The 548,822-nt window shown below is 45.3% G+C and overlaps 52 protein-coding genes, 5 long non-coding RNA genes and 4 other non-coding genes across 106 annotated transcripts in view; 37 read left to right on the top strand and 24 right to left on the bottom strand.

Annotated features, from left to right (window-relative positions):
- Window positions 1-10,526: 10,526 nt before the first annotated feature.
- Window positions 10,527-12,415, bottom strand: ndufa4a (NDUFA4 mitochondrial complex associated a). The gene is made up of 4 exons (XM_029159889.2): window positions 12,258-12,415; window positions 11,477-11,565; window positions 11,245-11,305; window positions 10,527-10,809 (listed from the first exon to the last, which is right to left on the bottom strand). The coding sequence occupies exons 1-4, from the start codon at window positions 12,297-12,299 to the stop codon at window positions 10,753-10,755; spliced, it is 249 nt and encodes an 82-aa protein (XP_029015722.1). The 5' UTR covers window positions 12,300-12,415; the 3' UTR covers window positions 10,527-10,752.
- A 718-nt stretch (window positions 12,416-13,133) lies between these two features.
- On the bottom strand, window positions 13,134-18,176 carry slc35b1 (solute carrier family 35 member B1). 2 transcript variants are annotated; one of them, XM_029159958.3, is made up of 9 exons: window positions 17,616-18,173; window positions 16,848-16,951; window positions 16,625-16,755; window positions 16,469-16,499; window positions 16,145-16,305; window positions 15,906-16,032; window positions 14,320-14,426; window positions 14,052-14,205; window positions 13,134-13,804 (listed from the first exon to the last, which is right to left on the bottom strand). In XM_029159958.3, exons 1-9 carry the CDS (start codon window positions 17,738-17,740, stop codon window positions 13,752-13,754), a joined length of 993 nt encoding a protein of 330 aa, XP_029015791.1. In that variant the 5' UTR covers window positions 17,741-18,173; the 3' UTR covers window positions 13,134-13,751. The 2 variants fall into 2 exon arrangements, 1 of the variants encoding a protein (XP_029015791.1); XR_003786700.3 differs by lacking the exon at window positions 13,134-13,804 and adding an exon at window positions 14,895-15,112 and having other exon boundaries at window positions 14,066-14,205; window positions 17,616-18,176.
- A 408-nt stretch (window positions 18,177-18,584) lies between these two features.
- Window positions 18,585-25,088, bottom strand: fam117aa (family with sequence similarity 117 member Aa). 2 transcript variants are annotated; one of them, XM_029160064.3, is made up of 8 exons: window positions 24,590-25,088; window positions 23,663-23,781; window positions 21,684-21,779; window positions 21,464-21,577; window positions 21,040-21,156; window positions 20,722-20,947; window positions 20,443-20,617; window positions 18,585-19,688 (listed from the first exon to the last, which is right to left on the bottom strand). In XM_029160064.3, exons 1-8 carry the CDS (start codon window positions 24,711-24,713, stop codon window positions 19,475-19,477), a joined length of 1,185 nt encoding a protein of 394 aa, XP_029015897.1. In that variant the 5' UTR covers window positions 24,714-25,088; the 3' UTR covers window positions 18,585-19,474. The 2 variants fall into 2 exon arrangements, with proteins under 2 accessions (XP_029015897.1, XP_029015898.1); XM_029160065.3 differs by lacking the exons at window positions 23,663-23,781; window positions 24,590-25,088 and adding an exon at window positions 22,254-23,296.
- Window positions 23,731-25,757, top strand: LOC129604478 (uncharacterized). The gene is made up of 2 exons (XR_008695387.1): window positions 23,731-24,287; window positions 25,316-25,757. It is a non-coding gene; the product is annotated as an uncharacterized LOC129604478 (long non-coding RNA).
- A 307-nt stretch (window positions 25,758-26,064) lies between these two features.
- Window positions 26,065-36,751, bottom strand: LOC114859880 (RUN domain-containing protein 3A). 3 transcript variants are annotated; one of them, XM_029157932.3, is made up of 11 exons: window positions 36,494-36,751; window positions 29,161-29,288; window positions 28,850-28,983; window positions 28,677-28,762; window positions 28,495-28,584; window positions 28,089-28,169; window positions 27,839-28,004; window positions 27,602-27,759; window positions 27,398-27,511; window positions 27,178-27,284; window positions 26,065-26,909 (listed from the first exon to the last, which is right to left on the bottom strand). In XM_029157932.3, the coding sequence occupies exons 1-11, from the start codon at window positions 36,598-36,600 to the stop codon at window positions 26,767-26,769; spliced, it is 1,314 nt and encodes a 437-aa protein (XP_029013765.1). In that variant the 5' UTR covers window positions 36,601-36,751; the 3' UTR covers window positions 26,065-26,766. The 3 variants fall into 3 exon arrangements, with proteins under 3 accessions (XP_029013765.1, XP_029013766.1, XP_040927865.1); XM_029157933.3 differs by having other exon boundaries at window positions 29,173-29,288; window positions 36,494-36,750; XM_041071931.2 differs by having other exon boundaries at window positions 27,182-27,284; window positions 36,494-36,669.
- Window positions 30,096-34,947, top strand: LOC114859883 (uncharacterized). 2 transcript variants are annotated; one of them, XR_003786564.3, is made up of 2 exons: window positions 30,096-30,516; window positions 32,844-34,947. It is a non-coding gene; the product is annotated as an uncharacterized LOC114859883 (long non-coding RNA). The 2 variants fall into 2 exon arrangements; XR_003786565.3 differs by lacking the exon at window positions 30,096-30,516 and adding an exon at window positions 31,936-32,128.
- A 350-nt stretch (window positions 36,752-37,101) lies between the features above and the next one.
- rnf113a (ring finger protein 113A) lies at window positions 37,102-39,566 on the top strand. 2 transcript variants are annotated; one of them, XM_041071932.2, is made up of 10 exons: window positions 37,102-37,375; window positions 37,771-37,850; window positions 37,931-38,029; window positions 38,192-38,303; window positions 38,447-38,558; window positions 38,636-38,742; window positions 38,849-38,938; window positions 39,021-39,114; window positions 39,202-39,308; window positions 39,425-39,566. In XM_041071932.2, the coding sequence occupies exons 1-10, from the start codon at window positions 37,159-37,161 to the stop codon at window positions 39,490-39,492; spliced, it is 1,086 nt and encodes a 361-aa protein (XP_040927866.1). In that variant the 5' UTR covers window positions 37,102-37,158; the 3' UTR covers window positions 39,493-39,566. The 2 variants fall into 2 exon arrangements, with proteins under 2 accessions (XP_040927866.1, XP_029013771.1); XM_029157938.3 differs by having other exon boundaries at window positions 37,117-37,375; window positions 38,192-38,299; window positions 38,449-38,558.
- strada (STE20 related adaptor alpha) lies at window positions 39,395-46,641 on the bottom strand. 3 transcript variants are annotated; one of them, XM_029157934.3, is made up of 13 exons: window positions 46,501-46,641; window positions 45,987-46,050; window positions 45,570-45,627; window positions 44,033-44,061; window positions 42,598-42,700; window positions 42,222-42,343; window positions 41,921-42,029; window positions 41,717-41,840; window positions 41,406-41,577; window positions 41,220-41,324; window positions 40,837-41,090; window positions 40,707-40,749; window positions 39,395-40,512 (listed from the first exon to the last, which is right to left on the bottom strand). In XM_029157934.3, the coding sequence occupies exons 2-13, from the start codon at window positions 45,996-45,998 to the stop codon at window positions 40,357-40,359; spliced, it is 1,287 nt and encodes a 428-aa protein (XP_029013767.1). In that variant the 5' UTR covers window positions 45,999-46,050; window positions 46,501-46,641; the 3' UTR covers window positions 39,395-40,356. The 3 variants fall into 3 exon arrangements, with proteins under 3 accessions (XP_029013767.1, XP_029013770.1, XP_029013768.1); XM_029157937.3 differs by lacking the exon at window positions 44,033-44,061 and having other exon boundaries at window positions 46,501-46,557; XM_029157935.3 differs by lacking the exons at window positions 44,033-44,061; window positions 45,570-45,627 and having other exon boundaries at window positions 46,501-46,640.
- Window positions 46,611-53,341, top strand: ddx42 (DEAD (Asp-Glu-Ala-Asp) box helicase 42). Of its 2 annotated transcripts, none has more exons than XM_029157929.2 (18): window positions 46,611-46,745; window positions 47,608-47,826; window positions 47,919-48,069; window positions 48,152-48,207; window positions 48,579-48,615; window positions 48,930-49,082; window positions 49,198-49,302; window positions 49,508-49,627; window positions 49,712-49,888; window positions 49,980-50,108; window positions 50,202-50,301; window positions 50,406-50,453; window positions 50,550-50,647; window positions 50,765-51,041; window positions 51,148-51,374; window positions 51,474-51,584; window positions 51,778-51,891; window positions 52,029-53,341. In XM_029157929.2, the coding sequence occupies exons 2-18, from the start codon at window positions 47,615-47,617 to the stop codon at window positions 52,632-52,634; spliced, it is 2,721 nt and encodes a 906-aa protein (XP_029013762.1). In that variant the 5' UTR covers window positions 46,611-46,745; window positions 47,608-47,614; the 3' UTR covers window positions 52,635-53,341. The 2 variants fall into 2 exon arrangements, with proteins under 2 accessions (XP_029013762.1, XP_029013763.1); XM_029157930.3 differs by lacking the exon at window positions 46,611-46,745 and adding an exon at window positions 47,252-47,283.
- A 1,067-nt stretch (window positions 53,342-54,408) lies between these two features.
- Window positions 54,409-63,664, top strand: limd2 (LIM domain containing 2). Its single transcript, XM_029158894.3, has 4 exons — window positions 54,409-54,672; window positions 60,513-60,557; window positions 60,713-60,849; window positions 60,931-63,664. The coding sequence occupies exons 1-4, from the start codon at window positions 54,670-54,672 to the stop codon at window positions 61,076-61,078; spliced, it is 333 nt and encodes a 110-aa protein (XP_029014727.1). The 5' UTR covers window positions 54,409-54,669; the 3' UTR covers window positions 61,079-63,664.
- Window positions 63,665-63,973: 309 nt separating this feature from the next.
- map3k3 (mitogen-activated protein kinase kinase kinase 3) lies at window positions 63,974-78,194 on the top strand. Its single transcript, XM_029158893.2, has 17 exons — window positions 63,974-65,200; window positions 68,274-68,333; window positions 69,318-69,439; window positions 70,363-70,403; window positions 70,771-70,870; window positions 71,034-71,147; window positions 71,261-71,381; window positions 71,594-71,727; window positions 71,867-71,940; window positions 72,092-72,159; window positions 72,271-72,366; window positions 72,450-72,611; window positions 72,710-72,858; window positions 73,767-73,898; window positions 74,545-74,674; window positions 74,751-74,928; window positions 75,534-78,194. Exons 2-17 carry the CDS (start codon window positions 68,330-68,332, stop codon window positions 75,760-75,762), a joined length of 1,854 nt encoding a protein of 617 aa, XP_029014726.1. The 5' UTR covers window positions 63,974-65,200; window positions 68,274-68,329; the 3' UTR covers window positions 75,763-78,194.
- A 2,633-nt stretch (window positions 78,195-80,827) lies between these two features.
- gfap (glial fibrillary acidic protein) lies at window positions 80,828-85,096 on the top strand. Its single transcript, XM_029158154.2, has 9 exons — window positions 80,828-81,371; window positions 82,464-82,524; window positions 82,607-82,702; window positions 82,789-82,950; window positions 83,034-83,159; window positions 83,385-83,605; window positions 83,681-83,724; window positions 83,826-83,908; window positions 84,023-85,096. The coding sequence occupies exons 1-9, from the start codon at window positions 80,854-80,856 to the stop codon at window positions 84,062-84,064; spliced, it is 1,353 nt and encodes a 450-aa protein (XP_029013987.1). The 5' UTR covers window positions 80,828-80,853; the 3' UTR covers window positions 84,065-85,096.
- A 2,340-nt stretch (window positions 85,097-87,436) lies between these two features.
- kcnh6a (potassium voltage-gated channel, subfamily H (eag-related), member 6a) lies at window positions 87,437-101,635 on the top strand. Of its 6 annotated transcripts, none has more exons than XR_008695385.1 (16): window positions 87,437-87,987; window positions 89,740-89,970; window positions 90,983-91,150; window positions 91,431-91,534; window positions 91,673-91,982; window positions 92,098-92,300; window positions 95,487-95,912; window positions 96,349-96,766; window positions 96,887-97,086; window positions 97,672-97,924; window positions 98,423-98,616; window positions 98,836-98,935; window positions 99,037-99,312; window positions 99,402-99,582; window positions 99,782-99,854; window positions 99,988-100,120. XR_008695385.1 is itself a non-coding variant. In XM_029158148.3 (16 exons), the coding sequence occupies exons 1-16, from the start codon at window positions 87,912-87,914 to the stop codon at window positions 100,554-100,556; spliced, it is 3,630 nt and encodes a 1,209-aa protein (XP_029013981.1). In that variant the 5' UTR covers window positions 87,440-87,911; the 3' UTR covers window positions 100,557-101,635. The 6 variants fall into 6 exon arrangements, 5 of the variants coding, with proteins under 5 accessions (XP_055366857.1, XP_029013981.1, XP_029013982.1 ...); XM_029158148.3 differs by lacking the exon at window positions 99,782-99,854 and adding an exon at window positions 100,275-101,635 and having other exon boundaries at window positions 87,440-87,987; window positions 99,988-100,195; XM_029158149.3 differs by lacking the exon at window positions 99,782-99,854 and adding an exon at window positions 100,275-101,635 and having other exon boundaries at window positions 87,440-87,987; window positions 99,405-99,582; window positions 99,988-100,195.
- trnac-gca (transfer RNA cysteine (anticodon GCA)) lies at window positions 97,168-97,239 on the top strand. The gene has a single exon. It is a non-coding gene; the product is annotated as a tRNA-Cys (tRNA).
- On the bottom strand, window positions 99,611-99,682 carry trnac-gca (transfer RNA cysteine (anticodon GCA)). The gene has a single exon. It is a non-coding gene; the product is annotated as a tRNA-Cys (tRNA).
- A 284-nt stretch (window positions 101,636-101,919) lies between the features above and the next one.
- dcaf7 (ddb1 and cul4 associated factor 7) lies at window positions 101,920-105,658 on the bottom strand. Its single transcript, XM_029158155.3, has 7 exons — window positions 105,259-105,658; window positions 104,821-104,979; window positions 104,182-104,293; window positions 103,965-104,083; window positions 103,676-103,885; window positions 103,463-103,580; window positions 101,920-103,018 (listed from the first exon to the last, which is right to left on the bottom strand). The coding sequence occupies exons 1-7, from the start codon at window positions 105,394-105,396 to the stop codon at window positions 102,846-102,848; spliced, it is 1,029 nt and encodes a 342-aa protein (XP_029013988.1). The 5' UTR covers window positions 105,397-105,658; the 3' UTR covers window positions 101,920-102,845.
- Window positions 105,659-106,283: 625 nt separating this feature from the next.
- On the top strand, window positions 106,284-111,108 carry ccdc47 (coiled-coil domain containing 47). The gene is made up of 13 exons (XM_029158153.3): window positions 106,284-106,407; window positions 107,243-107,544; window positions 107,623-107,724; window positions 108,057-108,231; window positions 108,391-108,512; window positions 108,599-108,664; window positions 108,916-109,017; window positions 109,434-109,544; window positions 109,625-109,710; window positions 109,797-109,855; window positions 109,948-110,057; window positions 110,256-110,423; window positions 110,590-111,108. Exons 2-13 carry the CDS (start codon window positions 107,251-107,253, stop codon window positions 110,668-110,670), a joined length of 1,476 nt encoding a protein of 491 aa, XP_029013986.1. The 5' UTR covers window positions 106,284-106,407; window positions 107,243-107,250; the 3' UTR covers window positions 110,671-111,108.
- Window positions 111,109-112,459: 1,351 nt separating this feature from the next.
- setd1a (SET domain containing 1A, histone lysine methyltransferase) lies at window positions 112,460-126,556 on the top strand. The gene is given in 22 exon segments (XM_029159208.3): window positions 112,460-112,792; window positions 113,426-113,570; window positions 113,664-113,762; window positions 113,864-114,134; window positions 114,349-114,479; window positions 114,667-114,923; window positions 115,264-116,090; window positions 116,093-116,949; window positions 117,342-118,322; window positions 118,461-118,628; window positions 118,751-118,835; window positions 118,915-119,057; window positions 119,424-119,463; window positions 119,576-119,768; window positions 119,867-119,910; window positions 120,009-121,294; window positions 121,680-122,025; window positions 122,136-122,317; window positions 123,367-123,477; window positions 123,903-124,022; window positions 124,261-124,398; window positions 124,500-126,556. Coding segments are annotated over 22 exon segments (6,615 nt in total). The 5' UTR covers window positions 112,460-112,775; the 3' UTR covers window positions 124,674-126,556.
- A 1,113-nt stretch (window positions 126,557-127,669) lies between these two features.
- hsd3b7 (hydroxy-delta-5-steroid dehydrogenase, 3 beta- and steroid delta-isomerase) lies at window positions 127,670-134,233 on the top strand. The gene is made up of 6 exons (XM_029159874.3): window positions 127,670-127,883; window positions 129,159-129,314; window positions 130,826-130,934; window positions 132,015-132,114; window positions 132,366-132,528; window positions 133,183-134,233. The coding sequence occupies exons 1-6, from the start codon at window positions 127,733-127,735 to the stop codon at window positions 133,593-133,595; spliced, it is 1,092 nt and encodes a 363-aa protein (XP_029015707.1). The 5' UTR covers window positions 127,670-127,732; the 3' UTR covers window positions 133,596-134,233.
- A 952-nt stretch (window positions 134,234-135,185) lies between these two features.
- Window positions 135,186-141,987, top strand: LOC114860669 (TBC1 domain family member 10A-like). Its single transcript, XM_029159428.3, has 10 exons — window positions 135,186-135,649; window positions 136,382-137,374; window positions 137,902-138,001; window positions 138,233-138,340; window positions 138,914-139,020; window positions 139,133-139,247; window positions 139,766-139,831; window positions 139,920-140,109; window positions 140,216-140,370; window positions 140,524-141,987. The coding sequence occupies exons 2-10, from the start codon at window positions 136,407-136,409 to the stop codon at window positions 141,451-141,453; spliced, it is 2,739 nt and encodes a 912-aa protein (XP_029015261.1). The 5' UTR covers window positions 135,186-135,649; window positions 136,382-136,406; the 3' UTR covers window positions 141,454-141,987.
- Window positions 141,988-144,310: 2,323 nt separating this feature from the next.
- mylpfa (myosin light chain, phosphorylatable, fast skeletal muscle a) lies at window positions 144,311-147,356 on the bottom strand. The gene is made up of 7 exons (XM_029159888.2): window positions 147,204-147,356; window positions 146,707-146,805; window positions 145,740-145,815; window positions 145,546-145,650; window positions 145,349-145,427; window positions 145,218-145,266; window positions 144,311-145,063 (listed from the first exon to the last, which is right to left on the bottom strand). The coding sequence occupies exons 1-7, from the start codon at window positions 147,204-147,206 to the stop codon at window positions 144,962-144,964; spliced, it is 513 nt and encodes a 170-aa protein (XP_029015721.1). The 5' UTR covers window positions 147,207-147,356; the 3' UTR covers window positions 144,311-144,961.
- A 2,564-nt stretch (window positions 147,357-149,920) lies between these two features.
- pheta2 (PH domain containing endocytic trafficking adaptor 2) lies at window positions 149,921-153,024 on the bottom strand. 2 transcript variants are annotated; one of them, XM_029159857.3, is made up of 4 exons: window positions 152,963-153,024; window positions 151,451-151,539; window positions 151,061-151,364; window positions 149,921-150,969 (listed from the first exon to the last, which is right to left on the bottom strand). In XM_029159857.3, exons 2-4 carry the CDS (start codon window positions 151,529-151,531, stop codon window positions 150,587-150,589), a joined length of 768 nt encoding a protein of 255 aa, XP_029015690.1. In that variant the 5' UTR covers window positions 151,532-151,539; window positions 152,963-153,024; the 3' UTR covers window positions 149,921-150,586. The 2 variants fall into 2 exon arrangements, with proteins under 2 accessions (XP_029015690.1, XP_029015689.1); XM_029159856.3 differs by lacking the exon at window positions 152,963-153,024 and adding an exon at window positions 152,233-152,554.
- Window positions 153,013-155,762, top strand: cd2bp2 (CD2 (cytoplasmic tail) binding protein 2). 2 transcript variants are annotated; one of them, XM_029159854.3, is made up of 7 exons: window positions 153,013-153,171; window positions 153,480-153,561; window positions 153,826-153,955; window positions 154,223-154,380; window positions 154,457-155,024; window positions 155,105-155,190; window positions 155,502-155,762. In XM_029159854.3, the coding sequence occupies exons 2-7, from the start codon at window positions 153,487-153,489 to the stop codon at window positions 155,610-155,612; spliced, it is 1,128 nt and encodes a 375-aa protein (XP_029015687.1). In that variant the 5' UTR covers window positions 153,013-153,171; window positions 153,480-153,486; the 3' UTR covers window positions 155,613-155,762. The 2 variants fall into 2 exon arrangements, with proteins under 2 accessions (XP_029015687.1, XP_040927811.1); XM_041071877.2 differs by having other exon boundaries at window positions 153,061-153,171; window positions 153,483-153,561.
- Window positions 155,763-156,341: 579 nt separating this feature from the next.
- Window positions 156,342-164,489, top strand: prr14 (proline rich 14). The gene is made up of 11 exons (XM_029159333.2): window positions 156,342-156,391; window positions 157,441-157,468; window positions 157,552-157,711; window positions 157,983-158,133; window positions 158,232-158,291; window positions 158,792-158,832; window positions 159,187-161,853; window positions 161,952-162,090; window positions 162,228-162,337; window positions 162,622-162,690; window positions 162,974-164,489. Exons 3-11 carry the CDS (start codon window positions 157,569-157,571, stop codon window positions 163,260-163,262), a joined length of 3,669 nt encoding a protein of 1,222 aa, XP_029015166.1. The 5' UTR covers window positions 156,342-156,391; window positions 157,441-157,468; window positions 157,552-157,568; the 3' UTR covers window positions 163,263-164,489.
- LOC114860624 (transmembrane protein 265-like) lies at window positions 164,148-171,047 on the bottom strand. Of its 2 annotated transcripts, none has more exons than XM_029159336.3 (3): window positions 170,670-171,047; window positions 165,098-165,309; window positions 164,148-164,882 (listed from the first exon to the last, which is right to left on the bottom strand). In XM_029159336.3, the coding sequence occupies exons 2-3, from the start codon at window positions 165,305-165,307 to the stop codon at window positions 164,730-164,732; spliced, it is 363 nt and encodes a 120-aa protein (XP_029015169.1). In that variant the 5' UTR covers window positions 165,308-165,309; window positions 170,670-171,047; the 3' UTR covers window positions 164,148-164,729. The 2 variants fall into 2 exon arrangements, with proteins under 2 accessions (XP_029015169.1, XP_029015168.1); XM_029159335.3 differs by lacking the exon at window positions 170,670-171,047 and adding an exon at window positions 165,899-166,377.
- A 1,517-nt stretch (window positions 171,048-172,564) lies between these two features.
- rusf1 (RUS family member 1) lies at window positions 172,565-175,825 on the top strand. Its single transcript, XM_029158162.3, has 14 exons — window positions 172,565-172,881; window positions 172,971-173,048; window positions 173,123-173,237; window positions 173,319-173,364; window positions 173,507-173,539; window positions 173,619-173,724; window positions 173,999-174,100; window positions 174,388-174,458; window positions 174,543-174,727; window positions 174,824-174,881; window positions 175,042-175,106; window positions 175,199-175,315; window positions 175,400-175,465; window positions 175,552-175,825. The coding sequence occupies exons 1-14, from the start codon at window positions 172,732-172,734 to the stop codon at window positions 175,635-175,637; spliced, it is 1,278 nt and encodes a 425-aa protein (XP_029013995.1). The 5' UTR covers window positions 172,565-172,731; the 3' UTR covers window positions 175,638-175,825.
- Window positions 175,826-176,021: 196 nt separating this feature from the next.
- zgc:153292 (uncharacterized protein LOC100003014 homolog) lies at window positions 176,022-179,810 on the top strand. Of its 2 annotated transcripts, none has more exons than XM_041071962.2 (12): window positions 176,022-176,040; window positions 176,593-176,794; window positions 176,915-176,947; window positions 177,106-177,224; window positions 177,598-177,700; window positions 177,891-177,923; window positions 178,017-178,049; window positions 178,127-178,360; window positions 178,515-178,618; window positions 179,046-179,211; window positions 179,302-179,364; window positions 179,462-179,810. In XM_041071962.2, exons 2-11 carry the CDS (start codon window positions 176,639-176,641, stop codon window positions 179,344-179,346), a joined length of 1,026 nt encoding a protein of 341 aa, XP_040927896.1. In that variant the 5' UTR covers window positions 176,022-176,040; window positions 176,593-176,638; the 3' UTR covers window positions 179,347-179,364; window positions 179,462-179,810. The 2 variants fall into 2 exon arrangements, with proteins under 2 accessions (XP_040927896.1, XP_029013997.1); XM_029158164.3 differs by lacking the exon at window positions 176,022-176,040 and adding an exon at window positions 176,065-176,406.
- A 390-nt stretch (window positions 179,811-180,200) lies between these two features.
- On the top strand, window positions 180,201-183,297 carry elob (elongin B). Its single transcript, XM_029158169.3, has 4 exons — window positions 180,201-180,358; window positions 181,342-181,476; window positions 181,637-181,745; window positions 181,889-183,297. Exons 1-4 carry the CDS (start codon window positions 180,356-180,358, stop codon window positions 181,999-182,001), a joined length of 360 nt encoding a protein of 119 aa, XP_029014002.1. The 5' UTR covers window positions 180,201-180,355; the 3' UTR covers window positions 182,002-183,297.
- Window positions 183,298-183,475: 178 nt separating this feature from the next.
- LOC114859985 (uncharacterized) lies at window positions 183,476-185,511 on the top strand. The gene is made up of 3 exons (XM_029158163.3): window positions 183,476-184,255; window positions 184,349-184,580; window positions 184,658-185,511. The coding sequence occupies exons 1-3, from the start codon at window positions 183,959-183,961 to the stop codon at window positions 185,362-185,364; spliced, it is 1,236 nt and encodes a 411-aa protein (XP_029013996.1). The 5' UTR covers window positions 183,476-183,958; the 3' UTR covers window positions 185,365-185,511.
- On the bottom strand, window positions 185,445-188,449 carry si:dkey-66i24.7 (uncharacterized). Of its 4 annotated transcripts, none has more exons than XM_029158167.3 (3): window positions 187,417-187,560; window positions 187,234-187,297; window positions 185,445-187,037 (listed from the first exon to the last, which is right to left on the bottom strand). In XM_029158167.3, exon 3 carries the CDS (start codon window positions 186,982-186,984, stop codon window positions 186,433-186,435), a length of 552 nt encoding a protein of 183 aa, XP_029014000.1. In that variant the 5' UTR covers window positions 186,985-187,037; window positions 187,234-187,297; window positions 187,417-187,560; the 3' UTR covers window positions 185,445-186,432. The 4 variants fall into 4 exon arrangements, with proteins under 4 accessions (XP_029014000.1, XP_029013999.1, XP_040927897.1 ...); XM_029158166.3 differs by having other exon boundaries at window positions 187,396-187,559; XM_041071963.2 differs by lacking the exons at window positions 187,234-187,297; window positions 187,417-187,560 and adding an exon at window positions 188,310-188,449.
- armc5 (armadillo repeat containing 5) lies at window positions 187,705-193,385 on the top strand. Its single transcript, XM_029158157.2, has 7 exons — window positions 187,705-188,597; window positions 188,700-188,730; window positions 188,829-188,939; window positions 189,173-190,067; window positions 190,149-190,918; window positions 191,116-191,248; window positions 191,528-193,385. The coding sequence occupies exons 1-7, from the start codon at window positions 188,220-188,222 to the stop codon at window positions 192,948-192,950; spliced, it is 3,741 nt and encodes a 1,246-aa protein (XP_029013990.1). The 5' UTR covers window positions 187,705-188,219; the 3' UTR covers window positions 192,951-193,385.
- LOC114859990 (cytochrome c oxidase subunit 6A, mitochondrial) lies at window positions 193,270-194,593 on the bottom strand. Of its 2 annotated transcripts, none has more exons than XM_029158170.3 (4): window positions 194,435-194,593; window positions 194,013-194,085; window positions 193,718-193,860; window positions 193,270-193,615 (listed from the first exon to the last, which is right to left on the bottom strand). In XM_029158170.3, the coding sequence occupies exons 2-4, from the start codon at window positions 194,083-194,085 to the stop codon at window positions 193,526-193,528; spliced, it is 306 nt and encodes a 101-aa protein (XP_029014003.1). In that variant the 5' UTR covers window positions 194,435-194,593; the 3' UTR covers window positions 193,270-193,525. The 2 variants fall into 2 exon arrangements, with proteins under 2 accessions (XP_029014003.1, XP_029014004.1); XM_029158171.3 differs by having other exon boundaries at window positions 194,372-194,559.
- Window positions 194,594-195,724: 1,131 nt separating this feature from the next.
- On the top strand, window positions 195,725-204,986 carry LOC114859983 (uncharacterized). Of its 3 annotated transcripts, XM_029158159.3 has the most exons (25): window positions 195,725-196,453; window positions 197,426-197,507; window positions 198,219-198,272; window positions 198,487-198,513; window positions 198,601-198,660; window positions 198,742-198,774; window positions 198,862-198,927; window positions 199,015-199,092; window positions 199,284-199,313; window positions 199,524-199,568; window positions 200,214-201,164; window positions 202,007-202,069; window positions 202,157-202,204; window positions 202,294-202,350; window positions 202,693-202,746; window positions 202,837-202,869; window positions 202,961-202,996; window positions 203,087-203,146; window positions 203,413-203,457; window positions 203,568-203,609; window positions 203,754-203,813; window positions 203,983-204,057; window positions 204,325-204,363; window positions 204,557-204,613; window positions 204,773-204,986. In XM_029158159.3, exons 2-25 carry the CDS (start codon window positions 197,441-197,443, stop codon window positions 204,775-204,777), a joined length of 2,085 nt encoding a protein of 694 aa, XP_029013992.1. In that variant the 5' UTR covers window positions 195,725-196,453; window positions 197,426-197,440; the 3' UTR covers window positions 204,778-204,986. The 3 variants fall into 3 exon arrangements, with proteins under 3 accessions (XP_029013992.1, XP_055366955.1, XP_055366956.1); XM_055510980.1 differs by lacking the exons at window positions 195,725-196,453; window positions 203,087-203,146 and having other exon boundaries at window positions 197,320-197,507; XM_055510981.1 differs by lacking the exons at window positions 195,725-196,453; window positions 200,214-201,164 and having other exon boundaries at window positions 197,329-197,507.
- Window positions 204,987-205,157: 171 nt separating this feature from the next.
- On the bottom strand, window positions 205,158-208,863 carry LOC129602909 (perforin-1-like). The gene is made up of 5 exons (XM_029158381.3): window positions 208,674-208,863; window positions 207,101-207,665; window positions 206,863-207,001; window positions 206,580-206,791; window positions 205,158-206,464 (listed from the first exon to the last, which is right to left on the bottom strand). The coding sequence occupies exons 2-5, from the start codon at window positions 207,631-207,633 to the stop codon at window positions 205,612-205,614; spliced, it is 1,737 nt and encodes a 578-aa protein (XP_029014214.1). The 5' UTR covers window positions 207,634-207,665; window positions 208,674-208,863; the 3' UTR covers window positions 205,158-205,611.
- A 231-nt stretch (window positions 208,864-209,094) lies between these two features.
- On the bottom strand, window positions 209,095-214,651 carry LOC114860090 (perforin-1-like). The gene is made up of 5 exons (XM_041071959.2): window positions 212,035-214,651; window positions 211,026-211,597; window positions 210,786-210,924; window positions 210,488-210,699; window positions 209,095-210,366 (listed from the first exon to the last, which is right to left on the bottom strand). Exons 1-5 carry the CDS (start codon window positions 212,068-212,070, stop codon window positions 209,490-209,492), a joined length of 1,836 nt encoding a protein of 611 aa, XP_040927893.1. The 5' UTR covers window positions 212,071-214,651; the 3' UTR covers window positions 209,095-209,489.
- An 8-nt stretch (window positions 214,652-214,659) lies between these two features.
- On the top strand, window positions 214,660-222,328 carry paqr4a (progestin and adipoQ receptor family member IVa). Its single transcript, XM_029158384.3, has 3 exons — window positions 214,660-215,692; window positions 217,321-217,539; window positions 218,211-222,328. Exons 1-3 carry the CDS (start codon window positions 215,419-215,421, stop codon window positions 218,642-218,644), a joined length of 927 nt encoding a protein of 308 aa, XP_029014217.1. The 5' UTR covers window positions 214,660-215,418; the 3' UTR covers window positions 218,645-222,328.
- Window positions 222,329-223,558: 1,230 nt separating this feature from the next.
- Window positions 223,559-228,107, top strand: coro1a (coronin, actin binding protein, 1A). The gene is made up of 11 exons (XM_029158383.3): window positions 223,559-223,715; window positions 224,678-224,881; window positions 225,571-225,693; window positions 225,792-225,921; window positions 226,273-226,454; window positions 226,537-226,656; window positions 226,938-227,042; window positions 227,122-227,267; window positions 227,351-227,408; window positions 227,497-227,709; window positions 227,810-228,107. Exons 2-11 carry the CDS (start codon window positions 224,684-224,686, stop codon window positions 227,900-227,902), a joined length of 1,368 nt encoding a protein of 455 aa, XP_029014216.1. The 5' UTR covers window positions 223,559-223,715; window positions 224,678-224,683; the 3' UTR covers window positions 227,903-228,107.
- LOC129604489 (uncharacterized) lies at window positions 225,405-226,273 on the bottom strand. The gene is made up of 2 exons (XR_008695407.1): window positions 226,102-226,273; window positions 225,405-226,001 (listed from the first exon to the last, which is right to left on the bottom strand). It is a non-coding gene; the product is annotated as an uncharacterized LOC129604489 (long non-coding RNA).
- Window positions 228,108-228,156: 49 nt separating the features above from the next.
- cldni (claudin i) lies at window positions 228,157-230,097 on the bottom strand. The gene is made up of 3 exons (XM_029158385.3): window positions 229,949-230,097; window positions 229,149-229,281; window positions 228,157-229,021 (listed from the first exon to the last, which is right to left on the bottom strand). The coding sequence occupies exons 2-3, from the start codon at window positions 229,278-229,280 to the stop codon at window positions 228,527-228,529; spliced, it is 627 nt and encodes a 208-aa protein (XP_029014218.1). The 5' UTR covers window position 229,281; window positions 229,949-230,097; the 3' UTR covers window positions 228,157-228,526.
- Window positions 230,098-231,674: 1,577 nt separating this feature from the next.
- Window positions 231,675-238,568, top strand: ppp1caa (protein phosphatase 1, catalytic subunit, alpha isozyme a). Its single transcript, XM_029159406.3, has 8 exons — window positions 231,675-231,834; window positions 232,104-232,214; window positions 236,050-236,181; window positions 236,349-236,579; window positions 236,663-236,767; window positions 236,851-237,074; window positions 237,435-237,569; window positions 237,718-238,568. The coding sequence occupies exons 2-8, from the start codon at window positions 232,160-232,162 to the stop codon at window positions 237,832-237,834; spliced, it is 999 nt and encodes a 332-aa protein (XP_029015239.1). The 5' UTR covers window positions 231,675-231,834; window positions 232,104-232,159; the 3' UTR covers window positions 237,835-238,568.
- Window positions 238,569-242,375: 3,807 nt separating this feature from the next.
- kmt5c (lysine methyltransferase 5C) lies at window positions 242,376-253,352 on the top strand. 2 transcript variants are annotated; one of them, XM_029159277.3, is made up of 9 exons: window positions 242,376-242,720; window positions 243,126-243,258; window positions 243,719-243,884; window positions 244,068-244,177; window positions 244,258-244,421; window positions 244,980-244,999; window positions 245,206-245,342; window positions 245,485-245,654; window positions 246,457-253,352. In XM_029159277.3, exons 2-9 carry the CDS (start codon window positions 243,146-243,148, stop codon window positions 251,778-251,780), a joined length of 6,204 nt encoding a protein of 2,067 aa, XP_029015110.1. In that variant the 5' UTR covers window positions 242,376-242,720; window positions 243,126-243,145; the 3' UTR covers window positions 251,781-253,352. The 2 variants fall into 2 exon arrangements, with proteins under 2 accessions (XP_029015110.1, XP_029015111.1); XM_029159278.3 differs by having other exon boundaries at window positions 245,485-245,642.
- A 3,314-nt stretch (window positions 253,353-256,666) lies between these two features.
- shank1 (SH3 and multiple ankyrin repeat domains 1) lies at window positions 256,667-306,800 on the top strand. Its single transcript, XM_029157805.3, has 28 exons — window positions 256,667-257,064; window positions 270,104-270,661; window positions 276,616-276,819; window positions 277,356-277,427; window positions 277,589-277,697; window positions 280,205-280,359; window positions 281,042-281,209; window positions 281,998-282,114; window positions 282,313-282,390; window positions 283,073-283,139; window positions 283,376-283,545; window positions 283,721-283,839; window positions 284,101-284,249; window positions 285,514-285,627; window positions 285,728-285,803; window positions 294,535-294,617; window positions 294,739-294,863; window positions 295,218-295,353; window positions 295,463-295,543; window positions 297,446-297,454; window positions 297,812-297,838; window positions 297,938-297,994; window positions 298,189-298,304; window positions 298,634-298,745; window positions 299,451-303,009; window positions 303,174-303,185; window positions 303,453-304,343; window positions 305,627-306,800. Exons 2-28 carry the CDS (start codon window positions 270,155-270,157, stop codon window positions 305,712-305,714), a joined length of 7,401 nt encoding a protein of 2,466 aa, XP_029013638.2. The 5' UTR covers window positions 256,667-257,064; window positions 270,104-270,154; the 3' UTR covers window positions 305,715-306,800.
- LOC129604466 (uncharacterized) lies at window positions 288,112-289,318 on the bottom strand. The gene is made up of 2 exons (XR_008695364.1): window positions 289,166-289,318; window positions 288,112-288,687 (listed from the first exon to the last, which is right to left on the bottom strand). It is a non-coding gene; the product is annotated as an uncharacterized LOC129604466 (long non-coding RNA).
- A 2,503-nt stretch (window positions 306,801-309,303) lies between the features above and the next one.
- On the bottom strand, window positions 309,304-314,034 carry LOC114859816 (uncharacterized). Of its 3 annotated transcripts, none has more exons than XR_003786551.3 (4): window positions 313,733-314,034; window positions 310,764-310,894; window positions 310,042-310,081; window positions 309,304-309,846 (listed from the first exon to the last, which is right to left on the bottom strand). It is a non-coding gene; the product is annotated as an uncharacterized LOC114859816 (long non-coding RNA). The 3 variants fall into 3 exon arrangements; XR_008695390.1 differs by having other exon boundaries at window positions 313,701-314,034; XR_008695391.1 differs by lacking the exon at window positions 313,733-314,034 and adding an exon at window positions 312,252-312,302.
- On the bottom strand, window positions 309,912-309,999 carry LOC114861177 (small nucleolar RNA SNORD88). Its single transcript, XR_003786728.1, has one exon. It is a non-coding gene; the product is annotated as a small nucleolar RNA SNORD88 (small nucleolar RNA).
- On the bottom strand, window positions 310,154-310,247 carry LOC114861176 (small nucleolar RNA SNORD88). The gene has a single exon (XR_003786727.1). It is a non-coding gene; the product is annotated as a small nucleolar RNA SNORD88 (small nucleolar RNA).
- Window positions 311,659-320,486, top strand: si:ch211-51c14.1 (protein kinase C and casein kinase substrate in neurons protein 3). 2 transcript variants are annotated; one of them, XM_029157806.3, is made up of 10 exons: window positions 311,659-312,243; window positions 313,757-313,821; window positions 316,385-316,541; window positions 316,625-316,860; window positions 317,396-317,551; window positions 317,636-317,811; window positions 318,353-318,473; window positions 318,557-318,627; window positions 318,722-318,801; window positions 318,892-320,486. In XM_029157806.3, exons 2-10 carry the CDS (start codon window positions 313,765-313,767, stop codon window positions 318,999-319,001), a joined length of 1,164 nt encoding a protein of 387 aa, XP_029013639.1. In that variant the 5' UTR covers window positions 311,659-312,243; window positions 313,757-313,764; the 3' UTR covers window positions 319,002-320,486. The 2 variants fall into 2 exon arrangements, with proteins under 2 accessions (XP_029013639.1, XP_029013641.1); XM_029157808.3 differs by lacking the exon at window positions 311,659-312,243 and adding an exon at window positions 312,418-312,693.
- A 9,001-nt stretch (window positions 320,487-329,487) lies between these two features.
- Window positions 329,488-352,225, top strand: syt3 (synaptotagmin III). The gene is made up of 13 exons (XM_029159215.3): window positions 329,488-329,922; window positions 334,464-334,771; window positions 335,114-335,505; window positions 339,161-339,556; window positions 340,315-340,423; window positions 340,599-340,775; window positions 343,668-343,794; window positions 346,031-346,249; window positions 347,138-347,258; window positions 348,446-348,617; window positions 349,362-349,491; window positions 350,104-350,197; window positions 350,444-352,225. Exons 3-12 carry the CDS (start codon window positions 335,355-335,357, stop codon window positions 350,191-350,193), a joined length of 1,692 nt encoding a protein of 563 aa, XP_029015048.1. The 5' UTR covers window positions 329,488-329,922; window positions 334,464-334,771; window positions 335,114-335,354; the 3' UTR covers window positions 350,194-350,197; window positions 350,444-352,225.
- Window positions 352,226-357,821: 5,596 nt separating this feature from the next.
- On the top strand, window positions 357,822-371,938 carry med25 (mediator complex subunit 25). 6 transcript variants are annotated; one of them, XM_041071901.2, is made up of 21 exons: window positions 357,944-357,962; window positions 358,031-358,065; window positions 358,584-358,733; window positions 358,834-358,879; window positions 358,972-359,096; window positions 359,224-359,322; window positions 359,712-359,832; window positions 359,959-360,115; window positions 360,942-361,066; window positions 361,220-361,295; window positions 361,417-361,664; window positions 362,617-362,718; window positions 365,067-365,152; window positions 365,244-365,301; window positions 365,400-365,507; window positions 365,964-366,140; window positions 368,991-369,098; window positions 369,265-369,336; window positions 370,109-370,279; window positions 370,405-370,525; window positions 371,427-371,938. In XM_041071901.2, exons 3-21 carry the CDS (start codon window positions 358,609-358,611, stop codon window positions 371,528-371,530), a joined length of 2,229 nt encoding a protein of 742 aa, XP_040927835.1. In that variant the 5' UTR covers window positions 357,944-357,962; window positions 358,031-358,065; window positions 358,584-358,608; the 3' UTR covers window positions 371,531-371,938. The 6 variants fall into 6 exon arrangements, with proteins under 6 accessions (XP_029015397.1, XP_029015400.1, XP_029015401.1 ...); XM_029159564.3 differs by lacking the exon at window positions 358,031-358,065 and having other exon boundaries at window positions 357,822-357,962; XM_029159567.3 differs by having other exon boundaries at window positions 357,911-358,065; window positions 368,994-369,098.
- A 4,035-nt stretch (window positions 371,939-375,973) lies between these two features.
- lrrc4ba (leucine rich repeat containing 4Ba) lies at window positions 375,974-405,050 on the top strand. Of its 4 annotated transcripts, none has more exons than XM_029158362.3 (3): window positions 375,974-376,117; window positions 393,581-394,125; window positions 395,702-405,050. In XM_029158362.3, the coding sequence occupies exons 2-3, from the start codon at window positions 393,880-393,882 to the stop codon at window positions 397,607-397,609; spliced, it is 2,154 nt and encodes a 717-aa protein (XP_029014195.1). In that variant the 5' UTR covers window positions 375,974-376,117; window positions 393,581-393,879; the 3' UTR covers window positions 397,610-405,050. The 4 variants fall into 4 exon arrangements, with proteins under 4 accessions (XP_029014195.1, XP_029014197.1, XP_029014194.1 ...); XM_029158364.3 differs by having other exon boundaries at window positions 375,982-376,117; window positions 393,584-394,125; XM_029158361.3 differs by lacking the exon at window positions 375,974-376,117 and adding an exon at window positions 377,074-377,601.
- Window positions 405,051-418,851: 13,801 nt separating this feature from the next.
- mybpc2a (myosin binding protein Ca) lies at window positions 418,852-453,249 on the bottom strand. 2 transcript variants are annotated; one of them, XM_029159599.3, is made up of 28 exons: window positions 453,129-453,249; window positions 441,975-442,010; window positions 437,663-437,746; window positions 437,409-437,557; window positions 437,035-437,152; window positions 436,747-436,795; window positions 434,659-434,715; window positions 434,387-434,553; window positions 433,992-434,124; window positions 431,661-431,785; window positions 428,658-428,763; window positions 428,235-428,404; window positions 427,435-427,600; window positions 427,001-427,107; window positions 426,878-426,907; window positions 426,346-426,485; window positions 425,933-426,092; window positions 425,638-425,742; window positions 425,289-425,477; window positions 425,015-425,149; window positions 424,435-424,602; window positions 424,194-424,282; window positions 423,154-423,349; window positions 422,221-422,360; window positions 421,557-421,716; window positions 420,472-420,608; window positions 419,429-419,615; window positions 418,852-419,220 (listed from the first exon to the last, which is right to left on the bottom strand). In XM_029159599.3, the coding sequence occupies exons 1-28, from the start codon at window positions 453,148-453,150 to the stop codon at window positions 419,186-419,188; spliced, it is 3,360 nt and encodes a 1,119-aa protein (XP_029015432.1). In that variant the 5' UTR covers window positions 453,151-453,249; the 3' UTR covers window positions 418,852-419,185. The 2 variants fall into 2 exon arrangements, with proteins under 2 accessions (XP_029015432.1, XP_055366883.1); XM_055510908.1 differs by lacking the exon at window positions 441,975-442,010.
- A 4,416-nt stretch (window positions 453,250-457,665) lies between these two features.
- Window positions 457,666-461,596, top strand: emc10 (ER membrane protein complex subunit 10). Of its 2 annotated transcripts, XM_029160021.3 has the most exons (8): window positions 457,666-457,825; window positions 457,969-458,035; window positions 458,627-458,739; window positions 458,886-458,999; window positions 459,319-459,503; window positions 459,724-459,817; window positions 460,720-460,816; window positions 461,290-461,596. In XM_029160021.3, exons 1-7 carry the CDS (start codon window positions 457,721-457,723, stop codon window positions 460,804-460,806), a joined length of 765 nt encoding a protein of 254 aa, XP_029015854.1. In that variant the 5' UTR covers window positions 457,666-457,720; the 3' UTR covers window positions 460,807-460,816; window positions 461,290-461,596. The 2 variants fall into 2 exon arrangements, with proteins under 2 accessions (XP_029015854.1, XP_029015853.1); XM_029160020.3 differs by lacking the exon at window positions 460,720-460,816.
- A 3,852-nt stretch (window positions 461,597-465,448) lies between these two features.
- zgc:195001 (uncharacterized protein LOC567531 homolog) lies at window positions 465,449-470,422 on the top strand. The gene is made up of 5 exons (XM_029159240.3): window positions 465,449-465,578; window positions 469,100-469,129; window positions 469,275-469,334; window positions 469,456-469,595; window positions 469,681-470,422. The coding sequence occupies exons 1-5, from the start codon at window positions 465,524-465,526 to the stop codon at window positions 470,089-470,091; spliced, it is 696 nt and encodes a 231-aa protein (XP_029015073.1). The 5' UTR covers window positions 465,449-465,523; the 3' UTR covers window positions 470,092-470,422.
- A 132-nt stretch (window positions 470,423-470,554) lies between these two features.
- On the bottom strand, window positions 470,555-474,180 carry akt1s1 (AKT1 substrate 1 (proline-rich)). The gene is made up of 6 exons (XM_029159237.3): window positions 474,020-474,180; window positions 472,724-473,472; window positions 472,390-472,645; window positions 472,219-472,302; window positions 471,965-472,140; window positions 470,555-471,856 (listed from the first exon to the last, which is right to left on the bottom strand). Exons 2-6 carry the CDS (start codon window positions 473,108-473,110, stop codon window positions 471,719-471,721), a joined length of 1,041 nt encoding a protein of 346 aa, XP_029015070.1. The 5' UTR covers window positions 473,111-473,472; window positions 474,020-474,180; the 3' UTR covers window positions 470,555-471,718.
- Window positions 474,181-475,109: 929 nt separating this feature from the next.
- tbc1d17 (TBC1 domain family, member 17) lies at window positions 475,110-480,809 on the top strand. Its single transcript, XM_029159236.2, has 17 exons — window positions 475,110-475,265; window positions 475,843-475,938; window positions 476,026-476,100; window positions 476,184-476,295; window positions 476,376-476,559; window positions 476,649-476,760; window positions 476,969-477,139; window positions 477,223-477,348; window positions 477,420-477,523; window positions 477,661-477,755; window positions 477,865-477,981; window positions 478,574-478,674; window positions 478,890-478,989; window positions 479,248-479,345; window positions 479,565-479,681; window positions 479,772-479,858; window positions 480,086-480,809. Exons 1-17 carry the CDS (start codon window positions 475,239-475,241, stop codon window positions 480,245-480,247), a joined length of 1,884 nt encoding a protein of 627 aa, XP_029015069.1. The 5' UTR covers window positions 475,110-475,238; the 3' UTR covers window positions 480,248-480,809.
- Window positions 480,810-483,853: 3,044 nt separating this feature from the next.
- ccndx (cyclin Dx) lies at window positions 483,854-485,908 on the top strand. Its single transcript, XM_029157842.3, has 4 exons — window positions 483,854-484,228; window positions 484,323-484,538; window positions 485,063-485,389; window positions 485,501-485,908. Exons 1-4 carry the CDS (start codon window positions 483,968-483,970, stop codon window positions 485,648-485,650), a joined length of 954 nt encoding a protein of 317 aa, XP_029013675.1. The 5' UTR covers window positions 483,854-483,967; the 3' UTR covers window positions 485,651-485,908.
- A 5,948-nt stretch (window positions 485,909-491,856) lies between these two features.
- nucb1 (nucleobindin 1) lies at window positions 491,857-496,630 on the top strand. The gene is made up of 13 exons (XM_029157841.2): window positions 491,857-492,011; window positions 493,093-493,216; window positions 493,317-493,424; window positions 493,554-493,686; window positions 493,956-494,059; window positions 494,147-494,332; window positions 494,436-494,526; window positions 494,605-494,663; window positions 494,869-494,961; window positions 495,049-495,138; window positions 495,666-495,836; window positions 495,949-496,063; window positions 496,158-496,630. Exons 2-13 carry the CDS (start codon window positions 493,097-493,099, stop codon window positions 496,235-496,237), a joined length of 1,350 nt encoding a protein of 449 aa, XP_029013674.1. The 5' UTR covers window positions 491,857-492,011; window positions 493,093-493,096; the 3' UTR covers window positions 496,238-496,630.
- Window positions 496,631-498,695: 2,065 nt separating this feature from the next.
- ppfia3 (PTPRF interacting protein alpha 3) lies at window positions 498,696-518,325 on the top strand. Of its 4 annotated transcripts, none has more exons than XM_029157826.3 (31): window positions 498,696-498,843; window positions 499,923-500,624; window positions 504,008-504,109; window positions 504,256-504,495; window positions 504,579-504,638; window positions 504,761-504,889; window positions 504,979-505,071; window positions 505,364-505,416; window positions 505,513-505,606; window positions 505,782-505,916; window positions 506,753-506,836; window positions 507,044-507,175; window positions 507,444-507,506; window positions 507,599-507,678; window positions 507,983-508,133; window positions 508,377-508,585; window positions 508,886-509,123; window positions 509,554-509,687; window positions 509,766-509,920; window positions 510,087-510,186; window positions 510,273-510,354; window positions 510,459-510,659; window positions 511,429-511,494; window positions 511,986-512,012; window positions 512,161-512,336; window positions 512,684-512,781; window positions 514,095-514,270; window positions 515,012-515,080; window positions 515,155-515,317; window positions 515,793-515,854; window positions 516,126-518,325. In XM_029157826.3, exons 2-30 carry the CDS (start codon window positions 500,298-500,300, stop codon window positions 515,843-515,845), a joined length of 3,690 nt encoding a protein of 1,229 aa, XP_029013659.1. In that variant the 5' UTR covers window positions 498,696-498,843; window positions 499,923-500,297; the 3' UTR covers window positions 515,846-515,854; window positions 516,126-518,325. The 4 variants fall into 4 exon arrangements, with proteins under 4 accessions (XP_029013659.1, XP_029013661.1, XP_029013662.1 ...); XM_029157828.3 differs by having other exon boundaries at window positions 508,392-508,585; XM_029157827.3 differs by lacking the exon at window positions 498,696-498,843 and adding an exon at window positions 499,208-499,663.
- A 192-nt stretch (window positions 518,326-518,517) lies between these two features.
- On the bottom strand, window positions 518,518-525,986 carry LOC114859825 (neurotrophin-3). Its single transcript, XM_055510702.1, has 2 exons — window positions 525,411-525,986; window positions 518,518-520,635 (listed from the first exon to the last, which is right to left on the bottom strand). The coding sequence occupies exon 2, from the start codon at window positions 520,614-520,616 to the stop codon at window positions 519,255-519,257; it is 1,362 nt and encodes a 453-aa protein (XP_055366677.1). The 5' UTR covers window positions 520,617-520,635; window positions 525,411-525,986; the 3' UTR covers window positions 518,518-519,254.
- Window positions 525,987-526,027: 41 nt separating this feature from the next.
- On the top strand, window positions 526,028-545,434 carry slc1a9 (solute carrier family 1 member 9). 5 transcript variants are annotated; one of them, XM_029157832.3, is made up of 14 exons: window positions 526,028-526,097; window positions 526,542-526,605; window positions 529,105-529,194; window positions 531,264-531,380; window positions 536,455-536,613; window positions 537,258-537,410; window positions 537,526-537,782; window positions 538,727-538,832; window positions 538,948-539,074; window positions 540,449-540,682; window positions 541,476-541,670; window positions 542,761-542,895; window positions 542,970-543,408; window positions 543,790-545,434. In XM_029157832.3, exons 3-14 carry the CDS (start codon window positions 529,110-529,112, stop codon window positions 543,970-543,972), a joined length of 2,190 nt encoding a protein of 729 aa, XP_029013665.1. In that variant the 5' UTR covers window positions 526,028-526,097; window positions 526,542-526,605; window positions 529,105-529,109; the 3' UTR covers window positions 543,973-545,434. The 5 variants fall into 5 exon arrangements, with proteins under 5 accessions (XP_029013665.1, XP_029013666.1, XP_055366676.1 ...); XM_029157833.3 differs by lacking the exon at window positions 526,028-526,097 and having other exon boundaries at window positions 526,350-526,605; XM_055510701.1 differs by lacking the exons at window positions 526,028-526,097; window positions 529,105-529,194.
- An 872-nt stretch (window positions 545,435-546,306) lies between these two features.
- The window catches only part of LOC114859824 (potassium voltage-gated channel subfamily A member 1-like), a 4,814-nt gene continuing 2,298 nt past the window's right edge, over window positions 546,307-548,822 (bottom strand). The window contains exon 2 of the mRNA XM_029157836.3: window positions 546,307-548,822. This exon is cut by the window's right edge and continues 194 nt beyond it. Coding sequence (XP_029013669.1) covers window positions 548,138-548,822 — 685 coding nt within the window. The 3' untranslated portion in view covers window positions 546,307-548,137.

The raw sequence follows: 548,822 nt of genomic DNA on the forward strand, positions 1-548,822 counted from the left end.
GTGCATGTAAATAGACCTCTGTTCTACCCGGTTCTCCCTCAGGCCATTTTCTTTCCTCTACCTCAGCTCATATGCAACCAATTAATGACTGACCAATCAGCAACGAGGAACTTCATTAAACCGTATTATGCCTTTGCTAAGGATGATAGTTGCTTAGTGCAGGCTATTATTTCTGTCCCCTGAACGTTTTTTTTTTGTGTGTGTGGGGACAGCCTGATCTACTGGCTCTGAGTAAATCCTCCTTGATCAAGTTTGAAAAGAAATAGAATCTGGGGTTTGGGGGTTTGACTGTGATTTTTTTCAGTCTGCTCAAAATCTTTGCTTATATTTAGACTTTTTCACAAACGTACTGTAACACACCTGCATTTCCAAATGAACTGTCTGGTGATTCATGGGTAATGTAGGCACCAGGTTTTGACAATGAAGAAGAATGTGTGCAATAAAACAGACAATAACTCTGGTTCTGCTGCATTGATTTTGATCTTCTTTTTTTAAATGTCCATTGACAGTCTCATAGTGTTGTAGAGGTGCAATGTTAAATTGATGGAGTGCGCTTTTAAGTCCAAAAGCGAAGCACAATCTCATCTTGTAACGTGTTCTAAAGCAGGACAAAATCTGATTCAGCACCACGGACAGCTCCAGTCTAATTTCTAATGCCAACACTATGAGTATGGACATGCATTTTGTCCATTGGGCTACAATGGCTATGCTATTCTTCCACAGACAAATGTGGGTCTTTGAACGCCTACAAAACACATTCCCTCGTTGAATCAATAATCCAATATGTTCCGTCAGAAATAACAGATGATCCGCAGATAGGTACGACGTGGAGCCGAGGGCCCCCTCGATCACACCTGGCTAGTGAAGAGACCACGACGCATCTTGAGGGACTGCCAATCACCCTCAGTAGCGGTAATGCAGCAGACAAATGAAGGCAATAACTAGCAATGGGATTAGGCCTCTTGTGAAAGAGGGAGAGTTGTGACATTTGTCTCAGCCAGGACGGTTCAAACACAGCGGTGCAGGGACAGTAGTGTGAGACTGTAGATCTGGGGAGACTTGGCAAATGTGTGGTGAACGTATGGCGTTTGTCAGACTGAAAACTAGATCGCGTTAGCAATGCTACTATACTGTTGAACCTCAAACACACCTGCAAACAGACGCCTCTAATGGTCAGTTTTACTTTACTATTACTATTACTATTACTTTTACTTCATGTGTTTTTCTGATTCTGTACTTGTTGGTACTTAATTCACATCAAAATGAGATATTGCACCAAATAGTACAATACAGAGATATTTATTTCCATCTCGTTTAAAATTTCCCTGATGTGAGAATGTGAGCGCTTGTCACCTAGTATTTATTACTGCTACGTATACTCCAAGGTTTTTAAACTCCAGGCCTAATTTTGAGACTGAATAAATAATCAGGCTGTTTTCCATCCATTAGTTTCCCTCTGATGAGTTAGTGTATTATTTCATCCATCACATATGATACCGGTAACATTTTATTCACCTTCACTCCACACAATGTAAATGCTCATTTGGTAAATATAATTCTAGTTAGAGCAAACTGCAGCGACATTCAACACAGATATAAGAATTCTAAATTCTAAGGAGACGTATGAAAAGACCTGCTCTGGTTTTGAGTCATCCTGATCTCAAACTTTCCTTAATGCGCCTTTATGCATTTCATAAAAGAACAAATCAGGGCTTTGTCAACAAACCTCCTAGGTCATCAAACGCAACCCAGCTGAGCATCTATTAAGGCTAATCAGCAAGAATAGATGGACACTGGGCTCCGCGGAAAACACAGATTAAACCTAGCGAGCAGCAGAGCCCGGCGTTACATTAACTTAATGTGCAGACAAAAACAAATCACAAGCTGTATGATTTTTTCCTGGTCACCTGTTCCCCTGTTTACGTGACCAGCGCGGGTTTCAGATAATTAATTTACGTTTGCACAAACAACTTGTTTAAAACGCTGGCACCAGGAAGGACAGCGCAATATTTTGGCTTCAAATACGCACATGCTGTCAATTCATCCTTTCATTTCCACTTGTGTTGTGAACGTAATATATAGGAGCTCATTTGCATGTTATTTCGGGTAAGCCCACAACCGAGCGCCGGTCCCATTATAACTCATTCAAAGATTACAGAAAATGTGGAGCAAGCTTTTCAACTGGATTCCTGCTATTCTGAAGGGAATAGAACAAACAAGGGAATAAAACAACTAAAATAAATAAATAAATAAATGATATTATTGTAATGGTATTGAGACACTGAGTTTAAGTAAAAATTAAATTTTAACGCCTGATATGCAGAAGTAATGCACTGCTCAACATGCTGAGAAGGAGCTTTGTTTCTGCACGTGAACCTCATTGAATATTAGTTCATAAAACTGTGGCTACATTTACATTTTAAGCACATATCTAATGTGGTTAGTGAGCGAGACATCAAAGCGCAGCCGCTGATTTACAAGCTCCGTTTTGCCCTTTTGTTTTTATTGTGCGTCTGCACTTTAAAAGAACCTTAAATATGACGGGAATCTGATTAAATGTAACAGCATGGCTGTAATTATGTCGCGGGCCGGACAAAGAGCTGCTCCGGTAGGCTAATGTGCCTGTGGCCGCTGCTCGCTCGGCTTCAGATGAGAGCCAGTAGGCCTAATTGGCTGCATACAGCCTCATCAGACGTGCTGGATTGTCTTGCTTAACATTTTATCCCCATCCTTGTATCAATTTTCAACTAAATTAGCCTGGTCCACCAGAGATGGAGCAGAATGAGGCTGGAGCGGGTGAGGAGGGGGCCGCAGGCCCGAGTTCTTCCCCTCAACGCCTCGGTACGTACAGTATATGCAAAGCGAGGCTGCGCTGGTGCCGTTCAGGGGGGGAAACAGTAAACAGTGACTTTCATGCTCGTGTCTGAGTTGCTCTGTGGTTCTGCATCGTTTTAGCAGAGAGGATATACCGCCCCCTGTAGGCCAGGCCCAACGCGGACAGGACCAAAGCTGGGTGGAATCTTTACTGCAGGGCCCCTTCCAACACTATGTATGCATTAGATCGCTGCTCCTGTTTGACTCTCTGTGCGACTCCGCAGTGACGTGCGGAATGACATCAGAATTACCTTGAAAGCAAAACACTGAGCCCTCGTTGAGTCACACTGCCAGCAGGGCACAGAGTTTAAATGAGCCTCTACCTGGAGCTCTGAGTCGAGTGCGGTGGATCCCGCGTGTGGACTGTCGTCACCCGTCTCACAATGTTTCTGCAGACTGCAACAACATGGCGCTAAAGCTAAAATGTAGGTAAGAATCTGTCCTGTGAAGGCACCGAACCATTTACAGTATTCTGTTTTACATGAACACATACTATGACTCGGGTTTCTGGAACCTCTGTACTGTTCACATCTTAGCTGTTTTCCCTAATTTGCCTTTAGTTTATGTCTCTCCGCACACACTCCAGCTTCATTTTTGCTCATTGACTTAGCCGTTACGTGGAATGCTTTCAGAGCGGAGACACCAGCAGTGGTAAAACAGGCGGCGGGGTAAAATCTTTGATCAGGATTTGCTCCAGATTCTGTGAAGTACAGAGCAAGTGACTGAGGCGCTGGAGGAGTGAGCGGTGAGGAAGGCTGAAGGAGAGGAAGTGGAGGCTGCCTGTGCAGCCATGACGAGGAGGGAGAAAAGTTTGCCTGGCTATGCGCAGATGCTGGTGGCAGTGCCAGCTGGTGGGGGGTGGGCCCACCTGTCTCCGGCGCTCCCCATCTCCCTCTTCTCTGCTGTGGAGGAAGCGACAGATGGAGTCCAAAGGTTCTGGACCGGTCCCTGCACCGCGTCTTCCGCCTGTCCACCACTTTCCTACCGTGGGCCGGCGGCACCGTGCCAGGGGGAAGCGGGGACTCCACCGGCCCCCCGCCCGGCATAACCGCAAGGGTCAACCGCTTACACAGAGGGGTCGCCCTGCTGCCTCTCTCTCTCCCTCTCTCGCTCGCTCGCTCCCACAAACACTCTGCTGCCTCCCGGTGGATGTGAGAAACAACTGCAGCCTCTCTTTGAAGTGCTGCCTGAGTGAAGACATTTCTTCATGCAGATGAAACATGCCCTCTCAAGGTCTTGCAGCGATGCCAGCTTTGAAATTATCAACACTAGAAGCCTCGTGTAAGCTCATTTTTCACTGCGAGATACACAAGGAGGGCGAGGGAGCTGTGCCAACTTCAATATGCTGCACGTGTTTGCGTGGCCGCGTTTTCCCAGAGGAGCGCTTTGGCTGTAACGCGATGCGTGCGGACTGCGGGATCCTGGGAGATCTGTGATGCAGGGTGGAGGTCGAAGCCCCGAAGCGGCAGCGGCGTCCAGCCATGTCTGTGTCACAGGGTTTTGTGATGAATCAATGCATGAGGTCTCTGAAGAAGCACAGAGAGCTCATTAGAGATCCTTTAAGAAGTGAACCACCCACACCAGTTGTTCCGCCGCACGTCAGATTAACCTCCTGCTCATTTGCTCGTAACGATACACACAGCTCTCATTAAAAGGAGTTCGTCTAAATAAAAGACGAAATAGAAAATGAAGAGAGAGAAATGTTGTCATTATTAAGCTCCAGGCCTCATAAACTCTCCCCCCGCTCGGGTTTCACCACAATCTGCCGTGATATTTGTGCATGTGTGTGTTCATTAGGAGAGAGGCTGAATTATGACTAAGATCCTTTCTCTATGCGAAGACGTGGAGCTGGGTTGTTGCTCCTCCCAGCAGGCCGCGCTGCTCCCCGGGGGGCGTTTAGAGCACATTAATGGATTCTCTGCAAATCAAGAAGAAACTTATACTTATCGCTTCCTCTCAGCGCTACAGGAATCGGACCAAATCCCAAAAGGGTTATTGATATTTAAATAACAGACTTCTTAGATGGGGTGTTTGACTGTAAAGGAATGACAGGCTTCCTCCAGGCAGCAGGTCTTAACAGAGAGCGCCTGCACGATTAAGAGACAGCCCCGAGGCCAAAGGCAGAACCACAGCCCTCTGATAAACCGCAGGGTGTTATGGGAGGTCAGGCTGACTTGCTCCAAGTCCTTATCCTGCTTCTCAGTTTGGTTTTAAACTTTATTTAAAGCCATGCTGTTTGGTAAAACATTGATTTAATGGAAATCATCTGGAGATTTTTGCACAGCGCAGAAACGAATCGGGTTTTCTACTTGCTGAGGAGTTCGACGTCGACAGTATGAAGACCGGAGGATGTGTAAAGGCAGTCAGTCAAATGATTTGGTATTATCTCGACCGACAAAGCTTCTCAATTATCACAGAACATGAAATGAATCTAAAGAGACCAATTTTCGTCAAATAATCAAGCCATTATCATTCATGACTCAATCACAGTGGAAATTATCATGTCTCAGCTTGTGCCCAGCAGCAGTAAAGAAAAAAAAAGCTCAGACATGTGAGGAAACAAAGGGATGATAATGGAGCAGCGAGCGGTCTGTGTGTCCGGTGGGACCCGTGTTCATGTGTGTCACTGGGGTGTGCCGAGATACGGGCGCGCTGCCATACCTGAGCCTGATTGAGTGCAAATTAAATCTTGTTTTGTTATGTGAATGGGAGGCGAAGAGCGAGCGAGCAGCAATCTGGGCAGAAATCTGTAAAGCTTAAGCTTATATGGGGAGAGCATTCAGGGGATCAACAGGAATATTCCGCCTTGTGCGTTGTTTTTTTCCAGTTGGTCCCTGATGCTGTTGTTAAATGTGTATTTGTATTAATAGATGGTGATTTTTTTGTGTTTAGCATAAAAAACAGTGGTGCCGTTATAGCGTACAGTTTTTTCCTAAAACTCTGAACTGCAGTTTGGAAAATGGGAGTAAGAGCCTGTCTCTTTGAGAGATGCAGATAAACATAAACAAACATTAATTAAATAATAAATAATAACCTTGATAGACACTTTTGATTAAAATTATAGATTTTCCTTTAAATAGCTTTGTTAAATTAATTGCTTTCTTGGCTCGATGTCCAGACACGTGGCTGCTGGCTCTGACAAAGCTGTTGATTCTAAACACTAGAAAACACTCGATGCAGAAAAAGGAGCTTTAATGCAGAGGAATATTCATAATCCATTAAAAATCAATTTGTGCTTTGAGAGTTAGTGTCTGTGTTCTCCGCTGTCGCTCAGCATGAAGGGGCAGTTTCGCTGCCAGTCTGACTTCCTGCCAAGACACCAATCATGGCTTTGCCTGCGATGCACGCTGCACTCTCTGAGTTTAAATAAATTCCAAGTTCACTCTTGGACTGTTCTATACTGATGACACTCCTCCATTTGTTTGTTTACAGGGTGAGGCACAGTCAGACTAGCGTGGTGAGAGGCTCGGACGCTTCGCGGTGCGTCTGGGTGTGTGTGGGTGTGCTGCTTGGACGCCGTGCGGATGGGGCCTGGTTGCTGGAGTCAGCGTAGCTCTAATCAGCTGTTGGCAGGCGGATGAGCGGGCGGTGTCTCCCCGCAGCGGCACCCCGGGTCGAAAGCCGGTTTGAAGTTTAATGATGCCAGCTGCCAGTTCCACCAGGCTGTGAGCGCTAACGAGCTGGCACTGGCGGCAGACTGGGCCTCGGCTGCAGCACCTGGAAATGTAGCACACGTTTCACAGGGGCGGGGCTCCGCCGGGGTGTGCAGGGGCCTGCTGGAGACCCGGGACAGCACCGAGAGGCCCGCATCTCTTTGAAGCACGCCCCAATTTCCATATTTCATTACACACTGCTGACTGACAAGGCCCAGCCAGATGTTCTATTTTCAGCTATTTAAATTTTGACCTGCTTTTCTGTCATGGATGCGAAAAGGAGAAAAAAAAACATTTTATCAAAACACACATGCGAGACATGGTGGGAACTTGGATGTGGAGTGTGTGTTGGGTTTGTCATGTCTTTCAGTCCCAGCAAACATTTGTTTGCCCTCAGCTTAACGCATACATGTCTTCATTACACATATTTGGCTGACAGTCCATTCGGAGGGCTTCGCCGTCTTGCTCAAGGACGCTTTAATAAGACACACAGTTTGTTTCAGGGACCGAGACCTTGTATTTATGGGAAGGTATCTAACCATCCTGCCAGCCCAGCACTCCCAAATTGGCTCCCAAAGTGAGTGATGCATGCTCTGAAATACCACATAAAACATGTTCGCGCAGCTCTCCGTCCCTGAGATATCAGGGATGATTAATTTTCCTGGTATTCTTGTTGAAATGGCTGTTAAATTGCGGCGTCCTTACTCAATCCCTCATGGAAAAACACATCGACAACTCTGACCTTTTTGTGCATCTGCTATAAATGGCACTTTGTCATCCTCAGTGACCAAGCTCAAGGATCAATGTGGGTTTGCTGGAGTCTAAGTTCCACAGTGAACTCCCTCCCTGCTGCCTGCCTGCCTGCCTGCCTGCAGAAGAAGAGAGACGGGAGGAAAACAAAGGACGAAAGCAAGGGTGAACACACAGTGGGAGCAGCTCCGAGTTTAAAACCACACGATCACACAAACGAGAAGCACACTCTGCAAAAATCAGAGAGAGAAAGGCTTTGACTCATTACTCAACCCAACTCCCAGCAGGGGGAAAGCAGTTTATTCCTCCAGTAATACATCTGTGAGTGTCTGTGTCTGTGAACGAGCCTGACTCACTGGAAGTGGAAACGCTTTTCAGAGGCACTAATGACAACAATATAACAGTAGATAAACTACACTATTGTGTGTTTCTTGTCTGTGGCACGCTGCTTTGCTTTTGCTGGAAAAGGAAAAATAGTTTAATTTCTTGGTGAACTGTGAACTGTAGTGTATCACAGGATTTACGGTGATGAATGGAAGCACAGAGAACAACAGCTGAGAGGACTAAGACCAGCAGAGGGATTATGACTGTGCGCCTGCTTATTGTACAGCGTTGTTTGAAGGTTTGTGAATACTGGACAGTTTTCTCCAAATCTGCACTAATGTGAGCCAAATATTCATCCAGCTCTTCTGAAGCACATATTCAAAGTACGAGTAGTTGTTACCTCAGGGGTCTTTTTGGGTTGTTACCTCAGGGGTCACCACTGAGGTTCTTTTTGGGTTGTTACCTCAGGGGTCACCACAGAAAATCATCTTCCTCCACCTCACTCCATCCTGGGCATCACCAGCCAACCTCATGGCCCCTGTCAGCACATCCATGTGTTTCCTCTTTGGTGCTCTTGTCTGGCAGCTCATCTCCAACATCCTTTTCCCAATATAGTCAATCTCCCTCTTCTGCACGTCCAAACCATCTCACTCTGGCCTCTCTGACTTTGTAGGGAACTATGTCTTAATAAATGAATGAAGACAGGCATACTTGTGTCATTTGTGTCATTGGGTTCCCTGATCTAGTTACTTACCAGACCTACATCCATACATGCAGAAATCAAACAAACAAACAAAGTTTCATGTTCATCATATAAAACAGAAAAGCAAATTGCTGTTGCCTTATTACGCAAGGCTTTTTTCAAGTAAACAGTATTACTAAGCAATCAGGACATAAGTGCATGACTGTGGGTGTAAGATCCCACTGGTTCATCAAAGTATATTATTCATTCCTTCTCCTGCACTTTGAAAACTCACACAGACACTCAGAAGACGCTTCACTAAGGACTTTGTTAGTATGAATGTTGCAGACATAGTCTTCAGTTACTGGACTACCTGACCTTTGGCATGACCTTTAAAGACAATTTGCAGTACCAGCAATCACCTCGTGCCTTGCCTCACATTATTTTACCCTCATTATTCTTTCACTGCTCCTTCTGCAGCACAGGAGAAAAGCGCTGGCTCCAACAGAGGGGTCAAAGGTCAGGAGCTGGAGGGTAAAGATGCAGGTCATTGGTTCTACATTCGTGTCCAGCCAGTGTCCTCGGAGAATTTGTCGCCATCAAGCCATTTGATCTCTGAACCCTCAAACTGTCTGTCAAAAGCTGACCCCTGGTGGAGCCTCTTGCCAATTTAAGCAATTAGGAAAGATCCTCAGTCATCAACAATGAACCAGACAGGAAGACAGAGCGTCAATGGCAGGCAACAAAAAAGCTTTATTTTACATAATGGGTAAAGAAAATCAAAATTCACTCAGAAACTAAGACAGCGAGTAGGAGTCAGCAACATTTTAAACCTGCTGGGTGCGTTTTGATATGATTAATACTATATTTTTTATTAAATATAATAATATATATTTTTTTATTGTGTTTAGGTAAAAAAATTGTTTTTGTTGATAGTTCATTAATTGCTTCAATATTTTGTTTCATTATAAAAAAACCTCATTTAAATAATTTATCTTCTAAGTGAAGCAACACAAAAAAACAATCATCAGTATAAAAAGCTTTAAACTCATAAAATCTGAGTATGAGGTTTTCAGTGCTGTTTGTTTTATTTACATCCCAAATCACATGTTTTTTATTACTATTTCATTTCGTATATATTATCAGCCATTAAAAACTAGGACACCTGTTTTAAAGCACCAAATCCTACAGCTGGTAGAGAAACAGAAAAACGAGCAGCAGCACAAAACAGCTTCTGTGGTTCTGAGCAAGACATTCGTTTTTGTTTTCATTATCATTCAGGTGTACATCTTCCCTGTCCAGCCACACAGCAGGACAATTGATTGTGCTTTGCTTCCAAAAAATTTTGTGCTAATAAGAAAGTCTATATTTGTTCCATTATTAATAAGCTGAAAGCAGAACTGAACTGACAGAAGCTATTTTGAGGAGGTTGAGGACTTTGAATCAACAGAATAAAGCACTGTTACTGTACATGCTGTGCCAGAAGTTAATTTTCATTCCCCAAGTGAAAAGAAAAACAGATAGGTGTGTAGAGTGTTACCCACCGTGAGGCTGGGTGAAGATTCATACGTGGGCTTCTATTCAAATACGAATGTCTCCTTGACATTTTCTAGTTCGTGTTGGCTGCTCATCCTTGTCGCGTTTCTCTGAGCTGCAGATAGAACAGCACGACCTGTTGACATTTACAAACTCATCTGGCTGAGAGCGATGGCATTCTACAAGGAGAACCAACTCCGAATGTCCCACCACAAAGTCCCATTTCCAATGCTTAGATCAACACAGGAACGCATTTTGTTTTAGCTTTTAACAAACACAATGTGAGAGCCACGTTATCACCATTTGCCCTTCAGGAATCTGTAACGTATTTACCATGCTATTTGCTATGAATCTTTACTAAAAATGCCCAGAATGCAGCATTCAAACTGACCTAGTAGGTGGGTAGCAGACGGGTTCACCATTTTTACTGAGTGCCCCTGCTGTCAGCAGAACTAACTATAACCATATCAATGTGCTAACCAGGGCTTTATTATCATACATATAAAGCTCTGGATAGAAGCCATCAAGTGTCACCCTGAGCACTTGGTGTAAAGGGTGAAATGAGGTGAACACACAGCCCATGTAGTAACAGCCAAGCACGACGAGTGTCTAGTATGCATGTGTGATATGCTTTTAAAAAGGGGAGATAAAAATAAAAAGTGAGGCACATGGGAGACAAATGTAGAACAAAGAATGAATTAAACAGGTTCTTTTCTTTGTATGGAGGAGAAAAGACTCCCTTAGTTTATTGGCAACCATTCAAAATTAGATCTCAAACAACAGTTTGAACAGCCAATAAAATGCACTAGCTAAAGTTAAATATGAATCACTGTGCGGATTTAGCCTCTGCAACACATTGGAACCCCAAAAAGCTCACAGTGGGGTAGTGCGGATTTGCTCAATTTTGTGCTTTTGGTCCAGCCAATATGATCTTTAGAAGTCAGGACGGTCCTTCTTTAGCTTGCTGTAGTCCATGTTAACGGCGAAAAGCTGAAAATACAAACTTATCTTAGTCCGATTAAAAAAAATTCACAAACATGAATAAAAAGTGAATGCAGGGGGTTTTAGGGTCAAGCACATGTTTTCTTTTAACAGGAAGAGGTTCAATAAAACATGCTTATAATACTGAATCCTTGTGCAAAAAAGTACTTCACAAATACTAAAGCTTTACTCAGGTGTATTCCGGAAACTTCTGTTACCTTTAATCAAGTGTGAACAGTTAAGATTCATCCGATTACTTTCCACAAGTCACAATTAACCCGATTATCGCATTTGGTTAATCCTATTAAAAGAAAATAATCCAGGTAACAGGTTTGGCATAAATCCATACTACATCCGTGAATACAACCACCTACATTCTACACTACACAAAACCCTGAGTGTACCAGCATGATAAATACAATTTCCTAAAAGACGGAGTCACACCTTGTACTGATCATTTGGGCCCAACTTGTTCCAGGGCTCGGGGTTGTTCTTCTTATCCCAGCTGTAGAACAAAAATAAGCATAAGCAAACATGAATAGATTTATGCACAGTCAAAACTAAACGGCAACAATGATAGAGACTAGTGTGCAAATATGATAGAATTTTGGACATCTAAAGAGCCCGGGATACAAAAAGAAAATGCTCTTTTGTTTTGTTTGTTTTAAACACTTACCAGACATCGGGATTCTTCAGCGCCAGGCGAGCGAGGTACATCGCGGCCATGGTTGCTCCTCCACCAATGAAGATGAAGAGGGGGATGAGCTGTGACAAATGCGTAGGTAGAACCTATTTATCTATTTAAGCACAAGTTTCCCAGAGTAAACACTAAGGAAGCTAAACACAAAACGCTGACAGACTGTATACACTAAAAACACAAGACAGAAAACCTGAAATAAAAAATTAACTACACACAGCTTCTAATCAAAGTCCCTTAGTGAGCAAGTTGATAGCATGCGCTGAAGATGGGCGATTTGACGCAACAACTGAATGTATACAAATATTAAGCGATCCCATCAGCTGATTTGAATGAATTCTATACCAACAGTTGTGTAACAATCATATAGGTAGTTCAGGTTCTACTAGACGTGAAATATGAAGAAATGCTACTTCACTAGCTGCTGCAAATTTCTGCACATAGGTAAGAATCGGGTAAAGGAAGTAGTGACCCGTGACAACAAAGTACCAAATTCTACTAAAATGTCACTGGTATGCTTGACACTTAAAAGTTTTAAATAAAAAAAACGTTTACAGACCTTTTGGTAAAGGTCACTCAATACTTTTTAACGACCAGAACTTGTCAAAGTCAGTGCGGTCATTGGCATCGTACTAGCTCGCTAACGTTAGCAACGCTAACTAGTTGAGCTAAGCTAAGTTAGCCAAACAGAATGCTAACCAATTTCATGAAACTAAGTCTTTATACCGGTATTTCGTGATTAGGAATTAATCACACTTACGGAAGGGTGGGTTCTAAGCTGTTTTCGGACCAAAGCCAGCATATTGGAGTTTGTGAGTTCAAGCTGTAGTAGTACAGAAAAAAACAACTTAACAAGAAGCCTTGCCAAAATGATGCGCACTATTATATGGGAGCGCGACGGAAGAAAGGCCCAGCTCATAAATAGGCCGCTAAACATAATGCCTGATGGACAGCGGCGAAAACACGCGATTATTACTTATTAAAACACTTTACAGACCGCTTGTGTAATAAGACAAGACATATATGCAAACTATGCTTGTAATTCGTTAGGATTTGACTGCTGTAGTGTTTAATTTTTTTTCTAACATGCAGTATTTTATCCTGGCAAAACTAATGGTCACCACAATTATCATTTTACTTCCAAAAAATATCCCATGCAGCTGAGAGACGTCTTCTAAAAGACTTTATACAATAAAAAGTAAATGTCATAACGTTGCATGGTTTATATTAAACAGTAGTATTTACTCTACGTGATGTTACATTCATTTTATTTTTACGTGTTTAAAATGTGTAAATGATTTTTTATAACTGTTGTCATTATGTCGTTATGGACACTTACGTCACTTTCGTGCATCACAACAATTATTTAGCCTTTAAACTGTGCCATTAATTGGCAGCTACACTATAAATACACTGCTACCATCCAGATTTTACTACTTTTAAAAACAAATCATTCTATTTTACTAAGCCAGGCCTAAGGATGTATAAGTTGCTGGTTGGTTTTATTTATTAACATTAATAAATGTTATTAATTAAATATTAATAAATACCACTGTTTTAAGTAATTAATAACACTCACCTATTGAATGTATACAACCAACCAAGTATTGGTAATGAAAAGGAAATCACCATGAAATATCACAAGTTCCCTTTATGGCAAGTTGTTTTCAACTTGTACAAAAAAAAGTAAAAACAACTCAATAGTAAGATTGTGCGTAACACCACAGCCTACATACAGCTCTTTATATTTTATAAATGGCATGACACTTGGCTAGTTTTGCCAAGAAACAAATTACATATGCAATAATGTTACACATTCAATCAATATTTTTGCACACCACTCCTTATTTGGTGGTAGGTTGTTCAGTTAAATGGTAGAAATGTTGTAGGCCTTGTTTAGAGTTTCTACTTCGATCTAAAAACTGAGGTGAGCTGGGGATTTGTCCAAGTACAGTATTTTCCTCCTGTGAACTTCAGTCAGTCCAAATTCCACAAGGTAGTTTGTGGTTGGATGTTCATTGATCCTTACAGGTCATTCAGGACCTAATCCCATGTAAAACATTGTTACAGTTTTTCAACAGTACATAACAAAAGCTGCAGTTCAAAACTACAACAACTCTCTCTTAAATACAGTTAAGAAATCTGACTGTACTTAAATCATAGGCACATATAGTATGCCTTTACAGGATGTCTTATGAAAATAAGAAACTGGCTATAGAGGTTTTGCATTTGTTCTGCAAATCTTCCAGGTGTTTTAGTGTGTTGTTTTCTTAGGGGCTTTGCCAAATTTAGCATCCAAACCGAGACCTAAAAAGAGAAAACATGAGTCACATGCTGGATTTGACCAATTATTAATAAAATAATAAATAAAATTAACAAACTATCCAATATAATCATAGAACAAAGCATGTACATATGCATCTATTCTAAGATGGTGTTAAATACACAGTACTCTCAATACATAATTTTCTAGTCATACATGGCTTGTGTGGGGTAACCCAAAAACTGTAATTAACGAGCAAAGGTGGGAGAAAAGGATGTCACGAATTCTCACCGAGAAACACTAGGACGGTGCCAACCCATTGCAACGCAGTCATGACATTGCCAAACAGAATAACTGATCCAAGGATGGTGAAGAACTTCCTCGTGGTGGTGATGATGGAGCAGGTCAGGGGCCCAAAGTACACCACCGTCATAAAAATGAAGGTCTAATAAATGATGCAAGCAGAAATTATATTTATCAAAGTACTTCAAACACTATATAGCAATCCCCTTCTTTCACACAATAACACTGTTGTATGATCAACCCTTCATTCACCCACCTGGCCTAAAGCACTGGTCAGTCCAAAGAGAAGAATATTATAGAAGATGCTTGGGTGGCGCTCAGTGAAACTCAGGAACTCCCACACCTCTCCAGTCCACAACACAGCTAAGAGACGAGAAGAAGAGAACAGCAACATAAAGAACATTTTACAACATAATTCAGTAACTCATGTCACATTTGCTGCATTACAGCTATATTTTAGTTTCCACTTGTGATGCGAAAATTTAAATCAGTCAGTGTGGACCTATAGCTCCACCATGTGGTTTAATACTGTAATAACATACTGAATTTACTGGGGGGTGTGTAGACTTGTAGATAGATAGATGAACTTTATTGATCCCACAGCAGGGAAATTCAATTGCTGGAACAGCCACAGGAAGACAGCAAAGAAATTGTGCAGGATTGCAAGAAAAATGAGCATTAAAAATGTTAGAAGTAATAGTAATAAACAACATTATGTACATATAAACAACTCAGAAATAGTGTACAAGATAAAGTGACCAAAAAACAGTGCACATTTGAGCCTGTCAGACGTCTACACTGTACAGTCTAACAGCGGTGGGGATGAAGGACCTGCGGTAGTGCTCCTTCCCACACTGTCGGTGGATCAGTCTGCCACTGAAGGAGCTGCTCAGAGCTCCCACAGTCTGGTGCAGTGGGTAAGAGGAATTGTCCATGATGGATGTCAGCTTGGCCAACATCCTCCTGTACCCCACCTCCTCCACACAGTCCTGTGGACATCCCAGGACAGAGCTGGCCTTCCTCACCAGCTTGTTCAGTCTTTTTCTGTCCTGGTAAGATGTAAGAATACCCATGTATCCTGGGAAATACCAGCAATTAAACGACTGAAAGCAGATTTCTGGCTAAGGCACGCGTGGGGGTGTCAGTATTTTAACAACCCTAAAATGAACCCAACAATTGTAAAAGCAATTATTGCATGTTTCATTTTATTGCAACCTATACAAGTAGAAACCAGATTTGCAGGAGATATGCTCAGAATCATGTGATGGCAGCTGCAGCCAATTTGTTGTAGGAATGATAACAGTCCCTCAGTTCTCATAATGGCTTTGACTTTTTTATCTTTATCATAAAGCGTCAGCTTACAGAGGCTCTCATATTGGGTTGGTTTCATTTGCCTTACTTTTCACTCATTTATAGTTTTCTTTTCACATTATTAAGGCCTTTGAGGTAATGCACTTCTATCAACAACAGCACAACACATGTTGACTTAATGAATAATGTTTTTTTTTTGATGGTGGTGGTGGTGGGGAGGGAAATGATGCTTACTGCCTCACACCACCTATTTACATTAGTGAACATATAAACTCAGAAGTCATACTTTAAAATCAAGCACTGTGAACTGTAAAAGCGCCAGAATCAGAATTTTACACCAGGTGGTCACTAGTGTTTGTGATCATGCAGCCAAAATTTGGCAGCACTGAACCATATGAAGGTGATTTAGCTCATTAGTTTGTTCTCTCTAGCCGCAGGTGTGCGAATCAGAGAAACAGGCTGATGCAGCCTTGGTTTGAATAAATGATATATTTGGCTACATGCAAGTGTTTCAGAGCACAGCTGCCCTACCTAGTCCAAGCACCAGAGTGGACCACATGTTGATGTTCAGCATCATGTGATTTGCGCCTGTCTGAAAGCGGGCCCTCATGTGGTCCTGAGCCACTCCAGTCAAACCGTCCAACGTCAGAGAGACCAGCTACGGCACAGCACAACACACGTACAAGCTGTGAGATGCGTTAACATCACAAAAAAAATTACAAGCACAAAGCCGATTAAAAGGTACAATGAAACTTTAAGACAGAACTCACCAGTAGAATTTCTCCAAACCCAAAAACATGGTCATCTGCGACATGTGAGCTCTTGTTGGGTTTGTAGAGAAACAGAGCCACGCCACTCACGATCAGCAGCACACACAGGTACTTAGCAAAAGGGTACTTCTTCCTCAATATTGTAACCCCAAGAATCATCACTGTAACAACAAAAAAATAATGCTTAAAGTCACCCTGCACTTTTCTACATGTTGCACAATGTAGCATGTAAAATACAACAAATATTTATTCAATATGTAAACAATTAAAGGTTACATTTTTAAATGAAAGCAGAAAAACCTAAAAGGAACACTATTCTATTACCTGGTATCGGCTTGCAAGATTTCCCCAGGACCTACAACATTAACTTTGCATTAGGATACAAGATTGTGGGAAAATCACATATGACCAATAGGTTCAAAAGGAATAACGTGACCTAATCAATTGTTCTTTGTTTTTATCTAAAAAGGGCAGACTCACCTGTGTGGGATAGTTGACATACTGAAGGGCAGAATTACTGGACACCATGGCTCCAAGATAAGAAAGGGAACACAGCCCATAGAGCCAGCTCTTGGTATGATCCTGCTTAGAGCCCTCAAAGAACGTGATTACTAAAATGAAAGATATGTTTTATATTAAAGCACTATACACACAAACACACAGAAACTTTTATCTGTGCCTCTTCCATGCAGTATATACTCACAGATCTTCGCAAACAAAGCACTGATGATGCACTGGATGAGGACTAATGTCCGGGCAAATCTGAACTTCTCCTTCTTGTCCCCTTGACCATAATCACCTCGAGTACTGTAAAATATAGAGAAAAAACACTGTGTTGAATGCAGGACATTGAAGACAGTCAACACAAAACTGAAATAAATTATGAGCCAAGAGCTTCATAACAAGATTGAATGATCCTTTTTTTCCAAATTATTGGACAAAGTCATCAGTTTCAAGTCGTCATTCTGAAACCAGATGCTCTCTCAAACAGCATATCATTTGACACAGGACTGTCCACTGCCCTTACAACACGTACTGTCTGTAGAAACCCACAAATAGCCATTATGGCGAATCCACACATTTTACAAAATGCTAGTTTCCCAAATTGAGCTGTAAAAACAACAATTGTGACTTACTGATGTGGTGGTTTGCTGACGTAGATATAATATTTGATAGAGGACTTTTTTATTTAAGAAAGATTCAGGACATAAGGCACTTTGCATTTGCAAGAAAATGCTAAACCCTATCCGAAAAGGATGAGAAAACCTTTTAAAACGTCTCTTTCCAGATATGGCAGTTTGCGAATCTAAAACCAACTGAGGTACACGGCCTACCTTTAAATTAAAAAAAGTGTTTCGGTATTCACGTGGGTTTTAAATTGAGCTATTTTTCAGTGGAGTTTGGTGCAGGACGGTCGACACATGTATAAAGCTTCTCACAGACCAGGGGCACGTAGTCGACAGTTACTTACATTGTCTCTTGTAATATTCCGTAATAGAAGTAGCACACGAAGACTCCAACGAAGCAAACAATGAACCGTATCCGCGTATTGTCCCACAGCGGGGCCGCTTTTCCTGCACCTTTCCCCGCGGCCATACTGTCGTCTACCAGCCCGGGTATAGTGACCGACACCGCTCCGCTCCCCGCGCCCCTAACGCCGACGTCCCGCTCCACTATAGCCGCTGACACGAGCCCGCAAACAGTGCTCGCGTTCACGTTAACTTTGTGTTTTGTAGTGGCTGAAGGTGTTGCTAATAAATTAACAAAACCCTCCTTGGCACAACAGCTGCTGCCAGAGCTCGCTAGCTGTCTCTCGAATTATGTGGAGCTGCACAAAATCATATTATTATTGTCAAATCTGTCTCAGTTCGTGTGTTTTGTGCCTCCGACAGTCCGAATATCTAATCCGGGACAGGTGCAATATCAGCGGTATCCCATTTCAACCTTTAAAGGTTTTCATCGGGAAACTTAGCCGATAATTAAAGAGAAAAAGCGGGGGATGTCTGGAAAATTGAGTTAGCGGAAGGACCCTTAGTCTGAACAGGCGAGCCTGAATAGCGAACTGAGGCTTAATAAAATGAAAAACACACTGTGCTATGCCTATTTAATTTCTTCAGTCGAGTGATATAACCCATACAGCTATGTGAACTGATTTTGTCATAATTGTGTTTTTGTAGACGTGTTGTGTAATACGGCAGCTCTAAGAACAGCTATTTTTAAAATATGAGGTCCTTCCTTAAAAATGTCGCGCGTCTTTTTGTCGTCCTAGGATGTGGATCAAGCTGATTGGTCCATGTCAGGCTTCGCGGTGAACTCCCAGCCAATCACAACCACAACGTTTTGACAAAAGGCGGTGCTCCGGTTTAAAGCGCATTTCCACGTGTCAAATGCAAACATAGTAAATAGAATGCTAAAAACTTCTTAAATGCTCTTCAAATAATGACGTTGAATCATAAAGCTTTATTTTTTTATCACAATAAGATACAGCACACTAAAGACTTTAACTGTCATCACCCTACAATGTGTTAAATCTGCTCTGATAATAGATGAAAAACACAATTGCTCATGCTTTGATTTTTCAATTTGCATAGAATTATGCCGTTAGAAGTGTGAGTTATGCAATTGCGTTTGAACTCAGAGGGAATCAACTTCTTTCATATCAAAGCAGATACATTTCAAGCTACAAAGGAACATTATCCACATAACACAGTCAAATTCTTTAGTTCAAAATTGGCAACAACAATAGCAATTTGATTATAATGGTTCCTGCTCTATGCAAGTAGAACTAATAAGAAGTCCATTCCCGCTTGAACCACAGGAGTGTAAACAAAGGCAAGATTCCTTTGGTAAATACAAAAACAGCATCCCCAGCCTACAAAGTTACAAAAATATATCTCTTTCTAGAAATACTTCTGTATAAAAGTAAGCCACTGTAAACTATAGGCTATAATATTCATCTTCAACCACGGTTTTATGAAATTTCAGTAACAAACAAAGTAATTTGTTTTATAAATGTATTGCTTTGCAAACAATAAGAGTCAACAGTAAAGCACATTTTAAGTGCTTGAGGTTTCTGACTCTGAATTGACTCGTTTTGGTTCATCAGCTCAATCACAGCATGATTCAGGTGGAAATAAAATCAGAAATCCAGTCATCTAATTCAGTCTAAAGAATGATGACAACAAACACTATTCAAAAAAAGTCTCTTTTTTTTTCTTCACAATTATCATTTTACATCAGTGATGAGCACATAAATCCAAACTTCCAGTTTGTCCAGATCTCAGTAGAGCAGTGTGTTTTAGTCCTGAGGAGCTCTACTCACATACACACCTACTGCATGCCCAGGTGTCGGGTAGGAGAGGCCTGACCTGGGCAGCCTGTGACAGGAGACACAGACAGGCCACGAAAGAGGAGGTCCATGGAGGGCAGGAGGGGCTTCAGAAGACTGACAGGGCAGAAAGCAGAGCCTCCGTGGGGGGTAAAGTTGACTTTATTGGGATCAGGGCAGGACGGCTGGAGGAGAGGTTCATCCTGACAAGTGGACCTAAATGTAAAGGCAAACAAAGATGCAATATAAGCATAAGGAGCTATGAATTGCCTCATAAAGAGCAACCCAGATGCACTGCAGATGCTTTATACTCTGGATACAATATGTATCAACTTGTTTCCGCGTGTGTTTAAGCCTTTTCGCATAATCGGAAATGTGCAAACCTCTTCTAAAAATAATCTGAGCACAGTGTCCTTGTACACGGAATCGAACAAAAGGACCAAACTGTACTTGCACACAGAATTTTCACAACATGTGGTTCATCCTCTGACTCACCTGGAGATCTGTTATTCTAATCAACTATGTTTTGACAATAATGTGATATTATGATAATAATAACTGATTTTAAATAACTTTTATAATACATAGAAGTGTTTAATGCTATTTACACTGTCAATTAGTATCTCTGTATTCACAATAATTCTTGTTCTTTCAGTTGTTTTTTCCAACAGTTTTCAGCTTGAATAATCACAGTTAGGCAGTGATTCATCTACCAACTCTTGTTTGTACTCTCTGTCCTTTTTTTGCACAGTACTTGACGTGAGTAAGGATTTCTTCTTACTAGCTGTTGTTGCTTTTTATCTTTCTTTGCAGCTTTGCTTGTCTGATGCTTACTTTACTGTGTTGGAGCATGATGGGGTTGTTGCCAGACTCCCAGATAAAATGTATGTCCTGATGTTCCCCAAAGGCTTAATTCATTTAACATTACATCATTTGGAAACGATGTGATGGTCCATAAGGCGTTACTCACAGCGTGTCCTCGCATACTCGTACTCGCTCGCATCCCTCTGGTGGTTGGCGCTGGAACGAGTAGGTTTTGTTTGGGCGAGGAGACGTAGAACAGGGCTGCAGGTGAGGAGGGTCCAGGGCAAACGAAGGCAGCGATGTTGATGCAGAAGAACACGGGGTCTCGCAGTCCGCCAGGTCTGCACACACGGATGGAACAATTCCAATAATTATAGAGAAATCTGCACAGAGAGATCAGAGTGTAGTGCTTTAACCCAGAACACCACCGAATTTAATTTCTCACCTGCTTCTCCCATGGGACAGGGAGACTCTGATGGAGACAAAAGCACTGGGTTGAGTGGACAAGGGGAACTTGAAGGGGACAGAAGTAATGGATCTAGAGGACAAGGGGACTGAGAAGGAGAGAGGAGAGAAGGATCCAAGGGCCCTGGAGACGGCTCACTCTGAGAACCACTGCTACATCTTTGTGCAGGGACAGGGGCCCTGTGGCCATCTGGGATGTCCAAAATCTGTAATAGGAGGAATTAAATGTATGTATTAAATACATTACACTATTATGACTTTGGGATAAATGCATGCTGGGCATATTTCAGTGTCTAACCTCATGGTCATCATCAGGTTTCTCAGACACAAACACCTCCTCCAGTTCCAGATTAAGGCCTTCCACACTTCGCCGCAGGCGAGGGGCGAGTCGGTTCAGGGGCATCAGGGGCATCGTCTGAGGAGAAACATGCGAAACAAGGAGCAGGTTTAGAGCGCCGGTCGCTTCATCTCAAGGTTTATTCACATTGCCTTTAGTTCTGCTAGCGCTCTGTGTTTGAATGGCACCGCATGATACCGTGGCTTCAGTGACAGGGCTGCAGGAGCACGCGAGCTTTGATGACAGCCGTTCCTAAGAAAAGCACCGGTGTTTTTTTATATCCCTGTTACTGGGCTCCGGCCCGCCTGCCTCTGGAGGCCCGACTGGCAGCGCCAGCGTCCGTTCAAACACCAGCGCCCGCGGACGCAAACCCAGCTGTAGCTACCTGGGTGACGCCGGCTGCGTGGCCTGCGGGCAGCGGGCGCTGGGGGAGCTCGTATCCTGCCGAGGGGGGGGTGTGACGGGAGCGCTTCTGCAGCTGGTGCCTCAGCTTGGCCACCTGAGGGCAGAGGAGAGGGAGTAATGGCTCCCAGCTTCTCGTTCAAACAGTCCCGTCTGGGACTGCTGACGTTTCGTGCTCATGTGAGAGAGAGTGAAGCGCTTGCCTCCCTCAGGTGCTCCGCGCTGCCCCATGAAGCCGAGCGCTTGTGTCCGCCGGCGCTTCTCCGGCCCCGCGTGTCTTCTGCCCAGGAGCTTGGAGTCTAAATAAAGAAGTAAATACAACAGTGTGGTCAATGCGGAGTCCAATTCGTCATATCTGTACGCTGTGATGTTTAATAAACGGCCAGTTTCCATCGGCCCCGGCTTCCAGCAGGGCCGAGTTTGCTTCCTCTCGTTTCTGTTAAAGTCAGTAAAACGTCGAGCAGCAAATGTACGACACCGACGCGCAGAGAGGCACAGCTGCCGCTCGCACCTGCTTCACAACAACTGTACAGAGGAAGGCGACTAGAAAACCACTCGGAGCTGCAAAACACATCAAAAACACCCAAACCACATCATTGTAAAGCCTAAAAATACAGCGCAGCCATCAGCATTCAACACCCCAGTGCACCTTCACACATCATCACCAACGCAGCAGCCTTGTTTTTCACAGCCACGTCCTGCAGAGACAAACAGCCAGCAGGGAAACTCTGAGTGCCCTTTTAAATGATGTCATTCGCTCCATGTGACCGTACCGACTTCTTCACACCGACTCTTGATCTTCTGCTACTTGCTGCCACAGCCTGTTGTTGGGTGAGAGCGGACGACTCGAGGTTCATCGTCGCCGGATGAAAACCTGCTTAAGTTGATGCCCAGGATGAACTACGGCTGGTTCTGGTGCTTCGGCCTGACCCACGCGGCCCGGCTACATGCGGCCTTTAACCTCCGACTGCCAGGACCACGCTCACGTCAGACCCCACCCTCAAAACATGGTCTGAAAGCTTCTTGGTCTCACGACTCAGAGGAGTCGTCCCATTGTCATATCCGCCTGCAGAGAAACACAGAAACACGCTCGCCCCTGTCCAGCCAACGCAGACTAAATAAGTCCCTACACAGCGTGAGTCACTCATACTCTGACATTGGGTTTAGAGTTACAGCTGCCCCCCCCCCCATTACTGCAATACTAAATACTCCACCCTCCTCAAAATATAAACTAGGAACCATGGGAGAGCAAGCTATAAAAAGACTGGAAGGTAGCGGAGCATTTCGTCTGCGGGGCTAATTTTCCAGCTTGGACAGCTCATTAACAGCAGCGAAACAATAACAGGATCACAACTGTCATTATCAATATAATTATTATTTAAAATATTGAATTTGGATGTTTTGAGCTCGTGCCCATAGAGCTGCTTGCTCCACTGCTGACCCAGATTAATTTAAAGGCATATGCTCCAGCAGTGTAATAACTTCAGTTACAATGCTTTCCAATCCAATCAATACTGTGGTCCTCGGACTTTTGGTTCATTAGGTTATGGGTCATATACTAAAAAGATGGGAGGGAGTTCATTTTGCCCAGCTTCAGTAAGATTCACACAGAAAAGATGCAGAAACGTGCCTGCTGAGGAGGTGTGTGTGTGTGTGTGTGTGTGTGTGTGTGTGTGTGTGTGTGTGTGTGTGTGTGTGTGTGTGTGTGTGTGTGTGTGCGTGGTTGAGGAGAGTGCTGGGGGATGGGGTGGCTGCATAATGAGGTCAGGAGGGGTCTGCTCCTCACAATGGAGGCGAAGGGGGTTCGTTTGAGCTAGAAATGTGTCAGGAGCGAAGATGAAGCTGCGGAGCTTGGTGATGGTAGTCTGGGCTTTGTGCACTAGTTAGGCACAGATACAGTGGAGGGGGGGGGGGGGGGGGGGGGGGGGGGGGGGGGGGGCAGAGAAGAGCAGCAGACGAACAAAAACGACTATTTCCACTTGGCTGCCTTCCACGCGCAGCGTCGAGCTGGAACCGCCGAACACCTGCGCCGCCGACGCCAGATCTGCTCCACACAAACGTTTAACACAGAGCAGCGGAGCAGACAAAGACGTTTGCCTTCAAAACCTGCCACATGAAGCAACAGGCTCGTTGGGAAATACGCGCCGGCCACGTTGGCGGCGGCGCCGCGCGCGTCACTCACCTGCGTGGCCTTGTCGTTGAGGCCCTCGGCCTCTCTGGGCCACTGGCCCTGCAGGTAGGGTCCAACGATGGCGTCCAGCGACAGCGTCCTGCGGATGGTGGGCCTCGGCGCCCTGTCAGCTGGAAGAGACAGGAAACCCAGTGAGCCCACGAGCAAGCCTCCACCCAGCACGCAACTATTTCTGTGTAAAAGGTGATGATCGCGTTTGCCTGTGCGATCACGTCGAGCTTGTAGCAACAGTGCACGACACGCGCGAACGCGGGGGTTTCAGCAGGAGTGGAGCACAAAATGACTCCCAGGCTTCAGAAATGCAGTGTGTGTGTGTGTGTGTGTGTGTGTGTGTGTGTGCGTGTGTGTGTGTGTGTGTGTGTGTGTGTGTGTGTGTGTGTGTGTGTGTGTGTGTGGACCAGAACCGTCCCGCTGCACACGGGCCAGAGGGCAGGGTGTGTAAACAAGCACGGCTGCGTGTGTACAGTTAAAAACAACGTGCCGCGTGGAACAAAGAGGCCTTTAAGGCTGCGGCAGCACGGAGCTCGCACGGGTCAGAGTGCGAGGGGTCGGCACAGTCTCCACATAACATTATGGGAACCGATACACTCACAAACCGCACGTCACCACATCTCAGGTGAGAAACATTTCATTCTTATGCCAGATTCTCTCAACAGTTAGTGAACGTGCTGGTAATTAACTCATTTGTAACGCATTTTGCTCAACTTGCTTGTTTAAAGGGAAGAGCAGTTCACGTTGCTCTGTTTAAACCCACTCTAATCAGACTCATATGCAGACTGACCCCTGACACCTTCAGCATCACGTTTAACGCTGCTATTGATGGTCTTGTGAGATCAACCCAACTCCCGAGCTTCTACACCGCATGGACGTGTGCGTGCGGGTGCGACCCCCCCCCCCCCCTCCTGCGCGTGTATTTACCCGTCTTGACCTCTCTGCTGAGCGGAGCCGAGCCCCTCTGGAGCTGGTACGGGACCGTGGCCCGGAGGGGCTGCAGGCTGGGGTTGCTGCACCCCCGAGGCGCTGCTCCACTTCTGCTCGACATCCCCCACTCCGCTCCCACGCTCGAGCCCCCCCACCCCACTCTTGTGAAAACACGCGCACGCGCGCGAGGCTCGGGGCTTCGCTGCTTTTCGCGGAGATCGGAGCGGGCTCCGCGCGGCGCCGCGTCTCTCTGTGGGCCCACGTTCAGTGCATCCGCGGCGACGATCCGAAACCGGGACCGGGCCTCCTGTTGCGCACCCGCTCTTTTGTGATGAGGACCATGGCGTCCGTCGCCTCGCAGCTGATCCAGGGAGTCGGAATGAGCGCGAGCGCTGAGGTTTAACGCATCACTACTAAAGCGTCACGCGTCGCGGTCCCTCTCGTCCACGAAGTGACAACACAACAGCTCAACCTGCGCGACTCTCTCGTGTAGTATATACTTCCAAGGCCGATCCGGTTGGCTGCTGCAGAATACTACTGAGCACCTATTGGCCGCCGCATCCGTCTGTCTGCCGAAAGGGAAAGCCCCCCTGAAAACTTTAAAGTTCCCACCCACTTTGAGGAGATTTCTGCCTCTTCCCCTCCTCCCGAGAAACACCCACGGCCAGGCTCCGAGTCTATTCAGTGTGTGTGTGTGTGTGTGTGTGTGTGTGGTCACCAAAGTGCGGTCCAAGGACCCCGAGAGGTCAGTGACGATGCGCCGGAGCCCACAGATGCAAAAAGCAAGTACAGACATATCTTTAGTCTGGTCATAAAATAAAACACTGCTTTAACCTCCTGTCATTTGCTACTTATTCTCCTCATTAAATGTGATACGTCTTTAAATGTTTCATGTATCTGCTCCCATTAGAGCAGGTTCCAACATATGCTCGCAGAACAGCTGGACGCGCCAGCATCACGTTCTTGCAGGAGCAGAGGCAGCACACAGAAACCTTGGGGCCCGTGTGGTCGAAGCGTTCCAACCGGCCGTGAGCACGTTCTGATGAGGACTGCAGCTGTTCTCCTCCAAGAAACCAGAAAGGAGGACGCGGTTATAGCACCACACACGGGGAGAAATCCATCCAGCGGGTGTTAAGTGGTCTTAATAAATGAAGGTGTTCAACGATATTGGTGGAGAGAATCAGGCTTTCACACTATTCATTGGTCTTCACTGGTGGATAGTTTGCAAGACGTTGTGGCTGCAGTCGTTCAGTATTTGGACCCACCTGGAGGATTTGTTTGCACAGTCCATCTTGGTTTAATTGGTGGTAATTGATTACAAACTGAGCATTCCTCAACTGATTCCGTTTCACAATATTCACCACAAGATGGCGCCAGAGCACGCGCACCACTGGACCCCACGTGGTCATAATCCATAACCTTCTCTCAATGTGTCCAAAAAGGCTTTAAAAACTATTCGACAAGAGCAAATATTAATGGAAAAGGCAGTTTATTGCAACACAAAACAAACATATTAACTCAATATATCACATATATGTAAAAAGAAACAAGATAAACAGATGCAGGATCTAAAGATTTGGTAGAATCCATAAATGTAACCATACTGTAACAGTTTGTATGTTTGATTATTCAAGCAAGAATGATTTGCACCTTCGTGGGTGGCAGACTATTCAGTTACACTCATAACACGATTCCCAGTGCACCAGACGTAAAAGCAATCGTTCACGCTACACACTTAATCTCTATCTCCCAAAAATGATCACTGCGTGTTTCATTGCGTGTGGCTGAGTCCAAAAAGCTGCACGTGCTGTTTTGGTTACACCCGAACTTGAAAAGTGCACGAATATGCACAACCGGGGCGATATGTGGTGACGTGAATGCTCTTAAACGGGCCCAGGTGTTTGCAGAGGCTTTGCGTGATACTGGATGAACGGAGTCACTGTACTGAAAGAAAGGAAAAATGAAAGAAGCTAAAGAGACGCGTCCTTTCGACCTAAAGACAACCTTACTCTCGTGTATAAAACCCACATGACTTTCCTGCAGTAATCTCATGGAGCTGGGTGGATGTGGGAGCGGAGTTCGGACGGGGTGCTCATGGTCAGCGCAGCATCACCAGGCAGACAGGCTGGGCGGGTGGGGGGAGGGAGGGAGGGAGGGCGGTGGGTCTCCAGCTCCTAGCTGGGGGAGAGCACAGGGCTGGCTTCGGTGCTGATGTTGACCAGGCACTCGTTGGATTTGAGGCTGGCCAAGGACTTGGAGCTGGGCAGCGAAGCCAGAGAGCCGCACAGACCCAGCATGGAGGGGGTGTTGTCCTTTCCTGCAGGGACAAAACAGAGCGGACCCCACTGAACGTCACCCTGTGGCCGCATACACAGCCCACCAGCCCACGCCGAGGCATCAAGTCTGCCTTTGTATACCGATGCATGAACATGTGCATGGGTGGCTGCCACTAGAGGCATGAGTACAAACACACAGTCTTCCTACTCAGGCAGAAATGTTAATGGATTTAAGCAGACAGAGCAGAAGCTAATATGTTACTTGTTACTGGGAGTGGCACATAAAGTGACTATAAGTGGTGGTTTTACCTGCTGAGGTCCAGGCGGCGTCTCCGTTCTGCCGCCCGTCCGTCTTCTGGGAGTCAGAGTTCAGACTGACATCGGCCGAAAGCTGATCCAAGCTGTGGAAACTCCTCCTGTACCAAAACGTCGGGGCACAAATCATTTTCTGTCACGCGTGCCGTCAAACTACTCTTTGATCCTTCAGAGTGAAGCAAACACAATATAATAGAAGCGTGTAACAAGGTACCGGCGGAAGATCTTGACATCGCCTTGGTTGTTGGTGATGGTGGACCACTGGTTGACCAGGGGGATGGAGAGGTCTTTGGCCAGATGGGAGGAATCACAAGGCATGAGGGCTGAGCTGGATGAAGGAACATCGAATTTATGCACCTGAACATCAGCAGACGATTCTAACAGATCACAACGAGTCTCCGACGGAGCTGGAACTCACAGCTGCGCCTGCAGCTCGAGCACAATGGCCTCCAGCTCCTTCTTCTCCTGCTGGCTCTGCACCGTCAGCTCCTCCACCTTCGCTCTCAGACACTTGTTCTCCGTCTCCACGTTCTTCAGCTGGGACTCCCGCAGGCGCACCAGCTCCTCCAAGTAGCCCTGCACACGAGACGCGGTCAGAGGGCGTCCCTGCAGCCGGGAGGGAGCGACCCGGCGGCGGTGCTGGGCTTCCGTTTACCTTCTGGGCGTAGACGATCTTGAAGCGCTGCTCCATCTTGCGGCACTTGTTGCTCCAGCTCTCCTCGTCGGTCACCAGCGGGACGTAGGGGTGCTCCGGGACGCTCTCCTCGCTGTTGCTGCTGTCCACGCTGCGCCCGTCGTCCTCATCGCTCAGGTAGTCGTAGCTGCGCGCGGCGCGAGAGAGAGAGCGTGCGTCAGGCGGCGAAAACGTACGTGGCGCCGACGAAGGGCGCCCGGGTCCGACTCACCTCTGGGTGAATTTCAGGTAGGGCGTGTAGTCGATCACAGCGGGCGACTTTCCATCCAGAGTCTCCCCCTTCAAGCAGAAACTGCACAGACGACGATGCAAGACAGAGCAGATCAGTTTACCTGCTAATTCAGGCGGAAAACGATGCGTGTTCAACATGCAGTGTTTGGAGTTTTATCGTATACTGTACTGAGGTATCAACGGATTGAAGGCAAATCCATGTATTATTAAAGTGTATGCACAGATGAAACCCCTACACATCTGGCCATAATGCGTTCTAATCTATTGATTATTTATCCCATTCTATAGAATATTGGCAGGTGAAGTCTGCAAACAGACCTCGATACTGTTTTAGGTGATTCAAGGCAGTGACCTGGAATGTCCTTCATGTCTGCACATAAGTTCACCTGAAATCAATGGCACTCAGTCCGATGAGCATGCCAGTCAGCACTGTAGCCTCCTCTCTGAGCATAATGGCCCCGTCATCATAGAACCTCCTGTTAAGTAAAGAGGAGACTAGTGTTCATTCTCCTGATGCTTTGAAAAGCTGGAGGTTTTCACCAGCCAGTGTCTAGATTCGTAATCTGACCTGGTTGTTCTCGTGTCCCTCAGAGCAGTGGACACGTATTCAGACAGGCGTTTCTCCATCAGCGCCACTCGAATCCACGCGCGCCCCTGCAGACGAAGCCAGAGGAGGGTAAAACACGTGCTATAACACACACACACACACACACGCACACACACACACACACACACACTCGCCTTGGCCCGTGACGTGCTGATGTTCTCTATGTTCTCGATGCTGGCGATGCAGTTGTTGGGCACCTTGCTGCACGCCAGCCGAACGTACTCCCAGAAGCTGCGCTGGCCGTCGGAGCTGAACCAGCTTCCAGAACCTGCTCCCACATTTAAACACAGCCATCAGTCACTTCTTGTTTGACAGCGACCGACCTCATTCAGACTACAGCTCACTCCAGAATGAGCTTTGCTTTAGTGAAGTCCAGCATAAAGCTCCTACTGTAGGAAATGAACATATAAACCACGGGAGCCACTTCCTCTGTGCTTCGTGTTACCTGCAGTGTTACCTTTGAAGCGGTGGCTGAGGATGTGCTCTAAAATGGCAGCGAAGTTGAGGAACTCCTCGGACGAGTCATCTATGGGCTCCGCCGTGTACTTTTCTAGGAGCGTCTTTACGGAGAACCTGGGGGAGGAGCGCACAGAGAAAGGGCAATGCTATTAAAGACAGGCCCTCCCTGCGTGCGGTGGATGCGAACGCTCAGCCGGTCGAGCGCCACGCGAGCTGATGACATGTGGCCGTGCACTGCAACAGAACAGACAAACGTACTACTGTATTTGAAGCCTGCCTCAACAGCGGGGAGGAGGGTTTCTGCTTGTTTTGGGAACCGTGCCATCCCATCACACTGAGGTCACCCCGATTGTCTTGTGTACTGCACAATGTACCCCTTTTAGCGCTTTGGCAGTGTTATCATGACAACAATACAATTAATCCCCTGTCCCTCCAGCCTTTGTGCACAACGTGCTTCCAGGTCCGTTAGGGTCGTGTCTCTCTGAAGGACCGTCCGTATCAAAAGGGTGATCAAACAATTCCCTCCCCCTCATCTGTACCAGTGGTCTCCTCTATTTAGGGCAGCTGCTGCAGAAGCCTGAGCCCGGCTTCTGACCCCCGCGCGCTCGCCCCGCTGCCGCAGCCGTGCGGCTCAAATGTTAGGAGCTGGCATTGAGCCTCTGCTTCGATGGGCAACACCAGCATCACCGAGGGCAAGACTGCCCTGGCTGTAGGGAGCACCTCCATAGCCAGGGGAAAGACCACAGTGTCCATGGGCAACTCCTCCATCTTCAGGGGAGTGACCACCACCTCCATGGGAGACTCCACCATCCAGAGGCAAAAGACGACCGTGGCGCTGGGACGGGCCAGCTTTAGCCGGGGAACCACCACCACGTCCTTCCGCAAAGCCTTGACGTCCAAGCGCAGGAACACCTAAATGGAAAGGACGCCCGACGCCAGGGCTAAGACCCCCAGAGCAGACAAGCAGCCCAACAGAGACTCTAACAATGAGTGGAAAACCACTTTCTCATCCAGCAAGACGTCCTTCACCAGAGGCAGGGTTTCGATCCTGAGGACTAAGTACGCCGTCACCTGGGGCAAATACGCAGTGTCCTGGAGCAGAACCACCGTAAAGCTGGGCAGCTTCAGCGTAGCGGCGGGCACCACCTCCGTCTCCCGTGGGGATATAACCACCTCCCTCACGACTCTGACCTTCGCTCATGGGACCAAGTCTGTGTCTGTGGTCAAAACCACCCTCATCAGGGGCACAGAAACGCACAGCAACATCTACTGGAACTTTCACACATGAATCGTGCACACACTCAGAAACCCCAGGATGTGTCTGTGTGCTCAGTTTTAGCAGGTCAGTGGTGCTACTAGTAAATAAAGAGCTGCTGCTTGTGATCCATGTCCGGAGTTAGAAATCAGTTCCTACCCTGTTGTTTGTGTGTAACCTCTCTGCGCAAAGTACGAGAGCGGATGCCTTTTACAGAGAGTGCGAAAGCAACCGCACGCCTATCAGACTCTGTGGGCGCGAGTGGGCCGTTCCAGAGCCACACTGGCCACGTCGCGCAGCCGCGATCGCGGTGAGATGGTGGTTTGCGACGTGTCGAGGAGGCGAGCGCGAAGCAGCCGCGCGTGTGTGATGTATGTGCGAACAAAGGCGTGTGCTTCTCGTCGTCCTCATCTGCAAAGTGTATCTGGCACAGAAGTACATGTATGGATGCTGATGAGATCGGACTGATGTTCTGACCCCTGTCTGAGTTTTTATAACAATGCTCCCACATCCCATCAAACCCACTTTGGACCTGGTGAACTGTAAAGGCTGACGATGTAACTGTGCTTATAAACGTAACATGTCTAAACACTGTTTGGTTTGGTTGACTTGTACAGTAGAGATCAGGCTTTTAAAAAAGGTAGAAATATAAGATGGATGAGAAACTGCAGCTGAAGGGGCCATGTTTTAAACGGTGGGACCACGCATACACAGGAGAAGCACTATCAAATCCTCAGAGAACACATTCATGCGTTGCCCGGTCCAATCTGGTGCTTTGGGACTCACCACACATATGTTATACACAGTGGTGCACAGAGGGAATGTCTTACAATCAGAGGCTATATGGAACAATGGCTCAGAAGAAAGTGATGTCACCACAGATTGTCCCCTTTGTAACAATGTGTCCTTCAACCGTCTGGTGTCGTCGTGGCGATGGGACAATCGCTCCACTGTCCCAATCCCCCAACACAGGCTGTGTCCACCTACGGCTGCCTCTGTCCATTCACGCGGACACATGGGTGGTATGTGGCCTTCCAGAGCCCACGTCGCCCGGCTCAACGAGGGCATTATGTGACACGGGGGTCGCGCTCTCCACGCGCAGCATTCTGGTCTCTTCTGGACCGGAGCTGATGCTACCATTGCCCCCAAGGGCTCGCGGAGCAGGGTGCGCTGCATGAGTGTGCGATGCGTCGCGTGGAGTGAGCCCCGAACGCCGCCGTCGAACCTGGGTCTGGACGACAACCTCCTCCCCGATGGGCAACACCAGCTTCACCGAGGGGAAGACGGCCTTAACCCTGGGCAACACCAAGATCAAGAGGGGGAAGACCAAGCTGGCCATGGGGAGCTCCTCCATCACCAGGGGCAGGAGCACGACCTCCCTGGGCTCCTCCACCATCACCAGCGGGAAGACCAAGATCGCCCTCGGCAGCGCCTCCTTCAGCAGAGGCACCACCACCACCTCCTTTCGAAAGGCCATCTTCCCCAAACGCAAGAACAAGACGCTCTAGGTGAGGGGGGTCCGTGCGGCAGCGTGGGACGACCGGCACCAGATGTCACAGAGCAACAGCCCCATCACAGAGGACGCACGGACGCCGCCGCACCGTCCGCTCAGAGTCTAGGCCCACCCGCGAAAACTGGATTCAATTTACCTGAGAGGCTTTGACTTGTTTTGGGTCACGCCGGAGTAACACGGAAACAGGTCAGTGGTGACTGGACTCCTTCACATGAGCTTTGAAGTAGGTCAGTCGGGTTCAAGGTACAATAGAGCTCCAGGGTGTGAGGTGGAGTTCTGTGTGCTCCACTCTCGTGACTCCAAACTCAAATACTCAAGTTCAGAGTCTTTTTCATTCAGTTTTGTTAAAAATGAAAATATACTATTTTATTCTCTAAACGAGTTACGATGCAGTGCAGGTTGGAATTGGTCAGAAAGCAAGCAATTAGTCATTATGAGGTTCCCACGGGGTCCAGTATAGGAGACGACAACCTATGGCCCTGACCTGCAGCAGATGACTGTAAACTGGCATCCTCTGATCTGAAGAGGAATCACTGGTTTGGCTCAAGTGCAAATGGTTGGAGTGGAGCAGCAACGTGCTCTTGGTACGATTTGACACTGAAAAACAACTGCAGGGTGTTGGGACAAGCCTCTTTTGTGCCCCCTCTCACTTGGCCTGGCTCGGCCCCAAGCCGGCTCTCTGCCTTTCAAATGCCCTGTTGTTCCCCCTCCTCGCTCCTCTACTGTACGTCCATGCGAGTGGAGTCCCAGCGTGAGCAGACCTGCGTCCGTCAGCAGCAACACCTCGCTAGTTCTCATACTGTAGCGCTCAGCTTTTATTCCACTCCCTCAGAAACATATCCCTGACTCCTCTCTCTCTCTTTCTCTCTCTCTCTCTCTTCTTATTTCTGTCTCTCTGTAGTCTTGGCATAACCAGCAGGATCAGATGACACAGGCGGACTCCTCACTGGGCGCAGCGTTGTGTAACACCAGCCAGAGTCGTGTTTGTCATCCTGAAACGTCGGGGGGGAGACGCTCTGCCTTGCGCCGCATCGGCACAAACAGCCCAAAGAACCAAAGTCCCGTGCTCTGATGCGCAGACTCGTAATCGGGCCCCAAAAGACGCAAACGCGTAGCCACAGCAGGGCGTGTCTCCACCCCCTCGTGAATAAGAGTACAGGCAAAGTGTGTCATGGTAAGAGGAGGTGCAGAGGGGCCGAGGGTGCAGGACGGACAGCGAGGGTGTTGGGCTGAGAAGCACCGGGAAGTAAATTAGACGTTTGAACCTGACGGGGGGGAGGGAGGGAGGACGATGGCGAGAGATCGAGCCGCTCTGCTGGTGACACGGGCAAAAACGTCAGACTTCCCCTGGAAGTTCACGCCTCTGAAACAGAGGAAAATCCAATGGAAGCTCCGTAAAATTAAACTAGAAATCGATGCTATTCCCAGCGTGGGATGAAAGGCTGTCGGCACCGTCTGCTTATTGAACCGGTAAAAGGTGGAAAGTGCTGTTTATCTCCTCCTGAGCCACGCCCCGAAGAGCTCAGACCTCAGCCTCACCATCACTCTGTTCCGTTCGTCTCACTCATCCTGTCTATGTTTTCTCAGGTTCACCGCAGCGTCGCGTCTCTGCAGTCTCGGACCTCGGCACCGCAGCTTTTAGCCAAACGATACCGGTGTCTGGTCCAGTGAACAAAGCTCGAGTTGCAGAATATTTCCCACTGACTGCAGGGAGGCTCAACCCCCTGCCGTGTTGAGACAAAACTTGTTGCTAGTGGCAACAGCAGACATGATCCACGCAATGCTGCCACCGTGGACGTGAAACACCGTCAGGTTTTCATTCACACTAAACATCTCGGGCTACGATGCAGCCAGGTGGAAAACACTGCCTGTTACCTCGAGTCCTGAGACCGACACAGGCTTTGGGCTGTGAAACCATTTGAATAAATTAAAAAATTACAATGCTAGAAATTATAAGAATATATTATTTCTCAGATGTTTTTCTGAAATGCAATGTTTTCACCTGACATGACTTTTTTTTCTTCCTAAATTTAAGTCCTGGATTCGGTTTTGCTTTTGGTGTAATGTCATAGTTCCACTATTTCCGCAGGTTTTTCTTTTTTGTACTCAAACTGGTGCTGTACATGTTTTAATTAAAGGAGGTTTTCTCTGTTAAGTGCGAGGCTGTAAACAAGACACTGAACTACTGAGAAGATTAAAAAGTCTCTGTGCCTGGTACCAGTGACCCACCATATGCCAGACCACCAAGAGTGTGATGTCAGACTGAGAAACATTACACAAGATTCTGAAAACCCACCAAATGACGTCCTCTGTGTCAAACCCATCAGATGTTGTTAATGTGTGTGTGCTGACTGTCTGGTAAACCTGTATATGAGATATTAGGGCGGAGAAGGCTCGGCCTTGATGTACTAATCGAGCACTCACGTCAGCTTCGCTACTGCAGCCAGGCAGCGGTTCAGACTGTGTCTCCGTCAGAGCCCGGATCCAGTGTCCTGCATCAACAGGAAGCCCAGCCTGCTTTAATGCCCAGCCAGGGGGCTCTGCTGATTCACAACCTGCCTCCAGTCAAAGACTACGACTAGTTGAATCAGCTTTGGCCAGAATGACATCAAAAGTGCAACGCCAAAAGGTCAGAAACATCGCGAAGGAGGAGATGCTGATCTGACAGATGCTCATAATCAATGTCATGTTAATTACAAAACAGAGAGAAGCAGTGTAGTGAGCGTTACTGACGGAAAGCTGTTTATTTCAGTCCTGTCCTGTGTTTGTCATTAAAATTCTTACATAATTAAATCGGCTTTAGCACAGTTGGTCCAAACAGCAACAACTGTGTTTTATGCCCTTCTTAATCTTCCTGTGTTGTAAGTTGTAAGTCCACTGTGAGAACGTTCCTTTTATTTCAGGCATGATTTGTGTGATATTATGTGTTTGGCTTTGTGTGTATCACTAAACAAAGACAGGACCTTGAACAGGAAGGTACTGGAATAAAATATGAGTTTGTGTCAGTTTTAGAGTGTGAACATTTCCATATAAATTCTTTCCAGACGGCTGATTCTGTTCCTATATCAGCTCAAAATTAATATGAACAAGGTCAGAGTCAAAGACTGAATCTCAACAGGATAAGAGAGAGAAATTAAAACTGAAATGTGGACGCATGTTATCACTTCTGCAGGGTGTCTGCATAGTTATAATAAAAATATGTTACAGTAAGATAATAAACAGCCTTTAGAATCAGTATGTCCACAATTTTGATGAATAAAAAACATATTTAAAAGTAAAGATTCAAATTCTATGTGCGTATTTGCTACTTTGTAAATTATTCTCTGGTAGTAGAGTTAATTATGTCTATGTCTATGATAGGAATGTAAAAATAATGTGTGAATATCCGGTCTTTAGAACCTCAGAGGCAGATAATACAGTATTACAGTTATTAATATTATAATATAAATAAATTAACAGTAATCTCACTTTAAAAAAAAAAAAAAACTAAAATGGATTCTGATTTTATATAAATAACAAACATTTGATGATTTGGCTTCAAGGTTTTTACAATCATTCTACCCATGAGAAAGGTTCAAAATATATTAGATTATTAATTCTAATTCTAATTTATTCTATAATTATTAGAATACAGGTTTATTTGATTATTTTATCTACATGAATTCTGATTTGATTTTTTTGTGGCTAATCTTCTGATAATCCGACATCTCATTCTATGAACCAATCGTGTCCAGGGTTAAACCTGACCTGAAGCGTCTTCCACTTCAAGAGGATGCACGTGATAATGTCAACATGACATGTTGCTGTAAATGCTGCCTCGTTGCTTAGATCTGAAAAATCTATTTCGCACTAAAAACCCATGAGGTGAGCTAATGGTGCTCTCAGCTCGCTGACAGATGATCAACTCTGCCGTGCACGGTTGCAGTTTGCAGGTCCGAGCCCTCAGAGCACTTCACAGGACAGTGATATTTATGGGGGCCACAAAAAGAATGATATCACGGCCCATCTCTCAGTGCACCGTGCAGAGTGAGCGCTCCGCCTGGCTATGATGGAGGAGGAGACCTGCCGCTGCCTGTCCTGTTTCCTCTGCAGCCAGAGTCATTGTCATTCTTTGAAGCTGCGTTTACAGACTGACATCAAGCAGGTGTCTCACCAACACAAATCCTACACTTAAGAGAAAACCTTGAATAAAGTTATATATATATATATATATATATATATATATATATATATATATATATATATATATATATATATATATATATATATATATATATATATATATATATATATATATATATAAATGACTTATACAATGTTAGATTATTTTTCCGTTTGCATAAGAGCGGTATGTGAAGGTGAACACGCACCTGTCCTCACCTACCCAGCCTTTCTGGACATAATCCCGTATCTGACGTTACATTAGTATTTTCTATTTCGCATTAATCAAAACCGTAATGAGTGTCGTAAAAATCTTCCACCGTGGGCGTATTCTTAAACTGGTGAACTGAAGAGAAGGGTAAATAGAGCATGTCGTGAGGAAGTCTATACCTGCAAACCATGATGAGGTTTTTCCGCTCCACGCCGACGCTCCTCGAAGACGCCTTTTTCGATGTCAAACCCATAGCCATTGCTGTCTGAATGCAGCCCGACTCCATCCAGCGGCGGCCCCGGGGCCTCTTCGGGATCCGTGCCCAGGCCAGGACCCCTCCCTCCAAGGGCCCTGTGTCCTACAAACACCCGCTGTCCTTTGCAGGAGCCAAGGGATGATGCTGGATGAGGAGGACAGGACAGGAATGCTCAGCGTCAAGTTTGACATGATTAGCTTCCGGCTGAGATTTTCACAATAAAATCCCCTTGTCTTAACCCCCGCGTTGCTTGTCAAATATTTATGCTTTTATTAATCATCTTAAATCTTTATTTCCGGGGTTTCACGCTGACGTCATGCACTAGGCACTAAAATGATGCGTTAAAGTACTTCTGTAAAGGTGTACATTTGAAAGCGTCAATAAAACTTCGAAAAATGCATATCTGTTTATTAGATACATTTTAACGACGGAACAGATCATTTTTCGAGGCTTTTATTTTGTTTCCTGTGTATTCGCGTATGGTGTTTTTTTATTATTTTATTTGGTGCGTTATAATATGATATTGGTGAACTAATAGCAACTTAGTTAGCTAAACCTTTTGTGTTATATTTTTTATGAAACATAAAAATGGCTTTTAACAGAATGAATCCAGTGACGGCGTTAAATCTGTCGCTTCCACTCCGAGGCGCTACGAGGCGCTGTGTCGACCACGCCGGTTGTTTATTTACTCCAGACAAGATGGCGGAGTCTGAAGAGCCAAAAGCGAGTTCTTGCACTTTTTTGTTCAAAAAATCGACTAAGAAATTCTCCGGACGAAAGAGAAAAGCAAGTGACAACGATAAAGGTTATAATAAGAAAAACTTCAAATTTGTATTCCAATATCCGTTGCATTAACATCGTAAGATCAGCGCTCATGAAATGTAAGACGTAAACTAGCGAGATGTGCGTGTGTTCCTTTATCCCTGGTTTAACATTGACAGAAATGTTAACCTCATACACAGATGTACTTGTTATCTCACCAGACCTGGTTTTTAGTGTAGCTTGTTACTGCTAAACCCAGTTCCTTCACTTGTGATGCCTTTTCGTTCCCTCGGATAATAGAGAAGTGTGACGTCTTTGTCCAATTTACGATGAGTACTGTGTGAATTATATAGTAGCTGTAAAATCGTAAAGGTTTCACAATTTACACAGCAGTTAATGTGAGAGAGGTTCCAGAAATAAAAGCAGCCTTATTTTCAGATGGCAACAGTGACGAGGACCAGAGCTCTGTGGTCAGAAGAGAAAGGAAGGACATTAAAGTCAACCCCATGATTCAAAAGGTACAATGAACGTTATATAAAATTCACAGTCTTCAGTAGCGAGTTTCACAATGAGGTGACTATTTGCCGAATTTTTGCAGACAAAGAAAGTGGAAAGGGATGTCGCATCTTCTAGTGACAGTGAAGAAGACAAAGAAGGAAAAAAGATCACTGTGTCCTACAAATCCACACGGTCCGCAGTAAGTTGATGATGCTTCGAACAATAATGTGTTGGGACAGTAGGAAGCTAGGTGTAAACTTATTAATTGGGGAATGTGAATGAGAGACAGTAGTCATGGAACCACAACCTCTTCGCGTAATGGAAATAATGTGATAACACTCCACTATTCTCCCAAACTTAGAAACCAGAGGGACCAGAAGACATGGGTGCAACTGCTACATATGAGCTGGACACAGAGAGGGACAAGGATGCGCAGGCCATCTTTGAGAGAAGTCAGAAAATCCAAGAGGTAGGAGACATAATATTATGCAGTTATATTTTTAAGATAAGTATAGTTTTTTTTTAATAATATTTTCCTCCACCTTTGTACAAAATTACACACTAGTATTAAATGTTTTATCATAGATTTTCTGCTAATGTTTTTTCCTTTGAATCAAGGAGCTGACTGGTAAAGAGGATGATAAAATCTATCGGGGAATCAACAATTACCAGAAATTCATCAAGCCCAAAGACACCACAATGGGCAATGCCTCCTCAGGCATGGTCAGGTGAGCACTAATGTATATTCTTCTTCTGTAATCTTATGGTGTCATAGGAATTATAACATCATTTTACCTTTTTACAGGAAAGGACCAATACGTGCCCCTGAACACCTGAGAGCCACAGTGAGGTGGGACTACCAGCCAGATATCTGCAAGGACTATAAGGAGACTGGTTTCTGTGGTTTTGGGGGTGCGTACCGGATACACACAGCGTTATCTGTGCGTTAAATCTTAGTCAATCTCTTATCTAATCTTAGTTTTCATTTTGACTGTGCATGCTTTTCTTTCATATTTAGACAGCTGTAAGTTTCTTCATGACAGATCGGACTACAAACATGGCTGGCAGATTGAGCGAGAACTGGAAGAAGGCAGATATGGAGCCAATGGTGAGTATAGGGGGCTGTAATTAAATAGTTTATTTTTGTGTCAGCATTTCCATTTCACAAACAATTCTTTCCTTTAATTTAGATAATGAGAACTATGAGGTGAGCAGTGATGAGGAAGACATGCCTTTTAAGTGCTTCATCTGCAGGGAAACCTTTAAGAATCCAATTATAACCAAGTAAGCATGTCTTTCTGTCTGGCATATATCGTTTTCTCGCCATGCAGTGTTGTGCATTACCATTTCCTAATGGTCACTATCTCCCAGGTGCAGGCATTATTTTTGTGAAACCTGTGCTCTTCAGCATTATCGCAAATCCAAGCGCTGTTACGTGTGTAACACTCAAACCAATGGTGTCTTCAATCCTGCTAAAGGTAAGGAGGATCTTTCATTTCTAAGAGGAAGAAGCTTCTAAAACATTCATGTGATATATTCATCTTAATAATTCCCTTTACATCAGTCATGTTTTTTCATTTATATTTTATTTCAGAGTTAATTGCCAAGATGGAGAAACGCAATGCAGACACTGAGCAACCACCATCAGAGGAGGAGGATTAGCAACATCTAAACTTTTCCAACCCATGCTTTCTGTTTGTGTGTACATTTTGAATAAATGACTTTTAGATATTTACTGTAATTGCCTCATTGCGTCGTGCCTTCAAGTTAAAACACTGAAGTGAACAATGTTTATTGGTAAAAATCGATTTCTGCAACATTTCTGCAAGCGCTTTGTCGTCACTTTCAAATACATGCAGGCAAAACAAGCACCAATGTAACATTCACTTTTGACATAACATTACACCCAGCAGCAAGTTCAAGAGAATACACACTTCTATGCTCCAACGGTTTAACTGATCAGATGTTATACTCTGTGTACATGGGTGTTAAGCATGAGTCGTACTTTGCACAACACAGGCAAAGATCTAAGAAATGCATATAGATGCTTTTTATTAAATTGGCCCTTGGGACAATGTCCACCGTCTCATATAGAGAGCTAACTTATGGTGAGCAGATGGGTTGCATCCACTTATCTTGTCCCAACAAGAGGTAGAGAGTCCCCTCTGACTATTAAGTAGCATCTTACCCTTAATATGTTTCACCTCAGAAGTAGCAGTAAGTAATAGGAACCTGTACATTGACTGCAAGTGCTTTGCAAATAGAGTACAATCTGTAAACAAGTGTGTGGAAAACAGAGGGCATCAGTGCAGTGCAGAGTCTGTGCATATCTAGAGAACAAAAGCGTGCAAGAGACATCAAAAAGAGGCAAGACGGCTGCTGGCTTTTAACTCCCTGTTTGAGGACAGCAAGTCCTTTTAGTTTGAGATTTGTATTGTTTACATGACAAAAACAAATCTCACACCATCTTCTCAGAGAGGTTTCCATCCATATCCTACAGGTGTCTTCCCACCAAATTCTCCATTGTCAGAAGTCCCAGTCGTCCACCTCCAGGTGGCTAAGACCCGATTCCAGACTGGCCAACCCAGAGGGAGAGTCCTGTGGCTGGGAGTTTTCAAAACTTGTGATTGGTGACACAGGCTGTAGCAGTTCAGGCAGTGCTTCCGATGGCCGCCGTTTGATCTGAGAAATGGAAAAACAAATGTGGTATTTATCTCATCAATATATTCTATTCAACTTAACTGAATAAACAACAAGGCAATATGGTGGGATCACCAAAGCTTATATGGTATAGTTGATAAGAAAAGACTAGACACAAACAACACAACAACAGCACTTTTTACAGTATTTGTTATACATTTTTAACATTTACACACCTGTTTGAAGAAGGGGTGGCCTATGAGAGTGGTAGCAGATGGTCTGAAGTAAAACAGAGACCAATAAAATAGATCAGTAACAATACATGCTGTCCTTTTCATACACAGAATATTATATAAAAGTTCCAACCTCTTTTCTGGATCTCGCTGTAAACACAACTCAACAAAGCCGTGGAAGTGAGGGGAGAATGTCCGGTTGTAGGGGTGTCCTGCTGATGAGGACGGAGGCTCTCCATTGGTGTGTCTGACTGCTCCAACTCCCGGGCCCTCACAGATCCCTGAGTCAGCACCAGAGCGGGATGGTTTCATAGACAGCTCCTCTGGTGGAATAGTGGTGGTGTCCAGCAAGCATGGCACCGTCCCATTTAGCTTTTCCAGCAGCATCTGTGGAGGGTAGGACATTTTGGACATTAACCAGTTAACCATAAACCAAGTTGTTTTTTTAGATTACAACCTGGATGTGGCTGATGGGACAGCAAAACACAGACAGGGCATCGCTACATCTCTCTGCACCTGTGTTGCTGGCATGTCTTTGAAGGGCACATGTCCATTTGCCAGTTCGCAGGCTGTAATCCCGAGGCTGTAGATGTCTGACCGAGAGTCGTAACCCTGCAGATTCTAAAAAGAAAAAAAAATCCCATTTTTCCCGTAAACACTTTATTTTCTCAATCTACTGCCGCGCGTGGAACATTGCAGTACCTGCTGTAGCACCTCAGGGCTAAGCCAAGGCAGCACTTTAACACTGTACTGGGGGAAGTCATGAACCACTTTGGCCCTCTGACCATGACGGATCAGACTGAAGATGCTCCGCAGACCTGACATACAGACCTGTCCATCAGCTGAGATCAGGACATGGCTGGCCTTCACACTCCTACACAAATAAAAACACCAAACACCATGAATCACAATCCAGCAGATATACAAACACAAAACCATGTAGTGACCCAATAATAGGAGAAACGATTGAAACGATTGATTACAGTACAGTAATACACTAAAGAGTGCTCTACCTGTGGACGTATCCCATGTGGTGAATGTATTCAAGAGCTCTGAGCATGCCCATCAAAATGTAGGCGATGGTCAGCTCACTCATACCATCAGTAAAATGTGTGCAAATGAGATCTCTGGCTGACCCTGAAAAATAATGAAATAAGAGAAAGCATTTACAGAACTGGCTTTAAAATCCTATTGACAAACATTTGTCCACTACGCACCATAAGCCATGAAGGGGGTGATGACCCACAGCTCGTTTTCAGCTATAAAGACACTCTTGTATGGTAGAATACTGGGATGGTGAAACAGCTTAGACACATGTAGTTCGCTCTGAAAGACATAGGGAAGTAGTTAAGTAACTAAGCAGGTATGAGAGAGCAGATGCAGTGAGGTTAAATTAAACATAGACCAAAGTGTTACATTAGCATTCCCAATGCAGAAGGGAAGAGGAAGCATCTGATCTATTGGCAAAAGACAAGCAAATACTACAGGACTGAGGGAAGATCGCAGGAGGACACAGACCTGCAGGTAGGCCACCATGTCATTGGTGCACGACTCCAAGTCAATCCGTCGGATGGCTACGTGCTCTCCAGTCGGTCTGTATCGAGCCAGATTCACTGTCATCAAGTCGTCAAGGCCCCGACCTGAAAAAATAGGCATGGGCAGATATATATTCAGTCTCGTCTGATGCAATAATAATTGCATCAGACTAAATAAATAATAAAGCAAAAAAAAGTATTTCAGCATTCTGAGTCTTACAGGACATTGCCTAAACTTATTTTTCTCAATCATGAGATATCATTTGAAGGCTTATAAATCCTTTGTATATAAAACCCGAGGACAAATCTGGTTAATGTGAAAGTGCTGCTGAGCCAGTTGCACGTTTTTTTACACTTACCAATAACGGTCAGGAGCTCATATGAGCTGCTATCAGGGAGGAAGCTGCCCATCGTGTCCCGATGTGGGAAGGAGGTCAGACTCTCCTGACTGTCTTCATGGGCCTGAAGGCAGAGGAAAAGCAAAAGGGCATCAACACTAGGCCTGAAGCTGACTCCGCGTTATATAGTGCAAGACTAATGCTGACTTTGTTGTACGTGTTAAACCTGTTAAAAAAATAGGCTGAGGTATGTTAGAATCGCCAGTGATAAATATGATGTCACTAAAATCACCATCATCAAAATGTTTAGCATAAACATGTACAGTAGGTGCAATGATAGAAACACAGTCCAATACCAAGATCCACAATATTAGTACTTAATTAAAATAGAAAAATACTGAAATATGTACCGCAGTACTGTGTAAAAGTATAAACTGTGGTCTCTCTTTGTGAGTTTAGTTTGTCAGATTTGCGTGTAACAAGCAAAAGTTTGAAGTGAGGACTCCTGAATTCCATCAATTCGTGACAATTCAACTGATGGAAATGGACAGATTGCAATAGCAAGCTGTGGAGGCAAATGAAGATGCACCGATTACGGATATTTGAATAGTTTCCATGGCGACCAGCAAAAAAAGCACATTCAAGAAGAGAATAGTGCAGTTCTTTGAAAATGTACCCAAGAGCCTGAGGTAACTACAATATCAAGATGTGAGACACACACACACACACGCACGAACGCACAACTCCTATAATATAGTTTCAGATGAAAAGCTGTTTATGTATTTATTAATTTAGCTGCTGTGTGTGGACACGTACAACCAGCCCGGTATCTGAAATTTCTGCACAGCGCAGTCAAACATGCTACGACAGGCATCGGTTAATCTGTAAACACTGATCACATGGGTTACTGTACAAGCCTCCGCTGTGGTCTCAATCCAAAGTGGATGTCATGCATTGCAAAAGCGGAACCCATGGGACTCCGTTCACATACAGCCCACAGTCAAGCGCAGTGGCAACATCAAGTGTGGCACCGTATTAGTTCACCGACAACTTAACAACAAGCTGCCACCACAACATAAAATGTCCTAGTAAAATAATGGGGGGACAAAAGGGCACGGAAATCTACAACAGAGCAGTTACTATACCTGGAGGCCGGCATGTTAACGGCACACTGAAAACTCAGACATTACCATTTAGACTCAGATACACTTCACTATACATCATTTTTGCAACAGGAGCCCGGGTGAGTGGGGCAAGATGTCCTTCTGTGCTGTGAGCATGAACAGTGTTTCATGAACGGGACACTCATGCATACATCATGCATATGGGCAAAAGCCTTGGGGGTTGTGAATTCCTCTACACAGAAATCTGTGCGCGCACCCACACTCACATGCACGCACATACAATAGAAGGCGAGTGGGGGATGACAATGCAGTGGCAGGAGTACCACACTTACTTTCCTGTGAGAGAATCCCTGAGCTTGCTCTGGGGTAGAGAAACCACATCAATGACATAAAGACATGTACACAGACAAGACAAGAGAAGGATCTGTGTTTAGGAGCAGCTCAGCACAGCTTCTGGTACGGTGGGTTTATGCTGGAGAATTTCTAGGGGTTTCCCTGTCGCTGGTCAGCAGACCCGTCTTTCAAGTGTTGCACTATTAACAAATCATAGTTTTCATGAATACAATTAAACCCATGCTGAAGTTCAACTACAAAACAACTCAGTGGGAAAGTACTTGTATTTGCATAAAACACTATTTCTTTTCCCAGAGCCAGAGTCGAGCAAATGATGAAATGCAAAACCAGGTAAATTCTTTCATGTATTATGTAAAGCAATGGAAAATATAGAAACCATGCCAAACCAAATAAACATGCATCACCAAACAATGACCAGCCAGCAAGAACATGTCAAAGAGGCAAAGACTGCAAAGAAAGAAGTAAGCACATAATCCACCGTACTAACTTTACACAATACTCAAAAATCTAGAAAAAACACCAATTTTGAGGATTTTTAAGAATTGTGCCACCTTAAAAGATGAAGCCACTCAAGTTAAACAGCTACAAACAATATTTTAGCTTCAAGGTACTGAAGACTAAATTTATTTTGCAATTCTCTTTCTCTTCTTTCACTCTACCTAATTTATTTTAACAAACGTATCGTGTCTACAGGTCTTGTCGATGTCTGGAAATGCTGGAAATGCAACAGAACTAAAATATACTGTCTTAGTCACACAGGGAAACAAACATAACTTCTGACTAATAAGCCTTTCCTAAAGACATTTACAAAATCTAGCAGTTCAAATCTTAGAGTCCATAAATGGATTTTACTGGATTGTAACTGGATTACCAATTCTCCTTAGACTAGTGCCAATCTTACTGTTATGTCAAATAACGAAATTAGTCCAGAGCTCTCCTGAGGACTGGTCCGCAAATCTACCGACATTATATAATTGAACTTGGCCCAAATATTGGACATGCATAAACTACTGTCAAAAACATTCAGACACGATGTTGTTTTTAATTGCCACCAATGTACAATTTCTACGGTTGCATCTTAATTTCAATACAGCATGAATGCATGTCGGCTACAACCTAACTACTACCTCAAAGCTTGGTACAACAACGCTATTGTGTCTAAATACATGTGAAATCTGAATGGAATCCACCATTTTCTAGTAAACCACAAATAGCAAATCAAACTTAGCTGACAGGCAAAAAGAAACAAATGAATTGTTTTAATTATTAATATAAATCCTGGTAAGCTTTAAATAAAATAGCACCGACTTGCTGTTGTTTCAAAAGCAAATAAGGCATTCATTAAAACTGGATTGTTTGTGCAATCTGCAGAAATGAGTAATCAAAAAGTAGGAGATTGTAATTCCAAGATGACATCTGAGAAGCAGCAAAGCAACCAGCAGCACCGAATGCAGTTTCTGTTTGTGCCATCGAAAACCCCAGTATGTAAGTGTTTTTAACTGCTTTAAACCTCACCTCCAAATAACTCCAAATCCCGCAGGCTCTCCACACTCAATTTCTCAGATACCCAACGCTGACAAGGACAGAGGTTAATGACAGACATGGAAAAAAAGAGAGAAAATGCAGGCAGGAATAAGGAAAAGTTTCCACACAAGCATTAACACTTAAAGCTAGTGAATAAAAGTGGGTCATACTTTCTTTTCTTGGGTGAATGGAAAAGTCCACATTTAAATACATAGCAACATCTAACTGGGCTCTATAACAGCATCAGAACTACGTGCTTGCATTGCATTTATTTTTATATCGACTGTTGTGCCTGTTTCTGAATTATAGATGTCATGATCAGTTTCACTAAATACACATTTAGGTAGAAAATGACACTTTACTAAAGGGGGGGTTTGTTACCCTTTGGGTAAAGTGTGTGAAACTTACAAGAAAAGACATGGATCCTCTTGAAAGGGTTACATATAATGCAGAGATATCATCCAGAGAATATCTGTAAAGAAAAGAACAGTTCTTGGACACTTTTAGTAGATCTATCAAAGTCATTATCAATTACATCATTGATAATTACTTGATAATTTTACACAGTAGTGTAAAAGTACTGCGACATTACAACACAAACATGTTCGCATGTTATGAAATTGACTAAATATTTATTTGACGTGATTAATAAACCCTGAATAACAAAGTTAAGACAATCTGTCAGATGACTGGAAAGGTACAAGCTAATATTTATACCGTGATCATTTTTAGAAGGAAACCAATCAACACTCGCCTTTCGCCTTCAACGCAAGCACCGATATGCTAACTTTAGATGGATATTTCACGCAAAAATGACACAAGATCCGTCACAAGCGAAGCTAATGTTGCCATGATGGAGGACGCAAGCTAACAACTGCAAACAACCGCTCTGTACCGCAACTAGACGCTTATTTGAACCTACCTATATAATAATTGGAGCAGCGACGCCTCGATCGTAGTATTATCATATATTTAATGCAAAGCATTTCACGCAGCCATCCTCGCCAGTAGGGTGTTTTTGACAGTGCTCCACGACGCTTTGTTGGTAGACCGCCGCGGCGCGCATGAACTGCGACACGCCCACAAGGAGCTTGGCGCGTGCTGATGACGTAGAATCCTTTCGCATCAAGACATTGAAGAGCTTAGGTGTACTGGCGTCAAAAGCAGGTAAATCCGATCAGTTAACAATTTCTATAGACTTGTCGATCTAACCGATGACGGAAATGTGTTGCATGAGTTTATAAAAAACGTTGTAAAACCAGGGGCACGCAAGTAGCTCCACATACTGCCGTCCTGGCCTCATTTTGAGGCCTTGAGCTAAGCTAAGGCTAGCGAGGTATGCAACACTAACACTATTATAAAAGCGGTTAAATATTTTTTATGTACGATATAAGATCAGGGTCAGATAAATCACACTTATTTTATGGTTTGTGTTATTGTACTTATCCATTAATCGCTTTCTTCGCCAGAAAATATTCGTTCCTGCAGGACCTGCAGGAAAATATTTCTTGAGTAATGCACTGTTGGTAAACATTCACGTGTTCATAGCCATGAATCAAATCCCTCTGTTAAGTCGCGTTCATTTTGAGTTGAATGTGTTTGCATAGCTACGTAGATGTTTTACATTTATTGTGCTCCACGCATACTCCACCTAACACTGGTCCGTATTGCAGTGTAGGACGTCCCCCTCAATAAAAGCAAAAAGGCGAGTGGTAATTTTGTTTTTTTTTTCCTTAAAATTACCTGATCTACTAAAAGGTATTACACTAGCAAATAGAATTGTAGTGATTGCTATTTATTTACTTTTTTATAGCGAAAAACCAACAACAATTGAAGGTTTTGTGCTGTTGCCTAAAATAAACCTGCTGTAATAGATTAAATGATTTAGACATTGCTGAACCATCATTAAATTGAATTACTTTCAGTAAACATATTTTACTGTTGAGGCAGAAAAACAAATGTCAACATTTAAAAAAATAGATTTGGGTAAGTGGTTTTATCCTGCCTGTCTTGTTTGTTGCTTCCACAGCACAACCATGAACTGGAACAAAGGCGGTCCGGGTGTAAAGCGAGGGTTTGGATTTGGAGGATTTGCCCTTGCAGGAAAGAAAGAGGAATCTCCCCTGCCACAGAAATCTCACACAACATTCGGTCCCACAGGATCCGGTGGGGGATATGGGAAAGGCCAACAGCTCCCATCATTCTATAAAATAGGGACAAAAAGAGCTAATTTTGATGAGGAAAATGCGTGAGTGTTACATCTTCCCCAAACCTACACACACATACATATATTTAGAAGTAAAAATAACCAGTATGTACGGTAATTTGTGTTATTTATAGTTATTTTGAGGATGATGAAGAGGAGTCCAGCTCCACTGTGGACCTACCTTACATCCCAGCTGAAAACTCTCCTACCCGTCAGCAGATGCGGTCTGGTGGCGGCTCAGATAGTGAGGATGACCCACTGGATGCCTTCATGGCAGAGGTGGAGGTAAGAACAGTTTTGAAGTCAGGCAGGAGTAATTTGATGCTTCATGCACTCCTCTCTTTAACAAACCATTTTTGTCCTCTAGAACCAAGCAGCTAAAGACATGAAGAAACTAGAGGAAAAGGAGAAAAAGATAGACAAGTAAGTGTTTACAATTTTTATTTATTTACTTGATTTTAAGTTTTTAGGTCATTAAGTTTGACTAAATACAAACTTTACTACCACCCCTATATTTACATTTAAGTCCACTTATTTGGGTTCATCTTACTTTTCATTCTTATTAATTACTGTGAACACCTGTACTATAGACTGCTTTTACAATTGCTTTATGCCCAAATATTCTGCCAAGTTTCTCCAATGTTGACCCTGGGACATAGGGCAATTCTTATGGTGGTTTATTAGTTTAATAGAATCAGGTAAGTACTATTGCCTTTAGTCATAGTGGGATGTGGGCTGTTTTGGGTGTATGAACAAGCTGCAGGGAAGTTTTTTTTCTCCGCTTGTCATTGCAGGGGTATTCGTGATGACATTGAAGAAGAAGATGAACAAGTGAGTGAGCCTTCCAGAGTTTTTAATCCACTACATCACTGATCAGCGATCTCTACAACATCTCTAATCTTATAAAGTCCCCCATCTCTCTCTTTATCTGGCCAATCAGGTCACACTTATGATCCTTTTGTGCATTTAGTGTGTCATTATTATTGTTTTATTTATTATACACTGTGATAAGGAGAAGTTGATTTTTTTTGTGAACAGTAATTTCACTTTCTCTAATATAGTTTGTTGTGTCTTCAGGAATTTGGATGCTGTCATAAGTAGCAAAATGGTTCAGTTCTTCACATTCAGTGCTGTGCTCTCTGCAGGAAGCCTACTTCCGCTACATGGCTGAGAATCCCACAGCAGGGTTGACCCAGGAGGAAGAGGAGGAGAATGTAGACTATGACAGTGATGGGAATCCAATTGCCTCCACCACCAAAAAGATCATCATGCCGCTCCCACCTATTGACCACTCTGAGGTACAGTCGACAAACTGATCGAGCACATGCTGTTTCAGTGATGTCACAACTGTGGATCAATAATCCATCTGTAAACATTTGAGTAATATATTTATTTTCCTTTTTTAATATATAGATTGATTACCCACCATTTGAGAAAAACTTTTATAATGAGCACGAGGAGCTCAGCAGCCTAACTGGCACACAAGTGATAGAATTACGGCACAAACTCAACTTGAGGGTAAGTCTGGAATTCAGTCGCACAACTATAACTAGATACGTCCTTGAACTGAAGCATAATGTGGGGATTGTTTTTCATGCTGTAGTTTTAGAGTTTTGACAGAATTTCTCTGTAAACAGAATATTTTTTCTCAGTCAGTTCTGAGTGCAGCTTCCTACCATGGCATCATATTTACGGAATCATTCCTCCTCTTTTTTTTTTCTAGGTATCTGGTGCTGCTCCCCCGAAACCGTGTACCAGTTTTGCCCACTTTGGCTTTGATGAGCAGCTCATGCACCAGATTCGCAAATCTGAGTACACTCAGCCTACACCAATTCAATGCCAGGTATTCATCTCAAGGTCAAATGAATTATTATTAAATGTTTTCATTGATAGAAGGAAAAGTCACGGTTCTGAATCTGGCTTTTAGGGTGTTCCTATAGCTCTGTCCGGGCGTGACATGATTGGTATCGCAAAAACTGGCAGTGGCAAAACTGCAGCTTTTATTTGGCCAATGCTGGTTCATATTATGGACCAAAAAGAGCTGGAGACTGGAGAAGGACCCATCGCTGTTATTGTGTGTCCCACCAGAGAACTTTGTCAGCAGGTAAGACTGGGGAATAACTGGCTCAGACTTCCTGAGTACATGAAGGTATTTTCTGCAATGTTTAACTCCTACTGTGTGGTGCTGTGAATAGATCCATGCAGAGTGTAAGCGTTTTGGGAAAGCCTACTCGCTGCGTTCTGTGGCAGTTTACGGAGGTGGCAGCATGTGGGAGCAGGCCAAAGCTCTACAGGAGGGAGCAGAGATCGTGGTGTGCACTCCGGTAAGAGAGAGGAAAAACATTTTTTGATGAAGAAAATTTACATTCTTCTGTCACCAAGTTTACCAGATTTACCAAAGATATGTGTTTGCACAGGGTCGTCTCATTGACCATGTCAAAAAAAAGGCCACATCCCTGCAGAGGGTGACGTACCTGGTGTTTGATGAGGCAGATCGCATGTTTGATATGGGCTTTGGTGAGTTGGCTTCATCAGTGATGTAATAAAGATTTCTAGAAAACTGTTTCTTCTCTGTAGTTTATTTTCAGCATATTTAAAGTTATTTCTTTTCTGCTTTCAAGAATACCAGGTTCGATCTATTGCTAGCCATGTCCGTCCAGACAGACAGAGTAAGTGACCTCTGTTGCCTTTTTGTTTTTTACTGTTTTTATGGTTTTGTGTGTTTTGAAAGATGCAGCATGTCTTAATGCAATGTCCTTTTACAGCTCTTTTATTCAGTGCTACTTTCCGAAAGAAGATAGAAAGGCTGGCCAGAGACATTTTGATGGACCCTATTCGTGTGGTGCAAGGAGACATTGGAGAGGTGTGTGGCAACACAAATAAAATGTGTCTTTGTGTGTTGATTGTGTCTATATTGTATACAAGTGTCATTTAGCTTCTCACTGACCTGTAACAATTATTATGTTTATCATTTCACCAGGCCAATGAGGATGTGACCCAGGTGGTGGAGATGCTGCCCAGCGGAACAGATAAATGGGGCTGGCTGACACGGCGGCTTGTTGAGTTCACCTCCTCTGGCTCCGTCCTCATCTTTGTCACCAAGAAGGCAAACTGTGAGGAACTAGCCACTAACCTAAACCAGGAGGGATACAGCCTGGGCCTTCTGCACGGAGACATGGACCAGAGTGAGAGGAACAAGGTCATCAGTGACTTCAAGAAGAAGAATTTGCCTGTTCTGGTGGCCACTGATGTAGCTGGTGAGGACACAACAATGTGGTGATGTAGATGGAAGGTTCAAATTTCTTATGTTTAGCACTATTTAACATTGTCCTGCGTCCTGTTTTTTTTTTTATTCCTCCCCAGCTCGTGGCCTGGACATCCCATCTATTCGCACAGTGGTGAACTACGACGTGGCGCGAGACATCGATACGCACACACACAGGATTGGTCGAACTGGTCGTGCTGGAGAGAAAGGTGTGGCATATACTCTTCTCACCAACAAAGACACCTCATTTGCTGGGGATCTTGTGAGAAATTTGGAGGGTGCAAACCAGGGCGTTTCTAAAGAGCTGATGGATTTAGCCATGCAGGTGAGTCAGAGTGAAGTGAAAGGATTATAAAAGTTTTTTTTAGTAACTTTTAAAGTGAATGCATTAACTTCAACGCAATGTTTTTCTTTTTACCATCAGAATCCATGGTTTAGGAAATCCAGATTCAAAGGGGGTAAAGGAAAGAAGCTCAATATTGGCGGTGGTGGACTTGGTTACAGAGAGAGACCAGGCCTGGGGTCTGACAGTTCTGTGAGTTACTGATTATTAGACTGTAACGCTGCTTTTCATAATAATACTTAAACTGAGCTGTAAAATAGTGAAGTGAGCAAAACATTTTGCTTAACCACTTCACTCTCAACGCATGATCGACCATTGGATGTTGCCTATACTTTTAATGAGACTGATAATGTGTAATGTGCTTAACTCTTTGATGGGTTTGCAGGAACGCAGCAGCAGCAGCAGCAGTTTGTCTTCCACTAGTGGCTTCGAGGGCTATACCAAACCAACCACTGGGGCGATGGGAGATCGCATGTCTGCAATGAAACAAGCCTTTCAGGTAGATCTCTAAAAAAATGTTTGTGTCTGTGGTAACTATGTTTCAAGTGTGCGCTGGCCACATGTTCTTGATTTAAAAATATCTTGACTTTTTTGGTGGTAAAGTCCAAATCAACTTCTCTCCCTTCCTTCTTGTAGGCTCAGTATAAGAGCCACTTTGTGGCTGCGTCCAGTGGTCCTCCAAAACTCAGCAGCAAGTCTAACAGCACATCGGGCTGGACCAGTGCTGGCAGCCTAAGCTCTATACCAACAGAGCCTGCCAATGGATCAGAACGGTCCCATGGTATCACCATGGCCATGGCTGGTTTTACCAGTGCTGGTTCTCTGAGCTCGGTGCCCACCAGTTTAACTAGTCCACAGCACAACTACACTCCACCTGCACCTCCCACACAGAGAGACAGTTCGCAGGACAGACATGGAGAGGACCGGGGGCATCATGGAGACAGTCACCACCGGCGCAGCGACAGAAGTGATCGGCACAGTAGCGATGACCGTTACAGAGATCGGGATCACCATGGAGACCGTGACCGGGATCGGGATCGCGACCGCCACGGAGACCGGGATCGTCATAGTAGCAGCCGTCACAGCGACAGTCGTAACGGAGAAGGAAGCAGGAGAGACAGAGATGATAGGAGGAGTGATAAGGATGGGGGAGACAGGGGGAGTGGGGAGGGGAGGGACAGAGATGATAGCTTTGCAGTCCCTGAACCACCAAAGCGTAGAAAGAGCAGGTGGGACAACTAAAGAAAAGGTAAACACATTATTACACCAACAGCTCTGTGTTGAGCTTGTCTGTTGTCTGGGCAGGTAGCAAATATTACCAGAGGCTGACATAAGCACAAGACTGTAGGGGGAATTAGTGGACTGAATAAAGGGTGGTACACCAACAGTACCGTCAGGTTGGTGAGGAACTTGTGATTGGATCAGAGTTTGTCAGACAGAGGAATACAATCAGCTCCGAGACAGCCACTGTATATACACCATCAAGACTGTTATTGTAGGTCAATATGTTCAAGCAATAGAGCTGTGATGAATCCTACTGTAAGTAAACAATTCGAGTTTGGATGTGTTGGTTGTTGTATTTCTCGTCATTCAGCTCCTAACATGCTTTTGTGCTTGCAACCCTGACTTGTTTTCGTTCATGGACGTTCGCCAAGTGGTTTTGGGTTTGCATTTTTTCAATCTGCAAAGCTGACTCTTGCTGTTGATCCGTTTCATTTGTCAGATGCACTGTGATGATTTAATGTCCTGCAAGTACGAAATGTACAGATAGCCCTCTTTGTGTGTGGTAGTTAGATTTTAGTGCTGTGCTTTTCCTTGGCATTTAGTCTGTCCATACTTTTGAAAAGTTTTCCAGAAAGATGATTTGTTTTGTACAAGAGGAATATCAAGGGTTAAATCACAAATGGAAAATGTGATGTTTTGATTAAAACAACGCTTTCAATATCTAATTTTGTGTTTTCATTGATTGTTTATGTCAACCTTTACCAATGGAAACAAATACACAGGCATTGCACTTAAGTTTGTCTTTAAAGGCAAAGTAACACAGGAATTACATCATTTTGTCATTTTTATGCGTCACCTATATAGCAGAAGTGCAAGTGTAATTTTAACGGCATTTATGAATGAACAATAATAAACTTGATAGTATTATAAACCACATGATGATTTTTTAAAGTGTCACACAATGCCTGTTGTGCGTCAGGACACTGAAACCACCATAGATTGTAAACACTCACCTGCCTGAAGCACAAATGTTAGACGCAAATTTTTATTTTCAGGCTACAATAAATATGCCAACAATGCAGCAACAATGTTGAACAATAAAACAATAAAAGATCTAGTTTCTCGTACTGACCACCAGGGCGCAGTAAACAAGCGTTACACACAAACTGTAAAACTAATAAAAGCAACATATTGTTTTTTCTGCAAAATATATTTTTCAACAAAGCTACAATGCAAAAATCGTCAATAAACCAAAATCCACACAGATGTGAATCACATGGAAACATGCAAACATTGTTTTTCTGCCTGTGTGTCGTTTGCATTTTGTTATGATTTAAAGGTCACATCTTTGTGCGCAAATGCCGGATGAAAACATCAACACAATTTCAAATCTACGAAACACTTCTATTTAAAATGCATTTACCATAACTAAGAATAATAACAATTCAAGAATTAAACCGAGGTTACCAGACAACAGGCCAAAGTACAAAATAAACTTCATCTGCACTTTGTATTACGTCAAGGAATAAGAATATTTTAGCCATAAAATTTAATTCACGATTATTTTATCATCAATCAGTCAATTATTTTCTCAAACCTAATTCAAGTCGGGTGCGTTCAAGGCCTCTGGACAGAACGCACGACGACAGCAAACAAAAGATTTGTTTTTGCTCAAGTAACAATCTGAGGTCTTATTGTTAAATAAACTTGAACGAAAACACGAACATGTCGCTAAACGTTTGTAAAGCAACGTTTATGCAAAACGTTTCTTTAAATGTTTGAAAGCGGCATCCTTGTTCGGCACGGAGTCATGGTTTGTCCGACAAGCCCTGAATGCGCCAGGGACAGATGAGAACCAATAGCGTGCGACATCCTGCCGGAGGAAAAAAAAACCTGTTCTGTTGAAAACCGAGACAAGGAGCTTAACGGGGTTAGAAACTCGCCGGCATCTGGACCAGCGTCCGCAGCAAAGCCCCGCGGGAAAGTGAATGAGATAGACGTCGTCCTCCAGCCAGCGAGTTAGCAGCCGCCGTGTCGCAGACCAGAAGCGCAGATGGTGAGTGTTTTCCCCGGCTGTTGTGTGTCTGCAGCCTCCCCTCCCTCCCTCCGCCGTCCTCCGCTCCTCATTGTGAGATGAGGTGAGGGGCTGATGTCCGTCCGCTCCGAGGCTTAGCCAGCCGACGAGCAGCCCGCGGGGGTTCACGGTCCCCGGTACCGATGCTGAGTGCAAACGGTACGTGTGCGCGAGACGAGGCTTTCGTTTGCCGCGTGAGTGATGTTTCGCGCCGCCTCGCTGAACGTTAGCCGGGTACCGTTTGTTCCAATGCCTGGTAGTTAGCTAGCTATCCGGCTAGTTAATGTCAACAATGTGTTTAGGGCCAAGGGGTGTATAAATCAATTAATCGCCAAACTCTTTTCGAAGTTCAGCAAATAAATATAAATTAAAGCACTAGTATAATATAATACGGATGTGTGACGTTCAAAGCAGCCTCCGCTGATCTCCCCAAATGTTTTAATGCACCTCGGTGTCTTTTGTTTCTCATCCAGTTCATTGTGTTTACATGGATTGGGGGAAACAGTCTTGCACACATGATCAGACCACTTTCTGAGTCCAGCCTCAGCTTTATTGTAACAACTGGACGATGTCCAGGTTTGAATGAAGAATAAGATGTTGTGTATGTTCAATTATCCATCGCCCAATAGTCACTGAAGCTACATGGTCATTTAAATGCAGCTTTTAGACCAGTGTACAGCTGCTGCCATCGTCCGCTGAGCAACACCCAGTGAATGAGTGGTTGGATTTCACAATCAAATGTACTATTCACTGTCTATACACACGTCTTTCCTGTGTTTGTGCTGCTGAGCTGTTTACACGCTGCTCTGTGGCCTGGTGAAACCACATTTTATCCCTTCAGCGCACCGCATCCAGTCTATCATTACAGCGCTGGCATATGGTGACAAGGCTTAAGCAGGGACCGGTCATTTACATTTACTGCCTTTGTCAGTGTGCGGCCTGGCTGTAATTTAAGGCGGCGTTGATGCCTCAGATTGACTCTGGTGACTGATTGTTGTCAGTATTCTGGTGGATGTTTGGATCCAGGGCTTGAAGTTGAGCAGCTCTTTTGTCTTTTGAATGGACTTCGGTATCATACAGAGCTGCACAGTTAGCACTAATCACATTTACGCCATTCCACCATTAATCATTGTAAAACAATTTAGAGCTCAAGATCCTGCTTTGCTAGTGCCATATGTTGGCAGGAGGAGGTTGTTTATCTGCTGTCAAATGTGCGGAACATTATTAAATGGAGAAACAGCTTTAACAGGCTTCACACCTGTACCTTTACTTCCCACCTTCTGTCGTTTGCTGTTATTGTTAAGGCTTTAGAAAATAAAAAAAACGCATTTCTGGCTGTTAAAAGGTGCAGATGTGTAATATTCGCTTTCAGGGGAAAAAGCTTAAGTTGATTGAAAACTAATTTGAGACAGAAGTTAGTTTTCTTTGATTATATTTGTTCAACTTGTGCTGCACCTGGACCGCTTTGCAAACCAAATCATCAGTCCCTATACACAAATATCTCAGTTACACACAACACAGCACAGTGCGTGAAGGCACACGCCTTTTAATCTGATAAGTACAAATGCCTCCTGTAGCATTTGTAAACCTGCGTTTTAGTTTTGTGCCACAGACGGTAAAGACCTTTTTCTTTCGCTTTCATTTGCATCATTCACTTCATTTTCCTGACATGCTTCACTGTCTGAGGTCTCTTGTTTTAGGACCTCAGACAGATGGTTCATGATAAATATGCAGCTGTAGTATTCACAGTAATAAACCAGTCAGTGCGAAAAGTCAAGTAATAAAGGTCAATTTTATTGCTGCAGAAGAAGTAACTACATTGTTATAAGGACCTGTTTTTGAATCTTTATTTATTCTGATAAATCTGTCAGAGGCTAATGAGCCTTCGTTGTGCGACGGTAACAAGGTTGTGATGTATCTGAATGTGGGGGTTGTTGTTCTTTTTTTAAAGGCGGGATGAGGCAGTACCAGGTTAAGAAATGTTGCCTCCTCTCAGGTCCACGATGACATCTGATCACTTATAGCACAGGTCACATACAGAAGCTTGTGGCGTCTCCTTATTGTCAAGTAAACACAGGCTTCATGCCTTGGACGCATACTTGCACTGCTGCTATTTCAAGCTGCTGCAGCGTAACGACACAAACATGACTCGGTGATATCTCAACTTGATGATTTGACACTGGTTCATGTTTCACGTTGTCCCTGCCACAATGAAAGGACTTGAGTGGTTTAAGCTGTAGCCCGAGGCAGCTTTTATTGAAAAAGCTTATTGGCAAAAGGAACACTTGGGCCTTTTTAGCCTAGTTAGACATGCAGTGCGAGGTCATGTGAGCAGAAGTTGCTGACTACTAACCAGCATTACAAAACCTGGTTCTCATGGGTCTGTTGGTTTCTCTACCACTTAAAAGCTTGAGTTTATCTTAAATCAGCAGAATGAAGATTTAAGAATAACACGCGGTTATTCCTTGATTTGATTCCTAGAAAGGTTTTCAGCAGAAAGTTCATCATTTTGAAGCAAATATGCCAAATATTTTGAGTGACAGAGTTTTGCCTTATTCAGATTTGTTGCTGAATAACTTCAGAACAGGACATTTAATACACACTGGGTTTTTGCAGGTCATCTAATTGCACCTACAGTATGAAGCTAGTCAATTGAGGAAATAACGGACATAATTGACAGAAGGAGCAGTTAGATTGTTTAAAAGCTGCATGTTTGGATAAGTCCCTTTGGTTTTATCTGGACTTGAACAGCCTCCCAAGGCAGGAAGTGAAAAACGAAGTGTCTGTCAGCTGATTAATGCAACGTACAGACATCCAGTGCATTTAAATGAACAAGTGAGGAGAAGTAGCAGCTGACCAAATGCCACAACATGCTCTCTACTGGGATGAAACCAGTCCTGGTTGTTTCTTTTTCCACTCTGTCAGCTTGCCCTCATAAATTGCCCGGCCTCTGCATGTTCATGACTTATTGATGGAGGTTCGCTGTCGAGGGGAGGCCCTGCCTTCCCAGCAGCCCGGGTTTCAGATGCTGGATCAGTGCCACGGCAGGTCCATGACGTGCGAATATGAAACCTGAGCTTCAGGGTTTGTTTTGCTCACAGTGGACTGGAAAAAGCGGTTTGTTGTGATTAGTTTAAAGCCAGACTGCTGGGCAACTGGTAGATAGATTCAGGAGTGGATGCTTTGAATTTGTTCTGTTTTTTTATTAAATGATCACATTCCTAAAAATAGGGAGTGAGAGATTGTGGGAACCTTTTTTGGTTTAATGACAAGACATTTGTTAACATAATGCCTGCCTTACCTTCTAGGGCTCTGCAGTGAGTTGTGCTCTTTCCATCTGCACCACTCAGACACCAGACAAGATCTTTTTTTTTTTACTTCTGAACTCTGAACATTCTGACCTTTCGCCTTTTTGTAATATTCTTTTGGGTTGTAGCTCCTTTTTAAATGGCCACACTTTACAGCACAGAAACAAGCCGGGTCTGGACTTTCTGAACGGTGACTGCCGGTTCAGATTCTCCCCCTATGACATTTTTAACAGGTTACAACATCCACTAAAAGCCCAGTAACAATCATTAAATCTGATCAGTAACAAAAGAGGTTGTGTTTGTTTTGTCACGTGAAGCTTGGCTTTTCATCTGTTCAGCTGTTTAATTGTCTGTGTGACATGGGAAGAGAGTGAACCAGACTTCCCAAAACCATGCATTAAAGCACAACAATGAGGAAACAAGAACTCCTGGGTGGCTGCCGCTCCAACACTGATGCACACGCAGGCATGTGCAGGTGTGATTAAAATTTAAATGAGGACCGAGGGAACCGGGAGCGTGAGGGGTTGATGCTGTGAGGTAAGAGCCAAGGCTCTGTTGCAAGAAGATTCCGACACTTGTGTGAAAGTGGCCTTTGTTTTGTAAGACACCACAAACCAGCTGGCTCCAGATCGCACACACTTGCTGGACATAGTATCGAACCCTGTTGGTGTGAAGGCTTTTTATGTTACTGTATATTAGCCAGGAGCAAGGAGATGAATAGTTTACCAGCTTAATTGTTCGCCCACAGGCATCCAGCTTCACAGTCGTCTGCTGGGACAGAAGTCACTCAGACTTCAGCTGATGCTGTCGCTGCTGGAGACGCGGCACGACAGCGGAAGCAAGATGTGTCACAACTACTTCCTGCCACATTCGTACTGTTTCATGGCAATTGAGGCTCATGTACATATAAGGCAAAAGATGAGAAGGAGCGTGTGTTTCTGTAGCTAACCTTGTCCCCCCCCCCCATAAAAAGTCATTTTTTTTGTCATTCATCATGTTTCTTTTATCAATCACGTCTACACACAAACTGTCAGCAAAAATAGGTTTTTGATAGTGTAATTAGATCTTTTTCTAAAATCAACAGTGTAAGTAGTAGAAGATCAAAGTCATGTTGCCAACAGCAACAGGAAGTGGTGTAGCACGAAGCTGCTACGAACGACATCAACTGAAGAATCAGGGATATCTGAGACGGCAGATTGCCGGGATGCGATTGCTCTACAGGAAGCTGCATGGCCTCCGTGTTAATTAGATAATCATTTGCAAAGCAGGTCAACGGGTTCCCACACTGCACCCGTACTGTGCTCCTGTCAGGTGATGCGTTAAGGAAACAAGAGTTAAAAGTGCGGTTTTGGGTTGTCAGTCAAAGCGCTTCAATAATTTAGTTAGGAGCTGATGTCAGGAAAGGTGAGGTGGAGGACATCAGACTGTTAGTGATGTGCAACCAATTTGATTTTAAACAGGACTTTTTCTTTTCACTCACATCAGAATGAAACCGCTGTCCTACACGAATACATAAATAGGTTAATGGACAAAATGCTTGTTGTTCAGTGCTTCTGAAGTGCCCCAGTGTAAAATGATGTCCTGGTCAAAACCAGTTACAGCCGGTCAGGAGGTGAAGATATGATGTGATGTTCTCTGTGGGGCGTGACGGCACCAGTGGTACCTGTGTGATGTGAACCAGGCCTACAGCTTGACTGTTTATATGAACTTAAGACTGGTACCGCCTGCTTATTACAGCTCTGGTAGCCGTCCCAAACCCCCACCTCCAGCCTTCACCCCTTCCAGCTCCAGCCAAAATGCTTTACATAACAGGGAATTAGCAAAGTCTGCAGTGGACTTTCCCCCTGTCTGAACTCAGCCTGTCCTTCTCCAACTGCCTTCATCGGCAGCTGCTGTTTATTTCTTTCCTTTCTACGTCACGCCAGAAAATACCTGTTAGTTCAGATGTGGCCGTGTGCTGGAGCTGGGGAGGGGATTTCAAACGGTGCTGTCATCCTGCACCGGGCTGTAATTGCGTGACAAGACGTCAAAACCTGTGTGCAGAAGAATGCAGTGATGTGCACCGAAAGGCAGCTGAAGAATTAAAAACGCAAACCTACATGATTGTAGAGCTGAGCGAATGAAATGTATCATTATGTAGAATACAAAGCTGCAAAGAGCTCATGAAATGTCAAAGGTAACGACAGAAGAGCTAGGTATGAACGTTTCATATAATTCCCAGACAGTTCATTACTGCAAGGCAGATTCTGAGCTGCTCCATGTCGAGGGCAGAGAGTCCCACAGCTCGGCTCACATGACCAGACAGAAGGCACCTGATCCTCTCCCAGGGGTGCAAAGACACAGATGGAGCAACTAGGAAGGGGGGGGTGAGATCAGACTGACGCGCTAGTAATGGTAGTAACAGGGCTTTGAACTAATCCCCATAGGTCAGACATGTTCTGCTGAGTTCACCTGACGTCCGTTCGCACATTCGAGCATCTTTTGAGAATTCATTTATGGTCTTTGTTTTTCTAGGACACTAGAAGCCCAGCTGAGGAGAAACCTGTCCAGCGATCCAAGGTAAATATACACTGCATGCCCCCCCCTTTCACTTTCAGCAGCCTTTGATGTCTAAAAGGAACAGAGCCTTTTCTCCATTTTGACTTCTTAAATGCTGCCTTTCATCCACCTAATGATCAAGGCCTGGTAGTAAATCAGCGTGTTCATGTGCTCAGTCCTTCAGCTTTAAGACTCAAAAGGAAGTGTGTTCATCATGTGGGAAGACTGTCTACCCCATGGAGAGATTGGTTGCCAACAACCTGGTCTTCCACTCCACATGCTTCTGCTGCAAGCACTGCAACGCCAAACTCAGGTGACTAGTTTTCCCACCTTTCCAGCCTTCTGACCTGTGGTTTGTATTTGACTGCATCATAACTTCCTCCGTTCTTTGCAGCCTTGGCAGCTTTGCCGCTCTTCAAGGTGAATTTTATTGCAAGCCACACTTCCAGCAGCTGTTCAAGAGCAAAGGCAACTACGATGAGGGCTTCGGGCGCAAGCAGCACAAGGAGCTCTGGGCCTCCAAGGAGACGGATAATATATAACAAAGACAGCGTAATGATGCCTGGCTGAGTCCCATCCCATCTCACCCTGCCCTCTTCCTTTACCTCCTAACACCTCCAAGACATCACAATGAACACGTGCCCTGTGCCCCGTGGCTCAAATCACCCACACGCACGCTCACTCGCTTTTCTTTTTAAACCACCAGAACAGATACATGCACGAACAGCTAGAAAATGACTAGCCTTCGTTCATAAAACTCATATTACCGCAGGGTTGTGTTTTGGATTCGTTTTTAATTTGATATTTTACTTTTTGTAGTTGATAGTTATTTGTGACCAAAACCCTCGTGTACAAGGAGTGTCATAACAATGGCTTTGATTTTTAGATCTTTTTAAAAGTTCCTTTTTAACATTTGACGCCCATTTTTATTATTTTTCTAAAAAACTGAAGAACTGTGTGCTCAGACAAGCACATCAGTGGCGTTAGCAGGCATCCATTGTGCGGTTAGAGCGTACACTCAGGTCAACGTTTGCCCAAGGATCTTTCAAAAATATTACATAGCCGATTTTACTCACCTTACACAGAACACAAACTCAGTATTGCGGCTCCACTGTCACAGACTATGACTGAGGGACAAACAGGGTAGAGAGTACTGTAAAATAACCGCACACGTCACAACGGCTCACCTCATGTTGGCATGGTTGTGTTTAGTTTTGTCGTTCACATTTAGCCATCGACTCCAACAGCCAGTTTGAGTCTTATCCCTGCATGTTGGTATGACAGCGTCGAAATAGCCTTATCTTAACTGTACGCATCTTTTGTGTTGTGATGGGTTATGTGTCTCACAGATAATGTCCCATCTTAAAATAGTTGTTGCACTTGATTTTGGATTTGATTTAAAGTCGTGTCTTAAGTTTAGAGTTGAGGTCTTGGTAGAATACGCAGACTGTGTTTTGTATAGTGTACTGTATGTACATAGAGCTGTTCTGAGTGTGATTAGTAAACATTCCCCATTATGCCGTATTCTCGTCTTACACACGACCTGATGATCACGGTCAAACCGAGGCATCGTTCGTAAACATCCCTCACATGTTACATTGAGAATTTTCTCGAGACCCGCAGGTGTTTGGTTTCATTGCTGTACTACAACTACACATCTGTGCCACATAGAAATGTGTTGGCCGGACTGAGCTTAAGCGTCGCGGGAAACCACACAGTTTTGTTCCTTTTTGTCATTTCACACTTGTCAGTTGGTGTCCTGTGAAAACATTCCCCTGCTGTACTGTAGTTCTACGAGTTTTCTTTTTCGGGGGACATAGACGGATCCAAATCAATCACAGTGTCTTGATCATCAATAATTTGTTCCACTGGTACCATCCAGTAAGCACAAAATAATTGCTTTTAAAATAAATGCCTTCCTCTTTTGTAGTACCATGATGTGGCTAGTGAAGGGTTTGTTAGACACTTCCTCTGAGGTGCTCCCTCGTGGTGCAAAGCGCCCTCTGCTGGGGACAGTGTCACAGTCGCGTTTAGTGTGAGCGAAAGAAAGAACTTTTGACTGTAAACCTCTCAACATAGCCTTTATTTTTATTTAAGTGCATGTTGCCTCAGTCTGCAGCGTTGCTGCTGCACTCAAGCCACTTTTGATCTAATTTAATTGCAACACCTAAGAAGAATGAGTCCTGAGTTCCACATCTATACTTCATTCTAGTCCAAGAATGAGTCTAAAGCCATTCCAAATATCATTTTAGAAAATGTCTGAATACCACTCAGACTTGACTGACACTTGAATGACACAAAATATTTTTTGTGACAGAAGGTTTACTGTGAAGTCAAACATGCTGTGCAGAATAAAGAAGCGGAACGTAACAGATGGATATTTTGCTGCTTTTTCTTTAAACAAAGAGAAGCCTTAGAATAAATAGCTGACCTTTATTTCTTTTTCAAACCAGACCATTTAAACGCATAGGTCTCTACAGAGTCAGACCTGCTTACTTTAACATTCAATAATTTCACTCAACCAGCAGCCATTTTTCATATTTAACTTTTTATCCACATCTAATGTAAAACAATTCGAATTCTTTTTGATGTCTGTTTTCCTTTTTCGTATATTGAAATGATCCTCTGGATCCAGAATGCTTTAAGATCAAGGTATTGTATCTACAAATGCTGTCTTTGTAATTCTTTCATAGCAGTTCGCCAAGGTACAACTGCAAAATCTGTGAATTGCAAATTTTAAGTGTAACAGAGCAGACAAGGTACACGTTACACTGGTGCCAAGAGGCTCAGGTTGTTTGTGGATTGTTTTATTTTTGTGCTACATTTAATGTGGAATTACTTTTCAATGCTGTTGTTATTGACCTTTTAAATGTATGCATCCTTAACAATGTATTCTATATTACAGACTTGACCTGTGGATTGAGGTGGCCTTAAAGCAAAAGGACACTTGGACTGTTTTTGCAGTCTCTCTATTGTCTCTTCTCCCTTCTCTATCGCCTAGTTGTGGTGTAGAACATTTTGACCTGTAATGCCCCCCCCCCCTTGCTACGCCAATACACACAGTTTGTGCATTTTCTTTTTTACATGCTTTTGGAGAAAAGATAAATAAAAATGCTGGTGTTGATATATTTCAGTCTTTGTGTGTTAGTGGCTCCACTAGTTTTGACTCTTGTCAGTGATACAGCATGACACTGGTTCAGGTACTCGTGCACGCTCTAAATGTTACTTTTGTACTTAAACTATGAGGGTAAAGATTTTTTTTTAAGAACGTGAAATCTGCCATGTTAAGTTTAATAAGTCAAATAGTTTGATAAACTGCAATTGTCCGACAGTCCTGAAGGCAACACAGATCTGACCAGCGTCACATCTGGATCCGCCCCTTTATGGTGCGCGCTCCAGTAGAAAGACTTCGACCGAGCGCGCCCCCGCGGCTGCACGGCGCTAATTTACATAGTTTGGCGATCAGAAATCCCCCTGGGAATAAATCCATGTAGTTGCATACGCGTGGACGACTTATAGTCGAGCATTTGGAAAACATGGACACAACACTGTTCTGCGCCGTTGACGACCTGTTGGAAGCATAAAAGTCTGTTCCGGATAGCGATATTTTTTCAGTCAGGAAGTTTGACGTATTCGACTGAAGATTATTTCTTCCTTTGTTTTGGTTGGAGAAACTTGTGGACTATCATCGTTGGCTACAAACTTCCTTCTACTTGGGCTGAGTTTCGTTGAAAAGCACGGAGTTTTTCCACGGCCAATTCACTTCGTTTCCTAAAAGTGAAGGGAACCGTACTGTAGTAAGGAGTCCGAACACTTACGTCCAGACTTCGTTAGTCTTTGCAGCTTATGGGGGTTTTGTGTGTAATAAACATATATAGGCGGTATTTCTATCAGCCAGTGTCATTTCGCAGAGCTCTGCAGTGACTCTTAAACTCCACGTCGGCCTCTTATTCAAATTCCTCCGTTTCTGTTATGCGACCGATAAAAGGCCGTTATGACTTTCACACGCTCGCGTCTGTCGCGTTCTCGTTACAATGCGACGCAACTCTCCGGACTGCGATTATAAAAACAAACGTAAAAGCGGCGTAGGGGTCAAACTTGGCAACACAGGAGGAAAAGTCTGCAAACCCAGCAGGAAGACGGGCCACGGAAATCACGGAAACCGTGCGGTCGCTCCCGCAGATGGATTTCATACAGGCCCCTCGCTTACTGCTGCACCTTGTTCGGTAGTTTACGCTCCGCTGCGCGGCTCAACTCCACGCGCCGACGTCTGGTGCGACTTTTAAAAATGTTCTGGACATTGGAGTTTTCCAGGGAGCCGAGAGCGCCGCGCCACAGTGTGATGTAGGCTTTTCCTTAGAACACTGTCCGTGTAAAACCCACAGCTGTCTGATGTGACCGCTTTATTTGTCACTACCTGGGAATCTTACGTTCGTGTGTTCGCCCGAACTTTCCGCCGGGGGAGAGGAGGCCTCGTTACCTGGAGGAGGGGGGGTCGGCCCCGCCGCGGCGCACCCCTCGGTGTGTCGGGCTGACTGAGGACGCCGATGGGCACGAGCGGCCGCCGCCTCTTCTGCGTCATCTGTGCCGCGAAACACCGGTGACCGGAGTCACCTGCGCGCGCGAGAAGCCTGGACGTGTCCTGACAGGAGCCGACACGACAGGTGAGCGGCGTGGTGAGTCACGCACGTGACGGGGTTGACAGGTGACTGACTGACTTGTGTTGCATTTGTATGATGTGGGAAAAACGAGTTTTATACTGGGAAAACGGCCACGAGAGACTTTTGTTTTGAATTCTGTGATCACCAGATCTCAATTTACATAGTAAAGCTAGATTACCGGATAATGACAAATACTAGTCAACTTGAATGGAGTTTAAAACATTCTTTAATAAAATATAAAGCACAGGAAATGAACTGAGGGTATTGAGGAGGTTTCTCACTAGTCGAAATCTATAGCAGTGTAACTCTGAGATGGTTCAGTGACCTGGGATGGTCACTATGGGTTTACAGAAGGGTTTAAGCCTAATGTGTCCCCACTGTGAATGAATCAGAGGTTAAAGCAAAAATAAAATTCAATGTCAATGAGTCTTGTTTTGGAGGGATTACACGAATCTGCCAATCACAGACATTCCCACATGCTTTTGCTCCACCCACCCTCCACTTGCCACAATTGCGGTGAAGAGGAACTCTTGGAACCTTGAAGCAGAGTAGATGTTTTAGCCTCTCTGACAATGACAAAAGTTCTGCGTATGTTTGTAAAGTAAACCTGATAGGAGAAGGGCCACGTTCCCAAGGCCTTAAAAATCATTATGTACATTTAAATGCATACAAACGTGTAAAACATGAATGTAAGGCTGTATTGGCCAAAGTAAGCACGTTGCCTTTGCTAAGAGTGCAATATTCAAATGTGGTGGGTTCCCCAGAATTAAAAGCACATGTGCACCTGAAACAGGAGAGACATCAGACCCGTCCAGATGCATCCCTGGCCAAAGACAGAGCGAGGACTGTGGCTGGGAAAAACAGCCTCAGACTAAACACCGCTCAGAGCAGACAGAGGAGAAGGGGGAGAAGAATCCATGTAAATCCTGCTAGTCCTGGAAATGTGATACAAGCAAAATAGAGCCGGCACAGCTGACTGGCCTCGTAGAGCGCAGCCTCCTTCTCCATTGAATTCCCAGCATTCCACTTGGGAGGTAATTAAAATCAGGAGAAGCAGCTTGGCTTTTGGATGCAGGGTTTCATAGTCGTGCCGTTAACTGGAATTGGCTGCGTTTACCGTGCAAAAGCCAAGATTTCTTTCCATGTGTAGTACTTGCTGTTCCATGGAGGACAGGATGAGAAAAGAAAATGGCCCCGAATTCCCAGACGTTCCTGGAGGTTCATGGAACGACCAGAGGAACTGCACACCTCATAAACACGGCGCTATTTAGTAGGGGATCAAATGTCACGAGCGTGAAGTTGCGAGGGTTGAAGGACAGAAGTCTTTGGCACCCGCTCCGTGGGCAGAGAACATGAGAGTGGCAGCTAAACGCGGCAGCGCTCCGCCGACCGGCCGCAGGCGGACGTGCCGGGCATTCCTGTGGCTGATTATTACCCAGAAATCCACGGAGTCAGTGAGTCGCCTCAGGTGCTGATGCTGACCGCTTCATGCACACAAGTCATTTCCTCCTCAGACAACAGCAGCCTCCTCTGTAGCTTCCATCCCCAGACACTTGTCACTGGTTCATTTAGTAACTGGTTCTCTAGCTTTGCCCACCACTTAACCACCAGGCTACTGTAGATGATGTAATTAGTGAGGAGATCTGAGCCAGGAACAGCAAGGCGCAGGCTCCAGTGGTTATTGCTGTGTTTCCATCATTCTTTACAAACCTGTGATTTGATCTGTGAGACTCATTTTCTTTGTAGTGACATAAATGTGTGCAATGTGGATGTAATATAGACAAACACACACACGTTCAGTGTATAATGATTAGTTCCTTCCTGGGTTTAATGGAACAGTTCCCTAAAGTTAATCGTTATGACAAATGGTAAAGATCTTGATTTGTCTGTATGTGGCCCTGTGATGGACTGGGGACCCGTCCTGCGTGGACCCGCTTCTCGCCTGAATGACAGCTGGGATAGGCTCCATCAAGCTGCAGCGTTGGGGTTTGGGGGGTTGGTTGTCCTCTAATGTCCAACAATTATTGATTGAATAGTTTCTTCAGATTGGTTATACTGTAGTTTGTTGTTCACATCGGTAAAATATCTTGATAAAACGTGCTTCGCATTTTGTTATGAAATCCACTTTTGTTTGGAGTTAAAGGCAACTGTGCTAAAAAGTGACTAAAATCAGTTTTACCAACCAAAATTCTTCCTTCACGATTTGAAATCCTATTTATGTCCTTTCCTTGCTGAATTCTTTGGCCTCCGTACTGGAGACATTCATGGCTGGAGGCATTTTTATAAATGATTAATTGATTGAATCCAATGATTTTGGGCAAACAAGCTTGTGACCTGAAAATTGACTGGTTGGTGGAGACACACAAGTTCTGCAGTAAATCCTTTAGTTTAGTGGCGTAAATGTGGGAGAAACCCTTTCCATTGAAATAAATTCCTGCTTTTATAACGGAGTGGACATTAACAGTGAATCTCCGTTCTAACACAGCTGGGTTGTATCTCAGCAGCTCGTGCAACCAGAGATGTTTAAGCCTGGTAGATATTTAAAATGGCAGGAAACCCACTGTAAAAAAAACTCCTTCTTCCCATGTGAGCCGTGCCAAACCGATCGCTGCCAGTGCTGCTTGAGTTTCACCCGTTTCCAATTGTCCTTTTTTCTTTTTTTTTCCTCTCATCGGAAAAACACAAAATGCAAGTTCTCACATGCGCGGAACACGTTCTCATCCACCAAGAGTCAAAGAAACTCTTCAGGTCCGTGTCGGGCTACAATTTAGCTTTTGCTACATCGTGCTTACATTCCTGTAAAGAATCCAGCATGAAAAGGACTTTGGCTGTAAATGAAAATGAGGTCCTCTGGTTATTGTCATGTTGATACAGCCTGTCATGTAATTTGATTACAAACTATACAGCAGAATGATAGTAGAGAGCAGCTACTGGTTCATACTGGTTGAATGGCCTCCCACTTTTCATCTCAGTGATTCTTTTTTATTTATGTCTCTCTGAAAATTGATAATTACCTACAGTAAGTTAGTCTAAAAATCTGCCCAATAACCGATTGAGTTTTGCTTTGCCTCTGCAGGCCGGGACAGGTTTCTGAAGACTGGTGCATAAACCACGCACCCAAACATTACCACAATGAGTAAGTATAAAACCTGATGTCGGTGCACGGATTGCTCGAAACATTAGATAAAACCAGACCTGAACGCTGTCTCGAAAGAACCTCACTGAGGCCGCCGCTGCAGCTAAGCACGCGGGTGGAGGATTGGTTTTCGGTGTTGTGGAGATGGGGGTCTGGTTCTCTCCGCTGCCCTGGGGCTGTGTGATGTCCATCCAAGCTACACACGGAGAATATTTTCTCTTCGTGAGTTAGTCCAGCCAAGGCAGAGCTTGTCTTGAGATCAAACGTGGGAATAGGCATATCGCAAACACTGGGATCCTTCCCTGGCTCCAGAGCCTTGTCACAGGACGATCCCAGCGCAGCTGTACTTAAATGACTCAGTTTCTCCACGCACCTTCCAGTGCAGCGCTAAGTGCTGCAGGAAATTAGCTCCGTTATGAAATTGGCAAATATTAATACGAATTTTTATGCGTAACAAATGTGGCCATTCATCTGCTGAGATTGCTTTATAGAGCCTCTCGCTGGTCTGCCAAGACTTTTTCCTTGCTGGAGAGTAAATATGTAGCTAAGCAAGAGCTGCGATGTGAGTCCAAGGAAAACAGGGAAGTACCGAAGGTAAATCTGCAATTATAATGATGAATGAAAACTTATTTCTACGGTGCTGCGGATGGGGTCAGCATAGGAACTCACAGATGCATTCAAGTGTGTGGGTACATATGAACATGTTTAGAACCTATTATGGGATCTATTGTCCAAGCACTCTTACCAGGTTTCTTTTATTGTCAGACTGCAGCAGTCACAGGGTGTGTGGTGACGCAAAGGACGACCCGTGGGGTCATGTGTGGCTTGCATCATGTTGCCTACGCCTGTTTTCTGTCAGGCTGTGCTCCCACACTCACTGGGGAAAGACCAGTACTCTGCAGCAGAGCGCTCAGTTCATGCACGTCGTCCATTCTCCGACCTGCACCCTAACTTTCTATTTTCCCAACCTGCTATTCTCTGCAGACGAGAGACAAGCTCTCCACTCCATAATGAAGGACCTGGTTGCCCTCCAGATGTCTCGGCGTCAGTCCGTGATGTCGTATGACAGCGGCAAACCCAAGACGCCGGCCCAGACCAACAGACAGGTGAAGTACAGCTGCATTGAGCGTGTAGTTTGGGCGCAGCTCGTGAAAAAAACTGCAAAGCTGAGGTCCCAGACATTTTCAGATTCAACCTCTGGGAATCCTGAGTCACATAACAGTGAACAGTTAGTGTCCAGGTAAAAGTGTGAATGACTGCTAAGTTGTCTTGAGGGAGAAGAACCATGACAAAGTGTAGTGGGGAACACGGACTCCTGTGTTGACAGCATGAATCATAGCCGCTGATTTGCTCACAGTGAGAAAAGACATGTTTCAACAGTCGTGTCTAACAACTGTACATGGGACTCACAAATTATAAGTGAGGAGGGTCTGACGCACTGAAAAGTATTTTTTTAGCCTCATTACCATGGGTGTGGTATGTGTAGAAGTTTTATTATGGTCTGCTGCTATAATAAAGCATAATAAAATATTTAGGCTTATTGTTGATGCGTTAGCTAATTTAGCATAATGTCAGATGAAATCCCAAGGCAGTCATTAACTCCTGCACTCCTCCTACATCTGAAATGTATTAGGTCCAGTTATTTTCAACTGCCTCTCTAAAAATATATTGACCCTTTGTGGAAAATTGGTGAGTAGCCCACCTACCCGCTCTTGTAAGGAGTTGAAATGAGGTGCAGCCGCGCAAAAATAGCCAAAGTAAAGCGGACGGCTCACATGCCGGATTTGCTCAAAACCAAAGATTGTTCCCCTGGGAACGACGGTCTCCACTGTTTTTCCAGCTCAATACCTGGCTTGTTAAGAGGGGAAGTGGGTTCTCGGAGAGCAGCGTGTCTTCCCAGCGAACGCGTTGGGGTCGACCCAGGGGTGAAGCCATTACATGTGTTTGTGCTATTCTTTGGGGAGAATTAGACGCCTGGCTCTTCCTCCTTTATCCACTCCCTGATCTTCCTGTTTCTGCATTCCCGTAGGAGGATGTCAGGATGAAGTTCGAGTTCTCAGGAGAGAGGAGGTGAGTTTGGTTTGGCCTAAATAAACCTACATGATTTGTGTGTGTATACAGTATACAGTCCATCTGCCAGCATGAGAGAATAGGGATGCAGATGTAAACGCGCTCAATCGCTCACATGCTGTTGCTGTCACGTGTTCCAGTTCATGATGAAGAGCACCTCACATACACTCACTCGCTCCAGCACTTAATTCAGGCTGGTATGTGAGCTGCAGAAAGGAGCTGGAGGAGGAAAGGACTGTGGTTAATGTGTGGCTGCCAGCACAAGCCACAAATATGCAAGGTGTACTCGCTGTAGGAATCTGAATTCACTGAGAACTTGAAGAGCTTGTAGCCACTGGTACAAACCTCTGGGTCTGTCCGTTTGCAGGATCCTGATGTTTGGGCGACCTGTGCAGTTTGAGGAAGTCCAGCAGAAGGTTAAAACTGTGTTTGGGCAACAGCTGGACCTCCACTATATAAACAACGAGGTAGAGCTATGTGTTGTGTTGTGTTGTTTCTCTCCCTGATCAATTCACTCTCACTGTCCAACATCAGAATAAGAATAATGTGCAATAAGACAATTTAATTGATTTAACCAAAAACGTCAGATTGATTATCGCATCCTTCTCTTCTCAACACTTTGTGTGGCAGTTGTCCATTCCTCTGCGCGGCCAGGACGACCTGGACAAGGCCGTGGACCTACTGGACCGAAGCTCTAACATGAAGAGCATCAAGATCCTGCTGCTCACGCAGGAGCACGGCAACGTGAGAGCGCCCCGTTACACACTCCCTGCATTCAGCTGTTGCACCACAGCTTCCTCATTCGCCGTTATTGCTCTAACCGTCCATGGTCTTAACCTCCCGTCTCCCCCTGCCAGGCCTCCTCACCCTCCCACCCCGTCCCCAGTAAACAGGTGAGGATCAAGCCCTCCCAGTCCACTGGAGATGTCAGCACAGGCTATCAGCCCACTGAGCCCAGAGGGCGCCATCTCTCAACGGGTACGTCGATCCATTGTTTAACGCAACAGACTCATCTACTTCATGTTCACTCTGACAGCACGGGAAATACAGTACATTTCGACATAGAGGAACCGACTGCACAGTTTCAAAATTCATGCAAAAATGTTTTCTTCTCTACAGTGACTGATGCGTGGCGGTAATTGTTGTTGTTACCCGACACTCTTGTGTGTCGTATATCTGTCTAATCCCAGGTTCTCAGAACACGGGGCGCAGCTCTCCGCCCCCCGGCTACGTGCCTGAACGCCAGCAGAGGATCGCCCGCCAAGGTTCATACACCAGCATAAACAGCGAGGGGGAGTTCATCCCCGAGACCAGCGATCAATGTGTGAGTCATCGCCTCATGCGCCGGGGAGAAATTCACCTTCACATGGTTTTGATGATCTCAAACGAAAAATATTTCCTCTGTATGAAATGCAAGCTTCAGTGCATAGACTCCATTAAGTTTCCACTGTGCCCCTGTTCAGGTGCTGGATCCATGGAGCAGTGCAGAAAACTCAGTCTCTGGAAGCTGCCAGTCTCTGGACAGCAACTCCGACAGGTGAGCAGCAAACCTCCTGGCTTCATACACACATTTATGTCTTTCCATTACATTTCCACCAGATGCACTTCTGTCAAAATAAGTGTCTCGTGCGAGTTTTACTTTGGAAAACATCAACATTGTTCCCTCTTCCCTCCTCTTCCTCTCGCAGCCCCTCGCTGAGGAAGGCCCGCATGCACAGGGCCAAGAGTTACCCAGATAATCGCCAGGAGTGTTCAGGTGAGAGCAGCATCCAACTGGTCAGTTTCCAAACAGTGGTTTATGCAAAGAAAGCACTCTAATTATGCTCTTAACTAGCTCAAAGTCTTACATTTGACTATTTGCTTTCAGACCGAGAGAATCACGTGTATGACAGGGTGGTGGGGAAGGGAGGCACCTACCCTCGTAGGTATCACGTCTCCCTGCATCACAAGGACCACAGTGAAGGTACAGTAGGACCTGCAGGTTGCCTTTTCGTTCCTCTGACGTCACTAATGGTAACCAGCCTCCTCCCTGATCTTGTTCTTCAGGCCGTCGCACATTTCCGCGCATCCGCCGCCCTCAGGGGAACCTGTTCACTCTGGTGCCGTCGCGGCGGTCGCTTAATGGCAGCGAGGAGAGTCTGGGCAGCTGGCAGCTAGTGGACGCCCAGGGGAGGCTGCGTCCCCAGGACCGATCTGTTGGCCACAAATGTGGGGTTTCATTAATGTCATAAACATTAAATTCAGTAAGTAATCGTTTAAATAATGCTTTTGTATTAATGAGACATCTCTCTGTCTTGCTCCTCCAGCACCCAGTGCTCCAGTGACGTGGCGCCGGGGAAAGCTTCTGGGCCAGGGAGCCTTTGGACGGGTTTACCTGTGCTACGATGTGGATACTGGGAGGGAGCTGGCAGCCAAGCAAGTCCAGTTTGATCCAGACAGTCCTGAGACCAGCAAGGTGAGGCACGAGCCAGTTGAACTCTGTGTGTTTTTATTCTCCCTTTGTTTCTCCATCTGGTAATGTTTCTTATGTTTTTGGTCCTGTTCCTAATAGGTCATTTGTTTTGACATTGCATGCTGACTATTTTTAGGATTCTATCTGCAGAAGGCTTGTTATTTCACTGGTAATAGGCATGATTCATATCTTAATTGACTACAGTACAGTTACATGTTAAACCTTAGTTTGTTGAACATATTGCAAGACTTTAAATGCACCAACAATGATCTTATGATAACGTACAGAGGCCATTGTCCTTTATCACGAGTAATCAAAACTCACAGTGTGGTTTCATTCAATTAATGTTTAGTTTTGTAGTGGGATTATTTTATTCACAGAAAAACAGACATTCAATAACCCGAGAAGTGAAGTGGGTCGACGTCGCCCCCCCTCGTTCCTATTTTAATGTCTTTTCCTGTCCGCCCCAGAGAGAACTTGCATTGTCACTTCCTGTGTATGAAAGCTGCTGAGGAGGGTGATGGGTCAGCGTTGCCTTGGCCTTTCATCACCCACCCTCCGCTCCCACCCCCAGCTTGTACCAGATGTGAATTAGTTGTTGTTATTAAACCAGCTTCTGTTCTGGGACCTGGGGATTACCGCGTGTCTCTGATTTCCCTCTCTCTCCGCTGTGGCCTCATTCGATGAAGTAAACACCGGAACTTCTTTTTTCTTTTCAAGAACTTGCTGTGGGGTTTTATTTACTTTGCGCTTTAGGTTTCGGTTTTTGGTCGAGTCCGGGCTGAGTCATTAATCACTATTGTTCTCTGTATTCATGGTTACATTTGTATGTCAACAGTATCAGATATAAGGGTATCATTTGCACCTCCGTCACCAGTAGAATTTATCTGCTGCTCCTCGTTTCTGTGCAGGAGGTCAGCGCGTTGGAGTGTGAAATCCAGCTGCTGAAAAATCTGCATCACGAGCGCATTGTTCAGTACTACGGCTGTCTGAGGGACCACAATGAGAAGACCCTCACCATTTTCATGGAGTACATGCCGGGGGTGAGGCAGTATTCACTTCGTGTCTTCAACAAGAATTCAGAGCAAAGGTTGCTTGCTCAAGTAGAACACAAGTGATCTCTTTAATAATCTTGGACTCTGTGTGTAGTCAGATTTTATTTGATGATATGCTGCAGGACAGTTTTAGCTTCAAGTGGGCTCAGACACTCACATAAAAGCTTCAGAGACGGAAGGAATGCAAACAAAGGGCAGTAATCAGTTCCCATGGGAAGCTCCTTAAACAAATGTTATTGACAGAGAATTTTAGGCATTTAGAAAATTCTCTGGGGCTCAGTACCTGTGCTCTCATCCAATTATTCCCCAGCTTTAAATAATAGTAAACAGGAATTTTAGCAAGATGAGAATTTCCCCCTTCACTTAATCTTAGCTTCAGTTTGATTTCTTGGCTAAAGTAAGTTATTGGATTATAAAAACACAGTGCTTTTTCTTTCAGTGCAGTAAAACATTTTACTTAAAGCTTTCAAACAAGTGACTGGAGATGTGTGACTGGATTGCAGACACCATCTATCATCATCATACAAACTACTAAAACAAAAGTCTCACGTTGATCAGCCTTTAAACGCATCACAGTCATGAATCATGATCAGTTTTAAACTGTAATGTGATAGCTGTGCTTTCTTTTCCTCAGGGTTCAGTCAAAGACCAGCTGAAAGCGTATGGCGCTCTGACAGAAAATGTGACCCGCAAGTACACAAGGCAGATCCTGGAGGGGATGTCCTACCTGCACAGCAACATGATAGTACACAGGGACATAAAAGGTCGTCCTGCTTTACTACAGAGTGCTGGGGAGTTCATGCACGATGAAATATTGACTCCTCCCTTTGCGGCTCTCAGGTGCCAACATCCTGCGGGATTCAGCCGGCAACGTGAAGCTTGGAGACTTTGGTGCCAGCAAGAGGCTCCAGACCATCTGCATGTCGGGCACGGGCATCCGCTCTGTGACCGGCACCCCGTACTGGATGAGCCCAGAGGTGATCAGCGGGGAGGGCTACGGCCGCAAGGCGGACGTCTGGTGAGTGATTCATTTCAAGCGCGATTCGATTTTTATCTCGTCGAATTAGCCCAGTTCGCTAGCAGTGCTACCCAATATCGCATCAAATCCATGAAAATAGGATCATCTCAGGTCCCTGTAAGGTGTAAAAGTGAGATTAAAGGGACATTTGCAGCCTGTTGGTCTTAGAGGGGCAAGGGCAATTTGCTCTTAAAAGGGAATAACTCCAAGAAAGTAAGGAGCCTGCTGTACATAACCCAGTTCCTGCCACACTCCCACACATAGAGCAGAAAACATTCCCTCGTGCAAACTGATTGGGTGGTGACCCACCAGGCGAGTGATGTGACTGGCTGAAGGCCAGTCAGACAGGTCGTAACAGGGTTTGGTATGTTCCAGGTTCTCAGCCTGCGCTGGAGGGGAGTAATGCTCCCAGGAGGGCTTGAACCTCCAAAACAGGTGGAGGAGGCCCTCTGCAAACAGCCACTGTAAAAGCTTCCACTCAAAACATTCCTTCAAAGCTTTCAAGTCGAGAAGCTGAGACGTAATAAGACGTTTGCATTTCAACTTGTCGAGTGACTCAACCGTAGATTAGACTGAAGTGAACCATTCATGCGCGTCTCTCGCAGGAGCCTCGGCTGCACCGTGGTGGAGATGCTGACTGAGAAACCTCCGTGGGCTGAATATGAGGCCATGGCAGCGATATTCAAGATCGCCACCCAGCCCACCAACCCACTGCTGCCTTTGCACACCTCTGAGCAGGCGCGGGACTTCATCCGCTGCATCTTTGTGGAGGCCAAACACCGGCCCAGTGCCGAGGAGCTGCTCAGGCACCCCTTCTCCCAGGTCCTGTGCTGAGGCCTGCCTGCTTTCTGAACGCACACCGAAGACCGGCTAAAGAGGAGTCCGTCTCCACTCCAACGTCCAAAGACCGGACAGTTCTTCAGCTGCAGTCAGTGCAATGCCTCTCAAACCAATGCCAGTACATGCGTTTATTAAAGTCACCACCAGGGGGAAACTAAACACAGACCAAGCATCTGTCGAAGGCGGATGCTCATCAGGTCGTAGCTGCTTCACCTGTTGTGTCCACCCTGTGTTTACTTTACAGTTATGACAAATGTTAAGAAGCTGACTGTAAAATATGTGACAGAGCTGCATTTTAAACCTGAAGCAGGACTTAAGCTTACTTTGCCCAGACTATGCTGAATGCCACTGGTGCACTACAGTGTTAATTAGCTGTTGCCTCCTTTTCCTACTCTGTGTCTTTCTGTTTATTTCTATTCCCCTTTTGGAACAAAGAGATCTCGGCCTTTAGAGCCGTAACTCTGTCTTTATACACTCCTAACTAGAACTGCTTAAAGGCGTTTAAGCTATTTGTGGTGCACTCCTGCTACATTTCTAGAGTATTTATATTCATATATACATATGTATTATTCAGAAATCCATATTTGTGTGTAAGCTGAATGAACAAACCATTGTGCGGTGTCCCTTGACATATGTGTAGAGTAGCTACACTGGAGTTAAAATGCTAATTACCTAAAGTATGTCTGATTTTAGCCCAAGCTGCCATTTAGTAGATGTGTAACGACGGACAATAATGCACTGCAGCAACACTACGTAGCTCCGGTTTGTATCTTCCTGCTCAGTTGGACAGAGCCACACGTTTCTAATCATTTGGAGGTTCCGAGGATTCTTGTAGTCCCGTCATAGCAGGGGTGCAGTTTGTTGAATGACCGTTTGGCCTTTTTAAAGGCTGCTGGACAATTATTCCTCAGAGATGTCACTGCTTAGTGCTGGGACCTACACATAAATGTATTCAGTTAAACCAAAGGGATCTGTGGAGCTTTAAGCTTTTATGTCACCAAAAATCTTTCTACCTTTTACAAAAGCTTTCATGATTGGTCTCCTCCAACAGATTTTAAATGATCTTGTTCAGATGTTACTTTAAAAGGAATGTGTTATTCTCTGTGGGAACTTAATGATGGAAGATGTATTAACGTTTAGAAAAATCTGAGGATACATTTCCTGTTTAAATGGACTCTTTGTCTACCAGTCAGCTCTTTGTGACTTAGCCTTCTACTGTACCTGGCCTCTTGCAGCTCTTCTGGATCACAGACGTGTTCAGCCCAGTGTTATAGGTGTTATAACAGTGTCAGACAGGTTTCTGTTCTATAGACTCTGTGTCATTTGTGTTGAAATAAGATGAGATTTTCATGATTGAAACAAAATTCAAACCAAAGACGTTTAATGTAACGGTGATTCCTGTTGCCTTTCATCTTTCTAAGATTATAGTGTTCAAGTGTTGTAATGGCCCAAACGTCCCTGGCTGAGAAGCTTAGGGATTATATTTTAATCAGATGCACTTTTGTGTGAAATGAATGTTGTGGTTTTATTTTTGTTGTCTTCTCCAAATTGTTTTTTTTGTTTGTTTTTTTTTTTACTTTAAATGTGAAAAATAGTTTCATTTTTATTTATGTTCCCATGTCCCATTTTAATTAGCGTTTAAAGCATATATATGTGTGTGTGTATAAATATAGTTTTTATAAATAGACTGTGTCAAATCTAATGATACTTTCAGGACTTAGTGTCGTTAAAAGTAACTCATATAAAGCAGCTGGTTTTGCATATATTCAAGAGTTGGTGTTTATAAATGAGAATTGGGTGGGAAACAAACTCGGCTGCCTGGTTCTGGCTCCAGCTCACAAAGCGTGCATCGTTAGCTGTACATTAAGGTGACAGTGTTATCCGACTCGGCTCCATTGGGCCATTGTGCTTTGAAACATTAATGAGGTCTTATGAATGAAAGAAATAGCTGCAAATGTTTCCGTGTGATCTCAGCGTCATTCTAGATAATTATGGTGTGTGTATATGTGTCTGAGCCACAGGATCAGAGCCAGCGCTGGACATCAGAGTTCACTGTTCAACCCAGAAGACGACTTTGTTTATCCCAGGGTTCAGACAACACCCGCTTCAATACTGTTCTGGGTAAAGGGCTTGCTGCTGCATTAATCTTAATGTTTCTACAGAGCTGCTACATGCTAAAGGCAGCTATTTTATGTTCAGTGTGAAGAGGAACGCAGTTCTAAGAAAGGAATCCTGGGATGAGCAAAGGAAATGGAACTAGTTGTTAGAAATGTACCGAAATATGGAACTGTATAATGATGCATCATGACAGGACTTGCAGTGCAAAGTCTGAAAAAAGTGTCAAATTTATTTTACAGCAAGAAAAGAATATTATGTTTAATGACTACAGGCTCTTTCCAAAGCAAATAAATAGTTTTTAAAAGTTGCGTTTGGTTGTTTGTCTCCATAAATCTTGTTGACCGTATTGCTCCCTTTGTGTTTTTCTTTTTCCTCTCCTCCTCCCATTCTTTCTCTCTTTTTGCGATTCCTCATGAGGAAAACACAGACTGAGGGACAAAGGGCCTTTTTCTTGACTTGCTGTGACACTGATGTGCAGGGATTCAGACGCTAGCTTTCGACAGGTTTGGTATTTATTGCCATTGTTCATTCTAGTCCCTAACATAGAAACGATAAAGACCGGTTCCAGTGAATGATTAAATTGCAGGTTTTAGTTTTTGTTGCAGATATTTGCTGAACATTTGAGTTAGAGAGTGTTAATGAGCATTGATCATTGGACTTGATGCTCGTTTTAAAGGTGAGCGTGTCCATCGACGTTCACCTCCGGCCCGGTCCGAGTCGTGTCCTGGTTATTTGCCAGTCCTATGTGTGGTATGTGTGGCCCCCAGCGTTCCTGCTGACAGGCAGACTGTAGCTTTGGGTCGAACCCGGCCTCTTTGTGGTTGTCCTCTGTTTGGACCCGGTGCTGCTGAGTCACATCGGCAGCCTGTCTGTCCCCGTTAAGCCCCCCTGCTTTTCGTTGACCCAGTTGAGGTCTTGTTGCTTTGGTACCTGTTATTTCCACCTCTAGGCCTCTAGGCTACTGTCTCTCAGCCGAGACCTAAAATGTCTGCTCATATGTAGTTTATTTGAAAAGACCTCCATGTTTAAATGCCATTTGCATCTGTATCTGTGGATTTCCAGCTGGTTGGCCAGGATTCAGGTTGGTATGTGGCTGTGAGAGACGCACCCCGGGGATTCTGGGTGTAAAATGCCAGCGTTGGGTATTACACCGTCAATCTTAACTGGCAGCCATGTTGCCTTGGCCTGAGTTCAACCGCATTAGGATTCACCCCCACACCCCCCTTCCACGAGGGTCCTACAAATGAGATGGTCTCATCATGTTGGACACATGAATCAGCTGTTGGACTCAGCAGCAGTGAGCGGTGAGAGGGAGAGGCCTGCTCCACCTCTTTCTTCTTCTGGATGTTTAATCTGCGGGACGCATTACCTCAGTGACCAGATCTGAGGCAACTGCTGTCGCCGTCTGAAAAATCTGGAAAGGCCAGACGATAACTGTCACCTTAATGATGCAGCTGTGCCGTAAACCCTTAGCGATAGAGCGTTTTAAACCAACACACCCGTGCCAGACTTACATGGTTCCATCTTCTTTAACCTCTATCAACAGGGACCAATTGGGATTCAAAACACTGTGTTGTTGTTCTCCTCCTTTAAAAAGCACCAACACCCTGAAGCCAGACAGTAAAGTCGTACTGGGCTTCATTCACTGTCTCCTGGTACCACTAGTTTCCAGTCCTTGTGATTTCATGAGCCAGTAACAAAGAAGCTCTTTATGTCCTGCTGCTGTTGGAGCTTTACTACCTGTAGCAAAGCACCAGGCACATTTGCATGTTTTATTTAGACTTCAAATAAAGTGTATTTTCGGTGTACTGTATTTTCCATTGTCCTCTATTTAAGTCTTGGAAACTCCTAATCCTGGCTTGAATCGTATAATCCATTAGTGATGAATACGACTAACTAGAATTTATTTTTGTTATGTGACTGACAATAAAGCATTTATTCATCCAAATGAGATTTTCAGAGGAGCCTGCTCACATGGATTGTAACTCTAATGCTTTAATTCCTTTCTTCTTCAGGGACGTTCATCAGCCGAGGGAGAGCAGACGATCAGTCACAATCTCATCTCCACAAATTACATCTCGGCCAGAAAGAAGTTGAAGCGCTGACGTAGCCGCCCCGCGGTTGTCAAGGCGATGGGAGGAGATGGTCTTGTTATGCCGCCTGCATTATTCCTTTTGGGGTTCATATCGTGTGTGTGTGTGTGTGTGTGTGTGTGTGTGTGTGTGTGTGTGTGTGTGTGTGTGTGTGTGTGTGTGTGTGTGTGTGTGTGTGTGTGTGTGGTATAATAAATATATAAATGTATGCATTTTATAGTACAACACTAAGAGCATTAGATGAATGAAGGTACGATGCTGACTCTATTCAAATCGGCTGTGGGCCGTCATGTACTTGTTATATAACTGTTAAGTGGCAGCGCTGAGGTTTTGTCCCACAGCCTGTTTGTTTCCTCACAGTGGGTGTAAATCTACAGGCTTATATGTTGAACATATCACTAATATTTTACAATTAATCTTAGTGTCTGCAGTTTCTTTTTCTGTCTAGAAACTAAAGATGTCTTCATGCCTTTCTTTGATCAAACTCAGCCCATGTGTGGTCGGCTTGATTTGGTGGCCGGAGCCTGTCACACATTCCTTTTCATTCAGCTGGAACAGAAAGAAAGAGAGGGAGACAAAAAGGGGTGAAAGTAAAAGTGAGAGACGGGTGAGTCGGGGGAGAGAGGGGCGGAGGGGGAGTGAGAGAGACATTAGTAGTGGAGTGGACGCAAACCCTGGCACACATCCCTCAGAGTGTCATGTAAACCAGCCCTCTCTCTCTTTTTGTCCCATTCAGAGTCCCCCCCCCCCCCCCCCTCCCTCCCTCCCCGCCTCCCCCCGGCCCCACCCTGTGGCCTCTCTGCTTTGGACTCGGGGGTTTCGCCTGCCTCTATAAAAGAGTGGTTTGTGCCCTGAGGGAGTCTCATTCCCCATCATGGAGAGTCAGAGAGTGCAGTCCTCATACAGGAAGCGCTTCGGGCCACAGGCCTCAGGCTCCGCAGGCGTCCGGATGGGGAGCCTTTCCTCCGGCCGCCTCTCCTGGCACGGGACCCCCCGCAGCATCGCCCACTCCAGCCCCGTGTCCCGCGTCTCCCTGGGCTCGACCGGCGCCCTCCTCCTGGGGAGCCCCGTGGACCGGCTGGACTTCTCGGCCGACACCCTGATGAAGGCCCAGTTCAAGGAGACGCGCACCAACGAGAAGGTGGAGATGATGGGCCTGAACGACCGCTTCGCCAGCTACATCGAGAAGGTGCGCCTGCTGGAGCAGCAGAACAAGGTGCTGGTCGCCGAGCTGAACCAGCTGAAGGGGAGGGAGCCCAGCCGCCTGGGAGACATCTACCAGGAGGAGCTGAGGGAGCTGCGGCGGCAGGTGGACGGCCTCACGGCCGGAAAAGCCCGGCTGGAGATAGAGAAGGACAACCTGGCTGCAGACCTCAGCACCCTCAGGCAAAGGTAGAAGCAAAGAGGGCGGGGCTCCCGTGGCCACGCTGTGATGTCATGCACGTTGTCATGAAACAATAATGCTGCACAGATTTGATTTATTATTCAATTATTATTATAAGCTAAGGTAAAATCTGAAATATAAATATATATATAAATATATGTGCTGATTTTTGGACTGATCCACACACATATATAGGTTTTATACAGTCACATTAGACACTTCCTCTTTTGTCTTCTACAGTTTTTCTTCCTGTTTGTTACTGGTTGCTGTTTGGGCAAAAGCTTTGGTTAAGTGCTGGTTTGTTGCTTCTTTAGCTGATGTGATGGATCCATTTATATGCAGGTCAGGTTTGTCTGCCGTTGGAATGCGAATCACTGCGCTGAACGCGCGGTTTTACTCTTCAATACCTCTTTACAAACTTGATCCTAACTGAACCCCTGGTCGCCGCTGAGTGAGTGTGGAGGAATGAGGCGCACACAATGGCAGCGCCGCACAAAAGGGGGCAGATGTTCTCTTGTCCGCTGTTACTCGGAAATGCCCAAGCACTGCAGTCACATGCGCATATTCAGGCATTTAGCAGAAATCTATCATTTAGATCAGTCAAAAGATGGGACCGATGAAAGCGTATGGGAAAAATAGTGATGGCGGTGGAGGTCAAAGGTCGCTTCAAAGATTTGTGCTTTCCTCCATGAACCATTCTCAGCAAACTCGCTCTGAAGCTGTGCAGACGTTGACCTAACTTTGAGGATTCATGTCCTGATGTCTGTGATTGGTAGAAGGGTGTCTGGGTGGTGTGTGTATGTGTGTGTGTGTGTGTGTGTGTGTGTGTGTGTGTGTGTGTGTGTGTGTGTGTGTGTGTGTGTGTGTGTGTGTGTGTGTGTGTGTGTGTGTGTGAACTCCCTCCCGTGGGAAAGGCCTCTGTGTTAGATCAGTGTGAATGTGCAATGATGCGTAAGCTGCCCTTTCAGCTGAGCCCCTGTCTTTTCCTGCAGCGTGAGGAGGAGCTCTGGAAAAACACAATAAAATAGCATAAACAATATTTAGTCCTTGTTTATTTAGTCTTTTTTTAGTATTTAGGACTTTTTGCCTGTTTTCATCAGGTTGCAGGAGGAGATCGGTCTGCGACAGGATGCTGAGAACAGCCTGAACAGCTTCCGGCAGGTACATGTTTCTAATGTGATGAAGGATCAGACAGCACGTGATGCTCTGTACGCCTCACTCCTCTACACGCCTCCTACTCTAGGATGTTGATGAAGCATCCTTAAATCGCGTCCAGTTGGAGAGGAAGATTGACGCCTTGCAGGACGAGATAAACTTCCTGAAGAAGATTCACGAGGAGGTGGGAACGAAACGAATAACATGCAGCCCCATCATTTTAAACACCAGCTCCTCTGAATGTGTCCTCCTCCTATTTGTCCCATCCAGGAGCTTCGTGAGCTGCAGGACCAGATCATGGCCCAGCAGGTGCACGTGGATGTGGACGTGTCCAAACCGGACCTCACCGCCGCTCTGAGGGACATCAGGGTCCAGTATGAGACCATGGCCTCCTCAAACATGCAGGAGACCGAGGAGTGGTACCGATCCAAGGTCAGAGCAGCCTCGCAGCAGCAGCAGGAGTAGTACCTGTACGGGCTTCACACAGACTCAGGCTGGTGTGTGTTTGTGTCCAGTTTGCCGACCTGACGGATGCAGCCAATAGACACGCAGAAGCCCTTCGTCAGGCGAAGCAGGAGGCCAACGAATACCGGCGCCAGATCCAAGCGGTGACCTGTGACCTGGAGGCCCTCCGCGGCACAGTAAGACCCCTGAAAACACATCTTCTGCTGTAATAGCTGTCAACTGGTCTCCAATCAGTGTCTGCCACCTGTGATGCGATGGGTGTGAGTCAGCCTAGCTTCCCACAGTGAGCTACGAGCTCCAGCTGCTTCTAATGAGGCCCTTTGATCCCAGACGTGTAGCGTCTGAGGTGATGTGAGCGCACCGTGGCCTGAGTTCATTGCGCCGGTCTCCTCCCTTTTGAGAACGAGTCCCTGGAACGCCAGCTCCGGGAGATGGAGGACCGCTTCGCCATGGATACGGCCGGTTACCAGGATACGGTGAGCCGCCTCGAGGAGGAGATCCAGGCGCTGAAGGAGGAGATGGCGAGGCACCTGCAGGAGTACCAGGACCTCCTGAACGTCAAGCTGGCCCTGGACATAGAGATCGCTACCTACAGGAAGCTGCTGGAGGGGGAGGAGAGCAGGTGAGCGGGAGGCAGAAACATCCAACGAATAGACAATAAACAAGTCTTACACTTATCTCTTCTCCTTTTCCCCAGAATCACTATTCCAGTTCAGAGCTTTTCCAATCTGCAGTTTAGAGGTCAGACACTTTTCTCATTTATTAGCTCGGCTTTTCTCATTTTGACAAGTAAATGTCCAGGGACCATGGAGTTTGTAGTCATGCTCTGTGTCTCTGTTCAGAAACAAACCTGGACACCAAAACCCCAGAGGCTCACGTGAAGAGGAGCATCCTGGTTCGAACGGTGGAGACCAGAGATGGAGAGGTACTGTTCACCGCCCGAACTGCACCTCTCACCCGTTCCCTCTGGGGGGCGGTGTTGAACACTTGACTGGATGCTTTTTCTCGAGTTTAACCCTGATGTCTCTTTCGTTTTCAGATCATTAAGGAATCAACCACTGAGCACAAAGATCTTCCTTAAGGACTGATCAGCGGAGAACTCTCCCTCGTGTCAGTCATGATGGAGGAGTTCATGAAATATTTTTTAATCCAAACCCCAAAGCCCCCAATTAGAGTCGTCGTCCTCGTTCATTTTAGTTTCATCCCCTCCGTTACGACTCCTCATTGATCGATTGAGAGGCCAGATGTTTTAGCGCCGTTTCAGATTAGCTGCCATAGGAAAAGGCCTTGATATGTAGCAGTCGTGTGAAGCTAACATGTAGCGCAGTGGAGGTCGAACGTGTGGTGTGTATCGTGTATGTGACGTGTGTCGGGACAAGTGCGCTGGCGGGTCGTCGGTGATGGAGCAGGATGCAGGCAGGGAAGGACAGATGTGTACGGGTTAGAGGAGCGTGAGGGGGGGGGGGGGTCGGACACGTTTAGAGCGGAGGCCTATTAGAGGAGGGGCTTCAACCTCCCACCCATCATTTCTCCTCCAACGCAGCTGCACGAGACGTCTTCCTTTCTGGTCGACGGGGACGAAGTGGGTGTGGAGGGGAGCGGCCTCAGCTCAGGGGGAACCCATTTACCTCTATCACATTCACCACCTCACGGGATGAATCCCACAACCCCCGCGTGACCAGTAGCGCTTTTTCGTAGCGACGGGGACGATAAAAAAGAAGGGAAGGAGGCTCTGAGTAGCGGACGCTCCGGCTCAAACGCTGTAATCCAAGCCCGTCGCTTTGGTGGAAGCCCCGCTGGCAGAAGTCTGCCTCTAATGAGAGTGGAGCTGCGCCTAAGCTGGCGGTCTCTGCGTTCATCACCAAGGACACGCCGTGATTCATGTTCCCATTTTACTCCCACCCATCTGCCCGTCCACTCAACCCCGTCCCCTGCTTCTCCCAGTAACACCCAACCCTCCCTTCTATTTGCCTTTGTTGTGTTTTTCAGTGTTGGACCTAAATAGAAGTCTCGTCAGTCCTCAGCAGATGTGAATGTAACGTTAGCTCATTCAGCCCAACGCTGCAAGCTGTGACGTAATGTAGACGTAACAATTAAACGCTTTGTGTTAGAACTGATGTGTGTCGTTTTGTTCCAATATGATTTCAAAGTCTGTGAGTTTCAGAGCGTCATAGATGAAGTTTATGAGCGTTTTGCCCCGTTTATAATGAGTTTCATACGCGCTGACAGTGGACTTTAGGGTATTACAGCAGCACAGACACTATTTATCACAGCTGATTGTTTCTGCCTGTTGGCCAGACTCTACTGTTGAGCAGATGGGTGCACGTCCTGTAATATCTTGGCTTATAATGACTTCTAGTGTATATCTGGGCAGAAAGACACCCGTGGACCAAAGCAGTGTCGCGTGACATGTGACAAAACACCTGCACGTGTTCGTCTGACACCTGACTGGAGATTACAAAAATTCTACTTCCCATGATGACACCAGATGGTTTATTGTTGAGAGACTTACAAAGAAGATTACAAGTGTAATCACGAATCAGGAACTCTTGCTCTGGTGTATAGTCCGAGGTAAATATCCTGGTCACCGTAGAGCAGAATGCATGGATCCGCTTTGTGTTGCTTTCTCTAAGTAACAGTAAGTAATTACATATTAAATTTTTGTCCCAATGTGGTCAAAAAATGATTTCATACACAGCAAAAGCCTAAAATGGAAATTCAGATGATCTGAATCATCGAATCAGTGTTTAGTCACTGCACGTTTCAGCTAAATGTGACTCACAGCCTGTTCACAGTACGTGAGGATCAACACGACACTGAGTTCACCCAATCAGGAAAATCGTGAGCGCGCCCCGATTAGCATGTTCCCCCTTTGTTATCTCCCGATTTTCCCCTCTGATGAGTTGTGTTTGGAAGTGAGACCCGGCAACCGAGTGTGTGTGAAGTACAGCGTGTCTGTTTATCGCAGCCGTGGAGGGTCTCAGGTCTGCGCTGCAGGCGACCCTGAGCTGAAGGAATTCCAGGCAGATAAAACCCTCAGGCGGCCTTGACGCCCGCTTCGGCAACAGCTTCCAGCCGGAGCGGGAAGAGGCGACGGGTGACGGAGACGAAGCCCACTGTCTTCACGCGACGAGTGCGAGGTGACAACAGCTGTCACGTCAGCCGTGAAAAACATGTTTGCACGGCGCTAGAAAAGGCCGAAGCGGAGAGATCCACAACGGCGTGTGCATAAGTTAAGTAACCCTTGGCCATGATTATAATGGTTCATGTTCTACCACAGGGTCACAGCTTTTATAAGTCACTGTTGAGCCATTAACTGATGTTTTTTTGAGAGATTATAAACCAGACAAGGTCATAAATGTTCCTTTATGCGCCGGGCGATCGGTGCAAACACACATCTGTCTCTCACGCACATTCCCGTCTTACTTGATGCTCACACTGAAGGGTGGGTGGGTGGGTGGGGGGGGGGGGGGGGTCGGTTAATTTTAGCCCTCGCTTCGTCGGGGCCATTGAGACAAAGCGCAGATCAGCTGCCTCAGCTCCAAGCTGCGTTTTCGTTTGATCTCCAAACACCCTCCATCAGGGAACACATGAGCCACTTCATGGCAGTGGTTCCGGTCCGCGCACGTGGAGAATCTGAGAGAGGAGTGTAAGAAAAAATGAGTGAATGCTGCTCGTCCTGAGATGAGATGAAGCTGCTCTGTGTCGGTTCATCCCCAACAAACCCACCAATGGGCCGTGTTTGTCCGGGAGCCGCGTGCAGCCTCTCCAGGTGACTCTTTCTCCGGCTCCAGTGTCTGCTCTGTGTCAGCTGATCTAAGTGTTTCTGCTCACAACACGACCTGAAAAGTAAACCTGAAACAAGACTCTCCTCTAACAGGAAACAAAAATGTTACTTTACTGACCAGGAACATGACACCACACGACCACAGGACACAGGAATGGCATTTCAAATCTTATCATGGCTATAAATTCATATAATACTCTAGAAGTGTGATGGCAGCTACAGAGAGAGATGGTATTACTATTTTGGGCACAGAGACTTGTGATGTGAGTGAAACAGAGTGGACAGATGAGGGTCTGCACACTGTCAGTGTCAGGGTACTGTGAAGTTATCCGCAATGCAATTAACTTGACTTCAAGGCGTGGCTTTCAAAATAAAACACCTGCAATTATAGGAAATCTCCTTTGCGTTACAACAACGTCACAAAAGGCTAAATTCAGGATAGTTTCCTCTACTTATTTCCCCTGAAATGTGTCGTTGGTGCTCATTAACTTGTAAAATGTAAAAAGCTGTGAAGGTTTAGAAGAATAAACATTTGGATTTAGGCCATGTAAAAATATAAAACCTTTATTGTGAAATATAGATTAAATCCCATTTCCGTTTCTGTTCTGGCTAACCCCGGTGAAATGACACTGCTTACATTCGGGGGTGGATCCGATGAACCCAGCTCACAGGAGTCCGTTTGTCGACCTCACCGCGCAAGTGGCACAACATGAGGGAGAAAACCGCATTTATAAAAAGTGACGGATCCTACTTTCTACAGCTTTTCTCCTGAGCGTCGCCCAAAACTGGACCCCATCTCTGAGTAGAGGACTTTAAACCCCGAGAAAACGACTCGTTCACGTTCAGGGCTCCCCGCGGGTTTGTGCGTCTGTGTGTGTGTGGTTTTCTGTACTTTTTTACCATTCTCCAACATCCTGCATCTGCGATCGCCCTGGCAACCAGACACCCTCTCCATCATCCTCCAGCGCGTCATCGCTCCCCATCACCAGCGGCCACCGAGAGGCACAAGCCCCGCTTCTGACGCTTCGTCCTCCGTGTGGCAACACACCGTTTCCCACCGCGTCCCTCCGGTCACTTTCTGGTCTGTTTTATTTAGCAAATAGTAAGTTCATGTGTCGGAGGCGTCTTTTCTCTCACCACAATGCCTGTGAGACGCGGCCACGTTGCGCTCCAGAACACCTACCTGGACACTATCATCAGGAAATTCGACGAGCAAAGTAAGTGCGTTTGAAGCGACCATGTGGCGGTGATGCTCCGTTTAGCTGCTGTTAGTGATTATACAACGCCGTCCGTGACAACAACCAAGTGTTCGTGCGTGTTTTTCACTTTCAAACATCGTGTCGTTTAAAAGCTGGCTCATGGTAACGACGCCGCATTTATATGTCATGTGAAGGAGGAGGAATCCTTAATGAAATAAAAAAAAAAAAAGATTATTAAAGCGATTTCAGCTTTTAGTTCCTCCAACATGAAAAAGTTTATTGGAGCAACGTTTCTTTTACCTGTAGTGGATAATTAACTGCTGAAATATGATCAAGTCGTGATCATCGTGGTCGTAATAAATCACTGCTGTCTTCATTTTTTACATTTACGTTACACTGCAAATCAGGGTAAACCTACTGACCTTATTATACATGTATTTGTATTATTTTGCATTATTCTGGGTCTTAATGTAATCTAGTGTATCAGTGATGGTGACAGGCCCCTGCAGCTGCTTTTATCTTTGATGGGGGTTATTGCACCTGTGTGTGTTTGCTTGTGAGCGCTCGCTCGACGTCTTACGTTACAGACGCCACGATAGAGCACGTGACGCGCTGGTCGTCGCGTCCCGCGGCTTCGTGGGGTCTCTGACATTAGGAACACGCGAACTTCCGCGGAGGAAGGAAGCTCCGTCGCGCGTCTACCGCGTGCCCCTCAAGGTGCGCGCGCGCGGCCAGGTGAGCGCACGTGCCGCGGCGGCGCTGCTTAGCAACGGTGTGACGATCGGCGGATAACGACGTCGGACAGGATGTGCTTTCCTTTACTTTAAAGCGTGCACGCCGGTTATGTGTGAGAGCTGTTTAACCCAGTTCCACCGCGGGATAATAAAAGGGCCAGTGCGACGATGCGGAGGTTATGCATGTGCTTTGCGTTCACCTCATTGAACCCCCCCATTAGCAGCCTTCGAACACAGCTGTCCCAATTCGCTGCCCGCAGTGTTTGGTTCGGTGGCCGCACATCACAGTCTGTGATAGCGGTGAATGCTAAATGATCTTAGGGTCACTATGAAGCCCTTACAATTACAGAACACAGTGGTGTCCAGGTGTTAGCTGAGATTATTAGCATCATTAGCATCACATGCGGGTTCGGATGTAAAAGCACCACATTAATGAGCTGACACATTTATACAGCTTCTAAATAGTTTAGAAGATTTATTAAATAGTATTTTGGTATATTTCAGGCTGTCTCCAATGTTTTGGCCAACAGCACCCACTGTGACCTCTATAATAAGCATCTGGTCCAATTCTTACCTTCTCGCGGCTGAGCTAGTGTAATTTGCCGGTTGCTAAACGTTCAGATGAGATCAGCTGAGATCGGCCGAGGTGTGCAGCCTTTAAATACTATATAACAGCTGCGTGAGCCCGTGCTCGCGTTAAAGCGTCCACCTGCTTCTCGCTCCCTTGGGAGAAATTGTGTCGCTAACGCGTTTAGCGCCGAGGAAACCTGAACTGCTTTATTTCCACTTGAGCTGATTGTCGAGTGCAGACGAGGGAGACGCGTTAATTATAAGCGGAGACCTCATCGGGTGCAAATGTGTTCAGAGGCTTCGGTGTATTTGATTAAGCTTTGAACAGTGTGATTACCTCAAATGATTAAATGCAATAAGGAAAGGAAGAAGTAAACATGGCTTCTGTTAATGAGAGCCTAGTCCAAATGCGCTGAATATGAAATCGTGTTACCGAGTTAATATTAATTAATACCCTGTCTGTCAGATCGCAAGTTTCTGATCGCCAACGCCCAGATGAAGAACTGTGGCATCATCTACTGCAACGAGGGCTTCTGCCAGATGTTTGGCTTCACCAGAGCCGAAATCATGCAGCAGCCCTGCACGTGCCAGTTCCTGGTGGGACCCGGGACCATGAAGAACGCGCTGGCTCAGCTGGCGCAGGCCCTGCTCGGCTCTGAGCAGTGCAAGGTGGAGATTCTTTACTACGCCAAGGAAGGTGAGACGGGCCGCTCCGAACCCAGCGGGGTTCGAACCCGCCGGTTGCAGCCGTGAAAGTGAGACGTGTGACGCAATCAGGGTTTAAATCGCACGGTGTGTTTTTGGCTCTGAGCTCAGCCAGACTTCCTCCCTTTATCACCTTTTCTAACTAAACCTTCTTATTGTTAGAAACATCATCAACAGACACATAAATTACATTCTTATTATTTTGAAATTCAGATCAAAATGTGAGAAGTTACTGAAAATAAAAGCCATAACGCAGGCTGACTTTTAAACTTGTAATCCACAGTTCACATATTTTACTGAATGTTGTGTTACTACTTTTCCGCCACCAGTTTGAGGCTTGAGCTGCACGGACTCGTTTTAAATCCTTCCCGGTTGCCGAAACACATTGACTGTCTACGCGCACGCACGCGTGGCTCTTGTTGGACTTTTGGGCCGTGAGGCGGGCGCCGTTCAGCGCGGTTGTCATGGAAATGCAATCAGCCTGCCAGCTCAAATCAGCTAAGCATCTATTTGTTTTGTCTGGTGCGTCCTACTGGGACCTGAGCTGTGACGACGCACGCGGATTTGGGAACTAGTTGACAGGGCGATTCAAAACAAGCGTCACAGGATTTTCTTTGTGTGTGTGTGTGTGTGTGTGTGTGTGTGCGTGCGTGCGTGTGTGTGTGCGTGTGTGTGTGTGTGTGTGATTTGCCCTATCACCCAGTTCTATTTTTAAACCACACTGATTGCAGTGTGAATTTAGATCTGACGTTGCTCGTTTAGCTCTTTAGTGTTTCCTCCCTTTTCCTGCTCTGCTTCTCTCTCTCTCTCATTCTCTCCCTCTCTCTCTCTTTCACTCCCTCCTGTGGATTCGTCCCTCCCGTCCTCCCTTAAAAGCACGGCATCATAAAGAACGTCAGACGCCTGCCAGCTGGAGCTGCGGCGCATGTGGAAAGAGCAAAGAGGTCACTGTTTGGGCTCAGGCTTCCTTTTGATGTGTGATGTCTGTCTGTGTGTGTGTGAAGGGACGTGCAGACCTTGCCTGGTGGACATCGTGCCTGTAAAGAACGAGGAGGGTCTCGTCATCATGTTCATCCTGGACTTCCAGGAGTTAACGGATCCTTCTCACAAAAAGTCAAGCCTGAAGCAGAGAGTCATCCAAGGATGGATTTACTGTAAAGCCCTTAAACCTTGTATGCATAAAGTGCATTAACATTTAGAGGAGCTTGATGTTTTTCTGTTGTGTGATGGTGATAAACACGTTTTTAATTTTATTAGTTCTTCTGTCAACAAATTTTAAAGAGAAACCAGATTTTCCATTTTATTTATTAAGTAAATGACATTTAGCTTGTATATCAAATGTAATCTAATCTAAAATAATGCAATACAATTTTTATCTGTACATCTAGAATACATACATAAAAATGTATTATGAACGGGTAATATGTTTTAATAACTGAGATTCTCACTCAGGTCAGAATCGCAGGCTGAAGATGAGGCTGCCCATGCTCCGCTCCATGCGTCGAAGCTCTCTCTCCAAAGACCAGTTTGAAGGGGTGGTTGTGGACTACTTGCAGGTAAACACACACACACACACACACACACACACACACACACACACACACACACACACACACACACACACACACACACACACACACACACTATTATGTTTATTATCCTCTTGTAATTAGGATTTTCCGTCTCTCCAACAGCCAAACAGTGAGGAAGTCCCACTGAAGGAGTTTCGTATTCCATCCAAAGAGAGCTGCATGCAGTCGGAGACCGAGGCCCTGATAGAGCAGGACGTGGACCCCCCCTCGCCCGCAGCCCAGTCCTCCACCAAGAGACGCTCCCTCCTGGCGGAGCGGCTGGACCCGGGGCCCGCCTTCCCCCGAGGGACGCTGCCTCGGAGCTGTTCCCGGGACAGCGTGCGCAGCCTTCGCCGGGCTTCGTCTCTGGACGACATCGACGGCATGAGGGCGGAGTGGAGCAGTCGATGCGGGGACCCGCGCTCCAACAGCAGTGAGTGTCTGGAGGAAACGTTCCGCTTGCTCTTTCACTTACACATGGCATTCATTTACATGATTGTTTTCTTTTCACCTACACTTTCCCATCCCGTTGCCCGTGTCTGTTGTAGATCTGAAGCCCAGCGCCCTGAACTCCACCTCAGACTCTGACCTGATGAGACACAGGACAATCGGCCGCATCCCTCAGATTACGCTGACCTTTGGCTCCGAACGCATGAGGCCGCCTTCACCCACCGAGATTGAAATCATCGCACCCAGTAAGATTAAAGACCGGACGCAGAACGTCACAGAGAAAGTCACTCACGTCACACAGGTAAGAGCAAGTCTCTGTTTGTCTGTTTGTTTGTTTGTTTGTTTGTTTGTTTGTTTGTTTGTTTGTTTGTTTGTTTGTTTCTTTCTTTCTTTCTTTCTTCTTCTTTCTTTCTTTCTTTCTTTCTTTTTTTCTTTCTTTTTCCTTCCTTCCTTCCTTCTTTCCTTCCTTCCTTCCTTCCTTCCTTCCTTCCTTCCTTCCTTCCTTCCTTCCTTCCTTCCTTCCTTCTTTTCTGTCTGTCTGTCTGTCTTTTTGGTGTCCTGTATTAATGGACATTGATGGATACCTAACAGTCTCATCATTATCCAGTGTCAAAGCTGTTCTCTGTACCGACACTCGGCCTCTAGCTCAACAGAGATGCTAAAAGACGTCTGCAGTCACAGGGTGAAAGTGTGAAACAATAATCTCACCTGAGGTGCGACAACCATGGCACCGGCAGCAGAACAGACTCATGTGCCACCTGTCAACACATGACGGTGTCCATGTGGTAGAGCACCATCATCTCACACAACAGTGGGAAAAGAACATCAACTCAGATGATCTGTGGTGTTTCTGCTCACATCTGTTTGAAGCCCTGTTAGCTTGTTGTTGTTGCTGCTGCTGCTGTAGATGTTGCTGTTTCTGCTGTAGTTGCTGTTGCTGTTGCTGTAGTAGTTGTTGCTGTTGCTGTTGCTGCAGTGTGAGTCTATTGAGCAGCGCTGGCTGGCTCCACGCTGCCTGTGACCTTGGCCTGTGGAGCTAATGGAAGCGCAGCACTTTTTGCCCTCCGCAGCGCGCTGCAGGCCCCGTCTTCGTGCTGCAGCCGGTTTCCAGTGCTAGCGACTGCGTCGTAGCCGCGGGGTCACAGACGGATGACGCAGCACAGGGGATGTGCTCACCCGCGGGTCGTCTGACGGATCGTCAGCTGTCTGTCTGTGTGCAACTAACGCACGCTGGTTTCGCTCCCTTCTGAAATGAAAAGGTTTCGTTATCCCGTCTTTATAATTGGATTTCGACTGGCACCTTGCAAAAAGGGAAATGAAGGCTGCCATTGATCTGTGTTCACATTGATTCGTCTGCATAACATGAGGCGCACAGTGTGTCTGACTGGACGGCAGCTTCACTGTAGAAAAGCCCAATGAGGCTGCGGGTTTGTGCCTCAGTGGAGCCCTCTGGTGTTGGAAATGTTTACCACAGGGAGACTGGAAGGAAACCTGCAGCTTCAATTAGTTGCTTTTCAAAGTGAATGCAATTTATAGGTGGTTCATGTTTCAAAAGAAATGCTGTGCATGGACTGGAGGAGGAGGAGCTGTCAGTCTAATTTACGTTTTTGGTTGTAAGAGGATCCCACTGTGAGGGCTGGGCTACAGTCAGGGACCGTGAACGAGGGAGCAGGAGGGAGGGAGGTACAGGCACATGGACAGAGGCTGCCGTCTCCCTCGCTCTCTCTTAGTCTTAGTCCTTCTCCTGATGTTTACCCCGTGTTGTGCTTCAGCATGAGCTTCAAGCAGAAACTTCAGCCCGTGAGTACTCTCTGGTGATCTGTCCCTTTCGACCTCGCTGCAGCTGCACAGGTGCACGCGGGTTTTAGTCACCTGGCTAGCGACAGGTTTGTGAACGGATGGGCTGGTTGTCAGCATTAGGTGCAGACGCGTAAGGAAGATGAGTCTTAGTTACTGTGTGGATGGACGTGATGCAGCTGCTTATGATAAGATTTTGCTCTTTGCATTTTAACTTTATTCAAAACTAAACTTTTTTTTTAAATTTCATATCCTGCAAACTCCACTACCCTTGATTCCACTGATGCAGCCGCGTTTATAATGTGTTTATAATGTGTTTATAATTTATGTGCTATTCAATATTCAAGCTTTCGCCTGCTCTTCAACCCTCCAACCTCCGTTCACATCGGTGGAAAAATAGAAACTGAACTGTAGCGATGTCCGAGTTGGGGCCGAGCGCCGTTGCGTGCCAACCAGTGTTGGTTGTTGTTCCCTGGCGGCCGTTATGAAACAGAGCTGTGCACCACGTCGATAGCTTAAAATTTCTTGGATGAGTGAACTCTTTGCTTGTGTGTTTACATTCTCATTACTGCTCACATCTGTTCATGCTCAGTTGCTGACACACAAAGGAGTGGCACAGAAAGGAAATCCATAATAATAATAATAATCCATCCTGTGGTTTCTTTCCTTTACCTTCGCTCCATATGATGCAACAGCACTCACAATAATAAATATTCAGGCCTTGGTTGTTTTCCAACTTTATTTTTTTTCTGTGTTTGTCTTATTTTTTACCAAATAAGACCAAGTACAGATTTAGTAGGTTTTAGTGCTTTGGCTATTTTTGGTCACTGGTTCCATCTTAGCTGGGAAAGTTGAAGCTGCCTTTTTAGGGGGGTTTTCTATAGTGCAAAGAGATGCCTATAATGCAAGTCCTGCTTCTTTTTTCGTGGGGACTGCAACCATATTTATGCAAAGTTTAATGCAAATGAGAGTCTAACCACTGGAGGGTTTGTGAGTGAAGGGGAGGGCAACAATGCACAGGGAACTGAGACATTAGTTAGTGTAGATGTAGACAACTGCGAGTTAAGAAGGCATTAGCAAAAAACCCTTCTCTGCATGGCATAAAATCAATGCCAGCACTTACTCTGGTCCACAATTGACCAGGGCATTAGCAGGAAGGGTCATATGGACAGAACAGGATCACATGGTGAATCAGGAGGCAGGTGAAGCCACAGTGGGCGCTTTAAAAGAGCTGTCAGAGCTTTGCGTCGGTGAAGTGCCTGTGGAGCGAGAGTAGCTCTGCAAAGGGATTCGCTCACAGCTGATTTTGTCGGCGACAAAGTGATGCCAGAGGGGCGATGGCCGCTGCACAGCAGGCAGGTGGAGCTGCGGAGGTTGTGGAGGAGCCTCCTCCTCTACTGCTGCGGTCCGTACCGGGATGAGAGCCTGGAGGCTCTGATAGTGGTACCGGTCAGTGGGATTCATTTAATAATGTGTAAATACCTAATTGCCTTCGCTAAATCTAACAGGTGTCTGCTGAGTGTGGATAAGTTGCTGCCATGGTAACAATCTAATTGAGGATGCGGTTAGGTTGTTGGTTGTTGCGGTAGTCTCTCTCCTGCAGCTACTACAGTTCTCCCCAGTCCATTACTATTTTTTATGTATAGTAAATTACAGTCTGTGTTTATACTTCCTTCCTCTGTCCCCTCAGGTGTTGTCTCTTGGTGCCGACGTGCTTCCAGAGTACAAGCTTCAGGCCCCGCGCATCCACAGATACACCATCCTTCACTACAGCCCCTTCAAAGCCGTGTGGGACTGGGTCATCCTGCTGCTGGTCATCTACACGGCCATCTTCACGCCGTACTCCGCTGCCTTCCTTCTCAACGAGGTGGAGGAGGAGCGCAGGAGAAAATGCGGCTACACCTGCAACCCCCTCAACGTGGTGGACCTGGTCGTGGACGTCATGTTCATCGTGGACATCCTCATCAACTTTAGGACCACCTACGTCAACCACAACGATGAGGTGGTTAGCCACCCGGGACGCATCGCGCAGCACTACTTCAAGGGCTGGTTCCTCATCGACATCGTGGCCGCCGTCCCATTCGATCTGCTCATATTTCGTTCAGGGTCAGAGGAGGTAAGAATAAGATGGATGGATGGATGGATGGATGGATGGATGGATGGATGGATGGATGGATGGATGGATGGATGGATGGATGGATGGATGGATGGATGGATAATTAGATGGATGGATGGATGGATGGATGGATGGATGGATGGATGGATGGATGGATGGATAATTAGATAGATGGATGGATGGATGGATGGATGGATGGATGGATGGATGGATGGATGGATGGATGGATGGATGGATGGATGGATGGATGGATGGATGGATGGATAATTAGATGGATAGATGGATGGATGGATGGATGGATGGATGGATGGGTGATTAGATGGATGATTAGATGGATGATTAGATGGATGATTAGATGGATGATTAGATGGATGGATGGTCATGGGTTATAACTACCTTTGCTTGCTAATGTTGGAACTCTGCCTCTGTCCTCCAGCCGCAGACCACCACTCTGATTGGATTACTGAAGACAGCCAGGCTGCTGCGGTTGGTGCGTGTTGCCAGGAAGCTGGACCGTTACTCGGAGTACGGAGCCGCTGTTCTGTTCCTCCTCATGTGCACCTTCGCCCTCATCGCCCACTGGCTGGCCTGTATATGGTACGCCATCGGCAATGTGGAGCGCACCAGCTCTGCTCGCATCGGGGGCATGAAGATCGGCTGGTTGGACAACCTGGCCGACCAGATCGGTAAACAGTACAATGACAGTGACCTAAACTCAGGTCCCTCCACCAAGGACAAGTATGTTACAGCCCTGTACTTCACCTTCAGCAGCCTGACCAGTGTGGGCTTTGGCAACGTCTCACCCAACACCAACCCAGAGAAGATCTTCTCCATCTGTGTCATGTTGATTGGCTGTAAGTAGTGTAACGCTCCAATCCCTCAGATGGATCAGTAGATGAGGTGTTACGCGAGTTAGGCATCAACCGTCTGTCTGCCAGGACGGCCCTAAAATGCTACATTCCTGTTCTGTGCAGCTCTGATGTACGCCAGTATTTTTGGGAATGTGTCTGCCATCATCCAGAGACTGTACTCTGGCACTGCCCGCTACCACACTCAGATGTTGCGGGTCAAAGAGTTCATTCGATTCCACCAGATCCCCGGAGGCCTGAGGCAGAGGCTGGAGGAGTACTTCCAGCATGCCTGGTCCTACACCAATGGCATCGACATGAATGCCGTAAGTCATGCAGACGTAGCCTGGGACCGTGCAATGTGTGGGACAGCTGAATTGTTGATCTAGTCAGTACTGTGGATCAATGGGGGTATAGCTCAGTGGTAGAGCATTTGACTGCAGATCAAGAGGTCTCTGGTTCAAATCCGGATGCCCCCTCTCATGTTTTAAAACTTAGAACAAAGATATTTTGTCATTGGCATCTTTTTGTCTTGCATCACCCTGAGTAAGGGAGGTGTGTGTCCCCAGTTCAAATCTAGGTGCCCCCTTTCCTATTTATACATACGTGTGAGAGTTTCCACAGCGCTTGTTGCATTTGGAGACCCAGTTTCTTGTGATGACGTGCGTTTTGCTGCTCGGGCTTGCCTGCTAACAGCAGCAGAGCATGACGCAGCCAGAGAGCAGCATTAGCGCCTGCCAACTCGATGTCACAATAGATAATCACTTGGAGCCGCTGAATCCATTAACACTTTGCTCCCCTTCCCTCCGCCCATCACTTTCTTTTTAAGTTGAAGCTATGAATGGGTTCACGCTAAAGGACAAAGTGCTCTGAACTATGCTAATTACGCCCTGGCTTCTGTGGACCTGCAGGTTCTGAAGGGGTTCCCTGAGTGTCTGCAGGCCGACATCTGCCTCCATTTGAACCGCAGCCTGCTGCAGAACTGCAAGGCCTTCCGCGGTGCCAACAAAGGCTGCCTGCGGGCTCTGGCCATGCGCTTCAAGACCACCCACGCTCCACCCGGCGACACCCTGGTCCACAGTGGGGACATTCTCACGGCCCTCTACTTCATTTCCAGAGGCTCTATAGAGATCCTCAGGGATGATGTGGTGGTGGCCATACTGGGTATGTTACTGATTCTTCAACATAGTTATAATGTCTTCATAACATATCAGCACATTATAAACAAAATAACAAGTCACACGCGCGCACACACACACACACACACACACACACACACACACACACACACACACACACACACACACACAAACACACACACACACACTCACACTCACACTCACACACAGACACTTGCTGTGTGTTGCCAGAGGTGTTTGGGCACGGCTCCACTTCCATTCCACAGCGACATTGATCATCAATAGGTCCAGCACTCACATCCAGGCTGCAAAGGTCATTTCTTTTCCAGCTGGGCTTTTGGAGGCCATTAACTGTTGAGGACCAGTGTCTCTGTACTTCTTGTTTTTCCTTTCCTTTGCATCAGATTCATCCATCACAGTGACAGATATTGGCATTGGGTTCTTTACTTGTTCGGAGTTATCAGTTACTTTTTCTCTTAATGATTTTCAAGCTAACAACTCTTTTTGGTTCTGTTTGGTTTAGGGAAGAATGATATCTTTGGAGAATCCATCAGTCTGTATGGGAGACCAGGGAAATCTAGTGCAGACGTCAGGGCCTTGACCTACTGTGACCTTCACAAGATCCAGAGGGACGACCTGCTGGAAGTGTTGGACATGTATCCTGACTTCTCGGACCTGTTCTGGACCAACTTAGAGATCACCTTCAACCTAAGAGATGTGAGTGCCGCCAGAGGGTGGTGTCACACACACACACACACACACACACACACACAACACACACACACACACACACACACACACACACACACACACACACACACACACACACACACACACACACACACACACACATGCATATTGAACATAATCAATTTGTTTAATTCCAACATGAAGTCGGGTGTGTATTTTTGAATTACTGAAGCTGGTATGTATCAGGCAGATAGAATAAACCAGCCAACCCCGAGCAGAGACTCTGAATGTGGCTACCGCCGCTCAAGGCATCGGAGGGGCTCCCTGCGGCGCCGGAACCGGCCCGGTGAGCGAGCCTGAATGCTTACAAGCAGCAGGATGGTATTTCACTATGTTTCTGTCCAGTCTCCATCACTTACCTTTACCTGTCTGTCTCTGTCGGCGCAGACGGGACGGACCGCGAGGACTCCTACCCTGATCGGTCCTGCGCCATGCTGAACCATCACGGCGGATCCCACTGGGAGGACCTGTGCAGCAGCGCCAGCATCTGCTCACAGTCCAGTGACGACGAGTTGAAGCCTGTTGGACAGAGCAAAGTGGAGCTGTACCCAGCAGGAGGCGACACGAGAGACTACCCCCCAGCGGTCGTCAACATGCTGCCCCACAGTGGGCCATCAACCGGGATGGTTCCACCTGTGGACCTCGGAGGCTCCCCATACTCAGGTAAGGACTTACAATTCATTTTGGAGTATCAAAACTTTAACCAGTTCTGTGCAGAAAACTTAGGTGTGTTGAAATTCCCTTATGCACAGCAGCAGCCGCCATCGGCAGGCCGGGCCTCTACGGCTACTGGTCAGACCGCAGAAGCAGCCAGTTCTCAGAGAGCCAGCAAAGGCCACAGTTTGTGGCCGGTTTCCGCCCTCCGCCCTGTGCTGAGGACCGGCCCAGTGAGTTGGAGTCCAGGCTGGAGCTGCTACAGTCGCAGTTAAACAGGCGAGTTCAGTGCTTGGCAACACAAAAGAGGGGGCACCCGGATTTGAACCGGGGACCTCTTGATCTGCAGTCAAATGCTCTACCACTGAGCTATACCCCCTGCTGGTGTTAAGCTGTGAATGTGACGCCTTTACTGGTGGAGTCAGCAACTACTGTTTGCTTTCAGCTCCTCACACCCTCCCCTGCTGTGTTTTCATAGGAGTTCCAAGCTGTGAGCGATCATTGGGTGAATTCATGAGGGAAAGACAAATAAAGATAAGACGGGATCAGGGGTGAGACCGAAAAGTGATAGAGTCAAGTGTTTTGACAGTCGGCCTCGTGTGTGTGTGAGAGTAAGAGAGCGGCGAATGAAAGCGCAGATCAGACAGAATGAGCTCGCTGACGCCGCCGCTTCATCCCTGCCAGGCTGGAGACCCGCATGACGGCAGATATCAACGTGATCCTGCAGCTCCTCCAGAGGCAGATGGCCCCGGTGCCTCCGGCCTACAGCACGGTGTCCCCCGGGCCTCGCCCGCCTCACCCCACCTCTCTGTACAACACGGGGGCACCCACAATCCTCGGCGTCGCTCCAATCCAGGCAGTGCAGATCCACGGCTCGGCCTCGCCGCTACAGGTGCAGGTTCAGCGTTATTATTATTCCTCCTTAAATGTTAATCCTGTGATTAATCTCAAATTGCTCTTTCTACTTCCAGAGTCCAGAATCTGACTTGAAGCACAAATCCAAAGACTCCCTGTCCAGCGGGATTCACCTCACTGTGGCCTCCGACGACACCATGTCCATGTCGCCAGAGGCCGAGCCGCCGCGGCGCCGCGGCGCGGACGTCGCCCCTCCTCAGCTTTCGGGGACCCACGAGTCTCCTAGAGCGCTTGGTGGCAGCCAGCGCTTCCCTTCCCTCCCCGAGCACCTGGAGACCTCCACCACGATGCAGGAGATCCAGAGGCACGTGTCCGACCCCGTGCTACCAGGCAGCTAGAAACACCGAACAGCAGCAGAAAACAGAAGCCAAGTCCACCAGATTGTTACTTCCTCTACTTCTCTATTTAAACCCCCGCTGTCCAGTTCAGATGCTGCTGAGTAGCGCGGGGAGCCTCGTCTCCCGCGTCTCTGAGGGTTCAGAGTGCCTCCTGGGTCTTATGGACTCACCGGCGCCTGCAAAGGCCGCTGTGGGATCCCTTCACTCCAGACGTCATGTGCAAGAACAGAATATTTCTGCCCAGCAGGGTGAAAGGACTGTGGAGCCTCCATTGACAATAAGCAAAGAAACATATATACTGTATGTGTTAAGCACATGTGGGTCTAAAAGCTACACAAAATCCATCCCACACTAAGGAATCCTTGAGAATGAAAATGAGATGAAATGTCAAGGACTGCTGATATATTTCACGTGTGAGGAATGATCTGCATTCACTTTGTAGACTTGCACATTTAGAGTATAGAAGAAATGTATCTTTATTTGGGATTGAAAGTATTTTCACAACAACCTAGAAATGTGTTGAATACATTAAGACACGCCAGTCATAACTGTGAGTATTAGACCGTATAGGCTTTCTGTTGTTTTGATATATGCTAAAAACAATATCAGATGTGAAGGGTTCAGAATTCAATGCAGTGACATGGAGGGAGCGGCGTTTAAAATGTAACATTTGATCAAGAGAAGCTGTTGTAACGCGCACACATGCATTTAAATGTAGCTCTTATGATTAATCGTGACAGATTCGCGCAGCGTCCAGAGTCTGGGCTCTTCACCGTGTGTTAGAGATGGTGGATAGCGAAAGTGCCGACGTCGGAAGAGTCGTTCTCACGCTCCGGATCCCCAGGGGAGAGAGGGACCTCAAGTTATTGACATGGGTGAAGTGGAAGCTGTCAATCATAGACGCTACTCTTTTCTCAGTACATCCTTGATGAAACGATTCAATCTTCAAACCATAAGGTGACTGTAATGACTTATTACAGGCATTTAAATGATTCTCTACAATGTTTCTTGAAGCACAAATTCCTGTTATTTGTCTTTTTTTAGATTAAAGAAGTACTGCAGAGGTTCTCTGCCAGTCAGCGTTGGTTTTTATTTCGTAAATGTCACTTTCTCTACAGCCACATACAGAACACCTTTAGCTGTTAGGTTCCAGTCAGGGTCACGCATTAACTGGCCGCCCTGCTGTTCTGTATAAATGAAACGATACCTGCTGGCATCAGTGTTGACCTTTAATGTGCAATAAAACTCAAACTACCACATTTGATGATTAATTATCCCAACGTCAATTAATTTAACATTATATGACTTCATAAATAAAAACCTGAACCTTCATCATCTAACTGGACAAAATCATACACTTCGGTTTAGTTTCAAGACATTGAGGAATACAATTTATTAGAGCAAATTCAATAATAAACTTTATGAAAAAGCTACAACATGAACACTTGGCTTAACAACATCTTAAGTAGATATATTTATATGTATGTACAGAACTGCCTTGCATTGGCATGCTACAAGGACATGACCCTTTAATTACTTAAACCAACAAAAAGGCAGGAAGAAATAGTTAAAAGTTTGTAGCTTTCCACACACAAACTACTACAAATGAAAAGAAAAGAGTTAAGAAGCTAAATGGCTGAACATTGTTGCTCTGGTAGGTTCTCGGTGCTGTTCATCATCCAACACGAAGCCTAACACGTCATATAGTAACACACACCACTGCAGTGACAATAAAGAGCCCTCTCAGCTTAATTTACAGTTTTAAAAGTTTGAGCCTGGATACAGTCGGATGAGGACACACACCCATTAGAAAAATGTAAAGTTGCCACAAGACTTTATTATAGTGATCATATCACCAGTTAGATGTTATGTACAAGAAAGCTACAACATGTTCCTTTGTATTAGAGAGGACACATTTTGCCATCTACAGTAGTTTGTATCGAACTTTACAAAACGAACAGATGAAACGCACAACGTCTAAATCCTTCATGAGAATCTCACAACTGGCTGCTGAAATCTGATTTTCAGCCTGTTACAGCTGCTGTACAGACGCTGAACACTACCTTTTGAGCAAAATAAATAAGAGCTTAAACACATATTGTAGAAGAAAGATGAAGCAGAGACGTGGAAGGAAATGTAAACCGGCTTATACTGGGGTGTGTGATACTCCAAACACGTTGAGAAAGTCCACTTGTAACCTCATCCTCCTCTTGAAAGCAGTGGGATAAGGGATAAAAGTCAAGATCTGAAACAACACCATTATTCTTCTTCATCTAAGTGTCCATGGCTTTAGACACGCAGGATCTCCAGGCAGTTGTTGTAACAGATGGCGATCCAGTCTGGCTGTGTGGAGGCCCACTGAACATTGTTGATCTCTCCTTCAGCAGTGTAGGCCAGGATGGGATCCTCAATGGCCCTTGGCATCTGCTGGATGTCCCAAATCAGTGCCTGGTGATCGTCAGCTGAGGGAGGAAAACAAGCAGTGTTTTAGGCAGTTTGTAAACCCGAGGCAACGTTAAATTCAAAGTGGAGAGCTAAGATGTCGGCCTTGTGTGAACAGAGCATGAAGGACGACAATCTGTTGACAGTAGAGGTGCCAGCAAAAGCTTATCAGTTTAAACTGGTGAAGCTCACTTAAGAGATTTGTGCAATGCAACCACCGTTATGCAGCGACTGATGTATTGACCAAGCTAATGAGCACAGGTCTGGTAAATAATTTGTACTTTGCCAGATAAGCAGCATTTTATCTTTTAGTTGCTGCCAATACAGATTATGTACTTTGTCGTGAGACGATATTCTTTTATTACAAACCACTGAGTAGTGCTGAGATGCATAAACCTGAATGTCTCAAATCATATTTCAATTCTTACCACTGAGTAAAAACAGTCCCTCAAAACTCCCCTTACCTGCAGTACAGATGTGACATGAGGAGTGGGGGGCCCACGCAATGCCGTTCACACAGGCTCGATGGTTGTTGAGCCGAGCCACTGGAGTGCAGGGCACGCGAACATCCAGGATTACGACCTATTAAGCAGAAGCAGTTAGAAACTTGTAGAGTGAGGTCATTTTTCAGTTCTCAGGGCTTTGATCGGGGTATAAAAAGCTGCAAAACAACTGACCTCCATGCCATCCATGGCCATTGTAGCCAGGTAGTTGGGGTCTTGCTTATTCCAACAGAGGCGAAGCAATGGGTGGTGCTGGGGGTCTTCATAAATGATGGTGCTGTGCTCCAGGTGTCGGAGGTCAAACATACGAACAGACCCATCAGCCCCCACAGAGGCAAACATGTCTCTACCACCACCAGCACGGCTGAATGCAATGTCATACACCTGTAGAGCATGACAAACAATAAGTAGTGTTCTAAGTCAATAAGGCTTGATTTTAGTGTTCATGCGCACAGATACACACCTCTTTGTCATGAGCGATCAGCTGAGTTTTCACATGTCCAGACACCAGGTTAACACGACCCAGCACTTGCCCGGTTTCCAAACCCCAAATGGTGCATGTAGTGTCAATGCTGGAGGTGCCTGTAGAAAAATACCATACAGTCAGATTTAAAACTAACTAAAATGTACAACTGATAGGATCCTCGCGATTTTTGTATTATCCTGTATAAATTTCTTACCCAGTAGATTGGGATCAACTTCGTTCCAGTCAAAGGAAGTGAGGGGCGCGCAGAAGTCTGAGTTTTTATTATTATTCAGCAAACATTCAAGGCGGGTTTCGGTGTCGCTGACCTATGAGAAAAGTGCACAGAAATTTAGTCAGAAGCAAATTTGACTGGTTGGACAGCAACCAGCAAAGACCTCATTTCACTCAAAACAAGCCATTGTCCCTTCTGGGGGCATAAAATTGGTCTCTCATTTAAACTGGCTTTGATATAAGGGTGGAGGGTGTTCAAGGCAGGTTCTTGCAGGTTCTCGCCACTCATATTGTTGGTTACACTGCAGCAGTTCTGGAGGTTTTGATGATGGCAAGAGCACACTTAGCAATTACAACTCATTTGTAACCACAACTAAAGAGACTAAGTGTATTTGACTCAGGCTTTACGATTTCAGATTGATTTAAACAAATTTAGGTCTTTTACATATCTGATTTCTACAATGATCTTGTAACTTGTCTAATAATGCATATCAGGAGCTATTTGAATTTAAAAACCTCACATATTGAACATATTGAACAGCTTTCCCAAATTTAATAAAACAATCAATCTGTTGTAGTGTTTCTTCTGCAACGTAATTACCGTATAAAACTAATTACTTACCCTCCAAATGCGCAGGTAGTCCCCACTGGTGGCCAGTAAGTCCGGGTAAACCCCCTTAGTGTCTGGGATCCACATGATCTTGGTGGTGGGGTAAGGGTGATCAAATGTGTTCCTGCAGACAAACTCTGAGCTCTCCTCCTCCAGACCCACCAGCTGAACCTGCGCACAAACAAAAGCGTGAGGTTTTACCTAACTACTTAAAGCACAACGTGGTTGGAAATTCCAGCTGTATGTGGTGCTGTTAGGCTAAACCGATGTTGGATGAATATCGCGTTCTGTAATGCGATCAGCCACAGTCAATATCTAAATCATACTGAGCAATAATAACAAAACATACCGCGACTTCATCCCTCGTTGCTACGCAGGACGACTAGCATTAGCATCACCTGGCTAAGGGTTACCAGTTTTAGCCCGGAATAACAGCTAATTTTAACCCACCTTGTTGTTGTATTCCTCCACAAAACTCCCCAAAGCCAACCGAAAGCGTTTGTCCGGACGTACGCTCCAGTTCATGGCGTACACCGTCCATGGCGCCTCGTATTTGTAAATTTCTTTTCTTTTGCCGTGAAGCGACATCCTCCGAGCTGCAGCTGTTGTTTCAGCAGCTAACACGCTAGCGCTAGCTAACTTCAAAATAAGTACTGTTGCGATCAGACTATCAGCGGTTAGATTGAATTGCACGAAAACGTCTCAACAGCCGCGGTAGGAATGACAACTTAACTGAGCAATTGTATTTTAAAATAATATTTATCGTCACTTCACCTAACAAAGAGTAGCATTGCTTATTACGATCTTTTGAGCAGTCAAAATCAGAACATGTAACATTCATCCGGTATTGCTTTTCAAAATAAAACCAAAACGTGCTTCTTTTAAATTTCGTCTTATTTTAACCCTAACAAGCGAGCTGAACTCAAAATTTTAGTTACACATGATTCGTTGATTTTTCTCATTATTCGTGCTTAATTGTGTGCGTTCTTGACACTGCAACGTTTAATATCTACCAAACTTGTGAAGAATATTGTATTCAACGTTTGAACCGGAAAAGCTATTGTGTCCATAATGAAGAACCAGTGTCGTAGCTAACTTAAACCGCTAGAGGGAAGCAATGCTCATAATACCACGTTTGGCTCGATTGTCCGAACACTATTAATCAACCTTTTTCCTAGAAGTAAAAATTGCATAAGGATTACATGTGACTTCTGTCATTTAGAAAGAGAAATTGTTAGTTTTACCAGTGTATTACGAAAATATTCTAAAGTCAGATTACCAGAACAGTGAAACATCTACTAGTAGATTGTCAAAGCACTGCAGCGGTGTGTTTAAAAAATAGACAAAAATGAATGCAAAGGGTTTCTTGAAAATATATAATTATTTCTAAAATATCTAAAAGATAGTAAAAGAATTTGCTCCTCATTTTCTACTGAGCCACATTCCACTCCAGTAGGTGGCAGGTTAGTGCACAATGAAACCTTATGCCATTAAACTCAAAGGAAATAAACGAAGAAGAAGAAGAAGAAGAAGAAGAAGAAGAAGAAGCCGTGTCAGAGTACTTGCACTCAACTGGGTTTCTGTCATAGCTATTTCAAGGTAAATTACTTGTTCGTTTTGTTTATTGTTCAAAATATTGTGAAAATTTACTTTTCTAATGTCTCGGGTTATGTGAACTAGAAAACAAGCCGCTGTCGTTCATGACCAGATGCTTGCTGCTAGTAACAAGGTGCCTCCTAGCTGCCCACCACTACTACGCTAGCTAAAGCTCGCTATGCTAAAAGCTTAAAATGAAGTGAGGGAGTGCTGGGGGATGGGTTTGACACTGCGATATGCCTAAGACATGTAGTTTAATCCTATAAAGGTGTTTGTCAATGGGTTATTACATATTAGTACTTTTAACTCAAACGTCCGCACAAAATAGCAGAATTAAAGACCCATTGGTTTACCATGTTAGCAAGTGTGTTGCAAGCGTATTGGCTAAAGTTAGTTTGTTCTGTCAAAGGCTTTGTGATTTAGTATTTACGGCTACATACGGTGACGTCAGAGGGCTAAACTCACTCTGCACCTCCGAATCTATATTCGTACCAGGTATAACCTTTTTTAAATTATTTTTTTTCTTATGGACATTCCCAACAACCGATCGCTCATTTGAGACTGGCATAACAGGTTAAAAATTTCTTGTTATTGTTTTGTCCTTGTTGCGGTCCAGTGGGATCGTCACCTCTGTGGGCTTTATCACGCCCACTGGTCGATCAGGGACTCCCTTGGTTACAATGCTGTGGACCTGTTGAATCTGTGTCACAGTTCAGATGTTTTTCAATAGTTTTAGATGGTGCTTTGTATAAAAATATATAATTTACCATTTATTTTAATTTTTATGTTGCCTAAATGTTCACCAGTGTTCTGCATCTTCTTCATGCTGTTCCTGCAGGGCCCACTATGCGTAGTGCATATCTCCTCCTGATATCCACACTCCTGCTCCTTTTGGCCTTTCCTGGCTCCAGGGGACGATACAGTGACGACTTTGATGATAATGAGGACCTAGCAGACTTTGATGACAATGACTTTGCTGAGTTTGAGGACATGAATGAGGATCCAACAGCTGATGCAGAAACTGCTTCTCCACCCCGTGCCTCACAGGCTGCTCAACCGGAAGAAGAGGAGGAAGAAGAAGATGAAGCAACTGTTGAGCTGGAGGATGGCCAAGATGGATTTGAGGACTCGGAGACACAAGTATATCTCTTTGTCTTTGAAAATGTTCCAGCACAGTTTTTACATAACTCTTAATAATGTAATCATGTATTTCTGAAGGATCAAGATATATACAGCAAATATGACCAGGAGGAGTTTGAGGGGATTGGAGACATGGAGAAGACTAGCCACTCTATGAAGGACCCTCTCATAATCCACACGGTAACAGGGCCAAATTTCTCACAGTTTTTGTTGAATGAATGAGTATATGGTAAAGTCTTTTTCCTACCGTTTAAAATATGTTTAGGGCAAATTAAAGATTAATCGGTGATGCTTATCTGAAATAATTGTAATTAATATAAAATTACACATCTATAAGAGGATAACTGCGAAACTATTTTTGTTTATTACTATTCAATTTTCTTTGTTAAATATGTTTTTTAATTTTTAATTTTACAAGCATAACGTTAACTCTGAAATATGAAGTCAAGTGATCCTCACCTAAATTACCATTACTACAACAACACTGATAACTGCCTGGTGTTTCTCTGCAGGTTCCTGCACACCTGCAGAACAGCTGGGAGAGTTACTACATGGAGATCCTGATGGTGACTGGTCTGTTGGCTTATATTATGAACTACATCATTGGCAAGAACAAAAACAGCCGCCTTGCTCATGCCTGGTTCAACTCACACAGAGAACTTCTAGAAAGCAACTTTGCACTAGTGGGTGAGTTTGTTTCCACAAATGTGTCACCTGTCTCTTTCACTTTTGTCTCTGATGATTGTGACCATTCAGTCCAGTTAGCATTCTAGTTGGAGTGAAGCTTGTTTTAAAACAGTGGTTGTTTAGTTTGTCTCAAATTAATTGTTACTTTTCAATGTTTAGGTGATGATGGTACCAGTAAGGAAGCAGTAAGCACTGGAAAGCTCAATCAGGAGAATGAACACATCTATAATCTGTGGTGTTCCGGTCGTGTCTGCTGTGAAGGCATGTTGATCCAGCTCAAAGTAGGTTTATCTCACATACATGAGTATATTGTGTATTTTGTCAGTGTATGTCTTTAATATATAGTCATATTTCTGGTCTATTCTAGTTTCTTAAGAGGCAGGACCTGCTTAATGTTCTGGCCAGGATGATGAGACCTGCCTGTGACCAAGTGGTATGTATCAGTCAAGCAATACATATATTATAGTAATAGTACATGTAGTTTGTATTTTTGCTCATCACTCTCTAGGCCAACATCCAAAGAACTATTTGGTCCTATTCCTATATACACAACAACTACTTTACTTAGTTACCAAATTTATTGTTGCATATCGATTTCAAATTATGGTTAAACTGCAATTTATATTAGTTAAAATTATATAAGAAACGTTCTTTTTGTGGCAATATTTGTATTTTTGTTTGCAGCAAATCAAAGTCACTCTCAATGATGAGGACATGGATACTTTTGTGTTTGCGGTGGGCACCAAGAAAGCCATGGCCAAGCTTCAGAAAGAGATGCAGGACTTGGTAAATATTTTGTAGAACTTTGGTGTTGCAAATTAAAAGTGCCATGTTATTTGTCTCTCTCCATTGCCCGTAGGTGTGAGTGTGTGTGTGTGTGCATGGTTGTCTGTCTCTGTGTTGCCCTGCGATGGACTGGCGACCCGTCCAGGGTGTACCCTGCCTCTCGCCCATAGCCAGCTGGGTTAGGCTCCAGCACCCCCGCGACCCCGCATTAGGGAATAAGCGGCTTGGAAAATGGATGGATGGATTTTATTTGTTATAGCCCTGTCTGAAATGATGTGCTCTCAGCATGTTTTTGACAATTGGTTTTCATGTAGGTAGTCCTAATATAATGAAACCTATTAAGAAAGGGTACAGAGGAGAAGTGTGGATTTATTTATTTAATAATCTAACTGGCCTTTATAATTCTCTTCCCACAGAGTGAGTTCTGCGGAGACAAGCCTAAGTCTGGGGCCAAGTATGGGATCCCAGACTCCCTGTCTATTCTGAGTGAGATGGGTGAGGTCACAGATGGAGTGATGGACAGCAAGGTAAAGCCTGGATTATTGTGTATATAAATGACATCTTTGTCTCTCAACCTTGCTTTTGAGTATGTGTTTTGTGTTATTAGATGGTACATTATATTACCAACCACGCTGACAAAATCGAGTCCATCCATTTCTCGGACCAATTTTCTGGTCCAAAAGTTATGCAAGAGTAAGTATTATTTGGGCTCACGTGCAAGTAATTTATCATGTTTGTATTTTCTGTGTGGTAATAATAGTATTTGTGTCTTTTGTTAGGGAGGGTCAGCCCTTAAAGCTGCCTGACACTAAGAAGACCCTGCTGTTTACATTTAATGGTCAACATTTTGGCTTTTTTTTTTTTAAAACTAGTATTTCTTTTTAACTTGTACTTGTAAGTTTACCCTATGATTTTGATGTATGTTTGCAGTGCCTGGCATGGGCAACACTTCTCCCAAAGACATGGACACTCTGCTTCCTCTCATGAACATGGTCATCTACAGCATTGATAAAGTCAAGAAACTCCGTCTTAACAGAGAGGTGAGCTTTTGTGTGTGTGTGTGTGTGTGTGTGTGTGTGTGTGTGTGTGTGTGTGTGTGTGTGTGTGTGTGTGTGTGTGTGTGTGTGTGTGTGTGTGTGTGTGTGTGTGTGTGTGTGTGTGTGTGTGTGTGTTTTAATTTAAAATTGGAAATATTGGAAATGCAGGTATGAGTTCTATTATTCTCTCTGTATACACAGGGCAAACAGAAAGCTGACAGAAACCGGGCCCGTGTGGAGGAGAACTTTTTGAAGCAGACTCATGCTCAGCGTCAAGAAGCAGCCCAGACTCGCCGGGAGGAGAAGAAGCGAGCTGAGAAAGAGAGAATCATGAATGAGGAAGACCCTGAGAGACAACGTCGTCTAGAGGTGTGAAAGAAGACTTTTCACAATAAATCCCTCAAGAATATGTTTGTTCTCTTTACCTTCTGAAAGATTGGAGATTAAAATCCCTTTTAAAAATGACTAATTAACAACAAATGTAAAACTTTCATTCTCAGTGCCGAGTTCTTAAAAAACAAATATTCATTTTCAGGAAGCAGCCCAGCGACGTGAGCAGAAGAAGATTGAAAAGAAGCAGATGAAGATGAAGCAAATCAAAGTGAAAGCCATGTAAAAAAAAAACACCTTAGGGAAGGGGGTACAAGCACATGAAAGAAGTGCGTAAGCTCAGTTTTCTCCAGCTTCTCTCTCCAGTCTGCGGCTCTGGCTTCAGCTCCAACCAGACATCATGTGCCTCTGGGTGTGTCAAGCTTAGCTTAGCTGTTTCCAGCACCTGTTCCATTTGGTGTGACTAGATCTTAATGACCGAGTGCACTGCCTGTCATGTTGAGAGAGACTTTTTACCATAAATTATGTCGCCATAATTCTCATCACAAATGTTTTTTCTTCTGTCTGACTTTCACAGAAATAATCAATCTTTTTAAAGTAAATCTGCTGACGAAGACTACACAATTTGATGGATGTGAGCTGTTTTAAAGGAATGGAAAATATTGCTGTCTCATCGGACTATATTAGCATTAATATAATAAATGATAGTATCAAAACATTCTTATTTCTGTCTGATGAAAATTTATTTGATTAAAACTTTGAAAATACTTTGGTATTGACGGGTATTGGATTTGCAAAATAGCAGTAACTTTTTAGAAACTGACACAGAGACCTGTTAGCATCAAAGCCTGGGCCTGTAACAGGAAGCAGAATGTAAGGCTAAATATAACTTGGAGTTTGTGTCAGCAATCCCTGAACTAGATTTGGTTACATGATGGTGGTCTTCTTTAAGCAGCCAAAATAGCCCTATAACCCTGATTAATTATTGGTCAACATGACGGAATGTGAAAGAGTGATGATACTGTAAATATAGATATATAGAATACAACAAAAACTAAAATATTTGTACTTGGTCACACTTAACCCTGCAGGTTGTGTTCAGTCTAGATCTACACTAAAGCATCTGCTTCCATTAATCTGAGAACTGCAAACATTTGAATAAACTAGTTCACAATGATTCACTTTTTATTCATTGTTATGGATGTATATAGTTTTGTGTGTATGTGGACAAACGTCAAAAAGTTGTGTGCACTTGTTGAAGTGCACTTCGGACATTTTATTATGTTTTTTTTTGCTTTTTTAGAATTCCAATTCAATTTATGTTGTCATAAAGGGAACAGTGACAAAAATTCACTCAATTGGCTATTGCCAATCACAGTGTTGTTGCTACTTCATAGACAAACACTGTACCTTTTGGCTTCATGTTTGTGTTTTAATCTGCATCAGTTGCATTAAGACACAATATAATGTATGTGGGCAGTTGTGACTGGTACTAGTATTACTGTAAATTATATATACATATGTTACACTCATCAAACATGTTACTACATCTACATAATGCATTTTTATATCCTACCTCACAATGACATACAAGACTTATTTGTAATAATAGTAGTACATATAAATAACATTTCTTTTTCTTTTTATAGTATACATACATGTTCAGGGGTTCAGTAAGGTCCACACAAAAGAATTATTATAAAGATTAATTGTTCTGTCTGTTGTATATAAATAGTTAAGCCTACGTTCTAAATATTTAAAACGCATTTCAACTTTTGTTTGTGCTGTTTTGTCACTGATCATCCTTTAGGTGGCGACTTGATTACGCTGGAGTTTGGTTTGTAAAAGCACATTCAAGCAAATTTTCTCTATTATAGAAATTAGACAATAATAACGCGTGTTCCCTTACCGCGTTGAACTAAACAATATACACATTTTATTCCATCTAATGATTCACGTGTAGATATTACAGATATATATTTATTTAGTAACCGGGTCTGGAGAAAGTGCCGCTCGGGAATCGTAGGCTGCATTCTCATACGCTGATGGAGAACAGGCGAGGCTTTCAGGTTGGTTACGCGATGGCCGCTCTCTCAACAATATCGGGAGTTTAAAGCGAAAACAATGGCTAGGTCACTCCCAACGGGGTGTTTTTGCATCGACTAACTACCGGAATGATAGCAGCACAGTTTTAGCTGATTAGGTTTGTTTTAAAGAAGAGTCGGAGGCGTCCCGATTCTGTTGGGGACTCAGTGTTTTTCTTGTTCGTCTCCCGGGCCTGGCCATAGCAGCCTACACTGTAGCGGCGGGTTGCTACTTTTGGATGAGCGGGCTGTAGGTCTCACAGAGGTGGGGTCTGAATTTTGGCGAGCCGGAGGGGAAACATCTCGGATGAGTCTCGAAGAGAGGTGCATAACGCGAATGCCACTTATAAGGCGCTCTTAGTGAGATTGAGGGGTCAGCAAGAAGAGAGTTTGATTCCTACTTGATGTTGTTACTAGTTAGCTAGCATTAGCCAACGGTAACGTTAACTTGTCCTAGCTAATGTGAGTAATTCAACAGTACTCACCGTTGTCTAACGCAAGCCTTGTGGATAATGCATTTATTACGAATTAGTTATGAACGCGACTTAACTTGCGCGTTGAGGGAACGCTATAGTGTTAGAAAATGTTTCTTTGCATTTTGTTGGCGCACACTAGCCTCTGCTAACAGCAGGTCGCTAGCTAAACTAACCGTTCAGTGACGTAACGCTGGTCATTGTTTTGACAGCACGCAGCATCATAGGGGAGACTTTAAACGTCTATATGATTGCCTTGTATAATTAATTTACATTGTGCACGGCAAATTATTATTTATAGAAACTGGTAAGAAATGTTAATGTTTGGCTAACTGGCGTGACGCATCTCGTCGTTCTATTACGTTAACATTCATAGAACATACTAGCTTCATTATACTTATGGCTGATTTGAGATCGTTCCATCCTGGTGAAGACTTTGGTCCCCAAACAGTGTTCAACATGACGTTTTTTGTGTCCTACACAGTTGTAGGATGGATCCAGACAGTGGGGTGGAAACACAAAAAGCTGTCAGTTTGCAATGGAAGAGCTACAAACTCGTCCAGGACCCAACCCTTAGGCGGGTCACACAGAAAATCTACAGATATGATGGAATCCATTTCAGTGTGCCCGTGAGTTGATTTACAGTTTTCTCCTGTTTAAGATGTGTGCGTGTGTTGGGTCCAGACATTTATAAATAACCTACATGTTGTATATCATCTAAGGATGCTGGATTCCCTCCCGTGGGCGATCTGCGGGATCCTAGACCCCGGAGACTATGGTCCAGGTATACAGAGCTGTCCCTTCCAGTGCCGAAGTTCAAGGTGAAAGTTCCTGATTAATATTAATTTCACATATCTTTGTGGCCATAGTTGTTGGGATTACTCATAACATTTTCCTGATCTTATGACATTATTTATTACAGCTTGATGAGTTTTACGTTGGTCCCATACCTCTCAAGGAGGTAACCTTTGCAAGACTCAATGACAACATCAAAGAGCCCTTCTTGGCAGAAATGTGTGCAAAGTTTGGTGAGGTGGAGGAGATGGAGATCCTGTTTCATCCCAAGACCAGGAAGCACTTGGGCCTAGCCAGAGTTTTGTTCACCAGCACCAGAGGAGCCAAGGACACAGTCAAACAACTGCACAACACTTCTGTCATGGGTAACATCATTCATGCTCAACTGGACATAAAAGGTAAGCTGATGCATGTCAGTGGATGACTTAAATAATTAGCATGTTGTGAATTATTATTATAAGTATTTTAACTAGGTTTTAAGATCTGCTAGTAAGATAACAGCAAGGATGTATTAGCAGCTTTGCTTCCTTGCATTCAAGTTTGTTTTCAAAAGTAGAGATGTCATGTACCTGTTAGCTCATTTCACATCTGATTTTCCTTTGTTTTTCTTAGGCCAGCAAAGACAGAAGTATTATGACCTGATAGTAAATGGGTCCTACACTCCTCAGACAGTCCCCCTGGGCGGTAAGGCTTTGACAGAACGGCTCCAACCTCAGGCCCCAACACAGCCACAGCCTGACACGGTATTGTCACAGCATATATGTCACTTTAATGATTTAGAAATCATCTAAAGTTAATCTATTAGTCGATAATAATAATAATAATATATATATACCTGTACTTGCATGTAGTTATCTGTCATCTGTACTTATAGAATCCTCAATATTTACTAACCTCTTTTTTAATTGAGTAAATGTATTTTTTGCACAGTCGTCAGATATCAGGCGGAGGCTCTCCAGTGAGCTTGCAGTTTTAGCAGCCGGAGTCCAGGCCCTCACATCAGGAAGTGTTACCCCTAGCACTGTGGATTCTGGTTACAGTGATCAGCGACTAGACACACCACCTTCCTCCATGGTGGGTCCCTATACCCCAGGTTCCACTGCTTCATCTCAGGGTGGTGGAGGAACACCTTACAACTCCAGATCTGGTACTCCTTTCACGCAGGACTCGGGATACACTGGGGGCAGGTTAGTTGCTGATATTAAACCTTGCATCACATCAAAACATCTAGTCTCGCTGTTATTTAACATTATTTGTTGCATTTATACACATTTGTTAAGACGTTTTTAGCAGTAATTATATTGCAGAGGTTCAGAGTGCACTGCTTTCTCCTAATGATATTAAAGTACACACAGAAATGTTTTGCCTAGAAAATTTTGCTGTGCCATTGTGCAGTATAATTGTTAAACAAACCTACCTAGAATAAATACAATTTGACATAGATGGAAAGAATAGTGTCTGTGGTAGCATAGCATGACTCTTCAGTATGTATGCATTTATTAAGTAATTACTTATTGTGTCTTCTAGGCACAGTGGTTACAATAGTGGCAGTGGCTACCCTCCCCAAGACATGCTACCTTCCTCATCATCATCTTCTGCTGTTTCATCCACTGTTGGAGGATATAAAGTACCTCGCTACCCTGAGGATGCACAGGAGCCTTCAATGTTTCATCGTGGCCGCCCTATATACCCCCAGTCATACCGTCCCAATGAGCCACCGTGCTTCCCACCCTATCCCAGTGTTGGTGGGAATGGGCCACAGATGGCCCACCACTCTTCTATGCCACCACCACCTCTTGCCAGTCAATATGATCAGAACCTTGGGTCAGACAGGGATAGAGACCGTGACAGAGATTCAGGAGGTCGCTATGCGGCAGGAGTAGTTGGCTCGAGAAGGTCATCTTACCACCACCAGCAAGACACAAATTCTTCCTCAAAATATCATTCCCATCACTCCCATCACCACTCCGATCGCAGGGATGACAGGGGATATCGGCGGGATAGCCTGGGCTCACGGTCAGGTGACCACAGCCACCAGAGACACCGCAACCACCACCATTCTCACAACCATCATGGCAGCAACCGCAGAAGGAGTAGCCATGACCGGGACAGAGACAGAGATCGAGACCGAGATAGAGACAGGGACAGAGACAGTGACTACTCCAACAGCTCTGACCCTAGATACAATTCCAATTCCTACCGCTCTTCCTCAAACAGCATGTCTCCCCCTCCATCATCTTACTCCTCATACTCCTCCTCCAAAGAACCCACCCCTGCCCCTCCTCAGGGACTGGACAGTTCTAATCGTCTGGGAGGCACAAGCTTGGCAGAAAGGGGCTCCCTATCATCCGGTGCTGAAAAGACTACCACCCTGGTCACCACGGTGCTTTGCCTCCACCTCCTCCTCCTCCACCTCCACCCCTACCACCAGCCTCGGTTATGGCAGCAGCTGTAGCTGAGACTCTTGGTACAATGGATTTTGTCCAGGATAGTCCAACACATGAAGAGCAGTGGACAAAGCCCAAACGCCGTCCCAGCACCCCACCTGCACCACCAAAGTCACCCCCACCATCATCACCTCCCCATCCCTCTATCAGTTCCTCCTCTACCTCCCCCTCCTCCACTTCACTTCCTCATCACCTCCCTTCTTCTTCAAGTTCCCCACCACACCCTCAGCGTGATTCGTCTTCACCTGAACCAGATTCTACCAATGAGAGTTTGCCTTTCGTCTACCACAGCAGCAGCCTGGATTCTCGTATAGAGATGCTGTTAAAGGAACAGAAGGCTAAATTTTCTTTTCTTGCATCTGATGAGGAAGAGGAGGATGATATGAAAGAGGACAAGCAAAGGGGTACACATGGAGAAGGAGGAGAACGAAGAGGAAGATCAGGTGATCTAAAAGGGGAACAAACAAGTAGTAATCAGGTTCATGACAGTGGTGAAAAGGACCACCGGAGGAAAGGAGACAGAGATAGCCACAGAGGAAGGAAACGGGGAAAAGGAGGAGAGGGTAGGAAGAGTCCCACTGTGCTAACAGCAACAGCGCCATCCTCTTCCTCCTTTTCTCCACATATCCCACCCGTAGAAGAACCCCAGACACAGGTTGGCCTTCCCGGACTTGGCACCTTGCAGGATGAATCTTCACAGAGTGGATCTGCTGATGCAAGGAGCACAACTGGAGCACACACACCACCTTATAATGGACAGAGTCAGGTATGATCCGTAGCACAACAAGAACCTTCACAAACTACTGAATCTCAGCATCCATTATGTTTTTCACTTTGTGGCCAGTGAGGTGATTAACATTATGCTGTCTGTAGATACAGAGACAGCTTTTATTGGTGAAATGGACTAGGGAAATTGTATATTCTATTCACTGAAAATGCTGAGGGTTCTACAAACCAGGAGTAAACCTAACATTAAGGCAAATGTCCTGCATTTAAAAGTGTGTTCCTTTTGATAATGATGATGAGAACATTGTTTTTGTGGTTATATAATTAATGTTAATTTTTCACAGGTCGTTTTGTCTTTGTTGCTCTCTCTGCTGTGCCTAAATACACAAATGGTAATAGTTACTTAAATAGTCTAAACTTTTTTTCTTTCAGTCCTCCCCTCGCTCCTCAGGGGAAGACATGGAGATTTCAGATGAAGAGGAGGAGGACACTACCATAACAACGGTGACTGCCCACCAGCCCCCTGTCATCTCAGGTTCCTCACCGTCGTCCCAGGCTGCCAATGCCTCACAAACAACGGACCCCTCATCTTCCCCCCCACCAGTCAATGATTCTGCACAGCACTTTGGCACATCCATGCACCCTCCTATACCCTCTTACCCTCCTCATTTGCCCCCTCCCCCTCCCCCTGCTTACTCCCTCCAGCCCCCACCTCCCCCAGGGATTCCTCCCCTTCCCCACATGGAACTGCACCCTGAGTATCCTCCACAAATGCCCCATCATATGTATGACTATGCTGCCTCTATGGAGCTGATGAACCAGTACAGTGGTGGAGCTCCTATGTCTTTCCAAATGCAGACCCATATGCTAAGTCGCCTACATCAGCTGCGTATGTCATCATCTAATGGCACGCCTGACCCTGGTGAGGCAGCCACAGCAGACTACACATCTTACCATCTTCACTCAATGCCGCCAACTCACCCCTATATGGACCAAGAGGGGAGTGGGGCAAATGCTCATTATGACCAGGACCATCGCTACATGCCCCATCACATGCCCTACTCCTACCCCGACCCCCACAGCACTCAGATTCCACCCCCTCCCCACCATGGCATCCCACCTCACCATACAGCCTGGCCTCAGCATGTCATACCGCCACATTACCCCTCTTACATGCCCCCGCCTGGCTATGAAACAATGATGCCAAGTGATGGAGAAGAGTACAGGGCTCCAGGGGAGGAGATACCCATTCTCGCTGAGAATCCAAATGAGGCCACAGTACAGATGGTGCTGGGCGCCCTCATCCAGGAAATGAAAAACATCATGCAGCGAGACCTTAATCGCAAGATGGTGGAGAATGTTGCTTTTGCCACTTTTGATGAGTGGTGGGACAGGAAGGAAACCAAGGCCAAGGTAAGGAGGACAGTTGTGCTGTATTGTTGTATTACGAATTACATCCAGAACTTTTTTCAGTGGCAACAAAAACAAAGTCAAAATATTAATTTTGACGAATCTTAATTATTACAAATTGTGAACCTTTTACTATTCCAGCCTTTCCAGACAATGGTTAGAGGGGTGTCCGCTTTAAGGGATGATGAGAAAAAGGAGGAAAAGGTGAACCGTCCACGCGAGCCTCTGACGTCACTTGTAGACTGGGCCAAGAGTGGGGGCATGGAGGGCTTTTCTCTCCGAGGAGCACTGCGGCTGCCTTCGTTCAAGGTAAGATCACAATAAGATTTAAGTTGTATTTCCACAACTTAAAATAGAACATTGTTATTTTATTTATTGCTATGTTAAATATTTTTCATATTAAAAATATTTGTTGGTGTTCATTTGTACAGGTCAAAAGGAAAGAACCTCAGGAGCTTGAAGAGGGAGACATCAAAAGACCACATCCCTTATTGCCACCGGATGATGATGATGAAGGTTGGCTGTGGTTTCACAGTTTTGCAGGTAGTACGGGTTTTATTGACCTACTGTATTTAACCTTTTGGGTTATTTTCAGCTGCCGATGGAAGAATTCCGGATTCGGAAAGGCATGGGGCTGAAAGAGAAAACAAAAGGAGGAAAAAGAAGCCAAGAAGCCGTAAACCTTGGGAACTTGACAGTGAAGGAGAAGAGACATCGGATGGCTCCTCTACTGAAAAGGTATGCTTTTTTTTTCCAAGAAGAACAAGATTTGATCCGTTTCCATATGATGGTGACTGATACCAAAATAAATGTGATTTATGTTGGTGTTGGTGAGCTGAAGATGTGAATGAAAAAAGCAAAGAGCAGTTTATCACATGTAATACTAACTTTTAATAATAAGTTGATTGTAGATGGAGTTTATGTGCACTGATTTATATGCTTCATTACTACTTAAATAAATGATACATACAGATCAATATGACAAGTCATTATTTACTACCGTAATTCAAGCTTTTAAAAGAGTTGTTTTGTTTTCCATCTTACTGATCAGTAGATGGCAGCATTTTACTTTAAACCTTTATAACAGCACTTTTTTATGTGCAGGAGGATGCGGAAGAAGAGGAAAGTGAGAAAGAGTCTGATGGTAAAGAATGTGTTTATATTTGCTTATAATTTAAAAGTTCATTCTCAAATAAGACAACGTTGAGATATATATATGTATATACATACATACAACCTTTTTATTTTGTTTTTAGATGATGTTCGTAGTGCTGATAGCGATGATGAGAGCTCCTCATACTCTGAGGGCTCTTCCTCCTCAACATCCTCATCTTCATCCTCCTCTGAGGATGAGGATGAAGAAGAAGAAGGCGAGAGAGTTGACAGTGAAGGACCAGACACCATGGATGAGTCCACCATGGACAGCACGACGGGGAGAGAGCATGACAGGTAAAACCTCTGCAGTGCTGAATCTCAGCTACCCACAGAAATACATTTTGTCACTATTGCATCATGATATATATGTTTGTCTGATTTTATCTTTGCAGGGAAAAGAACAAAGCTGCTGTTTCAAAGGCTGATGTTAAAATCGGTGAGTTCTCAATCCTCATTTAAACTTGGTTCATACATTTAGGATAGTACAGTATGCGTAGTTTGGATCATTCCCCTAAAACGTCCTATATCTCTTAGGAGAAGGCAAGGACGGCAAGGCAGATACAGCGACAGCACAAACCAAGCGCCCTCCATCGCCACCATACCCGAGACCTTCGTCACCTGTCGTCCTCGTGCCCCCGCTCAAGAAACGCAGGAAAACTGTCTCCTTCTCCACAGATGAGAACAACAGCAAAATGTTTGCACCACTATCTACGTCTCCCTCCCAAGTGGCGGCTGAATCTGCCCTCCTGTCTTCTGGAAGGTTTCCTGACTCCCCTGTCACTACTGCTCCAACCCACTCTGTTCGTTCGTCTCAAAGCATTCAGCTGCTCCCCTTCGCTTCCAAACCAGGTGAAGGCAATGCCCTCATCGTTCCCCCTCCTGGACGACCGCAGGATTCTGATTCTGAGTCCAAAAAGGGACCTGCAGTTGCTCAGACTACCACTCCTGTCAAATCTCCTGGCAAGCGTGGGGCAGGCAAGGACTCCCCCAAATCTCCCATTCCTCCTGTTATGGTGTGCCGCACTGTACAGAATCTGCCACTGGATCATGCTTCAATGTGCAGGATGGCCTTTGAAGAGGCCCCTTCAGTCCCTGTCAACAAACGGTCCAGAGGCCGGCCTCGGACTACCAGCTTGTCAGCCTCTTCCTGTCAATCCCTTAGGGAGGAAGATGAGGATGAGGAAGAGAGTGAGCAGAGATTGAGACTCAGAGAGCAACTAGGGGCGTCCAGCCTCCTGCAGCTGGCCTCAGCTACAGACCTGTCTGTTTTAGCTGATGTAGCCTTGAAAATGGACCCTGACACTGGGGACTCTGAGGAGACTGAGACTTCTGACGAGGCTGAGGAACAAAAGATGGAGGAGAGTTTGTTCTCTCCTGAGTCACTGGCCCTGGTTATGAGCGCGGAGGGTGTGATTGTTGTCATGGAGCACAACTACTGCAAACCCCCAGTTCTCCCAGCACCTTCTGGTACCAAAAGGAATTCCTCCAGACAAGACTCTTCTGTCTGGCTCCCAACAGAGCTCAACACAATTTCTGGGGTTCTTGAAGCACCAGAGGAAGTCATTGAAGAGGCACTGCCATCCAGGGGAGATGCGGGAGAATGTGTGTCAGCAGTGGGAGAGCCATGCGAGTCTGAGGATGGACAGGCCACAGCCGTACTTCCAGCATCGAAGAAGAAGAGCATGGTCGGAAAAAGCCCGGAAATTGAAAATGACAGGGGCCAAAAGAGGAGACGAAAAGACAGAGAACTCATTGAGGTTCAGGCCACAAAAAAGCCAAAAGAGCAGCCAGGCAAGAAACAGAGGAAGAGGAAACCAGAGGTGGGTGGGACTATGTCAGGCGTGTTCCTATGAATGTTTGTGACTGTCAAGAGCATAAACAGTGTTTCATAAGAGACAATGGTCTCTGACACAATTGGAAAAATAGCTCATTGTTCCTTTTATGTTTTGTCATCAGTTAACCCAAAAATGTTTCCTTTTCTATGAAATTCATTTATTGTTTATATTTACAGGGAACTGACCTAAATGCAACTGTTCTGCATTACTCAGGCATATATACATACTTTATTATTATCCAATGTATTTAACAATCTCAAGCAATAGTAGTAGCAAGTAGTTTAAAGTTTAAATATAGTTTTGTTTAATTTGCTTTTAAACAAATTGACAAGATCCCTAAAGCCTCTTTTCCTTTTTCAACATGGCTCAGGAATCGGAGGAAGATGTGGACGTGGAGGAGCTCGAGTCTGGCGAGCTGTCCAGCTCAGACACGGAGGACGAAATGATTGAAGAGGTCAGGAAAAGCGAGCGTCTCTTTCTGCAGGAGGCAGGGGTGGCGCTGTCCCATCGCTGGCCGAAACCTGTACCAGCACCTGAACCGCCAGTGAGGTTTGACAACCGCAGCGAGTTTGAGCAGATGACCATCCTGTATGACATCTGGAACTCTGGTCTGGACACCGAAGACTTGATGTTGCTGAAGAGGACTTATGAGAAGCTGCTCCAGGATGACCATAACTCTGACTGGCTTAATGATACTCACTGGGTCAACCACACTAATATCCTTATCATTGATTACCTTGGCAAGGAAATTAACCTCTGTTACCAATGTTTAACCATGTCATTGTCATACTGGTTATCTGCCTTTTCCTTGACCTTTGAGCTGCACTAACCAATTTGCCAAACCCTCGCCGTAAAAAGAAGAGCGCCGATGGACAGCTCCGTGAGCACGTCACCGGTTGTGCCCGAAGCGAAGGCTATTACGCCATCAGCCGCAAAGAGAAGGACGTCTACCTGGACCTGGATCTCCCTGAGCAGGTCATACGGGAGGCAGAGAATGTCGACTGCTCGGTAGGCGTACTCCCCCATCCCTCCTCAGATGATTTATCTAATCGCTCCGTAAACATGTTTAGTGTGTTTTAAATAACTTCTGCTCTCTGCGCAGGGGTGTCTGTGGTTTATTTAAACTTAACTCATGCCTACTACATTCTTAGCGTTCACCAGGCAGCCACAGGGCCAGAACGGCAAAGAAAGGCAACAGACAGTGGGGATGGAAACTATTTATTTAATACTATTTTTTTAATACATCTGCAATAATGTCAACAATTCTGTTTATTGGCTGCACTGTAACAAATGGTGAAATTTTTAAGGGGCGCTGAATACTTTCCATACCCACTGTATGTCGTCCTAGTTTCTTTTAAATTACTGAAGAATTGGTGACCGCTAAGTGAGGAAACATTTAAACCAAAAGGGACTGAAAATGGTTTATAAAATATTAAGAGCTGGTGTTTAGAAATAAAATAAAATAATTACTAAAAGAAAGTCACATATTATCCCTGTGGGCTCCAAAGAGCTTAGGGGGTTTTTGGTAATACAAGGCTGGACGGTAAATCATAAGGAATTAAATCTGCAGAGAAGTTATGGTTCAAGTTGTTTTTTTTCCTCCTCACAGTTGCAGTTAATATGCTTTGTTTCTTTGCAGTTGCCTTTAGGGTTTGTCATGTGGCTGCCTCTGTATTTAGGGATTACACAGTCACTGAATTATCTGACAATGAACACCGCATGCTTCTTGCAGGTACTCTGTGATGTGGTTTGTTCTACCTGGAAGTCTAACTGTCTGTGGGGGATTGGTTTTCAAAGCACAGATGGTTCTACATTTCATACTCATCACAATTTAGTTATTTGTAGATTTAGTAGAAGCTGTAACTAAACCATAGCCATGACCTTTGTCTTTGTCCCTTGCAGTCTTATCTGTCAACGGTTTCCAAATTAACCTCCCTCCTCTTATCATTAATGCACACAGTGTTCATGGTCTCTTCCAGCTCAAGGCCATGTGATAACTTAATTTTGTATAATAACATCGTAAAAGCCTTTTTTTGCTTTGGTTTGTTTGCCTCTAGGGAGCAAATAGAGTGCTTTCTGAAAGACGTTCAGAGCAGCGTCGCCTCTTGACCGTCATTGGCACGACAGCTGTGATGGACTCTGACCTGCTCAAGCTCAACCAGCTCAAGGTATATTCAGTATTCAATTACAGTCCAGTGACCGCATGGCCCCATTTAAGTCCAGACATATTACTGTACTTCAGTGGACCATCATTCTCCACACAAAGTCCTTTCAGACAGCTTTAAAAAGGCACAGTTGAATACTACTATCTTGATATTCAGAATTTTTTTGTAGTTAATAAAAAAATGTAAATCTTTACGAATTCCTAAATTTGTTTAAAGTGTCAGTAAACTCTGTTGTTAAACGGGCAGATGTTTCCTGAAAGAACTATTCATATCTTTGGGTGGGGTCTGTTTTTCACTGAAACTGTAAAATGCTAGGTCAGAATAAGCTCGGAAATGATGTGAATACAAACAAACTCATATGCTCACAACATTTTTAAGCCTTTTAAGCCAATTCTTATTGTTCTTATTCTTCTCTTGTCCTGATTCAGTTTCGCAAGAAGAAGCTTCGCTTTGGACGCAGCAGGATCCATGAGTGGGGCCTGTTTGCCATGGAGCCTATTGCTGCTGATGAGATGGTTATTGAGTATGTGGGTCAGAATATCAGACAGGTACGACTTCCAGTCCTTGAATGTGCTAAAAAGTCCAATAATGACTAAAGCCAAACCTTTTCATACCGTCCCATGAAGTCACTTGTGCTTTATTCACTGTAAAAATGTACCTAAGTCCTCTTGATGGTGCATTGTGATCTAAAGAACTGTAACTTAAGCTTGTCTCCTCCCCCATTGAACTTGTACAGCCCTTGTGTGTGGTGGTTGGTTTACACTGTGATGCATGCCGTGTGTTTAGATGGTGGCTGACAATCGGGAGAAGCGGTACGCACAGCAGGGCATCAGGAGCAGCTACTTGTTCAGAGTGGACCATGACACAATTATAGATGCCACCAAGTGTGGCAACCTGGCCAGATTCATCAACCACTGCTGCACTGTGAGTCTATACTATGCACACTGGACGCGTTTGATATGTGGATGAAAGGCTTTCTGGTCCTGTTGCTTCATTAGTCACATACTTTCTTCTTCTTTTTCCAGCCAAACTGCTATGCCAAGGTTATCACTATAGAATCCCAGAAAAAGATCGTCATCTACTCAAAGCAGCCCATTGCCGTCAATGAAGAGATTACGTACGACTATAAATTCCCACTTGAAGAGAACAAGATCCCGTGCCTGTGTGGAACAGAAAACTGTCGTGGGACACTCAACTAGTGATGCACTTCTCCATCACTTGCCAGCCAGCAGGTCACTCTTTTCAGAGCGTACATAAAAACAAAGCCGCCTCCTGGTATCCCTTCCTCTCCGGAAAGTTTAACAGCTGGTCCCACAAAACCCAGGAAGCAGACACGCACACACTTGCACTTTTTATGCACACTTCACTTGCTTGGCAGTGTTACAAGCCAGTGTGTGAGCGGTTGGTGTAACCTGGGGGGGGGGGCTCTCTTTCAGCATTTGCTTCTCTGTGGCAGTATTGTTGGGCCTAATTGGATAATAGGCTCCATCCAAGTTGTTGCGTGCAGCAAGGCATAAAAGGTCTGTATATTTCCATGCCGTTATCCGGTTAAAGGAAGACAGTGGCTCTGTTGTTTCACGTCTCTGATAGCTCACAAGTTCTACAGGCCAGGATCACTCTCTCTGCGTTGAATCCCTACCTGCACCCATCCTCCGACACAGGTCCGCACACAGACGCACAGGACTTCAGACAAATTCAGGGTTTTTAAAAGCGCCTGTTCAGGGCACACTTTTAAAATGACAGATTCAATCAGTTTGGTCTTCAGTTACACAAGATTTAAGTGTGAACATTGTTTTTTTTTTCTTAATTTCTTTTCATAGTATTATATATAATATTGATATTGCTGTTAATAATGTTATTGTAATTTAGTTGCATTTTCTGTAAGCATCTTACAGTGAAATGAGCTTCAGTGTATTCACCCACTGTCCTCAGTGGCTTGTGATTCACCAGCCCTATAAAAGCGTTCCCCTTCTCCACTGTGCGTCACTCTCCTGCTTCACCTTCTGTCTGCAAAACAAAGTCCTCTGACCCCTTGTTTTAACCACAATGAACATGTGTCGGCTGCGTTGTCCCATAGCTAGGAATGTGTTATTTTTACATGGCTGCTGATCTTTTTTTTGTCTGCTGTATCAGCACAACCAAAATTGGCCTGTGTTTCAACTTTTGTTTTTTTTTTTTTGTTTAGTTTAGGCTTTGTCAACAAAACATCACACTGGGAGAACTCATGGTTAGTTGGTTTAATAGGATCTCTGTGTCCTATTATTTGGCTCAACCAGCAGATGTCAGATTTCAAATTCAACCTTTTCATCAGCAGCAAAATTCCCGCAGGTCTTCGTATAAATGTGGTCGCTGTTAAAGTTGTTCTTAAGTGTTTTTAAAGTCCACATTTATGTGAACGATCAGGCTTTTAGTTCTTTAGGGCCTTTCCAAATACATAATTCTATTTTATTTGAGGGGGTGGGGTGATTACAGCATACAAATACCCCTTCCTGCAAACTTTTATCAGGCTAAGGAAAAACAATGCCCTAATGGTGAAATCTGTTGATTCGTGGAATTTAAACAATGTTTGCCTGCTGAACAACTGAGCGTCAGCAGATGTGTGCTCCGCTGCAGACAGAGGGATCTTTGGCCCTGGTGGTGTTTCAGTTTTTCACGAGGCGATCGCCGTCCACAGTAGAACTTTAGTTTTGGTCTTTTTTTTTTCTAAAAGGTGGCTTTTAATTTAGTTCCCTCCCGAACAGGAAAACATGTAAGATACTTCTTGTTGTGATGACAGCCTTTCAATACAAACCAAACCCTCTTTACTACGGAATAAAAAAAGAGAGAGGGGAAAAAAATTTAAGTACGTGTAAATATTGTAGAGTGTTTGTTTCTCGTAGAAACACACTGATTCCAAGCTGTAAATATGTTGTTCCTGTTCCTCTCTCCATGAGGAGGAAATGTGTACATACCTTCCATTCATTTATTTTTTATTGTTTTCCTTTTAATTTGATGATGATTTTAATATTATTTGCAGTATTTCTCTTGTATTAATGCGTTGAACCCTTTATTAATGGTGCATTAAAATATTTTTTAAATAAAAGACGAACTCCTGTTTTCCTTAAATTCTTTGTGTTGCATAGATGTGGCTGTGCTGACAGGAACTTAAGTAGAGGAAATATATGCACCTGCAACTTTTCCTGCCGCTCAGGAAGTGACGCATATGACCTAAAAAAAAATCTAAAATTTCATAAGTCATCAAACGTCGTCAAAGGAAAGCATGAGCTCAGAGTAGCTGGTGACCTGAGAGTTTCAGCACCTCTGGCTCATGTGGCAAGCGTCTGCGTTGTGAAACGTGATACTAGAAGCTGGACTGATATGGGTCACGTATTGCTCGTGATTTTTATTTATGAGTCACAAAAAAGCTGGATTAAACTAGAAATGAACTATTGTTTATGTGTGTGGTCACATTACAAAGCAGTGCTTTATTGCACAATCTGAGCCTACACAAGTTTCATTTTCACACAGTAAGACTTACAGTAAGACCACACTTGTTTTTTTTTGTCTAGTCAGTAGTCACATGAATAAATAAACAGCAGTTTAAATTTGAATCTGATGCAGATGTTATTGTCCTATTGTGCTGAACTAAAGCTGCTAAACATCAAGAAGAAGCATTTTACATCTATTTGTCCCCACACAAATACAGAAGAGGGGTGTTAAACTAGCACCTGAACAAACAAATCTAAACAAACCAATTGAACTACACCAGAGGATTATGTGAAACAAACACCCAGCTGACTGCAGCCACGAAGACACGTCTGGCCTTCACAAAATACAGGGGAAAACCCTAATATCTAGCTAAAAGCGCCTTCACATTCTTACATTATCTGCTCATGTTGAGCAGGAGGAACCTTGGCCGGTCCATCTACAGCAAAAGTTCATGACCTGAAAAAGCTGCTTTATGACAAATTAATAAATAAATTTGTCATAAAGCAGTAAGTCACATACACATACAATACATATACATATATAATATTACATATATAAATAACATATTATATATATATATTATTACATATATAAAATAAACATAAAACATAAACACAAAAATGAAATATGTAAACATAAATAAACCGTCACCATCGTAGCGGTTCCGATCAATACGTCACTCCCCTTCTTGGACGCCGACGTCACTATATTAGGGCAGCAGTCGCCGCGTCGCTTCACGCAGCAGCGCAGCGCAGCGCAGAGCGAGCGGAGCAGCAGCAGCAACAACAGCATGGCGCAGGGTCGCGTGTTCTTGATCACGGGGGGCTGCGGGTTCCTCGGGAAGCATCTGCTGGAGGTTTTGCTGGAGAAGGAGGACGAACTGGCGGAGATCCGGGTGTTCGACAAACACATCGACCACAGTTTAAAGGGACTGAGCACAGGTAAGACGGGTTCCTTCACTTTACTTCATTCAGTCATATCACATCAGAACAAGTTTGTCTTCTGATTAATTATGAAGAATCTGGATTAGAAATAGTCAAGTAAATCACTATTTCAATACAAAGCACAAAGCCTTCAACAACAACAATAAGTGTAGCAGACTTATTCATGTTATGTACATTCATGTGCATGTCTTCCATTTTGGGTGCTTGATTGTACACAGACTCAGAACTCTGGTCTGGGTCTAGAACTTCAGAACCAACCCGACCCAGAGTGAACACAGACACATACTGTAGCAGTGATGGGGTGTTCAGGTGCCGCTGAATACAGTTCCCCTGTGTGAGAAAGCAGCACAAACACCCCCTGGCACTGGTTGCCCTCGCTTCCTGTGCCAGGATAAAGATGTGTCCTGACACGGCTCAAACGCCACTCGTTGGTCGCGTTCAAACGCTCAGTCCGGAACCCCCAGCAAAACTACAGCGCCGCTAACGCAACCGACCCGCGTGCGTTTTCCTGGTAGCGAGGACTTTGTGACTTGCTCAGAACACGGCACCATGCGGTGGAAGCTCGGTCACTTCACCACAGCGGGGGACGCGCAGACAGTGCGTCTCCCACGCTGGAGGAAACGCTCTTTCTCGGCTGTCAGTCAGCGGCGAGGCTGCGGCGAGGCTGCGGCTCGGCCCGGAACGATCAGCTTACAGTAACCAGAGAGCTGGGTCTCAATGACAGGCTGCGAGTCTGAAGACAATGACCTTCTGACCCGCGTTACTCATTTACTTTTATAGTTACTCATAGCAGAGCAACCAATAATCTGTTGGATTTCATCACAACTGGAGACTCTTCTTATCAGTTAGACATAAAACTATTGGTTTACTGTTAGATCTGATTAGCACCTAAATTATAGGATCATTGGAAATTAGCAGGATTGGGCAAGAAAATAACTTTTCCCATGTTCCCTATAAACATTGACTAATTAACTTTTAGTCCTTTTCGACCTTTTAGCTCCATAGTTTTTTTAAAACGGGTACAAAAGTCATTGAACTTGCTCCATCAGGGGTTGGTGGCTGTAACCACGAGGCAGTAAGTTTCTGCTAACCTCGTTTTCGGAAGAAGTGTGAAATCTCCTGTCTGTTTTGTTCACTTGGACCATGACGTAAGCAAAGGCAGTGTGTGATGACTCCCGGCAAACCAGTTCCTCACAGGTCCATTTTAAATAGGAAAACGGCTCAGCGCTCAGGAAAAGCAGGCCCTTGACTCTGTCCCCGTTTCCTCCTCAGAGCGGACGAAGGTGGAGCTGGTTCAGGGGGACATCACGGACTACGGCAGCGTGTTGGAGGCCTCGCGTGGAGCCGACGTCGTCATCCACGCGGCCAGTTTGGTGGACGTGTGGCACAGAGTCCCAGAAACCCTCATCGACTTGGTCAACGTCAAAGGTGAGAGAGTGGTGATAAAAAAAAAAAGTTTTATTTGGGGAAAAAACAACTGGAGGAAACCCTCTCAAGGACTCATCTGTGGCTGATTTATATCCTTTCATTGAGGTCGAGCAAAGGTTTGATCCTGATCCGACTCAAAATGGGGTCAAGGCTGTTTTTTATCGCATCACCGACACTGCAGAGTCAACATCCTTGTCTTTCACGTGGCTTTGACTCAACCAACTTGACTTACGGGGTTAAAGTGTGACGTGGGGCGCCGGGTGGGAGGACTTCTGGGTCGCAGTGCAAACGCGCCGCCGAGCTCGGCCGCAGAATTCCCCGCGTTGCTGCAAGCGAGCGGCCGCGTGCGACGCCGGGGCCTAAATATAGTCGTCAAGCTTCCAGCCGCCGCGGAGCAGAGGTCGCTGAGTCACACGGCTGCAGCCGCAGATGCTCGTGCCCGCGGAGCGTCTCCCCACAGCGTCCTATCACATCTCACAATGAGCAGGAGTGGAGTCTGATGGTCCATGAGCCGTCGCCCTGACTTCTGGCACACAAGCATGGATTATTCAACCCTCCATTTCTGGGTGTGGTTGTTTTTTTCCAGCAAACTGGAAAAACTAACAGTTCGGCTGTATTTAAAACACGTACAGTGGAATTTCGCAGTCTCTCACCTTTTTAATGAGATGCTGTTGACAGAAGCCTGTCGCACCTTTTGTTGTGCGTGTGTGCGGCTCAGGGGACGTGTTGTCATGGAGACAGACAGGCAGGAAAAAGACAAAAAGACACTGTTGTCCAGCGTTTGAGTCACGTCCCCTTCGTGAGCTCTTCCTTCACTGAACCTCAACAGAGGGTTTTGTCTGCGTGAACCATGACTGGGAATCTGACTCCGTGTCTCCACACTGGTTTCGACTCACATTTGCGCACAATGCTCTGTTTTCTTTCTGGCCGTCGGCTGGACATACCAGACATTTTATCCTCATGTGAAGCAGGGTCACGCGGGGCAGCGCTCTATCGCAGCAAGCGCCGTCGGAACCGCTCGGAGACAGGTGTTCGATTTCAAAATCGCAAACATTTCACAATCCGTTACAAATCGCGGGTTGTACTTTATAAATAAGATGAAGCTGAGCACACAGTTTTGGGTTTTTAGCCTTGTGATCTGTAAACACTCTCCAGTTGGATGTTGGATTTTGTGACCGAGTGTGAAATGTGAAATTAGTGACCGGATTTAAACTTTCTGGTTTCTGGCTGTGATGAAACCTCATGCATATATTCATGTGTAAGGATGAACAGGGCTTTCGCCACCTCTGCTGCTTTCATTCCTGATTGCAGGGTTAGGTTAGGATTGAGGCGCCGACAGTGCAGCTGCTTCCTGGTTCAGTCTCTTTCATCTCTGTACACTAATAGAGTCCAGGCTTTAGTGGAGAATGTGCCGCAGTCGCTGTCAATACATTGACCTGAAGTCCATCGAAACCCAAACCCAGCGTTTTTCCATCTGTTTAAGCATCAGTGTTGTTGTTTTTCTTGCTCAGGAACAGAGAATGTGGTCAACGCCTGCGTGGAGTGCGGCATCCAGTGCCTGGTTTACACCAGCAGCATGGAGGTGGTCGGGCCCAACGTCAGTGGAGAACCTTTTATCAGGTAAGGATCCATCTGTGCATGTGTGATCACGTATTGTCCTCCACGACCTAAAGGGAAACGCTTATTCATTTATCACCAGCATAAGTAAAACCAGGATGTCAAAGCAGCCAGTGTCGCCAGAGGACACACCCAGCGCCATGACAGATGAGCTGTAATTTACAGTCCTTTCCGGAGAAAGGATTGGGCTCATCCATTTCTGTGGTCACTGTCTGATTGCTCCACAGTGAATGAGGGCCCTTCACAGACTACACATATAATTAGATGAGGCCTGAACTGGGAAAGCCACAGTATCCAGTTCCCTGGTGCTTTGATCAGGTCACGAAAACGTCAGCATCCAGGAATCCCGTTCCATCGGTGCGGCTGAAGCGTGTTTATAATTGTACCGCTCGCAACTTGCGTGCAGGTCTGAGTTCAAAGCCTCGCTCTCCAGTCTAGGCTCGTGATTAAAGCGTTGTTTGGCGAACGTGTGGGTGTTCCTTAGACACCAGGCGCCAAACAAGCGCCAAAGCAAGAAGCTGGAATGAGCCCTGATGACGGTGTGAGTCAGCATCGTGTATTATGTCACTGTTTAATGCGCCAACCGGGAACGAGTGATGTCACACGGGTGCCAGCTGCGACTTGTTTTTGTTGACGACAACAGACAACAGTCACAGACAACTGTCATCACACTCTGAAGCCGGTAAAGAGGCCATTAGATGATGGGACCCCTGTAGTGACTGTTATTACCTGTTAGTCCTGACATCTTGCTACATGTATGCGCTCGTTTACAATTACATATGGAACATATGTGTGGACTTGACTGCGGCTGCAGCTGTGGCCCGTTGTCGGTTAACATTGCACCTTTGCGTCACTGTGTAAGAATGGAGCCGCCTTTGATTCACTTTGTCCAGACAACAAGCTGAGATGCGAACGATAAAGCGCCTGCGTGCACGGAGCAGATTAGGCCTTCATTTCCGACCGTCCGTCTCCGTGTGTTGATGCCGTTTACGCTGTAGCCCCGGCGCATTCCTCCTGTTCGTGCGAGGTCCAGAGCTCACTTTGTGGTATGTGTCTTGAATTGTTTGAATATTTCTTTGTCAGGGGGAATGAGGATACGCCGTACGACTCCAAGCACAGCATGGCCTACCCTAAGAGCAAGGCCAAGGCAGAGAAGATCGTCCTGGAAGCCAACGGCACCGAGGTACTTCCCCGTCCACCGCACGCACACAGGTGTCCTGTAAAAATACAGGCGCTTTCTTTGGAGCAGCTAAATCTGAACTGAAACTAGATACTGAATGTCAGTTTAGAGGTTATTCTACTGAGCCGCGAGTGTTTGTTTTGTGGACTTCTGGCCAGGAACAGTGTGCGACCGAATGCAACGCGAGCCCAAACGCGTGTTGTGATGATGCTCGCTGGTGCACGCGTTCTAACGGCGGCTCCGTCTCCCTGCAGGTGAAAGGTGGGAAGCGCTTGTACACGTGCTCGCTGAGGCCGACGGGCATCTACGGCGAGGGCCACCAGCTGATTAAGGACTTCTACACGCTGGCCGTGGACAGGGGAGGCCTGGTGATCGGGGGGGTGCCGGAACACGCCGAGCACGGCCGCGTCTATGCAGGTCGGTCCGAAATGCAGTGTGTGTGTGTGTGTGTGTGGGGAACGGAGCAGTGCAGAGGCTGCCTGGAACCTGAGAGCAGAGTAGCACAGCGTGAGCCTCACAGCTGCTCTAAAAGCAGAAGTCACGCAGCCACTTCCTCTGCATTTCACAGTCTGATGGTCCCTCTGATAAACACTAAAATACAGGCTAAGGAGAGAAAGGCTGCGCTTTTATCCACAAAGACGTCAGAGGGAAGCAGTGAAATAATGACCTGTACAGTCTATTCCTGTCTGATGCCTGTTATCCAGCATCAGTCCCCGCCTTTAGATTTCAAAGGAATCATGATTGCTCATAGACTTGTGATGACATGACTTGTGAGCACACCGACAAGCACATTTGTCGGTGTGCTTATATGGTTTTGTCGCTTAGCCACATTTTGATGCTGGTATGTCAGTCCCCGTGCTGCGCGTATGTGCGTTTCAACCAGGCTAAACCCGGGCTTCCTGTTAACTGGCTGCTGCGCTAACAAGCTGAACCATGCATTCGACTTGATTTAAACTTTACAGTCAATAAGTCACATGACTGAGGGAAATACTATGACCACAGACAAGAAAAGTCATTATAGAAAACGGAAGAGTCTGGTTTCTCACGGGCGCTGCTTGTTTGTGTTGCTAGGCAACGTGGCTTGGATGCACGTGCTCGCAGCCCGGGCCCTGCGCGAGCGCCCGCAGACGGTGGGAGGCGAGGCCTTCTTCTGCTACGACGACTCGCCGTACAAGAACTACGAGGACTTCAACATGACCCTCCTCTCCTCGTGTAACTTCCGCAAGGTCCGCCTGCCCTGGCTGATGCTCTGGTTCCTGGCCATGTTCAACGACATCGTGCGCTGGATTGTGAGCCCTGTGTATAACTACACGCCGCTGCTGAACTGCTACACCCTCGCCGTGGCCGTGACGTCCTTCACGGTGAAAACGGACAAGGCGCTGCGTTACTTCCAGTACCGTCCCCTGTATGACTGGGATCAGTGTTTGTCTCGCACGAAGAAATGGGTTGAAACGTTTGCACTGGAGGACCACAAAAACTCTTAATGTCACCTCCGGTAGACACACGGGAGTGGTGTCAGTGATTTAAGCTTAGCCTTTAAACCCGTGAGCCTAGCAATAAGATTCAAACATCCTACACTCATGCATAGATTATATAGACTACCTGTTATTACATGTGATTACCTGAGAACAGACTTCCACTGGACTGCAGTATTTCTTTAATTAAATTGTATTTTGCGTCTCCGACAGTAAAGGTGTCATATGAAAAATAATTTATTTACGTCATTAGATGGATATAAATGTTGGTGTGTAGTGATATGAAGAAGTCAACACCTGGAGCCGTGAAGTGTTGCTCGGGCCTGAGCTGCAGAAGTCCGATATCCCAGCAGATCTATTTCTATTGGATCTGCTTGGCCTTTGTGTTCTTATTTTACAGTTGTTTGAGATTGTTCTATAGTGTTAAACATTCAATTACATATTGTATAATTTTAGTATTATTATTATTATGTAAATAATGACGACTATAAACACAGTTTATAGGCATTTACTACCTGCATAGACATGTGCTTGTATTCCTGTTGTGTTCTGTATAATTTATATAATTTAATTGCATGCATTACAGTGCAATACATAATTTTTTTTAAATTCTTGTATAATTTGTAATAAAAGATTTTTTAAAGATGTTTTGCATTGTTTTACTTTGGACATTACCCTTTTCCCTGACAATAGAAGGAGTGACTGTTTTGTGAGTGTTGTGTAACAAAGTTTGGCGCACAACTGTCAGAGCCCAACCTGCATTTCCATGGACACAGTTTTTGTTTTAGGTGGAGGGGGCCTCTCCGATTCCTGTGGAAACATGTCACCAGCCTCCAGCTGCATTACATCTGCTTGTATGACTAAGACTAAATATATGGGAGTTCCCTTTGCAGGGTTGTTTCGATGGTCCGAGGTGTTCCCTGTTTGTTACCCATAGCAATCCTCATAACAGTTACCACTGGGCTGTAAAAGCGAAAAAAAAATGACTCAAAATCTCCAACCACAATTTGTAATGCCCTTCGAAAATAAGTGAATGTTATGTGTTTGGTCTTAAAAAACACTTTAATAGAGCTACAAGTTTGAGCTTATCCGTACACTCATCACATTTTCAAGGAGTCTCCTGAGAGTTAGGGTTTTTTTTAATGATGAAAGTAGTACTTATACTTTCCAGGTGTCTTTTAACATGCTCGCCTCAGACTGTGACCAATACTCTGTGGCCCAGTTTGAAGAAAGCTGGGCTCTGAGGGCAAAACAAACAACGCAATTTCCTGCAGGGATCAATATTTCTGTTCATAAGGAGCGAGGTTGGGATGTCAAGGTCAGCTGAAAGCTTGTTGTGGAGTAGACTGCGCCCTCTGCTGGTGCAGCGTCAACTTACCATCCAAGTCAATGTGACCGTTAGTTTGAACGGTGTCGTTATTAGATTGTGTTATTTTATTAACGCAGGTGTTGTTTTTTATTTGAAAGTTATGCATTTATAAGTAACCGCTTAAAAATGTTTTCAACCGAATGAACTAATTTAATTTTATGTCTTATGTTGTGAAAGGCAGGTTCCTGTGTGCGTGCGTGCGTGCGTGCGTCCGATACCGTTGACGGAGACGCGCACGTAGCTGTCAGTAGGAAATACAAGCGGCCAGTGTAGGATGTACTCCTGCCTCTGTGCCTGATAAATTAACGAAAGTCAGTTTTGTTAAGGAATTCACATCGTTACCCGGAGGGTTGTTTGTTTCTACTTTAAATAACGGGAGCAAATCGGCGATCAGGTCTAATGTTAGCCGAGGTAACGACACATTCATTTAGACTATACGCGCTAAAGCTAACGGTTACATTAGGCTAAAATAAGCTAACCTAGCTAGCGGGCAACTTAGCCAGCTAGCTCGCCGACTGCAGGACGCTCGCTCTTCCAGGTCCTCACCCCGTTCAGCGGCTCCGACTGCTGTCGCGCTTTAGTTGTTTTCATTACACGGAGAAAGCCGTGGGACCGGAGCTGTGGCGGGGGGACGTGTGAACAGGAACCCCCTGGCTATCCAGGCGGACCGATCACCGTAAATCGCCGGCTGTGGGTGAGTTGAGCGGCGGAGTTAAAGTTGTAGTTGTCTGGGACAGCGGGGTGGACAAGGCCGTGGCCCCCCTCTCGGCCTGCGCTTGGCAGCCAGGGAGGGTGTTGACTATTAACTGTTACTAAACTATTTCATGTGTGCGCTGAATCGGGAAGTTCACTCGCTTCAGTAAAGTCCTAAAGATAGGAAATGGCAGCGACGTGTCTGGTGTTGTTAGCTGCTAGCACGCAACCGATAGCTTCCTAAAAACCGCTACAGACATTAACCTGCTTCATCAGCGATTTGCTGAATCTCCACGGTTATGTGCACAGATGCGTGTACGTGCGCCCAAGCCGTTGTCAAAGTGTAGGTGTGACAGTTGCAGTAAGCCTCGGGTGTGACCTCAGTGTTATGTGCTGTCAAAGTGGAGATATGTAGTGCGTCAAACCGACTTACTGTGTGTTAAAACCTGTGTGTGGAGAAAAAGAGGATATTGGGTATTATACATGTTGCATATGCTACGTGGGTGTGTACGTGTACACACGCTCCTCCCAAAATCTCCCTGATTTTCAAAATGTCATTTGCTTCTTTATCTTATAGTTTATGAAAGAGGATGTTTATTATTATACGTAAACACAGCTAGAGATTTATTTGTCCATAGAAGCTTCTCATCTGTGATGCTCTTGCTGACAATTCTACAGTTATGACTGAATGGGTCTTTATTACATTCACTAGCTCTGTTACCTCTCTTTATAGCTGCAGAAGCGATCCCAGCGAAACCATGGCTGAACTCTCCACCCTATCTCCATCCCCACCTGCACTGAGTGATCCTCATGCAGCTCCATCTATCGCTTTGTCCTCGTCACCACTTCCTGCTGCGAACAGCCCCGCTCTACAGTCAACCATTCCCGCTCCCAAGTCGTCCCTCTACAATGACATATCTTTGACAGGCAAAACTCCTGCTCAACCCATCCCCAACCCCTCCTCAAATCCTCCGACACTCCCTTCTGAGACTCACTCCTCCTTAGTACATAATGTGGCTCCACAGAGAGAGGACTTGACAGAGACTGCAGGTGATGCTATTAAGAATGAGACAAGGAGCAGTGACCCAGTAGCTGCAGAACCCCTAAATACTGAAACTGAGATCCCAGCGCTGTCAAATGAGCCATCGTCCCAGTGTGAAGTGCAGCTGGCACCCCCCTGTCCTGTTCCTAATCCAGGTCCTAATCTTTACCCCAGTGTGCATGTTACCCATAACCCCAATCTTGTCATGGATGATGGTCAGGTTTTAGCGGGCCAACCGCAGGCTGCTGCAGCTTCCGATCCCACCTCTGCTCCTTCGGCATCCCCTGATGAGGCAGCAACAGTTGAAGAGAAGCAACCTCAGCCACTTCCACAAGCACAAAATGCTCAGAATCCAGCCTCCCCTGTGTCTCCAAAGCCTGACTCTGCTAGTGAAGGAGGGAAAACAGAGCTGCCCAGTAGTCCCACCAGAGCTGAACACCCCAGTCCCACTGTCCCACTGATCCACGAGCCAGCCTTTCCGCTGCCCAACCCCAAACCTGCCCCGGCTCTTGATACCCTCAGCTACCTAGACTCGGTCAGCGTGATGTCTGGGACGTTGGAGTCTCTGTCTGGGCTGGGTGAGGACGGAAGCTCTGTGGGCTCCGATTCAGAGATCAATGGCCTGACTGTCAGACGAACGGATAAATATGGTTTTCTAGGTGGAAGTCAGTACAGTGAGGGCTGGTAAGTACAAGAACATTAAATAATAACTCAGTGCCAAATATTGATAATCTTTACTGTTTAGTATTTTACATATATCAGCAAGATCTGCTTCTTTTAATGCTCTACTTCTCAGCTGTTCAAAACTGTCCGTCCTTTATCTCTCCTTGGTCTGACTCAGACAATGCTGAGAGCGTTTTTGTGACTCAATATGTACTGACCGCATATATCTGTGCCCCCACCCCCCCTACACACACACACACACACCCATCTGCACTCTTCCTCTCTTTTTGTCAGATTCTACTTTTCTGACAAGCTAATTGCCCATCCAGTGTTGAATAATTAAACCTGTATTGATTTACCATCAGTACAGTGAAGGATGTTCTGTGTCTGGGCAGCTCAGCGTAATGTGTAATAATGAATGCAGGGGGGAAAAGGGCCTTAAACCATTTGTGTAATGAGATTTGTTACAAATCTGTAAACACTTTTAGTGCAATATTCAAAAGGAAGAGATTTTGTCAGTAATGGAATTTTCTTACTTAATATTACAGTGACAGAGACGTTCGAGTTGAAGTTGCCAGACAGAGAGAGATGAAATGGCTTGACATGTTCAAAAACTGGGATAAGTGGATTAAGCATCGCTTTCAGAAGGTATGCACTATTTATTTGTTTACATAATGAAACTATAAATTAATGACAGTGTTTGACTTTTAGATATATTTGAATTAGTTATTGTCACATGAAGAGACTCTTTCCAGCTCTTGACTTTTATTTTATTATGCAACAAACGAAGAGAGACCCACAAACATACTGTACAATAGTGTAAAAGCATAACTGGTCAAGCTAATACTATAATGTATGTGCGTATGTATGTATTATTAGGTGAAATTGCGCTGCAGAAAGGGAATTCCGTCTTCTCTCAGATCCACAGCCTGGCAGCTACTCTCCAACAGCAAAGAGCTCCTAGAGGCGAACCAAGGGAAATTTGAGGTATAACTGTGACCACTTTTTTTCCCGCATTGTCTTGTTTTAGGATCTCATGGTCCTAAGCTTGTTACTGATCCTCTCTCAAAGGTATTGCATGAAAATTGAGTTTGAGGTTTTATTCCTTGATTCTGGTCTGGTCTATTAGGTTTGAAACTTGTCTGTGTATAAAACCTGCTACAGTATATGTGTGGATTGTAAATATTGAAAGTAAACGAAGAAGCTGGTGTTCTTTGTTTGGGTCAAGGTTTGTGAAGGGAAGTTTTGAGCGAGTATGTTAGCATCAACTGCAGGATCGCTAAAGGAGCGCAGGCGCAGGCAGGCGAGCTGTAAGCCTCTTATCAGGACCGGTAATCCTGCCAGTCAGAGCCCTACCTTCATGTTTGCACAGAGGGGGGTCTGGACTTAGCCAAGTCTGGGTTCCAGCACTATTGTTTGTGCTTTCTGAAGATGACTTTCTTTTAGTTTTGTTTCATAGATGTGTTTTGATACAGGACCTAATCTGCTTAAATGTCAAATGCAGAAATCAATGGTAGCATTATTGTTGCAAAACTATCATTTACTTTTTTTTCACTACAGGAGCTGGAGAGAGAGCAGGGAGAGGCTAAGTGGCTGGACATTATAGAGAAAGACCTCCACAGACAGTTCCCGTTCCACGAGATGTTTGCCGCCCGTGGCGGCCATGGGTAAAAAAACCCCCTCCTCAGCTTTTAAAGCAGAGTCATCTCAGTTGCGTGGGGTGTGTGTTTGGTGTTTAAAGTAAAGTTTACAGTCAGTAAAACTGGTTTGTTTCTGCAGGCAACAGGATCTGTACCGGATCCTGAAGGCCTATACCATCTACCGACCCGATGAGGGCTACTGTCAGGCTCAGGCGCCTGTGGCTGCAGTGCTCCTCATGCATATGCCAGCCGAGGTAAATGTTACTAACAGTAGAGCAGAAAAGATTATGTATAATTTTCAGTTTGCTTGGTTCCTGTTTGCCCACAAACACAATTTCACATCACATTACGAGACAGAACCATTACCCGTTGCCATCGTGACCCTAAAGTTGCGTTAATCACTTTATAAGCTTCTGTTTGTTTTGTACTCACACTCGCTTGCTATCTGTGTTTCTGTTTATCCGCACGTTAATCATGCGATGGGCACACGAGAAAAGATCTGATGTGGGCGTTTGTGAGAAAGCTGAAACACAGTTGAAACTCACCCATATTCAGTTCTTACTTTACTGTGGTTACTAAATTAAACATAGCAGTGAACAGCAGCTGCACATTTGAAGCGAGAGCGATTTGGGCAGAATTCAAGTTATGCTGAAGTTTAACTGACGATCTGAGTTAGATGCCATCATACGAAGGTTTATAGTGATACTGTGTCATTTATTGGATGATTGAATAGTTAACATAACCTGATTTTATTTCTGCTTTTGTTTCACAGCAAGCTTTTTGGTGCCTCGTGCAGATATGTGAGAAATACCTACCTGGCTACTACAGCGCAGGGCTGGTGAGTGCATTCTAAAAGTTGATTTTGTATCACACACTTTTATTCCACTTTGCTCTTTACTCGTATTTTCCCTTTTATTGTGTTTTAGGAAGCTATCCAGCTGGATGGCGAGATCTTCTTCTCCCTGTTGCGGCGCACGTGTCCAATGGCGTATCGTCACCTCAAGAAGTTCAAGATCGACCCCATTCTCTACATGACAGAGTGGTTCATGTGCATCTTCTCGCGGACCTTGCCGTGGGCCTGTGTGCTGCGTGTGTGGGACATGTTCTTCTGTGAAGGTACCTGGCACCTCCACACTGTTTATAGCCACCATCCTTTTTTATTTCTTTCTTCCCCCACACACGTTTTATTCATCTTGACTAAAACTCTGGTGTCTGGTTGCAGGTGTGAAGATAGTTTTTCGTGTGGGCCTGGTGCTTCTGAAACAGGTGCTTGGCTCTGTGGATAAACTTAGGGAACTACAGGGCATGTATGAGACAATGGAGCAGCTGAAAAACATTTCACCCGACACTATCAGAGAGGACATACTGGTCCAGGAGGTGGGTGTCTCTATTCCAGCTATACAGAGCATAGATTTCAGACGCGCTTCTGTTTTTACTCAGAGACACGAGTTATGATTCACCTTGTCTTGTAGTGCTTCGTCTAGTAATCTTCACTTCCTCTGTCTGTCCTGTCCCACTTGTGTTGTCCAGATCGTAATTCTTCCAGTGACTGAGGCGCTTATAGAGAGGGAGTGCAGCATCCAGGTGAAGAAGTGGAGAGAGTCCAGAGGGGAGCTCACACACCAGCCTGTTCGCCGGCTCCACGGCACGAGAGCCATCTACGAGTACAAGCGACGCGCTGTTGCCATCAGCTCTGGTGGCAGCTTCTCTTTCCTGGGAAGCTCAATCCCTCCTCCAGGACCCCTACGAGCGTCTTCCAGCCTCCTCTCACTTCCTGGTTTCCGCAAGTCTAAGGCACCTTTATACTCTCAAGCAAAGAAGGGTTCCTTCTCAGGGCCGTCGGGAATGGAGGGCCTGTCGCATCAGCCGCCACCTGCAATAACATCAAGTGCAAGCCGAGGCCCCAGCACCAAACCACCCATTCCCCCAGGGGCAGGTCAGAGGCCGCCTGCACCCCAGAGTCCCTTGGTGGGGAATTCAGCTGGCTCATCACAGAGTCCCGCCAAGCCCTCAGAAGGCGGCTCAGCAGAAAGCCAGCCGACTGCTTCAGCCACAGCACAGAGCACACCACCGGTACCACCGCCCAGCACCCTCTCCCCAGCCCCCAAAATCGTGTCTGAGCAAATTACTCCTACCATCCCATCTCCGACCGCAAACAACGCCCCTCTGCCACCATGTCCAGATGCTAAAAAAGACGCGGTGCCAGAGGCCGAAGCCACAACCGGAGAGGAGGAAGTAAAGAAGAAGAAGAAAAGCAAAGACGACAAGAAGAAGGAAAAAGAAGACGAGAAAAGAAAAGTGAGGGAGAAGAAAGAGAAGGAGAAGGCCGACAAAGAGAGGCTCAAGAAGGAGAAAGAGAGGCTGGAGAAAGAAAAGAAGAAGGGGGGAAAGAAAAGGGACAAAGGGGGCGGCGAGGCTGAGGACAAAAATGGAGCCGCAGCAGCGAAAGATCTGGCCTAGATGTTTCAGCCCATCATTGGAGGATGATGAAAAGGATGCTGAGCAAAGAAAAGTAGGTCAAGAAAACAGAATAATTAGCGTCAACAACTGGGTCCTACGTTACACATTTCAGAGACTTAAAGGCGTTCCAGGACTATGGTGGAGAAACTGGATCATGGTTTTAATAGCACCTGGAGGAGGCTGTTTGCCCCTCGCTCAACACTTTCATTTTACGAAGACGGGACACGTTTTGTTTTTCAACTGGAGCATGCGCTGCTTCTGAAAGCTCTCTTCAGAAGATCAGTCATAATCTTCTTTTATTCTTTTTTTTATTTTATTATTTTAAAAAAGGTTGACGGCAGTGTTTCAAGAAACATCATCTCAAGGATCGTTGCAGAAATAGTTAAGGTGCCATAGAGGATGTAAATAAAGTCGGCTACTTTAGTCCATAGGATTCTGTTAGCACATGCTCCGGGCGGTTCTCCTCTGTGGACAACTCGCCTGGATGTCTGGAATAAAAAGAAAACCTTGCAGAGCAGGCACTGACTACAGAAATGCTAGTAACGTTGAGCTTGTATTTATTGTCATGTTAAATGTTGTGAGTGAGTGTGTGCCTTAGTAGATCGTGTTGGTGTTCCATGTGTGATCTTCTCCGTCTGCCTCTGCTCGCTTCTGTTGCCCAAACTGCTCTTGAATCCTTTTGCGGTTCCTCCTAATTCCTTTGTTTTCTCCCGTTCTGGATGTGAACACGACGGAGGGCGAGGCGAGAGTTTAAAAGTGCAACCACGCAATCTGGCGGCGGCTCTTTTTTTAAGCGTTTGTGTGTCTGCGACAAAACGACACACGGGGAGATTTAGTTGTCAGTTTCTGGCCTCTGTTAAAAAAATGTTTGTGTTTGCAAAAAGCAGGTGCTAAATTCGAAGTCGACCGGTCGCGTGAGCGCGCACAAGCCCTGCAGACCAAATGTCCATCAGTACAATTAGTATTGTCATGGACCGAGAAGAGTCATATATGCATCTTATTTATCCAAACCTGGGCGTGGGTGAGTTTGTCAACACATTGAAATGTGACTTCTTGTATCTTAAGAAAATGAAGGATGATTTTTGCACTTGTGATTTAGTCACAAAGCACCACTGATGTTGACCACTCTTAGTGTAGTGACGTGCAGCACGGGAGCCTCATCAGGCCACTTTCCAGGCCTGAGGACCTATAGGAAGCCACTTGTCTGGAGGTGCCAGGTGTGCCAACGTAGCATTAACCTCTGACCTTTGGTGTTTTGGCTCTGATGTATTTATGTATAAAGTGGTTAATTTAATCAAATACATTATATTATGAATTATTATTATTATTATTATTATTATTATTTTGAATCCAACTATTTTTCTATGGAAGAGACACCTGATTGACTGGAACACTGGCCAACTACGCGCTGTGGTTGCAGGAGGATCACTGATAGTCTTTATTTTTTCCTCGGCTCCGACGCGACACACTCGCCGCATGACTTCGCTATTGTTTAGGTTTACTGTCCGTGTTGGTTCATTTAGTGTCACAAGTCTCCAGTTTACTGAAACGTGCAGTATTAAATTGACTTGAGTGGGAAAGGTGGGCGCCAGGCGGAACGTTTGGGAGTCGAAGACCTTAATCGTACTGTATCATATACTAAGCGGTGATTTCTGAGCTTGGATTAGTTCTTTCATTTGAGATCTGAGAGTTGTTTGAACATTCATTTTGACTTATGGACTAACTGTCTAACCTATTTACACTCAGTGTCTTGTACTGTAACATATTTATGCATACATTAAATGGCGCCGACACCCATCAGTATATGATGAACAGTGCCCTAGTTAGTTGGTATCAAACCCATTTGCTGGCAGAATAAACACTGATGCTCTTTAACTGTACTGTTACGGATTAGAGGGACTTTTGCGTATTTGTAGCTAACATGTCGCCCACATTCATTTCTATCAAGTGTCATCTAAATATCTAGACGTCGTGCACTCGGCCTCTCCTCTGTTTATAGGCTCAGATTAGTTTAGCGTTAGCGAGGACAACCTGAACACATCTATGCAAACCTTCCGCCGCCTTGACTGTTCGTAGGATGTGGTGACTGATGTCACCGTCTGATGGTGATGATCAACAGAGAGCCGATGCGTTTTGGGCTGAGTTTTGCTGAGCACACGAAGACTTTGAGCAATACATCCTCGCAGCTCGTCTTGGCGACGGCGTCATCTCTCACGTGAGATGTTGTGATGATCGAATTAATTTGACCATCCTCCCGTGGCATCAGTGCTCCAGGATACGATCCTAAAAAAAAAATCCGTCAGGTTGTCTGTGCATTTGCACCGGGATCCTGAAGGTGTCCTTCTTGCTCACGTCTGAAGGGGAGCGACTCCACTGATGCAAATGTTGTTACGTGTTTCAGCAGGTTTTCCTCCAACACCGTTAGTTCGTTTGTGTTTTTACGTTTACATTTCACTCTCTGGCAAAAGTGAAATCATAGCTAATCCATTCCTTCAGATCTGCAACTGATGTATTTAATTGATGATAATGACATTTGTGATGAGTAATAAACCATAATATATTAAATCATCAATGTGTGTTTGTTTCATCAGTGTAACAGAAAACCACCAGGGCTGCTATTATCTGCATAAGAAGCAGGAGGTGACCATCAATTAGGCCTTTCACCTCCCATTTTATATTTAATTCATAATTAAAGTGTGAAAATCATGTCAGGAGCTTGATTTGTTAATTCGTTTTAAAATACATTTATAAATATATGCTTTAAGCCAAAGTCAGCAGTCACTGCTGGGACCAATTAATGGCCTTATTGCCTCATTCAGATGTGTTCCTGTCTCAGAGCCACTAAACAGAGACACTATTGTACAAAATAGAGGTTTTATTCACAGTTTGTCCCTTTTATTCATTACATAGGAAATGGAGGCTTATGGAAACAAGGTGATGCGTTAAATGCAGGAAGGAGCGGAGAGAAAGAAATCGAAGACCTGAATGTTTTCTTTCGGCCCTTTCTCTCGTCTCCTTCGGTCATTTTGTAAAAATCTTTTCGAGGAACAACGTTGTCGTCGCTTTAAGGAGGCAACTTGTTCCTGCCGCCTGCAAATTCTCTCTTCTGACCCCCTCTACCTGGGAGGACATCTTCAATGGGGAATGATGTCCTCGTGCTACACTGTCTCCCTGTTTGAGACTGTTGGAAGGACAGACGCGCGGAGGTGAGAAGACAGAAGTTGTTTCCAAGAAAGAAAGGTTGTTTGAGAAAAGCCTGTGCATGGAAATGATGTTACAGGATAATTTTATTGAAAATCATCCCTATTCCCCATAGGCAAACATAGACATCCCATGGGCATCTGCTCTCTTATGTGTGTGTGACAAGTCTTTGGTTTGACCATAAGTAGCTGAGCACATGGGTTCATGCATAGAAGGTGAACAGGGAGGAGGAGGAGGAGGAGAGGAAAGGACGGGGAAGGCAGAATAGCAAAGGGATTGCCGTCTTTCTTGTCTTCGAGCTTTCTGTTTACTCCTCCTTCTCCTCTCCGTGTGTGATGACGTAGCAGATGTTCTTGTAGTCTACGTTGCCGGCAACATCTGGGGGGAAGGCGGCCCACATGTTCTTAATCTGCAGGGGGACAGGAGGGGTTCAGACGGGCAGAGGGTAGAGATGGTGTGTGTGTGTGTGTGTGTGTGTGTGTGTGTGTGTGTGTGTGTGTGTGTGTGTGTGTGTGTGTGTGTGTGTGTGTGTGTGTGTGTGTGTGTGGCGGCGGCGCTGTTACCTCCTCCTTGGTGAACCTGTCGCACTGGGTGGTCAGGAGCTCCTCGAGGCTGCAACGCAAAGGTGCCGGTTAGAACGGAGGTCCCTGAACGCGTCACGGATCACACGCTCGTTTTTAAAAAAAGTGCTCACAATTCCTTCTTGATGGTTCCAGTGCCGGCGGGGTCCAGGACTTTGAAGGAGCTAAGAATAACGTCCTCGGGGTCAGCACCTGTTGAGGACGCGGGGAAGATCCGATTAGAGGCGAGAAGCATTTGAACCACGTCGCTCCGCGCGGCGCTGAGTGTGTTTCCTATTATTAATAAACAGCAGCAGCAGGAGCCCATTACCCTTCAGCTTCTCTCCGAACATGGTGAGGAAGACGGTGAAGTTGATGGGGCCGCTGGCCTCTTTGATCATGGCCTCCAGCTCCTCATTCTTCACGTTCAACTGGCCTGAGCGACACAGAGGCTCCGTTTAGCAGCAGAACTCGGGGCGAAACCGCGAGAAAGCGGGCAGAGAACGCCGGACGGCAGCGACTCACCCATTGAGGCCAGCACGTCCCTCAGGTCATCTTTGCTGATGATACCGTCTCTGTTCTGGTCAATGATTGTGAAGGCCTAAAAGGAGAAGGCTGCGGTTATTGCTGGAAGGAGGTGAGACCTCCTCACCCTCCTCACCCCCCTCTGTAAACAGTCTATCAGGTGACACAAATGTTAAGTAGAGGCCTCCACCCAAATAGTCAGACTGCAGACTGGGGTTAGGGTGTGTGTGTGTGTGTGTGTGTGTGTGGGTGGGTGGGTGGGGGGCGGGGGGTTAAGATGCCCCCCAGGATTTTCTTACACGTTAATTTGGGAGGATATAATTAGGGAACAGCTGTCAGATGCGCCCCCACCGCCCCACCCCACCCCACCCCCCTCATCCTGTACCATGAAACTTAAGATAACCTCTTGGACTTGGACTTGAACTCGGTCGCCGCCCCCCCCAATCTGTCTACGCTCAGATCACCCTGATGATCGTCTCATAGATTCCCCGAGTGCTACTCAAGAAGCCTGTATCACTTATCGCGGGAGGAATGTTTCCTCTATTTGCAGCACGTATCCCTGACAACACACACGCCGTCATAATCCAACCTCTTTGCAGCCAGTCCTTATAAAATCCCATCTCCCGGACCCCCCCCCCGCACGCTTCCATTTTACAGCAGCTCCTTTCGGTTCCTGCCTTTTCTGTCTGCTAGTTGTCCTGCACCCGTGGTCCAGCTGTTCAGCCTTCAGGCGGAGACTTAAGGAGGCGTCTGACTGACAGCTGGACAGAGGCCAGAGGTTAATAAAAAATGTGAAAATGCAAAGATGCTCCCGATGGCATTCTGACGAGCGGCGCGTGTGAAATAGCAGCCGCTGTGGAAACGGATCCGAGAGCGGCGCCGTCAAGTTGAGCCGGAGAAGCTGAACGGGTCTCACGCCAGATGTTCTGAGCCGCGCCACAGCTGTGTGCGGCCGGGCGAACCTCACCTCCTTGTACTCCTGAATCTGGCTCTGCTCAAACATGGAGAACACGTTGGAGGAGCCGCTGTCTGATGCTGCCTGCCTCCTCTTGGCCTTCTTTGGTGCCTGAGGACAAACACACGTGGCGACATCGTCTGAGTCAAAGTTAAAGTTCACACCGAGGCCAAACAGTCTCATTGGCCCATTCATAATTTTAATTTTTCATTCTTGGAAAATTGTTGACGATCTATTGTAACATGCATGTGTTTACAAGGCATTAGTACAGTATTAAGTATTAAGTTAGCAATATTTTAAAATATTTAATATTTCACCTATAATAATAACAAACCAGTCATTCTTTTAAATGTGCATCACCAACAGTTGCATTTCGCCATAAATCCATAAAAAATGTCCAAAACCACTTGATCTAGAAGAAGTGGTTCCCACGTTAATCCATAGGGATGCTTTGATTCGCCTGCAGGTGGTTCCGGCAGCAGAAGGATTTGCAAAACCCGGGTACTCACCATCTTGAGACGGTATGAGTGGAGCTTTGGTTGATCAAGAAAGACAAGACAGTGTGAAGCCGCGTTATACGTATATCCCCGGGGGTTTATATACCCGTCCACCGGCCAATCTAACTTTAGCCGCAGCCTCAAGTTTGGATGGGGATTAAAAAGAGCGAGAGAGAGAGAGAGAGAGAGAGAGAGAGAGAGAGAGAGAATGGCCAAGGATGAACCGAGCAAAGTGAAGTAGACTGAATGGTGCGACGCCGTATCACCTTACAGGAGATCAGAAATAGAAGCAGGAGTCTTGGAATTAAGTAAACCCGATAGCTGAGGGACCCAGTCCCACGTGGACTAATAAGGACATTCGGGACATTGATGCTTGTTGGACCCCTGGACGCTGTCTCTCCGCCCTCCTCCCGTCCTCCTCCATCTGCCTGCGGCGAGACGCGCGCGCGCGCGCGCGCGCTCGCTCGCTCGCTTTATTTTTGGTTTGTGATGCCCATTGCGATATTACAGCCTGAGATACAAGCATTCTATACGCTCAGCAGCCGATGCGGCTCTTACCCTGTATGTGCACGTCTTTTTTTAAGTTGCGACAAAAGTAATGATGCTCGTATCCAAAGCGGGCGCTCCGCCTCTGGAGTGATGGGGAATTAAATGTATAGAAGCAGCGCGTGTCCCTCGTTCAATTAGCCATTAACACACGACAGATCAACACTGCCTCCATTTTAGAATGTGAAACGGGAGACACGTCACTGAAAAGTGAGATAACAGGTGATAAAAATGAAACTCAGCTACAATTTAAATGGACCAATGGCTCATTCATTAAAACTGACTAAACTTTGATGATTTAATTGCTGACTTTTGGCAAATGCAGATTTACTATCTACAGATTTGACTTGACTGCTGCAGTCATTTACTCCTCTGACCTATATTTGAATCCGATGCATCAATACAGGAGCAGCATTAGACTTTTTTGGGCGAGCTGACTGGAGCTAATTTTAACCACTTCATATACAGCGGTGCGGTTTAGTAGCGTCTCCCTCCACCCACAGCTCACCTGACAGATCTGGAACGTGGCGGGAGACACGCTCCGTCTCTCAAAATCGACTGCAAATGAATTTGTCTTTCGATTTGTTTTGATCTTGATTTGTCTCATTCAAATTGTCAGAACTTCTGGCTCCAACACTTAAAGCTGGGTGTGTTTGAGCTGCAGCGATCTTAGAGTAGGAAGTGGAAACGTGGACTGGAGGCGACGTGTCACTGTGACCTCTGACCTCTCTGTTGTGTTTTCACCAATAGAAATGAAGCGAAATCCTCCTGATGGGCCTTCTGAGCACTTTCCCACCTGTTTGCCACAGCCCCTCCCCTCAGACCCCCCTTAAATATACAGGGATTACTTAGTAGGGTGATGGCAGCAGACATTCCCATAGGAACATAAAAGGGACAGCTGAGCACGACAAAAATAGCTAAATAAACTTGAGGCTCTGCCAATGTGCCGGGCCCCGACACCAAAATTCTTTCCTCCTTTGTTTTGTGGGGTTTCATAGATAATCTTTCATTACCAACTTGTTTAGTCTCGTCTGCTGGGTGAATTTATTTTTGCTCTCTGATCGAGGCTGTTTTTCCACTTGTCTCCTCAGACTCTCAGTTTGATGCTGAATCTCAATGTTGATGATTGAAACTATTATAAACTGGACTTTTGCTGTTTTGAAATATGAGTCTTCACCATTACCTTATAAACAATCAGAAGATATATATGTGTATATGCACAGGTCTATATATTTATATCTCCATCCATCAAGGTGAGGATGTGAACTTTCACTCTTTGGTCCTTCAGTGAATGCATCACATCCCTTTTCCATCTGCTGCAGTTTCCACAGTAATAAACCACCGTGACATCACGGCGCGCTGTGTTTCCACGGTGTCGCCCTGCAGGAGTGTTTCCATGCAGATTTGTGTACATTGCATGAGGCGTCGCTGTAATGTGAAACGTCCCGGCACGCTCCTCCCAAGCCATCTATCACGTTTTTGATAGGCGGCATGTCTGTCCGTAGGTTGTGGAATGTGGAGAAGCTGCCGGGCCGACGCACATGCGGGAACACATGCGGGGAGACGTCAGGGTGTGTGATCACCTGCCAGCCTCAGGTTGCCTCCCAGTGTTAACCGACGCGTTTCCATCAATAATAGTTCATTACATTTAGTGCATTTGAGGTTTAAAGTCTATGAACCAGTATTTATATTGGACTGTGGACGCAGCTGAAGGAACAATCACATCAAGAAGCTAATTACACCAACACAGGATTTATGTCACTGATTTGTTGAATTCAATCAGTGGATTTATTGGAAACTGCATCATCGTCAGTGCTGCACTGAAGTAAATGAGAGGATAAGTGAATAAGAGGCTATAAATACTGAACCTGTTAGAGTTACTGCCTCTTTGTGGATGACTTGGTCTGTAAATCACTGCATGGATAGTGTCTAAGATTGCGCCATCTGACGCTGGAGCTTCGCTTCACACACTGTGCTGCAGCGCCCCCTGCTGGTTATCATCATCCGCTGTCAGTCAGTCAGTGGTAATAATGCTAATGATAATGTTTGTATAATAAATATTCAGCACTGTTAGTTTGACATAAAACAAAGCCGTTTATGTCGTGAATGAAACGCTAGCTTTTCACCCCATGAGAATGTGACCAGAGGAGATGCTTTATCACCACACAGGATCCAATGAGATCACATTTGTAAATATTTATTTAATACTGCGCATTTATGAATTACTGCATTTGTATCATATTCGTTTTTCAGCAGGACATAAGCAAATCCAGCAATTTCTCAAAATAAATATAATACATCAGTGGATAAAAGGATGAATGAATGAATGAATGAATGAATGAATGAATGAATGAATGAATGAATGAATGAATGAATGAATGAATGAATGAATGAATGAATGAATGAATGAATTTCAGTACTTACCACTTCTGATGCATTAATAGACATTTTGTGGAAGACATTTTGAGATGTTGTGGTGAAACACAGGTGTGAATTGAAGAATCAGCGGTGGCTCTGTTACATCAAGCTGCTTTGGTTTCACAGTGGCTCATTGTCACACGTGGTTTATAAAAGGTGGACTGTGACAGGTTCAGTATTATTAGAAAAACCAGAACAGCCACACGCCTGCCTCTGTCTCGGTGCCTTGGACACGGTGAGGCCATCATCAGGCAAAACGCTGATTACTGAGAATGAGAAACCTTGTAACCAGGTAAAAGGGGGCATTTAGCACATTTACAGAAGCCTGGGCGCGGCTGTAGGTACAGTACGACTCGAAACACTGCCGGTTCAGTTCCTGTTTGACACACACGAATCACTCCGTCTCACTTCCTCCATCTCAGGGCTTTGACTCAACCAAGGTCAATGAGGTCGTCATCCTCCTTCGCCTGCTGGCTCCTCAGCCAGTCCTCCCTCGCCTTCTTCACTTCCTGGCCGTAATAATCGTGAAGTTTGCTGAAGTCCTCGAGTGGATTGAAATCCACCAGCGGCCATTCCCCGTTCGGAGGCGCGGGTCCGTTGAGTGGCGTGACGTGAGCGTTTCTCCGGTGCCACAGTTTCGGGGACTTTCTCGCTGCCACTCGGCTGGGTGCCGATGACGCCTGTAAGACGCTGCTGGCGCTGAAGCTTCTCACCTCCCTGACCACCGCTGCAGGCTGCTGCACAGAAAGGAGGAAGCTGCTTGTAGGAGGTGTGAGGGCACTGACAGACGAGCTGCCACGCTGCTGTTTAGCTTCTGCAGACAGAAAACAACTAGTATTAATATATATTGTAGCAGGGCGCTATAGGCTGAATGCAGATTATTTATCTTCATGCTCATGACTCACCTTCGTACTGTCTGCCCAGGTCTCTCACCAGCAGGGACATGTAACAGTGGCTGGCTGAGAGCAGGGCCTTCACCCAGCGCTCCTGAGTCTGATGATCTGTCGCGGCAAACCTATAGGTTTTCAGTCCAGGAGCTTCAAAGACCAGAGAGAAGCCAAACTGTCCATCAGACTCTGAACGTCTCACTGCACACCCCTCCAGAACAATGACGCCCAGCAGGTTTCGGTCGGCCGGTCGCTCCTGGTAGAAAAGCAGGTTGGCTTTCAGGACGAACCACCGCCGCTGGTAGGTCCCATTTCGCTCTTTCTACACAATGAAATAAAGCACAAATAATGACTTCCCCATCGTATCGAAAGATACAGAAATTTCATATAGTTTGTTTTTTCTCCCACCCTTTTGAAGAGGTAGCCCTCCTTATCAACTGGAGAAGTGCACGACAGGTAATGAGTCAGAACCTTCTTATGGAGCTTCATCCCAACACCTGAAGAGGAAAACATACTTTACATCTGGATAGATATTATACTGCATGAAATGAACGCTAGAACCTGGTTAAATTATTCCTAAAACATATTAGGTAATCACTTACATCCACTGCACTTCACAGGGAAACATTATACATTATTGCACTCAGTATGCAATGGAAAAGAATAGTTATTTAGTAATACCCCTTCTCACTAAGTACAGGTTTAACAGCATTTTACTAATGTTGAATGTGTAATTTAATTTATTGTTGTTGTAATAGTTGTAGGTTGGTAAATGCTTTGAAATTATCCTGCCACTAAATATGTGTTTTGACAACAGTGTGAGATTAAACACAACCATTTTTTACAAATAAACTGTTTATTTCCTCATTAAGCCTGTTTCATAAACCCCACTATTATCATTAACATTACCAGCATGTTAGGACTTATATTATTGCTTTAATAGATATTATTCGCCTTAGATTTAAAAGCAGCCTATAAATATAGGATATACAATACAAATCCGTAAAAAAAATCTGAATGTAAAAAACACAACCACAGTAAACTTAAACCTCCAATAAACTCAATGATGCGAACTACAGTCAAATGCAATATACTGCTATAATAAATACGCTCTGATGACAGGTGCCTAATACTGAACTTAGAGACAGGACAGCGACAGTGTTTGGATAGATGTTAGTGGCAGGACTTACCTCAGACAATGCTGAATGCGTCACAGGGCGGCTGCACTCTCACAGTCATTACATTATTTAGACTAACAGATATTTCCCCCTGCTTCTCGTGCCTAAACACTCAGTTCTACTTTTCTCTCAGCTCAGTACCATGAGAACCAGACGATGCTTAAATACATACGTAGTTTCAGGTTACCACCACTAGTTCTCTCTTGGGTCTGAGAGGACAAGCGCTGAAATATAAATAACTCAACCCACTTCCTGGTAACACAATCCTGACACATTATATCTCTATGCTTGAGTCTACCTTGAGCTGATGGGTTGTGCTCAGCTAAACGAGCAATTGAAACCAACCCCCCTGGCTCGCAGGCTGAACTGCTACCTAGAAGTGAGATGCAGGATGCTTGAGTGTGACGTCTGATGCATTTGCCTCAGCTCTCTCACTTCTGCAATTTGTATTTGAGATGCCTTTAATTCTGCTCTCTTTTTGGTTTGGTTTGTGTGATCTGTGAGGCTCAAAATATTTTAAAATATGCTTATGTTTTGATTTGTTTTTAAACAAAAATAAACTTATTTTTTACATTAGGGTATTAAGCTAGCTAGGTATAAAAGCAAAATACTGCACATACTGTCAAGGACTTTCTTTTTTAATGTCAAAAATAGGACACCAGAAAATAAACGTTTTTATTATTATAACATTAATTTCCATCTAAACAAATAACATTTGCTTAGGCTATAGATGTCTACTTACAGCGTCAACGTACAATTTCTGACCTCTACTGGTCTACTCGCAGAAATCTAACTCCACAGCAGACGGTGGCGATAATGCATCGACTCTTTGTTTTATCATCCCGCAGCGTCATCAAACGACAGAAGAAGAAAAACCAACGAAGAAGAGAAGAGTACGCAGAACGTTGTCTGAATTAATTCCAGCAGGATTTCACCTTTTTAAAGCAAGTTGTAAGTTTAACAATCGTTTCTTTGTGGAAGTGATGATTTCTAAATGTTATTTCGACACTTATTATTTTATTATTTAACCTCTAGTGAGGTTGTAAACTGTGTTCAATGCTTCACCTGTGTCGCACGCGCTGGGATTGTTGTTAGCCAACTAGCTAACATTTTAGCTTAGCTATTTAAATTCTGCGCCAAACATTATGTTGTATGGCGTTGTACAAACACGCCATTTTATTATTGCGCTCTGCTGGGGAGTTTTAAAAGCTTGGGTTAACTTGCGTAAATATATAAAGGATTTATTGTCTTACCTTCAGTAGCACCATGTCGAAAAGGAAAGTTACATTTGAAGACGGGAACGGGGAGCTCGACCTGGAAGACGACCCCCCGAATAAAAAGGTACCGCTGTACATTGACGTAATAGTTAAGGTAACCTGTGACAGATACACATTTGATTTAAAATTAAATTAAAGAATTATTTTGTGTCTGTTTGACCCTATAAAGCATATAATTATAACGTTTTTACTGACTAAAGCTATGTAAAAGCGAATGGATTATGAGCAATGTGAGAGCTCAAAGCTCACAGCCTTATTTCTGTCACCTTATCTACATAGACTGAAGTGAAAACGTGTATCACTATTGTTCTTTGTGGTTTTAAAATAGAGTTGTGAGGTTGTCAGTGGTCCAGGCTCCAGGTTCAAGGGAAAACATTCCCTTGATAGTGATGAAGAAGACGAAGGGGAGGACAAAAGCAGCAGCAAATATGATATGTTGGCCAGCGATGATGTGGAAGGTATGTGTTCTTGAATATTCACAATGCAACTGTGATGAGATTTATGGCTCTGAATAAACATTGATTGTTCAGTTTTTAAAATATATTTATGGTGGGGTTTTTTTTACAACTGTAATCTAAGGTTTTTCTCCACACTCTTTTTTTTACCTTTTGAAGATATTAACAACAGCACAATATCCCATCAATGTTTCCTATAATTCGCAAAGTCTGGCAAATCAACTTTGATTAAACCTAAGTCCCTTAAAACCATGCTGAATGTGTTTTTAGGACAAGAGGTTGCAACAATCGACTATGATGAGGGTGTTTCTATCACACCTTTCAATCTGGATGAAGAGATGCAGGAAGGACACTTTGACTCTGAAGGAAATTATTTCATCAAAAAGGAACAACAGATTAGAGACAACTGGCTTGATAACATTGACTGGGTATTTGCATTTTTAATCTGCTTGATGCTGGAAAACTATTCAAACAATGCAAAATAACAGAATTTTTCTTTTTCAGGTAAAAATTAAAGAACAACCTTTCAAACAAAAGAAGAAGGGTCTTGGAGCTAAACGGGCCCGCAGAGCTGGTGATGAGGATGAGGCAGAGGAAGAAAAAAAGAGAGAAGAGCAGCAGGCGGACCAAGAAAACGAAGAGGAAGAGGAGGAGCCAGAGCCTCCTGAGGATCCTCTTGCATCCTTCACAAAGCAGCAGCTCATTGAAGCAGTAGTTGAACTGCTGCTACCTGGGGAGACGGTTGCCACAGCGCTTCGACGGCTAGGAGGCCTCGGAGGACAGAAAAAAGGAAAACTCAAAGGAGACAGTGAACCCACAGACAAAACAAAAAGGGATACAGAAAAGCTTGATCGTCTCACAGCACTCGCTGACAGACTGGTTGGAGCCGGGATTTTTGAAATCTATCATCATACTTATGAAAAACTGGCTTACATGATGAAGAACCCAACCGTGAGACAGAAACCTGTCGGTGGGGGTGATGAAGAAGAAGATGAACTTGACATGTTCGCAGACAAGTTCGATGAGACGCATGGTGCCAGATCAGAGGATAAAGATGAAGAGGAAAATACAGGTTACTGAGATTAAATTCTGTGCACTTGTCTTTAATATTATCTATAGTCTTAATCTGATACAGGTTTCGTCTTTCCACAGCAAGTGACGAAGTGATGTGGGAGTACAAATGGGCCAATGATGACAAATCAGAAATATACGGGCCCTTCACCAGTCAACAGATGCAGGTATTTTTTTTACACAAACTTCGACGTCATATAGTGTGACTTTATCCAGTATGCAAAATATATAGATGGCAGCCTGAACCATTTATAATTAAGAGGTAACAAAGGATGAAGTGCCATATTTTTGTGTCTATTAGGTATAAACAATTTGTGCAACAAGCTTTCCATTTGTACTTATACTGTCTTTTTCTCCTTTTTAAGCATTTACACCATTAAGCTTGTTGACGTCCCTCTTGGTTACTAGATTAATTTGTTGCATGTTAGTTTTAACCTTAGTTTATTCAAGTGGGTCTTATTCTTGTATTTCTTTCCAGGACTGGGTGGATGATGGCTATTTCAGCACTGGGGTTTACTGCAGGAGGGTGGACCAGGAGGGATCTCAGTTCTACAACTCCAAGAGACTAGACTTTGAGCTCTATACATGATTTCTGCTCATATGTAAAGTCATGATCAGTGTTGGTGTGTTTTACCTCTGTCTTTACATGTAGGGTTTGAATGGCAAATCTACCATTTTAACAGGGACTTTGTTTTCTGTAGGTTGTTTTTAAATAAATAAGTGGATTGGTTGCTATCAACCATGTTTTTGCTTTTCTAAGTGCCAAAACATATCTGATTCATTTCATGGAAAACAAGAATTCATACATGTGTGTACAGTACATTGATTTATTTACAGACATGTGTACTGCGCTCATTATCACTAATACATGTGTCTGTCTTTAACTTTTAGGATATAAAACTTCATAAAATATTAAGTCAAACCAAATGATGTGGAATCCTTTTAATCTTTTTTTTAACTCATCATACCTGGACATGGTTTTTGTAGTAAAAATGGTCAGACACCAGAGCAAACGGCATAGAAAGCTAAATTTTCCATTATTTTGACTTTTTTAATATTGAATTAGATATTTTTCACTGTTCAAGTGTTGTAATCGATGTTCGGGTATTTTCTGGATCAAGACCAAACCGAGTGTTCGTACACAGCGGGTCATCCGAGGACGTAGGAACAACCGCCACTCATTTTTCCTCGCCTTCCTATTGGCTGTCCTCCCCCGTCGTCGCCTAGTCGTCTGCTCTCATTGGTCACATTCCACGAGGCGGTACATGAGATTGCTCAGTCATTGGACGAGCAGACAGTTTTTTGGGTTTGTAAAACGGATACATCTGCGTATCGCTGTTAGGCGCCGTCCGGCAAGTCTTGTTTACGGTGAGGTTGGAGGACTATTTTACCGTCCAGCTAAACACTGTAGGTAAGATTCCGTGCAGCTAAGCAGATAATTTACGCTAGTGACGCGTTTAGCGTTAGTTACCCCGAGAGAAAGCGCTTGAATGGTAGGAAATGTGACAGCTGCCGGCTACGGCTACTCCCTGGTACACAAACGGGAACGTTAAGCTTAACATTATATGACATCGGCCTTAGCCAAAAAAGTAGTGTAGATGAGAGGTCAGTCTGTTTTCAGATGTAGCTAGAGATAACACACATCACGATATTTTCACAATGTCCGACCCACATTAACTTGACAAACGTAAACACGCGTTAGCTCATCTTTGAAAGTTTGTATACGAGCCCGTGCTCTCTCCAGCAAGTAGACCCCACTCGGTTCAAATCAAACCACTGCTTCAGTGTGATTGAGCACATAGACAACAGAGCCGCGTGTTTCGCTGATGAATTAGTCGCTAGAACCAAAGACTTAAAAATTTAGAAAGTTCCGGCTTTATTTTTGATGCATGTATCGGCTTAGCTTGTCCGCTTATTAGACGTCGCTAAGCAGATGTATGAACGAAAACCACGGTTTGGGACTGGGTATCAGCATTTAAATGATGATTTTATATATTACTCATATCACTACAGTAAATCAAATTTTAATTAAGATTTCATGACAGGCCAAGCTTTTATGTGAATAATAAATTATGCCTCTTTAGCACATCGGCTATTCATTTGCGTTGACATCTGCCCACTGCTAACCATGCACTGTTGTGTGTGTTGTTCAAGTTTCATCTTTATTTAGTTTAGCCTCTCATTTCATCTTGTATTTGTGTATGTGAAGTTATTTATTGGTTTTCATAATCATTTGGGTAATAAACAGAATCTACTTCTTACAATTGAATGATCCTTTGATCAAATATGCCCACACTCCCTTACTTTAGGTTTCTTTTGAAGAAAGCAAAGACGGTTTTATTTCGTAGTTTTGCTTCTAGGTGTCAGTTTTGTAATACACGCCATTAAACAAATGTTTTTACTGTCTTTGTTTGCAGGATATACCTCATCCCAGGGATCAGAAAAGTAAGTGACTAATCATTAGGATGTGTATTGAAGTGCCTTTCTACTGATATAAAAGCAAGCATGTTTTTTTTCTTGTGTCCCAGAGAAGGCAGAGAAAGGGATGTTGACTTGTCCCTCTGACTCGCTCCCTCACATAGTTTGTCCAATGGATGGAGATGCTATTCCCCCAATCCCTTTCTGTAGTGCACCTTCCCACAGTGATCCTCCACCACCTCTCCTCCCCCTTCCCTCCATCACTCCCAGGTATAGTTGTCATGGCACTGTTTGCTTTTGTTTGCTGGTGGTTTTATTTGTCCTCCATTGTTTAGCACAATTTCTCTTCATTCAGAACTTTCTGAGAGTAGTTATCAGATGTCAGTTGCATAGTAATTGTTCTTTCAAGCAGATGGAATAGAAATACGCATTTCCCTTCTATCACATTACATTGGTCATGGAGATATTTTTGGTGCTTTAAGTACTTTTTATGCCTGTTATTTTTATAACCATATTTATTTAAATTCTGAACCATCCACAGCCACACAAATGATGGGATACCTGAACAGAGAAGAAGTGGTTGCATCCAAGGGATCAGAGCACACACTGAGAATAACACAGACGGTGATTCAGTACAGGAGCCTTCTAAACAGAATCCAACCCCCACCCATCAAAGGGAGGGTGAAAGCATGGTAGGAGTTTGACTTTTTGACTTTGGTATACTTGTTATATTGTGGTAAAGTCATTAGTCACTGCTCACATAGTACCTGCGCACTTCTCTGATTTGTAGGTGTCACCGTCCAAGCAGCTGAGAGTTGAAAGCACAAAAGTGCATGTAAAGCAAAATGAGGTCAGTTGCTCTCTCACTTCAGCGTTTGTCTCTGTTAGTGTTTCAGGCCCACTTTTACAGATGCTGTCGTTGTCTAGCCTAGTAAGTCAACATTGACTTATGCAGTAAATGTGCTGTGAGCGTCAATCGAGTGATTTAATTCTCCTTCACGGTCTGCTGCACCCAACAACGTCAAAAAATTTATTTTTATTGTGACCCACTAAAGCTCAGAGACTGCAGTGAAGCTAAATTATCTAATATTCTCTCGTCAGACAAAATCATAGAGGGGATTGAACACAGTTGCTACAGTAGCCAAACAAAAAAGGAATAACAATTTCTCTAAATATATATGTTTTATTTATAATTTGGTGCATTCTCTGTTCTTCTGTCACACAGCAAAATTAGCCAATATATACTTTTTAAATGTTTCTAAATCAGTGGCACAGATGTTGTCAGTGTTTGAACAAACACTGTTTAATGTCTATAAACATCTGTATAAAATGTGATGCTTTATTTTACAGGATGGCTTCCGTTGTAGCTACACTGCAGAACACACAAACAAGTAAGTAGCAGGAAGTGTTTCAAAGTGTCTGTTTATGATCATTATTTAATAAAGATTCTCTCTAAGGCCCCTTTTCCAAGTATTCACTTTAGGAATGTGCTTAAAGCTTTTCTGTTAGTCTAGAAGGTTTGAAATGGGTTTTGTGGTTTTTTTTCTTAACAAGGTGTAAATAATAAGCTTCCCTTGTGTCTTTGAGCTGGCATATTTTAGATATGTGATGTGAATTACATATCTATATTCATTCATAATTAAGAATGTTTTTTTTTTAATACAATTTTTTTCTTTCCTGTCATTCGTGTTTGATGCTCTGATATCTGTTTCTAATGATGTTGATGATTATTATTGTTATTGTAGCCAAACGGATCAGGAAAGCCATGATGCTACAGAGGATGTAGTGGAGCACTGTGCCTTCAATGCCGCACAGCATCACACCGATATGATTAAATGCGACATGGATACAAGTCAGGGATTGGACATGCTGCTGGAAAATGCATCTGCCCAGAAGGGGTGGGTGATTGGCCCATTGTTTCAGTCTTTCAAGTCGAAGATGGCTAGTTTCACTGAGATTGTCATGAGTCCTTTTAAAGCCAGTAGTCCTCCACCATCAATGGAGCATCCACAGAACTTCAGCGAGTGTGAGCTACCCACTGATGGACCATCTGAAATGGGTGACTTGGAGCCAGGTGGAAGAAATGAGTCCAGTGAAATGGGGCCTGAAACAAAACAGCAGAGCCTCAGTGATATGGAAAATACACCGAAAACACAAACTGTTGACATTAAGTGTTTGAAAAAGTTGTCTTTTGGCGAGGAGTCAACACCGAGCTTAGAGAAGACAGACGAATGTGGAAAAATGTTTAAGGAAGCAAACTGTCATGATTCTGTGCCTTTGCAACACAGTCCCATTCTTTGCTTTCCTACTGAGACTCTTGCAGAATCTGTTGAACCTGTCATTGGCTCCTCTGTTCTGTTCCAGGCCTCTGTTGATTTCAGTACATCTCATAAGTCAAAGTTGGTATCCACTGTTGATAAGGACAAGCAGACTGCCCCACTCAAACCACTGTCTAGAAAACGCATGGGAAACAGTTCAGAATCCAAACCTCTTGCACCTGAATTCAAAAAGGAGAAGTCTGACCTAGAGGCCAATAACTGTAGTGGTATTAATAAAACTGTGCCATTATCCGCTACAGGCTGTGACACTCAGCCTGGCATGGAATGTCTCCAGACGGATGGTGATGAGGGAATGCAAGTGCAAAACTCCCACTTGGTTCGACAGAGCCTCCGCATTAGTGCAAACCGTCTTAATGGAAGGACGGTGAAGTGTGGTAAAGATCTTCAGGTGGTGGAATATTTAGCTTCTGGTTCTGGACGAGCAAAGAGAGGACTGAGACTGCCCCGCCATGCTACAGGGAATATATGTACAAATGATGCAATGACGCAAGAGTTGATGAATGTAGCTACAGGTATTGACCTAACGAGGGAGCCATCGAGAAGGGAAGCTGTGTCATCAAGGACTGTTCTAGAAACAGAAAACCCCCTGAAGCCTGCCACTAAACGAAGGGCTCACTCAACAAGGACAAGGAAAGACAGAGGTGGACAAGAAATGCTGCCCACAGTGATTGGAGCAGTGTTAAAGACAGAGACTCAAACGTCAGAGGCCCGTTTTGTGTGTTCACTGGATAAAAGCAGTGACGTGTCGGGAAACCTCCAAAATGTCTTCAGCAGCATCAACAGCAATCCCACTGTTTTAGGCAGAAGATTGAAGATAAGAGCAGATCTAGTTGAACCTGACCTAAGTATTGATGATGGTATGGATCTGGAAACCACTGTAGCAATCACTTCTGCGAAAGAGGGGGAGCAGCTTTCATCAGAGGCTTTCATCCGTCCCGACACAGAACGGCTGCAGAGCAAACGTAGGAATCCTGATAAAAAACCACTCAGACGGAGGTCCCCAGTCCAGACAAGTTCAGGCACAGAGTCTGATCTGGTTTTTACCTCCTCTGCAGAGCCATCGGAGCTCATGGCCATGGATTTGAACGTTTCTCTGCCTGTTCAGCGAGAGAAGAAGGTGAAAATGGGGTTGAACAGGCCACCCAAGAGAAAGAAAGGCCTCAAAGACTCTCTTCAATCTTCTGAATCTATTGGGGGTCAAGAGAAAAAGCACCGTATGGACAATGTGCCAACCAAAAAAAGGCAGGCCCGCGAAGATGGAAGTAAAACCTCAAGGAACCCTGTATATTTAGAAATGACATCCGCTCCCTCATACTCTCAACCTCCCTCCAGCTGCCCTGCACTGTTAAATAATGACATTAAAGTACATGAGACAGAGAAGAGACCGGCTTCTTTTCTACAGGAGGTAGTTCCCACCGAGACTGGTGCCTCCAAGCTAAACTCGACTCCGAGGAATGTTAACGTTAGGCCGAGGAGAGCGGACAGGCAACGGGGCAAAGCCGCAGTGTTGCACAGCAGGACACGTAAAGCCGCAGAGACGCCCACCTCCGTCACCATGGAGGATGCAGATCTGCCCAGAAGCCCACCAGAGGGCGGCGCGGCCAGGCGTCTGTTACGCAGCTACTCCTGCCCAGAGATCCCCTCCTTCCGCTCCCACGAGACGCCGCCGCACCCCTGCAGGACCCCCACGTCGCACCATCGCCTGTCTCCACTCACTCCCCACGTGCCTCACCCACGCAAGTCTGCGCCGCGAGCTCGTCGCCACACTGTGTGCAGCATTGAGGTGGAGCGAGAGATCGCCCCCCTGTGTCTGCGTAAGGAGGTGTACCCGTCCAGGAGGTCTGCCCCGTACGACTTCGTCCCCCAGCACCTGTCCCCCACCGTTGTGCTTTCCTACAACACTACCCTGTCGGCGCTCGCCTCGTGTTTCCTGTCAAGCTCCCTGGCTTTTCTTTCCAAGAAGGTGGACGGCAGATGTTCTGCTGCAAGCCCCAGCACTTTCTCCTCGTCCAGATCCCCAGGATTTTTTCATAATGCTGGCTCCCCTCATGCCACCGTGGACCCCAGTAGCAGGTAACATTCTATTTTATTATTTTTACTATTTAAAGATGTCAAAGGTAATTCATGACATTGGACGTTTAAACCAGTCAAACCCGGTTTCTTTTCCACAGCACCACTTCTTTGGAGTGTGAGCCTCAGTCAAGACACAAATGCGAGGTGGAGTATGCTGAAGACACAAGTTGCTCCAGTCAGGAGTATGAGGATGTTGGCTTGAGAGAGGAAAAGGCTCTCTCTGATTCTGAAATTAAGGTATTTGTTTCGATTGTTTGTATCATGAATCCCTCTTGTTTTTTTACATATGTTTATTCTGACATGGCAGCATGAATGAAGGATTTGTATTATTAATACTTTCACAATTTTTTTTATTTAAATTTTTACCATAACAGGTGGTGCAAAAGCATGAGGAAAAAGGGAAGGTGTCATCTATCAGAATTCGGAAAACTTTACCCAAACCCCAGAATAACCTGACTCCCATGGGCCTGCCTAAACCCGTCAGGTGTGTAGTTACTGTTCATTCTGCCTCCACGCAGGTGACAATATTTCATTAAACAGCATCATGGCCATTACATTGTTGTGTTCTATATTCTGAAATACTGAGGCATAATTAGGAGCTTTCCATGTTCATCTGTAGTTCATTATACAAAACAAATGTCTTTATTTTCTTTACACTGTTCAAATCCTCACAATCCAATTCAGATTACAATCAACAATCAACCTCTTTAAAGCTTCTGCTTAATTGCAGCATTTTTATAATGCAGCATTATTTCTGGTTCACCACAGATTGAAAAAGAAGGACTTTAGTCTGGAGGAAATCTACACAAATAAAAATTTCAGCAAACCCCCTGAAAGGTAAGATAATGTAATGAAAGCTGTAAGTTAGACACATGCATCAAGCTTTTTATTATTTAGTGATACTACATATGTCTGCTATACAGTATCATCATTGTTTTTACAGTTAATATGCATGCAGTACAGGTTAATGTGTGTACCGACTACTAACGATAGTAGTAGATATAAGGGGGTGTTTTCCCAAACAGACAAACTTCGAAATGTTTTGCTGCTGATTAGTGAAAGGTTTTAGGAACTCGGAGAGAATAACGCTGAACTATGTCTGAACTGACTGGTCTTTCAGCCGGCTAGAGACCATATTTGAAGTGCCGCTCAGTCGCCGGAACGGATCAGAGTCCATGTTTGGCCAAAGACGTGTCAAGCGGTTCCTGGAGTTCCTGGAGGCTGGCGAGGTCAGAAAGTCCAAGAAGCCTCTTGTTGGTGTGGGAAAGCCAGCTGGTTCGTCCTCCAGGACGAGAAGGGGCGGCTTCTCTAAAGACGAACCGCCCCTTAGTGCACAGGACGTGGACTCGCTGCTTTGTGCCAAGCTGCATGAGCTGAATCTGTGGTTGATAACAGATCAGGGCAGTTGACAGATCAGCATACATTAGCATTAAATACTGCAACGCTGTTTATACAACTGTATGAAAATCGACATTCAGCTTTGTTCGTGTCAGCACAGACTGTATAAAACTGAAGACTTAGCTTTATAGCATTTGTAAGCTGAAGACAACGAAGCACCATGAACATGTTTTATCAGAGAAGTCGCCTATGAACACAGATATTAAATGCTTTAAACAGCACAGGAAGTGGCTTTAATATTACAGCATTCAAACCTCTGCCATCCGTCCGTTTTTCTCTTCAATGGTTCTCCTGAAACACAAGTTAACGTCCTTAAATTGAATACATGGACCATATTAGTGTCTTATGCGTTAGATTTGTTACAGATCTGCAGCCAAGACAGTTTTTATACAATTACTGTTTATATTCAAAATCCATTGTCCTTCTCTTCTGTTTTGATAGAAGTGGTGAATCAGACATAAATACTGGTGCAGCATCAGATTCTGAAGGCAGCTATTTCTCATTAACTGCTGATTCATACTTATGCCAATATGCCAATATGAGATTTGTGTTTTGACCAGTCTCACAGCCAAGTATCAGTCTAGGGTTTTACCGTCCAGTGTGTCATCACAAATCATTCTCTGCAGCTCAGGAAAGCTTTATCATTGAAGGCTTTTGAAACACTGAAACATGATGGCGCTCCATTTCTATTTAAGTGTTCAGAATTTACTACTACTTACAATCAGTGTAGTTCAGTACAAATTGTTTTGTGTTGATTATATTTGTCTTTACAAATGCAACTTTTTAATAAACTTTGTTTTTTTTTTACTTTAAATTGTAATGAGGTTGCCTTAACTGTGCGATTTTAGTCTGTCACATGAGTTCATGTCAAAATGCATCAAACGAATCACAGCACAAAGGTTTAGTCATTTTATTATGAAAGTGTGTATACATTTGTATAAAAGTACATATTGATAGATTTGACGTTAATAAAGCCAATGTGGTAACAAAGGAGCGATGCCCACACACTGCTGGCACACGAGCAGGTAGTCGTTATTATTCAGGTGAAGCACAGACCCTGCTATATATTAGCGCATATATATGTATATTTGATTATATTGATGCATTAGTCTGAAGGACTGGGTCTCTATGGCCAAGTGACAATTCTGTCTGTAGTTACAAACCATACGTAGGTAATGCTGGTTATTTAGATTGGAATTGTCTGTATGTTGTTAAATAAACTGCATAAAAACATAAAAGCTGTAAGATTTAATACCGTTGGCGTATAGTGAGTGCTCTTGTAATAAAATATAAAAGCAAGGAAAAGGTGGGGAAGAGTAAAGTGGGACAGCAGCACAAGGAAAATGACACCAGTCCTCCCAGGTTTACGTAACTTGTCATTTGCTCATGGTCTTTAGTGTCCGCGGCAGCTTTGCACAGTTCGTCTTCATAAGCGTTCAAAGTCAGAACGGCCCCTCGGCTGGTTTCTGTGCTGTGCTTCACTCTATCAGAGTCAGGACGTATGAGCCCAGTGCGAGTAGTGCAAAGATTACGAGCACTATTACGATCCACAACACAATGGAAATGATGCTGTATTTCTTTGCAAGTTGTGAGTACTTTGCTGCTTCCTTTGGGTCGTTTGTGTGTTCAGCCTGTTGAGAGTAAGACACAATGTGTTGAAATACAGAAAACAGCTTCAATCATTCTTGGCTCCTAAGGGTCTGCTTACAGAGCTTACAGTTGATTTAGTTGTTTGCATCTGAAATATTTCCTATGTGAATATAATGTCCATTATATGTCAATAATGCTGTTGTTATTTGAATGCCTGGAGTAGATTTGCATTGAAAATACCCAAATATTGTGATACCTTGACTGAATTTATCAAGGCCTTGATTCCGAGGCAGGAGTTCCCACAGATGATGCTGCAGATGGCCAGTCCTCTGTGGTGCTTGTAGTGCCTGGCGGCCACGGCGTCTCGTCTGGAGCAGGTGCCGTTCTGCACATCAGCAGAGCCCGGTGTGGTGCTCAGCGGGGTCCTCTCATCCATTGACACACTCACATGATCTGAGTTAGCCATGCCTGCAAAACAGGCCGTTATTAATGACGCTCATTGTGAATGAGCACGAGTGGCCTTGTGCTATTAACACTTCCTGGTTTCAGTCTGAAGACAGTGGCTGGGTCAACATTACTGGGTGTGACTAATGTAATGTCTTCCTATTGTTAAATCATAAAAACAGTGGAATAACCCAGCAAGCAATGAGGCTCCACTGAAGAAATGTAATGATGACGCGTACAAGACCAAACATGTCTTGTGTTTTATGTTTTCACCTCAAAACATGATGTCTTATGAAACAACAGGCACATAGAGAAACTTGAAAAACTTGAAAGATTACCGTGTTAAAAAAACAAATGCCTGACGTAGCTGAGAGAAACACAAAGTGTAATTTATCTTATCTCTGACCCGATCGACGCGGCTCAGCAGCGGAGCGTGAGTGAAAAACACTGATTTGTATTCAGTTCACCATGTTACAAAAGTAAAGAACGAAGTGATTCTGGTTTGTGCCCTCGGGTGTGGGTGATTAAGTTCAAAGGAATGCAAAACCATAGCGTGTTCAAAAAGACAAGTTGATTTAACATTTACTGTATGTGAAAGGTTCAAATCTCCGACCTGATCTGGTCTGGATGTCCTCCTCAGCCAGAACTCGCTGCTCCAGTGATCCCTCAGCTGGGTTTTGTTCTGTCCAGCGCTGCTCAGGCTTCTGTTTCTCTTACTGGTGAGCTGACAAACAGGCGTATTGTTTTCTTCTTCTCCTGAACGGGATCCCAGTTTTTCTTTAACATTTAAATCTCCGAGCTAGTTTCATCGCAGACGGCCCTGCTATCGAACGACACCAGCTCCGCAGCCTCTGGGAAACTCCAGAGTTAGTTGAATGACGCCGGCTGAAACCTCGACATGAAACATTGACGCCCATTAACCACGCAGCCTCCGTCTTCCCTCCCACACTCTTGCTACACTTTTCTTTCACTTGGTTCCTTCATGCGTTCACTTCAACTTCCCCTCGGCACCATTATTGACGCGGTCGTACAGTGTTGTGACCTTCCGTTCTCGTCAGCCTCGTATCACATTCCTGAGGACTTTGAGGTGTGTCCACACTTGTCCTGCCTTTAGTGTGAACCAGCCACAGATGCCACGGTATTCACCTTCCCCTGGAAGTGAGCGGATCTCGTGTGTGTTTGCCTGCCTACACTTGTTAATGATTGTTTTGCTCATAAAAGTCATAAAAACACTCCTGAGGATGACATCACCTTAAATTATATAATCCTCTAATAGTCTGTGAAGATTCCCAGTCATCCCAGTGCAGCTGTCTGGGAGTTGATATGGCTTAATTCAGACTCAGACACAGGATTTCAATCCCCACGTGACTCATCTGTTTATAAGAAAGCCTCCTGTACCCAATGACCCACATTTAGCTCCTCTTGACTCTGACTGGCAGCCTGACTGCATGGCCCAGAGATGACAGGGCACATGGCTTGGTTTCAAATTAACGAAAGCTCTGAGGTGGCGTGGCCACTGAAGAACCTGTCGATGCAGTGACAGAAGCAAACAACTGGGGTTAATAGATAAACGTTAAGTAATATGTACGGCCATAAACAATCAGGTCACAGCCACACCCCTGATTGTTTGATCAGCAACACTAGGTTTGTTGGATTGATGCTGCACACCTGCCGCAGTCGCATTCAGCTTATTTCAGCACATATCTCGTGTAAAGGTGCTTTACATTTTAATGCAAATACGTTTGCCTTGATTTGTTTTTGAGCGACTCTCAACGAATGAACCTGCCTCACACACACAGTTAGGTTGAAATAAAAGTGGAGACTATGTCCATCCTTTGACCCTGGAACACCTTAAGTGAAATGTCATTTATTTAATGTTGGTGATATTTTGTTTTTGGTAAATGTTGAGTGGTAATGGTCACATTCATTTACTGACAATTTCCAGTATTTAAATCTAGTTGAATATTTTTAAACACGGTAACATACTGTATTTATCAGCCTAAGCGTGATCTAGTGGTCTGTGATTTACTGTTTCCCACCTATCAATTATTAATTTGTTGCCAAAAACAACCTATTCTATGATTAGTTTGACGTTTTTCTCTTTTATATAGACTTTTTGGGGTTAATACTATTTTAAAAATCTGCTGACTCTGCTAAATACAAAATTCAATCTGTCGAAGACCCGCCTTCCAATCTCAGGTGACCAATGAGAAGTCTCCAAACTCTGACGAGGGGAAAAAAACACGGAAATGCCGTTAAGAAAAACAACAGGAGGACGACACGTCGTCTGTGTGCAGAAACGTCCTCTAGTCAAGCAAAGTGTGTTGTTGCTGAATACATTCCATTGGATTCCGCACCGCAGCGCTGTCCGGCGCCTCGTGCTTATCTCTCCTAACAGAATGGAGAGAGACACGGGTGTAGTTGTGGCCACAGAGAGGTACGGCAGCGCAGAGTCCTGGACGTACGTAGCGAGGGATGGAGCGATGCAACGGAGGAGAGGTGGCAGTGAAGGCTCATCAAGAAGCAACTCGATCGTTGCCGTTTTCAAAGTAACATTGGATGCATCTACGTGTAACCAGGCTGGACCGATTGTTCACACGTTGCCCCTAATCTAATAATTTTGTTATGACTTAAAAAATCGGCGAAAATAAGTAAAAGTGTTGATAGAATGTGCTGCTAAGCATGATGTACATGTTTGTGTACAGAAGGACTCAGTACTGTTGAAAATGTTAACATTTTAGCAAAAATCAGTATATGAATATGAGTTTATATCTAACTCTGGGAGCAGTTTTAAAACTGCACATTGCCAGTGAAATAAATTAACAGTTAAATAAATACAATATACTGTGTCAAACTCTGCATCGTGGCACAAAGGTGTATTGTGACCGGTTCTTCACAAGCATCCAAGGTGTGGAACAATCTGGCTTTAGCCACTAGTTATATTATGTGGTACACCAAAGAAGAGCATCATGCAGTTCCTTGAGTTCGGTATGGAAGTGCGAGGACACTCTTGGACCAGCATCACACTCAAAAAGACAATGCAGAGCTGTCAGAACGACGATTCAAAACAAGGGAAGAAATGTTTAGAGGTGGCCCATGTAACTGTTACAAAGCCTTTGCTAGGGCATTGCTAGTTAGTTAGTTATTTAGTTAGACAGACAGACAGACAGTTAGATAGATAGACAGACCTTTATTAGTCCCACAGCGGGGAAATTTCCATCAGCCGCCAGTCCCAGTGGAAGCAAGTTGCAGTACAAAATAATACAGAGCCAAAAACACACGCACATACTGTACAGTGGCACACAGTACAAGTGGAAACCTTGTTGGAATTTTTTCTTGGGTTCATCAGGACAGATAGATAATGTCGGAGAGCAGATAGTGAGGCTGTAAGGTGTATGTGTGTGTGTGTGTGTGATCTACATCAGTGTAGTGAAGTGGTGTTAATAGAAGTATGACCAAGGCCGACCAAGATGTTTACATGCCAGTCCAACAGTTGTCCTTGAAGGGAGCCACAACAAGGGAAGAGGATAGATAGAGGCACAGCTGGTGAGCTAGATTGGACCCGGGAAGGGAGGGTTGAGGGAGAAGGAACAGAATAATACACAGCCAATTCTAATACATTTTGACAATCCACGACTAATATGTCTGATCAATACTCCAATGGGTCAGAACTCAGGGCTTCTTCGCCTCTTGTGGGACCATGGGTCACCCGTGACATCTCCTCAAGCCTGTCAGACAAGGCTGTCACCTATTCACCAAGTGTTCAGTCTGTCTGCAGATGTTATCCGTCTGTCTTTTGTCTTCCTCCGAACGGGTTGAGATCTTATTAGTCAGTCCTGCAATCCGGGCATCTGAACGAGCTGAGATGTTACTGATCAGTCCTTCAATCCGGGCCATCCTCGGCGTTTCTAGCTCCACAGCCGGTGGACACACCAATGAGCCGGCCACAGATTTTCCAATCTACCGATAAAGCAGGGCACCACCAAAGCCAATCGTGAGTAGCCCTGTTATCAAAGTCAGAGGACAGAAGACAGAGGCTCCAGAAACATGGGGCAGCAGGAATCCCACGCGTCCCGCACAGAGCCGGAGGCAAAAGCCCCCAAGGGGCAGAGGGGTTCTCCCGGAGATTCTTTTCTTTGTGAGAACATTTTGGCCAATGCGCTGAGTGACCAGTTAGTTCTAATGCAAAATGCTTTAAATGTTTTATGATTTGTTAACCACAACAACCAAATATTGCAAAGATGAAAAGCAGACACAGTAGGAATGCAAGTAGTGCAAAGAATACGAGCATGATTACGATCCACAACACAATGGAGATGATGCTGTATTTCTTTGCAAGTTGTGAGTACTTTGCTGCTTCCTTTGGGTCGTTTGTGTGTTCAGCCTGTTGAGAGTAAGACACAATGTGTTGAAATACAGAAAACAGGGTCAATGATTCTTGGCCCCTGAGGATCTGCTTACAGAGCTTACAGTTGATTTGGTTGTTTGCATCTGAAATATTTCTGCATTTGGAGTCAGAACATTCCCTATTATGAATACAATGTCCATTATATGTCAATAATGCTGTTATTCTTCAAATGCCTGTAGTAGACTTGCATTGAAAATACTCAGATATTGTGATACCTTGACTGAATTTATCAAGGCCTTGGTTCCGAGGCAGGAGTTCCCACAGATGATGCTGCAGATGGCCAGTCTTCTGTGGTACTTGCAGTGCCTGGTGGCCACGGCCTCTTCTGTGGGGCAGGTGCCGTTCTGCACATCAGCAGAGCCCGGTGTGGTGCTCAGCGGGGTCCTCTCATCCATTGATACACTCAGATGATCTGAGTTAGCCATGCCTGCAAAACAGGCCGTTATTAATGACGCTCATTGTGAATGAGCACGAGTGGCCTTGTGCTATTAACACTTCCTGGTTTCAGTCTGAAGACAGTGACTGGGTCAACATTACTGGGTGTGACTAATGTAATGTCTTCCTATTGTTAAATCATAAAAACAGTAGAATAACCCAGCAAGCAATGAGGCTCCACTGAAAAAATGTAATGATGACGCGTACAAGACCAAACATTTCCTGTGTTTTGTTTTCACCTCGAAATATGATGTCTTATGAAACAACAGGCACATAGAAAAAACTTGAAAAACTGTGTTAAAAATATTACTATGTTAAAAAAACTATTGTCGGACGTGGCTGAGAGAAACACAAAGTGTATTTTATCTAATCTCTGACCCGTTCGTTGCGGCTCAGCAACTGAAAAAGTGAAAGTGAAGGTGATTCTGGTTTGTGCCCTCGGGTGTGGGTGATTATGTTTAAAGGAATGCAAAACCATAGCGTGTTCAAAAAGACAAGTTGATTTAACATTTACTGTATGTGAAAGGTTCAAATCTCCGACCTGATCTGGTCTGGATCACCTCCTCAGCCAGAACTCGCTGCTCCAGTGATCCCTCAGCTGGGTTTTGTTTTGTCCAGTGCTGCTCAGACTGTTTCTCCTACTGGTGAGCTGGGTTTTCTAAGCTGACGGTAAGCGTAACGCGTCACTTCCGGTTACTGAGGTTCGCTGCCGCTGTGTGTGTACAGCGCTACTTTCCGCTCTTTTCTAAATATTATGGTCTTATATCTGGTAGCGACAGCTAAGAGTTGCAAAAAAAGCTTGTAACACTCAAGCATCCCTTTCTTTCATTAAACGTCCTGCTAATTTTCACTGTTATCTAAGTGTTTTCTGCGCTAGCGTAGCTCCTAGCTTACTTTCCTGGATGTAGGATGTCCTAACAGCTCCTTAAAAAGCCTACAGCTTATTCAAAATGCTGCAGCCAGAGTTCTGACAGGAATTAGAAAGAGAGATCACATTTCTCCTACATTAGCTTCTCTGCACTGGCTGCCTGTAAAATTTAGGATAGAATTTAAAATTCTCCTACTCACCTACAAAGTCCTCAATGATAAAGCTCCTTTTTATCTTAAAGACCTCATAGCTCCTTATGCTCCCAGCAGAACACTTAGTTCAGAGCGCTGGGCTACTTGTGGTTCCTAGAGTGTTTAAATGTAGAACAGGGGGCAGAGCTTTTAGCTCCAAGCTCCTCTCCTCTGGAACCAGCTCCCTGTTCAGGTTCGAGAAGCTGACACACTCTCCACCTTTAAGATCAGGCTTTAAACCTTCTTTTTTGATAAAGCTTATAGTTAGAGATGGTTCAGGTCACTGGCTCAGTCACAGGAACCATCTCTTAGTTACAGTAGGCTGCAATAGACATAAACTGCTGGGGGACTTAATTTATATACTGAGCTCCTCTGTTTTCTTCTACCTATTCTGTCCAATAACCTCCCATCATTGTTCTATGTTCAGCTAACCTTGTTAGCACTCCAGTAGTTGTGCTTCTCCCCCGCTCTCTCTCTCCTCCACTCTGTCCTCACCTACAGGTATCATTGGATTCAGAGCTTTGTGTATGTGATGGGCAGCTGTGGATCAAACCATCCTGCCTGCGTCCAGTCCCTGGTCCAACCATCTGGCCGTAGTCCAGTTCCTAGTCCCTGTTTCTATTGATGTGCTTTTCTCTCTCCTCTCACCCCAACTGGTCGAGGCAGATGGCCGCCCACACCCAGCCTGGTTCTGCTGGAGGTTTCTTCCTCGTTAGAGAGGGAGTTTCTCCTCTCCACTGTTGCTGTCAAATTAAAGGCTTGCTGTATGTGGGATCTGTTGGGTTTAGTTGTGTAAAGTCTTAAACCTTACTTTATAAACTTTGTTGTGATTTGGCGCTATATAAATAAAATTAAATTGAATTGAATTGAATTGAATTGAATTGAATTGAATTGAATTGAATTGAATTGAATTGAATTGAATTGAACTGACAAGCAGGTGTATTGTTTTCTTCTCCTCCTGAACAGGATTACAGTTTTTCTTTAAACTGGACTTGCCTTGATTTGTTTTTGAGTGATTCTCAACGAATGAACTTGCCTCACACACACAGTAAGGTTGAAATGAAAGTGGAGACGTTGTTCATCCTCTGACCCTGGAACACCTTCAGCGAAATGTCATTTATTTCATGTTGGTGATATTTTGTTTTTGGCAAATATTGAGTAAAAATGGTGACATTCCTTTTGTGGTCTGTGATTTACTGTTTCCCACCTATCAATCATTAATTTGTAGCCAAAAAAAAACTATTCTATTTATATAGATTTTTTAGGGTTAATACTATTTTAAAAATCTGCTGACTCTGCTGAATACAAAATTCAATCTGTCGAAGATCCGCCTTCCAATCTCAGGTGACCAATGAGAAGTCTCCAAACTCTGACGAGGGGAAAAAAACACGGAAATGCCGTAAAGAAAAACAACAGGAGGACGACACGTCGTCTGTGTGCAGAAACGTCCTCTAGTCAAGCAAAGTGTGTTGTTGCTGAATACATTCCATTGGATTCCGCACCGCAGCGCTGTCCGGCGCCTCGTGCTTATCTCTCCTAACAGAATGGAGAGAGACACGGGTGTAGTTGTGGCCACAGAGAGGTACGGCAGCGCAGAGTCCTGGACGTACGTAGCGAGGGATGGAGCGATGCAACGGAGGAGAGGTGGCAGTGAAGGCTCATCAAGAAGCAACTCGATCGTTGCCGTTTTCAAAGTAACATTGGATGCATCTACGTGTAACCAGGCTGGACCGATTGTTCACACGTTGCCCCTAATCTACCCGGGTCTCTGCTCTCATTTTAGAGCGTGTTTCTGCCTCAGGGCTATCCAGAGAGTGTGAGCGATGACTATCTGCAGTATCAGTTCTGGGATACTGTACAGGTGGGCATGGATGTCACCGTTATCACGCCATCAGAGACTAAAGCTCCACATTCAGACTTCTCTTCCTCTCTCAGGCGTTCTCCAGCTCCCTGTCAGGGACTCTGGCCACCCAGGCGTCTCTTAAAGGAGTGGGTGTTGGAAACCAGGAGGCAACAGTAGCTGCAGCCACTGTCACCTGGCTGTTAAGAGGTGAACCCGCGGACAGATGCCACCAAGTTACCGTTCACATCGACAGATTCTGCCACTTGTAAACATCTGTTTTTTCTGCAGATGGTACCGGCATGTTGGGGAGAATCCTCTTTGCCTGGCAGAAAGGGTGGGCTCACATTTTTTATCACAGTTTGAAATCCAACAATGGTTGGCAATTGGTCCAACAATCTATTTTGCTTATGGCCCTATGTGAGCGATGAAAATTCCTTATTTATAATAAGCCTCGCTCTCTCTCTCTCTCTCTGTAGGAATAAGTTGGACTCTGAAGCTAAAAAGTGGAGGTATGCCACTTAAGATATTGGAAACTAGTATCATAGTAAAAATCATTCAATGATCCGAATCACTTTTTCTGCTTACCAGGCTTTTCGCTGATGTTCTCAATGACATTGCCATGTTCATGGAAATACTGGCTCCATACTTTCCCACTTGCTTCACACTGATTGTGTGCACTGCAGGGGTTTTTAAGGTAGGCACAGCTCTTAAACTAGTGTCAACATTTACATTCTGAGTTGTTTTAAATGTGTGATAAAACAGTCTGAAAAGGCTGCCACTCTGCCCTAAAAATGACATTGCTTCATTTAAGTGATCACTTCATTTGAATAAATATCAGTGCATATGATGCTTTGAGGATGTGATCATACAAGAATAGTGTAATTCAAATATTTTTGGTAGCATCTAAACATCTAGTTATGGTGAGTGTGTTTTTATTTCTTGGTGCTGTTATGTGTTTTTATTGTCAGTCCATTGTTGGAGTGGCAGGCGGAGCCACCAGAGCTGCTCTGACCGTCCATCAGGCTCGCAGAGACAACATGGCTGACATTTCTGCCAAAGATGGGAGCCAGGTACTTGTAGTGATTACAATATAAGTGCATTGTTAGATAATTATTTTAAGCATATAAACCTATCTACAGGAGATGCACTATGTAATTTTCACTTAGATAGAGAAGTACAGTAAATCACAAATTTTGCATTTGCGCAGAAGTAGCACCCTAAAACAAAAATCATATTTTTATTAATTACATCACTTGCATGTGAAGGTTTGTGGTGAAAGTATTTATAGAACGCAGTTTTTCTGTGTTTTCCTTTTAAATTTATAACTGTATCCCTTCATCCTGCGTGTTTTACACAGGAGACTTTGGTGAATTTGGCTGGGTTGCTGGTCAGTTTGGTTCTTATTCCTATTGTCACTGATAATACCATGTAAGTGTTCAAACAGAGAGTTCTCTTACATTATAATTGTATTATTCATTTTCTCATTTCTTCATTTCTCATTTTGTCTTTCAGACTGACTCTCAGCCTCTTCTTCCTCTTTACCATCCTACACCTCTTTGCCAATTACAAGGCTGTGAGGTCAGTCGTCATGGAAACCTTTAATGAGGCACGGCTTTCCATTGTGCTTCATCAATACCTGAGTAACAAAGCAATCCTAAGTCCATATGAGGCCAATCAGAGAGAACCTGTTTTCATAGGTAAATGTCTGATTATGATATATTCTGAATACTTGCTTATAAGTTATTAAGTTGATTCTATGCATTCAAAGTAAAGTAAAATCTCAATATTTCAAGACTTTAGGAAAATAGTTCATATCAGACTTGGAGTGAGACTACAGGAGGTTGTACAAAGGTAATTTTATGGACTATTTTGCTGATGTGTTCTGTGTACATTAATTACACACACATGCACGCACACACACACACACACACACACACACACACACACACACACACACACACACACACACATACATTATATTTTCACATATTTTCTTCTGTTTATTTTGTAGTCCAGAGGAGCTTGATTTGGCTTTGAAGAGAAATAACCAGCCTTACCTAATGGGAGTAAGAAATGGTGCGTCCTGCCTTCCTCCACAGAAACAGTGTGTTTGAGAACAGCGTTTGGCTTTTATATGTTTTCTTTGACCGTAGTTCTCTTTCTATCAGGCTCTGTTTGTGTTTGCTTGGGACCAGATGCCACAGCACAGGATGAAATCAGAGCGATGTGCCAGGCCATGTGGCTCCGCAACATGCTGAGTGATCCATCTTTACAGAATCATCAAAGTAAGCATTTACCTGTCTTTAGTTACATGAAACAGGCTGCTTAAAATTACTTTGTTACACACTGCAGCTTTTGTATATTAAAAGATCTCTGGGAAATGGTGCATGAGAGTTACAAACTCATGGATGCAGTCTTCAGTCCATTCCTTAAAGGTAAAAGCTTTTCTAAAATATGAATAATCGACTTCTCTGTGTTTTATACTGATGGATTAACCTTCTACACTAATATTGTTTTTCAGGATTGGAAGCTGCAGGATGGGACATAAAGCGAACTCTGCTTGACTGGGATGAGTGGCGGGTTGAGTGGAAAACCAAAAGTAGCTGAACTGGAAGACATCTACAGCTGTTTCTACTTTTTTCTACCACGTTGTTCAACATTTTTCAAAGACATTTTATTTGATTTGTACTGAAGTTGAATTTCAAGGTAAATACAAGTATAGGGAAAATTCTGTATTTGTCAAGCAAGTATAAATGATGTTATTGATGGCTAATTAAAAAAATAATTAATCCGGAGTGGTGGCTTTTTGTGTAAAGCTAACCTTATATGAAATTAGTTGTCTGGCTGTTTACTGTAAAATAGTATATTTTAGGGACTCAAGTGTAAGTTATAATTTTTAGACAAAACACTGTCGCTTCATCCGGTAGGAGGCGGTAGCTGGTACAACTAATTATTACGCAGCGAAGAAGAATATGCAACATCCGGATGGGTGACGTTATCAACACAAAGCGTGAGAAAAGCAGGAAATAGTATTTAAAATCGGTGTACAGTGTAAGGCGTGCAGCTTTATCACGGAAGTTAAGTGATAAATAGAGTGTGCTTAAATACTGATAAATACATTGAACATTTATGACCTTTCTGTACAGCTCAAAGACTCGAGCGCAACAGGAGCAAGTTATTTTGAAATTTCGTACCGGATGTAGAGTTGTATTACAATAGACTTGACAAGTAGCTCAAACTAACAACAAAAGCAGTTTAGTCATAACATCACATGTGCTTTTCTTATTAAAACGGCTGAAGTTGTGTACACAATGGGAAGGTATAAATGCGCGTACAACTGCGAAAACCCCGCTGGTTCGGATATGAAGTATTTTAAGTGAGTATTTAAAATTTGCTCTTAAGCTAACAAATGCGTGTTACAGAAATACACAACATGACTACTTATACAGTGAAGATGTACAGCTACAGTGGTGTGTAAGCTTGTTAGCGTGTCGGACCGAGTACAGTTTGCAGGATACGTTTCCATGGTTGCCTCTTGTTCTATTGTGTTGTGTGTTTACAGATTTCCGCTGTACAATCCCAGAAAACTCAAGAAATGGCTTGAAAACATGAAGTGGGAGGACTGGGCTCCAACTCGCTTCTCTGTGCTGTGCATGAATCATTTTGAGGACCGATGCTTAGACAAGACAGGCAAATACGTTAAACTGCGAGTAGATGCAGTTCCCACAATATTTGCATCCTCTGATGACTCACAGAAAAGAAAGGTGTGTGTGTGTGTGTGTGTGTGTGTGTGTGTGTGTGTGTGTGTGTGTGTGTGTGTTAGTGTGTAATAAATACTTGGTGGTTCAGGTTTAAACTAGATCTTTTTTCTCTCCATCATATAGACTTCTGTGAAACCCAGAAGTAAGCGGCACACGGTGAGAGCACCCTACATCTTACATTGAGCATTGAGCTTGTATTAGTTTGGGTGGAGGGGGTGTAAATCAGTAACAAGCTATTTCCATGTCTGTTTAGCACAGGTAGCACAATAAACCTTCCAATCTGTCACTTGTATTTTCTTGTATTTTGAATCCAGGCGCATGGTGGTAAAACGGCACTGATGAGTACGTCTCAGTCTCCATCAGATCCTTCATCCACATCGCAGTTATACGTCCTGGACAAAGAGACCAGTCAGACGGAGGCGGAGGCTCCTGGGTTTGTTACATCTATGCTTTATTTAGACCATTAAACTTGACACACTCCTGCCATTCACTTGGTCCAACTTATGGGGCGGTCTAATAGGAGTTCAGAAAGATGTTGACTTGTGATACAGCACATCCCAGTTTTAAATCAGTTGATCTGCTTACATATATTTCACCCAAATGTTTGTTTGAAACAGTTCTTCCTGTTGGAAGAAAGATATGCTGTAACATGCTGTAGAATGGAAACCACATAATTAGAAACTATTCATTCACCACTTCTAAGCTAAGAAACACAAACAAAACATGCACCTACATTCATGGTATGTAAGTGTATTGTAACTAGTTAATATTATTATAATGTTGCTTTTTACGTTTTTAATGACTAGAGACCCTAAAACGTCTGACAAATGGAGAGTTATAGTGGATGAAGGGCTTATGAAGATTGACTCCTTTCCACATTTCTTCCATGGAGATTACTGTGTACCACAGGCAAGTGTTACTGTGTATCATCCCCTTCCCACATTATAAGGTGCACTCATCAATCCACTACAAAAGCTCTGCTGTGACTTCTACTTTTACACGCTTATAATTTCTTAGCTTTAAAAATCTTTTTGAGTGGTGTTTTTTGTTATTCTTCCTAGATATTTGTTTAATGTGTTATTTTTACATACACCAACAGGATATTCAGTGGGCTCCAGATACTAATTCTAGTGTAAGTATTCAACATGATTTAAAATCTTGTAACTACAGTGTTTAATCTTTTATACCTTCACACTGTAAAAATTCACCTCTCTAATTTGATCAGACAGCGCCTAAAGATCCCAACAACGTTATCGAGGTCAGCTTGAAAACAGAAGTGACTGGTATCTTTTATGCTGTGACACTGTATATCAGTTTGATGTATTGTGACGGCAGGTGAAAGAGCCGTGGCACTGGCTCGGCTTGGACGTCAGAGGACCCCTGCCTCAAACAGTGAACGGACACAAATACATTTTGACCGTGACCGATTACTACTCCAAGTGGGTGGAAGCTGTGCCAATGCAAGCATGCCTGCCTCCACATGTGACAAAGCAAATCGTTGACATCATTGCTCACTTTGGATACCCAATCCGAATCCTCTCCAGGCTGCCACATGAAATAGTCCACAAAGTGAGTTCCTTTTTAGGTTTTGCAAATCCTCATTACACACACTTCCTTTATTAGCTATTAATATATTGTCACATGTATTGTAAATTACAATATTGTGTCCTAATTGCGCTGTATCATAGGAAAAATATGTTACTGCACTGTTTTCCCACGCTAGATCAACAGAGAACTGAAAGATCAGCTGCAGGTCAGCGTCTCCCTCGTGGTTTTTCATCAGCAGACCGGCACTGTGGATTTGGTCACACAGCAGCTGATTGACAGGTCTATACATCAAGTGTTTTGTGAATGGCCAGATGTGGCATTTAATGCTATAAATACTATTCATAACATCATAAATTACAGCATAATTATAGTGTATTATGAGAACCACAAATTTATCACACATGATTTAGTCCAGTTTTTTCTGCTGAGATTCACTTTTCAGTAATGAGACAAAAGAGATTTTATAAAAGTAATCTGGATGTTATTTGTTTGGCTACTATAATTTAAAACATGCTTAAAGGTTGCAGAATGTGTTAAAAATAAAATTACAGTTTTGAAAACTGTATTTCTAAAGTTGCAATAAGGTATCATAGCTTCAAACAAAAAAATCCAGATAATGGTTTATGTTGCCTTTTGTCCTTCATTTTACTAATAATGTCTGCGTGTTCATAATTGGGCGTCTCTTTTGTTTACTGCCTTCCAACAGAATGATAAGTGACCTAATAGAAGAGCATGCTGCTGACTGGGATGTCTTCCTACCGGCCAAGGTTTTCAGTCTGTGTTTCAAAGAGCATACTGTGACTAAGGAGAGGCCTTTTTCAGTTCTGTGCTGCAGAGGACTCGACCCCGTCCAGACCCCAAGGGGTCTAAATGTATGTGTGGGCTTTAAACCTGAGCTTTGCTGAGTTGATGTTTTACATTTACTGTAAAATGACTTGTGCTCTTACTTCTCTCTGCTACAGTATTCTTATTCCAAACTCAGAGACAGTATATTTGTGATTCGATAAATGTTCAAGACATATTTGGTAAGTTGAATGTATTGTTTGTGTGGAAATACCCTTTAAATGATGTCAAACATTTGGTGAATAAAAGAATTCACTTATGCTGCATTGTTATTTTTAGGTCACTTTTGGAGATCGCTGGTCTTGGAAGAACTTCATGTTTATTTAAGGACTGTAATGGAAAGTGCTGGATTTTACCACCCACAATGCGGGAAACGCTAGTTAATTAAAACAGAATGAGATATTTATTGACGAGACAAATGTTGGAGTTTGAGCTGGTCTAAAAAACCTCACAAGTGCAGTAGCTTGCTTTAGTAGTGCAGCACCTGAAAGGACGTAGAGATCATTAGAGTTACGTCAGATCTATCAGTAAAGGTTATGAGCCGGCAGGTTTAAGGTTGATGTGCCTGCTTGTTTGTTGTTGCAATTGTTAATGTACTGGACAATTCAATAAACTTTTTTTAAATAACTGTTTTTGGCTATTTATCTAATGACACTGATTCCAGTGTGGCCTTGCAGTTGTACAGTAATTCAGCAGTTTTGTCTAATATTTTGTAACATATGACCTATGTTCAACCTGACTGCGTGTGACATCTGACCTGATTTTTATGTCCCAGCTCCACTTGGTCAGATAAAATGGACATAATGATGCTTTGTAATCCTATTTTTTTTGATCCTACAGAGCTACCACAAGAAACCACATTATGTTTCTATAATATTAGTCAATTTATCATTTTAGTAACTAGCTACTATTTCTTATAATGCAACTAGGGTATGAAAAGTGAAAGCTCTTTGCGATATGATTACTTAAAAAATATTATGTATTTTGTAAACATAAAATGATACAGTTTAGGTCTTATTGTTGACTGACAGGTGCCGCTTTGGTGGCGGAGAATAAAGATAGCGCCGCCTGTTGGTCGGTAGCTGCAGCTGCAGTGTTTCTGATGCGGCTGTGATCGGCCGTCGCTGTGCGGTGGAGGCGTTTTTACCCCGTGTGTGCAACCAACCGCAAGCAATGGTGAGTGAGGAAAACACACACGGTTCGTAATACAAAGACCTGATAAATGGTCAGACTTTACTTGAGTCGGTCGTGAACCTTTCTACCAGCGTTAGCCTGTGTGCTGTCAGTAGCCGAGCCAAGCTCATCACAAAAAGCGACCAGCCCAGACCTGATGCCTTTGTTTAGCTAACCTTGGCTAACGTGAGCTTAGCTTCCTTATCGTCAACATATTAGCTCACTCTAGCTTGACAGTGTACTAGTTTTTAGCTCGATTCGAGCTTCACGCGTGTCCCAGAATGTTTAGGGCAGGATAACATAGAAATGAACACACTTCCACGTTAGTGACAACTCAATCAACAAACTTTGTGTCAGATAAAAGCGCTAGTGACAAGGAGGCTAACTAGCTAAAGTTGTTAGTAGCTGTTGTAGCTCGGCTAACGTTATCTCTGTAATACGGCTTAGTCAAGATTAAACGTCTTCAGTGTCGTACTGGTCAATGTGGGCGTTTAATGGTCGTTACCCTAAGAACGTATATACTGCCCGTATACTGTGGTTGTACAAAGAAAGCTAGCTGTGCTAGCAGTTGTTTGGCTAATGCAGCACTCACTGTTAGCTAGGCCATCCCGTCATGACGCCAGTTAACAGCTGCAGACGTCGAGGCGTAGCCTTGGAGAGTTCGGCTTGTTTGTTCCCAAACTTTCTCTGTCTATCAGACTTACTTAAACGCAGTGATCCTAACAACGGTTAGTTTGGTTCGTTGCATTAAGGACCAAGGTTGATAAAAGCAGGACAATGTCACTGTCGGATATCCAGGAATTTTGTGTTTAGTTTTAAGAATTCTCTTGTTGGGCATAAAACATCAGGTTTTAGCATCAATGAATCAATATTTGCCAACAGTATAAATAATGTGATTAAAAGGACCCTCTACTCCTGCTGTTGTAAAATGAATGTAAATAGGAGATGCCAGTTCCTCATTTTCTTGAAACTTTGTGTCACTTTAGGATGTGTTTCTAATGATCAGACGTCACAAGACGACCATCTTCACAGATGCCAAAGAGTCTACAACGGTATATGAGCTGAAGCGCATTGTGGAAGGCATTTTAAAAAGGCCACCTGAAGATCAGAGGCTTTATAAGGTGATTGTTATATAACATCAAGTGAATGAGGCCTCTGCCCTTCTACCTGCAGTTATCTTTAGACATCTTAAACACAACCTTTTGATATGGCTAATACCATGGGAAGTAAAAAGGTTACAAATGAACTACTTTTTTTGCTATTTTTTATTTTTGGTTTCAGGATGATGTTTTGCTTAATGACTCCCAATCTCTTGGTAATTGCGGCTTTACAAATCAAACAGCCCGACCTCAGGCACCAGCCATGGTGGGATTAGCTTTCCGTCTGAGTGGTGAGACGCTTTCTCTTTGATCATCGTTTCAGTTTGTGATGTTGTTGTTGCGCTAATCCTTTGCTCTATGTATTTGAAACCAACTTTGCATGTCTTCTTCCTCTTGTGTTCGTTTTCACGTTCTTTTGCGGTTATACCCTCAGATGATTCATTTGAGCAGCTGAGGATTGAGCCCTTCTCCACTCCGCCAGAGCTCCCAGATGTCATGAAGCCCCAGGATTCAGGAAGTACAGCCAATGAGCAGGCTGTACAGTGAGGGAGAGCTTGGGGAGACGAGAGGGACACACACGGGGAAGGGAGGGGTTGATTGTTGGAAAGTGGTGCCTCAGCGGGTGCATTTTATCTTGCCAATAACAAAATTTCAGCTGGGCATTAACACATACAAACAAGAATTCCCCTTGTTCATAAATGTGAGGGAGGGTGCTACATAGTGGTCCATTGTCCTGAAATTGGTGAACGCATGCTAGATTATTTGATAATTTCACACACGACCCTACAGCGATACCTGATGGACTTGTCACAGCACTGTCAGTCATCCATTGTATTGGTAAAGGCTGAACATAAAGAGTTGTACCTTGTATTTAATGAATTCTAGTCTTTATTTGGGGTAAGGCTATTGCTGCCTTGCCTGGTTTTCATTTTGCTGGCTTAAATGTGGGGATTGATAAGGTGTGACATTTTTTAGGCTTTTATGTTTGTGTGTTACTTTATTAAACTATTGCTAGGATTTACTATGTTTTTGGTCTTTGGCCTGGATATGTGTTGACATAATAGCTAGAAATTTGTTTGTTATGTGTATTTCAAGAACTTTTGAATATGAGTCTGAAATAAAGTAGATCCAAATGTTGGCAGATGATCTGGCAGTAAGATGAACTTCTCCTGACAGTAGTTAATACTTTTCATACTGAAGCTGAATGCACTCAGCTGTTTGTGTGTGTCAAACAATGCAGGTAACAGTGTTCACCTGTTACTGTAACTGACTGGAATACCAGCTCTCAAATGAATTAAGAGTGAATTTATCTTACCAATGGGTGAGAAATAACTTTTTCAAAGTTTGATTGTTGCTCATGAAATTGTGAAGATGCTGAGATCTTTATTATTTCATTCACTGGTTCTAATTGTTTATAGTAAACAATCCATTTTAAGTTAAACTGTTTGGTGTGATAAAGTCATGGAATTGTACACGTGGTTAGTGGGATATACAGTATACTAATCCTCCATTTAATGAATAGTTGCCAATTCACTCAGTTCATTGTGCATCTTGCGTTGCATTGTGCACCATTCACACCTACTCAGTGTTTTTCTGAGATGTAAGAGATAAAAATAAACATCTGCAAATCAAAAGCATCCACTTAAAGTACAACACACACACTAGGAAACTGGAATAAAAGCCCTTTTACAGAAAAATGACAGGATAAAATGAGACCAGGTGTGTTGAAAGTGGTAGTTGAACATTAACAGGAAGCATTTACCAGCTGCTCCTGTTTAAGTGGGACCTGATCTAAGTTGCGCTTGTAACTGATTTAACATTAAAACAGCTCTTTTTTTCCAATCTTGTACACTGTTGTATTTCTGCACTCAATGATTTTGTAAATATGCACCTTCAAACAAAGTTTGACTACAAACATTTGCGATTGTTTGTCACAGTAGCACCTAAAGTAACAACAGGTTTTACTCCAAATAGTGGATGTTATCGCTTTTACATACAGCAGCTTGAGATGGTACAGGCATTTATGTCAGGTTAATGAGGGGGAACAGTGTTACTGTAAAAATGAAACCCTTCCAATGATCAGGCAAATACTATTGCCATAGTTGGCGAACTATTGTATGTTAAGCCAACAGCGTGTGGGCTGTTTTTATTGAAGTAATTGAATGTCAGAAGAAAATGTTGGTTGTAAACATTTATTCAATAGCAAAAACAACTGAACTTCACTGATAATCAATAGAAAAGGAAACACCTACATTTCACTACTAAAGTGCAATTGTGTCTTTGAAATGACCAGTGAACCCACTACTGTAATATTTTAAATGTTTGACCAGTTATATGCTCAAGGTCCGTGAACATATCCCGAGTGTATGAACTTCCCGACAGTCCTTGAACGTAGCGCGCATTAGCAATCTGGTCACATTAGCAGCACTTTGAGACGCTTTACCCATGGCCCGTACAATAACCTAGAGTAGAAAGAGGCGTCGGTTGTCCAACACCAGCACGAATGGACATCGCGGAGCACGTTTTATCGGCGGGCAGAGCCGTGCTGGACATGGTGGAGCGGGAGTGGCAGCCTCTCTCTGCGGACGAGCTGGACCAGCGGCTGGACCAGGCGGTGGAGGAGATCCTGGAGTCTGACCTGATGGCCAAACTGAGTCGGCCCCCTCCTACTAACACCGTGTACAACGTCATACAGATAGTGCAGAGTCAAGCAAACGTGGGGGCTCGGGTCCTACACACGGGAACCACAACAGCCAATCTCTCAGAGGAACACGTGGAGTCCGTGGACAGTGCAGTCAAGGTAATCCGCTCGTAGGTAGCGTGTTGTTGTGTATTTGTCAATCACAATTTGTGATTATTATATAGTTTAAACTGCACCATCGTCTTTCTCCAGTGCATCACAGACTTGCTCCAGAGCTCTAAATCCAGGACCCGCATGGCTGGACGAGCTCGCTTGTCCCTGTCCCAGACTGTCGTGCTGTCCCTCACGCTGCTCTCTGAGCGGGTGAGCTACCGATCTGTGTCCCGCCGCTTCCGCCTGGAGAAAGGAAACATCCACAGGATCTTCTTCTCTTTCTGCGAGCGCATCAACATGCTGAAGGAGAAGCACATCCGATGGCCTGTTGGTGGGTTCACGGCAGTGTTGTGTTTGGATGAGGTTAAATTCAAATGATCCCTGTTGGTGTTTTTCTCCATTTGCCAGGCGGAGAGGCTGTAGAGGCCCTGGTTCCACTGTACAGTGTGGAGAAGAGGGAGGAAGACGAGGAGCGACGTCTTCCTCAGGTCCTGGGGGTGTTGGGGCATACTCATATTCCCATACGCCTGCCGATAGGGAAGCATGATGCGGAGAGCAGAGTTCCTGAGGTGAAGAAGATGAAGAAGGACTCCCACCCTGACTCCTGGTTGCATCTTGAGCTCGTTTGTGATCGTACGGGACGGTTTCTGCACTGCAGGATCAGCAAGAGCCCGGACTCGGACAGAGGCGGTGCCCTGAGCGACAGGCTCCGGCAGCATCCGGAGCTGATGCCTTCAGGCTCCTGCCTTGTGGCCAGAGCTGGCTACCCACTCACTGCTCAGATTTTAACCCCGTACACAAGGACTCATGGACTGAGAGAGGAGCTCTTTAACAAGGCGCTGGAGGAGCATTTTCACATCCTGGAGCAGGCTGTGGCCAACCTGAAAGCCAGATTTCAAAGGCTGGCGTATCTCGATATTGGAAATTATGAACGGGCCAGCGCTGTGGTGCTGACCGCCTGTGTGCTGCACAATGTGTTTCTGGACATGGGACACGTTGTTCAAGGACACGCTGAGAAAGAGGAAGCAGTGACTCAAGAGGGAGAGGTGGAGGAAGGGGTTTTTTCTAGACGCGACGCCGTCTCAGATTTGCTGTTTGAATCTGTAAATGCCTGATGTCGAACACAGAACTGTAAATAAACAGGATTGTAGGATAAAAGTTCCGATTCAGATTAGCAATGAGAGTTTTTACAAGCCCTTTTTCAATTATTTAATGTTGGGAGATGAACAGTTTGTTGATTAAAGACATTCATGCCACTCTTAGATTCACTCTGTTGATTTTGCAGTATATTTAAATACGTTTGCACACCATACATCAAGGAAAAAAACAGCATTGTAGCCAGGACAATAAAGAGCCACAGCTCTGTTATGGCTAGTGTGGCCTAACTCTTAGCACTGAATTCATAATCTCCTTCAATTATAAACACAGCATTAAAAGAACAGCAATAGGTTGGTTTAAATTAAATTTTTGCATCTAGTTCCAAACCCTTACTCCATGGATGCTCTGTTTAGGCGTTGGCATTGGATCTGCTTCACTTTATAACAAACATACGTTGCACACATTTGATTTGAAAACATAATTTGTTTAGTCTTTGCTAATATGTTACCTTAATTTGCACTTAACATGTCATGTTACCCACATCTCTCAACTTCTTGTGTTCACAGCACAGGTTTTCTGTATGTGGTGGTTAATCTGATTAATTTATAGGTGATGTAACCCTGACCCTATGAACTTACACCGTGTATGCTCACCAATACAATCCCAATATACAAAATGACCTCATCTTTACTTTATCACTGTTATAACAAAAACTGCAAAAATTAGTGCTGCTGTGTGTAACTGAGTGAATAAATGGGAATAGCTGCCTCCCTCCTGCATATAAAAAAATAATATCAATAAGTGCTATTAGGGTGATAGGATGGATGCACTATGTAAGTGATAGTTTTACTTTTTATTCATGCTTTAACCTTGGTATAAAAATAAGATATAATCCCCAAACTAATCTACTTGAAGTATAAACATGATTTGTTTGAGTATGACATAGGAATCGAATCCACTCCTCAGTCTTCTCTATAGAGTTCATACTGGCCAAACTCAAACCGTTCTGTTGTGTGGCTCAACAACAGAAACGGTCGGTGCGGGTGGTAAAAGGTTCAGATAAAGAAGTTCCTATGTGTTCGAGCCTAATGTCCATCCTTGGGCATCTGCGTGGTGTTCTTCTGAGCCAGACTGGAGATGGCCTGGGCCAAATTGTTGATGGCCTCTATCTTCCTCTCCTCCAGGGCCTTCTGCTGGGCCCACATGTTCATCTTCCTCTCCTGCAGCTCCATGTACAGCTGGAGGACATCCTGCGGAGGCCGGGCGGGGCAGGGGGTGGCTGTCACAGTGGGCGTGGGGAGGATGGGGGTGAAGCGCTTGCTGGCTATGGCCTTACCCACTCTCGTCCCATTGAGCTTGGCCCTGCGCTGGGCCTCAATCTCCTCTCTACTCTTTCCCAGGACTTCGTGCATGGGCTTGAAGAACTCCCAGTGGATGCTGGCCTCCCCCAGCCTCTTGGCCCGCTCTGCGTTCTTCCTGTATGTGGCCAGCAGGTTCCTCCATTTGAGATCGCACTCATAGGCCTTGACGGTGATGTCCGTGGTGTCCGCCTCCCTCAGCCTGGCATTCACCTTCTCTGCCACTATCTCCCAAAGTTTCTTTTTCTTGCACACTGGCTGGTCAAAGGCCTGGTCCATTTCAAGTCGGGTGTTGACAAGGTGCCATGTCGCCTGCAGCGTCCAAATGAATTCTACAGTGGAAAAAAGGGTGTGATTACTTGGCATATTTGTGAGGACGTCTCAAGCAAATGTTTCTTTAACATCTATTGGAAGTGAACAGGTGGTTTATTAGTCTGATTCGTGTGGTTTATAAGTGGGCGGACACTGCGCACTCATCACGCCGTCCTCGCATCATGCGATGACTTGCTGTAACATGTTCAAACCAACCTGCTTTAGCTTTAACAGCGTCCGCACTAGACACGACCGTTTCCTTTCCTTCCACTTCACTTTCCTGTAATACAATTGTTTCGATTACGTCCATGTTGTTGGATTAATTTAATTTAATACTGTTTGACGGTTAGCGATGTGTCTATCGTAGAATTTAACAACCTTCCAGAGACACCGATGTACCTTAATGCACCGAGGTAAACGATGAGTATAACAACGTCTCTTAGCTGCCTGGGAAATGTAGTGCGATTCGGTTAATGCAAATGCACTTTCGAGTATTGCGGTCGGACAACTAAACTACAATCCCTAACGTTTAGAGTCCTGTAATGCAAGCTCCAGTTTCCCGCTGTCACGGGATTTGTAGTCCATCAATATATTTAATTCGTTACGACAGGCAAGGTCTATCAAACGTTGAACTACAAGTCCCATCATAATTTGAACCGCCCCTCCTCTTTAATCCCAGCGCCCTCCCTCATCCGCCCCTGTTTCGTTGTTTGGCTAAAGATGGCGTTAGCGGCTAACACAGGCGTTTGCATTTTGTTTCACAAAAATTATTTGACTAGTAGTAACAAAACATTGATGAAATAGAGCTTTAATTCGTTATTTGATGTGCAAAAATATTCAACATTGAGCAAATACACGTCCTTTGCGCAGAACAACGCTTGTTCGTGCTTCTCACGATGTAGGCCTGTTTTTAAGGGAGCGGACCGGAGCTGCTGGAACTCCATCTCCCGTCAGCAAGTGCGGCCGAAGCGTCAGGTGGTACCGTTTTTCTTTTTCCTGCTGGTATGTGTAGTTTTATGTCAACTGTTTTGCGGAAACTTTGAGAGAGTCGCGGATTAAAGTTATACGGACGCATTTTAATCAACATAATAAATCCGCAACATCTTACTGGAAACGTCCACCGTGCCCCAACATGTCTGTGATATCTGTTTAAACTGGAGGAGGAAAAGTGTCGATCCCACTGTCTGCCAGTGAGAGACACCATGGCTGCATTACACGTGCAAGGTGACTGGAAATCCAAAGACGGGCCCTCATCATCACCAGAGTCTTCGTTGAACTGGTGCTTGACTCACCTCTCCAAACCCAGATCAGGGGCTGAACAGCAGGCCCACGGCAAGGCTGACCCTGGTGGTTGCAGGGAACTCGAAAAGAGGTTCAGAGTCTCTCAGTGGAGAGCCCTGGTTGCCATCCGGACACAACACATCAAGGGTGACAAGGCTGGCATTGCCAGATTCAGAACCCTGGGGGGTCTTAGACCTTTGTTGGACCTGCTGAAACACCCGGAGTGTTCCAGGAAGACGTTAGACCTGGCTCTGAGCATCCTGGCCAACTGCTGCACCGAAGGGGAGACGCGCGTAGAGGTAAGAAATGGGAGGCCATATGGGAGAAGGCATCAACGTATGCATACAATTAAATTAAATAATTATTAAATCTACTCACATTTAAACTGTCTACTTCTATAGGTCCGCAAGCTTGATGGGATAAATATTGTAGGTAGGTGGTGATTTCTGTTTATTTTAGAAATGGCATTTCAGAATTGTCTAAGACGTAATGATGAATGAGCTTTTTTTCTTCACTTTATCTTCGTTCAGTGGAGATCCTGAAGAGAAACGTAGCCCTGGAAACCGTTCAGAACCGAGCAGCTAGAGCCTTGGGAAACCTGGCCATGGATCCCGAGAGCTCAGCGCTCATCCACTCCGCTGGTGAGTTTGTAACGTCAGAGGCAACTTCAATGTTAACTTTGTTACTAATAATTCTGCTTTTAGTAGCAGGATAATAGTAAAGTACGGATTTAATTTTGCAGAATGTAGTATTTTAGTGATTATTAATAGTGAAATAGTTTGACTGTTATCTCTTTTACGCTGCATGTGGATCTGCCAAATAATTATAATTATCTTTAGTCCCATGATTTTAAGCAGTTTCCTTGTTTTCGCAGGTGGTGTTCCTCTTCTCCTCCACAGCGTGTCTTTTTCCACAGCCTCATCCTCCCCCACTGCTGCTTCCCCCAAAGAGCCCTGTCCTAAACTGGAGTGTGCGCAGTCAGCTGCCCGGGCCCTCCTCTACCTCTCAGACACACCGGCGAACCGCCTGTCGCTGCTCACCCAAGGGACCCTATCGGCTCTCGCCCCTCTCATTGCTCCTGAATATCCCCAGGGGCTGCGGCGGACTGCGCTCAGGACCCTCCATGAGCTGACACGGGGCTGTGGTGTTGAATGTGCCAGGGAGGTGTCCCGTTCTGGGGTTCTTGCTCAGCTTGGTGTCATGGCGTCAGGGGAGTCTGGCAAACCGTTTGAAGAGCTGTCACTGAAGACTCTGGCCAACATGTGCTCTCAAGGCTGCCTGCGCCCTCTGGTGGGGTCACTGGGGGTGATTCCTAAGTTCACAGAGGAAGCCAAAAGAGACCCTTTAAAGGCTGGAGTTTTCCTCAAAGCATTGTGTCTGTGCTGCAAGGAGGCAGTCAATCGGGTGAAGGTAAAGGAGAGCGGCGGACTGGAAGTTTTAATCGGCTTTTTATCTGCACACAAGGCTCATCCACTCTCCCGGTTAGCCATCCTGGCCTGCGCAGACTTTGTTTTTGATGAATCCGCCATGGAGCAGCTGCAGGAGTTGGGTCTGGTGCCTCTGCTTGTTGCTAGACTAGTTGAACTCACCAGGGGAGAGGAACTATTTGCTGAGAAGATGGATGTGAGCCTCTCATCCAGCATGTCTCCAAATGAACTTTTGCCTTCGGCATGTTTTGAGTCCTTCGACTTTCCTGCTCCGGAGGGCTACAAGAAAGAAGAAGCTGGAAGGGAGCAAGGTTTATGTTCGTCAAGCTTTCTAAGTCTCAGGTATGGAACACAGAACTCACCACTCCCTGTCATTTGTCATTTGGTTGGTTATTCTTAGTTTTTCTCTGTGTCTCCCTCCAGGTCCTGGTTGCTGTCTGAGGGATTGATTTCCTCTGAGGGGGACCTGGAATCTTCCAGTGTTGATGAGGAATGGGGGAGCCTTCAGATTCCTCCATCACCATATCCCCAGACCTCATCCCCAAACTCTGAGTCGAATTTCTCTCCGAGAAATATATCCATATCCAACCCAAATGTTTCTTTTGCTAAAAAGGCAGCTCAGATGTCCCCAGTGTCCTTTTCAGCTCACCCCCAACCACCATCTTCCTGTAAAACCAGTGAGCCACTTTCCTCTGTTCCTCAGTCATCCAGTGCGCTGTCACCCCAAAACCAGACCACATCCTCAAAACCCACACACACCCCAGTTTCTCCATCCAAGTTCTCATCTCCTCACAAAAGAAGGCAACGAACCCATTCAGCAAATTACTTGACTAAGGTCACTCTTGATACCCCTCCCTGTGTTCCCCGGCCAGCGTACCACCATCCCTACCACCCTGAACCATGGACACCCGAATCTCCCATCCTGCTTCTGTTGTCGCGTTTCTCCCACGCCACCGACCCAAGTCCTGCTCTCGTCAGCGCAGGTGTCATGTCTGGCTTGCTCTATTACCTCACCCGGCACCAGGACCCCAGCAGCAGGTGCTTTCGCATTCTTTGCCGGCTGAGTTGCAACCCAAACTGTTTGCAGGCCTTGGTTCGAACCGGTTCTGTAGCACTGATTCATCACCATCTTTGTCAGACAGAGGGAGGAGAGAGGGAGCCTGACAGAATGAAAGACAAGGTTAAACATCTAGGTAAGAAAAATGTTTTGCCCCAAGTGGATTTAAAATGGCACAAAAAAGATTGTGTAACCCTTTTTACATGATCAGCACAGTTTCCTCATTATTAATGGGTAAATATTGACCCTCAGTACAGGGTTTGTACTGTTTGTGTTTACCTGTGTCTCTTTATACAAATGTACTTCATGGTGGTGTCCTTGCTACTTGTGCAGGTGTCGCTCTTCTCAACAATCTGCGTGTCCAGTGTGAGTCTGGTTTTGGCTCTGGGGTTCTTGCCCATGTGATGCTGTCAGGCTCCGACTCAGACAAGATCAACTGTGCACTGTCGCTGCCATTAATCAGCAGGTGAGTGGTAGAAGTAACTAATTATTAGCATTAAGTCTAAATATTTTAAAGTTTTTCATTGTTTTGTTTTTGTGTATTCATGCAGTTTCATTAAAAACAATTATTCTCACACTGACTTTGAAATACACAAAGATATATACTCTAGATTTTGTTGTAGACCTAATTTAAAATAACTAAATCCAACTAACTATGTCTGACAAACATCACCTGCATCATTAGGTGGTGCAGGATTTTCTAAATATGTTTTGGAGCTTTATGCAACCTCTTTTTCTTTAACAGCAACAAGTCCCTGCTGAAGAAACTTCTTCTGGACACTGGTGGGCTGCTGTTAGCGCTGCAGCCACTTGGCTATGATGACAATCATGGGGTTGAAGATCAACCTGCTGCATGTGGAAAGCTGCTTTCTGACCTGTTCACGTCACCACTTTCAGGCCTGACTCCTCACCTCCCCTCGCTGTACTTCTCGCTCCTCATAGGATGCTTGTCCACCCTGACGGATGGCATTAAAACCAAGCTCGACAAAAAACACATCAAACCAACAGAGCTCGTTGGTACAATGGGCAGAGTTTCACCTCCTCCATCAAAAAGAGCTCGTCTAGCTGATACCTGCTCCTATGGTGTGTCAGACTTCAACATCCTTTTCTTGCTGGACGATGGGACCCAAGTCCCAGCCAACAGTGAACTTGTGTCTAGAGTGGATGACACACACGGGGCTGGCTCTGAATACTTCAGGGGGCTGCTGAGAGGGTCTTTTGAAGAAACTCACAGTGTTACTAAAGAGGCCATCCACATCAGAGATGTTAGCCCAGGTATGCTGCTTCCGGTACTGCATTATCTGCATGGGTGCCGCTTCAGAACAGACACAGAAAGCTTAAAAGGAGTGGATGAAGGCGAGAGGAGAGGACAGTGTCAGGTTTTGGAAATCTTGGCCGATGAAGGATTAAATATCTGGAGAGAGGGGGCAGATGAACATTCTACAAAAGTCTTGACCTTCCAGAACACGGCCTTAGGGGAACTGATGATGGGAGCGTGCAGATTCCTGGTGACTGGGCTGCAGAGGGAGCTGGAGGATCTGTGTGTGTCACTTCTTCTGTCGTGGTCCGCTAAAGCTGGCGGTGAGGCTGCATGTGCTCCCGCAGAGGACCGGTCTAAAATGGACCAAGAGGGCCTGGAGTCAGCAGAGGAGAGCCTGGCTAACCGCACCTCTGAGCTGGAGTTGACTGGTCTGGAGATGCTACCAGAAAAACCACCAGGGCCGAACCGCAAGAAACCATTTTCAGCTGCTGGATCGCTGGGTCCAGCTTCAGACCAGAAGGCAGTCAAACGCGTCACTCCAGCCTCCAAGTCAAGCTGTGCATCAGCTGCAGACAAATCACAAGATCTAGAGGAACCGAGGTTAAGCCCAGAGAACTCAACAGGAAGCTCGTCACAACGCAAATCCACAGATCCTCGTTCCTCAGAAGCAACAGGCGGCGGCTTTGATGCTCTGCTCCCACAGTTATACTGGTTTTCCCAGCGTTACAACTACCCAGCACTGGGTCAGGCCTGCCTCTCCCTGCTGCTGGGCTGCCAGGGCTGTCCTCGGCACTTCCTGTCCTCCTCTCACGCTGGCGAATGCCTTCGCCGACTCGCCAGCGAGGCCGACTGCACACGGACTCTGAAACAGGACCTAGTGGGTCTGGCCACGCTGGCGCTGAGCTGAGACGTGGAATATTTGAGTAGAGAGCTTGGTAGCATGACATTCACAGGGCACCTTATCAAATAGTACTAGTGCAGGTAATGAGCACTGCATGATGATGTGAAGTATGTGATGTATAATTTTCTGCAGCATTAACTGAAAATTATGGCTGTATTTTCACTTGTTTTGGTCAAAAATATTTCAATTTAGTTTTGATATAAATTGATGAATTGTAATTAATGACATCATTTTGTTCTAATTTACTGCTAGATTTTTATGTTTAACAACTATTAGCAAAATCGCTGAATGCCGTTATGCTGATTACTGGAATCACCAGGGTTGGTCAGGTGCCTCTTGTTTATTTTGTACATAGAATAATATGAAGTAGCATATATACAGTGTATAGGCTTCACCTGCCCCTCAAACATTTATGCCACTAAATATACTGCTGAAACATCACCTCGCCTTCCGGTTCTGTTTGTTCGAGTCAGAAAGATTCAAATGGCACTCGCTGTAATTCGGCACAGAATGGTTTTATTCCCGTCTGGGTGGGAGTTTTTTAAGGATGCAGCCACAAGCAGCCGCTGGATGTGATCCCCTCAGTGATGGGAGCCCTCGTACCCCCCCGGCAGAGCGTTGGTGTGAGAGTTGTGGAACAGGCTGTGGTTGCCGTCGCCCCAGGGAAATTTCTGCAAGGAGACACAAGCGGGGGGACACGCGTTCTCACTCGGAGCACATCAAACGGAGGAGGCCGTGAGAGGCCGGCGCGGTGCAGGCGTGGGGGCGCTCACCTTGGTGCGGATGCGCAGGTGAGGGTAGGGCACGAACTCCGGCTGCTCATGCGAGTTCGCCTGCATCTTCATGTAGGCGTTGGCCATGCAGACGCCGACGCCGGGCAGCGCCAGAACGAAGGTCAGGATCTTCCAGGTCTTCACTGTCGAAAACAAGCATGAGTCTGAAAATGGCCGCCGCTGTTTCTGCCCGACAGATTTGTACCGATTAAGTGCCAAACAACACGAATGAGTTAATGTTCAACTCCAGTTATTTTGTGTGTGATGCCGGTGTGGGTGCTTTTGATATGCTGACCTCCCTCGTGGGTTGAGTGTGACGCAGCAGCAAGCACGCGAGCAGTGGCTGAAGCAACTGGAGAAAAAGACATCTGTAAAGATCCAGACGGAAAAAAGTCGGTCATATGTGGATGCTGTTTGCCTTTCATACTGTCCTGAGCTCAATATAGTGTGTGTATATAAAGGCCACACCTGAACACATGTTCTAACAATATCGTATTCAGAGCAAATGAAAACAGATAAACAGTATAATATTGAAATGACTGTGTATTAAACAGATGCAATCATTAAAAATCTTTCCTTTCTCAGTGCCAATAAAGTCACTTGTGTTGTCTGCCCCTCTACAGGCTCCAGACCAGGCCTGACCGTGAATCTTACCGTGGATCAAGGGTGGCGTTAACTCGTCTCTTCCTAAAATACCAGAAACGGGTGCAAACTTACTGTTCTTCAGAACTCAGTGCCCCAAACGCTTTATTGTCCCCGTATTCTTCAATCAAATCCTCCTTCCTGCTTGTTTGTCCTTCAGTCTGTCCTGAGCTGAACTTGGTGTGGGTCAGACTCCTCCCCACTCCAGTCTGTGCCTGTGCCAGGAGTCTTTAGTTTATATTTGGCCAAGTGCAGAGGCTGATATGTGACAGCAGCGTGGGGGAGGAGTGCAGCGTAAACACTGATACTCATCAGCGCAATCGTCACTGTTTTCTTTCTTTTTTCTGTTAAAAGCAGGTCAGCGCTCTGAGCTGCTTCCTGAAAGCACCTGTGGCTCAGAACAAAACCTATAACAACAGCATATTTGTCGCTCACAGACGTCACAACCCCAACACTAATGTCCGAAAGTGAATGGTTTTAGCGTGTGACACTCGTACATGTAGGTGAAACCTGCTGCGTTGAGCCGCTGTTTAAGGTGTGGCTTTGGTTGATCTACAAGGAAGAAGCAACAGGTGGAAGATGTAACATAATGTTTAGTTGTTCAGCATTTTCTTGGTTATTTGTGTTAAACATCCAAATCTCCAGCTACTGATTTACTATAGTAACCTCTCAAATATTATTAATACGCCCTCATGTTTAGTTTTAACAGGACAAACTTAGTAATGACTTAAATTCTCACAATTAATAGATCCTTTGTTGTTTTGGTCCGGACGGCGCCGGTCGGCAGTGCAAACAGCAGCCGAGCCAGCGGTGATGTCATCCGGTCACTCGAGCAGCCAGTGTGAACGTCTGGCACCGTGTTTTGGTGGGCAGATGTTAAACACCATGTGAGTGTGAGGACGCTGTGCAGACACACGCACACACGCACACACACACACACACCAAATGCATGTGCTGCACATGTGCTACTGAAAGTGAGGAGACCACAGTGTTTAGATCATGCAGCTGTTGCCAGCATTTATAAAGTGGAGCCTGTGCAGTTGCATAGAGACACGTGTTTAACTGCTGTAACATGGTGCATGTGGACATGACTGTATATATAACTGATGAATGAAGTCAAATATCTACAGAACCTCTTGCTACCAGATGCAGGTAGGAAGTTGGAAGCTTGTAATGAGGTCATTGATCATTCAGCGTTTATTAATCATCAGACTGAATGCACAGCTCTATTCTGTCCTTTACAAATATTTCCAGTTTAAAATGGTCCTCGAAGGTGTGTAACGATGCGTTTCTAAACTCCCACACTGTCTCTGTGTGTTTGGTGCCAGTACAGACAACTGTGGACTGTGTGCGATGCAGTAAGTGTGTGTGATGTTGGACTGGGGTGAAAGCAGCCGGTGCCGGTTCTAACGGCCTGTCCCGTCTCGCCGCCCTGTAAATCAGAGTGTCTGAGGCGAGACAGACGCTTTGAAAATGCAACCGAGCTCAACTAAGACCAGGACCGTCGATGAATAAACAAAAGTTTGCTTTTATTTTGGCCTCTATTCACCTCTATCCATTGTGTCTGCAGACGCTTGTGAAACCGCCGCGGGTCAGGATTCACTGTGTGGCCGACTGTTACCTGCTCCATCAGACACAAGCGCGGCTGAGACACCTGCACCGGCGTCTGTTCCGGCATCGGGCCCTTTGTGCGCCTCCGTCAATTTGGATCCGCTCCACGGACCTGAACGCTGACACGGTGCCCCCTGGAGGCGGCCCGCTGGGTTTAACAAGCTGTGGAGTCTGAGCACACTGGTCTGAGAACAGAGACATGTGATGAATTGTCCGCGTTTGAGCACACAGTCTGTGATTATGATTTGTTTTCATTTCATGATTTCTGGTCTAATTTGTCGGCATCACTTCATTCTCTTTTGCTCCAAGCGCAGCACGTGCGTACAGACGTGGATGTCCATCCATCCACATCTGGCTGAACTCCCCCTCCAGATGTGCTCCGGGTAAACGAGCCAGCGCTGTTCGCAGCTCGTCCCTGCCCTCACGGGTCTGATTGTGCTTCTCCACGGGGCCTCTGAGTCGCAGAGCGATGAATGTTTACAGGTAAATCACAGGTGAGCGAGCGCTGAGTCAGACGTGGGCTGTGTTTTGGTGCCACCAAGGCAGCGGCCGCGGTGGTCTGCACGCGTGTGGCTGCCGTTTTCCACCCCCCTGCTTCTCCACTCACACGTTTGCATTGAGACATAAACATTACAATAAGACACGCTCCATGCACGGGACCTCCCACGCCACGGGACCGGGCTCCGTGTTGATACCAGCATGGGCTCACGCTTCTTGTAGACAGTCTAAACATCCTGGAGCTCGTCTCCACGCGGAGCCCAGCGTCCCGACGTCCTGTGCAGAACCCCACATGCTGCTCCGAGGAGCTTCTATGGGCCGTATTTATGCGGCCGTGCGGTGTTTGCGTGACATTTACTGTCGCGTGCGCTCCACCGAGCCGGACCCGGCCGAGGCAGGTGCGCACACAAACAGGGGGGAGATGTAATGTTTGCTCCGCAGTCTGCAGCGACGCCCTTCAAGGGGGCATTTGTGCCGCTTAGGCACGTTTGTGTGTGCTTGAAAAAGTGTAATGTTTGCTCGAGGAGCGGCTGGTTCTGTACGTGAGCTAAAGAGAACCAACAGAACTCCGCTGGTCTGGGTGCAGTTCTGCTCAAGAGTTCACAGGAAGCGCTTGAATGGTGTCTACAAAAATGTATAAAAGTCCTTAAATCCCCTCATTTGTCTGAGTCCAAGTGCATACTTCTGTGACTAAAGAGACAGAACCAGTGTCATTATTTGGTCTCTTTACTTTATCCTGTGATCACTCATGTGGTCAGATTCACTTATTTGAATGATGCTCGGATAAACGGGCCTTTGACCCGATCTCACCAACGTGGGTGTGTTCCGAGGGCAGGTCCCATCAGTGGGAGTGTGTCTGCAGGGGAACCATATAAAAGACACGAGGGGCCGTCGGCTTCAAGAACCCATCTGTTCATCCGTTCATCCGTCCATCGTTGGTCTCTCTGCTTCTTGTAGCCGCTCTCGTCCATCATGCTGGTTCAGGCTCTGCTCCAGACGTCGCTGGTCCTCTGGTTGGTCCACCAGTCTCTGCAAGGCGGTAAGACAAGGGGCATGACTGTAGGACGGGTTGTGTGCTGTTTGTCAGGAACACAATACTAGTTCATGCTGCTAATTTAATAATGGAAACAAATGACAGAAAGAATCAAAAATGTTGAAAAAAAAGAATTTTGCTGCCGTTATGTGGCCAATGCTCTGATGGAGCTTTGAGCTCCACTCACCGACTCTCACCTAGGTGTAAAATATCATGTGTGTGAATATGCCGGCTCCGCCATCGGTCCAGCACCAGCTCTCCATCATCTAATCCCTTTGAATCAAAGGGACGTGGATGGAAGGCGGCAGACTGAGGCGAAATGTGACAACCAGCTGTGAGAAGATCTGACACACAGTTGGCGTCGCTCGCTCGATGACTGTCGCTCCTTTGGCCCCTTTGACAAAACCCAGAAATGCTAATTAGACACTTTCATGTAATCATCTGTCTATTTCAGAAGCATTAGCTCATCGGTGACAGTTTAAGATCGAAGTTGGCCAAAAAAATGACTCACAAACTCAGAAATGTCAATCATGTCCAAACACAATGTGATGTTTGCTTAGACAAACGTTTTCAATCATATGAACTGTGTATTTTACTATTGATTTCATTTTCTATGTGCGTAAGGTTTTGTGCTAACATTTTAGTACCACTGTGTTTATGACATTTTTCATAATCATAAGAAGCATTCAGTCACCGGTTTATTTTTAATTGCATCAGGGGTTGGCGTTAAACCTCAAAGTGTGTCCTGGGGGAGAGGGCTCCCAGCCAGAGGTACGTCCATCAGTTTGAAAACTGTATTTATGCCATTACTTCCAATAAATAGTATTTGAATAACATCACTATTTTAATATAATTATACAATGATTTGGAGCTTTATTCCATTCAGTTGATTGTATTATTTATATCTACAAACAGAGGCTTTGACAGGTGATTGGTTTATTTATTTCTCAAGTTTCTTATTTAAATTATTTCTCGTTTTTTTAAGCTGTTGGTGTTGGAGTAAAACCTGGAGGTCAGTGGTTTTCTAAGCCGACACCAATCTAATGTTACCTAATGAGAGATGAGTTCCACCACCAACTCCTCCTTTCCCTCTTCACAGTGACAGGAGCTCTTGGTGCACTGGGCAGTCGATACGGCAGCAAAGCCATGAAGACTGGAAGTACGTTACGCGTCTGAGAACTGCATGCTCAAATATTACCTCTGATTAAGCTGTATTTGAATTTGCTTTTCTTGAACGCAGTTGGCCGTTACCCAGCGGCTCACCTTGGTGTTGGTAAGTTGCCTAATAGAGGCTTCTTTCTAATACAAATAATTGCTTCAGCTGTATTACAAAGTAAAATATAACTGTGATGCCTTTTAGGCGGCTACAGAGGACTTGGATTAGGAGGTAGAGCTGGTCTGAGGCAGGGGACCCCAGGAGCCTATGGTAACATAACTACATGTCACCCACAAGCCTTCTGGTTATTATTGGTTCTGATGTCGGGATCTGACGCTGCCTCTGTTGCGCCTGCAGGTGCCAGTCTGGGCACAGGAATGGCTCTGGGGGCTGGACTGAGCAATGGGCTGGGCCTGGGTCAGGCAGGAAAACGCGGTGAGAGACATAAAGGCCCTAATACGTTATATATAGATGCTTGTAACAAATCAACAGGCTGCGAACGCAGTGTTTATGTGAACTAATGTCATGTTTGGAAGTCTTTTTGCACGCTCAGCAGAACGGGTCACCATTTACACAAACAGTGTCATGATCAAACCTTAAATAAGGTCTGTTTTGTGTCTTTTTAGTCTATGGAGCTGGACTTGGCTCTTTACCTGGTAGGTAATTATACTGTTGGTTCAGATGAGCTCAGCTTGGCCTGTGCTCGTGGCTCTCCGTCACTGACTGGGAGCACATGAGGCAGATTGTATCCCAGCTAATTAATTCTGCGTCCTTGTACAACACATCAATGATGCGATCACAGTGTCTGTCAGATCCGTTCAAAGTTGCTCAGTGTTTCCTGAACTTGCCTTGTGTTTTCTCGCCAGGATACGGGCCGTTCGCTGGCATTGGATATCCTGGAGCCAGACCCGGTAAGTGATGGGTCGAGACCTAATATTTGTCTCATTCACTTCAGCTTCCACGCGTCCCCGTGGTCTTGTCACATGTTCACAGTTTTGCGTCGAGAGCAATGAGGAGGAGTTCGTGTCGGCCTTTGCTCTCACTATTCACGTGCTTCAGGTTCTAGTTTGTGTTCGCACGGGTCCTGCAGTTTATTATTACAGGTTTAATGCTGATGAAAGTGGAAAAAAAGCAGCTTGTTCTTAGTTCTGACGTGTTCCACGTGACTGTATCTGGGTGGTTTGTGGTGGTGTTGAGCTCTAACACAGGCTCAGTGCACGGGTTTCTTCTCTTTCCATGCGTTATTTGCTCATGTCATTGCTGCGATGCAATGAAAACATTCTCCATGGGGTGGTTTCAGTCGTGTCTCTGCTCCTCTGGGTTCATTCTTCTTTACTGTAACTTCGACTTTATTTTGCCTCTAGTTCATCTTGAAACACATTAGTTTGAGCGAATACTGGGAGGATATATGCTAAACTGCATCAAATACTCTGATACACATTTATTCTACTGATGGATTTCAATAAAATTACTAATCAGTACTAAATAAATCCTTGGCCACTTTTGCCTCTGAGCCACCATGAGGTCATGAATACATGATGGTATTTCTCTGCCAGGTGCGTCTGCAGCAGATTTGGGTGGACCTGAGCTGGCCGGTCTGGGCCAAGCTGTTCAAGATCTGAAGAGACAAAAGAGCAGAGCTCTTGGTTCCTTGTTTGGAAGAGGCGGTGTTCGTGAGCTTTCTAGACCCGAATTACAGGTTGAAAGTCGTAACCCAGTAGTCGTGCCAGCCAATCCCGCGTCATCGGGACCTCTTGATGCCTCACGTGTAGAAGAAGGAGACGGTTATGATCCCGCGGTCTTGAAAAGGAAGAGCTCCACGCGTCATGGAGCCACACTGACGGCTGGAGGCCTCCAACAGCAACTGCCCCTCAAAAGTCCAAATATGAGAGGACTGACGCCTGGTCCGTCTCAAGCAAAGAGCGCCAAAGACTACGAGTCCTCACTTGGGCCAAATCACCAGACTCCAAGCTGTGGATCTGCCAGTGATTTGTCAGATGCACTGGAAAACAGTCGCCACGGCATTCTGGGTTTAGACACACAGGAGCCCCAGCGTTTGGTGCCGCCCGTTAGTAAAGACAGCAAATATCTTCAAGGAAAAACAACCTATCCTCTCCCTGGAGCTCAAACCCATGAAGCCAGAAGCCTCATATCGTCTCTTCCTCTAGGTCAGGGAGCCAGGAGCTATTTATTAGCAGCGGAAGACAAACAGAGAGTCAAAGACCTCGGTCTTGTGCCCGAGGACAGAAACGGGCTCAGGATCCGTGGGAGCGTTGCTGTGGAAAAGCGCTCTCGTGGATCCGTGAGTCTTCAAGTGCAAGGAAGGAGGAACTCTGGACCAAGTGGGAGCCAGGGTTTAGGCACGGTGTCGGTAGGAGGGCAGGAAGCTGAAGGCTTCACTGCTGGTGGTGAGGAGGCAAAGCACCTTCCACATGCTGAAAGGGATGTGATTGAACCCAAAGCTCGCGGTCTCCCATTGCAGACTGGGAGGAGTAACCAAGCAACAAGTAAGAGCAAAGCTTTGTCTTATTAACGTCTAATGTCTTAGTGTTTGCCTCTTTGGCTGCAGGGCGTGTTCCCGTTTCCTATTTGAATTATTTTAATTAAGTATTTTTGTTGCCTGATTTCTTTACATCTCTTTACATCATTTTTTATTACATTGACTTGGAAAGACATTCTGCAACATTGTCGTCTTGCTCTCTCATTACACACATTTTGTGATTATTACTTTATAATGTTCATAGATGAACCTGAGAGTTGTTTGAGAGCGAGCTGTGACTCCTATACAGTAACTTGCCTGGATGTACAACATACTCCTTAACATGTTGAGCCACTTCTTTATGGGTGCATGCGTTTGAATCCTTCCTGGGGGCGAGGCTGATCATAGACCTCTGTGTGTTCATGTCTTCATTTGTTTATGTGATCTCTGTGTGTTGGACTTACACCGTCCTGCATCTCATTTTTGGGACCATCTCAGGATGTTAAAACCTTATTTCCGTCACAGCTGTGCGTCTCTACAGTGTGTTTGTCTGTTTTGGAGTCTTTTCAGTCAACACGCTATTATTTTGAAGGGTCAAACTCTATATCCTATAAAATCACCTCTCAGTGTTGCCATTTAAAAAAAACAGCATCTCTGCTGGTTGCTGCATCTTAATTAAAGACTGTTTTTCCTTGTGCCATGCATTTGCATCGACTGTGACTTTCATTGGAAGAAATTGTTCCATTTCTGTTGAATTTCAAACTGACTGAAACAGCAGTGAGCAGCCAGTGTTATGAAGTAGTAACACTGGCATCAGTGTGTTCTAAATGAGCGATGTCACGTCTTAATGAGCTCCCGTTTCCTCCACAGGTTACATTGGGGGAGCAGGGAGCTACCTGGGTGCGGCCTTGGGCGCTGGGGGCTACGGAACAGGTAACTGGGCATTACAACACGAGAAAGCTGCTGATTAGCAGATGCAGATACAGATGCAGATGCAGTACATTTAACTCCCGTCCACAGGTTTGGGACAGGGAGCGTACCTGGGCGGTGCAGCTGGGAAGCTGGGAGGTGAGCGCGTGCATGGTTGGTGTAACTGGGGCATGTTCTGCTCTGCACCACGTTGTAACTCTGCTCATTTTCTCTGAAATAAATCTTAGCTGCCGCGGCGCTCGGACAGGGAGGCTATCCCCAAGGTGCTGCAGGGATTTCAAACGGTGCGTGCGTCCTCTGCTCGCTGTGGATTCTAAATTTCCGATCCTTCTACACTGGTGTTCGATTTCACTTTGAGTGTGACTGGAGGTCGTTGACTCCTACTTTGCCTTGTAAACGAATCATTTGATTTCATCTGCACTTTGCATGAAATGCCTGAGAATAAGTTGCTTTAAATCTGTTAAGCTGAATAAATGAGGGCGCTTTTTTGTGGCCAATCTGTCTTTCAGGGAAATGCTCGTCTTTTTCGTGGCAGTAATTTGTGGCTTCCTTTGTTAAACAAATGCAAAGATGGTTGGAGCCGGTGCTTCCTTTACTGTGAGCTTTGAATGTGTGTGTTTTTCCAGGCTATGGTGACGGAACAACAGGTTACTTGGGTGCTGTAGCAGGAAACGGCTTTGGTGAGTGGCAGCACACTTTCAAAATAAAAGATGCCAAAACCTGTAATATTCAGTGAACTCTTTTTGTTTTTGGGTTGTGTCTTCCTGCAGGTGGAGATGCTGGTGCCAAAACCTTGTCTACAGGTACTGGGCACCTCCCAGCTCCCAGCAAAGCCAGTTATAACCAAACACAAATGAAATGCTACTAATTTATTAGTGCCTCCTCTCTTACCAGGTTATGGAAACGGTTACAGCGACGGATACGGAGTTGGTGAGTCCAGCTTTCACATAAGTCAGTTCGCCCTCACCTAAAGAGTCAAAGGACTCATGGATCATGGTGATGATTAGAACTATGTTTCAGGGCTTGGTTACCCTGCAGAGTTAGCTGATGGTGCAGAGAACAAAGCAGGGAGGAGCGAAGGTAACCGACCCGAGGAGCAATAATAAGACGCGCTCGCACTAACCTGCCGACGCTTCACCCGCGAGCGGCTCCTCTGCTCAACGTCGCCCGTCTGGTCTGCCCTCCGCCGGGTGTAGCTATTGTCGCTCATTCACAGACACTGACCACTTTGCGCCGGTGGTTTCTGACTTCCTGCTTCCGTGGCTGCTTTTGAGCCCGTTTCTCGCAGGTGACGTGAATGGGTCTCACGTGTGTAGGGTTCATTTATGTCCTTGTGATGCTTTCAGCCCTGAGTACTGGCGGCTACGCTGGACACCTCCAGGGGGCTTATGGTGAGAGAGCATAAGGTCAAGGAAATAACCGTTTCCCACCAAGCAGTGGGTGTGGATGACTGTGTTTCCTATGAAGGTTGTGAGTTGAAACCTCCATTGTCATCTTTCAGGAGCTCTTGGTGCTGGGCTGGAATCAGCTGGGGGAAAATACGGTGAGCAACTGGTTCTGTTAGTCAGGCTGAGTCATATTAGAACTAGTGGTTTAGAGCAGAGTTCGTTGACAGACCAGGCCACTGGAAGGGTCATAACACCACGACCTATGAATCAGTCCAACCATGGGCTTTGCTTCCCTGCAGGAGGAGGAGCTCTTCAGGTTCCTTATGGCAGCGCTCCAGTGATTCCCACCGGACTGGAGGGTATGTTCTGACCCGGCCCACGCAAACACCTCACTATGTTCTCATCACTATGTTCCTGATTAGCCCGGGGCTAATTTGCCTCAACTAAACAACTCTAAACCAAACTTGTGTTTTACTGCATCTCAGTGACCACATTATCTCAGGTTTCGTGCATTTGTCATGTCGTCAGGTGACGGCGGTTACCCGTACGCCTCCCATCAGCTCAGTCTTGGTGCTGAAGGTGCAAAAACCGCCAGCAAATACGGTGAGAATGACAGCTTTGCGATGTGTAATGGAAAAAGTGCTGCAGATGTTGATTTACTCAGAAACCCTTCAGACCTCACTCTACTGTAGTCCGACAACAGATAATAAAATGTGACTGAAGTGAGTCGAGAACAGCGGGTTTCCCGAAGCTCGCCATGTGTTTGTCATACGTTTACATACGTTAGACTGCTCAGACAGACAGCAGAGCCTCATACATGCGTTACATACATGCTCATCTACTTCTTTTGTGTATGTTTGTGCATGTAAGGTTACGGGGCACAGCTAGGAGCAACTCAAGACGTTGTGGGTAAGCCAGAAAGTCCCAAACCTCCTCATTTATCACCACCTCATGCCCACATTGCACGTTCTGGTGAAGCTGTTGTTTAATATCACATACAACCACACCCAACGGCATTCACGGCTATTTTACACCGTGTTCGAGCTGTGAAACTGTCTTTCCTTGCGTCTTATAACGTAGAACTGGTTTGTTCCTGTTGCAGGAGAGCAGGCTGGGAAATATGGTGGTGTGAATGGAGCCCTTGGGAATGGTTACAAAGGTGAGAATAAAGGAAACTACTAACTGATTTAATAAAATGGTATAATTTAGAACTCCCTAGGACGTTGTGCGCCTCCATCGTCGGGGTCTTGTGTCTTTTTCTGACGTGTCGTATCCCTGTGTCCTCCCCTTCCCCTCTCTGTTCTTTGTCTTTAACCAGGCTAAGTCTGAAGTGGATGGTTTCCATAATGTGTTGAGTTCAGTAAGGTGTGAGTCAATACTTTGGTGTGGCCTGGTCGTCTGTCTTTGTGTTATAGTACCCGTCCTCCTCTGACAGTGGGCCTTCGCTCGGCCCAGAAGACCTTACGCTTAAACAATAAGTCAGCATAAGAGAACTAATTACTGGATTTATGCAATAAATTATGTCAAATGATGCTGAACGCTTCTGAGTTGTGTTTACTCTGCTGGATTGTTCTCTTTAGCCGTGCAGCCTCACACTCACACAGGAAGCTGTACCACTTCCTTTCTCTTATTTCCCGAAGACAAGCAGAACACGAGTGTTACATCAACGCTAAAGCCCAAACAGAAACACAAACTGCAGCAGGTACTTTAGACATTATTCCCTTTATTCAATAATAGATAAACATTTGTGTACATATAAATGCTTGTATAGATAAAAATAGATACAGTTTGAAACAAATAAACATATGTGCAAAGTGTAAGAGACAAATAAATTATAGAAGTGAATCAAACTTCGTGTCCAGTAACTTTCACATAAGCTACTCATGTGTTTTGTGCCCAATAAAACAACACCAATACCACAAATATGTCACCATTTATTTAATATTTGAACCACTTTGATGCATTCAAATCAGGACACTACTGTCTGTTTGTTTCACTGAATTTCTGCAAAAACAAAAGCTTCGAGCCGACTACACAGCATGCTTTGGAGTCTGCGATTCAGTTATGAACAGTTTCATTAGAAGGAGGCACGTTGCTACTGTATGGAAGCATCAGCAAAGCCAAAGTATGTATATATTCATCACTATTCCTTTAACTTTATGCATAAATACTCTGATTCCTTTGTGAACTCGGGTCGTCACCGAACACACCCATCTGCACCAGGATGTCTCTGGGAACAGGGTGGGCGTGACGGGACACATAGAAGCTCTTCAGGCTCGGACTCACGGGTGACGCTTTGTAATCTGTGCATAAATCTCCGCTCAGGCTCGGAGCGCATTTGATTTCAAGTCTGTAAAACAGCTGACCGTGCTGCAGGGCACAGACGTCGGCTTTGACCCCAGCCGTCAGGTCTTGCTCACATTCCCCCAGCAGGTCGTCGTCCCACTTGCTGTCCTCGTCCCACACTTCAAATCTCACTTTGTGACCTGAGGACAAGTCCTGGGAGCCCAGGTCAATGGGAAAGGCCCAGTGTGGGTCATTGTTGTTGTAAACCACAGAGGTACGATACGTCAGTCCATTGAAGGACACTTTGACGTAGCCGTCGGTGGCAGTGGTGTGGTCCCCCCACAGACCAGCGGCCCGCTGCACGGTGACGATGACCCGGGCCATGCCTTTACGGGTCGGGCAGCAGTCCTGGTTGACGGCCGGATCGTTGTGACACTGGCAAACGCAGGAGTCTCTGGAGTCGCTCTTGATGCCGGCCTGACAGCGACTGCTGCAGTTCTTCCACAGGCCTTTCTCCAGGATATAGTGGCTGACGGCCGAGCGCAGGTTCTTGCGAGCGGCGCTGTTTTTGGGCAGCAGCTCGTGAAGGGAGTCCAGGGAGTAGGAGACTATGTCTGGGTTCCGTGGGACCGTGTTCAGCCACTCTTTGTAGGCGGCCGGGTCTTTGTCAGCAGAGAAGAGCAGATCTGGCTCCGTGGTGTGGCCGCCCTTTATCTCTGTGAACCTGTACAGGGGATTTCTCAACAGATCAGCTCGTGGGGCTTTTGCGGTGGTGAAGATAATGATCGAATGTGCAAAAAAAAAAAAAGTTGCAAAATAGAGGTAAAAGATCTTTGTACCTGTCACTGAAGAGGCTGGAGAAGGACATCTTGCTTTCTGACTTGTCGGCGTCTTTTTGACAGTGCTTTGCTTGGGTTTTTACTGAGGCCTTGATGCTGACAGAGGCCTCGGCCTGCAGGCACATCTCTATCTCCTCCATACTGAGGCCCTGCAGGCTGGCCTGGCACTGCCGGATGCTGGTCACAGACTGGACGCTCCCTCCCAGTTTCACCTGGATCCATAGAACAGATGCTTAATTTGAAAGCTTATGAGTAGTGTGTGTTCTCTCTGACTTTCATCTACCTTGGTGATGTAATGGGTGCCGAAGTTGTCTATAAGCTTGTAAAACCGTGACTTGTATTGGGGGCTGTAGGTTTGGGGAAGCTGCTTCACTGCTTTCTGGAACTCTTTGTGCAGCCTGGGAGAACCCGACACTCGATAGCTGTGTCCAGAGAAACACCAACACAAAGACACCAGCATGAAAACTGTGTAGAGCAAATTTAGAACTTTCAGCATGGCCCGATTCCGCTGGTCGTCTTACCTGTAGTACTCACAGAACACGCTTTGGCTCGTGAAGCTGAATTTATCATTCTTGGTTTTTTCCATGGAGTATTCAGCCAGTTTGGAATGCGTGCCGGCCAGCATCGCTGAGCCGCTCTTTTCACCCACGTTAACGTCCAGATTGGCCTCCCAGTTGTTTTCTACAGAGGAGGTGCTGGAGCTGACTAGGGACTCGCTGGAGCGGTGGAGTCTACTGGTGATGGACATGCTGCAGGACTGCTGCGACCTCCAGTCCACCACGGACAAGGGGAGCTTCTGCTTGCTGTTCTCCAGGTAGGGGTTGCTGCACAGGGTGCACGTTTTGTCCTTGTGCTTCCACAGATTCATGTTGATGACAAAGGCCCCTTTTCGCTCCATCTTGGTGATGTCGAAGCCTTCTCCCGCCAGAGAGGCACCAGGAGCGAACTCCGCGTCAGCGCACTGCTTGGGTGTCCCTGTGGTGCAGGACTGATGCGTAGGTCGAGGGAGTGACGCCATGAGGCCGGTACAGATGCAGATCCTCCACAGCAACATGCTTCACATTTGGTGCAAATTGATTATTTCACCTGAAAGCAAGCATTTTATTACTGAAAGGAGTCATATCATCTAGTGAAATTAGTGATTTGTTTGTCCCTGCATTATCATGACCCTTAACAATCTATTAATGAGCTCCTTTTTAGAGCAGTGACTCCTATATATTATCTTTTTTATCACATTAATAATTTTTAATTTTAATATTGTTCATAATATCTAAGGGAGCTCAAGTCTCCTTATCTGCTGCTGCATTACACAATGGATTAGCTGAAACTACTTCTGTTCGATCCAGTGTTTTTCTATCAGGTCTCAATGACTCTTGAACGACCCGTGTGGTGAAATCAGGTTGTCTGAGTCAGTGGCATCTTTCAAGTCTCAACATTTTTCTCCAACTGCCTCAGCCCCCTTTACGTGAGACTCTTGTTTTAGTTTACAGCATTCATTTATTTCTTTATTCAATGATTTACAGAACTTTGTACCATGTTTGACAAGCGTTTTAGGCGTAAAACTGCATTTGGCTGCACGTTGGTGTCGCGACTACAGAGATATTTGGCTTTATCAGTTTCAGTTTTGCATCATAAATCTTTATCTCTCTTCAGTTATTTCTGTTGTGGTGAACCTCATTTTAAGGCCATACTTGATAGACCACAGATTAAATACAACACATTTAGATGAGAAATAATGTAAAGTATCATAAACATAACTTTTCTTTACAAGAGAAAAACTACAATCTACAAAATTCTTCCTCCTCTTAAATGAGATTAAGACATATTGCCCATTGGTCAAAGAGACTATTTTTTATAATAGTAACTAATTTAATTATTAATTAATTATGTAACACATTCGTATACTTTAATAACACAACACTGTAGCCGAGAAACTTGACTGGACTAAAATATTCTAATGTTTTAAAAGAGACGCACAATAAGGATTAACAGCATATGCTTAAAGATTGACCATGAAATGAAATACCTCAGATTCTTTTGTATTTTCAAACAACACGAGTGAACATTTCATCAAGCGCATCAGCATGAACTCACCTTTGCGTTGCTTCACCTGGGGCTGTGAAACTGAGTATGAGCGTGAAAAGCTTGTGCTCGACGGACGGAAAGCAGGGCAGTGGGACGTGAACGGGTGAGGTGGTCTTTAAGAGAAGCGTGGGAGCAAATTGTGGCAGTTTGTCGTCTTGTACGGAGGGGGAGGAGCTGGTGGTCGATAGAGAAACTCAAACACAGCATGACAAAATGAAAGCATGGCCGGCTTTCCAGTAAGTAGTGAGCCACATGCCACAGACCTGTCATTTCTATAAAGTGGTGGGCAGCTGTGACCAGGAGAAGTAGCTTAAATGTGTCTATGAAATCTGAATAATGTGACGTATGTCTTGATGGAATTTAAGTTAAACCAGTGGGAGAACTTCTTGTGACGGAGCCTTTTCGGCAATAAACACAGAAAAGCAACAGCTTTCAACATGAAAGAGGCCATTTAATGCATTTAATGTCAAAGGCAAATCTAAGGTTATGTAAATCAACAAGAAAGCGTTGGAGCAAGAGCCTGAACAAATGAAGCGAATGAGCATCAGGCTGAGCGCTGAAAACCTGCAGCATTACAGATGAGAAACACGAAGCAGCAAAAAAATTACTGCATGAAACACGTAGAAAAGAACGCTTGGTGTATTGGATGAGTGGATTCTGTGATGATGTCATTCTCCTTCTTAGTTTCCCCCCTCGCTAGAAATGATAAGCATACTTTAAAAGAGTATTTTATATGTGCTGTCATGCTGAAAGTGAAAAAAAGGCTTTTTAAAATAGGTGCCACAACACTTTGTTGTCATGCGTTGCTATGATGTCATGTAGCTGTTACATGATGTCATGCTTTTGACTCTCAGCCTTCAGACTCAGGTTTCCGTGAAAACGCCGTTTGTCCACAAACACACCCATCTGTGCGAGCGAGGCCGCTGGAATGGGTCGGGCGTGACGGGACACGTACGCGCTCCTCAGGCTGGGACTCATGGGTGAAGGTGTGTAGTGGGTGCACGAGGGTCCGCTCAGACTCGGGGCGCATGTCGCGCTCCATTTATAGAACAGCTGGCCGTGGTTGAGGTTGCAGAGCTCTTCCTTGACCCCAGCCGTCAGGTCTTGCTCACATTCCCCCAGCAGGTCGTCGTCCCACTTGTTGTCTTCATCCCACACTTCAAATCTCACTTTGTGACCTGAGGACAAGTCCTGGGAGCCCAGGTCAATGGGAAAGGCCCAGTGTGGGTCATTGTTGTTGTAAACCACAGAGGTCCGATACGTCAGTCCATTGAAGGACACTTTGACGTAGCCGTCGGTGGCAGTGGTGTGGTCCCCCCACAGACCAGCGGCCCGCTGCACGGTGACGATGACCCGGGCCATGCCTTTACGGGTCGGGCAGCAGTCCTGGTTGACGGCCGGATCGTTGTGACACTGGCAAACGCAGGAGTCTCTGGAGTCGCTCTTGATGCCGGCCTGACAGCGACTGCTGCAGTTCTTCCACAGGCCTTTCTCCAGGATATAGTGGCTGACGGCCGAGCGCAGGTTCTTGCGAGCGGCGCTGTTTTTGGGCAGCAGCTCGTGAAGGGAGTCCAGGGAGTAGGAGACTATGTCTGGGTTCCGTGGGACCGTGTTCAGCCACTCTTTGTAGGCGGCCGGGTCTTTGTCAGCAGAGAAGAGCAGATCTGGCTCCGTGGTGTGGCCGCCCTTTATCTCTGTGAACCTGTACAGGGGATTTCTCAACAGATCAGCTCGTGGGGCTTTTGCGGTGGTCAAAACTGAATGAATGAAAGGTGAGAATGAATGAAAAACAACTGATGAGAGAATGAGAAAATGTCCTCTACCTGTCGTTGAAGAGGCTGGAAAAGGAAGATGTTGTTCCTGTTTTCTCAAGGTCCTTTTTGCAGTGTTTTGTTTGAGTTCTCATCTCGACTTTGATGCTGACAGACGCCTCGGCCTGCAGGCACATCTCTATCTCCTCCATACTGAGGCCCTGCAGGCTGGCCTGGCACTGCCGGATGCTGGTCACAGACTGGACGCTCCCTCCCAGTTTCACCTGGAAGAATACAGTATATTCATACAAAGTCAATCTCTTGATGTATTATTTTACTGATATGCATCAGCAGCATTGCTTTGTTTCACCTTAGTGATGTAATGGGTGCCAAAGGTATCAATCAGCTTGTAAAATTGTTGCTTGGATTCAGGGCTGTAGATTGTAGGGAGCTGGTTTACTGCTTTTTCGAACTCTTTGTGTAATCTAGGAGTGCCGGACACACGGTAGCTGTTTACAGCGAGACAAAAAAAGCAAAGTATGTGAATGGTTCTCCATAGAGCAGAAACGGTAACTTCTTCAGAGTTTAGTGCAGGTTCTCGTCGTCTTACCTGTAGTACTCACAGAACACGCTTTGACTCGTGAAGCTGAATTTATCATTCTTGGTTTTTTCCATGGAGTATTCAGCCAGTTTGGATTGTGTGCCGGCCAGCATCAAAGACCCCCCTTTATTTCCCACATTGAGATCCAGATTGGCCTCCCAGTTGTTTTCTACAGAGGAGGTGCTGGAGCTGACTAGGGACTCGCTGGAGCGGTGGAGTCTACTGGTGATGGACATGCTGCAGGACTGCTGCGACCTCCAGTCCACCACGGACAAGGGGAGCTTCTGCTTGCTGTTCTCCAGGTAGGGGTTGCTGCACAGGGTGCACGTTTTGTCCTTGTGCTTCCACAGATTCATGTTGATGACAAAGGCCCCTTTTCGCTCCATCTTGGTGATGTCGAAGCCTTCTCCCGCCAAGTTTGTGCCTGGAACAAACTCTGCGTCAAGGCATTGCTTGGGTGTCCCTGTGGTACAGGACTGGTATGTAAATTGAGGCAAGGACACCATGAGGCTGGCACAGATGCAAATCCTCCACAGCAACATGCTTGGAGTTGGGTGATAGATGCAAATGAACAGGTTTCCCTGAAGAAAAAGCAGATGAGCAGGTCAAGCAGTTCATTCATTAGTAGTTTAATAATGTCAGAATAACTGCTTGGATGTGATTCTCATACTACAGAATTCAACACTATATAGTCTTTATACTTCGATTGGATTTGTCAAGTTCTAATAGTGTTAATATGTTCTCATGGGGAATGAATGATATAACATTAAAGTCAAGGCTGTTGTTATTGATATAAATTGTACAAAGTCAAAAGTGTGGCTTCCTTTTTTAAGTTCTAATTTATAGATTACACACATTAAGAACTAAATAAAACTTGAGACTAAACTTTTTGTATTCATCAGCATGTCTTGCTGATGTCTCTTCTCAATTGCTGCAAAGTTGCTAATTATGAAACATAACATCATATTGAAAAAGCACAAATCATTATTTCAGCATGAGCACATCTGCGTAGACTCACCGTTGCCTCGACAGCTCCCTTCGTGACGATAAGCATCTATCGTTTAGGACATGACAGACAGATCACACTGGGTTTTAGAAGGACAAGGGAACAAAATGTGGTTTGACGGTTTTGACACACTGTCATTTCTCTGAAGTGGTCGTGGTCTATCACCCCAAGAAAAATAACACTTTAATGTTGTCTGTAATATGTGATATAGAATAGATTGTGATAAAATAATGAGGATAAAATGATGAGGAAGGCAACAAAGAGCCGGTGTCTTTGTTTTTATTGTCCAGCTGTTGCTTTCTGAGCAGGTTATGCTTGAATAAACATGTACAAAGCAACGATACTTTCTATGTGGAACTTTCAGAACTGTTCCATCACTCTTCCATCGGTTATTTGTTTCTTCTATTTATTTTATCTGCATGTGTCCTTGTACATGAATGTTATGTCATTTAGTGTCACAGCAGCATGTGAACAAAGATAAAAGTGATATTTTGGTCTTATGTAGCTTTTGTAAATGAGCTACAGACTAATCCAGAACCCTGCTACTTGTTACTGTGACCAAAAAGAGAGAACGCACCATCGAGAAGCCATAACACTGATCACCTTTCATATGAATATTAGGTATGTTATTATGACAATGATGCACAGTTACTATTACTATGAACACAGCAATGGATTTTGAAGTTTAGACTGTGCACATCCCTCAACTGGAAATCAATGTTTTCCTTTGAATTTCTTTATAAATTGTTTTATTTATTACATGTAAAAAAGTCTGCATATAGACTCACATTGGTCTGGTGTGATCAGTTATAAACAGCTTCTTTAAGTACCAGTACCTGGACTTGAAATGGCTCACATGATCAAAGAAGTGAGATCACTGGTGGCTTTATAGGTGTGAAACTATCATATTAACCTTGAGACTGCTTGGTGCAAAGACACGACTGTGGTTAGTTTCTAACATGAAAATTATTTTACATGTAAGATAAAAAACGTCAGCATTTATTAAACTGATCTTAAGTATTTGCAGGAGACAAAGGTTTGGGATAAAAGGGCTTTAATGAACATTAGGGCGAAACAAAAGCATATATAAGGGTCTAATAAAGACAAATGCACAATGCTGTGAATCATTCTGAAACCATGACCGTATGTGATTAATACGTGAAATGTTAGCAAAGGAAAACAGGTGATATGTGAACCAAGTCAAGGGTCAAGTCTCATGCATTGAATCATTTACTAAAACAGTGCTTCTTCTTATGTAGAATTAATGTATGTGTAGGTGTTGAAAAACATGAAACTGTGTTTGAGTCCAAATCATTACAGCTTTTGAAAAGAAAAATTAGAACTTGCATGCTGCGACATTGGAACTCATTATAAACGAGTTATGAAAAACAAAGTACCAAGAAGTAAAGCTGATTGTGGTAACAGGTGAGAATTGACAATGGTTTGACAGTTTAATGGGTGTAGAATACGTAGGACCGCACTCTGTGAATGCGTCAGAACAAGTGACTGTGGTCAGTGTCTGTAGAGCATCGCAACTAATCATCACCAGAAAAAATAAACTTATTTTACATTAAAAGGTAAAACAACAGAACTATCAGCTTTTAACAAAGACTGTGGATCCAAGTGCACAAGTAGCAAAGATCTACATCCCTCTAAGCAAGGGCCTAAACAGGATAAAAAGAAAAAGGAAATGTATTTTTATGAAGGCTCATAGTAGAGGATGGGATAAAAAAAAGAAGTGTCAGAAAAGTGAAGAGCCTATGATTTTAATACTACAGATCGGAACACTGATTAAGATAACAAATTGATTCATACATCCTATTGTTCCCTCGGTTCTGTGACTCATTCTATAACTATAACAGTAACCACAAATGATAAATTGTGACACGTGGCTTAGTTCAGTACAAATAAAATGTATTAAAATTTAAATTAAACGTTTACATATTTTTTATTTAAAAATAAATCTCACAGACCTGCAGCTTTAAGCGCAGGGTGGATTTAAAAATGAGGAAGTGCAACTTTTTACAACGTGTGCAGGATACAGTATGTCAAGTCTATCGCTTGTTAATACAGTAGATAATTAAGATCAGCTGTTACCAAGGTAATAGGCTTGTTTGATCCCAGTAGACACGTACATTACTGAAGATGAAATTTTATATTAATATGTAACTAGATAACATTTATTATTAGTAACATATGTATAATATAGGCTGCGTTCCCTTCTGCAGCCAGCTGCAGGCTGCTGTATGTCAGTGTTGGCATTTACGCTGCAAAGGGCAATCGAAAAGCATAACACAATCCCCCGCTAAACAGACGGAAGTTAAAACAGCTCACCTTCAAAATAAAAATGTTCCTTAAACTGGGCAGCGCCAAAGACTCGCTTCTACATTCAGGTGCTATTTTAATGTCACTTTATATTTGCGTATAAATTAATTACTAAGGACCATAGGGACCAACACCAATATGGTTATTTTATGAGGTTCAATTAGCTGCTAATTTAATTTTCTGGATACACACAGTCCTTTTCAGTCTTCTTTGTTTCCCTGAACCGCGCATAGACGCAGACGGGCGAGTCTTATTTTGAAACTGCAATTGGAACATAACCTACTATTGCGCAAAACTTGATTGTTGAGTGAAGGCGATGCAGGAGACTTAAGGCCGCTAGGAAAGACTCTGCATTTGAAGGAAAACAGCCAGCCAGGGATAATGGTGGAAGACAGTTGGCTAAAACAGATGTCAGATAAGCTGAGTCGAGGCTTTACGGAGCGGGCTGCGCGCGTGCACTCTGCTGTCTTTTTCTCCCGCGGTCACCGGACGTCGGACGCCGACCACTCGACCTGCTAGCCCGCCGTCCACAATCACGGATGCCGTCTGTTTTCCAGCGGCATTACGAAACCGAGCCAGCGCGGACGGAGTCGGCCCCGGCGCACGGCACCTGCTCGCGCCCCTCAAAGTAGCCGCAAAGGTTCGAGCCGCTAGCGCCGCGCCGCCGATTGGATCAAGCTAGCATCATCCGGACGCGGGCGAACGCGCGTCTCGCCCAGCATCCATCCGTCCGCGCGCGCGACGCGGCCAAGTGCCGGAATGCTAACCAAGGAGGAAGTGTCTCTAACATGACGAGACGCGCCGCATCCCGCGGCCGCGCGACCCGTCCAGCTGCCGCCCAGACGTTCTCCCCGTGCCTCGCGTGATGCCGAGCTCGCGCCATGTACGTGGCTGGCCGCGTCTGTCTGCAGCCCCGCGGATGACACGCACACAGGTACCGGCGGTGCACAGCGATCAGCGGCGGCACAGATACGCCGTCGCCGGGTAACGTTGACAGACTTGACGCGAGCCTGCTAGCGCCGAGCTAGGCGGCTAACCACACAATAAAGCCCCCAAACGAACCCGCTACCAATGGTATCCCACACGGTGTTAGTCGCGGTGATCCTGCTCAACGTGTATATAGGTGTACAGTCCTTTTTCTACCTATTCGGCGGCGTCCTCCTGACCGTCCTGTTTGCCATGGCTTTTCTAAATGGACCGAGGCTGCTGGACTGGGCGAGCTCACCTCCACATCTTCAGTTCAACAAATACGTCCTGACCGGATACCGGCCGATCTCCTCGGTGCAGGACTGCATCAGGAGCCTGTTCTACCTGCACAATGAGCTGGGGAACATTTACACTCACGGTGAGTACGACGAGAAAAACAATACGGCCACGCACACGCTGCCCGTTCCTTGGTCAGCAGGTGTGACGGAGTAATAACAGTGAGCAGCATGTGATGCACCTGCAGAAGCGTGAATGCAGCACTGCTCTGGTCCCAAAAGCCAACGGTCAACTCTGTTTATTATATGATAATAACAGTCATTATGAACTGTAGCATCATAAGCAGTGGTTTTAATTCTGGTAGTTCCACATGAATGACATTTGATGTTTGCAAGACTCATAGTTGCACTTATTTATTTAAAAAGCCTTTAGATCAAATCTTACTCAATTTCTGTTTGCAGTTAAAAGCAGAGTGACTTTAAACTTGTATTGGATGAATTTTCTATTTAACATAATCGCACGTGACAAAATAGCTGGAGAACTTATTCCTGGTCCAGAATGTCGTGGTTACACAAGCTGCCATTCTTTTAATAGATCGGCGCTCAAGTAATTGCAGCGACGTGTTAATCCGTGTAGCCACGAGTGAGACCGGTGTTTCACGGTAGCACGACTTGAACTTTCGTTCCGTTCAGAGGAACGCGGAGCATCGTCCGCGCGTTCCTCTGAGAGGCCGAGCTCCTTCCTCAGTCTGAAGGTCGTCGGTTTGGGCCAAATCACAGTCAGGAGTCGGATTAACCTCAGGTAGTTTTTATTACACTCCAGGTGCGGTTAGCTTCGCTTCAGTGTCCTCGTCCTGCAGAAGAAAAGCTGCTCAGCTGTGCTGGTAGCCACGCATCCGCTGCGTTCCTCCACTTGCTCCGCTTCGCGCGTCACCCCAAAGCGTCCTGCCCGCAGCTCGGCTCTGACACACTTCCCCCGCGTCCATGTTGTGGGGATCCCATGGCCCGCGCCCAGCTGGCTCCCAGCGAGCCGGAGGAGGAGCGGAGATAATGCACTTAAAATAGATGTGTTACAGTAGCCGGCGCGGCGTTGCCTGGAACACCTGGCTGGGACGAGGGCCTTGACATCGGGGAAGGCCGCGTAAGCAAAAAAACCAGGGGGAAAGGAATGCAGCGAGTGTCTCTGAGTGATGAACGATAGGAACAACTGTATGCGGGTCAGATTTCAAGGCGCGGGTCGACCCGCTTACCAGTAGAGGAACTTTGCATTGGAGCCGCGTAGCCATTACTGCTGCATCACAACAGCAGCCCCCGTCTCTCGCTCTCTCTCAGAGGCCGAACACGGACACGTTTCTGCCAATCGCGTCGTTTTCCCTCTGTTTCACATCATTTCTGCTTGTGTCTGCACACACTCAGCACAATCGGAGGCTCCTTCGCAGCTCCTCACTCTGTTAAAGTGTGAAAACGACGTCCGCGGCCTCCGAGTCCCCGGCTGGATAATCCATCACAGTAAACACGACACCTCAGTGTGCTTTTGCCAACATTTGTGTATTGTCGTTGTCTTTGCGCATGTGTGCTGATGATTTTCATACCAACATGCATATTACTTCAGGCTTCTGTGTCTTGTCAAGCCGCGGGACACGCAAGATGAAAGTATGCAAAATGTTTTGCTATACAAATTTTACGATGAAACAAATTTGTAATCGCACACACACAACACTGAAACAAGCTACGTGCGGTAGTCAATGCTGTCTCCGTTCCCTCTCTCCAGGCATCCCTTTAGTTTGCTTCCTGGTGCTGCTGCCCCTGAACATCCCCTGGTCTCAGATCAGCGTCACCTGGTTGGGCGTGGTGCACTTCCTGGCTTGCCTGTCGCCACAGCTGGGCTCCGTGCTTTACCACCTCTTCATGAACCACGAGGGAGGGGAGCCGGTCTACCACACCCTCCTCAAGCTGGACGTGTGCGGAATCTGCATGATCAACACGCTGGGTGAGTGTCCTTCCCAGAGGCTCAGCAGACCTCCCATCAGTTCATCACACCGGCTTCGTTCATCAGTTATTGCAGCCGCTTACTTTGCGGGTGGAATTGTTTGATGGATTATCAGCGGTTCGACATGGAGGTGTTTTACTTGCTGTTGTACCAGTATTGATTTGACTACTGAGAACGTGGCCAAAGCAAGCAGTGACCCAAGTTGAAAATGATTATTGATTTTCCTATAGTACTTCTATTACCCTGTTAGAAGACAGGGCATTATTTTAATTGTATTTGAATATAAAGTTTGATTTGTTGGACACACAGAGAGCAGAAAGACATTAAGGCAGCCTTATTTAAAGCAGCTTATTAAATCCACATGAACGTTAAATAACCTTAGGTGCATATGTACACACAATAAAACCTTTTTTTATGATAGGATATTGGCTCCGCCTAGATGCTGCATTATATGAAAATACACAACTCACTCAAGTTAATATTTATTTGTCAGTAACAGTAAAAACTCAAATGAAATCTTTCATTTCTAAAAATATGAGAAGCCGTCACATGATAAATTAAGACCGTGTCTCTTTACAGCCACAACCTTAAGAGCCGAGCCCTTAAGGTTGTGGCCGATGAGACCTATGTGTTAATGTCCGTGTTGACTCATGTGTTTTTCCTTGTCTCAGGGGCGCTGCCCATTGTCTACAGCACCCTGCTGTGCTACCCGTTCATCCGCACCGTTGCCCTGTTAGTCTACATCCTGCTGTCCACCCACGCCATCTACTGCGCCGTGACGGCTCGGAGCAGCGTTCGCCGGCTGCGCTCCTTCGCCTGGCAGGCGCTGTTCCGCTTCTCCTTCTTCCTGCTGCGCTGGGTGGGCGTGGGCGGCGGCAGCCCCACCTCCCTGCGCCACTTCCTCACCATGGATGCGCTGGCCGTGCTGGGCGGGGTCATCAACATCACGCGCATCCCGGAGCGCTTCCGCCCGGGCCTCTTCGACTACTGGTGCAACAGCCACCAGATCATGCACGTCCTGGTGGTGGGCTCCATCCTCTACCTGCACTGGGGCGTGTTGGACGATCTGCTGTGGATCAACAGCTACAACTGTCCCTCGGACTGACCCCTTCCCAGCGCCTCCACCCTCCACGACGTGCCATGGGACATATGACTGAGGGACCTCTGGCGGGAGGGGAGGGGGCCTCGTCTCTCGATGGGGAGATCGGGTGGAACTAATGCTGTGAGGTCGGACGACGCGTTGTCTGTGCATGTGTTCACCTCGTGCTCTCAAGCGCAGAATGTTCATATTTTGGTCCTTTTCAGTACTTTGTGGCAGCGACGACAGAAGTATGTCAGTAATACAGTACGCACAAGCATTGTGACTCTCACCTGCTGCAAACGTGGACGTGCAATTGTAGAGACAGACGCACATACACAATCACACGGGGACCTTTTAAATGGTTCAATTATTCACTCAAAGTGTTAAGGCTCTAGTAAAAGTCAGTGCTTTTACTTAATAATAGAAATGTTACTTGAGCATCAGTTGATGTGGTTGGCAGAGACAGTTTGTGCTTCAATAATATCACATGCTCAAGTCCTCTTAGATGTCACTGTTGCTACCTATGCAGCACATCCATATCTGAACTCATGCACATCGCCACACACACTCCTGACTCCCTCACACCCATACTTTTGTACCACACGTACACACCTTGTGTGCTGAGCAGGGCACTCTTGCGTTTCCACATTCCCCAGCTGAGTTGGCTCCACTGGACCACCTGCTGTGTTGCGTTTTCCCCGTCGCGTTCGTCCTCTTTGTGCGCGTGAGGCTCACATTTACTGTCACGTGATGAGAGGAAGGCGACCGTCGGGTGAGGGGGTTCATTCTTGAGCGTGCCGGCGAGCTGGAGTTTACGTTTTAGGTGACGTGGACCACGCGTTAGGAACATTCAAGCAGTGTTTGTTCACACCAGAACTTGGTGCCAACGAAATTCAGGCGTGCGATAAGAAAGACACGTTTACAGACTTCGTTGCTCTGTGGCATTATTGTTCCAGATGTTACATCCTGGATCTTTGTTTATGTGCAATTACTTTTTGTGGAAGATATGGTTGAATAACTTTACTTTGAACAATTGTGTACATTTGTTTTGTATATTTGCACACACGTACAGCATGTATGTGTACACACATACATTACAGTACATATGTATATGGGTGCATTTTAAAACTATTGTTGTAACATTAACTTAACAAACTTAAGGGTAATATTGAGTTAAATGCTTTTACACTGTAACTGTTCAGGCACAGGAACCTGCCTGTTGGCACAACTCTCACTAAATACTGTAATGCACTGTATTTATTCATATTTATTTATTTATTTGCTGATACAGGTCGAACCCGTTGGCTGCATAAATGGTTCGTGTTGCTCTGTAGAGCTGCTGCGTGATAAATTAAGTCAGAGCTCAGAGAAAGCTTTTTGTTAAGATTCCAAGGATTGGCTCTGTTTCCTCCGCGACGACTTTCCATCTATTAGCTGCATGTTGAGTCAGTTCACACTGGGCTGCGATGTTCTGTTGCGCTTTGACCTTAAATACTGATGCTTTTTTGATGGTCAGAGCCATAGTTGCCACTTCCTGCGTACATTTTGTTTGGACGCGCTGCTTTTGCGCTGCTGGAGAAACTTGAGTAGAGTTTATGGATAAACTACTTGATTAAGCCGGTCGAACGAAGCAGGAATGAACCCCCGTGCCCTCCTGTTGTGTTGTGTTGTGTTGTGTGTGGATGCTTGCGTTCCGCCCGTTCGTGTCACAACTTGTTCGACTATCGGTTGAATCTGGGTGAGGCAGACTTTACTCTCCTGACGACACACAGTCCCAGCCGCCCACCGAGTCGTTGCCAATCCCCTCATTTCATCTTGCCAAATCGTCAGCGTCTGAGGTGCAGCGCGTCCTTCGCTTCCTGTGCGAAGTCGTGGGTGCGGACGAATTTCTCGCAGTTCTGGTCACGCACACACACACACGCACACACACACACGCCTCACACTGCGCACCGCTCACCACCCCACCCGCCACCCCGGGTGTCAGCCTCCAGAAACGGTCAGATATAGTACGTCTGCTAGTATCGCTCTGACGCACCTGCTATCGCTGTTGTAAAGTAAAAAAAAAAGGAAACTAATGTATTTTTGGCTATTGAATGAATTAATGAAAAAATTGCATGAAAGTAGCTGTAAACCATGAACTGATGTGTCATAGAATTAGCTCATCATCCATTGTAGTCATCAGGCCACTGACTGGAGAGGTGGAAAAAGAGTGTGGGTAGGAAGCGGGGCTCTGAGCTGATGGGGCTACTTTCAGTATCACATGTACTGCACTGTTCATCCGTCTCAAAAAGGGCTTTGAATCCAATGACATTTTTGAATCCTATTTAAAGTCCATATACATAATGTAAATACATGTAGATTATGTACACATACAGCGCAGACGCTCAACCTGGAGTCTGCTTTTTAAAAATATATGTTATGGAAAGAAAAAAAAACCTTAATGGGATTAATGGTTTGCCATATGGAAGCTGCTCTCTTTCTCAGCCAAAGCGAGAAACGGGAGAGGGAAGCAGATCCTCAGCTTCAGATGAACTTCTATATGTATGTGATATATGTTGTGACCCAAACTAAGAATGCTTCTGAACATTTTAATGTACGTTTTTTTTTTTTAACCATGTGGGAAAGACGTTTGTGACCACTGTGGGAATCTCTGCGGGCATGTGAATACCTCGTGACTACCACTGGTTTATCTATGCATTATCAGCCGGGGGAGAAGCGACAGCGAAGTCGATTTGTGTTTCGTTGAAGCTGCTCTCTGATCCGCTGTGACGGAGGGCGTCGCACCAACATCCTGGGCCTCCCGCTTCTCAGGGTGCCATAAACGGTAGCTGTAACATCCGTGCCCCGGCCCCCGCCGCCTGACATAGCTGCACCGCCGCCACCCGTCTGCCCAGTCTGGTCCCACTAAGAACCCAGTAACGGCCTGGACACGCGGGGAGAGATGGTGAACGGGACGACGGGAGTTACAGTAGTTGAACCTGGTCGGACAAATTGGCGTTTGTCGTTTGTGTTCATGTGAAATGCAGAAAAAATACAAGATGTATGAAAGCATCACTAACAAATCATTATTTTTAATCTAACACAGCTGCCGGATAGCCTGTTAACATGTTTCTAATGGATTACCTGTGTTGTTATATGCTGATTATTCTGATTACTGTTACCCTGTGGATCCTAACGATGACACTGGTCCATGTGTACAGATAATGAGACGAGTCCTTTCTTCTAGGGTCAAGGGACCTTTTGTGGAGGGTCTGTCTGTTGTCGTCACGTCATATCTGCAACGTCATGGCATTTTCAAAGGCGATGGAGCCGCTGTGGCTCCATCTCGTGGAGGCGTGTGTGCACTGACGCAGGCATCACTGTAGCCGCCCTGCAGCCTAAGGAGCCCGAACCGACCGCCGGGTCGCGATACTGCAGTAGTGGCGTGGTCCTCGTAGGTCCACTCACCTGCGGGAACTCGTGCGAGCCTGAAACCTGTGTGTTGTGCGGTTTCCTTCCTCCTCTTGCACTGACGGGTTGCTGACGGCGTGCCCAGAGTGCCTCATTGTCCAGTCTGTGCGCTCGCGAAATGAATGAACACAGACACACGGTTTGTTACTTTGCTGTATTTCACGCGTCTGTCGACATTAGTGTCCTGTGTAACAGACAGGCTCTCACTCCTCAGTCTCCAGCAACGATTGTGCAATAAACTGAAGTCTATATTTTTAAGCGTGCGTCCTGTTCATCTGTTCGTCCAGGTTTCTAGACGTCACGAAACAAAGTGGAAACTAATGTATTTTTGCACCATGCAGAAACTAGCGCTAAGCAGAACAGAGGGAACTGGCGCTGGTTCACTCAGCAAAAGGACTAATACATTAGAGTCATTTGGCAGCTTCTATAGTCACAGGGTTTTACCTCAGATAGAAAAGCTTTCACACACTGGGTGAAGATGTTGCAAAAGATTAAACATATTCAATGTGTGCAGGCCACAAAATGAATATACTGAAGCACGGTGGAGGCAAAGTGACGGGAAGGGCCGTTACTTTGATGACGGTGCACGACCCGAAGCTCAGATCCACTACGCAAAGAACTGCTTCACTCAGCTGGTTCAGTCCATTATGCAGTGGCCACCACAGTGACGTCACACTGACGACCTGAGGCGTGAAGGTAGACGAGTAGAGAACAGCACGCTTCCTTCATAACAACCTCACACGTCAGCTTCTCACACACAATGATGCTACTCCTCGTTCTACTGTTCTAAAACATGCCTTCTATGACATGAAGCAGGTCAGAAAGGGGATTGTTGACTTCCTAACACTGACTGAAACAACTGGAATAGAAACGATTCCAACTCCTAACATCCCAGTGAGGCTGAGGAAGAGCTCAAATCCCCTCATGACAAAATGCGAGATCTGAAAATCTTTTGGATCAAATTCATACATGCGATAAAAGCTATGAGCAATGAAATCTGAAAAAGGTCAGTACAACCAATAGAAACAGACCCGAATCAGCATCAACAGTAGTGAGTGGGGAAACCTGAGTGCCCCCCTTTGGTGCTGTAGTAGTGGCTGCTCAGAGATGAGCTGACGTAACAGCCTATTAAACAAAGGCTCGTCAAAGCGATGCTCAAAGCCTCGCAGGCGTTTCCCAACTGTCACGTGTTGCGGCATCAGCGCTTCCTCCCAGATTGCAGGGGGACGGGCCGAGGTGTAGAGCGAAGCGTTAGCTCCGCTGCACGTCCTCTCTATAATCTCTGGCCTTGTCAGAGACAAAGTGGTTCTGATAAAGAGGCGTCAGCTGGAGTTAAAGGTCATGGACGCGCCTCCGCCCGCGTTTGGCCGAGCGCTCGGACGATGCGCCGTCCTTCTACTTTCACCTCCATAATCGCACAAAACACCTCATCAAACCTACAGGGGCTGTTTTAATCTTGCCTTCAGCCCCAAAATGTGCCAGGAGACACCTCCCACTTCCACCTTCATTTGAAACTCTCACTTCCTCCTTGTCATTTTGTAATGTACTTTAACCTTCCGTCTTCTCTGAGTCCTCATTCTGGTGGCAGGGCTTTTGGTGCGCGGCCGAAACTCCTTGAGCTGAATCGCCCCCACACGACTCGCAGGTAGGCCCGCAGCCTCTGCTCGCAATCTGCCCTTCCACTCATTCACACCCGCAAAGCAAGTCTGGTTCACTTGATTTTGAGCATTTGGCAGAATTTTTCCTAAATGTTCAAACATTTAGATTTGATCTTGCTTCTCTGCTTTTGGGGCCAAATGGCCCCAGTTTCTCCTCTTTCGAGTTAGTGAATTGTCTCCTACTTTGTGCAGTGCAGCGTTTGCCAGTGCATTTAGGCTCCTGATAACATTAGGGCTTGCTCCATAAGGGTTATTACATTAGGTGCAGATAGAACGATGTCTTGTGATGCCCGTGCAGCGAAGCAGCTGCTGGCTTCTGGGTCGGAGCTCAGGCGCGGCGGCGGATTTCAGGAAGTAACATCTCCAAATGGAGGTAAAGCAAATCATATTGAGTGGAACTGCTTGGTGTGATGCTGCCAAATGTTAGCGTGGCGGTTCTGCAGCGGCGGTCATTGATGCATTCATTGCATCCTGCAAATAAGATGCAGTAGAAATCGACGTTATTGACGGATGAGGCGAAAGAGGCAGGTCAGCGGTTGCGGTGCTCGCTCAGGGATGTGGCGCAACTGCCACTTTGGGCTCTTCATCCGGCTCGTGTGCGGAGCTGATGGCGAGCGCCACTGCTCCCACGCCGTTCCCGCCGGGGGGGGGGCTCCAGTTGTTGCACTTGTTGCAGCGGAACGGACGGCAGAATTGGTGGATCGAAGCGAACGAGGAGCCCACGCAGCCATTCACAGACAGAGGAAGCAGTTGTGAAAGCTTTGGCTTCCTCTTTCTTGTAGCTTTCCTCTGCGCCTGCACTTTAATTGCGCATTAGATGATAGATAAATGGAGAGTGAAGCTGTGACAAGTCACTCGATATAACAGCTCTGACTGAGATCACACTGCACCAATACAGCCCTCAACCTGTGCTAAGTGTGTACGCTCTTGTCCTTGGCTTCTCCTCCAGTTCACCATGTCCAGGAAGGTTGTGAGGACCAGTAAGTTCCGTCACGTCTTTGGCCAGGCGCTGAAAGCCGACCAATGCTACGACGACATCCGGATCTCCCAGATGACCTGGGACAGCAACTTCTGCTCCGTCAACCCCAAGTTTGTGGCCATGATCGTGGACGCCAGCGGCGGAGGGGCCTTCATAGTGTTGCCCCTGCACAAGGTGGGTCACAGGGGCCACACTGGGAGCACTGGGTACACTGGTTACACTGGCAGGCAGAAGCAATCGATCTGCTGCTCATCTCTTTTTGTTTTCATACTACCATGTAAGGACTGGGTTGATCATTTCAGATGGTGTGATGCTTTTTTTTTTTTTTTTTTTTTACACCACGCTTGCACAAAAATTTGAATACTTCCAGCAGTCATCACACGTTAAGCTGAAAAAGGAAGTCTGATGCTCTGTACACGTCACCGGCGCTGCTGCCGAGAGCTTTTCACCATATTAGGACTTCGTTGTTAGCTCTCTGACGGCAGGATGTGGCTGCAAGCCTGTTCTTCTGCACTCGCTCATGGAGCACGCCGAATGACTCTATGACACCTCGTGCCCCTCAGTGAAGCTCAAGTACAGTGCAAATGGTGTACGGACGTCAAATAAAGTCAGTCTGACTCAGGACACTTTTACATTCCTGTGGTACAGAGCCTGAAATGAATATGGGGAACTCTGAACAAACCACATCAACAAATGGTCAAAGGTCAGGTTTTAATGAATGTCACAATGGAAGCAGGCGCTGGAGGCGTTTCTGTAGCTATAGAACAGGCCTGTCGCCCTCCTCCAGCTCATCCCTTGCCTCCTGTAGGAGCCGTGTCCTGTACTGTTTACTGTAACGTCCCCCTCATCCGCTCTCTCTGCAGACAGGGCGCATCGACATGTCCTACCCCAACGTGTGCGGCCACACGGGCCCAGTCCTGGACATCGAGTTTTGCCCTCACAACGATAACATCATCGCCAGTGGCTCGGAGGACTGCAGCGTCATGGTAAGAGGCCACCGCCACCGCCACAGCCGCTCGGACGCGCCCGCTTCCACCCGGCCGTGACCCCCGTGTGTGTGTGAAATGTGTGCGTTGGTGAACAGATCTGGGAGATCCCGGACGGCGGGCTGACGGCGCCCCTCACGGAGCCCGTGATCAAGCTGGACGGCCACTCCAAGCGCGTGGGCATCCTGAGCTGGCACCCCACGGCCCACAACGTGCTGATGAGCGCAGGTATGGAGCTGAATGGAGCTCAGGCAGGTTCTGTGGCCTGAACAGGAACCCCTCACAGCCAAAACACACCAGTAAAAGTGCTAGCAAAATGACATGGGTACTAATAATCAATACATGGGTAACAGCTGCTTCATCACTGTATGTGTAATCCTTCCTCATGATTATTTCACTATAACTTACCTTTTGTATCTCTAAAGAGAAGTGACTGATCACAAGGAGTAGTACAGTAGTTCCTCATTATTGGATGACATGCAGCTGCACAGCTTGCGCTTGTTTGTGTTCGTCGTATCCGCCTAAAGGATGCGCCTCAGGGTTCCCATGACGACCGCTGCCCCCCTGTTCTGTCTGCAGGCTGCGATAACGTGGTGATCCTGTGGAACGTGACCCGCGGGGAGGCGGTGGTGAGGATGGACACCGTACACACCGACCTCATCTACAGCGCCTGCTGGAACCGGGACGGCTCCAAGATCCTCACCTCCTGCAAGGACAAGACCCTGCGTGTGCTGGACCCGCGCAAAGGCACCGTCCTCTCAGTGGGTTTCCTCCACCCAGCTCTGACTCGTTCGTCTCGCCTGTGTTTTCGTTTTGCACGTTGCTGATTGTTTGCCCGTGCAGGAGAAGGAGAAGCCCCACGAGGGCTCGCGACCCGTCAGGGCCGTGTTCGTTTCTGGCGAGAAGATCCTCAGCACCGGCTTCAGTCGCATGAGCGAGAGGCAGGTGGCGCTGTGGGACCCTGTGAGTAGATCCACACTTCAGGTCGCACATGAGTTTTTGTTGTGTTGTTTTTTTAATTTTAAAAGTTCAAGGCGAGCGCGGAGAAACTTTATTTAAGAATAAAGTGGTGGGAATTTTTTTGCGGAGGACTTATTTACTGTTTCCCAACACCAAGTCCAATCACCCACTGAGCTCAGCTCCATAAATCCCCGGCTTATCTGTCGTCTGCGTGAGAACGGTGATGACTCGACGGAAACACCACTGTTTCGGATGTCCGTCTGAACTCATCCCGTTTCCAACAGAAAAACTTCTCCGAGCCGCTGAACCTGCAGGAGCTGGACACCAGCAGCGGCGTCCTGCTGCCGTTCTACGACCCAGACACCGGCGTGGTCTACCTCTGCGGCAAGGTGAGACGGCCGTGTTGACACCGCGCTCTTTCCACACCGCTGACCGCGACACACCCGCTTTCACAATCTCCACCACCAGGGGGACAGCAGCATCCGCTACTTCGAGGTGACGGATGAGGCTCCTTACGTCCACTACCTGTCCATGTACAGCAGCAAGGAGAGCCAGAAGGGAATGGGCTACATGCCCAAGAGGGGCCTGGAGGTCAACAAGTGTGAAATCGCCAGGTACAGACCTCATATGGATACGGATCAGTGTTTTTAATGGGAGCTGGGCCACATTTATACAAGCTGACATGTTTAACTTCCAGGTTCTATAAACTTCATGAAAGGAAGTGTGAGCCCATCGTCATGACTGTGCCACGCAAGGTAGAGGTTTACAGTGGTTTAGCTTGAGAGTCTGCGTGGATCTGTGTGTTTTGTGCGTTTTTCACGCGGGCGCTCTCTGCCTGTGCAGTCCGATCTGTTCCAGGAGGACCTGTACCCAGACACCGTGGGCCCCGAGCCGTCGGCCGAGGCCGATGAGTGGTTCGCGGGAAAGGATGCGCCGCCTATTCTGATTTCTCTAAAGGACGGCTTCGTGACCACCACCAAAGCCAAGGAGTTTAAAGTTCACAAGGGCCTCATGAAGACCACGGCTGCTTCAGCTGGAAGTCAGAGGGACGAAGGGGTGAGAGTCGCTGCCAGCTTTCAAATGCGTACATCTATTTCAACAAGGTTTGATCATATCCTGCTGGAACTGTGCCTCTCAATGCCTTTCTGTGTCTCAGGAGGTTCAGTGCTTAAGGAAGGAAGTGAAAGACCTCAAAGCAGCGATAGAAGAGCTGACCAAGCGTGTGAGCGAGCTGGAGAGCAAACATTAAACTTTAACCGTTTAAAACTAGGTGATGTCGACGTGTCAACCTCTGCTGTGCAAAAGAGAGACAAAAGTAGATTTTCTGATAAAATGTGTTTTGTGTTGCTTAAAGCTCGAACTTGTTAATTTGGTTTGTCTGATCAACTGGTAAAAATTCTATTTTAATATATGCTTTTAGTTTGAAATAAAGTGGTCTGTATTTTAAAAATGAATTTCTGGGCTTTTCCTCCTCAACAAATGAAATCAAATATAAAGACAGCGTTTGACTTACACCAAATTTTAATCATTTAATCGCATCATTACACAAAATGGAAACCAAGCAAACAAACATAAAATAAAGGGACTGAGCAGGAATGCAATTTATATAGAATGCCATGAAATGTGTGGGCGTTTAGGAAGCACGTGGATGCTCTCTGAGGCCTCTGAGGTGCCTTTGGTTGACAGCTTAAATGACCCGTATGTAATAAAAACTAAAAACATGAAAATAAAACTATAAATCATTATTTTAAAAAATCATTTATCTTCTTACATCCAGAGCAAATGATCAGCATCTTTGTTGATAGCAACCCAAACGTTTGACTCTGAGCTAGCTAGACATTTTTCTCTCAAACACCAGTCCCCTATGAATGCGCTACGCGTACGCTTTGTTGACGACGCCGGTGCTGTTGGTGAAGTGCGCGGTGCCTCCTGAGCCGCCGGACTGGGGCCGGCTGAAGCAGCACAGCAGCCCCCCGGCCAGCAGCAGCAACACGCCCGCCGCCCAGCCCACGAAGATGCACGCGCCCAGCTCCATCTTCTGCGGCACCAGCGGGTTGTTGAAGTTCTGCACCACGGTGTTCGCCGACCAGCTGACGGGGATGATGACCAGGAGGCCGCCCAGCAGCAGCCCCACCCCGGCCACCAGGCTGATCTTGGGCTTGGCGCTCTCGCTCTCGATGCAGGTGGTGAAGTTGGCCCCGAAGAGCAGGATGAGGAGGCTGAGGCAGCAGAACATGCAGCTGACGACCACCATGGCGCGGGCGGCCTGCAGGTCGGAGGGCAGCACCAGGATGGAGTCGTAGGTCTTGCACTGCTGCTGCCCGGTGCTCTGCACCACGCAGGACATCCACAGGCCGTCCTCTGTGCTCTACTCACACAGTGAGGGGGGGGGGGGTGATTATCATTCAGTCAAGAATGCCTGCTGGCTTTAAAATGGGACTTTATGGCTGTAAATGCAATCAATTATTACTATTATGAAGAAGAGAGAAATTCACCTGAGCGGTCACAATGTTGGAGCCGACGAAGGACGACACTTTCCAGCGAGGGACAATGCAGCACACGATGACCCCGATCAGGCCGAAGACCCCGAGGGCCAAACAGATGATCTGAACTCCAACATTCCCCATTCTGGAAAACACACATGTGATTAATTGAGTTTTTTTGACCCCTCGTATCCACTTTGATGGAGACTGAGTGCTACTTTTAAAGCTCGGGCAGTGGTTTGGAGATTTTTTATGAGGTATTTATCTGCTGCAGTCATGATGTTATCACATAGCTCAACATGCCCTCAGACAAAGACGCGCTCCACCACAGGGCTGTGAGGCAAGAGTTTTTCCAACAGATTCATGTCCTGACTGGCTCTGGCCTCCAGGATCTCCACCCTCAGATGACTGAAGCACTCCTTTACAATTACTTACCTCGAACTTGCTGAAGGATAAAGGACATGAAAACGTTTAAAAATGAGAGGAAGCTACTATTGGTTGCATGTCAGAAGAGCAGGGATTGCTCGCTGCCATTTGACAACAACATTTAGACATTTTGTAGTTTTGTTTGGTTAAAAATAGTCTAGACCAAAATACCAAAATAAAAGCTGATACAAAGCTGATGTGGGTCAGTGGATTAACTCTATTTTTTATTTTATTCTTTTTACAAAATATTTTAAATAATTTTTAAAGCTACAGCTGATAAATCAGATCCAATTAAAATAACAGTTTCAGATTTTTTTTTTGCTGATGATGATAAATGGCCATTGAACTCTTTCACCATTTAAAGAAATGCACCTAAATACACCTACCTTTTCTTTGTCAGAGTTTCGTTAGGTCCTTCCTTCCGAGCTGGATCCTTTTCCAGATGCTGCTGTCTGATGCACAAGTGTCGTACGTGGAAATATGGGTATTTGTAGGGTAGTGTAAGGTGAAGGGAGGGGCTGGGCTGCAAGGGGGGAGTACACAAGATGGAAGGACCTCCAGAACCAGACCAGACTTGTCCTGCACGTATGGTTCCCCTCTCTGCTTCTGCCTCACACCAGTGTCATTGCTTTGGTCCAAATTCCACAGAATTCCCCTGAAGCTAAATTTCTAAATTCATAGTGTTTTTAGTGTGATATTACTATTGTAGTAATGATAAGATGATAAGAGTGTGAATCATTACCAAGGTAAGAAAGCAAATTATTAGAAAGACGCTGGCATATTTCTTATCTCTGAGGATCCAGTCAAAACACATCATGTCCACACCCACCCACCCTGTCTCGTTGTCTCTGTCACACACACACACACACACACACACACACACACACACACACACACACACACACACACACACACACACACACACACACACACACACACACACACACACACACACAGCTTGTGTTGTAACTGTGATGACGAACTTCAGAAGATTGTTTTAGGAAATCGAGACAAGGCGGGAGTGACAGAAACAGAAACGTTGTGAAACTATGTAAATGTGTATCCCACAAACACATGAGCAACAGAGTGACACATGGTTTCAGCGTATCAGATTGGACTTTAATAAACATTCCTGTGTCTTCTGTCAAACTGAAGAAACCTCCAGCAGAACCAGGCTCAGAGTGTTGGGTCATCGTCTTGAGGTGAGGGGATAAGGGAGCGAAGGAAGTGCAAACAAAAATAGACGGCAAACAAAACACAGGCTGGTTGGTTGGCCCAGCAACCACACACTGTAAACAGAACTTCATCCTGGTCATTTAGTTTGTCTAATGATTATAATTTTACTTGTAAAGAAATTCCCAAAGTCACTGCTGAGATTTACGTGGATAGTGGACTCAACAGAACTATGACTCTTAGTTAGCCAGCTACATTGCTAAAGAGGTGCTATGGCTGTTTTAATTGTCCTCTATTACTTATGTGTACACATATTATTAAACTTTGTCTTTAGGCTAGGCCAGATTGATCTACGTGAGAATGCCACTTTGTTTTTTTGCATACAATGTGTTGAAAAAGTGGAGCTATAATAAGCTCCTGGTTTGTGTTCTGGATAACAGTAAAACATCACATGTGAATTATTTCTTCTAATTCTTATATCTAATTATAAAATATAAAAAATATGTATGAGGTTTACATACTGTATTTACAATAAAATAGTGTATATGCTATACACTATATACACTAAAGCAGTGTCACGTTTTAAGATTTGCTCTTTTTAACCTATTAGATAAAAAAAATGACTTGGTGTTACAACATATAATATATTTACAAAGGCATCAATGAGTGCAGGATGATTTTTTTTAATCGTTTCGGTCAAATTAAGAGTAAATGTGTTTTACGTTGTATTCTACATTTCCGGTTAATGCCGCTAGGTGGCGGTGTTTGACCTTCTATTTAAATCTTTGACGCCATCCTAACAGCCTAGCCCAGCGTTTAAGATAGACCTACTTGTCGTCCAATCAAACGAGATATTTTACAGTCTAAACTAACGACTGGCCAATCATCCTTTGAAAAACGAGTGACGTACTCAGTTTGAGTCGGGCTTTCACGATACATTCGATAGTTCATTAGAAACGGCCTTTTTTTTTTTTAAAGTTCCTGGGGGAAGAGTGAAGGGACCCGGACAAACCCAGTGAAAGGGGCCAGGGCTGAGCTCAGAAGATAAAGATTTACGAATTACTCATCACCGGAGGACTTGTGTTAAACCGAAGAGCAGGTTCGGGGACGTTTATCTTGATTATATAAGTTATATTGCCTCACAGAACTCGCGTTAGCTAACTAGCGCCTGCGCTCGGTCGTTAACTAGCTTATGGTACTTGGCTAGCAGCTACCTAGCTAGCCGAGTGGCTCGAGCGCGCATAAGCTCATTGATTGTTTCAGCGCGCTTAAATCACTTAATTGGCTACTGTGATGTTGTCGTTGGCAGCGTATGTACTTTAGATGGTGTGCATAATTGCGTGTTTCTTTCTGTTGTTGAAATCTAAGGTGCAACGCGGAAAACCAAGGTCTTGACTGCTTGAGAACGTCAGAAAATAAAGAAAATGGCGGAGCCGGACAAATTAAACATCGACTCTATAATTCAGCGTCTCTTGGAAGGTGAGGATGGCCGAAGCAACTGTGCAGTACTCTAGTTAAATTAGTTAATGACTGCCTTAGGTCAAATGTGTGTTTTTATTATTAGGTAGGTTGGCTAACATTAAAGGTAGCGCTGTTCGCGTTGTACTGAAGCAGCCTCCTTCAGTTTGCTGTTCCTCCAGAATTGCGAGATGGATTACAATCCAGCGCTGTTACTCAAATCTTCATTGTCTGTGAGACATCCATATTGCTGGTTGTGTTTGTGTGTGTGTATTTTTTTCTCATGTTAGCGAATGGACCAGGAGGTGAATGTAACAGCGTGTTTGTGCACGAAAAATCTGCACATTATGTTCAGATTACACCGTCTAATACATTATCGGTTTTAGCTTTATGGTAGTTTATTTTTTGTCAATGAGGAAAAAGGCTTGGTCTGTGATATTTGTTTGTATGTAGCTGTATTTCAGCTCTTACTGAGAGCACTGCAGAAACTACATAATTACTGTTATTACTTGAAGGATATTAGAGTAGCTATGTGTGAGATAGTAGCGAGCTATTATTACTTTTGTTGTAGTTGTTTACATTGACTGCGTTTGTGTGAAGATTCGTCCTGCATTCATAGATTTTGTGTTCATTGTCCAGTTATCTTTCTCCTCTTCAAGGGGGCGTTTTGTGTGTTATGCTTACAGTTTTGCAACTATGAAGTTATTTTGGAATTTGAAGTCAAATTTAATGTGACAATAAAAATACTGCGGGATGTTTTTAATTGCAGTTTTTGTAAAGCAGTTTTTTTGTTGCCTCAAACAAATCATCCAACTTTCAATCATCTAAGTTTCAGTTTCCATTTTCCATAAGTTTGCATAATGATTATGTTTTTGTTGCAAGTTCCTTTTTTTGCTAACTTATTTAAATGCATTTACTTATAAATTTCATAAAGAAAACCTCAGACCTGAGAAATCTTTTAGGCACAGAGGAAAATGGCAATCCTGGTGAAAGTGTGAACTAATACAAGCTGTTCCTCAGTAGAATACTTTACATTTCTGAAGTCCCACTGACGTATGCAGATATTGTTGGTTCTGTGTGCGTGAGAGAACTGTTTGGTTTTCACATCCACATGATGATTGTGTAACACTAAGCTTGAGGACATCAAACACAGGCACACACCTCTTCATACCCAGCTGTGTAGTTTGTCTAAAGAGCAACAGGCACAAGTTTGTAACTACTATAGTCTGTGCTCCCAGGTTGCATGGAAGTTTGTGTACACTTGCATTCTTTAGGACTGTTGGTTAAAAGGTTTTTGCTTGAATTGCGTATGGAAGCATGATGTGTATGTTGTTTAGTGGCCCTTGGCTTCCAGCATAAAGATAATGGTCAGTAAATGATAGTGAGACATACTGTGCAGAGTTTCCAGACATGGCACTTATAAAAAAAAAAAAAAGCTTCTCCTAGGCGAGTTGTTTGTTTAATTTCTTAAATGTAGGTCTAAACTGTTATTCAAATCTGAGTCATGGGAGTGATTGGGATTATTCACAAATATGAATGTGCCGTCGTAGTAACTCCTCAAAGCTTGACCTGCGCCAAAAGTGTAAACTGGTTGTTAGACCTGGGCAAAAACAATAAACCCAACAAGCCTGATAGTGTCAGTATTTATGCCCTTTTATGTAACTCGCTCAAAGTTGTATGTAGTCAGTATTTTTATCGCACAGAATAAGCACTTACCAGTTTGCATAACTTGTGACTTATTAATACCAAACTGCAGTAGGCAGTTTCATTTCAACAGCTGAATCAATAGTGTACAAACATCAGTTTCCTATGTAAGTAACACAACTCTCCTGCTACTTACTGTGTTTTGAGACCTAACCACTTAAATGTGTTTGGATAATTATCAGTTTCAATTGGATTACTTGTGTTGAACTCTAGAAGTCTGTTATTGCATATGAGGAGAGCGTGTATTATATAGCACCAGCATTGAGTCTCTGCCACCCAAAATCAACTGTTGTGTTCTGGTGCTCGTCCAAGTTTTTGTTTTCTGAACCTATGATCAGCATGGTTGAAACTGTTTTGTCTGCAGCCGTCATGATAAGATCACTGTTGCCTGCTGACTGTGTGGCTAACTTTGGAGTAAGCTCTGTCAAGGCTTAGCCGCCTGTAATCCAGGTTTAATGCAACAAGCAGTACTGCTGTATTTATATCAGCTTTTCCCTGTTCAGGGCTTTTCTTTTAGGTGTAGGTTTATTATTCTACATCTGTTTTTTTTGTAAGCTCATAGCTTCTCACTTTGCTACTTTGCATTCTGCTATCTTTGATTTGTATTTTAAAGTATGATCTGTGCGTTGGCCTTCATTCAGACATTTTTCTACAGTTTATCAGGTTAACCCACATTTACCTGCAGTGAGATTACTTTGTGGGCCTTGTGATAAGAAGAGATTAACTGCATAGTTCTAATGAATGCCATTAAGATAATGGTTACCATATGTTAATCTTGTCCCATATGAGAATGAAGGTTTGATTTTTAGGTACCTGTTGTGGTATAAGTGCTCTGTGTTTACAGATTTACTGTATGACCAGTCATTGTAAGTATTTACACTTTGATCCTCAGACAATGTCTGAAGGCGCTGCCATCATCATTATATGTACATCAATGGTTCAGTTGTCTGTATAGAATTTGTCAGTTGAAACGAGACCTTTCATTATTCACTTGTATAGTTAGCGTTAATGAGCTGCTTTGGCATAAAGCAGCCTTTGTAGAAATGAGGCGTGATCAATCTAAATAAACAACGTTCAAAACCTAAGGAATGCACACAGAAATAGCAATTGATATTTGTCATGTTTACAAGAAAAATCTCTAGCTATGTCTAAACAAAACCCCCTAAGCATTAAACACAAAACTGCTGTGGTTTGCACATGTAATTTGTAGACAAACCTTTCCCACACTTGCCTGGTTTATGTAATACATATCCTATCGCATCTCCCTGATAAGAACGACCTTTGTGTTGTGCACTCTGGCTGTCGGGCAGCTGTGTTCATGAGCATTACTGCCCCAGTGAGCACAGCAAGCCATACTGCTCTTTCTTTGTTTCCTATCAACAAGTTGCTAAGCTGTCCTACAGACAGCCAGCAACCACATGTAACTCCATCTCATTAAACTGTAAGATGCAGTTCCTGCCTAGAGGCTGAATCTGGTACCACATCACATTACACTACCTAACATTACTTAGGATTGTCTGTGGGAATTGCTTTTATCGTGATGCATCACCCTAAAAAGTGAGTTATGAGTGTGGGGGAAATAAAGTAGATCCTTCTGTTAAGGTCGTATCCTTGATGTAAAACTGTTTACTATTCTACATGTGTAGTCAGAAACGTGGGTGCCGTTAAGTGCCTTTGCAAGTGTTTTAGTTAGGAATGGGATGTGGGTCTTTCATTTGTCTTTCAGCATGGGTGGGAATGAACGCCTACATAGTTTTACTTGCATCTCAGGCCGACATCAGACTAGTTTTCAGTGACTTGTGACAGGTTTCATCAGATATGACATTTCCCTAAATACTGTACAGACTTTTTTATTGTAATAAATCTTAATGTCTATATTATGGCACTACTGATTTATGTAATGGCATCACAGTATTCCCTTTGAAATGATATGGTTACCTGCTCAAATGACTAGACTGTTGACAGAATCAGCCAGCATCTGGTTGGTGGGAGGTGTTTCCCATTTTATGGTCTGACGCAAAGTACCAGCATGGTTGTTTTTATTGCTTTATGTTTGTCCTTAACTGTCTTCATGGTATTACTGTCATACAGTACATGGACTGGACCTTTTTTTAAAAAAATATCTCAAAACCCAACCTTGTCTGTTTTGCAGTCAAGGGCTCTCGGCCAGGCAAAAATGTCCAGCTGACAGAGAACGAGATTCGTGGCCTTTGCCTCAAGTCCCGTGAAATCTTCCTGAGCCAGCCAATCCTGCTTGAACTAGAGGCTCCCCTTAAAATCTGTGGTAAGTTTCATCTGCTATGGGACTCGACGAGCTTCACTGAAACATTAATACACAGTTCATTATTTACTGAGTTTGATCTTTAATTGCTGTTGCATCAGTTAAGTGCTCATGCAAAAGCAATAGCTTTCATGTATTATTAAATAGTTATTCTCTGCTGCCCCCTGCAGGTGATGTCCATGGTCAGTACTATGATCTTCTCCGGCTCTTTGAATATGGAGGTTTCCCCCCAGAAAGCAACTACTTGTTCCTGGGTGACTATGTAGACAGAGGCAAGCAGTCGCTGGAGACTATCTGCCTGCTTCTAGCCTACAAAATCAAATACCCAGAGAACTTTTTCCTTCTTCGTGGCAACCATGAATGCGCCTCTATTAATCGAATCTATGGCTTTTATGATGAGTGTAAGTCCATTAAAAAAAGTTTAAAAGGCTTTTTATTATCTGTTGTAACTACACTAATTTCTCCTCTCCTCTTTACTTGGCAGGTAAACGACGGTATAACATTAAGCTGTGGAAAACCTTCACAGACTGCTTCAACTGTTTGCCGGTGGCTGCCATTGTAGATGAGAAAATATTCTGCTGTCATGGAGGTAGACCTTGTTCAAATAAGAACTTGTGTTCATGTTGCACGAGAAAGGCTGAACACATGTAAGATCCTCTCTTCGTTCTCCAGGCCTTTCACCCGATCTTCAATCAATGGAGCAGATCCGTAGAGTAATGCGACCCACAGACGTGCCTGACCAGGGTCTGCTGTGTGATCTGCTGTGGGCTGATCCAGACAAAGACGTCCTCGGCTGGGGTGAAAATGACCGCGGTGTCTCCTTCACGTTTGGAGCAGATGTGGTGGCCAAATTTTTGCACAAACATGACATGGATCTAATATGCAGAGCACATCAGGTAACGTGTTCATAGCTTATATGGTTTCCTTTTTCACTTTATAAGGCACAGTAATGCAATCCAATATTAGCACAGCTGTAAAGCCTGTCGTTACAAAAATGGGGTATTTTCATGCATTTCTAATATTTAACAAATCAGGATTAAACAGTTAAAAATATGTTTCAGTCTAGCCCTAAAAAAAACACCTGTGTATATAGTTGATTTATCATAAAGAATATAAACCTTTTATACTTGGTTAATCCCAAAAACAAAGTAAAAGGCTATTGTGCATTTGTTTTACAAAAAATGTCCCAAAATTGTTGGTTACAAATACAAAGTGATGTAATAATTTTAAGTGTTGTTTTTTTTGTGTGTGATAAGGTTGTAGAAGATGGGTATGAGTTTTTTGCAAAAAGGCAACTTGTCACTCTATTCTCGGCTCCCAATTACTGCGGAGAGTTTGACAACGCTGGTGCCATGATGAGCGTGGATGAAACACTCATGTGCTCCTTCCAGGTGTGTGAAATTCAATCTTATTAAATCCATTTTGCTTGGCACATTTTTGTCTTCCACTTTGTGTAGTTTGTATTTTTATTTAAAATAATTGTATGTGTTAAATGCAACGTTCTGTAAAACTAATTGCAAACATTTGTGTCTTTCGTAGATTCTAAAGCCAGCAGATAAGAAATTGTATCCTTATGGTAGTGGGGGAGGAATGGGATCTGGGAGACCGGTTACTCCGCCACGAAATTCATCTAAGCCTGCCAAGGCCAAGAAATAACACCCGCTGGGTGTCCCTTCCACAACCTCCACCTTCCTGTTGGCCCAATGCTTTTTTTTTTTTCTCGCTCTCTCATACTTGTTTATCCCTCATCACCAAACGGCAACAAAAATAAACAAGTGTCCAGGGTTCAACCATGTCTTTATCGCAGACACATTTTAGCTGTTTGTTTGGATGTTTCCATGCATTTTTCATGTGTGTAAAGACTGAAAATGACCTAGAGGGAATTGCTGTATTCTGTACATACGCATTTCTTTTCTTCTTCTGTACTCTCTGTTCTGTTTTCTAACTTTTTGTAGAGATCAGTTTGGGCCCATGTGTGATATAAACCTGGGAGCAAGGGAGGAGGGGAAGGGAGTTAGAGGAGCCCTAGCTGTTGTTAAGGCCCTGCACTGTTAAATGCTAAACACAAGCTTTTCTACATCCCATTTCAGAGTCTGTGTGTGTATCTGTGTGATGGGTTGGGATCAAGTCGGATGGTGATGGCACATACACATGTTCCACCCGTGTGTGGTATATATGTGCAGGTGAATCTTTGAATGTCATGGATTCACAATGAGAACTTCTATTTTTCTTTGTCCCTTTTAAACACCAATGATTTGAGAATGACATCATTCATGTTCTTTTTTTATTTTTAATGTAGATACATGGAATCAACATGATTTGCTCTCTGTTTATTTCTTGTTTTTAGTTCACTAAAGTTGAAGATGAATAAAAAAGGCAATTTATTTCAATTGTGCCATCATGCTGCTCACTTTGTGTTTGCCATTGCTTTGTCCTGTCTGTCGGCAACCTTTGCCATGTGTAGTGGCAGTTTTAGTCTTTGTGTGGTACTGGCAATACAGCTACAGGTATAGATGATATTAATGACATGTAAAGGCTAGAAAGTGTCATTTTCCAGTTTACAACTAAAACAAAAGGGCATTTCACATGTTGCTTTGGTGTGATTTAGCCAAAGATGACGTTGTGTTTAAATGAATGGCCCAAAGTTGACCCAGACCCAACCAGATTTTACCTCTTTGATCACAAACACTGATCATCAATTACCTTCTGAATGCCAAAAAAGGAAATGCATAGGGTTGTTCTGATGTTCAGGTAGTTCCTGTATGCACTAACATTGACCAAACAGGAGGTGAGTGGCAAATCAATCAAACATCACAATCTGTAGTTGGCATGTTCTCTAAGCAGATGCTCTAGGTTTTCTGGCATTAAGTCTACTCTGAACACAGTACTGTAAACGCAGGCACCTGCTGAGGAGAAAGTGGCTTTCAAGTACAATTAGTATATGTTGTGATCAAAGAATGATGATGAATCATTGCTGTGAGTTTTCTGGTTTTTGCCAGTTGGGTTCAGTCCATTAATTAACAAATGGCTTATTTAAATGTAATCCCACACTTGTGTCCATCTAAGACTAAAGACAGTGGTGCTGGGACAACAGTAAGTAATATGTTCAATACATAATCATAGTAGCTGGAAATACAATAATGTTACGTGAAATCAAAGCAATGTACGAAAAACAATACTTTTGTATGCAATGTAAAATATATAGACAAGAATATGAAGAATAAGTGTTTGCATTGCAGTCGTTTTAGTTGCTGTACATGTGTTGTACTTTTTTAACGAATGAAGAGCCATAGACAAAATCAATTTAACAGAAAACAAGTGATCGAATTAGATCCTGGAAAAACTGTGAAACCCTCACAAACTGGTTTAAACTTTATTTTCTCCTCTATGACTTCACGACACATACTACAGGCCATTACACGTCACCTCGTGTGTCGAGTTCAGCTGGAGTACAGGGTGTCCCCGGTGAATTCAGTCCATGTAGTTCAGCACAGGCTGTTATCACTTGTGAAAAAAATCCATGTTTCCATTCTGCAGGGTATCAGCCTCTATTTCTAATAGCCCAAACACAGTTTTCCTCCCATTACATAACAGGCACGTCTGGTTTTATTCGTCTCCTCTCTGTCCTCATTCTTCAGCCCTCTGTCCAAGTACGAACATGTGCGACTGCAGCTTTCTAGGCTACAAAGCCAGAGTAGTGATTAGGCAGAGGGTGGGGGAGCTAGCATTCAGACGTCGAGCCCTACAGTACCTGTCTCCCTTTGTTTCTCCTGCCAGAGGTTTTCAACTCAGTACCTCAGAAAACAAATGTTTTTTAAGTCAGGATGAATCCTGTTGTACTTTGTATCCTGCAGTACTTTGCGTTGAGCTCCGCTACATCAGGTATTGTGTTAGGAGATGGAAAGAATATCATGCCACTTGTGCTCATGTTCCGTTCACATCCAGTAATATCAACTCAGGAAGTGAAATTTAAATTTAAATCAAGTTCAATGATGTAATTCATATGCTGAAAAACGTGCATACACAGCGTTGTTAAAGTCAGATGACGTGCTGTTTCTACTACTAAATCTAAATGAGATGCGTTCATGCAGTTACGTCTTTGAATGTGTAAATGATACAGTTAGTGTGATATAGATCTGAAAATGTACAGTACAGAAACGTATGGTGTTAAAGTCTGATAGGATTTTTTAAAAACATTATAGGTCTTGAAAGTTAGGATGTTGCAGAGACCACATTGAGTTTTCAACAGTGCAAAACAATCACCGTAAATAGCTCCAGCAACAGTTATTATAGCACTGATAAAAGCTTTCTCTGTCGTCTGATCCAGTAAGACACATTTCCATTCGTTCCCTTATTCCCTCGCTGTACAAACCTCTGCTTAAACATTTAAAGCTCTATATCTGCTGTGGCTAACACCTCTAAGAATCTGCTCTTTTATCACGTTTCTGTTCAGATTGTTTCTACTGTCAAATTTAATGCTAAAACCTGCGAGCTTGTTTGTGTAGGATTTTTTAATCAATCAGGGATGTTTTGCACTGCACTGTCGCTGGGTAGATAGGAAATTATTAGATTATTACAATTAACAATATAATAAAAGAAATTAACAGTATTTTTATTTGTATTTCTTTTCACTTCAAATGGGTCACAAATTGTCTCTGTTACAAGGTAGAAATAAAACATAGAATTTGTATATTTGTGTCTGTATTTTTCTTTTTAAAATGCAACTGCAGTGACAGGAAATCCTTTGCTGCATCTAATATTTCAGTTCTGCTCTGAAGGTGAAAAGCAACGTCAAGCATTTCTGCAACAGCACAGAAAGTGTTGCGGATTTTTCACATCTCTGGTTCTAGCTGACACCTTGTGTCTTTTTTTGTTCAATACTCCTCTACTGTCTGACAACGACTCCAACATGAGTCAGTACCATGGGTGGCAAAGGTATAATAGATGCAGTGAGTTATTTGAGTTGGATGATAAGAATCTTGAAAGAATCTCTATTATAACAGGTCGACTCTAGTTTCATTTTAATTCAAAATCAGTAATTTTATTAGTTCAATTTCAGTATGTTCTATTTATTGATTTTCTTTAACAAAAGGGTACCAACAATTATTTTTCATGTGTGTTGCAAAATTTTAATTACTTGTAGCAGTAAATAACGAGAAAACATGAAACAGCCCCAGTTTGTGGTGAAACACCAGGTAAGTGGGCTTTTTATGTAATTGCAGCCCTCACATCAGGTTAGTGATGGCTATAATGATGGACCTGTAGAAGTATAACAATGCACTAGTGTGACCTGACCACCTGTCAACTCATAAATCAGTTGTTTAGGATTTAGACTTGATTGGGTGAAGGAGCTGAGGAAGGCAGGGAAGGATTAATAAGGTAACAGTGTACAAGTCACATAAAATCCCTCAGCTGAGGCTCCAGTAGTGATGGGTGCTTTCCACCTTGAGTCCTTAGAGATTGCCATCTCTGTCAGCTTGAAAGCCTTGATGCCTCGTAAAATATGCAGTAGCACCAGTTGAAACCTGTCCCCAGTGGAGCTGTGGGTATGATGCTGAGTAATGGCAACAGGACTTCTTTCTCATCAGGTTGAAGTGTTTAATGCCTAATAAAGCAGACTTTTGTCCTGTTCTTTTCCCTAAATGTTGATGGAGCTGCTTTAGTCTTGTAGTCAAGTTTGAGTCATTCAAGGCATGAGTTGCGTTTAATAACACTGACAATGATTAACTCATTGCTTGACACTAACTAAACATATCGTAAATATTGTATAATATTATAGAATTCACATAATAGCCCACCGGTCTAGATACAACAGATATTTCTAAATTTCTCTTTTAGTTTGCATAAAAAATAAACATGATATTTATTATAACTAATGATGTAGGTACAATTCTCAACAGATACAAAAGGTGAATTTGCACAATCTAAAATTAAGTGTAATAAGTGACTAAGATGGCACTTGGAGTCAGTCTCCTAATTATAAACTGTCTAATGGTGTGACTAATTGTGTAAAGCGTCTCCCATCAGCCAGACGGAGGCCAGTGGAACACAGGAAATACTCGGCTCTGTAATCAACAGGAGTAAACCTAATCCGCCTATGGTACCGCCCAGCAAAACTCTGACCAATCACAAAGTGTCAAATGCGGACATGGATACATTATGTAAAATTGTCGTTTCATTCACCAAATAGCGTAGCTTGTGGGCGTGTCCAATTTTGTTAGGTTGCGCTGGACCTCGCTCATCAACTTTTGCTATTAAAAAAGCCTTGTCTGAAGATAGTTAGCTAGCTACATAACATATTCATTTTAAAGCGCGTCTATTGTCGTATGCAGGCCGTTTCTGCTTTATGAGATTCAGATTGGAATTTGAAGTCGTTCGCAACTTAACGTCCTTATTTGCGGCTGGTCGTGCTGGCACACAGGACGGCGGAAAGCTAGCTGGTAATGCTGCAGGGCTAACTTTCCCCTTCTCCAAAGCAAGCGGCTAGCTTGCGATAGATTGTCTGTCTGACGATACTTTCGCTGACTACAAAAGGCTCCCAGGTAGGTTTGTGAATACCGTTTGCTCCAAACGCATCAGCGGGAGAGCACATTGTTCTACCGGTCGGCTAATTGTATCAGAATTTCGCTAGAAGCGTGTTGCAGTCTTGTTACGTTAGCAGCAGACAGCTAGTGCTAGCATCGTAGCTTCCTGCTAGCTTCCTCTCTGCAAGAGATCCTGGCATATTTTTTCCAGCAGGCAGGCATTATTAAATATTAGTGTTGGTCAGTGAATCCTTGCATGTTTGCCATATATACATAATGTAAATCTAAACTGCAGTATCAGCTCCGTGACATTACTTGAATCCGTGTTAATTCATGGTTATCTTGTGACTTGTGCCGGAGCTGCAGAAATGCACAGGTCATTAACTGTTATGGTTTGTTGATACTTTGACCCCGTGACTGCAGCATGCTGATGGTGGGAGGCAATGGACGGTTGCACTAGAATGAGTGTAAAGGAGCTGTGTGAGACCGATGACCTGGCCACGGCTTTGGTGCTGGACCCTCTGCTGGGCTTCAGCACCCATAAAATGAACATCAGGTAACCTGTTACCCTGTTAACTGTCTGTAGGTTAATCAATGTCCCAGTGGCAGACTCAGTAACATACTGAAATGGTGTAATTTCCTTCCTCTGTATTTATTGTTCAACTGGGCCGAAAAGGGTACACACATTCTGTATTAACACTGCACCTTTTGAACAGGGAGAGCTTGCATTAACATCTCACCTAATTTTCCCAAAACAAAGTAAACTGGCTGGTATGTTTGTTTTGACTGCGTTGTGAGTAATTCCTTTCGCCTCTAGGGCGTTGTGACTGCAGGCAAGTGCAAGTGGGATCTAAGTATGCAGCCTGTGGAGGGAGAAACAGTTTAATAATGTTTATTACAAAAGAAAAAAGAGTTTATAGTTAAAAACATTTTAATGATTCTGATTTTTGTTAATACATTTTGTTATCTATTTAATGCATGACATTTTAAAGTTTTTTTTTTTCTTTCATCTTTAGTCCACCACCGGAGATCCGACGATGGGGTAACCTCAAAGAAACTCTATTGCGCTTTCAGCGTACACATGACTTCAATGCTACATTTGAATCGCTGACAGTGGGAGAGCTGGCTGGTGACTACTTTAATGCTTTGGGAATCCATCGGCAAGAGCTGCTGAGACAACATGTTGGTTCATTTCTCTCAGTATAAATAAAAATCTATTAAACAAACTACTGCTATCAAAAAATATATGAAATTTACATTTAAATAATTTTGCAAAATCTGTCTCTTCAAGACCTAAGAAACCTACCAGTCATTGTTGAATTTGTCACTTGAATGTGAAAATCTTACCGTCTCTTATGTGTCTAGGTGTATCGCTACCTTAGTGCCTTCCTGCTAGACAGTGGTGTCAAGATAGAGTCCTGTGACAGATACTCCTCAGAGACCAATGGGGCAAAGATAACATCAACAAGGCACTGGTAATCATTCACACTCTACAAGGCAGCTGAACAATTAAGATAATTGCAAACTATATAATGCTGGAATTGTTGCTTCACAGGTTTGTAGGAGAGCGGGTGGAGGTCCTGTTGGGCTGTATAGCAGAGCTGAGTCCTGCAGACAGCGCTGTGCTGAGGGCAGGAGTTAATGACTTTAGTGTGATGTATTCTACACGTAAGCGCTGTGCTCAGCTCTGGCTCGGGCCTGCAGCTTTCATTAACCATGGTGAGTTTGTTAATTTAATTTTCACTACACACAGGAAAACAGATTCAAACTTAAAAGAAAATATTATTGCTGATAGGAGTTTCTGTAATCTTGAGTTTAATGGGAAGAACAATTTTGCTAAACATAAAAATATGTAGCTATTTGGTGAAAGCGCAAATTAATAAATAGATGATAAATGTGTTAGTTGATCTTGTTTTATAACAGATGATTGATTATGGATGTCCCTTGAGATGGACATTGTTGATTTAGGTTTCTATAGTACTTACAAAAACAATTTTTTATACTTCAAAAAAAAAATCTTGCACAAAAACTGCACAAAGGACCCAGCAAATTTTTAAATAAATTCTTATGTTCACTCAGAGAGCAGTTTTTGACAAGATCTTTTAATAATGTTTGAGAGCTAAGCAGCTTAGCCTTTGAGCTTTTTCAAAATTAATTCAGTACAACCAACCTGATCAAGGAAATGTTTGGTCTATCAGTCACTGCCATGATTAAAAAAAAACAACTTGATGTGTTTTTCTGTGTTTGTCTCTTCTCGTTTGTCTTCCTGGGTTGAAGATTGTAAACCAAACTGCAAGGTAATCAGCACATGCATGGATAGATTTGTGACTGTATGGAATGCATATACTGTATATGTAGTAATACAATGAAGAATTGTTTCTTACAAACTATTGTTAAATTGGCATTTTAAAAATTGTATTTTCCATGCATTTTTGTTATCATCTGCAGTGTTTTTGTATCCCACGGGGAAAACAACCTTTGTCTTTGTCTTTCACCCTCCCAGTTTGTCCCTGGTGAAAAGAATATTGCTTCTGTTGAGGTGATTCGACCGATCTCACCTGGGGAGGAGATCACGTGTTACTATGGTGCCAGCTTTTTTGGTGAAGGCAATGAAATGTGTGAATGCTGCACCTGTGAGAGGTGTGTTTTCATCATCTGATCAAGCATGGTCTTTGCTAAAGCCTTTTAATTTTATTTATTTATGTTTTTTGACTAAATGTAACATTTTAAATCAGACCTTTGGACAAAAAAGAGCTGAATCTTTGACATTACATTATATTAGGAATGGAGAAGGCCACTTCAGGCACAGAGGGAAGCAGCCTGAATGTGAAGAAACAAAGGACACTGTGGGGCAAAAGTACCGCCTAAGAGAGCGTTTTCTTCGTCATCAGAAAGAGAAGGGCCACTTTCCTACACTGCCACTACCAGCAATACACTCAGGTATCTTTAAAGGTAACGTGATTTTATGAAAAATAATCTTATGTAAGAAAACATTTATTAAGTTGTTGGGTGGTTAAAATGCCAGGAAAAAATCGTTAAAAAGCTATTTTCAAAATAGTAAAAAAAAAAAAAAAAAAGTTATTGATCATTTAGAGTCTATTTACATAACTGAGATGATGCTGTGCGATTACATAAGACCGTTTAAAGTGAGTGTTTTCAATTCAGGAAATTATTTATTTTCTATGCCAAATAGATACATTGTTTGCAAAAGTTTGTAAGTACAATACTTAGTACTGTGTGTAATTAGCAGTAGTGCCTAAAATAAAATATGCCAAACAAAGTTGGGCAACGCATATGTACTAGTATGTGTCTCTATGTGATCAGACTGGTTTTACAACAACCAAATCTTGGACAAATTAATTATTAAACTTTATTTCATTGTAGTCCTCTAAGTAGTTTTAAATTGAACGTAAGCACAGATCTCCTGCTTCCATTCCTTTTGTCTGCAACGCGGTTGGTGTATTATTGTGCACTCAGCTTAGGGTTTGTCTCAACCTTGTAGGAATTCTAGATGTCTAAACAGTACAGACAAATATATATTTAATGCACATACTTGCGTAACACCACACGTAATCTTTGTAACATCTGTAGTATAAATTCCAATAATTCATCAATTTAATGAACTGGCTTTTTAAAATTACCGGTTATTTTAACCATTACATAGATAAGGCAGAAAAAAATAACCAATTGGGAGAAATGCTTTTGTATCGAGCTACTTAAAGTTCATCAACTTATTGTTTCCTTTCTTTTATAGCCATCCCCTCAAGGAATTCCTTTACCCAGCAGATGAGGAGAAATGCATTGAAGAATAGAAAACTGAGTCAAACAAAGAAGTGGAGACGAGAAAAGCACAGAAGGTCAGGAAAGCACCCATTGAAATCTTCCACAGTAAAACGGCATTGGACATTTCCGCTTTCATCCCAAGTCACGTTGAGGGACCTCACCATCAGAGTGCGGCGCCACTCAGTGGATTTCTTAATCAAGTGTAAAGATCCAAAAAGCAAAGAGAGGTCCTTGCTGCAGCAACTAGAAGTAAATCCCAATTCTAACAGGCCAAATAAGCTAAATTTGACTAGCGAAGAAAATAACAATAGCGAGGTAAACTTAAAGCCTTTCACTTTAGATTCATCAATGTCACTTCAGCAAAAAAGTAAACCTGCACTAAGTAGTGCAGGCCTTAACAGCAAGTCTGTCAAAGTTGTGGACAAGCGGGCAGTTCAAGTGAGGACGTCTTCACGGACAAGGAGCTTGGTTCACCCCTCTCTTACACCAAACGAACAAACAAGGTCCAGTAATGCAGCTACTGCCACAGCTGTTTGCAACCCTGTCGTGATTGACAAAATTGTCAGTGCAATAAAGAAAGAGAAGAATGAAGAAGAATCCACAGAAAGTCAATACAACAGTTCCAATGACACAGCTCAACATCGACCTGCAGAACAAACTGAGAAGACCAGAGCTTCATCCCTTTTGTCCAAGTCATCTTGTCAGAGTGCAACAGATGGCTCAAAGAAAGCTGGGGACAACTCTCTCATACCTTTGAAGCAATACCTTACAGTCAACCTAACAAGGTTGCCACTGCCACAAAATGTAGAGGCAGAAATATCCTCTGAAGACAGGGAAGTGAGAGGGCAGGTGAGAGGACGAAGCAGGTTGAGCCAGTGTCCTAGATCGGCAGCTCTGACAGTACAGTCGGAAAAAAAACTGTCCAGCTCACAGCAGAGGAAGAGGGGAGGTTCAGGGGTCTGCACAGTTAAAGGTAACAGGGGGGTCAGGGAAATGTTTTTCAAAGCCATCAGTAAAGTAAATGCAAGACAACAACAAGCAGGTGAAAGTGGAGGTGATGTATCACAGATTGAGAAAAGGGGGCATAACAAAGTTATTAAAATACAAAAAGGACGTAGGCAAAAAGTCCAGCAGGTTAGTGCGAGAGCTAAAACAGAGGAGAAAGAAAAAAATGCTGCGCCTGCTCACGTCGAACTAGAAAATAACAAATTATTTGAAGAAGTGAAAGAGATTGACTGTACGATGTTGTCTGATGAGAAAATGACGTGTCAAAGTAGCACACAGGATGTCAAAACATGCACCACAGCTTGTAGGGATGATGAAGCTGTTAAACTACCAGCGCAAATAGAGATGAGTGTAAGTAAACAACCAGAAAGTCATGATCAAGAAGAAATTGTCATCAAGGAAGCACACGTGCTGCTATCTGATATTTTAAGGAAGGATAAATCCATAGTGGATAAGAGATTACAGGAAGATGTTGTGGGGACAGAGGCCTCTACTTCTGCACCTGAAGAAATGCAAGGTGAGCTGGAGAAAACTGAACCGCCTGAAATAAACAGAAGCAGGTATCCTCATTCAATTCGAAGGAGGATTATGAGAAGACGAAAGATGAGACGGAGAATAGTGAAAAGCAAAGCTAAGCAAAGCAACACCGTGAGCAATTATGTTTCAGGAACTGGGAAGACAGAGTCAACTGACAGTAGTTTGGAGCCTAACCTTTCTCAGAGGCATGACCCACTGACCACGACCCTCAGCACACTACCTCATGAATCAGTAATTGCTGAAAACACTACAACTAATGTTCCTCAAGATACCAGTTCACAGGCACACATTCAGTGCAACATACCTCTGAAGAAACGTATGTTTCGCAATTCGGTAGAAATAGAACCTAAGCATGGTTTAAATTTAGCTTTAGATCAAATTTCTAAAGAAGCCATTTCAGATTCATCAGTCCTGAGGCAGGACCTCACCCAGTGTACAGAGGTGGATAACAAAGGGAGGAGAAAGACTAAAATTAGGCATAGAAGAACAGAGCTCCAGAGGTTGACCTGCAAAAGGACCCCCCAAAAAAACTCCTTTAGCAGAATGCTTCGATCCAAAGTCCACTTGCTAAGGAAAGCTCAGAAATGCAAACTAGAGCGGCAAGGTGAGGATGACCTCAGCAAGCTGCAGAAGCTAAAGAGTGATGAGCTTGCAGATGGCAAACAATCTGAGGATTTCGTTACAGATCTGCACCACAGCGTGGAAAATACAACTCCAAACAGCTCTCAAAAAAAAGACGATGTCGAAATGTCCGATTTGGAGGAGATCAAGCCAGACCTCAATTTTAAGATTCGTTTTAAAAGGCAGAGGGGGAAGGTATGGGAGATGCAAAGTGGCGGTTCTGAACATGTGGGGTTAAAAGTGGAAAAACGAGAGGAGTTGGAATCTTGCGATCCCTTTAAAGCTATCATGGATTCTGTATCTGTTTTAAACATGGAGATGGAGGCAGCCCAGGCTCATGTTCTGGCTTGTAAAAGCAAAAAGTCGAAGAGGAAATTGCGTCATTTGAAAGAGACAGGTGAGAGGCTGAGTGAAGGGCAAGCTCAAACCAAGTCTTCTGACAAAGGCCACAAAGATGTTGAAAATAAGTGTGAATTTAGTGAACCCAAAATAGAAATTAAGTATAAGCTTAATAAAGAACCTCAGTTTGAAGTCAAATACTTGCCAGATAAAGTCAAGAGTCAGAAAATTCAAAGTGACACTTTAGTTGCAAACCAAGAAACAAAAATTGAAGATCGTTTTTTACAGAATTGCTGTAAGTTTGAAGGTGGTTCACAGCAAAAACAGGAGCCTGAACTGGACTTCAATGGTCTTCCATTACCAGTAATTAAATTACGCAGAAAAATGGAGGATATTTGGGAGGTCGATGACAAGGAGGAACTCCCACCAGCTGACTTTAAAATGGAGCCTAAAGTCAAGAAAGAAACTAAAGGATTTGTTTTAGGGAAACAAAAGAAAAGGAGCCTTGACTTTAACAAATTGAAAGAATGCCCATCTGTTACTAAAACAGAACCACCGCCATTTTCCTTGTCTCTGTCACCACTGTCTCTGTCTTCCCCTCTTAATGACAGTAGGCCAGAAGGTCTTCCCCCGGGTGTGGATGGAATGACTGAAATGCCAGAGATGAACAGTGAAGTACAGAAACCGAGGCATAAAATGGAGAGAACACGCAAGTTTGGGCCCGTTGAAGCGCCCACCACTTGTCTTAGTCACACTCTCCAACAAATTGACAACAGCCTCTCTAGGCTCTCTGAGGGCTTGTGCTCATCTCAAACATTGGAAAAGCCCACAGCCTGTTCCACTGCTCCCAATTCAGTCATCCAGCCTCCATCCCAATCTCCTCCATTCCCAACGGCAGATAACATGCTCCCCACGGAGCCCAACTTTACGAACTGCTGTGATGATATTCTAGACTTTCAGTGTCTCAACTTTGAGGGTTATTATCAGCCACAGAACATCCTTTCATCATCTCCATCAGATCTGTGTTCACTGGAACCACCTACAGACCCTTTCAGCAGTCCCCTATCTCACAGCCCGTCTGATACCTGGGCTGCTGAAACGCCGTACATCGGCCCTCCCAGTCCAGGTAATAACTTCAGTGAGGATCTACAGTTTTTCCCAGTTCTGATTCCTTCCAAAAGTGACTCTGTACCTCTGGAATGTGAAGCGAAGGATACCTCCAAAGACAGAGTGTCCCATAACCCCAACTATAACTTTTCCAGCTATGGCAACTCAGACTCGACACCTAGGGATCGAATTTTAGGTAAAAATCCAGCGATGCGTTTATCCAAAGAAGATCCCAAAAGTCAGTCCTTACCTGTAGTCAGCAAGCCTCGGTTGTTTGGCACAGCATCATCTTTCATATCTTCTTCTCAGTATCCTGTATCTTTGACCCAGCCCTCCAACATCAAGCCTATCACCAGCCAGTCAAAATCCCACACCAACCTTAAAACCCAGGGCCCCTTCCATCGGATGACTATTCCCACCAAATCCCAGCCTTTTCCAAGTGGTCAGCCAAACACGCTTAGAGGAGTGTCCCAGAGTTGCTTGTCAAAGTCGGTCCCATCATCTCAAATGCCCAGCAAATTCCTCTCCCCTCCACTTTTTACTGTGAAAAATTCCAATCCTCCTGACAATCCATTTAACTTCCACGAGAAGAACTCTTCGGTTATTCACAGGGTGCTTAAGTTTCAGGGAGGGAACCAGAGTCAGAATTTGTACAGTGCACCCTGTAAAGCCAATACAGATGCGGGCAGTCCCAGTGTCGTGTCCAGAACATTTGGTTCAAAATTAGGGGCTAATCCGAAGACCCAGGAAAGTCCGAATCTTGGTATTCATGCAGATGGTCAAAGTAAAGGCAACATCTCTGTCCAAGGGTTTGAAAAGAATGTTGGCTGTCTAGCTTCGTCCAGCAACTCCAACAGGTCCAATCTAGATTTCACCAAACCAAACTCTTCTTTCTCTCATTCGTTTAGTAAAAGTAAGGTGACATCCAATAAACTTGAAAGTGGTGAACCCGTGACATACAGAAACTTTTCTACTCTGCCAAGAACATTTTTCTTCCCTAGCAAGGTGTCTGAGGGTTATTCATCACCAGAAAAGAGACAGGACAGATCCACCCCATCAACCTCAAACAAAAGCCAGCAATGTTATCCTCAGCAAGACAATTTTGATTTTAGCTTTGGCTCCTCTCTCTCGTCGATGACTCAGCATAACAGCCCCCACGTTGTCCATAGTACACCTCCTGGCACTCCAGCACCACCAAACAGGAGCCAGTCTTCAACGTCGTCAGCCTCATTCCCCTATGGCTATCAAGGTCCTCCCTACGTATTTAACATCACTGGAGATCATTCGTTGACCCTGGGTCTCAGGGACGGGGCCGAGGGTTGTCCCGGTCTAGGCTCGGCAAACTACACCTACCATTGCCTGATGGAGCCATCAGGCACACAAGGGCGACTGGTTCTCGAGCCCTGTGGGCCCCAGCTTTCAAACCCAGCATCTTTCTCCTTAGGTGGATTTTCAGGGCTCAAAAGTCAGGACGAGCACTGCAGGAAGGACATGCAGCAGCAGCAACAACAACAGCAGCAGCAGCAGCAGCAGCAGCAGCAGCAGTGTCATCCTGGGGAACACCAAGGAGTTCCACACTACGCATCTGTTAATACAGGTCACTCCATGGGTGCTACGAAACCCAAGCGGGTGCGGTTAGTGGTGACAGATGGCACCGTAGACTTGGATCTCCAGTACTCGGACTGATTCATACCTGCTGTTGTCGGTGCATCTCAGATTACATCAGGGAGGCTTTTCCCACAAGAGATTATCTCCTGCAAAATGTTTTTCTAAACACTGTCATTCATAAGATGCCAGTGATTAAAGCTTACTGACTGACACTTTTCTGAAATGTTATTTTGATGGACTGTTAATGTATAATAACTTGTAAAAGATTATATGTAAAGTGGATTTTTCAGTGTGCTTTAACTACTGTCCACATTTTTTAACTATTAGCTACAACTCTGCTGAGAATACCAAATGTAAATGCATAAATGATGCAAAGCATTAAATATATTTGTGAATAGGCCCTGTAAACTTTGAAAGCCCCCTAATTGAACTGTAAAATAGCTGTATAAATCTTTCTATACTGTATATGGCAGTAGAGGCAGGAGAACCATCATTAGTTGCTGGTCTTTGATATTTTCTTGTGACTTTTTAAATGCACCTGTTGAAACGATCCTTGTTTTTTTACTCACAATAAGGCATTTTTTTTTCAGCGTGTGTGTGTGCACTCACGTGTGTGACAGAGACAGTGTGCGCATTCATGCATTTGATAGGCAGGTCTTGAAGCAAAGTGAGGTGTGTTGTTGTACTTGTGACTGTTGCATAACGTCATTAGTGCATAAGTGAAAAGCGTGTGCATCGATGTGTACAGTAAAATGATTTACAGACCCCCCTCTCTCCCCACACACACACAAACAACTCTAGTCGAACAGCAGCATTTCACAGCTGCTTTTGTTGAGCACATGCTGTACCTGGATAAGTGAATGGGATAAATGGCAATATGTATTTCTTTAAAGCTGCTTGTATGTAATGAGTTGAAGGGCAGTTTAACATGGGATCTTTTAATAGTTTTAAATATCGCAATGCTTCATCAAATAAGTGACAATCTTTTCACAAAGCAACTCACATTTGTTATTTGGTCCTTTTATTGAAGGTAAGAGCAGAAGTGGAGGTTGTGAATCACCTCAAGTAGTTGCTGATAGTTGATTTTGATAGAGTTGCACAGGTGTTTACATTGTGATGGTGATCTTTTGTAGGTTGTGGAGGCCTCATGAGTACAGTTGTAATGTATTGTAAGTAAAACCCTTTTGACAGTTTGACAGCAGTGTTCAGTGTGACTGCACATCCATATGCTACTATGAAACTTTTTTGTAATGGAAAGGCCAATTATTTATTCTAAAATCCTCATTCCTGAAATGGTGCTTTTAATGTAATTTATACTTCAAACTGATTGTTCAAAAAATGTAAATGTTTTATTATTTAATGGAGAATAATGGTGAACAGAATATTTGCATTAAGTATTTAATTTCAAAGGTTTTGTCCTCTTATCCAGTCTTTCAGCCGTGACAGGTGACACATTCTGTCTTTTTACTAATTGACAGTTAATCTTTACTGAAAGTCTGCTGTAGAAATGTACAAATGTAGCTTATATCATTAAAGACATTCTTTTTCATATTTTCTCTTATTCTTCTTTTTTTCCTAAGCTCCAGCAAATTGTGACGCAAAAATCTAAAAAGAATGAATAAAGCGTAATCTGTGTATTACTTAACCTATTGATTTTGTTTATAATTGTTTTGCTGAACAGTCATTTACCTACTTGCATAATTTCTGTCCTGCTGCTTTAGTGTACGGTTCTAGTTTATTTTAAAGCTGTGGGCAAGCGGTTGCCCCTCCGGTTTAGTCAGCATCACCTCCTTCCTCTCCACCTGTACTTTGATTCCACCTAACCAGTGTTCGTGTTAATCTTCCCCCTCAACCTCCTCCATATGACCCACTTTGGTCTTCTCTCGAAAACACAGTAGTGGCTGAGAATTGAATTTGCACGCCAAGTATAATAATTTCTTTATAATGAGCACGGAGAGAGCTAGGGAGAGACTGTCTGTTTCAGCAGTGAGGGAATGGGTTACAGATGGCACTTGAATGAGCAGAGAAAGCAGGAAACTGTGACATTAAAATATAAACTCATTCTCACAGTACACAGAGGTGTTCTAGTGTTATTCATTTCTTGATTTAAATAGAAATAGAAGCAAGCAAGTACATTTCTCAGAGTAGTACTTATACTGTACTTCTTGAGTACATACTTTTAGGTACGTAAAACATTCTCCAGCCATTTTAACCCTGATCGGTGTATTTTGAATTATTCATGCAGACGCCGGCTCAGCCGTCCTCGCCGTACTCGTGTACATCACAAGTCCATTAAAACCTAACCCTGCGCGCGCAGAGCCTCACAGCTCCATGTTCCCCGCACTCCAGGGATTATAATCTGTCATAGAACTGTGAAATGGCTGACTGCACCGGCTTGCTCCTGAATTTTGGATGAGTCTAGGTGCTTGAAGTACAATCAGTAGAGGAGCAGCCGCTCCTTTTTTTGGTAAATGAGCAGGAAAACACAAGTCGTCCGTGAGGTGCACAAACGACGAGAGTGGGAAGAAGGAGGAAAACACCTTCAGATGAGAGAGAGCACATTATTTCCCAGGTGGGATGGGCTCCAAATGACTGGCTGAAGTGTCAGTGCATTAGTGTAAATTATGACTGTGACAGAAGTGTGTGTCTGACACAGAGCTAAATAAATACATCAGCTGCACAAGCACAGATATTGTCCTTATAAATATTATGCCCATCCTTCTTTATTAAGTCCGACTTTGCTATTAAGACGACTCCCTTTCCTCCTGTTCCACACGCAGCCGTTGGTGTCGCCTTGATGAAGCGCTGCAATGCTTTTCAGCTTACCGCTCACCTACTCCCATCGCATTAGTGCCGTTGTTTCTGATGAGCAAACCCTTTTAAACACGCCCTCCTGCGCTGCAGACGCACTCAGTCAGTCAGAGGAGCCGCGCTTGTAGATACTTGCCGACCAATCAATGCAAACCTAATTCCAAGAGGCCAATAGATTCGTTTGTGACATATTTCTTATATTGTGAGAAAATTACCTCCACATGAGTCAGTGATGGAGGCGGACAGCTCCCCTCTGTGTGAGGGCTTGTTTCATTAACATATTTTTTTTTAAGCACAGCTTGGAACTAATGACACAACAATGCTGATATTTAAGTTATGAATTCCACTCTCGGAGGCTGAGCTGTTGGGGCTGTTGCCTGTCAGTGTAACCTTTGCGTTGAAGCCATGAGACATGATGCTAAGACATGGCATTTGCTTCAGTTGTGTTAATAGTGGGAAACATGTTTGTATAAAATATGGACTTTAGCTGCACATCAAGTCAGGCATGAGTTAAAACAACTATAATATTTACTATGGAAGAAAATCCATCTGCAGCTATTTCCATCGGTGATTTTCAGACAGCTCAGGTTTACACTGAATGATTTATGAATTAACCAAATGATTAATTATGAAGTAATGATCCCATTAAAAATGACAGATTTTCATGACAATCGACTAATTCATAGCCTGTGCATGTTCTTCTAGACTAAAATGCTGCATTCCGTCCAAACAGCGTTTTTGTCAGGAAATGGCTGAAGTAACATGAGGCATCGAACAGCAGCACAGAGTGAGATTTTTAGTAGCTCACTAGAAATATGTCTCCGGATGCGAGAGAAACGATGAATAGGAAAAAGATGAGTGACGCGCACGGACAGACAGAACTGCCTAAAACAGCAAACAAAAGGAATCCCATTGATAAATCAGTTTTGTCATGCCAGCGTTGGATGCACACAAATAGCCAAGGCGTTCTTTTTCATATTTTAATAACATCGGCTTCCTGTCCGCTTCCATTTCCTGCTGTGTATTCACACTGTGACATTTTGCCGGTATGCTGTGATGGGTCACTCACCGTCTATTCCACCCAGACGCTTTTTTTTTGACTGGAGATTCTCTCCAACAGATGTTATTTTTTTAGGCAGGGGGTAGTTCTGGGCCACTGGGATCTCACAGGAATATCCACTGAGACCTATCAGGGAAGGCAGCAGCAGCGCGGGCTTCATATTTATCACCCTGGGCAACAACAGAAAGATCTGACTGTGGAAAAACATCTGTTTTCTCTGCGACCGTTGTTTCCGTACACAGCGGCTGTGCAGACTCTGCTCCTCGTCTCCATCTGTTACAGAGCGGCCAGATCATGTAGACCATCGGGGGTCAGTTTGACTTGTTCTGACCGAACACTGATTGGAGGAATTGAGTTGAATTCTACTTGTTATTCAGTTCAGCTCATCAGTAGAAGGCTCCTTCTCCACCCACAGTCCTCTCCTCCCTCACCCCCACCTCCTCTATGTATGGTAATAAGCATTGCAGCAGTGGCTTCCCTCATCCTCTTAAACAAATATCTTTCATATTTCTGCGTGACAGGCTTCACATGTTGGCTGCGCAGCTCCAGATCAAATTTGGATTAAATTGTAGGTTTAGCGAAGGGCTCTTTTAAAAATTGGAATTTATGCTCTGTTTAATGTATGTGGTTGTGTTGTGGGAGTTGTTGGTGATTACTGGATAATCTTTTATGTATTTTGGTGTGTGTGTGCGTGTGTGGGTGGGTTTGTGTGTGTGTGTGTTGTTGCATGTGCATCTCTGCACCATTGGGTGGATCCCACTGTCTTTTCTGTTGCTTTCAGTTCTGTGAGAAAGAGAAAAAAAAAGACAGATTTTTTTTTCACAGCTAAGAGTCTAACTCCAAAACATCAAAGACACACAGGGAGAGAGAGAGAGGAAGATAAAGGGGAGGAGGGAGGGGTATGCCCTGTATCTGGGGTAATGATGGAGGACAGAGAGATAGAGGGAGGAGGGGTGAGAAAAAAGCGAGAGAGAATCTGAGAGCGGCGTGGATGAGGGCGAGCGAGAGAAACCAACCACTGCTGGAAGAGAGAGAGAGAGAGAGAGCGACAGAGCGAGCGAGCGAGAGCGATGGGGGCACTCTGAACATGCTGAAGGGAGGGAGGAGGGGAGGATAGTGAGCAAGGGATGGGGAGATTGCTGGACTGAGCAGCGAGAAGTGTTACTACAGAGCTGCTGCTACTGGAGGACAGGCTGGGAGCGGAGGATAATGCTCCATCCATCAGCGGACAGCGGCGCCGGACACCCTCTGATTTCTCGTAGCAGCGGCTCTGAAGGAAGGCGCTTTTCATTGTTGAGGCAGTGATTGCCTCATTTTTTCCTCTTTTGATTACAGTCTTATTCATCATCTCCGTGCCCCCCCCCTCCCCTCCTCATTCCTTATTCCACTGCAACTGGCAACTGCTGGGCTCCCCCTCTCTCCTTTTTCCTACTTCTGTCCCTTCCGCCAGAAGAGGGATTTTCTGTGTTTCATCGGAAATTGTTGAAGACAGTAAGAATGTTTTCTCTGTCATTTCTCTCACAGAGACGTGCATGAAGATGAGAGGAGGTGCATGGGTCGAGTGTGATTGTATGTTTGTGGATGGATGGTACGTGCGTGCGTGTGTGTGTGTGTGTGTGTGTGTGTGTGTGTGTGTGTGTGTGTGTGTGTGTGTGTGTGTGTGTGTGTGTGTGTGTGTGTGCGCACAGCAGGGGGGTGGGAGGAGGTTTGCATGTTCAAGTTCACTGCATCGCTGTGAGCCACAGTCACATGGCCGTTTGTGCATGCAGGCAAACGCTAAAACAAAGCAGCTTCATTAAAAAAAAAAACAAAAAAAAAAAAAAACAGGATGGAAACGAGGAAGAGAACGGCTAAACAGGCGTGAGAGCATCTGCTGAGGGATGCACACACACGGGGAGGGCAAGCGGAGCAGTGCTTTACAGTGGATTACTCTTTGATGCCAGCAGATGAACACACCAACCCAGCTTCACTGAGAGGCAGAGGAAGAGACGGCGAGAGGGAAAGTGGGTGAATAAAAACGGGGCGAGAAGGCGATGGAGGAGCATGGAGTTGTAGTCTAGACAAGACGGGGGATTTGTCTCGCTTTGGAAACCAGACTGTAGGAAAAACATAGATATCATCCAAATTTTTTCAATTTCCCCGTGTGTGAACCTGCTGCCCTGTGCTGTTCGTCCAAAGGACGCCAGGCGCACAAAACCACCTAAATCACCCCTTGCACTAACTTGACATGTTGAGTGTAGCATGTAAAGGCATCACGCGCGTGGACGCAGCCGTACACAGACGCACGTCAGCGCTGGCTCGCGTGCGCGTGCAGCGATGTGCTCTGGTGACACAGGAGCGGTTCGGCCATGCGTTGAGCGGCGGATGATGTGCACGGGGGGGCGTTCGAGCTCGCGCTACAGGAAGCGGGTCGGGCTGCGAGTGCGCGGTCCGCCCCCGTCATTATCCGCTATCTATAGGCGCTTTGTCTCCGCGTGAAGGAGACGGCGGGTCGTTGTAGAGGACGCGCATAATTACACGCACACGCGCCAGGGCGACTCGTGCGTAACGTGGCGGGAAGTGAAAGCCAAGCTGAGAATTCCGTGTCGGAGGTGTCGGAATGCGCGTCCGCGCCGCGACTCTGTGGGTTGTGGGCTTTTGGACTCGCTGCCCACGCACACACACAGTCCTAGCGTGTCACAGGCCGCGTGTGCGACGCGTTGGGGGGGGGGGCGCCGCGCGTGATCGTAAAAAGTCGAACGCCGCCGCGTGGGAACGTTTAAGCGTGAAGTGCTTTTGTCAACGTGTAGTGATTGCTCTGTGAACGGATCCGTGAGTCAGTCTTTGCTCCGAGTGGTGCTCTAAGTTCAAACACACTCATCACGCGCCGATGTCAAGTCGCTACCCGCTATCCCACCGCTAGCAGCTCTCCATAGATCAGTGTTAGTGCCTCTCGGCTTGATGATATGGAGACATAAGTCTGGACCAGCCACACATTAGGTTCTACGTTTGTTTAAAGCAGTGAAGGCAGGTTTAAAACGGGCCAGAAGTGTAAAATGGTGTGGGAGGACCATTGACCCCCTTAGGGTCAACGGGCCTTTAGTTTATGTGGTTAAAACATTTCTTCTTCAATAAAGCAACATGTTGACAACTTTTCACATTTTTTTCAAATATTTTAAAGCATTCTTTGCACCACACAGTTCTTCTTCCACAGACTCATGTCTGAGCTTCGACTTCTTGACTTTGCTAATGCAGTTACTAATATTCCAAAATACTATCAACCTTGTATAAATACTTACAAGCATTGTACTACCGCCGTTAAACGTTAACCCTTGTAATACTTGTAAAATGACAAACACCATTTTGATTGAGGTTACATTTACACATAGAATGGCCGTGTACTTCAAAGTTAGCTACGCGCTAACCACTGATAATGTGCAGCCCCCCATGCTAACTGTTAGCTACATTTGCGATCGGTATGCGACTTGACTCACAGACGCAGTTCAAGTGCAGCAATCGCAGCAAATGAACGTGTCGAAATCGCCCGTCTTCCTGGTTTGGCGGTCGGGCTCGGCTTCGTCCACACCGCTCGAGCCTGACCCCCCGGTGAGTTCAATTTGGCCCGAGGCCGTCGGCCCGATCCGGTCCGGCGGCTGCCGTTGCGTGCTGATTAACTGGCTGTTGTGGCGTTTGTGCTGCCACACAAAGCGAGTGGCGGTCCAGCAAACAAGGATGATTTGCCTCCCAAGCAGCTGAATTAGCATGCAGCCCGAGCTAGCGGGGAAATACCATTAATTCCTTCCTGGCTGAGAAGTCTCTCAACGCCACACGCGGATGACATTTCCACCCCTCTCCTCTGATGCTCATGCAGTTCAATAGCGCTTGGCTAAGAGGTGATTTATCAGCACAGAACGGCAGAGCTAACCTGACTCAGAGAAACAGATGAATGCTGATTAACTGGAATTAATCGTATTATTTATGCACATTTATTCTGAACCCTCTTCTGCGACAGAGAGTGAACTCTGCACTGATTATTAGTTAGTTCAGCTGCTGCTCTCCTGAGCATCTGTCAACGTCCAATTTGAAACCTCACTTTTGAATTTCTTCTTCTTCTCCAGCTTGACCCACCCACTTACTGCAAAGGGAACCTTCTTGATATTTGCTACGTTGCCCAGGGACGATGTAGTTCGTGACACCAGATTTAGCCGTCTCGTTTACTCCCCTCCCTATTTTTCCGATCTCACTCTTTCTTGCTGGCAATAAACGACTGATCTGGGACAGACGGGCCTCCCCTGTGCTCTGTCCCACTTCAGCGTTGTCCTCTCTCTTGTTTCTTTCCCGTTCCTTTCCCCGTGTCGTTTACTTCTGTCCACCTGTCTTTGAATAACCTGCTCTATCTTGGTCTCTATTAATCATTTCACCGTCTGTCACGGTTCTGAGTAATGGCTCTTTCCGATGTTAATAGGCTGTCGGGTGTTTTTGGAGACGCTGTCATTGATGTGGTGTCGAAAATAAATGATGTCTGCCATGAGACACCGTTTTCAATTTTTCAAATTCTCAGGTCAAATTAGAAGTAAGCAAAATATAGGAGCAGGGTTTAAAGTCAGCTGATACTGGTCATTTTAGGTGTGTTTATGGGTAGACACAGTTTGCAGCACGTGTGCATTTCTATTTATTTTTGGAGGATGGATGTCTCAGCTACCCTTGACCTCTTGACCTGTCAATGGACTCACCTCACCTCCTCCACTGAGCTGTGACATTTTGTCTGAAACCATCTACAGTTTATAATAAATGCTGTTCGTTAAACTCAGAAGATGCAGAATGACTGGTTTGACGATGGTCTTACTTTCAAACAGAGTCCGATTCTCATGCTCCGGGTTGAGTATCTGTGTAAAGACTCTGCGTCTACAGAAAAGCTAGTGGTACAGAGTGATGTATGACTCACCGTGGCATAGAAAAATATGTTCACCATTATTGTCTGGTGTGTTGCTTTTGATACATTTTAGCAGAACTGTTGTGTAGTATTAGCCTTAATATTGGCACCAGTACCAGCCTCTGCAGTTCTCACATTGATCCGGTGCTAATGCTGACACCAGAATGAACAGCCTCCTCTCAGTGGTTTCACCAGCGGCAAATAAAGACGTTACTGTTTATTTATTGTGTAGTCGTCACAGTGCACTTCCATAATTACACTTAATGACCCAAAAGGAGATGCTGCAACTTACTTTCGTTTTGTTCAGTGCACTTGCTGTTCCAGCTCCCAGGGGGATACCCCACCTCCACCGCTACGCTGCTCACGCTTCCCTGCCTCTTTCCTTCGCGAGCACATAACATTTGTCCCTTTTCACAAACCCCACTCCTAATTAGAGCTGATGGTTGTGGGGTGTGGGTTCACAGAGCTTTGGCCAGACTCCTACATGCATCAAGAATGCACTCTTAGTTTATTAGGGCTAATTGCGCTATTGAGAGGCAGTGTGTGTGTGTGTGTGTGTGTGTGTGTGTGTGTGTGTGTGTGTGTGTGTGTGTGTGTGTGTGTGTCTTCTCCCAACAGTCACCGCTGCATCATCAAAATGGGCTTGCTATTTTTAGCATCAGCAGATGCATGGCAGCAGTGGAGCAGTGCTGGCCTGGGATGATGAAAGGAGGGTGGGCTGAGGTTTAATGCATATGTGAAAGCAGCAGTATAAGCATCCACTGTAGGATTTAATGCTGCATTCAGGACCAATGGGAAACCACATGGTTTGTTTTCAAGCATTAAGCACTATGTGGTCATTCATCCTCAATAGTAGCATGTGAGAGCAGCAACTACTATAATATATTTTTGACTATTTGTCCTATATGTATTCAGGGACTTTCAATTCATTTTTGGAGTATTTTTTAGTAAGTAAGTCTTAAGTGGAGCTCAAAATAAGCAGCTGTGTTCAAGGCCTTTCACAACAAATGTTTACTGTTCTTTCATGTCTGCGAGGTTTGTTTGATTCACTCAAGTAGTGAAATGTGTGACTTCTCTAGAAGAAACACATCTTCAAATCAAAAAATACCCTATTAGAGGATGATACACGTCAACGTGTCATCGCGGCATCAGTGCATGTTTTTTGTGATGTTGTCCTAGTGTATAAATCTGTGCTTTGTGCACATATTTTGTGTTGAGCATTAACGCTGGTGCGAAAGATTTATAGAACAATCTGTCTGTAAAACTTAGATATTGAGTCTTGTCTTCTTGACTTCCCTGTCCTTGTTATATACAGTGTTTCATGTCAGTGCATCTCTATGTCTCAACAAAGGACGGAGCTAATTCAGTTCACCGTCCTAACGACTCTTTGCTTTTGCATCGCGTTGCAGTCTTTTTCCAGCGTTGTCATCAAGGCGTGTTATTTTTGGCCTTCATGCTGATTCTCCCTCTCCGCCCGTCTCCAGCCTGCCTTCTCCTCCTCCACCAGCGAACTTGTCACGGGCAAAAGTGCGCGTTGATGTGCGTGCATGCACCTCATCAACCTGTCTGTGCGGGCGATTTCGACTTTGCACCAGCAGTAGGCAGCAGTGGGCGTTTTTTTTTTTTTTAAACTTTAAGGGAGATGATGAATCTGCGATGCTCGCACCAGGGAAGGCTCGGGCACCTTACTGCATTAATAATGGAAACACAGCTGGCAGTATTTATAGTAACAGTGGCAGGCAGCCACGGCAGAGCGAATGGGAGCTGATGTATGAGACACGGCACATCCTGCCAGCTCTCTGGACAATCAGGCAGCGCTCTCCTCACATGCAGGGCTTAATGTGGAAAAAGCTGACGTGGGTTCTGATGGTGGCTTGTGTAGAAACGCGTCAACACGTATTCACAGAAACGCGCACTGTATTCCAGTGAGCAAACATTTGCAAGGCCCACGGCTCAAATGGACGCAGGGCATTTGATCAAACCCCAGTTTAGGAGTTTACAGTGAAATAAAGTTTGCAACAAAAGGAGGGACAATAACAATAAAAATCAATGTCACATAAATGACAATGGCACATCTGCTTATAGAACAGCTGACGTGTCATTTGCCATCATTTAGAAGCTTTGCATTAATGCCACAATGGGAAACTGAAATCCGCTGTGATTGGCAGCATGGGCCTGTAAGTCAATCCACTCCATTCTGCTCTGCCCTCCCTCTCCCCGCTCTCCGCCAGCCTTCCCTGTATTAGCCTGATTACAGTAAATATGAAATACGCTACAGAGCTGAGCACTCACGCAGAAGGGCAACTCAAGAACCTTTAGCAGGTGCAGTAATACTGCTTCGCTGCTGCCAGACTCAGTTTTAAAATCAGAAAGACCACATTTCCACCAAATGAATATGAAACGTAGTTCAGGTTTAAGCATTTTACTCTTCTTGCATATTTAACCCCCTAAAACACCCAAGGACTCAGTTACAGGGAAATGAATAATAAATACATGCATTATAAAAAATGTACAGCTACAAATAAATATTTCTGTCAGTGAAACTACAATTTAGCCAATACATTAGTAGCTCTAAAACACTCTACAGAGAACATACAAAAACTACAGTAACATGCGAATCCAATGTTATTCTTAGCTGACATAAAGGTTTTATTATAACTCAGCCCAGTATTGATTTACTTAGTGAGGAAGAACCCCGTTGCCTGGTGCTGCTGTGGGGTGAGATGCAGTTTAAGGAACGTGTCTATCTGCGTTTCAGTATCTATCTGTGGAGATGGATTTTCCTTTGAAAAGCCTTGAAACGTGAAACCACACACCCTCCTGGAGGAAATGCTGATTCAGCTGCTGGACCGCAGGGAGCTAGAAAGCCTCCCTTCACTTGATCAAACAAGACTTTCTAAAACGGTGAGAGCTTTGTCCAGCGCTTGGCCCTCTGCTTATTTCTGCCTCATCCTGGGTGTGCGTCCTGCTCGAAGCTGCTTCATTCCAACCCCAATGTAAAACCCGCCTTTCTTCAGTCTCGTCAGTCATCACAACCTCAGTCTTTGGTCCGTTCCCAGCGGGTCACGATCAGATCTCCCGTTGCCGCGCCAGCTCTGCTGACGCCTGGTACTTTCTGACAGGACTTGAAAGGACGCCGTTCCGTGGAGGGAGGCGAGATAGAAGCTCAGCGGGCTCCCGTGAATGGGACCGTGACAGCGAGACACGCGTCCTGTTGGCCCGGTGGAAGAGAAGACGACCCGGAGGTGGCCACATGCTCAGGCACCCGCTTGGCGCCCGGAGCCGTGGAGCAGCATCCATCTTTAATATTTCACAGCGCCGCGTATGTTGGGGCCGTCTCCTCCCCTACAGCGACTCCCATTGCGGCTTGTTTATTCATGAGCTCCCCTTGCGCCGCCAGCTAATAGCCTCTATTTGGCCCTCGGTGAGGCCCTGGACGGCAGCATGTGGGTCCTGCCACTTTGAGATCGCATCGCTTTAAGCGCCGCAGCCAAACCAGCGAGATGAGCTCGTGTGATTTAGGCTATTACTCAGCCGGAAAGACGCAGCTCAGAGTAGAGAGCTGCTAGTGCGGATTCTGTGTGGTCCCACAGAGATTTAGCGGCGATGACAAATAAAGCAAATTAATTAGCACACTATTTGAATGTGATCTCAGCTCTCTGGTTCCCCGGCTGATTGATCGTCTTCATTTCCTCCGTGGAGAATAGAAAAGCTTGCTGCGCGTTACCGCTGTTTGAGCGACTTCTGTATTTAGTGCAGGGATGTTACAGCTAAAATAAACAAGCAAAAGGCACAATTTTCTGCGATCCATCAGTCATTGAAATGTGGCACGTCCTTGTCAATGAGCCAACCTTGGTCTGACGAGTAGGAGAGATAATGAGCCCATCTCAAGGGACATTAGGGACCTGCACTACCAATTAATATCACAGATGACCTACGCGAAGCTGCTGCGGCTGAAGACGAACAATCCTTTTGAGGAATTACTCTGGTTTGATTCGACTCGTCCTGCTTTGATCCAGTGTTTATTAAATTGTGCTTAATAGCGGGAAACGCATCTTGGATTGGGAAATACCTAAAGTGGCTCGGTTTGGTGAACACTATTTGGAACCACAGGGAAATAGGCCAGGAGGTCACTCTCGCCCCTCAGGATGCGCTCATGCGCCCACTTCGCTCTTTATAAAGCTTTATGAACCCACAAACCGCCGTTGTCTTTAAAACTGGGATTTTCTCCCCAACAGGTCTCCAAATCTGAGTAGGAAGGCCAGTTGCTTTACAGTAATGACAGTAATGAGTGCAACCACGATACTGGGACACCTGCTCTTCATTTCCGAAGCGCCTTAGGCCTAATTCTGCTCAATTTCCACGATTAGAAAACCAGTGATGCCGTTTCACATCCCGCCCTTTTCCATCCATCTCCAGCCGCCTTCTTCCACTGGTGCTCACCCCAGTTTAATAGCACAGGGGACGGTTACATCCAACCTGTGTAACACGTGGCTTCATTCTTCTCGGTCCCTGCGGTGCCTGCAGTCTAGATTGTGGTCTTCTGTGACGTGCGGCCGGCGCCTGAAGGCTTCTTATTTTTGCTGCAGGACTATTTCATGTGCACGTGTGCTCACTTGACCTGAAGGTGGCAATTTTCACAAATTTCAGATTGTGCATTCATTGATACTTGTGTGAGTCAATGCTGGACACGCAATCGGGATGTTCAGGGCTGTTGTGTCCATTTGTGCGCATCAGCGTGCCATTTTGTGTGTAGGTGTCAAAGGAGGAGGGAGGGTAATCGGCCGTTCCAGTTTAGTGACAGGAAAGTGGGGCGATCTGTTCTTTGGAAGTTTCCCAGTGAAATTTCCTGGGGACCAAGGCACTGAAAATATCTATCTATATACACACTATGTCCTACATAAGCGAGAGTGTGAAGTGAGAGAGGGGCAGAGCATGAAGACACATGTGTTTGGACAGATAAAAAGAGAGAAGGAGGGAGGTGAAATGTCACTGTGCTGGTGGGAGATCAGTCGTTTGATGGCATCACAGGCGGATAGATTAAAGCTCAGCAGAAGCAGGTCAAGACTCCAGCAAAGTTACCTCCTTCCTCTCCGCACTTACAATCGTCTGCTTCCTCTCATCCGACCCTTAGAATCGTCTGCTTCCTCCCGTCGTGCACCTGCGTCAGGTCCACAGTGTGTTGCGTTAACAGAGATCAGGTCCAGCTTTCTTTGTACCCAAACACAGATTTGACGCACAGAGGCGCTAAGTGGCTCGTCTCATCGGCGAACGTCCCAACGTTTTGTTGTCAGCGAGCGCGCTACTACCTGCCTCGCCGCCGGCCACCTGTTCCGTTCGTCGAGTCGAGCGAAAGTGGGAACTGGGCAAAATTACAGCTGGACTTCGTGTTCTGCAAACAGCGCGTGCTGCCAAAAACCTGCTGGAGCACGAGTGTGATTTTTGTGACTTTCCCACACAAGAAACAGCACGATGGTAGTTGTCAGATTTTTGTATCAAAGGTTGTGAATTTGTATGTAGTGATTCCTTGAGCTAACGTTGTCACAGCTAATACCGGGATGTGGCGGCCTATGGATGATGCATATAGATCTGTACAAACTGCTTACAGAGCAGCAGGGAATGCGCTCAATCAAACTATGGCAGAGCCTGCGTGTGTCACACACGGATGCGTCATACATCTGTGACTCAACGACAAACCCCAATTGAAAGCGACACTGCCGACAGAGACACGAGAGCTGTCAGTTGTTTCCAGGCCTTTAAATTAATCTGCTGTAAATGTGGCACCACAACACGGGCACCCATCGAATGAGGAGGTTTCATCCACTGAGGCCCATCAGCACAAAAGGATCCAATAGATGGATTATGCAAACTGAAAGTTTCCCAGGGCCTCAAACGCCCCGCAGAGCTCGTCCACTAGAGTCTCAGTGTGAGTCGGAGTGGGATCATTCTGGGATGTACATCAAGAGGAGCAGGGTGGCCACAGGGGGCTGTGTCGTGAGCCCCCCCCCCCCCCGTTTCCAGTGTTTGTGCTAAACTAAGCTGATGGTCGCTTTATATTTGGCCACTGGACACAGATGAGAGCTGATAATCGTCTCCATCAGCAAGAAACTACAGTAAATACGTCCCTTTGAATATGGATTACATCAGTAAATCTGGATGAAACAGTCGTTATTCTCTAAGAGCATCGCATGTACAGTAAATTAGCTGTTCCCATTCTTTATTCCTCTTAATTGTATGTGAGAGGTATCAGGTACTCTGCCCTTTGTCCACCTCCTACATTATTAATCCCTCAATCGATGGCTTGGAGTAGCTCTGCTGCTCTGGTGTTTTTATTTCCCTAGTGGAGCCTCCGTGAGTTCAGGTTAGGACGGCTCATTTAGCTTTAAGTTGGTGAGCTGACTGAAAGTGTTAACGCAGGGACCTGAAGCTGAATTAGCCTCTCAAGGAGAACGTCGCGAGATAAGGATTTATGACAGCGAGGTGCGAGATGGAGGAGATGATTATGGCTTGTCTGCGATATCTAATCGCTGCGTCGTCTCACACAGGAGCTCACGGACGCAGCGTTCTTCATGAAAGCCTTCTATGCATGAGTCATGACTGTTCTCATCCCGTGGGGACCGATTAGTGCTTTTGTGTTTTGACCTGTTCCAAAGTAACAACTGATGATGGGATTCGCTCGAAAGTTTTCGATTCAACCTTTTGACATCACACTCGTTTTGGCTGCTGTGGCATCAGACGACATCTGAATGAATGACTATGTGACAAACACATCTGTGACAATAATATTTCAGAAAATTAATGGTCACAACTGAACCTAAACCTACAATTTCTGTCTTATTCAGTGAGCTCAGTGGTGCATTTCTACTTCCTGCGACGCTCTAAATGCTGTTTCTGAGTCTTTTCCAACCTGACATTATTTCAATTCTGCAAAAATGACAGTAAATATCATAATTAAAAACCATTAGTGTCAGAGTTCAACCTCACCTTAATGCATCATGTCTTCCGCTCCCCTCTGCTCTCAGTCATCCAGTGTTTACAGCGTGATCCCCAGAGGATGCATCGTTTTAACAATAATCCTCTTATTTCATCCTCTCACTACCAGGTCTGTGACATTCACAGGATGATTCTGAATGAAAGAAAGAACAAAAAGGTTAAATACACATCTCTGTGCATTTAACTGACTTAAAGATCTTTTCTATTAACAATCATTTTTTGCCTCAGACTTTTAGACTAGAATGAAAGTAAATTAAACGTACTCTTCATCTACTGAAAGCTGTGTTTGCAGGACTAGCAGCTGCTTCGATGACATTAGCATGTTCTTATGCTTCACCTTTCTCATGCATCACACCCTTCTTCCCCTCTCATCCCTCCCCCTCCTGGCTTCCCATATCTTTGATTGCTCAGCGAAATGCAAAATATGTTGGCTTCCATTTATTATCATATCTCGCGTAAGCGCCGCTCTCTGCTCGCTCGGCCTTCTGACGCCCGTGCTGCTCTCCTTCTGCTCGTCTCTTCACGCCCTTGTCTCTTTCTTCCATCAGTTCCCTCCAACAGTCTGACTCCAGCCCCACTCTCCCTCTTCTGTCTTACTCAGATCCTACTGGAGTTGAATTTTAACCTTTTTTTTTGTCAGGATGTGGTTTGTACAGTCGTATAAACTCTAACAGTCCAGTCAGTAGTGATTTATGCTAACATTTTCAAAAGGACTTTAAGTAGCTTATTTCCATTCTCTGCCACGCTGTGCTTGACATACTGCATTTTTTTCCCCACTAAACTTATCATAACACTTGTTACTGTCAACATAATGATCCTAAAAATATGAATGTGGATTTAACCACGATAGAGTAGAAACCCAAAAAAGTCAGTTACAGGTTTAAGCAAAACGATAATGATTATTTTTGCTTTAGTCGGCGGTCGGCGTCCTGAGTCTTGTGTTGTTCGCTGCCTACATCTCAATGACTGCGAACAGAATTTCACCCACTCCCCATAGTTTAGGGCACAAGTTGCACCATAACAGGCCTCTGTTTGTTTGTGGACAACACGTAAAACAGAAAAGCACATTGAGACTTGTGTGTGTGTAACACAGTGTGAAGAATTGTGGCAGAATTCCATTTTTCCAGCAGCGCCATTTATTTCAGGTATAGCCTCCAATAATTAATCCACTGGCGTGATATTTGATTCAATAAGATTCTTGGCCCCAGTAGAAAGATGCACTGTAATAACATCCGCTTACTGGCACGTTTTCATTTTCTCGTTAAAGGTGTTTTAGAGCCTGACCAGACTAAATTGCTAAAATAACAGATATTATTTATTTTGCTTCATCTTTTACTTTCCCTCTTCTCTCATTCTGCTTCTCCTCTGGATCAGATGTCAGTGTCCAACAAAATAAAAGCTTGACATCATATCCACTTTATTATGTGTTACGTGAAATGAAAACAAATAAAGATTCTTCCAAAATGGAATTTGAACAGCTTTGCACAGCTCTGTTTTAACATACTTTGATAAGTAAAATAAGTGGTGCGGGACAAACTCAGGCTTGTTTGCAAAATCAGATGCTGCAAGTTGACTTTTCATTTCCCGGCCAAATGGAGTATTTGAGCCATTGCACTTAATTACTTCCAGGTCATTTGTTCCACAGCTCGTTGGTCAATCCCTCTGTGAATTTGCTCCTGCTCCCATCATTTGTTAAACTGTTTGGTTCTGTCTCGAACGTAGTGGGGCTGAAAATCCTGAAACAGCTCAGAAGCCACGGGGGACAGATATGTTATCTTGTTCAGCTTCCACTTGAATATAGTTCTGCATCACTGATGCTCTTGAGCGGCTCCTCCTGTCAGCCTCTGGGGCGATGGCAGGAGCAAAGGGTGTGTGGAGTATCAAATAAAGAGCTGCTGCACATTACAACGGTCTACACTGTAGATCTGCTGCGACAAACACTCGGCCGTGAAAGGTTAGAAACACACGTTTTTCTCTCTAGGACTGATGGTGGCTTCAGGGCACCACAGTTTAAATTAGTAAAAACTGACACTTAATTTGGTCTGGTGCCATTGACTTGAGCAACGGCAACTAGCACCACGGATTTTGATTACGAATTATTGTGAAACTGCCACAAACAAACAAACAATGCACCGTTAGCTTGGTTTTACAGCCTGTTAGTGACGTCTGCTTTGTCCTTGTCCATAAATACTAGAAAATTGGCCAGAGAGCCTTTAAAGTGCTTTAACACTTCTTGGAAAAAACCTCGGTAATTTGGATCTTTCAAGTCGTAGCAGTGCTCAGTAATAGTGGTATATTCCACTGCTCCCCCAGTATAATCCTGAAGTGAACAGATCCCCTACAGTTTATTGCGTACTTTGGGACAAGTCTCCCACTGAGTTAGACTCGATTGAGCATCTGTGGAGAAACCTGGATGGCACTTCACAGTCAGGAAGAACACCATAAACGGCCCAATACAGATGTTCAAAACACAAGGCTGTGATTGCTGCCAAGGGCTTCTGAAAAGTTCTGGGACAGCTTCGGTCGGGGGGATTTTATGTGTGTATGTCGTCATCTTCATGCATACACGTACAATAATCATCCTTTCCGCTCTCTGACCGTATCTTCTGCTTTCACCCCCTGCAGTGTCTCTCTGGGAATGATGGTGTTGCTACTGTTGCCTCCCTCTCTGTGGCCATGACGATGCCGTTCAGCCCCCTGTCCAGCGACGAGGAGCAACAAAGGATGCTGGGAAACAGTCGCCATATGTATCCAGGGGCAGAGGACGAGGAGGAGGAGGAGGAGGAGGAGGAGGAAGAAATGGAGGAAGAGGAGCGCGACGAGGACGGGGAGGAGGAGGAGAACGGCGAGCTGGAGGGAGACGAGGAGGAAGACGAAGAGGACTTGATGGAGGAGGTCAGGAGGGGAGGCCTGTCGCGGGGGGGCAGAGGGGAAGGACACAGGCAGTCAAACAAGCTGGCCGGACGAGCCGGCGGCGACAGACAGGTACGGCCAGGGAACCCTGGACACACCGCCAACCCCTACTCATCCAACCCGGCACCCGCTCACCAGCAGACGGCCAATCAGCAGCAGCCGCAGCAGCAGCAGCCGCAGAGGAGGCTGAAGGATCGCAGCGCCAACTCCGAGGACGCCCACATCGCCATGATGGTGTTTCGCATTGGCATCCCGGACATAAAGCAAACGGTCAGTGCTGCTGCTGCATCGCACTCCGAAGGGTTAATCATAACGGGCCTCAGTCTCACCCAGATGACTCTTATTACAGGCTCGGCCGTCACACCTTTAACATACAGCACATTTAAATAGGCCTGTGTGTGATCAGTCATACCATGGGTTTGTGTAGAACCTCTGTCCGTTCTGACTGTCACAGCCGGGTCTGGGCCCCGGAACCAGCCTCCGCGCCTCCGCGCCCGGGATCATGTCCCATTCTGCCCCGCGGTTCAGTCAGTTCAGTTACAGCATCCATTTGTGCCGCGCTCCTTCTCTCAGAGTGAGCAGGGCTTTTCAAGGTGACCCAGCTCCTGAGAGAAATAGCATAGCATTCATAGCAGAAAAACGCTACAAGCCCGAGAGGATTTAAAGAGGGTACGAGAGGGAGGTGCCGCGGATGAATGTGAATAAATGCTGCGACGTGAAAAGCCCTTTTCAGCGTGACTGGGTTTAGAGGCTCGTCCACCAGCGCGATGGACGGAGCCACCGTCGCTCCGCATTCTCCCCACATGTGGGCTTACGTCACACCAGTGCGAAGGCTGAACGGGCTCCACAGGCTGAAGACGCGCGCGAGCGGTGATAGAGTTGCACCGACAACTGCGTTATGCAGAGTGCGGATCTCTGCCCCTCCAGACAAAGGCTGAACCGGGCCGTCTTTATGTGCAGCCAACAGCAGGCCGGGTTCTGCAGACATTAGCTGTCTGTCCTCATTCTACATCTCCATTAAGCGATCGAGGCCTCTGATGTGTCGGCTTTGTAAATCACCCGTACGAATAAAACTGCGGCTGAAAGGAGTGTATTTGTGGACGTGCGTTGTACCAGCCCAGCGCTGCAACTGCCTCGCTCGACGCTTCTTCCTCCCTCTCACCGCCGTGTGATTTATTATTGATCTATGCCTGGTGCGTCTGTGCATGAGCGAGGGCGCTTGATGCAGCGTTCGGAAGAAAAATTCGGAATTATCTCACGGCTCCTTATTTATTTGCAACAATGTGGCATCAAAGCTGATTAGTAAAATGGGGGATGAAAGCGAACGTGTATGAGGTTAACGCTTGAGGTCAGAGCCTCGGAACCGTCTCCACCACCGCATGAGGCAGAGGAGACGTGGAACGTGGCACCTAGAGATGGTGTCAGTCAGATCCTGATGAAATAAATGAATAAAACTAATGAACATTAGGAGAAAAGAAAGGAAAGGGGAAAGGAAGATGTAACTACAGATGTAGCAGTGCAACGTTTTACCTTTGTGCTTTATATTTACTCATATACAGATATATGTAAGTCTCTGACCTGCGTTTCCTCCTGCACTTTCAAAATAAAACCTGCTTCCTCTCTCCTCCTCCTCCTCCTCCTCCTCCTCCTCCTCCTCGTCCTTCTCCCGCTGATGTCGTGGCAATATCCTTAACACTCCCAGTACATTAGGTCTGTTCGGCATGTCAGCTAATTCACCCTCAATAAACTCTAATTGCTCGTTAATTGTGCCATAATGAGACAAGGGAGTGAGCGGAGCACGCAAGTGCAAATGTTATGAATTGAAGGAGGAGAATTTTGAATAACATGTGGTTATGGGGAAGACAAATGGACACGCGCAAACATGGGGACTTGTTGTAGGTCCCTTTTTGGCACAAATACAGTACATTGCATACGCATCAATCAGTTGTGTGTGAAATAAGTGATTCATTACTGTCTCATTCTACGTTTAGATATGCCAATTGACTCTGATATTGCAATTTATGCTGTGGTTCCAGTGCGACGGCTGCAGGGACACCCGAGCCAATAGACGCCACATGTCATAAGCATATACATAAGCAAATGAATAAAGATTAGGTGACAATTACCACAGACTTGCTTGTTTGCTGGAAAGTCGTTAAAGCTGTGATTTACAAAGGAGGCAGGAGCTGCAACACAGAGAAGTGAGCAAATGTAATGCTCTCAATATGTGCACAAATACAGGCACTTAAAGGCATCAGGAGGCAGATGATAGTGTTTGGATTGCTGTGCTGTGATCCTCACGACAAACTGCCTTTGTTCGTGCTCATATTGAACAGATGGACCTATTGCTGTGTACTGTCGATATTTTGGGTTTGGTGTAGCTTTACATGGCAGCTGCCAATACCTTTAGTTACCTTGACTTCTGCTGCACAGCGCTCAGGGAGAACACCTAATGTGTCTTGTCCAGCTGCTTGTTATAGGCCAAGGAAACATGGATTTCATTATTTGTGCTGTAACAGATGATGTTGCGCTACTTGTCTGCTGAAGGTTAGAGCATGTCAGGGCAAAGCAAACCTGTGTGGAGAACTTTGTCAGTGAAAACGAGGTTAACTGTGGTGGAAATGAGGTCTGGTGGACTGGTTTGTGGACTGACAGCGGCTGCAGAGCCTTGAGTCTGAGCCAGACATGATCTAAAGCTGACGGGTGAAAAATGCACAAACTTTAAAAAGGGCACGAGTCCATTAGTACACGCCTGTGCATCGTCTGTGTATCACAAGTTGTTGATATGATCCTGCCGCAGCAGGGGGTCAAAGCAGTTTTGTTCGCAGGTTTATTAGATTGTCACACTCACGCGCACACAGTCGAGTTGGCATTTGGTCGCTGAACGCATTAACCAGCATGAAACAAATGAGCTTTTTTTTTTTCCATCGCTGTTGGACTTGAGCTGAGTTCTTGCAAACTCTGAAGTACAGTATGAGCTTCAGCCCCTCGGGCAGGATTTGGCCTCGCAAACCCTTGCACGCAGAAATACAGACTCGCAGAATCACACACAGCTCCTAGTTACGACGTGGACTACTTTGGCTGCAAGACACAAACGCTCCACTGTGTCACCCTACAGCAGTGTAAAGGTTCTATGCTAATGGAGAGGTGAGCCCCAAAGGTGAACAGGGGGAGGAGGATAATAGAGAGGGAAGTCTGGGTGAAGGGAGGGGGGAGGGAGGGAGGGAGGGAGGATGCAACTGAAGAACAGGTTAGAAAAGAAGAAGTAAGTTTGGAGAAGAGAGAGTTGCATGTGAGTGTTGGGAAAGGGGAGTTGTTTGTCCTCTAGACAGACACGCACACACACACACACACACACACGCACACACGCACACACACGCACACACACACACACACACACACACACACACACACACACGCACACACACGCACACACACACACACACACACACACACACACACACAGGGGGCGACTCTTATTTCGGCATCGATAAGTGACAGAGCCGTTGCAGAAAGACGGAAGGAGAGTGGGAAGGAGGTAGAAGGAGCTCGCGATGGGAAGGGGAAGATAAAGAGCAGCATGGACAGAGTGAGTGGGCGTATGTGAGTGGGAAAGTGTGATCACGGCTTCAGAAGGCAAGGCAGGATTTTGGTCCGCATAATGATAACACCGCAAGAGAAACACAAGTGCTTTGAGCCACATTAAAATTTTATCGTAAAACTTAAAGTCATTTGAAATTCACAAGTTATATAAAGGCTCTGGCATTTGGTGCATGAATGTATGTGTTTATGGATCGTTTTCACATTTTTGCACATTTTGTTTTGTGCAAAACGTGAGAGTCATTATCAGGTCACAATTTTTTTTCATTTAAAAATGACTTAGTATGTAGAAATTGGCTACATATACACTTAATACATGCACTTTCTTTGTTCTGTACAATGTCGCTGACCTTTATTTTCTTAAATTACATCCTGTCACTGCTGAGAGAATATATTGCACTTCTTTTATAAAAGAAGAAACAAAGTCTGATGCTCGTGCAAGCATGTTAAACAGGTTGTTGTGCTAACATTACAAAAATAAAACCTTACTTTAAAAAATTAGCACTAAATATACATGTGTGTGTGTATGTTTGTTACTGTATGTTTTATCTAAGAAAACCTCTCACTCTGGTTCTTCACATCTGGATCAGACAATCCAGGTTGATCCAGATGTGAAGAATTTGTGTCTCATTCAGTGTGTGTTTCATGTCCTCACTTCCTGTCTGTTTCCTGTTTTGTATCTGGTTCGTCATACACCTGTCTCCACATGTTGGGTCCATAAAGGCTTCCACCACATTTTGCATTTTTGTTATTCCTAATGAAACATTGTATTTCTCTATGCCTTGTGGGTCGTGCGATTGAGTTGGCCCTCCTCGTGTCAGGCAGTTTGGCCACGGTCCCAGCGTTGAGCTAATCACAGTAATATTACTTCCTCAATAATGGAGTCACAGAGTTCACTCACTCCACCACAGTTGCTGGAACTGGGTGCTGTATATTAGCCAGAATAGTAACAAGGAGGAGCATAGAAACCAGTACAGCTGTATTTATAGCCTGTAAAGTTAGTATCTTAGGTTGTGTGCAGCGCTGTTACACACCTTTCATTGTTGAGTATTTTATATTTGCTCAGGCTGATTGCGAGAATCTTCATCCCTTTTTCTTATGATTTCCCTTTTAGTGTTTCAAAGGGACTGTGATTGCAGTGTGGAGACTCGTGCTTGTATCTACGTGTGTGTTTTTATGTTTGTGTGTGTGTTTGGGTGTGAAACCTAATCTAATACAAGCAGACACACCTCCTCATTCTTCTTCGCTCTCATCTTAAAATTTGTAGAAATATTCGTTCCTCCTCCTTTGCTGTCTTTTGCCACACGCTGCTACAACACACACACACACGCACACGCACACACACGCACACACACATGTGCTCACACACACAAGCGCAGGCACACCATCCCAGTACCCCTATCTCCTAGGGAACACAGGAATGTCTCTATGGCAACAAGCAGCTTGCTCTACTAATGAACCGGTTGCCGTGGCTACCGGGTTGGCTGTGTGCGAGCTGAGACACTGAATAAAATAGAGGGAGAAGATGTTATGTTACTCCTCTGCACAAAACCCCTGTGTGGGGATTTTTATTGCTTCCTTTGTGGGACACACGCACAGAAATACACAAACGCACAAGGAGGAGAGGGTTTGTGTGAGGAGATTAGGACCAGTGAGTGAGTGAGTGAGTGAGTGAGTGAATCTTATGGATTAAGAGAAGGGCCTAAGACATGCAGTAATGCAGTAGAAGGCAGAGGTCCCTGCATCTGACTGTACTCTGCAGGGTCCGGCTGTCCTGCAGCTGCCTCAAGGTCAGAGCACAACCCAGCTCCACTATGAGGCGAGAAAGTGAGTGAGTGAGAATTGTGCCCAAAACCTTCTGCCAGCCATCTGTGTAGTGACTTATGTTCCACTTTGCTGACTGAGCCTCTGAGCCGTTATGCATTTGGCCATTCACGACCTCACGGGAGACACTTAGAGCTGCACCAAAGTGAAGTGCCATTCATACCTTGTGACTGAGGCTACGGGGAATTTCTGACTCTTTACTCCGACACTGTCTCCCCCTGCTGGGCCAGAGGAGGGAACTCCCACAGCGTGCTGCAGTCCATCCACTGCCTCTGGACTGTGAGAATCTCTACTGGGCCCGAAGCTATGGTTTAGGGCTGCAAAGTTGATTGATGGGAAAGAACATTAGAAAATGTGGTTGTGACACAAAATCTGTAATCCCTTCCCTGTTACTCTCCTGGGAAAAAAGAGTCAATGTTTGTTTTTGCGTAATTGTTTCCTGTCTGTTAGTGTATTTGAATGCAACCAGTGGTGCAAAAAAACGGTTTAGTTCCACTATTTTAATATTCTGTTTCCTAAAGGACCCACAAAATATAACATTACAGACCATTTCACCCCATACGTGGAATGTGACTTCTTCAGGCACGTTATACAAATGTTATCTTGGAAAGGGTATTTTTCCAACGTACTGTATGTTCTCCAGTTGTGATTTATAGCCTTCGGCCTTGTCTTCATTGCTCTTGTTGCGAGTATATTAATGTTTCCTGTGCATTACAACTTTCTCTTTCTCATCTGTTTGAGATTCAACATGCACCATTTTTTTCCCCGCTGAGCCTCGTCTGCATCTGTGTTTTCTCCAGAAATGTCTGCGCTTTAACCCAGATGCCACAGTGTGGAAAGCCAAGCAGCAGGTGCTGTGCTCCCTCACCGAATCCTTGCGGGACGTTTTGAACTATGGTTTGTTCCAGCCTGCCACAGATGGCCACGATGCCAAGTTCCTGGAGGAGGAGAGGCTGCTCAGAGAGTACCCACAGTCCTTTGAGAAAGGGGTGCCATATTTGGAGGTACTTCTCCGGTCTCACTTTGACACAGTTGTCACACACAGTAGGGAGGTGGTGCAGCCAGTTATTGCACTGGGCCAACAGTGTCACCCTCAACAGGTTAAGATATAGAGGAGGAACAAAAAAAATACATGTGTTAATTACTTGCATTCGTTAGCTTTGACCAAGGTTTGCTTATTATTTAGTGTAAATGATTCTCGCTTATGATATTTAGGTTAGACCAGGTTATTTAAAACGTAACTGCTCAGTCTCCCTGCTTTGTTTCTGTGCTACACTGGTTATATTACAATTCAGCAGACGCTCTAAACCATCTGCAAACTGATATAAATCCAGGCAATTTCTCTCACAACTTTTGTCTTCAGTGAACTAGAAAAAGACATTTGTAAAGCAAACCAGATAAATCTTCTGTGCACAATAACTCTGCAGGCCCCATTTTGTGGATCTAGGCCAAGAGCTACAGACTGAGAATTGAGGACAAAGGCCTTCTGTGTTAAGATTAACTCTTCATTTGCCTTATCCTTTTCCCCTTCTGGGTGCAGTTTCGTTACAAGACGAGGGTATACAAACAGACCAATCTGGATGAGAAGCAACTGGCCAAACTGCACACCAAGGTATAAAACTGATTTGTCTGGAAAGTGGATCTTTAATTGATGAGATCTGTCCTGTGTATGTGTACATTAGGTGTGCTATTAAGATTTTAAATTCAAAGTTTGCCGTATACACTCCATCATTGCCACTTTTTATACAGCAACACTTTTATTTCCACATTTAGGCCAGCCTGAAGAAATTCATGGATTATATCCAAACCAGTGCTGTGGACAAGATGGGCAAGTTTCTAGACAAGGGCCTTGATCCCAACTACCAGGACTCTGACACTGGAGGTAAGCACCCTCTGCTCCGTGCTCTCATTTAGCATTTACCTCATCTGCACAATTCACATTAATAATAGATCATACTTGAAAATTACCTCACAGAGGGAGTAAAACTATTTAAATAGTTTTACAAAAAATACCAATATTCAGACTTTATTACGTAGCTAAGAGCTACAGTGTATAAACATGACGTCACCCACCATGTGTGTTTATACGCTGTGTAAAAACCTTAACCTATATGTCAACACCATGACGTCACACACCAGTATAAAAAGTTGTGGCGGAAGTGACCATTATACGCCGTGACAGCAACACAAAGGGAAGGAGGAGTGATTAAGGCTTGGAGCGAATTCACGAGTAAGTGAAAAAAGTTAAAAGTATAACCAAATAAACTTGGTTGAAATTTATATTGCATTATATTATACTGCTTGTATGTAAATATGTGGCTACAGCTCAATGTGGTCAGTGTTAGCTAACGTTAACTAGCTTAATCGGCGAATTAGCTAATTAACATGAAGCTAACGTCACATGGCTAATTAGTATGTAAAAAGCCTTAGCAAATCACTTATAGTTCACTAATATCACCGCTTATAGTTCATATAAGAAGTCACATTACATTGAGTGCTATTATGCTTTTATTTGAGTGATACCTCATGCCATTCTGACTGATTTTGAGCCCAGAGTTTGACAGGAACGAGACTATGAGATCACTGATAATGACATGATTACTTCCTGTCTGCATGTTTATTAAGGAATAGTTTCCATGTCCCACTATCTTTCTTATGGCACACTTTTGCACAGTGTCCCCATTAGATGCTAAACAAAGTCTGAAGAGTAAAAATATGAGTCTGAGGATTCTTTCATCATCGTAATATTGGTGACCTGCCTATCTGTGCAGCCACTGAAGCACCATGCATGAACTATTAATCAGCATTTGAGATTCAGTATCCCTGAATGGCTGCAGCAGCTGTGTGACCTGTGGCTCTGCTGTACAAGCGTGACCTTTAAACGCTCTGCACACAACAGACGCCTCCCTCGGTTTCCTGGCGTGAGCGCTGCAGCGTGTTGGCCCAACACATGTCAGGGAGCCAGGTCTGTTCGCAATTTGGTGGCTTTTCTCAGATTGCGTGTTGATGCTTAGGAGGCCCGGCAGACGGCTCATTTACAGTTTGGGTGTGCTGCGCTGTGCCACTCCAGTCGCTCCCAGAGCAAGTGTCAAAGCAAAACACAGACTGCCATCATTGGTGTGAGACACATTTCCTCTGCAGTGCACTGGGTGGCAACAGAGAGCCACTACCACCAGCACGCCTCACACCCTAGTTAATACATAGTAGCTGCACTGTAGCTGTGGTCAATTATTATTATCACACAATAACGTCATAAAAAAAATCCCACAACAACACACAAGTGCTCATTGTTCATGTTTGTACAGTTTATAGGTGAAAGTAAATGAACATATTTTCCTTTTATCTACTTATAAGAGACACAAAAGACTAATCTGGCACAATGCAAAATAACAAGCATCTTATCTGCTTATTACAGTAAAAGCTGTTGAGTCCACCAAATCATGTTCTGCCTCTTAGCATGCATGTGACCCTGTGAGGGTCGCATACATGCTGGAGGATATCCCAGCTGTCAATCGGGCAAGAGGTAGACACCCTGGACCGTCAGTCCATCACAGGGCCACCAAGCCATTCTCCTGATGCGAAATGCTTCCTGAAATAAAGTTGTGTCAAGATGTTCTAACACTTCTCACAAGAGTGATGATCTATGTGATGTGATGATATCTGTGCAATATCTGTGCCACATTTTCAAGTCATTATAAAACTATTCTGTTCTGGGGTCTTACACTAGCAGCAAGACATCATGATCATTGTGTAATCATGTTTTAGATTTGACCTGCTGTATCGCTTAGCATCCTCCGTCTTCTCCAGAAGCTCACACAGAATGTGTGTAATAGGACAGGAAATAATTCTGCCAAGCAGCTCATCTCCCATTTAAAGGAACTGCTAAATGGCTATTTCCTGTGTCACCATGACATTGTAACTTCGGATGATGTTACCATCATTTGTAGGACTGTAAGAGCGCTTTAGTGGTTTTCCTTTTTGCCAGAAACTGCCTTCAAAACAACTGTGTTGATTTTCAGATGTATTCTTCTTCTTCTATTCTTCATACAAAATTTACTGAGAAAAGATGGTGAACTTTTATGGATTCATTTTAATTGTATTTTTGCTGTGTTTAAATTGCTTGTACATTTTCACTCTACTCTCTTTACATGGGGGAGCAGGGAAATTTTACACTTCAATTCACTGCACTACTCTGCCTTTATTACTGTAAGTTGACAGCTTTAATTAGTTTAGCTTATTAACAAATTATGATTACCATAAAAAATATGGAGAGCCTAAAGCAGCAGCCAAAAATGACACCCCAGTTTCTCCTGTGTGAGTACCATACATGACATATCTGCCCTACACACCTTATAAACCGTGGCCTCACCGTCCTCATGTGTCCTCCAGAGACTCCACTGTCCCTGGCGGTGCAATGTGAACCGGGTGGAGGTGAACCCATCCGTGTTCTGGTGGAGGGAGGGGCTCATATCGACTTCCGTGCCAAAGATGGACTCACACCACTACACAAGGCTGTTCGAGGCCACCGCCATACAGCCCTACTGGTAAACATTCACGTTCATATCATTCCACAGGAAGGCTGTTATCGAACTGTAACGAGTAATGAGTTTTCAGTGTCATGCAATAAAAGGAGAAAAAAACCTACACCATGGTATATATCTGCAAGACTCATATTTGCATTAAAATTGATGCAGAGATATACTCTGAAATTACTGTAAGTGGACAGAATAAAAAGACCCTCCCACTCAACAATCCACACCCACCCACATGCCAAATGCAAATACACAGAAATGTATTATTCTCTTCTATGAGAAAGAGAACAATGTTAATACTCAGATTGCCTGCTGGTAAAGGCGTGTAGCACACATTTTAGGCATTTGTCCAGATTTTGAGCTCCCAGATTGGCCACAATGCAGGCACCTGTACAAAGGAAACTCATTCTATATATAGTGTGGTACATTGTCCAGACCCATGACAAAATAAAGAGCTGCTTAAATATTTCGGTAACTCTGTTTGATTCAATGTACTGTATGATGCTGCGTGATGTTTCTCTACCTTTTTTTTCCCCATCCTGATTTAAAGGTCATTTACATTCTTAGACTGTTCTTCCTGCCTTTTGTTGTCTTGGCACGTAAAGTCTGAAGTCCACATCACCTTCAGTATTTATGTAACTTTTTCATTTTTGACAACGGCCTGTAGGTTTGATAAGCCTGTCTTGTTCTGCAGGTTCTGCTGTCTCTGGGTGCGTCTCCAGACTATAAGGACCGGCGTGGGCTGACCCCACTGTACCACACTGTGCTGACAGGAGGTGACACATCCTGCTGCGAAACACTTCTTTACCACCGTGCCAAACTGGGCATCAGGGACGAGAACGGCTGGGATGAGACACATCAGGTACATAGTGAATATGTCCACAGGTCTCTTATTACTGAGGGTTGTGAAAAGAAAGCTACCTCATGGTGTTTCACACGTGCAGTGTGCATGCATGCTTTTTGTTATTTACCAGTTTTCTAGTGTCTGTGTCTGTCTCGAAACCCATTCATACCATTGCACTACACCTCTCATCTTTTATCACAGACACCTTTCATGCTTCATCCTACTCATCCTGCTTCTGTGACCCAAACTACTGTGGTGAAGTGGAACGATGAGGTCGGGAGGAATAATAAAGGTATCGGCCTCTTCATCTCAGTGTGATGACCCCGACTTTATCATCAGCATCTGTCTCTGTCGGCCTTCTAGCTGCTCATGGCCTCCATCTTGTACTGTCTCTGTACTGAGTATGATTGAGTCAAACTGAGTCAGATTGATGATGTCATGATTATATCTTTCTAACGTCTATTGATATTATTGAATATGATTCGATTTTTGCGTTTTATACTGTATGTTTTCTTGCCCTCTGATATGGCGCTTATTAAACATGGAGTCACATGGTTTTATAACTGTCACCTTGTTACTCTGTGTCTGTGTCTGTTCTTTGTCCTTGTTTGCCTCCATGTCCTCTTTATTAAACAACCACATAAATCTTTCCTCCCTTTCACTCTTCTGTACATCTTGTTCTTTTCACCTCAATCTCTGTTTCCTTTGTGGGTAAATGCTTTGTTTATCCGCATCTTCCTGCTTGGCTCTCTCTCTCTCTCTCTCTCTATCTTGCCATTTCTTCTACATGATCTGTTTATCCTCAGGCCTGTCAGAATGGTAACTCGCAGCATCTGGAGCACCTTCTCTTCTATGGGGCAGATTCCTCCTCTCAGAATGCCTCTGGAAACACTGCCTTGCACATCTGTGCTTTATACAACAAGGTACACACCCTCTATCATGAAATGCAGTGGCATTGTTTGTTAGGCTTGAAGTAAAATCAGGAGAAGTGCTGTGTTCTCTTAAGCTAATGTATACATATGTATATATATGAGTGTGAACATTTTCTATACAGATTAACTTCAAGCAGTAATTATACAATTTAAAACTAAATGTACATTATTCACCACTGTTTGTTACAGGAAAGCTGTGCACGAATTTTGCTCTACAGGGGAGCAAATAAAGACACAAAGAATAACAGTGGGCAGACCCCCTTTCAGGTAATGCCTGAGCGCCTGGCTGGGTAATTATGCATGTTGGGTGGTTGTATGGTTTAATGTCGTATTAAGTTAACGTAGCAGAATGTGCCGAGACCTAATTTCACTTTAAACCATTATCGTGCTGAGATGCGCACAGAGGTCCCAGGTGGCAGGCTTGTGTGTGACCCTTTAATCTGGTTACATTAACTTTGTCAATACAGAAAAAGCCAGCTGAGACAATCGGTTGTGTGTTTGTGGGTGTAAAAGACCAGAAACAACAGAAGAAAATGCTGGTAAATGTGCTAGACTGTGTTCTCACCTGGGGTGAATAAATATTTTGAGATGTTAACAGAAAATCTCTCGGCATTGCGATTCTTGACATTTTTAGGTAATCTTCTTTGTGTTGGATGTGATGGCTGCTAAAAAAACATTGAACTTAAACTGACTAAAATAAGTTGAACAGTAATGCTTCCAGTCTAAACAGACCACATTCACAAATAATAAATCCATCACTTAAATTCTGGACTGACAACTAAATCATTTTTTCATGATGCGATTTAAATATTTATAGACATTTAATCTGATATGGGGTGCTTTATAAAATATGGATAACTTATGGATAACTGTTATTGTACATTTTTGCATGTATTTGCATTTTATGTGTGTAAATAGTCAGTGTACTGTATGTCTTTCATTTTATAAGGTGGCTGTCATGTCTGGACATTTTGAGCTGGGAGAAATTATCAAAAATCATCGGGACACAGATGTGGGTAAGATGAGTAGTAATGATGTGCTAAAATGCAATGAAGGATGTCAGTGTGTGTTAGTGTGTCTATAATGCTAGCAACATTAATTAGCAATAAATCAACAAAAGAGAGTGTAGCAATAAAATACGTATAAATTCAATTCAGAATGCATCATGATATCCTCCAAACCTGCACAGCAGCTGTTCAAAAGGAAAATCCACTCTGCTGCTCAGCATTCACCCTCTTACGCCTCCCCTCAGTTCCCTTTGTGGAGTCCCCGAAGTATGCCCCTCAGAGGCGAGAGAGCGTCCGAACACTGACAATACCCCACCCTCACCCCTTTCTGCGGGCCAACAGCGACAGCAGCATGAACCTGCCAGACTGGATGGCGGTGCCCAACGCCCCAGGAACAAACATTGTGTCTGTCCAGGTGTGTGTTTTAGTGAAAAGATGAGGTTCTTGCTCTACCTCCAAATACCGAATGTATAGTTACAGTTTTGAGGCTTTCAGATGGATCACACAGTCATCAGTGAAGTTTATTTTTCTAGAAAATGATAATGGTAGCATTTATTATATTATGACATATAAATTCCTTTTCTGCTCAGGGCTACAAGCATACCGGTACTCTTCGGAGCTCTAGTAGTCCCAGAGGAGCGAGAACACGATCCCCATCCCGGGGTAGGATTGGAGACAAGGAGGACCGAAGCAGGCAGTGTCGGAGGGGGTAAGTGGAGAACAATGTGCAGCTGAACAAAGGGCAACAAGTCTCAGTTCTCTATCATTTCACAGTATATTTATTAATGTTTTCTGTAGATACCTTTGGAATCTCGGTAGGTCCCTGTAATTTTAAATCATCAAATCAAGGTCACTCAGTCGATGGGCATGAGACAGAAACACATTATTTGGTCTTTTGTGTGACCCATACCTCATGTGAGGAAAGAATCAGCGATCTCTCTGATCCACCCTGCTCTTTTCTGCCATCCAGGCCTGCCACTGTCACCACCACTGCACAAACTGCAGGGCAGCGGAGACGCCTCTACAGCGCTGTCCCAGGACGAGTCTTTGTAGCAACTCGAGCGCACTCTGCACAAGGAGAGCGAGAAATCAGCTTTAATAAAGGAGACAGGGTGAAAGGTGACTATCTGCACATCTTCACATCTGGACACAGTTTGTGTTTTGTGTGTGTGTGTGTGTTTGTACTTCAGCTTAAAATACAATGTTGTCTTCCGCATAATATCAGAATATCTGCCTGGTTGGATGCCAGTGTTTGTAATGGTTCAACATAGTAGCACAGATGAACTGGAATAGAAAACAACAAAGCTCTTTTTCAAACTAACCACAAAGTGGGATTTCTTTGTGTAAGGCTTTGATATAACACCAGATATTTTTTTCTTAACATCTAAACTGCAGACTTCAGAGGTGAGATGTAATTAGACTTTTTACTATCACCATTTAGCGAAGTGATGAAGTGTTTTGGACATCAAGCCAGATGCTGCCTCCTGTGTTTGATTATTTACCAAGGAGTAGCTAATTTTACCGTGAAAAATTATCCACTGATTTCAACACCATACACACTACAAAACAAACTCAACCCAGGTTTATCAGTGACTTTTTATGATGTTTTGCCAAATTGTTCAATATAAATGGAAACTTACTTGAGCAACTGAAATATCCTTCTAAGGGACAATTGGGGACAATGACTTCTGTTTTTGTTTTTTCACGTTTCATACTGCAATACCACCATTATTTAATTTTTCAGATTTAACAAACTTCATCATTCATGCCTGACCTGACCTGAGCTTGATAATGCTTGACATAAAGCCAGTATTAGTCAAATCTAATCAAAGCCGTAGCCCTAACTGCGAACGGGGTGCTATAGGAATGATGAGCTTCATGGGTCATGATTTTATGTGGATCCTGCTTTAAGGCACAATGTTAAACCAACCAAAGTGACACTCCCAGCAAAAAATGATGTTCCCCAAAATGTCAAACTATGCTTCAAGCAGATAGGGAAAGGAGATACATGTTAACAGTAGTTGTAAAGAGAGACTATTAGTCTCTGAGACAAAGCAGTACCCAGACAAGAAGTGTCTTCAGTTGACTTGTAATAGTCCTGTCCTAACATGAGTGTAAGGTATCTATATATGTTTGTATTCAATGTCTGCAGGTATGAATATGTGTGTGTTTGTGAGTGAGTCTAAGGTGTCTCCAGGTATGTATGTCTTGGTGAGTATGTAGGAGGTTTGCATGTTTGTGTGTGTGTCTCTATTATTTCTTTTCTGTCTGTATAATGTCATTGATTTGTTGTGTGTATTCATTTCTCACTGGTCTGTGTGTGCTTGTGTCGGTTTTGCCTCTTTGCCCTGACATGCTGCTTCTTCCTGCACCCCCTCCTCAGTGTTGAGTGTTGGCGAAGGAGGATACTGGGAGGGGACAGTCAGGGGTCGCACAGGCTGGTTCCCCTCTGACTGTGTGGAGGAAGTGATGCTTCGAAGCCAAGACAACCGATCAGGTAAAGGCACCTTCACAGAATAAAGACACAGAGGCATCCTAAGAACTCGTTTGGAATCAGCCGTACAACAGTGCTCACGTCCCTGTAATTTTGTGTTTAGAGAGCCGTGGAGAACGAGCCAAAAGACTGTTCCGCCATTACACTGTGGGTTCCTACGACAGCTTTGATGCTCCTAGGTAAGCTACCTTGCCGTTAGCCATCAGTTGTGATATTTAGCAATCTGAACAACTGCCTCCTCCATCCACCAAAGACGTGGTGTGTTTCTTTAAGCAGCAAGGCATACATAAATGACTGCTTCTAGTTAATTTAGGATAAAATCACCTCACATTGTTGGTGTCCCTACAAAAAGGGGATTTGGGCTAAACACATTCTTAGGGGCACTTGGATTGACAAGAGGTATTTAGATGCTTCAGTGTGACATCAGGACTGTCTGAAGCATGAACACTTACATATCCTGGTTAAATAAAGGTTAAATACAAAAAAGAACAATTTGACATTCACATTATTGCTTCACCTGAGGTGTAGACATGACCAACACAGTTTTATTTCTGTTGGTCTCTAACTCTGCTGAAGAAACAATTGGTAAAGTAGTTTGCTAAAAAGCCAAATTTATAGTGTCCACCCTCCTTGTGTGTCAAAGTCAAACTGACAACCTTTTCACACAGTCCGCCTGCTGTGTTTAAACACACAGCACTGGCTGGGGATTTGTTTGTATGGTATCATACTGTATCTCTCCAGATAAGATGAATCATGCAGTGATTCATGCATTCCAGTGGTGATTTGTGTGATGCGATGCTGTGATTCATGTGTTACCAGGATGACACTGTGTGAGGGTTCACCGCCTCAGGCCCGAAAGCTGATCCGCCCACTTCCATATTAATGTTGTTCTCAAGGCAAAGGTTTATCATCTGTGTTTTCACAAGCTGGTTTGCTGTAGCTGATCTACAGTACGCAGAATTGGCAGATTTATGTCCTATCAGGATTTTAGATTAAGTTTCCTTTCTTCGAATGCCTGCCTTTTGACACTGCCATCGTGGAGGTGTTGGGTGGGCTGAATATGTCTGTGCGGGTGAAGGTGCTTTTAGACCATTCTGATGACTAAGTCCACAATTTTCCTTTGTTGGGCAGTGAAATCACCACTGCCCTTGATGACCAAGCTGTCTGAACTGATGAATGTGTATTAGCATGCCATGGGAATAGACCCAAATAATCTTACAACAGCAGCTGTGACTTTTCATGAGGTCATTATGCCTTTTGTGTTAATACAGATATTCATCCACCTACTATAACTCAATCAGCATGCAGACCTACACAAATAAATACATGCAGCATCACCAGAAAATGTTCACATTTAGCTGTTTGAACTTAGGACAGGAAACAAACTTTGCTGGATTTTTTCTGGAGGTGATGTGTTTGAGGAGGAACACGACTGTATTGACTTAGTGTGTGACTGCTCCTCATTAACACAGCCTAATATAATGTCATTCTGTTGAATGCCTTGTATCAGCATCACGCTTCGAGGCAAATTCATTTCAGTGTCCAGGATTTGGACAGAGCAAAGACAGAATTGTTTACACAGAAATAAAGCCATTATCAGTCACATGTATTATTCAAAATGAGGCTCACGCTTTCTTTCAAATGTTTGAACTTACTCTTTCAGAGCATTTTGGTCATGCTTTCCTGTTTCTCATCTCTCTAATTGTGTTCCTTTCTCTCACGTTGTTCGCATTTTCATGTATTATTTACATGCTTTTAGTAAAGATGTGACACTTCATGCTAGCAACAAACTAAATTAAGCTAAATCGTACATATGTTTGTTTGCATTCAAAAAGCACCAGTGATAATTTAAGCAGTGTTTACTGCAGCAAAGCTGGAGCTGGCTCTGTTTATTTGGCCCAACAGTTCTAAGAGCTGACTCATGTGTGTACATTCTTACACTGCCTTCATCACTACATGTAATATCTCACCTATCTCTACTTTTATCCCTGTATCTTTGGCTACATGTTTTGTCCATTCCTGGATCCCTCCATCACTTTCTATTCATAACTGCATAGCTAAACCCCCCTTGTACTTTTTAATTTTCTTTCTATCACTCTTCCTCCCCTGTGGTGACTCCATCTGGAGGTTAGCCAGTGAAGGGCAGCCTAAAGGGAAAGGTGGTTGGGAGAGAGGGATGGAAAGCTTGGATAAAAGAAGACAGCGTTTGCAAGCTGGTAAAAAGGGACACGTGCATTGTTGTTTTGTGCAAACATTAGTATGTAATAACAGGCTATAAGTTGATCCATCATTTGCTCTGTACTTTATTATATAAAAATACTGGATGATCAACTCATATAGCATATTGATGATGGATGCTTTGCAGATTATTAAATCTAGATATATAAGATATTGACTTTCCCCGTCAAGTATATAATGTATATCTGTTTATGACTCCTTCCTAAATACATAACTTCAACTCATAACTACAATACAGGAAACAGACCATTCAAGAAACAAAAACATTTTATTCAAACAAATTAGGACAAGTGCATCATATTGCATTATTTGGCTCTGTTTGTGGAAGCCACTAGCAGCAGCTGGTTTTAACCATGGAAGCAGGTCTTATTCAGTAAAGAGCTATTGGGTATTAGATAGACAGACACATTTAAAGGGACGAGTCATGGGCAGCTCCAGTTGAATGAAAGACTACGCACGCAGAACCTTTGTTAAAAAAAAAAGGTACAGCAGAACAGCATTCGTTTAGTTTCTTATGAGCCCAACGTTTCACATCATGAAGTCAACTTTTATCAAAAAACACATCATCATATCCAACTGGGCCTAAAAGTGGAATGTCCATCCACCTCATATGTCTTTATTTGAACATTACATGCTGTTGCTCTTCCGCCATCCCACATGAGACCGTTTTTGGACCAACAGTGTGTCAAACAAGGACGAGCAAGCATCTAGTGTGGCGATAGAGCAGCAGAGCGCAGCTAACCACTGTTTGTTGGAACAACATGTATTGAACCAGTAGCAGCTGGTTGACAAACTTGTACATCTTACTTGAGCTTTTGCTAAAGCCTGTAACAACAGAGAGAGAAAGCAGCATATAAGAGTATTCTTGTGTTATGACAAACACAAACAATAAAAGGCACATGGAGCGTTAATACAGTGCACAAACACATACCATCATGTGGACACTCTGTCTGCATGCTCTCCTGCTCCCTCCCCACCTCGTTTTTTTTTTTTTTTTTTTTGCCTCCTCTCTTTGTCACACGTGCACAAACACAAACGCACATACTGTACACACAGAAGCGCAGCGGTCTAGCCTGACATGCGGGGAGTGAGACAAAAAGGCAGAGATGTGAGAGAGGGGACAGGAGCTGTGATCATCCTCAAATGCGAGAGGGGAGACAAGAGGGTGAGAGGGAAAGAGAGACATGGACGGGGACGGAAGGAGGGAGGGAGAGAGGGCAAGGCGACGGAGGATAGCTTCGACATTCGTGGAACGAGGCTCTGGCTAAGAGATGATGTGAGTGCCCATTGTAAGAATCTGTACCTCTTTTCCCTCTCTCTCTTTCTCTCTCTCTCTCTCGTCCTCTTCTTCCTCCTTCCGCCACTCATCCCCCAGCTGTTTCTCCGTCCCATCTCCTCTTCCTGACTGCGTCGATGCGTCTCCTCCCCCACCTCCCCTCCCTCCTTTGCTCTACCCTCTCATTCATTCTTTGTTTACAGCTAGTGTGAGGATGGAATGAGTGTGTGAGTGTGCATGTTGGAGGCAGGAAAGAGAAGAAGAAAAGAGGGGGGAGGGGAGAGGAGGTTAGTTAAGTGTACTTCAAAGGTATGTCAGGTCAATAACAAGCGAAGACAACAGCAAATACCAGTAGATCAGCTTTTTATGTAATGTTATATGAGAATGTTGTACTTGATTTTCATCAATATGATGATGATGATGACAGTCAAACCTTGTTGTCATTCAGTTTCATGAGCCTCCAATTATTCCTAACGAATGAATTATCCCCGATAGGATTGTACTACACAGCAAAGACTTCTCTAAGTCACATCCATTTTTATGAATGGGAATCATGACAGTGATAGATAGGCACCGTTCATACTATACATTTACACTATTGCAAGTGAAGGAGTAGTGAGAAATGGATGAAGGGGAAGTGGAGGATGGAGACGGGAGGTGGTAGCGAGAGTATGAGGTTGTGTGCTACATGTTTGTGTGTTTTGTTTATGTGTGAACAAACCCAATCACCTCTCGCTCACTCTTCATCTCTAAATTATCTAATTTGTCTCTTTCCTTTTTCTTAAGCCACCTTTCCCCCCCTCCCTCTCTCCCTGCTCCTCTACCCCCCCCCCCCCCCCCCCCCCCCCCCCTCTCTCTCTCTCTGTGTCGCAGTCACAGCGAACCATCTCCATCTCTCTCTCTCTCTCTTTCTCTTGCTCTCCCGTTCCTCCTCTCTCTGTCTTAAGTATGAAGGGGCTGGGAGAGCTCGTCCCTCTCCCTTTCCCTTCTTCCATTTCTCTCTCCTCCTCTTCTTCCTCTCCTCCTCCTCTCTCGCGACTCACGCTCACTGCTGTCTTGCTGGAAGACGAGAAGGAGAAGGAGCAGGAGAAGGAGGAGGAGGAGAGGGAGGGGAGGAAATGGCGATGGGGGCATGCGGCGAGGAGGATCTCTCCCTCTCCCTCTCCCTCTCTTCTTCCTGGCCATCGCTCGGCCCTGTGAATAGGAGCGTCTGGTTCATTTACAGGTACCTGCCATGGCTTTTTATACCCCTCTACCCTCCCCTCCCTCTCGCTCACTCGCTCCCTCCAATTGCTGCGGGGAGACTGGGGGAGGTGGAGGGAAGGATGCATGCATGTGGGCATCATGGATGGCAGGGCAGGATCGATTAGATAGACTGACAGATGTTGCGGTGCATGCTTGCACAGGGATGTGTTGATTCAGTGTGTCTGAATGCGTGCGTATGTGTGTGCGACGATGGACGAGTGAGCGCTGCCGCTGCCGCTGCTGCTGCTGCTGCACAGCCCGGCGTATGAGCAGTGCAGCCGTTCTGTGTTGCGCTGTATGAACATGTGTGAGTGGCGAATTCTTTCTCTCTGCTTCGAATTGTTCTCAGGAAGAAAAAAAATGTTGCACCAGTGGAAGTGATGCCTTCTGCTTTTGGCTGTTGTGCATTTGTATGTGTGCACGCATTGCTGGGTTTATGGGTGTTCCGTGTGTATGGATCACATATTTTTTGTCTGCTGTTCAAACACAAATGTGTGACAGGCAAATTTGCCTTCTTCTGTTGGTTGTTTGATTGCATGTGTCCTTGTGTCCTGTGTGTCGATGTAGTGTGCTTCTGTATATTTACGTACTTGTGTGTGTGTGTGTGTGGGAGATAGAGGGAATGAGAAAGAGAGCGCTAGAGAGAAGGAGGTAGTTTTAACGATGCAGCATGCATGACAAGTTTCAGCTTCTTTCTGACACCTCTATGGAAGCCTGCTTGGCCAAACCTTTTTAATGCCTCGGCCACTTACCTATGCACTGGGAGACACGCTGTACTCTCTGCTAGATTGTACTGCTTAGTTGCTTGCGTCTTGGATGCTGATGACGGCACAGGGCCACTAATACTGGGAAAGCAACAGTGAGGGACATTGTCACTATGTCCCAGTTCAGTGGTCGTTGTTCGGACAGACGCAGTCCATAAAGTTTGACCTGGGCAGCTGAATGTGCTTTTGCTGTGGAAACGACATGGTAGAGCCTGCTCACACTGATGGTGTGTGCTGAAGTTTGTTATTAGTAATGCAGTCTTGTTTAAGTCTTTAATGTACTCTATTTGCTTTACGCAGTTAACAAACACCCAATGGGCACCTATGGTACCAAACAGCGTTAAGTTCTGTTTTTCTATAAGAACCTGTGATTTCTCGCCATAATTTACAACCAAATCAAAAATACCTTTCTTTAATTCATTACTATGAAGTATGAAGTATGGTCAAGTGGCAAGAGGAGGCAGGGGGTGTCTAAAGTATCATATGGTAATGACCAAAAGTAGTGTGCGTTTCTTCTCTGCTGCATTTTGAGCAGCTGAAATATCAAGTAAAAATTGTCTACATCAGGGGTGGCAAACTCAAGTCCTCCAGCACCACCGTCCCGCTGGTTTGCCAACCCTCCCTGCTGATTACCTTGATCGGGTGTGTCAGCTGGCTTTTCCAGCTGTTGATTGGCTGATCGACGTAATCTGTAGTAGCTGGGGCAGGAAGAGCTGGAAAACCAGAGGACAGTGGCCTTTGAGGGCTTGAGTTTACCACCTGTAGAGTCTGCAGGTTGCACACGTTATTCCGATTTAGTGCATCAAATCTGCTGCATTACATAACCCACCATCCAGAGAACCTCATTGGAGAGTCCAACTTCAGGTTCACCTGTTCCGTGTTTGTGCATTGTTTATGACTTTGTGCTCACACAATTTAACCAAATTAAATATTACTCTGGTAATCATAGAACTCTGCATCATTACGTTTAAATGATTCCCAATGTGCGAGTCAATTTAGTTAAGCTCTCCGATAAAAGGATTATGGTTGAAATCTAAATATTTCAATATCCTAATAACATGAGGTGTAATGTTTGCAGATGGTTTGGTAGCAGTCTTTAAAGACGGAGGTAATGCAATCTGTTAAATTAAATACACAGCATAAGTAAGTACAGTGTAATGAAATGTGCCTGGTGTGTGGTGGTGTATGGTCTATGCTAGGCAGAGGTGCTAATGCTAACGCCACAGAATTATGTTGCTACGCTCACTTTATGTAACTCTTATGTTTCTATTGACTTTCATGTTGTCCTCACTGCAGTAATGGCTGATGTTTCCTAATTGTAGTTCTATACATACATTGTGGTATTAGAACGATGTAAGTTATGTCATTACATAACAGATGCGACAGTATGGTTTGTTGAGTGTGGACTTCACAGTTGGACACATGGATGTACTGTAAGGGTTGACTAACTGAGGTCAACTCACCTGTTCCCTCCAGTATCTGTGTATAAGGTGTTTATCCTCTATTAAACACTTTCCACCATTAGGTCAATTTGAATTTTGGTGAAGAAAGCTGTATAGATAAGCCATGTTTATAATATGCAAGACCTATTGATCAATTGCTTACAATAATCATGTGCAAATTATCATACGTACAGATTAATATGCACAAGACTCCCAACAATGATCTAAATTCACAAACCAAATCCCTCCCTAAAATTAGTGTGCGTTTTTGCAATACATTCTTTGTTTATTTATTAACAGTTCTTCGAACTGTTTGAGATCTAGGCTGGACAGCAGAAGTGGACAGAAGAGGACACGAATAACAAAGAGACAGACCCTTGGCAGAGACAGAGAGGCTCTCACAGCCTGTGGGGGGAGTGATGCACTCAGTAGACTGAATGAAAAAGATCATGAGGGGGAAATGTGATTAGAAAAAAAATTAGCAATGATTAGAGGGTTTGGAGAACAGTAGAGGAAGCCAGTATAGACAGAAGTGTGGAGTAGAAAGGGTCACGAGGATGGAGAATTGTGAAAAGAAGGAAAGTCTATGAAGAGAGAGAGAGAGAGAGAGAGCGAGAGAGAGAGAGATGAACAGATGGAGTGGGTTGGGAGTATTTTGGTGCACGATGGGATTGTCAGCATGCAGTTACAGTACGTTACAGCTGACATGGTTTATGTGACTCTGTGACTCACTGAATGACTGACTGACTGTGTGGATGGCCTCTTCATTCATAAGAGTCTCCAACATGTTTGAGGTGGGGCTGTTCCCTACACCCAATCTGAGGGTTACACTAGAAATAGGGATGCACTGTACAGTATTACTCAACGGGGCTACTGAGCATACTGCTTGGGGCCTCACGGGGTCAAGGGTCTATGAATAACAGCCTCAGCTTAATGTGGAACTCAAGAAACACACGATTGCTCAGAAACCACAAAGGTTTAAATCTGAGGTTGTCACTGTTATATACAGGTACTTTACAATGATTTTACCTGTACAAATAAGCTAAATGTACTGTAAATATAATAAATATCTTTCATAAAGTACTATTTTACTGTTGTACTGTAGCTGATTGAGGCAAAGTCTGTTTTTCAGACCTTGGGTTGTTCTACCTCTTTGGATCTTAAACAGATGTTTTAACAAAACCATTTGTGATACTCACTGAACTGCTAATCCTCATAAGGGTTCGGGGAATGCTGGAGGGCATCCCAGCCGTCATTTGGGCGGTAGGTGAGCCACTTACAGTATACAGACAGATTCACACAAACACTTATAGGCAGCTTTGACTCTCCAATGAACCTGACTGCACATGTTTACAGTGTGGGAGGAATCTGAAGCACAAACTGTAGTTACAGTTGGCGAATAAACGTATCGGAGTGAAATGTAGCTGATTAAAAGTATCTCAAATTTGCATTTGCGTATAATATTTGAGCAAATGTTCTTCGTTGCACATTACCCATCTGTTAGTGCCACGAGACGGAGCAGAACATATACTACTCTATACGGGCTGCACCTGTGAGCATGTGGTGCCTGTTCTTTGCTGTCAGTGACTAATAGCATGCCATTACATGGCTTGGCTCTGGTGTGGACCTACCCGAGTTTACTTGTGTCCAGTTCTATCTGTTGCTGCGGCAACAAGCAGCACCCTATATAGCTTTTCCCACTGATGTATTTTTAAAATAAATATTCTTCTTGTTTTTTTTTTTACATTCAGCTTTTCCATAATAATTATTGTGTGTAACTGAAGAGTAGCACAAGAGAAAAAACACTAAGGTGACTGTGATTTCTATAGATTCAAATGTTGACTTTTTACTAAATTCTTCATTGATGACAACAGCGGTTGAATGCGGCACATGTGGTTCAGTTTTGTCACTTTCTTTTTTTTGTCTTCTATCTTCTCTCTGCTAGTGACTACATAATCAAGGAGAAGACTGTGCTTCTGCAGAAAAAAGACAGCGAAGGCTTTGGTTTTGTGCTAAGAGGGGCCAAGGGTGAGGACGTACAGAGATAAACACAGACAGTCACACTCACTGATTTGTGTGTATGTAAGTAGTGACTTGCATCACAACAAATGCTAACGCTTCTTTGTTCGTGTCTTCATGGTGCTTTCAGCCCAGACTCCAATTGAGGAGTTCACTCCCACCCCGGCCTTTCCTGCTCTGCAGTACCTGGAGTCTGTGGACGAGGGAGGCGTGGCCTGGAGAGCTGGTCTCAGGATGGGGGACTTCCTGATAGAGGTACTGTACTAGAATGGTATTCTTCTACACAGCAGGGGCGGTTTCCAGATACAGACCCTATCTTAAACCGTAATTAATTACAAAATTTATAAATTTAAACTGAATTAAATTAGGATTGTAGAGTAAACCTGTGATGGATATGAGCATTTTCAAATCCCAGATAAAATGCTACGAACCTGTAAAAAATTATATTTTATATAATGTAATATTTGTTGTGAAATATTAAAAACCCTAAATATCAAATAATCACTTGCTTTTGGTCAGTCTGTTGCTTTACTTTATCTTTCGTCTATTCGTTTTTTTTCTTGCTTGGTAAAAAAAGGCATTTATAAGCTGAGTCACTCTGTGTTCCAGGTCAACGGCCAGAATGTGGTGAAGGTTGGTCACAGGCAGGTCGTTAATATGATCCGTCAAGGAGGAAACAGCCTCATGGTGAAGGTTGTCATGGTAACGCGCAACCCAGACATGGAGGAGGGTTCAAGAAAGAAAAGTAAGAGTCCGTAGCACCCTGAAGGAGGTGCTGTTGGTGATAGCTGGGGATAAGTGAACCGTGCTCTTGGACTGCTTGACTGATAGCTGCTGCCTTCTGTCCCCTCCAGTCCCACAGCAGAGCAAAAGGCTAAGCACTCCAGCTATTGCCCTACGATCCAAATCCATGACTTCGGAGTTGGAGGAGATGGGTAAGACTCTGATTTACTATTGTAAGCAAAAGACTGAAAAATTAAACTGAGGGGGAAAAGAAGGGTTTAAATCTGATGAGAAGAAAAAGGTTAGTAGGTAGAAGTAGACTGAAGTGATAAAGACTGATAGAAACAGTGTGAAACCAGAGTTGAGGTTGTTAAAGATGCTGATGGTGTGAAGAGGAGTTGAGCTAGGGCTAAATTTAGACAGCAAAAAGTATGGAGGGAGATGTGTACTTTACACCGCAGCAGAAGCGAACAGTGGCTACAGTCGTGGATGACGGTCTCAATGCATTTCACTGTTCTTTCAGAGGTTCCACACTGTCACTTCCAGCACCCCCACTACAGGTAACCCCACCCAGAAAAGTGTCACCATTCACCCTGTGATCCCTCTGTCACTGCCCGCCTCTCTTACCTCTTACCCAGCGGCACCTTCCACCGCCCCCTGGCCCGTCCACTGCTTTAACCCCCGGCTCCCACAGAGCAGCCTGCCAGCCCCTCTGCTCCGCACACACACATGCTGGCACTCAGCAAGTAGTTGTTTCCAAGGTAACACTGCAGGGAAACGGGTGTCAACTGGGAAGAGTTTCCGGGTGCCACAAAACCTCATTGCCGGGTGTTTGATCTTAAGGCATCAGTGGGCAAGTTGCAGAAATCTTAATATCTTTTGCTGAAAAGGTTGTTGATTCGTTTGGGAAAAGAAAATCACACCCAGGATAAAATTATTGAGATGAGCAATGTTTGAGGAAAAAAAGAAACAACTTTATTCCAGCTCGGTTACTATGGTAACAGCATTATGTGTGGCTATGCTTATGCCATATCTATTTGAGGCCAATTAGTGGGAGGAGAGCACATGGTGAGGGTCAACGCCCCCATCTGCACATCAGAACGCTGCTCAGCGTTTTATCGGCGATTGGACTGAATCTTGTTCAACATGTATGACGTTCGCTGCCACTGTCACTGTGGCGCGGTTCTGAACGTGTTCGGTGAGCTGTTGACGACGGATAAAAGGTGGTGACGTAGAAAGCAGCCTTTTGCTTTATCCCTCCCCCGTCTCCTCCCCTCACCTGCCGTCTCTTTGTGGTGTGACCTCACCTGACCAGCACAAAGCATGAGCACCCAGTCTGAAACACAGGTTCCAGATTCTTGAACACACTACCCACCACTGGCACATATGATCCAGTGCTCCCTGAATCAGTAATGCACCTACTGTATATAGGCTAACTGCAGGAAACTGGCAACTTTTCAGTCTACGTGTCTGTCCCAGTGGGAAGAGCATTTATTAGTACATATCCTTGGTTACGTGGTTTACAGGCTTCATAAAACCTAGATCACCATTGCTTGTAGCTCCTTTTCACTCAGGTTGTGATGAGCACAGTGTGTGATGAAGCCAGGTCAGCTGCTGCCATATGCTCATTCAAATGGATTCAGAATCATTTAGCTGTGACGCCAGCTAAACTCTCTCAACCCCCCCACCCCCCACCCCCCCGTGATTGGTGCAGTGTCCCAGTTCACCTACAAGTCATGCAGCAAGACAACAAGGACATCACGTTGAATTGTTCCTGCAGTGCACTTAACTTCACACACACAATGTTTGCACAACACCAATTTGACTAAGTATTGCTTAAATATGTTACAGCTTATTTTTGAAAGGATGTGTCCAGCATAGGTAAGGATATAAAACCTTTACATGAAAAGAAGATTTCATCGTCATGACTTGAATATAAATTCGGCCGAGAGCCCAGTTTCTTTTCAGCCTACACATGCTAACCTTTTAAACCAATAGATGCCAATAAGGGTCGCTATTAACTTTGCTGCTTACTGGTTTAATCACTAACTGTCTATTTCTTGTCTCCTTTGTTTTCCTAACTTCACTGCTAACGGGATCTAAACACTTAACAGTGGAGAGAGGTGGGAGTCGCCTAATTCCATATTTATCTACTGTACTGTACTCTGTGTGTGTGTGTGTGTGTGTGTGTGTGTGTGTGTGTGTGTGTGTGTGTGTGTGTGTGTGTGTGTGTGTGTGTGTGTGTGTGTGTGTGTGTGTGTGTGTGTGTGTGTGTGTGTTAGAGAGTAACAGGAAGCGGCATGCTGTGTGTTGCTGTTAACACAAAGCATGCGTGTGATGTACATAGTCTGAGGATGGAGAAGCCTGAGGAGGTGACTCAGTTTGTCAGGCTCCGGGGAATATGATTAGTATTCACTGTAACAACACTATTGCACTTTCACTCCAGCCAAAACTTAAGTCTCCTTTTGTCCTCCTTCCAGCTGCTACCCCTTGGAAAAAAAAATCAGGTATGGTCCGGTACCCGTTTAAGGCTTTGCATTTATGTCTGTCCAAAATGACTTGGCACCCGCCGCTCCGTCACTTATTAAGCTTATTTTGTGCTTTAGAATTCGAGTCCTCACAAGCTACAGAGAAGAAGAGGACAGTCTATCAGATGGCTTTGAGTAAGAGAGCTCATGTTTGTCAGTGGATGTTTCCTGATTTTCCCCCTCTCTTTCTCATCTGCCTTCATCAAGTGTGTCCCTTTCCACACATTGTTTCCCTCATTTTGTTGCAGTCCATTTTTCTGTTTCATCGCTGTGTGTCCCCCTCTCTCTCTCTTTCTGTTTGTCTCTTCCTCTCTCTTTTTTCCTCTCAGATAAACTAGATGAAATTCTTGCAGCAGCTCAGCAGACCATCAGCACGAATGAGGTGCCAGGGACACGGGGACAGGGGCCAAAGAGAGAAAGGGGAAGAAGTTTCTATGGCAATGAGGTGCGTGTTGTGGACCATCCTGCAGTGCACTTAGTTGTGTCCTGAAATCTGTGTTCCTACAGTATTCAGACTGGGCTTGTCATCAGAGTGAGAATCGAGTAGAAGAGCAGAATCAATAGCATTCCTATTAAAGGGTTATCAAAAGGGTCGAGAGCTAAAGATTTCTAAACCATGATTTGCATTCTTTGGCAAGTAGAGTATTATCACCTGGTCTGCTAGCTATAATTTGAATCAGTTTGTTACCAATGGTTAATGACCCCTGCCATGTTCTGTGCAGCTCTCTCTCTGCTCCAGCATTTACTCTGTTTTGTGTGTTGTTACCATTGCAGCCCAGTTACGGGGATCAGGCCGGGGTGATGTCATCGGGCCTCGGCTATGACCGCGGACAGTACAGCTCAGGTCACGCCCCACAGCACGGTATGCTGCGGCAGAAATCCATCGGTGAGGCTGTCTGTTACTCCTGTCTGCCCCTCCGTCTGCCTGTTTGTCTGTCCTCTTGACCAGTGGAGGTCTATAACCGTGCTGGCGCGTTTGTACCAAACTGTGACAAACCACGTCTTGTCTGTGGCCAACATGTGCACACTGTACTGTGTCTATAACTGTTGACCCACTTGTATTACCACTGTGATGTATAATGAGAACAAGATGCTTCTCTTTTACTACAAACCTTAATACCTACTTACTATATATACACTATTACTACAGACCTTACTACCTACTTACTATATATACACTATTGCTGACGATCTACTTTTTTTCTGAAGATTAAGTTTTTTGTATGTTGCGTACTAAAGCTTTTCTAATGCTTCCCATTACAGTTATGTGCTCTCTGAAAACCAATGAACCATTGCTGCTGTGTAATGATGTCCTGTTGCTGCTTGTATGGTATAATATATATATAGTAATAATTCACTTGCAGTACAAACAGATACAGGGACTGAGGACAGACTAACTGTCGGGTAGATGGGCAGGCAGATTTAGACAGACGCCCTCATACATTCAACTCTTTCTTGCACCGACTCCACCCCACTGTTCTTCTTTTTTTGCTCATCAGCCCCTTTTCTTGTGCCACTTGGTTTGTACCTTCTGCAAGTCTTTATTTCATCCCTTTATTTCTTCGCTCTTTTTGTCAATACCATCCTGCAGGGGTGCCTGAAGAGGAGAAGCAGTTTCTGCATCCTCCAGCAATGAAGTTCGCTCGAAGTCTGTCGGTGCCTGGCCCAGACGACATCCCCCCTCCTCCCACCACTGCTCCACCAGACCCTCCATTCTCCTCTGCTCCGCCTTTAGGCTGGAGGACTAAATCATCTCAACAGCCCTCTGTCTCTGTGTCCCAGTCCACCTCGACGTCTGCCCACTACCAGCCCTACTCCCAGGCGATGCATTTCACCCATGGGGGCAGGGAGAGGGCTGGTGTTCCCAGCACTGCCCCTGGTGGCACAGCAGTGGACCACACAGTGACGTATGCACATGCAACTGCCCATACTGCTCAAAGCAGGACTGCTTCGCGGAAGGTTGCCTATACTGGGGAGCCTGTTGGAGCTGGCATAGGGGTTGGTGGAGGGGCGAAGGCAGCAGGTCTTAGGAGAGGCTACAGCACCGCCGTCCCCCCATCTAGTATTGCTACTGTAATGCCCCAGCAGCAACAGACTACCCAGAGCCAACCCCAGCGAGCAGACCGCAGTGCAGCAGGGACTGCAGCGGGGGGTCCGAAAGGAGGTGCCCGTCGAGTTAAGGGCCCCCTGGTGAAGCAGTCCAAGGTAGAGGATCTGCGCATGGGCCAGGGGACACTGGGTGGGAAAGGCTCCATGGAGAAAAGCTCTATTCCCATCCCTACAATTATCGTCAAGGCCCCTTCAACCAGCAGCAGTGGACGCAGCAGCCAGGGCAGCAGCGTGGAGGCTGATGTGCCTGGACCAGGTGAGACAGATGATGCCAAAACCCCCCATGGTCCTCCTCCCTCCACCCCTGCTCCACAGCCTCCTGCCCCACCTTCCATTCCTGCACCACCTCCTCCATCCTTGCCTTCTATGCGAGCCCAGGAAAACCTGGACTTTACCAGCCAATTTGGGGCTGCTATTGTTGGTGCAGCTCGTAGAGACAGGGAGCGATTTCATGAAGCTCGCCGAAAGAGTGCCTCGTTGTTCATGTCTGCCGAGGAGGATGTGAGTCTTGGGGGAGTGAGTGATGGAATAGGCCTCCCAAGAACTCAGGTGTCACAGCAGCAGCTTAGCACACAGGCTGAAAGTTCTTCGATACGACTGCGTCCTTCCAAGTCCATCGACGAAGGCATGTTTTCTGCAGACACCTTTATTCATCACACCAGGAGTATGCCTCCAGCCTTTGGCCTACCTGAGTACTCCTCACCTGCACTGGATTATCAGCCTAAATCTGTGCCCACTGACTTGTACACAGCAGCAGGCAGGCAGTCAGCCCCCTCCACTACCACATTCATTCACCCTCTAACAGGGAAAGCTCTTGACCCCACGTCACCGTTAGGCCTAGCCCTAGCTGCCAGAGAGCGTGCTCTGCGGGATGACAGCAGGTTAAGGAGGGGGCCCGAGCATCACTTTAGCCGCCAGATGTCTAGTGTGGTGTTTCCTTCGTCAGCTGTTGCTTCCCAGCCAGTGTCGTCTGGTGCTCAGTCCTCAAGCTCGTCCTACCTGGTCACATCGTCTTCTTTAGCTGCCACAACGGCCACTGTCGGCCGCCCTCCCTCACCCAGAATCCTCAGAGGAGCTGGGAGTGTATGGGGTGAGGAGGGCAGTGGAGGAGACAGAGAGCGGGAAGGAGGAGGGGCTAGGGAGGGGCTCAGAGTTCGCTTCTCTGAGGACAAAACAGTCCACATGCACCACTACCAGTCTCAGCAGTATCAGCCAACCTACAAGGAGAGGGAACGGGAGAGGTCAAGGGAACGGGAAAGGGAGCTGTTAAGAGATCGGGAGAGAGACAAGGAGAGGGAGAGTTACATGAGGAGGGCAGAACAGGCTGCCGCAAACGCAGCAGCTGCTGAAAGCTCTGCTCAGCAGGTGTCCCAGTCTCAGCCGCCTCGGAGACCATCTTTTCTCAGGATGGAAAGTCAAGCTGACGCCTATATATTGTCGCTCACTCCTCCTTCTCCGCCACCGACCAATGCTCAGCAGACAAGAGCGCAGACTACTGGGAGCACTGGGACAGGCCTGATGGTTCTCCCCCCCCCTGCCCCATCAGTTGATGCAGACGACGAGTTTGTCTACGCAGACCCCCTCCCACCGCCGTTAGAGTTCGCCAACAGCTTTGAGAGGGGAATATCAGGGTACTCGCAACACGGGATGCGCCCCAACAGCCTAACGTCCCAGCAACAGCAGATCCCGCCCCCTCCGCCACCTCCTCCTCCTCCGCCTCCACCACCACCACCCCCACCAGCCCCCCAAAAAGACTCAGTTTTGGGTGGGTTTCCTGCGCACACACCCCTGCCCTCTCCTCAGGCAGGTGACTCCACCGCCTCTAGCCTCACATCTTATGACAGCGAGGTGGCTAATCTGACTCAATCTGCTCCCTCTCCATCCCAAATCTCACCCAACCCTCTACCTCCTCCCTCGCCATCCACCCTCCAACCCACCTCAACAGCAGGACCTCCTCCTCCCCCGTCAGTCTCACCCCCACCTCCTCCTGGATCGTACCACAGACCCTTCTCTATGTCCCACCCCCACCACCTTTACAACAGCACTCACACGCCTGGGCGCTCTTCTCCTACACTTCCCCTGCACACAGCCGCACCTCCCCCAGCCTACCGCGGTCCTCTGGCGCCCTCCTCCACTTCTGCCACCGCTGGTCTTTCTAGGGGCATCGCTTCCCACGCCACGACCGCTAGCTGTGCCGCTGTAACCACCGCTGCTGCCACCACAACAAGCACCTCCACTCAGCTCTACCAGGAGCGAACACACATGACGCACACACCCTCCACCGCCATCGCAGGCACTCGTAGGACAGGGGATCACCATCGTCCTCCACCCGCTACAAAGAAAGGAGAATCACAGGAGACGGTTGTAGACTCTGGGATAGAAGAGCTGGACAGTCGCAGCAGCAGTGACCACCATTTGGACAGCATCCTAGCTCTAAGTGGTGCTGGTGTCCGGGGGGACCGGATGGACCGCGGGGAGAGGGGACTGGAAGCCGGCAGGATGGGGGGAGGTGGGGCAGGGGAATCGGAAAGAGGAGGAGATTTTCTAGAATCATACATGAGTTACTTGGATGGACAGACTTTTGAGATGCAGAATGCCACAGCAGCGGCCTCCACTTATCCAAAAAGTAGTAGGTACAGAGAAGGCACTCGTGCTGGGGATATACACAGACAGACCAGCACGGCTCCTGCATCGTTCCACTCCCACAGACGAAGAGACGAACAGGAAGAGGACGATGTGGAGGAGGGGGTGGCAGAGGATGAAGGTGGACAGGATGGGTACGGGGTGAGGGACATGCATAATTTGGGTCGTCCTACTTCACCGTACTTTGATCGGCCACGCACTCCGGAGATGAAGCCTCTGTGGGGTGAAGGACAGATGAGCGGCGACGGAGGAGGTCAGTCCGGGGCCCTTCTGGAGGGGAGGAAGATTTACCCTCCCGCATCCAGTATGAAGCCCAGCATCATAAATGAGCTGAGCAGCAAATTGCAGCAAAGAAGCAAGGACAGTTGGAGCAGTCAGAGACCGCTGAGCAGACATAGGTACAGTATAAAATGTGGTTTTTGAAATGGACTGTTTAATGTTTGGGTTTTTTTTGCAAAAGGGTCTACATGTTTGCACCTTCTGTAATTCTGCTCTGTCTGGCTTGTGTAAGCGTTGTGTTGTAAACCTCTTATTTTTCTGGCTTTTTTCATGTGATTTGCAGAAGCAGAAGCAGGTAATAGAGCCACTTCAACAATACTTTCTGTTTGGAAGAATAAAAAAAACTGTGCAATAATAATGTACAGTTTGTGAAACGATAACAAAGCAAAGGGAACTATTAGACTGCCTGTACACAATCAGTAACAGTACAGACACCATTTTAATCCATAGGTTATAAAAATAGACAAGGTTTTCCCAGCATTCTGCATGAATGATTTGGTTTTTTTTGGTTTTGGTGTAATACTGCTTATATATTAATTTCTCCTGTTCTTTTTCGGTACAGATTTTCTGAAGATTCGGCCTCAGCTCTGAGCCCCCCATCAGCCCGATCCCAGTCCCCCTCTCCAATCTCGTTATCGCAGCCATCTTTGTCCCCGTCCCCCACACCTGTCTCCCAGTATCCCAACTGGGGACGATCTCCATCTCCTCAGCCCCCGGCTGCTTCTCAACCTCCGCGTTCACATTCACCGCTGTCCCCGACTTCTTATTCCCCTTACCCCACCTCTCCCAAACACAGACCTGTTTACCGGACCAAAGCCCTAGAATTCCAGTTTATTCCTAGTCGTGAATCGCGTAAAGCAGATTCACACATGCTCCAGCGCAGGAGAGCTCCCAGCCCTCTCATCTGCCGGTCAGAGACGCCCAAAGTGGGCCCACCACGTCCATCATCCCTCCCACTTCTCCCCACCTCACCTTTATATAGTGCAATTTATGACCTCCGAGGTTCAATCACCCCACCATCACCTGGAAATCCTCTTGGTGATCCTTACTTCTCACCATCCCCTCCACTGTTTGCTCCCTCTGGTGCCCCACCTCCTCCAAACTCTACCTTAGTTGTTTCAAGATCCCTCTCTCCAACCCACTTCCTGTCGGGGACCTCTTCTCCACCCCTGCACCCTCTCCCCCCACCTCCCTGTCTGAGTTACCCCCATCTACCGCCCCCTTCTCCTACAAAGCCGTTTGCCTCCAAGCCGCTTCCCTACTGGACCAAGTATGATGTTGCAGACTGGCTAGGATACCTGAACCTGGGTGAGCACAGAGAACGCTTCCTAGACAACGAGATTGACGGCACCCACCTGCCTTCCCTAACCAAGGAAGACTATCTGGATTTGGGCGTGACACGTGTGGGCCATCGCATGAACATAGAGCGCGCACTGCGGAGCATAATGGACAGGTATGGCTGCAGGTGCACAGGTTGCTGGGAAATATACTGTAACAAAAATGTATTTCAACAATCAATTAACAACGATGATTCATTGTCTACTTACATAGTAATATGTGTCTCCCCTTTAAAATGCAATGATGCCAAAACAAAAAAACACACCTCAAGATTAACTGACATTTATTTAATTACATATAATACACCTCCTCAAATTATAATGTGTGTGCTACTTCATGATAACCTTGCTTTATTTATTGAAGTGAATATATTAGGTATCACAAGACAAAAGAGAAATGTGCGTGTTCACTTTATATAAACTATATAAAAGTAATTCAAGTTTAAATTCTTTACCAGCACACAGTTGGTAAAGAATTCTAACTGTGTCACAGCAAAATCACATACCAATAGTCAGTGGACACCAAAACCGTTAAAACCCACAGAGAACAGTATTTAAAGTCACACAAGAGCCAAAGTGAAAAATTGTAATCACAACCAAGTGGGGTGAATTTTCTCAAGGCAACTCATAATGTGACTGTGTGTAATGCACCCATTGACACGTTCCCAACAATATCTGGGCATACTTCAAATGAGTCAGTGGATGGTGTCCTGCTCATGTCTGTGAAGGTTTAAGTATTAATATCCTGAAAGCATATCTCATTTGTTGTTATATCTTCCTTAATTTTATGGATCCTAATTTTATATAAAATTGTATTTTCAGCAATCTTCATATTAACCAACAATAAATCCTATCTGCTGTTACCTGGATGCTATATTTAGTTGTAGTATTGAAAATAGACGACTCAAATTTGCTTCATCCTTTTTGTCATACAGCCTGTTATAGGAGTGTTTTTATCTGGCTCTTCCCTCCTTTCACCATCTGCCTCCACTGTACGTCAGTCTTTAAAACCTTTATCTCCATTGTGTTAGAAAACAGCACCCTCTTCCTGTTTTGTCTTGAACAACCTTACACGCAAAGCAGCACAGTTCGGTCCTGAGAATGTAGATGATAGTTCATGGTCACAGCCTTGTTACTGTGGTTATACTGTAATTCTAAAAGAATGCACCACCCCCGTTTCACACGTATACATACATGGTCATACATAGCTGTTGTCAGTCCTCCACTACGTAATAGGGTTACTTATCAAATGACTATTTTCTAGCAAAATGTGAATGAAGTGTTTGATGAGGGATTTGAATATTTTACCAACTTGGAACTGATACCAGGCAACACATGCACAGGTCCTTATCATCTCATGAAAAAGACTAAACATGGCTGTTTGATCTTCTGTCCCCAGGCTGTCCAGCAGCCCATTTCCCATTTCTGTTCTCTCTCCTCGGGAAGGACAGAGCGAGAGGAGGAGGGACGATGGGAGCCGCAGCTGAGGTTGCAAATGCAGAGACAGAAACCCAGAGAGAGGAGGAAGGAGGGCTTAGAGTCAATGACGGAGGAAGACACAAGTGCTGCTATCCACAGTGGATTCACACAGCAAATGAGGGGGGGCCTGGCTTTCACACTGAGAGGGAGTCACGTATCAAAGGACGATGGAAACACAGGAGCAGTAAAAGGGCTGATGATCCATAAAGACACCGGGTGGCGCTTCCAAGTGTGGCAGGCTGACTTACACCCATATTCCCCTCACGCTCACGCACAGTCACAGCAGTCGCGATCACTTTTATCCAAGAGAAGTATGAAAACATCCTGGTGGCAGACGATATTATGAGTCAATAGAAACAATATTGAACCAAATACTTGAGTGGAACAAGCAAAAGCCAATGAGATTTTTTTAACATTTTGAACTGTTTGAGGAAGTTGTGTTGTCGGCTGAAGACATAAAGTCTCGCACCGCGCAGCCGTCGTATTTATCTCTCACTTGGCTGGTTGAATGCGTCCAGATTTAAAAGTGGAACCCACCGAGAATTTTAAGCGTGCAATCAATGACAACCCCTCCCCGCGTGATGGATGCCGGTTTTGAAGCGTGTCTGGAAATGGGTGCGGATGATGAGTGTGTGCAGGAAGGAGGCGCTGCCTTGTGAATGCGAGGCGCGTGAGGCTGCAGGTAGTGGGGCGCGTGGCTGATTGTTTGTCCAGCCGCAGTCGGTCAGGTCTTTATTTTTACCTCACCACTGGTAGGGCTCTGTCCTCACTGCAGGTCCTGTCATCAGAATCTTATGTGTTTCTCTATAGCTCTTTATCATAGGTCTTATAGCGACATATATACAGACTGGTCACTGTATCACAAATTTGTAGCAAAAATAAGTGCCCAGACCAACAACATAAAAAAGAAACACACACACACACAGGCGCCCGAGATACTACTATACATGCCTGCATGCATACACCAACAGGTAGACACACACACACACACACAAACACACACACACACACACACACACACACACACACACACACGCACTTAACTGTGTTTGTACAACAAGTTTATGGGACACCTTATATATATAAATATAAATAAATATTATATATATATATATAAAAGTCACTATGTATATATATATATATATATATATATATATATATATATATATATATATATATATATATTATTATAGATATATTATATATATATATATATATATATATATATATATATATATACATACACTATACGTTTGAATCCAAGATGTACTTATACAAAAGGAGATAGACTGTGCTTTCAACTGTTAGAGGGGATACATGACTACATGAAGAGAAATCTCCCAGAGGATTTTATTTATGGACAAAGACTTCCTCAGCGTCCAGGCAACTGTTGTACACACACAGACCATCTGCGCGACAGATACTGGAAAGGAGAGGGGAGGGGAAGAGGAAAAAAAACTGCCACTTTCTTGCTCTTTCCCAACCAATCCCCCCTGCTCCAACCAGGAGTGCCCCCCACCCCTACTCAATTTTATCCAGGAGGAAACAAGCAGCCACCTGGCTGAGGGGATCTGAGAGTAATGCTTATATCGAGTTTTAATACTATGATTGTTCTTACAGTTTTTAAACTTTAAATGGGAATACTGATATTGATATGAAGAGATTTATTGTTGCTACTTATCATTACTATCATCGTCCTTACTGTTACGATAGCTTCAGAGGGTTTCTGGTTCCTGCCTTCGGACGCTGAGATTGCGCTGTAGTGCAAAGAGACAGGTAAATATAAATATATGTATTTTTATTAGAAAGATGATATTTGGTGCACTGTACCCTTTACATTGCTTCTATGTGGCGTATGTAAAGCATTGCAAATTTAATGTGTGTCACACTTTAATTTATACTGAGTGTTGTTCTATTGTCAGAATATGAATCTATAATCGAAATGATATATCCAGTTTTATGGCCTCAAACTTTAATTTAAAGTTATTTGTCACTTTATATTACACACGCTAAACATATTATGGCGTTACAGTGAAATTTACTATGACTTTAAACAGTTGCTGTAAATGATTATTTTTGGATGACAGCCACTCTCTTGATCAGTCACAGAATTTGAACCATTCTTCTGTTTACGTGTCATGTTCTTCTGCCGTCTTATTTTCTAACAAGCTTTCATGGCACATTTGCATCTCATTCTAACCTCAGTCCTGCTCTTCTCACTGTTGCTGAGATCAAATATAAGGGCTCTCTCATGACCTCTCTACCTTGAACAACACTTCACCTCTCCTGCTGCTTGAGTCCTCGAACACATATCAAATCTGCGTTTCACATCGGGGCGTCAACAGGGAGCTGCTGTTCCTCCCAGCCCCAATACCCTCGGTCTATTTTTGCAAAAAGATAAATGCATTTTCATAAATCATGTTGCTCCAAGTGCACATAAGGTTGGCGATGAGCAATGGTCATTAAGTGGGATTTGTTTCTGTTATTGTGCTGTTCAAGTGGTCAATGAAAGATTATGTTTGAAGGCAAGATAAATGGCAATAAGGACGATGAAAATAATGGTAATCTAATTATGGTTTAAGGTTAAAAAAGTCTCAAGTTCTAAAGAATCTCTGTCTTCCAAATAATGTTTGACATGAAAAGGTACAATGTATTTATTTACCTGTTCTGCTTTCTATACAGTTCGACCCGTTCTCAACATCTGCCTCCTTCCACTGTTAATGGCCTGACAGCATTAAGAGCACCACTCGGTTTTTGCTCATTTGCAACTTCCTGTCTGTACAAAGCACCTTTTGCCGTTGCTCAGTATGATCACAGCTCATTGTTTATTACCAGCACATCATGCAATGACCCTATTTCCATTAGCAACTGTGACTTCTCACATTTCCCTTTTTGAGGTTTTTGTTTTTGTCAGTCAAAAAGGGGGATGTTTCTATAGGGCGGCAGGTGGAGTGTGGCCTCCTGTCCAAATGTAATCCTGGTCACATTCTTGTTTCTACCACAGTTTGCATGTGTAAATAGGGCCAATCTATAACTTTGGATAAGATATTCTGAGAACATCTGTTTGCTGATGCAGCAGTGCTCTTGTTAAGTGGCTGGTGGCAAAGCTGTTTTTGGAGAATTGTTTTAAAGCCTTTCAATGCATTTAGTTCTCTAGAGTGATGGCTCATTGTTGCAGTCAGGAGTAAAAAAAGTCAGGATCCCAGGGAATTGGTCTGACTCTATAGAAAGCACTTCTTCCTTTAAGAGATCTTTTAAAAAAATGAGAATATGAACTGATGAAAGATAACTTACAGAATATATGTATATGTGACATGCATATACACATTCATATAAGCCTATATGAATCTCAAATGTTTTAAGAGAATAAATTGTTAGAATTATAATAAAGATGAAGAAACTAAGCTCTTGTTTGTTTTGTCATGTGAAACATCTCATCCATATGGTTACTACTGCAGGACAAGCTGTGCAGGTCATGGTCTCAGAAAACACATTGTCTAAATTGCTGTATGGGGCATACATAAATCTATACAATGCACCTTCCTCCTAATACAAGCTGTCAACTATTAAATATTGGTATGCATGAAACGTTTATTAAAAAGGCATGCATTTTCCCTGCTTAAACTATAACTTGTTCTGAACAGTTAATCATTTTTAGATTTATGAACCACCATAAAGTAAATCAGACAAACAAAACCTTAAAGCGGCAGAACATCTGAACCCAGCCATGTGTAATCCAGAATAATAAAGTTTAATTAACTGAACTTTGAATTGTTAAACACCGTTCTTTTTTGCAATCCCCCACATGCTGAAAATACAAATTTAAATGGCAAGCAAAAGCATGTGCACCAGATTAGGCATCATAATAAAATAAAATTCAGAACGTGCCAGTAACTGGCACATTCATTGTTTTGAGCTTCATAAAATGTAGCCTATACTTTTCTCATACACTTTATGCAAAACCTTTTTGTAGTAAATGAATACTGTTATCACAATTCCTTTTTAGTTAATCATAGTTACAAAACTGATTCACCTTAGACAATTTTTTTAAGATAATTTTTATTTAGTCAGGACAAATACAGTAGGAGCATTTTTTTAAATAAATCCAACATGAGGCAGAACGGTTGAGGGGACCACCACCTAAAAAACAAAGAGACAAAATTAAAACAAATCCTTCATTTACATGACTCTGGTGTTTTAAGAGTTTTCTCCTCAGTCTGCCCTGTCAGAGGCAGAGTTGCACGACTGTCGCCACAGATTTTCTGAGCCCAGTGCATTTCATCTTAAGAGAATGATCAGAGTCTACCACTGAAGTTCTAGTGTTAAGACACGTACCTGATACTCCTCCGGTCTGAGCAGCTTCACTTCTCAAATCCTAATGAGAAAAAAAACAACAACTTCAGCGTTAATGCGTTGCTAAACTCGTTACCTTTGACAATTATTTGAGCTTCTCCTCAGAAACTCTGGCTTGTGCTTAAATCCAGAGATGCACGTTGTCTCCATACTGACTCAGAGCCCAGTGCAAGTCATCAGGGGAGGCGGTGTTCAAACACATTTACTGCTACACGGGAAGATCTCGTGTATCTTAGCATATTCATTTATGGGCTAGTCTGCACGTGACTTTTAAAACCGACTGGATGGTTGACAGATTACCTTCCTACTGGCCAAGAAATAGTTCAACTCTAAAGAAGTTATTCCTGATTTTGTTTTAGGGCTACAGGTATGTTAGCCATTTAGTTAGCAGGAATGCTACCTAAAGGCTCGCCACGTGGAGATCTATGGCATCGTTTCTCGACCGAGCTGAGACGAACAGAAAATGTTTGTTGTAAATATTTTTTTCACAATTAGCATTAGTGTAAATCTGTTAATTCGTAGTCAAATTCAGTCAGCACGAGACTGCAGTTACCACGTGCTTTAGTGATACGTACGTAGGTTTCGCTACTTCTTAATTATACACTATATCTTAATAGTTATTTTTGAAAACCCAGATAATACTTTACTATTCAACCAAGAAATACACTTTACGTTAGTGAAGAGAACATGTAACAAATACTCACCACCTCTTTCTACAACTTTGCTGGTCAAGTAGAACCAGCAACTGCGCTTCCTCCCCTTTTTGTTCATTCTTCTTCTTCGTGGGTTTTATTGGCGGTTGACACTTCAGACATTGGTGCATCACTGCCGCCACCTGGTTAAACGTGTGCATTAGGAGTAGTAGTAAAATAGTGGAATAGCGACAATGTCCTACAGTGATACAAATAATAAATAAAAAACGATAAATCTCATAGTGAAAGAAGTCGATCTAAGAAACCAAAACAAAAATTCTTATGTTTTTGTCAAAAAAAATATTGTAGTATTATTTTACTCTTTTCTGTTCAAGATATCAATCATATTTTAGATAGATTCGCAGTCAATTCAAAATTTATCTAGCAGTAACAAAAACAATTGCTATTCATGAATCTTAAAAGCGTTTTTTGTCTATATATATTTTTTTCTTTTTATCTTTAATAGTGAACTAAAGATCTCTCCTTATCTTAGACTGATGCTTGACTGGCTGACTCATGTCATGATACAGTATGATCCTGTTTTAATTATAGGCTTAATAACATACTGTAGGATTAGTGTTTCTTAAGAACTGGTTGCAGTTGGGTGTAAACGTTGCAACACCAAAACAGTCGACTTGTTGTTTACAAGGCGTGTTCTGGCTTGAAGGTGTTTCACAAGCTCAGCATAACATAAAGCCTTATGTCACCAGGACTGGGGCTGGTGAATGTGAACAATTCTTCTTCAGGGGGCTTCAAAGAGAGCACACACACACACACACACACACACACACACACACACACACACACACACACACACACACACACACCGGATGTATCCTCCAGCTGTGGAGGCAGGCCCACAAATCTGTCCCGAGGGAACGCGTGGGGAGGAAACGGGGCACAGGGAGAGAGATGGAGTTTGCCTTATCTGGTCATGCTGCTTTGTGCTTCTTTGTAAAACAGCAAAGCATAGTTAATAGGCCTATTAACACACACAGAGGCTGAGTGGGTGACTCATATGGTCTGACACACCTAGACAGGCACATAGACACACTAGAAAGGGAAGCCACAGTTTACTTCATTAACACTACTCTGAGAATCAGAGGGACTCAAACAAGAAACGAGACGATCACAGACAAGTGGTGAAGTACAAAGAAGGAGGGAATCGGTTTCCTGCAGTGACAGAGAGGAAGAGGGAGCGAGAGAGAAAGAGAGAAGAAGAAGACGAAGAAGCGAAGAGGGAGGGTGTGAGGGAGGAGGGAAAAAGAAGCCAACTCATCTGACTGAAACAGTAGGCCAAATGAAAGGGGAAGAGCAGGAGGAGCGCTGGTCCGAACGGCAGGGAAATCAAAGCTGCAGAAGGTGACGAGGAAAGTAACGAAGACAAGAGGGAGAGTTGGCACCAGGAGCGGACGGGAGACAAAAAGGCTTTGAAGAGAAAAACAAAAGAGGGAAAAGGGGCTTGAGGCAGAGAGGGCCCCAACATTCAGAGGTAAGGACCTTGTTAGCCAGCCACGGCTCAATGCCTGCATTGGAGGGATCTGACTGAGGGAGTGACTCCTATTTCTGCGCCGTGCGCTCATTTGTTACTATATATTTCCTCTGTGCAACGTGTGTTGTAGAGTTATGTGTGACAGATGAAACGGGGACAGGGGGCGGAGTGAGAGTGGGCGCAGGAGCACGGGTGAAAGAGTTCGGCGGGTTGCAGGCGCCAGATGGGCTTTTATCATTCAAAGGGGCTTGAAGTTGAGCTCGTTCTTCAGCCATTTTTAAAAGTGTAAAGTCAGAGCTTTTGCATGCTGGAAAATTTGGGGTACTGCGAGTTACTGGGTCCCCGGAGGGCCTTCGAAAACGGACGGAACACGTTTCCTGGCTGACCTGCCAGGAGATTATAAAAAAGTCTGGAGGACCCCTGGTGGAATTTGATCTGTGCCTGTAGGTGGTAAGTTACACAGAATGCAAATCCATGTTGCTTTAGACATCTGCAAGTAAAAAGGTGGCTATGACTGGATACGTTTTGATTTTAATTATACAATGAAATAATTCATTATTTCAAGGTAGAAGCAAACTTTGCAGAACTGCCACGTTTCTCGATTTAAGGCCAGGATAGAGGTTCCCATCCCCACCAGCCAGCAGCCGGACAGGAAGTCCAGGTCAAAGGTTAAAATGGAGCGCATTGGTTCTCGTGGACGTTTGCTTTAAAGACGCGGCAGACGTTGGAGGGAGAAGCTGGGGACGATGGAGGCGGGGAGCGGCTTCAGCCGAGCATGTGATGCCCCGTGAAAAGCAGGACGTGGAGGAACATCAGTGGATCCAATTGTGTTCTCACCAGAGCCGCGAGGACAGATGCCTGCAGGGGCAAGAGGCGAACAGGCACGGAGCCTCCGTCTGGGTGGAGCTCAGCTCCCTCGAACACCAAAAAGGAACATTTAAGCCGCGTGCTTAAAAACTTTGTTTAAAAAGTTCAGCGTCCAGCTCGTACACGTCGCTGTGAGTCAGACGGTGTCTGCTGCAGCCTGTCGCCGGCTCGGCCTCAACATCAGCAAGTGTTTGCATTTAACTAAATGAGCAGAGACGGGATGTGTTGACCCCCTGCACCCCTGTTTACTTTAGCATAGCTGAGCTGCTGGGAACAGTGGGAGAGGATGGCTTCCTGTGCGGCTGCCGCTTCAAAGGTCACCGTCCGACAGCGGGTCCGTCACTGACAGCTTCACAGAGCCTCCATTATATCCACCGCTGGGCGCACGGTGCACCTGCTGCATATCTTCATATTAGAGCTGACAGGAGGTTGCAGGCTTTTCTCCTCTGAGCTTTCGTATCACAGGGAAGGGAAGGAAGCTGGGCCCGAGCTGTGGTCCAATGCTCCCTGAGACAATTTATTAATAACTCCAACTGATGTGCATTAATAAGAGCGTAATAAACAGTTTCCTGTGGTTCCGATGCTTTTACCTGCATGTGATATCTGCACTCTGTGAACTCACAGCATTTTCATTTCGCTTTCGCAGAGAACAGCATGTCGGCGCCGCCGTCAGACAACCCCGAGGACGCCAACAGCCGCAGCTTCTGGATGGTACGTGTGCCCTGAGCTCCGTCTGCTCCTCGTACTCCAGATTATCTCCATGACGCTCCAGTCAAAACACACCGAAGTGCTTTGGCGTCGCTGTAGACGCGGACGCGACGCTGTTTGGGCTCAGCTCTTTGAAGGTCCAGTGATATCTGCTGTTTTTGTGCAGGTTATCGTCACGTGTGAGTGTCCTGTTCCGTGTATGCATCATGTGAGCTACTGTTTACCGCTCCGCTGAGTTTCCGCCTCTCTAACGTTGCGCTGCCCCACTTTCATCTCCGCTGTCCTGTAATTTTGGCAGCCTCCCGTGGCGCTGGACGTGTTTCCGGGCCACTTCCTGTCTGTGTCATCCTGCCGCCGTGCTCCGGGGCTCGTCTGTCATTATACTGCGAACTTAAGCTCTCCTGTTTGGTATTTGTCAGTCAGTCAGGATGTTTGCAATTACGGTGCATTCTGCAGAGGATACACAGTGCTGATACAGGACATACCTGTAGTTATGATGCTGCAGTGCTCACTCCCATAACACTTCCCCTACAGGTACATGGTCTGATGTGGGCTCTGTGTCTGTCATCATCATCTTATTGTGACAGACATTTCTATCACATGTTCTCTTTGCTGTTTTGTTCAAAGCAAAGGGAACTGCGAGCGGCTCTAGCTCATTGTTCAGAGCTGCTGCTGCTGCTGCTTCATGTGCTACATGTTTGCTGTGTGAAAGGGTTTCTTCAGTTCTGCCTCTTGTTGCTTGGACAGAATCTTTAGTAGCGGATTAGCATCTGCCTCAGAGATCGGCCAGTTGGGCCTTCGCAGCGTTGCTGTTGGCCTCGAACTGGATTCCTCAGCTGTTTCTGTTTAATTCTCAGACGAGCGAGGAGAGTCAGTGTAAACCACAACACAAGCAGCGGAGAAAGAAGCGGAGGAAGGAAGACAGCGAGAGAGAGGGTGGTGTGTGTGTGTGTGTGTGTGTGTGTGTGTGGGGGGGGGGGGGGGGGGGGGGGTGCACCGATGAGAAGCTGACTCTCATTAAGGCGTAAGGAAACAACAGTGTTTCAGTTTCATTAAAAGCCCAACAAGTGCGGTGATTGGAAACATAAATCATGTTTATGCTCAGGTTGCCTGTTCAGAGCGTTTCAGCCTTCGTTATGTGATGACTTGGTGACACTTTGAGGCAGTGAAGGAAGGAGGAGGAGAGCTTCTGTAAACCAGACTTATTGAGCAGTGAGACGTCTATGAAGGACATCAAAGATGTTCAAATACTTTTATATTTAAAAACAATATTAATGTCAAAGCCATCAAGACAGCGCGTGTGTGTGTGTGTGTGTGTGTGTGTGTGTGTGTGTGTACTGTAATATATAGGCCTATAAAGCAGGCCCAACTTGCAAGCAGCTGTCTAAACGTGTCACTGACGACCAGCTTAAAGCCTGACAGAGAGTAGAAGGAGCAGGAGCGGGCGGCGGCTGCCAGGAAAATTGCAGAGAGATTTCCAAATTCCACATCCACAAACAACACACTTGCTTCAGATGTGTTACTCTCACTCAGGGCTTTGGCTTGTGCCCTCTGGTCTCGTCTGGCTCTTTACCGCTCGGGCCCCGTCCTGGTTTACTGCTGACTGTGAGGCGGCCACAGGAAGTAAAGGCTGCAGTGAGGCCAAGGCAGTGAAAAGACGATGACGGCCGCCTGACTGTGACTCCTGCTGGGATCTACTGACATGTCAGTAAATGTAATACCATTAGAAATGGCTGCTCTCCAACTGGCCTTAAAGTTCCAGGAAGATTAAAAGTTGGAAAATTCCCTTTTTGCATCAACTTGCCAGTGAATAGCCAGAGCCAGGAGTCAGTTAATGCCAGAGAATCTGTCTGTTTCTTTACTTTCATACGAGACGCACACTGACTCTGGGGGGCTGCAAAAAACAAAGCCCATCAAGAAATGGCCCCACTTAATGTTGACTGTCTTAGTGTTCAGTGTAAGTGTTTATTATGGAGCCTTTTCTCCACATTCATCTGAGCCTCAGACATTTTCTGGTTTGATTTTTGCCTCCAATAGTGTTTCATAAGTGCATTGCAACAGACAGTGCACCAACTAAGACTCGCGTGTACTGTATAGTAAGTGTGGAGATGAACAGCTAACATCTGTGTACGTTGTTTACTCTTAACAGCAGCAGGTGGTGATTCTAGACATTCAACCTAATACAGCGACTCTGCTTTAATTCCACTGAAACAAGAAGAGCTGCGTTTTTAAGAAACTGCCAGGTGGTTCTGCTACACTTCTGTGTATGTTTATGACGAAGGTCACAGCGGGTGGTGGTGCATTACAGTAGATTAGCAGACTGGTGTGTGTGTATTTCGGACCCTCTTTCATTTTTATTACAATGAACAAAATATCAGAAATTATGCAGTCCAGATGTTTTAAATGGTAAAATTAGATGTAACTAGAATAAAGACTTGAGCTGGTTTACACATTTAAATGAATAAATACAAATAAATGTTCTGATCATTTTTAATACTGACCCTATAGTAATAGGCCTCATCCCACTGTTTATTGCAGCTCGTCCTCTCTGTCTCTGTCTTCGCAGCCTGGCAACTATCAGCGCACCGTGAGGCGGACAGAAGACGCCTTCCAGGCCTGTAATGACATCGTGGCGTGTTTCCAAGAGAGAGCGCGCGTGGAAAGGCAATATGCCCAGCAGCTCAGCGAATGGAGCAACAAGTGGAAACCCGTGGTGGACTCCAGTGAGTACAAGAACCGTCCGATCGCCGCAAATACGCTCACCTCCTGATTATCGACCAGCATCTGGCGCCCGGCTCCTCCGCAGGTCCACTTTATGGATCCCTCCTGAAGTCCTGGCAGTGTTTTCTGTCCTCCGCTGACCGCCTGGCCTCCTTACACGCCTCCATCTGCCGCTCCCTGGTGTCAGACGATGGCGACAAAGTCAGGACCTGGCAGAAGGACACCTTCCACAAGAAGCTGTTTGGAGGCTTTAAGGAGTCGCAGGACATCGACTCGGGGTTCGCCCGTGCTCAGAAGCCGTGGGCCAAACGACTAAAGAAGGTCGGGAGTTTTCAGTACAGTATGCGAGCCAATAGTGATGATGTCACACGTTCATTGTTCTAGTGTGGGGTATAAAGTTGTGTGATTGTGATGCAGATTAGGCAGAATCACCGACGTCTTCCGTTCATCCACTTTTACATTCACGTTTGTTATTTGTCCTTCAAGCCGTGTGTCACTTTCCATGAAGTTCGTGAAGTCACAGTAAAAGTCACGAACCACTTCTTGAGATGTGATGACTCATCCGAGTCGGTGTTGTGCAAACTCCAAACTCCTGAGAGCTTCTAAAATTGAAAGAACAAAAACTGAATTGCACAGTGTCTGCATCAATATATATGTACATATACACAAACGCTCCTAGGGAGGTCTTATAGTATTTCATACGTACTGTACAACATCACAAACCCTTAAGGGGTGAAGGCCAATTCAATTCAATGCAACTCAAATAGAATAGTTCTTTCTAAAGTAACTGTCTCTAAAATGTTTATGAAGAGAATATGTCTGATTCCTACTATACGTATACACGGTCTCTGCACAGCTGGACAAAGCCAGGAGGGCGTATCACAAGGTGAGCCGGAAGGAACAGGCAGCCAGGGAGCGAGAGGAACACGCTCAGGGGAACCCAGACGTGGCCATCGACAAACAGAAGAAGATCCAGGAGGAGCGCGAGGTGGCTCAACAGGAAGCTGAAAAGGTAAAGAGACGAACACAACCCGCTTGTTGGATTGTGATGTGGGCGGCTCTTCATTAGGTCGTCTACACGCGCTAACGGCTGCAGGTCCGCGGGCGCTATGAGAAGGTCCTGGAGGAGGTGAACCGCTACGCGCCCCGCTACATGGAGGAGATGGAGTCCATTTTCGACCAATCGCAGGACGAGGAGCGCAAGCGAATCGTCTTCCTCAAACAGGCCTTTCTCTCCATCCACAAACATCTGGACATCACCAACAACGAGAGGTGAGGCGTTCGTCTGCCTGCTGATCAAATGCAACACAGATCCTGGTTTGTGGTTTCTGCACCTTGTGTCTGGATGGGAACTGAATGTTGAAATCAATAACATGACTTCATTTACCCAGTTACTGCCTTCATATTAAATAGTTTCTTAGTGACTCACGCCTGATCTAATAAGGGAAATATTGGCTAAAAGAGCTTCGCTGCTTTATTAAATCTGCACGGACCACATGTGGACCAGAAATGAGAAACGTTATTGTCTGATAATTCGATCAGTTTTCAATAACATCAGAAGAGCTGATTGTTCCGTGTCATAAATGAGGAGCATGAGGGCCCGATGTTCTGTAGTCCGGCCCATGCAGAACACCAGACACTGCACCGCCAGAACAGATGATGATGTCAAACCTCATGCTGAGTAATAGTAGGAGCCACGGCGATGCAGCTCAGTCTCTTTAGAATCGAGCGTCAGTTCTCTGTATCTATTCCTTTTGGCACAGCATTAATAAATTAACACACTGTCCTATTTATTGATCCCGTCAATAAATAGCGTGAGGGCCGTGTACAACGAGCTCCACAACACGCTGATGGCCATCGACGAGCAGGAGGACCTCCGCTGGTGGAAAAACACCTACGGGCCTGGAATGCCCACAGACTGGCCTCACTTCCAGGTTCCTGTTTAGCTCTAGAGCTCCAATACAGCAGTCTCTGTTTACTGGGCTGCTGCTCAGTATTTTGCTGATATGTGTTTTAGGAGTGGACACCTGAGAAGAAAGCGAAAAAGGGAAAGAAAGGAGCGGAGAAGAAAGGGTCGCTCGAGAAAAGGTCGGTGAATGTGTCACAGAGGAAGCGCGAACGCGTCTCGTTTTGTACCTGTTCGGACTAAAGCCGCATCTGTTCCCTCGTTCCTCTCCTGCAGCGCGATGATTGGAGGAGTGAGAGTGAGAGCTCTGTACGATTATGTCGGTCAGGAGACGGACGAGCTTTCATTCAAAGCAGGTAAAACGCGCGGCCTCAAACGTGATTCTGCACGGGTTCGTGTGGTCTCAGTCAAATGGAGGTTGACGGCCTCCGTACTTGTGTGTGCAGGCGAGGAGTTCTTGAAGACCGAGGATGAGGATGATCAAGGCTGGTGCAGGGGGATGAAGGACGGGGGGTGGGAGGGGCTGTATCCGGCCAACTACGTGGAGTTGGTGTAGCCGCGTGCGCCACACAACCAGCAGTCGCCTTCCAACCGTGGACGTAACGCGGCGGCGGGACAGATCAGCTGTCGGCCAAAGAGCTGGAGCGACGGGGCGTTTGCTGTCTCACTCTCTTGAAAAGATCAATAAGCTGGATTCTAACGGTACTTCATGTAACTCTGCGGCATCTGCAGACCTTCAGCCGGTTCCTTTTCCTTCACCTCAACACCTTTAAAATGCTCACGCGGTGTTCGACGAGGGCGGCGCTGGTGCTGTGACTATGACAATCCAAAGCAGCAGTTCAAGTGGAGTCGGCTCATAGATATAGATACAAATATATAATCGTGTTTGTCTGGTGTTTATGTTGATTATTAAAGGCGCAGTTTTGCCCCCGGTTCACAACAATATCGATATTTGCTCCTCAACGCAATCCAGGAAGTGCCTTGTTTACTTTCAGGGGCTTTAATCAGCACGTTATAAAAACAATGCATCGCCTGAGCTCTCGACGGTGAACGGGGTTAAAGCAGCTCCTCTGTGGAGCTTCACGGCGTCGCTGGGCTCCTGCTTTCTCTTCCCTCCGCTTCACTTTCAGCATCAAACAGCTGCTTTCAGCGGGAAGCGCTCGCTGCTCGCAGACGCTCAGCAACTCGCTGCGGAACATAGCCCAGTATTTAACGAGCCTAATTGAGAATCAATATTGGACTTATATTTATCGCTAGACCGGAGGAGCGAATGCTAAATGTGCTGCCGATCTGCTCGGCGTGTGAACGGGTCGGTGCTGCAGGAACACCTGCGCGTGCCGGTGTTCACGCTTTGCTCCCGTTGCTCAAAAGGCCAAAATAGTCATTACTGCAGGTTTAAAAGGTGGAATTATGTAAAACCACGGTGGTTTATGAAGCGCTTACATCATCACGGTGGTCGGATGGTGAGAATATTGGACCTTGACTGGGCCTTGTTGTGCGTCACGTGCTGACAGGACAGCTTTGCTGGAACTCTCTTTATATTTTTGCCATTTCCCCTGATTCACCGTCCCACAGTCATCAAGGAGTGTAAATGAATAGAAGAGAGCTGCATTAAAACGTTTTCCTCCTTTTGTGTGTTTGACTAGAATGGAAAAAGATACATTTCTCACTTTCACCAGTGTTAACTTGTTTTGCTTTGAGTTTGTGTCTGCGTCCGGTACTTGTGGGGCCGAGCAGCCGCCGATGCAACGCTGCTGCAGTGCTGAGTGTTTAGAGATGAAACTGATACTGCGTTTCTTCATCAGATTCTCAGTCTGACGCCAGACATTCGTGTTTCCTATCTGGTCCGGCTGCTCCTTTAAGATAAGAGAAGGGGAACAAACGTTTTTCCTGTCTGTCTGTAGCAACATCTATGAAACACAGATGATGCAAACCCAGGGGCTTTTGCATCATACAGTACCTGTGTACATGTGTGTCTTTATATGTTGGTCTCCTCAATAACCCATAAACAAAAATAAACTTTTGAACATTAGTGTAACTATATCAGTGTTTGTGTGTGTGTCAGAGACAAGCATGACATGTTGCGTATCCAGTGTGTGTGTGTTTGTGCTGAGTCATCAGTTCTCTCATCCTCTGACGTCCCGCCTCCGGGCGTTGCTGGGTCACGGCCACACACATGCAGCGGACACACTCACGCCACCGTCCGCGTCCCTGTCGGGAGGACCGTGGCCGGGTCAAACGCCGCTCTTTATCCGGGTGACGCTGCCGCGGAGTCAGATGCGGCCCGACAACGACACGTGGCCGTCGGCCAAGGGAAGTTTACAGCGAGGCGTGCAGCCATGAATCCTGGTGTATGGTTACACTTCACAAAAAAGGCTGCAGGGAAATACGTCTCCACAGCAAGAGGGGAGACGATGAGGTCACCGTGGAGAAAAGACCTCCATCCTCACCCACTGACAGGTCTATGTAGACTGATGCATAATCTGTAGCCACAAGACTGGTTTTGTAAAAATGTCTTTGATCACATATATTTTGAAAATATGGTGGAAACAGTGTTTTTATCTGTTCCTTTCTGTTCCTACTGCAAATAAAATGTGTGTCTGTATATCACATAGACTGTAAACGTTATCATTTAGTTGCATAATTTTTCACTTTAAGGTCATTTCGGGCTTCAGTATTTTCAGCCAATGGGAAGAAAGAAAATTAAATAAAATTATTTAACTGTAAGAACAACTTGCAGCACTGTTTGGTTTTAATCCAAGACGTTCTACTTTACAATCAATGCATTTTCAAAAGGCTTCTCCGAAGTAATTTGTCAAATAAAAATTGAAAACCATTCTAAAATGTTTTAATAAAAACAGCCTATTTTCTGTGTTGTCTCCGGTTCAGGTACAGAACGCTGCATCGACTTCGCAGCAGCTACTCTGACAGAACACTATCATTCCCGTACAGTGCGTGTGAAGGCACTGACATCCACACCGACAAGTAATATCTCTTTGCTGCTGGGAGCTGAGCCTGAGCCTGTAACCGGTACAGCACAAGAAATGTGATCTGTATTCAAGGCTCAGTGTCTTTTCTGTCCCATTAGAGGAAAGGCTGAAGGCGAGCAAGTAGTTTTATGCTTCGGCTGTTTTACAGCAGCTTTTACTGAGAGACAGAGACCTTTATAATTCACCTCATGAACCCGCTCTAGATCAACCGGTCCTCTGCTAACGTCCACCGTGACTCTGCAGATCAGAACAAATTGGTCACCGCTTACTGAACCCCACTGTAGCTGCACGCAGACACTCACTCAGCACCAGAGAGTGGAAACAAGTCATCTGCACGTTAACGGCTGTGTGATTTCTATTGTGACGCTGCTGAACTTTTTCTCTGAGTGACTCACACAGCGCTTTCTGGTGGTTCATGAAACAAAAGCGTCTGTGCTTAAGGAGCATTTGTCTGCGTCCGGACTCGGAGGACGACGGCCTGGGTGTTTTCCTCCTCCAGCAGAGGGGGGTAAAGGATCAGCTGCTCAACCCTGAGCGAGTGCGTCTCACAAGAAATACACACGCTGGCGTGGCAGCGTAATGGGAAAATGTCTTTATTCCCTCATCTCTCATGTGGTGACAGGCAGAACCTTAGGTTGCCATGGAGAGAGCGGCTGAAACCAGGCCATAATTAACAGCCACACAACTTGGTTCAATGACTCATTACATTTGGTGAAGTTAATGAGGAAATCACGCAGCTCCTCGAAGGCAAATGACTCCGTATGTGTATAATGTGTACATGTGATGAATGTCTGGAGTCCCGTCATGAGGTGGATATTACTGTTGGCCGCCGCTGCCGCTTGTGCAGGGCTCATGATAAGCATGTGATCTGCCTGTGTGTGTGTGTGTGTGTGTGTGTGTGTGTGTGTGTGTGTGTGTGTGTGTGTGTGTGTGTGTGCGTGCGTGTGTGTGTGTGTGTGTGTGTGTGTGTGCGTGTGTGTGTGGTTTCCAGTGAGTTGAGGGAATGACTCATCTCAGGGAGACACAGAACATAAGTATGCACATTTTTTCAGGTTGTCACTCACTCACTCACTCACTCACTCACTCACTCACTCACTCACTCACTCACTCACTCACTCACTCACTCACTCACTCACTCACTCACTCACTCACTCACTCACTCACTCACTCACTCACTCACTCACTCACTCACTCACCAGCTCCTTGCTCCAGATGCACTGCCTCTCTCTCACCTCGTGCTCCGTGAGCTCCGGTTGCCCTTGGGAGCCTCCTGTCACTGCTATGGACCATCCGTAGTCCTGCTCAAGGCTTTACAAAGTGGCTGAGAACACAAGAAAAGCCACCGAACACCTGTAGACCTGCCAAGAGCACTTAAGCGCACACTGTCTCCCACAATTTGTCTCGAGGATCCCTGGAAAATCCCACTTAACTCTCTTGCTTAAACAACACTGAGGCCGGAGCACTAAGAGGAGGCGTCTCCCTGAAGATTCACAGACAACAAACCTAAAATGCCGAAGCTGCAGGGAGTCTTGTTCTCAGAGCAGACTTTGGGCCGTGCCACAGACGGGTCAAAGCCCTGAGGCGAACCTCTGGACCGGGGCTGCAGGGTCCGACCCGGCTGCACCGGGCCACGGGGTCATTCAAGGAGAGGCTCGCCGGCCTCTCAGCCTCCGCATGCGACGGCTCGCCTTTCATATTAAACTGCCCAAAAAATAATGAGCAATTAAGAAAACGGTTATTCTCGTGTTTCAATTAGCCTAATTAAAGCGAGGGCAGCAGGCTACTTGGAGGAACGGCGTGTGAGGGAGAGAGTGTTCAGCTGAGACGCAGGATGAGAAATTAACCATCACAGAGGACGCACTGATTCTTACAGCTCTGATTGTGGTGGAGCTGGTTTGAATCGTGCTCCCGTCGCCGCAGCAACGCGGTTAGCCGTAAGTTCAGCCTCCAGTCTGACGGCGAGAGCCAGATGGTCATGTAGAGCACTTCCACTGACACGGGGCCCGCACAGCTCCCCCTGCTGGAGCACACGCCATCCCATCAGCCCCGGAACGCATGACTCATTAGCATGCGAACGCACACATGAGCGACTCCGGCAGATCACAGCGCCTGCGATTCCCTGCTCTTTCATCCGCCTCCTCCTCGGCTCCCGCTCCCCGTCTCGCTTCCTTCCCGCTCCTTATTTCATTACCCTCGGTCTCAGTCTGGTGGCCAGAGTTAATTGGTTGCCGTCTAATTGCTGCTCATTAGCTCGAGTAACGGAACACGTGAGACGCGGCGCACAAAGCGTGCGTGTGTGTTTTTGTATCTCCCACCGCCGCGACCCGACGCCCGCTTTTGTCTGTGGCTTCACGCGTGTGAAAGACGGGCATCAGCGAGCGCCCCCGTCGAATTACTGCACGGAGCTCAGCGGAGACCTACACGCAACGTACATACACAGACTCACACCAGCATATGCAGTGTTTTACACGCGGCCTACAAAGGCGTGACTCACCCACAAACACCCTCCCACATGTGCAGACACACATCAGAAGGGCCGACTCTTCGCCCACACCCTGTTGGCATTTGGCAGGTTCTCTATATTTGGGTAGTGCCCCTCCCAGGAGCCCAGCTTCACCCCCCCCCCACCCTATTTAATCTATTATAGAAAAAACCTCGGGGGTTTAATTCCTCTCCCAAGGCAAAGTGCTTTGCTGGCATGGCGGCCAAATCTATACACGAGGAGTGCATAGAGCTTTAAAGTGGACATCTCAACAGTGGGGCAGTTTAGTCGGAGTGACATGAAATATGGACCGTAGTGTGTCACTGCAGAAAAAGGAAGGAGAACAGAAATTGGTCTAGGGGCTGCTATTGTCCTCAGGGGATGTGGAGGACTGTGCTGGTGTAAAAGGAGAAAAAGTAAGACGGGATAACACACACACACACACACACACACACACACACACACACACACACACACTGACGGACGCACCCCCGCACGTTCACTCACAGTCTCTGTGATATGCCAAGAAAATTATTTACTACTCAGGAGCAGACCATAAATGATTAGATTAGTCTCCTGGCACTGTGGCGCTGCAACGCCAGGGGACAGGATGGGATCAGGCACCGCTAATGTTGGAGATAACACAAGAGATGACACAACAGTAGTCATAAACAGTGCAATGGCAAGAAAGAGGGGAATGGATTATAAGAAGAGACGGGGCTTCTTCTCAAAACAGCTCTAAATCACTTGTGTTTACCCCCAACCAGCTGATATTGAGTCAGACAACCTCCAATATTCATAAGAGAGAGACTCCTTCAGTCGGAGAAGACAGGTGTCCAGAGGCATCGTCCTCTTCCAGCAAGTCTGCAAGTGCAGTCATCCTCAATTATATTAAGTGCACATGGTTTTATTCAGGTGAATGCAATTAAAGTGATTAAAGGCTAGAAAGATTCACCCGCCCTACTTTTATAATCGCAATGTAAGAAAAGCAATGAGTCGCGTGTGAAAACGAGGTGGCGGTGCAGAAAGTCTGAGCTGCCTCAAGTGGCCCACTCCCCACTTCCACTCAGGCCCCTCAAACGCCCCACTGTAGAAACATGCAGGCAAATATTGACATGTGTGTGAAAGGAGGAAGCAGCACAGCCGGCCGTGCTGGGAGGCTGTTGGTTTCAACCCCCTCTCTCTCTCTCTCTCTCTCTCTCTCGCTCTCGCTCTCTCTCTCTTTGACCTCAGACGGTGCAGCTTATGTAAGATGCTTCCTAAAACCTCAGCCATTTGCTCGTGCCGCTGGAGTTCACAGAGAGACGCCGAGGCCGGGCCGTCCTCCGTGCGGCGCCTGTCTGACCTGCTCCAGGTCAGGACCGTGGAGGTCCGGTGAAGAGCTGGGCCGGGAAGTGGGCCTGACCCTGCTGAGCTTGCTGGAGGGGTATCTGCCGGACGCCCATGAAGCTGTTCTCCAGTGGAGGCATGTCACATGTCCGTAAATGAGCCGAGTAAAAGAAGGAAATTGAATCCCGGTGACTTGCGGGTGAGGGGAGAGACGACAAAGACAAGGAAAAGCAGGAGAAGAACGTGAGAGACGGCTAGAGCAGCGGAGAAGGGAGAGAGAGGTGGGCGGCTGGTCCTATGAGAGAGTTGTCATGGTAACAAGTGATCATAATGAGGATGAGAATGATGAGGGGAAGAAAAGTGCCAATCAATATTATACATAATAATAAAAACACAGTGACAATGCAGGAGAGGTCTATGTGTGATAGAAACTTTATTTTTACACTTAAGTTTAGAGTTGAGACTTAACAACCATTTATTTTCCATTGTGTTAAACAAACTAACTCTCTGGAGAAATATACTTTCATTAAATAGTCGGAGACAGTTTCTTAATTACTATTTGAATACATTAATAAACAATTTGGAGGGACTTTATGAGCGTCCTGTTTGCATGTAGCGCCTTTCACCTCCTGTGGGACGCGTTGTGCGTTTGCATCGTCGGCTCCGGCGCCACGTGTCCGTCCTCCTCCTCCCGTTTGCAGACGCAGGCCTTCGCCGAGGAGAAGCAATCAGTTTCCAGCACATTCCAAAGCATTTGATTACATGCTTCCGACGGAACCCTCCGCTGACTGATGCTGCGGGACGTTATTATAACACAAAGTCCACACGCTGCCGCTCGACAATGGCTTATTCAAACTGGGACGAAAATCCCCCAGAACCTCAACTTTAGACTGGACGGCGTCTTATTCAGGAGCTGAATTCCACCCATTCTGTTTCGTTGGCACTGCTGTGAACGATAAACTTAATGAGCCATGGGCAACTTTGACAGTTGGCCCCTTTGGCAAGACAAGACAAAGCAGACAGACAAACACTCCTCTGAAAATGATGTCTGTGTCAGTCTTCTCTGTCTTGCTTCGCCCAGAGGGACAATCTCCCACCAGTTGATTTAAAGAGGAAAACCAGGCTGCAGAGATGTTTACCGCAGCATCTCAGCGTCGGCCCAAATGAGGGGAGACCGTCCAGAACACGGGGTGAGGCCTACAGTCGCAGTAATGAGGAGTCAGGCCTCCACCTGTCGTATTCTTTAATTCTCTCATAGAAAAGAAATCCCTCAGCATTTGTAGCTGAACATCAAACCCCACAGAGATCGGACCCAACCAGACGACCAGAACCTCCCAGCAGCCTGGTGACGTCATCATACATTATAAAACATGACGCAAAAACTAAAGTAGCCCCCGAAAAACACAAAAAGCTGAAAACTAATTAGCTGTTGTTCATAAATAACATCTATCAAAGAGGACACGACTCAAAACATTATTTTTAGAAGTTGGTCATTTGTAACATTTTTCTAGTAAAACACCTACTCCATTATAATAAAATAAAATGAAATGAAGGCCTGAGTGCGGCAGTCGTCAGCGTAAAAACCTCCACAGTGAGCAGTAAACATGGCACCACATTATTGCTTGTTTGCTAAGTGCTAAATGACCCTCATCCTGATCCTGCTTTGTGCAGGTGGACGTCTTAGACAGACGGACATCGGTTCATTAGATCACATCAAGCGTTGCAGCACAGACTCCATGTGAAATCATGTATATTCACCTGAAAAAAGCAGCTGCTGCCTGTGGGGAGTTTTGATGTTTGTGACTATGAACAACACATTTCTGACAGGAAACCAACGTCTTCCATTAATAACGTTTCTGTGGTCAGAGTCTAAAATGAGTCACACAATATTTCATTATGGGTCAGAGTTACAACAGACGGAGCCTGCTATAAATACACGTCCAACACAGTTTGCGTTCGTCACGGTCTTCTTTAAACGTTCCCTTTTGAAATGTGGACACATTTCGCTCCGTGGCGTCGACACGTGGGCTGTTTAGTCACTCCTCGTTCCCCTCCAGCGTCTCGGTCCAACGCACGTGCGCGATGCGGCGCCGTTAAGCGCCTGAAAAGCCCCAGTGTGCGCTGCGTGCGCGCGGCGATAAGAGCCAACAGTTGTCACGCTGCCGCTGATTTCTACAGGAAACAGTCTCTCGGTGACAGCGGCGGCTCCGGGAAACTCTCCTCCTCCGCTGAGCCTCCCCTCCCTCCCCCTCCCCGCCCGCAGCTCATCCCCTCTGTTGCGCGTCTCAGCCTCTCCCTGCGCTCCGCTGTGACAGTTAACAGAGGTCACTGTTTACTCTCATTTATCAGTCAATCATCACTCGCTGCAGGGATCCAAACAGCTATTTTTCCATCCTCCATCCCCGGTTTGCCACCACTGCCTCCTGTACAGTAGGGTGCTGAGGCGGTGTTAATTCATAAACATACTGTACATACTGTGAGATGTTTTTTTTTATTTACAATATTATCATTTCCTGTCATGAGCCTAGTCCCACTGTTTTCTCACTATTAAGCACAGTATGTGATGCCTGATGAATATATTAGGCTGTTACCTGGTCAGGGTCTAATGAATCATTGTGTAAAAGGACTCATAATATTACAATTTGTCAATTTGTTTAAAATAATAAAGAATGACACCATTTTATCTTTAAGTCAGACAAACTCTGATGTAGAACATTAGACGCTCGGCAGGGATATTACTCTTAATGCTCCCTAAATGTGACCCTAGATGGACTCGGATTCCAGACATTTTTCTTAATCTTCGTCTTGATCCTGGCTCCCCATTAATATAATAAAAAGCTTAAGATCAGATTTGGATTCGCTCAAGCACAAGCTATTTGAGTGACCCTTCCCCGGCCTCCACCCATCCCATGTTTTTTCATGAATAACCTGTTCGATCAGAAATAAATAGCAGTTAGGATCGGTTCTGAAGCCACGTGCACGTAGTGTTTTGTATCAAACTCCATAAAAAGCCCTGGATGCGTGCGCCGCGTGGCCCGTTAGGTGTTGTTCGCGTTGTTCCGGCAGAATGATTAATTCATTAGTGTGCTGTCTTTAAATATGAAGGTGCCGGCCTCCATCTCCACAACACGGCAGGAGGCCTCCCTTTTTTTGGACTAACGTGACTAATGCGCATGCTTCCAGGTTCACCACAAACACGGCCCATGACTAATTCCCGTGTGCTGTGAAGCGGCGCGACGTCACACCGCTGGACGGAGGAGGGATCCTGCAGGGAGAATGAGGACGGGCGATCGCGGAAACGCACGCCGTCCGCCATGTTAATGTGCGGCAGCCGCCGTGTACCGTGTCCGTGGACATCTTGAGGGAGACGGATGTGTCGCCTTACATAAGCGCTGGTAGCGTCTCAGCAGCAAACAGAGCAGAAACCTTGAGACGGACTCTTTAACCCTGACGCCTGAGCTTCTTTTGAACATAATGGTTGGGGATCATAATAAATCAGGACATGTACTGTAAATATAAATATCAGATCTCTTTTCTCACGACATGTTCTGTTACTGAGGGTGAAGCTGAAAGAGGCCTCGTCCTGAAGGCCACCATCACAATCCTAACAGATTTCCACCCATCGGTGGAGGATCCTCATTATCCTGATGCTAATGTTACCATAAAACAGACAAACATTTTTATGTGCCCTTACTCTACTTATATGAGGCCTGCAGGAATATCCTAATCTAATCAGCACTCCAATGAGAGTGTGTGTCTTTCTAACTAGATCATGGCCTCACCTCCGTCACCGGCGCACAAGCACTACTAATAACACAAACAGGCCAAGAAGCGTGTGGAGAGAGTCGAGGCTCACCACGGTCACATCCCCACCTCCGTGTCCACCTCCTCGTCACTGGGATGCTACCGAGAAAAGGAGGGGCGTTACAGCATGTGCTCCCCACAAACCACCCGCTCCCATCAGCACCACCACCTCTCCGGGGGCATCTGCTGGAGTATTATTATCTAATCACAGCTCTAATAAGACCAAACAAGATGCTGGCGCCTTCCAACCCGAGCCACGCGCCCTCCAGGTTTACAGAGGCCATTACCCTCCATACCCTCCCAGGACCACACACACACACACACACACACACACACACACACACACACACACACACACACACACACACACACACAGTTCTCTCTCTCTCTCTCTTCTCTTCCATCCACACGCCCCACATACATCAGTATGTCTTTAGCACTGCTCCGGCTGTACAGGCAGTGAGAGGAGAGACAGAGTATTAGTATTCAGAGCACAGGGAGGAGAAAAGGGAGAGAGAGAGAGAGAGAGCGACCGCGAGAAGTGAGAGGGAGGGGATAGAGAAATAGAGAGGAGGAAAAAACACAAGGAGGAAGGCAAATATAAGAGGAGACCACAGGAAACGGCCGGGAGAAGAGGGGAGGGAGGAGATCTCATACTGTCGGTTTCTTCCTCTCAGTCTGTCATCCCGTTAACGGGGTTCGTCGCTCGGTGCGTCTTGAAGATAGCCGAGAAAGCGAAAGAGGGAGGGGGGGGGGGCGGACGGAGCCAAAGAGGGCGGAATGCCCCTTTACAAGCGTCGCATCTGACTAAGACAACAGGGAAGCTCGTAAATCTGACACCGGACACAGAGGAAGGTTCCTGCAACGCCGAGGTAGGAGATATTCCTTCTGGGGGCGACGCGCGTCCGCGTCAGTGGGTCTTATTCGCATCATCTCTCCTTTGATCCCGCATCCCGCACTGGGCTCTGCTGAATGTGCCCTAAATCCAGCGGCATGTGTCTGTTTTCCATAAATATTTAATGTATATTATTCGTGCATCACCGTGGCTCTTCCGTGTTGCACCCGACCAGCGGTGGGTATGTATTTCTAGCATGTACTGTAGTGGGAAGCCCGTCCATAAGGACGTGCTGGCGGCGCGAGCCCGTGCGAGATAACGGGCTCGCGTCTGTATTGCGAGTGAATCAATGGCAGCCATCGTCCGTGATGATGATGATTTAACTTTTCTCCGCGCGAAGGCTATTAGAGATAGGACGGAGAGGCGGTGGGACGCGCGCACGAGCACGCAGGAAGCACACAGAGAAGACAGGTTGACGTGCGTAAGACGTGCGTAATTCCCCCCCCGTCCACCCACACCCCCTCCACCTCGCCCCGCTCGCCCCGGCCATCAAAGGCACAGTTGCTTCTGGACCCCCCCCACCCCCCCTCCTCCTCCAACACAGGGAACAATCAGTCCATGCAAACGGTGAAACGACAGGTAGACGCGATGAAAAACAGCCAGCGAGACACACTGACTCACCGAGTCTAGCGGCAGGTGAAATATGAAGTGAGGCCGTGTGCGTGTGTGTAAGAGAGAGAGAGAGAGAGAGAGAGAGAGAGATTACACTCCCCTTCTGTAAATAGGTCCTGCTTTGGCCTTGCAACAGCCAGGAAGAGCAGCACCAGCATCCCAGGGTTCTTGGCCGGCCGCTCGCTCGCTATTTCCTGCCCCACGTTATAGATAATTTAAGCACTCGCAGCTTCAACAGGCCCAGAGTGGTAGCAGCCGTGAAAGCCCGAACAGCAACCCTTCACATGTGTGAAAGTGGGATAGAAATAGGCGGGGGCACGAGGAGAAGGTGTCGGCCAGGACGGGTTTGTTTGACTGCATGTATCATAGACATATATGGTCCAAGGCAGATATTAGGGTTCGCTCTGTCCCACCTCTGGTTATTTATTTGCTGAAAGGGTGTCCAGGACCTATTATGAGACGGGCTAAATTGGAACAACCTCGAGGCTGAGTCTCAGCAAAGCTATTACCTTTAGTCAATAGACATTAATATCCCCTTGCTCAATCTTGGCGCTCCGTCTGTCCCGCGTAACATAGTAGCCGCTCCAGTGGAGTAGCCAAAAAGATGCGTGGTAGTAGCACTATCTGTTTACCCCCGTGCATCAATCTGTCACGGGCCAATGAGCAGGAAGAAGTGATGATAGCATTGTCTCGCTCAGACGTCGGCGTGGCCTTGAACGGAAGGGGTGCGAGACAAAAAGCGGCGAGAGGAGAGAGGTCGCGACCTCTATGAATCAGGGCCGGTCCCGACGAATGGCGGATGAGTGCATCCAGTTGAGGTGGTGCGATGGAGGGGGGGGGCAGCAAGCATCAACGTCTGGAACAGAGGGGAGTGGAAATGACAGGTTTTTATTAAAAATATGAAAGCTGCTGCAAATGCAGGACACGGGGAGTGTGAAATTAGCTTAAACGCTTTTAAAGACTTTGAAACAAAAAAAAAACATCAACAAAGGCGTTCGGGGCGAGGATGAGAAGTTCAATTAATGATGACTTCCAGGTACAGATGAAAACAAGGAGAGCGAGCGTGGCGGCAGATAGCAACGTTTGAAAGCAGATTCGTTGCAACATCCTATTAGGTATATCCAATGGATTAGCCTCTTTTGTCTGCTGAGGCATTATGTTCGCACACAAAGAGGGCCTAACTGTTCTCACTTGAATTTTGCAATTATGAAAGTGCTTGGAGTCTCCCTGTTGAAGCGGATATTTTAGCAATAAACTGGAAGGTGGAGATTTTATGGAATGTGAATAAGGACCTGGTCCTAAAACCCCTGTTGTTGGACGGCCCCTAAAATTAAAATCATACAACCCTCGAGGTTCTACTACTACAACTGCTTCCACTGCTACAACTGAAGCTATTGATCCAGTCGCTGCCTGAGCCAGACTCACGTGTGATATATTTTATGCAATACAAAGACAAATATAGTGTAGGATGGAACGCCGGGTGAGTGGAACGATCACAGGTTGGTGCTAAGCGCCTTAATGTCTTCTGCTTCTCATTCGGCCGACAGCAGCGTTATCGCTGTAATTCCCAAACCCGGCCGAGGTGTGCGATTCATCCCTCGGAGACAGATTCCACGTACAGATCTCAGATCTCAGATCTCAGATCTCAGTCACGCTCTCTAACATGATCCCTTTGACTGAAAAACCCACCTCCCGGGTTTTATCAAATTCGCCCCGGCCTAAGGATTTGTCTTGTTTGTGGCTGCTTGGGGCGAGCGAGGGAGAAAACCACTGGAAATCTCGTACGAGGAGCGCTGGGCCGAAAAATAAGAAATCCAATACAGCTACTGGAAAAAAAAGAGTGAAGGCCGGCATTCGATATCAGATAAATATGCAATAAGAAATAGGAGTCCTGTGTGGTGTCGTTATTTTCCCCTCACATTTGGATGTTTGGACGCGTTCTTCACCCCACAGTCATTTGTATCGGATTTTGGGATGTTTTTTCCCGAGAGCGGCTCCAAATCTGTCCTTCCTGTGCAAATACACCAACGAGCCGCTGATTAGAAGGGGATACAAACGTAAACCCATCTGCTTTATTGCCCGTAATCTAGAGCGAGGATGTAACCGCGGGACTGAACCATTAAAATGAGATATTCCGCCGACGCTCTTATACCAAGTGATTAACAGAAGGAGGGGGCTCCAACGCCTTGCTCAAGGACACCTGTTCAGGGTTGAACTTGCAGGCTTGCTGCACCATCACCACTGGATTTATATACATTGATAGCACTAATGGACGCCCCGGACCTCGCTTGTGGTGCAGGTGGCATCTTTTATGATCCGGGGCTTCGTTCATTATTGAGCTCTGACTCCTTCCTGTTCCCTCTTCTTCCTATTACACGATTGGGCCCGAGCGCTGATGTTTCCTGCTCGTGTGATTAGACGGTGACCTTGCGCGCCGTCCTATCTGCGCGGCCCAGTCAGGCAGTGATGCCACGGCTCGGCTGGACCGTGTTGTGGCGTATTTGTTCCCTAAGAGTATCGATCCCAGGCAGAACAGCAGTCAATGGAGCGTCTGTGGGAGGTTTAGTGTTGCTTTTTACACTACGCCAGGAATGTACATTTCGTCAACCTGTTTCTAAAGGCACATTTATCTGTGAACAACCAGCTCCTGTAAATATTTTGCTTGTGGTAAATTGCATCCCCAAACCCTTGATTACCATTGTTGCTGTGTCACCCTCGCCGCCAGCTCCCTACAGTTTTTTCTGCCCTCTCCTCTGCTCCAGTTTTTTTGCCCCCTCCTTCTTTATCTGTCTCGTCTGCAATTTAACATCAGCATTTCTCTCATCCCTCTCCCTCCGTCTCTTACCTCAGAATCCTTCACGTCTGTCCATCCCTCCCTCCCTCCCTCCGGCCGTCCGTCTGTCTTTCTTCCATTTCTCTTTTTCCCCCTCCCTCTTTCCTGATGCTTTCACTGGCATTTGAAGCAGGCAGTTTTATGCCAGACAGCCATTCCTTAGATTGAGATATCCTGGGTTTTAAAGTCACTCAGACAGATTTACTATCTTAATGGGGCCGAGCGGAGGGGGCTGCCAGAGGAGGGCCGGTGTAGGACGTTGGAGCTGGATGGCGTTTTAATTTGCTAATTTCAGATTCATTTCCAGAATAGGCTGTGCTGAGATGGACAGATAAATAGACTCTGCATTATCTGAGTTTCCTTTAGACTGACAGATTTTCCTAATGTGACAATCAGCTTCTCAAAAGAGACAGTGACAGAGGGCGAACCGGAAAGGAGAGAGCGGGAGAGACAGGAAACTAGAAAGGCACTGGAAGCATTCCTTGTTTCGGATCTTGTTCGGAGTGAAATACGTCTTTGCCTAATGTGGTGATTGATTGATGGCAGGGAGACAGATGGACACATAAGGAGCACTTTGCTAGGGAGGTGCCACTCAGTGCACAAAGACTGACGTTGACATTTCACAGAACAACATACATCAAATGATCAATAGCCCTCCCCCTGTCTGACGGGACACCGTGCTTGAGAAATAGGTCTGCCGCTTCGCAAGGACAGAGGATCTGAGTGGAAAGGTGAGCTGAACTCCCCCGGTGGACATTATTGTGCCTGGGATTTGTTTTCCATTGAAACCAGCTTTTGGCACAGGACACGTTCAGAATCTGTGTTGCAACAGATCAGTATTATTAGACACAACTTTGCATACATTCTCCCCTGCCGGAGTCTCTGGAGACTCGGAGACTGTGAGAAACTGGAGTTTGGGCATTGACCTGTTTTTATTTAGACAGAATGAGTTCAAAATTAAAGGCAGTGTGCTAAAGAAGTCTAGTCTGGCTTCACACAGAAGGAACCCAGACCTACGTCTGTCATTTTAGTGTTTACCAGTGATTTTATTGGTGTTTCCTGTTCTTTTCCAGGTGATGTTGGAGGAAGGCTTCGAACCAAGGAGCCTCCACGAATCACATCCCAGCGATTCCAGTCGGACCCCGATGACGCAGAGCGCGGCTCCGTTTCCCGGCTCGCAGTGAAGAAAAACAGGCCACTTATCTTCAGGCTTCCGCTTCTGCCCTCGGAAACATTAGCAAAATAACAAGCTAAAGGTTATGCACGCACTCCAGGCATAACTTCCCATTCCTCGGCCAAGAAAATTCTTCATGTGGAGCGTGTGTTCCCCTGCTTGCAGTTTGAGCATGGCCCAGAACCTTGAAAGTCAAGCCCAGTAAAGGTAAAACACGCGATCCCTAAAAGTAATTCTGTGCTTTGGCTTATAGTGAAGTTGCATTCTCATAATTACCTCATTTTTAAACCACTTCAACAACAATAGAAACGCTTAAACCTTTCAGTTGTCCCACATCAGGACACTTCAAATGTATTAGGTTACATTTTTCACCCTTCATAGTGTATGCTAAAGTTAAATTATAGAGCACTGGAGTGAGGGACCACTCAAGGACCCACTGATGCTTTTGGCTCCAGTGTTATAACTTAATGGCTAAGGTGACCAATGTGCCAGACACTTGATTTGTACACTTTCACTCAGTGCCAGTGTTCCTCCTTTCATCTCTTGCAGGGAAACTGAGAGGGGGTGGGCGTCGTCGTCTCAGTCATCCATGGGCCCCTCCGCCTGGTGCCTGTGATCCGGACCGAGCCCCTCGTCTTCCTCCCGCACCGCTCAGCTTCCTCGGCTCACGCCTTGTGAAGGGTGGACGGGCCGACGCTCCGCTCACCCGAGCGCCGTCCGATAGGTGAGGGCGGCGAGGGCTGCGCTGTCATTGGCCGACTGCTGGCGAGAGTGCGATGCAGATTGGAGGATGTCGGGGGACTGGGATGAAGACCTGTGTAAGAAGGCGCTGGTGCTGGTGGAGGAGCTGTGCTTCAACTCGCCGAGAGGTTACAGCCAGAGCGAGCGGTGCCAGGAGTTCAGCTACCTGCTGAGAGGCCGCAACAGAAGCCTGGACACAGGTAACGACACCTGCAGCTCCTCCCAAGCCGTTCTCACCATGTCTGCAATTACTCTTCTGCAAAATAAGAGAAGCATTTTTATGTTTGCTCTTAGAAGATCCAACAAGTTTTGAAAACCCCCGAGTGAGACCTGCCTCACCCGAACATCAAGCTTTAGCCAAAATGTATTTTCCAAGTATCAAAGGCTTATCCCCTGTAGATTTGAAAGAAGGCTGTAGAGACGGCAGTCGGCTCGATTCACGTCTGTTTAAATGTGCTCCAATAATAGCTGAAAAACCCTCCCGACGTGTCGAACACGCTGTTTGTTCGCTTTGGAGATTCGAATTCAGCGTGTTTTGTCACCAAAGCTGTATCGGCGAGAGGAGAATTCTAGCGCGGCCACATCTGTGGCGGAGACATGCAGGAACATGACACATTGTACGCTAGACTAAAGGCAAAGAGCTAGCCAGTGTTTAGAGGAGCACTCATGTTTAAAGATGGTTAGAGGTACAGTGCACTCGGAGCAACAAACCATGAAATATTCATCCGCTAGATTGAAATGGCAACAGTACAAGTCCATCCCATTTCTTTTACGAGCCCCAAAAGAGTCTCGGTAGAATTGTGTGATTGTTATCTTATGGCTGGGTCACAGTCATACAGTATGTATGTGCTTTTTAACCAATCGGAGTAGGTGCGTGTGCATGGAGTGGGTCGGGACGTGCAGATTAGCGCGGATGTCGGCGGCTCAGCGCAGATTAGCCGCTAGTTGGCCGCGCGGCGCCTCCGGAGATTTGGACGGCGCGGCGGAGAAATGTCACGGCGCGGCTTCAGGCATCGCCCCCCCTCCCCACAGCTCACCAGATGGGATGTCTTGGTGTTTGCCGACGGGCCCTTTTCGAGGCCCGCGACCGCCGGGAGCTGTCGGCGGACGGCTTGTGTGGGCAGCGAGCACGCTGTCACGGATCGGCAGGGAGAGGACTCAAATGCACAGCGCCAGGACACGACGTAGTCGGTGAAAGAATGAGGGTTTATTCCCAAAATCAAAGTCACGAAACAGTCCGGGTAATACACAGGCCAATATCAAAGAAAATAGGGGTCCAGCTCTTAGAATCCAAATCGGCAGACTTAGATAGATCATAAAACAGGTAGTGGTCAATAACAAAACGATGACTTACAGGGTCGGTAAGGAGCTGCGGGAACGTGAGAGTCAGGAATCAGTAAACAACGATCTGGCAGAGAATCGATGTGACAGGTGGTGGTTAAATACACGGAGCCGATCACTGATACCAAACAGGTGAGTGTAATGAGGACCGGGAGTGAAGCGGGAACGGCTGTGGTGTGATGAGAAACGGAAATGCTTACAAAATAAAACCGGAAACTGGGATCAAAAACAGAAGAGTCCTTTCAAAATAAAACCAGGAACGAAAACCTGACACACGCGTTTGATGCGATGCAGCGATGGACGGCCGCCCACCTGCCCGCCCGCCGCCCGCCGCCCGCCGCCTTGCCTTCTATGCTCTGCGGATTAGCGATGGATCTTTGGCAGGATCAGGTGCGGCGACAGGCCCAAAGAGAGACAAATGGAGGCGAGCGCTTTGGCCTCCGTCGGTCCCCGCGCACATTTGATCACAGCCGTGGCTTATCAGCGCGCCCCCATCTGCCAAACACACACAACTTACTCCTCTGCCACTTCACTTGGTTTTTTCCCCCTTCAGATCAATACATTAACCTTTCTCATCCCTAAACCCCTCCTCTCCTTAGGTTTCCCTTTAAATCATTGTCAGTCCCTCACCCTCCATCTCCCCGTTTCCGTGCCTTTTTCCCACTCTGTCATTGCCTCCTTGGTTTCCACTTTTTCACACGCGGGTGTAGTGGTTGCATCGTATTTATCAAGCCTCCCTTAATCTTCCCCCTCCTCCTCTGAGGAAACGCAAGGGGGGAATAAACCCAGTCAGCTTATATGTCTGTTTCAACACGAGCATCAATCTGTTTTAACGCTCCACCAGCCGCTCTGTGCTTTGGATTCTTTTGTTTTTTCCCTCCTCGTTCCTGTTCATCACTACTGTGCGTGTTTCCTGGTGTTTTCCAGCTCAACCCATCTTCTTTTGCCCTCTTTGCCTCTCCTCCACTCCATCACTTGCCTCCACGGCCACGTTCTCTCCTCCCTTGCTGTCTTTTTTTTTACTTCCCCACCTTGTCTCGTTCTCCGCCGCGACAGATCGATGTCCCCTTCTTGCCCATTACCCACCTTTGCACTCCCTTCCCACCCCCACCACCAATCATATCTTTTGAACAAGTGCTGATTAACGGTATACACAGACTGATGAATAATTCACCAAAGAGAGAGCTCGGAAGGGGAGACGGAGAAGGTAGGGGTGACGAACAAAGAGACAGTTGCTGAGGAGATGAATAAAGTCGGAAGGTGCGGGAGCAGACAGCACGGGAAGAGAAATGACAGCGAGGAATGAGGGGCGTTTGAGGGGATTATATAGGAGAAAGCGAAAGAGCGGTTTGAGACAGAAGGCAAACTGAATTCCATGAGATGCACACCCGGGCTTCAGGTCCTCCATTCCCTGTCTAGTTGTCAGGCGGTTACAGATACATTTTTTTAGTCTTTTTTTGTACAGTTTGATTGCATTTATGTTCTTGGAGTAAACGGAGGAAAAAGAGCGCCGGCGTCGTGAAGGTGATGAGTGACAGGAAGGTTTGCTCCGTCGCTTCGGTCTGGATGCAGCCACAGATGGCAGGAGGCAAAGAGTGCAGTTTGAAGCTGGAAGGTGGGGAGGCATCCAACAATCTGCACACTGTACCATAATGAGGCTTCTTGGTCTGGTTGCAGCTGTGAATATCCGTCTTCAGTGCTGTTGTAGCCTCTGATTGGCCCATTTGTCAAGACGGAGAGAACAAACAAAACATGTGACATTAAGCGTTTAAAACATTGCTGTTCATTTATTGATATGATCCATTAATATGATATTATTAGCACATTATTATTAAATGTGTTATGGCTTCAAGTCAAAGACATGTGTCGGTCAAGCATTACATGGACAACAGAGGTTCCCACTGTGGAGCTGCTCCCTCTGACCCGTCCTTTGGCGGGAACTGTCCAGCGGTCTAGTGCTGAAATGGCTCTTTTCCTTTATTCTGCTCACTTTTGTGTTCGGATGAGTCATACTCCACCCAGGCTCCTCAACAACCCCCCCCCTCCACCGTCTTCACCACCGCTACCCCTTTAGACACAATCCCTGAGCTGTCAAAGATTAAAAAGCTCTGAAGCATGAGGAAATGCGGGATGACATTGCACAGAGACATCAGTGTGGGTGTTGGTGTTTTTATTTAATTGTTTGCCAATCCGCAGCCCCGCATCGCCTCCTCTCCTCCCCTAAGAATATCCACTCCACCAACGTTTGTCCCCATTTTCAGCTCAGAATTTAAATGTGGGATTTGAGCTTCAAGGGACAGCGGATATGCAGGGACAGTTCCTACTACTGCTCTGTGGTCTGTGATGGACTGTATATGTTGACGTATGGTGTGATACTGTGTGTGTAAAGCACCTTTCTTGGGTTGTTGATTCGAGCCCACTGCTTTCTTGCATTTTAACAGGGACTTAATAATGTTGCTCTGGCTCCTTCCATTAGTTTAATCTGTTTCCCCCCTTCTCGCTCCTCTCCTGTAGAGATCTCTGTCAGCCTGCTGTCGGTCATCGTGACGTTCTGCGGCATCGTGCTCCTCTCTGTCTCCTTGTTCGTCTCGTGGAAACTCTGCTGGCTCCCATGGAGGGACAAGGAAGGCGGAGGACTGAGCCTCACGTCGGGGCTGCTGCCCGGGAGCGCCGGGGTCGGAAGCCTCGGGGGCGCCGGGGGGTCGTCGCTCTTACCCCCGCTGCTGCAGAGGAAGGAGGGCCACTCCTCATCCTCGCTCTACCCCTCCCTGGGCCAGCAGGGCCAGCACCACCCCCACTTCTCTGACCTGGTGGGGCTGGAGAGGGGGGAGGGGGGCGGCGTGGTGGGGGGGCCACAGGAGACCCAGGAGCACGCCTACCTGGACATGGACTCTTACCCCAACAATACTGGTGAGACAGACATTAGAGACATGGTCAGAAATCCTTTGGTCAGTAAAATCCCAGTGAACCCGTGTGATAAATGTTAACCATTCATTATTATCAGCCAGTCATTCTCAGTGTTAAAGCTGCATTAACTGAACCTCCAATGGTGCTAATAGCACAGCGAGACGTACAGTGAGCTTGTTTTTGAGTCATGTTTCTGGCAACTTCCTTCTGCCCCTGCTCCTGCCGCCTGCAGGTGACTGAACCATATAGTAAATGTGCTGGACGACCAACACAGGCATGTTAAAGCTGCAGGGTTGACTACTGTATGTGGGTGTGTTACTACAAACAGCAAATCATAAACACCAACTGTGCAGCCCCAAATTAAATACACGTAAAGATTGTGTTTAATGTGCTTTAAATGTGTAAATGCAGTGAAGTCCAACGTTGGTGCAAATAAAAAGCAAGAAGTGTGAATTTGAAATGTTTTTTCTCATTAATGTAGGATGATGGTTTGATTTTATAAACAGCTCAGGTAGCGGCTGTGAGTGTTCATCTAGGGATGTATTTACACTGGCTGTCAACGCCGGTGCAGGTTGTTTATCATTATTCACAGTCAAATGTTTGCTGGCTGCCTTTAGTGCAGATGAACATACACTTCACACCCTCCATGCTGGCTGATATACAGTAGTAAATATTTAAGCTCTTATTCCCCCTTTTGATCTGCTGCTCATCCGAACGATGAAACGCGCGTGTGACTGTTCGGCCCGTGTCCCCTCTGTTAGGAACTCTGAAGCTGAGCCAGATGTCTCCAGATGTGCCCTGCACAGAAGGTGGCGCCCATCCTCAGAAAGACCTGCCCAACGCTCATTCCCAGCAGCAGGTCGCCTCACGGTCAGTGGCGAGCGTGAATGTGTGGCTACGGCAATTAGCACAGTGTGCGTGAACGTCATTTAGATGATTTACCTGCCGCCGCATCGGTAATACGGCTGCTGAGTCACATCGTTCTGCCACGTAAGTGCTCTTCGCTTAGTATTCACCCCCTGAGCTCCTCTGTGTGTGTGTTTAGGCCTAAGCCCATGACTCACCAGCTCTCCAGCCCCGATTTCCACGGCGAGGAGAAGGAGCAGGTCACCAGCATTGGGCAGATCAAGCCAGAGCTCTACAGACCCAAAGGGGACCAGGGTGAAGGTAAACAGGGCGACAACTGCGGCAAGATCAGCTTCCTCCTGCGCTACGCCTTCAAGTAAGTCAAATACATTCTAACGTCTAACATTAAACTATGATGCCATTAAAAGCACTACAACACAACACAACAGTCTGGGAATGTCTGGGAACCGAGGGGACGCGTTGGAGATGTCATTATCCTACATTTCTACCTCGCCCGTGTTTCCTGTCTCTTCTTCTATTAACTAAGCATTGTTAGTGAGTCAGTGTGTCGGCCTTCAGCAGCCGCCTCGTTGAGCTTGTAACACATTTTGTCTGACCACAGAACACTTTCCCACTTTGCCACTTAAATTAGCTTTGTCCCGGAAAAAGGCAGCGTCGGGTCTGGACCGTGTCCGTTTACGGCTCCTTAGCATGTTATTCACAAGGAGTCGTTCTAAACCAGGCTGGATTCAGAGCGAGACGCTGATGTTCACAGGAGCCCAGAGCTGCGCCTAAAACCTAAATCAATTATTTAAGCATTCTGTAAATTATTGCGGGACGCACAGGAAAGCTTCGGACGGGACCTGGACGTTGCTTGACCGTCGGTAGCGTTTTACAGTTGGCCTCCGCGCTCTGTGGACAGTAAGCACACGTCCAGCTGGCTGTGGGCAGCGGGGAGGAGCCTGCAGCCCCCGTTTCTGCCTGCTCCGACATGTAGAAACATTAGAATGGGTGAAAGTGCTGATGGTCAGAAAACAAAGGAAGCGAGAGGCTGATTCAGTCCTGAATTATATATAGTCAACCACTTTAAACAGCATCTCCTGTCAACATGTAATAACACCAGACTGAGTCACAGATGCAGGGAATTGACAAGGGACTCGTATAGAGGGTGGGGTAAAAATCATTAAAACTATTTATGTGTCCCTTTATTCCTATTTATAAAGTCACAAGGAAATTTATGTTGTGGCTGTTGTCGCCTGTTATTACACTGGAGGGAGAGGGAGCAGCGGTTTGACTGGGGAGGGAAGACGGAAGGTTAGCAGTGATGAAGCGACGCCAGTGTGTGGGCATGTGTCGACACACGGGCGGAGGTGTGTTAGCGCCGGAACGGCGATGACACGGGTATGTTAATGTGCGAGACCCCGCCGTTCGCGGTGTAACAGTCAGAACAACAATGTCAATCTTCCCCCGGATCCTTTGGGAAAGGCGTTTCTATTGACAATCCCATTAAAAGCTGACATATTTCCACTGTGGGACTAACAGCTAGCTCTCGGGCATTGTCTGCCAGGAATAAGGCCGTGAATTTCACTCTCCGCCTCAGCAGCAGTGGGTGAATAGTGTGCAGCGTGCCTCAGGGAGGCTTTCTGTAATAGGGCGTCAACCTGTACCATGGAAGAAACCAACAAATGCATGGGTGCAGGTGGAGGTGGAGCTTTTCTTTCTTCTTCATAATCGGCTGTCACAAAAGCACATGATGAACAGATGATCACATACATTGATGTGTTGACCTGTTTGTCTGGCTGTGCTCATAATGGGATTCCCTGCACCATTTGCCCTGGATATTATCTCCAAGTCCATTCTGATTGCAGAATGGACTTGTTTGTCCCGTCGCCTTAATTGGATGTGATTCGGAGGTAAACACGTGTCCGGATTGGTCACGGCGGCGTTGTCTTGTTTGTGACGGGCCCACATGGACGGAGGACGCCTCAGCTGATCCCCGACCCCAAAGGTCACGCTGCTCTCCGAGAGCAACTAATGAAGGGCTGACACCCTGGTTAACACGGGGAGACGCGTCCTAACGAGGTCTAATTAAAGAGCTCTGAGTCCTCGTCTTGGTCTGCTAATTAAATACGTAATAAAGGGCCGCAACTGTGAGTGGAGCGTTGGTCTGTGCAGACGCGCACCGTTGCCACTGTGTTTGTGCTCCTGTGTTGGAGTGTGTGACGGAGGAACAGCCCGCGGCGCTGCTGCTGCGCTATCGTGTGCGTCAGCTAATGCTCTTTCTGGACCAAGTGTTTTTACCTATACTTAGCATTATTAAACCAAGACGTTATATTATGATTCTGGCATTTTGCCCTTGTAAGTGAATAACACTCAGAATGCGAGACACTAAATCTTCTATTAGAGCCATTATCTGCCATTTTCCAACCATATAAAACGTTACATAACAGATGTGCTTGTTTACTTATTACTGTAGAAGTAAACCATCTGGTTGGAGACGGGATAGATCATTTTAATAAATGATTCACCGTTTAAAAGATTACTAATAAAATATTCTTTAATTAAATAATTGCTCTCTCTTTTGACATTTGCCATGTTTTATTGACATATTCAATAAGTATTTGATTTACTGTAAATATAAAGCTTAATTTATGTTTATAACTAGTGATGAACCGAGTATTGTTTATGGTTAAATTTGTTAAACTTTGTTTTCTATATAATTGCCCCTGTATTTATAAGCACAGTCAATCAAATTAGATAGTAGGTAATAGATCTCTTATTCATTTTCATTTCTGCGTATGTGGCCAAAGTGACTATAAAATAAAAGCTACTGTTAAGGATTATTAATGGTCTCTTTAGCCAGACTCTGTACATGTGTACTTACATTTACCATCGCTGATAGTGCAACTATGATGCAGCTGCAGGGATGAGACACACACACACACACACACACACACACACACACATGCACGCATGCTGTTCTAGCTATTCCTAGCTCCTGAAACACAAAGCCTCCCACACCATTATCTGTGTACAAAGCCAGCCCAGGTGTTGGTGTGTGGGTTGATCCTGTCTGGGTCCTACACTGTATTTATGTACGTTTGTGCGACCCCCTTGTCTTTCATGTCTGTTTTGAAATTAGCGGGTGACAGTCTAATAGAGATCCCTCTCCTGTGTGTGTGTGTGTGTGTGTGTGTGTGTGTGTGTGTGTGTGTGTGTGTGTGTGTGTGTGTGTGTGTGTGTGTGTGTGTGTGTTTGTGTGTGTCAGCACGGAGCAGTTGGTTGTAAAGATCCTGAAAGCTTTGGACCTGCCAGCGAAAGACGCCAACGGCTTCTCTGACCCGTATGTCAAGATCTACCTACTGCCAGACAGGAAGAAGAAATTCCAGACCAAGGTATAAACTTCCCTCTGGTCTCACCTGCATTCGCGTGAGCTACAGACGCTCAGCCACGTGCAGTCATCAGCTGTGACTTATTGTTTTCCTCATACGTTTACATCCTGTTTGATGACCCAGAGGGGAAACGTTACAGTCCCACTAATGTTATTTAATCTAATACTCAGCATAATTTATTCAAGATAATGTACTGACAATTGCACAGCGCTGATGCTCAACTGCAGTGTGTTATTCTGGTGTTTGAGGACAGTTGAGTCAATATTTCAGGACATTCCAGGACGCTCTGTACCTGGAACAGCACCCTTAGCCCTCAAAAAGTTCTCCTGTCTTCTAAATTTGTGCTCTGTGGAGAAACACAAGATGTATGAGCTCAGGGGCCTCGCAAATGTGACTTTTACCTCTCGTTCTATAAGCAGAAATATCACCAGTTGTACAGTAATGGGATGAAACTGGGAGACATTCTGGAGCTAAAAAGGGTCAGTATTGACTGTAAATCTGGGAACGAGTCACATTGAAACTGTAGCAGGTTTAAATTTCTCTCCTCTGGTTTTGCTCTTTTGTGTGACTGTCTCTCGAACATCACAAAAGCCCTCTCAGCCCCTGAAAAGCACGCGTGCTTCAGTCATTTGCATAATACAGCTCTTCTTTTGTTTAGAGTGCAGAGGATTGTTTAATTTCAATCACATCCCCGTTATTATGGGATTTTTATACCTCTCATATTTTGCCACATTTTTATCCATTCAAATGATTTGAAAAGAGAAACAGACATCACCTACGTACGACTGGATGTTGGAGCTTTGTGTGCCCGGTTTCCGGAGGCACCGCGGCTCCATCAGCTGCGTGTTTAATCCAAAGCTAATAAGTAATCATCAAGTGCTAATAAGCTGGAATGACAGACCCACTCATGCAATGACAAAAGTTGGATTTGGAAAAATCAAGTATGTGTCACATTTTAATTATGGCCGGCTTTATTTCATGACAGCACCAATTCATGGAAAATAAATCCCTCCAGTAAATCAGCAAATAGGAAACTTTTGTGTTGCGACTGAGGGGAAACCGAAGACAAATTTACACATGTTCTCTGCCATGTGCTGATATAAGATGAGCCGGGAACGACAGCGGCTCACTTTCCATCAGGGTTTGATTTAAAATCGGTCACTGTGGAAAATAAAAACAGCCCGTCAAAGAAGAGCTGAGCTGATATGAAACATATACAATTACCTACAGGAAATGCGATTTAAAGGCAAGAGAGGCTGTACTTTGTGTGTTTAATTTTGTTCTACTGTCAATGTTTATTTCACATGAAAAGAATCCAATCTGATCCTTCATCCCACAGGAAAGGGTAAAATTCACTTTTGCGTGTGTGCTGAGGACTGGGGTCAGCCATAGTGCTGATGAGGTTAATTATTCTGTCCAAGGACATTTTCGTCAGGTTTGTGCAGACTGTTAATCAAGCCTGTTCTGCTCTTTGACTTGTTTTTGAAGGAATTTGGATCAGTCAGTTAAAAAAAAAAGCAAAACAAACAAGTGATTCCGAGCTTTTACATGGAAAAATGTCTGTTTAGCTGCTTTCAGCAGAATGTGACTCATCCTACAGGCTGTTACTCAAAGCTTTTATATTCACAGATCTGCGGTGGCTCTTGTGTGAAGAAAAAAAAGCCTCTGGTTCACAGGAAGCAAAGTCTTTTATGTTTTCAATTTGTTTTAAGTAAAACAGAAGAAACCAGGAACCAAGAACCAGGCGGCTTCGAAAAGCAAGAAAACAGGGATGAAAGGGAGAAATAATCAACACTCACTGCACAGATCTATACACTATAAAACAACAGGAATGGAAGCAATTATGTGTGTAATTATGTATGTAAATTACTGCTATTATAGAAAAGCACGTTGGCCACGTGGAGTTCTGCTTTATTCTACACTGGCTTCACACTTTTGGTTACTACTACCTCATAGTTTGTGAAGACATGTGCAGAATCCTCAGCGTGAGCCTCAACCTCCTGCAGCAGAGCTTAGAAAGTCTGGAAACCTCAGCTGACGCTGGATCTGTAAAAGCCGGGATGCTGAAATGAATGGAGTCAGTGCACATTTACTCCACTATAATGTATGCAGTCTAGTAAATGTTTCCATATCGTGGGGTAAAAACACTAAATGCTAAGCCTGAAGCTGGATCCCACGATAATGAACAGTGATCAATAGACTGTACAGTAACTTCTAACTCAGCCCGTCTGTCTCGCAGGTCCACAGGAAGACCTTAAATCCCGTGTTCAACGAGACGTTCCAGTTCGGCGTGCCGCTGAATGAGCTACATTCCAGAAAGCTGCATTTCTCCGTGTACGACTTCGACCGCTTCTCCAGACACGACCTGATCGGCCAGGTGGTCGTGGACAACCTGCTGGACTTCAGCGAGGGCAGCGGGGACAAACCCATCTGGAGGGACATCGTGGAGGGAACGGCGGTAAAAGCAGTCATTTCAGTTTCATAACAATGTTCTGTGTAAATATAAAAACACAAATACAGTTTAACTGAAGGATAAGAGAAGTAAAAACGTGAGGTAAATAAACAAACCAAGGTAATCAGCCAACATAAGTATATATGAGAAAATTATGCAAAATAAGGATAAATGGTCAGAACATGTAAAAGATTGTTTTAAATTTGTGCAAGTTCAAGAAACATAGTTGTAAGAATTAGTTTGCAGGGTTTGAAAATGACGTTTGCACTATTCAAATCGCTCAGCGCTCAGACAGCTCTGGTTTTATGCCTCCAAGTAGATTTACTGTGCATGAAATACACGCAGAGGCCTATTAGCAAATTGGACCGAGCGAAGTCCTAACGCTTTTTGGCGTTTGGGCTTTTCATTTACTACATAAGTTTGATGCATCAGCCCCTGCGCTTATTTTACTGTTTCGCTTTGGGAGGTATTGATTAGCGGGTCTCAGAGCCTCTGAGGAGTCATCGCGCCGCGGTGTGACCTGAATGCCGCCGGTGTCATTACCGCGCGGTGCCACTGCGACCGCAGGCGATGGGGGAGACGGGGCAGATGGGGGAGATTGGGGGAGATAGGGCGATGGGAGCGGAGGGAGAGGAACCGGGCCCTCTGCTCAGCGCCTCCCTCCGTTTGGGGACGCTGACAGATTGGCACACGGCTCATTTACAGTGACGGCACGTCCCCCCTTTGCCTAAACATCCTGCCCGGCCGCATTAAGACGCCTGCTGTCAGACCGAGGCTCCTCGCGGCCTATAGACAATCATAAAACACAACAGATCGCGTTAGCGCCGCCTCCGCCCTGATCACGGCGCCGCTGCTTCGCGTCTGACCCCTGTTTGTGTGTGTGGTGACCCACAGGAGAAGGCCGACCTCGGGGAGCTGAACTTCTCGCTGTGTTACCTGCCCACCGCGGGCCGGCTCACTGCTACGGTCATCAAGGCCACCAACCTCAAAGCCATGGATCTGACGGGCTTTTCAGGTAAAGGATCACGCTCGTCATCACGCTGCGCCAACAAAACGGACGGGGAACTGCTTTTACATTGAGTGGAAACAGCTGCTGGATGCTTTCCTGTCTTTACTTCAGATTTAGATTCATAACAGATGCTATAATACATACAGTACCATGATGGATGGATGGATAAAACACAGCATTATCATCATGCTGTACTATTCCCTCATGCTACAAGTAAAAGTTTATACAAAAGTTTGTCAAAAAGATATTTTTCGAAACCTAATAAATCACTGACTGGTAGAAACAAAGTGTGTTAAGCTACGGGCAAAAATACACGACTATAAATAATTCCTGGAATGATTTAGGCACCACAAGATTGATCATCTCTAACCAAAAAGAATCTCAGGGTAGACTTTATGCGGAGTTTATGCTTGATGAATAATTAGTGGGCTACCTGCAGCTATGGAGTCGTTAGAAATTCGCTCCGGCGTTCAGTGAAAATTTGCTCCGCTGAGTTTTTGCAGCGGGCGGAATCCGCTGCACGTGTGGCGCCAATTAGCCGCGGCTAAGGAGGTCCTGCCCGCGTGTCGCCGCGTCCCCGGGGGGAGACGCGAACCGCAGGTCGCCCCGCGCCGCGCGAACGCAGCACCTTTTAGCAACTACCGTCCGTCTGCGAGAGCCGAGCGCAGCAGCGGTGGCTTCTGCGCTAAAGCTAATAGCGACTTAACCAAAGCGCCGGCGGATGCGTTCATTCTTTAGTTACCCCTCACTTAAAGCGCCCGCTGATTGCAGCGGCGATGCGCGCTCAGATTAAGTGAGATCACAAAAAGGCAACGACCACATGCACTTATTATTGCTGCAGTGGTCCCAGGATGATTGCAGCGCCTGGGAGGCGTTAATAAAATGCAGCATCAAAATGGAGCGGGAGTGTGTTGTTCGCCGTCGAGCAGCACGTGTTGAATGGATAAGTGAAGTGATTCAACTCGTGCCGCTTTTCCGCCTTTGTGTTCCTAATCCAGCTTTGCCAAGGTGACTTTATTCTCGTGGCTTTTATGTGTTACAGATGCAGATACCTGAGCGTTTGTAGGCGTTTGTATCTGATCCTCTCTGTCTTCTGCTCCTTTTCATCCCACCTTACTGTCTCCCTTCATTTCCTCCCCCACTACTCACATTTTGAACCCCCCCCCCCCCCTTATTCTTTGTGCCTCCTTCAGATCCGTACGTGAAGGCCTCTTTGATCTGCGACGGGCGGCGGCTAAAAAAAAGGAAGACGTCCATAAAGAAGAACACGCTGAACCCCACGTACAACGAGGCGCTGGTGTTTGACATTCCCAACGAAAACATCGAGAGCGTGTCCATCATCATTGCAGTGATGGACTACGACTGGTGAGGCCGCCGCGCGCTCGCTACGCGCTAGCAGGCCCCGGGGGCTCCGCGGGCCCGGGCCGCCGCCGCTGCCTTTGAAGCGCGCCGCCGCTGCCTTTGAAGCGCGCCGCCGCGTCCGCGCTCGCGCCGCCGGCGAAGTGTGATGTTTGGCCGCCGCCGTTTGGTCGTCACGTTTTGATGACGGCGCCGCGGCCGTGTTAAACACAGCGAGGGCCCCCTCGTGAGTCATCCTCCCGCTGGATGCTGCCTGTTCTACACAGGCGGGCGCCTCATGAATACGCATGATTTATGCTAATGGCGCAGGAAGACGCGTAACCCTGCCAGTGTTTGTCTGTCGGCCGCTCGCAGCTACACTTGGCTGCTCGACGTGTTTGTGTGCATGGGCACCACCTCCCTATTATGCAGCCTGCCCTCCATTTGGCATCTCCATAGGTGTGTGCTTTGTATGTTTGTGCTCGCGCCTGCTTCCCTGCTGACATCAGGCTTTTATTCGGGGCTGTGTGCGTTTGTGATGTGCTATTCAATATCCTTCCTCGGCTGCCGTACGCTTTTCCCACTTCTCAAGGTTGATAAATGACAGTCTCTCTGCCTGTTTCTTACAAGCCTCTCTCTCTCTCTCTCTCTCGCTCGCTCGCCCGCTCGCTCTGCTTTTTCATACCCTCCACCTCCCCACCCTCTCTCGGCTCCCGCACTTCGTCTCCCCCGCCCTCGCTCCCATCCTCGCGTCCCGCTGCTGCGCGTCAGCATTGGTCACAACGAGGTCATAGGGATGTGTCGCGTGGGCAGCGACGCCGACGGCCCCGGCAGAGAGCACTGGACGGCCATGCTGGCCAATCCACGCAAGCCAATAGAGCACTGGCATCAGCTCGTGGAGGTAATGTGTGTGTGTGTGTGTGTGTGTGTGTGTGTGTGTGTGTGTGTGTGTGTGTGCGCACCAGTGTGTCATTAATACCAGCTCATACTGTACCACATATGTTACGCTCAGTTCATCTCTTGGGGACGGGCACGATGAGCAAAATGGCAGCGGTAGTGAGCAGGTGGCAAAGTAGCATAATGTGAGCAAATTGAAATCCTTACACGCTTATTTGGTTTAAAGGTAGAGGTTCCTGCTGCCTTATGCACAAAAAAATCTGTCTGTGCTTCTGGCTGATGCTATGACATCGTCTGAAGAGTTCTGTAGGTTCCAACGTTGTCATGTGGGCGAATCCGGTTGAACAGGACTTCAACCTGGTCACCAGGAACAGGAGAAGCTAGAAGCTGAGAGACATTGTCCTGTAAAGTAGGCAAAGAGAAGATTTATATCATTTGGAATGTAGTCTTTTATAATAACAACAATCTTAATATAGAGAAAATGAAAGCAAAGAAAAAGAATTAAAGAGAAAGAAAATGGCCGACAGGCGCACGCGGCAGTGGGCAACTAAAATGACAGTCTGTTAAAATGTCTTTTTGCATCAGTGAACCGACGTACGTCTGTTTGCGCCTGCAGGAGAAGGCGATCGGGACGTTCGTGTCAAAGCCTCCGGCGGCGTCGTCCCCGAAGCCGCACATCGTGGTGGACAGCCCTCACTCCGATTAAAACCGTGAGCCTCCGCTGACATTCCGTCTCCCAACACACTGCATGCGCGATTCCCCCTCGCGGCCGCACACGCGGCGCACTGAGCAGCAGATACGAGGAGCTGGAAGGCCGAGCATCTGTATAATGGAGACGTTATGGGTTATGTAACCCCCCCCCCCCCCCAAACCTACAGTGCTGCATACTGTTTAGATATTTGCCTGCTCCCCTGCTGTGTATCTCCGGCTTCATCTGCCTCTCCTCTTTTCCGCAGGTCGTTATCATCTCTCCAGACTTTTCCTTTCTTTTCCTCTCATCTGTGAATAATTCTCCTCATCAAAGAACCAGAGAGGTGGAGACGACGCTGGTGTCCAGCTGCTAGTGCTGTTTCGCTCCCGCTAATGAATCCTCCAGGTCCGGCGCCGTCTTACGCGGTGAAGAAAAAAACAAAACAAAAAAAAAACAAAAACCCACTGCATCCGCCACAAGCTACACGTTGAGCATCAGGACACATTTCCAGACATAAGCAGACTTTAAGTGGTGCAGCGGGACAAGTAGGGGGCGATTCAGGATTTAGAGAGTACACACACACTCACACACACACTCATGCAAATATCCATCCAGAGTTTGTGGTATGTGTGTAGTTCATGTGCGCTTCTGGTTAGTGTAACATTTCATTTAGGAGGAGCGTGATGTGACAAACTTTTCTCCTTTGAAAACAAAAAAGTCAAAGTAAAAGGAAGCCATCGCCAGACGCCCCTTCGCACCAGAGGCCCCTGCCCTTGTACAGACTCTAGGAGGAAAATCACCATGTTGATATTTTTCTTTCGCCGCGTCAGTGTTCGGTAAATGCTCCGCTGTATCGGAAAACATCCCCCGTAGTGCTGGGAGGTCCTCGGCGGCGCCTCCCGGCGGCTCCGGCCTGTCCTCCAGGCTCTGTGTCCTCTGGTGGAGGAGAGACGACGAGCGCGCGGTGGTTTTTATTGATGTCAGACGAGCGGAAACGAGGACGGACTCATCGGTCTAAGCATGTTACACACCCTTGAAATGTGCCCCCCTCCTCATGCGTTCCGTCACAGCCCGCGTCCTCAGCTTACGTTGAGCTGCCGTTTGTGTAACGCAGTACATTGTACATACGTGTATCCACAGGGGAAGGAGCTCATTCACCACATTTAGAGACAAAGAGGTGGTGTGTGCTTCTGAGAGACACTGGTTTCCTGTCGGGCGGACGTCTTCCCAGCGCAGGAATGAAGGAAGGATTCCACTGGAGCCTGTTTGCGAGGATGGAAGAGACGGACGCCACCGCTCTTTTATTTTTCTATCATCGCATTGTTTTCTTATCTCGAGTCGTCATCGTCCAAGCTTCAGCCGAGAAAATGAATATCTCTGAGTCCACATCGCGTCTCTGACAAGACTCTACGAGGACGCACGCGTCCCCGTCGCTTTTATTAGTGTGTTTCCGTGTTTGTGGGCGTGTTTGTTTTGTATTTGTGCGTGCGCGTGCCTGTCTGTCGCCGTGACCTTTTTGTGTGACACGTTCCCGTGCTCAGCGCCGCCCTCGCCCTCCGTCTGTCGGTCCCCAGAACCCGGCGTCCACGGCCGGGACGCGCTCGTCCCGGAGCCAAACGTGTCTTCTGTCCCGTGTCTTTACGAGGAGCCACTGAGTGGGTGCGTGTGTGCGTGAGGGCCAGAGAGAGAGAGAGAGAGTGTGTGTGTGTGTGTGTTTGTGTGTGTGTGTGTGTGTGTGTGTGTGTGTGTGTGTGTGTGTGTGTGTGTGTGTGTTCTATGTGCCTCATGCATTAGGTGGGGAAACACGGTCTTTCATAGACATTAGTTTGTGTTGTCTATGTCGTCTCTGAACTCAGCTGGCAGCCAACAACCCCCCCCCCAACCCCCGACCCGTTGCCTGACGTAAGTAGCTGTGTTGATCGTGTACTTCTTTCAGTAATTTGTGTGCTGTTTGTCCGAGGGAAAAAAAAACCCCTGACGGAACACGATTGAAACTGAAATAGTTGGGTGTGTTTTGATTAAAATTTACAATCACATGAGAAAAAAAGCAGTTCAAATGAAAATGACCTCCGGGTCACGTCAAATTTAGACCCCCCCCCCCCCCCCCCCCCCCCCCCTCGAGCAGGAGGGCGAGCGCCTGTGACGTCTGCACCACGGACCGCGACCGTCTGCTGGACGCTCGGCCGGACAACGGAGCGACGCCTCGCTGCAGCTGCAGCCATTTCCCCGTCATCAACAGACACACACACGTTCATCAAGGTGTGTGTGGTGGTGGTGGTGGTGGTGGTGGGGGGGTCTCTTTCTGAGCTCACGTGAGTGTAGTGAGACGCGGCGCTGTGTTCGATCAGCGGCACGACAAGCGTTCCACTCGTGAGGTTTGTCAGCTGGGGGATTATTGATCATCTTGTATACATAGATGTGGTATTGATTAATTGGTCTCCAGGCCCCATACCTCACTCACTCTCTCTCTCTCTCTCTCTCGCTCTCTCTCGCTCTCTCTCTCTCCCCCCTGCTCAGCCTGGTGATGGAGAAAGCAGCACATTTCCTCATCCTCCCCCTCTTCATCTCCTCTGCTTCTTCACTCTGACTGCTCCCCGTCTCGTTCTCGCCTCCAGCCACCCCCCCCCCCCCCCCCCCCCCCCCCCCCCCCCACCTCCCCTCCCTCCCTCACCTCAGCATTCTTTTGCGCCACTCTCTCGCCCTTCCCCGCTCCCTCAGCCACACCGCGTCTCTCCATCTTGGCCTCCTTCTCTCTTCCTGTGTGCGACACCTCCTCCCTCCTCCCTCCTCCCTCCTCCCTCGTCCCTCCTCTCTCTGTCTCTCGCTGTCTTCTCGTGTTAGTGCAGTTCTGAATGGTCATGGGGAAACATGTTTGCATGCTTATATTAACATGAATGATGTCAACTTGATGCAATGAAAAATTATATAAGTGATGCTTTAAGCAAAATCTGACAATGAACTTGATACTAATACTACTAATGACGACTCAAAGGAGACCTAGCAATCGTTAACCTCTGCGGTCTAAAGCGACGAAGAAACGACATTGTTGATGCTGTATTTATCTTTCTCAAATTGGTCTTTTTGATTTTCAATTGTTTTTATATGTAATTTATTTAAGAGGTTTACTTTTTTATCGGTTGATGCTGAGAACTGAAGTGAGGGGTTCAGTCAGGGTGATTGTTCCAGTCAGGACAGCTGTACCAGGTCACAGGATGTCAGTGAATGTGTAACTAACAGTGTGGCTGAAGCTAAGAAAATGGTAATAAAGGATATGTATCACCCAGCCCGCGTCCGAGGCTTCCTTCAATCCGCGTGGTCGTGAGGCTGAGGAGGCGCTGGAGCCGCTGTCACAGATGCCAGGCGGCGTGCTGCGTTTAAAGAGCCCCGGTCATTTGAGACGGACGAGGACGGTACGGAGCTGCACCTGGACTCGTGCAGCCTGAATCTAACTTTTTTTTCCATCACTGGGCTTTTTGACATTCTGCTGTGCATTAAATCGTGTGCAATTATTCAGCCGCCTCGTCATGAATTCTTTATTGTGGCCGCATTTTGCCTAAATGCAAAACGGAGCGTGGCTGCGTGCCCCGTGCGCCTTCCCCCATCTGGCCTATTTCTATTTTATTTCCTTTTTTTTTAAACACTCATATTACTTGTCAGGTGGTTATTATCGCCCGTTAAAGCGAAGATGCCCACCAGTAGCAATCTGCAAGCCCAGCAGAAAGCAGACCGACGAGGGAGGCCGAGCTCGGTTTGTGCAGAGGGGGCGACGACAGGGAAGGAGGAGCAGGAGAGGATTAAACAAATGAAGTGGGATGAAGCGCGTGAGCGCCAGTGAGGAGGTGGACGCGAATGGGGAAGCCTGGAGAGGCTGGCGCTTTGTGCAGGATAGGTGGGGAGGATGCTGCCGGATATAGCCGCTGTCATCGCACTGTGGGACACCTGCGAGCACGCTGACAGCGGCGGCGGCGGCCGCGAGGAGAGCTGGAACGCGTCGCCGTCACAATCGCGCGCGCACAATCGTATCAGACAACGCACCAGTTAGCACAGCTGTGCGCCGCCGAGATGGGGGAGTGGGAGGAGGGGCTTGAAGCGGGGTGGTGGAGGAGGAGGAGGAGGGGGGGGGGGGGGCTGCTGTCTCCATGGCAACGTTCCCACCGTGCACGAAAAAAAAAAATCATTTAGTCGGAAAGACATTTCACTCAGTTCAGTGAGCTGAAAGAGGCAAAGAGGGAGGGAGGGGGCGCCAAGTTAGAAAGTGAGGGAGGCGTGTGCGCTCCACACTGGAGGGATTCATCCAGACACGGCTGACAGCGAGGCACCAGCCTTAAAGTTGATATAGCCGATATTATGCCTAATGATAATGAATTCCCACGCATCATTATGAATGCAATAGCTCTGGGTGATACATCTCACTAATGCACGTTTGCCGACAGGACCATCGGCGTGAGCCTTTATGTAATATGTTAAACTTGACTTGGTGACATAGGTTTACGCTGTGCTGTAGCTGCACCGTCCTCTGGAAACCTCACCTGCAACTTTGCCTCTGGAAAGGATTTGCACGACCTTTTTATGAAGTCACTTAATATTCCACGTGTACGAGCTTTAGGATTTTATTCCAACGCTATAAATAATTCCCAAAACCTTTCCCAATAATGAATTCAATATATGCATGCAGAAAATCGCAAACAGTAGGAGTATTAAAGCAGCCGCGCTCTGCAGGGGAACAGTGTATTAATACTGGAGCCCAGGCTCTGACCTTTTCTATAAATTACCTTCAAGGAAAACTTAATGATATTCACCTTACAAACAGAAAGCTCTGTGAAACATCCTCCGACATTACGTCTCTGCCATGACGGCTTCAAACAGAGAATGCTAAAGCGGAACTTCACATAATGAATAAAAGAATCCCGCTCTTTAAGAACAGGGCTACGAATCCATATTTAAGATCGTCTTCATTGCCGACTATCTCAGCTGCACACATTCCATATAAAGAAGCCCCAGAGACTGGGAGGCGAGGGCGCTATCACAGCATCCCCAATGCTCGGCGTCGCTCTGCTAACCCATTTGCGTGGATGTCAGTGTACCAGCGCGCGTGCTGTGATTACCTGTTGTGAGCAGACCATCTGGGCCTCGGCGTCCCAGCTGAGCACCGCGGTCAGGAGATGAATTGTCTTTACCACACCACCTGGACCTCGCAGACCCGGAGCGCTGAGGCACCATCCGTATATTTCATTCATATTGTATTATGTCATTTTTTGGGGGGGAAACTAAATGAAAACAACGTACCCATGGTCGTCTGAAGGCACGCGCGGGAAGCAGGCGCTCTGTAATTGCTTGGCAACTGCAGCCTCTGTGTGTGCTGAGGTTCAGAGCAGAGACACTCAGTAGATCCCTCTGAGCAGCCAAGCATCAGGGACGCATACGCAGGCACATTCACACATACACTACATGCGCCTCCTCGCTGTCAGTTTAGGATCATTCAGAATAAAAGCGCTCTGCATGGGCTTTAATGCTTTAATCCAGGAGGTCGCCTTAAGTATCCTTATGTCGCTGCAAGCGGGGCCGTTTACTGATGCCCAGATGTAACAGAGGCTTGAACCCACAACTGGATGCCTTTCCCAGGATTCCAGTTACAATGAAGGAGCCTTGTTTCTTTGTGAGGTTCAGATTTTGATGAGGTACTTGGACTGAGCTGACCGTGTGGCGTCACCACTGGGGGGTGGAGCTATGACTGGACCCAGAGAAACAATGTGCTGCTATAATATGCCCATCTGACAACAGGTTAACATGCTGATCCAGGAGCCACTGGAGTGAATAAGTCTTGTGTTCCTCAATCAACAGAAACAGTGCTCAGTTAAAGTGGCACTAATAATTCACCCAGTTTACTTTTAGTTCTCAAACACAATATGGTTTATACATGTTAGAATTGGGCCCATATCTGTTTTTATTTGCTAACTGGTCAAACAAACTGGTTTTAAACAATCTTCAGAAACAGCAGGTGTCTGCTCCTTATATGTTTACATATATACACTGGACCATTATTATATTCATATTTTTCTTCAGTCTTTATAGGTATGTACTATAATTAAACCATAATTTGTAGCCTTCTAGCTTGCATGGACTTTGCTGTACTTCCTGTAGATATCTGCTGACATCTCCTGGAGATCTGACTCTACAACACCACTGTCGCTCTTTTGTGACATATCATAAAACCCTCACTCATATTTTAACCTGTTTTTACTGTAAAAGCCCTGTCCAGAAGGAATAATGTCTTCATGGTTTTATTGTTAATAAGTCAGTCCTTTTATTGTGCATTTTCATCCCTGGTTTATTATTTATACCATTTTCAGCTACTGATTTTATTAGCAAAATAATTTTCAAGTTCAATATTTAAACATCAGATAATAAAATGTGAGCAGAACAAAGCTGGACAAGTTTTGGTATTTGCAAACTGTAAAAGTCAATGCTTCACTGTTGGATATTCGATATTCACAGTCAGCTGGGATTTCAACATCTTGTAGAGATTCCTGTCTTTACCCTTGAAAAAATCCCTCTGTTGGCCTCCTTCTTTATCTACCTCCAGACGGCCATTAGATGGATTTCAGGCAGATACAATCACAGATGACCTTTCTCATGAGTGATGCCGCTGAGGGTGTTGGTGAACATGGTTTAAAAGGTTTAAGCCAAGATAGAATTCACTGATGACCTTGTGCATTCAAGCTTCATTTACGCTCAATGCATGCATCGATTAAGTGCATTTCATTTACAGGAAGCCGTGAGCTTGATGGAAATGTAACCACAGACCTGAAACAAATGGAACTTTACTGGATGCCACGGAATAAAATTATCATCCTGATCAGCTACAGTAAGGCTGCTCATTCAGAATTAGTAATTTAATTTATACAGTTTCATTTTAAATTTACTTTACTCTACAGTTCTGTTTTTAGAGATGAGAAAAAAACCCATTAAAGAAAATCAAAAACCTCCAAACAACTGTTGATATAATAGTGAGAGGTTTGAGGCCAATATATAAAAATACAGTATTTAATTATTGTATTCTGAACAGTAATTTAAGAATTGTCCAGAACTTACTGTTCTGGACAATTCTTAAATTCTAGAGACCAAACCTGGTACGAAGAAATGTCAATCAGGTTTTATGCTACTGGAGAACCCTTCCCAGAAAACCTGAGGTTGGCTCCAGCTTTCTGCTCATTATTCAGTTCGACCTATATTACATTGCTTTGTCTTCTTTTTTATCCATGGCCAGATGATGTCCTACGTTATTCTTTTAAATTGATTGACTGATTGTTTTACGCCTTAAATGAAGCATGTTGAGTTTTCTTTCTTTTCCAAAATGATGCAAATGATCTTGCTTCTGCCTTTATTGCATGATAATAACAAACTTTAAGGTATACAAATCATTAAAACTCAGGGAAAGAAATGTGTTCAATGTCACTTGTTTTGAGGCTTTATAAATGTTTTTCTTTTTAAATATTATGCTATAACTTTTTCTGAGGGTAAAACACAACTCTGTTTCTTCCTTCTTGTTTCAATTTTAGAGGTTGTTAAAGAGTCATAGTTATGCAAACATTTGTCACATTTGTAACCCTTATTACAGTTAAAAGACAATGTTGTACTTTTTCGTGCAATAGTAGGCAGCACTGCGCCACGGATCGTTTGACCGCACAGGAAAATTAAAGACGAAGAAGAAATCAGTTACGTCACTGCTCGTGGGTTGGACATTTGATCACTTCCGTCAAAATACAACAAATGGTCAGCTAACGGTAAGCTAACCATGCAAGTCGCGAGTAATAATTTATGTTGATTTTTAAATGATCCTTGGGGTTAATAGATCTCTCCGCTCGTTTGGGAGTCGACTATCACCAGGTCAGTTCTCACCACTTTGTATTCAGATGGCAGCAGGTTCGTTAACAATGTTTTGAGCATGCTAGCCCAAAGACTTCACTGGCGTTAACATTACCAAGGTAATGTAAATGTAGGTAGGATGAGTTTCATGTGAGTCGGTCCAAACTGTTAAACTGTTAACTGTTGTGCTAATAGTCTACCACAGTATCGGAGGAGTTGGGCGCTAGCTTGGCTTAATACTAGCACCAGAGCACAGCAGCGTTAGCTTTTGCTTTCACTCTTTCTTTATCTGTCGTTCTTACTTCTGACATCACCATAGTGACTGTTAGCTACAAGCATCGCTATTTAAACCTGAGCTTTTCTAAGTAGCTTCTAGTTACGCTGCCCTCCACACCCTGTTATGGTTGAGATGTAACGTTCTGCTTAATACACTTACTTACTCCCTGATAGTTCATTTCTCCTGATTGCCGTGTTTCTCTGCACAACATTTAAAAACATGCTGCGCACTGAATGTAAAGTATGCTCCTCCCTTTGTTCAGTTCCACAGTGGCAGCATTGACGCTAATGGAGCCATCTACTAAACCTGGGAGCAACCAGGTGGCTGATGTGGTGTTCGTCATTGAAGGGACTGCAAACCTTGGACCGTACTTTGAATCTCTGAGGAAAAATTACATACTTCCAGCTATTGAGTAAGGATGTAAAGATGTTCCTCCTTCGCTAAATTCCTTCTGCTAATCATGTAATGATCCAAATACATTTATCTTAAAATGTGACTTTTAATTACTATAGATTTTTCAATGGTGGGCCTCCAGCAGAAACAGATTTTGGTGGCGATGTAAGTTTTTTTTTTTCTTTCCCTTTTTTTAAAATATTGTTTTTCTTTTGACCATTTCTTATTATTACTAATATTTACTGCTGTTGTTTTAGTATGGAGGGACACAGTATGGGCTTGTTGTGTTCAACACAGTTGATTGTGCTCCTGAATCCTACGCCCAGTGCCATGCACCAACCAGCTCTGCGTTTGAGTTTGTTTCATGGATTGACAGCATCCAGTAAGAGACTTTGGTTGTTGCCCTTTAAGGGTCAAACTTTAATACAGCTTTTGTTTTATAATACTAGATTCAGCCCAGACAATATCCATGTATAAATACTGGACATTCACTGTTGTTTACCACACAGGTTCATGGGAGGTGGAGCAGAAAGCTGTAGTCTAATTGCAGAAGGGCTCTCTGTGGCTTTGCAGCTCTTTGATGACTTTAAAAAGATGAGAGAGCAAATGTAAGATATTTCTTTCTTTATTTATTTTAAAGTATTTGCTAATTATTGAGTCATTCATACAAAAAAATACAGTTAGTCTCCATCAGTGACATAAGGGGAGGTAAGTAATTCTTTGTTTCTTTTAAATGTGGTAATACTTTAATTATTACACTATTACATCTTTATACATAGTTGAGTCACTTGAATAAAGATGTTTTATATGAAGTCTGGTGTACAGATACTGGGTTTCTTCCCTTGTGATGATTGTGTATTTTTACACATGTAAAATGAAGGAAATTCAGTTTCAGTGGTTCAGTGATTAACTTCTTAAATACTGTATTGTTGTTTTTTCCTTTTATTAAATATTTTTAACATCTTGTTTTTGTTGTCCTGTTCTCTGCTATCTTCAGAGGTCAGACGCATAAGGTGTGTGTACTTCTGTGTAACTCTCCTCCATACCTGCTCCCTGCTGTGGAGAGCGTCACCTACACTGGCTGCACAGCAGACAACCTTGTCAAAATCATCAGAGATGTAAGTTTTGACTGATTTTAGACACAGATTTAGGTATGAGACTTTATTATTGGTTTTTTTTGAATATCGGTTCATAGTAAAGAGCAAACCCTATTAATAAATACGTTTTCTTTTAATCTTTCATAGAGAGGAATTCACTTCTCTGTGGTGGCTCCTCGCAAACTGCCGGCTTTAAGGTCTTTGTTTGAGCGGGCGTCTCCAGTAGGAGGGGTGGTTGAACCCCACCCAGAGTACAGTCAGGACCCTTTTCACATGGTCTTAGTAAGAGGCATCTCTCTTCCTGGTGAGATATAATATTTAATATCTAACTATAGTGTACCACTACAGTCAAATCAGCCCCACAGCTTTGAATTGAATTGATAGAGATCATAATCATCATGCAGCATATTCTGAACAGAATTCATGTTTTTTCGCCCGTGTTTATAACAAGTATCTGGGAATAGTCCTCTCTAGGTCAAGTCTGTGTATACAGTATGTCAGTCAATTGTCGGGGTCTATTTCGAAAAGAGAAGCATCACACAAAGACAATGCATTTTCTTTATAGAGTTCTGCAATGGTCTTAGCATTCTGGCATGAGCGCTGTTATCTGTGGCACTCTGCAGAACAGTGTAGTTATAGTTTCCCAGTCATAACAGATGCATTCCTGTAAACTTCTTATCTTCAGACACACGTTTGATAGGATGTTTCACCACTTTTATGGATTCCTCAGGGCTGTAAATGAAAACAGTAAAGCCGAAACCACTGTTAATCTAATCCCATGCATCTTTTAAGCTTTTCATTGAGGTATTAAATTACCCGTTGTGTGTTTTTGTCTGATGTGGCTCCTCTACCTCCTGCAGACTCTCCTCCAAGCTTCACTTTTTTATTCTCTTTTGATTTCATGATCATTCATGATTGCGTGTAGAGCTCAACATGGAGAGTTTCCACACAGTTACACTGTAAATGATGTGAATTTAGTCTTTGGTTTGTGAAACTGCTTCAGTTGTAAAGGCAATTTTTGAAAATTGCTATATGTCAGGATTTTTGCTTAAAGCAAATGCTTTTTATGCTCAGTTTTTTTTTTTTTAGTTTTGTGAAAGTGCTAAACTCTTCAATTTATCTGTCTTCAGTTTCTTCAGGTGGGGGGCCTGGGCCACTCAAACCTGTCCTCCCTCCACAGCCTCTCCCTGTCAGTCAACCTCCTGGTGGAACTCCTCAGCCCACTCCCCCCATAAACACACCCCACTCTTACTCGGTAATGGAACGTACACTGCTGGTCACGCTGCGAAAGCAGCCTGGCAATTAATTCCTGTTGCCTCCTTATGGCCCAGTTTTACAAGGCAGTGTTAGGTTTCATCTCTACAACGTTTCACTCTGCATTGACCTTTTTTTATTTGCTTGCTGACAGAATCAGGTCTCGATTTCTGCTGCTCAGATGGCTGCACAGGTAGCTGTGGATATAGCCAACCATCAGAAAAATCGCTGTGAGTTACCAGTGGTCTCTAGAGGCCTGAATTACATAACTACCTATCTAAAGCTTTTAGTTGCAGTGTCTTAATGTTTAAATATTTGTCTTTTACCATTCTCTATCTCTCCCTCCACCAGTTGGAGGAATGGTTGGTCAACCTTCTCCATTTCAGCAAACGATCCCATCAGTCTCTGGGGTAAAGCACCAGCCCAGCATATCAACAGTCACTACAGCAACACAACCCATTATGGCACAGCAGCCAGGTGTTCCCAGTCAACCACAGCCAGTCCCACCTCCAGGACAGCCACCACCAAATCAGCAGCCGCCCCCTCAGCAGCAGCCCACGCCAAATCAGTCTGCGCCTCCCTCAGCACAGTCTACAATGGTAAGTCAGATGATCACAGTAGAGTTAATGTTATTAAAGCAAGCTTGTCTCTGTTTCCCTTTTTGAAAAATTCCTGGACATAAATTGTAGTTGTAGTAGAATTTTGTATAACAGAAGTTTAAAAAAGGAGAGATTTACATCTTTGAAGTTTATTTCAGAAATCTACTCGTATGTAGTCCAGTTACTGCAATTGAGTTGTTAGATATAGGGGAGTAAAATACTAAGGTTTTAGCTGATGCATGAGGCTGGGGCAATCCTAATGCCAGTGTTTTTAGTACCTCAGTGCTAATGCTGGTCATTGGATAAAAGGTTTGGCATCTATCCAACCAAAAAATGCATGCAACAAACCTTGGTTGGATGTGGGTCATGAAGCGTCCCCTAGTTGGAATCTGTGAGGTTTGCCTGTCTAAGAGCACTCAAAGGCTCAGTAGATTCACTGTTCTCACCCTCTTCAAAACACCACTTCTGTTATGTCCATATTATATTGACATTTTTAAGTGTTTTAAATGTTTCCCAGCTCAGGCTAGGAATGACAGATCCAAGACTTCATGTTTGGTGCTGTGCCACCAGCAGCTTAGAGCTGGGATGACAGACTAACACGCCGTATGAAGTCTAATATCAGAATTAATTTTAAATGTTAGTGCTGCTACTATCGGATCAAATGACTTTTCCCTTTTCTTAGAAAATTGTTGTGCCAACTGTCTGTGGTGTTCCTCATGTTCATTCATGAGCAGAACTTTCTTGGAACGAACATTAATATGAATAGGCCAAATATAATTTTTAATTATGTGACATTTTTTTTTCAGTTTCACAGAATTGCATTTTTTTTATTATTAACTTTATGTAAATTATCTTCTAATCTGTGTTAATTTATAACATCTGTTTAGTAAACGTTCTGATATTTTGTGGATTTAACCAAATGTAACCCTCCTGTTTCCTATTTCTTTGATAGTCTGGTGTGTCTGGAGCTCAAGGCAATGCAGGTTCAATTGGTCAGCCGCAAGGTGCTGCCAATAAAATCGTCGCATGGAGTGGCGTCCTGGAGTGGCAGGAGGTAATACACCATCACATGACTTTGAAGTTACTACGACTGCGACCATGAGCCCAGTTGGGTTTTTGGTTTGTTTGGTTGGAGCCAGTTTCATTTTCCATTTTTTATGGTGAACCAAGCTTCATCTTTACATTTGCTGTGTACATTTTGTCGTTTCACTTGAAAAGTGAATACGTTGATATTTAATTACATTTTTGGACATTGGTGGAATGAGCTTTTGCTAGAGTAAAATCGAATTAAATCTGGCAGCTACAGCCCTGCCAACATATTGTGATCATCCCTGTCTAGCATCCATTGCTGTGGTAAGTCCTAATAAGCACCTGTCAATAATTATTGTGCACTGTGATTAATTGCACATCATTTTGCCATCCTATTCCTATTAACACAGGGTCAAATCAATTTAGTTTACAATTGCAGTGCTGAGCCAGTGAAATAGATTTTAATGGTTTTCAGGCAGCACCCATGAGGTTTTCTAGTGTGTGTTTTTGGTGGACAGCCTCGGATCAATCCCTTCTATTGACTGTTTTCTCATCCTCCCTCTTGTTTATCATCTTTATGGATGGGAAGAATAAGAAGCTTAAGAAACTTTAAGTCTTGTTATAGAAAATTAAAACCCATAACACTTCCAAATAACCTGGCTGAACAGATTGGACATGGCACTTGGCTCTCAGTTTGCCTTTTCTTCCTGTGGTTGACTCATAAGGCTCTGAGCCCTGGGCTGTGGGTCATTCTGCTCTGGAGTGATCTGTAATGTTGACGCAAATTACACTGCATAAAAACAAATTGGAAAAAATAGCTGATGATAAACACTCCCACAAGGGATGCCAGCACACTTGGCTGGATCTCGCTCAGAGACAGAGTTATCAATATGGTACGTTCTGTTTTGGCTGAAATTCAAGATGTTATTTCCTGAAAGCTTTTGTCATCTTGAATGTGGGGCAACTCCCCAGATCTTCTTACAGTAAGTGGTTCCACCAACCTTTTCTGCTGCTGTGCCTGTTAATCTGTGTTTTCTTAAACCTAACCATAAAACCTTAAATAGTATTGTTTTGTTACTGTCCACGTCTCATGTCTTTAGCAAACTCTAAAGTAAAAAATCCTTTTGTCTAGTGAGAAAGCCTTGAACAGTGCATTTGTAATGGACAAACAAGAAAATACATTGAACCTGACTGATTGATTGATTGATTGATTGATTGATTGATTGATTATTGATCCTGTAGAATGTCATGAAGGTTAAGAGCCCTTGTACTTTTCCCAGTATGATTGCTGTATTTTAAAGCCTATAAAGTGTTTTTTTTTCATTCTGCCATTTATTTTTGCTTGCTATGTGCAGGTCCTGCAAAATAGGCCTAGTTTTTATTTATTTGTTCAAAAAGGTGGTTGAAGGGGAAAATGAGGGCCAGAGTTGTGCAAGGATGCCAGTCAAGTGCCACCCAGTAACTCCTGTTCTCACACTGAACATGCTGCTCTTATCAATGGTGGTTGTAGAGGTAGTGCAACAATTATGGAGCAGCTGCAGACATTGTCATGTAAACAGTCTTCTCTCGCTTGAGAGGAGGAAAGAGATGCAGGAAGCACCTTTTATGAAAGCAAACGTGAACTCGCATTGTGATTATGCTTGAGGGGAAATTTTAGTTTATATAAAGTTTGGCTGCACCATATGATAGAAAAATCAGCATTTAGTGTGCTCTCGTGTTGCTTTAGAGAGCTTGGAGAGCATCGGTCACAGCCTGGCTCCCCGTTTGAAATAATGGCTTTAATCTGCACAATGTCAAACTTGCACTTTTGATATAAAAGCCCTGTAAGAATGTGAACACAGCTCTTGCTGTGTGAGTGTAATGGGTAGAAATGGATCACAAAGCCGACCAATGTTCCCCATCATCTAGCAGCGGCTTTGCAGTTCTAGGCTTTTTCAGCTTTAAAAAATACATGCAGACAAAAATAGAAAACACTCATGACCCTTTAATTACTTGCGAGAGAGTGGAATTATTGATCACGGTGCCTTAAAAATTTAAGGTTAGAAAGTTTTCATGCAGCACCTTGGCTCTCATCCAGGCAATGTTCCAGTGGTTGTATAAAGTCTCTTTTATAGAATAATTAAATTTGAGGTGTAAATACGTTTAAGGCTATGTGATGAAAACAAATTAAACCACACACCCACACACTGATTATTGTGCCACAAGTTTGTGATCTAACATATGATCTACACTGACCTTTTACTCAATCTGACCGTAGCAAGTTTCAGAACTCAGATTTCTTTGTTTGCATGAAGGTTGTGATTAAAGTCCAGTGCTTTATTTTTGCAGGATGCCACTGACCCTTCATCATCATTTTGCATTTGTTCTTTGCAGAAGCCTAAAGCCTCGTCTATGGATTCCGCCACCAAACTGACACGCTCTCTACCCTGTCAAGTGCATGTTAACCAGGGGGAAAATCTGTGAGTGCCCGGTGAAAACACCATTAACCTATTACGTAGTGAACTTGTAGTGAACTGTTTCAAACACACAGCTCTCTGTGCCTCCAAACAGAAACACAGAACAGTGGCCTCAGAAGCTCATAATGCAGCTGATTCCACAGCAGCTACTGGTGAGACGGCGTTTTTCGACCTTGGCATCTGCAGCATGGCTTTTTCATGAATGATGCATAACGACCATAAATCCTCTCTTACCTGCTTCTCTCTGTAGACAACCCTTGGTCACCTCTTCAGGAACTCCCGAATGGTCCAGTTTCTTTTCACCAACAAAGACATGGAGTCTCTGAAAGGGCTGTACCGCATTATGGCCAACGGCTTTGTAGGTTTTTAAGTGTCTTCAGATGCGCGTTCCCTCCATGTCCCTAATCTTATCCATCATTCAGTGTACTTCTATACATTTTCCATGAGAGAAAATGAGTGCAGGTCCTGTCTCTGTCCAGTAGATGGATGCCATGTTGCAGTGTTGTGGCAAAGACTCTAGAGGGGGTTCCAGGCCATACATTCAGTCACGTTAAAACTAAATAGTAGTTAGATATATTTAAATCGTGACTGGGCTTTCAGGTAATACCCCTGAGAAACACCAGTGGCAGCGGCAGTGGTATTTTATCCAGCTGAGAAAAAGTAGAATAAGTATTAGTCATTACTATTTAAATTAAATATATCAGGTATTTATGTTTGATTGGGCACAGGAGCTGGTTATATCCACCAGCCCATCCCATAATTAGCCTACAGTCCCTTGGTAAAGTCTGTGTCTGCCCTGTGACCCTCCCTGCAGGCTGGCTGCGTCCACTTCCCACACACCACCTCCCCTTGTGAAGTGCGGGTGCTCATGCTGCTCTACTCATCCAAGAAGAGAATATTCATGGGCCTCATCCCCAACGACCAGAGTGGCTTCGTCAACGGCATCCGGCAAGTCATCACCAACCACAAGCAGGTCCAGCAGCACAGAGCGGTGAGTGGTGATAGGAGGAGAGGAAGGTTTCAGTGTGGGAGAAAGTACCTGGAATGGGGAGACCTAAAGGAGGCGATAATGAGGAGGCAATATAGAGGAGCACCAGGGAATTGAGGTGCATTGTTATTGACATTTCATTTAACGCGCCCAGTGCCTTCGCTGCAGCGACTAAAGCCTCTCACTCTAACCGAGGCTAATGGGGCTAGCATTAGCTAAACTCCTACTGCAGTGTTTGCGAACTGTTGCACTCCATCCTAATTATCTCAGCTTCCTGTATAGGAGGCAACTAAAGGAGTGTTTATGTGGAATGCAGTTCACTGTGTCCTGTGTTTACTCATGTTTGTGGATTCCTAAGTAATCAGCAATTTAAGGCTTTGCAACAACACAAGGCCTTTTAATGTAAATCATATGTGATGTAAGCCACAGTCCATACTACACTAGCACTCTGTTGACAGGCTGGTCTCACTTCACACTGACAGAGTTATTGCATTTATTGATCATTATGAATCAGAGCTCATTGTGGTAGTTAATTGATTAAGAGTCTGTGAACGGGCTGCTTTCAGCTTTTTAAATGTAGGTTGTTGTTTAGTGTCATAGTGTGATGTCAACAGTGTTTGGTCCCTAAAGCAATCTTTTTTTTGTCTTTTCACTTTGATTCTTCTAAATCAAATAGTTAATAGGGGCAGTGGTTTAAGTTTATTGTTTCTAGCAAATATAGAACAGGATTGGAAAAAGTGGAAAACTGTTCCTTCCTGTCATGTCTTTGAGAAAAGCCCTCTCCGAATTATAAAGAAATGAAAAAAAGAACTTATTTTAATAAATAATAGCTTATTAATTGATTAAATGAACAGGATTGTAAGATGTTTTTTTCCAGTGTTACCAGTGCAGCTTTTGGAAACAACAGTTCATTCTCCGCCAGCCTTTAAAGTCAACATCATGAAATCTGGAGATGAAGCCCCTCCTTCCAGCCCTTTAGCCAGAGATAGGCCGGGTCTTGTTCCTGAGTTCATTATGATACAAGTGCTGCTACCTTGTCCACATGACATGGAAATTTCACTTTGCCTCTCTGCTCATCTTTATCCCTAGGGACAAGGTGATTTAAAATGTGTCCTCTAGATTAGCTGTCGTTTCCATCACAAGGTCCCACTCCCACTCCGGCTTATTGCATGCAGTGAGGAGAGGTGCTGCATAGCTATGACACAGTGCGGCCTCCAGTCACAGGGAAGCTGCATGTCTCTGTTTAGAAATGAAGTCTCTTGTCAGGTTTGCATCAGTTGGATTACATTTCTTCTCACAGTCTGCTCTCATCAGCGTTGATGCCGTCTGTTTACTCACCCTGCTAATTTTATGTCTTCGCAAAAGCGTGTCAGCCCTATATGTACAGGGAAGCCGTCTGTGTATGAGCATCAGGGCATTTAGAGAAGGCAGAAGACATGAAATTATAATGAGATTTTTTTTCTTCTGCCTCTTGCATATCATCACATATTCAGTGCTGCATTGTTAATAGGGAAGAGCTACAGCATCTTAAGGTAATTAAAATTTCAATTTGGACCAGTAAAGCCCTGGAGTGGCATTCTTTGGGAAGGAGATTGCAGTTTGTTCTGTTCACAGCCAGACAAAATAGAATAATTTTAGCTCTGAGAGGTAACGCTGCATCTGAACCCTCATCCAGGATGTGATGAGTTACTTACTGGGTTAAAGACAGGAGATGAATCAAACCCCGAAGAAGAGAGAAAGAGGCTGTTTTGCTCGTTGCTCTGCCTAAAACCTGTTTGCTGTGCTGCTGTGGTCAGTCAGAAACCTTGGCATGCCTTAGCACATCCCCGGGTGGATTGTTCAGATTTGAGATGGATGGGTAAAGGTGTTTTTCCATCACACTTCCCTTTCTCCTGAGCCTTTGGTAATAACGTGGACGCCCATCATTCCCCCTCGTCTGTCCCTCTGTGTTGAAATGCACAAGCCACCACAGCACCTGCACAGCACAGCGTTCTCAGGAGCAAACAAGAGCTGCCTTAAAAACTCAGTGGTCACTTATCTGTTTGATTAACAAGCAAAGGACCATATGTACAGTAATATATGCTTCATATGAACAGGTTGACTCTTTGCTTTTTACACGTTTTATGGCCTTTGCTAGATGATTGTCTCAAATCAAGCTGTGACTTAATTCTGCTGCGCCAATGCACATGCATTGCGCTAATTACAAGCAATGACCAGTTTGTGGAGTCAGCGCGTTAGCTATGGGAAGTAACGTCAGGTTGTTTGTTTAGCATGTTGGAAGTGTTTCAGATTAGAAAAACAATAATACCACATTGACAAGCTGCTATATATGCTCATAGAAGAATGTTCTTGGCACAGATGATTCCAAACTAGAGCTGTTTGGGAAATTATGTCCACAGATGTAAAAATCTGAGTGAGAAGAACACTGCACTGACTATTTATTTCTATTTCAGTTGCACTGCAAATTAGAAGTCTGAAAAGACTTGCCTCCATAGGGAGCTATGATTATTGAAATGCACTCATTTTATCTAATTTGACCATTGTTATATTATGATGACTGTGCTACTGCGTTTCTCTAGTCATGTGTACAGTATATTTTTAAGGATGTTATGAAATACCTACACCCTCCTCCTTTGAAGCTGTTGTGTTGCTCTTGAGCAAAGCAGTCACCTACCCACGTTCTCAACCTGAAGGCAGAAAAGTAAAAAGTTATTTAAACAAGGGCATGTTTCAGTTGTTAGTGAGTGTAGAGGTTAGACAGAGGGGAGCTTGAGTAAAAAGTGCATAAATAAAAGATTCAGCCATTCATTATGACATAACTGGAAAATATTCTTACCGTTTTATTCTGTCTAGCAGTTGAGCGGAGCAGGAGGTCCGATGCAGCCTGGTCAGGTGCCCAACCAGAACTTCCTCAACAGGCCACCCGGCCCCATGCCAGTTTCCCACGGCAACGTGCAGCAGGTAACCGTACCCACCCTGGCACATCTGCCTGCATGTCCCGCTCACGGTGCCTGCGTTGGCCGATTTCTGCATGCCTCTCTGGTAACACGCCTTTTCCCCTCTGTGCTCCTTTTGTTTTTTTCCTCCACCTCCCAACCTCCTCCTCTCTGATCGGCCCTGTGTCCAGTCTGTGGTGGTGGGCATGCCTCCTGTTAGTCAGGTCTCTATGATGGAGGAGCAACAGAGGCAGAACAACATGGTGAGACCCACAGTAGCCTCCAAACACACAGAAAATATCAGGGCTACTGCACTAAATAAGAACTGTATTTAGGTGTGATTTTGCTCGTATATTAGAATGCAAACAAAATTAAAGTAAAGCCATTATGTATATCCATTCAGAAAAGTGACTCCCACTCCCTTACCAGCATGCACTACTGTGCATGCACTACTACTGCACTACTCCCCGTTCACTGTTTGTCTTGTAGCATGCCATGAATGCCAGAAATATATTTTTGGTTACTTTCATGCTTGTGTTTCTATACTGAACTGTCTGCATTGAGCATGCAATGAAGGCCACAGTACAGACCACAGGAACCCTGTAACAGCTAGCGACATGAGTTAAATGCATCTGCCTGCTTGCATGGCTGCTTGCACTTACCCAGGCAGTAACATTGAAAGATAGAGGAGTGAATAAGTGACATGAAGTCGAAATAGGACCCAGTAAGAGCCTATTGTACCTTTTTTTTCAGTATGTAGTAACTGTAAAGGTATAGTCACGGTATCCTACCATTTAATAAATATTTCCTTAATTTTGCCCCATAATCACATTTTAGTTAATACATCTCAATCAGCACAGTAACAAACTGCTTGAATGTGATGATGAGCCTCAATTTCGTAAACACACAGTCCTGTTTGTATTGTCAGACAAAACGCCTCCTGTCAAAGTTGGACAAAGGTTAACAACCGCTCGCTTGAAGTCAACTGTCTCGCTGGTTTCAGTCAATCACCTTTCCGCTGCCATATTCCTTCAGATGGCTATGAGAGCAGCCGGCCCGAACAACCAACAGCCACAGGTCAGCGGCGCTCCACCCAACCAGGTCCCCCAGAGTGGACAAGCCCCGCCTCCGGGTCCGATACTCCGCCTCCCAAACCCAGGAGCCAATCCACAGCTTCGCAGTCTTCTCCTCAGTCAACAGCAGCCAGTAAGAGAGCAACTAATGCCCTGTAGTAAATGTGTCATAGCTAATTAAGTGACTCGGACTGCTCTTCTAGGCATCCGAGCTTCTTCAGAGGTTAACGTGGCTCTCCTTTGTTTGTGTTCTCGCAGCAGGGCGGAGTGTCTCACATGCCAGGAATGATGTCTCACCAGAGTTTAGGGCAGCAGTTGGTCCACCCAGCTCCAGGAGGGGGGGCTCAAATGCAGGCCCAGTGGAGGCAACCTCTGACAGGTCAGCAAGCATCCCAACAGAGGTGGTAGAGGTTCAGGAACTTTACACACAGACAGACATGAGGTTATAGAATGTTACCAGCTAACTGGCTCGGCACAACATATTTAGATTTGTTGATGTGTATTCTTTCACATTCATTGTCATATCTAACAATCTCTATAAACTTGTATCTGAACTTTTTTTGCACATTGATTTAAAAGGTTTGCTGAAGTCCTAGTATGTGTATATATTGAGTAGAAAATTCATCCTCTTATCCTCTTGATAGACAGACTATGGTCCCATTTAGACAAGCATTAGGTGCAGTGGGGATGATGTATAGTCCACAAGAATGCAGATTAGTCCTGTTACACCCCTCGTCAGTCATCGGTTTGACTAAGGAGCCGCTCTGCAGGAACAACACAGTTCACCTGCCCAAATGCCACCAGCTGCATTATACGACTGAAATGCGGTGGTTCATATTTTTTTTTATGCGAGTGGAGCTGAAGAAAGAAAGAATCCAGCTCAGGAGTCTCAGATGTCTGCGCTTTAAGCCAGAAAATGAATACAGCGCATAAACATTATAGAGCACTGTATACAAAGTAAAGTACATTGATGTTTACTTGAGTTAGTAAAAAGTGCCTCCAAGTTGACTTTCCAAACATCGAAACAGATGACTGCTATACAGTTAAAATTTATTTTGAAAGCTCAAGTATGTAGTACAAAAAAAATCAAATGTGTCCAAACTGTAAACTCGAAGTCGAGTCTGTTTATGTAGAGATGAGGCCTAGTCTCCAGAAAAATGAGTTTGAGTAAACACTATACTTCACTACATCTTGGTCTTATTTTTTTCACTTTTGAAAATATGAGACCATAACTCTCCATCTGTATTTCCGTCTTCTACCAAACACTAACCTGTAAGCAGGTCAGATGCTGATGTCTGGAGGTCAGAGAGGAGCTGTACCCCAGCCCGGGATGCCTCAAGTCTCCAGCGCCATGGAGGATGAAATCCTCATGGACCTCCTCTGATTGAACATTGTGAACCCGGGAACAGAGATTAACGGTCAATCTCGGCTGCCTCCTGCGAGTTCACACACATTCATCCACGCTGTTGGTTTATCGCTACAAATGCTCGGCATAATTAAGGAATGAATCATGAGTTGTTTGTTTTTTTTATAGCACTGTGCAACTGAAGTTAATTAGGGGCAGAAAATGCCAGCATTAGTTTTTCATGTAAATGGTCAACAAACTGCACGCTAATCCTCCACACCAGTGGAAACGTCTACTCCGTTGAGCATCTAGAGGAACTACTCTTCTACAGCTATCGCTGAAGTCTGAAACAGTGTTTTTTGTTTTCCTTTTTAACTGTGGTTTTACTTTTTTATTAGCGTTCAATTTTTTTTTTTAGGATAAAATAAAAGTATGGGACACTGATAATTGGCTGTTTATTGTTGTGAAGTGGCCTTTCATGCACGCTCGTTGATACGGTGCTGGTGATCGCTCTGCTGAAGCGTCTACAGTCCTACCTCCCTCTGCGTGAATGCAAGGTGAGAGAGCCTGAAATAGACACAATAATAGATAGTTCAGTGTCTTTTGCTGCCAAATAGTGTCAGAGTGTTAATTTTAACTACTCCAATATGTTGTGGAGCCATAGAGAGTCCCCCTGTGCCAAGTAGTCCTACCAGATGGCATCAGTTGGCCATGTTTCCCTTGGCATAATGTACAATCAGGCTGACCGCATGCGCACATGGCACAAACTCCACATATATGCCTACAGTCTGCCTCCGACACTCGCCCACACACACAAACAATGCATGCAAGTTCAGTCCTGCGCACCAGCAGTCTCTCCACCGTCATGTGCCTGAGAGTGACACGGGCTGCGAAGCAGAGCTCAGCTGTGCATGAGGAGAGAAGCGAAACTATGCTCAGCCTCACACATACGTCCGTGACACATTCACATGTCACCTTGTACTTTTTTTAACACTTGGACACTGTGTATACACATACACACTCACCAACAGGAAGTGATGTCAGTCCCTGTCACCTGGGAGACGGAGACGGTTGCTAAGATACCGTGACAGTGGGTTCTTGTTTCTGAGCTTTTTCCTCAGCCCCGCTTTCACATGGACTCACAGAGATAGACACTAGTCCCTCAGTGGCTGGTGTTCATCTCTCCCATTCCTTAATCACTGGCCGGTCCTCGGAGCCTGGCTTAGTTTCACTATATCTTCCTCTCTCTATCTCCATCTCTCTCTCACTATTGATCTATTAGCGCCTGTCTGAGTTCCTACATTTTTTTCAGCATCTCTTTTATTAACAGCAAAAATGTTCACAGATGAATATGATGAATCGTAACCGTCAAGCCTAAACTGATGGTGATTGTTTGGCAAATGTCCTCCATAATATCATTACTTACTTAGACTTTTAGAAAGCTGTATTTTATATTCCTGCTCTTCAAACACCTTGGTTACATCAGCATAATGCCATTTACTGTATACGTCAGCCTTGACCCATTATATGTATATAATATGTGTATAAGTCTCTGCTGGTTTACTACGTCATGAGACTGTACAGTGTGTCCTGTTAGTCATACGTAAACATTTCCTCATTGACTGGACCATTATTTTACTCAATTTTAGGGGAGTTAATGAATTTGCATATGAAAGTAGAAAAACTATTTCTTAAGAATAAAAATTTAAAGTAACTATCAAACATCCTGAATGCGTTGAACAATGTTGACCTGAAGGTTATTAGTTTCTGAATCCAGTGATGCTGTACTTTAGCTGAGTACCCTCCTCATTTCTATTTTGTAATCTTTTACTTACTACCACATGAGCCCACATATGAAAGAAACATACTAATGGCTGTATTTTTCTACAGTAATCATACTACTCTCATACAGTCTTAGGAAAACACTAAAGAAACTCAAGCCTTTCTTGCCTGAAGAGGAAAACTGAGCTGTTGGGAGGTTGAGACACCATCACATCACAGTAAATTAAGCGAAACTGCAGCGAAGACTGTGATTTTAAACTAAAAGTCTGGACCAGAACTAAGTATAAATTGGCAAGTGTGTTATGTTTTCACATTGGTTCATATAGAAACCAGATCTATAAAATCTATATTCATTTAAAACTTATTTTTCTCAAGTGTGTGTTTTACGCGCAATTTAGTTCAAGGATGTGGAACTGTTTACGTCAAGATCCACCAAAAGGAAAATGATGAGAAAGAGCGATGAAGCGTTCAGGAGTGGGTTGGCTCTGTACAACATTGCAGCAATATATGTATGGGTGGCTCTTAATGAATTCTCAGCAGATCATTTCATTATACTGTCATCTAGTGTCCTTTGGCTTTTTGGATGTCAATAAGTTCAGGTATTTTCCCCAATTACAGGTTTTGTGAAATAGATCACCTCAGTCCCATTTGGCGGCAGCAGCACTGACCTTTGACCTCAGACATGAACATACCGACATATAACCTTCCACTAACGGCTGACTGGAGATTCCTCAGTGTGCCTACAGTTTGGGAGGACAGCTCTGATGCACACAGACACAACACCAAGGTGCCTTTGTTTGAATCAGTGGGTTGTTTCAGAACTTCAGTTCATTTCACATCACACAGAAACCTTGAAGCAGACATTCGTGGAGCACAACCTGCTGACACTTTAGTTTGGAGCAAGAAGCTAACTGGATCTGATCGAAATGAAAGCATCTGGTAGAGTACAAACATCATGTACATGCTGCACAGCTTTGTTCTCTCGCAAACACGATAGGCTTCTTTGAATAATTAATAATCTGAATTATGAAGCACCTACTACTTTTGGATGTGCCGTTTTGAAGACGCTTTCACAGGAACGTTTTAATCTGGGCCGTGCCAGAGCCACTCAAATCGCAGCCCGGCAGCCTCAGCAAAGTGACGGCTCACCTGTTGACAGTTTGTAATGAGATAGTCAGAGTCACACACTTCACCTGTCAGCGGTTTCACTGCTGGGTTGATGTATGTACACGCCACAAACATCCACCCAGCTCTGCACTTGATGTAGGATCCTAGTGTGGCTTCCACTCTATAAACGCACTGCGCGTGTTTCCTTCAACGTTTGGATTTAAAGGGATCAGATACGGGATCAAACACGTGAGCCGCACTTAGCTTAGCACCCTGAACGCAGCCTTGCTCGTGACCCGACTGGGCCCATGTGTCGCGTTTTACTCCAGGGAGGTTTGGGGTCAGTGCGAAACCCCCCCCACTGCTTGTGTCGCGTTTAAGTTGTCGGTCGGCGCGACATAGTGAGGCTCATGGGCCTGGGGGCAGAGTTTGCTTCGCGGCCTGCCCGCCGGAGGAGGTGTTGACAGGAGCGGACGACGGAGGAGGCCGTCCGATTATTAATCCTCGTCACACGGACGCTGGATGCGCTGCGACGGTCGTGGTGGTGGATGGGTTTGGGAGAGAGATGACGATGAGGAGGCGGGCGCGAGTTGGAGGAGCATATAACACCTGAAATTGGATTTGTCTTCAGCGGCCTGGTGGTTGAGGTCCGTTTGGCCTGGGCGCAGGAAGATCAATGGCGCTATCAGGCCTAATGGATGCTGGTGCCAGATAGAAGTCTTTGTGATAAGGCCGGACTATTGGCTTTAGCGGCGGAGGTTCAAGCTTGGTTAAGTCTGTGTTTTAAAAGAGTTTTATTCCCCCTCTGTGGGTGAAAACGCGTTTCGGGGTGTACACAGGCGCGAGCGTTGGAGCGTTGGAGGCCTCGACAGCCCCGGTGTTCAATTTGGCCTCACGCAGGCTGGGAGGCCGACGTGCTGTTTCACCATCAGATACGGATCAGCTCGGGCCCCGGAGGCTGTGGAGAGCTGCGTTCTCGGAGACGGGTGAGGCGGGAGGGGGGGGGGGGTGGGACACGGGCGGGTGGTCTCGGCGCCACGAGTGGATCTGCCCCACTTCCCCCCCCCCCGTCGACGTAGCGCTCCGCGGCAACAGCTGCCGCCGAGGCCCCGGGACCCGAACGACGCAACCCGGGGCGAGAGCGGAGCGCGCGTGTCTCTCAACCGATACGCCAGCACAGCATAACGCACGGCTGAGGGGGGGGGGGGGGGCGGAGGCGGGAATACTAGGCAGCGAGCTTTCTGTCTTCATATGAGGCACATTAATCCTCACAGTGGCTCCCATCTTTATTCATTTATCGGCCTGTGGTGTCCACTCAATCAGTCAGTTAAAGGCTGGCCTGATGGAGCGAGCGCCGCACACCCACCACAGTGAGGGAGACAGGAGGGGAGGGGAGGGGAGGGGAGGGGAGGGGAGGGGGAGTTTAGACTCCACATCACATAGCCAGAGCAGACACTGCAGCACAGAGATACAAAACAGAGTGGGCTGGGTAGGAAGAGAAGGGAATGTGAGGGGGCTCTTTTAAATAATGAGGCAACAGGGGGGGAGAGAGCGGGAGGGGGGGGGGGGGGGGGGGGGGGGGGGGGGGTGAGACAACTGGAGGTGAAAAGAGAGCAGCCTTGTATCAAGAGTGAGCGAGATTGAGAGGTTCAAAGTAAAGGAGGGAGAGAGCAGTCAATATCAAGAGCGAGCAATAGGGAGAGATCCAGGACGACAACACCTCCACAGACTACTGAGGTATGTATGTGTGAGAGGGGGGAGGAGGGGGGGGAGGGACGTGGCAGCGGAGAGTGTGTGAGAGTTAGAGAGAGGGAGGGATATCCACTGCACTGTTGTGTGACTGGAAATTTAATAGAGAGAGGGAGGGAGGGACGGGGAAAGCAGGGGAGGAGAGACGGAGAGGGAGCGTTGCAATGCAAAAAGCACTGGGTGGAAACAGTGGGACCACAGAGGACTGGGACGGACTGGAGGGCGCTGGACGCTCGCTGCGGACTGGGAGCACGCGCACGCTGTGCGGCGAGTGGGGAAGGGGCCACGTGGGGCGAGCCGTGCGCGCCGTTTAACAAAAGAGATACAGGTTGGACACCCTGTTGCTTCGCCCACACTAAATATCTGCGGGTTAGTCGTTACCTCGGTCCCCGGAGAAGCGGAACGGTGCGCGCGCGCGCGTGCGTGAGAGCACGTGTCGCGGCGGAGGCTGCGAGGAGGTGCAACGAGAGAAAAAGAGCAATCCTCCCGCTCTCGATATAGAACACTATCAATCCAGCACTAATCGCTCATCACAACCACACGCACGCACACAAAGTGATTGACAGGGCGATCCAGACCAGACCCTAAACCCGCCCCCCCTCCTTTAATTATGTAACAGCCCCACCCACCTGTACCTTACTGGTAGTGAGGGAGTTTTCTTTTAGTAATTCTTCAAGTATTTAGAGGAATATCTCTCTCCTCCCCCTCCTCCCCCCCAACACGTCAATCTGTATGTACGTATGATGAGAGCTGCAGGACTCGCATCCAGCGAGGCAGTGCTGTACAGGTGGGGCACAGCATCATGTGTGTGTGTGTGACGTTTCCATGGGAACCGACCAAGAAACAAATGTTCCTTATAACAAGCTGTAAACACCACCGTCATCGTATTACAGCGATGACCATATGGGCACATAATGAAATGAGATCATATGCGGGAGGGAATAGCACAGGCGCCCTTTCTACACACAACTACACAAATATGAGGAGGATCAGAATGTCATGTTGTGTAGTTTGGGCTCATTAATATTTGATTATTTGCCAGGAGTTGTCTTGGGGGTGATGCGTGTGCAAATCAGCGGTCGCTGTGATATTTTCGCAGAAAACGTAAAAAAAAAAACAGAGCGGATTCGTGAAAGGCGATCAAGTTGCGTGTTCGTCGTGCGAGCGGCCGCAGCGGCGCAGTCCCGGTTCTCCTCGCAGACCGCCAGCGGTTCCATCCACCTGAAGATTTCTGAGACATTTCTCATTACCAGCGGTGGCAGCGCAGCAGTTGGAAAAGGGTGAATCAATCTGAGAGAGGGAGCGAGAGAGAGAGAGAGAGAGAGAGAGAGAGAGAGAGCGGAGGAGACGGTGTCGGCGGCGGCTCTGCAGTGGAATACGCGGTTATTTGGGGGAAGGTGAGAGCTCTCGGAGTAGCGCGCGTGGAGCAAGATGTGTTTCTGGACTTGACCTGTGCATCATTACACAAAAAGGTAAGCGTATATGAGATTTTCCTCAGTCGAAACGCCGATTCGTGCGGTTTGATCGGATTTTTATGGTCCGCGCGCGCGCGCGTGTGTGTGTGTGTGTGTGTGCGTGCGTGCTTGTGTGCGCACCTCTGAACAGTTTGCGCGTTTGCTCCGGGCGCAACAAACCACTAACGCGCCGGGATGGAAATCCGCATTCATGACCCGATAGAATCAGGTGTCCTTGTGTGTAATCCCGGATCGATGTCCTCGGGGACTGCGCGGCTCCGTGAGGTGGCTGATGTCCAGGAATTAGCTCCGTGCAGCCTGTGATGAGCAAAATCAGAACACAAACGAGCTCCATTACGGTCGAATTCTGCCAACTTTCCCCTCACTCTCGGCTTTTCGCTCAGTCGGTGGGATTGTTTGCGTGTATTTGTCAGCTCGAGTCGCTCGAACCTTGGCGATAAGAGCAGCATCCACCGGAGGACACGCTGTTGACAGGGCTTAACATCTGATCCGGTTAACGCGCAGCGCTCACTCGAACGTGCTCAGTTTCAACTCGCTAATCGCGCAATTTTATGGCGCTCGGTTGCGCGCCGGGCTCCGGTTGCGCTCACCGGCCCCCGCCGATGACCCCCAGATTCGGAGGAAAATGCGCAGGAACCTCGTGGCTTCTGCGCGGTGGGTTAAACTCTGAGTCAGAGCCCGGGGCCCCTCTGGCTGGGAACAAGGAGCAGATAGATTAAAGCTGATGAATGAAGATCTACTGCCTCTATCTGCAACACAATGATATGGTTATGAGAGGATTTAAATGCTAATGTGCAGTGTTGGAGAGGAATCCGAGCGCGCTGGTGCTGGCGGAAGGAGACTGCTGCCAGAGTGTGTACTGTGGACCAGCTGGATGATCCCCCCAGTTTTATGATAGAGAGAATAAGTTATTAATGGGATGTTGGAAGGTGAAGTGGGGCACTGGGGCAGGATTAGACAAGAGAGGGGGAGTGTTGGGTGCAGGGGTGAGTTTCTAGCTGCATGTAAGGGGTCTGAAGGGTTCCACGGACCCTTTCAGCTCTGCTAGTTTTGCTGTAGGAAGAAATTTAGAGGAAGTTCTGAGTATGATGTTTTCGTTATTATTATTATTATTATTATTATTATTATTGTTATTATTGCTGACACATTGCAGGATGATGTAGACTTTGCACTCCATATTACGGATGTGAAACTCGTCACTGTATCTGTGGGAATTGTCTGGACTCACCCATCAAGCGGAAGCCCATGACACACGCCATTTATGAGCCTCCAGCATATTTCCATTAAATCCCAAACAGGTCCACTGATATAAAACTTTAAGAGGATGATAAGTTTTTATGTTGCCTGTAAAAGTATGTGTTTTATCCACTCATATTTTGGATTTTATGTACATTAGTGGGGACGTGAGGCTTTTTTCCCCAGCTGCTCAAACGCTGAAAGGCCCCAGCTTCACCAGAGGCTTGTCACATGGTATCACATTTAAAGGGAATGTCCCCCAGCTCGGGGAAAATGTGAAAATATCAAGACATCTCACAGCTGCCAGAAGTGGGGCCCAAATGTCAGTGAAATTTGTTCACGCTGAACCTTGTCGCTGACCCGAGCCGAGGCTTTACCTGAGCCTAAATGAATTCAAAGAGGGCGAGTTTACTAAGAGGCAGCCATTTAGAAGGATGCAGCCACTCGGAGAGAAGCCTGAACTTTCTCAGCATCTGTGATGTGGTTTTATGGTTGAAGAGGTAGCGAAGTCATTCGTAGTTGGTTCCGAAGAGTCGTGGTGGCGTGAAACGTCACTCGCTGTAGTGCTGAAGTACTAAAAACCTGGAAATGGCAGGAATATTTCACCCAATTATGTCCTGAAGGTGCAAAGTCACAATACGTCCTGACCCAATATGCACGTTATTAAAATGAAACAAAGTTATGGTTCATAATTTTAACATGGATTAGATCATGAGGTGCAGCAGGGATGTTTTATTGGGTTTTATTCCCCTTTAAAGGACCCAGATCCTGAATCCTTCCTCCAGCGTGTCAGCTTAAAAACTGAAAAACCAACACAGACAGCGCGCGGCCATTTTACTTATTTTAACTGTCAGCCGTTAATTTTAACTCACAGGTTCACGTGCCCCACAAAACCGAGAGCCGAATCCTTCATGTGTTGCAAATTAAGCACCAGCTGAGCAATTTCGGTCATTTGAGGAATCAGGCCGGGCTGCTCTTTAATTTCCAAGGCGCACCACTTACGCACGGCCGATGAGCCTGATGAAAACAAGCACGCAGGTTAACAGGGACATGGTGAATTACAGCGGCACACCTGGCCTGCAGCGGAGGCGGAGGCGCCGACCCCGGCGGCCATTACGGATCATCTCCAGAGCCAATCAAACACGCGGGGTCGCGAGAGGCCTCCAGCGTATGAATGATCACCCCCTAAAATATTACCCAAAGTCAACCGTTTGTGCATCTCCCACAGGAAGCCAGGAAGCTTTCAATCTGCTTAGAGTGTAGTTTGCCTCTCACTGTATCTGAAAGGACAAAGGACTGCATTAATTCAGAGGGACATCTTTGCTGCTGCATTAGAATGCAAAGAGAGTAACTGTTGCCCTAAATTTGCTCTCTGTGTGAGTGTGTGAGCGTTCGTGCATGCGTGTGTGTTTGTAATCGCCCGCGCGCGCGTGTGTCTGTGTGTGTGTGTGTGTGTGTGTGTGGCAGTGAGACGGAGATTATACATGACAGTAAAACTGCTCTAATCAGGCCAAGCTGGTCGCTGATCTCCTCGTACTGCGAGCGTGTCGTTGATTGATGGCCGCGCGGCTTGCTGACGCGCACAGGTTGAAGGGTGAAGGGGGGGGGGGGGGGGGGGGGCGCGACGTGGCGCAGCTTGAACGCGAGCAACCGGGGGCTGGGAGTGCACGAAGCACTGACCCGTCTGCATCAGGACGGCTGAGCTGCCCACGATAGCGGCGTGGATATAATTAGCCATGATGGGTGTGATTGAGTCTCCTATCCAGGCCGGGGTGTTGGCCCTTCGGGGATCATGATGGCTGTCCGGGCATTAATTATTGAATAATAGTGGAAAAGAATGGCAATGGTTAATGACAGAAATGAATGCTATAATCCATTGAATTGACATAATTGGAAATGGTGAAATTTCCCCCGAGGAGCACATTCTCATCATGACCTAAAGTGAAGAGGGATGTTGGATGAATGGACTGAGGACATCTCCTCCACGGCCTCTGCTCGAGTTTGTCGATGCACCGCGGGAGAGGCCGCGAGCCGCGGCATCCGGTCGAGCGGCTCGAGACACAGCTGAGCAGAGCGGGCGGCTCCTCCTCCAGGTTGGATGGAGTGTTGGCGAACGTGGCCGCTAATGAGGGCGGTCCGGCCTCGCCGACCACCTTGGGGGGGGGGTCCGTTCCGGGTCAGTGGCGCCGTAGGAGCCGGATGCAGCGCTGCAGAGTCAGGCCGGGGCCTCTCCGGCGTCGCCGCTGGCTGGGGGCGTCGCCGACGACGACAAGGGCGACAGGTTAAATATTGATGATGAAGATGACAAGTAACAGACTGCACGTGAGAGCGGTAAACATGAAATTAGGAGCGTCTTTGTTTTTCCCCCCTCCCTCTGTTTTTGTCACTCCTCGTGTGATTCAGGCCCGACACGGACAGGTTTCGGTTTCCGCGGCCGGAGATCATGACGAGACGCCCGGAGAGAAGCGTGGGCGCGCTGTCGCACAGGATGACACACAGTCAAAGGGCGTTTTTTATTTTTTTATTTTTTTTTTGGGTGGGGGGGGGGTTGGAGGTTGTCACATGTTGTGAGATGGTGGAGTTCAATGAGACCAGCGGTCCCTGGAGACGCTTGGAGCCACAGAGGAGGTAGTTAGCGGCGCCGCGCTGTGATAAATCACACACTGGGCCATATGGTTTGGGTGATTACTCTGTGTGCCATCGTGTGAACCCCAACATGCCTTTACTGTTTGTTTCCCAACTCCCCGGACTCTCTGCAAAATATGTAGAGTGTTGACTCAGTTGTACTAGTTTATTTATATATTTTGCCCCTCTTGCACTTTTCTGGTGGTAGCTTTGGATTCGGTGGTGCAGCACTGAGGCGTCCGGGCTCAGATTTCCCTGCGTGGACTGTTGAACCGGTAGCTTAGTCGCTCCAGTCACATGTGTTGTTCTCCCATACGTAGGTCTGGCTAAGTGACTCCTAATGTGGCGATTCCATTAAAATAGAACAAGCTGGAGACCATAAAAGCTGATGAGATGCCTTCACAGCCACTTTTCCTCTTAGCTGATGCCTCTGGTGACCTCCGTCTAATAATATATCACGCCGCACAGGCAATTGGGATCCTCGTCGGAAACGCGGCCGTTTTGGAGGCACGGGGGTGGTGGGGGGGGGGGGGGGGGGGGGGGGGCAGCAAAAACAGATTTGATGGAGTGGCTTCCATCAATCACGCTACAGGGCTCGGTGAAGCGACGCCCCGCGTTGGGAGCTGCAGAGCGGGGCCGCGGACCCGCCGTGCCCCCGCCGATGTGACGGAGACACGCAAGATGGTGAGTGGTTACTATGGCAGGTTACTATGGCAACCCCAGGTCTCTGTGAGAGCTTCCATTTCACACAGCGTGGGAGACAGAGAGAGAGAGAGCGAGAGAGAGGGGCGGAGAGAGGAACCTGCAGAGGGGAGAAGGGTGGAGAAATCGGCAGAGGAGGGTGAGGTGTGGAAATAACATGCCTTAGGTGTGTGGGGGGGTGGGGGGGGGGTGCAAGGGAGGAGAAGTGATGGGGAGGTGTGAGCGATGGGTGTGAGAGAGGGCAAAACACGTGGCCCATTAGACCAGATCGGCGCTGCGTCCTCACAAACCCGGGAATATTCCGCCGCTGCGTCGCGGCGATCGCTTCCGCTCTCTTCCGTCTCCTCTCCCTCGCCGTCTCTCGCCGCGTCGGCCTCGGTGACCGGTCTCCATGGAGACGTCCATCAGTCAGTCCGTGTCAGCGTTCCGTGGGCACAGCCTTATCGTGTTTGTCAGCGTGAGTGTTTATCTGTCTGTGTATTAGTCAGCGTGTCACTCAGAGGGAAGGCCGGGGCGAGGCCCGACTGGATGCAGGCCAGCCGAGTGTTGCTTGTCACACATGCACGCACACGTTTGTGTTGTTGTTGCTGCTGCTGCTGTTTCGGTTTGTTTGGGAGCAGAAAACAGCCAAAAACCTGCGAGGCCTCGTGTACAGTCACGGAGCCGGAGGTGCACAAACAGATGGACACATAATTAATGTGCGTCCACCTCTGCTCCACATGTTGCGCCACACTATCTGAATGTTTATTTAGCCGCTTCTCACCTCTGAAATTTTAATTGAACGCCGAGTCCTGTTACAGTGTGAAATCGTCAGAGCACCGCTGATTAATGCACGTTCTGCTTCTGATTCGAGGCGATAGCATCACAGTTTGTTTTATATTATTCTGGGAGCCTGTCACACTTTACACCCTGTCAGTCAGTCAGCTGGTCGATTCATGGATTCATCACAGCATTAACAACTATAAGTCTTATGTGCTTGTGTTAGTTTCATTCTACTGCTCAACAGGTTTTGTCTTTATTTCCACGCTACTTTCTAAACTCTGGAACTTGGAAAGACACCACAGCTCCATTTGTATGAATGACCTTGACCTTGACCTTGACTGGAAAACTTATTTACGGTCAAATTATTCTATTCTACATGTGCATTTCTCCTCCTTAAACATGCTCCGATGTGTGTTTGTGCACAATGGAAGTGATGTTAGCCTTTAGTGCAGCTGTTGCTCATTGTGCAGAGAATCTCCTTGTGTAACTGTTGCACCAGCCTTCAACTGCAACAGTGTACACATTAAAAACCTGCAACGTTATTCAATAATAATAGGCAGAAGGTGACGAGCAGAGCACGGGCATTCCTGCGGCTCCGCAGAGCAGTTATTCTATTCTGTTTCATGTTCTCACGCGGTTGGAGCGTGTAGAGAGACACGCGGTAGTCGCTCCAAACCAAACCGAGCTGCTGTCGTGAGGATCTGTTCGCATTCTGCTGCGCTGTCCCAGAAGCTCGGCTGTAGAAGCCGCCAGACTCGCTGTGTTCGCAGGCACCAGTGGGGAAAGTGTGGTGAGCGACGGCGACGCTCGTCACGAGAGATGGCGGAACGATCAGCCTAATAAAACAACCATCCCAGGAAAAACAAGCACGGGAAAAGCAAAGAGATGCGCGTTTTACTTCCTTGATATTAATCAGAAATGCAGGAAGGAAGTCGGCTCACAGGCGCCACAGTCGTGTAGCTTTCACTCTCACACATGTCACAGTAACTTTAAAAGAAAGCCCAGAGTACATACAGCGACTGCAACATGGACTGACCCCATCACAGAAATGTCAGCGGCGCACACACCAACACGCACACGGAGACGGAGTCGATGCGCCACAGCTTGACCCCCGACGGAGCGCACACACACACACACACACACACACACATGTATACACACACACACACACGCACACACACACAGAGCGCGCACACACACACACACACACACACATGTATACACACACACACGCACACACACACACACACACACACACACACACACACACACGCACATGCAAACACACACAAGCACACACACACACACACACACACACGCACACACACGCACACGCACACACACACACACACCAGACATGCACTTACACACACTCTTACGCACACACACACACACACACACACACACACACACACACACACACACACACACACACACACACACACACACACACACACACACAGGGCAGCGTGAAACACAGAAATGCTGAACCGAGTCGTCCTCTCCAAAACAGCTGGGAGCGACGGGCGCTCGGCTCAGAAACACTGAACAGGGATTTCAGAGCAACCCCCAAAAACCAGTACTTTACACTGCTCTGTAAGTGGCTGAGAGACATTTTGACTCTGGTTCCAAAACTGAGCATCAACCTAGTTCACAACCTTAAATACGGATTAATTGCTCCGAAAGTCGGCGTCTGCCACAGAAAGGACAATAATAAGTAGATGTGATTCGAGGATGGGAGCAGACATGATTTAACCATTAACAAGCTTCATCCCAGCATGTAATCACAAATGGAATGAAGCCCCCAGTAAAGAATGTGGACGCGTGGACCACATCATGTCATGTGTGTTAATGGCAGTGGCCACGACCACTGTGCGTGTAGGAGGCACAGAGGCGCCCTGTGCGACGGGGATGAGTGATTAAAACGGGAGGAATCCCGATGGCTCCGCTTCCAGGACGCTCATCCTCGAACGCACGCGCGGGGTTTTGTCTGTGGAAAAAGACCAACGAGACGTCATTGAAACGTCTGAGGCTGCGCGTCCTGTCATGGGATCATGTTAAGAAGCTTAATAATTAAACAGGGAGAAAACGAGGAGGAGTTTCTGCCTAATTAATAGTTTATCGCGCCATCATAAGCTCACTTGACCTTCTGTGTGTTCAGCTGCTGAAGTGACAGATTACGAGACGTCAGGTGCTTCACAGCGTTATAGGTGCTCTTTATTACTACAGGAAATGACAGCAGGCCACTCGGTCCCCTGTTTGGAGCTAAACTAGAAGCTGGTTTAATCATTTATCATAAAGAATTATTGATGAGCATGTATTAATCTTGTTTTTAATCATAATGTAGTTTTTTTCCCCCCGTAGATGAGATTTGAATTCAACACGACGCTCGGGGCGTTCGGCCTTTTGTTATTCGGCGCGTTTGCATTGAAAGGGATGCACGCGGTGAAAAGTGCGTTGCGGTGCAGGCCCAGCATTTAGGTCACCGTCAACCAGGAGCCCGCTCTGAATCTGATTATGACGGCCGCATGTGAAATATGTAAATTGCAATATGTGAAGCAAAACGCCGGGTCTGTATTTCTCGTCTGTCCTAGATGTTTGATCCGCTACGGCGTTTAATTGGGATCTCTTGTTAGATTTATTTAAAGCCTGCTCTAACTAGCAGACAAATAAACAGGCCTGGAAAAATAAAAGGGGTTTAAAAACAGAAACAGTTCCCAGGCTACTGTTTATAAATAAGTTGTGTATATTTTTGGCTTGTACAGTTAACAATAAGATGCTGACAACTGCAAACCTGAAGGTGGTGATGAATGAAAACATGTCCACGCAACAGGACACTTCTCCAGTGAAGTGATCCTTTCAGCAGGTGCCATGAACTCTTCGGTGCCGAGACGCGACTTTCTATTAAAGACACGGACGAGCGCGGTGCAACAGCTGTTTACGCGCGCGCGGCTATAGATTTCGGGGCGAAGCGCACGTCCCGCTGCAGCAGCCGCTTAATGAGATAAGCTGTCGAACGCAGATTGAATCGCCGGCTAAAATGTGTTTGAACATAAACCTGTAATAACAGCGAGGAGAAGAAATCGATGGGGAATAACAGCGGTGGCGCGCGCGCGCGCGCGCGGCGCGCTGGCGTGACGCGGCGCTGGCCCCCAGAACCTGACGCCTCTGCATACGGTAATGACATATGGGAGCCCCCCCCCCCCCTCCCCTGGGAGTCAGACGCGAATCAGGTGGAAGCGAGGCAACACAAAGGCTGTTAGTACGCTATTAGTCACAGTCCTTATAGTGCGTGTCTGTTTGTGTGTGTGGGCACGTGACGTCAGGGCTTCATTCACCGGCAAGGCCAGCGCTCGCTCGGGTTCCTTTCAGCGCCAGAGGGTGGGAGGGTAAACACAGCGGAGGAGACGGAGGAGGAGGAGGAGGAGGAGGAGGATGCTGAGGGAGTCGAGGGCTTCCTCTCTCCCATCCAGCGCAGAATGACTCGCTGTTCCCCCCATCACCACCTCCACAGCCCCACCTCTAGCCACTTAGAAGCCATTCACACACACTTTCTGTCATACCCCCCCCCCCCCCCCCCACGCCCCCCGTCATTAAAAAGAGAAAACCCTGTTCTGTTTCCGTGCGTGACTCGGCTTCCTCCGCAGAATAAAACAGCCCCCCCCCCTCTTGTTGTTGTTGTTTTCCATTAAATCTGTCCTTCTCCGTCTCGACGCAGAAGTTCCCTTTTCATTTTTTTTAAAAGCCCCTCGGTCTTTCATCCCCGAGTCCATTTTGCCTGGCGGTTAGTCAAATGTTTTAAATGTTTATAAGTGCCTGTGAGCGGCGTGGGCTTTAAGGGTGATACACTGCCCTGGGACCGGGACGAGCAGCCTGGGCCGCTGAGCAGCCCAGTTAATGGGTAGTTTGGATGGGAGGTCCCTGTGGCAGGAAGCACATGTGACACGAAACAATTCGACTGGTTAAAGGCTGTCCTTGAACACGCTCCGTCCCGCTGCTTCTCTCCGCCTTTGCCTTTGTGTCGAACCCTCCGCCGCAGCCTCGGCGAAGCGTCGCCCGACGTGGAGGCTGCTCAGTGAGCGCTATAGCGGTTGTTTCATGCTAACCATGCAGCGGACACTGGGTGGAGTCACGTTAGAGCCGATTTATCATATCCTAAATGTGTGTGCGCCTCTTATGAGCACTGAGATCACACCCGTGACAGAGCAGCTCGGCCCCGGCCCGGGACCACCTGAGATATGAACGTGTGGGAAAGTCCGCTCGGTACTTGATTGAACTGTGCTCCGTCCTATTCCCTTCTAATAAGAAGCGCCGGGGTGAGGCTGATATGTGGTGCGCTGTGTGTGGACGGTGTTCACCGGAGGGAGCGGCCTCCTTCAAAACCGGAAATCGCTTGAAGAAATGATGACTCGGCTCATTTTTACGGGAGGTTGTTGCTGGTCAAGCGACTTCTAGTGGCGAGAAACCTTCTACACGTTCACAATCCGACCTCGTTTTAAAAATCACGTAGGATTTCATATAAACCATAATTCACTGGACTGCTGCTACAGTATGTGTTGGGGGTGAAGAATAATCAGCCAGTGGACTCTGCAGACCTGTGAGGTGACAGTGCAGCTGTTGACGGCAGAAATAGAACATCCTTCTTCTTCTTCTTCCTCCAAATAAAAAAATGTATTCCTGAGCACTAAAACGCGCCAATCCTCCCCCCATACGTGCTTTCTGCTGTAGCATCACCTGCTGCTATGACCTGTCCGTCATGGCCACTCAGCTGCTCGGCCAACCTGCCGTATCTATAACATCAGCTAAACAGACTTAGCGTGAATTTGACAGTGCAACATGAATACTTACTATAAACTATAGGGATCCAGGCGGGAGGTGAACTCGGGTTCCTCCTCCTGCACTCCTCGTAACCCCGCTGCCCCCCCCCCCCCCCCCCCCCCCTCCAGCTCTAAGCAAATACAACACAAGCGTTGTCTCCACTTATTGGCGTCTTGTGCCGCGAGACTGTAACTGAGCCGTCTTTACCGTGGGCCGATCGGCCTAATATTAATGCCGCTCAGATCAAAGCAGCCGCGTTCCCACAGACTTTCCTTTTTCTGGCGGCGGCGCCTCAGAGGCGTTTGTTACAGTAGCACACGGGGCGACGCACAAACGCGCAACCAAACAAAAACAGGATTCCTTTCTTCTAATCTCCTGGTTCTATTCAGGTCAGGGGATTTAGTGTGTAATTGATACTGATATCAGAAAAAACTTTATTGTCTTGATTTTACATCGCACCGACCGGGCTTTACTTAAAATTAGAAGCAAAGACGCATTTAGTAAATTAGCTGAATCTGCAGCTGCCCTGAAACAAGCATCGGCAGCTGTGACACCGTGAGGAGAGACATCACTCTTAAGCCGCGCTTGCTATAAATTACTTTCTTGTCTCTGGAATTGAGGTGCATGGGAACAGATTTTTTTTATTTATTTATTTTTTTTGCTGCTCGCTGCTTAAAGCCTCTCAGGTTCGACCCGGATCGGCGAGCTGTCACTGACGTCGCGAAAGGTCAAGGCTCTGTTCCCACTGCGTACGACCAGCGCGACGGGCCCTTCTACCCCCCCCCCCCCCCCCCCCCCCCCCCCCCCCCCCCCCTCCCCCTCGCTTCGCGCCCGCGGCCGCTGCCATCTTGCTGCGTGTCGAGCGGTTATTGATGGACCTCCGTGCTGACTTGCAGACAGAACGGCAGAGAGAGAGAGAGAGAGAGAGAGACGCTCCGAGTGGGTTCGATTCGTTCCTTGTTCGACTGTCAGCGCGCGCTCTGTAGTTGTCTCTCCGCTCCTCCCTCGCTCCTCGCGTCACTTAGACACTGACCATCTGCTGCAGTCCCTTCATGGTCAGTTTAATCCACTGATGATCACTTACTTTTAGGGGCACAAAAAGCTAAATCCCGCGCTTCTTTTATTCTCCTTCCTTCCCCAAGCATCCCCTCTGACATTATGGCTCTGTGGTCGCGAGCAGAGATGAAGTGGAGGGTAACATTATCCAAACTCAATTACACAACCTTTAGAGTTTGACATAAATCTTTATGAAATAAAATGTGCAGGATACATCATGGCAGCCAGCATCAAACACAGGAAGTGGGGGTATTTTAACCTCTTCCATTCTGCAGAGCCGTCGGCGAGTCGAGCATTAAAGATTCATACTGGGCAACCGAGCGATGCTCAGATGCACAAAAATGTGTTTTAAATTCCTGTCCAGATCCTAAAGATGTCAAACGTGTCAGGCTGAATTACATGGATGCGTAGCGTCGCATGTGTAGAATGACAGAACGGCGGGGTTTTATTTCATACAGCTGTAAAAATGGTCATAAATTTAAATCCTTCGTACAACTGAGGATATTTTGTATATGTAATGTCACTCATGTGGGGAAAATGTTTTATGCAACTTTAAGCTGCTCTTTAAAGCTCAAGGGAGAAATTAAAAGGAACAGTGGGACCATTCTGGGTTGAGGAAAAGGGGGGAAAGAATGTTTCTTTAATGTAATTATTTTATTTTATTTTATTCTTATTTGCATTTTTTTATTTATTTGTGCCATGTGCTAGAAGCTGAATAATTTAGAGCATCTAATACTTGTCACATTTACTTTACATCCCAACTAAATGTTTTTCAAAGCGTTGAGTTTTAGGAATGTTAATATATTTTGAAAAATAAATGAGTAGAACCACTAATTATCATTCATTTCTATTCAGCGGGGGAATCTATTAGTGTGTATATAATCCAGCATGTTTAGCATTGAGCAAGCATCATTTTTACCTGATTGCTCTAAGGTGATGCATAACATTCAAAAGACTGTAATAAATAATATATAGATTCTAGGTTGTTGCTTAAAGTCTTGGTAAGATGATGATGGATGCTTGATTTTAAAACCAACTAGCTAGAAAGGTAGTGGCTGGGTTTAAACAGGGCTTGACTCAACAGGTATTTCACATAAAGGCAGATCAGGCTCCTCCTGAAGCAGACATCTGCTCTTTAGCTTCACTTTCACCACCAGCCAGTGGCAAAATTAGTTTGACTTTGTGTTTGGTGCTCAGCAAATTTACTGTTGTGCGTTGCCAAAAATGACAGCGATGACACGTGTTGACCAGAACTGTCGTTATTACTTGTGATCAATTGTTGATATTGATTTTTTGCAAGTATTTCTTGCAATTCATGTTAAAATGTGTTTTTACAGATAGCATTTCTGTATTATAATGTGGATTGTTTGGTGGTGATCAACAGTGATCAGTGGTCACCCGACTTCTTCCCACGTGAGCCCTGCACACTTTACACCGACAGACGTGGAGCAAACACACCCAGAAGCGCTGCTCAGCGCCTCGGCCAGAACGCTGCGTGCGCCTTTTATTTGAGTATCAGTTATTTACCTTTTCATTTGCCACTGCATCATCACTCACAGGAGAAATGACCCTGACCTTTACGCGCATGATTTATGTGTACTTGTCATTTTTGGCGACGTGCCAGACAAATTGAAGTGCATCATTGTCGACGGAGCATCATCTTTGCGGCTTAAAACCGCAGCGAGGCTCACTCTCACGCAGCCTCATGGTTTTCGGAGAGCGCCGATGTCATTCGCAGTCACGTCTGCGCCGCGCCATTTGTATATGAGTGTGCATGGGGTGCTAAGGAGGGGGGAGGAGGAGCAGGGTGGATGTGGAATTAGTAGGATACAGCTGGACGGAGTGGGAGACTGTGGTGAATAGGTAACCATGGTAACCCTGTTGGCTAAGATTTGAATGGAGACAGAGCAAAAAAAAAAGGGGGGGGGGGCTGCGGTGTGTTAGTGTGCAGTGGATGGAGAATGAGGAGGGGGTGGGGGTTAATGTGCATCATTGTAGCAGGTTAATCTTTGATCAAACTGTGAAGTGTGTGTGTGTGTGTGTGTGTGGGGGGGGGGGGGATGAAGGAGTTCACAAACAGAAGAAAAGAGTTGGCCATTACATGTTGATGTTTACAGCAATGAGGCTGAAGACAATCAGGCAGCCTCCAGCCATCAGTCAACTCTCTGTGAACCCCCGCCATCAGTCTCAGCCTTCGCCGCCTTTCTTTTCTTTCGCACCTTTCGACTCCGCTCAGAAGCCGTCTACCTGAAATAGCTCTGGCACTTAGTTCTCACTGGCAAGGGAAAAAACGTGAGGGGAGGGGGGGGGGGCGGTGTGTATGGGCGAAAAAAAAGGTGGCTGGAAATTAAAAAACGTAAAAAAAAAAAAAAAAAAGTGTTTCCAAAAATAAAAGCTGAGAGCCTCTCCATGCGCCGGTGCTGCGAGCGGAGGAGCGGCGGCGCGGCGCGGCGGCGGCGGCGCGGCGCGGCGGCGCAGCGGGAGCCGCCGCCGCCCCCGTGACTGTTGCGTCGCTGCGGCTGCAGCCGGCTGCGCGGCTCCGTGCGACCGCATGCGCCGCCGCCAATAGGATTTATCACCGTGACCTTGTGCGTGTTTTAATGTCATTGAGGCACTTCCTACGCATCGCCGATCGGTCCCACGCGCACGCGCACGCGCGCACACACACACACCTAACTCCACCTTTTCGCCCACTCGCCCTGCACTCGAGAGGAACCTCTCTCCGCATCTCACCTGTGTTCCATCATCCGTCCATGTTGTATTATGCCTCCATCTCTCCGTCACTCTGTTTCATATGCGTCGCCCTGTTGTCATTCCCCTCCCTCCATCTCTGCCTGCTTTATATTCATCTCTCTATTGAGCCCGATCTCTTCTCCTCTCTCTCTCTCTCTCTCTCTCACTGAGGGAGAGATTATTAATATTAATGTGTCTCTTCCTCGCTGCCTCCCTATTTCCCCTCTTCTACTTTTTATCTTTCTTTTACTACTTATCTCTTTTCTCCTCTTGCCACTATTTATACCTCTCTCTTGGTCTTTATCCCTCATCATCCCTTTCACTCAACCCTCCCTCCATCTGTCTCTCTCGTTCTCCCTCTCTTTCTCCGGCCCACTCTCTGCAGCTGTTCAGTATTCATCTATTACTGTAGTGTTGATAATTCCCTTCTCTGCCTCCAGCCATACAGTCATCTATCAGATTAATAATCCCTCTCTCCTTCTCATTCTCTGTCTGTGCCCCCCCCCCCTTTTCTTACTATGCCAAGTGAGGATGCTCAGCGTGTCAAATGAGTTTGCTTGTCAAAGTCCCGTCATTAATCCTCATCGTTAATAACTGTACTGTCTCTAGATTGCTGGGTGCCCTTCTTTAAGGTTATCCAGGTTGTGTGCCTCTCCAGCGGGGCCTGACTTCAGCTGCCCATGCATTAGTGTTAATATAGACTGCACCATTCGCCACCATTCTCCAGCCCCCGGAGCGTGCGACGCGCCGCTCATACTGAACGGAGTTAGCATTTATGAGCCAGCGCTGCGTCTGAGCTGCTGTGGCCCCGCTCACTCAACTCAGTCCCTGCTCAGACAAATGCAGGTTTAATTAAAGGTTCGGAATGAAAACAAATCGGGTGATAATTGTTACATCTTGGTGATTAGTGTTTTTGCAGATGAGGAGCTTCTGTCTCAGCGGCTGTGTTAATAATTGTGGTCCGAAAATGAACCACGTGTTGCACCGTGGACGCTTCTGTTCTGTTAAACTTTAGTGATTTTTGCGAGTGAGTTGTAATTTTTACTTCTACCGCCGTCGGTCCCAGTGGCAACATTGAGCCGCTCCTGTCGTGTAGGAACAGCAGAGTTGCCTTAAAGTTCAACATTTTTCACATTATTCAAAAATGGGAATTACAGTCGGTGGCGATTAATCGAAACGTACGTGACTCACGAGTGGCTTCACCACATTTCTACTTGTTTTCTCCCCTAAAGTGTTTATGATCTTCTCATTTTGTTGCACGGCTCATACATCGCACTCGCTAATATTGCCGCCACTTTTGAGTTGACACTGTTCAGTTCCTACAGATGATTTTGTTATGAACCAAACAAATGTGTGCTCATCAGTCAACGTGAATCACTCTTTAAAACTAAATAACTGGTTATTGGTTATGATATTAATATTAAATGATCATTTAATAAACATATTGAATCAACTTTTCTTGAGGAGCTTTAATTATAAAGGCAATATAATCATCCTCTGTCACACTGTAAATTTGTTGCCACCCATTGTTTAACAAGAACTTCATGTTATTGTTGAAGGAGTTAAACTTCATCAACACGAGCCACAATTTCTCCACCGTGTAAATGTGTGTGAAGCAAATCATGTCTCTACGCTTTTTTTCCGATTTCTGTTTGCACAATAAACGCGCTTCTGTAAAGACAGAAATACCTTGTTGTCCCACTTTAGATACTGTAGCATGTTTTCATATTTCGCTACCTTGAACCATTAATTATAGAAATCGGCTTCCACCTGCCCTGGGTGGAAGGATTTGATTTCTGACAAAATGTCTGCTCAGGGATTATGTGGGATTTGATATGAGCTGTGACACAGAAGTTCTAATGCTTCTCAAAGATTTTTCCGACAATCCGTCCTATGATAAGCTACAGTACACTGTAGATGTCTACCCGTCATTTGTTCTGTTCATTTTCTTGGCCAAAAAAATAAAAAAAAAAAACGCGCAGCATTCTCAGCGTTCTGTCTTTAATGTCTGCTTTTCTCTCCCTCTCCGTGTCTTCCTCCACAGCAGCTCCTGGGTTCCTCTGACTTCAGGAAAGGCTTCGCTCAAATCCCCAGACGGCGCCACACGAAAACGGGAATAACATCTGTTTATCTGCAAATTTCTATGAATAAATTCCCCAAAAAACAAAAGGAGGAAATACAGAAATTGACAGAGGACACAGCGCGTCTCCGAGGATGCAGATTTAGGAGCGAGCGGCCACGTCGGGACCCGAGGGAAGGAAAGCGCTGTCTCCAGCATCCACCAGTGAGACGTCCCCTCACCTGTACCCCCGGATTAAAGAGCAGGGTCATGTCCCAGTTGCCATGCGCATCGCCACGCTGACCTGCCTCCCCGGCCCTTCCCCCTTCCTCTTCCTACTGGCCCAGCTGCTGCTGCGGCTCCTCCTGCCTGGGCCGGAGCTGGTAGGAGCTACCTCCTCCTGCCCCTCCCACTGCACCTGCTCCAACCAGGCCAGTCGCGTCATCTGCACCAGGCAGAACCTGGAGGAGGTGCCGGAGAGCATATCGGTCAACACGCGATACCTCAACCTGCAGGAGAACTCGATACAGGTAAAAACATGTTTACTAATGGAATAAGTCCAAATGTGACACACGGCCGTGAATATGTCTTTTATTTCTAGGTGTAACTCACATCAAGTGATGTTATTTTATGGCTGTGTGGAAATATTATTGATGTCATTCGACTGCTGGTTGTTTCTCTCATAACAGTAATTGACTAGAGGTTATAGGTCACACTCACCTTATTTACAGCTGCATAACGCCATAAGTCATAACGACACATTATATCAATTTCATTATGTCAGTCTTTATAGTTTTCACAGCTTCCTTTTAGCACTTAGGCTATTGACACATAGTTATTGATTGATCTATTGCAACCGTAGCTGTTTTACAAATAGAAACGGCCGTTGCTGTATAACTAGAGGTTGTTTCATGTGTACGCAAATACATTCAGCCACAGACATTAGCGGACTTACTGTTCGCCTCAATCATCTCCATCGCAACAAAGAAACATTTGCTTTAGGTGCGAGGACGACGGGATTAACTTGTTGATACAGGTTTTCTCCCTGAAACTTCAGTTCTGAGGGGAAAAAAAAGCCGAGAAGTAAGTGGCAATAATGTTTGAAAAAGGCTCTTAAGCTTCTGCTGAACTGAGGGAATATTTTATTAAGTGAAAGCAAGGCATATTTCCATGACACTGTACTGCCTTTTGTATGCATTACCAATTTATCTAGAGTCCCTAGACGGGGCTTTGTGGCTTTACAGCTGGAAGGGAAGATCATTTAACCAGAGACCATCGATACAAAGCACATGAATCTCTACATTTATAAACAGAGAGGCTTGATTTTACTCTTTGCGGCAGCATTTAAAGTAATTGGATCTGTCCTCGTGTTGCTGACAATGCTTTGTTCTGTGATTTTAAATTCATTTTCGCTACATTTTACTTCCCCCTAATGAAAAGAAACAAGTCCGGTAAACATTATTAAAATTGTTCAGTGCATCTCTTATCATGTCAAAGCGGTCCATACATCGGACAGGAGAGCCGAACAGCCTCTGTTCCTCTAAGAAAACATCCCATTAAAGTGCTCATGGTGCCGGCAGAGCAGAAATGGGACATCGCGCCACATGATTTGCTGTGTGCAGTTTTCGGAGGCGCTGTTCACACGGAAGAAAGGAAATTAAGCAAATAACAATATTCGTTGCATTTCGTTTATAGCCTGCAAATTCTGATCCGGTTTGTTGTATCCTGCAGCCTCACTTGAAATGATTAAAAATCTAAAAATGTTTAACACCTGAAGGCATCCTAGATTCTCTGGCTTATTTTTTCCTTCGCTGAGTACCCTGAGAGTATTGCCTTGACAGCTCCCACCCCCTCTTAACATACCCACCCCCCTCTCTCTCTCCCCCGCTCCTGCTCTACATAGAGTGAAGGCAGTGGCCTGACTCCAGGAGCCTCTGTCTCACACAGGCCTCTGACCACACATACGTCAAACACACAGGTTTAAGAAGCCCTCACTAGCTGTTCATGCTTAACTTCACACCAAATAAACTCTAGCTGGACCACACCGGATGTAGTGACACATAAAAACGCACAATAACCGTATTTTATCTTCATCTGCTCTTTCAGGTGATCAAGTCAGACACCTTCAAGCACTTGAGGCACCTCGAGATCCTCCAGCTGTCCAAGAATCAGATTCGTCAGATCGAAGTCGGAGCGTTCAATGGCCTCCCCAACCTCAACACGTTGGAGCTCTTCGACAACCGCCTCACACTGGTGCCATCGCACGCCTTCGAGTACCTCAGCAAACTGCGGGAGCTGTGGCTGCGCAACAACCCCATCGAGACTCTACCGGGCTATGCCTTCCACCGCGTGCCCTCGCTGCGGCGCCTGGACCTGGGGGAGCTCAAGAAGTTGGATTTCATCTCCGACGCGGCCTTCGTGGGCCTCATCAATCTTCGCTACCTGAACTTAGGCATGTGTGGGCTGAAGGACATCCCCAAACTGACGGCCCTTGTGCGTTTAGAGGAACTGGAGCTGTCAGGAAACCGGCTGGAGATCATCCGGCCGGGCTCCTTCCAGGGCCTGGTGTCTCTCCGCAAACTGTGGCTCATGCACTCGCAGGTGTCCGTCATTGAGCGCAATGCCTTTGACGACCTGAAGAACCTGGAGGAGCTCAACCTGTCCCACAACTCCCTGCACTCCTTGCCCCATGACCTCTTCACGCCCCTTCACCAGCTAGAGAGGGTGCACCTGAACCACAACCCATGGGTCTGCAACTGCGACGTGCTCTGGCTCAGCTGGTGGCTGAAAGAGACGGTGCCCAGCAACACCACCTGCTGCGCCCGCTGCCACGCGCCCCCCTTCTTGAAGGGCAAGTACATCGGGGAGCTCGACCAGAGCCACTTCACCTGTTATGCTCCTGTCATCGTGGAGCCACCTACGGACCTCAACGTTACCGAGGGTATGGCCGCGGAGCTGAAGTGTCGCACAAGCACCTCCACAACATCTGTCAACTGGATCACCCCTAATGGAACTTTAATGACCCACGGCTCTTACCGGGTGCGGATATCCGTCCTGCATGACGGCACGCTCAACTTTACAAATGTCACGCTGCGAGACACAGGCCAGTACACCTGCATGGTCACCAACGCCGCTGGCAACACCACGGCCACCGCTGTCCTCAATGTAACTGCTGCCGACGCCAGTGTCAACTACACCTACTTTACAACCGTCACGGTGGAAACCGTGGAGGCCGCTGGCGACGGAGAGGGCGCGTTGGTTGCCACCAATAAGACCTTCATCCACGTTCCTACTACAACGTCCTCTCTGTCCGTTGGCCTGTCGTCCTCGTCCCCTCGAGCCACCCAACCAACCTTCACTGTGCCCATCACGGAGCCAGGCTTCTCCGGCCTGGACGATGTGATGAAGACCACCAAGATCATCATCGGCTGCTTTGTAGCCATCACCTTCATGGCAGCGGTGATGCTGGTGGTGTTCTACAAACTGAGGAAGCAGCACCAGCTGCATAAACACCACGGTCCTGCACGGGCCATCGAGATTATCAATGTGGAGGACGAGCTGGGGGCCGGGGCCAGCGGCCGGGGCAGCGGGATCTCGGGAGGCTCCACTGTAGCGCAGAGTGTAAACAGTGGAATAGGAGGGGGGCAGACACTCAGGCTGCACCACCCAGAGATTGTAAACCTGCCGAACCTGGCCCGATCGGAGCACCTCAACCACTACTATAAAACCCATCACTTCAACAACAACATAAAAGGCCTGGGCATTGGTTCTGGAATGGGCCTCAACAACAACAACAACCCATCACCTTGCTCTCAGAACACGTCTATATCCTGCTCCCAGATTCCAACCTCCACGACTGGGGGAACACCCACGGGAGGCACCCTGCCCTCCACTCTGCCGCTGCCCCAGCTGGGCCTTCACAGCTCCCTGAAAGGCCTGATGGGGAAAGGCCAGAACGAGCCACTGCTTTTTAAGAGCAGCTCCAAGGAAAACGTGCAAGAGACTCAAATCTGAGTAAAAGTGAGAGCATAAGTCAGAGGTAAAAAGCAAGTAGATAGAGGCAGTAATACAGAAAGAGCGCCAGAGACACCGAGCATATAAGACTGATTGTAGCCTACTGTTCTCATGGACAGATTCCAGAAAAGATGAAATTTCACATAGTCACTGCTTTGTGTTGTCAGTCTGTTGACAGAGAGAAGCAGATACGTAGGAGACCGAGTAAGACGCCCCAGAAGCACTGGTCCCACAATAGCATCTGCGTGTACTTTTTAAATAAATCGGACACAAACATATACAGCGTAAGCCACTAACATCACAGAGGCGACGTTTGCAATCTGACATAGTCCAAAGCCCACGATCGAGCCCCACGGTCACAGTGGAACGGTATGAGGAACACACATGAGCAGTGACTCTCTCAAGCTTTTATACAGATTGTGTCATATATTTCCAGACATATTCAGTGTATATATTTGGAGGGAGACATAATATTGGCCACTGAACATGTTGTCAGATTAGTGTTTGGCAGAGACACCCAATAGCAAACAATGATTTGGGTGAGCGGAACAGTGCTACTGTGGGTTTCCAGGAACCACCGGAACAGACAGCGAAATTAGAGAAGCGCGGCGGTTCTGTCCAGGACGCACGTATGAGCGCGAAGCTCGTGCTTTGCAGGATGCCAGAATAAAAACTATTGTTTTTTTCACTCTCACTTTCTCACTTTTTCCCTTTCACACTCGACTGGCTACTGTCTTCTTTGAAGGAGGAAAGAAACAGAGCGAGTTAACATGGGAGAGAAAAGTCTCACGGCATAAAAGACAATGACAAATATTAAAAAAAAACTCAAAGTACATATTATATATACGTAAATATATTTTCATTCGAAGAAATAAATTATAAAGAATCTTTATCAACCTTTTGACTGAAATCTACAACATCTGAAGAATATATTAAAAAAAAACACCCAGCTGTTGTAGTGACCCTCCCTTACGACATGTCTCAACTTGGAACAAGATGGCTGCTCCAACTGTGCTGCGTACGGACACATGTGGCCCGGTGGCATCGGTTGAGAAGGATCTGAAACAAAAACCTGGCAACTGAGTGAATTTATTTTGGGCTTGACTTTTTTTTTTTTGTAGCACATGAAACCTGTTTTTTCCTCCTCTCTCGCAACATAAACAGGGTCATCGGAGACGGAAACGCTCCGCGCTCTGCTGCGAAAATATGAAACGCAGGTCTTCGTCATTTGATATGCGGTACAGCTATAGTAATAATAATAATCATCCTAATGGTAATGATGATAACAATGATTTCGCTTCATTTGTCATAATTATATAACAAGATGTTACTTTACATTATACTAAAACGGTGCACATGCTAGCTTAGCATGGTGTCTAAATTCTAAATTGGGTTCAGCATATCTGTCTCGTGGCATCACTGCTGTTACACTGCGTTATCATTTTTACCATTCACATGACTATTATTTTTACTACTTCTGCCTCCTGAGAAGTATTTTTTTTCCTTTGTATAAGACGCTGAAGTTTTGCGGCCGATCCCGGACTAGTGAGCAGCAGTGGGATGGACTGAGCGTGCCACTAAGTGCATATGCAGGAAATAACCTGGCCCTGAACTGGTTTCCTCAGTCAAGTCGTCACAGACTCGTCTGCTCTGATGTCTCATGCGGTCGGATCGTCACGTTTTCACACCTTAAGGACGGGACGTGGACCGTTGATGGAGACTGCCCCGTTGCAGAGGATTATTTCACAACTGTATCTCAGTGTTATCGTGTGTGAGTGGATTTCATTGCAGCAGGGAGCTAAATGGACAACAGACTTTGCCGAGCGTTTTTAAAGGTAAGCGAAGCTCATTCAGAGAAGGCGAACAGTATACAGTGGTGGCAGAATTTTTTTCTAATGAAAAAGGACAATTAAATGAAAAAATATAGAACTTATAGATCTCTTTTAAAAAACAAAACTATTATGATAAGTGTTTTTCATTTTGGGTTTTTATCTAGGTTCATTCTTTTCATTTTTTTTAAATCAAGTGTTATCTTTATTGTAATATTGTTACTGTTATTATAATTAGCTAATTACACTGGTTATGATTATGAGAGATGTTCTGTTAGCAGAGGTCACTGAAAATTAAAAAATACCTGGCACATAAAATGGCAGTTTAAGTCTGTGAAATCTGGTGGCTGTTTTTTTCTTTTTTCTTTATGTTCCTATCAATTTTAATTGTAGTATCACTGTTTGTATCCCTTTGGCTTGAGATGAGACAAAGCGAATGTGAACTGGTCGACACCGGGCCCTTTTGTTTCTGCACAGGGGGACAGGAAAGGCCCTGCTCTGGTTTACAAGCTCACTCACACTCGCTCTGTGCTTTTCTGAATGTCACCGCCGTCACAGTGCTCGGAGTGCGATTGCGCTATGTCAACACCTCGTTGCCATGGCTACGCGCTCTAATGCGCCAAACGGCGTCAGCGTCGGCGTCTCATGCGGCTCCCCATCGCCCCTCGTCACCGCTCCTTTCTGGTGCCGTGTCTCAACGAGCCGGTCAGTGTTTATTCAGCGGTAGCAAATCAACCTGTGCATTGTGGCCCCCCCCCCCCCCCCCCCCCCCCCCCCTCCCCCCCCTTCACCCTCAGCCCTCCCCACAACCCTTAGCATCCTGCCATCAGGTTTCCCTGGCAACTGTTGCTGCTGTGACGGCCCCTTATCAAAACGTCTTGATTTGGGTTTTGAATGTTAAACAGATGAGAGCAGATGGTATAGAATTTAATCAGTGTGTGCTTTTACATCCTTTAAAGATTCTTCCCCCCTCTCAGCCTGATAAGTCGCTACATTACATTCTCCTATAAGCAAACTTGATTTCTGTATTTCAGCCACACGGGTAATTCTTCTGACTTTTCGTTGGCGCGTCATGTGATTTCCATGCCACGGCCCCCTGTGCAGCGAATGCATTTATGCACCCGGCCCTTATGACGGACACTCATGAACACTCATGCCCTGCATCAGTCATTACCATATCTCTTACCCAGCACTAGGGATCCATGTTTCCCTCACCAGTTATTTACATATTCATCCGCCTGTGTGTGCAAATAACAGAGAAATTATCATGTGGCTGTGCTTGTGGGTACGAGTGTGTTTCGTGTGTGCGCGTGGGTGTTCGCGACATTTTTTTTTGTGTACATCACTGGCTGAAAGCAAGGACTGTTACAAAAAGCTATTTACCCTGAATTCCTCAGACACTGCCTATCGCCTGTAGTAGCTCATCACTTCGGAAAGCATTGTGTAGCCCCTATGAAGTGGTGCAAACCGGAGGCCATGTTATTGAGGTTCAGCGTTAGAGAGAGAGCAGCGGTGGAGCCGGAGAAACGGCGACCGTGCCGCAGCGTCCGAGACACAGAGCGCTGAGCGCACTTCCAGCGCTGCTCTAATGGAAGCGCTGTGTTTACTGTGCAGGAAGGCACCCGAATATAGGGCTGTGTTGTAGAATAAGGCAAATAAATCAGGAAGCTGTCATTTGAATCATTTGAAGCTGTGACTGTGTGTGTGCACGTGTTGCACGTTCAGGTGGGCTTACGCCAGCTAGGTTGTGTGTGTGTGTGTGTGTGTGTGTGTGGGGGGGGGGTCAGACATCCATTTTAAATCCACAGTTTAAACCAGCTCTGTCTGTCTCCCTTTGCTTCAGGCTACTTTTATCATCCGCTCACTGACACTTAAAGTAAAATCTTTACTGTTCTTTCTGCTCGTCGTCAGCGTGCAGCATCGCGTTGAGGGTCAGGTCACATCCCGCCAGGGCTCATCGTGGACGGCGTTCCCATTCTGCATGGCGCCGTTTGCTCTAACTGCTGATGCGGCCGTACGGGAGAATAGCACCTGTTAAATGATTTGTAATGTGCATCTTAGGGGCCGTATTTGACAGCGAGGCCACTGTTTGGTGGCAATCGTAGCGATACGCGTGAAGCTGCTCTCTTAGCTTAGCTTTGTGTAATCACAGACACGAGGGCATTTCAAGTTCAGTCTGTTGCTCATTGTGGCCAGCAGTGTTAGAAACTGCAGCCAGACTTGCACCAGTCCCTGAAGGCGGTGTTGCACACATGTTAACCTCAGCACTACAAGCCCTGGGTGAACTCCACACTGCTTAATTTCTATTCTGTCAACCCCCCCCCCCCCCCCCCCCCCCCCCCCCCCCCCCCCCCTTTAAAAATAGCAGGGAAGCGACAGCAGAGCTCAATGCATTATTGATACGCGTGGTGTCAATGATGCATGCGCTCACGCACTGGTGCTAATTTTCTCCCTCTTTTGCAGAGGCCAAAAGCATCAAGCCGCTGTAATTTATATGCCTGATTATTGCTATTATTTCTCATGCAGCGATCAAGATGGTGCGTGAGCCCAGCTCGTCTGCCTGCGCGATGACTGCTGTGATTCCGTTAAGTGCAGCAGTGTTTGTTTGCCACTGTGTCACCAAGAACCCCCCCCCAGCAGTGCTGTCTTGCTATCCTTCACTGTGCCGCTGCTGTGGCGTGCGTGGCAGTCGGGGGTCCGGTGTCATCACCATCACGCTGGTCCGAGGCCGGTTTGATGGCACCAGTCTTTAGATGTGCGGGTCACTCCGTTCTGTCGCATTACAAAGAGTGAGGAGTCTTTTTTTTCCGCTTCCATGGTCACTTCGGAGATGCTTCAACTGGAGCTTCAGACGAGATGTGCACAGACGTTTCTTCTGTGTCATCACTGTGAAGCACACGGGCACGTTTGGGTGCAAAAGCTACACACACACACACACACACACACACACATTGATGCTGCAAGAGTGATTTACTAATTGAGGTGGAACTTTTTTAAATAATTTGCAGCTAAGTGCCGTGCACGTTAGCACGAACCTGAACCCTTTAGTTTAGGCGTGTGTCAACTGAAGGCGCCGTGAGTTTCGGTTTGGGACGTTATTACCCGATTTATTTTCTCGTTGCCTTAGTAACTGTGACATTGGCAACCACATTTTGGTCCTCTTGCGGGTTTCATTGATTCAGAGGCGTCTTGTGAACGTGCACGTGAGAGCGATGAGTGATGTCTCATCCCAGATGACTGTCTCCTCCGTGTCACTCAGCTGTGGGTCAAGATCCGCACAGTCGCTAAACCAGTACAATGGGACAATGGCACAGAAATGAACAGGGGGGCAGTAGTAAAGCTAGCATCATGTGATGTTTGACTAACGGCACCAAACTAAAAGAATGTGGTGAGGCAGGTTCAAAGGGGAGAGAGCTTCACTTCAATACTGAAAATGAACATTTGGAGCCAGGTTTATCAAACACACAGTCACGTTTAGAGACGCTGCTTCCCCCGGAGCGCGGTGGAGACGCCTCCTTTGCTGGTGTGCGCAGACTTTGGGACATGCATTGGACCGTCCTGAACCATCCATATCTATTAAAGCATGTGCTGACCCAGCAGCCGTGCTCCTCTGAGAGGACAAGCTTGCTGTTAAGTTGCCAAACACACATTCTCCTCCATCCACTGCAGCTTGGCGTCTCAGATTTACTGTTTACGGGCACCTTGGCTCGGCATCATAATCACACTCTGCTGTGTCTGATGTTTGAACCTGGGCGGGGGCCACGGAGCACACTTCAACGCTTTGAAGTGTAAATTCAGGTCTGCTCGGAGCAGCCATATGGAGGGTGGTGGGGAGATAGTGACAGACATATGGGTGTAAGCTCAGTGGTTTAATAATGAGGCTGTTTAACCCCGTCTGAAGGTGAAGGAGGTCTGCAGGGACTCGAGTTTAGACCCAGACCAGGTGTCACCAGCGAGGGTCAGTAACGGGGCCCGACCCAGAAAACCTCCCTATAGTAGCTGGGCCTCAGACCTGCAGCATCCTGTGTGGTTTTAAGCCGACTGCTGTTGTAAACAGTCATCAATATGAAATAAAGTTTTACTGGACATATTGATTTTTTGACCCTTCTTTTCCCCGCGTCAGCCAGTGAAGCATGCTGCTCCCCGCATCTGTGCTGATTTATTCATCCAGCGTGGCCCCTCGTAGCCTCCTCTCACGTCCGCCCCCTCCTCTGCACGCGGTCCGACCTCGCAAGTTGTGTTTTCCGCCGCTGATGCTCTTTGACGGCGGCTACGAGCGGCGCCGGGCGCCCCGTCGCGGCGTTCCCGCGCGACCCGGCCCGCGCTCACCGGGCTCAGCTGGCAACACGGCCCGCTTACCACGCAACAGCCTCTGTCGCCCGAGGCGCCCCCCGCCCTCACAGCCCAAAGGAAGTAGAGTGACAGGGGAGGACGGGGTGGACAGAAATAGAAAAAGAGAACATAGAGATAGATTGAAAAGAGACAAGGATGACAGGAGGAATAAAAGATGACACTGAGACATCCTGTCACTCCATATCTATCCAGGCTTTAGCTGCAGTAGAGGACCTGGTTGCACGTATGTACATGGATGTGCTGAGGCCCCGAAACTGCGCTGTGTGCGTGTCTCACATCTGCATGACTGGCGTAAGTATGCATATTTATGCATACGTCCAAGTAGGTTGCGTGTGTACTCGTGTGCACTCAAGTGCTCACGGTATCCGTGATTGTGAATGTGCGCGCGGAGGAGATAAAGACATGAAGGAGGAAGGGCCGCCGCGGTGCTTATATGTCACCCAGCGCTGGAGGGGGAATGACTCCTCTCTGTCCCTGACCCGGCAGAGGCAGAGGAGGAGCACGGCTCACTTCTCCTGTTTCTTTGCCTTTTTCTCGCCCTCTTCTTGGGAAATGTAGCTAAAGCGTCAGTCGCGGCCTCTCTCCCTCTCTCTCTCTGAGTAACACGCGCGCTCACGGGAGTACGTCTCGCATTATCCCCTCAGCCCTTTGCTCCTCTGCTCCTCAAACCTCGCCGTTCCTCATCGCCCGCTCTTCTATCTACCTCATGCTTCCTGTTTCACCCCTCCTTCCTCCCTCCTTCTCCTCCCTGTCAGTGTGTGATTCTGTATTAACCCTTTATCCACACCGTCACGCTCTCCCACGCTCCTGTTAACCCTCTGCATCACTCCGACCGTCTCTCAGGAAAATGGAAAACCAACCAACAATGAACCAAGGCTTGTGATATTTCCTTCCCTCTGTTCAATTAAACATGGCCTCCATCTGCTTCTTTGTTTCACTTTGGCTTTTCTTCTGCAATATTGACTATGGTTGTTCTTGTGATTGTTTTTAAAACTGTGTTTTAACCTGTTATAACCACAGATGTGCATATAAACACTGCAGGAACATATCAAGGGTGTGTGTGTGTGTGTGTGTGTGTGTGTGTGTGTGTGTGTGTGTGTGTGTGTGTGTGTGTGTGTGCGCACGCGCGCACGGTGAAGGGTGGATTTGTTCTGCTTTAAGGTTCTGTCCCCAAATCCTTTTCAGAACATTCAATCTCTGTTCATGTGCCATACTGAAAAATTTATGAAATAAAAATAATGTTTTCTACAAAATTCAGAGTGAGATTGTGGCGCTTGTTTTTTACTTTAGCTCTATTAACTTAAATCATCCAGACAGAAAACAAGTGGGGACCATGTTTGCCAAATCACTAGAGCACCACAGCAGCAAACATTGTTTCTCTGCAGGTTATTTTGCCTGCGTGTGTGTGTGTGTGTGTGTGTGTGTGTGTGTGTGTGTGTGTGTGTGTGTGTGTGTGTGTGTGTGTGTGTGTGTGTGTGTGAGAGAGAGGGAATTTATGTGAATGCGCGTGTTCTTCCACGCTGCTGTTATTTTCCCAGAGAGCCTTTCCTTCACCCGCCGTCGTTCCTTCTTCTCACTGCGCTGCAGCAGTGTTGCAGAGTGTGTGCGCGAGTGTTTCCAGAGCTTTGTGTCAATGTTAAAGCTGATTGTCAAAGAGCCTGTGGAGCGGCTGGCTGCAGGGTGTGTGTCAGGACCCAGGCGGCTGACCTATGCCTGTATGTGCACATATGTGTTTAATCTGAGGAGCTGGCTGAGGGTTTGCCAAGAGGTCAGGTCCTGAAGGCTACTGACATGGGAGTATAATTATTGGCCCACTGTGTGTGTGTGTGTGTGTGTGTGTGTGTGTGTGTGTGTGTGTGTGTGTGTGTGTGTGTGTGTGTGTGTGTGTGTGTGAGTAGAGTTGTAAGACGAGGTTGTTAGGGTGAGTTAACACTGATTTACTGAGTCTCAATGGGAATCCTCCTGTAACTTTTGAGCACCGTTTTAATATTGCAGCTCTGGCTGTTGGCTGCCTGTCAATCAGCAACAAAGACGCTGAAGTTCTGAAAGAGTTTCGTCTTATTCCAGTGAAATGCTTTTACAAACTACCAGATTCCGCTGCAAAACTGCTGAACCCTCAGCTCGGCTAATAATGGAAACTAGATTCACTGAGTGTGCGTACTACAAGCAGGGCTCAGAATTCGCTGTGAGACAATGTAGTTTTAAAGTGTTTTAAAAACTTCTAGAATAAACATACCTGCAATTAAACAGCCCCAGCCTCAGCTTAACTTAAATTTGGCTTTGAAAACGTCTTTTCTTAATCGCAATTGTCTCCACAGCCACAAAACACTTGAACATCCCATTATTAGGCCTTAAATCAACAGGCCTCAGGTGCAGTATGTGAAATATAGTCTACACTTTGAGGCTATACTTGACGTAAAGTCACGCTGGGAGCGAATGACAGCCTCTCTATGCTAACATGCAGATGTTCAGCAGATGTGATGTTTACCACCGATTTACTTCAATCAGTTGATTTGTTTTTTTCTGAAGCACAAGGCTACGTTTGTTAATGATGAGAACAGACCAGTCCTAAACCACTGTCAAATTTTAATACAAATGGAGTTTAAAAGTTTTCCCAAATTTCTTACAATTTCTTTAGTTGTGAGCTTGTGTATCAAATGATGCGGCAATACACTACTGGCAACAGCTGCAAATGATTTCACACAAAGCCACAAATGTCTATTGGCAATCGATGTTCTGGCCACAATTAAAACCATTGAATAATTACATTCTGTAACTGGATCAGTGGTGAACATTTACAGTTTATATGTACAGATAATTATAATAATCATTTAAAGGTCTGTCCCTGATATACAGGTATAGAATTAACAGTAAAATAAGAAACAATGTTCAGTAATAAGAAATGTGTATATGTAAGTACACTGTAATAAGAAATATGTGACCTAAGCCAAGACTTGATGTGTCATATTATAAATCACCCTACATTTATATATTGTACTAAACTGCATTACCGCTGTCCTCAGTAATTCATATAGTTTATATCGACAGCATAGAGTCTTCAAGCTGCTTTTACTTGTAAGTCATTTTTCCCTTAAGCTGGTAATCTAGCAATTTAGCGTTTCTTATTTTTCCTCCAAAATTCAGAAAGTTCTGTAATCAGATTATTGTAATCCACTTACACATTATGTATTACTCCCCCAGCCTTTGTGTGTGGGCGCGTATGAGAAGCATCACCCAAAAAAAAAACCAACAAAAAAAAAAAACCAACAAGCACTGCCCGGTTTCTCATGACGTCTGCAAAAGCTCCATATTGAAGCATTCAGATTGGAATAGGATAAACACGGTTCCGTTTGGGTGCATGGTGGATAAAACGCATGCGTTTTCACAGGAGTCACGTGTGAAGTGTAAACGCTGATGCGACACCAGCTTGATTGTCGCGCGCTACCCAGGGTACGGTCCGCGGTCACGGCTGCGCTGAATAGATTATGCAAAACTACCTAACAATTCTCATTTTCACCTCAGCGACACTGGTATCTACATGACTCAAGGGTAGAGCAGTGAGTATGTGTTTAAGATTAGAAGAGACTGCATGAAATCCAGGGCAATTTATATGTGACAAAGCAGTGAGGCTAAAGTACGCAACTCAATCGCACGGCTCTATTTCTCTCTCTCAGCCCTAGTTAGGTTAAAATAGTTGTGATTGAAAGTGGAGGGAGGAGGGGCAGGCTGGGAAGGAAGAGTGAGAGCTGATGGAAGGACAGGAAAGGGGATTTGGGAAGGAGGATGAGGAGGCGGGGGGGAGGGGAGGGTGGGTGGGTGCAAACGATGAGCTCCAAACAAGTTTCCGTTTTTGCCTCCCCTTCTCATGAAAAGGCCAATTCTTGCACTTGGCTGCAATCTAAGTGATTTCCCCCCCCCCCCCCCCACCACCACCACCACCACCTATCCCCTTCTGGGGCCTGCTGCCTGTCACTCCCATCCTCCGCGCCGTTTGTCTGTGGTTTTCTGCTCCGGCGCTCATGCTTCGCCGGCGTTGTCTGCAGCGGCGCGGCTGCCCTGCTCCGTCTGGAGGTCAAGGCTCGCGTCAGCGCCGGCTGTGTGAAGGTCAGAGGCAGCAACAAATGGAACGCTGTCTGCTTTTTAAAAAAAAATAATAATAATAATAAAATGAATTGAGTGTCATGTGACGAACGGACCGTGTCACCGTCTCAACGCCCCCCCCCCCCCCCCCCCCCCACACACACACACACCCGGCACATCACCGTCGCTGGACTCAGCACTGATGCTATTGTAAAGTGGAGCCTTGGATACGGAGGCTAATCGTCCGTGCCACAGCCCCCCCTTCACTCCTCCCTCCTCCACCTCGCCACCTTGTTGTCTCTTCACACCTTCTCCTCCCACCTTCTCGCCACTGTAACGGGATACTCGCTTAATTCATTGGCTTTACGGTATTTTCTCAATTATCCCTTTTGCCTCCCCTCCTTCCTTTTCCCACTCATCCTCCCCTCTCTTTGTTTGTCCTGTGGAAGGACGTTTGTTTTCCTGTGGGGGTAGAAGGGAATCGACATCGAGAGATGAGTTATTGATTAGAGGGCAGGTTGCAGAGAGAGGTAATGCGACTCAGAGAAAGAGAGAGAGGATGAAGACGGGATGACACGTACGATCTGTGACACATCCTGCACACTGTATTAAGGCTGCTCACCCACACCCGCCTGTGGAACATATGTGTACATGTTATTACATGAACACATGATTAAAGGTGACAAACTGTTGCTGTTGTTGTTGTGATTCAGATGGTGGGGGTCTTAATGTGTGACAGATTATGGGATACGTTCTGGTCTGTGGGTGGAGTAAGCTCTCAATCTGCCAGGCTCTTAAAATTAGACCTTAGTATTAATGTGTTTGCGTTGAGAGTGACATCAGTCAGAGGCCGCGGTGACTGTTCAGACGACGGGGTCATTATTTCAGGATCAGCTTTGGAATTCATTGTTTTTTTAAGTGACATATTAATCTGTTCAGGAGGCTGGAGAAGGTTTTCTGCTTTACTCCACTAGAGTTGACAAATACTTGGACTTATTTAATTCTGTTTAAATATTACGTTCAAAGTTAAGTGCTGATGGTCATACTTTCCATAATTAGTTTGGTTCATTTGATTTGCTGGGCTCCATTGATGCACAGTGGGCGTTTACTGAGGAAAATCAAATCAGATTTAACTCAGATTAGATATTTATTCAGATTCTTAAAAGGAAACACGTGGGACACGCCGTCTTTAACTTGACTTTTAAGGATGTTAACACACTGTTATTGAATGACATACGGCGGTAAACAACTTAGATCCACGTCTGCAGGTAAAGCTGCGGTTTGGAGGTAGATAGAACAGAGAATGCAGTATGTCAATTCATAAGAAGGTCAAAAACATCCAGCATGCAACACCAGATGTAATTTATAACAAGGATTTACCCAGGGACACTATTTCATGCACAGCTATCCATGAAGACGTGCCTTTTTTCCCTGAGAGCAAGCATATGTTCAGTGGAAACATCATCGTAGCACGAGTCCAGCATCCAGTGTGTGTGTGTGTGTGTGTGTGTGTGTGTGTGTGCGTGCGTGCAGTGTTTGCAGCATGTTGACCCGGCTCACAGGCTCCGGTTTGGGCTCTTGGCTGCACCGAGCTCCTCAAATCCTGACAGGACGCTGATAGAGAAGATGGCAGCGCGTCAGTCGGTCGGCAGCGCGCGATGGCAAATAATTGTTTTTGATATTCAGCATTCCTGACTAGAGCCGAACAACCGGGTGGAAATCTGTACAAACAAACACAATGTGATTATGAATGCATTACCACCCAGCAGACAGGCAATCAACACGGAGTGACTTGTCACGCAGCCCCGCAGAATTAAAAGTCCTCTCAGGTTTCTTACACGTTGGAGATGATTGACGTGAGAACAGCAGCTGCTTGTTTGGAGTAGATTCCGCCTCGCCTCATCCCCCCGCCCTCACCCCCAGCGCGCTCCTCCGCGTGCAACTCATGGTTACATAAAGGATCTGTGTCTGTTTCTCCAAGGTGGATAGACAGACGTGATGGTGCACGGGAAGACGCTAGCGTGCACGCTTTTACCAGCGTGTGCAGTCTGACACGCTCCCTTCCGTCGTGCACGTGGTCGCCGCTGTCACCGCTCCCCTTCCGCCTCTGTGCCGCAGCACTAAACAATCTGTGGTAATGACTACAGGCAAAGAGGCGACGGCCGGAGTCTCATCAGCATCTCCGATGCATCGATTAGCTATAGAGGACTGACGGCCAGCAGCCGCTGCGGTGCTGCATGGGCGTGCACGCGCTGCGCGGCGCGGCGCGGCGCTGCAGGCGGCAGACGCGAGGGCAGAGCCTGCAGTCGCGCAGACCTGTGCGAGGGAGCGCGAGAGCCTTATTTACTCCCCCACTGTCCGCTTTATTGAGTCGAGCCCCTCGGTCGGGCTCCGGCGCAGATGCTCACCTGCCCCCCCCCCCCCCACCGCTGCATGCCCAGACCCCCCCCTTCGCACCAGCAGCACCCTCCAGCCCGCAGCTGAACGACGCCACAACAAGCACACTCTCATGAACACGCAGGTGTGACCTCGGCGGACCTGCTTCTACGTGAACAAGTGGTGGCAGCAGCGGTGCCTAATGAGACAGCATTATTTATAGTCCAGTGTAACAGCGGCGGCCTCACCATTAGACTGATAATGAGTCACTGGGATATTGATGGATGCTTGTCTATATTGGTATTCACCAAGGAACTGGTGCCACTTCTCTGGGTTGCCGTGGATACCAACATTGCCTGCTAAATGACCCAATAATAATAATGATAACAATGACAGCACTATGTGGGGATTGAGTTTTAAAACCACAGGGAGAAGCACGCAGGCCAGAGTGCGAAAGTAATGAGAATGGAAAGAGAGTGATACAAATGAAAGGAGGCAAATAAATGTGAGAAAAGGGGGGGGGGGTTATCAAGAGTTTTGATTGAGGGAGGTGGGGGTGGCATAGAGGGGAGGAGGGGGAGAAACACACAATCGATGATCAGTGAAGTAGCATTAGCATTGTTCACACATCCCCAGCCTCGCCACCCCTCCAACCAACCACCCCAGCCTCCCCGCCGCCCCTTCCTCTTGCGGCCTCTCTTTCTTTCTTGCTGCAGCGTTGCCATGGCGACCGAGAAATGTGGGAATACCTCTGTCCTTCAGAGAGTGAGAGAGAGAGAGAGAAAGAGAGACTAAAAGGGAGAGAACGACGAGATGGAGTGAGACACAGGGTGTGAGGAAGGAAGTGAGGAAGGAAGAGGGTGCAGGGGGTGGGGGGTGACGGGGGTGGGGGGGGGGGTCACAGGGAAGGGGAGGATGTGTCCTACAGCGGCCGAGCGCACATTAAAAGCCTTGTTTAGCCCTTGAAGGAGCAGCTAAAGTACGAAGCATCGTGATCTTACACACTCGTGTACACACATAAACAAATGTGCGTCAGAGTCGGCGGTCCGCTAATGCATTCAGCTCCCTTCGCCGGCTCTGCTTTCATGAAAGGGAGTTAGTGGAAAGTGTTTTGAGCGAGTCGCACGCAGAAACACACACACAGGCGCACACTCTCCTCCACACATGCTCGCTGACACCGTCGTCTTCTTCCTGACACACGCGCACATGATTGCGATGGCACACATGCTAATGAGCGGCCAGCCGGGCTCCCATGTATTTACCTGCCATGGTTACCATGACAACCCATCCAGCCTGAAGTAGTCTCGGCTTTGCTTGCCATTGCGTGGCATCCTTTCCTCCCTCACCTTCCCCCCCCCCCCCCCCCCCCCCCCCCCCCCCCCCCCTCATCTGGTTGCTGCATTGCAAACGCAAGACAGGTCTCCTCCTTGTTACCCCCCCCCCCCCTCCCCGCGCTCTGTCGCCTGCATCGCTCTCACCTTCCTATGTACCAGCCTCCTCCAATGATCCTCCTCAAATTCATTTTATTGGCAGGTAGCATTTCCATGGAAACATCTCGAAACCATGGCAACTATTTGAACGAAGCCAAGCGCTTTCAAAACTGCTGCACTCGTCCCCTCACTCTACCTTTTTTTATCCCTCTCCCTCATCTTCCCGCTCAGTATAGATAATGGTGCAGTCAACGTGCACACAGTGTGCGTGTGGTGGTCAACTTTTTGTGCGCCCCAGCATATCGTCACTGCTGCTTCCTGGGCCCAACGACTTCCTCACATGCGTGTTGCTTTGTGTGTGAGCGCGTGTCGGTGGATCCTCTTCTCGTTCACCCCTCGGAATCATGGGTGACTCCGTGAGCCTCCTTCCGTCCTCCATTGTTTACCTTGAACTGGTTGTTTCTAGTGTTACAGCAGCATCCCTGTCTGTCAAACGACTGGCTCCTCCCCAGGGATGGAGGCTGATGATGTTAAGGCTGTAAGACTGGACTGGCTGCCTGAGAGGCCCCCTCCCGACTGGGCCTGGCACTGCCACGGATACAGTACAGTGGACTCCACACACACCCAGCCGCTACAAAGGGATCTCTAGGTTAAAGAATAGTGTTTGTGCCCAAATACTTCTTAATAGGGAATTCCTGTAAAATAGATACATCAGAGATACAGTAGAATTTAGCAGCAACACAACATAAGAGAGGTACATAATAATAATTAATTAGCGGAAAAGAACTTGAGAAGAAGAAGAGCAAGAAATGAACAATAAACAGTTATTTACAAAAATAAGTTGTGCATCCAAACATGATTATAGGAATCCAAAGCAGACTGTCCTCACATAAATAATTACAGTAAACAGTCTTCCTGACAAGCACAGGCTGTGTTCACTGCTGCTCCTCCAAGTCTGGCCGGTGAGACATCCAAAAATAAAAGCACTTCCCATTATATACTGGGAACATACTGTACACAGGAGCCTATCCCAGTTGTCAAATGGGAGGCAGCTCACCATGGACAGGTCACCAGTTTATCACAGGCCCACATACAGACACAGACACACAATCACCCTCACAAATCCAGGAATCAAACTCAGGACCTTCTTATTGTGAATAATATAATGTTACTAGTAATATTATTGCGTATTATTATTAAAAAGTAACAAATACTAAAAATAAACATCTGTTGTTTTGTTGGTTGGTTTTGTTGGTACAAATAAAAAAAGATTTGCAGAGTCAGTCGCAAACTGCTATCTGTGAATAAAAGTGAATGTAAAGTTTGATGATCTAAAAGCTGCAGCTTTAGAAATGGAATATTTGTTCATTCTTACCTGATACTAGACTTCAGCTGCTCAGTGGGCCATGGTTGCCGCTGTCTGATTCTCTTCAAGATACACTAGAAATCCTCAACAGGGGACAGATGTGGACTGTACGTAGTCCAGGCACGTTCGCATGCTCGGTGTCTATGAAGCCACATCACTGTATCAAGTGCACAGTCCTGCTCAAATACGCAGAGACGTCCTGGAAAAAGACGTTTGTACCTCTTAAATCCAAATGTGCAGTCTGGGTGGATGAACATCCACACATCATGTCACTCTGAGCCCATATTGTCACATGACCTTTGCTGAATTGAAAGTGCTCCCAAGTCCTATTCATTCCTGTATCACAACAAAGTTCACAGCTGTTGAATAGTGGTTTACTTGTGCTGCAGGCATCAAACAGAACAATATAAATACATTTTATTGAACTTGTAATCTGACATCTTACATTTTACATCACAATTACTGTACACAGCAATTAATAGAATGTACAAGATGGTTGTGTGTGTGTGTGTGTAATTACACATTAGAGCCTTCTGAACAAAAGGAGTCACAGATTGACTGGACACCAGGACTACTGTGAGTTGGATCACACTTACCACCTAAGCGCCATTTATTTCTATTTTCTGAGGAACACATCAGAGTTTACTTAACACCAGGAGTTCGAATGCGTCAGCGCTGAATCAGGCAAGAGATGCAACTCGTAACGTTACGTTTTTTTTGTGCCAAAGACAAAAAGTAAGAGAAAAAACACAACTGTGAAATGGAATCTGTCCTAATTTCTAGCCATCAGTTGCAACTGATGTCTCACCACAGCCCTGATGAGTTGTTTTATGTGGAAGATCTGCTGTAATTGTAAGACTGTGGTCATTCAAGCACAGGAACACTGATAACACACTCAACATGGGCAGAAAATGTAATTTAGTCCTTTCAGTTTTTTTGTATTGTTCGTTTCTTTTGCTCACTTAAAATACAACATCCAACTTTTTTAGCAAGTAAAGTGAAATTAGTGTAATTGTTTAAATAAAAACACCTTAAGGCATTTCTTCCTCCTCTGTGATAGCAGATGATTCCTGCACATCTAAAGTGCAAGTCTGTGTCTAAATTCAGAGAGAAAGAAAACCATGGTAACAGCAGAAAAATAAAGCTAATAGTATGTAAAAAAAAAACAATGCCCTAAAATAATAATACTATTACCAAACATAATGCAGATGAAAGAACTGGCATATTCACAAGTACATTCCCCAAAGACCTGCTCAGGATTTGCTCAGTGCAGAAAAAACAATTACAGTGCCATGAAATGAATAAAAGGTACATTCACTTATCGGAGTCCTTTGAAGACGGGTGAGGACGAGTAAGCAAATATAATTCAACAGTGAGGCTTTTCTGTTGCAGAGGAGCCTATAGGGGGAAAAACTCCCAAAGTAGCGAGAGTCGCAGGCAACGCTGTTGCTCGTTCTCCGCGAAGTCAGGAGGGATAACACACAATCTGCTCCGTGACAGGCCGAGGAGACAAATTCCAATAGTTGCAGGATTCCCGGGAGTTAATGATGAGCAGCGAGCAGAGGTGAGGACATTGTGATCAAACGCATGCAGAGAGAACAAAATGAACACAACTGGGGGGCTGACAATGTAACACAACACCCTAACAATATGTGACTATCAGGCAGCTAATCAGGGAGAAGCCGGGAGAACAGCTCGCGTCCTCTGTGAGACTGCTCTCCCTGGACGGGCTCTTGTGGGACTTTGGAGCTTCTATCAGGATGCAAAACTGAGAAACTGAGAAACAAGGGAAGTAGAAATCTACTGTTGGAAGAATTTTTTACAATTACTTTAATTGTTTATTCGTTGGCGTTTCAACAAGGCCTTTACTTGTAGATGTGGTCTCGGCCTGTTCAGCTCAGTCTCTCCGTGCCTTCGCCTTGTGTGCACTGTTCTAATGGACTGTAGTGGCAGTGCCTTGTGCAGAGTGGAGACATCATGATGGAGCAGTGTTTGCACCCGAGGCTGCATCTGCCATTTGAAATGGCCTCATAGTCCTTGTCTGTTGCATGACCATTGAGATCAATCATCGGACATAATGCCAGTCCACAACGAGCACACTTACTGTTACGCATCCACATCGTCTCAGAGTCCACAGACACTGGACTCAAGGCGTTCTTTTTCCTCTCGGGGGAAAGAGACAAAACAAAAAAAATGGAAATATTATTCAGGATTATTTCTTCTGCGTTGTTTGTGAACCGTCTTTTGTTTTCTTTCTGCCAGATTGTGTTTTTTAACAGCTGCTGACCTGCGCGTGATGCCTTCGCTGCATTTATTGGACTGCGTGTTGGGGGATTTGTCTTTCAACAGGAAGGAACTAGAGTTGCGAGGAAAATTGGAAGTGAGTCTCCTCTGATATCGGTTTAGTGATGTTTAGATCCGCTTGTTGAGACGAGGCTGCTCCTCATTTTACATGTCAGTGAGGTTAGTTTCTGTCTAAAGCTATTGTGAAAATGGAAACAGTTCACACATACAGTAACAGTGTCCTACAGTATGTGTGGACAACTTCTATTATCAGACAAACGCCCTGAACCATTTTATTTTTAAGTGCAACTTCTTCAAAGCAATAATTTCCCATATTTTTATAATGTACCCATGAGTCCACGTTTTATTTTTACTATGTTTGCATAAAATAGTGAATAAAGCTTAGTTAAAAAAGTAAATTAGATAAAGTTAATAATATACAGTATAACTGTGTAACAGTCCTGCTAAGTGTGTTAAGCATGTTTTCATGAGATTCATGTTATTCTGTTATGTCGTTCACACTACACAGATGGATTTACATACTGTACACAATATGGAGCTTAATGGCGATGCCAAGACATTAAACACCTACACACACACGCACCACTTATGAAAAACGTATGTTGGCTTTTTCCTTCCTGAAACATGTATTCTCACATCAACACAGTCTCCTAATAATGTTCAAGGGTTCAACTCTCCGGGAGCCACCACCTGTTTCACTGAGGAAAAGTATTTCTAATCCATCATCGATGAGTTTATGACTGTGAGAGCGATCAGTGTTCTGGATGAGACCTGGATTTGAGCCGCGTGTCAGGAAGTTGGTGAAGCTCTGATAAGAGTAAGACAGGTTGTCGTCGGGACTGTGCAAATAGTAACGCGCACTTTATTTATGACTGTGGTTTCGACAGTGCCTGTAAAATAAGTCCCTCCTCTAATTCAATTCCAATCCTGGCATAAACTTTAATCCTGCTGGTTCCAAAAACAGCAGCTAGTAAAAATGAAACCCAGCCAAAATGTCCTTCACGGAGACACAAGCTGCGGCTCAGCAAAAAGGAGCCACCCTCAGCATAGACAAAGCTGTTGCTGTCAGCCATGCAGTCATGAAGTTGTCATTACTGTGAAACATGAGGGCAGATTTCTCTTTATCGCCTCCATCATCCCCTCCCCCAGATACGCTGTGCTTATTATATGGCTTGTGAGCTCAGGGAGTGTTTAGGCTCTTTAATCAATGAACACCATGACAAATGGGTATAAGTCATACTGGTGTTCAATAGCTCATGCCATGGCAACCAGAAGAAGAAAAAGACATGTGGGCATGTGTGAGGTGAAACATAAAGTACTGCACAGTGTACGGGCTGACAGCACTGTGGCTGAGTGGACAGTGTGCAGGTGGACGCTGTGTGACACCAGTGTTCTCCCTGTTCTTCTTCTACTATAATTAAAGAGTTGACGCTCACTGCTTCCAGTGCTCTGCCTCTCCTTCTATCTCTCACGCTCTCATTCCAGCTCTGTGATTTCGTGTATAATTACTTGCATAATTATAGTTGCCTCCATCCCACTATTTCAGGAGGTCTGTTTCAGTCTGACTGGTATCGCTTGAGTGCTATTTTTCCCAACACGCAAACAGCACCGGCGCCGGCGCTGGCACCGCACCGGGCCTCCCTTCCACTTGGCGTTTAGTCTAATATATTATTTGTCCTATTACTCCTCCTCGTCTGGTCCCGTTTTAGTTCGGGAGAGACAGATCAGCTGATACAGTGTGCGCGGAGAAGCCAGCGGTTTACTGCCGGGCTGCCGCGCTTCCTCATTAATTATTCATGCAGACATCACAAACGTAACGAGCCTCACGGTGCGTCCCGGGGAATGAGGGGGGGGGGGGGGGGGGGGGGGGGACAAAACGCTTTATTTTTTCTGACTTACTACTTAAAGACACGCAAACACTGACAGCGGCATCGTAAACCCGCAGCTCCTCGTATTTTGAGAAGTTTCTCAAGGCTCGCGGATGATGCCGGTAGATACAATTAGTTTGATTGCTTAGCAACTGAGCATCACTTCTGAGAGCAGGTACAGAGGGTAAAGCTCAGGCGGAGCGTCGTGCTCGCACGCGGCTGTTTCTGAAGAATGTTTTTCCCCAAACTTCCATGCGAAGTAGCACGCGGCGTCGCTCCGGTGCCGCTTTCATGTGTCAATCAGCGGCGCAACGCAGCACGCTGCGTCTCAGGTTAACTGACAATGAGATTGTATCCACACCACAAATAACACACACCCACACACACACACACACACACACACTTGCAGAGTCATTTACTGCTTGACAGGGTTCAAAATTGTATCTTTGTGCTGCACTGCAGGTCTACTGAGCAACCAGTCTTGGCCTACTTTTGAATATCTGGAGGACTGTCTTTGCTTTATCTGGGCATTTGTGCCCTCTCCCCACTTTATCTTTACACAAACGCTGTAATGTACAGGACGAACATGTACGAGCAATCTATTGAGCTTCAGAAGCCAAATGCAACAGCAGGTCAGTGACCCTGTGGCCACGTGACACTTCTTAATAACCTGTCAGTCACAATTATAGCACGGACCCTAATAGTGGTCAGTCATGGTGTTTGTCACTGTGCTCTTACCCCATCTGCTGGAGATACATAAAACCAGGACCTGCTTGTCTCCGGTGGCCCCACATCCTGCAGCGGACGGACGCCCATGTAATCGCCCTGCACACAGCGTCCCAGCTCCAACTTCCACCGGTTCCTTTTCCCTCTCTCGGTCGGATGGCCGGCGCCGAGGTGCGGCGGGGTCACGCGGGACGGCGGCTCCGACGCGGAGCGCAGCGAGGCTTTAATTTGGTGTGCCGCGGCCGTGACTCTCCCAGCAGAGACGGTGCTGTGTTTGTTTTGCGGGTGTGTAAATTAGCGGTAATTCGTTTGCTCAGTAATGACGTGGGAGAGGTAATTAGGGCAGTGTTGATGGGTGCATTAATTAGTCTCTAGTGTCTGATGCTAATGAGACCCTGATTCGCTAGTGTGAGCTTGCGTTTGCATGTGCATGTGTAAGCCATGTATCTGTGAAGGCCTACTGTAACCACTATAGGTCATGTCATGGGGAGTGTGGGACGGTGAGGCAGTGGGTAGAGCGAGAGAGAGAGAGAGTGTGTGTGTGTGTGTGTGTGTGTGTGTGTGTGTGTGTGTGTGTGTGTGTGTGTGTGTGTGTGTGTGTGTGTGTGTGTGTGTGTGTGTGTGTGAAGGGCACATGTCCATATCTGTTTATAAGATCCCCTTTAATCCTGGTGCCACCATGATGTCCGCTACGCCTGGCTGAGCAGCGATCCCTCCATTCAACCATCACGGGGGCCAATGGACTCCCGCTCACACATCGCACACCGAACACAACCGCCAGGAAACCGAGGTGTGCAGCCGCTCGGTCACACTGCAGTGGTTTCAGCGCTACAGCTGCATCGCAATCATAAATTCACCCCGACCCATAAAAACGTCCCGGACACAAAACAGACAACACAGGGAGCCGTAATGGATGACAGGCAGTTTTATAAGTGTGCTCAGTGACAGGTCCACTTCACAGATAAGAAGGATCCATCTGTATGTGGTCACAGCGGGGCAGTGCTACTACACTACTCTCTCGCTGCTCTCAGTCAGGATGTGACAAGGTGGGAGCGTGCGGTAAGAATTTATGGCATATTACTGATGTGGCATTCGTCATAGCAGCAGCAGCATATACAGTAAGGTGAGGGGGGGGGGGCTCCGGAGCCTTTCCAGTGGTCTATTCTAATCACATTTATTCATGACTGTCCTGTTATACATAATCCATTACTATTCCTGTATCCTCTGCTGTTCCGCGCTGTCGCTCACTTCTTCACCCCCTCTGCTTTTTCCTGTGCAACTAAGAAAGAGGGAAATTCACAGCGGCATGTTTAAGGAAACTACAGCAAATAACCACAAATACAATAAGGTCATGCACATGCACATCACGCTGACCTTTACTCAACTGTCAGAGAGATATTTGCCTGACCTACATGTAGGGTGTGCTCTAATTCACTGTTTTGGATCCATGGCGTCGTGGAGGAAAGGAGGAAATGAAGGCGGCATACCTCGAACCTCCAGCTTGCACTGCACTTGATCCTGCCCGAGATCGTTGACGGCTCTGCAGCAGTAGACGCCCCCGTCGAACAGGCTCGGCTTGCGGATATTCAGAGTCAACACGCCCTGGTTGTTCTGCATCAGGAACTTGGGGTCTTCGCCAATAATCATGTTATTCTTCATCCAAATGATCTTTGGCTGCAGAGGGTTGTGTGTGTTGGAGGAGGATGCATCATTGGCAGGACAGAGGAGAGAGAGGAGAGGAGAGGAGAGGAGAGGAGAGGAGAGGAGAGGAGAGGAGAGGAGAGGAGAGGAGAGGAGAGGAGAGGAGAGGAGAGGAGAGGAGAGGAGAGGAGAGGAGAGGAGAGGAGAGGAGAGGGAACGGGGAGAATATAAACACAGCAAGAGAGGTGAAATTAGGTCAACACTTCGGCTTGACAAATCTTTGTCGATTTGGTGGGATTTTTTTTATAAAAAGACTGTTCACAGATCTCTCTGCTCCACCTCTTGTTCTAACTTCAGACATCATACACTCCTGCTGCAAAGGCATCAGATCCTCTCCGACTACACTCACCGTGTGACACTCTAAACTCGTACTTACGACGCTCGCTTGCAGCTAAAGGGCCAATCTAGGTGGAGTGTGAGCAGGATGGGGGGGGGGGGGGTACAGAAGTGTAGTGTATAGTGCTTATATAGTGCACAAAACAGCTGAGACAGAGCTCCTCTGTGTTCTTCTGTGCAACAATGACCAATCGCTTTTCCTCCATATGAAAACAACTTCATCCTCAGCTTACTTCATCCTGTCAAGTGCCTTTGTTTTATTTCTGGAATATGCACAAAATTACTTCTGCATTATTTATACAGTACTTTGTTTTACCCTTCTATCAGCCTCTACAAACAGAGTGTGAGGTCACACTCATGAGAAACAAGTACAAATGATTTTTAGGAGATTCAAATAATCCTCTTTTCTGGAGGTGAACCAAAATCTAATTGATTAAATAGTTAGTAATGATGATAGTAGATCTATTAACTGTAAGGGTCCATGCATATGCACCTTGGGGTTGCCACGGACGGCACAGCTAATGGCAGCGGCGTAACCTGCAACCACACTTCTGTCCACCAGGGGCGCTGTGAACTTAGGGCAGCTGTTGACGTCTCTCTCTTTGAAGGCAGGAGGTTTAAAAGCCAGACCTGGACGGAGTGGAGTCAAGTGTTTAGTCTTAGTTTAAACGTAAACATCGCAAGATGCAGAGCAGTGTCAAAAAAAGTGAAAAACAGTAAATTTACTCAATAAAAAATACTGATGATAAATCGTGAATATCATATGAGAGATTTATGGATTTCATATAAGGAAAGAGCCTCAGACAGTTGGAAAACCAAGGCATCTCATGAATTAATCATAGCATATTGGTGAGGAGCAATGCAACATGCTTTATTTTGACATCCACGTCCCAACCATAAATGTCACAATGTGGACGCGGCAAGACTTTAAAAAACAAACGTTGAAGCCTGATTTGTAACGCGCTGTAATCAACAGCAGCCGCTTTGCGAGTGTTTTCCTTTCGCATCTCGTTACAACGGCGAACCGCTGTAATTTGCAGATTATCGTTTGAATCGCTGAGACGGGGAAACTTTTGATTTATGCTGAGGTCAGACGGAAACAATGATAAACAATCCCCACAATTTTACAGGCCAGACTGCTCCTTGGAACACAAAGGAGATTGGCTGGTTGGCTGCCAGACTTTCTGGTAGAGTAAGCAAATGCAACAACAGTGGCAGCATTTGGCTGGTGGCAGGTGTTAATTTCCCAGCCTAGTTGCTTTCAGAACCCGTGGACAGTATTAAATGTTATTTAACAGTCTGTCAAAGAATGTTTACCATTTCCATAATCAGTACAAATGAATTTTCCTTACAAACACATGCAGGAAACCAACAATTAACTACTTGAATTGTTGTTATGTTATCAGTTATTGCATGTGTAATGTGTTTCATTAGGTCTGACTAGTTTTCAGCATCTCTGTACGTTTTAAGTGAATACAACGGGTCTATACTGTAGCTCAGCAGGCACTGGATGCTCTTTGGCATCAAAGGCAAAACTATCACGTTAAAGCCCACGTCGCTCTGCGGGGATTTCATTACCTGTTTTCGTAATGACGGCGGCGTTCTTGCTGATGCCGGGCTCATCGCTGAGGCCACAGATGTTTTCGCTGAACACTCGAAAGGAATACTCGTTCCCCATGACCAGGTCAGACACAGTGCAGCTGGGCCTGCGGTTGTGCTCATAGACCGTGAACCACTCCTAATGTGGGCGAGCGAGGGAGGCAGACAGAGAGAGAGGAGAGGTTCAAAGAGGTCCATAGCCAGGGTGGAGACCCAGTGTGTATAGTGTAAGCTGCCATCGCCTCCTTTCTCCAGCAATTATCTTCTTCCACAGCCTCACCCTCCATTCATACACAATATAACCACTGTGGCTTTGCAGGTATGTGGCAAATCCCATAACTACAGGAAGAACCATCTTGATGGTCCACTCAACAGTTGTCGATGTTGGAAAATAGCAGCGAGGGAAGGGCCTTTTGGTGACAAGGGCTCTTTAGCTTCCCATCCAGTCCTCCCAGTCATCCGGATGCTGAGTTTCCTCTGGTTGGAGTGTGTCGTGATCATGTGGATAAATTAAAACCAACAATGGCACATGTCCCTTAGCATCCACGCTCCTCTGACCTGGATCTAATCATTATTTCCCTTCCCTGAAATCTGATCAAACATGCTGTAAATGTGAAGGAGAGCGGCGTCGCTTCCTGCGTACCTTCGTCTTCAGGTCGGCCTTCTGAATGGTGTATCCAGTGACCTCACAGTTGCCGTCATCTTTAGGTGGCTTCCACTCCAGAGCGGCGTTGAAGCCCCAAACGTCTGTGACGTGCACTCCAACGGGGGGACCCGGTTTGTCTGGGTGGGGTGGAGGCGGGGGGCACAGTTATGGTTGAGATAACCAGCAGATAGACACGCTTTTAGAGGTGAGAGAGAGGCTGAAGGGAGAGAGAGGTGGATTGATAAAGAGATTTGAAGCAGGGAAGACCCACGAAGGGAGAGAAATCAACACTCGCAGCAGTAGATTGGCAGATTAGCAGAGCTGACGACGAGCGGCTTCCATTACTAGAAAACCTGTGGTGGCAAAGAACTGACGAGCTGAGAAACAGCAGCACAGTGCGTTTGTCATGGATTCTGCAGCAGTACTGTACATACTGTAGTAATCTACATGCCATTAGTCCAACAGTGCTCTGCACCCCAGGTTGTCCCCAGTAATCCTCCCTGTAGCGACTCCTCGCGACAGAGCGTCTGAACGGGGCTGCTCATTAGCTCAGCCGTCTAAGCAGAGGAAGTGACAGAGCACCCCGTAAAATTCAGACCTAATCCCGGCGTGCGAGGAAATGATCCCGGTGGAGCCCCCGCCGAATAATCCCACCCAGCACCCCGACCTGTGGAGACGAGCGGTAAGCCGGCGGCCGCAAAGGCAGAGCAGGAGCCAGGATTATGTGAGCGAGAGGAACGAGGGCTTTGATGATTCGCTGCTTTGAGTAACAGATCCTAAGTAGTATGAAATTAGGAATTATCATCAAATTAGAGGAAAAAAAAGCCCCGGCATGTCACAGATTTGGGCTCAGTTCAAACAGGTTATTAACCCGGGGGGGTGTTCTGCTCAAGCCTGAACCGGTCTTGGGGAGAACTGAACCAGACCCACCTACGATCTGGATGTGTATGTCGGCGTTGTCCTGCATGGTCTCGATCTGCACACACAGCGTGTACCTCCCGGAGTGGCTTCTCTCGGCCGAGCGGATGAAGAGGATGGTGTCACGCTCGCTGGTGCGGGTTCCCACCGATTTGTCCTCCAGGGGAACGCCCTCTTTGAACCAGGTCACGAGAGGGCGAGGTTTCCCCTGGAAAAAACACACGCGTTACATCCATGGATTGGGTCAAGGTGACATGTTTGAGATATTTGCCTTTATTAGATGTTTGCAACAGGAATTCTGTTTTATTTGAAATATATAGCCGTGTCTCAGCTTTAGTTACGCTACGTAGAACTGTAGGTGCTCTTTTCTCCCAGGAGAACGTTGCGTAGCCACGTCCTCGAACAACGAGCTTTTTATACACTTCTTCAAACGCAAGCAGGAGCCAGGGTTCACTTTTCTCATCTATTTTTATTTGTAACACTGGCGTCCCCTTTGCTCCTCACTGTTAGCTCCTTTCCACCATTACCAACATCTGCAAGTCGCTGTCAAGTGCTGCCCTTAGCTTTCTTTAGTAGAAAGGTTTACAAATCAGATCTGCATTTCAGAAACGGAAAAGCTTCCATATCAGATAAGAAACAGGTCTGTTGTCTGATTGTTTCCAGTAGTGAAGAGCATCTGGTCATGTACCAGAACCCGAAGGCAAGTCTGCCTTAAAAGAGGCTCTTCACTGTTTTGCCTCCTGTCTTTGGTGCAGCTGACTTCAACAAAGTCACTTCAGTGTTGGACCAGAAATCCCTCTGCCGTGACCAAACTTATGTGGATACAAAGTGCTCTTTACTGCCTCTTTCCCCCCTTTTCTGAAGTTGTTGGTCTTAAATGCCCCAGGGTCTGATCCAGCCATTTCACACAAGATCAAAGTCAAAGCAGCCCATGTCGTCTTCAAACACCGTTGTTGCTCGAGCATGTCAGAACAGTTTTTCTTTCTGTTATTGCAAATCTAGCGTCTATCTGTCTAAACGCAGAGGAAAGCGTTGGCCAGGACTGGACTAACCTGGAAGGGGATTACCAAGTTCACCTTCTCGCCCACAGTCTGGATGAGTTTGGTTCTCAGATGGCGAGGCAGGCGGATCTTTGGATTCTCTGACAGGCAAACAGCAGGAGCAACAGAAGGAGGAGATAAATGAAATAAAGTCGTTAAATCGTTTATGAAAGAAGTGGATTTAACCTTATTTAACATCCATAACACAGTTTTATTAATATTAGCTTGTTACATTTCTTAAAACATCTCTGACCCATGATCTCTCTGATGGTGACAGCCTGGGCGATAACAGCAGGGGGGCTTCGCCCGGCAACGTTAACGGCCACCACCCTGAACAACATCTTTTCCCCCACTGGCAGGTCCTTCACCCTGTACTGGTTCTTTTCCACTGGTGTCTCATTAGCCTGCACCCACTGATCACCTGAGCGTCAACACATGAAGAGAAGAAGTCGCACAAAACCACTCAGAAATACCCAACGAAGTAAAGTGCATGTGCTTGAGGACAGTTTGGAGGAATTTTTACATTCCAAGTACCAGCTGTGAGCAAAGATAAAGTTTTATTATAATGTAATGTCTCCTAATCCACAGCATGTTTCATTTGGTTTAATCAGGCGATAGTGCTGAATTCTGAGGTAGGTGAATTCTCTCCAGGTTCTCCAGCTCCTCCCACAGTTCTCTTAGTCATTTGTTAGTGTCTTGAGCCAAAGACCAAACAACCAAGTTGAACCACAATGTGGATTCAGAGATGTTATGGTGATTAGATAGGTTTCACGATTGATTTACTGCCTCTATGACCCCTAAAAATAAAGTGGGATCTATTGGCAAATAATTACTTCCTTCTTTGCAATACTCGATGATGTAACCGTCGATGCCTCCCGCCCCGATCTTCTCTGGAGGACGCCACTTCAGAGCACAGGTAGTGTCTGTCACATCATCCACCGTGAGACGAGTGGGTTCGCCGGTGGGGGCTGAGAGAGACAGGAGCTAATTAATGCCTTAATACCCAGTGTAAATGGAATGGGAGGTAGGTTAAGCTGCTCCAAAATGAGCATTGTGCAAAAAGCCTCTGTTAATTAACCATTCTGCTAATGACAAATGGCAACGCACCAATGGGCATGAAGGGCTTCGAGTTTGCACTGGGTTGAGAGATGCCAATGCCGTTGACTGCGAACACTCTCATCTCATAAAGGACACCTTCGATCATCTTCTTAGCCTCGTACGCGGTGGACTCATAAACGTCAAAGTTCAGCCTGGTCCACCTGGACGAGCCCACCTTCTTCCTCTCCATTAAGTAGCCTAGAAGAAGCGTTAAAAGCATACGGTTGGGTTCAAATCAGCTCAGTGCCATTTTTTTAAAATGGTTAAAACGGACAAACACGCTAAAGCTAAACTGCTGTTCTCTCCTGGGACGGAGACATCAGATGTGAGAATTAGAAACTGTCTGTTTCAGACGTACCTTTAACAGGAACTCCGCCGTCGAATGGAGGAGGGTCCCATGTGACCGCGGCATAGTCCTCGCCAACTGATGTGCACTTGACATTCTCTGGAGGGTTGGGCACATCTGGAGAGGCAGGTTACAGTTAGAAATGGTAAGAGAGGAACAAGCTGAAACAGAAGATTCGTTCTCATTCTGTGTAAATGTTTTCTATCCTCGTTTCGGTTCGAGGCCAAATAACTCGGTGCAGCTGGGAAATAAAGGAGCGCCAGGAATCTAAAAATGTGAGGAGAAAATGTGAGAGCGTGTCACTGACCGACGATCCTGACATAGATTTCGGCCTTGTCCTCGCCGGCGGGGTTAGTCACCGTGATGCTGTAGGGCCCCTCGTCCGCTCTCTCCGCCCCCTCGATGACGAAGCTGTTCAGGGTCTTTCTCGACTCCACGCGGACTCGTCCTTCGGCCTCAGCCACCACCTATCTCACCCGCGGGACAGACGGGGGGGGGGGCAGACAGAACAAAGGCGGTTCCTGAAGAGAGCCGTGTCACGCGACAAAAGCACAGCTGCCACAATGACAGGTGATTCACCCCCTCCCACTCCACGCGCCTTTGTGCCCATCAGTGACTAACGGCCCGGCTCGCTGATTGACGCACAAAGGTAGAAAGTATCTGACGCGATTCCGAGTGTGTTGGAGGTGAAGGGTGAGAACCGTCTCCGCTCTGGCTCACATTGTCTCCTTTCATCCAGCACACGGTGGGGGCCGGCTCGCCGGTGATCTCCACGTCGAAGCGGAGCTTGTTCCCAGCTACCACGGTGATGGTGTTCTTGTTGCCAAAGGAGCTGGTGTCCAGGTGGATTTTGGGAGGATCTTCAGCAAGGACACGCACAGAAGAACAGTAAACGTGAATCGTGAAACATCAGCATCATGCAAAACAAGCTCCCAGCATTTTAAGCAGTGAATTGGTTTCGTGTCGTTTCGTGACGCCAGGCGTATCATCACGTTCCCTCATATTTTCAAGGGACGCGCTCATCAGTGTTGAGCCACAGCAGCTACGCTGGCTCTCAGTGATTCACACCTCGTTACACTGATGTCAAAATGCACTCCGGGGTGTGTCACTGTGACATCACCGTAGGGTGCGGGAGAAACACACTTAAAGGCGTCCAATCAAACGGCCTCGTGTGCAGCTTTGCTTTATAGCAGTGTACAATAACAGCAAATCTATAATAACACTGGAAATAAATGTGCTAAACCGACCTTACCTTGTCTGGGGACATATTCAATTTTGATCTCTGAGGAGAAACACATGAATGTTGATTAGCTATTATAATATTATAAACAAAGCATCACTGCTCTGCTGTACATTTAGGCTGCTGTGTCTTCACCTAGGAAGTTGAGCTTTGCAGAGAGAGAAAGAGCATAACCATCAGGGACAAAGGTATAATCTCCAGCATCTGAAGGCTTCACATCATCAATTGTCAGCTTGTGGGTCCTGGGGACATGTTACCAGATGTTACCAAGGAGACGACGCAATATGCAAAAGACAGTTGCCCTGGCAACATACTTCATGAGGCAATACTGCAGTGGGAAACATACTATATGGCTTGTGTGACCACTGTCGACTTGATGTATTTCCAGCCATAGGCTGTTACGAGGGAGAGAACGCTGACACAAGCTCTGGGCTCTGATTGTGGAGTGTGTGTGTGTGTATGTGTGTGTGAGCTTCACGTGGATGCAGTCTGTTCAAATGTGGGTCAGACCTCTAAAAACCGGTTTCCCTGACAGTCAAACACGGGCCCACGTCGGTCTGATACAGTACCGTCCAACGTGGGAAATTTTGATGCGATCGCTGGGCTGGACTTCAACGTCGTCCTTGAACCACTTCCCCGTCACCTTTTCATCGGACACTTCGCACTTGAACACGGCCTGTTCAGCAGACTTCACCGTCAGGTCAGCGATGCTCTGCAGAACCTCCAGCTCCTTATCTGAAGCGAAACACAAATACAGAGCAGTCCAGACAGTGAGCAGGTGCTCACTGCAGACATAATGATGAAACATGACAGTGCATCAAAAGTATTAGGGGTTATTTTTTTTAAAATGAACAATTACAGACTCTTCAAATCTTGTGTGACACACTAATGTGAACTTCCTCCGTCCTCTTGGGGGAGATAGTGCTGCGGGCTTTTAGGATGCACCACTATGTCCACACTGAGTGTCCAGTGAGCAGGAAGGACACATGCTAATCAATTTACCAGACTCATCTGGCTCGCCGCTTTGCAGCAACTGGGACAACTTGGAGAGGCTTGAGGGTGACACTGGGCCCACCCATCAATTTCAGAGGTGTACGAGAAAATTGGCATGACGAACAGTGTGATGAAGCACTGATACAACAGATTAAAGAAGCCATGTTAATTATGAAATGAGCAACGGCTAATTTGTTGCTCTTCATGCCCGTCAGAACGTAACACATCAACAAGTGCAAGTGAAAATCTGCTTTAATGTGGTTCAAACATTTTGTAACATTGTAGCTCCATGTGTGGCCAGTTTCTGCTGTTCATTAGTAAAGAGCCACTTTAACCCGCTCAGTGAGTAAATGTCAGATACTAACAACCAACGCACCTTCCACTTCCAGCTCTGCTTTGGATTCTCCTCCAGTGGTGAAGGCGTAGTACATCCCCGCATCCTCCTGCGTTGCTTCATTTATGATCAACATGTGCTTCCTCCCATCTTTTTTAAACCTATACTTTGAACCCGCAGTGTCTCTGTTCAGTTCAACTCCATCTTTCATCCTAAGGAAGACACACACACACACACACACACACACACACACACACACACACACACACACACACACACACACACACACACACACACACACACACACATTAAAGTAGTAATAGTAGGATTAAGCATTGTTAGCTGCTACACAACTTTCACAGTTTTTGTACACGACAATAGAAAACGTGAGCCTCAAAAATATTTTAGGGTCCTATTGGCTGTGAAAACTCTGTGTGTCACTTGGTGACTTGGTTAATGGCTCACCACTTCACAGTGGCTCCTTCCTCTGACACTTTAATCTCAAACTCCACCTTCTCACCCACAACAGTGTGGACGTCATCCAGCAGCTTGGTGATGGTGACCGGAGGCTCTGAGGACAAGAGGAGAGTCAGACGTCAAATACAGGAGGATGTTCAATCAGCTGCTCAGTGGCTGTCATTTGTATTAGTTGCTGTGTAATGTTTTATGTCACACTAGATGCCTTTAAACGCACATACATGTATGAGGACAGTGAAACGCAGCTTAGACATTAGCAGCATATCCTAGCCTCAGTGTGAACATCTGTTCAGAAAGCACGTGTGACAAACCCTCGTCGTCATGGTAACAACGACACATGTGGTTGCAGCCTTCTCCTAAGACTTTTCTCGCAACACAGCTCGGCGTGGATCCGTCCTGACCTCTTCTATGTATAGACTTTGTTGCTCTCCGCACAACTTCAGCCGAACGCGGCTCCTTTGTTCTGGTCGTATTCACAGCCGCTACATAAATGTGGATCATAAGCGGAGACTTGCACAGATGACCCAGAAGGTCGTTTTGACAAGCGCTCTTACTCCTTCTCCTCTGTAGTTACAGCGGATGGAGAGTGGCATCGCTTGTCTCCTTCCAAAGTGACAGAAAATACCAGCCTTTTGATTTGGATAACAGGACAATATACTTGTGAAGACTCTATCAGTGCCGCCGGTCACACCTGTCTTGTGGAGGTGGAAGGTACTTCACGTCTCCTGAGGTGGTGTGAGTCTTGTTGCGTAACCACATGGCATAATGCTTGATGCTCTGCTTGCCTCGGCTATTTGTCACTGTCAGCATCCAGTCCCCCTCCGGACGTCTCGGTTCGCTCCAACCTCAGCTGGAGAGGCCAGAAACTTTCTAAAGGACCGTCTCGAAAGCACAAGACATATGTGCGATTCACTGTAATGTCTTGTGTGTAAATCGGGGCTGGTCTGCATGCTGCATAATAACCGAGAGCACTTCCTTCAACAATTTATGCTGGAGATGCAACAAGCTGAGGTTTGATAGCTACAGCGTGTTTACTTGCTCCTGTCTGGCCTAAAGGTTTGAATAATGAACCACTGTCTAGTGTAGAAGATGTCATCAATTTAAACCACATCATGTGAATATTTCTATTACTACCTGTACATATTATAACTGTGCTGTATTCATCCATCTTGCCTAGAGGTGGTTGAGACGATTCTCACTGCTTTCAAGTTCGTTTCCGGCATTTTCAACTGCAAGAGAATCACTAGAATGGCAGCATTCAAAAGCCAACCAGTGCTTTCTCATTTCTTCCTCAGGCGTTGAATTCCTGAAGTCTTAAGAACCATAAAAAAGCGTATGCATTCAAACAGAAAAAAGTACAATTTTGCCCATCTATATACAGTGTACAATTGAAAATTGCATCTACCACGTGATTGAGTCAGGAACGTTTGTTGTCCTAAGGTCATTTTTTCAGAGGGAGCTGGAGTCAATCCTACTGGTCAATTGGCTACAAACCTATAGATTGACGGAAAACCTCACAACTGCAGTGGATGCCTGTGTTTAGAGTACACAGAAAAAAAAAACAAAGCGGCCGCTCAAACATACTGTAAGGAAGCCTTGAATGAAACCCAGCCATTTTCGGGTTGTTAATGTAATCTAAACCTTAACCTGTACACCACAGTGTACGTCAGAATAAATAATCTGCACCTGTCTGGATAAAACTAATTTTCTAATTTCATTTTTCATTTTGCTAATCATATCAGATTCCAGCTACTGTATACTGTACTTTCAGTTTGGGTGTGACATTTGCAAACAGCACACCAACGACAGCTGATTTTAAAAGTCTTCGACTGTGGTTTGGTGGCTTTATTTAAGATGCCACAATGGGAGAGAAATATCTAAACGCAAATTTCAAATTAAGTGGATTTCAGAGAAATATCTAGACGCAAATTTCAAACTAAGTGGATTTGCTCTTAATGTAGTAATCTCAATTTAGCAATCTGTGCTGTCCGTGCTAATCCCTGTTTTAGTTTTTATTAGAAAAGCAAAAAGGTATTTTATTTTGTACAGTAATTTTCACGTAATCCTGATAATAAAGTGATTTTCATGACATAGCAAAGACAAAACATTCATCTGAGAATCACAACAGAGCGAAAACCCAAGCTCAGCCTAAGCACTCCATGTCTTTTTTAAAGTAGTGTGTCTGCCAGTTTTGACTAGCTGTCATCTGCTGAACTCCCCACTGCCCTCGCTAATGTCAAGATGAATCATCCACAAAAGCTAGTGATGTAGATGTTTTGCGAGCAGCAGCATGAATGATATTTTTATGAACACACAAGCACACGCTGGAGCAGCACGGGGGCGGCGTCTGCGCTGAGGAGCTTAGCTTCTTCTCTGGCCTGTGTTAATGTGAACGCAGGATGGGAGCACGCGGAGTAAGACATGGGATTAATATACAAGCAGCAGACCCAATTACATCCATTACAACCTCTCACACTGGGAATGACTGAGAATGGCCCGTTCAAATGTGAGTGGGTAAAAGAATCTTTCTACAAAACCATTAAGGTAATAATTTTACCGCCTATATATATATATATATATATATATATATATATATATATATATATATTAGTAGTATAAAATCTAAAAATACATAAGAACAGATATTGAATTGCATTCAAATTGGGCTGCAAAGCACACATTTCAGTCAAGCGCGTGAAAAAGTGACAGCGCGTTAATACGTGCGGCCCAGCGACGATGATACATGACAGTAAACAAAACATAAAAATTTCACTCGCCACGTACCCATTAAAAATGAGTGAGCAGACAACAGAGCGCCGCGTGCGACTGTGCGCCATAAAAGCGCCGGAATAAACAGATGACAAACACGAGACGCGGGGACGGGAACAGAGCTGTCAGGCCCCTCGATGCTCAAATGACAGCATTTGCTTAACCGAGCAGAAAAAGCTCCCCCTCCTGAAAGGATCCCTCCACAGACAGTGACTCACATACCTTTGACAAAAACCTCCGTGGAGCACTTCTCCTCCCCGACCACGCACTCGTACGCCGCGTCATCCGACAGGTTGCACTTGTTGATAGTGAGCGTCCGCTTGTTGCCCACGCTCTCAATCACATACCTGGGCACACAGGGATTATGTGCGAAAAGCATACAAAACAAATGAGAACAGAGATACAAAGGGAAACCGAGTGAATAATGAAGAAGTGCTTTCAGCGGAGCCAGATACTATTCAGACGCAAAGGGCCCGGAGACGGAGCCGTGACTCACTGCTGCAGACTGAGACAAAGAGTTCACGCATTTGGTGCAGACCTTGAGAGCTCTGCTCCCACACTGCTGCTCCAGGGCGGGTGAACGGCTCCACGTGCCCAGGAGTTACAGGAACCACGCGAACGGTACTGTACTGTATGATGGAAGGTGAAAACTTAATTACAGCTGCTGAGGACCGAGCCACAGTGGGCGCTGCGTGTGAAGGAGTGCCACAGTGTTAGTGGTCGACGAGGCGAAAAAATGAGACTTTAGTTTCTGTGAACGAGGGACGGGATTTGCTGCTGTGTGTGTGTCCGACCACTTCTCGTTTTCATGGTAGGACCCTGGAATTACATGAAGATGTTGTTTTGTCCTCATATATTTGAATGAGCATTTTAAAATAAAAACCTCTCCTTTAGGAGGAAAAGGAAATGTGCACCTTGTTGTGTTTTTACCCAGAATTCCTAGAAAGTAAAAGAAAAATCTAAAAATTGTTGACAGCCCACAAAACATGGACATAAGATCATCCTGGTTGTTTAAGGTTGGATTCTGGAGGAATAAGTATTTTTTTACTGTCTGTCACTGAACAACCACCATTAATTGGTGGTAAATTCAAACAAAACAAAGGTAAAGACGGAACCTTTTGGTTGCTCCAGTCAGGTTGAATCATTGATTTCAGCAAAATATTAACATTTTGCTAATACACCTATGGGACTTAACTGTTCATCTGTCTGTAGGCTAAATTATTTGGTGTTGGTGTTACTGTGCTATGACACATTTTATTGACGTACTGTATTATACAGTACCACGGTGCTGCACAGCCTGAAGCACCACCTCAGAAGAAGTGTGTCGGGTAAAAAGGTCCCCGCTCACATATTAACAGTCTTAATGAAAAGCAGAAAAGAGCCGTCTTACATTCAATAACCAGCACGAAGCTACTCAAACCGACAGATGGTGAAGCCGATGAAAAAAATAGCACTTGCAACAGCTGTACCCTCTTCAATAAAACACAGAAAGAAGCCTTTGTAAAATCAGGGGAAAAGAGCAAGGAGAAGAGCGAAAGTGGAGCGTGTTCAGCAGCCCACGACGCAAAAACAAACAATACTACAGTATCTGTGTCTGCAGTAGGCACTGTACTGTGACGAATACGGTTTTGCGTTAAACCTTTACAGGCCGTGGTCATGGCCACATTTCAAATTAGCCGCTGTTGTGAAATGGAGTTGCTCATGAAAATAGCCAACATAACAGCGAGTCCCTGCAGGGTTTCACACCTTATACTGGTCCCACATCCATCTGTGGCTTTTCAGTCAGTTCAGCGTGTTGAATCGGAGGAGGTGCCCTCTGATTGGCTGGTGAGGCCCCCAGCGCTATATAAAGCAGTACTTACACAATATCTGATGTTATTTGTGGTTTGTATATTTGCCATATGAGATCTTACTTCACATAAACATGCAAACTGTATTTTTATTAGCTTTGAACATTAAGTCAATCACAGCAATCCGCTAAACTGGGCCTAGTTAGCTTTTAGAGCACGAGGCACGATTAACGGCTTTAATATCAGCAGCAGTCCCTGCAGTAAAATTAATACAAGGTCAATGCACACAGACAGTTACAGTGTTTGCAGTTTGTTTACCCTCACAACTGAGCCTGCTCTATATGTGTTTGTAGAAACCTGGTGTAATGTACACGTACAGCACCTGCTCAGCACCAAACAACAGACACTAACGTACAGTAGCACACAGCGTTTAGCAGCTAAAGGGCCTCATACAGAATTTCCCAGAGGACTCGGGTGAAATTGAACAGAACTTAGTACCTTTTGCTTCCTGAACGGAAACATGACCCCCGACAAACGCTTGTGCAGCTCTGGGCCTTGTGGACGTGGAAGTATTTTCTGCTAACGCATTTATTTTTGTATCTTAGTAGGTGCATGCTGGAGAGGAGGACCGCAGCCCAAAGCCCCTGAGAATGAATTTTACACTATGCTGGTATCAGACAAAGCACAATGACAGACGATCTCCCTTCACGTTCACAGATAAACACGTGCCACACATCAGCTGCTGCGGAGCTGAGCTGCTCACTTGGCCGACGGCTGGATCTCCTGTCCGTTCTTGAGCCACTTGACGGGAACGTCGGGGTCGTCCACCTCCACAGAGAGCTGGAGCTTGTGGCCTTTGTCCACCGTGTAGGCCGCATCCAGCTTCCTCAGGAAAACTGACAAGAAAACGTCCGGTCAGCAGAGTTCAGCCACAGCTTTACTGGCCAAGTACTCCTCAACAATCCAAGTGGCAAGCGGTAGCGAACACACGCAAACACACACTCCACCTGTGGTCCCAGCAGTGGAACGTCCCCCATAAGGCCCAGAACGCTGCTGCTGTGCACAGCCGGCTGCATCAGTAAGCTCCCGTTTCCTGCCTCCTAGTGCACCGCCCGCCTCCCCTTCACAACCCCCCCAGCCGCTTCCCTCGCCCCTCACCGTCACTCCTCTTCTCCTCCCCCTTCATCTTCTTCAGCATCTTCAGCATGCCTCTCAGGTCTGTGATGCCGTACTGAAAGGCGATCTTCTCGTAGTCGCAGGGCTTGGCTGCTTTGAGGATTTCCCACACGTCCACTTCTTCTTTGGGCTCCTGTTGTTTCCTTTCTCTGGTTATTCGTGGATATCATGCGGGATGAAAAGCCTACATTTACACACAAATGTGCGAGGACGCGGCTCCGGAGATGCGGATGAGTTGCAGACGACATCCTTACCTCTTCTTGAGCAGCGCACTGAAGTCTAGATCTCCAGCATCCTCACCTGCGTCTCCGCTGGAGGTAACAGAAAAGGGATTGATGGGGTTTATAATAGTATGTTTATGATCCCGTCTTATTTGGCTTATTTAAATTAGATAGTGGAACAATAGCACTAGTAACGGACACCGAATAACAAACCCCCCTTTTCTTTCACATTACCCAGATTGTAATTGGCACAGAAATTATAAGACACAATTCCAACAAAGACAACACGAGCGAATGCAAACAGTACACAGTGGACTTGTAATGAAGCTTGTTGTCGAGGCGTACCCCCCTTTTTTTGCCTCCAGCCTTCGCTTCTAATCGCCACAAAAATAGGTTGTAGAATACAGAGCAGAGCTTTTGATGAAAGCTACAAACTGCCGTCATGCCCTGAATTCATGTGACAGACAGAAATCACAACAGACAAGCGGCATGTAAGTAACAGATAGGACATAAATAAGCTATAAGCAGAGGAGCAGGCTGTTCAAACACACACACATCACAGGAACTTCATAGTGATTTGCATTATGTATAAAATCCCTCCCTCTTGTTCTGGCGGCTGTGATCTTCAGCTGAACTGTTAGCATGAAGCCGACTCCAAAGAAGAACACAGACAGTAACACTGACTTATTGTCCTACACACCTGATTTACTACATGCACAACATGCACATTGTGCGACCCATGCTAATACGTGTCAACAGCCTCAAGTGTCAGAAGTCAAGTGTCTGCTTTTTTTCCCACTGTCAACGGTTTTGGCAGCTCCATTGTTGCCTCATTGTGTTTTCCTGCCACTGCTGAGGCCCATTGAAGACAAATACCAATACATTCCAGGCGATTCCGTGCGATCATGTTCGTCCTATGGGTGAACGGTTCATCCAAGGGCGACATCCATCCGCGCTGTCGCTGCCTTTTAGGCGCACGTTACTGTAATTCTCCCGGGGTGATGTTGTCTTCGCGGCGCGCACGATCGCCAGCTGCTTGGTTGAGCGTGAAAGTGATGAGAGCAGCGGACGTACAGGTAACGGTATTTTTATATATTACAGTGACTGACAGGCAACTGTTTTAAAAGAGACACCGGTTCACCAGTCACCCCGTTTGTCTTGACTTGAGTAGAGACCACGCAGAGCTTTAGAGCTGCAAGCTCAACATAATAACATGTATTTTATTTTATTTGCACCCTTATGCCTTAAATTTCCTATAGTTACTTAATTCTGCTTGCTTAATTAAGAATTCAGTTCAGTAGGAATTTAATTAAAAATTAAACTAATTATTACTTAATTAATTATTATTAATTACATAAATAGAATATAATAATACTCATAATTCATTGTTTTACCAGTGAACTGTACAAGGAAAAAACACGTAGTGGACTATTCACCATAAAGGATCTTCCAGCTCGTGGAGGTTAAGCTGCATGACCTCTACATAACACGTTGCTGTGCACACTCATCCATTATCTTTCCGGCAACATGTTGGAGTTTTATCCAACTTTTCACTTTTCATTTATCACACCAGCCCCGCTCTCGCGCCCTCTCCCCCCTCATATCAGCATTCTGCAAATAAGCCCACTGACATCCTGTCTAAACCACAATATGATGCTGTTGTCTCCCATGTTGTGTTTCTCATCTTACCTGGGCCTTTCTGCTCGGGCTCTAATGAGGAAAGGAAATTATATTTTTAAACACAGATAACAAACGTGGAGACTCGAGGTGTCAGCGCGAAGCTGTCGGCTGATTTACGATCGCGCAGCGCTCACACTGTACGCAGGCAAGATAAAAAAAAAAACCTCATTAAAACGGGTGTACAATCACAGGATGCATGCGCAGATACACTTCACACAGTCAGGAGGAAAACAGACGAAGACAGTGAAGGAATAGAGCAACATATAGAAAAATCCCTCCTGACACTGTCACTGGGACGAAATGCATAAGACGCCCAACCAAGAGGGACTCCACGGACGGACGGACTGGGACTGACAGAGCCCAAAGGCAGCGAGCGAGCTACAGACGAGCATATGTGATGGGGGACGCGTTGAGTGGACCCGCGTCGACACTGACACTCACGATCGCTTAAACGCCTCCAAGATGTTGTCCTGCTGCTCTTGTTGCGCGGCTGAAAGCAGACAGAAGGAGGAAGACTGGTGAGAGCTCAGCTAGGTTAATTCATTACACAGCAGGCGCGAGCGGCTGAGGAATAATGGACTGATGACCTCGCTGCGCCACTAAATGATTGGACCTAATGTGTATCGCACTCACTGAGTTATTGGCTGACAAAGCCAGTTACACAGCAACGGCGGACACGCAGGATGGAAGATGACAATAATGTGATTAAGTGTCCGTCTGCAGACCTACCCTGCACAGACACGTCGAATGTGCAACTGTCGCACTTGTCTTTGGAGGTGACCTCGCAGCGGTAGCCACCTGCATCGCCATCCACCACTTTGATGATGCTCATCTCGTAAGTGTAGATCTGCCGGAGAGACGGGATGAAGAATGATTTGTCGCATTTTTATGTCGGGGTTTGGAGCCATTCTGTGGATTAACCCTTAAATGCATGGACCAATGACAAATAACTCCCAAGATTTCAGGAAATGAACAAATACTGTATATCTTAATTACAACCTAATGGCTTAATGGCAAAGACTAAATGGCCCTAAGGGTCATTATAAAATCTGAACAGCTGTTCCGTTCATCGGTGAATGCACACAAAGTAAAAACATCCCCACCTTGGTGTTCCTGTCATAGGACTCTTTAAACTGCAGGTGCTTCCCAGCTTTGCTGCCCAGGTCGAGCCACTTCCCCTTCAGCCATTTCATGGTCGGCTTCCTCGTCAGGCTCGACGAGTCCACTTTGGTCACAAACGTGACGTCCTTGCCTGCCAGGACCGAGAATGAGCCACGGTGATTAATGGAAGCAGATGAACTTGTCTGTGATTGGGCATTAGTGAATGGGGGCCGATGTCGCCCAGGTTCCGCCGAACCTTTTGTCGCAGTGACGCTCTCGGGCTTCAGCACGAACAGGCCGCTCGTCTCTGACGGCTGAGCTTCCTCCCCTGAGACCTGCTCTGTGATGGGTCACAAACCACGCAGTGAGTACACAAAACAACGACAGGAGGCGATCAAACGATCCACAGAGTCGGCGGCGTCCTTAATCAGGTTTGTTTCACAGTAAAACTCCTATGTGGTGATAGTTTGAGGAAAAGAAGTGTTATTCAGCTCAGAGGCACTGAATCTGAGCAGGAGTCAGCTGGTTTGGACTTTCTGACCTTCTGAAAAGTCACAGGCAACCAAGGATCCCTGGAACAGACTCATCCCAGGGAATTAGGGATCGTCTCTAAAGAGACGCGAGGGTTCGTTCTCAATAATCTGACTAAACTGAAGCTGAAGCTGAACGCCCTCGTGTGTTGGAAGCACCGTATACGAGGTGTTCGCTTGTCAGCCGCTACAGAAACTGTTACGTACTCATTTCTATTAGCGTCAGGAGGCAGCCCTGCACCAGAGAGGGGACAAAAAGAGAGAGCGGGGAACACGTCAGTCTGTACAGTACCGGCGCTGTGCTGTTGAGCGGAAGCGTTAATTGGCCCAGAGATCAAGCTCAGGTGAGGAACGCTCACACGTTAAAGCTCAAGGTGCTCTCACGCCCCATAAAACAAATCGCTCCTTCTCTGTCGCTAATGAACACATCGTGTTTTGTCTCGCACAAAACAAGGCTGGTAATTGGTTGTACCTTCAGCAAGTTCAAAAACCACTTGTGCTGTGCTCAAGTCAGAAGGTTAACGCCACATAATCAGCATTAACAGTTCAACATACTGGGCACTGTTTATGGACGAGCCGCGGCTGAAGAGGAAGCTCCACCAATCAGAGCGGCAGGTGGACCACTATTGGATGAGAGCAGCCGCTGGGAGGACGGATGGAGGGTCACGTGTTATGGAAGGTCACGCGCCTCCATAAATTCCAAGAGTTCCGTGGCCGGCGCCTCCTCCTCCTCCTCGGGTCTCGCTGCTTTTATGGGCTCGGTTAATTTGATCTTTTAATCAAAAGCGCCCCTGAGGACGAATCCAAGTTCAGATGTTGAGGATGATTTAAAAGGTCTCGGTTAGAATGCTAAGTGGATAAAACTGATCTTGAAATAGCACCCAGTGGACCCGTTCACGTGTTTACACTGCTATACTGTTACATACGTTGAGGGATGCTCAGTGAATCCATACTGGGCTCTGAGAATGCTGGGATGTTGGACAGGTGTTGGACAGAAACCCAACTACAAACACTGTAAATATTGAATGACTTCGTTAAAATAGTCAAGGTGTTAATTAATGACATTATGTTGTACTTTACCAGGTAACATTATTATAAAGCTGGTGTTTTGTGGCGAACAGGTGTGTGAGCAAATCTATTTCAAATACCAAACTGGGATTTGGGCCAGTCCATGCATACCAATGTATAATAATGTAATTTACTACTTATTACTCGTAGTATGATATTAATTTATCATCAGAGCAGACAGAAGACAGTCTCACGTTGTGCATGAACACAGAAGAAGGTTATGAATAATAAATACCACTGCACTGAGAACAACATATCACACACAGACGCAGATGATATATACCCAGCAGAGGAACAGGCAGGATATATCACTTTTTTAAAACACCTCCTCGGTTCATTTCAAGTTTAAGACACTCAAACGTTCACTCGGATGCTTTGGTGGGACCCGTCGAGCCACCGCGCTTAGATTGCAAGTCATGAGCTCCACTGTTGTCTGATATGTTTTTATTTATTCACTCATTCCTCCATCAACACGTTTCATCTGACAAGGTAAGTGATGAATTAGCTTTGACTTGTTTTTCTTTTAAGTTCTATCTCTGCATTGCTTTCAGCCCCTTTCGCTGACTGCCTTCAGTTGCTGTGAAGCATTTTGTCACGTTGTTCAAACATGTAAACACATTTCACTCACCGTCCTGAAAATGATAAGTCATTCTAATCTTCCTACTGGATGCGTGCGCTTACAGTAGTGGGAACCAGTAGTCGTGATCTTAAGCAGCGGCATTTGGTTTTCACCAGAGCAGTCGCAGGCTCCAGCGAGGAAGAGGATGCCCCAAACACACAAAACAAACACACGCAGGCTGACAGACAGCGCGTCTTCTCCTCACCCTCCCACGGCTCACTGTTGGCTGGGTGAAAAGAAACAGTCAGGAACTGAAATTAGCCCAGCAGACAACGAAGGGTTAACCCCCTGCTCCTCTGATGGAGGCCTCCTGTGTGAGTGTGACTGCAGATAACATCTACAGCACAGTAAGTACACACACACACACACACACACACACACACACACACACACACACACACACACACACACACACACACACACACACACACACACACACACACACACACACACACACACTTCTTCAGCCCCTGACCTTAGGCAGACTACAGAGTCAGAGTGTTTGTATCAAACCTACTCCTGCTTTTCCAATGTAATTTGTTTATGTCTATATTTACTAATTGTGGCCTTGTGTGTTTGTGAACCACTGTAACATTTGTTTTCTCTGCAGCCACATTATAAATACACTTACTGGTGACTTGAGTCAATCAAAAATGTCCCCCCACGTTTTTTCACTGATCTTTGCTTTTCACACACGTTCAATCATCTTGACTGACAGTGACTGCACAAATACTCTCAAACTCACACTGCCACACATTTACTGTATATGTGGCAGCTGCTGTTGACTGCTTTGCCCACACACAATTACCCCACATATTTAGCTCAGTGCATTACCCACAGCTATAGATTGGAATTGAAAGGTCAGGATTTTCAGGAACTCTGGGAAATGAAATGAGAGAAACAATCTGCCATCTTTAATCTGTCTCCAAACCTTCCTCACACATACTGAACAGCAGCGTGGTATAATGAGCTGCAGCAGGACAAAAACAATCAGTGGAAAATGTCACACAGAAGCACTCAGCATTTCCATCTTGTTTTATACGTTGAGTATTGTTTTTAGTGACTGAATCGATGTGTTTCACAAATACTGTTAATGGTAACTTTATGGAGATGTGTCTCTTTTAATGAATGGCGTAATTTGATAGATTATGTGAGATACTTCACTAGTTTAGAGTTTGCTTGAGTTCACAATGATTTGGATCCATAGGAGTGAAGGAAAACACTCTAGAAGCACGGCAATACCTGTCTACATACAAGTCCAGCACATCTGTCCCACAGCTGTTAGACACAGGTGAATAGACTGCGTCTCAATGACCCATAAAGGCTTCAACAGCTTAATCACTTCACATCTTAATTTCCACTGGCTCCTCTCCACCAGTGAAAAGAAGCTAGACTCTCCCCATGCATATCGAATCGCGTCATCCCAGGAACGTTTCTAGGGAATCATTTAAAAGCGCTGGCACATGAATAAACGTCAGTTTGGACGTGTACGTTCAGCTGAGGCACACTCGACCTCATCTGTTCTACCATGTGGCGCATTCAAAGAATAAGCAGATTCAAATGAAGGCCCAAATGAGGCTCACCAACACAGGCATCGGGACATTTTTACAATGACACCTCAAGGACGAATGGCAAAGAGTTTTCTGAATATGATGTACGCATTTACACAGTAGCTGCATACACACTCTGGAACGAGAACGTCAAAAATACACAGTCTGATGCTCAGCCAATTTACCTTAATGAGTATTAGTATCTCTGGTGCTTAGAATAAGCTGGTAATATGCTGTGTGTGTGTGTGTGTGTGTGTGTGTGTGTGTGTGTGTGTGTGTGTGTGTGTGTGTGTGTGTGTGTGTGTGTGTGTGTGTGTGTGTGTGTGTGTGTGTGTGGTGGGGGTGAGGGGGTGCATGCATTTAATGCGCCTGCACACTCAGTCCCATCACCACAGAAGTCCACGTCTTCTGTGTTTGCTTCATCGTTCAAGTCTTACCCTCCTCCTCTGCTGTCCCCTCTGAATGAATGAGGGAAAGGATTATTTTGTAGACGTGATGATGAGGATGCTGCTACTGTAATATGATGATGATGATGGTGATGATGATGATGATGATGATGATGACGGTGATCTACATAGTGCACAGTCATCCAGACAAACTCATAGACAAACACTGGATGTGATGTGTTTTCTTACCAGCTTTCTCGGAAACATAAAACAAACAAACAATGAACCAAAATATTTGTTTTGTCGTTGTTTGTGATTGTTTAAATATATAACAGCTGATTATTCTGTATGTAAATAACTAGGATTTGTGGAGCATAGCTTGTGGGCTCACATTACATGTGATGAAGGTGCTTACCGGCAGGGGCTGCTGCAGCATCGTTGCCCTTGGCTGCTGCAATTAAACAACAATTATGTAAATTAATTTGTACATCCTCATTATTTCATATCATACAACACCAGCAGCACAGTGTTTGGTTAGTCATGGCTTCAAGAGCTGAGACTCAGAAAACTGAAGAAGAGCCACTTCTTGTGATCTGAATTCTCAGGGGATATTAATTAATATTTTTTTCTATACATAACTAAGGGCACTTTTTCATCACTCTATTTATCTGTGATGCTATGAATGAGGTTTTCTTGTACAGTATATACTCATTTTGTTCTACAAACCACTCGCAAATGACTTGAGATACCACGCGAAACCACAATGCAGATACACTGATGACCCTTAATACAAAACTGCACTAACATACACTTTAAAATGAGTGGTTTCGCTAATATAAACACACATTCAACAGTACCCACTCAGGATAACCACATTCAAGCAACCTTGCTTCGTGCAGCTCTTCTTGATTTCTGTGGGGTTTGCCTCTGGCAAAAGAGAGAATATTGGATTTCAAAGGGGGAACAGTGTACGATTCAAACAAGGCATGGTTTACAGAAACAGTGAGACTTAGATAATAATAAGTTTTTCACAGATCATGATGAATAATTGGGCTTAAAATTTTCTAAAAGGGGCAGCCTCAAGACAAAAATGGTTTTGATAGGATAAGTACATCAAAGTTCCAGGATCCCAGATCTGGGTTACTTTAGATGCTCGAGGGCGTCTAATGAGATAGCAGATTAGGCTCCGTTCCTGTCTGCCACACAGACTAAAGCACACAGCAGCACAGTAACCATTCAGCTTTGGAAGCATTCACATCCAAACCGTCGTTTTCAATAATTTCACAGGTCTGCGCTCCCATTAGGGCGTGTGTTTAAATGTTAAAACGGCCTCACTGTGCCAAAGAGGTACAGTCGAGACAGCGGCGCCAATTAAAGGGCTGAGCCGCAGAAATGAATGAGATCATCGCACTCCTCTCGAACCACCAGCAACCCACAACTGGCACCGCAGAGCTGGTGTCCCACGAGCCTACTTAGCAGTGGGTCTAGGATATCAAGGATGGGCCTTGGCTCGGCCCGAAGCTCAGTGCTGGCGCTCCACGCCTGCTGTTGGGGAGCTAACGCGAGCTACTATTTTGGAGAAGGCTTGTTTCTCAGGCAGCAATTTATTAATGCCTCTCTCAGCACTTGAATCCAAGAGGAGATCTGTGACGCACCAGGGCTTAAAAACCTCCTTTTGATTCCCGCTGAAGCATCTCTCCACCCCTCACATGCAAGGATCAGAAACAAGTCGGTGAAATTAATGGGTTTATGTTTTCCGCAAGCATTTCACCTTCATATCAAGGTGTTTCCAAGCGTTGCTGACTTGCCTGCAGGAGCAGGGGCTTTTTTTTCATCTTGATTCACAATTGGAGCGTTTAATAAGTGTCATAAAATCACCATAGAAACAGATCCCAGCTGTTTCAGATATGTGTGATTATTAATAACACAGTTCTGCTAAATGTGCCCCGAAGTTTACAAAACGACTGCTAGAGCAGGTCCCAGAGCTGCAGCACCTGCGTAATGAAGGCTGGCGTATTGGAGCTGTTAGCAGACTCTGCTCAAAGATGAAACATGTCCCTGTAAATTATACACCGTTTACCAGAGCTTTTTTTTTATACAGTGAACTGGCCGTATGTCAGAATACATAGTAAGATCTCAAAGGAGAGTTTGTTCTTGCTGGAGCCTAGATCCAAAAAACTCTGTACCCCATAGATTCCAATTCACTAAATATCTCTTTACATGTATATCATAACGTAAAAATTTAATTGAGCATCTTTATATATTTAAGATGATGAAAAGTTCCATGTAAAAAAACTGGAGAAAAATGCTAAATGCTTGAAGCTGTGTCAGGCTATTTTTATGTAAACTGGGTTTAAAAAATAATATTTTGTTAAGTTAAGTAAAAATAAAAATAATGTGATCCTACATTTATGAAGGGACGGCAAACACCGGCCTCTCTCTGAGCAGAGCCCCGTGTGTCTGCTCAAGGCAAGACGTTGAAAAATGCAATGTTTGAGAGCTTTCGGTGTTTGACCTTTGGGAGCCCACTGACCTGTGAGGAACGTCGGTCAAGGCTAAGGTGACAACGCTCAGGACTGCGATGGTGCGTGAAATCAATCAGGAATAGCCGGAAGCATCCGCATTCACGTACTCGCGCGAAGCCAAAAGCGCCGCCGCGCTCTGAAACTGATCCGAAGCACAGTGGACCGGTGCTTCAGATCAGTTTCTGATCTGTCAAACACTAGCATGCTAACCATGCTGGTGTTTGACATCTTAGTTTATTAGCAATTTAACAAGACTAGCTCCCAAATTATTGAGGACATTTGCCAGAATAATGATTTTAGCTACAGTTAAGAAAAGGTATTTCATTTTTAATTAAAAAAAACATCAAAACAACAAAACATCTGAATTAGTGTAGGTGTTATGTGTCTTATTGTAGCCGTGCTGTGAGGTATTCTAGCGATGCGACGTTTGCGCTGATGCAACTCTTTTGTTTTTCGTCTATTATTAAGTCCCTTTATTTTGAAAAGGCCCTAGGCAAGTCCATAAGTCATAGCCAGGACACCTGTGACCCTTGAACCCTACGCAGTAGTGCTGACTGTGTTCTGTGAACCCAACGCTGCTGTATTACAGTACCGCCACGGTTTCCTCTGGCCTAGATTACAGCCGTCTGCTTCCCTGTCTTACAGGTATCTGTTAAATGGATAATTTCTCTCAGTTTCCATTCCTTCTTCCTTTTTCACTTAATGCAAATCCCTACTCTCAGCACTTTTTGTCTCACCTTTTTTTGATTGCCCTACTTTAATCGGATTCCACTTTCTTCCGCGGAGAAAAATGGCTAAAGTGAGCCGGAGAGGGACGAGGTGGAGGCTAAAACGGGGAGAGAGAAGGAGGAGGATTCAGGCCAACGTGGGGTCAAGGATGGCGACGGGTTTCACACTAAGAGCCTGAGGATTGGTTTCTTCAGTGAGGCAGAAGAGATTTACACAGTTTATATTTAACAAATATCATGTGAGGTGCTTGGAAAAGAGGATTTTATTTACTTAGATTTACTGACACTATCACTGTCAATACATCCTTTAAATACACACATGATGATCAGGGTATCCACAATTAGAGCCTTTTTATTTCCAAAGCTTATCACTAATATCATTTTTAGCTTTCTACTGTAGGATTTCATTGCCTTGTAAAGTAATATAGTGCTGACCATAAACTTAATACTATTACCTAAATACCCAAACTGAGACATAGGGAAGGGGTTCAGTGTGCTGGCTTTAACAGGAGCTCTAACAGATCCACTATTGGGGATTTCTTCCTGACCTCACATACTAATAAATGTAAGCATTGCTGGTTCTTTAGAAAGTTTAAAAATAAGCATCTGCTAAATTATGTAATATTCTATGTAGTGTGCATTGCACAAGCAATATATGTTTTATTAAAGATGCTGTGCTTTGTGTGGTGCAGTTCTCCAGTGTGAATGTTGCATAAATACCAACAGGACTTAAAGAGCTACAGCAGCATGTTTCCAGCTGGTCTTGATCCAGAATGGAGTCACTGGCTGTTTGTCATATGGACTCCCGTCCAGGCATGATGGGATATTCTGCTCTGAAAGTTAATTAACTTGAAAGTGAAATTGTTCTTTGTAGATTTGATAACAGCAGAATTTTTGAAACATCATAAAAGTACTAATAGCAGAATAGGAAATATAAAAAATCTAAATAATTTGACTAATCTCTGCTGTTCTAATTGTGTGTGGTTTATATTGATGCATGCTCAGACTCACTACAGGTTTTTCTCATGTCGTTCTCTAAAGACCTAAATTAGTTCCTGCCAGATTTATCGCATGGTTCAACAACCACTGAGGCAGACCGAGATTAAAATAGCTTGAATCCTGGAGCCTTACATTTGAACTGAGACCAGCTTCTTCTAATTGACCTTTCGTGTTAGCAGAGCTCGTTGTTTTGAAAGACACAACACTTCCCACACCTCTCCACTCTACCCACTTCACTTAATACCAGGTACTTCATTTTTTACTGCAAATTATAACCCCAAAAATGTAGCTGGTTGTCATAGCAACGCTGGATGAGACCGCTGTGGATTGCCATGACACTGCCACCACACACAGAAACAAAGGAGGCTCTCGAGGGAAAGTTCCCTGGTGATGGTTTCTGGGTAACTGTTACACAGACGTGGCTCAGTCGTCAACTGACCCATTATTAACCAAGACTCACTGATTACAATCAGTTAAGAATGTCTGGTGAGCTGCTTTTACCGTTGGTGTACTTGGCCAACTACATATGTTACATCATTCATGACATTTTGGTGTTGACAGACTGGAGTTCTCGCAAAAGGTCATGAATCTGCTAATGTTTCTAAAGTTTGTCATATAATGTAAAATATGTATAAGATGCTTTGAAAGATTTTCATCTGACATCGGGTAAAACTAAGATCAAAGGTGTTTCACTATTTACTGTTATTTTTATCTGTAACTTGTATTATTGAACGTGTTTTAGTGCCTGGTTTATAATTGATGTACAGTACTTTTCATTTCTAAGGGTTTTGTTTATTTGAACTGATTTTTGTGTGTTGTCTATATTCATTGTTATGGATGCTGCTATTAATAATCTCAGTGGCATCACTGTTGATAATGGGCTCATCCAACCACTACTAATTGTGACTACCTCGGGTTTCGGTACCTCTGCTGACTGTCTGTAACAAAGACTGAAGCCAGCTCTGTATCTCTGTAAACAGCCTGAACCCTCTCACACGCTGGGGACCAGTTGCATCATTATTATGTGATGAACATTCACGACCATGACAGCATTTTGTGCCATGTTACAAAAACGGAAAATTATTATGGAGGCGACCGACTACAACCCTTCAAGCTGTTATATCCAGAACATTTTGCAATGCACATGAAAAGTAATACTTGATGATATAGAAAAACAATGAGTGGATTAACATTGCTGTGCTCATCCTCCACACACTCTCTGACTCTCTCTCTCTCTCGCTCTCTCTCTAACTCTTCCCCTTCTGCTTTTGAAAGGTAACCTCTGTGGAATGTGCTTCGTTAATCTCTCTTGACATTTCCCCGTCTTCCTTTGCTGCATACATCTCTTGTTTGTTCAGTCAGTAAAGCCAAAGGAGTCAGGCCAAGCCAAACATTTGAATCTTGAAATCTTCCCCTCTCATTGCTGAACAAAGCCAAAAAGGCCACAAATCCCCTCATATGCATTTGTTTGAATGTGTGTTTTGATGCTAGTGAGCAGTTGTCTGTTTGAACTTAGAGACAGATATGTTGTTTCAGAGGAGCGCAACACTTAAGTGGTTTTGTTTCTGCCGAAGCTTGATGCTGGAGGCCTGCTGAATACTTAAAAGTGCAGTATGTCTACAACCGTGAGCTATGGCAACAGCAGACGTGTTAACTGGCGACTGGGGCCAACGTGGCCTCTTATCTGCTGGAGCGTAATGCCAATTGGCGGTAGCATGCTCCCACATGCTCATGCTTTATTAATGCAGCCATGTGCCCTTTTGCACGGCACCCAGCTGCACCCCTCCACTCATCACAGGTGAAGCTACAAGCTTGTGTTGCCATGGGTGTTTGTTGCCATGTATACGTGCAGATGTGGTGAGCAGCAGGCTTCTTGGAGTCAGTCACAGTCACTGCTGAATGCACCGTGAGCACGTTTCCTTGAATCATTGTGGAGTAATATTTTGGTGTGTTTGGAGTACAAGTACTGTCATGGCAGTAAAATGTGCTACTGTGTGTTTACAACTGTGAGCAAGCATTTGTGTTTGTTGACAACGCTGCTGACATGGCAACATCACAATATAATCTGGTTAGAAGAAACAGCTCACGGCACTGCTGGTGGTTTACTGCAATATATTAAACATGATGGAAATTGGTACAAAGGCCACATCTCTCTTTGTCATAGATGTCTGTCTGTCCATAAGCGCTTGTTCTTAAGGTTGTGTTTCCCAAAGACTCAAAGTGAATCAGTTTGACTAACTTGGAATTTATATTGAGGGTTTTTGTGAGTCAAGTGTAAGCAAAGAACATTCGACTAAATTATTTTTAAAGGAGCACTCCAATAATTTTACACCTCAAGATCAGTTTACCCGTGATGGATGGTACTACTACAGTACTACTCAGTCTGTGTAAAAATTGTTGTACTGTGTTCATCTTGTATTTTAAGATGTCAATAGAATGTACAGTAAGTACAGACTTTAAAACTGAGCAAAAAGCCGCTTTACTGAACAAGTGACCTCACAGGTCTCTGTCTCCACCACAGGTCGCCTCATTTAGCAGACTTGGTTTTAATGTATGTTTACAGTAACGTAACCTCCAGTTGACTTCAGCAGAGATTTTACTCCTTGCATTGCTATATGTCGTGATCCCACACTTAAAAGCAATCCTAGTTTTTCCCTCAAAATGGGTCATATTGGCAGAGGAGCACAAATACAAGGTTAGTATTTAAAGTATTTAGGCGCCAGAATGTGTGGATTAGTATCTGTGCTTATTATTGGACATGGCTGGCATCCATGTTGGGGGCAGAGCGTGACTGATGGAGTTTCACCATTTTATGACGAGAATGAAGAGTGATGCTGTCGGCGGAATCAGGGTACACTTAAGCCTCTGCCCTCCATATCCCTCCGTCGTTTGCCAAGTTAATTTGACAGCCTTGATGATCTGACTTCAATCTGTGTCATGCGGTGAACAAGGAATCAAGGTAAATGAATAAACTCAGAGTTGATGAAACAACCAAAAACCATCAGTTTTACAAGCAGATAAGCAAAAAATGTTCAGTAATTCCTGTAAAAGGCAATGTTACAATTACTATATCAAAATATTGACAGTTTCTCTTAAGTCACCACAGTGTAGATTTTTGTGAAATCAATTTTTTAAGTAGTTTTAAAACTTTAAAGATGCACTTACTGTAACCATTTTGGTTTGAAGATGCCTAAATTAAGACAACTCATTCAATTTGTTGTTTATCCTGGATGTTGCATTATTTACACAAAGACGACGGCAGACACAAAGAACGGAGCAGAGGACCAGGTTCTGTGGATTTGCACAGGTGAGCTGGTTCGCTTGCACTGTGGATCATGAGCTGACCGTGAATTAAAAAAACGCGGCGACGTCTGCATATTTGGATGACCCATTTTTGGTTCCTGCCTGCCGAGCCGCAGCTAGGAGGGTAAAAAATTCAATATTTTTAATATTTAAAGGATTTTGTCCTATGAACATGAAAACTCAGGAGATGCTTTGAATAAACGTTAGAGATAATGGTGAAATATGCTTCTCTAGTCTGTCTGTTCTAGTCCAAGTGGACTCACAGTTCATGTGTGATAACAGATTGTAACATTTGCTTCTGGTCTTTAAGAGTGATCATTATTTAAATTAAATCACTGGCTCAGGTGAGTGACTGAGCAAAAGGTAAGAAGCTAAGTCTTAATGCAGACTGGAAATAAAATTAGTTTCTTCATTCTTTGAGGGAAAAACTTAACAACTGAACATTTATACAATTTTGCCCAGGATACAATGAGTAACTAGTATGAAAGTTTAATACTGGTATAATACTGTTGAGGTATAAACTTCTATAACACGATTCAGACTGTGTTCCTGCGATCACTTGTGGCCATTTTGTTTTGTTGCACTATAAAAGTAAGAATACAATTAAGAAATGTGTGATGATACACTGGTTTTCTCAGGTTCTTTAGTCTCTGCTACGTGCTCTGAGCTCCACGGAGACCTTTTATGCGACGACAAAGGTCACTAATAATGTTTCTCCCACTGAGACAAGTTGATAAACCTTTAAAGGTGATGACATTCCTGTGTCATTTGATCTATATTCATGCTGTAATGCTCATGCATTAAGCTAGTCGTGGCTAAGAACTGAAGAACTGGCTCTGCAGGCCCCTGGAGGGACTCAGCATCTGCATATAACAATAGGTTTTACTGTAGTGTTGATGAGAAGAATTATGACTTGTTTGGATTCCACCAGTGATGTCTTCCTCTCCCTCCTCTCCCTGCCACATGTGACAATGAAGATTTATGGGCGAACAAGGGAGGAGAAACGTGCGAATTTGATAATAGGGGTGGAGGAGGAATAAAAAGGGTGCAGAGCGGAAGATTAGATTTTGCGCTGTTGTAAACTTTTCGGAGGATTTGAATGAATTGTTATGTGAATAAAGCAGTCTGAACATAAGAAAACAATTGCGTAATGCAAGTCTAATTTAAGGATGAGGAATCTGCGGTGTTCGGTAAACAAAGGCGGCTTTAAATACCGTATTAAGCTGTCATCCATTCAGCTTTCCATTCATTTGCCTTTGTCTTCCAGCAGCCTGAGCTCCAAATAGGCCAAGGCCTCCTTCAGATCACAGAGGAAGCTTTTAGAATGAGGGCTAAGTTCTGGGTGCGCATCCTCGACACGCCACGCCGCTGCGGCTGTGATTAGAGAGTCTTTGTTAATGATATACCAGGGCTAAGTTAACTTTTCACTCTCCATAGGATCTCATGGCACAGTTGCTGTACCCTCCATCTGTTTGTAATCCATCAAGCAGTGGGTGCATACCTGTGGGAACCTGATGATAGCCCTGGTATGAGGTAATGCTACACTGGACCAGTTGTCAGACATGGGGTTGGGGGGGGCTGCAGGATGTTAGCCTTACCACCAAGCGGCCTATAGGGGTTACAGGGGATTTAACCTCCATTAAACAACTGCTACTCTGCAAAAACCTAAGGCAGGCTAGTGATGCTCTGATTCTAGGGTGACTCACAGAAATAGACTTTGTGGATTAGCTCAAACTAATTCTCAGACTTCACATAGACTAAATTAGTCCGCTCCAAAATGAGGTTCAGCTCCTTCATCATCATCTTAATCTGGACACATTTACCAGAAACTCTGGGTGAACTAAGACTTTCTTTTGGGTAAAATATGACTGGTCAGTTTGTACAATAGCAAAATGAGCAAACAACCAACCTCCAGTCCCATAAATAGCACATGTCTCTAAGAGAGATGCTGTAGTTTCTCGGTCAAGTTTAAGAAACCTTTGGAAAAAGTTAAATAACAAATGAACAAATATTTTCCTGTTTATGTTTATCACGTGGCGCAAAGTTAGTTACCCTGGAAACGTGGTGAAGTAGCTCTGAGGTCATGCTGCTGATACCAGCATCGACAAGGCCTTAAGCACTTTGTGTGGCTGCAGGATTCTTCTCCTTTTTCTTCACTGACACAGGAGGAGGAGTCACCAGCCGTTACCATCAGCCATGCGTTTATTCTTATTTTCAAAAAAATGCAAAGTGATGGTCATAAACAACACAGGTCGACCTGACTATTGCTTTGGTCTGAGCCCTAGCCCTGCTTTGCCCTGAAGGGCTGGACACACTCTGCAAGGGAGCAGCATCAGTACATGTTTGTAGGCTAGAACTACCAGCGTCAGCAGTCAGTGAGTGCTAAACAAGTGTCCTGTAACTTCCTAACTCCACACATACAAGCACCAGTAGTTCTGAACCCGGGTCCCTGTATCCCAGTGTACCCGCTACCCCACCGTGAGGCTCACTGTGCCTACACTTCCAAACTATTCTCGTGGCTGTTTATTGGGATGCGTGCTTCCTTCAGATGCCCGTGGCTCCTTGAGACCCAAGCCGGCCTCACAGCGGAGGGCCCACAGCTTTGACCAGTTGATGGACAGGGGCAGAGGGGCTCCAAAGATAAGAAAGCGTGATGAAGTTCAAAAAAGGGGCAGCGATTTGGGATGGGTGGAGAGGGAGAAGGTGGTAATGTAGTGATGGAAATGTGATACTACATATATGATGTCAGGACACTGGACTGACAACACATACATTACAGTGTAATGATGAGGAATTACTGAGAGGATGGGGTTTATACAGCTCCGTAGGTCACAGTAACCAAAAAAAGACATTTTAATCTTTTTCATTTTTTTCATCTTAATCATTTTAATAATTATTTCATTAGGTGGCATCACTTAAACTAAAGACATGACTGAATGTACACAGTATATGTTGAGCTGGAAGACGGCAGAACTGAATGAGGCAAGCAATCAGGGTCAGATAGATTAGGTGCCTGAGGTGCCGAGATACGACGTGAGGTAGTTACACCTGACTTGGCAGAGGTGCCTCCAACAAATCATCCCGCTCATCTGTCTGCTTTTATCTGTTGCCACCTCCTTCTCTCCACATGCAAGCTTTGGTTTCCTCAGGTTTCAAGCCATTTGATTTAAGCATCTCTGAGTTGCCTGTTGACAACGTACGATTACAGCTCACTTCAGTCTGCACGGATTAAAGTTACATATCAATGCACAGTAGCAATGTCGCTGTTAGCAACAAAGTTAGCAATATGGCAAAATTAGTGACATTTGAGTTTGCTGGCTCTATTACTGTAGGTTTACACATTTTTCATGTCCGAAAGCTGTGTTTGATTCATAGAAGCATACAATGATCACACTGTACACAGCAATTCATTCTTTCAGCTATAATAATGATCCTCACATCAGATACTGATGCTACTGTTTGTCCTGTCCCCAGCCCAATAATCCTCAAGGACCTAAGATTCTCATCCAAGGAGCAGGATACTGCCCAACATAACACATCTCTGACTTCCTTTTCCATGAAGTGAACACATTTGTCCCATTGCCTTTTCTGATTTGACATAAAATGTTATAATAAACGAGAAAAATCACACAGAAAATCATTAAAGAGAGAAATATCTCTACAGTAGGTCAGTATTCATAATCAAACCAACAACTAAATCAACATACAAACACTGAAGGTGACGAAACCATGAGCTTTGAGCACGTGAGAGTGAGGTTATTCCTTCAATGTGGGAATTGGTAAAGATGAAATAATAAATGAATCAGATGCTAATGATGTGTTCAAAGCTGCCATGTATCAAGGTTGAGTGATGCAGGTGCAGCTACGTTACTCGAACCTCCTCTGGATTAAATCTGGATTGAAATAACGCTCTTCCATTTTCACACAGCCGGAGATCTTGTGGTTTCGTCAGACCCACTTTTGTTTTTGATCAGTGCATTTTCTATAATAATCCCACAGATTGGACCATCTTACCTGGCTTCTTGGGCTCGGGCATGTCTGTGTCTGTTTATAGTGAATCCTCTGAAAGCGCTTTCCCCACTTCTTGTCTGTGAATCTGCCTGCATTTCCTGCTTCATCCCTTTTTATCACCTCACCCCCCACCCCAAACACACACAAACACACACACACACACCACTGCCAGTCCCTTCATCCTCCTCCCAACAAGACAAGGAAGGAAGAGAGTGACAGAATAGCTGTCACTTGAAACCCTGGCAGGAGCTGCAGAGCTTTGAGGAGGAGAAGGAAGACACCATGGGGGTAAAAGAAGCTCAGAGCCATGAAGAAAAGCCCAGCCCCCGGGAAAACTTGCCAGCTACTGTAATTAACTCATTAGGCTCCAGAGGCCGAGCATTAATAAACCGACTGATCCTAATCTGCTCTGACTGGCAATTTGACTGAGTGATGATGCAGTAACTGCGTTGACTAGGTAAAAATCTCAGTCCATCCCCAACCCCAGGAAAGGGTTCTGTAATTCTATGGAGGTGGACATTTCTAATAATAATAATAATAATAATAATAATAATAATAATAATAATAATAATAATAATAATAATAATAATAATAATAATTCCATACTAGATAAATTAAAACCTGTGTGTGTAAAAGATCTCACAATTTGTAAAGCTTGGTTCAAAGACAAAAAGCAACTTTGCAGTAGACTTTTTACTTCTTACATAAAATCTATGCTTCCATTTAAATGTTAAACTTGAAATTGTGTGGGAGTTGGAAACCTAAGCAGAGAGTGTGTTGAAATCTCCAAAGGATGGTCCAAACTAAACATCAATAACTTGCATTTTTTTTTTATAAATGCCAGACTTCAGGTGTAGCTGCACTTGCTCTTCAGCACTCATAGATTCAACAGGGTGTATTTTATATGACTGGAAGTCAGGTCGGCAGGGACAAAGAGGGTGTTGACCTTAAGAGCCACAAGCTCCACTCAAAATCATTTCTATTTGCTCCGTTTGTACAATTTGCACCTTTCTTCATGCTGCCCATGCTGGATGAGCTCATGAAAGCTTAGCTATAACGGTCTTTAATTTTTGGAGAAAAATTAAGAAACATATAGTGAAGAACAGCTAATTTAAAGCCGTTAGAGTTTCAGATGTTCAAAGAGAAAAAAATACCCCCGAGGAAGATTATAGAGGGCTGTGTAGACAGGACATAAAAGGTCCATCAGCCTACTGTACAGTATATCCTAACATTAAATTACCTTTAAGCAGAATTATCTTTAATAAATCTTTGTGATGGCTTCACAGCTCATCAGTGGCAATTTATACTGCAGCTAATCTCTATGAAAGGGCTAAAATTATTCATATATTGTGGATTTAAAGTGTATATAGGTGCCCTACATTACCCAATGATCTGCTGTAGAGGGTGACACCAGCGTTATTTAATGCATGCATTAGTTAAGCCTCACTGAAGTATATATTAAGTCTCCAGTAACTGGAGCAGGTCTTCTCCTCCTTCAAAAAAGGCTTTCACCAGGACCAATGCACAGCACTCCAAGCTAAAGCGTTCATTGATGGGCAGCATTGATCAGCATAATACTAATTAAAGTTTGTTTTAATTACTGCTTTGTGGATAAATTAATTGTGTAAATAGAAAGATGGTGCCTGCTCAGCAGTGTTAACTTTACATTAACATTAACATGTTAGTTAATGTTTACAATTTTTGAAGCCTTTTTTAAAAATCTGGATATTAAAATTTATATTTTCAATTATTGTATTAGACCTGGATGAAATGTAAATTTTTGTGGATATTTTTGCCTGACAGTAAACTGATACATTTACTTTATAGTCCAACATAATATGACAGTCACACAATCCAGTTAGTCAAAGCACAAGGAACATAGATCACCTTCAGAAGCTTTATGACCATCCATGTCTATGCTTTAATGCATATATTCAGAGTGTTGCTTTTAAAAGTTTGAAAAGAGGATGGGACCAAGACTGGATCCTTGTTGGACCCCACATGTCAGATCAAATCTAATAGACAGCATAGAGTTAACTTTACTGGTTTACTCACTATTTAATCAATTCGTATTCTTATAATAAACACGGCAGATAATCATATCTGAGATCAGTGTGTTTAAGCTGATTCTGTCTTGTTGTCAGTGATTAACCTCAAATTGAAGCAGCCTCTTACATAATTTTATGTAGAACCTGGTCATTTTTCATCATGCTCCATTTTACCATCTCACAGGTTGACAGGACATGACAGTGTCTTACTTAAAAGTGATAGCCACGTGTTTACATGCTTTCATATTTGACTAAGAATAGTAAGGTGACACCGTTGTTTAGGGCGGTGACAGAGAGTAATGGGCTGTCCCAGTAAAGGGAAATAGATACTGTATGTGCCTGCATAGTTTCAAAGGCAAAGCCCCGGGGAATCACATGCTTCAGTCACCATATGCTCCATCAGAGCGCCCCCTCACCTTCAAACTGAAGAGCTTAGACACAGGCACTTATGCTCTCAAGCAGCGGTCTTAGTGGTTAACGACAGTGGGATGGCTCCTAAAACACATTTAATCTGTTACTTGTCAGAGCTGCTTTTAAACTGCACATCACTCCATCACTGAAGTTTTTTTCCACCCAGAATGTTTCTGTAATTATCAGATATGTTTACTCAAATTTTAAGCTTGATAATGTGTAAGAGCTATGAAGAAAATGTGTCAAGACAGGTATAAAACTTTTTACATAAATGAAGAGGTGAGAACGTCAAACATCCAAAATCACAGTAGGTCTTGACTTCTAATATTCTAAACTTTAAAAGATTAAAGCTGGGTTAAAACTTCTTTAGCACTTTAAAGCTGAAATGCTGAAGTTTAAAATGATGGATGCGTTTCACTTGTATCCACAGAGGTTTTATTCCGTGTCAGCAGAACTCTTCAGCCAGGAATAAGCACAGAGAAATAAATGACATCAATCACATTTGGCAGAAACCTGTTTGTCTTTTCTCCCTTACTTTACTTTTTTACATTTTCAACTCTTATGGCCACAACTCCAGTCAGTGAAGTCATAGATGTCCTGCTCAATAGTGACTCTTAACCTGTTCTGGCAACAGCAAATCTAGTTATCTGAGGAACTGAAGCAAAGACCCAGAGCAGGCAGCATCATCGAAGAAAAACAATTCAGAAATTCTGACTTGGTGGTGTAACATATCATCTGTTGAGATGAAGGAATGTTGTGTAGTTATAAACCAGCATTTGAGTCACTGCCATAAATCAAGACAAACAGTGTGACCCAGAGTTGTGTCCCAGTTGCATTCCAGCAATATTTGTTGCATTCACAAAAAAACATACAAATTAGGTTTTAGTCGCTCTACAAAACTTGTACGGTACATGCAATTGTTTTCTTTCACCAACAAACCACTAATTATGTTTAATAAATAATGACAACTTATCTTTCCTTGATTTATAGTCAGTAATAAATCTTTTTTTTAATGCACATAAAGCTTTGGTTAAAAAAGGAGCAAATAAAGTGAAGAGGTCACAACAGGTCACTGAAGATGAACTCACTAACATTCTGATGCAGTTTATCATAGCTAAGCCACTGAGCTACAGTCAAATGTGACAGTTGTGCAGCAGCAAATTGTCCACTCGTTGTGCGTCAGCACATATTAACTCCTTAAAAGGACATTAAGGTAAATAAAGCTTTAGCTGAGGTAGAAAATAAAAAGCTGACTAAAGAATTTAAAAACAAGAGCAGCCCTCTTGATTAAGCATAAATTATTTATTCTCTGCTGATAAAATGGCACTTTTAGAGTTCATTTGCAGTGGGAGGGATGAGAGAAAGGTTGGAGGTATTTTCTGTGTGTTAGCAACCTCTGCTGGCCCTTGATATGCCAGAGTGTGTAGATTCAAGTTGCTCATTAGGATTCAGTTTAAAGCACACAGTTTGCAGTGACATGGAGTGTGTAATCACTAACCTGTAGACCGTCTAGAAAAGAAATCAAAACTGTCTTTATTTGATCAAAATAAATCTGCAAAAGAAATTTCCTCTGACATCTTACAAGACAGCAGCACATTCAGACCTGCTTCATTAGTTGCATTCTGTCAGCCGAGCAGGAAACAACATTACTGTACAAAAAACCCCAGAATGCTAAAAATATGAATTCAAAGCCTAAATGTGCTCCTGTGCATCAGGCAGAGGAACAGGGAATGACAACTCTGGCATGTTCAAAAACAGACAAAAGTTGCTGTAATTCTGAGAGGTATGCATAAACAGCATAAGCATAAGTAGGTCAGTGAAAGCCCTAAATAGCTCAGTATGCACAAATTAACTGTGTGCGTCTGTGTTTTAGGGCTCATCTGTCACCTGCATTTAATCTGCCAGTCATTTAAGATGATGTTGTAAACAGTGTGACGCTTGAACGATGGCGTTGTCATTGGATATGTAAAAGGGCTACTTCTTTTCTATCTGTAATGCAATATTGTATTGTTTAAATATAAAAATAATGCTCGAATATAGCAGTTACACGCCTTGCATGCCTTATCTCGGACGCTTTTGTTTTGAAAATCACCGGAAGTTGAGATGTTGTAGTAATTTTGAAATCTTCCGGTGCTCATGTCTGTTAAAATGACTCGGCTACTATCATTTAAAATAGCATTGATCAGGTCTTTTTTGTTTTTCGTGTGCGTGGAGTTTGTTTGTTGTAACAACGGCAGGAAGGTACGTGAGCGAAACGTTTTCATTTCAGACCCCATCGTTTGATTTAGGCTAAGAGGAAGCTGCACCTGTTAGCTGGGTGTTCAGCATTAGCATTAGCTCTGTGAGCGACTAAACGATAAAGGCGTGTATCTTGTCATTCTCAGGTTGGCGATAATGTGGACACCGAATTCAGTGGTTTCTCCGTGCCCATCGAACACTCATTCGAAGTTGGTGAGCATGTTTTATTAGTGCTGTGCTGTTCAGTCCGACATAGCTAATGTGGGTAAGCTAACTAGCGAACTAGACGCCTTGTGTTCGCAGCGACAGGAGAAACCTACAAACCCAACAACGTTCCTGTTGATTCGTTTACCAAAAGTGTGACCTGATCTTTCGGCTGTTCCCATCAGGGGTCGCCACAGCAATTTATCTTTCCCATGTCCCAGCGTTATCTCGGGCATCGTCTTCTCTGACACCAGCCAACCTCTGTCAGCACATCCATAACTCCCATTTAGCTCCTCTTTGGTTGTATTCTTGCTCTCTTGCCTGGAAGCTCCATCTCCAACATCCTTCTACCAATATACCCACTAACCCTCCTCTACACATGTCCAAACCACCCCTGTCTGGCTCTAACACAGCCCACGTGAGCTGTCCTTCTGATGTGCTCGCTAATAATCCTGTTGTCTCCATCTCTGCCTCTTGTCTCTTCCTCAGTGCTACCGTTTCTAACCCATAGAGCAGAGCTGGTCTCACCCTAGGTCGTTAACAGCAACTACAAGGTGTTAATTGAGATGTATTCACTATTCAATATCAATATATTTGCAGATGATGTAGCGAAGTTTCGGTTGCGTGGATCAGTGGTGCTGAAGGCTGGAAGGGAATCAAGCATCTCACTGAGTCAGAATCAGCTGTCAGAGGAAGACAGAAGCAAACTGAAGGTAGACGGATGATAGAGGGATGCACACTGATAAATGTCATTTTATCCCAGCTGCTGTATACTGTATGACGACATATGCTCAATTTTGAAAGTGGCAGTGATACTGATTATGTGATGTTTCTCTCCTAAACTTAAATGACTCCCCAGGAAGTGGCTGCAGTGAATGGACTGTATAGAATCAGGGTGCCTCGTGTTTTCCTCCAGGCCGACAGGCAGACCGAGCGCCAGATGGAGGGTTACCTCACAGCGTTCGTCAGAGCTGTTTGTATTTCTTTACTGTTCTCCATAATCAGGATAATCTTCTGAAAGGCATGCATTTGAAGTTGTTGTGTAAGACTTAGCTGAAAACAGAGTGTGTGTTAGTTCATAGAAAGTTCAAAGTAGTTCATTTTGTTGGATCAGTTTTTAACAAAACAAAACAAGTGTCTCTCGGCTGGTATTTAGCTGGTTGGTTTAGTAGATAGAAGTGATAGCACTTAGTTTTTTTATAAGTCTACTTTATTTAGACATAGCCCAAGTCTGATATATGTGTACTTTCTTGTGTAATACTTAACATGAACCTATTTTCATTCATCTCCAGTGTGCCATGGTTGAGTCCCATCTAAGTGACGTGATCACCCTTCACACTGACGTCTCCGGCTACCTCATTGGCGTCTCCATAGTGACATTGCCAGGAACCTGCAGGGGAACTGAAGTAGAGGATGAAGTTGATCTTGAGGTTTTTAACACCACACTCAGTGTCATGGCTCCCGTCAATGCACCAGGGTATGTATGTTTTTCTGCTTGTCTTTTTTTATATAATGATCTCATGTGTATCCATATGTAGGATGTACAAATGCTGTTGATTCCATTATACACTGCATGCATTAGTTTAGCAGCTTAACATAATTCCATCATAAGTAATGCAAGTCGCCCTTTATCCTTTGTATTTTCAGATCCACTTTTTCTAGGTTTATTTGAATACTAATTGGCATTTATCTTTCAGACCTGAGACGGCTTTCTTCCTTGAACGAATGGAACAGGAATCTGAGAAGAAAGCGAAAAATCCACAAGAGCAGAAATCTTTCTTTGCTAAATATGTGAGTACTCCTACTTAAAATGTAAATAAGGCGCTTCTTGAACAGAAGCTCTCTGCCTTCAGTAACTGAGCTCTGATATGTTTAATATTACATATATATAAGATTCTTATGTTAAATGAAAATCCATCGCCATCAGAGCTACAAAAATGTTAATGTAAGTATAGAGTTGGAATGTTATAAATAGTGAAAATGTTTGAACATTGTTCTCCCTGTTGGATTCTGTCTTTTGAATTCACTCATCATTTTCTGTAGTCAGTCGGGTTTAAGGCTGTTTTCAGAGCACAAATATTTTATTAGATCACCAGCAGCTCTGAAGTTGTTAAGGGCAATTTCTTTTACAGTCTTTGTGTGTTTAGTAGTTAATAGACTAAAGGAATACCAGTAGCAGCCAGAAAATAAAGAGATCAAACAGGATGTTGAGATGTTTATAGCAAAAAAATGAAAGCTATAGTTTATAAGCTTTGTCCTTTATGGTCTTAAACCTGAGTGTCTTCAGTATAGAGCAGGCACAACTGATTTGGTCTTGATGCTAGATTCATTGTACTGAAGCAAACTTGATGATGTATGAGTTGGGTCTTTTTTTTCCTTTTTTCATTGTTTGATGCGCTTATGTTGAAGCTAAAAATTTAAGATTATTCTTGGTGCAAAGTTCATTTTTCAACACATTAGAACCCCTTTTAAAGCAGAAGATATTATGTTTGTCTTTCAGCATGTCGGTGGGGTAAAAACATTTCTTCACTCCTGCTACATGTCAGGAAACATTCCCACAGAGAACGCGAGTCTTGTCCTGTCGCTTGGCATTTTCTGGCTCCTTTATGATCTCTGTCCTGTTATGCGTTGTGCTGTGTGCATCTTGCTCCATCCAGTGACTTGTGTTGACTCAGTGCTGTGCTGTTTTTCAGTGGTATTTGATTCTGGGAGGTGCAATCTTCCTCATGGCCACCAATTCGGCACAGTCCCCAGCAGGGGGAGGCAGAGAGCAGAGCTGATCCCACTGAAGTACTGTTATATTGATCACAGCTCGTTCTGTTTCCCCTCCTCTGCTTCTGTCAGATTTCATTAACTTCTAAGCAAAGTAACTGACACCCACTTACTCGCTCCATCTGTTGCAGTGTCCAGGTCAAATGCCAAACACATTCAGATGGCTAAAGAGTCAAAAAGATTAACGGTTTTAGTTTTAACTAACTGATCTTTGTGAAAACTAATAAATCAGACTTTAGTTCAATAAATGATCTTAATTTATGTAGAAACATTAAACTTGTGTTTGGTGCTTGACGCTCACATTCACTGTTTCTCACCTTTTTTTTCCCTTTACCTTTTCTCCTGTTTAGTAATAATTAGAAGCTAATCTGGGATGACCAATCTGGAACTGTTAATGCGGACATGCAGTGATCACAGATAAATTTGTTATCTTTATACAAAGACATTATTTTATTAACTTGTTCTTTTTCCCCTTTTGACTTCGTCTTCAGTGGATGTACATCGTTCCTCTGGTTCTGTTCTTGATGATGTCTGGCGCTCAGGACCAGTCTGGAGGAGGAGCAGGTGGTGGAGCAGGCAATGGGGGTGGCCGATGATGCCCTGAACCAGCAACTTGTTTTTGAGAACATTTACTAAACAACAATTCTCTAACTGTTATTAATTGCTGTATATAATGCTATTTAAAATGAAAAAGTCTGTGGCACACACTGAAATCTGTCCAAAATAAAGGAGATAATGTGCACTGTAGATTATGGCATTTTAATACTAATGTGAAAATAAAGTATTTATTACTTGAAATAGCTTTCTTAATGTTGTGTTTTGGTTCTGTTTTTGATACTTAAATTTGGTTGTTAAATTGCTGCACTTAATATAAAATAATGCACACAGACAATAAGTAGGTAAAGTTTTTATCACTGACTTCAAAGTCAGTAATAAAATGAAAGTATTATGGTCAAAAGCCATAGTCGTTTTTTAGTGAGGTTCACTTAAGTTGTAGTACAAATGATAATTACCTGACGACTGACTGCTTTGTCTCATTGATGGAGGAAACCAGAGTCACTTAGGTGTTAGTTTGCCACAGTTGAACAGGAAAGCCTCCGCTCAGCAGTTAATCCTTTATTATCCAGTCAGGGCTTTAACCACGCTGGGATTAGAGCAGCTGCTGCTGTCCTCCCAACAAGTGGATTCACTGTTTAAATAAAGAGCGTCTTGATATCTCCCCACAGACTTCATTATATAGCAATAATGTAAATGTTTATGTAGACTGCAGTTTAGAGTGCAGTTCACATTATTGTGCTGCTAAAGCATATGTGCATGTAAACATGCATTTTGTTTGTTTTTTTCCCATTGTCTTGCATACACACACACACACACACACACACACACACACACACACACACACACACACACACACACACATTACTCACTAACACAAAAGCAAAAATAAAACCTGTCGGCACTGGACATATCTGTAATGATCCCAACATACAGATGCCATTGTTTGTTTACCTGTCCAGCTGCTCCACACATGCCTTTACTGCTGTATTGCACCAACCCTGCCAGAAGCCCTGAGCATCTCTGTTTTGCCTCTAATCTCTACCTCAACTCCAGGACCCTCCTGAGTAAATGGTTGTTGGAATGCTTTAATCACAGACCAGGGCATGTGAGAGTGTTGTCTCTGAGCATCAGTTCCCCTCAGGTCAGTGTTCTGAGCCCACTGCCGATTCTCACTACATCTTTTCAGAGAATTGATATAAACATCTGTGTCATTACTCCATCATCTTACCACCTATCAGTGTATTTATAATCATGAGTCAGGGATGGGAGGGTCACAGGTTCACAACCACACAGCTTTAGAAACAGAATATCCAGAAATCCTTGTGTAAACATGGCCTAACCTTTTCCACATGTCACTCAGTCAGCGTTGCCAGTTTCAGTACAAGAGTCACACTGTGAGGGTTATGTTTTTATTTTAGGAGCCTCAACATCAGTCTTCAACACTCCTTAGCCTTCTGGCCCAATCCAGTCACAAGACACAGACTTCTCAGAAAGACCCACAAGTCACACAAACACACGCCATCCTGTTTCCAGTAACAAGCACCACTCTGCCACATCTTCAGCCCTTAAAAGTCTTTGTGTGGAATTCATTCTTTACACATTATCACATCTGGTGTTTATGAGTGTCTTGAAGGAACGACTGTCAGTGTCATTACCATTATCCCATTTTCATCTTGACATCACATTGAAGTCCATTCAGAACAATGATAAACACTTTGGACACGTTTATAAAACACATAACAACCTCTGTTAATTATTATATTGACTTTAGATTGTTATTCTTAGTTGGAGCAAATTCTCTGTCTCACCTTATTTAAACGTATGTACCGCAATAAAATATTGTAATAATAATAATAATAACAATCTGTCTGTTTTTGCTTTGTGTTGTAATATACTGTAAACTCTTCCACTAAAAGGCTAGTGGTGATGATGGTAAATGAATATATGGAAATACTCTAATTGGTTAAAATATTGAACTTTTACTGAAACAGAATGTTAATTTTTTTTACTTGTCGTAATTCGTGTTTTTATTGTGTTTCTTTTTTTTTTTGCATTGTTGCATCATCAGCCCTTTTTCGTAAATGGACCTGTAGTACGCTTCCTCCACCGGCAGCTATTTCGGAGACATCAATCACTCTGCTGCTTCACAGTATGTGCACTGAGAGCCAGCCACACATGGCCAAAAATACTGAGAGGGAGATGAGAAGAAGGAAGCACCTGCCTTGTCAATCAGAAGACACCCCACAAAACAACGAGAGGAAATCTTGTCAGTCTCTGAAAAGCGGCCCAGCAGGCGTTCACAGATTACAGCCTTACCCTGTAATCTGTCTCCCCTGCCACTAATTGCGCTATACGTTTCACCGCTGCACCGTGTTCATAGGCAATAATGAAGAAACTTGATAGGATAATTAACAGCCACTCTGGGCAGCAATGTGCACTGGGATCTTACATAGTGATTGTTGAGTGCATAATGTTGTTCCTAGCACCCCTGAACACAGGCAAAGGTCATAGTACAAGAGCATGTAAGCCCACTCACTGACAGCAGTAAGTGGCAGGTGTTGAAATTACTTTTCATGCCTCACACGGAGCCTATCTGGTATTATAGGAGCCGACACCAGGCCAGCAGGGACGCCATGTTAAACATTTCCTTATATCGGTGACATGCTGGTGACAGAAAGGTTTTACCAATGAGGTTGTAATAATTAAGACAACAGCATAAAAAGGTTCAGCATGGATCACACTGATTGTTTAATTGTTTTGCACTTAATAAACATGCATTATTTTTTTTTTATGATAGGAAGAGATCTTATCCTTGCACTAAGTGACTGAAGCATCCAATACTGTAGATTATTTTATTTTTAAATAATGTTGCGGCTCCAACACAGACATTTATTATCAAACCCTACCAGTAATCAAATGAGCATAAATATGACACTGGGTTGATGAAACAGCTCATATAGTGAAAGGGAGTCATTACAATATTACAACATTCATTACAATAAGTGCATCCTCATCCGAAAGTCACACGGTGGTAGAACCAAACGCATACAGTTAATCTGCCAAGACGTGAGGAGGGGAAGTCATATTTGATGATCATGCAGAAACCACACAGCTTTATTTTGTGTTACTAGTCTTTCTCTTGAAGGTTCTACTTTTCCTACTCACGGTGGGGATGCACCACAATGTATGGACAAAAGGAGTTGGTAGATGAACACTGACAGTATCTTGTATTTGTTAATAATTGAATGAGATGTTGTCAGTTAAAAGGTGCTGAGGTTGTGGAAACGCTCTGATGACTGTATCAGTTTCACTGTGTAAAAGCCCATGAATTCATTGTTGCCTATTACTTGGAAATGTGTGAACTTGACCTTTGTTCAATGGTACAGTATGATAGTATGATAGTGAATAATTTAAGATGATAACCAATTTTCCAAACTGAACAAAAAATGAAAAAAATTGTTACTGAAAGATGTAAAAGCTTGATAATGGAATTAATAGTAAGTTTAACAATAACTAATTTCAAATGTTAATATTTTAAAACAGGGTAAAAAGCCCAAATTTGAAATGAATATGTTCTGAATTAAAAGTAGTTTCTACTTTTAACATCTGAGCACACAGTTCTAAGTTCTGACTACACCAGCACTTCAGTATAGTTTCCTCCAAGTTCTTTGCCAGAGTGCACTTACAGCAGTCGCTGATTGATGGGATCCGAGATTGGCGACAGCTCCCCAGTGAGTAGCTGGCTGCCCTCTTTAATACTGGATGACCCCGGCCTCGGCGCGTAGAGGCACAATGCTGTCATTAGAGTCCATTTAAGCTGAGTTCAGGCTCCGAAAGCTCCACATGTCACAGGGGCGTGGACGCGAGCGTTAAAATGACAACGGCCGCGGGATTATTTTCCCATTCCCATTGTTTTGTGCTATTTCGCGTGAACGCGTGTGTGTCAGATCTGGGCTTTACACCTCACACACATGTTTAGCGCAAATGCACAGGCCCCCCCCCCCTCCGACACCATCGGCAGTTTCGTGTGACAGGAACATCCCTCTGGGTCACCGCTGCGTCCCACCAGAACCAACGCGCTGAACCCCCTCCCCGCTCACTGGGACGTTAATAAGGGCGCCGCTCCAGAGATGAACAGGCGCTGCCATCACAGGACCTCCCCACTTGATGCCAAGCAGCGCCAGGAGCACCAAAGGAGTCATGCCTGCACCAAGGAAAGCAGGTAGGACCCCGTTAGGAGCCTGACACAGACCAGTCAGCGTGATCCATGTTTTTGCATTTAATTGCTCAGCGGCTCGTTTGATTCTATGTGCAGTTGGGTTTTTATACCATTTTTCCCTCAGATCTAAATAAATCAGAACTGTTCACTTTGCCACGGGCCGTAATTCATTTTAATCCTATTCTATTTCATTGCTTCCTATTTTAGTATTTTAACCACCGTGTTTCCTTTCAGTTTCTGCAATTCTATATATAAACGAGTGGGCCGCGTCGCCGACATGCACCATGTGTCGTGTAATATTAGTATTTTTAAATGACATTCCGGGTGTATCACAACCTGAGCTGGCCGAACGCGTTATTTATCGCCCGTCGCCGTGTTTTATTACTCATTGATGTGCGTCGTGTGTTTATTGGATGCGGCCGCTGCCCGACGCTGCCGGTGCCAGGGCGGCCTCGCTGGGCTTCGACCAGCTCTCCCCGGGCCATTAATCATGTCAGCGGGGTGCGTGAAGGAGCCTCTCCCCGGGCAGTTATGCTTTCTTCTGCACTTGCGCCGTCACTTACCGAATCCCCTCCGGCGTCGAGGGCCGATCTGTAATTTCAGAGCTCCTTCCTTTCTCCCCGTGCGCCGCGTCGTGCACCTGTCTCGGCGCGTTTCGCCCCCCCCCCCTGCAGGTGCAGCAGCCGTGGGGCTGTGTTGCGGCCCCTCCTGCATGTGTTTGTTCCATCCCACGCCGCGATGGCCGCCCTCGCTCAGACAGCCCTCCTACATCCCCACAAATGCTACTAATCCCTCCTCTGGCAGGCGCGGTAATGAAGTGTGAACTGCTGCACAGTAATCAAGTCCCAAAGTGAAAAAGCTCATCTGAGTTTTATTTACGAGCGTTTGATTTGGCCGCGCGACCGTACAGCGTCTCCTCTTCACAGGGAACCAGCACCGACACACTTACTAATTTTTATAGTGATGTAATAAACTCAGCAGAAGGATTCATGCAGATCGGTTCCTCCTCCTCTAGACTGAATGTTTCCCAGAATCTTCCTTCCTTCGTCCATCTGCTTCTCCAAGGGTTTAATTTCTGTCCCATCTCCATCTCACATGTTCGCTCCTCATCCACCCAGGGAGTCTCGACACTTGACAGGGACCAGAGGGGTGAGTCTGGGCCCACGCCACCTCCGCTCCCTCCTCCTCCATCTCTATCTTGCTGCCTCAGTGGGATGTTTTGAACATGATCTCTACAGATAATGTAGCTCCGTCCCACTGAGAGGGGAATCTGTGGTGTGAAAGCATCCACATCGTGACCGCATAGAACAAACAACTCTCACGAAGCATCTGTAGATCTAATTTGGGCGGGCGCCGCACAAAGCCGCGCACTCGGTCGAACACGTGCTCCACGTCGGCCCAGAACCCAGCGGATCCAGCTGGTTCGAGGAGACTTGAGCTTCCTTCTCGTACAGTCCCTCTCACACAAGGTCTCCTTTGTGCCTCCTTTGCTGGACGACGTCGTCAATCATCCTTGAGCATGTGTTTATCTCTGCGAGACGTTCCTGTTGATGCCGCAGTGTGTCGAAAGGCATCCGCGGGACTTTAACTTCACAGAGCAGCCGCAGCGCTGGCCTTTCTCCAGTCGGCCAGCTTACTTACCGCTAGCCTGATGTATCGCTTCAAGGTTACCTGAGGTGCTCGCTTCATCTCCTTCAGACAGAACGTATTCATTCCATCCCTCCGCGGCAGCTCCTCGTGTCCGGGTCTCACCCGCTGTGTTCTTATAATCCACTGTCACCGGTGTCTTTCTGCTCCAACAACCTCCGTCGGTGACCACATGACCTTTGCCCTGTCCATCACTCTAACAATGAAGCCAGACCCTTGATCTGAAGCAGGTCTCGGTGCTTTGATGAGCTGCTCGCTGCACATTATCCAAACTCAGATCTGCCCTGTGAGTGGATCCTAAGCCTCACATAGGTCCAGTTACTTTTTCTGCAAGTCCAGTCCGTTTGCACCTTTTCTAGTCTTAGTTGTATTTCACATAATGGTTTCCTGCATGGCAGTAACATCGTGTAATATATATTTAGATTCTTAACAACAGCGTCCCATGACACCCGCGGGTTGTTGGCCCTCGAACCCTCTGGAAACCCAACAACCCTTCTCAAATCATGAGGCGCATTTGAAAGAATCTTCAGACCAACACGCTTCAGGGAAAAGCAATGCCGTCTCAACCCCGGCGTCTGATGTTTGCAGATGTTATGCCGGACTCCAAGTGTCACGCTGCTGGAGGAGCGCCACACAGGTTAAGTTTCTTCCAGAGAAGACATGTAGATCGTCACACCTGAGAGCGCTGACTCGCCGCTTCAGCCACACACACACACACACACACACACACACACACACACACACACACACACACACACACACACACACACACACACACACACACACACACACACACACACACACACACACACACACACACACACACACACACACACACGAGGTGGTTTTGAGAGAAAAGCAAAAGCAAAATGTTCGGCTCATCTGTGTTTTAGTTACAGAAAATTGAGAAATTATCACTTGTGCAGAAAACAGGTGTTTTTTTTTTCAAGTGATGCAATTACTAAGATTGAATTATCCAGTTACATTAAATCAAGCAGTATTTTTAACTAAATTTTAGCTGTAATTATTTTAACACCATGTTTAATTATAATACAAATGAATATATTGTATGTGTTCTACTTTTTTTTAAATTGAGAATCTGAGTTTTGAGCAAGAGTTGTAGATCACGGACGATCCTCTACTAGATGTAAAAATGCTGGTTGAACGTAAGCTTTGCAAAATTACATGGGTGTTGGAAAACAACCGCAGGCCCCATAATAAAAAAAATTATACAATTTTATTGAATTCAATTTCCAGTAAAGAAGTGAATCTTTCAAGGCTGTCCTTTCTCAGACCCACTCATCCATTTCTTTTAAATTTAATTCAAGCTTTTTTTGAACCGGGAGCTATAAATATTATTATTATATAATCATATGGTGACAAAGGTTGTTCTGTGTAATACTGAAGGTAATACACACAAAAGGCTTCTAATGTGGGCGTGCATCAGTGAGGAGGTAGAACGACGAGTTGTGTCTGTGAAACCTGATGAGTGCAGACCACCTACGCAACAAACGATGACCAGACTGAACTGCACTGGATCAAAGGAGACACGGTGACTCGCAAACTGGAGGTGGAACGCACAAACGGCGATTACACACCAACCCACACCGCGGCCGGCACGCAGCCGCCTGAGCCAAATAACAGCATCACACAGAAAGAATATTCTTGGAATCGCTTCTGCCGTCGGTGGGTGTGATGCTGAAACCTAAACCGAGACTGGCACCGTGATACCGTCGCTCTCCGCTGCTCACAGCAGATGATTTACTATAGAAATATGTCTGAAGCATTAATGAGGGGAGGAGCCGTGTTTTGGGGCTACGCTGCTGTGGGTTTCTGTCCAGCCCATAAAAAAAAATGTCTGTTTCTTCCTTCCCCAGGACGAAAAAACAGTGCAGCAGCTGCAGAAGGTAAAGAGCAGCATGAACCGTCTGTGTGAATCACCATGGGATAATGAGTACAGTCTATCGAATTAGTGTCATGAAAATGTGATTAGCCGCTCACGATAAAGTCAAATTGTCTAATTGTCTTTATCTCTGTGATCTGTCACGGCAGAAAGACCACCGTATGAGCCAAACATCCCCGAACCAACCACCAGGGCTGAACTCATGAAATGTAAACTTCTGTTTTCTTTTGCCTTTCTTTAAAAATTGAATGTAAAGAGGAAAAAATATAAAATAAAATGGTTTACTATATGCAAAATGCTCCACCTTCAGTTTGTGCTCTTCTTGCTCAGACTGGGTCTCCCTGTGCCTGGACGACAAAACTGCACAGAAACTTTTATGGATTTCAGAGGGCGGGTCCAAAGTGGCGCGCACGTCCGACGCAGTGTGTCCGTATCCCACCAGGCCCGAGAGATATGAGCACTCGCCGCAGGTAGCGCCTGCAAGCAACATGCCAGACTGCAGCGAATCCACTAGCACTACACCCTCCAGCGACAGGGCATTTGTTTGTATTCCAGGTGCTGTGCAAGGAGGGCCTGCTGGGGCACCGAGGGTACTGGGAGGTGGACTTTGACGGCTGGGTGGTGATCGGGGCCGTCTGTGAGAGCGCGCCTCGCAAAGGCCTGGACGGCCCCAGCGGCCTCGGGGAGAACAGCGGATCCTGGGGCGTCGGCTGGTCAGGCTCCTGCTACCAAGTCTGGCACAATGGCGACAACGTGGACGTCCAGCTGCCCCTGTGCACCACCATGGGCCTCTACGTCGACCAGCCTGCCGGCATCATCAAGTTCCTCTCGGTGGAGGGAGAGGGCGAGGGCGAGAAGGAGGTGCGGCTGATTCACAGGTTCAACGCCGACATACAGGAGAAGGTCTTCCCCGGATTCTGGATTGGCACTAATTCCCACTGCCTTCTGCGGAAAAAGGATCAGTGACACAGCGGCGGGGTTTGTAGGTCAAGTAGTGTAAATTCAAGAAGGTGTCAGGATGGAAAGTGAACACTTGTGATGTCTGGGCAGCAAGTGTTGGGGTTGTCGAGCAGAACTGAAGCACGGTGTGACATCTTCGTAGAGTGCATTCGCTTTTTCTGTGGTGCATGACGAAAGCTCATGGGTCTCACCCGCAGACGTCTTATTTTATCCTCTGTTGTCTATGTGTGCGTCTATTTAATACGCTCTGAAATAGGCCGTGTCGTGTCTCGCTCGCTGTGCGCTGCTTCTTTTTATGCACTAAAGGTAGTCAATAAATTCAACTATTGTGTAATAACACTGACTCTGCATTATTTGTGCGTCGTATCAGTGTTGAGCAGCATCTACAGTAGACATGACCTCAGTGGAGCGCTGAGGCCCTCTAGAGGAATACCGGAGTATTGCACCCCACAACATATTCACACGAGTCTTTCTTCTCTTGGTGTTGCTCCTTTATTTGAAACATAAAAGGATTTAACAGAGCACGTATTTTTGAAATGTCTTCCCTACACATTTGTTCCTTTTCATCTCTCTCTCTCTCATATACACGGTCAGTTCCTCACGCATTCATTCATTTCAACAACGCATCTGGAGGCTAAAGAAGAAACCAAAAAATTCCCCAGAACTCAGTATTGAGTTACAATCATGCTATCAGTCATTCATTGGCGAAAAAGTACAAATAGGCATGTTATGAGGAGGTGCCGGTGTCCTCCGCTCACATTTTAGGAAAGCCACAAGCTTCGCGTTAAGTCGACCATTTCTGTGGTTTCTACCCCTTTGGAGAATGGTTTGGTTTTGGAGGGAGCGCAACAACTGGCCCGGTCGGTCATGTTGGCAGGAAGAGAGGCCTGAGCATGCGGAGAATTATGCATGTGGTCAGAGGGACATCAGTGGTGTTAGCACTCCACGCGAACGCGTTTGTCCACGATGTGACAGCGAAGCCGGTTTATTAGAGTGACTAACGAGCGAGAACGCCTCAAAGCAAAGAGCGAACGCGGGAGGAGGGATGTCGCGCACGTTTCATCTGTGCACGCTATAAAAAAAAAAGTTTAAAATGTCACCTCAAAACGATCAATTTTGAGAAACATGTGGTGCGAAAAAAGGTTTTAAAAAAAGTTGAGATGTCCTGGAGTACTTAGCATTTAGCTCATTATCATACAGTAACGCACCATGTGCAAAAGTGGTAGCATGGAGCTGTGAAGACAACAATTATTACGGGTAATAGGATCAAAGGTGAAGGTGCATGAACACTGTTACACACGTTTTAGTGTTGGTTTGGATCACTACACACATGTTGACGTCTGATCCTGAACGTAGTGTCGGGGGATGTGGTGTAGTTATTGTGAACCGTGTAGTGAGGTGCAGGGGTAGTGTTGAAAAAAACGCTATTAGTATTCATACATTATTTCTGCTTCAGTTACTCCTCAAAGCACGTGGCATTAATCTTGGTTAGTGAGAAATAAATGGAGGTACTAGCATTGACGCCGTTTTCACATACTGCCCGTCGATTCACTTCCGCTCCTGTCATGACAATCTCTCCCCACATTCATTGATCACTCCAACTGTCGCTCGCGGCTCCTTCGCTCTCCCTCCCTCAGTGCTTAAGGGAGAAGTCCCCTGTGTTCAGCCGGGGTCGAGGCAGAGCCCCGAACATCTCTGTTCCGTCGGTGGCTCCGGGGGCCAGCAGGGCTTTCATACTGGCGGCGATGTGCTCCAAGTCAGCACAGCCGACCTGAGGACCAAGCACCAACACGCTGCACGTGAATGCGAAGCGCTCGTTTCATCAGAACCACTGTATGCACGTGTAATGTGCAGTATGTGTAAAATGCCTCGCGCTCACCCGCTCGCCACTGTTGCTGTCCGCCTGAGCAGCTCTGCTCCCTCTGCAGCCCCACACGGGCACCGATACAGGCAACGAGCGGGCCAGAGCCATGGAGTGGCTGTGACGGGCCGAGACCGCGGCCTGACCCACGGCCATGCTGCGCGACGGCGGCGGAGCGTCCTCGCTGAGCGAGCCTAGGACACGGGGCAATAAGCGCGACTGATGCACAGACCGCTCGTGAAACGGTTTCCTTTTATCACGGCAACTCCTACCGTCAGTGCTTTCCTCCTCCCCATCAGACTCAAAGAACGGCTCACAGTCCCGGGACAGAGAGTCCTCGTCCATGGAGAAGACACCTGAAGAAGAAGAATGATAGAAATCCTCAGAGCTTTCACTCCTCAAAGCGCTTAAAAGGAAACTATATACACTGCGTCGATCCGCACCAGCGCTTTCATTCCCATAGGGTCTCCTCTCATCCATATCTTCCTCCTCCTCCTCATCTTCACACTCCTCTTCCAAATCCACAATCCCAGACCTCTGTCTCCCCCGCTCGGCCTCCAGGACGCTCTTCTCTCGTTCCCTCTCCCCGTTACTGCCCTGTCCGCTACCGGCTCCTGAGCTGTAGATTGACGGGTAGCTTTGGGAGAACAGCCTGCTATTGGGGCTGACTCCGCCCACGCCACCGTCCCCTGTATAGCTCTGGAGCGACAGCAGAGAATCGAACACGCGGAATGTTTTTAAATAAGTACAACGGTGCTGCTGAAGCAGGCCACTCACCCCCCTGTGTCCAGGATCAGAGGTCAGGTCAACCACCAGCTTGGTTCCTCCCTCTCCCCCAGCCGGCCTCGTGTGCTTCTGAGCCGTCAGCATGGTGGTGGAGTGCAGCACTGCGATGTCGTCCATGTAGCGGCGCGCCGACTCAGCCAGAATCCCCTGACCCCACACGTTATAGGAGAAATCACACTCCCTTGGAAAGGCACTGCCGCTCTCCCGCTTCCTCACCCCATCTCCAGCTGATGGCCGAAATGTCTTGGAGGCTGTAATTATGGCCAGGTCACAGCCGGACTTTTGGCAATATGCTTCCACAGCGGAAAGTAGCACCAGCCAGCTCTCTTTGTGGTTGTCTAGGATCTCGGGCTCGGGTGACTGGGTGATGGAGGCCATAATGGTGGCGAGCGTCGTCTACAGAGGTCTTATGTGAACAGACTTAACGAGAGAACGTGCGCTACTGATGAATGACGATGAGGACGTTTTGGTTTTAGCACAGGTCAAAAACTGGAATAATGATTTCGGGGGGCAGGAAAGTACAGAGAGTTGACTTTGGTAACTAAAATGTATGTGACTGAGTTGAGTAGGAAATCCACTTCCCTTACGTTTCTTCTGTCTTGCTGGTGTGCTGTTTCAGGGGAAACCAATGATCTATCAGGCAGAGAGGCACTAGGTGACTTTATGATATGACTGGGTGGTGTCTTTAGGCGTGGGAGAGCCAGGGGAGAGAAGAGATGGAGCCAAGTTGCTGGTGATGTCTAAAAAAAAAAAGAAAAAGAAAAAAAAAAAGAAACACAACAAAAGCAAGGTCAGCAATATTAAATTGCAGATCTCTCCTTTGTAACGGTGCTGACTAGGTTCCTCCATAGATAACGAATATGGATCCTTAAACAGATTGCACAAGTTTAAATGTGTGCAAGTGGCCACATGATTGCGGCGTGTACAAACTTAAATCTGCCCCCTGACTGCGGCTGCCCGCACCGCTCCACGAGCTGACACCAACCGATGCTAACTACTGTAGCTGCTGCACTGGTCACTGTGGCTCTGCCGTAACCCCGCGTTGATCCCCGTCTGCTGCCATCTTTGCGGTCGCCACTGCTTAAACTTCACGCTACGGACTTTTCCGTGCGGTTGCTGCCACTGTCGCAGCCGTTGTCTGTCGTTATCGATCTTGTTTATTTGCTGTTGTATCGCAGCCTCCTCGCGATGGAACCACACTAACGCTGCACCTCCATTTTTCAGACGTTTGCAATATCCCGGAGCTCCACGTATAAAGTCCGTAAACAAGAGGAGGTGTTCACATACCTGTTCGCTTCCTTTCTTCCACGTTGCAAGATGTTGATCGATCTATAAATGTACCTTTTATCTATCATACGTTTTCTACCCTCTCCCACGGTTTCTCTCCCCTAGCCAGGCTCAACACCAGCAGCAAGCTGGCAACTATTAATAAAGGCTTTTCCTCTTAGCAATGTCAAAATAAAAGCCGAGTGACTGGAACTGTAAAATGCTTCGTTTCTTCATTGTATACGTTATTAGCTTTTATTGTTATTACTGAAAAACATAGCATTTGTTTGTTTGTCAAGCTAATCAAACAAAAGTAGTTCGGTTGATCAGAGTCTATATCGTTATATTCATTAGATTTGTTTTAGGTTTAATTTGAAAGCTGCACTCAACCCTTATCCTGTTTCGTTTAGGTTCCTGCTAGGCACCTTGACAAGCTGTGACGTCACCTGTTTACTGATTTCCAATTGATCGCACGTTGTTCACGAACGCCAGGTCTCAGCGGGCTAGTGCCCGAAAATCAGCAAAAAGTTGAAAGTGTTGCAGAGTCGAGCTATTTCTTTATTTCTTTTTCAATTATTATTATTATTTCTTTATGCCTCTTTTGGTGGAATTTGTTTGCAAATGCGCATTATTTCGTAGCCCACACGGCGCAGATATTATAACTGAACTATACTGCAGTACTTGCATGTACTATATGTGACAGACAGCGGACTTGTCCAGGGGTCAAAAGTCGTGTTTACTGCCCTCTAGTGGTCAGAATGAAGAACTGTTGCATTTCTAATCAGTATACAGTAGTATAAACTTTGTGGGGGTAAATGAGACCCAAGTTTATTACAGCTAAGCGTTCACAAACAGCACACTCCAGCTGCACAAGGATATAACGTAAAACTGTGAAACTAGCCCTAGTTTGTGCTTTGTGTTTCTGCTGTTTATTAACATGATAGTTACTTTTTAGCGAGCTGCAGTTTATATTCTTTATTTGTTCATTTTTGTAAATAACTATAATTAAAATTGTAATTTTTTTTTGTCACATGGGGGAACAAAGAGTCAGACTGCATTTATTACTTTGTTTTCGTGTGCAAACTTGGCCATTAAAGCTGATTCTGATTATTCGTTATTGCTACTTTGGCAATGACGCAATCACGTCGCGGACGTACATTTTGGAGGCGGGGCTCATCGTAGGCAGGAAGTGTGGCGTAACATTTGTTTTGAACGCAGCAGCGACACAAGTGATACGAGAATGGAGCAAACCACTGAAGATTACAAGGTATTAATGTCATATTCAGTATTTACTTGTTAAAAAGGCATCTGTCACTCGGTTGATATTTGTGAAACTACTGGTGCTCACGACGTCAGTGTTAGCTGATGTTGCTTGACGCTAGCTATGGGTTCTGAAATATATTCGATTAACTCCAGGTGTCAGGGACATAATGGTGTCAAGTTGATACATATAATTTCAGGTTTAGCTGTCGAATCCACCGATGTCTGTTTATACAACCTAATGGACTCGACAGAGTGTTCGTTCAATCACACAATAATAGACTACCACAGCAAAGTCTACCTAACTTTTGTCACCGAGTGACCTGTCAGAGCATCTAATCATGTGATGCCGTCGTCACTTTATTACAACCCAGGTTTGTCACAGTCACGAGACACAAAACAACGTTGTCTCAACTGATCAATATGTTTGATTTCAGACTTTAATTGACTACTTCCACAGACAGTGACAATTGAGCAGGGTAGCCTAAACAGACACTAGCAAAGAAAATATAAACTGATTCAGTCATGGGAGTATTTGCTGCTTTGACACGTGTGACAGTTCATTGTTGTCTTTTCCCCCCCAGCTGATATTTGAGAAAGAGGGAGTGTACCTTCACACAAATGCAAGAAGGAGCAACCAGGAGACCACCATCCCAGGGTTTATACGCATAGTGGAGCGGGTGAGCACAAGTATAAGTTGATGCTGGTTAGATACAGGGAAGGAGATAAGAAGAGCACCAGTGCTATTGACATTGTCTTTGTTTTAGGCTGGCATCCCAGCGTTGGAGTGGAGCCCGCTGGAGCAGGAGAGTGGGAGTGCTACTGTAATCTTCACTAAAAAAGTCAGTAGAACACATAAACACAAACAATAATAAGCCAGTGTGTTTTTAGCTCCCCTCTATTTTCTATTACTGTTACCAATTAGGATGGAGAAAATGGAGAGGAGGATTCAACCTTTGAGCCTGGGTATGAACCGGATTGGGCAGTCATCAGCACCGTAAAGAAGGATCGGGAACAGGTTCCAGTTAAAGAGTCAGGTGCACTTTGCATTTCTGTCACCAGATACTTATGGTGTGTGAGAGAAGGTACATAAGACTAAAACCCTTCCCACCCACAGGTCAGTGGGCATTCTCTCTGCCGCTCTCAGAGCTCTATTCTCTCAGGAGGGCCAGGTTCTCTTTGGGTCGAAATTTTTTAGTGCTGACTAGTAGAGGGGGACACCCGCTGCCTGCTCTACACTTCCACAGAGGAGGAACCAGAGAACTCCTCAGAGCCATGCACCGTTACATCAACCTAGACCAGTATGTTTCTATTGCCATAACCACAGCAGCAGGTAGCGTGGTACTGTTAATTTAATAACGTCTCTAAATAGTTGTGTTATTGTCATTAGGTCTCCAGTTGACGGGCGGCTCTTCCTTGCTTACCCCCATGAACCAGGTGCTCTTCCTCAGTCATTTGACAAGCTGCACCTCTTTGATGATGCAGGGTCAGATCTTGTCTCGGTAATTCCAGTTTTTCTCTGCACTTAAAAGAAAAAAAAAAGACAAGAGAATGATTAATGCTGCCAGTGTAAATCAATGCATAATATCACCAGCATTCCCAACCTTCATTTCCTAACATATAGCAACAGGCTAAGTTGTGTTTCATATAGTTATTGTAGTCAATCAAAATAAAACATCCTTATTTTTCCTTTTTTTTTTTCCCATACAGAGGTTTATCCATGACCCGTATGCCACTACATTTGGCGGATTCTCCAAAGTGACCAATTTCTTTAGAGCGGCACTTCGCCCTCCAGAGTCCCCCTTTGTACATCGTAATCCTCAGGATGCTGGCATGCCCTCCCAGTCTGACGACGAACCTGGCTTTGAACTCATCAACTGTGTAAGGACAAAAAAATATTTAAACAGCAGACTGAAGAATCAGAGGCAGGGGTCAGTTGTTTTATGGTTGTTTTTTTACTTTAGGGGGTAGAACTTGGCCCCAGGCCAGATGTAAGGAGGGGACCACCACTGGCCAAGTGGGAAGAGTTTCTGGACCCTGAGGGACGTGTGAAGAACCCAGAGAAAATCAAAGAGCTTGTGTTCAGAGGGGTATGGCGTTATCTCTGTTTTTTCACTTCCTCTGTCTAAGATGAGCCGTATTAAGCGCCTGCTTCTTGCAGGGCATCACACCGTCACTGAGGAAGGAGATCTGGAAGTTCCTTCTGGGTTTTTATCCTTGGAACAGCACCACAAAGGAAAGGGAAGATATGCTTCGGGTCAAAACGTTGGTGCTTTGTTATCTGTTACTGATAATGTGAAAGTTGTATTTTTAATTCAGATGCAAATAGGAAACAGGAAGTCTGTGGCTCATTTTAGAGGTGCTAATAGAGCAGTAATCAAAAAAGCCCTCTGTGTTTGCAGGGACGAGTATTTCCGAATGAAGGTGCAGTGGAAGTCTGTCAGTGAAGAGCAGGAGATGAGAAACTCTCTCCTCAAGGGATACAGAAGCCTAATAGGTCAGCTGTGCTGCCTGTTAAACAACAGGAGATCTGTTCTTCATGTCAGTCAGCTGCCTGAGAGAGCACAAGATACTGAAGTTAAACTGCCTTTGTTCTGCTGTGACAGAGAGAGATGTCAACAGGACAGACAGACAAAATACGTTCTTCTCTGGGAACGACAATCCAGGACTGACTCTGCTTCACAATGTGCTGATGACGTACTGCATGTACAACTTTGATCTCGGTATGTAGTTCCATTTTCCTTTTCATTCAAGAAGAATTAACTGACAAAATCTACCATAATAAATAGGTGTTGGATTTATAATAAGATAAAGATGAGCTTCAGCAGCTTCCTATGAAGAGAAAGAGGTTTTTGATTAGTGAGTACATCGTTGGTCCTTTACGAATCTGCTCAAGCTGTTAAGGACCATACATTACCCACCCCCTATAAGTTCAAATCCCATTTTCAGTCAGACTGGTGTCTAATTCAACCCCTACAGAAATAGAAACTGATGAATTGAAACCACTTGCATCTTGACTGGGGTCATTGTCTTGTTGGAAAATTATTCTTCTAGCAAGAGTTGCTGTAGAGAAGCATCTGACTGGCACGATGCTGTGCAGAGGAGTCACAGGTGGCCCTTTTGTGCATCCCAGGTACCTGCTGTGGGCGGCCAGCCTGTAGCCAAACGCATAGCATTCTAACCACAAATGAAGATGTTTTGACAACAGGAGAATTTTCTGTCCTTCAAGACTTGTCCACTGCACGTCTGTTTCTGTTTGATAAACACAAACACCACATGACTCTGACACTAGACTTTGTCTTCCTCCCTGTTCAGGCTATGTGCAGGGGATGAGTGATCTGCTGTCCCCCATCCTGTTCGTCACCCAGAATGAGGTGGAGTCCTTCTGGTGTCTGACAGGCTTCATGGAGCTGGTGGTTGGTAGAATCCTCTTTCTATCACAGGAAATGTAAACCGTGTTGTGGTCAGTGGAACCATTGGTGTCAGCCTGATTTCAATACAAACAGACCTGTATACTGTACTTGTCCGTCAGTGTGGTCTACGTTTCTAAATAGAGCAGCTATATAAAGCATGATTTTAAAAGTTCAGACATTTGATGTGCTCATTTCTGATTATGTTTTCCTCCCTGCAGCACCAGAACTTTGAAGAGTCTCAGGAGGCCATGAAGCAGCAGCTGCTTCAGCTCAGTATCCTGCTGAAGGCCCTGGACCCAGAGCTATGTGACTTCCTGGGTTAGTCAGCCGGTATTCATCCAGCCCGACTGGATTCAAAAATACACCCTACCTAGCCTTGAGGCAAAACTGAGCAATAACTTGTAGCAATAAGAAAGTAGGGCAGGAACAAGGACGCAAATTAGAGCCTGTTTTACACCATAAAGGCTCAAGGTTGTACTTCAGAACTAATTGTTTAATTTATTATTTTACATAAAGTGCACCTAAACTGAAAATTTGACTTCTTGTCATTAAAAAAACATTTCTTTTGTGTGTCAGACTCTCAGGACAGTGGTTCCCTTTGCTTCTGTTTCCGCTGGCTGCTAATCTGGTTCAAGAGAGAGTTTGCTTTTGAGGACATCCTGACTTTGTGGGAGGTGAGGGCACCACAGATGCATATGTGCAGGAAGTAAATATATATACAAAAACTGCACAGATAAACGACAAGGGTCACTTTAGTTTCAGACCCGGATGCTGTCATGATGTATTTTACGTTGAAGTAAAACAAAACGATTATCGTGTATCACAAACATAATGTCTTGTGTTTGTTGCCTAGCTGGCTTTTTTTTTAATGCTAATGAGACATCCATCCTCAGGTCATGTGGACTCGTCTTCCATGTGACAACTTCCACTTGTTGATCGCCTGTTCAATCCTCGAGTCCCAGAGAGGAGAGCTGATTGGCTCTCAGCATGACTTCAACACCATTTTGAAGGTGTGTGTGTGTGTGTCTAATATGTACTGTGTTAACCATGATTAGAAGGCCTTTGTTGGTAAACCTGTGTAAATATTTCTATGTCTGCAGCACATTAATGAGCTCACCATGAAACTGGACCTGCAGAGTGTTCTACGAGGAGCGGAGGCCATTTACCTGCAACTGATTCAGTGCAAGGTGGGGTGACAAGTGTTTGACACATTGAATCTGATCCACACAATTAAATGACATTAGACAAAGGTTCCCATAAGAGTGTGAAACAACTTCTAACTGGTCTCTCTAGATCTGAGAAAACAAAAACATGAGTGCACACAGAAAACAAAGAGGATGATGGATGGTTTCTGGAAAAATGCTGCTTTATAACCATTCCCTGGTTGACGTCTTTTCCTCCCCTGCCCTCCCAGGAGCTTCCAGTGAAGGTGCAGCAGGTTCTAGGTATCTACGCCCCCTCCAGTTCTGGGACAGACAGCCCGGACTCCCAGACTAGCGAGACACAACACCTCCTCGACCAGCCCCAGGCAGAGACTGCTGCTTCTAGTTCATCACGTGGTCCCACTTATCCCTAAACCTTTAGTTCAGCTGATGGACTGACACATACACACACACATGTATGGAACATACTTTATCTACTCAACAACAAATATATGTAAATAGTGTTTGTGATGATAGAGTGAAAAGGGAAAATGGTCTGACTGTAAAGACTGTTATAACTATCTGTCAACGGCAGGGGGCGCTGTGTCATCACTTTTCCTTCACGGTCCCGTTTTGAACAGTTAGTTTCTTTTCGTATTTTATGTGACAATTCGTCTCTGTCACTTGTCTACTCTCCAAGCGCCTTCCAATGCTGCTGTTTTACCAGTTATTTAACATTTATATTCATGTTTGCTTGTCATATTTGTTTCATTGTGCTTCCTTTGCACATTTTATGTAAGGTTTGATTTGCAGTAGATTTCCTCACCTTCCTCCTCGCCACTGTAAGGATAACACTCTGTGGCAGTGTATGATGCCATTCCAGTCCTATGCAGAGGTTGTGCATGCCTTTATTGTTTTTACATGAAATGTGGTGATTATGTCTAATATCATGACACTTTAATCCACATAGTACCAAATAAATGGTTAGATCCTAAACTTTCTTCCTCGTGTCTGGTCACAACCTGGATCTGGTCTGTTCCTACTGTATTAGTGGAACTCGTGAAATGAATTGGTAGCAATATTTTACTAGTTTCACATATATGTCACAGGAGGCTTTATATTATTAAGTAAACCTTGAATGCAACTAATTTAGTTATAAGTGCTTCCTTCCCTGATAAAGTTTTACTCATTGTCTTAATCTGGAATATTTCTGCAAGTAAAGACAATGAGAAATAATACTTAAAGCTTTACTTTAGAACAGTGTAGTGTATCACAGTACAACCTCCATCCATTTGTTTAAGCAGCATCTTGACTTGTGAACTGCTTAAACTCTGCCCTCTCCCCTCTCCTCCCCCACTGGCCAGCAGGTGTCTGTATGAGGTAAATGGCTGAGGGTTAAATAGGACCACTGTTCCTCCACTGTCTCGTGAAATGAACTGGAAAATGAGGGGCGGGGAGCCACACCCCCTTCTCAGGACTCGGGGCACTCCTCCTTTTTTCTCATCGCTGTCCCTTTCCCCCCTCAATTCATGTTGTTTGAATACAGCTGCAATGTATGAATTTAACAGGGTGCTTAAACAGGCCCGCGATCTGTCACCATTTCTTTTGGACCCCTCCCTCCCATCTCTCCGTCCACCCAAACCTGACCTCACTTGACTGGCAGAGCTAAACCTCACTCAGTCCTTCATTCAAACTCAATCTGCTGTTGAAAGCCTGTTTTATAGACAGAGGCCTCACTGTCAGCTTTAAACCCCATATTCTCTCGCTAACTACAGCAACAATCAAGCAATGTTGGAGGATTAAGCCTCTTCATGTCATTGTGTTGTGTGTCTTAGTAGATGATGTGGCTGTAGATCTACTCTCTGTGCTGTAGGTCTGATTTCCAAAACCACTACTTAAGTTAGCTCTAGAATTTGTTGGTTCCATTTAATTAAACAGAACTGATTTTCCAATAGACATATTAAGTAAAAAAAATATTAGTATGTACAAAGTTATTCTATCTGTGTGGGACATCTGCAACCAAACAAATATCATCTGATGTCAAGAGATGAACTGACGATCACCTGTCACAGAGGTGCAACAGGTTGGTGTGTGACCTGCTGCAGAGCCACATGTCAGGTCAGAGTTTTATTTTGAAGTATCTCTAATTTAAAGGCATGATACCGGTGAATCAGGATTATTAAACGCTTAAAGTTAAATGGTAACTTTGCACCTTTTCAGCTAAACTGATCTACTACAGGTTAAATGGTTTTAAACGATTTCATTTATTTTTTTTATTTAATTGTGTGTTGCTCATTATTTCCTAAAGCTTGAGATACATCTTACACAACCACGCGTCTGATAAAATAAAGTTTCAAACTGTTTCAGTAAAAACTAAGCCACTGATAGATAGAGATGATTTTCATGTTCAACTCATAATACTGTATAACATACTAAAACTCAGGTTGGACAGATTCATGTCAAATTAAATATGTATAGGTTTTGCTTTTCTACTTTTAGTCATGTGAAGTAAAGAAAAATCATCCCTCCGTTGAAACGAGGATGAATTATTGATGTTCAGTTGAAATCAAGACTCGACAATCTTGGTGTGGTCGTCCATTTAACTCCTATTTGAAACATTAGCTGCCGGTGAAGCCTCTAAGTGTGAAAAGCCACCTGTAATGACTGTCAAATGCAATCTGCATTCTCCACTGGTGAGTGCGAGGCCATTGTGATCACCAGCAGCGTCCCTGGGGACCGTGTGGAAAGTGTGTCTGCCCCGCGAATGTGTGAAGTGTGTGTGAGGAGCCAGCAGCAGGCAGAAGGCCAGGGGCTGTTGTCTGACACTGATTTGTAAAGCGAGACAATATGGCTCATTGACCTGCCCGGCTCCACTGTCTGCTGCACATACCTCGCCCAGCCCTCCCCGGTGGCTGCGCTGCCCTTTAAACACGAGCAGCAGATTGCCACAGGCAGAGAGGGCAGGCTGCCGGGACGCAGGCTGCTTTGACAATGAGCATCCTCGGAGAAAAGACGGGGACGAGGCTGAGCAGGAAATCAATTAAAAAACAGACTTTTACTGTCTTTTGTGCTCTGGATCTTGATTTAGCTCATTTAGCGAGCATTTTTTAAGCTACTTTGATTTTTCAATAAATTGGGTGATTGTTTTTTACTTGAATTCCATTTATCACTTATTACATATTATTTATGTCAGATAAAAGTAAATTCAAAGTAACACATTTAAAATCCTTGTGTCTGGAAGGAGAGACAAAAATACAATAATGTTTGTATATTATATGAATGCCTGGAATATATTATTGACCATTTAAGGTGCTGGAACGTTCTGTAAAACTGAAACCTGTTGCTGAGCGGAATAAAGAATCTCTTCTTTGACACAATAGAAGAAATAAAAACTGGCTCCATGGCTCTTATATTTTTTATATATTCTTTATATATGCATTTGCAAACATATTCTTGATCTAATGTTATAGTTACATTAATATTCAATATGAAACTACTGTATTGAACGGTACGTTAAGTCAAAAACATCTTTTGTGTGGGGACATCAATAATTTAACATCTCTCCTGTATTTGACATATTTCCTACCCTGCTCACTTTGTAAACAAACACCCTCCTTCTTTTGTGATCCATTCCCATTGTCAGAGTCTGAAGATGACCTTTTCTCTCCTCTCTCTGCCTCTCGCAGCCTTTTCTTTCCCTCTCTTCTCTCTTTCACTGTCGACGACAAGCTGTTGCTCTGTCCCTGCGGGCCACTCCCTCTCTTGTCTGCTCTTCTTTCCTCCTCCCCCGTCTCCCTCTCTCCACTTGCTCTCTGTCTTCCCCCCCTCTCCCCACCTGTTGAACCAATTGTTGCATGGACAATATTGTTGTCTTATTATTTTATGTCACTCATTAGGTCGCCTGCCCCTTCCTGCAGACCTCTCCCATCCCTCTCAGCCACTCCCTCTCCCTCTCTCCCCCCCCCCCCTCTCTCTCTGGTGGGTATAAAACTCACCGGACATAGCTCAAGGCTGATGTTTCGCAGAGAACCACACGACAAGACAAGGATTGTGGAGGTTTAAACTCCTAGCTCCGGAGGTGACAAGGGGACACTATCTACAGTCCTGTGTTTCTGCCCAGTTTGGACTCCCAGTTTGCCCATCAGGCTGTGCAGATGGAAGGGGGAATGTCTGTGTCTCTGTGGTGTGAGGAGGTGGAGGACGTCCACGGTCAGGACCAGGGTCCGACTGAAGCCAAGAACCTCATCAGGTGTTCGCCTCAGGTTCGAGCCACCTGGGACCCCACAGTGTCAGGACATCGCGTGATCCAGAGGCTGCTTCACATGGAGGAGAGGTACATGCCCTCCATGCTCTACGTCACCCTGATTCAGCGGGATCCTGAGCGCAGGGAGGAGCTGGCCAAGTGGGCCCTGGAGGTACGAAACGCTCACGCTCCAGCCTCTTCATGTCCTTCACTGTTATGTGATCACAGCAGCATCTGTCTGTCTCGCCTCCCTTTGTCCCGTCCAGGTGTGCTGTGAGTGCGGCTGTGACGAGGCAGTCTTCCCTCTGTCCGTCTCTCTCATGGACAGGTTCCTGTCTGTCTCTCTCTCTGTACCTGTCTCGCCTTACTGTCTGGCTGCGGGCTGCATCCTCATCGCCTCCAAGCTCACCGAGTGTGACAACATCACGGCAGACACCCTCTGTGCCGCAGCTGAGTACAGCTTCCAACCCTGCAACCTGCGGGTGAGCCAGTCGCACAACTGAAGCATCTGTACTAGCAGCAAACTCTGAGTGTCCAACCAGAGTACACATTTAAGCATGAAAACCTGGTTGATTCTGTCTTTATTACTCATCAAATCCCTGATCTCATACCACTTTGTAATTATTTAAAAGGGCTTTTATCTACTGCTTTACTCTGCGCATATACTATACATGACCACTAACTTTATAAAACATAAAAATATGTTGAGGGATTTGTGTACAAATGTTTTGAAACTCCACGGAAGGAGTTTTATTGTACATAATGAGGATAAGCAGCAAAATCACTTGTTAAAACATCTGCAATCTGAAAACTTGCACCATATTTTAGCATATTTACTATATAATCAGTGATGAAATATATTAACAAACACAAATCACAAAAAAATAGACTGATAATGTATGACTAAACATGAATGTTTCCTTCAGATTTACCTTTCCTTAAATTTACATTGTTATAGCTGCACATCTTTTGCCCTCTCACACTTTCCATTTGTTTCCATGTGCAGGAATTGGAGCGCCTCATCCTCGCCACCCTCCGCTGGGACACAGCAGCTGTGACGCCACAGGACTTTCTCCCGCATTTTCTAGCCTCCGTGGGGCAGCAGGGACGCGGCACCGGCGAGGAGTCAGAGGAGGAGCGTCTGTCCACCCTGCGGCGGCACAGCGACACGCTGGCCGCTATGTGTGCTTGCGACTCGCGTTTTTTGGGAGCGCCTCCATCACTTGTTGCTGCTGCATCACTGAACTGTGCCCTGCGAGGTCTGGGCAACAAGAGACTCCCCCAGCTGGCTCTTATGAGTGAAGCTTTGGCAGAGCTGTGCCAGACTGACCTGGTGAGTCCAGCATAAAACAAAGGCTTAAATAAGGCCATCATGGGCCCCTCACAAAGATGAATTTCTAATAATTATTATAACAACAATAATTTGAATTGCTTTGCATCCCAGGCAGTGCTGCAGTGCTACAGTGAGATGATCGAACATGCTCTCCGGCAGCGGCTGAGGAGTGGGCATCAACAGGGACCCATGGAGAAAGATGAAGAGGTGGAGAATGAAAGACCTGGGACGCCCACTGATATGAGGGAAATTGATTTCTAAACACGTGTGTGAGATGTTACACTGAAAAAGTGAACTACTGAAAACAGTAATCAGTCAAACTGATATAAAATGAAAATGCCATGTTTTATGTACTCTGAAATGATAATATTAAGTAACTTAATTTATTCTTGGTTAAATTATTTGTAACATTTTTGAAACTATTTGTTTTTCATGTGCCATATTTTTATCTATTGTGCTAAATTCATGTCAGACTTCAGGTGTTGTGATACATACTATTTATAGCATTTATTTATTATCTTGTGCAATTACGATGTTTGTTTTATGTTAATTTATTTTAAACGGCATTGGCTTTGTATTTTTTAACTTAATTAAACAAACATTCATTTGAATTGAAAACACTTGTGGGATAAGGCATGCTAAACTGCTGTTTGTGAACTGGAGGAACATTAGACAAGTGACAATGTGTTCAAGCCAGTCTTAGACAACAGAGCGTCAGAAGAGTCTCGTCTGGGCTGAAGACGAAGGACTGGACCGCTGTTCCAAAGTTATGTTCTCTGATGAAAGTCTTTGGAAATCAGGGTTCCAGAGTATAGAAGAAGAGAGTAGAGGCATAGACTCCATGTTGCTTGAGGCCCAGTGTAAAGTTTCCACAGTCGGTGATGTTTTGGGGTACCATGTCATCTGCTGGTGTTGATCTACTGTGTTTTCTGAGGTCAAAGGTCAATGCAGCCGTATACCAGGACATTTTAGAGCACTTCAGGGCTTTCTGCTGCTGACCTACTTTTAGGAGATGCAGGTTTCATCAGGATTTTGCACCTGCACACAGTGATAAAGCTACCAGTACCATGTTTAAGGACCATGGGATCCCTGTTCTTAATTGGCCAGCAAACTAGCCTGACCTATTGTTAAAAGGAAGATGCAATATACTAGACCAATGTAGAAAAGCTGAAGGCCACTGTCAGAGCAACCTTGGCTCATAACACCTGAGCAGTGCCACAGACTGATCAACTGCATGCCATGCCCTATTACTGCACTAATTCAGGCAGAAGGAGCCACAACTAAGTATTGAGTGATGTACATGCTCATACTTTTCAGTTAGCCAAGATTTCTAAAGTTCCTTTCTTTGTATTGGTAATATTCAAATTTTATGAGATACAGAAATTGGGGTTTTTCATTAGTTGTCAGTTATAATCATCACAATTGAAGAAATAAATATTTGAAATAGGGAGAAGAGAAATAAACTTTCCAGTGGGCAATGAATTGTTCTTTGTCTAGTTTTAGTGGACAAAAGTACAAAAACAATATTTTCATTTTATTGCTGTTTCAACACATTCAGGGAAGCATAGCTCAGCTGTGAGAACTGTGGGAGGAAACATACAAACTCAGGCTTTAGGAGATTAATCAAAATACCTTCTTCAAGACCCACGGTCAATAAAACATTCTTCCCTTTACATGTTTTTTTTTAAATTTAGTATTGAATAAAAACGTTTTATACTAGTTCTATATACAGTAGATACAAATGACGACGGTGTCTTGGATGAGGGGGAATGGGAGGCACTTTTCACTAAGGAGGTAAAAAATATAACAAATCATGGCATATTTTACTTAGGTCTGCAAATTAGTTCAGTTTATACTGTAAATGTAAACTTATTTCTTTAATCCTTGAAATACATAATAATTTCACATGATTTTGAGTTTTTTTCTTGACCATAGAGATGAGCATATTGTCCCTGCAGACACACAAACCTCAAAGTCAAAGGTAAACAGAGCTGATATGTGAAGATCCATGTTGTATTGTTTGTAGGGATTTTTCTTTTTAGTAAGTTTTCCTTTTTTTAAATGCAAAGTTTCCCAGGCAGGGAAAATGATTTCTAAGCGTGTGTGATGTTTAAAAAATTATAATATATATAAATAACTTCTCTGTCTCCACCTCTACCATTCTTGCAGCAACACAAAATATTATGATTCGAATAAAAGCTAAAATTGTACAGAATCTAACAATATGCACTAAAGCATTCTAGAAAGTGGAGGGAGAGACAGCAAAAGAAGGAAAAGAAGCAGAAGGTCTTAGGTTCAAGGCCCGCTTCTGGCACCAGGTGTGTCCTTGAGCAAGATACTTCACAACAGCTCCCTGGGCATCACAATGTGGCTATCCACTGCTCCCCCAGGGTGTGGGTAAGAATGCAGAGGTTCATTTACCCAATGTCTCATGAATAAAGTTCAATAATTAAAATATAAGACGAAGAACAATACTTTGCCAAATGATAGTTTCTTACCTTAATATATAATCTGTATTAAAATAGTGTGAACTAATTTTATGGTTCTTATATAAAAAGTCACTTAACCCTGCTCATTATTGCTCCTAACTGTGTTTATTACTTATTTTATTGTAGAGAAGTTGTAGGCGCTGTGGTTCTTGTGCTGCTGTACTGTCCCTTTAAGAAGTTGCCGCAGTCGCTGTTGATTTGCGTCATTGTATTGCGCCGCTCTTCTCAGTTCGCGACGTTTGATCTGAGAGAAGGTAAATAGTTCCACGTGGGAGTTATGAATGAGTCATAATTTGCATAATTTGGCGCTAATTCAAACATATGGCTGCTTTGTCGCTAATGAGGCAGAATCAGAATCAGCTTTATTTGCCAAGTTTGCACAGGACAGACAAGGAATTGTATACGTCTTTTTGTGCCCTCTGGTGGCATGAAACATTAATTATTGACATGTTTGATTACAATAATTTACATAATGTACAGCACACTGTATCACATGGGGTTATTGCACTGACTCCTTGCATTATGTGAGTGGAGAGGTCAGGACTCTGTCCGGTGGTTCTGATGGCTATACTGTAGCTCTGTAGCGCAGAGGGGGAGGAGCTTAAACAGTGTGTGGTGCTGGTACAGGTGTTGGATGAAAGGAAGCTCAGTCCCAATGATCGGTCTGTACCTGTCATGATGGCGACTGAACACAACCACACAGTGATGATCAGTATAGAACATGGCCAGCAGCAAGATCATTTCCTGAGCTGTCTCAGGTACTATAACCTCTGGTGGGACCTTTTGTGGACTGTGTCAATGTGGGGAGACCACGTCAGGTCTTGTGAGATTGTGGACCCTAGCCACCTGAATGAGTCCACGGTAGATACTGCACTGTATTATTGTGGATGGTGAGGGAAAGGGCAGACGGTTCCTCCTGAAGTCCACCGTCATCTCCACAGTCTTGAGCGTGTTGAGCTCCAGCTGGTTCTGACTGCACCACTGGACCAGCTGCGTCATCTCCCGTCTGTATGCAGACTCATCACCGTCCTGGATCCTTTCTTGAGGTGCAGTCATTAGTACACAGGGAGAAGAGCAGCGCCGGTGCTGATGGTGCGGGTGCCAGATGCGATGCTGCCCAGCTTCGTCTGCTGCCTCCTGTCGGTCAGGAAGCTCCTGATCCACTGACACGTGGGATCAGGGACGGTGAGCTGGGTCGGTTTATGGTGCAGTATTCCAGGCGTGATTGTATTGAAAGCTGAGCTGAAGTCCACAAACAGGATCCTGACATACGTGCCAGGCAGATCCAGGTGGGAGTCCTAGGTTTACATTAGCCAACCTGTTTTTCCTGTGGATGAACTGCAGGGGGTTTGTGATGTGACTGGTGGTTCATCACCAGTCTCTCAAACAACTTCATGACCACAGAAGTCAGAGTGACAAGTATGTAGTCGTTCAACCAAAGGTTTTGGTCCTGACGCACATATCTTCACAAAATTAGTGAAGACGTAAGATGCCACAGTGTCAGTGAGCTGCAGTTTTAAAAACCTCCCAGGCAGTGCAGTCGAAACAGCCCTGTAACTCTATTGTTTTTATTTTATTTATTTTTTCATCAGCCATACGCTTTAACACACAGCGTTACTCGGCGCACACGACCTTAGCCCCCTTTTTTCTCTTTACCCCGTAAGAGTGTTGAACAAAATAGCAACTGAGCTCTGCAACAACGAGGAGGAGTTGGACGTAGACACCGGGAACAAAACCTACCTGTATGAGTCTGAGTCAGATGATGAAGACCTGTGCTTCTCAGAGGATGATGAAGATCCGGATTACTCTTCTCCAGCATCAGAGAGGTATGGAATGATTTAATATGGCTTAATATAGTGAATTGTTATTTTAGTTTTATAGATTTGTTATATTCTATTTGCTTTTTGTCTGTATCCAGCGACTTTTGCTAGGTGCTCCACTGATGTTAATATGCTATGTAATAGGGTATATAGCTTGAAGTCACAGTTTCCTATGTTGCAATTTTACAACATATAAATATATATTTGTCTTTCTTGTAGATTGCGGTTTACAGTGATGAGGAACCAGTCACTTCATTTGCTCCTTCCCCCGCTAAGAGAAAGAAAATACTCTGCTCTCTAGAGGATTCTGCTCCAGCTGTCAAAAAGCCTGGAGAAAAGAAGCAGAAGACTTCCACTGAGGCTGAGGAGAAAAGGTGGCATGATAGAGAGGAGAAGGACATCGCTCCTGACCCTCTCAGCTTCATGCCAGCCAGGACCCCTGGTCCCACATTTGACACCACCAAATCATGGTCTCCCCTCAGTGTGTTCCAGCTATTTTTTTCTGCTTCAGTAATGCAAAAGATAGAACACAAATGCAAACGCTGAAAAAAAGGATAAAAGCCGGCATTACATTCAAATGGACTATTCTCACAATTAAGGAGTTCCACATTATTATGTCTATCATTATTATCACTGGACTTGTGACTTTACATAACAGGACAGATTACTGGAGGCAAAAGTTCCCATACAACTTCCCTTTCCCCAGTAAAATGATGTCACGCAACCGGTTTGAAGCCATCATGTGGTCACTTCATCTAAGTAACCCTGGTGAATGCCTGCCAAGCTCATTTCCAGCCGTACCAAAACATTTCAATTGACGAGCGGATGGTAGCAAGCAAGGCACAATTTAGCATCAAACAATACATTAAGAACAAGCCCACCAAGTGGGGATACAAACTTTTCGTGCTCGCTGCTTCATCCACTGGTTACTCATGGAACTTTTTTGTGTACTCAGGCAAAAGCCAATCCACCAACAGCCATGGCTTGTGTTATTCATCTGTGATGGGCCTGATGCCTCTTCGTACCCTTGGCAACTATTACACAAGTCCTACTCAATTAGTGGACTTGTATGAGAAGAAAATTGGCTGCTGTGGGACAATGCTTACATCCCTCCCTCCGCTGATGTCGCTGCCACATCAAAAGTCTCACACTGCCTAACAGACTACAAATTTCTGAGTAGAAAACACTGTGCTAACTAAAACAGTACAACTTCCTGTCGGGTTCCGGTTCCAAAAGTGCCCCGTCCTAAGAAGCCGAACCAATTCAGACCTCTTGCCTTAACCTCTGAGGCTGACGAGAGTTGTCTTTTATGTAATATATTGTAATAGCAAAGAAAAGTAAAAATAATGGGCAAAGCAAATCAAAACATTGATGTGCCCAATCAATAACACAAAGAAAAACCCAGCCCCAACCAACGCTGAACTAAACCAGCGCTGGGGAGACCAGAACATACACCACAAAGGTGTGATGCAAAGATCCCAAAATCCAAAGTTGTCTCCTGCCTTTTGTCACTTTCTATGGCAGGGTATAATGTCTCATCCAATAAAATTGCATATTACCACCTCATCTCTGTTACTGTGTGTGGAGATGTTTACATTCTCCCACCTGTATCACCAAAGAGAAAGAACTACTCGTCCTTTATTTTGGGGAGTTACATAGGAGCCAATTCCTGGGAGTGCCAGGCAGGGATAACTGAATCATACTCAGTCTAAGCGATCAGTCAGATACATAACTCTGATGTATGACAGACAAAATGAGATGGATTGCACACATAAGTACCATGTAATCTGAACATAACAAGGAACAAACTATGAAAACTACAGTTTTTTTACAGTGTTTTGTAGTAGTTAATAATTAAAAAAGAAAGAAAAAAAAAACCAACAACAACTGATGAATAAAAGTAAATCTGCTCCATTTGGAGACAATACATATTTTCTTTGCATTGTAATTTTTGCAATATGAAACATAGTGGTATGGTTAGATACTAAAAAAGTCTACTGATTTTATGATGAACAGATAATAGGCCTGGGGGTAAAAGGATGATGCCTTCATGTGTTATACGTAGACACTGAATCTCCCATTTTAACTAGTAATTTAGATCATGTACATTTGTATATATTGTGTACTTAGTATGCTGTTGTGAATGACCATTACACACACACCGACTAACCTTAAAGTTCGTTCAATAATGGTGCCCGTCGTAATTTTGATATTTCCTACAGTCCCGAACGCCGCGGTGTTTGTATGACGTCATTTTTATCCGACAGAGATCGTGTTCACAGCGTTGGGTCGTTTTCATAAAATAAACCTGCGGTAGGACACAACACAATTAACCATATCTGCCTTTAGTAACATATTTTGATTGGGGCCTTAACCCGACAGATTTTAAATGAAAACAGGTTTAAAATCGCGAGGTAAGCTAATAACGGACGTGTAGCATTAACGTTACGTTACGTTAACGTTAGCTAACTGCAGTGGTGGACACAGCAGGACCGGCTTTATTACCCGTAAAACTGACTTTAACAAACAATTAATGTTTAAAAAATGAAAACCAAATAAAAAAGTGTAATTGTTTTTACAAAAAAATTGTTATAGGTTAAAAACCACCGTTGACAACAACAACCACAGAAATGGCACTTTAAATGCCGTAGTAGCTTTTGGATCCTGGTCCGCGTCCGTGTTGTCCTTCAACAAAGTATCCACAGTCACGAACGGTAGCATGTAATAGAAGTATTTATATTAATAACATTATTTAACACATCTGGCATTTTAACTTAAGGTGGGCTCCAGGAGACATAAGGTTATTACTAATACCTTCATTCTTAATTCCTAGAACAAGGACGTATATATACTTTTTGTTTCTTCAGCACGTTTGTTCACATATACCTCTAACAGTTGCAGAGTTATCTAGTGCTTGTGGTTTTTTTAGATGATGTCTGATCATATTTACCCATAGCTTTAGGTTTTCTATTTGCATGTTAAGTATAGAAATAAAACTCCTATGAGTATTTTGACTGCAAATGCCTACAAGAACAGCGGTGTCAACCTTTAACAAGTCCCTAATTCTGCTGATAAATTAGGCAGGCAGTACAACTCGTCATTTAGTTGCTAATCGTTAAATCTGAATATGATTTGTCATAATCAGTTATGGCCTAGCATTTGTAAGAAGGCATTTACTTGGGAAAGGTCACCAAAATTTTAATTGGGGTTGGTAACGTACTGTGCATAACCAGGGTGCTCGTTAGTTGGTTATGTCAAATGATATTTAAGTAACAAAAGGGCATGGATGTTTGTAAAAATGTCTAACGTTTACCTGCTAAATTGTGAGATTAAGATTGTCAGACAGACTTTTGTTTTATACCGTCATTTATGTTATATATATATTTATATAAAGGAGGATGACCATAACACCTGGCTGGCTGCTGCTTCTCTCTCTCTATGCTGGTGTCTGGTCAGTGCCGATTGATCACCATGGAGGCAACCATGAAATTAAAGAGGAAGTACAGGAAGAGAGTGTGGTAACAGTCCTAGTCATCTTTACTGTGGTGGATTTAAAAAGTATGACACTAGGCTGAGGCTCAGTCTTTTGTGATTAAGTGCTTTTCAACACTTCTGCAGGACACTGGCCTGTACTATGACAGATACCTCAGAGAGGTGATTGAGGTTTTGGAGACTGACCCTCACTTCAGAGAGAAACTGCAGACAGCAAATACAGAGGACATCAAGGTCAGAATCTCTCTCTCCTCCTGTGCTGCTTAATTTGCAACCACAAATCATAATTGCATTACCTTTAACTTAAAAACAACAGACATTTATGGATTCACTTCACCTTGATGCCCCCGTGTCTTCTGTTAGAATGGACGTCTCAGTAAAGAGCTGGACCTGGTCAGTCACCATGTCAGGACTCGGCTTGATGAGCTGAAACGACAGGAGGTTTCTCGCCTAAGGATGCTGCTAAAGGCCAAGCTGGACAGCACAAATACACAAAGTAAGCTGGCTCATAATCTTTCATAAAATTCCCAATAATTGTTATTGGAGTGTAATGATAAGAAAGTTTTTTTTTAATAAAATGTCCAAAATCTTCTTTACGAAATTCTTTGACTAGTTTTTAATCTTTTTAATGTTACTTGTTAATGTTTAAATTAAACATCTTTATGTTTACATTCCTTGGGATTTATATCATCTGTACTATAACGTTTCAACTCATAAATCCAAATTTTGCATTGGCAGAGAAATAAAGTTGTGTTTGCTGTGCAGGCCTGCAGATGGACCATGCCTCCCTGCTGAAGCAGTTTGAACATCTGGATCCTCACAATCAAAACACCTTTGAGGCTAAAGACCTTGAGTTACTAATCTCTACAGTAAGATCCCGCAGTGATAAGTGGCGCTTTCTGCTTTTTTTTAATTTATTTATTTTTTTTATTTGAATAACCTCTGCCTCCTTACAGGCCACCAAGGACCTGGAGAATTATGACGCTGAGAGGCACGAGGAGTTCAAGCGCTACGAGATGCTGAAGGAGCACGAGAGGCGGGAGTATCTGAAGAGCCTGGACCAGGAGAAGAGAGAGAGGGAAGAGAAGAGAATGCAGGAGCTAAAGGAGAAGCACCGCCAACACCCCAAAGTGAACTCTCCGGTAGGCAATAAAATCATCTTTGTAGAGTTTTAGTGGACGGAAGTACAAAAACACTCTCTGATGTGTTTTCTTTTTTTTTTTACTGGTCTTTCACCACATTCAGGGCAGCGTCGCTCAGCTGCGGGAAGTGTGGGAGGAGACAGATGGACTTGATCCTCAAGAGTTCAACCCAAAAACCTTCTTCAAGCTCCATGGTCAATAAAAAATCCTACCCTTTATAGTTTTGGAAAATTTATTACTGAATAATAAAATCATATATGTGTTCCATAAAGATACGAATGAAGACGGTGTCTTGGATGAGCAGGAATTGGAGGCTCTTTTCACTAAGGAGGTGAACACTCTGCTTATATAGTAAAGCTAAGGTCTGCAATTTAGTTTAGTTTCACAGTGAAAATGTGAAGCTCTTACTTAAATCATTGAAAGAAATAATTTAACCTGATTTGATCTGTTGTTATAAATAAAAAGTTTTATCTTGACTGTAGAGATAAGCACTTTGTCCCTGCAGATGCTAACATTTGTTAATTTGCATCCAACAGCTGGAGAAAGTCTATGACCCGAAAAATGAGGAAGATGATATGATGGAGATGGAAGAAGAAAGGCTGAGAATGAGAGAGCATGTCATGAAGAATGTGAGTCTCAAATATTCTTGTGTGTCTCAGCTCCACCTTTATCACATCCTCAGGCTCTCTGTACTAGCAAGTTTCCATGTTTTAAAGGTGGACATGAACAGGGACCGGCTCGTCAGCCTGGAGGAGTTTCTCAAATCCACAGAGAAAAAGGAGTTCAGTAATCCCAAAGAGTGGGAGGTAAGGAGCCCGGAGGTGGCCTGAGGGCAGGGGCTGTGGGTGGCAGGTTCAAATCCTTGGACAAGCTGGGAAAAATGTGGGTTGTAAAGTTAAATAGGTAGTGCCGGCTTTTGTCCAATTAGGCCATGCCCTCTCAGTTTTATTATGGTAACATTTGTGTGGTGTGCACATATGAGCACAATTTCTCAAACTTACAGTATTAATGCAGTTATAGCAATGCAGTTTGTATTAACTCTAGAAAGATAAAGACAATGGTGACTCTTATGTGTGTTTAAGTTTTTGACTAATCAGGGACATTTAGTACTGTAAGTCTATGGCCTCACAAAGTATCTCAAACGGTGGACTTTTTGGGGGGTAGAACTACAGGCCTGCACTAAGTACCTCTAGTGGAGACACAGGTAAAAGAACTAAGCTCTTGGTTCCTTCCTGGTTCTTTAGAAGGGTTCCTGCAACGGAAATGAAAATATGTGTTGAGCTCTAATAAGTCATTGCATTTTAATATGGGGGCACTCTGTTTTCCCCTTGAGACTTTGGACGCCAAGCCTGTGTACACAGAGGAAGAGCTCCAGAGATTTGAAGCTGAGCTCAGGGACAAAGAAGAGGAGCTCAAGAGGCGAGCAGAGACGCTGCGTCAGGAGCAGGAGCTGCTGAAGGAGAGAGGTAAAGCCCTGGAGGCCCAGAGGAGAGAGTACCAGCAGGTAAGTGATCCTCAGATATTCTGTATTTAAAATCAAACAGTGCCAGGGGTCAAACCAAATTTCTACCTGTAAAAACACTTTAGCGCATACAAGTGACAGTATTCATTTTTAGGCGGTGCTAGAAATGTCCAATAGACAAAAAGTCCAGGCAGCCGAGAGACACCCTCCCTCGGGCCCTAATGGAGAGCTACAGTTCCAGCCAGAGACACAAAAACCTGAATTCAAAGGTAAACAGAGCTTATACGTAATGATCCATGTTTTATTGTTCATTGTTCATGGATTTGCCTTTTCAGTGAGCTTCCCATTTCCATTGTTTCACAGAAGCAAACCCTGAACATGAAGCTGAAGCCCAGAGTAACCTGCCTGCAGAACCTCCACAGAATCTGCCTTCACACACTTAACGGCACACTCTGACCGCCTTAACAAACACACACACACACACACACACACACACACACACACACACACACACACACACACACACACACACACACGTTTTTACACCCACATGGGGACATACCATTGACACACGCACAGATCTGACACACAAAGCCAGGTGGGTTCTTCAAACTCAGCCATGTCAACAGTATGTATACATGCAGACATTCTGCTGAATCTCAACTTACTGTACTGTGCGTTCATTTTTGTGGTCTATATTAGATTAAAGATCTCATAACAGCAGAGATCAGTTAATATGTTATAGAAGTCTTCAGTGTTCTGGGTGTTTTCATTTATGGAAGGTATCAAGTGTAAAACTCAACATCAACAAATAAAGTCTTAATTAAACACCTCCATATCAGGTCTGTTGAACTCATTCAATGAAGCAACTCTGTGTTGTTTCAGCGTATACAGACTCCAAAGAGGGATTAGAAAGGCATGGATGGCTGGGTAAGTGAGTGTAACACTCGCTGCTTAGATGGGTCTTTTGGGAGCCACCTCCTTCCAGGTCAGCCTGTGCTTTTGCAGATCTTGGTGTCTGTCGTAGACTTTCACGGCCCCCTGGGGACCTGCTGATCCTTGTTGCTGTCCTGTTGATGAGACGCTCGCTCTGGGCATTTCCATCAGCATTCCTCTAACCCGCTGACCTGCCGTGACCCCGCGGGGCCCTTCCTCTCCTGGTGTCCATGCAGCTGCCTCCTGTCACTCACTGGTGTCACACAAGCCAGATTAAGATGTCCATAAGGAAGCTGCCAGGATCAGGAATATGACTTACAGAGGAGCACATTTATTTTCAGTGTTCAGTCTCATGGATATGATTGCAGAACCAACTGTTCAATTATGTGTCATTACTTAGATTATATATTCTGTTAAGTATAATCACACACCCTCTGTATTATCTACTATTGATGCCACAACACTATTAACTGTGGGGGCTCTTTTAAATGCTCGTGTGTAATTGCATTGGAGTTTTCTTTATTTGTGCTGATTTTATTTCACGTGCAGACTGACTCTTGCAGTGGTTGTAGCTACAGTAGATGTGATCGTACACTCTGTACTCATTCCATAAAAACACACACAAATGTTAGAAGCAGTGAGTCAAACATTTTGTCCTGTTTCTGTTGCTTGTTTTTGCTTCTCTTCTTCTTGCTCTAAATCTTCAAACTATTTGTTTTTTGCAAATTTAATTTGGATCCACTCTGCATTAGCCTCTCTGTGGAGGACATTACATCACCTCCACCTCACCACACAGCACTTCCCCCTCCTCCCCCCTCAGGGACTTGGGGCCCCACCTCCTCTGAGCTCTGATTGGCTGAGTGAAACCTTCATGACTGGTTATAGACATTTTATCTATGCTGTCTATCAATTTTTTATTGACAAACAGCATAGATATTTTATAATGGCCAAATTTGTATTTAATTCCACAAATATTGAATTTGCAGAACAATATAAACTAGGCTAATTTCTGATTATTGTAAAGCTAATAATTATAGACTCTAACCTTGTTCAACATGTTAAGGTTGACAAAAATCAAAATCATAAATGTACACATTTAACCTTAAACCTTGTGGTACCTATGATGTTCTCCTGTTCGAGCGCTAGAGGGCGGAAATGTTCAATTATATTGTCGGCAACCATCACTAAACAGTGTGAATAGAAGGAGGAAATAATCTTGTTTATCAGCACTGACCATGTGTATATTGTGGTTTATCGTAGGCAACAGCAACGCAGGTCAGTCATTAGGGTGGGAGCGAGTTCAGTCACAGCCGATTTAAGCTTGTTTCTTTAAGACCCAGCATCCTTCGCAGGAGAAGCGGAGATGAGGGAAGATAAACGATGTTAAATCGTGAAGTTACTGAGAAACACACAGCAGAAAGACGGAAACAAGCATTTCCAGTCAGAATAAAGTTACATCTTGATTGTGCTAAATGTTATAAACTATTCTAAGAACATTTTTTAAATTTATTCTCTTTTCTGTTTTTGTAGAAAATACATTTATAGCCTGTTTTAGTTCAATGAAGTCGATCCTGACTAATGTCAAATCTGTCCTCTCCCATAACCATTTATTAATTTATCCATGTATTCATGTCATCTGACGTTTCTTCTTAAAATATTTCCCATTTTAAATCTCGATAAAAAATGTGTATGCACTGTATGTTTACTTTGTTTTTAATGACTGTAACAAGAATTTAAATTTAAATCGAAATTATGTTTACCAACAATTAAATAATTTGCTAGCATTGCTATAATTTATAGAATAGCTGTGAAATATAGAAGAAACAGGGAATAGGACAAAATTTGTGCAATAAATGACTTTTTAAAGATTTGGTTTTCGCGGCTCTTGTCCAGCTGTTCCCACGTTGAGTTGTTTTATTGCGAAAGTATTAGCCGGATGTTGTCTGCGTTTTCACCGTGCAGTTTGACGCAGCACTGAGAGGGAGGGGATGGGGCAGGCTGGTAACCGGGCTGTAACGGGGATAACCTGCAGCCTCCGACTCCGAGATGATCTGATGGAGTGAACCGGGCCGCGATGCGCCTTCATTTCCTTCCTCTGTCGATGATGGACAGGGTAAGACACGCCGGAGGTCCGGTGGTGGCTGCAATCCGCCGTGATGTATGCGCTCCGCACGGATCTAGTAGTGCGTTAGACCGTCCAGCTGTTTTTATGGGTGGGGGGGGGGGGGGGGGGGCAGGGTGGTGTGTGGGGAGCACTGGGGTGTTGATAGGAAATAGGCGCCTTCCTGTCGGAATAAAGCCAAAGCGACGCAGCGTTTACCTAAATTAAAGTCCATCATATCACAAATAAAAAACAATTGCGTATTACCCCGTGATTTGGTCGTTTAATTGGGCCTACATCGTTTACAGGATGATTGGCACCTCCCACCATGATGTGGTAGCCGTGTGGGGCTATTCTCCACAGCCCTAAATGTAAGGAAAAGCCTTTTATTTGCTAAGACAGCTTCTCGATTCCGGTCTGAGGACGAGAACCTCCCTGATTCATCCGGAATATCTTTCCAGACGAGCTCCGGAGCCTTAGAATAGAAACCTATTTCCTCCTGGATACAGCTCGTAATTACAATTCATGATGACACCCTTTTTCACATGAGCGTCTGAACCAGCGCCGCGTCTTCCTCCGACCTCAGGCCCGATGATTGTTCACCGCTTGCGTGACGGCGTTTTGCAGGCAGCCGAGGCATAAGCCTCCGTTCACGACTCGTTTCTGTACATCATACGCATTTATAATTGCCATATTAGCATTAGGGCTATGGACGCACGGATACAGCGTCGACACATGCACCGATGGATGAATTAGTCCAGACGTTGAGTATCGCGATGCCCGCGACAGCGATGCCTATTTTTTCTTTGAGGTTCAGGAACACGCCTGGAAGGTGTGTGTGTGTGTGTGTGTGTGTGTGTGTGTGTGTGTGTGTGTGTGTGTGTGTGTGTGTGTGTGTGTGTGTGCGTGCGCGTCAGGATGGATCCATATGAGTGAATCTACTGCATGTTAGATCACAGAGGAATGCAGGATCACATTATATGAATGTGTGGCCTCCATCGTTTTCATCGTCGTCCTCCAGCCCCACTCGTCCTCCTCTCACACACCGTGTTTAGCTTAAACTACCTCTGACTTTCTTCTTCTCTTTCCAGGTTAATTGCTTGCCTCAGTGAAGCTTGGCCAGGGGTCAGAGGTCACCCGCTAAACCTGCACATCTCCCTCCTACCCCTGCACCCCCCCACCCTACCCTTCTACCACATCCTCCAGCCTTGGCACCATACACTGTTTCTCCCAAGCACTGGAGGTGTTTAAAGTCACTGTCCCTACCTTCCTGTCACACATTCACAGAACCGACCTTCTGACCTTACCTGCCCCCCCCCCCCCAGCCAATCAGCCTGAGACCACTGTCCACAGAAACGTCTTCATTGGTCATTTCATGCCGAGAACTGTTCAGTCCTTTACCAGACACTGAACCTAAGTGTCCCAGACGTGTTCCTAGTTAACACCTCTCACACCCAGGCCTCAAAATGATGTGCGAGGTGATGCCCACCATCTCTGAAGATGGACGCGGAGGAGGGGGCTCATCATCCCCGGCGGGAGGAGGAGGAGGGATGGGCGGAGGGATGGGAGGCATGGGCGGCTATGGCAGCCGGGACCCCCGTGGCGGCGGAGACGAGGGGGGGAGCACGGGCAACTTGGAGTCGCTGATGGTGAACATGTTGACGGAGAGGGAGAGGCTGCTGGAGAGCCTGAGGGAGACCCAGGAGAGTCTGGGGACGGCCCACCTACGCCTGCGAGAGCTGGGCCACGAGAAGGAGTCGCTACAGAGGCAGCTGTCCATCGCCCTGCCACAGGTATGAACCCCGGAGGCGTGTGTGTGTGTGTGTGGGTGGGTGGGGTAACGATCGAAAGGTGGAACAGAAGCTGCTGATCCTCCTGCAAGAATCTGATTTTGGTGTTGGATTATGATCAAATTCAGTTTTAGAAATGAGAATCCAGGTGTTTTCTTGCATGACAGAGTGTAGGAGCTTAGCAAGGTCAAGTTCAAAGGGTCAGTGAAGGAGAATGTGCATGGGCCCTGCTTTTATATATTATGTTATATATATATCTCTCACACACACACACACACACACACACACACACACACACACACACACACACACATATATATATATATATATATATATATATATATATATATATATATATATATATATATATATATATCACAGCAGAAACAAAATTGCATGTGCATCCTAAATTTGCCTTTTCGTGCTCCCTTGTAGCCCAAAGGAGCATTTCACCCCAAAATGAAAACCGTAGGCCAAAAAAAAAAATGTCACATTGCATTTCTACAGACACAGACTTCTGTAGCAAAATGTGGTGTGAAGCCACACGTGTAGAATTTCTGCATTAACGAACTGTTTTGAACATTGCTTGTTGTTTTACGCCTCCATTAGAACTGGAGCAAGGCTCTTAGCTTTAGCTTCGATGGCTGAGATAAAAAAAAAATCAATGATGTTCAGTAACAATAAAAAGTAGCATTGTCATATTTACAGTAAATCATTCAATTATTCCTCAAGATAAAAAGATAAAACTCAGTAAACAAATATGAGTGTAGAAAAACAACTAAGCCTTGTCAGCAGTGATTAAATGTACTTATTACTATGTAGTATCTGTGTACTGAGCTGAAATCCTGCGTTCAGACTCTGCCCTGAGTGTATCATCAGAAGAATATAGTACACTCTTGTTTCAAAAGTACTCATAGTGAAAATGGTTCCTATCACGCTGCTGAATTATTGATGTGTGAACCTGTAAGCAGGATTTTAATGTTGTAGCTGGTCCAGGCGGCGCTGATGGGATTTCTTTACGATACTGTTGTTTTTTTTTTAAATACAGCAATGTGGATGTGAGCTTTTCAGATGTTATTAGAACCTGAAGTACTTTATAGTAAGAAGTGGGAGCCGGAGACAGAAGATGTGACTTGACGTTGCATCACCGGTGCTGTCCCGAACGCCTGGTAACAAAAGCTGCTTAAACGTGAGGAAAGTCCAGTTCTTGTTTCTCAGGCATTAAGTTTAAAACATGAGTTAGACGACAAAATAGAGAGAACGTTAGGTCAGAAGGTCAAACATATTCTACGGCGTAATAAAACATTCCCTTTCATTTGTAAGGACCCACTTGATCAGAACTACAGCACAGACCACCTAATGCCTGAAGATAAGCCCATACGCTACACATGCACCTCCCCTGTATCACCACGACCCTGACGGCTAATTATTCTATAATTCCTCCCATCATAGACAGGCTCCATCTCTATTTTCAGGCTGCAGTCGTTTTCAATGCCTGGGGCAGCGATGAGGCCTCTCTGCTCATTAGAAACTACTTTTTGTTTTTTGCTTTTTTGCTGCTGCTGCAGAATTATCAAAATGAAATAACAGAAGTACCAGTCGTGCATATTCTCACATGCAGTGACTAGACATTATTGAGGGCGGCGTTGCCTCATCAGGAGGAGATCAATATGGCGCACGTATCTGCAGAAACGTGCACGGATGCAGGGGAACACGTGGAGCACGGGGATGCACGCTACAGTAGATGAGTTCACTGAGTTTGTCTGCGTGTGTAGACGCCGCCAAGCAGGAGCGAGGGAGGGAGCGCGCTACAGCGTGGCGCGCTGATACCAAGCACAGAGACTAACAAATCACAAGGCATTTGCCTATCGCTGCATATTAATAGGGTGGATGCTGGAGCCCGTTTTAGATGTCATGTGTCACGACAGGGGGGGACGGAAATGGATGAAGGAGCGCGGTGGCCGGGGAGAGTGTAAGAGGTGAGCGTGAGCTGGGCCATTTGTTCCAAAGCCAAGTGATGACGGAGCGCAGTGTCCGCTACCGCTGGTCCGGCTCGCACCACCTTGAACATGTATTAATCCCAGAATTATGACTTCCTCTGGACCGAGAACGCGCCACCTGCACGCTGCCGCTTCCTCCCTTCCTCCCCCAGCGCGTCGCCTCTCTCTAGTTTTGGTGGGAGAGCGCCGAGGCGCCCGCCTGCTCCCGCGTGGGTGAGCCGATCACCGTTAACGCCGGGCGAAGACAGCGGCAGCGTCCCGCACGCCCCGGTGCGCCTTAACAGCTCGTTTGCATGAGCGTTTTGGAAAACACACACGCGTGTGTGATGCGTCTGGAGAGGCCTCCTCTCAGCTCCACTGTAAGTCAGACTCTGTCCTGGCGACTGGGTCACGTCACTCATCCTCTCTTTGTTGATCCGTTGCCATAGAAACCGTTCAGTCATATTAAAGACAGCTGATTTTTATCACAACTATCATGCAGCTAACCACACAATTACACATAATTGGAGTAAATTACACAAAACCACAACAATTTAACTGGACTGCTGTCAGTTGGAAATCTGAGGCATTTCACTGCGCTGGCCTAATTCCCATTACTCTCATGCTTGTTTAACCTCCAGGCATTTGTTTTAATGACGGGCAAACACACAACCAGTCACGGTTATTGCGCAATTAAACCAATTTCAGGTGCAACACGTGCCATAAACCTGGTTGTTAGATTTTATACAGAGGTCTGGTTTAAGACTCTGGTTTAAGCCACGAAGCCGAGGCCCTGTGGCAGAAGTATATAAAGATTATACTGTATGTGCTCGTAAGGCGGTTGCCAGTGAGTCATTTCCTCTTTGAGCTCCATTTTAGCGTGTCTGCATGTGTTGAATGTAATGAAATTCTGTGAGGTTCAGTGTGATACTTCGCCACCAGTGTGACGTTTGTTGGCTGTAGCTAATTGAGCTGTACGGGTTAACTGAATAGTTTGGCACTAAACCATAATGTCTGAGTTTATTTTTATGTGTGTTTCTTTGGAATTTCAATCCACTGAAAAGGCAGCGAAAAAAACATACATTTCAATGCAGTGGAGCCACAAGACATGCTCCAGATGTTTACTGTTCTGAAGGCATTTATAGAAATTAAGAAGTCCCAAATGCAACGATGGGCAATAAATATAACATTTTATGGAAATGTTGTCAGCCAGAATAGCTGCTTTCAGTCCAGGTATGCATGTGTTTAATACAATAAATGTGGGCGCTTGATGTCAGTCCCCAGAGAAGCTGTTCTGCATTGAACAGTGATACTGGGAGACAATGTTAAACTTATGTGAATTCATTTGGAGTGGATAATACAGCTGCAGCGTCGGGTCACTAACAGCACCCTCTTGTGACCCTGCAGGAGTTTGCAGTGCTGACCAAAGAGCTGAACCTCTGCCGGGAACAGCTGCTGGAGAGAGAAGAGGAAATCGCAGAGCTGAAGGCAGAGAGGAACAACACGCGAGTCAGTGCACTCATATGTCTGTTCATCACTATGCTCCTGTTTACAGTATCTGACTGCTCTTTGAAGCTCCTTTAACCCGCGTCTGCACCTATAACCTGATCTGTTGTAATGTGAAGTGGTTCTAACGGGTCAGAGTGTGTTCCCAGCTGCTGCTTGAACATCTGGAGTGCCTGGTGTCGCGCCACGAGCGCAGCCTGAGGATGACGGTGGTGAAGAGGCAGGCCCAGTCCCCGGCGGGGGTCTCCAGCGAGGTGGAGGTCCTGAAGGCGCTCAAGTCCCTGTTTGAGCACCACAAAGCGCTGGATGAGAAAGTGCGGGAGCGGCTACGGGTGGCTTTAGAGCGGGTGGCCGCCCTGGAGGAGGAGCTGCAGTCGTCCTCCCAGGAGGTGAGGTCCCCTCTCTGCGCTGTTTCATGTTGCACTAAGTCACCGATGGGGTCCTCATTGTTGTCCTCTGTGCTCTTCTGCAGGTTGTTTCTTTGAGGGAGCAAATCAAACGGCGACAGCAAGGACTAGACAACGGCAAAGAGGTAGTTCATTGATCACAACATCTGGATGTGTGAGCGGCTCCGTGTAGCCCATAGCTCAGAGAGGAATCATTCACACCGATGACATCACCGCCCACATGCTATGTGCTTTTCCGTCCACTCAGCGGCTTCCCAACGGCCCGTCCTCCATCATGGACGATGGAGAAATCGACAGGCAGAGGGAGGGCGAGATCGAGAGACAGAGGGTGGAGCTGGGACAGCTGAAGGAGAGACTGGCCCTCATGTGCAGACAGGTGCTCCATTCGTGGTCTAATGCTTTCATCACGCAGGAAGTGGCGTGTCCCCACTCAACCCCGTGTCCCGCGCTCTCGCTCGCCACCAGGTCGGAGAGATCGAAGAGCAGCTGACGTCCGCCAGGAGGGAGCTGACCCGGTCCGAGGAGGCCAACCAGAAGCTGCAGAGAGACGTGAAGGAGGTGAGACTGGAGCCACCGGTAGCCACGGCGACGGCGTCGGCGCTGGAGCCGCAGGCGTTTGATCCGCTCCCACCGAGTCTCTCCTTTACACGCGTGCAACTGTAAAAGTGGCCGCTTCTGAAATCTGTCAGCAACAACTAATAAGCAGTCATTATCATTCTTCAGCTAATAGCTGCTGGGCCCAGGGACTTTCCTTTGATCAACGCTGCGCTGCAGCCTGTCACTCTTTCTGGTTGGTGTTTTTGCTTCTATGTCTATGCCTACATGCACTTTCTCCTTTAAATTATTCCAGGCTCTGTGTCAAAGGGAAGACATGGAGGAGAGAATCACCACACTGGAGCGCAGGTTTGTGCTGTTCCTCTGCGCCACTCAGAGATTTCCATCTCCTAAAATAAGCTCCTCTCACTGCTCCATCTGTCCGCTGTTTGTCCTGCTTTGCAGGTACCTGAGCGCCCAGAGGGAGGCGACGTCTCTCCACGACATAAAAGATAAACTGGAAAACGAGTTGGCCAGCAAAGAGTCCCTCCACAGACAGGTGGGGAGCGCCTCTTTCATCCCCGCGTGGCTCCGTGTTGCCGGCGTTGATTGGCAGCTTGGCCCCGTTTTAACGCGGCGACACGCGGCTCGCCATCAGCGCAGCTCCTCCTCCCTCGGTGGCTTTAATCACATCTGCTGCCCCCCGGCTTTTCACCCCCCCCGTCTTCCCGCAGAGCGAGGAGAAGAACCGGCAGCTTCAGGAGCGCCTGGACGACGCCAAGCAGAAGCTGCAGCAAACTCTGCAGAGAGCGGAGACGCTGCCCGAGATCGAGGCCCAGCTCGCGCAGAGAGTGGCAGCGCTCAACAAGGTGCGTGCGCCCGCGAGTACGGCACCACGGCGTTAGTGCCAGCATAAATCAGCTGCCAGGGATGTCCCTTCAGGATTAATGAAGTATAATCTGTCTGTGCAAATACAGCAGCAATATTTCCACCTTGCGGCAGCAGCGTGTGCGTGCATGTGTGAATATCGTTTCATGCTAGGTGTTGGTGTACAGTAGGCATGTAGGCAGGTGGAGGCATGCGTGTGTGTGTGTGTGTGTGTGTGTGTGTGTGTGTGTGTGTGTGTGTGTGTGTGTGTGTGTGTGTGTGTGTGTGTGTGTGTGCGCGCGTGTGTACGCGCGCGTGCGTGTGTGTGTGTGAATTCAGGCATGAATGAAATGAAACATGACACGTCAAACAACAAAAGAATACCAAACATTTTCATCAAGCGGTGCCAGTAATTCGGAGGCGAACGATCAATCAGATCATACACACACTCGACGCCACGAGCCGATCCCTCGGCCCCCGACACGTCGGGAACCGTGCGCTGCGAAAATGCTTCACGACTGATTGAGTTTAATTGTGATCGCGTTAAACTCTTTCCCGTAAATCGAAATCTCACCAACACACAGAAAATGCACATCAATTCCCCGGCCAGTGGCCAACGCTCCTAAATGACTACACTTACATGTTGAGGCAAGCTGGAAGCAGGAGATAAATGCCCCATAAGACACAGTCACACAGACTTTCCTGTTATGCTCTTTTCTGTACAGACATGTTCTAATAGTCGGGCTCGGTAAACAAGCTGTTTCCTTTGTATTCATTTGTAAAAGTGTTGCGACATGGTTTGCGCTCTAAACCCGCTTCCTTCCTCTGCAATCATTAGGCAGAGGAGCGTCATGGCAACTTTGAGGAGCGACTGCGACAGATGGAGGCGCAACTGGAGGAGAAGAACCAAGAGTTGCAGCGAGTGAGTCATGCTTGCTTTTCCGTCTCTTTTTCATCCTCCCCCTCGTTCGTGCCGTTCCCTTTGTCGGGCTTTACGCGACACAAAGGCGCATTTCTAAACCCTCCATTTGACGCTGCACGTTCCTGATAGAAATCTTTGTCTCTCTGTGAATCTGGATGTCACTGATGAACTCTCCTCCCACCTTTTCTTTTCCCCTTTGCTCCGCAGGCCAGGCAGAGGGAGAGGATGAACGATGAGCACAACAAGCGTCTCTCAGACACAGTGGACAAGCTGCTGTCCGAGTCCAATGAGAGACTGCAGCTGCATCTAAAGGAGAGAATGGCCGCGCTGGAGGAAAAGGTGCCCCCCTCAGACCAAAGCCAGGATTCTTACCAGCATGTACCTGGTCACCATGTCACCTCCCCCCAAATAAAAGCAACACATTCTCGCTTTCATTGGCCCAAATTAACTTGAGGAGTACAACTTTTTTTAAATAAAATTAAACATTAGGCATCATTATGCCCGAAGTGCAAATCATGAACATGGTTATTTTTTGTGCTTTTCCAACTTTTCTTAAGCACAAATATAGGTTTTGTACAGTAATAAACTTCCCGTTCTCCTCCTGCAGAATGCCCTTTCTGAGGAATTATCCAACATGAAGAAACTCCAAGATGATCTTTTGGCAAACAAGGTGGCTGTGCCTTTAGGCTTTATACTTAGTTGAGAGTGGTTGGCGTGTATTTCGGTGTGTTTGTTTTTTTACTGCTTATTTTTGGATTTCAGGACCAGCTGATTGCTGAGCTGGAACGGCTTCAGCTGGAGTTAGATCAGCTGAGAACGAGATCAGGAGGCTCTTATTCCAGGTGAGTGTTATTTCCGACATCAGCACCTCAGAAGGGGCAAAGCCTGAACCATTTCATGCTGCTTCCAGTGGCATCTTGTCTAAATGATGCCTATGTGATGTCAGAAAATGTAGGTATAAATGTGTATGTCTCTCCAAGACTGTCGGCACCCACAGGACTAACGTCACATCATTTTTTGGCACATTTTCCTTGTTTGTTGCTCTTTATTCCACCATTCTACTGCAGTTGCTGCCAAACTCTCTGAAGGGATAATTACAGTTTACTATTATCTGGGTTCATCTTATCTTCCCTTCTGTTTTTCCAGTCGTTCTCTGCCAGGTAGTGCTCTGGAGTTGAGGTATTCCCACGGAGGCGGGTCCCTCCCTGCAGGCTCCACTACACACCTAGATCCCTTCAGTAATGGGAAGGTCCGGCGAAGGCACCGTTGGAGCTCCGCCCGGGAGGACTCTACCAAGGTGAGACTCTTTTATCCTTATAATCCATCATAGAGTAAATTCTTGTAGTAGTTAGTTGAGTCATTTGCTTTGTTACTACAACCTGACTCAGCTCTTCCTCCTTTGTTTGAAAGTTTATATTATTGATTGCTTTATAGCATACATTAATTCAGCCAATGTTATTTCTTCAAAATTTATGCTAGCAGAGTCAAAAAGCATAAAATGTAAATGTAATGATGCATTTACATTTGCATCTATACCAAGTCACCCCTTTTGCAGTACCCAGACTGGGAGAGCGGGGCTCTGCTGGTGACCGGGTTCGAGCCGGGGATAGACGTTGGCTGCTCCGATGATGAGGACGATGGCGAGCACCGCTTTGGCTCCGAGCTGTTGTCTCCAAGCGGACAGACAGACGTGCAGACTCTGGCCATCATGCTGCAGGAACAGCTGGAGGCCATCAACAAGGAGATCAAGTGAGGAACAGCAGCAGTGATTGGTCATTGGTTAAAAGGAATTTAAAACATTCACTCACATTTCAATTAATGTTTATTCTTTGTCTGTATGGTAAATATGAAATTGTATTATAAACATAAACTATATAATCAGCGATGCTAGCTAAATGTGCCCATTGCAAGAAAAGAGCAAGAAGACGAATAATATTACCAAAATGTCAAACTGGGACCTGACATGTTGACCTGTGCACCAGTAGACTGTTCCCAAATAATTCAGTTCTCTCTCTCTATTTTTTCACCTGTTCTTTATCCAAAACCCAGACTGATCCAAGAGGAAAAGGAGAACACAGAGTTGCGGGCTGAGGAGATCGAGAGCCGGGTGAGCGTGTCACTGGATAGTCCGCCCATCCCACCGTCCACCCTGGGGAGAGACAGCACAGGACGCGGCTTCATTCCTTCATCCATCACATCCTCCACACTGGCCTCTCCCTCTCCTCCCAGCTCTGGACATTCCACGCCTCGCCTGCCTCACTCCCCTGCCCGCGAGACTGATAGACAGGTACTGCTGGAACGTGGGGATCAACTCACATTCCTGCCTGTGTTAGCCTTTTATATCTTGGCTCGGTTTCAGCGTCCCAGTTTAAGCAAACAGCTCCTCCAGACAGTGAGTCATAAAATAAAGCATAAGTTAATCATGCAGACACGATCAGAAAAGTTGGGCGAGCTGAAGACTCAACTAACCCGTGGATTTCTATGATGCTTGTTGCCAGACACTCCAGCTCCAGCAATGAAGAGCTACAATAGTATATAGTAAAGTTGATATGATCATGATAATAATCAATCAATAAATCATCATAATAACAATCAATAGAAGTGACATAATTTCGACTGTCAGATCATTAGAGGTCTGAACTGTCAGTACCTCTAATACATTGGAAGAAAAGAATAGTTTCTTACTTCAATTCATGTTTTTACATTTTATGTTTCAGAACAGCAAAGATGATGATCGGTCTCTTGCCCTCCTTGACTCCACACCTCCTCCCACTCCTCGTGCTCTGCGACTGGACAGGATGACCCTCACCCATCCAGGCGCAATGCTTGACGACCCCAGGGAGTTTCGCAGGTAAGGCAGCCACGCGTTTCTTCTGCAGAGACAATAGGACCCAGCGTCTTCCTTCCATGACTTTCTCGCTCTGTCCAGTCTCTCTGCAGATGGCAGCAGCTCCAACAGCAGCCAGGACTCTCTCCACAAGTCCAGTAAGAAGAAAAGCATCAAGTCTTCCATTGGTCGGCTTTTTGGAAAGAAGGAGAAGGGGAGGCTGGGCCAGCCGGGGCGGGATGGATCTGCTTCTCTTGGTAAAAACACATGGGGGGGAGTAATGGTGTGATAATGGTGGTTGTGTATTAGTAGTCCACACTTTTTGTAAGATCATTTAAACATTCTTGTCCTGCACTGGGGTCCTGGGATATTCATATCTTACTGTTATAATTAACTCTCGTGACCTCCTGTGACCTTTTCCAGCATCTACTCCCTCTGAAGACCTGGCGTCTGGAGACTCAATGGGGATAAACAAGACCGGGACTCTGGGTCCAGCAGACAAAGATCGCCGCAGCAAGAAGAAGTCAGTGATGAGAACTGATGGACATGGTTTGTTACAATCTGATTCTCAGTGAATACAGCGTAAAAAGACGCATTCTCTCCCAACAGGCATGAGCTACTGGAGGAGGCATGTCGCCAAGGACTTCCCTTTGCATCTTGGGATGGACCCACTGTTGTATCCTGGTTGGAGGTGCGTGTGGTTGTAGGAAACATGAAGAACGAACGTTGTTGTTTCACAAACGCTCTGGACGCACACAACAATCCCTTTGTTCTGTCTAATCTGCCCCCTCCCAGCTGTGGGTGGGAATGCCAGCCTGGTATGTGGCCGCCTGCCGGGCCAATGTGAAGAGCGGCGCCATCATGGCCAACCTGTCGGACACAGAGATCCAGCGGGAGATCGGAATCAGCAACCCGCTGCACCGCCTCAAGCTGCGGCTGGCCATCCAGGAGATGGTGTCCCTCACCAGCCCGTCGGCCCCGGCCAGCACTCGCTCGGTGGGACTGCGTGACTGCGCCCACACTTAACACGCCCATTCACCTTAAAGGAAAAGAAGAGGTGTCATAACCACAAAAATGCTCATGTGCCAGAGAGAAATCCCAGTCTAGACAGTTTCACCTATAGGATTAGATGTAAAGAGTCCCTTAATTGTTGTACTTGAACAACAAATCCTGGTTACTGAGCCCACAGTGTTCACCGTTTATATCAGTACTACATCGTTAATGTTGAGCCAAACTTCCTGCTGCTTTACATTTAACAACAAAAACACTGCAGTTTAACATAAATCATTCTAAATAGGAATAAAAAATAAAAGCACATTGAAAGTAAACATGCAGGATAATAACGTAGACAGTAACGTTACTCGTAAAATTCCTCTAGAATAAGACTTGGCATAAAAGCGAAATTGCAAAGATGAGCCAGATGTTCAATGTGCATCACACACACGCACTCACACACTGCTGAGGATAAGATAAGGAATACGATAAAACTCTTTTTTGCAGACAGCCTGGTATTTGGGCCAGACTTTGGTTCAACTGTGCTTCCTGTTTGTTATCAGCAGAAATAATATTAATGAGATGAAATGTTGCAAGTGAACAGTCACCGTCTTTTGCTTAACAGAGTTAACAGATTTATCCAGTCCACGAGAATCACTATGGCAACGAGACAGCACTGCGCTGTTTGGGTTGGCATGTAGCTTTAATTTGACACAACACACATCCTAAGCAGGCCACGCATCTCACACGCCTCTCTTCCTCCTCACCACAGTCGACCAGCAACGTATGGATGACCCACGCAGAGATGGAGTCCCTGAATGCAGCCACCAAGCCTCCGGTTAGTTCCCCAGCTGCCCCGTCTCTGTCTCACGGCCCCACTTTCGCCTTTTTCATGATTATTTTACTCGATTTTGAATTATTTTAAGTGTCTCGTCTGGTCTGAATCATTTGACAAGTCTCTCCTCTTCCTCCTCCTCTCACCCTGTCTCTTTATGTATATTTCTCTTTACGTACGTCTCTCTCTGCCTCTGTCTCTGTCTCGTATTTACGTATTTATCTTTCTGTCGGCCCAGTGTTGTGCATCTTGTTCTCTCCCTCTGGATGCTGTTTTAGTGTGAACTGCTTCCAACTAATGACCCGTTCACTAACACACAACCTGCTGTTGCTGCTCCATCTCGCTCTGCTCCTCCTCTCTCCTCTCTCCACCTTGCTCCTGCCCCTGCTCCCCCTTTCCTTCACCACCTTCACATCACTCTCTCTCTCTCTCTCTCTCTCTCTCTCTCTCTCTCTCTCTCTCTCTCTCTCTCTCCTCTTCTCTCGGCGCTCCAGGAGTTGAAGGAGTTCAGCTGGGATCAGGTAAGGATCAACTGCAACTTTTGCTAAGTCGGAATTAATGCAACACGCAACAAGCGATAGTGAGTCATGAGCTGCTGACTTGCACAACACCGTCAGATATCAAAGCATCAATGGATGAGTGTTGATCAGCTGTGGTCGTCCCCTCCAGATACTGGCCTACGGTGATATGAATCATGAGTGGGTGGGCAACGACTGGCTGCCCAGTCTGGGTTTGCCACAGTATCGCAGCTACTTCATGGAGTCCCTGGTGGACGCACGCATGTTGGACCACCTGACTAAGAAGGAACTGCGAGGACAGCTCAAAATGGTGGACAGCTTTCACAGGTATATTGTCAATGGACAACATGGATGAGTTATTTGTCAAGCTCCACTCCTATTCTTTGTGTGTGGGTGGTGGGTGTGTGTGTGTGTGTGTGTGTGTGGGGGGGGGGGGGGGGGGGGGGGGGGGGGCATGGCAAATGTGAAGGTGTTAAAAGACATGTAGCCAGAATTCCTGTTGTTGTGGCGCTCTCACAGTTCAGGTGTCTGCCTCCAGGCCCTGTTTTAGAAGAATGGAAGAGGTCAGAGGACTTGAATTGTGTTAATTCTTTCTGAAGAGAGCTACGAGTGGAAACACTCCCTCAGTAAACCCACTTGAACCGCTCACCCTGTGGCTCTTTGCCCCCTCCCAGGGTCAGTTTGCATTACGGCATCATGTGCCTGAAGCGTTTGAATTACGACCGCAAGGAGCTGGAAAGGAGGCGAGAGGACAGCGCCCACCAGAGTAAAGGTGAGCGCTCGTTTCTCTGCCATTATCTCATCATTCTTGTCACATATGTTCTTATCTTGCTTGTTTGCTCTGGTTATTATCTTGCTCAAACAGCGTTGCCATGGTGATTTATCGCTTAGCAAACATGGAGATAAATTCTGAACATCAACCAATGTTGTGTTGAAAACATGCACTTGACACAAATAAGGCTCGTTTTTAAATGAGTCACTGATCCAGAAGAACAAATAAACAATAAAAAAACAATTAAACATGAAGTGGACTTGTTCATACTACACTGACTGTAAGATGACTTATTATTCTTTATTATTATATATCTTGCAGTCAAAAGCGTTCCTTCCTCTACAGAGCTTCTCTGTTCTCTGCCAGATTATATCATCTGCGTAAAGTCGTACACCAACAATCAAATCATCGACTTTACCGCCAGCTTAAAAGATTTGATTTGGTGAGCCAAATCCTTAGCACAAACAGAAAACACTGTACCACAGAAAATGTTCCAGTCTTAAAAAGACTAAAGCTTTGAACTTTGCTAATTGTATTATTATTATTAGGCCAGCAACTGTAGCATCATTTGCTGTAATACCTTCACCTTAGCAACAATACTTGCTAACAAGAGCTATAAAAGTTTGACAAGCAGAGAAAAAGCTTCTTCTGTTGGCTTCACATCAGTAAACCATAAAAGCCAGCTATTATCTTACATAAGCTCTAATAAAACAAATTTGTCTTGTTCACCAAAGAACTGAAAAAATCCCACAAACTTGTATAATAGCAAACAAAACACTTCCTCTTGGTTTCCACTGCCTCCCTCTTAGTTGGGAGCTGTTTGGACCACCCCTTGATTACAGCTTTCCCCGTCTCACTTAGCGGAGATTAGAAACCACAGCTCCTCGGTGCGATCTGGCTGGATAATTATTACATAAATTTCAACATCCTCGCCTCCCGCCGCTGCACCCTGGGAGACACATGTTGTAGATTTGCCTTCAGTTCATCTTGGCTCTTTTCCTCACAGAAGAATTTCCCCAAGTGTGGACATTTGTGAGTTTTAGGTTTGTCTAATGATGAGTTGGACCTGGTGCAGTCCAGGCTCACGTTATAAATCAATAAAGGGAGAATGTTTCAGTATCTCTTGATCACCTTTGGATGGTTGACATGTAATATAACTCCTTCCAAGGACCTGAATGTTTCATCCACCTTAAACTTCAGGAAATTAGCAGATTATTAAGAAAACGCCTAATAAAAACAGTCAGTAGACAGCTTGATGTTTGCAGACGGACCCCATCTCCCCCTCCCGTCACCTTCTCCGTCCTCTCTCCCAGATGTGATGGTGTGGTCCAATGAGCGCGTGATGTGCTGGGTCCAGAATATTGGTCTGAAGGAGTACGCGGACAACCTCCGTGAGAGCGGCGTCCACGGGGCTCTGCTGGCTTTAGATGACACCTTTGACTACACGGACCTGGCCCTGCTGCTGCAGATCCCCAATCAGAACACACAGGTAACCAAGAGGTCACCAAAGAGTAACAAGTAAAAGCAAATATTTTGGGGGCCCCTCCAGACATATGGTTTTTGTTTTTCTATTATTATTTTATTTTTAATTTTGGGCTTTTTTTAATGAAGCCTTCAACTTCCCACACATTCTTTTATAATAAATAACAGTTTGCTCCAAACAAGCTGAGTTCTGAGCTGAGCTCAGTCATTTCCGAATTTAAGGATTTAAAAATTTAAGTTTTGCTGTGTCCGCAGATAAATATAACTCTGCAAATGATGGAGTGTGACACTATATGACTGTCTAAAACTTATCTTATAGCCTTTCTTCACTCCAAGACAGGAAGGAAAGCAACACAACACATTTTGTGAGGGGCATGCAAGGGAGATACCTTAAATATATTGGCTATTCTAAGTGGGAGATACCCACACCAGTACTTCTAAGCTTCAAGTAAGATTTAGTGTGATGGGTTTCATATTACTAAAATCCCTAAACCACTAGGTGACCCTGTGGCTTAGGAGCCAACTATGAATCACACCTGTCTTCCATTTCTCTCTGCATCATTTCCTGTCACTTCTCTGCAGTTTACCAGCTTAAAACGATTGAAATATCACCCAGTTTGTCTTATGTGAGTTTGAAGCCTGCACAATATCCAGGCATAAAGTCACATAAGCCAGTATTGCAAGCTCCTTTAAAAAATGTGTCATGTGCACAGTTCCAACTAATCTCTGCATCCACGCTTTACTGCAGGCCAGACAGCTCCTGGAGCAGGAGTACAACTCCCTCATCTCCATGGGAACGGAGAGACGACCTGATGAGGTTAGTGTGCTGATCTGCTTAAAAGCCGGCTTTAGGTGGTGTCTTACCTGATCTGTGCTGTGGCTGTCTGTCAGGATGGAGCTAAGACGTTCACCCGCTCGCCCTCCTGGAGGAAGATGTTTAGGGAGAAAGACCTACGGGGCGTGACCTCTGACTCTGCAGAGACCCTGCCTGCTAACTTTCGTGCCTCAGCCATCTCCACGCCCTCAGTTACCCTGAGAAAGGTTCAGAGTGACGGTAAGCACGCCTGCGTGACCTCTGACACGAGCGCTCATATTTGCATATGTTCAGCTTCTCTGAGGCCTCAAGGTGTGTTTGGTTTAGATAATGTGTGAAACCTGCCTCTCACATGAATACCGTAGCACAGCGACATCAGACAGTATTTGCAGTGTTTATAATAAATGAGCCATGAGTTTACATTTCTTTCTTGGAAATGAGCCTTAAACAAAAACATTATATAGTGCAGGTTATATAAACCGCTCAACAAATGTAGCAGCACAGTCAAATGTGTGGAGCCACTGATTGTTTTCATGCCACGCTGTCATTAGTTTGGCAGCGGAATTTGGTGTTTCCTCTCGCAAAAGAACTGGAAATAACAAGGAACAGACGCTTCACAGTTCAGAGGGAGACAACTATGCCTCGTTCCATTTCTTATTAGGAAAGACTTTAGAAGGTCAGCGCGGAGGTACGATAACGAGTTTGTCTGTTGCAGCCAACTCCGGTGCCCGGGGTGAATCTGCCTCAGTAAGGACGTACTCCTGTTGAAGGGCTGAGGTGAGAACTGTCCGTGCACATTAATTAAAGTGTCTACTACTGCGCGTTGTGAGGAAAAACAGTTTCACTAAGCCTCCTAGATGGCTTGCACATGTGCCGAGCACATTTCTTTGAACCTTGTTGTTTTATGTATTTGTTTGTTGTTTGTTGGTATGTGCCCGGGATTTTCGTAGTCTCCCTAAGGTCTTTAAGTGGTGGGGTTTGGCCCGTGGGGAGTTGAATTAAGGTCATGGAAGCACTGAGGCTGAAATAATGCTGTTCCTCTCCTCAGGGCGCTGACTGGAATGGGACCCTCTCGCTCATCCACGAAGAAAAAAAAAAGCAATGAATATAACCACGTAACTTCAAAATAAATCGGTCTGACCACTCTGCAATAACAGAAGCAAAGGAGTGAGAAGGAAAATGACGCGAAGAATGTATCGATGTTTTTTCCGACCCGAGCGAGGACGCCGAACGGGACGAGCTGTCTCTCTCTCTGTCTCTCTCTTCCTGCATTGTGTCTGTACTCTCTCTCTCTCTCTCGGTGTGACCGCGGCAGAGGTGAGCGCTTGTGTTGCCCGTGCAGGTTTGTGTGAGTTGACAGTATCAGGGCTTCTTTACCTACGGTCAAAGGAAAACTCTCGTGTCTTACACCCAAAAAACTAAACACGCTTGTGGAGGCAGCAGGAAAGCTTAGATTTTAGAATCAAGTCGTCTGAGAGGCTGAGTTGTAAAAGGATTAGAGGAGACGCTACAGGGACATAAACATGTTACAGTCCTAAGAGGCACTGGTGTTCCTCTTTGTACTCGTGGGCTGGTCGGTGTCTAGTGTCAGCCATTGTGGTTTGCGTGTCTAATTGTCCCCAATTGGTTGGAGCAGTGTTCAGACCCCCATTTACTGTAGCAGTGACCACATCGGAGGGGGCCCTCGCTCTTTGTCTATTGGCACCTTTAAAGTCGACACTGTCTCTTTTGAAAGGACTCCATTATACACATCAAAGGCACAGAGGTTGATGGGACAGGGAGGACCCAGGCCATGCGTCCATTGTGTTCCGTGAGTCCGTGATGCAGGTTGCAGGAAGTCCTTAAAGTTTGTGTGTCTCTATTGTCAAGAGCATTTTTACAAGCGGTTTATAAAACAGTAGTGGGTTTGATGGAGTGTTGCATTGTGAATAATGTATTTCAATGTAATTCTGCATCTTCTGCCCCAACTTTTCTAAAGCGTACTATTTAAATTAGCTTATTAAGTTTTATAGATTTATTAAGAGCTATTATTAAAACATATTTTGGGTCATCAAGGTGTGAAACATCTACTTTAATTGACTCCACCAATAGATATCTCAGAAAAAAACTAAGGTACTGTTAAAGTCTTATAAGCACACAGCTGCAGATGTTAGAATATTTATGTCATTTAAAAAAAGACTATATTTAAACCTTAAGCTGAGCTACAGTAGCAACTTGTCTACCCTAAAAAAATGAAACTTTAGTGGCTCACTGTACAGGTTGGCTCAGACCTCTGTGGTCCCCAGAGGAGGTGATCGCTGCACATTTCAGTTAGCACCCCCCCAGATACTGCACTTCCACCATCCCTCTATGCCAACACATGACAATGATGCATAATTATAAACGTAATGGACATCAGCATATTGATGTAGTCATTAATAATAATTATAACAAACATATTATATTAAAATAGACATTTGGAGACAGAGTCGCCAAGAATGTTTTGTGGTTATGTCTCATAATGAGCAGCTCAGGGTCTCGGTTTATCCTGATGATGGGAGAGGGGACAGAGAGACAACAGCGAGAAGGCAGAGAATGACTGAATGGGAGGAAAGACGACACAAAAGGATGGACAGGAGCCGCTCATTTTACTGCACACACAAGCCATAACAGAAACCAGGAGCTCTCTGGGGGACGAGATCAGAGAGAGGCAGGAAGAGAGGGGCGAGCCCGAGGAAGCCCAGGAAACAAAACCTTTAGCCTCTGTGTTTACGATGCATGTCAAACAAACGACAATGACCTAAAACGTTTTTTTGGTGGTGAAGATGATATGAGGTGTTGTTAAAAAATATATATCTGTATGATAAACCTACAGGGGGTGGGAGCCTGGGGATCAATTTGTAAAATGTGTGTATTTTTTTCAGTTGTATTTTTTATTTTTTACAATAACTATTTATTTTCTTTAGGTATGTATTGAATAATTGTATGTACATGTTCTGTTCCTTCTTGGCTTCATTTGAACTAGTTTTAAAAGTAAATATGAAACACTGAAAATGGTCATTCAAATACGCTACTGTATGTGTACATTTTGAGAACAAATTGTGCAATGACTTATCAGATTTCCATGATTAAAGTGATAGTAATACAAATTGAAAAATATCATCTGAAAAATAAACAATAATGATGATGACAATGATGATAATAATGAAAATGGTGATGTGAAGAAAAAAAAATAAAGCAATCCAGGTGGATCTGCTAATCATCACAAACTTTCTCAGTTGTTTGCTTTCTCAAATGATGTGTTGATCTTTATTTTCCTGTTCGTAATCTGTGCCCCAATATCAAGCATAAGGTTTCGCTCAATCAAAATGGCAATATTATTTAATTAATTAATGCCAACACGTTTCCATTCTTGTGGACGTAAATGTTCTTAACAACATAATGTGATATACCAGTTAACGCCGAGTACAAAGATCCTTTATTACCACAGTTGGCAGACAAACGGAACAAACCAGCAGATGGTAAAGTTACACAGACCCGAGTGGTTTTTCCATCCGTGACTCAGGCAGATAAGGCTCCTGCCATCACGCCACTATAACCTGCCTCAGCGAAATAATGCTGAACTGTGTCCAAGCTGGTGCTCGCGGATCACATGAACTCTCTGCATCGGACTGCGAAGGCACCGAGCGGAGCAGCAAAACGGAGCCTCGGTAGGTGGCGCTCTTTCCTCTCGCAACCTGAGCAGACCAGAGGCTGGAATTATCATCAGACACTGGAGAGACCTAGCACTCCATGAAGACGTCTTCTATAAATACACACAGATATACATAGCTTCGTACATAAAGATATACTGGTGTCATATTGTACACATATATAAAGGATGTATATATTATTATCAAAGACATACACATGCTTACATACTAATCAAAAATAACTTAGATTATGAAAGATAAATCATACAAAACAGTACTTTTTAGTGTAAAATCTCTCTATATGACAATTCCCTAAGATTTCATTTTGAGGTCTTCTTGTTTTTGCAAAAGTCACTTGAAGCTGTGTTGGAGGGACGTATCAGAGAAGAGAGAGAACCGAAGTAGAGGAAAGCAGGAATGACTTCCTTCTTTTGAGGGGAAACCAGCATTTAAAGGTGCACACAGACGGAAGGACGTCACACTGTCTACCTCGGCCCCCCTCCCCCTCAGCCCCGCCCCTTCCTCGTTAAGGTCTCCCTCCCCGGAGTCTGGTTGGCTCTGGACAGCAGCACGCAGACACAGGACGAGTCGATGCGGATCCACCTCCACCCGGTTCTGTTGTACGCGTCTTTGGTGAGCGCTCGCACGTACGACTGCTTGGCTTTGCACTCGCTCAGCCACTGTTTTTTGTCCACGCCCAAGCAGACGGACCCGGCGACGCCTGTCCCCTGGGGTTTGGCCGCCGCCCCGGGACTCCGCGACCTGCTGCCGTTGTTCTGCTGCTCGGCCGGGCGGCAGCGGGTTTCGTAGAAGTACTGTTTGAGGGGCCCTGTCTGGGTTTGGATCTCCTGCAAGATGGTGACCTGCTGGCCGTGGGAGTCAATGGCCGACTTTTTGTCGGTTACCCAAACACTTTCCGACTCACACACAGACCTTTCCCCTCTCCTTCTGTCGATCGGGTGCGAGCGTTTGTCCCTTTTTACCGGATGGCCGGCCTCACTGGTGAATGTGGCAGGTGTGATCCTATCAATGGCCCGGTCCCCGTGACCCTCGATGTGTCCATCCATGTCCTCCTGCTGCTCCCTGTCCTCCAGCATGCCCGACTCCAGCATGAGCAGCAGAGGAGGGTGCTCTGGAGGGGACGGGGAGGGGGAGAACAGGACTCGCGGATGTGCGTCCAGGAACATCTCGTCTCCTTCCAGGACGCCATCCAGCCCATTTCTCAAGGCCAGTCCTGCTTCCAGGGTCAAGCCTGCCTCGGCTGGACCCGTACCGCCCCCCGGTGACTCCTCAGCCCCCGTCCTGTCTCTGGTTGTATCTCTCAGCTGACCCTTAAGTGTAGCAGGACTTACAGCGTTACGTGTGTCTGCTGCAGAAAATTGCAACGGTCTGTCTCTAAAGTTCTGAAAACTCTCATTCCTCAAAAAGTCCACAAAGTCTTGCCTGGTGTCAGCTTTGTCACCCTTTGATGCAAACCTGTCCTTGAAAATACCCTCGGTCCTGGATGTCCGTCCTTCTGAGGAAACATCCCGCTCACTGCCTGAGTTTCTGTTGGACTGGTTTTCCACTTTGAACGTGTTCGTGTCTTCATGCGTGGAGGATTTCATATAATCCTGGCGGTTCTGGAGGTTCTGTCTGCCGGTGTGCTGGCTGAGAGCAGCAGCCATGCTGTTGTCTGTTTCTGAGGCACCTTTGTGGGGGTTGTTGTTTGCATTGGGAGCTGTGAAACGAGCTGCCGGCTCGTGACGGTCCTCTGTGCGGATGTCAAAGCCAGGCTCCGTCGTCGCGGCAGCAATCCTGGACACGGGGTTTTGAGGGAAGGGCAGGGCCGAGGCAATCACCATGGCAACCAGGGGAAGCCAGTGCATCACTCCCAAGACGTATCAGCTGGTGAGGGGAAACAGGAAAAGGAAGTTATTTGATACAATCCAATAAGCAGCATATATAACGACTCAGAGCTTCACAACTGTGGTTGTGTAACTGCTGAGGTACGACTCTACAATCTCTCCAACCAAATATAGCAAGATGGCCCTGTTGTCCTTAGCATCACAAAAAGATGGATCTCTCCCACAAACACTGTGGATTCTGAACTCTTGACTGAATTCCAGCCTTGTATGTACAGTATGCTTGGCTGCCACTTTACAGCCGAAGGACGTGGATTAAGAAACTCTCTGCAACCTTCCCATTATTGTTTTAAGGGCATTTCCTCTGTGGCAGCTGTTTTCTACTATCCAAGAATCTGGGAATGTCTTCAAATATGTGGTAAAAACGCGGTTTGCTTTATATCGACTTGCCAAAACACAGCTATTGCTGCCTTGTTGGATGTGTTGCATGGGTAAACCTCAGGTATTCTACCTGTTAACACTCGGCCTGTGGTGAGTGTGTTTTTCATCGGGGAGGTGGTGCCTGGGTTCAGTACAGTACTGCACTGCACATGTGCTGAGTTTCACTTATAGTGCAACTGTCACTATTGTAAACATCCTGTGTGCAGCACCCTGCAGTCTCTAAACACAAAGTGATACTGTAGCTTTGGTGTAGCAGAGAATGTGAATTCAAAACTGCAATGTGAATTAAAATCCTAATTGTGGGTGTTAAATCATTAACAATTCAATACGTTTCAGTTTTATAAAAAAAGGAAAACATTCATTTTAAAATTGGAACTTTTATATTGCTTCAATATTGCTTTGATAAGAAATAGAAACTATTTTAAACCACTGTTTTCCTGACACATTATAGTTCAAATAATTAATGATTATTCAGCACATAATAGTAAAAATGTGAGTTTAAGATTGTAAATGAGGCATTTAATAACTTTATGAGTTATCTGTGAACAAATACACATTTGAAAAGCTTTTTTATTAATTTATTGTACAGCCCATATAATCATTAATCTCTTTTCAATGTCATTTATTGCTGTAAGTTACGTTCATCAGTTCTTAGTCGAGGGAGTTTAATAGTAATTCATTGAAAGGCCATTAAAGTAACTGTTACAAAACTCAAATGAAACACTCCCTCTTAAAAGCCACATGTAAACATTTCCTTGCATACGGGAGGATTTTCAGTTGCATTAGTTTGTCATGTTTGACATCAACTGGATGAAACGAGAAAGTATGAGTCAGGCGGCATTGATCATTTCCTTTTACCAGTGACTAACTGGAAAAGGATTTCAGTTATTTGTCCGTGTGGCGTTTACAGTGGAGAGCGATATTCAGTTCGCACAAACCTCTTCAGAGGTGAGCGTCAGCTGAGTGAGTGATTTGGTTGAAAGCAAGAAGAAGGTCTCTTGGAAAGACTTAAAATAGGTGGAATGATCAGAATGTCAGTGATGCAGCTTTACTGGCGAGGCTCCTTCACAGTTTCCTCAGGCAAGACAACACACAGGAGGAGGAGTAAGTGCAAATGGGCGAATCGCTCCTTCGTTTGTCTGTACAGGTGTGTGAGAGCGACGGAGTGGATGTTTCATCGGTGACCACCGAGTGAATGTGTGCGAACATGCAAATGAGTGTCAAAACAAAATCCTTTCAACAGCGGGACTTGTACTCGGCCACACCCTGCGCACAGTGGCGCTGGGGAGCAACAAGGTTTGGTTGACACATCACTCACGCAGTCACCGCGGGCGCTCAAAGTGCCTGCTTGTCATGCTGGCGATAAATCACATCAAAGTCCGTTGGGCTTCCTGTACGCTCATGCTACTGGTGCACATTCGGGGGCCTGCCAAAAGAGAACCCAGGTGTTCTACGTGATGAAAGCAGATTAAACCATAAACCCGGCTGTTAACACACCCCTCAAACACGGAGAGAGGCCAGCCAACAACGATTAAGGCCTGAAACAGCGTGTGTGCAGGTACAGTGAACTCTGGGAGGAGCAGGTGGGTGAAACAAGCCACCAGTGCGGAGCAGGTGACGCGCGGCGGACGTCCAGGTAAACGGGCCGGAGTCGTACGCTCCTTCAGGGCTTCCTCCACGGAGCCGCCAGACGACAGGCAGAAGGCAGAGGCAGCCTCTAAGTGGTTCCTTTGTAAAGCTGCAGCACTTCATCACTACGCTCCATTTGCTCCAATGACACGCTTCAGTGGAGCTCCCCGCCAGGCTGTACGCGGACCGCGGCGTCTGCAGGCCGGACCGGACAAGACAAGAGACGAAAGCCTATTCATGAAGCGGTTGTACGCGAGCGCAGGAAGAATACCCTAAAAAGCATAGGACAAGGCCTAAAACTAACAATCACCACTAGCAAAGGGTCCGACTCAGCACTGAGATGCTGCATATCCATGTAAAGACCACCTAGGATGGGAGTCGTGTCCTTGTTTTTCTGTGAATTGGGTTCAGTCAAATGCTTTACGGTCGTTCTGTCAGAACCTGGACACGCAGCTCGTTTCAGCCTTTGTGAATTAACACCAACACCGCCACAGGATATCACAAGACATTTTTTACTGACAGCTTCTAAAGGATTTACTTCACATTGCCTTCAACCGGCCTCCTAACAAAAAATATTTTTCAAGCCCTGTGTCACTATTACTTTCTAAATGTTATTTCTTATACTCGTTTGAGTAGTACTTATGTTATTGTTTTCCTTCAGCATTCCCCTTTTGGTTACATATTTGATCCATATGTGTTTTCATTTAAAAAACAAACAGCAAATTACACAAAAAAGAAAAACAATAAAAACAAAATTGACCAAAATTATATCATGGACCACCCAAAAACAGATGTGCAACAATCAATTATAAATTAAAACATGTCTTGCTCTAGTTAACCAGAAAAAGCAACTAAAAGAATGCAAATAATAAAAGTCTAAGCAATAACTAGACGTGACGATAACTTATTTTTGAACTGGATAAAGCAGCTATTCAGATATTGTGGTGTTCCAGACCTGTCCACCAGAATATAGTATAGCGTAAACCAGGGCTGAGAGGTACATTTAAAACTGAAAGAAGGTGAAAACATGTGGCAAGAACATACTTGTATATAATCAACTGAGCCTAAACTAATATTTAGCAATCTGTTGAAGATTTCAGCTGCTTTACAAAACTGAGAAAACATCATTATGATAGGTTTGGATGATGATTTGGACCAATTAACCAACGCCCAAATAAATAACACACTGTACATGTGTCTCACAGTGTAAGACAGAGCAGACACGTCTCACACTGAGCAACTATCAACATTTAAAAGTTTTGCCTGGAGAAGTTACTGAAATTATTATCTGACTGACGATAGTGTTTTATTGTGACACCAGGAAAATTGGTAGGATTTCTAGTTTGAGTGGCACCAGTGTGAAGGGCACATGTTTAATCCAGATGTGACAGCGAGAGCGTCAGAAGAATCTGGTAAATTACAGTCCAGAGGCTTCTGGAAGCAGATGCCCCAAAGCAGCTCCACACCTGGCAAAGGCTACTGTGCTATTAACCTGTTAACGAAGTAATCCTCTCCCCTCGTGTGTGGCTAACGTCAGACATGTCCATCTGACAGAGAGGTAATACTTTCTGTCTTAGTGTTTGGATTGGGGTCCTCTCCTAATCCTGCCTCTTTGAAGCCGTGTAACCTGAAGAGCCACAGGGTGGAAGTTGCCTGGAAGCCGGCTGCCTGGAGGATGTCAGCACCCAAAATTGCATCTTCCAGCCCATTTTAGGACAGGATCCGTCTGCTTAAGCTGTTTGAAATGCATGCGAAGGTGACTATTATGGTTCCTGTGGCACTGTGTGACATGGAAAACACATGCAGGTAAATGTTTGTTCTCCCCCTCTCGGTTTTTCCTCTCTGGAGGGATACAGTAAAAGCCTCAGCCTCACATGTGCCTCATTTACAATGCCCCGCTGTCTCACTGTGCAAACAACCAATTAATTCCAGCTCTGTGATTGTTTTACACCGAGCTCTGCCTGCAACATCCAGTCCCTCCTCTCTAACCTTGGCTCCATTCAACATCTCTCACAAATCACTCAAGATTGCTTTTTCTTTTTAACTCACAAGCTGAGATCAGCTCTGCTGAGGATGTGACCATCAACATGTAGAATCAAACATCAAAAGATGAACTGACCACATAACAAAAAAAGTGAGAAATAGCCACAAAACCACAAGAGGGAAAGTTTTTTGCTTGTACTTTTAGCAAAAACCTCCCACGAAGTCTCAGATCTGTTATCAGGGCTGAATTAAGGCATCAAGTGGAGACAACCTGTGTGATCTACCTGCCCGGATCAGGACTTGGTAGATCTGGCCTCGCCTGACTGACTGCCAACGAAAACAAGACGTCAGATGAACTACAAGTGCACAAGTGCTGCCAAGGAAAATAACAAATGAAATACTCCACGGTCGTGACTGCTCAACAAGAACCTCAACACAATGTGGCGCAAAGGACACGCGAAAAAATGGCTGCTTAGCGCGATTGAAAATGCAAGGAATACATTTTATTTAGAGAAAAAAACTTTAGCTGTTATAACTAATGTGTTTTATGAAATCTGATGAGAAACAATGATGATGCAGCAAATAATATACAACTACATAAAGATCATCGATATATATAAATAAATAACATTAACTGACAATTTAATCGTTTTGAATTTATGTTAATTGAAAAATGCGCTTGTTTATTTATCCATGGCAATTCTGCTTAAACACTATTAACTACACATTGAAGGCCTACGTGCATGATATAAAGCCATAGCCTACCGTTTAGGTGAGATCCGGACCCCGCGTCCTTCCAGCTGACACCACATTGATTATAGAGTCCCGTCGCCAGTTGCTCAACTGGTTTTAAAAAAATAAAGCCAAAAAACACCTTCGCATGGCGACCACAAAATTAATCACAAACATATCTGTCTTCTTTTAATGGTCATCACATCGCACGTGCCCTCTAAAATCAAAGGAAAGTAGTTACAAACCAGAAATCTCTCCGGTCCTGGGAGCGCGTCTCCTATGAAAAAAGTGCGATATGAAGTAAGACCGAAATTTTTAAGGGCGCCGTAAATAGTTGATATTCCACGGTTCGTTAGTCCTTCGTGGCAGGAGAGAGGGGAGGCTAACGCACTTCACATACGTGAAGAAGAAATGCAGAGGTTGAAGAAGTTGGTCAAATGTTTTAAGATCTGAACTCCGCCTGAAACGCGTAAAGTCGGACACGTAGTGAAGTTTGCGTGAGTTACAAGTACAACCTCTTGTCAGGACTTTCGCAATAAAAGCTCCTCTTGAGCAGTTCATCAGTGGAACGTTTGACTTGCAACTATGCCTTTAATTCAACGTCCGATCCAGCCACTTCCGGCGCAGTTTCTTCTTCGCTGCGTCCGGCTTGACGAGCGAACGACTCCGATTTCTCATGGGAAGCGCTAAGTCAAGACGAATTTTTTTCCCCCTCAGGCGGTTTGTATATCTAAAAGAGATCAACAACATTAAACAAGCAACATCTGTGCGAGCACAATTATTTTAGAGTTGCTCGCAAACGTATGCGTATAATATAGAACACTTAAAACACGCGATCGTGCGCATTCACTTGCTAGCTACACTTGACAGGTTGCGTTGTCAGACTTGACATGTGCTGGACTGAGATATTTTTCAGCCTCACGCACTTAAACCCCGAACCCCCCCCCCCCCCCCCCCCAACAGAAACCAGCGTAGTTACGGTACCGTCGGCGTGTTGCTGGCAGGGCTCCCACCTGATGGGAGTTCATTAGTGTTGGTAACAGTACAAATGACTCCAAACAATCAACAGCGAGCCATGATGGTGTAACTAGGCCACGCGAGCTGCAACTCAATCTCATCTGGCACAAACAGACCTGAGGATGTCAAATCTGAATCTGCTTTCAGATTGCTTCCTGTTGACCCGTGCCAGGTATTTTCGGTGTGTGCCGGTATCATGGCTATTTGGCAGGTGAGTGTCTCGCTCCAGGCCGCATTGACGTGATCATTTTGTTGTTCATTTGATTAAAGCTTCTGATGGTTAAAGGCAGTTAGAAGCCACTAAAACACCTCCTGAACTGACACATAAACAACACGGCTGTGTATTTATTTTGCATTTCAATATTTCAGACACCGTACATTTGAACAAGGAAGGGCGCCTGCCCAGGGTAACAATGTTAATAGTATTTAAAAGTAGTTAATAATATTGTTATTATAAGCATTGAACTTTCACACTTATTTTTAGTTTAAGTTATCAAATAAAAGATGCTAAATGCCAACAACATAATTAAAATAACCCTAAAGAGACAAATCAAAATATGAAACAGTTATATATGACAATCATAAGTCAACCTCCCCAAAAAAGACCCAAATGTAACATGACAACCTTATTGTTTGTCCCCGTCTATTTCAGTGCTACACGCAAGAAAGAAGCTTTAAGTTTTGGTGTCGAGCCAGAATTTAATAAAATATTTTAACCTAGGGGAATTAGAACAGGTTTACTGGAATATTCTGTCGTGTCTGTTTGTCTCATTTGCATGTGGCGTGTTTTCGTGGGTATTGGTATTTCTCACGCCAGAACCTTATGTTGCACTAACGGATGTACAGGACGCACCGGTGACGTAATACTCAAGTATGTGCCCCGTGTGCACTGCGATATTTGTTATACTTGAATGCGAACGTGGTGACGTTACTGTATGCGGTTTAATGCACGGTGTGTCCGCAGGTTGAGTGGGTGCAGGCATTCGAGACTCCTTTTAAAGATGAGAGGATGGAAACAGGAGCTGTGTCCCTGTCCACTCGCGGGTTTTTGGCTCGGTGGAGGCACAATGGCAGTCTATGGGGGACACACAGGCCGACAGACGGTTTAGTGGGTCCTCGGAGCAGATAAGTCGTCCCCACACAGACTAGACGGAGAGTTCGCTGCCATTGACCCGCGAGAACAGCGCATCCACTGAGCCTCCACACCTTGAATGGCCTTGTTGAAAACGAGAGCCGTAAATTGACTGATGAGCGGAGGTGGGAGACTCGGCCTCCCCACTCCTCTTTCGCTCGCGCTCTCACATGCTATCTGTTTCTTTCCTTTACCAAGTAGTGGTTTCCATCTCACCAAAACCCCTTTTCCCCTGAATGTTTAAAAAGATGAAAGGATAAGGAGAAGAATGGAGACAAAAGAGGAGAGGCTTGTGTTACAACCCTGCCCCTGAGAGACTGCTCATGAAAGAGTTTGGGGATGGGAGAGATAGAGACCAGAGAGGAGACACAGAAAGAGAAGGGGGATCATGAAAAGAGGGTTTTCAAAGTAGAAGCTGCTAAAACGGGTCACTTCTATATCGCAGGGCAGACTAAAGTGCAGTCTTCAGACATTTAACTCTGTCGGTGCCCTCTGATGGAGGGCGGCGAACTCACTGACTGATTGCGCAAACAGACACAACAGACAATCTGGCGCACAATCTTCCGTTTTGTTGTTCCTCCCCGGACCCACCGCACAGTGGCACGACCACAGTTCAGGGGCTCGGCCACAACGTCTTTGCCGCGAAGCAGAACATGCCCGCTCTCAGGGTGTCTCCCTCGCGGAATTCCTCCGTCTTAGCATTTAAGGTCAGTCACTGGAAATCCTCACGAACCCTCCCACTATGCTCTCCGGCTGCTCTGCCTGGACTTGCCCTGCGTGCACTTAGATATTTCCACCTCAGGGCGCATCAGTGAGAGTTCGAGCGAGAGACAGACGGAGAGAAAGTTAAGTGTGGACGTGAGTGACGTTGGGGGGGATGATGACGGGAAGAGCAGGGACACGAGAAACTGAGAGATCAGATAATATTTAAGACAGAACGAGTTTTGCTCCATGCTGTGACCACAGGCCTTTTGTTATTGTACAGTCACGCTTGTTACTGAAACTTATTGTTAACACGAAACAACAACACAGTCACTTTCACAACAGTCATTTCACTCAGCCAATTTTGGGGTCTTGACATCTACAATTGTTTCTCATTCTTCTAATTGAGAAACCACCGCTCGGCGTTTTGAAGTTTCCAGATGTCACTTTTCCTCCATCACCTCTCATCAACTTATTGCCATTGGACGTCCTTCTGTATTTGAAACTCTGATCTGAGCCTAATTGGCAGGTGGCTATTATGGCAATTATGGCAAATGGCCGAGCTGTGCTGTCAGGGTGGGGCTAACAGTGAGTCTGTCCACAGCTGAGCCACTAAGTCAAACATCACATATCAATTACACATCCATGACCTCCCCAACGTCCTCTCCTCCGCTTCACCTCCTTTTCTCTCCTCCTCTCTGGTTTTGTTGTTTTCAATCCTACATTATTTCTGTCCTCTTTCACCTCCTCACCCACTAAACTCCACTTCCTCCTCTTGCTTGCCCCTGAATTTGAGCCTGTCTATGGTGAGAACCGCGCTGCCATCGCCAGCATTACCACACACTGAGATATGGTTACACGTGCTTCCAATTTCAGGCGTAATGCTGCTCTCGCCGCAATCCGACCCAATTACCCGAGCCTCCTGGAAATGGCCCAGTCGGCAGGCATGGTGGCAACGGGTCAAAGGTGAGGTCAGACTCTGATGAATGCGTCACCTCCTGTCTGTACGTCTGTCTGGCTCGCCGGCTGCTTCAGCACTTTATCCAGCGTTTCCCTTCGGTCATATTTGGCACAGGTGTAGGATTGTGCAGAAAAAGCAACCGGAGCCTGAAATTGAATTTCACAGCTTACTAAAGGTCAGAGAGGATGAGTGACGGGGTCTGGAGCCAGACCACACATAAACACACACACACACACACACACACACACACACACACACACACACACACGCCTGCACTGACACACTGTTGCTCTGACAAACAAACAACACATGCGCCTACAAGTCTTTTCTGCATGAAACTGAAATTAGCGTATGGAATGTTCACCTTCGGGAAAACCGCCTGGGAGGGAGGGGGGAATATGAGAGCGCCGCAGCTCCAGAGCCCTCATTAGAGGCAATGGTGGACTGACGTTGGTAATTCTGCTTAATGCTTAATGAGAAACAGGTTCACGTGGGTGCCAAACGCAGGCTGGCGCTGCGCTGCCATGCCTGGCTGTCTGTCCCCCCCCCCCCCCCCCCCCCCCCCCCCTCCGCCCCCTCCTCCAGGTCCATGTGTTTGGACTGCTGTGTTCAGTGTTCATGCAGAAGCTGGGTCGTTCTGACGCCGCCTCATTGGCCCGTCTTGTTTGCACGGCCGGCGCCGCGGATCCCTCTCCTCTTACAGCGCGTCGCTCGCCCTCCGCACACGGCCCCTCGCTCACTCCTCCTCGCCTCCTTATCTGTCGCACCTCAGTGTCTCCTTACAGCCTCCGTCCACCTACAGCGGCTACACTTTCATTCACATGCTGTTAGGCCTCCCAGATTAGACATGCAGTTTAAATAGTGAATGATCTACCCACAGCGAGCGTCCTCCATCACGCCGGCGCTGCCCGTTCCTCTGTCTCGCTGCGTTTTTACACCCACCTCCTTGACCAGAAGCCACGTTTTGAGCCCTGTTCCTACTGGGGGGGGCGAAATGTCACACACTGTAAACTTTACTCACTGTACAACACCCAGCAGGGTTGCGTTTCATTTGGAGTTCATTGTGTTTGAAATGCTCTGGTAATTAGCAGAGGATAGACTTACAGCGCACCTACTGCACAATAGAGGTACCAGCACAGCCCCCATACAAGCCCCTGATCCGGTGCTGCCCCTCTCCATCTGTCATTCCCTTGGGACTGCATGTGTGAACGCATGTGTTCATGTAAATCTGTCGTACCTCGAGCCCCGTGCTTCGTTTCCCCACATACAGTAGCGCATATGCAGGATAAGGCTGATTCATGGAAGACAGCAGGGCTGTTTGGCTGATATGATCATTTAAAATATGCCTTCATTGGGGATGTTGATTAATAGTGTACATTAGTGCATATTTTATATTCTCTTATGTTTATATCAAGAATATGTAAGTGTTCATCTACAGTAATGTAATGTTTGATTATCCACTGCTATGACAGTCTGAGTCTGTGCAGGTTTGGCACTATACCAAGGATTATTTGCATGTGAATGACAGCCAAGTCAATGCTATGTTATACAATCATTTATTTACTCATAAATCAATCAGGCCTTTTTAATAAAGCGAAATAATAGGTTTATGTTAGTCGTGACACGGAGCTGTGCTTCTGGTGCGACACACCTGAAAGTCCTTTATCACTTTACGTTTATACACGAAGCGAGAGCCTTGAATGTGCAGTATGTAGCGGCTCCACCCACGGGCCTCCGTGCATTTTTCGAGGCCTCGCAGACTGACACTGATATCTGGCAGCGGATTCTTCAGAGGGAGGACACGGTGCAAGCTTCCCCATTACGGGCAGGGTCATAGCGCCCTCCGGTGGCAGGGAGGGTAATTAGGTCCCCCCCCCCCCCCCCCCCAGCCACTTTTAATCAGAATAATTTCCTAAATTAACTAACTGCTTTTTCCTCTATAGTCATCACATAGTTTTTTTGGAAACTTGCAATAGGGAGGAAGTGCGACAATGAGACAGAAAGTCGGAGGGAGGGGAGGTGCAGGGGGACTCAGAGCACCAAGCTGTTGTAATAATCTGCAAATTTTCCTCAGATGACGCAAAGACTGTGACTTTGCCTCCCGTCCCCGCTCCATCACCACATCCCTCCTCTGTCCGTGTCTCTCCCGATGCCTCGCTCTTGTCAGACGGGAGACAGCGACACGCAGCAGGTGAGCCCTGTCACCTCCATGTTGTGATGTTCCTCCTGCGCTCGCTCACATTCATTCGCATGCGCTGCGTACATCTGTGTGTTATCATTTGTTTGGCGTTTCAGAATGGCTTTACTTAAATTTTTGCTTCTGTTATTCATGATTATATGCTAGATGTGTGTTACACTTACTTATTTTTACAGTTTGCTTTCAGATTTAGGTTTATCCCTGAGGTAAATGTGAATTGGTTTATTCGTGTGAGAGATGTTTTGACTGTGTTTCATTTTAATTTGCAACGCTCTTAAAACAGAATTCATGCAAAGTTTTGTGAAGTCATGGAACAAGCCAGCCCCTCGTTTGTGTAGTGATGCAGTGGTTTTCACGTTTTGAAATCTGCTGATTTTCAACGTCTGTGATCTGTAATATCTCTTTAGCTATAGGCATTGTGTTCGCTGTCAGAGAGAAGAGGATCAGAGAGATTTAAGGCTGGTATAAGGAGTTCCCCAGATGCCTGTAAGAAGATGGATTTACTGTACGGGAATGAGCTGTGTGAAATTCAGCCTTGCTGGAGGGAGGAGCGATTGAAGAAACTGCTACCACAGATCAAAAAAAAAAAAAAGCAAAAGAAAGAAAGAGTGAGAGGAGGAACAGAGCGTTTAAAAATAGCAAAGCTTTACGAGGGTGAGGAGAGCAGATGTGAGAGACAGTCTGTGCTTAAGGAGTTCAAACAACAGATTAATACACTCAGATTATCGTCCGAGAGCGAGAGAGAGAGGGCGAGCGAGGGGATGGATGTGGCCGTGGGTGTTTGACGTGTGTGCACACATTCACACCGAGCGAAGTCGCAAGACACACGTGAAACTCATCGCACACTCATGCGGTTGCTCTCAGTAAAGCAAATAATCCTGTCCGTGCCAGTTTCTTGATAATGGATGAATAGTAGTTTTATGTCTCGTATAAAATATTAAATATCAAAATCAAAATCATCTTCACATTAACCGCTCATGGGGACAGAAGGAATCCTTGCCTTCATGGGTGAACGTCTCTAACACTAGGCCACGAAATGCAAGAACGCTGTGGAAATCCTTTTGGTCTGGATTTGCGTTTGTCTGTTTTATCCTGTGTCTGTGTGAGAGGCAGAGAAAACAAACAGACGTTGTTTGCGTGTGTTTTTCCCACCGTGAGGAAGGGAGCAGGAGGTGCCGTGGTGTGGTGTTGATGTGATTATGACACTTAAGGCAAACACAAGCATCCTTGTTACCGTAATGTTGTTGAGTGACAGGCTGTGTCACCTGGTTTGTGTCTGCTCCAACTGAGAGGAGAACATTTGACGCAGCTCCGGACTTTACTATTCCCCAAATGTCTAGGTTTGTTATTAGCTCCACAATAGTCTATTAATAATATACATGAACATATGAACAGGTGTGTTTTTTAGCTTTTTTTAAATAATAAGCATAAATAAATAAGCATATTGAATAACTAGTAATCAGTTAATTAATCAATTAGTTGAACAAAAATTTAAAAAAAAAATTCTCTCAGTAATCTTACAGTAAATTTTGTATCTTGGATTGGACAAAAAATATTTGATGATTTTTGGTTAGAAAATTTATTGTAGCCTAAACCGTGAACAAAGCTGGTACAATAGATGTGACCACTACCAAACTACACCACGCTGTGAAATAAACAAAGCAACACTGAGATTAGCTGCGCTTTCATCATGATTCCTAATTACCATTTACTGAGGTTCCGTAGATTTGTAGACAACATAAAATAAACAATACAATAGAGATTTAACTATTTACACAACTTACTGCTACTACTATTATTTGACATTCATTTCATTAATATTTGGTGATTATTAAGTCCAGTTTAGCTGCGTCTTTGACAGCAGTGGTGCTCTGAGCATCCTCGCCTGCCTCTGCCGAACAAGGCGAGGATGGAGGGGCGAGGCGAGGATTATAACTCGATCCCTTTGCAAAGCTCACACCAAACAATCAACCAGGGGAAATAATCCTCTGAGGCACACAGACAACCGCACACAGCTACAAGCACTCACACATGTCTGCCCACAAATACGTTACACTCTGTACACGAGTTGTGGGACAGTTCCAAACCCGGTTTCTTCAGGGTTGAAGTCATGTGACTGATTATACAGGGCTGTTCCTGACTGATCATACAGGGCTGTTCCTGACTGATCATACAGGGCTGTTCCTGGAGCAAAGTATTGGTGGACTAGATCGGTGTTGGCTTGGGATCATTGTGCTGTGTGAATGTCCAGTGACTTTAACAGTAGCCCCAGATCATCCCCAAGTCACTCAGTCTTGTTACAGGCCTTTTCTTCACAGTTCTGTTTAAAGGATTCTGGCCTGGTGTGTTTAATACAAACAGCTGAAAGGTTTTGAGTAATTTAAGACTAATTGTGGTTGCTGTACGTGAACAAATCTTCCAAAATTGGATAAAGTGTCCAAAATGAAAAGTTCTAACTTTTGAGCCTTAAATAAAACTGTTACGGTTGATTCATTATTCATGGAGTGTGTGTGGAAAGTGATTGAATACTCACCACAATTGCGTTAACTCTAAGAGCATTAACTTGGCCTAAAAGGTCATTTTGCGTTCTTTATGTTTTTGATCAGATCTACAGACGATGTCCGTCTTCTGTGTGTGAATGGCTAGAGGTCTGTCTGGATCATAAGCACAGACAAGCCTGGGAAAAGCTGGCTCCAGCCTGCAGTGTGCTGCTCTGATGGTGCTGGCTGTGTAGCTTTGTCTAATGCAGTAACAATTTAAGTCTGTTCTTCTGGGGGTGAACTCAGTCTGTCGTTGTAGTTGTTGTCCTGGAAACCGTGATGATGTTGATTGCGATGATGATGTCATGTGACATGACTGCAAGTAATCCCACACTGCAAGTCATCATTACTAATGGGTTATTATAATGTTTATAGTAACGACGCCATTATTTTTGAAAGGCGCTTTGAAAGACTTCAGGTCTTTAAGTTGTTCCACTCCCCTGCCTTATTTGACCACCTATTCACTCTTCTGATCATTTCAATGTTTTCTGAGGCCTCCCTTTAAAGGGGAACGCCTGCCGTTTACCTGGCTAAGTGGTACTCCATGTGTCCCGTCACTACGAAATCCAGGATTTACTGTAAGCTCCCCGACCAAACGGTCTGAACTGGGTCCAAAGGCTGCGTTTTATTAGGGATGCTAAGCTGTGATATGATGTAACAGGTCACTCCTGTCGTGGCTTTGGATGTGATACTCTGATCTACGACTGTTTCCTGGACTCTTGGATGCACATTTCAGGCCTTTCAGTCTTTAGCAGAGGCAACTTGAACCATTCACCATGAAGAGCCCCGTTAGGGCGCGTTACTACGTCTCGTCTCACGGCAGCCATGATGTTTCCTGGAGCAGGGAAATAATCTGTCCGTTAGGGGAGAAAGACAGATTTGCAGCCCAGCTTCAGGTCCTTGAGTTTGTCCTTGCAGCTTACGTTCCTGAGCGCCGCCCTCCTTGCTGTTGCTTTATTATTATAAGTCCTCCATCTGACGGGAGAACAAATGTCTGCCACAGATGACCGACATCTCAGACATCAGACATCAGGAGTTGCTTTACATTCTTTGTATTTTGGACCGATCCAAACTTTTTCCTGAAGGCCACAGACTAATGCCGCCTCTCTAAAATGTAAAGCATCCTTCATCCCAGCTTGATGGTGATCTTTGTTTTAAATGTATCCACCAAGAATGAACAGGACCTTTTTTCTGCCCACTGCATCAAGTTGGAGCCTCACCAGGGGTCAAATCCCTCAAACTCTAACTATCGTGACCTTGATTTCCTAAAAAGGATTGTGTATTTCTCACATTCTCCTGAGTAGACTGCTGTATATAACTGAAGGGATTTGATCAAACCAAACAATTCACATGCTAAGAATGAAATAAGGATTGTAAAGAGGATTTGCGAAGACTAGGAGCGTGGAACCCCCTCCCCCTCCCCTCCGTTCACCGAGGATTAAATCTCTGCAATTGAAACTTGGCAGGATATTCTCCACCCCCAAAATGTACCATTTCAGATCACAGTGGCAGAGCGTCCCTGTGCGTGGACTGCCGTAGACAGTAGACAGGGGCAGAGGCATGGCCGGAGGAAGCAGGAGATGAAAGAGCGGAGGTGAACCGGAGGCAGCAGCGAAACTAGCAGGTACCGCTTCTCACATTCCTCGTTGTCGTCCGTGTTTTTCGGTGACCGCATACCTCGCTCTGCAGAAAATGACATCTAGTCACCTGATGGATTATAATCACGTCTGATTGCAATTGTCTCACCGAGTCAGACTATTTGTAAATGTGACATTCACGCGTCTGACAAGGATTTGGCACGGCTCCCCTGCTCTCCAGATGTGTTTATGTATGATTAATGTGGAGATGGTGGCGGTGGGGGTCTCTGTGGAGCAGCAGAGTGCAGTGCCACTGGACAGCGAGCTCACTCCTGGCTCGGATTCGACCCTGGTCACACTCAGGCAGCAGAAGAAGAGCTCGCCTGCGTCCCTTGAAGCTTTTTGTCTCCGGCTGCAGCTCCACTCTTGTTCTCGCCTGCTCTCTGCCAACGTGGCTTTAGCCATGAAGTAGCCTCTATTCAGACCTCTGTCAGTCACATGTGAACAGCCAGAGGACACATCTAATGGCTCCTAGCTGGCACATTCTTTACCACGCTAATCAGCTCTATCTCGTGCTCCATCGCGAGGTCCAATTTGTGGTTCATTCAAATGCGGTCACTTTCTGCTTTTATCATTTTTGGGGAGATTTTATCTGAGCTATTTGTGTGTATAGTTTGTTGCCTGCTCTGTTGAGGTCGCCTCCAGGAACCGGGAACCTAAACCAAATCCCTGTAGGACATTCCTGTACTGAGTGGGTGATGGGTGTCCCTGGTTAGTCATCCACGGTGGTTACACTGTGATAATCTCAACACAACACAAGAATGTTTTGTTAGCACACATAAACAATCCGGGGCCCTGACATCTGACAAATCCACACGCATACTGTGCAGGCCAGCACACGTGAAGCGATATTAACACGCGTAATCTCCCATTCTTCCACTGTCTCCACAGACAGGATGACAAACCAGACAACAGCCAACCAGTCCAACGCAAAAAAGGACAAGGAGAAAGAAGAAACCGTGCGCGATGACGCCACAGAGCTCGCGTATAAAGATGCAGGACACTGCAGCCGCAACACCCACAACCTGCTGCTGGGGCTCACTGTCATGGGTGCGCAACAACACGCTCTCTATGTTTTCACTGCTTTATGCTGCCGAACGTCTCGCCAGAGCCAAATCCACACATTCTTCAACGATGGAATAGAATGAAATTTGAGGTCACGTTTTTTGTTCGCAAAATAGCCGTTCGGGCTTCAGCGCATGTTAACGCGCACGCTCCCAAATGTCCTCAATCCTCCATGATCATTGTCCCATGAGACGTCTGAGGCTTGTTGTTGTCTTTAGCCTGTAAACACGTACAGTACTGGTGTCCTAAAAAGCACCGCAGAGCAAAGAAGTGGCTCATTTCTGTCTGTTACTGCAGTTGTCACCCAGATTTTAATCTCGATTTAAACTTGTTTACGTTACAGTAGACTTTCTCATTAGTTGGAGAATCTCTTACATGTGTAGCCAGTGCGTCCACCAAGTATAAACTCTCAGCACATGTTTCCTCGTCTAGATATTCTGATAGTTGGCGTTGATATATTGGACCAATTTGCAGTATATTTACTGTACTTCCAACCAAGCTCAGACTAATGAGCAGCTCTAGACTCTATAAATAGCTTGAGAAACAGTGGGCCTTAAAAATGAAATAATTGTAAATGTATTTTCAGTAAAACAGTCTATTTATCTAACATTTGCTGTGGGGGTGTTAAGGTGTTGTCATGGGAGCAGTGTTTGGGATGCTGCTGCGATACATGAAGGTGTCGGACAATGCTGCGCTCACCATGGTCTCCTTCCCTGGTGAAATCCTCATGAGGATGCTCAAGATGCTCATTCTGCCATTAATCATCTCCAGTCTGATCACAGGTATGTCTGTTCCCACACTAACCAGACATGAGAGTGTCGCTAAAGGCAAAGCCATCATTGAACCATCATTCCACTTTGTGTCTCGTACAAATCTAATGACTGGTTCTATTTTCAGGGCTGGCAGGTCTAGATGCCCGCTCTAGTGGCAGGATGGGTAGCCGTGCCATGGTCTACTACATGTCCACTACTGTAATCGCTGCTGTTCTTGGGGTAATCCTAGTTCTGGGGATCCACCCGGGCAACCCCAAACTGAGGGGAGCCAGCTACACGAACACTAACACAAAGAACCAGGAGGTCAGCAGTCTGGATGCCTTCCTTGACCTGATCCGAAACCTCTTCCCTGAGAACCTGGTGCAGGCCTGCTTCCAACAGGTAAGCTGCAGGATCAAGGTACAACATCTGCATCTGCTGTTATATTTTATAGCTGTGCTGTGATTCAGTCTTATACATACTGGGGACGTCATTAGCATATGTACCTGAGCATCTGACAGGAGGAACCGCACTGCCATGTTAATGACTTGTGAACCTCTGGAGGCCCCAGATGTCCTCCAAACTTCATACGCCATGTTTCCTACATGTGTTAAGGGTCCGGATCAAAGCATGAGTTCACTCAAGGGGGTTTTAGCTGCGGAAAGATCAAAAGGTCAAGGCCGATGTGGCTGCTGACGTCTGAATTTACAGTTAAAGGCACACTTTCCTAATTTATTCATATATGTTGAGTTGCTCTCATGTTTTGTATTTTTCTTCTTCTTTTTGTATTCTGTGACCATCGCTTTCGTTGCTCTGTCGTGCGTGTGTGTCTCAATGATTAGAAGTAGTTGTCTGTGTCAGCCCTTCTGCTCCTGCTAATCTCTTAACATCTGTAATGCTATATCCTTATTTACCACAGCAAGGCATCTGCTAGTGAAGCACTGCTGAGCACAAGCTTAGAGGCTCCACTCTCCGTTGTCTTGTCCCTGTGGTACTTTTTCTCCTCCTCCTGTCTGCATCACTGTTTTACTGCTTCTTTTGTCTGCACTCACCAGGGATTCATTTAAGTCATAAAAGGCATAATTGTATTTGCAGGAAGGATTTGTTCCTCCCTTTTCAACCTATCGAGCATCTTGTCTTTCTTTCCATTCTCTTTGTTGTCTTTATGAGAATCTCTTGTTCTGTTTGGCCTTTTCTTTAAACACAAATCTGAGTTTGCTGTGACGTTGCCAAGCCTTTGTTTGCTCGCACACAACGTGAGTTACAAAATCAGGTTTTTACTTTGTGAATTGGAATCATGCGAGTACAGCTTGGAGTTCACGTCAATGTCGTTGTGTCCCTTTCAGGTTCAGACCGTGCTGAAAAAGGTGCCAATCGCAGCACCAAACCAAACCGAGCCTGTTTTAGTGAACAGGAAAAAACTGGAATACAAATGGGGCATGAACGTCCTCGGTGAGTCGATGAGCAGCTGATGTTCCAGCGTTTGTCTTATGCTCACTTTAAATTCCTCTATGGATGTTTCATGCTATTTCACCATGTTGCACGCTGACATGCTTTGTGTCTCAAGGCTTGATTGGCTTCTTCATCACCTTTGGGATCTGCATGGGCAGGATGGGCGAACGGGGGAAGATCATGTGCGACTTCTTCAACATCCTCAATGAGATCATCATGACGATGGTTTCCATGATCATGTGGTCAGTGTTGCCTTGTCCTAGTGTATGTTTGCGTGCGTCTTCTGCGCGTGTTTGCAAGCATGCCTGATGCGTGTCTGTTTTTGCTCATGTGCCCCAACGGCTGCGTTGCTTTGACATTCTAGGGATACCGCACACAGAGGTCAGCGACAGTGACGGATAAAGGGGAGATGTGTGTACATAAGAGCAAACAACAGGGTCGCACCACAAAGGCCCGAAAAAGAAAAGACAGGCAGATGAAGAGGGTGAATGTGTGTCAATGAAGGATGCAGACAGATGGGGGGAGAGAGAGAGAGAGTGAGGGAGAGAGAGAGAGAGAGAGAGAGAGAGAGAGAGAGAGAGAGAGAGAGAGAGAGAGAGGCTTTCCCTGGGACATGCTGGAGGCTGTGGTATGTTTGGGAGTAAATGGAACAATGTTGTGGGCTCCCAGGGGAGCCAGGGTGGAAGACCTCCAAAATGTAATGGATCCACCGACGGTAGAGGAGCCACTTGGCAGCGGCGCAGAAAGCACATGTGGGCGGGCGGGAGGGACAGCAGGACATGGATGGATGCATGTAAGAGCATGCCTTCTGAGAGCAGTGCGCGTCTTGAGGTTTCGCAGGAGCCCGGCTGGTCGCAGAGAGAGCACGAAAGTAGTGGCACTCAGAGCAGGGATGGAAAAGGAAGGGGGGGGGGGGGGGGGGGTGCGCTTGGAAGGGAAAACAGCAGGATGCTTGTTTTGCAGCTCTCCTAGGCCGTCTACACTTGCAGCTGGACACCAAAGGAATTGTGTCCTTGTTCATATCACTCACGCAGTATAAACAGATTACTCACGGGCCTATGGAGCCGGCCAAACACGGAGTCCAGTGTATACAAAAACACGTGTCATACAAGAAGCACATCCATCAAATCATATACAAAGCATATTCCTCCAAACAACTGTGAATGCCAGCCTGGGGATCCATCACTGTCAGGATGGGACTCTGCCTCGGACCACGAAGGACTGGGAGCAGGACCGCTTTAATTAAGACGTCCCACAGCACAACTGCACTCCACGTGTTGGACACAGTCACCGCGTTTAGAGAAACTGTCAACATTGAAAATAGAAGTCAGAAGAATTAGGTATAAAGAAATGTGGAAGAGAAATATCTGCAGCATGATGCAAATATTAGACACAAATGAGTTAAAAAGAAACACATGATTTGGGACTCGTTTCAATCTGGAGTAATGGTTTTATTGTGTCATGTTACATGGAGTTTGTTTTGTATTAAGACATCCGCAGATGTTTCCTGACTCTGGTCAACAGCAATTTTATGATGTGTTTATTAATGATATGAGATCAGAAACAAAAACCAGATAAAAAATCAGCTGTTTTTCCATTTCTGCGTCCGTGCTCAGGTACTCTCCCATCGGCATCGCCTCGCTGATTTCGGGGAAGATCGCAGCCATCGGGGACCTGGAGGTGGTGGCCAGGCAGCTGGGCATGTACATGGTGACGGTCATCGTGGGCCTCGTGATCCACGGCGCCCTCATTCTACCTGCCATATTCTTCGCCATCACCAGAAAAAGCCCCTTCACTTTCTACTCGGGAATCTTCCAGGCGTGGATCACCGCGTTGGGGACGGCTAGCAGGTACGAAGTCCTGCTGTGTGTGTGCGCGTGTGTGTGTGTGTGTGTGTGTGTGTGTGTGTGTGTGTGTGTGTGTGTGTGTGTGTGTGCGTGTGTGGTCGAACATGTGTCGACACTTGTGCATCACATGTTTCCTTTAAAACATGTATTCAGCTGCCGCAGCGACTGTGATTGATCGGCGTCGCCGGGTACGAGCTCTCATCTAGTTGGATTACGTTCAAAAAAGCCGAAGGCAAAATTCGGTATTTACGCAACTGGACTGACAAATGAGGACACGGGTTCTGGATGCGTGTGTGCTCACGGGCTATCATAGACAAGGCCGTGTCAGACAGATCCTGTGTTGTAAATGTCTAAGCCGTGGGATTAGTCGCCACCGGCCAAACTGGCCTCGCTGCCTCCGGCCTGGGATTCACCAGTGCTGCTGAAACCAACTGTCATTTTGGCACATTACTGAGGTTTTAGTGAATGTGGCTAATCCTATCAACGTTTTCTCTAATTATATTACGACCCGAGCTTAGCGTGGCCGGGAATCAAATTCCTGTAATTCACATGTTGTAGGATTGCAACAGTGTCCCACGCCAGCTGTTAGGGAGCGCCTGTCGGCCGACTCGGGTTTCTGCTGCTTCTTTTTTTTTCCGTCTCCACCCTCTTACCTCCCTCATCACCTCTGCACTTTCATCTTTTACCACCTGTCTGCCTATTTCGTGTCCCTCGGCGGACACCGGGCTTGTGTTATTTGCACATCCGCGCCCCTGCTTCCTCCAACTCATCGTCCCGTGGGGCCTTCTCTCCTCAGCGCGGGAACGTTACCAGTCACCTTTCGTTGCCTAGAGGAAAACCTGAAGATTGATAAGCGCGTGACTCGCTTCGTGCTGCCCATAGGCGCTACCATCAATATGGACGGCACTGCCCTCTACGAGGCCGTGGCGGCCATCTTTATCGCCCAGATGAATGACATCACACTGGACGGTGGACAGATCATCACCGTCAGGTAAAACACACATTTAAGCTTTGTTAAGGAACTGATTAGTTTAGTTAGTTAGTTGCCTTTTGTTTTACAGTTATCTAATTAGTAAGCAATTACCAGTAAAATGGAAGTTAAAGGCTAAATGAATTCCAGTGTAAAGAAAAATTCTAAAGACATTTCTGTATGTCTTCATTCATTTTAAGCAGACTTCTCTAATGGGCTCATTTCCCCTTTCTGAGCTTTTGGAATAAATGCCAAGTCTTATTGGAGCCAGTCTACACGGATCACATTCTAATTGTTGTGGTTTTGGTTACAGATGATGCTCAGCACTTTGAAGTTGTTTATTGTGTGTCTTTGTTCAACAGCTTATTACGCAGTTTACCACCGAATTCCTGAATCCCATTTTATTCCGCATGACTATTGTGTGACCTGTGGTGAAACTGCTCTGAAATAAAATCCACATGTGATGTGTAAAACTCTTGAAAGCTTAATGTCGGGTGATAATGAGCGCTGCAGTTTGTCATATGAGGACTAATATGTCGGCTGAGAGCAGATGAATAGCATCCTGCCTGCAGTCCCATCTGGGACAAACATGAGCTGACATGCCATGACAAACCACATTCATTTAAAATATTTAATTGAATGCAGGAAACGCGGGAAGATTTTACTTTCCTGCACAAATATTTTCTTTAGTGGATTCAGTTTTTACAAAAGCTTTAAATGTATATTATGGTAAAACAAAAACAGGGAAATGTGAGGTTCTTGATTACATTTCTCAAACTACCTCTGTACTGAATCTATAGTAACTCCTACAGTTTGCCCACAAACCCATTATTCTCCTTTTATGCTAAAAGCCAGTGGTGTTCGATATCGTTCAGAGCTCTTACACATCAGGTTCAGTGGCTCGGTGCGTTCATTCGGCTGACTCAGCATGCTGAATCAGCACTGAATGCATTCCCTGAGGTCTCTGATTGGTGACTAGTAAAAGTGGTTTAACCTCAGTCGCCACAGTCTGACAGCACGGCGCTCTGTGTGTATCAAAGGTATCAAACAGTTCCAGCTCGGCCTGGACCCGTCATCGTTATGTTAGTTGTTGTATGCGTTCTCTCCACAGTATGACCGCCACTCTGGCCAGCGTGGGAGCTGCCAGTATTCCCAGTGCCGGACTGGTCACAATGCTGTTGATCCTGACTGCCGTTGGCCTGCCCACCCAGGACATCAGCCTGCTCATCGCTGTCGACTGGCTGCTGTGAGTCCACAGAGGCACTGCTCTGCTTTTAGCCTGGGTTCTGGTTTTACTCATTGCGTTGTTTGCTCGCTCAGCGACAGGATGCGCACCTCCATCAATGTGGTGGGCGACTCATTCGGCGCCGGGATCGTGGACCACTTGTCGAGAGCGGAACTGGCCGAACTCGACGCAGCCGAAATGCAAGCGCTTCAACCGGAGGAGGAGCTCGATTTCGTCCCACCGCCGCCGATCCTCACCGAGATGGACCTGGTGGACCCGCTCAAGCCGCCCGAGCTGCCCCCCCGCTCGCCCCGCCCGCCCAAACAAAACCACCACGGCCCCGCTCTCTCCCAGTCCCACTCCATCACCTACTCGCCGTCCCGTTCCATTCGATCCCCATCGCCTCGCTCCGTTCGCTCTCCGTCTCCGCGCTCCGTCTGCTCCCACTCCCCCCGGCCTTTCCGCACTCATTCACCACACCTCCTCCGCAGGACGGAGCCAGGTTACTGCGCGCTGCCCAGCCATGACAACCAGGTATCCACCCAGCTGTGCTTCTGCTGGGGTGCTGTATTAATTAAAACACCTCCAATACCTACTGCTGTATATGTACCAGCAATACATGCTTAGTACCATTTTATTCACTTTATTTACAGTTTCAGATTTACTGTAATACTGGGAAACATAAAGATCTGATCCAAACAGTCTAATTTGATCACAGTGTACTAACATCACATCTCTAATACTTAATGTAAAGTGTTAGCACTTTGACAGTGCATAAATGGTCTGTTATATGAAAAAGTGATCAGTGATCCTTTGATGTTGGCCATTTTCTCTCATTCTTTGTATAAGTGGCTTTTTTTTATAACTAAAGCTCCGTGATCCGCTGCTCCCATTCAACTGCCTCTCCCCACTCAGATGCCCACGCTGCCGCGCGCCTACAGGGAGCGGGACCGCGAGAGGGAGCGGCTGAGGCGAGAGAGTGAAACCGAGGAGGACGAGGAGCGAGAGCGGGTCCTGGGCGAAGTGAGCGACGGCGAGGAGAGTGACGACACCGCCTACGATAGGAGACATGCCATCCCAGCGAGCGACCTGCCTTGACTGGACTTCACCCTGCGTTCATTGTTTCCGTTTATTGACAGATTTCCCCACTTTAGCTCCACCTGCCAGCTGTTGGAGGTCCCCTGTAAATTCCTGACTGGTTGCATGGTTGTTTTTGAGGCGTTTCATCTTGATCCACAAGACCCGATCCAATCGACAGGACGCGGCCCTGACGTCAAGTCATTTTCCTAGTTTGCTTGTGTCATTTCCTTGTTAGAACTTTACAACCGTCTACATTCATCAGTTGGTAACCAAGCTTTAATGACCCTGAATGCCTGAACCTCCCTAAATTACCAGAGAACTGTGTGCTTTGATTTGTCTTACCTGCCTTTTGATGCACAGCCATGCATTGTAGCTCGCTCCTTTACCTTTGCAAAGAAAAATGACAATTATTCCACATGTTTTGCAATAATAGCTAGGTACATTTTTCAGAGCCAGCAGCCTGTGTGCTTAGAACAGGGGTGTTCAACCCTGGTCCTGGAGAGCCACAGTCCTGCTGGTTTTCCAACTGTCCCTGATCACTTTGACCAGGTGTGTTCAGTCAATCAGTGATCAGCAGAGAGTTGGAAAACCAGTGGGACAGTAGCTCTCCAGGACCAGGGTTGAACACCCCGGCTTAGAATATTGCAAAGGGACATGTGTATGACAGCTCAAATAATTTTAAACAAAACTCACAAATAGCTTTTGAAAAAAATTATATGTTTATGAGCTTTTGAGGTAGATTTTGATACATTTGAAATGGATTTTTGTGTCTATTTCTACTTTTTGTATTAAGCTAAACTGACTCTTAGTTAGAAGGTGAATAAGCAAAGAACTCTCCTTAGTCCCCTGGGAGGGGTTATGTGAGAAAAACAAAAAGTTAAGACTCAAAAAAATTAAATAGACTTCAACAGACCTGTGTCTGATGGTTTGCACCCGATGTTCATTACCTGTGAAGCTCATCATCTTTAAGTGTTTTTTGTTTATGTGGAACTAGTTTCATTTCTTTTTATTTGGGGCCTACTTCAAAAGAGATCTTGCAAAAGTTTTTCCAAAGGCAGATTTACTTTCTCACATGTCCACATGTAACTGTTATACGTAGACAGCCGGCAGATATTATTTTTATATACAGTGAGTCTCCTCCATTTGCTTCTTGATCCTTTAGTTTTTTAGTTTTCCTGGGCAGAAGTCATTGTAATGTTAATATTGTCTATATCATCTATGGTTTGTATTTTTGGTTGTTCTGATGTCTGAAATGATGGCCACTAGGCAACATGCTGTTTTAATATTGTTGTATGTTACTAGTTATTTTACATTCATTTGTCATTTACTGACTTTATATTTGCTCAAATGCTTCATCCGACTGATTTGCGTTTCATTGTAAATATAAGTTCATGACCTGTCACCCTACGTCCTTGAGTCAAATTCACAGGCCCAGTTGTGTGTATATTGTAATAAAATCTTAGATATTTATTTCAAGTTATGACATTTCTCCTGTGCTTAATCTGGTGTTAAAGCAACCTGTAGAATCAGTGAAGGGATTGGAAGCCAAAAGGGGGACATGCGTCAGTGTTTGGTGACAAATGGAAAATCATGCAAACAAAGATATTTCTGGATGGAAAAGTTCTGACAGACACACAAATGAAAGTGCACGCGTTACACACAAGAGGCTGCACTGACGCATTGATGAGACAAAATCACATCGAGATACCAACACGCTTAATCCTCTCAGAGACGAGTTAGAGATGGATGACGCGCAACCGAGCGGGATGGGACGAGTGGGGGGGTGGCAGATGGCCAGAAAGACGTCAGTCCTTTTCATTCTTCCGAGACAGCATAAGGGCACTGTGGGTAAATGCAAGCAGGACTTACTGACGTTGGTTGTGGGTGCCGGCATGTCGCGTGGGGGGAGGGGGGGTGGGGTCAAAAGCAGCAGGTCAGTGCCTAAAAGAAATGTGACAACCTGAGGTCTGTCTCTACAAATATGTGAAACTCTAATTTATGATGATTGATTGTCGAGCTAATGGTATGTGTGGAATGAAACAAATCTGTTCAACAGCACAGAAAAGAGAGAGAGAGAGAGAGAGAGAGAGAGAGAGAGAGAGAGAGAGAGAGAGCCCGTTCATGTCCCTTCATCACACCACTGAGGCGACAAGGGGCTCAGGAATTTAATCACTGTAGCAGAGGAGCATCATCTGCTACAAAACCACATCTAGTGTCGTCTGCTTGAACCTATTAGTATTTAATTAGTTCTGGATCACCTATGGTTCTTCAATATTTTATTTATTGTAGCTTAATACATGTAACAAACGTTTTCTGAATCCTAAACTAGAGCAATCACAGATAAAAAAAAAATCTTTGAGTAATCTTTTATTAATGTTGAAGCTGAAGATGAACCAAAACAATTCAATGAATTTTTAAATGAATCAAAGTCAAATATTACTACTACAACAAATATTTCTCTTTCTTCTTCTTCTATTTCACTCCATCCAGTATAAACAATACACTGATTCACAACAGATTATTTTTGTTTAAAACGTGCCAGAGGAAAATACAGTATAAAATGATTCTGTCTATGTTTATGACTTGATCTGAGCACACGAATAATGAGTAACATTTGTCCCGCCAGACTCTGTGGATGGATATAGTTATTGTGTAGTAATTAGATCACAGATTAGCCTCAGTTTAGATCAGAATATTTCAGATATTATTAAGTGCATCATTTCACCATTCTCTGCTGTCACACTGCTTCACTCCAGTCTTGCTTTGATTCTGCAAAGTGAATTTGTCATCAAGATCCTGGAAACTGTTTTACGCTGTAATGAACTAATAGCTCACAGGTTGCTGCTGTTCAGGATCTGCCTGGGATCAGCAATCATTGTATTAATAGGGATGTGTTTTTCCATTGCCTGTTTCTGTTGTGTACTTTTCCACAGGATTCATTTATACCATCACTTAAACTTATATTCGCTTTTTGTCGTTTAATTCTCGTCGAATTTAACAGTAACAAAGACCAGTAAAAGGTTTCTTCCAAACATCTGTATTTAATTTTAAGTAAATGCTGTAAATGCTCACAATAATCATATTTGCATGACCACACTAGTAGGAAGGATTTCCTACATAAACCATATGTACATATAGCAGAGAGAATAGATGTGACATGATTTAAGTCTTGTGGATCATATGTTCTGAATGAGTCTGTTCAGCTCTGCTGTCTCAATACACAGTCTGACATCTAGAGGTTGAAGCACTCATCACATGAGACAGAAGAGAACAGACACGCCGCACATACATGTACTGTGCACCTCACTGGCTTTTTAAATAGTTTCTAGTTTTAAAACTATAACTCTAAAGTCCAGTATAGAGTTTGAATTTGTCTAATATTACTTAACCATCCACTGGGATGCTTTTAAAAGTTGTTTAGATTAGTGCAGCCTCTCCATAACCTGGTGAGCCATGTGGAAGGAATTTAGAAATCCATGACATGCGTGATAAAACTCCATCTTTATTAAAGTGAAAGATTCAGCTACATACACGTACTGTCCTCAGCCCTAGGAATATATGCGGATCTCACAACAGCTGTTGTAAGGACAGAGCTTGAGCAAAGTTAAAGTAACAATAAAGAAGAAGCAATTATTAAGACATTGACAGTAGAGTTTGGACGTGGAGCCTCGGGTTAATGACATCAACCAAAGCAAACTGCAGCCGGGCGCTGACATGCATCCAGCAGATGTTAGGGTACAGCTTCATACCCATAACAGTCGAATTAGCTATTGGCAGGAAGCATCTGCTGGAGGATGTGAGGGATGTGATTTTATAGGAGGCTTGTGTTACACTCTTCTTTAATGTGCGCTTTGCTTTCATTTAAGGCTTTGATTTCTGGCATATTGGACATATTAGATTTTTTAAAAACGCAGGTATAATGAAATAAAAGTAATTCCTTTTGATTCTGTGAAGCGGCTGCGAAGCAGATTACCTACTGTTCTTGGATTCATCTGGACTTTGATGTGCATTTAAAACAGCAGCGCGAAGATGAACCTTTATTTACTCACAGAGAGCAGATGACTATTGTGTACTTGTAAGTCAAATATAATCATGCAGGGGCCAGAAATGTTAAAGCCATGAGCCCATGAGAGGCATGAACCGGGGTTCTCCACAACAGAGGAATCTGCTCATCTGCTGTACGTCAGACCTGAGTGACCAGAGGTTGCTTGAGGTTCACTTCTCTCTGATCCAGTTGAGTCCTGTTGAGGGGACTGCTCTGCCCATACAGGGGGGCAGAGTCCCCCGTGTTTCCAGTCCCCTCGTCCATCACGTCATCATCCCCGTCGTCCTCCTGGTTATTTTCCCAGAGTGATGTGGAGACGTGTTGGAACTCCGTAGTGTCCTCACACTCAGTCTCTCTGTGGTAGAAGTAACTGAAGTTGGACACAATGACAGGCACGGGCAGGGAAATGGTGAGCACCCCTGCAATGGCACACATCGAGCCCACCAGTTTTCCACCGACCGTCTCCGGGTACATGTCCCCGTAACCAACCGTCGTCATGGAGACCACAGCCCACCAGAAGGCCTCCGGGATGCTGGTGAACGCTGTTTTGGGACTGTCCACCTCAGCGAAGTAGACAGCAGAAGAGAAGAGGATGACGCCGATGAAGAGGAAGAAGATGAGCAGGGCGAGCTCTCGGAGGCTGGCCTTCAGCGTCTGGCCCAGGATCTGGAGGCCCTTGGAGTGACGAGAAAGCTTGAAGATCCTGAAGACCCTGACCAGCCTGATGACTCTGATGAGGGCCAGAGACACGGACGGCTGCGTCCCCTTGTCCTTGGCCAGCTCCGTGCCCAGAGTGATGAAGTAGGGAATGATGGCGAAGAAG

Source organism: Betta splendens, chromosome 8 (genome assembly GCF_900634795.4).
Source record: "Betta splendens chromosome 8, fBetSpl5.4, whole genome shotgun sequence".
Classification (NCBI taxonomy): Eukaryota; Metazoa; Chordata; class Actinopteri; order Anabantiformes; family Osphronemidae; genus Betta; species Betta splendens.

Excerpts from the sequence above, each read along its gene's own strand:
- ndufa4a (XM_029159889.2), bottom strand. The coding sequence starts at position 12,299 with ATGCTGGCTTTGGTCCGAAAACAGCTTAGAACCCACCCTTCC. Across the intron at positions 11,566-12,257 it reads AGCTTAGAACCCACCCTTCC|CTCATCCCCCTCTTCATCTT; the intron begins GTAAGTGTGATT and ends CATTTGTCACAG. Across the intron at positions 11,306-11,476 it reads CTGAAGAATCCCGATGTCTG|CTGGGATAAGAAGAACAACC; the intron begins GTAAGTGTTTAA and ends TTTGTTCTACAG.
- slc35b1 (XM_029159958.3), bottom strand. The coding sequence starts at position 17,740 with ATGGCCGCGGGGAAAGGTGCAGGAAAAGCGGCCCCGCTGTGGGACAAT. Across the intron at positions 16,306-16,468 it reads ATCTTGCAAGCCGATACCAG|TGATGATTCTTGGGGTTACA; the intron begins GTAATAGAATAG and ends TTGTTGTTACAG. Across the intron at positions 16,033-16,144 it reads GGTTTGGAGAAATTCTACTG|CTGGTCTCTCTGACGTTGGA; the intron begins GTGAGTTCTGTC and ends GCTGTGCCGTAG.
- fam117aa (XM_029160064.3), bottom strand. The coding sequence starts at position 24,713 with ATGTCGAGCAGAAGTGGAGCAGCGCCTCGGGGGTGCAGCAACCCCAGC. Across the intron at positions 20,618-20,721 it reads CTGTCCCATGGGAGAAGCAG|ACCTGGCGGACTGCGAGACC; the intron begins GTGAGAAATTAA and ends CCGTGTGTGCAG. Across the intron at positions 19,689-20,442 it reads CGAGTATGCGAGGACACGCT|GTCCACTTGTCAGGATGAAC; the intron begins GTGAGTAACGCC and ends CTTTACATTTAG.
- LOC114859880 (XM_041071931.2), bottom strand. The coding sequence starts at position 36,600 with ATGGAGTCGGGCTGCATTCAGACAGCAATGGCTATGGGTTTGACATCG. Across the intron at positions 29,289-36,493 it reads AACCTCATCATGGTTTGCAG|GTTCTCCGTAAAGACGCTCC; the intron begins GTATAGACTTCC and ends CTCCTCCCCCAG. Across the intron at positions 28,763-28,849 it reads TCAGCACGTCACGGGCCAAG|GGGCGCGCGTGGATTCGAGT; the intron begins GCGAGTGTGTGT and ends CTTCGTCTGCAG.
- rnf113a (XM_041071932.2), top strand. The coding sequence starts at position 37,159 with ATGGCTTTTAACAGAATGAATCCAGTGACGGCGTTAAATCTGTCGCTT. Across the intron at positions 37,851-37,930 it reads TCAACCCCATGATTCAAAAG|ACAAAGAAAGTGGAAAGGGA; the intron begins GTACAATGAACG and ends GAATTTTTGCAG. Across the intron at positions 38,743-38,848 it reads TGGTTTCTGTGGTTTTGGGG|ACAGCTGTAAGTTTCTTCAT; the intron begins GTGCGTACCGGA and ends TTTCATATTTAG.
- strada (XM_029157934.3), bottom strand. Across the intron at positions 44,062-45,569 it reads GGATTTGGAGTTATTTGGAG|AGCAAGCTCAGGGATTCTCT; the intron begins GTGAGGTTTAAA and ends TCTCTACCCCAG. Across the intron at positions 42,030-42,221 it reads ACATGGTGGCCTACCTGCAG|AGCGAACTACATGTGTCTAA; the intron begins GTCTGTGTCCTC and ends TATGTCTTTCAG.
- ddx42 (XM_029157929.2), top strand. The coding sequence starts at position 47,615 with ATGAACTGGAACAAAGGCGGTCCGGGTGTAAAGCGAGGGTTTGGATTT. Across the intron at positions 50,109-50,201 it reads AGATCGTGGTGTGCACTCCG|GGTCGTCTCATTGACCATGT; the intron begins GTAAGAGAGAGG and ends GTGTTTGCACAG. Across the intron at positions 51,042-51,147 it reads GGTGGCCACTGATGTAGCTG|CTCGTGGCCTGGACATCCCA; the intron begins GTGAGGACACAA and ends ATTCCTCCCCAG.
- limd2 (XM_029158894.3), top strand. Across the intron at positions 60,558-60,712 it reads AACCTGTCCAGCGATCCAAG|TCCTTCAGCTTTAAGACTCA; the intron begins GTAAATATACAC and ends TCATGTGCTCAG. Across the intron at positions 60,850-60,930 it reads CACTGCAACGCCAAACTCAG|CCTTGGCAGCTTTGCCGCTC; the intron begins GTGACTAGTTTT and ends CGTTCTTTGCAG.
- map3k3 (XM_029158893.2), top strand. Across the intron at positions 71,728-71,866 it reads CCGAGACCAGCGATCAATGT|GTGCTGGATCCATGGAGCAG; the intron begins GTGAGTCATCGC and ends GCCCCTGTTCAG. Across the intron at positions 72,859-73,766 it reads ACAGTCCTGAGACCAGCAAG|GAGGTCAGCGCGTTGGAGTG; the intron begins GTGAGGCACGAG and ends GTTTCTGTGCAG.
- gfap (XM_029158154.2), top strand. The coding sequence starts at position 80,854 with ATGGAGAGTCAGAGAGTGCAGTCCTCATACAGGAAGCGCTTCGGGCCA. Across the intron at positions 83,160-83,384 it reads TGGAGGCCCTCCGCGGCACA|AACGAGTCCCTGGAACGCCA; the intron begins GTAAGACCCCTG and ends CTCCCTTTTGAG. Across the intron at positions 83,725-83,825 it reads TTCCAATCTGCAGTTTAGAG|AAACAAACCTGGACACCAAA; the intron begins GTCAGACACTTT and ends GTCTCTGTTCAG.
- kcnh6a (XM_029158148.3), top strand. The coding sequence starts at position 87,912 with ATGCCTGTGAGACGCGGCCACGTTGCGCTCCAGAACACCTACCTGGAC. Across the intron at positions 97,087-97,671 it reads ATGGCATCGACATGAATGCC|GTTCTGAAGGGGTTCCCTGA; the intron begins GTAAGTCATGCA and ends GTGGACCTGCAG. Across the intron at positions 100,196-100,274 it reads GCTCGGCCTCGCCGCTACAG|AGTCCAGAATCTGACTTGAA; the intron begins GTGCAGGTTCAG and ends TTCTACTTCCAG.
- dcaf7 (XM_029158155.3), bottom strand. The coding sequence starts at position 105,396 with ATGTCGCTTCACGGCAAAAGAAAAGAAATTTACAAATACGAGGCGCCA. Across the intron at positions 103,886-103,964 it reads TGATCGCTCATGACAAAGAG|GTGTATGACATTGCATTCAG; the intron begins GTGTGTATCTGT and ends CATGCTCTACAG. Across the intron at positions 103,581-103,675 it reads TGGCCATGGATGGCATGGAG|GTCGTAATCCTGGATGTTCG; the intron begins GTCAGTTGTTTT and ends TCTGCTTAATAG.
- ccdc47 (XM_029158153.3), top strand. The coding sequence starts at position 107,251 with ATGCGTAGTGCATATCTCCTCCTGATATCCACACTCCTGCTCCTTTTG. Across the intron at positions 108,513-108,598 it reads GCATGTTGATCCAGCTCAAA|TTTCTTAAGAGGCAGGACCT; the intron begins GTAGGTTTATCT and ends GGTCTATTCTAG. Across the intron at positions 110,058-110,255 it reads AACTCCGTCTTAACAGAGAG|GGCAAACAGAAAGCTGACAG; the intron begins GTGAGCTTTTGT and ends CTGTATACACAG.
- hsd3b7 (XM_029159874.3), top strand. The coding sequence starts at position 127,733 with ATGGCGCAGGGTCGCGTGTTCTTGATCACGGGGGGCTGCGGGTTCCTC. Across the intron at positions 127,884-129,158 it reads TTTAAAGGGACTGAGCACAG|AGCGGACGAAGGTGGAGCTG; the intron begins GTAAGACGGGTT and ends TTTCCTCCTCAG. Across the intron at positions 129,315-130,825 it reads CGACTTGGTCAACGTCAAAG|GAACAGAGAATGTGGTCAAC; the intron begins GTGAGAGAGTGG and ends TTTCTTGCTCAG.
- LOC114860669 (XM_029159428.3), top strand. The coding sequence starts at position 136,407 with ATGGCTGAACTCTCCACCCTATCTCCATCCCCACCTGCACTGAGTGAT. Across the intron at positions 139,248-139,765 it reads TCATGCATATGCCAGCCGAG|CAAGCTTTTTGGTGCCTCGT; the intron begins GTAAATGTTACT and ends TTTGTTTCACAG. Across the intron at positions 139,832-139,919 it reads GCTACTACAGCGCAGGGCTG|GAAGCTATCCAGCTGGATGG; the intron begins GTGAGTGCATTC and ends ATTGTGTTTTAG.
- mylpfa (XM_029159888.2), bottom strand. Across the intron at positions 145,267-145,348 it reads GGAACCATCAAGAAGGAATT|CCTCGAGGAGCTCCTGACCA; the intron begins GTGAGCACTTTT and ends TTTGCGTTGCAG. Across the intron at positions 145,064-145,217 it reads ACAGGTTCACCAAGGAGGAG|ATTAAGAACATGTGGGCCGC; the intron begins GTAACAGCGCCG and ends GTCCCCCTGCAG.
- pheta2 (XM_029159857.3), bottom strand. The coding sequence starts at position 151,531 with ATGAAGCTCCATAAGAAGGTTCTGACTCATTACCTGTCGTGCACTTCT. Across the intron at positions 151,365-151,450 it reads AGGGCTACCTCTTCAAAAGG|AAAGAGCGAAATGGGACCTA; the intron begins GTGGGAGAAAAA and ends TTCATTGTGTAG. Across the intron at positions 150,970-151,060 it reads CCTGGGCAGACAGTACGAAG|AAGCTAAACAGCAGCGTGGC; the intron begins GTGAGTCATGAG and ends TTCTGTCTGCAG.
- cd2bp2 (XM_029159854.3), top strand. The coding sequence starts at position 153,487 with ATGTCGAAAAGGAAAGTTACATTTGAAGACGGGAACGGGGAGCTCGAC. Across the intron at positions 155,025-155,104 it reads AGATGAAGAGGAAAATACAG|CAAGTGACGAAGTGATGTGG; the intron begins GTTACTGAGATT and ends GTCTTTCCACAG. Across the intron at positions 155,191-155,501 it reads TCACCAGTCAACAGATGCAG|GACTGGGTGGATGATGGCTA; the intron begins GTATTTTTTTTA and ends ATTTCTTTCCAG.
- prr14 (XM_029159333.2), top strand. The coding sequence starts at position 157,569 with ATGTTGACTTGTCCCTCTGACTCGCTCCCTCACATAGTTTGTCCAATG. Across the intron at positions 157,712-157,982 it reads CTTCCCTCCATCACTCCCAG|CCACACAAATGATGGGATAC; the intron begins GTATAGTTGTCA and ends AACCATCCACAG. Across the intron at positions 161,854-161,951 it reads ACCGTGGACCCCAGTAGCAG|CACCACTTCTTTGGAGTGTG; the intron begins GTAACATTCTAT and ends TCTTTTCCACAG.
- LOC114860624 (XM_029159336.3), bottom strand. The coding sequence starts at position 165,307 with ATGGCTAACTCAGATCATGTGAGTGTGTCAATGGATGAGAGGACCCCG. Across the intron at positions 164,883-165,097 it reads CCTTGATAAATTCAGTCAAG|GCTGAACACACAAACGACCC; the intron begins GTATCACAATAT and ends TACTCTCAACAG.
- rusf1 (XM_029158162.3), top strand. The coding sequence starts at position 172,732 with ATGGAGAGAGACACGGGTGTAGTTGTGGCCACAGAGAGGTACGGCAGC. Across the intron at positions 174,728-174,823 it reads GAGAGAACCTGTTTTCATAG|ACTTTAGGAAAATAGTTCAT; the intron begins GTAAATGTCTGA and ends CAATATTTCAAG. Across the intron at positions 174,882-175,041 it reads CTACAGGAGGTTGTACAAAG|TCCAGAGGAGCTTGATTTGG; the intron begins GTAATTTTATGG and ends TTTATTTTGTAG.
- zgc:153292 (XM_029158164.3), top strand. The coding sequence starts at position 176,342 with ATGGGAAGGTATAAATGCGCGTACAACTGCGAAAACCCCGCTGGTTCG. Across the intron at positions 177,225-177,597 it reads ACGGAGGCGGAGGCTCCTGG|AGACCCTAAAACGTCTGACA; the intron begins GTTTGTTACATC and ends TTTAATGACTAG. Across the intron at positions 178,619-179,045 it reads ACACAGCAGCTGATTGACAG|AATGATAAGTGACCTAATAG; the intron begins GTCTATACATCA and ends GCCTTCCAACAG.
- elob (XM_029158169.3), top strand. Across the intron at positions 181,477-181,636 it reads AAGATCAGAGGCTTTATAAG|GATGATGTTTTGCTTAATGA; the intron begins GTGATTGTTATA and ends TTTTGGTTTCAG. Across the intron at positions 181,746-181,888 it reads ATTAGCTTTCCGTCTGAGTG|ATGATTCATTTGAGCAGCTG; the intron begins GTGAGACGCTTT and ends TTATACCCTCAG.
- LOC114859985 (XM_029158163.3), top strand. The coding sequence starts at position 183,959 with ATGGACATCGCGGAGCACGTTTTATCGGCGGGCAGAGCCGTGCTGGAC. Across the intron at positions 184,256-184,348 it reads CCGTGGACAGTGCAGTCAAG|TGCATCACAGACTTGCTCCA; the intron begins GTAATCCGCTCG and ends GTCTTTCTCCAG. Across the intron at positions 184,581-184,657 it reads GCACATCCGATGGCCTGTTG|GCGGAGAGGCTGTAGAGGCC; the intron begins GTGGGTTCACGG and ends TCCATTTGCCAG.
- si:dkey-66i24.7 (XM_029158165.3), bottom strand. The coding sequence starts at position 187,327 with ATGGACGTAATCGAAACAATTGTATTACAGGAAAGTGAAGTGGAAGGA. Across the intron at positions 187,038-187,233 it reads CGCTGTTAAAGCTAAAGCAG|AATTCATTTGGACGCTGCAG; the intron begins GTTGGTTTGAAC and ends TTTCCACTGTAG.
- armc5 (XM_029158157.2), top strand. The coding sequence starts at position 188,220 with ATGGCTGCATTACACGTGCAAGGTGACTGGAAATCCAAAGACGGGCCC. Across the intron at positions 188,940-189,172 it reads AGCGCTCATCCACTCCGCTG|GTGGTGTTCCTCTTCTCCTC; the intron begins GTGAGTTTGTAA and ends TTGTTTTCGCAG. Across the intron at positions 190,068-190,148 it reads TCAAGCTTTCTAAGTCTCAG|GTCCTGGTTGCTGTCTGAGG; the intron begins GTATGGAACACA and ends GTCTCCCTCCAG.
- LOC114859990 (XM_029158170.3), bottom strand. The coding sequence starts at position 194,085 with ATGTCTTTTTCTCCAGTTGCTTCAGCCACTGCTCGCGTGCTTGCTGCT. Across the intron at positions 193,861-194,012 it reads ACACTCAACCCACGAGGGAG|TGAAGACCTGGAAGATCCTG; the intron begins GTCAGCATATCA and ends TGTTTTCGACAG. Across the intron at positions 193,616-193,717 it reads ACCTGCGCATCCGCACCAAG|AAATTTCCCTGGGGCGACGG; the intron begins GTGAGCGCCCCC and ends GTCTCCTTGCAG.
- LOC114859983 (XM_029158159.3), top strand. The coding sequence starts at position 197,441 with ATGCTGGTTCAGGCTCTGCTCCAGACGTCGCTGGTCCTCTGGTTGGTC. Across the intron at positions 198,775-198,861 it reads AGCGGCTCACCTTGGTGTTG|GCGGCTACAGAGGACTTGGA; the intron begins GTAAGTTGCCTA and ends GATGCCTTTTAG. Across the intron at positions 199,314-199,523 it reads TGGACTTGGCTCTTTACCTG|GATACGGGCCGTTCGCTGGC; the intron begins GTAGGTAATTAT and ends TTTTCTCGCCAG.
- LOC129602909 (XM_029158381.3), bottom strand. The coding sequence starts at position 207,633 with ATGTTGCTGTGGAGGATCTGCATCTGTACCGGCCTCATGGCGTCACTC. Across the intron at positions 206,792-206,862 it reads GCACCCATTACATCACCAAG|GTGAAACTGGGAGGGAGCGT; the intron begins GTAGATGAAAGT and ends CTATGGATCCAG. Across the intron at positions 206,465-206,579 it reads TCCAGCCTCTTCAGTGACAG|GTTCACAGAGATAAAGGGCG; the intron begins GTACAAAGATCT and ends TCCCCTGTACAG.
- LOC114860090 (XM_041071959.2), bottom strand. The coding sequence starts at position 212,070 with ATGCTTATCGTCACGAAGGGAGCTGTCGAGGCAACG. Across the intron at positions 211,598-212,034 it reads AGGGAGCTGTCGAGGCAACG|GGAAACCTGTTCATTTGCAT; the intron begins GTGAGTCTACGC and ends CTTTTTCTTCAG. Across the intron at positions 210,700-210,785 it reads GCACCCATTACATCACTAAG|GTGAAACTGGGAGGGAGCGT; the intron begins GTGAAACAAAGC and ends GTATTCTTCCAG.
- paqr4a (XM_029158384.3), top strand. The coding sequence starts at position 215,419 with ATGGTATCCCACACGGTGTTAGTCGCGGTGATCCTGCTCAACGTGTAT. Across the intron at positions 215,693-217,320 it reads GGGGAACATTTACACTCACG|GCATCCCTTTAGTTTGCTTC; the intron begins GTGAGTACGACG and ends CCCTCTCTCCAG. Across the intron at positions 217,540-218,210 it reads CTGCATGATCAACACGCTGG|GGGCGCTGCCCATTGTCTAC; the intron begins GTGAGTGTCCTT and ends TCCTTGTCTCAG.
- coro1a (XM_029158383.3), top strand. The coding sequence starts at position 224,684 with ATGTCCAGGAAGGTTGTGAGGACCAGTAAGTTCCGTCACGTCTTTGGC. Across the intron at positions 224,882-225,570 it reads TAGTGTTGCCCCTGCACAAG|ACAGGGCGCATCGACATGTC; the intron begins GTGGGTCACAGG and ends CTCTCTCTGCAG. Across the intron at positions 226,455-226,536 it reads GCAAAGGCACCGTCCTCTCA|GAGAAGGAGAAGCCCCACGA; the intron begins GTGGGTTTCCTC and ends TTGCCCGTGCAG.
- cldni (XM_029158385.3), bottom strand. The coding sequence starts at position 229,280 with ATGGGGAATGTTGGAGTTCAGATCATCTGTTTGGCCCTCGGGGTCTTC. Across the intron at positions 229,022-229,148 it reads CCAACATTGTGACCGCTCAG|AGCACAGAGGACGGCCTGTG; the intron begins GTGAATTTCTCT and ends CTGTGTGAGTAG.
- ppp1caa (XM_029159406.3), top strand. The coding sequence starts at position 232,160 with ATGGCGGAGCCGGACAAATTAAACATCGACTCTATAATTCAGCGTCTC. Across the intron at positions 236,580-236,662 it reads CTATGGCTTTTATGATGAGT|GTAAACGACGGTATAACATT; the intron begins GTAAGTCCATTA and ends TTTACTTGGCAG. Across the intron at positions 237,075-237,434 it reads TAATATGCAGAGCACATCAG|GTTGTAGAAGATGGGTATGA; the intron begins GTAACGTGTTCA and ends GTGTGTGATAAG.
- kmt5c (XM_029159277.3), top strand. The coding sequence starts at position 243,146 with ATGGACGGTTGCACTAGAATGAGTGTAAAGGAGCTGTGTGAGACCGAT. Across the intron at positions 243,885-244,067 it reads AAGAGCTGCTGAGACAACAT|GTGTATCGCTACCTTAGTGC; the intron begins GTTGGTTCATTT and ends TTATGTGTCTAG. Across the intron at positions 245,343-245,484 it reads GAATGCTGCACCTGTGAGAG|GAATGGAGAAGGCCACTTCA; the intron begins GTGTGTTTTCAT and ends ACATTATATTAG.
- shank1 (XM_029157805.3), top strand. The coding sequence starts at position 270,155 with ATGACGATGCCGTTCAGCCCCCTGTCCAGCGACGAGGAGCAACAAAGG. Across the intron at positions 285,804-294,534 it reads GACAGCTTTGATGCTCCTAG|TGACTACATAATCAAGGAGA; the intron begins GTAAGCTACCTT and ends TCTCTCTGCTAG. Across the intron at positions 295,354-295,462 it reads GGAGGGTTCAAGAAAGAAAA|TCCCACAGCAGAGCAAAAGG; the intron begins GTAAGAGTCCGT and ends TGTCCCCTCCAG.
- si:ch211-51c14.1 (XM_029157806.3), top strand. The coding sequence starts at position 313,765 with ATGTCGGCGCCGCCGTCAGACAACCCCGAGGACGCCAACAGCCGCAGC. Across the intron at positions 317,552-317,635 it reads CTCAACAGGAAGCTGAAAAG|GTCCGCGGGCGCTATGAGAA; the intron begins GTAAAGAGACGA and ends TAACGGCTGCAG. Across the intron at positions 318,802-318,891 it reads CGAGCTTTCATTCAAAGCAG|GCGAGGAGTTCTTGAAGACC; the intron begins GTAAAACGCGCG and ends TTGTGTGTGCAG.
- syt3 (XM_029159215.3), top strand. The coding sequence starts at position 335,355 with ATGTCGGGGGACTGGGATGAAGACCTGTGTAAGAAGGCGCTGGTGCTG. Across the intron at positions 347,259-348,445 it reads GGATCTGACGGGCTTTTCAG|ATCCGTACGTGAAGGCCTCT; the intron begins GTAAAGGATCAC and ends TGCCTCCTTCAG. Across the intron at positions 348,618-349,361 it reads GCAGTGATGGACTACGACTG|CATTGGTCACAACGAGGTCA; the intron begins GTGAGGCCGCCG and ends GCTGCGCGTCAG.
- med25 (XM_029159564.3), top strand. The coding sequence starts at position 358,609 with ATGGAGCCATCTACTAAACCTGGGAGCAACCAGGTGGCTGATGTGGTG. Across the intron at positions 361,296-361,416 it reads CAACCATCAGAAAAATCGCT|TTGGAGGAATGGTTGGTCAA; the intron begins GTGAGTTACCAG and ends TCCCTCCACCAG. Across the intron at positions 365,302-365,399 it reads TGATTCCACAGCAGCTACTG|ACAACCCTTGGTCACCTCTT; the intron begins GTGAGACGGCGT and ends TTCTCTCTGTAG.
- lrrc4ba (XM_029158362.3), top strand. The coding sequence starts at position 393,880 with ATGCGCATCGCCACGCTGACCTGCCTCCCCGGCCCTTCCCCCTTCCTC. Across the intron at positions 394,126-395,701 it reads TGCAGGAGAACTCGATACAG|GTGATCAAGTCAGACACCTT; the intron begins GTAAAAACATGT and ends CTGCTCTTTCAG.
- mybpc2a (XM_029159599.3), bottom strand. The coding sequence starts at position 453,150 with ATGCCCGAGCCCAAGAAGCCAG. Across the intron at positions 426,486-426,877 it reads TGAATATGTCCCCAGACAAG|ATCCTCCCAAAATCCACCTG; the intron begins GTAAGGTCGGTT and ends TCCTTGCTGAAG. Across the intron at positions 426,093-426,345 it reads GCTGGATGAAAGGAGACAAT|GTGGTGGCTGAGGCCGAAGG; the intron begins GTGAGCCAGAGC and ends CGGGTGAGATAG.
- emc10 (XM_029160020.3), top strand. The coding sequence starts at position 457,721 with ATGTCTGTTAAAATGACTCGGCTACTATCATTTAAAATAGCATTGATC. Across the intron at positions 458,036-458,626 it reads CGAACACTCATTCGAAGTTG|ATGATGTAGCGAAGTTTCGG; the intron begins GTGAGCATGTTT and ends ATATATTTGCAG. Across the intron at positions 458,740-458,885 it reads AAGACAGAAGCAAACTGAAG|GAAGTGGCTGCAGTGAATGG; the intron begins GTAGACGGATGA and ends ATGACTCCCCAG.
- zgc:195001 (XM_029159240.3), top strand. The coding sequence starts at position 465,524 with ATGCCAAGCAGCGCCAGGAGCACCAAAGGAGTCATGCCTGCACCAAGG. Across the intron at positions 465,579-469,099 it reads GCCTGCACCAAGGAAAGCAG|GACGAAAAAACAGTGCAGCA; the intron begins GTAGGACCCCGT and ends TTCCTTCCCCAG. Across the intron at positions 469,130-469,274 it reads CAGTGCAGCAGCTGCAGAAG|AAAGACCACCGTATGAGCCA; the intron begins GTAAAGAGCAGC and ends CTGTCACGGCAG.
- akt1s1 (XM_029159237.3), bottom strand. The coding sequence starts at position 473,110 with ATGGCCTCCATCACCCAGTCACCCGAGCCCGAGATCCTAGACAACCAC. Across the intron at positions 472,303-472,389 it reads CTATGGGAATGAAAGCGCTG|GTGTCTTCTCCATGGACGAG; the intron begins GTGCGGATCGAC and ends CTTCTTCTTCAG. Across the intron at positions 471,857-471,964 it reads ACAGCAACAGTGGCGAGCGG|GTCGGCTGTGCTGACTTGGA; the intron begins GTGAGCGCGAGG and ends CTTGGTCCTCAG.
- tbc1d17 (XM_029159236.2), top strand. The coding sequence starts at position 475,239 with ATGGAGCAAACCACTGAAGATTACAAG. Across the intron at positions 476,101-476,183 it reads CTGTAATCTTCACTAAAAAA|GATGGAGAAAATGGAGAGGA; the intron begins GTCAGTAGAACA and ends GTTACCAATTAG. Across the intron at positions 477,524-477,660 it reads GATATGCTTCGGGTCAAAAC|GGACGAGTATTTCCGAATGA; the intron begins GTTGGTGCTTTG and ends CTGTGTTTGCAG.
- ccndx (XM_029157842.3), top strand. The coding sequence starts at position 483,968 with ATGGAAGGGGGAATGTCTGTGTCTCTGTGGTGTGAGGAGGTGGAGGAC. Across the intron at positions 484,539-485,062 it reads TCCAACCCTGCAACCTGCGG|GAATTGGAGCGCCTCATCCT; the intron begins GTGAGCCAGTCG and ends TTCCATGTGCAG. Across the intron at positions 485,390-485,500 it reads AGCTGTGCCAGACTGACCTG|GCAGTGCTGCAGTGCTACAG; the intron begins GTGAGTCCAGCA and ends TTTGCATCCCAG.
- nucb1 (XM_029157841.2), top strand. The coding sequence starts at position 493,097 with ATGACCATAACACCTGGCTGGCTGCTGCTTCTCTCTCTCTATGCTGGT. Across the intron at positions 494,060-494,146 it reads TTGAGTTACTAATCTCTACA|GCCACCAAGGACCTGGAGAA; the intron begins GTAAGATCCCGC and ends GCCTCCTTACAG. Across the intron at positions 495,139-495,665 it reads GTAATCCCAAAGAGTGGGAG|ACTTTGGACGCCAAGCCTGT; the intron begins GTAAGGAGCCCG and ends TTTCCCCTTGAG.
- ppfia3 (XM_029157826.3), top strand. The coding sequence starts at position 500,298 with ATGATGTGCGAGGTGATGCCCACCATCTCTGAAGATGGACGCGGAGGA. Across the intron at positions 514,271-515,011 it reads TCCCCAATCAGAACACACAG|GCCAGACAGCTCCTGGAGCA; the intron begins GTAACCAAGAGG and ends GCTTTACTGCAG. Across the intron at positions 515,081-515,154 it reads CGGAGAGACGACCTGATGAG|GATGGAGCTAAGACGTTCAC; the intron begins GTTAGTGTGCTG and ends GCTGTCTGTCAG.
- LOC114859825 (XM_055510702.1), bottom strand. The coding sequence starts at position 520,616 with ATGCACTGGCTTCCCCTGGTTGCCATGGTGATTGCCTCGGCCCTGCCC.
- slc1a9 (XM_055510700.1), top strand. The coding sequence starts at position 529,032 with ATGGTGAGAACCGCGCTGCCATCGCCAGCATTACCACACACTGAGATA. Across the intron at positions 537,783-538,726 it reads TGCAGGCCTGCTTCCAACAG|GTTCAGACCGTGCTGAAAAA; the intron begins GTAAGCTGCAGG and ends TGTCCCTTTCAG. Across the intron at positions 538,833-538,947 it reads ATGGGGCATGAACGTCCTCG|GCTTGATTGGCTTCTTCATC; the intron begins GTGAGTCGATGA and ends TTGTGTCTCAAG.